The 535,671-nt window shown below is 42.5% G+C and overlaps 5 protein-coding genes and 1 long non-coding RNA gene across 11 annotated transcripts in view; 3 read left to right on the forward strand and 3 right to left on the reverse strand.

Annotated features, from left to right (window-relative positions):
* Positions 1–65,213: 65,213 nt before the first annotated feature.
* PRR15 (proline rich 15) lies at positions 65,214–68,641 on the reverse strand. Of its 4 annotated transcripts, XM_019726174.3 has the most exons (3): positions 68,064–68,270; positions 67,254–67,671; positions 65,214–66,351 (listed from the first exon to the last, which is right to left on the reverse strand). In XM_019726174.3, exon 3 carries the CDS (start codon positions 66,196–66,198, stop codon positions 65,809–65,811), a length of 390 nt encoding a protein of 129 aa, XP_019581733.3. In that variant the 5' UTR covers positions 66,199–66,351; positions 67,254–67,671; positions 68,064–68,270; the 3' UTR covers positions 65,214–65,808. The 4 variants fall into 4 exon arrangements, with proteins under 4 accessions (XP_019581733.3, XP_074197029.2, XP_019581734.3 ...); XM_074340928.2 differs by lacking the exons at positions 67,254–67,671; positions 68,064–68,270 and adding an exon at positions 68,538–68,641; XM_019726175.3 differs by lacking the exon at positions 67,254–67,671.
* LOC109444645 (uncharacterized) lies at positions 67,858–73,457 on the forward strand. The gene is made up of 2 exons (XM_088797674.1): positions 67,858–71,610; positions 73,002–73,457. Exon 1 carries the CDS (start codon positions 67,943–67,945, stop codon positions 68,816–68,818), a length of 876 nt encoding a protein of 291 aa, XP_088653800.1. The 5' UTR covers positions 67,858–67,942; the 3' UTR covers positions 68,819–71,610; positions 73,002–73,457.
* A 9,724-nt stretch (positions 73,458–83,181) lies between these two features.
* Positions 83,182–351,897, reverse strand: CHN2 (chimerin 2). 2 transcript variants are annotated; one of them, XM_019726170.3, is made up of 14 exons: positions 351,072–351,897; positions 212,927–212,965; positions 203,638–203,693; positions 182,476–182,507; positions 178,816–178,929; positions 176,807–177,092; positions 143,692–143,748; positions 115,920–115,997; positions 99,464–99,548; positions 95,368–95,541; positions 91,393–91,470; positions 89,401–89,538; positions 87,671–87,776; positions 83,182–85,000 (listed from the first exon to the last, which is right to left on the reverse strand). In XM_019726170.3, exons 1-14 carry the CDS (start codon positions 351,118–351,120, stop codon positions 84,829–84,831), a joined length of 1,464 nt encoding a protein of 487 aa, XP_019581729.2. In that variant the 5' UTR covers positions 351,121–351,897; the 3' UTR covers positions 83,182–84,828. The 2 variants fall into 2 exon arrangements, with proteins under 2 accessions (XP_019581729.2, XP_019581730.2); XM_019726171.3 differs by lacking the exon at positions 143,692–143,748 and having other exon boundaries at positions 351,072–351,894.
* Positions 239,058–244,988, forward strand: LOC141573095 (uncharacterized). Its single transcript, XR_012498657.2, has 2 exons — positions 239,058–239,291; positions 244,750–244,988. It is a non-coding gene; the product is annotated as an uncharacterized LOC141573095 (long non-coding RNA).
* A 37,633-nt stretch (positions 351,898–389,530) lies between the features above and the next one.
* CPVL (carboxypeptidase vitellogenic like) lies at positions 389,531–501,552 on the forward strand. 2 transcript variants are annotated; one of them, XM_088797676.1, is made up of 13 exons: positions 389,531–389,671; positions 409,949–410,137; positions 417,338–417,456; positions 432,175–432,289; positions 433,277–433,335; positions 434,720–434,799; positions 440,291–440,357; positions 453,594–453,716; positions 454,414–454,545; positions 457,935–458,033; positions 459,585–459,758; positions 477,479–477,661; positions 501,293–501,552. In XM_088797676.1, the coding sequence occupies exons 2-13, from the start codon at positions 409,960–409,962 to the stop codon at positions 501,395–501,397; spliced, it is 1,434 nt and encodes a 477-aa protein (XP_088653802.1). In that variant the 5' UTR covers positions 389,531–389,671; positions 409,949–409,959; the 3' UTR covers positions 501,398–501,552. The 2 variants fall into 2 exon arrangements, with proteins under 2 accessions (XP_088653802.1, XP_088653803.1); XM_088797677.1 differs by having other exon boundaries at positions 389,578–389,785.
* A 33,191-nt stretch (positions 501,553–534,743) lies between these two features.
* The window catches only part of LOC141573053 (uncharacterized), a 6,469-nt gene continuing 5,541 nt past the window's right edge, over positions 534,744–535,671 (reverse strand). The window contains exon 3 of the mRNA XM_088798078.1: positions 534,744–535,671. This exon is cut by the window's right edge and continues 3,612 nt beyond it. The gene's annotated coding sequence lies outside the window, so the exon portion shown is untranslated.

Here is a 535,671-nt window from a genome sequence, read left to right on the forward strand (position 1 = left end):
TAATTCACTCCTGATGTGTTTGACTCCTGTGTTGTCACGAACATGAGTTTCTGTTTGATTTAGGTGAAGAAGGGCATATGTGTAGCCATTGGTGCTTCCCATCTGTCTAGTCCATGTTCCTCCTGCCTTCCCTCCTTTAGAACCATAGACATGGGCTTGCAATCTGAAACACTGTGCTCAACCTAAAATTCATAAATCATTTTGCCTAGGTCATCACTACTTATAAAACAAGTTTCAAAAAACGCCAAAACATTACCAGACCTTCTGTTTCTCTGGATCCCTAATGATCATTCTCATTAAACACGTAACTGCTAGTATTCTAATACAAAAAGGAAGAAAAAAATAAATTAGCAGAAGAGACCTTTCCATGAGTCCAGAAAGTTCCCACCGGGTCTTCTGCTGAGTGCCCCAAGCAGGAGCTAGTTGAATGGAAAGGATGTTATCTTAAGGGATAGATATGTGCTGGCTTGAATCAAATAATTTGGGAACAGAAAATGCTACCGATTGGAAAGACTGTGGAAGTAATGAGTGAAGAAAGTAGGGACATTGGGGCTAAAAGCTTCAGCTGCCCAATGTCTTATATCCATGGGAGGTAACTGCCATTGGTGTCTTGTTTCTATGGACATTAGAGAAAGATTCATTCCCACCTAACTCCACTAAGATGTATATAACTGCAGGACACTGGTATTCTGGGTTGATGATATTTGTTTAGAGGCAGACACTGTCAGTCACCTTCCCAGTAGCCAAACCATTCTTTCTTTCTTTCCTGTTAACAGAACTGAGGATCATGATTTGTCCAAGACTACCAAGGCAATCCCATTCCTGATTTCCCACCCTTTCATGCAGGTAAGAAACTCATTGACCCAGTTCTGGCCAATGAGCTGAAAGAGGGTGTTGTCTGGGGGCGCTTCTGAGAAATCTTTCGCTGGCTCTGTCCTTCCATTTCCTATGTTCTTTAGGCCTTGGATGCGCGTGAGTTGCCTTGTGATGCTGCAACCAGATTACAACCCAAAGCCAATAGAATCAGAATGACAGAGTGAAAAATAGAGTCAGTGTGGTAACTGCTGGGCATGTGAACCAAAGCCAGCGACAGCCCATTTCTGAACTAGTTGTTCTGTGAGAAAAACAGCCCTTTCGTTTAAGCCACTGAAATGGGTTTTCTGTTCCTTGTAGCCAAATGTATCCTAACTAGTACAGTACCTGGTAAAGGGCAAACATCGCTTCTCCTGCCATTGCTCACCAAATGTCTGTAATAGTTCACCTTTCACTCCTGCTTATGAACAGATACGAGGTATGATCAAATAATACGGTGAATGCGGCTGCCGAGTGCCATCCAAAGGAAAGGCAAGGATCTTCAATATGGGAAGTGGCACATCAAACTTTAGCAACAGTGTGTGACAAGTTTCAACTTGTTTGGTGTAGTCAGTTGGGTGTGAGCTACGGTTGAGAGATGGTGTGTTTTAAAGTGTGCCGTAAATCATGGGTCACGAACAATGCATTAACACGAAATGGGCAAACAGTTTCATCCTCAATCATGACAACACTGCATGTCACACATCACTTCTGGTACGGCAATTTCTGTCAAATAAAAACATTATGGTGTGTCCTCATCCACTTTCTTCACTGTATCTGGCACCGTGTGACTTCTGGCTCTTCCCCAAAGTCAAAATGACCATGAAAGTTAAACATTTTGAATTGATTCAGGACATGAAGGCAGCCACTACAGTGCAACTAAAGACACTCATGAAAAAGGATTTCCAGAACTGCTTCAGAAAGTGGCAAGAACGATGGGGTAAATGTGTTCAAAGCAAGCGGGAGTATTTTGAGGAGGATAAATGGCAACGTGTCTTTTACTGTGACAATTTTTTTAAATTTAAACATGCACTGTATTTTTTTTTATCACACCTCATATTTATTTCTGCTGTGACTTACTGAGTGAGTTCTTCAAGAAAAAGACTACAGAAATCTTAAAGGTTTTATCCATGTATTCATATCAATTCTTCAAGTGTTTACAGAGCAGCTATTAGATGGTGATAATGTACTGGTTCTGGGGGTGCAGAAATGAATTCACAGCCCTGCCCCCAGGGAGCTAACAGCTTATTCAGCTTGTTCACAAAACAGTCACCTCCATTTGTACTGTGGGTAAAGACACCAATGTGGTATAGGAAGAAGAGGGTGCTGGACCTCCTGAGTCCCCTCTGCATTTCTATCCAGGTCTATCACACTTCTAAGATCAGTTTCCTCCACCTGGCTTTTCCTGGGCTCTTCTGTAACCAATATGGTCCATCGTTCACAAGGCAAACTCTGCTTCCAGCTTCTTTGTTGAAATTACCATTCGGGTCATAGTGATTACAATTTACCAGTGGCTTTCCCTGGTGTTCTTATAATGATCATCCTAACAAGCTGAGGGTTTGGTCACCGTATTTGAGACGATGAAATGGAAGCTGGGACGTTAATGGGCTTGGAAAGGTCTCGGGGCTTTAGAATTGTGAGTGGTCACGAATGGCGTGGCCCACGACTGTCATCTCACTGTCCGGCACAGTGGCTGGTGTAGAGCACTTTCGCTGAATGCACGACTGGATGAATGTCTCATTACCATCTCAGCTTAATTGTGCCCAATGCAGCCTCCATCCTGGGAAGCGCTATCATGCCATACTAACAGCCTTTTAAAATGGAATTTATCCTCTTCCGGGATTACTTATTTCTGTTAATAGCAATAAGGCTCACCAGTTCTCTCAAGCCTAAAACCTGGGTCATCCTAACCTTCCCCTTGACTTCCACCATCACTATCTGATCCATCACAAAACCCTACCCATTCTGTCTCCCAGCCATCTCCTTTTCCCGGGAGTTCCCTACTGTCACTGCTTTAGTTTAGGCCTGGTCTACTGCCATCATCTCCAAACTGGTGTGTCTGGCTCTGGTGTTCTCCTCATTCCTCCCAACTGTTCTCTACTCTGCGTCTGCAGTGATCTTCCTAAAGTGAAAACTGAGTCATCTCAGCCGCCTGCTTAAAATCCTTCCATTGGTCTCGTTTGATCTCAAGATAAAATCTAAATAACTTAGTATGTATGCCTATAAACACCTCCAAGATTTGCCCCTTCCACACCATCTTCCACCCCTCACCTTCATCGCCACGTTACGCTGCGCTCCAGCTACCCGAAAGGACTTGGGACCCCTGGGAGTTACTATGTGCTCTCCTGACTCTGTCCTCACCCAAGCCATTTCCTCGTCTGAGAATACCTTTCCCTCCTTGTTACCTGGAGCACTCCTCCTCATCCTATAATACCAACGCTCGCTCACTCTAAGAAAGCTTTCTGAACCCTCAAGAAGACCAGGGGCTCCTCTTCTGAGTATTTAATACCCTCGTCCTCTACTTGCACGGTGGCACTTACAGCGTGGTGTCATAGCTGTCGGTCTATTGGCCTGTACAGTAGTCCCTCCTTATCCAAGATGTGTTTTTTCGCAGTTTCAGTTACCCATGGTCAACCGCAGTCCAAAAATATTAAATGGAAAAGTCCAGAAATCAACAATTCATAGATTTTTAAATTGCATGCCATTCTGAGTCCCCCACTTCCTCTCATCACACAGGCGTGCATCGTCTCACGTAGTCACAAGAAGAAGAAGGATGAGGACAATACAGTTAGATGTTCTGAGAGAGAGAGGCCACGTTCACATAACTTTTATGACAGTATATTATTATAATTGTTCTATTTTATTATAGTTATTGTTCTTAATCTCTTACTATGCCTAATTTATAAATTAAACTTTATCATAGGGATATATATATGTGTGTGTGTATCCCTATGATAATATATATGTGTGTGTGAGTGTGTGTGTGGGTGTGTGTGTGTATGTCTAATTTATAAATTAAACTTTATCATAGGGATGTATATATGAAAAACATAGTGTATGTCACATTGGGTACTATCAGCAGTTTCAAGCATCCACTGGGGTCTTGCAACTTATCCCCTGTGGATAAGGGGGGGTGGCTACTGTATCCTTAAGGGTAGAAATGGTGTCATTGTCCCAGGACCACCAGCACCAAGCACAGTAGTTGTCACATAGTAATTAGTACTCAATAAGTGTTTCATTGATTACTTAACAAAAAAATATTTAGCCCTCTTTTTCTCATCTGTCCAGGGAAAATTCTACCCCTGAAAGACAACAGCTTATAGGTGATAAGACAACAGAGTGGATACTTTATGTCTCTCTTGGTGACAAAGGACTCTGGCCAACCCTGCAATCACGGAGCACTTTGGAACAGAATGATAGAGTAAGAAAGATAGTTTTGAGCAATTCCTGAGTCAGATCTCAACTTGGTAGCTTTGTTATTTTGTTTCAAGTGGTGCAAACTTATGAACAATAGCCATACACATTTCAAATGTTAAAACAACAAAGCAGCCTAAGGTTAAATAGACATACTTTTAAATTTACTGTCATTTGGGGACTGGCTGTGTTTGTACTGCCTGAACAGAGGTACCCTGTTTGCAAGGGTCATCAAGACCTAACTATTACAATGTTTTGTGCATCTGAAACTAAAAAAAAAAAAAAGAATAGACTGTTCTCGACAGTCCAGGAGTTCGACACATTAAGATGATAACAAGGGGTAGTATGTGACATGGCATTAAATTGCCACTTAATGGCAACAAAGAAAAGTGACAACTCCACTGTCCGAAAGGCCAGTCAACCAGGTGACACAGACAGGCCTCGGTTAGTCAATTCTCAAAAAGAGAACCTTAGTCTTTCTCTTCTTATGTATAAGTAAGAAGGCAACAAGTTCAAATGTCAGATTAGCTTTGTTTCCCTGTCATTAAAAAGACTGGTATTTCTAGTCGTTTTTTTTTTTTCCCCCAATGCTGGTATTTCTTGATCTGCAATAACATAAGTTGAAGGAAGATTTGTGTCTTATAGAAAAAAAGGCTAGCATGCTTGTCTAACGGCATTGCCTAGCAGTTTTCTACAGCTTAGTAAGAATAAATGACCTCATCCTGAAACCACTTGAAAAGAGACGATTATAAATCAAAGTACATCTTAATCAGCTTAAAGTATTTATCCTTCTCCTTGGCTGGTCAGGAGTGAAGAGTCGGGAGGCAGTGAATATGGGGGCAGGAGTGATGCTGAAAAAGTCTGCTGAAGAATGAAAGCCCCGCAGGGGAAACACATAATGATACCAAAGGCCATGTGACTCAGTCCAGAAAAAACACATAGGAATGTCAGCATGTAACTCCCAGTATAGCTCCGCACATCCAAAATTCTCATTCTAATGCAGAAGGTGCGAACAGGTGGAAAATATGCTAGAAGTTCCTTTAGAACAATTCATAATTGTTCATTGTCTTGGAGAAAAGAGGAACGGGAGGAGGAGGAGGAAGCCTAACAACAGCAACTAATATTGATTAAACGTTTCCTACCGATATGCCAGGCACCATTCTAAGCGTTTTTTGTGTTCATTCATTTCTACATTTCTACATTCATTTCTAATTATTCTACAACATAGATAAGCACAGATAATATTTTAATATATTTCTTTGAAATGCACACACACACACACTGTGCTTTTTTCATTTAACATTGCATCATGAGTGAATTTCCTTGTCATTACTTAGTCTGGTGGTAAGAATGGAGGGACCTAGGTATCTGAAGCTTTGCTGCGGCTCGCTCCTCATTTAATGAGTCAACCTGGGAGCGACATTACTCGTAAGGGCAACTGGGTTTCCAAATCCTGTGTTTATTTGGAGTGAGATTGAGAACTAGCCACCACTAATGATTGGAAAGTCTGTATCTGTAAAATAAAAAGACATTTCACTAGGGCTCACATCACAATTGAGCAAAGACAGGAATCCATGGCACTCGGCTCTGGCAGAATTGAACTGTCCCTTCTCTTTTTCCTGTGTGGGGTCAGCACGGAACACTGGCTTAGCCAATGGAGTCACAGAGAAAGGCATGGCATGGCTCTTATTTGGCTCCCCTCTGTCATGCATACTCTCAGGGCCCCTTAACTGTCCTCCCATTGTTATCTACAAGGGAGAAAAGCTTCCTGTACTCTTCAATCCCCTCCTCTTTCCGAGAGAGAAAGAAGAGAGGGGAAGTGTGGGTACATGTGCAGTAACACCGTACATACACACCCTCTTGTCTTGATCAGCCCAGGAAAATGTTGTGAGTAGCTGGATTTCTCAGTGACAAACTTGCACAATGAGTTTTCAAATAATACTTATTTTTGGAGAGATGTTGTGTTAGCTGTCTTCTCTGATTCAGTTTGACAGATTCTTTCCTTCTATAATTTATCTCATTAATGCATTTAGCCTTTTTTTTCTTCTTCTTCTTTTATTAGCAGTTAAACCGAGTTCCTAAGGACCCAGAAATTTAAGTCTGGTACTTATAAACCATTCTAGTGGATCCTTTGTTCTAAAGCCTTCAAATTGAATCAGGGAAACATGGACAGAAATGCCGTGTGTGTGTGTGTGTGTGTGTGTGTGTGTGTGTGTGTGTTTGTGTGTGTGGTGTTGATCTTCCTGAGATAAAATGACAGCTCTTATAGGGGCTGAGAGTGAGATAGACAGACTTTGAACATAGAAACTTTGGATTTTTTAGAATCCATAGGATCAATCGATAGTGGTATTGAATCCCTAATAAAGATAAAATTAATCCAGATAAATCTATTAGTTTATTTCATTTCTCAATAATTTCAGTGAAGGACATCACTGAAATAATTTGGATAATGTAGTAAAGGAGCAACCACATGGTTATTTGTTTTCATATTTTAAAAATTGACTTTTTCATCAGAGTGATAATGCACGTTGGTATAAAAGTAGTGCGGAAAGGCTTATATGAAAAATATAATTTCCTTACTTCAACTCCCACTTTCTTCTTTTGCAGAAGGAGCCACTCTCAACCCTTAATCATTTTTTTTAAATGCATGCCCATATTTGAAAAAATATGCATAAAATGCTATTGCTCAATTTTTCTGTTTTAGATATTATCATCTAACTTCTGTCACGGGAAGATAAGGATTTTAGCTTTTGCAATTGCTTTGTTTTTAAATTTGTTTAGTTTCCTTTGTATCTATTGTTAAGTTTTTTCACACCCCCTTATAGCTTCTCTGTACAAATCTGGGGTCATCCATCCATTCCATTCTCCTACTACAAATTGGGCTGGCCACCCTGAGCATTTCCTCACCCTTCCACCCTGAGCATTTCCTCACCCTTCCACCCTGAGCATTTCCTCACCCTTCCTCTCATGCTGATCTTCTGTTTCCTGTAATCAACACTTGCTTCTGTCTTCCCCAGCACATTCTTCAGTTACTGAGCAGTTGTACACCTGATTGTTATTGTTGCCAGATATGGAACTCTAGGATGAAAACTATGTTCCTCCAAATTTTGGTGGTACTTGCGCCACTATCTTCCAGCTTCCCATTGTGTCATTGACAAGTTCATTGCTATTCTTAGCCCTGCTCCTGTGTGTGTGAACTTGCCTTAGATCTACTTTTTATGGCCGGTAATCTGAACTCTTATAAGGAAGGGCCTTGGTGGGACCCTTTCCCATTTATTACGCTTGGTAATTAGGGTTGAAACTGCTAGGCTTCTACCTTGATAACACATTTATGGCTGTCTTGGGACGCTGTAGATGTGCAAATAATAATTCAAAAGCACATCAGCTTAGCTGTTTTAGGAAGTTGAAATCAATTAGTCTGAAAGTCTTTTCTGCTCCTCACTCATTACCCCTCCAGTATAAAGTTTTACTTAGTTGAGCTGACCATGGCAAGTGAACATTTGTAAAGGTGCTTGACTGTTCCTGGGTTTTGAGTCTACTTGGGGAGTGGGGGGATGTGGCATATAACCCAGTAGTCAGGATTACTCTTCATCTGCTTTGCCTAAGGAAATAGACCAGAAGACAAAAGATGGACAGAGCAACATCTTCCAGGTTGTCCAAAGGGCTGGATTCTGATGGTTCCAAGTGGAATTGTCCACAAATTGCACCAAGTTGAAAGCTCAGTAAATACCAAAGCCCTTGGATAACGTCAGATTTCATATAAATCAAAAGAGAAGATAGAGGGGAGATTAAAAATAAAAGAGGAAAGCGAAGCACTGTTCAAACTCACAACACCTGCTCATTGCATTTTGTCGGAGGGGCCGGGTGTTTTCTCTTTGCAATTATCTGGGAGAAAAACAGAAATACAGAGGCAGAAGATGAAAATCTGGATTGTGTCCCCACATGGCTTGGAAAAAGAAAATGTTCCGTAGAGACCGAGTTTCAAGTGCTGCCCAATTTCGTGTCTGTCATCCCTCAAACTGGAACATCCACTACACTCTCTGGGTGTAAAGTGTGTCCTCATGTCCTCTATGGACCCACAAAGTCACAAGAACCTGCTCGCCCCATCTTGTGTGAAGAAACAAGAAGACAGAGAGTGATTGGAGAATGACCCTAGTGACTTCAGATGGGAAAGTCAGAAAGGCTTCTTTGAGGAGGTAGTATTTGAGCAGCGTCCTTAATAAGGAGAATGATCCCTCCATGTAAGGATCAGAATGGGGGTGGGAGACAATATTCCCGATAGCATTCTCCCTCTCCCTCGGTGTCCCATTCTCCTTCCTCTGAGGACCTTAGCCAGGCCTCCCAGTTCCGACATACAGCTTTATATTTTGCTAATATTACTACTCGGCTGCCTTCAGAAGATGGAATCATGGTTCATTTTCAGTTTGAGTAATGACAGGATTCACCATTTCCCACCACACGGGTTTCCAGGAGCTTTTAAAGAAATCATTAAGGTTAAATAACGAGAGGCAGGGGCCTTAATGCACGCTGGTTGGCAGCTGCTCTTTCTCTGGCCCTGAAATTGAACAGTTCACTCTCTCCTTCTCGACAAGAGCATTTGAGAATATTTTCTATTGTGGTCAAGTAACGTCAAACTTTTAAAAAACCCTGAGAGAGGAGATGGGAAAGAATCAATCTTTGCACTAAAATTGAGAGCTTTTCAGATTTAATAAACTTAGACAGAAGGTGAAAATCTCATTAGTCCGTGCAAAATCTCTTCCCTTTCTCTTTCAGAAGGGGTTGGGGTTGCCCAGGGAATAAGCCCCAAAGAAGCTCCCTGATGGAGGGAAGCCTGACTCCTACAAAGCAGGCCTCATTCAACTGGATTTACACAAGAACTTCAGAAAGGGTAGTAGAAACTCTGCCGTAGGCCCTTCCTGCTGGGTGGACTCAGGAAACAACATGGGCCTTGAAATCGCAAGCCCTGAGTTGGTGCCCTGATTGCCGCCTCCTCTCTGTGAGATCCTGGGCGAGTAGCTTGACCTTTGACAAAGTCTCCCTTTCCTTATCTGAATATCTGGGGTCGATGACAAGAGTAACACTTACTTTGTAAGACTGAGTGTGAAGCATGGTGACATTTCTGAGGACCCTCGTGTATACTAGGTGCTTAATTAACGACCACGGATACTATTACGATTGTTGCTATATTATTTAACTGCCCCCTCAGCAACTCTCTCTGGATGACTCGTAAGCATCTCAAATGTGACATGTCCAAAATGGAACTCCTGGTTCCCAAGTCCCACCCCTCCTTCCACGGTACCCACCCCCAAGCGATCGACCTCAGCCCACTCTATCCCTGCAAAAGGAGTCAATGGTCCCACAAGGGGTTGGGATTGATCCTCACCTCCTCTTTCCTTTAACCCCCCACAGCGAATCCAAATCAAGCCCTGTCCTGCCTTCCGATTTCACCTCAAATCCCACCACTTTTCCTAACTCCTCTGCTACCAGCTGGGTCTCAGCCGCCATCGCATCTCACCTGTATTACTGCAAGAGCCTCTCACTGGTCTCCCTGCCTCCGGTCTTGGTCTCCCCACCGTCCGTTCTCCACAGAGCAGCCAAGAGATCTTATTCAAAATGGAAACCAGATCATGTCACTCACCTGTGTAAAACCCTCTAATGCCTTCCACACCTTTTCCCACAGGTCCACAGAACCCTCCACAATCTGGCTTTCCTCTCTCTCACTTCATCTCTCGACTCCTGGCTCTTTATGTCACATCCAGTTTATTGTCATTTCAGGGCCTTTGCACGTGCTGTTCCTCCATGCTATCGGGAATATTGTCTCCCACCCCCATTCTGATCCTTACATGGAGGGATCATTCTCCTTATTAAGGACGCTGCTCAAATACTACCTCCTCAAAGAAGCCTTTCTGACTTTCCCATCTGAAATCACTAGGGTCATTCTCCAATCACTCCCTATCTGTAATCCTTTAAAACGTTTTTCACAGCACTTATCACTATCTGAGATAATAAACAGGATATGGATAAAATAAATTGATCTGTGTTTTCTTCGTGTACCTCTCTGTTCTAGTCTGCAAGCTTTGAGAGGACAGGGACCTTCTCCGTCTTATTCACAGCTTTACACTCAGCACCTAGAATAGTGCCTGAAAATATTTTTTGAATGAATGAATGAAAACATTATTAATGGTACAGTGTTTTGACTCTGTCTCTTGTCTCCTTCTTCCATGGCCCCGGGCACACATGCCCTGGTTCACTGTTCTTATTCCCTGCCCACTCTCTTTTTCCTTCGGGGCTCACAAATGCTAACTGAATGACCGATTGGCAAAGCACTAAGAGGGGGCAATTCTTCCAATAAGACGTGCTTCTTCTGATCGGGTTCTTTGTTGTCTCACCCATCTGTAGCCTTAATGGTGAACATTTAAGACTATGTCAGGCTGTGGGGAATATCTCTGGGCTGGTGCCTTCCTAAATCCTACCTGCTACCCACATGGAGTGCGTAGAAAACGAGGGCTAGCTCTACTCGTGTTTAATTAACTGGGCTTCTTCACTCTCCTACAGGAATGTCTTGAAATGATTGGAAGTGACACACGGTTACATCATTTTTCCTCAGGTGGAATGCCTATGGTTTTGCCCACTTTTATTGACATACATTTCTCTACCTGACTTTTAAACATAAATACTGAGAGAGTAGGATAGTAAACCTTTTCTTGGCAAGCACTTTGTAGAACACTGTTTTAATGGTATTAACAAAAAAGACACAACAAACACAGACAACCAAAGGCCCCTACTTCAAACTAGCTAAAGGCTCGTATTTTAGCTAAAACAAGACAAGCGTCCATCTGCTCTACCCAACAGTTTCGCAGCCAGTGTGATGGAGCGACAGGTCTGGCCGCTGGAGTCAGACAGACCTGGGTTTCATCCTGGATCTGCCTATTCCTCAATCTCTTTGAACACAGTGCCCTCGTCTGAACAGAGACATGCTAAGAGCTACTTCATAGGATTACCTGAGGAGCTAATGAGCTAACACATTTGAAACAGTGGACAGAAGCTGCTCAATATGCATTAATTCCTCTTTACTTCACCGTGATAAAAGAGTGTATCTGCTAGTAGTGCCTTTTGCTGCAAGCAACAGAAGACCAACTGGAGTGTCTTAAATTGTGAGAGACTTATTTTTCTCACATAACAAGGAGTCAGAGGTTGGCAGTTACCTGATGTTGATTCAAGGCTGATGTCTATGCATTTCTCTTGACCATTTCCTTGGGGTCACAGGGAGCTACTGCAGTTCTAGCATCACATTTGTGTTCCAAAGGGGAAGAAGGAGGAAAGGAAAGGCAAAGGACCACGACAAGCAGACTTGTTTCTTTTCATCAGGAAAGCAGCCACTTTTCCAGAAACTTCACCTAGCAAATGTCTGCTTACATCTCATTGGATGAACTGGGTCACATGGCCATCTCTAGACTAATCACAGGCCAGGGGAAATGAGCTGGCCATGTCCAGAGTAGATCCATCATTGCTGAGTATCTCCTGGAGCCAAAGTAGGTTCTGTATTCAGGGAAGAAGTGGGGTGGTGGTAGTGGGAAATGAACACTGAACAGGCAGTAGGTGGTGTCTGCCAAGAGGGCATAGCCCAGCCATATAATTCTGGTTAGAACAAAAGCAACTTCCACTTTGTACTGCAAGTTCTGACGATTGATGGAGATCAGCAAATTATGACGCTGAAAATAAATTACTGTGCGCCGCAGATATAGATTTCCTAAGATGGTTTTGCATACAAATCTGTCCTGCCTCCATCCACTTGAATTACACACATGAAAGCATTTAGTGACCCAAATACCAGCCTGCAGCCGGGGAAATAACCCACATGAACTTTAGTGCGCTATGCACTAAATCTAAGGAAAATTGAGATTAGCCTGGATTTAAACATTTACTCTCCAAAACTGTCTCTAACTCCAAGCATAGAACATTTTCACAGACGGTGACAGGACGCTGTGATCCAGTATTCCCAAATTGTTCTTGGCAAATGATGTCCCTGGCTGATTGAGAAATTCATGGAACCGTGAGCATTGTTAGGTTGTAACAGCCACAGCAGGAGGGCTGGGTGTCAGGAGAGGGAGGAGGAATCAGGTACCAGGTGTACAACAGAACCACCGAGCAATGGGTGTGAAAAAGGATCAAGGATAATTCACTAAGTAAGATGATCGTTACAAACATTCATGCTTAATAAAGAACAATTGCAGTTCAAAGACTACATTCCATCTACAGTAAGCCTGAGTCTCTTTAGACAAGTCAAACCCGAGCAGCCCGAGGAAGGGCTGTTTAGGAATGCATTTTGTAGCCACGGGGAGTAACTCTATTACCCTCATGTCTGTTTCTTTGTTGATCCCCCTGGAAGAACAACAAATTGTTGGAACTGGGGGTGGTGATGGTGGAACTGGATGGATCAATGATCCCAGACCTAGAGATCGAAACCCAAGGGAAAGAAGGAAAGAAATGTGGACCAAGGAGAGAAGGACTGTGTAAAGGCCAGCTGGAGTCCCCAAGGGCACCAACCAGTAGCTAAGGGTGGCTTCAAATGGACTCAAATGTAAGAGGTTTGATATAGACCTCCCCACCCATGACTCACTTAGTTTTTATCCCTACCACTAGGTGACTTCTGCTGTCTCGGTACTTTCCACTTTCGTAGGGGTCACCCACAAAGATGCTTGAACAAATTTGTGTCCCCACCAGTTGGCTATGCAGGCCCAGTTGCCCCACATCCTCGCCCACACTTGGTACTGTCAGTCTTTTATTTAGCCATTCTAATGGGTGAGTAGCAGTACATCACTGTGATTTTACACTTCCATTTTTCTGATAACTAACTAGTGATGTTGAGCCCCTCTTTACACACACGTTGGCCATTCGGGGATCTTCCCTTATGAAGTGCTTGCTCAAGTCTTTTGAGCACTTCAAATTTTGGGGTTTTTCCTTCAAAACGTAATCTGTAGGAATCTTTTATCACCATAGGATAAGAGTTTTTAGTCAGATACACGTACTGCAAACATCTTCTCCTATTTTTTAGTTTGCCTTTTAACTCTCTTAATGGTATCTTTTGATGGACAGAAAGTTCTTAACACTAAAGGAAATGTTTTTATCAATATTTTTATTCTATTATTCTTTCTCTTTATGCTCTCTTTAAGAAATCACTGCTTACCCCAGGGTCATGAAACAGTGTCTGTTTTCTTCTAGAAGCTTGATGGGGTTCACTTTCATATTTAAGTCTACGAGTCGCCTCAATTTTTTCTCATTTAATTGTCACAACCTCTTTTTCTGGTAATACCTGTCACATAATTTAAAACACTCTGAAATCTTTCAGTTCCAAGAGTTACAGTGTCATTTTCAAATTGAGATTCGAAGGGAAGCTGCGTGCTATTTATTTCATCCTGGCAGTTTCAGAAGCACTCTGGGCAAGTTTCAAGGCTCTCACACTCATGCAGACAGCACCCTTCCTGCATTTCCACCCATACGTGGAGGTCAGAGCATGTTCACAGAAGTAGCAGAAGCAGAGGGGAAGCAAACAGCCAGTTATTAAATCCTTTGAAGCCTTGACCTTCCAATGTGAAGTACTTTAAAAACCCTTCAATGTAGCAATACAATTGTCCTTAAGTTGCATTTTTACCAAGGACTTCAAATCGTGCTTGTAAGCAAAGCTCTCTGGCTCCTTGGGCTTCTTCAGCTACTTGATGCTCCAGAGGTCACTCTAACTACAAGTGTGTTTTCCTGGCTGTTGTGGAAGGTGTCCTGCTTGGTCACAGCCCACCCAGGCCGTGCTGCATGAGGCAAACGACCCACTTTGTCAACTGGTCAGCAGCCATGGGAACGGGCAAGGGAAAGGCCTCTCTGACTTGGACCCAGACACATAGATCTCTCTTATTCTGAGAAAGAATCATCCCTTTTAGAAGGGCCTGGCTCATCCTGAGCCAGAGTGGTACATTCCTCCAATATTTATTGCATGCCTGTTTCCTGGTAGGCGCCTGCATGTGCTTTGGTCCATTGAATCCTTCCTGCAAGCCCATGACGTAAGTGCTATTACTTCAGAGAGGTTAAGGAAGGTGCCCACAGCCACAGTACTTGTGATGGCAGAGCTGGCCTGTGATCCAGACCATCTAACTCCACACAGAATGTGCTTTGCTCCAAACAATTGGATCTCTCATTTCTATACGCTTTCCTGAGCACTAATCTTTCTTCATATGCTTCTCTTCAGTGGTGTCTTAATCAGCTCAGGCTGCTATAACAGAATACATAGACTGGTGGCTTACATAACAATTTATTTCTCACTGGAAGCCAGAAGTACCATAATCGGGGTGCCAGCATAGTTCGGTTCTGGTGAGGACCCTTTTCTGGGTTGCAGACAGCTGACTTCTCATTGGATCCTCACATGGGTGAGAGAGAGTTCCGGTCCCTTCATCCCCTTATAAAAGCATTAATCCCATCCTGGGGGCTGGACCCCTTTGACTTCTTTAAACATATTTACCTCCCGAAGTCCCCACCTCCAAATACCATCACACTGGGGGTTCAGGCTTCAATATATACAGTGGGGGGAGGCACAGACATGCAGCCTATACCAAATGCGTACTTTTTAATCCAGGGTCCCCTTTTCATGACTTTGAGAATGACGTGAACCCCTGAAATTTTAAGAAAATGGTGTTTGCCTATGTGGTTATATACACAGAAGCCCTCCCTGTCATCAGATTCCAATTATCAAAAGGTTCCATGAAATACGAGAGTTTCAGAGTCACCGTGGTGGATGGTGGGGAAGGAGGAACCCCTGAGGTGGCGTGTGGGCCACGGGGTGGGCAGCCCCGCTTGGAGGCCTTGGGGGCATTTCGTGCATTCCTCAGCCTCGCAGGCTTCGTGAACATGGCGGTCCTCTTGTCTGTGGACAAGCACCTCGAGGGGCTACTCTGTGCTCCATTAGCACCCCTCAACTTCCACAATAGGCTTTCTTTTCTTCTGTGATTACGGGGAAGAATAACAATGCTTCTAATAAATAGTCAAGGCCCCTTGTACATAAAATATAAAGCACAGAATGTTCTTTCCAGCTTTTTTCTAATTCTCTTCCCACGTTTCTCCTCTTTGTGTTGTGCACACTCCCACAGCAGTGAGCAGCCTCCAGCCTGCTTAGAAATTGTGTGTAGACATTATTATTAGAGTTACAGGGTCTCTGGGTAGCAGGAAACACGCGGTGCATGTGCTTAGTGAGAAACCCAGGAACAAGAACTACTGGGAAGTTTACTCAACTGAAGCTGCTGTGGGTCAGAGAGAGGAGAAACAGAAAGAAGACAGGGGAAGGAAGTGACGGAGGGAGGGGGGTGGGAAGAGATGGGGGAGAAAATAGCAGCAGAAAGAGAAAGTGTGAGAGAGCAACTGGGATTGCAGACTTTTTGCAAATGTTAGGGTTTCCATAAGGGTATCAGGTAGATCCAGGAGGGAAACTGTCTTGGAGGCAGCGCCATAACTGTGCACCAGAGGCAGAGAGGGAAGCAGAGCTGGTATCTCTTATACGGAGTCAGGTGTTGTGTTGAGTTTGTTTATCAAAGTTTGGTCCATGGATCAGCAGCATCACCTGGGAGCTTGATAGAAATGCAGAATTGCAGGCTCTACCCACACCTATTGAACAGAAGCTTTATGTTAAAAAGATCCCCCATGTGATTCGTATGTGCATTTAATGTTGAGAAGCACTGACCCAGGGAACACTCAGGCCGGTGGCAGAGGGGCTGGTAATGTGGGTTACAGTGTGACACCAAGAGCCCTTATTGGAAAAAGCCAGAAACCAAAATGACAGGTGAACAATTAAGGCAGTGCCGCAGAATGGTTAGGGACAGTATATGGGTTCAATGCTGGGTGGCCTTGGACACTGACTGAAATGCTTTTTGCTTCTGCATCGTCATCTATAAAACAACAACAATAACAACAAAAACAACAACATCTCCATCAGAGGGTGCCTGTAAGGAGCATCGAGTTTACATATATGAAATCTTAGGACTGTTCCTGGATGGCTCATTAAAATAGTTATTATTATTCTCATTGTTGTTATATATTTGGTTGAAGCAAGTACATTGAGGGTGGAGAAACTAGAAGCACGGGAAGTAGTTTCCAAGTTTCAGGAAGAGTCAGACCCAGTTGGGAAGGGAGCAGAGGCAGTCATCTTTGGAACTTGCCCCAGTACAAAAACAGCTGATTTCATCCCTGTGTAAGCAACTCTGCTGTTTACCAAGAGCACTAATAATAACCAGCCCTGCATCTGTTCCACATATCACCGCCCCCTACACCCCGTTCAGCGCACAGAGTTCTGTCCTACGTGTATCTACCCCTCTTCCTCTTCCTTCCTGACCGTGGGCATGGGTCAGGTTCAGTGTGTCCTGAACAGGTGGGCAGTAGAATAAATAGGAAAGTGTGTGACCCAATTCCAGAAGTCAAAGGGCCCCCGAGGCTGCAGGCATTTCTTTGTCAAACCACCATTCACCTGCCTTGACCAGTTGTGTAATTAGAAGAGAATATCAGAGTTGTCAGCACCAACATTCCCTGTCCGTGGCCTGGGTTGGGGGCTCATTTAGATACAGCTTCCTACAGCTTTCATTCTTGAATTTCCAAGGAATTAAAAGGATTGACAACTTTCCCAAAGTTACTGACCTCTGGGAAGTTGGGGCTTTGTTACTTTGAGGATGAGGCAAGTAGCTCAAAAAATTGAGCTGCCTCCCTGTTTTGTTATAAGTACAATGGGTTAGCACTTCTTTCAATGTGATTACCCCGGGAAAGTAAATGTTAAAATCACAAGTAATCTCTCTTTCATTATGAATAACTATCACTAGATAATTTTCTGCCATCAACGACATTAAGGGAAGAGTAATGTTCTTGGATGAGGGTGTATGGAAGGAAGTGCGTGGGTTGGTTTTGTAGAGCAGGGAACTCACTGCGGGTGGGCAGGAAACTGTGCGGATCCAGGAAATCAAGAGCTGTGGGTGGAGGAGAAGAATATTAAAGACAAGGCAGCAGGAGGTTGAGTACAGGTCACAAGTGAGACTGGAGGGCACCCATAAAAGTCTTGTTGACATTGGAACTGGGCCAGTGGTTGTTGGTGGAAGCAATGACCTGAATGTAATTGCAAATCATCTCCTGGACTGCTTTGGGCATTTGTGGTGTAAAACGCTAATGTTTCGCTTGCAGAGTAAACTCAGAGTACTTTGATGGACACTCACCGTGCCCCCTACTTCCCCAGCCCGTGGAGCTCAACTTCACACTGATCACCCACTACTGTCTGTTCCAGCTCCTCTCAGCAGACCTTCCTGGCCTGGAGTGCCCTCCTGTTCCTCTATATCCAGTCACACCTGCCCATAGTTTGAGTTTCAGCAAAAGTTCTGTCTCCCAGGAGACCGTTCCCAATACCTGGTCCACTGGGAACTCCCCTCCAACACTTTTGCTTACCATAGAAACTTTTTTTTTTTTTTTTTCACTAACTGCTTTGTATTAATCATTTACCTTTTATTTAAGAAAACAGTGATATTTTTCTACATTAAAAATTAGTATATGCTCTGCTAGTGATGGAAATTTTTGGAAACATAAAAGGCCAGAAAGCAGAAAGGAAGTCATACAGGAACTGTTAAATGCTGGTATTCTTCCATCCAGCCATTTTCTCTTGATATAATTCTTTTGCACTTAGCAAATATTATGGACATATGTACATGGTTCTGACTTTTGTAAAAAATAATGTCCACTTTTAACGATTACCAAATAGACTCATTCAAAAATACTGAAAAGTAGAAAAAAACAAAATTCAGAATTCCTAGATTCCCAATATATAGAAATAATCACTCCATACATATTGATATATTCCTTCAAAGTCTTTTTCCCATTTATTTTTACATGGTCAGGAACATACTGTCAAGATTGTACAGCATGTATTTTACAGTCAGGAGTTAACCCAGGAGTATCAATAGGGAACTCTGACATTTTTTTGTGTGTTAAGTTTTTATGCTTCCACCATGCTCTTCCTCTGTGATGTGGACGTGACTATGAAATAATACCCATGTAGCAGGTCTCCTCTTTTTTCTAGATCTGTGAAGATAGTCAAGTAGGAGATGCCTTACTGTCTCCGTGGAACTTTTGTTTAGGGAAAAGTTCAGATGGTCTGGATCAACCCAGAGTAGGGTTGGAAGTAGCATTTCTGATACAGGAAGACAGTGAATTGATTTTCTTCTGTCCCATTCGAGATATGGGTAAGGAAACAGAGAACAGCTTTCTGTGAATGTCTCAGGCAACGGCCTATTGTGTCAACCTATCTCTGTGTTATCCCTAACTTGAATTGGACACAAAGGATGTTATCGCTTAGAAAATAGTACAGGAGTAGATTCCACCTAGCCATGGTACAACTGCTTACCTTGGCCCTATGCAACCCTGCTCCTAACTCCTCGGCAGACGATGTCAATGCTAAATTGATGCAGAGGGTCACCTTGAACCAGAGTCAGGTGGGCACTCTTTGACCACTGGACTGGCTACTGCCTTTTCCTTGGACCTAATACTGCTTGTTTCCTGGGAGTTCCATATGACCCTTTGCAAGGCCCCTAGCCCCAATGGCAGCAGTGACATCCTCAGCCTCCAGTACCGATGTCAGGAATTCCCTGGGAAGGAGAGTTTTAACCATTTTATCCAGGTTTTCCTCTCAAGTGCATAGTACAACACCATTCAGTAACCCTAGGGCAGTATTACCCATCAGATAGCCATTCTTTGTTCTGGATTATTTGTTTTAGAAGCCTCTCTAGTAACTCTGTAGTCCTAAATGCAGTGAAGAAACTTGAAAGGCAGATCTTAGGTCTAGAGGAGATTCAATTTTTAACCCTAGTCTTCTGACACATTTTTACTCTAATAAGCCAAACAATAAAAATATTCCCTACAGAAATCTTGTGTTTCTTATTTGTTTCCTATATAAATTTGATTTTATTACTGCATTATTATAATTTCCATAACAATGGCCTACTACCCAAGCCTGAAAAATATTCACAGAATTAATTTCCCTAATTATGCAACTCTACAGTTTAGAAAAATCTTGTTCCTAAAGCACATAGATTATCTGTGCTCCGGTGTGAAAGAATTTGATGATATGTCCATTTACTACACCATGACTCAATTGAACATTGTGTAGGATTGTGTTCTGTAGAGGTGGCTCATTTAAACTTTTTTCAACTTTGGGAAAACTAGCTTAACTTCTGTCCTTCAATCAGGAGTTGCTCTACATGAAGTTCTAGTTCAATGTTGGTTGTTCCCGAGCTGTCAGAAAAATAGACATTCTATGGTCTAAAAATAAATATAATAAGTTCCCTTATTCAAAAATGGCAGAACAGGTTTTATACAACTGTTCCACCAAATTTACTGCATGACACTGGGTTTGGAAAATGTCAACACCCAGAATAATACCATGGAAAGTTTTGGGCATGAAAACAAGGGCTAGAATGGAAAATGTTTCCTTTCCTTCCTTGTGCGAAGAGAGATAACATTCGTTCAGTGTCCTGGCAAATAGAGGAGCAAAGGTACACAGTGTTTCTGGATTCCAAATAAGACCAAAAACAACCCCCCCAAAAGCCCTCAGGATTACAAAGACAATTAGTTTACAAAGTTTTCCTTGGCCATTCCCCGAGCTTATCAAGAAAGGCTTCTGTCCATTAGCAGACAGACTCTCTCACTATCATTGTCCAAATCATCAGACCACTGTTTCCTAAAGAGTGTTTCAGGAATGACTAGCTCTAAAGAATAGGTATTATTTAAACAAAGGATTTCAGGGTCAAAAAAAAAAAAAAAAATCAAGTAACACATTTAAACAGGCTTTCCTGGTTTATCTATTTTCAGACCTCAAAATGTGCTGATTAACATACAATGTGAATCTCCAAGGGCAAGCTAGAAAATGCCATTTGGGACTCCATTTTTGAGTAACATAGTGAACCAGACATTCTAAAACTTCTCTTTACAAAACACCCAGAAGTTTGGGATAAAATGTGTAACTTAAAACACACAACTGTGCAAAATTAGGGAAATGCCTAGGGGCAAAAAGTAAGAAAAGGAAACTAGACCAGTAAGCTAGTGTTGAAGCTGCATCTGAACTGGAAGCATTTTCCAATCCCGGAAACCCAGCACTTTGAATTTTAATAGCTGCATGAGAGACAGGGGTTGGAACTGAGACACCTGCATTAAGCTCGGGTCCTGAAATGTCTACCCTGTTAGATGAATCCTAAGCATAATGAATCCTAAGCACAATGAATCCTAAGCATAATTAATAAAAATAAATTCACGGCTAAACTGATTGTAATGAAACTATGAAGGCTAAGTAAAGATCTTTTATCTGGTCAGAAATAAAAGACAGATTACATACAGAGAAATGCCCATTAGGCTGATAGTATGACAGCAGACTTCTCAATCACAACACCAAAGCCGGAAAACAGTGGAACATTGAGTGAGATGCTGGCAGAAAATAATTGTCAACCTAGAATTGTATATTCAACCAAACTATCTTCTAAGAAAGAGGAGAAATAAAGACATTTGCAGACACACAAAAACTGAGAGTTTGCCACCAACTTGTAAAAGGAACTTTTAGTTCTTTTTCACTAAAGGATGTCTTTTAGGGTGAGAAAACTGATTCCAGTCTGAGATATAAGAAGGAATGGTGAGCAAAGAAATTGATTTAAAAAGGTAACACATGTAAACACACTTTTATGTATAAAACTAATTTTTGAAATATATATTTACTATATAGATGATATTATGTTTTATATATAACAAATTATGTGGACAATAAAACACAATAGAACCAAAATACTCAACAAAAATAACCCGTAAATGGAGATGGAAGTGATTGGATTTGAAGAGAACGCAGAGTTTCTCAAATTTATTTGAGCACAGATCTCTAATTGGCATCTGGTGGAATTTATGTTGCCAGGAAATGTACTTTGTGTCTGGTGGCTCAATAAAGACAAACCTGTTAATACCCTACATGCAACATCGGGCTAAATACAGCTGCTGTTCCTCTTCCATTTAGGGTGCCTCGCAGCACGTGTGTTCATTGTGGGTGGGTGCAGGTGTGTCAGATAAAATACAGAGCACTTAGTTAAATTTGAAGTCCAGATGAACAACAAAGAAAAATTAATCACTGTTTATCTGAAATTCAAACTTACCTCGGTCTCCAGTATTTTCATTCACTAAATATGGCCTCCGTAAGTGGATGGAGAAGGTGGGGCAGTCATATGAGCCAAACAGAACCTCTTACTATAGATTTGAATCTTGAGAGTAGGGTTATGTGATCTCAAAATGGTGGACGCTGACATCTCTCAGGTAGTTTCCGGAAGAGTGTTTCCATCCTTAATCCTTACAGACATCCTAATTTCTGTCTTTTCTGAGGTCACTGCTTTTCCTTGGACTCTGTGACCCACTCCATATTTTCAAGATTTTTATTTCTTAGCCAGAATTGGTTTCTGTTGCTTGCAAATAAAGAACTAGAACAGGTACAAGGGCTACGTAAAGGTAGATTGTTATTATACATTGGTACAAATCACTTCATTTTTATCCTGTTTGTCTTACACGTTACCGAATAGCTGTATGCTAAGAACTTCTCCCAGAGTTGAGACAAGGGTGAGACAGAGGTGGTGCCTAGAGTGCAAAATTTAAGGAGGTGCTACTCTCAGGTTCGTACAAGTGCAGGGTAGGCCCCAGGGAAGGTTTTTCCTTCAGGCCCTGGTTCCTCACTTCCGTAAGGTGAACCAGTACTATAATGTATGCATCACAGACTAATAACAAAAAGTTCTGAAACCTTCCATGAGGTGCCCTCACCTCCACAGTTTGTTCCTTGGACAGGTTGCAGCAGACACCATTGCAAATAGATTTCTGAAAGTCTTAGGAATTCCTTTTGAAAGTTTAATATAGCAAGTAAGAATGTTTCAAAGGGGAACTGGTTCTCAATTTGGGCTGCCAATCAAGAGAAAAGATATATCTATCTCTATATATCTCTATCTCCATCTTTATATATTTGTGTATGTTAACTTTATGGCTCCTCCTAAATATACTATATACACATATATTAATAAATAAAATATATAAAAATGTATTCATTTACATTTTATAAATAAATGTACATGTTTATGTATAGTTATATAAATGAATAAATATTATTTTTAAATATATATATATATTTTTTTGAGAAGCCATAAAATTATTCATAGACACAAAGGCATTTTAACAACTGTTTACCGTTGAAAAGTTCTGATAGAAACTAATCTGTAAGAAGAGCGCCCTCTGCTGCCACTTGTACAAAATAGATTTTCTCTCTGGCAATATCGACAAAAACACATCAAAAGGCTCTTAGGCTATCATCTCGTTGTTGTCTATAACAAAGAATAAATTTACATTTAAAAAATAAAATTATATTTACATGAGTATCACCTTCACTTCTTCCAATATCCTCCAGATAGTTGTTTTGTAGAAAGCCATGTTGCTACATCCTTCCATTTGATTTTATTCTTTCAGGGGTTAACTGTAACGCAAATACAACAGAATCATAGATATCGGATAAGAAGCAGTACACAGTTAGGGGCATTTCTTCCAAACTCTTAACTAGAAAAAGTAAATCCCTCTCTAGGTGCCTAATCCATAGGTCAAAGGTCACGATCACCCCATCAGGGATAGCTCATCATAGCGGGCAATAGTAAATGGCTTTATTTATTCCAGACCACCCAGGAAAAGCAAACACTCTGACTTTGACAGCCAGCTTTGCTGGCTATTTCTGGAGAGAGTAGTAAGGGGTGGGGGTGGGGGGTTTGGAGGGGTGGGTAGGGTGGAGAGGGCAGATCAATTAACGTTCTATAATATATGTATATAACAATGCCATGGTAGCAATGACTCAAGAAAACAAAGGATGCATTTGCATCGCGTTCTGTACTCCTCTGTCTATTGGAATGGATTGGTCTCAGATCCTGAATGCCCCATGCATACCTGACCCATCTGGGCATATACTAAATACAGACATCAGTGGCATCACTGCCCCAGGCGTTAGCCTGGCAACCTCCATCCCTGCCATGCATTCATACCAGCTTTCATCTCTATAGTTTGCAAATTTCCTGGCTCTGTTTTGTGGCTTCCAGAATCAGCTCTGCGCACTCGCCCTTCTTGGCTTAATCACTCTTGGCTCATTGTTTCACTCAGTCGGGATTTCTTTGTAGGGATTTCTCAATTTTGAAATATACTCATCTTCAGGAAGGAGACACTCTCTCAGCCAGCTTCATCCTAGCATCTCGGCTAGGACAAGGAGATTGGATATTGCTCTATGCCTGAGGAAAGTGTCTTCTCTAAGCCCCCATTTCTTTATCAGCTATAAAATGGGAACAATTAAAGAACTCACTTCCCACATTTTTGTGAGAATTATAGCTGACAAAGCACTCAGAATAAATGTTAATTGTTATAACATGTAATAACATAACTATAACGTGTTATAGAAATTTTCTGAGAAAGGTATTAATAGATGCATCTGGCAGTTATGACCAGGTCAGAGAGAGAAAGGGTAAAAATCAAGGGAAGGCACTCTTGTCCATAATAAACTAATTTTTAAAATACATAAAAATAAATGTGGAGCTAACTATACCAAGTTAATCAATGGTTACCTTAAGTGACTTTTTTCTCCTTGTGCACAGGAGCAACTGTGCCTCTGGGTTAGAAGAAGATAGGTGGGTTTGCTGAGTGATAGGCCGTCTGATTTAAAATATTTAATTGACTCTGTCAAAGCTCTCAGGTGGCTCCTTCACTTCCTATTCCCTCTCACTGGCAGGGTGTTGGGGTCCTCGTTCACCCTGCTTTCACCAGTCTTCTGCTTCTCAATGCTCCAACTGTTGTGAATTTACAAGAATTAATATCATTAATCAACTGGATTAATGAATTTTGTCACCTGAATACAGCCAACTGATACTCAACATGCCTTCCCTCCTCGTTTCGGGGCACCTTCCAGCACAGCAGAAATTGGAAAGCTTTTAAAACAAACTACATTTTTACACTTCCTTACAGGGACGGTTCTGGGTGTGCCATCTGTCCTGCCAGTGAGATGCATTTTTGCAGGTGGGAATGCGGTTGAGGCATCTTCCTGTTGCTTTGGGGACTGTTTCTGATAGTGTTATGGAATGCAGTGTTTTCCACCTCCTGGAAGTGGCCCAGGGTCCAATCTCCAGACTGTGGATGGCAAGAGCGCCAGTGATTTCTGGATACCAGGTACTTGGTCCTGGATCTTATCTGCACTGGCATTTTCTTAGACTCAGCAATTGCAGTGGCAGCCTCCTGATTTTCCAAACTTCCTGGTCGGCAGAGATGTGAAAACTTCCCTGATGGCCTGTTCTGCAGGATTCTAGGCATTGTTGTTGGAGATCTAGCCTACGGCCCAGTCCTCCATTCCTTCCACCAATTTCCTAAGTACCTGATTCCTTATATTAAATCCCATTCTGCATAAAATCCTAGGGTGGCCTCTGCTTCCTACAATTGAATCCTGACTGATACAGGCTTGCTACATGATATCTGCTTTTACTACTCAGGTACAGGCGATTACCCTGCTTAGCCACGATGGATGGCCTCACTTTCACTGCTGGTAGACCACACAGTGAAGCTCTTGGTATTCAGTACAATGGATTCTACAGAAAAAGTATATAGCTGAACCTCAGCTGCTGTAGCTAACAGGTAAGAAACAGAATCATGCTGAGCATAGAAAAGCTTCAATTCTCTACCCACTGTCTGGTCTTGGCTCTGCCCCTTACCTTCATTCAATTCCTTACCTCTCTGGGACTGAGTTTTCCGATAGCTTTAAAGCCATTTTAGCTCAAAGACTCTACGGTCCTAGGAAATCATTAGACTAACTTCGGCATGAAACGGTTAACTGCTGAATGGTTAATGCTCACAGCTCACTAAGTATTAAAAGCCTTGTACACGACACATTTACGTCCCTTCCTCCTTGTTCTGCCTGTCAGTCTTGGGTGGTAAGATTTCTCTGTTCTGTCTGCTTTCTTTTGTTTTGTCTACCATTAATAGTAAATTGACATAAAATTGCAGTTCCAGAGAATTAGAGGTGTTGCTATGGAAACAGCCTTGATTCGTTGATGTAAATATTAAGCTGTTGATGCTATCCTCTGAGGTGCTGGTAAAAAGAAAATCACGAAATAAATGTGAGAGTAAAAATAACATTTTGTTTTCAGAGAAAATGGACCACACTCTGAAGGCTTGATCAGAAGGTGTAAGTAGCATGTTATTGCAAAGACTCGGATGTACCCCAAGTCGAATGCTGCTCCCTGACTCAGTGGCTGACAGGAATGGGGGTACTAGTCCTGTCCCCCTATGTCTGGGTTACAAAAGACTCCCAACCTTCCATTGTGATTAACATAAAATAAACACATCTCCACTGTAGGCTTATTGATTGTGGCTCAGAGTTGTCCCCTTTTGGGGGACTCACTGAAATTTTGTTTCTTCCTGTCAAACCATTTCATTTACTTTCAGAATGAAGATTTCCTCTTCTTGGCTCCCGTCCATCCATCCTTTCTTCCTTCCCTCCTTTCTTCCTTCTTCCCAGTCTATTGAGGTATAATGTATCTGCAATAAACTTCACTTACTTTAAGTGTATGTTTGATGAATTTTGATCATTGTATACAGTCATTTAACCTTCACCAAAATTAGATAGAACAGTCCCATCATCCCAAAAGTTCCCTCTTGTCCTTCTTCAATAGATTCCCTCCACCCTGATGCCCAGCCCCAGCCAACCACTGACATGCTTCCTGTCATGATAGTTTTACCTTAGTAGAATTTCACATAAATAGAATCATACAGTATGTAGTCTTTCATGTTTGACTTCTTTTACCTAAAATAACACTTCTGATATTCATCCATGTGTTTTCATATATTATTTCATTCTTTTTTTTCTTGCTGTATAATATTTCATTATATGGATCCATTACAATTTCTTTATTCATTTACTGGCTGAAAGAAATTAGGGTTATTTCCGGTTTCTGGCTATTGCAGCTAATGCTGCTACATCCCCGTCTTTGTGTGGACTTTGGACAATTAAGTTCACAAACTCAGTTGCAGACCTTCGTGTGTGTTATTTCTCTTGAGTAGCTACCTCAGAGAAGGATTCCTGGGTGGTACGGTAAGTATACAAAGTTTCTTAACTTTAGAAGAAATAGCCATGCTGTTTTCTGAAGTGGGTGTACCGGTTTGCATTCCCTCCAGCAGTGTATGAGACTTCCATGGCCTTGCCAACGGTGGGTATTGTCTCTCAGTTTCTGTACTTATCTCATCTTAGACAAGCAGCAGTTTGTGGACCATACTTTGAGCACAACTACTCCAAGCCTTTCATAGGCGTATGTCCATGATCCCAAACGTAACCTGAAAAACCACTCAGCCTTCTAGTATCACCAACCAGAGCAACAGGATCTAATGCAAAACTGCTCCCCCCGCCACCCTGTCCAAGAAAATGAAAATTACACAAGCCTCGGTCTACAGCTTTTTCGTGGATTCTATTTTTAATGCCAACACTGCCATATGCATTTGGGTTGAGAAGCGCTTTGAGTTTTCTTTCTTTCCTAAATAATGGAGAATAAACATAACATCTATCTTTAAAAACTGAATCCTAACCTCGCTCCAACACGCCTTCGAAAGCATGTGTCTGGCCTCTTTGGCAATCTGGCATTGAGCTTGGGCGAGCCAGGTGTAATGGTGGGATGAGCAGGCAGGCTTGGGAACAGAGGCAGTGATCCTTATGCTAGATGGATGTGGTGGAGTCACAGAGATGCACCTTGAGCCGGAGTATGAAAAATCTCAAGTCGAACCCTAATTAGGAGCCATGAAGGATAGAACTTATTGCCAGAGGGCGTAGCTGAAGCAACTTTTCTAACCGAGGTAAGTTTCTTAACATTTGGTGGTAGAAAGAAGGAAACACACCATCGATCTGAGACGTCAGGATAGCCTGTTAGCTGTTTTATTTTCTGCCCCTTTAGAAGACGAGTCTGAATCACTGCACAGTCAAATGAACCAAGAGTCATAATTATGTGTATACTTTAAATCCGGACCCCACAGCCCCAAGGGCAGGTTGATTCAGCTGCTTATTTGTGATTGAAGAACGTATTAGAGTAGAACATTCAGAAATGCACTAAAGCATGCTTATCTCGAATTACTGATGGACGACGGGTTATTGCTGAGTGGAGTTATTTTGCTAAGTAGCGCAGAAGAAACTCCATTAAAAGATGAATTCACTAAGGAGAGGTTGTGCTATTCTGAAAATAAAAGTATTAGGAGCTATAGTATTAAGAGATCCTGCTGAGACAATGCTGCTGTCACTGCTGCTAATGGGTTATTTTTGGTGACATGTTCTGGAATGGGATACAGTTATTGAAGACACATGAAAAATTAGACCTGCATTAAAACAAAGCACACTTTTTTCTTTCACAAGAAATAAAGTTTGAAAGTTTACAGTGAACTTTTTTGGGTAAGAGGGTTATGGAAAATAAGGCGTATTATCATTTTGATTTGGAAAGTCTTTACTTTTCTCCCTTTACTATAATCAGCCTTAGGTTACCATGGCTATAAGGATTCAAATGTATTTATCTTGTAAGCAAAAATACTAGGTGAAAAAAAACAACCACCCAAGCTTATGAATCACAAAGCAAAATGCTGTCAGATGCTTTACATATTTTATATATATTACAAATTTACTACAGAAATAGTGGGTCAGCCTGTATGAAGTCCCCTCGAAAGGGTTGAATCAAGTGAAAGACATAATTTAAGTATGAAAATAATTACTAGGTTTCCGAATTAAGAAGGCAGACAGGCAGTGACATGCCTAATTTCTCACTCCCCCCCCCCCCCATATATACTCGTACACTTTCTGAAATGATTCATGACATTTTCACGAATCCCAAGGCTCCAGAGTCGTGGGGCCTTCACAGCTGGGCAACCATCTCCACTGCACAGGGTCCTCTCCATGGGGCAGTCAACTTTCACCCCAGACCAACACCCATCTCTACTTCTCCTCAAAGGCTGAAGTTTAAAGAAATGCAATGCACTTGGAGGTGGTCCACTGCACCCAGGAGAAGGAAGATAATACAGGTGCAAACCCAGGAAAGGTGAGGGGAGTAGTACTTTCTATATACTGCTTCTGGCAAGCAGTGAACTACAAACTGCTTCAAATTATGTGGAAGAAAGACCCTTGTAACTGGTCTCACAATTAGGTAGCAGATCTTAGTCGACATCATAAATTAGTATTTCAATAAAATGTTAACCATTTAGGAAAAAAATACCATGCATCAAAATAAATTTCAGATAAATTAAAGAATTAGGTGTTAATGATTAAGCTATAAAACAAAAAGGAAACTGAGTTTGGGACGTAGGAAGGACTTTTCAGGAATAAAATAAATGGAAAAATATTATAAGAGAAAAATTTGTAATAGATTTGACCACATAAAACACGTATTATTTCTGTGCATGTACTTAACAACCACTACAAACAAAATAAAAATCTAAAATTGAATAAATATTTACAAAATTATTATAGAAGTGGCCTTATTATAGGACGATTTCACATAAGTTAACAAGAACTGCTTTTCCCAAATTAAATTAAAATTAACAAAGGACATGAAAAAGCAATTCAAAAGTTTAATATTTTATGAAAATAATAAATAATATAATAAAATGTTTAGACTCTCTAGAAACTAATCAAATCTAAATGAAAACAAGTTTATTTTTAATTATCAAATGGCAAAAAATTTTTAAAAAGATAATGCACAAATATAACTTGATAAAGATGCTCTAATCATTGGGTAGAGTAATTTGGCCATATTTGTCAAGTTTTACCTTACTTTGGCAAATTTTTCTTTATGTCCTAAAAAACTAGTAAGAAATGCAAGGACTTATACATCAGCATACTTATCTATTAGTTTATCAAAAATTTGAAATGACCCCTATGCCCAACACTAGAGAAATCTTATATGAAGTATAATACAGCCATAAAAATATTATTTTAAAATTATCTACATTAATTTAATTTTCAAAAGTGTTAATAGTTATTTGAAACTGTAATTAATGACATAAGAACTATTCAGAATACAGTGAGCTTTTTGAGGTGTGATGAATACTTCATTCTATTTGAAAATGAAAATGGTTTATTTTTCTAATTATAAAAATAAAATTTAAAATTAAAAAAAACCAAAGCACCACAGAAAGCCCAAGGAAAAACATAAAATTGAGTCAAAACACCATCTCTCACAGATAAAATATGTTAAATTAATGAATAGCCTTCCGTATACTTCTCTGGGCACATACGCAGGCACACACTCTCATGCATCAACTTACATAATATAATATTATTTTCCTGAGCAAGTGCTGACTTTGTTATTCCTTTTCCATACACTGGGGAACTGAGCCCCCCAGAGGTTAACTAGCCTGTTTGAAACTATTGGAAAATCAATGACAGCACTAGGTACTGAATAAATGCCTAATTTCTACTCCTGGTCATTCACTTGTAGGAAATGATTAGCTTGAATTTCCTTTCCGGCAGGCTTGGGTCACACCCAGGGCCGACTTTTCCATCAGGCACAGTGCCTAATGCGCATGATGCATTTAGGGGCCCACAAAATCGTTTCATTGTATTTTTAAATCCAAAGTAAAAAGTTGTATCAACATAGTCATAAAATATAGCTTTTAACATTTATTTAAGGGAGGTGGTGGCCCACGAAACTCATCATGTAGCCTTAATCACACCTACCTCCGACCACACAGTGAGGAAACAAACTACCACACAGTGAAAACAACAGACACTAATATTGGGATAAGACAGGAGCAAGTTTTTCAACATAGCACCTTTCAACCATAGCTTCTCCCCGTCTCTCAACTGCCCCGTTTTTCAAAGCCAGGCTTATGGAGGTCTGATTTACATACAGTAAAACGCACTCTGTTTACTGTATAGTTCTATGAATTTCGACAAATACCTATAGTTGTAAACCCATCACCACCATCAATATATAGAACATTCCCGTCACCCTCAAATGTTTGCTCTTGTCCCTTTGCAGTTAACCCCTCCCTTCTTCTCTAGCCCCTGGCAACCACTGATTTATTGTCTGTCTATACTGTTTTACCTTTTACAGAATGTCATATAAGTAGAATTATACAATACATAGTCTTTTGAGTCTGGCTTCTTTCATATGAAGAGGGCGCCAAAAAAATGTTTACACATTTTAAAAAAGGAAAAAACTATTAAAATTGTACTACTCAATATACACTGGTAACAAAAGATGAATATGAGTCACGTGTGACTTCTGCGCTTACGAGAGGTGCTCAAAGTGGTTACCGTCAGCGTCCAGACACTTCTGATTACGGCGAACTATTGCTTGAGCAACGCTGACCAAAGTGTCCACTTGTGTACATTTTTTTTGGCGCCCCTGGTACATATGAGATTCATCTATGTTGTTGTGTGTATCAGTAGTTCATTCCTTTCTAGTGCTGAGTTGTATTCTATGTGGTACAGTTTGTTAATCTGTTCACCAATGGAAAGATGTTTGGGTTGTTTCCAGCTTGTGGGAATTACAAATAAAGATGCTAGAAACACATATTTGTGTCTGAACATCGATTTTCATTTTACTTGTATAAGTACCTAGGAGTAGGATCGCTGAATAGGAACATAATAATGGTCCTCCAAAGATGTCCACATCCTAGTCTCCAAAACCTGTAAATATATTACGTTACATCAAGGGAAATTAAGTTTGCAGATGAAAGTAAATGAATCAGCTGACCTTAAAATTGGAAGATAATCCCGGATTATTTGCTGTGCCCAATGTAATCACATGAGCCCTTAAAAGTGGAGCAACTTGTCTGGATGTGGTGAGTGAGAGATGTGACAAAAGAAAAAGTCAGAGAGATGTGATCTGGTGCTGGCTTCAGGATGGAGGAAGGCATTACAGGCCAAGGAATGCAGGTGGCCTTTAGAAGCTGCAAAAGTAGCAGAAACAGATTTTCCCTTGGAGCCTCCAGAAAGGAATGCAGCTTGGCTGACCCCTTGACTTGGGTTTGGTGAGACTGGTATTGGACAACAACAGAAAACGAATACACTAGGTCATGTAGTGAGTATACGCTTATATTTATGAGAAACTGCCAAATTGTTTTCTCAAGTGGCTGAATCCTTTTGTATACCTTCCGGCAGTGTGTGAGCTCCTATTGCTCCGCATTCTCATAAGCACTTGGTATTGTCAATTTTTTGTTTAAATTTGCTCTTATATGGCAATGTGGTCTTAATTTGCATTTCTCTAATGACTGATGATGGATGATAGTTTGACACCTATATATCTTTTTTTGGTGCCATATCTGCTCAAATCCTTTGCCCTTTTGAAAAAAATTGGTTTGTTTGTTTTCCTATTATCAAGCAAGGAGACTTATTTATATATTCTTGATGCAAATCCTTTATCGTCGTATTTTGGAAATATTTTCTCCTAATCTGTCGCCTGTTTTTCATCTTCTTAACATTGCCTTTTGAGGAACAGAAGATTATAATTTTGATGAAGTCCAGTTTATCAAGGTTTTATGGGTCATCCATTTTTTATTGTATTTAATGAATCTGCCTAATCCAAGGTCACCATGATTTTCTCGCATGTTTTCTTGTACAAGTTTTACAGTTTTAAGTTTTCCCGTCTTTCTTTTAAATTAAAGATCTCAAAGAGACAAGCCTAGAGAAAATATGAAGCTATAAATTCCTATAATAGATGAAAATTTTAAAATATATAAACTTTATTTGAGCCTATCCTCAGATAAGGTTGAGCATCTCCCGTTTTCTGCCCAGCCCTAAGCATAACACATAAGCCATTTACAACACCCACAATATGTGAGGGCACTTACTGTTTAAGTTTGCCTTTCTCACAAGGCCCCAGAATTCCCGGAGGCCAATGATTTATTTTTACATCCTGAGCTTTCAACCCCAGTACCCTGCCCTGTTAATAGGGTAGCCAACTCTATTTGTTCCCTATTGCTTCTGGAACAAATTACTGCAAATTTAGTGTATTATACCATCATGAATCTATTATCTTTCAATTCTGGAGGTTAGGAGTCTAAAAATCAAGGGACTGCAGGACTGTGTTCCTTTTGGAGGTGTCAGAGGACAATCTGTTTCCTTGCCTTTTCCAGCTTCTAGAGGCTGCCTGCATTCCTTGGCTTGTGGCCCTTTTCTCCATCTTCAAAGCTCCTCACTTCAACTTTGTGTTTTGTTGTCACATTGCCTCCCTCTCTCTGCTATGGCGTCAGGTTGCTTTTCCTGTCCTTGACCCGTCTACGTAAAGGGTCCTCTTATAAGGACTCCTGTGATTACGCTTGGCCCATGTGGATAATCTAGGCTAGGATAAGGATAATCTCCCCGTCTCATGTTCCTTAATTTCATCACACCTGCAAAGTCCCTTTTGCCATATAGGTAACACATTTACAGGTTTTTGGGGATTAGTATGTGGACATCTTTGGTGGGCCATTATTCAGCCTACCACAGTAGCATTAAAACACGAACAAACAACCCTAGCTTATTAGGATGACCAACTCATCCTGGTTTGCCCCAAACTTTCCCTATTTTTAGCACTGGGATTCTTGCTTCCCAGAAGATCCCTCAGGCCTGAGTAACGCTTCATGGTTGCCTGCCCTACTTGGTAGACACAATACATGTTTATTATTCCTAGAATGAATAAATGGAAAGCAAATAGATTGTGAATTTACTAACTGAGAAGGAATCTTAGAATGTCATTTCTGAGAACAGTTTTGCTTTTACTAGACAAATGCCAACCTCAGCAAAGTGATCCCCACTGGTAATGTCTATTCATTACCTGAGACTTAGGGAATCCCAGAACAGGGAGAAGGGGGTTTCAGGATGAGATAAAAAGGACATGCATCGCCTGGCTCCTCTGGCGGCACAAATTTATCAGGCCCATGCACCTCATCCTTGACATGTGAAGGAGGTGGTTTGAAAATGCAATTTCAAAATGTAAGACTTTAAAACATATCTGGAGATTGGTGAAAGTGAAAAAAGTCCACAAAAGGAATTCAGGCGTGGGGGACATCCTGGGGTTTACTTTCAGGATGATGGTTGTAAAACTGGGCCTTAGTTTCCTCATCTAATATATGAGGTTAAGACTGTCCATTCTTAAGTCCTGGAGTTTCTGAGAAGAACAAACAAGATCTCACACTGAAAATTGCTTTGACAAGGGTAAGGGATTGGGAGTATTTTTTGACTTCAGGTACGATAATCAGCATCTCCTTGCCTCAGTTTCCCCACCAATAAATGAGGGTTCATTCATTCAACAGATATTTACTGAGCATCTTCTGTGTGCCAGCACTCGTCGTACAACAGTGACTACAACAGACAAACTCTGTTTTCTCACAACAGTTACCTTCTGGGCTAGGAGACAAATAAATACATGTTGGAGTGATCAGTGCTAAGAATAAAAATAAAATAATAAAATAAGAAGGACGAAAACAGCTGGGAGGGTGTTAGGGTGTTAGGGAGGGTCAAGGGGGATCACGTTTGAGTATAGACTTGAGTGAAATGAAGGAAGGAACCATGAAGATGTCTGGGACGAAGGGTTTCAGGCAGAAAGAACAGCCATGTTTGTTGCGACGGCTCTGAAGTGGGGTGATGTTGTATTGAAGAAATGGGGAGAAGGCCTGTAGAGCTGAAGCAGAGTGAGTCAGGAGAGGAAGAGGTGAGGAGGACACAGGTGGGGAAAGCATGATGGCTGTTTGGGCTGTGGCAAGCACTTTGAATTGGAACGTGGCCACTGGTGGGTGAGAGCAGACGAGTGACATGAGTTAATGTTCATTTTAAAATGATGACTCCAGATGCCACAGGAGAGGGACACAGAGGACAAAAGTAGAAACAAAGGGATCGGATGGGAGGCTCTTGCAAAAATCCTAAGGTGAACTAAGGTAAGAGAAGCGCTGGATGGAGTTGGTTTGTATCTTGAAGATACATAGAACTTTCTGATTGATTGGATGTCGGATAAAATACAAGACGCCCAATTCGATTTGAATTTCAGAGAACTGAGAAATAATGTTTTAATGTAAGTATGTCCTAAATATTGCTTGCAACATACTTAGACTAAAACACTATACATTGCTTCTCTGAAATTCAAAGTCAACTGGGCAGCTGTATTTTCATTTGCTGAATTTGACAACCATAGATGTGGGTCTGAGAGAAGAGAGGAATCCAGGATGACTTCCACACTTTTGGCCCAAAAAAACGAAAAAATGGAATTGCCCTTTTCAGAGCGGGAGAAGATTTGGTGGTGGGGACGGACAGTTCAAGCGTTCTAAGTTAGACACGTTATGTTGGACATACTTAGACATTTGAGGAAGAATGTTGAATGGTAGTTGGATGAAGGAATCTGGAGTGGAGGGGAGAGGTTTGGGGTGGGGGATTGACATTTAGTAATAGTCAAGGTGCAGAAGATATTTGATGCCACAGACTGGATGAGATCACCTAGGAAGTGAGTATAGTTATAAAAGAGAAGAGGCTGAGATGGATCCTAGGGCCCTCCAGTGTTTAGAGAAACCTGAGGAGGTGAGGGAAATAATAAACCTTAATTCACAGGGCTCTTAATTCATAGATCTTAAGGGATAAAATGAACACACGTAAAGTACTTAGGCTAGCACCTAGGATATAGGTGCCAGATTAACAAATGTAAGCCTCTGTTATTTACTTATTTAACAACCTGATTCCCGAAGGATCTGAGTGACCCAGAAGTAGTGTATAATTACAAAGATTCAGTAATCGCACAAATATGCATTGAGCGCATGCTGTCCACTAAACACTGGTCTGGGTGCTAGGGAAATAGTGATGACACACCTCTCTGTGAGGTGACGGTGGGAGGGACCCACAGTCAACAAAATAAATAAGTAAAATATGTGGTGTATCAGAGAGAGCGATGAGATCCACCGCTGAAAAAGAAGTGCTGGGGCAAGGATCAGGTGGAACCACTTTAAATCTGACGTGCACGGGAGGCGTTCGGGATGTGACCTTTGGAGGTGAGGGAGAAGAGCAAATGGGGAAATAGGATTCCTGGCTGAGGGAACAGCAAGTGCAAAGGTCCTGAGGTGGAAGACTGATTGAAGTACCCAAGGAGCCGCATGTCTTGAAGAGCGTGAGGGAAGGGGACACACAGCAGGCGATGAGGTGGGGGCGGGGACATTGCACATCCCATGGGGCTCTGTAAGTCATTGTCACGACTTTGGCTTCTAGTCTCAGTGAGACAGGAGCTGCTGGAGGCGGAATCCATCTCTGTCCTTCCCGTTTTCTAAGAATTTTTGTCATATGCCAAATTTTCCTGGAAAAAAATGCTAAAAGCAGAATACCACTTATATTCAAAGTCACTAAAAGCAAACAGAGTAGAGTGTAATTTGGAATGACTTGGCCTTGGGAATTTTAAAAGTCATTCATTCCTTCATTCAACAAGCATTTACTGATCGCCGGAAATAAAAACAGGCCTCATAATACTGATAAATGTGACGGCACCAAGACTAAAGGTTTAGTATTTATGTAACAATTATAGTGTCATGTCCTGGGTTAATATCAACTTAAAGAAGTACTGCCTACATAGGATTTACAATGGCCTGGTTTTACAGGTGAGGAAACCGAGGCCAGAAATGTTAGGCAGCTCCGCCAAGGGCAGATGGTGGAGAAAGCGGTGCAGTAGCTTCTTTGCCGCAGCGGGGTTGACAAATCATGGGATGCAGCCTCTTTTCTTTCTGTACCTCCATTAGCACCAGATACAGTGAATAATACCATTCTACTAAAAAGGCAGATTCCATGATGTTCTACTAGCAAATAAAAAAGCTGTGGTGAATAGGGCTCTCACCTCCCTTTTTCACTTTGCCTGTATCAAAGTGCACAAAGTGGTCTCTGTAGGAATTCAACCCTATTGGCACGGCCACACTGACCCATTCAGCGGTCTGGGTCAGTGCAACTCAAGGAGTACCCCATTGAACGGCAGGCATCATGGAACAGCTGCCCAGCCTGGGACAAGGGATTTAATTCACTGGCCTCATTTTTCATGTCCTGAAAATGAGAGGATCCAGAAGATGATCTCGGAAATCTCTTCCAGCTTAGAAATTTGAAGATTCTGATTGGATAGTAGCAGCTTGGGATTTAGTGGGGGAAAACTTGCCCCCTCGATTCTTGCTTTCTTTTCTATGCAGCTAAAGCTGATACCTGAAATGTAAATAACCGGTGTCTTCTGACCCTTTTAAAAAAATCTCTCTCCCTCTTTCTATTTAACCTCCGTCCTTTTAAGTAACTTTTGTGTTCTCTGATTCACAGTCAACTTTGGGTTTCTATAAACTTTTAAAAGGCTTGAGCCAACCTTTCTTGTAAATTGTTAGGGAGGAGGGCGTGGGAAAAAAGAAAGTTCTTGTTTTCCCATACACGACCATGGAGCAGCATTTGTCCTCGATTTGGACAAAGCAGATGAAAGGGGAAAGGAGTTCTAATTGATTGGAAGAAAACAGAGACGGTAAAGCACAGAGGCTTCTCTTTGGCCAGCTTCACAATTGTGTTTCCCCCTCTTCACTGACCTCCCAGGGGCTAGATACCTGACACTCCCAGTGAGGTTCTCACAACATTGACAGTTTAGCTGGAAACCCAAGTCCAGCTCCTGGGGGGTTTCTCACTGCCTTCCCATGGACTGTCCACCCTGCAGCCCTGGAGGGTGTGTCAGCAGGCAGAGAGAATAAGGCCAGGGCATCAGGTGCCAGGTGACACGCCTGCTCCGGGCAGCCCCCAGTGGCCAGGTTTGGCCAGCCAGGCTGTGAAACTAGAGACCTGCTCTGTTCACACAGACTCTCAGCCACCCTGACTTCATTGTTATGTAACTAGGGCCCTGGGGCCCTGCAGGGGTATGGGGGGGATTTCTCCAAACACGTTTGCTCAGGGAGATTGTCTCCTCCTCAGGTGGGACCTAACAGAGGGATGCTGTGGGCTTCTGGCTCCTCTCTGCTTCTTTTGCTTTCATCTCTTTTCCTCAACAAATCTCTTGCTCCCCTCTTTCACTTCCTGGCTTCCTCTTCTTTTCTTTTTCTCTACTCTTTCCCGCCCTCCTTCTTCTTCCACCCTACCCACTCCCTCACCCTTTTCCCCTTTCCATTCCGCCATGTCTCCTATGTCTCTCTAATCTCCCTCCTCTCTTTCTCTGCCACTTCTGACTGTAGAGGGTTTACCCAATAGTTGCTTTCTGACTTCCCAGGTGGAGGTACCCATCTCCATGAATCCTCTGCGTAAACACAGCCATGGCCACCTAGAGGATGGGAGGAGATGCAGCACATTTCCTTTATGCTCACTCCTGAGGAGACGTGTTCTGGACGTCATGCATCAGGTGGATTATTGTCTCTGGATTCTCTCTCTCTCTCTCTCTCTCTCTCTCTCTCTCTCTCTCTCCCCCCCCCCGCCCCCCGCCAGATACCCTAGTGAGAAATTAAAGAGCTTCATTTCAAATATCATAGCTAATCTGAAGTGAGGCATTGCAGAACCATTACTACATCAGGACTGAATTTCCCAGGTATTTAGTAAAAGGAAGTTACCTAGTAACCTCCATTTCATGACATACCAAAGTCCCCTCTAACACCTTTCTTATCACTCAGGCAGGGAGTCCCAGAAAACTCAGACCCCCAAAGAAGTTCATCTACAAGGACTTTTTCACATGACCAAACGTGAAAGCCGCAGTGCTGTGCCTCAGTGCCCTACTCTTCTGACACAGGCAAATGAGGAAGACTTCCCTTCCACCCATAGTGGGGAAGGGGACGGCCAGAAAGGTGTGCTGGGGCCCAGCAGAGCGTGCTGTGATGTTGGGTGGGAGAAGAAAGCATTTCTGCTGCCCCCCACCCCAGGGCTGGGCTAGTAGGTATTACCCTGTTGGCAGCCACACAGAAAGCTGCTTCTCCACGTCATAGAAAGACAGGCTCTCAAGTCAAAAGCCCTTGAGTGACCACGATGGCAACTAGAGAGTATACAGTGTCCATTCTCAACCTCTTTCTTATGCTCCGACCAGTCCCATGAAGCAATAAATCTCACATTTAGTTCAACGACGGCTCTGACCTTTGACTCCACCAGCACATCCATCTGAGGGTCTTCTGAAGTGGTTTCTAGTTTTGTTTATGTGAATTTAAAGACTTCCGCTGTTTCAATTTAATAAATTTCAATGAGATTTCATCAGAAACAGCCATTTATTTATTTATTTATTTATTTATTTTGTGGTTGCTCGGTTATTTTGCAGTAAATTTAGTAGTCTCAAAAAACATGATGGTGGAGATAGTGCATTATTTTCACTGTTGATAAAAAAATGAATTTAACACAATTCTGGGAACATATATGTAAACAGTCTTCCCACTTGAAAACTGGAGTTGGGGGTGGTGGGTATAGTCTTTATTATAAACAGAGATGGATCTTATAAATTCCATCAGTTTCAATTACAGAAACAGAAAACCATGTATCTAAAATGTGTATTACTGTTCAACTTTAAATTTATGAAATCTTCCTCTTCTAAACTAAGAATCTGCTAAATCTAAAAATCTAAAGTATAAAAAAATATCAAAACTAAAAATTGAAACTAAAATGCCTACTCAAAATAGTGAAAAAGTCAATATTACCCCTACTAAATTCTGCTGTCCAATTCCTATAACCTGACCCATGCATCTTTATAGTTTCCTTGGGGTGTGTTATGGGAAGGCTAATGGCCTTGGTGTTAGACTGGTGAGGAGTAGGCTCCCAGCCCCACATGGCACTTAATCCCTTGGCATCTCACTCACAGAGGTTGTAACACCTATAGCACAAGGTTGTTGTGAAGCTTAAACAAAACAAACACAGTGTTTGCTTAGCAAGATGCTATTTGTCATTGTTTTGTGCAATATGTTTACTTTCCCTTCCCCTTTTTCCCTTGACACTGAGAAGAAACCTGGGCTGCAGACCCTACTCCACCAGACCACTAGATGGCACTAATTTAGAGTCCTCCATTTACCATCTGAAAGCACCCGGGAATTTACCACCATCCTATCCCCTCAATGTTTACCTAAGTGTTGGTGATCTAATCTGTGGATTCTGCTCCTTCTGACTTAAGCCCAGTTATTGTAGATGAATCATTTGCATTGACATTACTCTGTTAGCAAGACACACACTCCACCTAGACCTGCAGGGTAAGGAGTACAGAATCTAATCCATGGAAAGACAGGAGGAGAAAGAAGAGGAAAGAGAGACAAGGAGAGTGAAAGAGAAGCCAAAAAGGAAAGGTCATTGAGGAGAGAGAGGTTGAGAGAGAGAGAGAGAGAGAGAGAGAGAGAGAGAGAGAGAGAGAGAGAGAGAGAGAGAACAGAATAAGAGAGCAGGGAGAGAAAGAGGAGAATTAAGTTAATATTTGACTAAAAAGGAAGAGGACTTTATTTTTGCTTCATATGCTGTGAAGCCAAAAGTGATACCTCCTTTCCTTTGTAAACCAAGAGACTTTGAGGGCTGTGCCCACAGAGCAGGCTGATGTACCTGGCTGCCCAGCCTATGAATAACAGAGATACCCAGAACCTGGACAGAGACTGGCGCCACACCCAGTTACTTTTCCATTGTCAAACATATCTTGTCCCCCTGAGTTGCAGAGGTGGGATAAGTGAGAACGTGGCCTAGGGACACGGAAACGTCTGGAGCAGGAGGGAAGGTGGCTGTCACTGTTGTTTTTCACTCTGATAATTATGAGGGAAAAACTATTCATGGGACATGAGAACTTTTTTAGTCTCTAGGTTAATTCTTCAAGACAATGAGCTGCCAGTCACTAAGACGGGGTAGACTAGGACACAGGAAGTGGGGGTGGGGGTCCTGCATGAGCAACAGGGGCTCCCAGTTGACCCTTAGAGTCCTTTCTGATGTAACCTCATTTCTCAAAAACGTGAAAAACAGGAGTAGCTGTGGCAGGCTGCCCGGCCTTCCTTGCCCGCCCCCCAACCACTTTGAATGTGGAGCTGCAGGTGGGTATGGGGAAAGAGGCAGCAACCATTCAGAAAGATATAAACATGCCTGCCTCTGACCCCGATATTTGCAGATTTCACCTCCTCTGTGCTGGGGGTGGGAGAAAAGAGGAGGGGTTGGGCATTTACTGTTTTGTCCACAGAGGGGAAATACTATTAATAAAAAGGGGCCAATCTGTGGACTTACCATTTTGAGAATGTGATGCTGTTGGCCACCAACTAACTAAATATTTGCAACTGACACAGAACATGAAGTACCTCATTCTCCTGAGACGGGGGGTTAACCTCCAAATACCTCACTGTACCAGTGCGTGAATAATCCAAGTGCTCTTTTCCTTCACTGTCTCCTCATCGTTATATTGATGTCATTGTTTTAATGCATGTTCATTGTTGTGAAAGCCTGCTTAGTTATCAATAATGCATTTTGTAGAATGTCTGAAGCTTGAAGGCAAATAATCTGGGTTTGAATCTTGGCCCAGTGGCCTTGTGGGCAATTGACTTACACTCTCCAAGCCTCAGCTCCTTGGTCTGTTAGGTGGAGCCAAGTTATCTTCATGCCTCATACAGCACCTGTTAAAAATAGGTGAGATAATATAATTAAGAATTAGTCCAGTGCCCGACACAGACCTATTAGTGTTAACAATTATCATAATGTAGAAAACCTACTTGGCATTTTTGTGATATTTCAAAAGGAACTTTAGTGAATATACCAGGCCATGAAGATGTGAATTAATTTGTGTGCTTTCCTGTAGAGGTCAATTTACTATTGCTTTTGAAGGGCAATTTGCAAAGGAGAGACAAGAAATTGTCCAATGTGATAAAAACGGTCTCAAGAACTACAAAAGTGCCGAATTAATTGGTCGCAAAAGTATTCACAAGAAGAGAAAGAACTGCTACCTCATGGCAAGAGTCACCAACCAAGTTCAAGGCACACAAATTGGCTTTATTACCAACATATGCTAAGTAGCCTTGCTCCACACACACATATGTTCACCAGGCACTCAGATAACCACCATATCTGGGGCAATTGGAACTCATAAAGAAAATCTACTCAGATTACTAGTCAAATAATTATTTGAGAAAAATGAACAAATTTTCAGTCTATTTCTTTACTTGTTCCAACAATAAAATCAATTTTATGTCAACAGATTTGGAACAATGCTTTGTGAGTTGACTTGGAAACTGAGTTCGCATTTTTCATCCTCTGGTCCAACTGAAGAAAACTCCAGAGAATACTTGCTGGATGGCCAACCTCCAAATGGTTATCTGTCTTTCAAACTTATTAGTAAAGATGCTCCCCATGCTTGGCCCAGTGGCCTTGTGGGTCCTAGACAAATAGGACCCGTTTTGTTTTAGCGTGCAGAAATTCTTTCAGTCTCAAATTGTTTCATGACTCCCACATGTATGGATTTTTGTTTTCCAGCAACTCTGTTTCCTTTTACAGGACCATTTCTTCCCGCATTTGGGCCTGTGTGCTGGGACAGGACAAGGGCAGGACCCGTGAAACTGGGCAAAGCCAATCACAGCTTTCGGTCTTCTGGTCCCAATAATTGACTCAGAAATGGCCAAGTCGCCTATTCCCAGGAAGAGACAGAATCAGACCTTTACTGGGAATTCTGGGAAAGATTCCCGCTGTCTTCTGCTGGACTGGGTGTTGAGAAATGAGAACCTGGAGTCCTGAATTCCTTCTCTGAGCCTTCGAAAGGAGCCATTCCGTAGATGCTGAGCCAAGAAAGACTGGTTGCTGGTGATATCATTGAAGCCATCTTTTTCTCTTGACTTTTCATTTAAGTGACAATAACTTTCTCATGTGTTAATGCAGTTGGAATTGGAGTCACTTGCCAAGAATCAATGCTTACCATGCAGGATTGGTGTCGATTAGTGAGGTAACCCAGAAGGAAGCACGCAGCACAGTGCCTGGCCGGGAGACCCTCAGTGCACTTTATCGTCTCTATCAGCAGCGGCAGCCCCAGGGTCACTAACAAAGTGTCCTAGGTTGCTCAAGGAAAGCTTCATGAGACGGGCAGAGAAAATGGAGAACAGGGAGAGGAAGAGATGAGAATGTCAGGTAGCGGGAGTAGAGGCAGGAATGTATAATGCATATTTCAGGCACACTGAGAAGATCAATCAGTAGACTAAGGACTCATGGAGAGGAAAACGGGAGATCAGCCAGCTAGACCAAACGTTGGATGACTGCAGGTCTTGGGTGCTGGCCAAAGAGCTTAGACTTTGTCCTGTAAGATAGAGGCAGATGTTGACCACCGGGCTTGACCCGACAAGTCAGCATTAATCTGACAAATCCCTGCCTGCAGTCAAAGACATGGAACGGAGGCCATTTCCAAGGCTACAGCAGGATGCAGGCCAGAGACAGCCCAGGTCTACACCAGAACAGGGCGGAGGGGTGGGCGGGAGGGGAGCAGAGGGTACGGGGCCATGTTCTCAGCACTGTGCTCCTAGCTCCTCTGTTCATGACCTCTTCCTTGCAGGGGATGAATGCAATGCCAGCCTTGAAGCACCAGATGTCTATTAGCCTTTGTCCCTAAGCAAGCAGAATGGAGATTCCTGGCATTCACTTTGTTTGGCTTCTTTGGTGTTTATCAGTTTTCTGTTTCTGCTCTCTCACCACGCCCTCTGACTCACCCTGTGTGCTTATAGGCGTGTGTTCCTTTTCAGAGCTCTAGAAGACATTTCTTTTTCTTCTACACATACCTTGTTTTAAAGAGGGTGTTCAACTTACATCACTTTGCATGGATTTTTTGTGAGACTGGGAACTAGTCCTGGTAATATCTTGCTCACCAAAGCAAAGAGCAATGAAGTAATTAGCTGTTAATTTGACATGAAGATTTTATGAAACCGTCAAAGGTAGAACAGAGCAAAAGGTTGCTTTTCCTAACTGTTAACACGGTATTTAGTGAGATAACCCGGGGTGAGAGGCCTAAATTCCAGCTTCAACTCTTGCCCTCCACAATCTTGTGGCCTTGGGCAGCCTTCTGAATATCATTGTTCCTGAGTTTTCTTATCCACAAAGTGAAACGGCTCTAGCTGAGGCACTCTACGTTTGCTCTCTGCTCTATAATTCTAAACCTGTGTAAAAGCAGGGACTTCACTCTGTGTATCACTGAGCCCTGCAGGAGCACGACTCGTTCCATGGTTACCTAGTTAGTTCTGTTGGTCTGTTGCAAAGTAACCTGACCAGAACCAACTTTAGTCTTAAGAAGCACTACTTTTTATTCAACTCTTATTGGACCCACAGATTAAATGAAGCAACCATTACAGATTTCTTCCTTAAGTAAATAGGAGTAAAGTTTCAGGAGACTCGTTAGTACACCACAGGGAGGCCATGAGGCGTCATGGTTGGAACAACTCCGATTCCCACGCTGCTCTTTACAGGCTGGGTGACCGTGCAAAGAGACTTAACGAATTGGATCCTTTGGTCGTTTTTGTTTTTTTTTATGTGTAAGTGGAGATAATAATACAAATCTGATGGGTTTCTTTTGAGGGTTAAATGATAATATATACATAACATGTTTAACACATACCTGGCACTTAAGGGCTCAATAAATGGTAGCTTTGAAAAGTAGTGGTGAAAACTACTGGTTTCACAGGCTCATATTCTGCAGCCTTACTTCCTCAGTCATGCAACTGGCTCTAACTACGGTATTTCTAGCTCTCATAACCTCTGCCCAAACTAACTAATCAAGAACTTAACTGATCTAAGCAACTGCAGTGCAGTGGACCGTTGGTGTTTATCTGGGCCTCAGTTTTTCTGTAATACCTGAATTTGCACGTAAAAGATGGTGAGGCAGGCTCCTGTGTTTCCCACGCATGTGTGCCTCACATATTCTCTTTGAATACTTTGTATCACAGGCCATTTCAACTACCTAAAATTTTCTTTCTCACTTAATGACAGTTTTCTGTTTCCCCCACAAAGAAAAATAATTTTAAGAAGCATGTCAGTGGCAATACAGGATGTGCATTAGCCAGTTGCAGACAACAAAGTCACGGGGGGTTGAGAGCTGGGCAGTCAGCCAGTTTGTTCAGTAGCTGCTCCTTCCTCCCACACACCAGCCTGGCAGCAGACTATTCAAGTTTGTGCCCCAGTAAAATGACAGCTTTCTATGTGTCACATACCATTGGGATAATTGAAGGAAAGCTGCAACTGCTAATATTTAACCTGTGATTGCCAGCTCCATCGATGGCAAGGCACTCAAACTGCTGGAGGGGTCCACGACAGATGTGACAAAATCAGATACCAGTCCTTTTTCAAAACAAAGGAAAAGAGCTAGTGATTTAAAATGCCTGGAAGTCCCTAATGTGGTCTTGTTCTACTGCCCATTACAATGTAGAAAACACCAAAAAACTAGGCCGGCTAGTCTCAGTATTGTCAAAATGGCCAAAATATGCACGAGCTACCAGGCCATTAGAGCTGTGTTATCTGAAACAGCAAACCAGCCTGCCAAAAATCAAGTGGAAATTCACTTGAAGTCAGATCTCTTCTCTTTGCCCTCCAACTCAGAAAACCAGTCTTCACCAACAAGACACTCAAGTAGCCATCTTCCTATTGCACAGGAACTACTTTATGAAATGAACAGCAAGCGTCAGGACAAAACCACCTAGCCCAGAGAACCAGCAGAACTACGTGAGATAAATATACTCACATACAAGGTGTGAGAAAGTGGGCATGTGTTATGAACATCAACCAGCATCCACAGCGACCCTGAGCAGGGCCAGAGTTCATCTCTACATCTGACCATTGGTAAAGACTGGACCTGAATAGATCTCTCGTATTTCAAAGATAAATGAGCATTAAAAATGGGGCCTATGAAAACGCATTGCAGCATAAGGAAAGGGAGCAAGTTTCTGATGAATCTTTAAATCAGATTGGCTTTGAAAATATTACATAACAAGAAACAGGAGAACATTCCAGAAAACTATTTGACAGGGTCCCTATGAAAGGTGTAGAAAGCCATGCTACATGAATGGGCCAAGATGGGAAGACAATGAATGATAGGCATGGAGTAGATAAAAAGCTCAACTGGTTAGGATAAGGAAGGATTATACTTAAACAAAAATGTTTTTTAAAAAAATTATAATTCTCTTTAAGACAGCAATGAACTAAATTAAAAGGATGAACAATCAAACTAGTAATGGAAAGATAAGCCTCATTTGCTCTCTGAAAATGAAGAGAAAAAGGAAAAATGATATGAAAGCCATGAAGTAAAGATGGCAAATATGAAGGTTAGTGTGAAGAGATCTCATTCAGGAGTTACATCTTATGATGTAAAATAATTCTCCACATATACATATAAGACATGCTTATTTTGGAAAGAAATCCAAATACACAATAGCAAAACTGTTTTGAATTATAAGAATTGTGATGGCTCCATCCATATGTACATTGAGGCATTGTTCGCAATGGATAATATGTGGAGGCAGTCTGGGTGTCCGTTGATGGAAGAATGGATAAAGAGGAGGTGGTACACATATACAGTGGAATATTGCTTGGCCATGGAAGGGAATGCGTTCTTGCCATCTGCAGTGATATAGATGGACCTGGAGGGTACTGTGCTGAGTAACGTATGTCAGACAGCAAAAGACAGATGCAATGTGATTTTGCTTATATGTGGAATCTAAAGAACAACATTAACACAAAAAATAGAAACAAACTCATAGATACAGAGAACATATTGATGGTTGCCAGATGGGAGGGGATTTGGGGGTGAGTGAAAAAGGGGAAGAGATTAAGAAGTACAAATTAGTTGTTAAACAGTAATGGTGGGATGTAGGATATAGCATAAGGAATATAGTCAATAATATTATAATAACTATGTGTATGTGTGGTGTCATATTGGTACTAGATTTGTTGGGATGATAGATGGGAGGGGGTTGGGGGGCAGAGTGAAAAAGGTAAAGAGATTAAGAAGTACAAACTGGTAGTTACAAAATAGTCATGGGGATGTAAAGTAAAGCACTAGGAATACAGTCAATAACATGGTATAATGCCAGGTGGGTACTAGACTAGTCAGGGGGACCACTTCTTAACTTATACAAATGTCTAACCACTATGCTGTACACCTGAAATTAATATAAAACAATACTGAATATCAACTGTAATTGAAAAATTTAAAAAGGTGGCAGAGGGATGCGAAGGGGAATGAGAGTTGCAAATTTCCAGGTATAAAACAAATAATTCATGAGGATGTAATGCACAGCATGGGAAATATAGTCCCTAATATTGTGACAGCATGGTACGGTGTCAGATGGTGGCTGCACTTATCATGGTGATCATTTCTTTAAGTACATAAATGTTGAATGACTATGGTGTACACCTGAAACTAATATAATAATGTATGTTAGCTATATTTTAATAAAAATCTTTTTTGAAAGTATATATAATATAAAGAAAAAACTAACAGAAAAGTAGTGGGGAAATTTGCCTCATAAACCTTTCAATTGTACATTAAAACTCTAATATAAAAAGAAATCTCTTCCTAAGAAGAATTCTGTAATGACCCCCTTAACGGAGTCCTGAAAACAGCAGGGCTTTTTACTCCCTCCTACTCTAAGTTCACTGAGGACTCTCCTCCGTCCTCTGTAAAAGTCACCGCCACAGAATGTTTCTAAGGGTGAAAGCCTCCCATTGTGAATGTGTGAGGACATGCAGATAATTGCGATCTCAGCAATGTAGGGGCACACTCTTTGTTATTGTCATGCTTTCTTAGGTGACTAATTTTCGATGGATGTTTTTTGCTTTTTTAAAAAAATATTTTAATTGCACGTAATTTAATATATAAAATAATATATGAGATTTAATGAGACATTTAATTGAATTATACTTAATTATATATTACTGTTAGTTGAACTTCAAGTTTAGTTTGCTTTGTGTCAGCAGTTTGGTTAACTCAATAGAGGGTAGTGGTGAATATTTTTATCCGCAATATTTGGGGCCTATCATATTTCAATAACTCTATTTTTGATATAGCTGTGTGTTTCATGTAAGAATCATTTAATTCTCTATTGTTAGAGTAGGTGGAGATATACATGATTGTTCCCCCTTCCATTTGCTTCTACAAAACACTCCATGGTTTTCACTGATTTTCTTTCTGGGAGTAGTAGGTGGCCTAGATGGGCAGGGGATCTTTTGCAAAGGCTAACAACTTTGAGAGACCCTGATGTAGGGATAAGTGAAATTAAAACCATTTAGCAATTGTTAAAACATGGCACCAATCAATTGGATGACTCTGGCTGTTAAGATAGAGCCAGGCCCTAGTCTCCCTCATAGGACAGATGCTAACTCTTTACTTAGTGGATCCTGGAGAGATCAAAGGCTCTTGGGGGATGGGAGCACATGGTAGGTTCCCCAGTGGCTGTCTACCAGCCAACGTAGAAATATTTCAATATTTTAATAGCCAATCGGGTCTTACCAATGGTACCTGCTAAGGGTCAGCCCTGAATGTAGAGATATAGAATTATAGAATTCCTGAGTTGAAAGATACTGGAAATCTCTAAAGAAATCACCTAAATGATGACTCTAGACAATGACCAAAAGCAAAGACCACAGTGCTTCCATAGTGACTGTCACCCCACAGATGCTCCTGGATTGATGCCTGAGTCCGTGAGGGAATGAGCCAACAACACTCCCTGCTGCCGACCTGACAAGTCGTCGTCTGGTCTTTCCTGGTCATCTCCACGGACAGGAAACTCCTTATCATGCGAGGCTGCTGGACATTTTGTTTGTGGATCACTCTCATTTTTGTAAATGTGATTTCAAGTAATTTTACCCTTCTTTTATTTTCTGATGTTTATAACAAACGTCTGGCTCTCTCTTTATGTATTACACATGTATTAGATATGTATATGTCTATTATATATTTTTGTTCTGAGTTCTGCATTATTTTTTTCAGGCAAATTCCTTTTCCTATCACAACTCCTTAGCCTCAAAATGTTTCTATTCTTTATGCTTTAGCAATAGCAGATGAGACTCACTGGCTGGGAGGTGGCAATATTGGAGGCAAGAGGTACAGCAAACCCAAGACGAGTGAAGGACAGAGAGAAGGGGCGTAGAAGAAGCCTCACGAACACTGAGCACACCTTCCCTTGGTCTCGTGCTAAGACCAGCTCTCTTTTGTGGAATTATTTACATGGACCCTGAACCCCAGAGCCCTGCAGAGGGTGGGGTGACAATTAATGCTCTTGGAACAGCTGGTATCTCTGACAAGTTGGAGTAATAGGCACACAGGTGTGTGGCGGACAATGGTCCTGCCACAGGCTCAAGCTTATCGTGACAAGGTTCCATAGGGACACACAACAGCCATGCTGTACTTTCAAAACAACAGACCCAAACCTAGCATGACCAAGGGAGATGTTTCTTTTGTTAAATTGCCTTTGAATTTCTTTTGGGACTGAATTTGCTATGTTGTCCATGTTTCATATGATTATGATGAGTATTGCTCTTATTAATGATGAGAACAAAATGCGAGGTACTTAATATACATCGTCTCTACTTCTCACAACAGCACCGTGATGTAAACATTAGTACGCTCATTTCACCGATGAAGATCACACAGGAAATAAATAGAGCCAGGTAATAAATAGACCTAAAGGCTACGCACCCCACCCTCATTACATGGATTCATGCCAAGTCACACAAGACGCCCTGGTAGCTCCTGACCAGGACGAGGCTGTAGACGCACACTCTCCAACTCCCGAGAGACAGAGAAGGTCTCCAAATTTCAGATTTCCTTCCACTTTCAACAATAAGAACCTTAACATTTTCTCATTTTAAGACTATCAAAGGGGAAGAGGGTGGTTGTTGAGAGTCTGAGGAAAAGATGCAGTTCTAAGACTCTGCAGGAGTGAGAAGAATGGACATTTTTATAGCTGTCTAAACACCCCCAAAATGCAGGGGTGCCCGAATATTCAACCTGCTATATAGGAATGACATGCTCTTGTTACATATTAGAAATGACTGTGGCTGCAAATAGTCACAGCCGCCGACAGGAGTTTTATCTGGTCACCAGAGAAATGCCCACACGAATTCATATACATTCATGTATGCATATAACATATGTGTTCAGTCCGTCCTCATTATTGAGGGAATCCATAGTTCTGAATTCACAGAGTCCATACTGCGAATTGTGTTAAAATTTATTTGTAAGCTAAACCCAAATCCCCCCCAAATCCACACTCAGGCACTTAGGTAGTCATTCATTCACAAACATGCACAGAACAGTGAAACATTGGAGGCAACTAATGTGTACTTTCCCAGCTGAGTTCAAACAAAGTGACGCTCACTCTGCCTTCCTGTTTCAGCTGTGATACTATGAACAGGTGTCCTTTTTGTGGTCTACTTAGGGCCACGTTACTCACATTTGTGTGCTTTTTGTTGGGGATGTTGCTGTTGAAAATGGCCCCCAAGTATCTGAAGTGCTGCCTAGTGTTCCCAAGTGCAAGAAGGCTGGGATTGGTCCTACAGAGAAAAACACACGTGTTAGATAAGCTTTGTTCCGGCACAAGTTATAGCACTGTTGGCCATGGGTTCAATGTTAATGAAACAACGGTATACAACACATACCATCTTTCAACAGAAATGCACATAAAACAAGATTATGGACTGATTGGTTGATGAAAATGTTGTCACCAGAGGTACATGGGAACCTAATTCTATATTTCCCCTAGGAGCAATGGTTCAATATTTGGTAATTCAGTGTTCGTGGCAACTTTATAGAACATAACTACTGTGAATACCAAGAGTCAATTGTACATTTATGTGTACAGAATGTTTGTGTATATAGTGGGTATGCATATGTGTGTTTGTGTAGTGCCTTATCCTAATTCACTGAGGCCCTGAACATTGAATTCTGTTTTATTCAGTGATACTGAAACAAGTACATTCCATAAAGTACATGTTTCTAAATTAGGGCTCAAAGGTTTTTTAATTGTTCTGTTTTTTCGCCAGCAATATTTTTGATCAGCGTTACAGGGCTCCTGCCTGACAATGTTGCTGAACTGCTGCGTGGAAGAGTGGGTGTAGGCAGGCTAAAATAGTTTGTGAATGTTATTGCAAAAACACTTACTTGGAAGATGACTACATTCCAAGCAACATTTTTACTCCAGAAATCTGCCCAAGAGTTTGTTATCTAGTTGACTAATGGGCTTTCGGACATACTATTCTGTCCAAATCTCTTTGCCAGGTCAACATAGCCAGTACCCTTGAACAACAACTCAAACTGACGGAGTCAGATCTTGCCAAAGATGGACGCTACCTTGTTGAGAAACCAAACCCAAATCCTCCCAAATCCACTCCCCTCCCTGCTGCCATGTGAGACGGAGCAAGACAATTGTCCGTCTCATTTATCTTGCTGCAGCAGTTGCCTTCCAGGAGCTTCCCAGCATCTTCTCATTTGCCATGTTTGATCAGATCCTATTTCAACACATCTTAAATGTGGGAAAGAAATCAACGAAAAACAATGGTAAAAAAGAAGACATAGTTGTCATTTCCTATTTGGTGATCTCCGTAATGATATTATAAAAAAGCAGATTGTGTGATGGAAAGAACCCTAGACTGGGAACCAGGGTATTATAATATTTCCATTGATAATGTTAATTGCCTGTGTCAACTAGGCAAGGGACTCCACTAGGCCTGAATTTCCTTATCTGTAAAAGTTGTGGTTGGACAAAATATTCCTTAGGGACCCTTTTAGATGAAAAATTCCTAGATTCTATGCCTCTAGCTGGATGATTCAAAATAATCTTGAAGTTTTTCAGATCATCTTTATTTAGACCCTAAAAATTTCATGAGAGTATAACACATCATTGGATCTGACAGTAGTTCTATCCGGTTCTGGTTGGCTGAAGGATATGTTGGTTTTTCTCCATTTCCTCCATATTATCTGAGTAAATATACCCAGAGTTTACAGATACTGTTGATTTCTTAATTCACACATTTAACGAATATTATTGAGCCCCTATTATGTTGTAGGCACAGAGAAAACAAGATGTGGTCCCCATCCTTAAGCCAAAACGAAATATGTGGGTGCCCAAAGTTTGATAAAAACTTGGTGTTCCAAGTAGGTTAATAATTCAATATCTTATCAAATTTTATTTTCAAAAAATATGCTCAACATTTTAAACAATGAGAGAAATGTCAGCACCAGAGAAATGTTTTTCTGTTTAACTCAAAGATGTGGAACTATTTTATATTTTACCACATGAGAAATTATGTGTGGCAAGCTGAGTTAATCGGCATCATGTTTTTTAGTGATTCTAGCGCTATTTTAGGGACCCTAAAATCTGCTCCTTCTCCTCCCGAGTAGCTGCTCCTGCCCCCCCATCCTGCACCAACCCCAACACAGCCTTTTTTTTCCCATTTTGCTTTCAGTAATCAATTATAAATAAAATTTAAAAATGTTAATTTCGTAACTTACTATAAGGCTCTGATTTATTTTGCTCTAGGTATCTAAATAGTTATTGTTTTCGTTATTTTTATAAGTCCTTCAACACCCTTTGTGAAAGAAGATAAAGTAGCAATGAACTATTACTTTAATTAACATTGTGTCATTTCTGTGAACCAATTTAGCTAGTGTCATCTGTTTATATTTGTTATATTTTACCTCGATTAAAGTACTTTTATTGTTTTTTGGAGGGGTAAAATCTCCCAAACATATTATCTTCTATGTAGAGAATTACATGTTTCCTTTTATTAAGTTTTGTACTATCTCCTATATAAGAAAGTGTTTGGCAAAGCAAATCATATTTTTCCATAGCTTACAGTATAAAGTCAAACCATTTTTGTTTACTTATAAATTTATCTTCAATTTGGGCCCTCATTATTCTCATTTTGGGCACTTCTCTCTTTCATGTTCTCTGCACCTACAAATACTACAGTAATTCTGAAGTCAAGAATATTTCTGGCAAATCTTTTTGTAGAGTATTTTGGTAATAAAAATAGTTTCTCTCCCTAAGCCATCTGTTCTGTACATTCAGACTTTTCTTAATTTACAGTTTATTATATTGGGACATATCTATAAATATATGACTTTGATAAGTAATGTTTGCTGAGAGTCTTGAAATGCAGAGATCAAGATTTCACACAGCAATATTTTAATTACTAAGAATGCTAGATATAGGAGGACCAGACCACGTACCCACGTAACCTTACTTCATGGAATCAAACGAATAAAAAACAAAATTGCTCTTAATATTCAGCCCATGTTATTTTTCTTGTGAAATAAACTAGATAGTTTTTTAAATAGAAATAGTGCTTTTATGATGTGTTTTTGTCCCTTAATTTTGCTAATTAGGAAATAAAAACTACTATGATATTCACTGTAAATCCAAAACCAGCAATTTTTCTTAGAATCTACCTGCACAGAGGGAAAATTAGTAGTTCGTCCAAATTTTTATACCCTATATAAGAAAAATTATTTGTCTCAAAGACATTTCTAGATTTAGTCTAAAGAAAATAAGATTTTGCTAAACAATTTAGCTGATTTTTTTTTCTGCTTCAGACAGTCAATATTTTAAATCTAGTCCTTAGTGTGGTCTTGTATTATCTTAAAACTCAATCATGGGTAATATACCTCTTCTCAACTTTATCAGAGAGGGAATGATTCTTATAATAGATGTTTGCCCTTCAATATTATATTCACAGTAAGAGAATTAGGAATAATAAGGATGCCTTTTACAAGCTGTTCATCAACTAAGAATGTATCTATCTGTTCTTGAGATAGTCAAGGTGTGGTTGATGTTTAAATGATTTGTTCACAGAAAGAATTTTTTAAATACATAGAGTAATCCTTGACCTTTACTATACTGAGTCAACAGAGTACAGGAGAACGTCCAGTAATTATTTTGCTCCTTCTCAAGAACATCAGTGAATTGGGAGAGAAAATATCACTAGAACTTTTATGTATACATGTGGATGCTAAGTATTTTATATTTTTATTATTTGTTATTTTATGGTAAGATCAAAGAGATATAATTGTGTTTTGCTTTGAGTTCTATTATACGTGCTCAGAAATATTAAATTTTGATGCAGAAAATGAGAAAGAAGGTTAAATAATTACAAGTACTATTGATTACTATCAATCAGACATCATGCTTAGCATGTTAAGTAAACCATGAGTGGATTGCATCAAAAAGATGATGATGATGACACAACAGCTAACATTTATTAAGCAGCTATTATGTGCCTAGTAGATGCTGGGCACCTGAAATAGTGAACATGTGAAGCACAGTCCCTGACCTTATAGAGATTATGGTTAGTGACGAGGTATAGACAGATCAACAGTTATGATACGGTGTGGTGAGGGCTGTGGGGGGAGAAGTACGGGTGTTAGTGAAACACACTGGGGAGACGCCTGATTCAGATTTTATGGAGGCGTGAGGACACAGTGTGTGTCACACAAGACTCTCTGAGTGAACAGATACCAAAACAGATATATAAAAAAATGAATTGGCCACAAAAGGAAGTCCAAGAGTATTTCCAGAAGGAGAATGAGCATGAAGAAATAGCTAGAGGGTAGAGTACGCATGACACTTCCAAAGACAGAAGACATTTCAATATGGCAGATGCAGAGAATATAAATATGGGCAATAAGAAAACACAAACTTGGCAGGAGAGTTTGAGCTGCTCACGAAAGCCACACTGAGGAGCTGAAATTGGGATCAGAGAGGATAGTGTCCTGATCCGACATGTACAGCAGAAAAATTATACTGCTACCGTGTAGCTAAAGGATGAGAGTGGGCTAGACCACGGGCAACAAAGCCAGTTAGTAAACTTGAAGTCCTTTGGCAAAAAAGTGGTGATAGCCTGACTCTGAGGGAAAAACAATGGGAATGGATAAAACGTGATTTGATTTAAGAGACATTTGGAATGTAGAATTGTTAGGCCTTGAAAAAGGGCGTAGGGGAGATTGAGGGAGAAAGGTGTTGCCAAGTATCTGGCTTAGACTTCTGGGAGATGAGGTTGGCATTTAATGAAATTGGGAACAGAGGAGAAGGAGCAGGTTTTGGAGTGAAGGAAAATAGAGCATTTAGTTTTAAGGTGCTGAGTTTTAGGTGGCTATTGAATACTTGAGTAAATCCAGAACTTATATATGAGAAAATGAAACTTATGGAGGTTAGTTACTTGTTCAAGGTCACAAAGCAGGATTTGAGCCCAGGATAGTTTGGCTCCCAAGGCCTTGCTCTTAACCACTACACTATAATCCTTCTCAAATCTTTGTGCAGAACTCTTCTCTAGAGACATGGATCTTGACAGTCTGGTTCCCTCAGTGCTTCTTATTTAATCTTATAGGGTAGTGGGTGTGGAAGGAGCTTAGGAAAAGGACATCGTAAACATGTGTGTGTCTCTAGAAAAGGCTTATCACATGGACAGATTTCTCAAACCATAAACTCTGACTGAGGCCCTTCTTCTCCCTCCGCAATCTGATATTCCGCCCAGAGAGGGCAGCCCTTCCTGTTGAGACTCACGGCATTGGCTTGTGCTGTATCCTTCAGATCTGCCCAGAGATATAAAGCTTGATAACCCCTAGGCCAGATGATCTTGAATGCCTCCATGTGCTCTAAGATATTTCAAACCTCTGTCATTACAAATCAACTTCCTTAAATTACACAAGAGAATGGTGGTGTTGTTTGTTTTCTTGCTCGGTCTTCTTTCATTCACCATGTATTAATATTTACTGAGTACTTACTATGGGCCAGGTCATGTGCTATATCAGGAAGACAAAGTCCTGTACTTAGGCCACTCACATTCTGGGGCGGGGAGAGGCAGATAATAAACTAAAAGATGAACACAAATAACAGATAAGTGCTATGCAAAGAACTTCAGCAGGATGATAAAGACAGTGAGAGTGAGATGGCTACTTCAGATTAAGGGGTCAATGAAGGAGTGATATTTAAGCTGAGACCTGAAAGGCAAGCAGCTTTGCCAAGATTAGAGCGTGTTCTTAAGAAGTGTTTTCAGGGACCAGGTACTGCCATCCACAGCACTCAGCTATCTTAAGCGGGTGTCATGAGGGGGTGCCCCATAGCAACTGGAGCTGCCTGATGTCTTTCCCAGAACCCAACAGTGAGCACAAGAGACTCTCTCTGACTGTGGAATAAAAGTCCATACGCTCAGTCCTGCACAGTAATGGAAATACTTCTCATGGCTTAGTTTCAGCCTGGATTTCTGAACTAGTCGTTGGCAAAGGGAATGAGATAACGATAATTATTTTAGATTCTAATCAGGACCAATCCCTTGATCTGGGAATGTGGTCAACTTTCAGTATTTTTTCCCCAGCTTTTTAAAGATGTTATTTCATTATGTCTTGTCTAGAATTTGTTCTGACAAACTGTCATTATTCTTCTTGTTGATCCTTTGTATATAATGCCTGATCTCAGGGTATGTCTGGATTATATAAGGAAGGAGAGACCCTGAGAGCATTAAATCTGAGAATGTACTGAAATCTGCCCTCTTCTATAATTATTCATTAATGCGATCCTTTTGTCTCTTGGTCTTCCATAAATCTATCACAATTTCTGGTTGTCAAATATATCTTTTCCTCCCATTCTTACTACGGGTATGAATTTATTCCCTTTTGTACTGCTTTACAATCCTGATAGCATGATTTTGGAAGAGACAAGAGTTAAAATTGTTGACTTAATATGCCATTTTTAACCAGAAGTGTCAGAGATTTCTAAAAGAGGGCTATTAAAAATAAAGAAGAACAGAGATTTCCACTTCCAGTTAAAATTTGCTGTCATGGTAATCACAAAAAAACTGGACAAAATAAAAATAGTACTTTTCTGTGGGGCTAGTAAAGAATGGTTGCCCTAATATTCAATTATCCAAAAGAAGGTCCATATGTTCAAAGTCAATCATATTTTTATATATTAGCAACAAACAATTGGGAGTTAAAAATTTTTTTTAAAGGGCCATTTACAATGACTTCAAAAAATGAAATACTTAGGACTATAAATATAACAAAATATTTGCAGAATCTTCATGCTAACAACTACAAGACATTGATGAAAGAAATTAAAGAAGAACTAAGTAGACAGATATGTTTGTGTACTGAAAGCATAAATATGAAGATGTCATTTTAAAACAAATGATACTACAACAATTGAATAATATACATACCATGTTTCCCCCAAAATAAGACATAGCCAGACAATCAGCTCTAATGAGTTTTTTTGGAGCAAAAATTAATATAAGACTCGGTCTTAAATTTAAATTTAACTATAATAGAAGCCTGAGTCTTATAATATAACATAATATAATATAATACTGGGTCTTATATTAATTTTTGCTCCAAAAGATGCATTAGAGCTGATTGTCCGACTAGGTCTTATTTTGGGGGGAAACACGGTATGTGAAAATAAATGTCAATGCATTTTTGCATAAAAATTAACTTAATATGGTTCATAGATCTAAAGGTAAAACATAAAACTTTTGGAAGAAAACATAAAAGATAATCTTCATGACCTTAGATTTGGCAAAAAGTTCTTAGATATGAGATTAGAGGTCTACCACATAAAAGAAAAAATTGCTAACATGGTATTCACAAAATTTAAAAGTTTTGCTCTGTGAAAGAAACTGTGTAGAGAAAGAAAGACAAGCTACAGGTGGAGAAAAAAATTTGGAAATCATACATCAGACAAAAGAATTATATCCATAATATATAAAGAGCTTTCAAAACTCAACAAGAAAAAATTCTAAAACAAAATGGGCAAAAGATTTGAATAGACACATCACCAAAAAAAGATATATGGATAGTAAACAAACACTTAAAAGGATGCTCAACATTATTATGGAAATGCAAGTTAAAATCACAATGAGATACCTTTTAAAGTGTTTAAACCAGAAGCAAAAACTGACAATACCAAATCCTGGCAAGGACATGGAGTATCTGGAACTCTCATACTTCTGATGGGAAAAAGCCAAAAAAAGGAATTGACTCTAAAAATGCTTAAACACATTCTCTATGTAAAAGTAATCCTAAATAAAACCCTTAAAAAAGCACAGAAAATTTCAAAAAATGGGTGAGGAATTTCCAAACAATGAGCTCCTTTAGGGGAACACTACTGCCGGCGACCACTAGAGGCAGCACAGAGATACCTAAAGCCAAAAGATAAACAGCAAAATAATCACATTTTTCCCAGCCTTTGGAATTTTTTCAGAGGGCACACTTTGCATTTCTGGGTTACTTCCTTTGTTTCACTGACTTGTGTTGTGGGTGGCAAACAGAGTGGGCTGATGTGACTGCACAAGCATTCTGAGTGGGTACTTGAGACCGTGTCGGTTTGGCGTACTCCGCCTCTGCCAGGGAGACCCCCTGCATGCCAAAATGGCCTGGACCCCGGGGCCTCTCCTCTTCTCCTTAGGCTTCTAACCCTGTCACTGGTGCCTGCAAATTGGAAACCAGAAACGTAGGATGGGACCAAAAAAATCTAAATATCACAAAAATGAGCTTGTTTAGTGTGGCGGAAAGCCTGAGGGGGCTGGGAGAGGCTGAGAGAGAGCAGAAAGAGACACTGTGTGGAGAAAGATGAGGACAAAGGAAAAGGCCAAATATCTGAGCAGATGCCAACCCACCCTTACCTCGTTTTCCTCTTTAGTTTTTGTTGTTTCAGTTTTTCTTTCTCTTGTCCTTCTTTTCCTCTCTCTCCTCTTCTCCTGCTCATTCTCCACTCCAACACTCTCAATCCCACACTTTCTCTCTTCTCCTGTGCTTTTGTAGCTCCTTCATACCTTTCTCTCCTCTAACAGTCAGCTGAATAACATTTATTTAATGAATGTGGACGAGAGAAGGCCAATGGAGTGAAGAACCATTAGTTTCTTATGGCGGCCACAGCAAATTACCATCAACTTGGTGGCTTAAAACAACACAGGTTTATTCTCTCACAGTTCTGGAGGCCGAAATCTGAAATCAAGATGTTGGCAGGGTTGCACTTCCCCTGAAGGCTTTAGGAGAGAATCCTTCTTGCCTCTCCCAGCTCCTTGGGGCTCCAGGCCTTCCTTGGGTGGCGGTTGCCTAACTCCCCTCCTTCCCCCCCCCCCCACCTCCCTCTTCAGACAGCCTTCTCCTCTTCTCTGTCTGTCTCTCCTCTGTGTGTCTCTTCTAAGGACACTGTTGGATTCAGGGCCCACCTGGGTAATATAGGATGATCTCATCTTAAGATCATTAACTTATGAATTGGCAAAGATCCTTTTCCCAAGTAAGGTCATATTCATAGATCCTGAAGGTTAGGACAATCTTTTGGGGGGCCATCATTCAACCCATGATAGATGAGATCTCAACCTCCAGAAAACATTTAGTTCTTCTGTTCTCACTCATTCAGTAGCCAACTAATTATCATTGGTAAATGATTATCTAGCCTCACCCTAGAAAAGAATAAGTAAACGATCTATAGGTCCTGTACTCAGGGAATTGACAGTGTGGTTGGAGGTTCACAATAAACCCGTTAAAAAAAAAAAACAACCCACAAAAAACCCAAACACACTCACACACACACTCACACACACACAAACCCTACCAAAAAACAACATAACACAAGAAAATTAAAGAATACAATAGTTCAATAATGTCATGCAAATGTAGTTAAGAGCAATCTGGTTAGAGAAAAAAGACTAGCGTATGTCTCATGATTAAAGAACAATTAAACCAATAACATGATAGAAAAAATGGAAAAAGATATGAACAAGGTTCTATATCATAAAAGATATAGAAATTAAAGTTTCCAAAAGATGCTTAAGCTTACTCATAATAAGAAAAATACAAACTAAAACTACTTTGACTATATACCATTTCTCACCTTTACATAGCTAAAATCCAAAAGTTTGATAATACTCTCTTGGTGAGGCAAAGGAGAAACAGAAACTTTCATACATTGCTGGTGAAGTATAAATTGGTACAACCCTCACAGTGGCGATTTGACAATGTCTATAAAATGTGTCTATAAAAAAGTTGTGAAGTATATATCCCTTGACCCAACATGCCTGCTTCTAGAATTTTATTTTACCAAAAAATTTTACACAGGTGCAAAATGATCTGTATTGCAATTATTCTACATAGCATTGTCTTAAAGAGCAAAATAGTGAAAATCAACCCAAACAATTTTGCAATAGGAGGCTGAGGAATATGACTGTTAATGAAGGGACAGAGCTCGGTACTGAAGAAGTTCGCACGGGGGTCCCACAACTGAAGTCCCCCTTCGTGGCCCTTATCCATTCTTTTCAAATAATGATCATCTTCCACCCCAGTGAGGTTCTCTCTGCAGCCTTGCTCTCATCCTGACCTTAGTGTTTACAACGGTTTTTAGCGTGTCATGGAAAGGGTTGAGAAACCCCCTCTTTGAAGTTTTGGAATTTGTTGCCGGTATTGGAGAGCTTGGTCTGTTTTTGCACACCAAGGCAGACAATGCTTCCCTTATATAGGCATGACAGTAACAGAATTTTTGCACTTGACATATCTGAACTTCTCATTGTACAAGTGAGCACAGGAAAGCCTGGAGCAGTTAAGTGATTTGCCTGAGACCACACAACCATTGGTTAGAAAAGTGGGTCTAGAGCCTGAGCTTCCTGTCAGGCCGGCTCATCTGTTCTTTACTGAATCCCTTCTCCTTCGGGGCATAGTTCCATCTATTTGTGGACTCAGAGCTGCTGTGTAAGGCTGTGTAGGTTGTTTACTGCACAAGAGCACCTGCCTGGGGCATGTGCAGGGTTGAAGTCTACCCAAGGAAGGAGGACCTTTCTCTCACCTTCACAAAAGCATTTTATGGGCCAGCAACTGCCCTCTTGAAACCAATGTAGCCTAGACTACAGAAACACAAATTTCCCCCCATAATGGATTAACACAGTGATAGTTCCTACATTTTTATCCATGAAGCTCAAAGTATTGAGTGATTAGTGCTTTAGTGCCCTCTGGCACACAGCAACCAGTTCTAGCAGATGGATTTCCAGCAAGTTCCATCGGTGTGACACCACAGCTATTTCTCTACCAATTGGTGGGTCACAGCCATGCACTTTCCTATGAGGTCTAGAGGGTTGAAAGGAAGAGGGGTTCTTCCCTGAGCACTCTGTCTCAGCTCCAGAAGAGTGGCTGCCCCCTATATCTCTTCCTGTATTCTTTTGGGTTCCCTTTACTTTGTACTAGCCAATCCCTTGTTACTCCAATCTCTGTTTACATAATAGTTTTTACATGAAATGTTCTCTGTTCAAATTGTGTGTTTTCTCTCTTCTGATCAAACTCTGAGTCACAACTCCCAGAAATTTCTCTACCAGCCAGACATAGCCTGCTTCCCTAGAGGAGCAAAGAGTATGGCCCTCCCAAGAGCTATATACTAGCTACGCATGCTACCTGGAGGGTCATATCCTTGTAGGTTAGCCAGGAGTTTGTGAAGGAGTACGAAGAATGAGCATTGCCCATTGAATTTCTCTGTGTTCCCAGCTAATGAGGAAGAGAGACACATGATCACATACATACAATATTGTCAGTGATGGCAGGGAACACAGGCCTGAAGGTATTACTCATAGATGTTTCCCAACACAGTGATCAGCTCTGTGTGGGGGAAGCCGGACCATGACAGTTACATGGGAGGAGACTCTTGACTCTCAAAGGATGACTGAGGCTTTGCCAGGCAGGTGGTGGGGAAAGACTATGCCAAGCGGAGGCAACGGGACAGACAGAAGCCCGCAGGCATGGCAAAGCATAGCCACTCTCAGGGAACTGTCAATCATATGGAACGGCTGGACATGGGTGGCAGCCCTTGTGAAGGGCTTTGACCTTAGCCTGCACTGTTTTAAACAGAGTTGGGAGAAGGGTTAAGAAATGATTGTCTCCAGGTCCCTGTGTCTGGAAGAGAAGAACTCCTCACGCAGGGCAACACCGACAGGAATGGAAAAAAGTTGAGTTTAAACAAGAGTAGAGAATCAGGTACATTGGCAGGATTCGGAGGCTTTGAGGGTTAATTTTGAGGAACAATTGTGATAACGGTTGTGCAAGCACACTTTCTGCGTGCTAACACACTATCAGGAGCTATCCTTACTGCAATTTGATTCTAGACAGGAATCGTAAGGCGTGATGTTTCCAATAGCAGAATAACCCCAATTGTTGGGCCGGTGACAGCATGGTGGTGGCAGCACCATACCACAAGGCGGTAGCCTCATTGCACTTTAGACTTGGCCTCCCTCCTGGCTCCCCACCTGAGCGTCACTAACGGACTTATGAAACGCTTGGTCTTTGATAGTCAACAATGAGCATTATATGAACTAGCTTTTACAACCAGTTGCTCAAAATAGCAGAATACTGAAAGGGAATGTTGAAGATGGACTACAGACTCCATCTCATCATTTTCCAGTGGAATAAACTGGCACCCAGATCATCTCAGACTCATCCGGGAGCAAATCAGAGAAAGAACTATGACCAGGTGTCATGGAAAGCTGTGCTTCTGCCATTCTTGTAGAATATGAAATCAACGGTTATACTTGTCGGCCAGCACTAGAAAGAAATGAATAACCCAGGGTACATGTAACTCAAGGAAAATCCCTTCGGAAAAGGCACGGAGATTTCACATGGTCCCACATTCCCTACTCAACCGGCTCCTCTCAGGACGAGGACCCTCCAAGCTTCTTCAATATGAACCTTTCCAGTTTGGGGGCCAGACATCTTTATCTTGTGGTCAAACAGTCTTGTTACACACCTTATTCATGAATATTTTTATTGCATGAGGTTTTATCAACAAATCTGATATGAGGTTTTCCAGTCCATTGTTGTGTTATCAGCAGCATAATTTGGTTTGGAAGCAACACTAAATTTCTTGCTTTGACTACCTGGAAGGATCGCTTATATCCTCTTTTATTCTTACTTGCTGTGGTCCATAGCTATTACCATTTCTACACAAATGGTCAACTGTCTGCTGCTCAGGCAAGGCCTGTGCAGTTTCCTTGTACGTCATCTCCTTAGCGATAATCTTCTCTCACCATAAATGCGATTGACCCCATATTCTAAGTCTGCAAGCCCACCTTGGACAAAGTGGTTGTCAAGATGCTGTGTCTGCAGGGGGTTGGGGAATGCCCCTGTGCCGCCAGCACCCCCTCTTCCATGTCTCTGAGCCTAGTCTGAGTGCTTGTGTGATGGCTCAGGGGCATGGTGACAATGGGGCCGAGGAGTACAAAGAACAGGTGAGAAGAACAATGCTGTAATGGGACAACAGCTTGTCGATGACTGAGTTTGCCCTGGTCTGCACAGTCGGTTCCAATCTAAGGTACTTGTGCGTTGACACCCATGGGCATAAAATATCTCTGGTCCCACTTTCTACTTGCCATGGAAATAAATGTGAGCTTGTCCTCGGAAAGAATATCCTAATTTCTGTATAATTGTAATAATAAAATGCCACACGAGTAAAACAGACTTTTCAAAGACCAGTTTGCATTACTGCATCTGTCAAGCTAGTTTTGTGTGCGTGTGTTTGCTTGTAGTCTGACTGACACTCTAGGGAAAAATAATATTTTCATTCTCTCTCTCTTTTTCATAAAAGATCCCATGTGGTCACTGGATATTATTGGTGTCCCATTCTTTTCCTTTCCAGTTCACCTTTTATTTGAAATTCTTTCTGTTCATTTTCTTTATTTCGAGGTGCCAAAATTCTCTACTGAGCATCTCAGGAGAACTATTTCTGACAAAGTTTTAGCCAATGCTACTGGTCATTAGTTTTATAGTTCCCTTTTAAGGACACAGCAAAATCAACGTTGTTGAGTTCACATTATGTGTCACAGCAGAAAAAATTATTTCCAAGCAGAATCTCCTAACTGCATATGCAAACCAGTCTCAATGCAAGTCAAAATGCAATGAACAATAGCAGCAGTAATGTAAAGGGACTCGCAGGTGACCTGTAATATGAGTCACTGCTTGGCCTCAGACTTTGCAGGGAGAGTCACTGAGGCAAAAAAGTACCTGTGCATATAATTATTGTGGTTACATATTTAGCAGACACACCACTAGATTTTTGTTCCATTTAAAAATCTCATTTGGAAACATGGTATTAAAATTTCTTTAATGGTTTCCAAACTTGTGGATAAAGTGTCATTTGCAAGGGGGTCGAAAGAGAGCAGAAGTCTCTAATCTAGTGAACTCAAAATTTAACTCAACATTTTCCTTTTGTTTTCTATAAATTATCTTGAGGTTTAAAAAAATTTTTATATCTGTATACATGTGATGGAAATGCACTTAATCATCTCTCAATCATATAAATCCCAGCAAGACACTTTGTCAAATGATCTCATCTTACTCATGATCTTTCTATCCTGCCGATTTTGCTTGGTTTCTGGTTTCACTGAGGTGGGATTAAATCAGGGGACTCCTGCTGCCTGACTAGGACTGCTTTAAAACGATGTCATTACAAACCTTGGCTGCAGATTAAGAATTGCACTCACCGTCATAATTTCCGTTAGCATAGCTTTAAATTCTTTCAGAACTGTGAGGTAAAGATGTCTTGTTAATAAGTTCCCATGCTATATGTCTGCTGTTGATTACCGACAGCAATTATAGACTTGGATAACGTCCAAAACATGATATAGAACCGGGAAAAATATCAGTGTTTTGTGGATCTAAAGGAATTTTTAAGGAAAAAAAAAGTTCTTTAAAGTGTCCCAAAGCCTTATTTGATGGCTTCTGCTCTATGCACCCCCAGGGCTCTGCCAACCCTCACTCCCTTCCCTTACCATGAAAGTCTTCCAAGTTCTCCATCAGAGTCTAGAGATGGTAGGCCCACTTAACACTGATGTAAAGTCTTTCTTATCCAGGAAGCTCACCCTGATGAGACTTTGGTCACGTAGTTTCCAGTTCTAAATACACACCAAAAAAGCCCTTTCATGGTTAAAAAAAAGAAAAAAAAAAGGCTCACAAACTTTCTCTTATAATGTAAGGTGGTCATGACCCCCATGTAAACAACTTCCTTTGGAGTAAGTCTTTAGTATGTGGAAACTCATTATTTAGTATGTGGAAACACCCTATTACTCTGCTGGTAGCCAGGCTTGATGCACTCATTTAAATCCATTTTAGCCATTTCTATCAAGTTTCTTTGTTAAATCTCTTTAGACAATTGACATGATTTGCTATTTTATAAATTACTAATTTGAGAGAAACAGAAAACTGCCTCTCTACATACCTATTAACAAATTCAGAAACTCCAATCAAGTTCTTGCTTATAATTATCTAAAAAAGAAATACACTTTGATCATTTTAATTCCCCTGCTATGCATTTCTGGATGTTTATAAATGAACTGAATAGTGGTGGGAAAAGGTCCCAGCGCCCCTGAACAACTACAATAACCCTCTTGTAATTTGCTGAAAGCAAGTGGTATTCATTTACTCTTTTTTTTCTTGAAGTTCACAACAAAAGCAAAACAGGTAGATTTTTGTTAAGAATCGTCAGGTTGGTCGATCTAAAGGCTTTGAAACTAGATAAATGCATACATACATCAGACTAAAGACGCTTAAAAGCGTGGGAAAAGAAGCCGGCCTTGCACAAACTAAGAGTCCGGTCTGTCTGTTTGTGTAATTCCAAACAATTGTTAGTAAGGTTCACAGGGAGACTGAAAAGAATGGCATAAGTCACTGTGACTTACGTATAAAGGTGCACTGAAGTCAAAAAGAGAACTTAGGAATAATGAATGAAGACCTCTCCCTCCCTTCCTGGAATTTGGTCAGTAAATGGGGATATCCGGCTAACTGGTTCCAGGCTGGGTGTTGCTAGTTTCTAGAAATGTTCTCCTGCCTTAAGGTTTCCAAGAGTAGTTGTTATGTTGTGTGGCAAATGATTAACTCTGTCACCTCAGCTTTCGCAGCCTGCTTTGCAGTGTGATGGGCTTCAGTCTTGCCATGGAAAAAGTACAAAACTCACCTGAAGTCACCTTTACACAGTACAACTATTTTAATAGTCCACAGTAAAATAGGCAGGACAGTTTTGTAGTTCAACATTACAAGCCATCTTTCCTTACTTGACACGCTCCTATTTAGAATGCTCCCGCCTCTCTCCCATCCCTTCACTTAAGGTGTAAGTCTACACAAGTGCTTCTAAAGTGCATTTTTCAGGCATTAAAATCAGCACTGCGATTTGCTCTCCAATAGCGAGTTCTGAATTGCAGCCCGGCTTCCTCCTCGGAGGGGCTGCACAGATCCAGTGGCGCTACCGTCTCTTAGAAATGTACCTTTCTCACTCCCACCGGTGACACACAGGAGGCCACAGAATAGTTTTTTGAAGATAATATTATGACAACTTTCTCTGTACCTTCTCTTACCACAGATAAATATTTAATGCATCCTTGAGTCACGACATATTGAAAACTCAATTGACACTTCCACTTCCAGGAAAATAAAATCTTGGAAGCCTTGCGCGAATATTCTGAATTTGGTGGGACGAGACACACCAAGTACTGGGCCGGGCCAGAATCCTCGCGTTTAGAACTGGGGGATGGGGAGACGCGGTGGGCAGGACAGTCCGATCCGGCTACTGCTTGTCGTCGTGGGGGTCACCAGGGAAACCTGCCTCCTCCAGGGACCTGACTCCCTCGGGGAGTAAAGTGGCTCGCACTTTCCTCTTCTCCTTAAAGCGCCCGGAGCGTGAAATCTTCAAATTGCGGCGGCTGTTACCGGATTTCTCCGCGACCAACTTGTCTGGCTTGTGGGGCTCGCCGGCGCCTGCGTGGAGATTGGGGCGCTGATTCTCCCGGGAGCTGCTAGTCCAGTCCGGGCTGGGCGGCGCGGGGGCCGCGGGCTCCCCGGGGGTAGGCTGGGCGGGAGGCTGCGCCCCGACGGTGGCTTCCTTGCTTTTCTTCCTGCTGTTCGTTAGCGATTTCCACCAGGGTCCCGAGCTGCCCGTGCCGCCGCTGTCGGCCATGGCCAGCGGGCCGAGGGGCCCTGGGCGCCGCGCGTGGGGAAGGGCCTCCGCGGCAGCAGCCCCTCTCTCCCGGTGGCCTCCGGCGTCTACTCCGCTCCTTCCCCGGCTTTTCGCAACCGGGCGGCGGGGTGGGATCCGAGGCAGAGGTGCGTGCTGGGGAGGAAAACAAAACTTACTTACTGGGTTTGTCGTGTCCCCCCAATCCCATTTCCTCCCTTTCGCTCCGCGCGACACCGGGTCGGCTGGGGTCCCAGCGCCCGGAGCCGCGCGAGCCCAGAGACGCGCAGCCCTCGGAGGGCACCGTTGCACCCCCACCCCCAGGGGTGCAGGCGGATGAGTGGCTTCCAGGGCGCCACCGTCTGGTCTCGAGGTTGACTCTAGGCACTCTCGGTCCTCAACCTTTGCGGTACCCCCAGGGCAAGTGCAGTGGTCAGTGTGCGAGGGGCACCCAGCGGAGGTTCCCTGGCGTCTGTGTTAACCGGGCCTGAAAGCGGAAATGGCCTGTCTTGTCAGTCGGCCTGATTGTAGACGGACGCCCCAAGGTGACCCTCCGGTCCAGAACTGCCTTCCCTTGGATGAGCAGCTGGGAGGCGGCGGCCCGAAAGCAAGTGCTTCCCTGCTATAGGGGAACAATGAATATGAGATTCCTGTCAAAGGTTTTTGCTCCCTAGCCTTCTGTTCCAGGATCCTTTTCCATGTGATTCTTCGGGATAATTTACAATCCCGGAAGAGCGAGGGACAAGCTCATGGTGTTTTTGTTTTGTTTCTTTTAAAGTCTGCTTTTGCCATAACTTCTGCCTTGTGACTTTCAGAGAAGCACGATTAGACTTAACTGCCCTTGGAAACCGCCAGCCTGGTCTTCCTTATATTCCTGAGTCCGATCTTGAGTCTCTTTGAAGCCACCCCCGACCGAAGGTTGAGATGAGACCAAGCGGCAAATGTCCCTCTCCCTTAGTTCTGTATTAAAATATGCTTCGAGTCTGTATTAGGCAACTCAACTCTGGAGAATTTTAGTTACAAATTAAAGGCTTCAGTTCCTTCCCTTGCGCAATTACCTCCTCCAAGGAGAGCGCGCGCGACCAGGAACTCTTTCCAGCTTTCAAAAGACCACCGTGCGGAGCGGCAGGGTTGTTTATCAGCACTCAAGGTGCTGATCTCGGAAGCTAGACTCCTCTGCCCGCTGTGTGGGTCTGTCCTGCCCTAACTCTACAAACGCGCAAGATTCGCTTGCCGGCGGCTAGATTCCAGGTTTCCGTCGGGCTCCTTCCCATCCCACGCGCGGAACGCTCCTGGGATTCGCCCGCGCGCTGGAGAGCGAGACTTCATCAGTTTCTTGTTGGACGTTGTCCTCCCTGGAACACTGGAGAGAAGGTCTGAGCGCCCACGCGAGGCGGCGCGGTGGCCTCGGCTGCGCGCAGGGACCGAAGCCCCGGCTCCTCCCCAGTCGGCCCCGAGGGCACACTCCGACTGCGACTTGGAAACAATAGAAGAAAAAAGGGCCAAAAGTTCTTTCCGTGCAAAACGCACCCACACCCCCAGGCACAGTTTGCAGTTGGGTGTGCAAACGTCCTGCTCCCTCTACTTTACAGATTGGAAAAGCACCCCCAAGTCATTCACGGGCGGTGGCGGTGGGGTGTCCTGATGCCTTCTGTCTTCTACCCTACACTTTCTTCTCTGCTATCAACTTATGTGCACAGAAGGGCTTTGCACGAATTGCTAAAGGGAAACATGGCAAATTACGCACATGTACGCAGAGCGCCAGCGGCTCGCCACCTCTCCTCCGGCGCCCGGGGAGTCCTGCCACCCCAGGGTGACACCCCAGTGGGCTCTGTCTTGGCATACGCGGAACCACTCTGATTGCTCACCTGCTCAGGACTTCGCGGCTCCGCGTCGCGCTCGCCACCGACAGTACCGAAGGGGTGCGCTAAGAGTAACTTGCAAACCGCGGCGCGGCGTCCCTCGGCGCAGTCCTGGGGAGGTCCGGCTTCTTTCTGGAAGGTGTGCCAGCCGAAATCTTCAGTCCTGTCAAGCCAACTGCTGCTACTGGTCTCTCCTGGCGCCTCCGACTTCTGCCGGCTGCTGCGGCGGCGACAGATCCGGGTTCGCAGAGCAGTCGGCTCTGGCCCGAGGGCGCCGCGGCGAATGGGTACCAGGCTCACTGCTCCAGGTGAATGCCCAGGCTGCCCTCCTGGTTACTATTCGTTCATTCTCGGCCTCGTCCCTTTTCCCTGCTGGCGCTGCCCGGGAGCCGCCGGGAGATGGGAACTCGGCTGCTCACTCTGCTGCTTTTACGCTTCCTACGCTTTCGGTCCTCCGCGCGGGAAAAGACATCTACCCACCTGCTGGTCATTCGCCAAGTGATTCGAGAAACCAGAACCCCGGGGCAGCGGGAAGAAAAAAAAAATCCAGGAGGCGTCCACCGCTGCCACAGGTGCAGGTAGGAAGTTTGCGTTTCCGCCCTCCAGGGGACGAGATTGGACCAGGTCACATACGTGGCGCCAGCCTTAGGGTGTCTGATTGGAGAAGGGCTGTACTGCGCTGCTTGCGGATCCGACTCCTCGGAGCAACGGTGGAAAAGACCGGAGGCCAGGAGACAGAGGCTTTAGGTGGCTTCCGGTGAATAAATGTCACCGTAGCTCCCCTCTGCCCCTTCCCTGATTTCTTTTTTTCCTTCCTCTCTGAGTCTCCAACCGTGGACACTCAGCTCCGGGATCTCAAGGTCTGTAACTCACAGGAGCTGTTTCATATCCAGGCAGAATGTCTTAGTTGAAAGACTGTAATATTAACAAGTTCGCTGTGTGCCAGCCAAGCGCTATTCAAGCGCTTCTGTGGATTAACTCACTTATTACAGCAACCTTAGGAGGTAGGTACTAGTATTGTCCTCGCTTAACCCAACACTGAAAGGTTAAATGGTTGCCCAATGTTGCACGGCTGGGACCAGGAAGAATGGGATTTGAATCCTGGAGGTCTGACTCCTGTTCCCGTGGCCCTAACCAGCACCTTGCACCACAGCCAGCCAGCCTTGGGCTTTTAACACGGCTGAGTGACGGTGTGACTGTCCTTTCCCCAGGCCTGGAAGTCTAGTGCACAGCCACCCTACCTGGAAAGTACAAATCCAGCCCAGAGTCGCTGCAGGAAGCAGACTAATAATTTGCGTCAAGGTTCAGGAAGCTTTTGCTTCAGATCTACGTCACTGATTTTTATTCTTCGGACAGAAAGGTACTGACAGGGCATTTTTCACTAATGAAGTCTGCTTCATCTGCCACGATGCTCTTTTTCAAAGAACTATTGTGATGTTCTTGAGCTCATGTATAACTCCTCTGAAGGCTGAGTATGGAGCAACTGACGTCTGAGCATCTTTACTCTGAGGACTTTCTGAAGTATAAAAGTGGTGGAAGATATGACACCTACCTCAGATAACTTACAATAATTAGTAGAAAGAAAACTTTATAGCATATTTCAATGCATGAAATATGATAAAAATATGAATACTTTATCGTGTTAACGTCTTAGTTCAGCATTCTTGGATTTTCAAATGATATGCACAGTAACGTATACTTGAAAGTGATGCCTTTTTGTATATTATTGAGATTAGTTTTCGACAGTGAGTGTTGGATGATAGCACCAGGGCTGAACAAAGACAGGCTGCCAGTTGTGAGGGGAGGATGGGACACATCATCCTAGGGCCATCTCCTTCCAGACGCGGCCACTGGGCCAGGGAGAAAGGCCTTTGTTAGAAGTGTCATCACCCCAGGAAGCCGTGGAGCTGGGAAGCACTGCAGCCTGCAAAGCTGGAAAGGAGGTTGTGACCCAACCATCCAGGATCTCGTCAGTCCTGGGAGGGTTTTTTCCAGCATAATTGATTGAAGAGGGAGTGACGTGATAAGATTTGCTTTTAAAATATCACTATAGCTGTAAAGAGTGGATGGTAGGGAGGATGAGGTATGGCTTTAGGGAAACGAGGTAGAAACTGGTGGAGCAGTTTAGGTGGAGGCAGTGGGGGAGGTGAAGGGAATTAGATGATGCAAAAGAGATTTTCGAGGTAGAATCTACAGGACAGTATTTCATTTAATTCCTACAGATGAGGAGCCTGAATTTAACTAGAGGCTTAGAAGGGAGATACTTTCATAGCCTTCCTTGGAACTAGGAGTACCCATGTTCTGACTTACGGAGTCGTAAGGAAGACTTTGGGAAATGTTTCTTCCCTGGAAAAAGGAAAGAGCCTTCTGACAGAAGAACGCCTTTTGCTGTACCCTGGATTCTTACATTTAGGTACAGTGTGAGGATGTGCTGTCTGGTGTTGCAGCTGCCATCTTACAACAGTGAGGCAACAGGCATGGGAATAAAAACCCACATGCTAAGGGTGATGGCCTCGGAATGTGTGAGAAGTGTCTCGGTCTGTGATGACACTGATAAGCCCCTGAAAGAATCCTGGAACTGCCTACCTCCGGACTGCTAGTTCAGTGAGATAACGCATATTCCTCTGATTCAACCACTGACTTAAACACAATTTTCTGTTGCTTGAGCCAGAAACATTCCTCCTCAATACTATTAGTCTGAGTTACAGAAAAAAGTTCAAATGGAAAAAAGTTCATGTTATCACTTTTTTTTTTTTCCTGACCAATCTGGAAAGTTCTTCATAGAAGGAAGATGTAGTGAAATGGTTAAGCTATGGGAAGGTTTCTAGAGGCAGGGGATGCATCTGTAAAATAAGGCACTTTCCTTGAAAAGGCTTGGAGTTAATGAGTAGATACAGGTATGTGGACAGTGCATGGACAAATAAGCTGGAGTAAGTCCAAAAGGTGAGAAGTGTCAGATTATCTGAGACATCGTAGCATTTAACTTTTATAGGCTGAGTTTTAAATCAAAGCAATTAAGACTGTTTTTCTTTAATTTTTGAATCTAGAATGGTTTTAATCTATAAAATTTTCATAACCAACCCCATGCAAAAAACAAACAGAAGAAAAAACAAACCCCAAAAGCAAAAAGCAACCTCACACAAAGAAGGTTAGTGTTAGACAAATATAGCTGTGTTCTGTAACTATTGATCGAAGAATCCTGCTGTTTTGGTTCCATAAAAGGGACAAGGGCTGATCCACGTCTGTGTTGGTAAGCTGGACATCATACAGTTGTAGATGCATTTCAAGTTGGTTTACCTATCCAGTGAATAGTAGGTGACTTTTAATGTTACAGAACTTAAATATGCTTAGACTGGGCAATGCTTACATGTCTTAATGATACTTTGTCTTTCAAAAATGTATTCATGGTTTGAGTCAAGACTCTTCACTTCTTTTTCTCTTTTTATTAAATTGCTTCTTTTTCAGGAGAACCTTCAAGTGTAGTAAATGATTACACTCAAAGACAATAGAGAATGAATTTCTAGAGAGCAAGATTTGCATACTAGAACTTCAGGTAAGAACATTAGAGGTTAAACCTGGCATTTGCAATCTGAGCAAACCTGGCATCGCATTGGAGGCTGGGAAATTGATTATCTTCCTTTAAAGCATTTATAGTGGGAATTAGATAAAGGAAAGCGGACGATGAGAAAATTTAAGAAATACAGCTAATCAAAATGAAGTAAACAAAGATTATTATATTCTTTTCACCCCGGGATAACCATGATTAATGTTTGGGTGTTAGTCCTTTTGTTCCTTTTGCCCCTATTTCCACATTCACTTCTTTTATCTTTTCTCTTCCCTTCCCTTTCCTCCTTCCTCCCTTCTTCATTCCTTCATTTTATGCTTGAAAATTCGATACGTAGGTCCCAGGGCCTGTTCCTTTATACTCACCAATGTACTGGTAGTTTAATATTCCCTTTCTCCTTTCTGTGTATTCACATCAGTGTTGTTGGACGTAGTTTATGAACTTTTAAAAAATTTATTTTGTATTGAGGTACATTGGCTAATAACACGTAAGTTTCAGCACCCTTGCCTGAAGGTGGGATCCACTTTTCACACTAGCATCTCATCCTGTACTGTATGAGTGCATGTCTAGAAGTACAAAACTTAGAGTCACAAGATATTACTAATCGTTTCTGTTTTACACTTGACCTAAGCAAAGCTGATTGGTACAGTGCAGACTCGCTCTGAAATTCAATCAACACCAGTGGCCTCTTCCTAACGCCCCATCCCTACTGCCTTTGCGTTCTTGTTTCTTGGTATTCTTGGCTATTATTGTATACTCCTCATTGTTTTTGAAAATTGCTTGTAGGAAAATGTAAGGCCTAAGACAAAGGTGACTTACACTGGAAGGGATTTTCAAAAGCTTAGGGTCACTACTGGACAGGACCATTTTACACTAAGTTCACAGCAGGAGGATTTTTTGGACAAGGAAAACAAGAGATCCACGTGGGCAGTAGCCCATAGTCACACCCTCAGGGGACAAGCCCATTTGTTCTTTCCTGCCCTGCCCCACAGACCTTTTCTTTTCCAAAGTAACTTAATTGTCCATGCAGACCTGGGGGTGGGTATGGGTGTAGCTTACTTCTGGGCTGCACAGACCTTGAGGAACCACTCTTTGGGGCTTACACTTAACAAGAGAAGGATCTCCTATGAATCACTCTACTTTGGGTGAGCCTTCAGCTTAAAATTCTGTCCCTCTTGCTCCAGGAGGCTATCAAAATTGAAATTGTTTAGTGTCCAATTGTTTTCAGCAGGAGAATTCATCCAAATCATTTAGCCTGCCACTGACAGGAATAGCTGTGTTTTAATTATATTGTCAATTGTTTGTTTGATGTTTGTCCCCTTAACTAGACTTTAATTTTCTTGTTTACTTATTTGCTTATTGTTTGGCTTCCTCACTAGAAAAGGAGCTCCAGTTTATCAAATGATCCTTTTACATAACACGTCCTATGCACCAGGTACAGTTCTAATTGTTTTATACATAATTAACTCGTGTAATCCTCCTAAAAGCCCTATGAAATAGGTGCTATTATTACTAGAGATGAGGTAACTGAAACTCTACAAGCAAGTCACTTGCCCATGGTTACACAGCTGGTCCGTATCAGGGCCAGCATGGGACCCCAAGAAGACTGGCTTCAGAGTCCAGGGACCTAACTCTGCTGTGTGTTTCCCTGTGAGCCCTAGGACGTGTCACTAATCAATCCTAAGGACCTGGCAGTAATAGCTCTTCATGTTGTTGAATGTATACATTAAATGTATAAATATGAATGCTTTCTTGGTTAGAATATGATGGACTTATAAAAAGAAATATTATACAAGTGAGAATCAAATAAAATTTTGATCTGTCCTTACATGTAATGATAGCCTGATTTTCTTTCATTCTGAGATGTGAGTAGAGTCGGTGGACCAATGTATCTGATAAGTTTTTGCTTTTGTCGTTACAATAGTAGCGGAACCCTATCATGTCACCAGACCCTTTAAAGGAAATGGAGTCAGATGGTAGGATACAGACGGGGCTGAATAATGTAATGGCAGAGGATGGCTGCTGAGGTTTTAGTAAATATTGTACTTGGGGAATAAATGAATGATCTAGAGGAACACGACATCTAGGAACAAGAGTCCACAGTGCATCTTGACTCTCTCAGGAAACCAAGACAATACAACTTCATTGTCAGTTAGAAAATCATTGATGTAAATAAAAGCCATGAGTAATGTTCTGGTTCCCTCAGGTCAGGGCGGAGGTGAACTAGCTCCTTTAAAAGGTGACCTGCTCTCTGCGGTTGTTCATTTCCCCTTTCAAAGAGTTGATCCGGTTATGCTCTATTTACTAGGTTATATTTTTCTCCTCTGTGGTTTGTCAGTGTGTCAGTGCATTACGTCAGGAGCACAGGCAGAAGGCGGATTTCTGATGGAAAGGTAACATGATGAAGGAAGCGAATCTTTTGGTTTCCTCACCTGCAACAAGGCCAATGTCAAATTTATGTAGTTAAGAAATCCATAAGAAATAGCTGCTTTCCTAAGTCACAGGTTGCTGGGAGGTGGTAAAGCAAAATTTTGGGACTCAGCTCAGCTCAGGGCTAACCCAGGTAAAACTCACACTGTACACTCTCTTAGTGAACATTCCAGTTTATCTTTGTGATGGAATTTCATTTACACAGTGAGAGAAACAGCTTCAGTGGCAGCTATAAACCTTTTTACATTACTGGTAAATTTAAAATTCTTGCTGTGGACTTTTCAATTTACTGTGGACGTATCCAAAAGTGGATAGTGTACTTCCCACTTTTGTTAACGGAAGAGCGACCCTGAGAGGCAGATACTATAAATCCTACAGTTTTATCTTCGAAAGTTGGAGCAGTTCGCTCGCGGTTACAGGACCACAAGAGGTGGAGTTATTTTGATTCAGTTTGAGTTACTCTGTCGAACACAGTGTACTTCTCATATTGCTGTTTGAATCTCATATTGCTTTTTAGTTAGTTAATCATTAGAACAATAAATGTTTGTGGGTATCAAGGTTAATACATCAAAAGAGAGAGTCATACTTTAAAAATTCGAGGTCACTGTTTTCTAAGTTTTCCCCTTAGAACAATGCTAAATCACATATGATTGCTTAAATATTAAAGCCCAATGGAATGACAGAGCCCTCAAAGCTCAAATTAATGCGGGGAATTGTAATTATATATATTTCTTGTGAAAAGACTTGACGGTTGGTTTGAATTACTAACTGTGTGGCTTTGGGAAAATTACTTAATAGCTTTAGGCTCTGGTTTCCTTACATGTAAAGAGGAGAAAACACTACGCGTCTGGGTGGTTGCCAAGATTCAAGGCCCCAGCACCTTTCCTGACACATAATAAGCATTCGGTAAATGTTAGTTTCTCCTTGACTGATTTCTTTCATTGGCTGTATGGGAACATTATATGAACAAACTCTACAAATCAGTCACTTCCAAGTGGTTTTCTAAAGCAACGGTAGAGTCTTAACGATTACTGTTATCATGGTGAGTTGGGGCCAATATTTTTTTTTTCCCCCTCAAGACCATGATGTAAAAATATACTGGAGAGTATTTAATATACAACAATTTGCTATGAATCTAACTTTTTTCAGGAGCACCCTTAATGATTAAATCAAATCCAGTAGAAGTTTTCTGTATGCGATTCAAGAATGTTCTTTATGCTTTCAGCACCAAAATTACATTACCTGAAGCTCAAGGAGGAAGTGTGCTCAGTTAAGCTTGAAAGCACTGTTACCAGAAAAGGATTAACAAATCACAAGACAAAAATCCTCAGAAGTAAGGTCACTGCCAGGCGGTGGCCAGGGCACAAGCCAAGGGATGTGTTCAGTATGTGTTGCCCCATTAGTTCCTGGGATCTTAATATATAACCGGCATCACTGAATCCTACGGGAAGGAGAGGCAGGGAGAGCCTTGTCTCTGCTGTTTTAGACATCATGGTGCCATTTCTTTTCTCCAAAACGTAGTTATTATTTCATTAAAATAATATATGCACATAGTTTAAAAGTCAAATGTTATTACAGGGCATATAGCAAATTACAGAGGTTTCTTACCGTATTCCTTCCCTCCGTCCACCCCAATCACTTTCAGCAATTTGGGGTTTTTATTCCTGGCATTTACCCATCTCCATAATGCTAAGTAACTTGCATATGACACTCTCTTTAGGCTTATTGAACAGATAAATTAGTTATGTATATGTTTGAGCTAAGCGTGATAGCATACAGATGATTATGTTTGCTTTCTTTTTGTCTTTTCCTGAAGTTAATAATGGCCTATTGCCCCTTTTTTCATTGACTCACCTTTGTTCCTGTTTCTTTCTATACCTTCCAATGGCTTCTTGGTACACATTTGTGTTTTTTTTTACAGGTTCAAGCATATCAATAATACATGTGTTCCATTTCTTTTTCTTTTTCTTTTTTTATATCCCTCCTGGACACCTCCTGCTCTTTCAGTATGCACTGATCTCTTTCTGACCTGCTGAACATTCTCTTCCAGGGGATACCTGGGGTCAGAGTCCCTATTTCCTGGATTTTGAGTCTCCTTCTTGGTGGACCCACTTGTCTTGGTGGAGCACTTTGTCAGTTGGTGCCGCAGAGGGCATGGTGGTGGCCGTCCTTGGTGTGGCTGTGTCTTTAATTATGCACCTTCAGTCTGCTCTGTTGGAGCGCTATGCCTAGCATACAGCTCTCCTCCTAGGCTCTCTGTTCACCCTTATTCTGGAGAGTCCCTTTACCTCCCTCCAAGGCAATTGGACATCTGTAGGCATGAAAACAACCTGACCTAAACATCACACTATAAGTAATTAAGTAATTCAAAATGGATCATGGATTTTAAATGTAAAACTTTTAGGATAAAATATAGAACATATTCAGGACAAAGGGCTAGGTGAAGAGTTCTTACACACGGCTAACAGCACAATCCACACACAAAAAAATTATTAAGTTGGACGTCATCAAAACTAAGAAAAACTTTTGCTCTGAGGAGGACTCTGGTAGGAAGATGTAAAGACAAGCTACAGACTAGGAGAAAATATTTGCAAACCACGTATCTGACTAAAGCCTCATGCCTAGAATATATAAAGAATTTTAAAAATTCAACAATAAAAAACAATCCAAATATAAAATGGGCAAAAGACATGTGAACAGATGTTTCACTAAAGTGGAGCTGCAGATGACAAATAAGAACATGTAAAGATGTTCGTTAACCATTAGTGGAATGTGAATTAGAACCACAGTGAGGGCCACATGCATTTATCAGAATGGTTAAAGAGAAAATAATGACCATACCAAATCCTGGTGAAGATGTGGAGAAAATGAATCCCTCACATATTTCTGGTGGGAATGTAAAATGGTGCAGCCACTCTGGAAAACAGTTCGGCAGTTTCTTAAAACCTAAACATGCAATTATGACCCAGCAGTTGCACTTCTGAACATTTATCCCAGAGAAGGGAAAATATACATTCACATGCAAACATGTACACGAATCTTCCTACAGCTTTATTTATAACAGCCCCAAACTGGAAACAACCCAGGTGTCCTCCAATGGGTAAATGGGACAATAACCTATGGTCATGTCATACCATGGAATACTTCTCAGTAATAAAAAAGGAACAAACTATTGCTACACGTGACTACTTAGATGAACCTTCAGAAAATTATGCTGAGTGAAAAGAGCCAATCCCTAAGAGGTACACACTGTTTGATTCCATTTATATAATATTCTCAAAATGAGGAAATTGTACATCTGGAGAGCAGATATTTGTAGGGGACAGGGAAGGGGAGTGAGCATGGATACAAGGAGACAGCAGGAAGAGGTTCTTCGTGGTGGTAAATTATACTTTGATGTTGGTGATTACACAAATCCGCACATGGGATAAAATTGCATAAAGCTACACTCATACACACATATACACAAACATGAGTGTGGGTTTAAAAACTTGTGGAACCTGAATAAGGTTCGTAGTCTTGTAAACCAGTCAATTTTCTGGTTTGGGTAATGTTTTATCATGATGTAAGATGTCACCATTGGCGAAGCGGGGTGAAGGGTACTCTGGACTCTGTACTGTTTTCTCAACTTATAATTATTTCAAAATGAAAAGTTAAAAATGTGCAATATTTAGTGGAGTGACAAGCAGGACCATCTGTTGATGCCTTCAGGGTTCCCCCTCTTGCCCACAGTGGGAGGGACTGAGCCTGAACTCAACTTGTCACCGGACCAGCAGCCTGTAAGAAGTCCAACCACCGCGCAAGCTGGAACCTGAGTCTAAAATTCTTATTCCTCTCCTGACAGGCTTCTCACCTTTTCTCTGTAAAAAGGAGTTCTACAGCCCATCCCCGATGGTGTGTCCATCTGGGCCTTTGTCCAAGAGGCCTCTCCACCAGGTCCCCAGAGAACGGGACTCTGTTCCTGCTCACCTTTCTCACCGTGAGTTCCACCTGGGCCAGATGAGGCATGCTGGTGTGTGCCGAAGCCCCTCTGGCCAACAGACCTGAAGGTGGTAAGGACGGGGTCATGTGGAAGATGGGGCAGACGGAAGAGCCCCTGCCAAAACTCTCCACGACGGGAGTGGGTGTGCCTAACGTGTGCATCTGAAATGCAGTGAGTGTGGGCGATTGTAGGAGAGGAGATCAGAGAACTTATGGGGAACCAGAGAAGCCATGTATGTAAGTCTCGTGTGCTTCCGTACACACTGGCTTTCATTACGAGTGAGATGGGAAACCAAAGGAGGGTTCTAGACAATGTGATGACAAGACCCCACTTGTATTTTTACAGGCTCCCTCTGCTTGCTGTGTTGAGGTAGACTCTTGGGGGTGGGCGGCAGGCAAGGGCAGAAACAAGGAGCTGAGTTAGAAGGCGATGACAGGTGTCCAATGAGAGACAGCGGTGATTTGGACCAGGGTGGTAGCTGTGGAGACAGTGAAAGTGCTAATGTGTGACTATATCCTAAGTAGAGCCGAGAGGCTTGACTCATATTCTGTGGTGTGTGAGAGACATGGAGGGGTCAGGGATGACAGCGTTAGCTTACTCCTTCATGTTGCATGGACTAGAAACACTGGGCAATGTTTTCAGAAACAACTATGGGGTCATAATCTTCATAGTCTTTCATTACTCAATACTGAGAACCATTCCCAAGCCAATATATTGTGAGCCATTTCCAAGTTGATAAATATCGAAAGATATTCTTTTTAATGACTGCACAGTATCCCTTATGTAACAATACCATGAGGGATTTAACAAATTCACTTTTGATCGGCGTGATATTATTTTTCAGTTTTTCTGACATGGTGAATTCTGGAACACATTGAGTGATCTGATAGCCTTTGCCAACAGATAACAATCTATCAGGTGACTCTTTATTTCCTGTGGCTCTTCTACTTTCAGTGGCTTACATGTTTATTTTCAAAACATGCTTTTGTTTCCTGATTGTCAAACGAATGCATCCTTATTGAAAAAAAATTATGTTACAGGATTTAAATGAGACTTCTTTTATTGTCACCAAGTTTCAGCCAAGGCCCCAAAGGCTGAGAATAGGTGACAGCCCAACTGTGCAGGGAATGCTAAGAGAGTATGAAAACACTTTTTGTGTTCCTCAGTTTACCATCCCACCTTGAGGATATGTAAGGGGAAATAGAGAAGGGAGCCAGGAGCTTCACAGGATTCCATTTTAGAGAGAGAATTTTTGGAGTACTGTGGCAATGCCCTTCACTTACTCTGAATTTTTAAATTATTCGGATGCAGTGCAAATACGGCAGATATGAAGATGTAAGAGCTGAGTCGTAGAGTTCTGGGCACATTCATCAGGAACCTTGGCGGTGGGCAGTCTGTCACATGCTAGCTGGTTTAAGCAGAAGCGATCTGTTACAGGGCAATGGGAGCTTACTGAGTCTCAGGGATCATTTAGATGTGTTGACAGATGGCATTTAGAACCAGAGTGGATGTGAGTGGCAATGGAGAAAGCAGGGCAAGAAGCAGCATTAGAGGGTGTGCCCAGGGACTTGAGCAGCTACGGAGGGAGGATGGGCAGAGGACGGGGTGAGGGTGGTGTCACAGAAGCTAAGAAAGCATAAATCCAAAGCTGCAGGGAGGCTGGTGGGCCTCCTGGAAGAGCAGTCTGGGCGGGGAGCACAAGCTCCAAAGCCCAAGCCAGTCTGAGTGGTGTGAAGAGGTGACAGCAGGTGCCACGCCTTCTGGCCTCCGCAATAACCCTGTGAGGTTGGTGGGTTGATCAGCCAGGCAAGCATTCATTTTCATGTTTCAAAGGGGAGAAACCTGAGGCTCAGAAATGTTCAAAGCCTTGATCTGTGATAGAGCCAGGTCTCATGGCTCAAAACCCAGTGTTCTTGTTGGGCCACTACTCTCCCTTTCCATTACATCATAGCATGAGGCAGGGATGGCTTGGCTTTAAAAACTCAGTGGGCAGTAAACTGTAGCAATTCCCCTAACTCTCGACTTTACTAGGCAGCAATAAGTGATGATGCCTCGTAATGCAAAGGAAGGGTGCGAACGGTCTAAGCATTCAGCCCCTGCTGAACCTGGTATGTGTCTATGCTCTTCTTCCTTCCTAAATATTCATTTATTTGCAAAAACATGAGGGTGTCATTCTTGACTCTTTTCTTCCTTTCAGTCCTGGCATCAAATCAGTTAAGTTCTGACAACTTCTTAACTGTATCTCATACCCAAGACTCTTCTCCATCCCTCCTGCTAGGGGTCAAGTTGAAGTTGTCATGGCCTGTAACACTCCTGATTAGCTTCTGTGTCTCTGGTCTTACATCCTCTGGTCTTTCCTTCTCCTGTCACCAAACAGATGGAAGTCTGATCTGTGCTTGGCACACAGGTGTCTGAGAGTCTGGTACAGACCTGCTTGTTTAATCTCCTCCCGTCTCCTCTTTCCTCACATGTCATGCTCTGGTCAAACCCAACTCTGTAGTTGTCTGGACCTTCTGTACTGTCTCCTGTTTATGGCTGGTTCCTGCTACGCTCTCTGCCTGGAGAAGCCAGGGAAAGTCTCAGAAAGGAGGTCAACCTTGAGTTGAGACTTTCAGGATGAGGTGGAGTGTGCCCGAGGGCACGTGGTATCCACGTGGTCTTGACCTCAAGCAGTTTGTGATTCAGAGGGAGACGGAACGTATCATCACAGTACTTTGTGAGAACTGCTGGATTAGAAGTACACAGACTCCCATAGGAGATGCTTGAGCATGTTAAGGTCTGTTGAACTCAACTCAGGAAAAAAAAAAAAAAATGACATGGGTTCATTTGCATTCACAAAGCAGCTACTAACTAAGCCAGCCTCTGTGAAGCAGGGTTCTAATGTGGTGCCTTGCGTGGAGCAAAATAAATTTAAGTGGAACAAAAAATGGACACTGTGAAATACACCTGAAGACTGGGGAAAGAGTCTTTCTGAGCTGCACTTTTGAGACCTTCCATGTTTATTATATTAAGTGGACCTCACTTGCCCTCTCCTCCCTCTTCCCCTCATAAATGACGGTGCTCCAGGGAGACCTGAATTAGGCCCCTCCTGTATTTCTCTGGTCCATGTCCCCGGCTGCTCCTAGCCAATCCTGTGGGTCACTCTTGGCCAAATGCACATCTCCAGCTCAGCTCTGTTAATACAATTGCTCATGAAACATCTCTGCTTGGAAATTTCACAGGTATCTCCATTCCATCATGTCCAACAGGGAACTTAGCACCTTCCTTACTTCGTCCACCCCTCCCCAAGTGCCCCTAGCTCCTCTTTTTGTCTGTTTTAGTAAATAGTACCCAGCGGTCAAATTAAGCAACCGGAGAATCACCCTTGATTTTTCAATCCCATCTATAAATAACCCTTTTCAACTCCACCTCCTAAATCTTACGTCAGTCCCGTCTCTGTATCTCTGCCTTGATACCTGCTGATCCAGGCTACCTCATATGGGTGAAAACTAGATATTGTGTCATCTGTCCCTGAAAACCCAATCATGCTAAATGCAACATGGTACTTGGGACGGTATACTGGAACAAAAAAAGGAATTTAGTGGAAAACATGTGACATCTGAAAAAAGTTTGGAGTTTAGTTCATCGTGATGTACCAGTGTTAGTTTCTTACTTTTGATAAAGGTACTATGGTTATATGAGATTAACATTAGGGGAAAGTGGTTAAGCAGTACACAGGACTCTTTGTAGTATCTTTGAGGCATTTCTGTAAATCTAAAAATATCCCCAAATTAAGTTTATTAAAAAAAACAAAACAAAACCCAAAACATTAGTAGCACCCCTTTCCCTTATGTTAGAGTTCAAAATCCTTAACACGACAAGCTTTCTCTCTCCAGCCAGACTAAACTTACTGCTTAATTCTTTCAGTGAGATAAGCCTCTCCTTGCTTCCAAGTATTCACAATGTCTGGCCCATTAGTAAGTGCCTGATAAAAATAAACGTCATATTTTTTAAATCAAAGGACTGACTACAAATTTGGGGATTGACAGGTCATGTACACTAACCGTGTTTTTCAGTAGTCGTCAGAATGGCCCAGGCAGTAAGTCAGCTGTCTGTTGTACTTGCCTGTGCTCCCCTCCCCGCCCCTTCCCCTGCCCGGCTAGGCCGCTGTCCTTGAAATTCTGCACCAGGCCCCCTGCACACTGTGGAGACCAGGTGCCCATTTATGTTAATGGGAGAAAGGAAAGGGTCCTCCCCCACCCACCCTGCCACTGTCCCACCTCCCACAATCCCCTTGCGGACACTTTAACAGTGGGTTTCTAGAAACTACGCTGCCTCCCTTCAGGTCTAAATATCAGGGTTATTCCAATGGCAGGAATTTTAAGTCAGGTAAGAGGAGCCGTGCCAGGCTGCCAGATGGTGGGGGCGACAGGCATGGGTGAGCAAGCTTCAGACTAATGCAAGCGCGAGGGGATCAAGTGTTGTAATCATGTTCAAGAAAAGGAGTCAAGTGACCCTCATTACACATTATAGAGCCCCGTTATGATACCTGTATAATTACCTGGGCTTGGATTTAACCGGGGACAAATCCTTCTCCTCTCATGCTTCTTCCTTCCTCACCCCGGTTATATCCTTTCCTCTCCTACGTCATCACTCTGAAAATAATGATAATAAGAAGTAACTATTACTAATTACTTTAGATCATCATTTCCTCTAAACATCACAATTGGAATATTGTCCCTGGTTTTTCAGCTGAGCCGATTCATTCCCAAGGTCATATGTAGCTGAACGTTGGCAGATCTGGGATTCGAATGCAAGTTTTTCTGGCTCCCAAACTTTTGTTCTGCTCTCCTGCAAGTGGCTTTGGGGGATTCGCTCTAAACACCCCATCTCTCAGCGAATCACATACATGCAACAGGTGTCAGGAAAGAGCGATGGAGAATTAGCATCTCAGGCAGACTCTTCAGGAAGAAGCCGGCAGCGGTGGCAGCGGCGGGACTGGGGCCACGAGGTGGGGGCTCAGTGCAATGCTTGTCTTCGCGTTGTGTTTTGGTGATTAAAACTTTATTGCCCAAATCCATCTGGGAACAACGTTTTGAATAGTCTCCCCCACCCCGCTCCCCCCCCCAACACCAACTTCCTTCACAGACTCCAAAATGACAGACAGAAGAATTTAATACATTTAATGATTTTTCTTCCATTTACACTATCATAAATTACAAAGTATTGTTCACTTCACAAAATAAAACCATTTCCAGATATTTTTTGGGACAGTATCCAGAAGTACATAAGCTACGACAAACAAGTCTGTAGAGTGGGGGAGGAGCAACCATAACAGGGACCAAGCAGGGGCCTTTTGACCCCATGTGTCCCGGAGTCCATCCGCGCGGCCCCAGGACTTTCCAGGACAATTGCACGGCCCTCCTCCTTTCAGTTCACGTTATCACAGTAATTCTCTTCTGGTCACTCCAAAACAAGACGAGTGAGTAAGTACACGAATCACCTCAGACAATCAGAGGAAAAGACAGGGAAGCTGGATTGAAGAAAAAAAAAATCTAGATTTCCAGTTTTTGATGTTTTCAATATTTTACCTATGTTACAAAATATAGAGATCTTGGTGTGAAAAGCTCATGCTACGATAAACATAAGCAATCAGACGGCACTATAGGAATAAAATCATATTAAATTATTACCTATACAGGGCTACTTTTATCGAAGAGGAACACATACTCGTAGAAATCAAACTTATTCATTCTTACTTTAAAAAATAGGCTTGTTTATAAAACAAAAATGGAAAAAAATAAAAAATTATTCTGCAGATTCACTTTCCATAGATACAGAAATGTGGCAAAAATACAACTGGGTCTTAATGTGTGCATCTACAGTGCTTGCCTGAAAAGAAAACAGGAAAAAAAAAAAGCTAACTTTGGATATGGCCTAGATACAACCAGTGCTCCCAAATTATTTTATGTAAAATGACCACATTCGGCATATTCTGGGATATACACACATGAGATGGGAAACCTACGACCAATTCCAAAAACATACTTTGGGATTTTACAAAATTTTTATAGAAAGAAAATTTGTGGATGTTTTAGATCGTCCTACAATTGCTATAAACATATGCCATTCGATAGCAAAATTTCAGTGCTTAAGAGCAAAAACTATCCAAAACAGAGACACAGGCGGCAGTGGAAATTTCATTGCAAAGCACTGGTGGGGACAGAGGTATGTCGAGATAATACTGCATTCACGGTAAACTTTTCCAGGGGTCACAGCAAGAAGGCAGGACAAGGTACACAGGGAAATAATCAATGCACTGCATTGAGCTCTATTTGCTAAAATAAAGCAACATTCTTGCAGCTCAAATAAAAATACATTTTACAATATAAGTTTCATTTAACATTTAACATATAGAATTGTCTTTTTTGTAAGTGGAAAATGTAAAACTGTATCAAGTACCTCTAGGAATTAAGTTCCCTTTTATTACTAAGACTGACGTTTAAAGGTCTACATTTTTTTTTTTTTTAATAAGTTAAAGAAAGATCCATTAATCACTCTTCCAGCAAAACAGACATATATTCGGGGCAAGGCAAAGACCCCAGGCGAGGGCCTTTTCTCACCCTCACCCTGGCTGTTTTCACACGGAGGAGGCGAGTGTCTATGAGACACAGTAGCCAACTTGGCCATCCACTGTGGTCCAGGAAATTCTGTCACTTGCTTGGAAAACAAATCAAGCATAAGAAATGTGTTTATTCCCTTAGCTTTCACAACATTGATGGGGCCGGGGCCATTCAACTCGTTTCTCTGGCGGATTAAAATAAAACGTCTTCATTTTCTATTAAAATCTGCACAATCAGCTTTTGGTACCGCATGTCATGGAGCGTGGTGAGCGTGCTGTCCTCGGGGGATCTCATCAGGGTGGGCCCAAACACAATCCCCAGATTTTCAGCATTCATGAAATTATCCTTTTCATTTATAGTCACCCTGCAAAACAAACATTAGGCTGACTTGGGGACACATTTAGGTACTGATTATATCCATATGACCCCAAGAACTTCTCTGGTTTGGGAAATTGCAAAAGAACACTGAGAATCAGAATCATAGAAATGTATTTTTAAAAAGGTAATTCTTCTGATTTCTTCTTCTTCTTTTCTTTTTTTGATCGTTGACACGACCTTCAGCCAGTGGAAGCGAATTACTAAGTGAAACTGGTCTAGACACAACCTTTAAAATGAGAGACCCAAGCCTTCTAACTAAATAAATAAGAGATGGTCATTTAGGGGATATTGCTTTGGAGGGGTCGATTATTAGCTGGCCCCCAGTGCACACAGATTTTAGTCTAGGCTTGTATGGAAGTCTTTTTTCCCTCTTGTCGCTTCCTTCCTGGTCTGCGAGCTGGCAAGTAGGGAAGCTAAGGGCAGATTCCCTGTCTGCTGGCAGGGCTAGTGCCAGAGGAGAAAGGTTACTTGTAGGATGGGGCTTAGGAATAGCCAGTCCACGATCATGGGACAAGGGGATGGCTAGAGGGTGGCCAAACAGGAAAGCAGTTGGACGTTATTTCTAGTTCTCACAGGATGAGGTCTGGAGTAGTAATTACTGTTGGAACTGAAAATCATCATTCCAACATCCAGATAAGAACTACAAAGCCTTTAAGAGTGAAATTCAGACTCCAAAGTTGGCTTAATACCTTCTAGTGGAATAAAATGACAACCCTCCAGATTTTTACTTTAAGAAATTTAGGTTTTAGGATGTTCATAAATAGATCTAAAATGGAGCAGGTTCTCCAAAGAAGAGAAAAATATAATTAAAACACATGTGGGTTTTGCATGGAAAGCCATGCCTTTGTGTCTCTTCTCTTGGAACTTGTTAAGATTAGCCATTTAGCATTATTTTAGAAGGTCAATTCAGCTTAGAAAGAGGTAGGAGAGGCTGTTCTTCGTAAAAATCACTCCCATCTCCCCATTAAGGCAGGCATCACGTCTGGCCAAAACGAGATGGGCATTTAAGATGCAACTGGGACATGTTAGCATTTTTCCTGATCGTCATACTTTGCCATCCAAACTATAACAACTGGGCAGTGAAAGAAATAATTTGTAGCTCATTAAAAGCCAGGCTGACATTCACAGCCTATTATTTATCCAAAAATGATTTGTACTCTTAAATTCAATACATTAATCAAAATGGAAACCTTCTGAGCTAAATGTTACATCTCTGACCAACTTGAATATGAGCAATAGCATTGATATGCTTTGTATGATAGGAAAAAACCCTCAACACCTAGTGTTGATATAGTATTCTCCGCGTGCCTCCTTTCACTAACTGAATGGATCTGAAAATTAGTCAATTTTCAATTAAACAATTTTTGGTTCATTTTATCTAAGAATGGGTTGTTGCCATGTATCTTCCAAAAACACAGAGGAAGGCACACAGAAGTGCTCTGTTCCCTTCAAAAATCTCAAAGACCAACTCACTGACCTCATTATACATATACGGTGAAGGAAAAAGAACCATGGTTTAGGTAAAAGAGTCTGAAAGCAGAGGTCCTAGTGGCCTGTAAACACTCCATCATCCATCCGTGTCATGTGCTCTTACACAGATAACCTGTGCAGCCCTCTGTGGCAGCAACCCTTTGAGATGGCCCCCAGTGACCCCTGAATTCATACCCTTGTTGTGTAATCCCTTCTGGTGACGAGCTTCTAATAAGTAGAATAGAGCAGAAGCAATGGGCTGCCACTTCTGGGATTAGGTTACAGAAAGGCTGTGTCCTCCATCTTGGGTGCTCGTGCTTGCTTGGTCTGAGGGAAGCCAGCTGCCATTTTGTGAGCTGCCTCTGAGGAGACCCACATGGCAGGGAACTGAAGGTGAGGGGCCTACAGAGAACAGTCAGCAAGTAAGTGAGGCCTCCCGTCCAACAGCCTCTGAGGAACTGATACCTGCCAACAACCACGTGAATGAGCTTGGGTGTGGATGGTCCCCCAGTCGAGCCTTCAGATGAGATTGCAGCCTGGCTGTCAGTTTGACTGCAACCTTGTTATAGAGCTTGAACCAGGGGCCCCCAGCTGAGCCAACCCTGGATTCCTGGTCACAGAGACTGTGAGAGAAGAAATGCTTATTCTTTTAAGCCACTAAGTTTTGGGGCAATTTGGTACTTGGTGATAGATAAGTAATACATCTAGAAAAATAAGAGGTCGGGGTGGGAATGTGCTTGTCCTGCAGGAGGGCAGACTCAGGAGTCTGGGGCTGGAGTGGGCAGAAGGCGGAGTAGAACAGAGTACAGGGCTTGTGCGGGAGGAAGACGAGACGTGGAGGCAGTGTAGACAAATGGTTACGACAGAGCGTGGGCTCTGGATCACACTGCCCAGGTTTCTATCCTGGCTTCACGTCACCTCTTCGCGTGCATTATTTAACCTCCCCTACAGATTCAGCGATGTCATCTGTAACATGAGGGCTCTAACAGTCCCCACTGCATACAGCCAGCGCTCGTAAAGTGTGTGGAGCAGCTAGGGACACAGTGAGTGTCTGGCAGTTAGGATGGGGCTGGCCTGGAGAAGTCCACGCAGGGGTGTGGGGAGGGAGGCTGTGGACTGTTTCTAGAGCATTCACTCCGGGGACAGACAGGGTTTGCGGAGGAGGTGATAATAGGTGTGAGCTTACTTCTTGAGGTGGATCATTAGGTATCGGAGGGTCTCGTAGTGGGCAGGAGGCAGCAGCATCAACACCTCGTGGACGGCTTCCAGCCTCTCATCGGCATTGGCGATTTCTGGGAAGAGCACACACCAGGAATGTCAGGGCAGCCTTGTGGGATTAAAGTCCGCAGAGCAGCAACAAGTTTGGCTACAGATGGAGGGGACGCCTAATAAGTTCATGCAACTTCAGGTGACATTTCACTAAAAGTAACCAATTTCACCGCATCCTGCCTCATTCCAGGAAGGCTTTGGGGCCGGGTACCACATGTGGCGAATTGAACAGCCACTGGGTGGGTGGCAGGAGGCTGGCAGCGGTCCTTGTTCTCTAGGAACCTGCAGCCTGTAGATGCTTGTGGGTGGCATATGCACACACTGCAGTGCCTGTCTTCTCAGTGATGGCTTTGCCAGCAATGTCAGCATCACAAGCTTTAATTAAAAGTGGATCACACGTGGTAGTGTCCTCTTGAAGTTGTCTAAGAAGTCTTTCCCTGGTAGACTTCCATAACGGAATACACGTTACAATGCCAGGGCACTGGCCCTTGAGCCAGCCGACTCAGCCTGCGTTTATGGCACTTTTCACCCAAGTGTTGCCATGGTCAGGCCTGGTGTCCAGTCCAGGTTAGGAAGCAGATACAGGCCACATTAACAATGGGAGGAAGCATGCATGCTTCTGCTTTTTCGGTCTCTGGCAGCCAACCAAAGAAAGCTCTCCTTCGTTCCTCCTGGGGTGGAGGGTACCCTGCTACTAGAATCTTCTCTCGTCAGGATCACCAGGACCCAAGAAGGAATGCTCTTACAAGGGAGCAGGGCCACAGCTCTCACACTAACCCCACCCTACCTGCGTATTTCCCTGTCTCATTACCATATTTAATAGCACATACCTTCAAAGATGATCTATTTTTATAAAACTCCCCCAGAGTGGGCTTGACATCTATGCTATGCATTCCAGCATCTGAATCTCTCCTTCCTCACTCTGTTGCTAGGCATCGTGCAGCCCACCCCCCGCCCCTTTCTCCACGATGATGCTCTCTCCTGACAACAGTGGGCCCAGGTGCCAAACACTGAATGAGGGATGTTGATGGAAGACCAAAGATGGTGTTCCATTCCTAAACCCATGAGCTCAAGTTTCCAAGCCCTGCTTTCCTCCTCTGTAAAATGGGATTATAATAGTATTTGCTTCATTGGGTAGGTAAGATAAAATTAGAGGACTTTTGGTGAGCGTTCCTAGTATAGGACCTGAGCCACTATAGTCTTTGCCTATTATTAATTTTGAACAGCATCAATGGGCAAAAACATGGGGTATAACTTGAATCCATTAGCAATGGGATTTTGACTAATGGATTGAAATAGCAATGGTCCTCATTGGAGGATATCTAATTTTTAACTTCAGAAACATTCTTACTTTCAACATAAAACAGAGTAGGCCTGACCGTGCTGGTTCCCGGCACAGCAGAAACGACAGGGAGATGCAGAAGTGCTTGGCACCCAGCGCCAGCCCAGCAGAATTGGCTCAGGACTGGTTCAGCTCAGCTGGGGCCCTGTGCCTGGTTTTCTATTAACTATACCACGGTGCCCACACTTGGCAAAGCAAGCGGCTCAGGCAATAATTTAAACGGTCCTGAGTTTTAATTTTCTTGAATTCATAATCACTGCACTGAAACATTTGGTACAAATAAAAAATTAGTTCTTAATACTTACTTGCTGCTTCTATAAATTTGGAATAGGTATCATAGGTGATGACAGGAATGGGTAAGTCTCTGAAATACAGTTTAAGGGCTCCAGTGATGATGTTTATGTCTGGATAGATGCTGGCAGATATATCTGCCTTTTCACCATCTGAAAAACAATCAATGGTCCAATTCTTAATTAGGACCTTATTTCAGCACGTTAAAGTGTGCCCAGAAAGGAAAAAAATCCAACAGTGAATGTTTCCCTATGAGTCTCAGCTGACTCCTTTGGCTTCTCATAACATTGAGATGCAGGAAGTAACAAAAAGAAAGGTGGTGAGAGGGATTTGGAGTCTGAGGGTACGGGTAAGCCGAAAGGGTAGTGAAATAAGCCTGAAAATAGTCCTTTGGGTCCCAGCCCCCGGTAATTTGCTAAATAGAAATTCTGCACAAAAATTCATATTCTAGACACAAAGATTCATGATAGAATACAGTAACAATCTAATTAAAAAAATCAAGGAGCCCTTGTCTAGATCCAGCAGTATTCTCTGGGGTTGGATATGAAGATGACATACACAAAATAATTGTCGAATATCTTCAGTTTCTATTGTCTCTTTCAGGCTCACTGAAGTTTCTTTTGACTTGATTCTTCGTCCACCAGTCCCTAGGACTTTAATTCAGGAAACTTTAACCTTCCCTCATGTGTGGGTAATGTTATAGTTCTTACCATGTTTATAATCGTTCTCCAGACATTTTTGGCTTTTTGTTTTACCATTAGTAAATATCAGCCCAATTTAACTGTCAAAAACTATAATACTTTTCAAATAAAAAAAGTTTCAATTATATAGGGACTATTTGAATTTTCTTTTATATAGAGAATTGAAAGCAAGAAAAAAAATGCCTCAGCAAATTTGGTTCTGAGGATAAAAAAAGCTGATGTAGAGAAAACAGTGAGTGTGGCAGACATGCTATTTACATATTTGACAAACTGTTTTTGAGAATCTGCCATGTTCCAGGCACTATTAAGCCCCAGTGAAACAAGGAAGAAAAAACACACACCATTCAAATAGCTCTAGTCAGATTGGGAGTGAGGCATGCAACCAACAATTACAAGGAAATGGGAAGATTGCTACACTGGAGACATGTGGAAACGGGGGGCAGACATAGCAAAAGGAAATGGAACTCTTTGGTCAGCTTGAGGCAGTCAGGGAGGATTCATGAAAGAGGAGAGACCTGAGCTGACACCTGATTAATAGGGAGTGTTTGCCAGGCAGAGATGTGAACACGCTCTCGGTGGACAGAGCACGGCGAGCCCAGGGGCTTGTTCATGATAACAGGTACGGTGTGTTTCCGTGATGCTGGGGCATAAAGTCTACCGAGAGGAGGAGCTGGCCATGAGCCTGAGTAAATGGGGCAGCCAGGTCATCAGAGACCCTGTCTACTGTTCTACCGAGTAAAGGCTCCATCCAGTAGGCTAAGGGATCTATCTCTTGACTGGCCGCAGAGAATTATTTCAATTGTTCAGTAGAAATACAGATTCTTGGGCTCACCCAGTCTTCTGAATGAGTCCCAAGGGTGGGCCCTGGCTCACTGAGTTTTTAACAAGTTCTCAAGAGACCTCGCAAAAGAATGCCTGGCACAGTCATAAATAACAAAGGGAGTGACTTCCTAAATTTCCATGGGCTTCCCTATTTCACTGTGAGGGTGTCCCAAACCCCCCTTTCTTATGCCTTCTTTCTTGGAGCTTTGGGAGAAGATTCAACCGGTTCCTGAGCTGGGGGGATGCAGAAGGGTTCCCCTGTGCCATGTGGACTGACCATAAATGCTGGGCAACCAACTCAAAAACCTTCATGGCACCAAATGCTGGCTACCTATTTGAGATTTGCAAGCCATTATTCCGTGGCTTCGTGAAGAACAGCTCTCAGTAGCCCTGAAACCCCAGTCCCACGATGAATAAAATCTGGTTCCAAAAGCGAGAGCATTAAAGCTACGTCATTTGGCTTTCACGAAAGCACAAGCCTACCTCGGTCAAATGCCATTTTGACATCTTCGATGTGTTCGGTGAACCCAGAGACTCTGTAAAGGCCTTCTGACTTTAATCCTGTTTAAAAAAAAAAAAAAAAAAGAGAGAGAGAGACAGAGAGACTTTAGTTTCCTGAAACATCTAAAACAGATTCTAATTTCATATCTACATTGTGTGCTATCAGGAAATGAGCAAATGTCGTCAGTGCTCTTATATATTACACACTGTCATGTCAGAACTTGGACTTGTCCATCTCAGTTTCCATGCACATCTGTCTTCATTTGCTCGTGCGGCAGTAGAGACCTCAGAGAGCTGTTCTTCTTCCTGCCTGGCTCTGTAAAGTGAACCTGTTTCCGAGTCTCATTTACTATGACCTCCTCCTGCTCTCTTTGTGCTGGAAGCGGTCGCATTGCGTTAGGCAGCTCCCTCCTTTCTCCCCAGCATCATGCGTCATGTTAATCTGTGTGTCACATTGCGGGTAGCACTGTGCTAAGAACACACACATCCATGTACACGTGTCTGATACATATTATCTTGATTTGGGTGGAATAATCCAAATTTTATAGCCTGTTATGTTTAATCATAAACATGACAATAGGTTAAATGTGATGGATTTCATTGTTATACCTTCAAATCAATGAGCGTACAGACAGATGTAGAAAAATAAAATTCTGATGAATGATTCTGGAAACTTGATCACTGTTAATTGAGGCTGAGAGAACGATGTGGCTTCTGCTAGAGCTTACTGACTCATTAAGACAGGTCCTACGGCCTAGCCAGGTCCCAAAAGTATCAGAAGGAAGAGAGGACCAGATTTCAGACCCCGTGTGTAAAAACTAGCTGCTATCAAACTATGTATATCTACAGCAAAAATAAGCAAACAAATAGCTGCTGCTGCAGTATATTCTGTCAGACTCTTACTAGCTAACATACATTCCTGGTTTTCATGTGGCAAATATCTATTGAGTGTACTATCTGCCGTATAGAAGGGTCTGCGTCAGGGCTGCATCAGAGACGACAAATGCATGCCATAAATATTGCCCCTCCTCTCTCCTGTAACCATCAGAGACACTCTTTTTTTATTTTTTAAAAATTTGTTTTTCAATTGTACACTGGACACCTATGTAATTTTACTACCCATTGTCACCCCAATCAATGTTAATTAAAAAAAATCTATTTTTCAATTACCGTTGACATACAATATTATATTAGTTTCAGGTTTACAAAACAACACTGTGATTAGACGTTTCTTGACCTCACAACGTGATATAACCCCAGTAAGTCTACTACCCATCTGACACACACTGTACACCACCAGAGACGTTCTTAACTGACCTTCGCTCTTCCCCCCCCACCCCAGCCTCAGAATTCGTCTCAATACACTCGTCCAGGTTGCCACTACTGATCAACTGAGTTGGCCCGGAAGATGAGACCTGGGGTCACCCTGTCCTAACTGGTGATGCATGTAAGCACACCTCAGTGTGCTTGTCACCTGCACTGCACCAGAGGTAAAGTGGCACATGGGGACCCAACGCAGCGACCGCCAGTCCTGCCTGTGGACAGAAGAGGCGCTGGGCAGGGTGGTATGAGGAGCTATCTTTGAAGGAAGTCGTGAAGGATGGGGTGGGGTTTGCTGGTGTAGCCAGTTCCCCTTCCAATGTGAATTCTCCCATTCCTCTGTTGTAATGGAACCTTTGACTTTCAGAACAACAGCCACGGCAATGGCGGCCATGAAGTGCTGGCAATGTGAAGAGGGAAAAAGAGATGAGGCCACCATGGGGGCTGTGGACTTGACGAGGAAGCACATGCCCTTTTGCCCTTGGCTGGAATGCAGAGGAGATGGCACTAGTCACCAGGGGGAGCCTGCCCTGGGAGCTGCTCTACTAGCCCTGGGCTGTTCCCCGAGACAGAAATAGCTCTGTGGCCTGTTGAAGACAGTATTGGTGGGGCCTCTCTGACAGCACTGAAACATGGGTTAAGGAAGTTAGCCAGATGGATGGATTTGGAGGTGGAGTTAGGGGAGTTGGTCATTCCAAGAAAAGGCGAAAAGAAAAAGAAGTAACACAGGTTGAGTCCTAGGACATGTTGGGCCCTGTGCTACGTCATTCATAAGGATTAACTCCTCCTTAGACTGTACAACTGATTCCATTTACTGTGTAGGTGAGGAAACATACTCAAATGGAGTAAGTGACTTGCCCAAGGTCATACTATAGCCAGTATGAGACAGGGCTGGGAATGTAACTTCAAGTCCATTGTCTTCTCATTCTGCCCCATCACGCAGAAACAAAGGGCCATAACAGAGCATTTGGAGAACAAAAAGGCATTTGCTATAGATGGACGATGCGGTAAGATGTTGGCAGTGGTGGCAAGGAAACTGGGAACGGAAGTGGCATGTGACTTTCTTCCAGCCCGTTCTCTGGTTCTGCTCACATGCACAGGCCCCTGATACCTGTGGCTCTAACCCCTTTGCTGTGACTCCCTGGCCTAAATTCCTAATTCGTGCTATTTTCGCTCTTGTACTGGGCATCCTGAGTGCTGTGCCCACCCCGTGGACACGTTACACATCCGACAGGGTGGTTACTCTGCCCAGGTTATCAGTGGTCCCTGATGAGGATAACTCTGGGATGGTCCCCGCTGCTCAGAGAAGCACCGTCCTGATTGCAGGTTCTGGAGAGGCTGATGGTCTGACTCCACACTGCAGTCTTCTAACCAGCACCTTGGGTTACTTGTCTCAGCCACTCATCCAGAGTCAGGGGACCCTTCATCAATTCACCCAGCTCAGCCCTGGCATCAATACCTCACCAGATCCCAAAGCACCCACAGCCATAGCCGTCAAGGAGAAGGAGGCATTTCTTACAACCTGAGATTAAATGAGCAAGTCTTAAGGGGACAGAATAGCTGACGTTTTCATCCTGCATTTCCTGTCTCTAAAAGGCTTGAGATAATAAGCTATAATGTCCTCCTTTGTATATTTTGTTTTGGAAAAAAAATGGGATAATTGGCCAACGCATAAATATCTCTAGAATATATTAAGCCAATCTGGACACAATAATGGATATCAGCTAGAGCAGAATATATATATGGCAAAAATACCTACAACCTTTGGGCTTCTCATGTGGTCCAATTATCTAAGTTATCCCAGTTCTCCTCAACCAGACTCAATCCACCATATCACTGAACATTTTGACCTTGAAGAGCTGCAGAGTGGCCAAACAAAGCACAAATAAAGGAAAGATGATTCAAGTGTAATATGAAGAACCTTTTCTTTGAAATGTTTCTTTCTTACCTCCTTGATTTTTCAATGCCTAGATATTTTCAATCTTTTAACTCTCCTCTTTGAAATAAACAACCAATACTAGAAGTGAACTTCTAAATGGTAGGAAATGTTTATGTTGCTCAACAATTTATTTATTTAATAGTAGCACTTTTTAAGACCTGATTCAAACCGCCTCTCTGCCATAGCCCTTTCTGAATTGCTCTCAAATAAGACTACGACGTCTTCCTCTGTGCCTCCACAGTGTGTTGAATACATGCACCCACATTTATTAATTTGGCCCTCTGATTCTGCATACTACAGTGTGAATTTCTTGAAGGTGAGAACTGTGTCTTTTTTTTTCTAAGGAGGGTGCAGCTTGTGAGTGGCCCATGCAGGGATCGAACCATCAACCTTGGTATTATCAGCACCACGCTCTAACCAACTGAGCTAACCGGCCACCCTGAGAACTGTGACTTTTAGATCCTCAACGAGTGGCACACAATAAATGCTTAGCAAGTATGTGTTGAATGCATACATGACTAAATATCATACACTTATGGTATACGTATGAAACAGAAGTTGATTTAGTTGGTGTGTGTGGAGAGATAGTCAATTTAACAATAGCAGAGAGAGAGAGAGTCAATTTAACAATTGTAAGAAAGTTTCTTTGACAACAGTAAAAAAAAAAAAATCACTCCAATAAGGAGTCTTGCCCAAACCTCTTGCTTCAATCTCCCGAATGCATATGTCTACCACCATGGGTCTCTGCGTGTTGTGTGCCTTCACGAGTGTTGTGAGGTCACAACAATACACCTTCTTGATCCTCTTGAGATCAGGTTGGCAGTCATTGGGAACATGCTTGGAACACTGTTTGTGTACGTTCAATCCACAGTCTGTAAACAAAGAAGCCACATTAGACTGGCCCAGCCCTTGCGTCAAAGCCCAGTGCAAATTATATGTTACCAAAAACAAACATGAAAACACCCAAGTGTTTGCTGTATCTCCCTGGAACTTCCATCCCACTTAGAGGTGGTTCTCTCCACAAGATGAGCATGAACTCAGTCTTTACTCATGAAACTCTTACATAGCTCCATTTTCTTCATTAAGCTTTCTCTACTGCTGGCCCACAAGAATAGGACATCTCATGAGACAGTTTTGATAACTAGGCAAGTTGCTTGTATGTTTTTTTCTTTGGGAACCAGAAGCTTTGTGTTCGCATGTGGGCTTTTGGGTTTGGATTCCCAGGCTCACAAAGGACACCTACGACTTTTGCTGGGTTGCTTCCCTGAAGTCCTCAATGCTCCTTTCGGGGGAGACAAGATCCTGTCTGCACAAACCCATGACCACTGGCATCTCCCTCCCCTTTCCTGGAGAGCGGCCCAGAGTTTCCACTCCCTTCCTCCTTGTGGGCAGTTTGGGTAGGCCGTTTTCCTTTCTACTTGCCTTATTTTGACACCTGTGAGTGGAAATAACGTCTAACTGGACACCAGTGGGAGTACCCGAGAGTTCACAATTTAGAACAATGCCGTGTAATATGATGATTAAAGTAATTATTTATAAAGCTCATATCAAGATTTGAAGCTGAAAAGGTGCTTTTAAGTTCAATGAACACATTGTGTGCATAGTAAAGCCTTGTTAGCAGTTGGTATCCACTGATGGAATTTCCCGAATAATAACAAGGCACAGTCTACATTCTGGGAAACAAAAATTTAATGCTGAAGTTATTCAAAGTTGACATGCTGCCTATTCAAAGTGACTTCTAGTATTAATTGTTTTTGTAGGTATAAAGAATAACAATAATCATATGTATTCTATTTTTATATACATATAAATATAAATATTATATACACGAGGGTAAATATAATCAGCTACTTTATGGAAAAGCACTGAACCACACCAAGGATTTGAGATGATCTAAAGTTTTGTGAAATTATCAAAAAATGATTTTTGGAAATCATAGGATGATTTTCATGTAATGTTTACTGGCGGTGTTCTGTGTACCCATCTTCCAAAAAAAACCCAAAAAACCAGTTTTAACTCAGCTTTATCAACATGGGAAATTCAACAAAGCTCAAGTAAACTTCAATAATATTTTGACAGATCTATTTAGTGAATATAAATTTTGACCAACTGAACTAAACCAAATGCGATGGTTTTCTTGTTTGGATCCTCTTTCCTGAAATGAGGATAATTATGGCACCTACTCCTAGGGTTATCATGAGGAGCAAATAAGTTAATACAAGTAAAATCTGACGTGTGGTGGACACTACGTGAGAATTCATTAAAAAAAATGGCAAATACGGTGATAGAAAATATAAGGATACCTGCTTAATTATTCTTAAGTTATTTCATTAGAAATTTTTATGATATTTTTACAAACTTCATTTAAAACAATTTTGAAAACTTGTGGTAAAATATACCTGGCATAAAATTCACCATTTTAACCATTTTTAAGTGTACAGTTCAGTGGCACTGAGTATCTTTACAATGTGTGCAACTATCGCCACCATCCATCTCCAGAACTTTTTTCATCTTCCAAAATGGAAATTCTGTACCCATGAAACAATAACTCTCCAGACCCTCCTCCCCCTAGCCCCTGGCAACCACGATTCTACTTCCTATTTCTGTGCGTTTGACTACTTTAGATACCTCGTGTAAGTGGAATCATATAGTATTTATCCTTTGTAACTGGCTTATGTCACGTAGCATAATGTCCTTACTTCATTCATATTGTGACTTATGACAGGATTTCCTGTAATGTCCCATTGTATGTGCCTACCACATTTTGTTTATCCATTCCACATTTTGTTTATCCATTCCACATTTTGTTTATTCATTCACTGATGGATGCTTGGGCCTCTCCTACCTTTTGACTAATGGTAAATAATGTTGCTCTAAACAAGGGTATGCTTATATCCATTTGAGTGCCTGCTTTCAGTTCTTTGGGGGTATATACCCAGAAACAGAATTGCTGGATTATACGATAATTCCATTTTTAATATGCTTATAAACTTCATTTTAAGATCTAAGCAACAATGTGTTTATGTAGAATTGCATACTACTATTTTGTTAAAATTAAGATGTTTTATAACAAATATAAAGATACTCAGTTTTTGCAAACTAATACAATTCCATAAGCTATAAATAAAGTGTAGCTCATTTAAAAATATTTAAAATATGTAAAACATGGAGATTTGAGAGGCAATGATTGTTTTTTCTAACCTTTAATGGTCAGTTTTAAGTTTTCCTGCTGCTTAGAGGAAATATGAGACTGAACGGTGGCCATTGGAGAATACTAACATTATAGCCTTAGAATATGCTTTATTTAAAAAAGAAACAGAAAAGAACCCCAAAACCCTTTTATCTCCGAGAAAGTGCTGTTCATAGCTAATCCGAATCCCAGAGTTCTGTTCTCATAATATTGACTTTGGACAAATTTCTTGCTGAAATTGGATAATACCAGCAATTAGGGATATTTTTGGTAGGTATAATTGGGGCAGGCTGAATTAATGACCATGGAGTAATTCAGATATTCTACCACTGCTCAGAGGTTGAGCTGTGAGATACTTTGTAACTCCTGGTGAGTATGTCTTTTGTGCTAATCCAGGTATCTGGAACATTTCTGGAAAGACTGTTTCAAGCCTATGCTTACTGCTTACTCATTGATCTTGCATGGGCCATATATGGTTAACCCATATACATGAAGACCTACTTGAACCATCCATATATCAGCACCGGTGATTGCTGTATCTACACAGAAGCTACACTAGCCCCTTCCAAGCAGGGAAAGGATTTAAGTGTGCCATGATCCTGGGAACCAAAATGGGCAGGAAGAGGAAATAGATCATTGTAATGCATTATCATTAGCTTATTTTATTGTAAATGCTTCATCAGAATTATGTTTTTAAATCATACCCTAGCAAGGAAAAAAAATCAGTCATGGTGTTGGTGGAAAACCAATCAGTAAATCACAGGAGGCTGTTCTTGCTTCCAGCCAGAACTGCTCACCAGAAAAAGCATGGCAAGACGTATTAGGAAGCCCAGTTACATATTAATTTGGCAATTCTTTGCTATTTTTGTTAGACGTATCTTAATCAGATGTGTTGTGTGCTGTTCGCAGTGGGTGTGTGCGTCCAGTTCTAGGTGGAAAAACACCTAGGGTTTCAAAGTGCTTTGAAAATATGTGGTATCAAATCGAGGTGTGTAATTTCATTGTTATTTGATGGCAGAAAAATATTAAGCATGGGCTCTGTGGGGTCGAATCAATGTTCCACCACTGATTATGTGGCCAAAGGCCATTAACAAGTATCCGTAAGCCTCAGTTTCTTCATCTGTGTAATGGGGAGAATAATTACATCTGTTGGTGAAGCTGAATGGCATGATAAAAAGGAAGTACTTAGTTCAGTGCCAGGTATGTGGTCAGTGTTCAGTAGCAGTATTATCTTTATGCCATGCCTTTTGTAGTAGAGTGGGCATGGCAAAGGAATGTGGCTTTTTAAAAAAAAAAAAATCTACGCAATTCCACTGGAATTAATTTCCTTTTAAGGACTACTGCCTGTTTTGGGTGGCAGCTGGTGCCAAAAGAAATGTACTAGCTTGGATTTGTTTCCTTTTCTGGCATAAACATGAGATATTCCTTCTCATTCTAGCAAACACCTAGACCAATCTCCCCATTAAGCCCTGAGATGCCTCGAACCTTGATGAAAACTAGACTTCTGAGCTAATCTGAGCCTATTTTCCAGCTCTGGAGAGATGCCCTCCAGCTCAACATGGTGGCACTTTATAGAAATGGAAAAGGATAAAGGATGCGTCTACCTGAGCATCGGACCCCCTGGGCGATGAGCCCCCACATGAAGTTGGCACAGTATTCGCACCAGTGAGGGCCTCGGAAGGTGTGGACCTGCGATCCAAAACGAAGACAAGTGTCAGAAAATGCAGTCATTTGCAGGCAGGTGGTCTCGGACACGCAACAAACACATGAAGTCAAGACCCAAAGTCCTCAGTGGGAGTGAGCATGCCTCACTTGGCCTTTTTTTCCTGTGAGGCGGAGTTGCAAACAGACCGGGAGAAAACGGAGATGTGCTTTGATCTTTGAAAAATCCTCCGCTCCTCTACCACGCCCAGGGCCAGGGTCCGAAAGGAGTGTGGAGAAACAGTAAAATTATAGGGCCAGGCCAGTGCTAAAGAATGAGACAGACTCTCACCATCCCAAAGAAGGCACTGTGTGCACAAACCCAGGATAGCCCTAGCCGGTCACCATAACCTGCATTTAGCTCAGCAAGTTCTGGAAGGCAGAACTCAATTACTGTGTCCTTTTGACCAAAGTTGCCCCATCTGTAGACTATCCAGGCAGGTATATATAAGACATAATTGTGGGATAATTAAAAGGTTCCAAGGCTTTGAACCCCTCCCAAAAAAGGCATTAAAAAAGTGAGGGAGCTGGCTGAAAATGAAGGGTACCCACGGGGTCTACAGAACTGCCTTCCCCAGAGGCAGGGTCTGTCTTCAGCCAGTCCTGAGGTGGCCTGTGGATGCATAAGCTGAAAGTTGCTTCTGGTTGGCTGAGGTAACAGTCTTATTGGTTGGTGCCCCAGCCAGTTGTTAAGTATTTTGAAAATCATCAAGTAAGGATGGTCTTATCTCTGTTATTTAGGCACAGGTCCTCTTAGGACAGGATCATTTATTAAGTCATAATTTTAAACAAAACAAAACAAGACAAAAATACATGTTCTTTAGCACCACTGAGTTTCAAGGCACAGAGTGAGGAAATTCCTTGAAAGCAACTGTGGCCATGGTAAGCCAAAAACCACCACAGGCAGTCTAAGTGGAAGCATACAAATCTGTGTGGAAAGGTTTTGAATTTTTACAAAATTAAAATATTCTAAGACAGTATATAAGGAAGTTCAAAGTTTTAAACCTCAGTTAACAAATAAAAGAAATGCAGACAATACTATTTTTTAAAAAAAATTAAATTTTTTTTGTTGGGAGGCCTGCGTACTACTTTTATTTAACAACAAAAAAAATCAGAATGACAGCTCTGCTCACAATTTAGGAAGCTACTCATCAAAGCTCTACTTAAAAAAAAACAATATCACTTTGAGATCTTTATTTATTCATACATGCTAGTGACTGGGTATTTATAAAGTGACAAACAAAACAGACCTCATCCCCTCTTAATGGAACTCACAGATTTGTAAAGGCAGGGAAAATAAGCAAGCTAATAAATGCAAAATAGCATCTTATCACCATGGTTTCTATGTAATAAATCGAAATTATAATGGTCTTTCAGCTGATCACATGCAGACTGTTCATTATACTATTTCTGCTTTGAAAATCGATGAAAAAAATCTCAGAATTGCTTTTACTAAAATGGAGAATCATGCTGTAGGGAAATGACACTGAGACATGACAAAGCTCTCCTTGTAGGAATGCAGAGACTCCATCCAAGGGAGCACGTCCATTCTCACGGAGCCAAAGTGTCATGATTCACTTAGAGGCCCACTCAGATTGAACGTGGTATTAAAAAAAATTCCTCAGTAAAGTGTCCTGTTGAAAGTTGAACATTTCCTAAATTGAAAAAAATCGAAGGTTTCTTAGTATTTTACTAGAGATGCTCTAAAGAGACTACTGGTTAACTATGGCAACAACATCTATTGTTAATATACTACTGAAATGGCACATCAATTAAATAATATATAAAATGGTACTAGAAAAAGAGTTGTGAAAAGGGCTATAAACAAGAAACATGAGGCTGCTACTGGAGAGACTTAAGAGAGTCCTCACTGCTATCTAGGATGGTCAGGAAGGCCTCTCTTGGAAGGTGACCTCAAGTTGCCTGAAGGAAAAGAAGGAGCCAGTCCTGTGTGGAGAGAGGAAGGAAGTGTGAAAGGCAGAGGAAATCTATGGAGGCCCTGAAGGAGCCAAAGAGCTTGGTGTGACTGAGGAACTAGTAGGCTAGGGTGGCCAGAACACCAGCGTGCGGGGAGAGGATTTGGGATGAGGCTGAAGGTAGGAGAGGGCTTTGAAGGAGTTATTAATAAGTGTGGGTTTGGTTTTAATCTCGTTCCAGAAGGAAGTTCTTGCAGGACTTCAAGTAGGAAGATGATTTTTGCAAAATGATATTTTGACCTCTGTGTTGAAATAGTTGGGAGAGTGTTAATAGTGAAATAGATTCAGAGGGCTCGGTGGTAGTTTCTAGCTAAGAAATGACAGAGGCCAAGATCAGGATGCTGGAGGTAGAGGTGGGAAGTGGATGAATTTAAGATATATTTTGAAGACAGAATTTACAGGACTTGATCACAGAATAAATGTGGGTCTTTCAAGAAGAGAGGACTCAAGAATGACTCCTAGATTCTAGCTTTAGAAACAAGGTGGATGGTGCTATCATTTGCAGAAATAGGAAAGACACTCTTTTGGGGAGAAGAAAATTCAAGAACTCAGCTTTGCACAGTTTAAGGTTAAATGCCACTAATATTCCAAGTGTGAGAGCCAAGCAGGAATTCACACATAATTCAATAGCTCAGATGAGGAGTGAAGGCAGGAGGTATACATTTGGCCATCTTTAAAGTTGTGTGAATGGATAAAAACTATTAGGACTACACCAAGGAAAGTGAAGAAAACAGCCCAATCCCAAGCCATCAGTGATCCAACATTTGGAGAGAACTAAGAGAACAAAATGTCTCAGAAGCCAAGAGGTGAAGAGTTTTGGGGAAGGAGTGGTCTGCCATGTTGAATGCTGGAAAGACGTCCAGTCAAATGAGGACTGAACATTGGTTCAGACATATGGAAGTTATTAGCAATCTTGGCAAGAGTGGTCACTTTGGATCAGTGAATGCAGAAGTCACACTCAAGTGAATGGAGGAATAAATGGGAACTATGGAAGTGGAGAAATGTGTACATAAATTCATCAAGAAGCTTGGTATGATGCCCGGCACGGCAATGAGATACTGACTCCGGGGACATATGGGGTCAAGGAAGGACTTTAAAAAAAAATAACAGATGGGAGACATTAGGGCATGTTGACTTGTGGAAGGGATTATTACAATAGGTAGAAGAGACTGGAGATGCAGAAGAGAGAGAAGCAATGGAGTGGTGATCATGAAAAACTGAGAGGTGATAGGGTTTAGGGCATATGCGAAAGCATGGTTCAAAAAGAAACAGTTGAGATCTTTCCAGAATTAGTAAAAGACACAAAATCTTCAGATAAAGAAAAGCTAAATGAGTCTTAAGCATGATAAATATAAAATAATCTATATCTATTAAGGTTATAATGAAACTGCAGAATACCAAAAGACAAACAAAACCCCCCAAAACAGGTTACCTGCAAAAGGACACCATTTAGGATGAAAATAGAATTCTTCTCAACCAAAAGAGACTAGGAGATATGGAATTATTTCATCAAATTGCTCAGAGAAAATTAGTGCCAACCTAACTTCAATCCCTAGCTAATTAGCATTCAAGAGCAAGGGTGAAAGAAAGATATTTTCAGACAAACTCTAACAGTTTCCACTCATAGATCCTCAAAAAAAAAAAAAAAAAAAATACTAGAGAATAATATACTTCTGTAGGAAGCATATTGAACTTAGTAGGAAAGAACAGGATTTAGAAGCCATGGTAAACAAGAAAACTAGTAAACATGGGTCAGTCTAATCAAGCTCTGTCTGTTTAAAAAAAACAATGAGATGACAAATTCCAGGGGACTTAAAGACAGTAAAAACAATGACATGGAAAATTGGAGGGGCTTAAAAGAATTAAATTCTAAGGTCTTTATAATTTGGGGCATGTAAGTAGAGTTACTAATTAGCTGAAGAGGATTTTTAAGTCAAATATGCATGTACTAAAACTTTGAGTACACACAAAAAAAGTGGGATGGAATCCATAAATTTTAAAAAATTCATAAGGGAAATGAAATAAAGATCTGATGAATCCAATAAAAAGCAAGAAAGGAGAAAAGCAAAGCAATAAAAAAGCATAGTAAATAGAAAAAGAAAGGAGAAAAATCCTCATACATGTCTAAGCACAATAAATATAAACGGCTCTAACAATAAAAGAAAATGTCAGATATTTAGAAAACCTTTGTAAGACATACACTCAAAACACAATGAAATAGAAATGTTAGAAGAGCTAGAAAAAGACATACCCAGCAAATTCTAGTCAACAGAAACCCAAAATAAATATACTAATATAAAATATATATTTTCACTGCTAGTGATAAAGATGGTCATTATACAATTGAGATTTAATTTTACTATAAAGTATAATAATCCTGAGCTTTCATGGACATGAAACACGGTCTTAAAAAATATAAAGCAAAAATGGAAAGAATTACAAGGAGAAACTGACAAATCCATAATCATGCTTTTAAGATCTATTCACAGAAATTAACTGATCTAATAGATAAAGTTAATGTCCTGAATATAAGAGACCTCAACCTACCGATTCCAAGAACACACACTTTAAAGAAATAATATGTGGAACATTTATACAAACCATTAACCAAGCCTCAACATATACAAAAGAACTGATACTATATAGACCATATATTCCAACAATGCAATAAAATTAAAAATCAATACAAATACATAGCCAAACTCCTATATGTTTGAAATTTTAAAATAATTTTTAAAATTTAGCAAAACAGAAATATTAATATAAATTGCAAAACATTTAGAATTGAAAGAACAAAGAAAATTCTTGTGGGGTATAAAAGCTTTAAATGCATAGATTAGAAAATAAAGGTTGAAAATTAATAAGCTAAGCATACAGTTTAGGAAGCTAGAAAAATAACAGTAAAACAAACAAAAAATTATTGCAGAATGTAATAAAATAGAAAGAAAAGATAAAATAGAAAGGATCAAAAACCTAAAAGGTGATTTCAAATAAGATTTATAAAATAGGCAAACCTTGAGCAAGACTAATCAAGAGAAAAAGCACAAATGGTGAAAGAAAGAACATAAACACAGATGCAATAAAGATATAAAACAAAAACCTTGAAAATACTAATTTTGTATGCATAAAATTAAAGGTTACATGAAATGGATAATTTTCTTAAAGGATATAAATGATCAAAAATGACTCAAAAATATAGAAACACTAAATTCAATTATATCCATTAAATAATTGAATCTGTAGCAAAACATCTACCCTCAAATAGTCAGTGATCTCAAATGATTTTATTAAGTTTTAATAAAATCTGTAAGAAACAAATTTGTAAGAAACAAATTATATCTAGCCAGACTGCTCCAGAGCGGGGGTGGAGGGTGGGAGTAGGGAGAAGAAAAACTCCACAATTTGCTTTATGAAGCTAATATAATCTTGACTCAAAAACCATACAAGAACAGTACATGAAAGTAAAATTATAGGTCAATTTCAATTATGAACATAAGTGCAAAAATCCTTTAAAAAAAAAAAAAAAAAAAAAAAAGGATCCTACTGAACGTAGCATTCTATTTAAAAAATGTCCAGATCAAGGAGGGTTTCTCTCAGGGATTTAAAGTAGGAAACATATTGCTAGAATTCACCACAATAACAAAATGAGAGAAAACACACAATCATTTCAAAAATTAGAATACAAACAGTCAATAAAATTCAACATTCATTTATAATAGTAGCACTTAACATACTAGGAGTAGGGGGAACGATCCTAAAAATAGTTGATTAAGGGTATCTCTGTTACATACATAATAAACATAATATTTAATGATGAAACATTAGAATAATTTCCTTTAAAGTCAGCAAAAAGATAAGGCTACCTGCTACAAATGCTTCTCATGAGCATTATTCCGCAGAGTTTAGCCAAAATAATAAAACAAGACCAAGAAATACAATATATGATGGAGAAGAACCAAGGCCATCAAGTTTGCTTAATAAAAGAGCAAAATGAAGAAATCAGTAGCATCGCTATACATAATAACTCATTTTATTAAGTAATAAAGATGAAAGACTCCACAAGAGGAGCAAAAATCTAAAACAATTAGAAAATAATTAAATAAAAGACATTAAGGACATAAATAAGGAGATATTCTATGTTCATGTATGGCATACCCAGTATTACAAATATGTGTTATCCTCCCAATGAATCTATAAATCCAGTGCAAATTTAATAAAAATCTCCATGGTGCCTTTCACAGAACTTGACAAGATGATCCTAAAATCTATATTGAAGAATCAAGCTGAAAAGAATAGCCACAACAACTCTGAATAAGTAGAAGAAATGTAGGAAAACACATCCAATCATATATCAAGACTTCTATAGTTACAAAAACGTAAAAGACCACGCAGGACAAACAGACCAGTGTGTCAGAGTGGAAAGGTCAGAAATCAAGTCACACATATATGGAGGCTTGGTATATCTCAGAAATGGCATTACACATTAGTGGGGGAAGGATGTCAGAGAGACAAATTATTTCATATTTCACCCACCTATCCACCCACTCATTCATCATTCACTCATTTATTCAACCCTTACATGCTGATTGCCTAGTTTCAACCTGGTATTGTACTAGTCCTTAAACATACACGGTCAAATAGATCAGAGGAGCACAGACCTCCCTGCACTCAAGGATCTCATCTACAAGAATAAATAGGCAATGTAAATAATTAGCCTATGGCAGCATTGTGGTGAGAATAAGAAATTCTTCCTGAGTAGTCTGGGAAAAGTGATATTTGAACTGGGTTTTGAAGGATGAGTAGGAGTTCACACTGGGAAAAATTGAGCTGGTGGGGAAATGATGGTATTCACTGGGGAGGCAGAGTCCTTGGGAAGAACATTCCAAGAAGAGGAAAGAGCACAGCCAAAAGCCAATGAAGGTGGGCTTGGTTTTTTAATGCCATTCTTTTTTTGTAGGTTATGCAAAAAAAGAAGTGACTAAATTCTGCTCTGGAACATCTCTAGTGGATAATGAAATCACATGGAAAATATCTCCATACCTTGGGGTAAATATGAAAATTCAATATTTAGAAATTAGGAGAAGAGCTACAATGTTTACTACACATTGACCAAATAGAATCTGGTCTATCGAATGCTCTGGAAATGCAGGATAAGCTACTCATGGATTTTCTAAAATGTCACTTTTTGCCACTATTTAAAAAAAATAAACGCATCAAAATTGCATTTAATGCTTATTAGCCCCACCCATACTTACCAACATCTTTTTTCATCCGTGCATTCCCACTGCCTTTGAGCTTATTTCTCCAGCCAAACAATTAATTGAAGGCAGACATACATATCTGAATAGCAAATAACTCTGAGTGTCCCCACAAATACACATTCTCACAGAAATCCAACAAAATGGTGACAGAGGGGAGCATAAAGTTAGTTAAACATTATTTTAGGCCCGCTGCCTAATTTCCTTCTTGTGATGGGCCACTGTTTATTTTCATGGATGACATATTGCTCAATTTTCTTTTGGGTCCACAAGGACAAACTCTAGACAGTAGGCTACCTGTAAATGCGAGGCTACTCTCTCTGAGCCCATTTTACTTTGGGTTGAGTTATTAGGTCAGCTCCCCCCAGTGAAATACCCCCATATATCTGGAAAAGTCACTCATCAGCTTTTTCCATTCTCTGAAGTGTATTGATTTTCAAGACTATCTTTTCCGAAAAAAGAATATTTTACAAACTTTAGGGCAGTAACAAAAATACCCCAGACAGGAAGAAACTACCCCAGACAGGAAGAATGTCTGTCCAAGACTATTATACTAAGCACGGTCTGCCTGGAATTCAAAAACCACACCAAACAGAAAAAGATGATATTGCAGGAGATAAGGTATGTTTGACAAATAGCCCAGGAATGGCCATTTCATAAAAACAAGAGCAAGAAGAATTGTTAAGAGAAAGCTCAGGCGGTTAGCGAGTATCCCCTGACTTGCGTCTTTCTAAAGGAGCCGGATGTTATTTGTCTCACATTTGCTGAATCTGGAAGGCAGTATTCCCTGGTGGTTTCATAACAAGTATGTTTTCATGGGTCAATGCGGACACTGCCCTACTGTCTAATCAGCTCAACCAGGTTCCAGATTGTAAGAAGCAGAAATTGCTACGTGTGATGTGCTACAGTTGAGAAATTTTGCTTTTTCTTATCAGTATACATCAGGGATTTTCAGACTTGGCGCTATGAACATGGGTAAACCTTCGCGCACTGGAGGATGTTTAGCAACCTCCTGGCCTCTCTCCACCAATGCCGGTAGCACTCCTCAGCTGGAACCGTCACCAATGTCTGCAGACATTGCCAAAGGTGCCCCTGCGGGCACAGTGACCCTGGTAGAGAATCACCGCTCTAGACTAAAACCAAATCACTTCAGTTTGTCATGTTTATTGTTTGTTACAAACGAGAAGTATATTCTTTTACTTTGATTTGAAAAGGACTCCTTGGGTTGAAGGCAATTTTTTTCTTAGCTGCTCTATGTACGTAGAGGAGGAGCAGGAGGTGGCTAAGATCACGTCCAGCTACAAGGCACTGGATTTGGGGAGTCACCTAGTACCAGCTTTCTTACAGAGGCACCTGAGGGGCTGGAGGGCAGGCAGCTTGTCTGTGGTCAGTAGCCCTTGGTGCCCTGATGTCAGCCAAGGGTTTTTCCTATAATCTATTGCGTTTCCCAGAATCATGTGACATTGAACACATGTGAGAAATTATGTTAAACCTGGAACTTTTCCTCCTTGCAAGATCAGATGAAATACTGACCTTGAAGTGAACCTTTTAAGAGCTGAGACAAGTAGCACAGTGGAATCACTCAGTCTGTGTCATGTGACTCTGGGTTTTCCTGAGCAGAAGCTGCAGGGGGCTGGTGTCTGCCTCAACTGCGGTACCGCTGACCGCCCACCAACTCTGTCTATTCAGCAGCTGTTCTAGTGCATTTAAAATATGGTTTAATTTCTACGACACTGAGTGCCACATAGCTTTTTGGGAATCTCCCCATTGCATGAGGCGACATCTTCTTGTAGTAGCTAACTTCCTCTCAGGTATATGAGGTCCCCAGCACCAAAATTTTTTTGATACTTCCCTGCTTAAAACCCTCCAGGGGCTCCCTGTTGTCTGTTGCAAGTTTTCTCAACCTTGGCTCTGTTGACCTTGGGACCAGATAACTCTTTATGGTGGTGACCTGTCCTTGTCGTTGGAGGATATTCAGCAGCATCCCTGGTCTCTGCGAGATGCCATTAGCAAAGCCAGTCGTGAGAATCAGGAATGTCTCCAGACATTGCCAAATGTCCCCTGGGGCGCTAAACACTGGTTGAAAGCTACCCAGTAGAGGAAAAGTTCATATTCCTATGTCAGTACCTGCCCCTGGCAGTGCCTGGCACATAATCGGCCCTCAGCCCATATTTGCTGCATAAAAAATAAATGTCTAAACAGCTTCCTCTTATTAGAACTTTCAAAAATACCCAACTAATATGAACAGTGATCACTGGTGCTTTTTTTTCCCCTCCTCACAAAACACAAACAGAGTATTTCTCTGGACTTAACAGGCCAGAATCAGCCATTTTGTCACTTAGAATAGTCCCTTTGAATGATATGTCCTTGGGAATAAAACAAACTTACTATAAAATTAATAACAGCTAAGCACTTGATATGGGATAGACTTCTTAATAGATGGTGTACGTTTGTGGGACAGCTTGGCCAAGCCACTCCCTGGTGCGTGGCCGAAACAAGGAGTCCCTGCTGGGTTTGCTGTCAAAGCCTCTTCCCTTCCCACCAGGCTTTGCTTATTTGTAAAGGATTTACAATAACAGCGCGCCAATATTTACATACAAACATGCCAAGGAGGTATAAGAGAAGCTTTACGTCAGAGCCTGGCAGGCAGAGAAGGCACTCGCCTATGTGAGAACCCTTGCCCCAAAATTGCTTCCTCACTTGTGAGAAAACTCGGCAACGAGTGACATTCCACCGGATAAAGACATTGTGCTCTTGGTCTCAGGAGGACCCATTTAAAACACAGCCACCAGGTTAACTTAGCTGTCATTTTCAGAATGAGCCCTTTTCAAATTGAGCAGAGATTGCTTGTGGAACAATAGTAAATCTTGGCGAATCACAGAAGAGAGGGTTTTCCAGCACACCAGGTCAGTTTGTCAGGAAACAGGTGATACTTTAAATGAATGGTACTATGTAGGCTATCGGCAGAATGCAACGCCTGGAAGAATGAGGTGGAAGAGGAGAAGCTAAGCTCTAGAACCTAGGGCTGCCAGGTCTTAGCAGGGTGGTCCGATGGGTAACTCGGCAGACAGGACCATGGGGAGGGAGCAAGAGAAACCATCCCGCGGTCGAGGGTGGAGAGCTGGCCAGAGACAAACCTCATTTACTTCCCAGTTTTGCTGAGGGCTGGCTAGTCCTGGCTCCCAAATGGCACAGCGGCGATGGGTACACTTCACAACACACAGAAGCAGAAGAAGAGAGGCTTCCTTATACCCTGCCAGACGGTAAGACTGACTTGTGCTGTGGAATGCCTAGGCTTGCAGATATTAATATTAATATTAATATGTAGGCTCAGAGTAGCTTCATGACTCACTTCAAACAGAATCCAGTGGTAAGAGTTGAACTTTGATGTGAGACTTGAAGGGGAATTCTTCAGAACAAGAAGGAGAGGATGATAGCTGACGACTGCCGGCTGTCTACCCAGGATTTCTCTCTTTCACACATAACCTGGGCATTGTTCGCCCCCAGGCATCCTGTAGCCCCATCTGCAGGTTTCCAGGGGGGAGCTCCATGGCCAGAGTTACCTGAGCACGACAGACACCTGGTCCAAGTCAGGCTATTCCGAGTCTCTCTGTGCAAATTTGGAACTGGATTTTGTGGCTGGTCTTGGGACATATAACCCAGGGAGTTCTCATCAGCTACGGTCTCTGCAGACCATATGGACTGATATGTTTGTGCAGGGAGAGAATGATGAGGCTGATACGCAGAGAGCAGAGAGCAAAGAAGGGGTGGGGAGGGAGGGAGAGAGAATAAAAGATGGAGTGGGGAAGGGAGAGAGAAGATGGAAGCCAGGAAAGGAGGGACGGAAGGGAAAGATGAGGAGAAAGTGGGTCCAAGTGCTCTCCCAGTTCCTGTGTCCACGCCTGCCTGAGTTCTAACAGTTGCTGGGGGCTCTATGAGACCCTCCTGTATTACAGCCTCTCATTTAGCTCAAGACAGTTTCTGGGGGTTCTATTACTTGAAAATAAGGAGTTTTTAACCATTCTAATGGTGGAGTCAGGCTACAGTAGGAGGTAGATAAGAAATGACTCTTCATAGCACTTTGGGAGCAGAAACCATCTTTTTTTCATAAAGCCCAGTATTTGCAAGCCTGTTTATTCTAGTCCCACTTTGAGGCTCTCATTTTATATTCAAAGCAATGAAGTTTGACTTTCCTTTGAGTTGTTCCAGATTTGTTTCTGCCCAAACAGCCTTTTCTGATTATAAAACAAAAGAAACAAAATAAAACCCACAACCATTTCTGAAGTTGATTTCTGTCTGTGCGAATGCAAGACAGGCAAATGACTGGGGACAAAGGGCTAACACATTTTTATGAGGTCAAGAAGGACGGGGAAAAGAGAGCAGTTTGCATATATGAAGCAACTGGCTCATTCCAAAGAAGTGACTGATAAGTAAACTGATAAGAATGCAAACCAATGATAGGCACAGAAACCGTAAAAGAGCCACAAAACCCACAGTGGGCGGTAGTGGTGCTGCCGTACCCTAGACAGGTGTCCTAGCAGTGGCCCCAGGACACCCTCTCAGCCTCCTAAATGTCTAGTCCTGCCCCCCCAGGATCTTATGTGTTAGAGGGAGCATGATACCCGAGCACACAGGTACACGTGGTATACCATGTGGACAGGATGCTTCTGTGGCAGCCTCGGTCTATAAAGAGTGAGGGACATAAACAGGTAAGCTGGGCAACCATTTAACTTTTGTCCAGGCAGGGCCGCTTTTGAGAGTCACCACAAGAGAAGCTGGGAGAAGAGGAGGAACCCGGGACAAGTGTATTACCCCGACCCCCGGCCCAGCTTCCCCATGTGTAAGACACTGGGCAGCTCTGCAGTGCCAGACCCTGTGGCCAAATGGGGAGTGAGAGCTGGTCCCACACACTCTGATACGGTCTCCATCTCTTAGGTGTGGTCTGCTGACCCTGGCAAGGGCCCATTACCTGGAAGGACTGAAGCATAACTAACAGTGCAACAAGCCATGGATGAGGCTACCTGAGGGGTGGGGACAGTGCCATCAGAGGTAGGTAGGGCCATGAGGCCATGAGATATCCGCTATACATGCTTTCGACCAATATTTACTGACAGCCTGCTCTGGGCCAGGACCTGTTCTTGACATGGGATTCTGCAGGAAGTAAAAGAGACAAAAATCCCTGTCCCCACCCCTTCCTAGGGTCGTGGCGGGGAGGATGTTTCCGTCTGGTAAGGGAAGGGCAAACACACAGGTAAATATCTACTGGTGAGCAGTGCTGTGGAGTAAAGGAAAGCTGGCAAGGGGCTGGGAAAGGGTTGGACACTGGATGAGGGGCATGGGGAACATGGAGTAAGGTGGGGCTAGAGTGGTTTGCCCTCCAACCTGTAGAACTTTCTGGATCTCTGCTCTCCATCCATACTCCACACAGGGAGTACGGATGCCTGGGTGCATGGAGAGAGTCTGGTAGAAGCAGCCAGTGATGTACACACACATGCAGACTGCGGAGGCTGAGAACTTGAGCGGGCTGAGTGGAAACAATGCCCAAGGCCACTTTTGTCCATGATCTGGCCTCTCCCGGTTGAGTATCTAGATGCGAAGTGAGCATCTCTCTCTCAGGTGCTCTCTTCCCTGCACCCTGTTCTCTCCTGGCTGATTTCCGACTCTAGGTTTCCACTCCTGTCCTTTGCACTGTCCAGAACGCTTTTTCATCTTTCTATTACATCTAGTTAATGAGAGAGAAAGAAAGCCATGGCAGAAAAAAGAAAGAAGGGCATGAAGAAGTGAGGGTGGAAAATAAGAAATACAGAGACAGGGAACGAGAAATATAAACACACGAGGGAAATGAGAGACACAAAGAGTGAAAAATAAAATAATAACAGAAGCTAACCCTACTGGGTGCCGGAGGCCATAGGCGATTTACAGGTATTCTTTAAACCCTACAACACTCCCATTTTACAGATGAGGAAATTGAGGCAGGGAGAACTAAATTCTTCGCCAAAGATCAAGTCGTGGCCAGGAGTACCAAGCTGGCCACAGCTCCCCCATCACTGTGCTACGTGGGGAAGGAAGGATAGTTATCCAGATTGTCGGCGCCCTGGGGTTGGCTGGCCTGAAGGTTTTCCGAGCTCAGCCACAAGGTGTTATCAGGGTAGACCCTCTAAAAGAGAGCTATTGCATTTATAGGAGAGTGCCTATTCCATTAAGTCCACTAGATAAGCAGAGATGCAGATGAAATAAGAGTTAAATAAGGAAGTGATGTTTTTGTGTTCACCAAACTGTTCATTTCAGAGAGGAGTTTGTTAATCTCATCTTTTCTTCAACAAATACCTTTCCATGCCTGGGATACGCAGGTAACCCCAGAGAATTATGGATTTAAATGGGCCACAATCGTATCTGCATACAGTGTGGAAAAGCACATAATGATGGCATGAAATGAGGTGCATAAATGATTGCATTAATTTGCTTCCGAAAGCTCTTGTTCCCAGAGCTGAATTTTGGCTTTTCCTAGACACACTTTCCAAGGTAAGGACAGTAGATAACGCACTCAAGAGCAGTGACTAGGGGCCTTCTGAGAGAATGGAGCAGGAGTTCCCAACCTGTGGTGTTGGGGGTTTCTAGTCATTCCTCTTGATGAAGTATCTGCGGGAGAGCCAGGAGAGGGCTTTTCACCTGGGGGAGCAGTCCTGACTGGGGCAAAAAAAAATCTTATTGTGGGGTGAGTCATTAAGACCAGCTGGCAGATTCGCCTCTCTGGCAGGAAGCCTCTAGGCTGATTTATCAGCATGAAAATGGGATCATTTTTTCCTTTTTCTGAACGCTTACTGTATGCTATACACAGAACACCCTCAAATAATAACCGGAATTACGAATGAAGAAAATTTCAGGACAAAGCCTACTGGAAGTCAACATAAATAAAGCTTTGTGTTTTATGTCTTAATTTTACACGAATTCCAAGCAGATGGCAGGGCACTGTGATAAGAGTTTTCTTTCTTCAGTATAGTTCAGTGTCGTGTTACTAGAAACCCACTGCTCTATTTACAGCAGGGGCCTGGTTTGGGAAGGGTCTTCCAAAGATAGTAGGTTAGGGGTGAGGAGAGGGCTGAATGAGGGTGGGAGGGGCAAGGAATGAGAGCGGGAGCCACCCCCTCCCACCCCAGCCAGCCATTCTTAAAGCCACAATCAACTGACACAGCGACTCAAGCGTCCGCTATGTCTCAAAGGTGTCTATTTAAAACGCGGAAGAGAAATGCTGCTGTCTGGTTTGGGTGGCCTCTCTAACAACTTGTCTGTTCTCTGCTTTTTCTTCTCTACAGTTGTAAGTTAGAGGAGATTACACCAAATAGATATTGACTTTTTAAGCAAACATTTAAAAAGCTGTGGGTGTTTTTCAGTGATAACTAATAAAGATCATGTTAGCAACAGTACTACTTAAGAAAATAAGATTCAGGTATCTTTTTGTTTGAAAGGTCTTCATTTCCCATTCAGAGCTAAGAAAACTGAAACGAGTCTAGAAAGTATTAACCAACTAAACCTGCACGTGTGTTTTTCACACATGCTCAGGCACAGTGGATGTAGAAGGAAGCTGTCCCATGCAAACACGTATCACAGTAAGGCACCGTCCCAGTTGTACCTTAAAACCAGAAGAATTGGAATTAAAATGGAAGGAAAAGAATTTGCAAATTCAAGAAGATCCATCCTCCCATCCATGGTTGTGTATCCAAGGATGCAAATGATCGGGATTTCTGCCCAAAGTTAGAAAAAATGCTTTCTCAAGGCAAACCCATTATTAATGAGGGTAAATGTAGAAAACAAGAAAGAGAAAAGTATGAAGGCTTTTTATGCCCCAAATTAGACCTGTCACTTTCCGGTGATGGGAGAAGTTTCAAGAGCCATGTCATAGATAAGGACCCACATAAAGCAATTCTTCATCCTCACGCTAAAAATGGAGGGCGCGATGGCTCCATTCTTCTGTTCAATTATAGCCTGCACATGCCTGAGCTGCTTGCTTTCTAAAAACAGAAGCAGGGCAAACAAGACCAAACTAACACACATGTATATTTAACAAACACACACGTGTCCTTCTGAAGGATCAGAAAGCAGCTGAATAAACCAGGTGTCCCTGGTCACCTCTGACAAAGGGCTATCTAGTTCCAACAGTCACTTCGGCTGTTGGCCCTAAAGGAAACAGGAGTTGAAAAAAAGAAGGCAATTCACAAGTTGATCCTCCTGCCTCTTCTTTTCGTCCTGGATCCTTCATCTCCGCACTCCCCAACTTCCAAACTGTCAGCCCGTTTGCTAGGGTAAAACCTCTCACTCTATCCTGTCTCTCCTCCACGCAAAAGCATCTCGAGCCAGGCCATTTGGCACGAGCATCTCCTCCCAGCCCTTCTTGGAAAACACATTAGGGCAAAGGAAATAAGCCATATTTTTCTGATGGCAGGACGTTTCCACCAGTGCTGGTCTGAAATGAAGATAGCAGTAGTTCCAGTTTATAAATACATGTTGGAAAATCCACTTAAACTCCCACCAACTTTCCGTATCTTTTTGTTTGGTCTGGTGAGCAGGATCAAGGTAGTGAGCGAAGGGAGACTGGCGAGGCAGCAGGGTGCCCCCTGCACCCAGAGCATAAACAAACGCTACTGGATGGTATCTCCTGTCATCTGCTTTCACAGCTGTCTACACATAAACCAAGGGAGTTAGCATCCCCGAAAACAAAAGACAAAACAGAATGTGAAACGGGCAACTGTTTTCACTTGCTCAGAGATAGCAATGATTCTTACTGCTGCTCTGAGTGGAAAAGTACTGCTCGGCAGTCACGAGAGGATCTGTAAATGCCACCGATTGGGCATGTTTTCCTTTCACTGGACCTGGGAATCTGAAGGGGAAATGGGTCCAATTCTCTAGAATGACGTTAACACACGTATAGGTGTTTTCTAGGCATCGGCATCAAGCAAATCGCTTTCTGAGGTCTCCAGTGTGACCTGACACAAAGCAAGTAGCTAAATGTGGAAAGCAAAGGCATCTGCTGTCTCATTAGTTTACAATCCAAGGCCAGATGGAAACCATAACCTGCCCTTGTCCACCTGCCCCTTTATAACAGGAGGAAGGACGAGAGGCTTGCTTACCTTGAAGTTGTGTGTCTTCTCATAGTTGAAGTGGGTGTCGCTCTGCGTGAGGGCGGCCCTTCGGACCAGGGACGAGATCTGTGGACAGGCAAAGAGTTTGAGAGGAGGCCAAAGAAAGCCTGTGATTCCCACCTTTACCCCCAAGGCCACGGCCAGCAGCTCCTGGCGCTTCCTGCCCTGCTTCGGTTTCCGAGCCACAGCACACTTTTTCTCATTTTCCAGCCACAGTTCCTCGGAGAACATAATGCCTGGACCCCAGATCTTTCCAGTTTCCCCTGGGGAGCCTGGGACGCTCGGGGCTGTCAGGGTTGTCGAAGGGCGGCTAATGCTAGGCAGCAGATTGAGGCAGCTGTGTCCTGTCTGCAGAGGCCTCCGGCATGTGACCTGCAAGGGCCGGTCTGAGGGATGGAGGGGGCTCTGCATCTGAATAAGGACGGGCCTGTTTTGTGCTATGTCTTAAGCCCGACGTGTGCCTGGAACAATAGCACACATTCATGCGCACGGCACCCCCAGACTGCTGCATCCAGCCAGCCAGTGAGGAATCAATGGGGGAGGCAGGGGCAGGCAGCTTTCTTCCTCCTGCCACAGCGTACTGCCAAGGAGAGACCTCTCCTGCTTGTTAGCACATGTCACACACACACACACACACACACACACACACACACACACCTCTGATGTTCAAAGCCTGCGACTGCATCCAATTATTTTGGGGCTCTGAACCCCATCCTGGGCTGAATTCCAGCAGATTAAACCTTTAAACCCCGATGACTGTTTAATCTTATAGGGATACAGCCTGAGTCTCTTTTTTTTTTTTTTTTTTTTAAATCTGCTCCAGCACTTGAAAGCTTAATTTTTATTCTTATGCACGCATTAAATTAGAACAGTCTGAGCACCGAATGGGGCATGGGAGAAGAGCATAACATGTCAGCTCTGAGTCTTACAGCCAAAATTTCAAAATAAGAGGTAGGATGTCTTGTTTTTGGGGACCATCCCCCAACTCCCATCCTTCGCCTCCCAGCCAAATACAGACAACCCCCCATGACCCACACAGGCAAGACTCCTTAACTCAACCCAAAATATCAGAGTCACTCTTCTTTGACATGACACATCTTCAATGTTCATTCTGTTCGTGTACAAGCCCAATGCCCTCCTTGCTCTTAAAAAAGCATCGTCTGTTTGATGGTCTCTCCTGGGACCACAGAGTTTTGGTCGCGGGTCTCTCCATTAATAGAAATGAGAAATCATTCCTTCTTGAGCGTGCTCCTGATCTGCTCGCAAAGTTTCATGCAGCAAACACCAGACAGTAACATCAATGCCTTTGCAATGAGAAAGCAAGAGGAACGTGGATGACTGGACCATGTAGCTCATTCCGTCCTCTACTGACGCATGGTCCCCTACGCCAGCCCCTCCAAGCAGCCTTGTGGAGAGTAACCAAAGATCAGTCTTTTCCTTGTGGAATTCTTTATTCCTGGCGATCATCATCATTCCAACTTGGTTCAGAAGTGCGTCCTCCCATTTCATCCTCTTGTTACCTCCAATAATAATAGCCAATTTTTCCATTGAGCTACTGAACACCAAACATTGTGCCACATGATATCGATAAAGCCATACTGTGCTCAATAAGAAGGCACTTCCTCATTTAATTTCAGCTCATGTGTATGAGGAATAAGACTTTTATTCCCATTTTTCAGATGAAGATATTGAGGCACCAAGAGGTGAAGCAATTTACCCAGGGACATGCAGCTGGTTTAAGCGTCCGGCACCCACGCTCCTGAACACCACATCCTGGTACCTAAGAAAGCCAGTGTGGTGTCACAACCTCCAGCACATCCTGACAAATGCTTTATCTGAAATATTGGCGAAGTCTTCCCTCCTTACCACGCGTGCCCCACACTAGCTCAGACCCTTCATAACTTGCTAGTACACCTTACACACAGCCGCACACAGTATTCTTAGTCCAGCCACCACTCCATCTGCCCAGAAAATGTCAGTGATTCTCTATGACTTCACCATGTTCTGGCATTGCGGGTTTTTCATGAGCTCATCCCAATCAATCCAGCTCATCTGCTTCCCTATATTCCCCCATTGACAGATCCTACAAAACCTCTTCTCTGACACTCTCACCTTCTCACTTCAGTAGCTTCTCCTATCCTTTAGCATATTCCAGCATCATTTCAACACGTTCACATTTCACCAACATTCACATTCTAACTCAAATGCCACCCTCTCCAAAAAGACTTCTCCGAACTCTCCATTGGAAGCAAACTCTCTTCTCTAAAATCCCATAGTGTGTTTTCTAGTTTTCCTAGAGCACTTATGACTTTCTATCTTAGAGTGATTTATAAGAGGTCTTATACCTCTGCCATCTTGAGAAGTCACGGTGACATGCTCTACGTCTAATTCACCTTTGTTTCCCCATAAAAGTGTCTAACAAAATTCCTCACCATAGTAGATAATAAATAGAAGTTGCTAGAAAGTACCTGCACATATGGGAAGCTAGAGTTGTGGAGGGAGGTGTGCAAAGGCGACCGTATGGGGTGGGGTCTCCTGCCCCATCCAACGATCACTCACTGCCGTGCATTAGCTGCCAAGGACCTGAACGTCCGGGGGTCTGCCCTTGTGATGGGCTCCGCCAGACTCCTTAGCCCCCCTTCCCACTGCCCCATCCTAAAGGACACTGCCACTCACAGAGGTTGAGTGAAAGCATGGTATACAATGGAAAGGCTTCGAATCCTTAGCCTAAAGGCAAAAAAGACAGACAGGAGAAATAAGGGTCTGTTCTCAAACCTTTGCTGCCAGCAAATCAAGAGACTTTTGACGGTGAGCCCTTCTGTGTAAGAATGGATTCCGTGATCTGAACTAGGCTGATTCAATGGCTACATGTCTTTAGAATCCGATACAATAACTCTTTAAATGGAAAGCGGGCAAAAGGGTCTCCTTTTCCTTTTGGTATACGGGCGGGTGAATCCAAGGAGATTTAATATTTTCTCTTGTGCCTGTGCCTTTACTTGTGACAAGTAATTTTTATTTCTATGGGTGACAGTGATTTCTTTTTCAGATATTTGCTCCATAGAATTTACCCAAACACAAGACACATTCAGACTCGTGAAGGAACGGCAGTGTTCGCTTCAGATGTGCCCGTACAGAAGTGTTGGTATTGAGGGAGCATTACTGTGAGGGGAGTGGGCGACCCCAGATCACCCCCTATGAAAGGGAAAAATGATTACAGATGTGTTATGGTGCCAACTTCCCTCTTAAAGAACTCCATCACACGGAACTCTTCTTTAGCCAAGCGTCTCAAGGGCAGCGCCTTGGCTCCTTTGATCGCCCCCACAAAAACTAATACATGTTCTTAGACACGTGGACACTGAATACTTTTGCTGACCATCTTTTTCTAACAAAATTTCCTATCTGACCTATTGTTAGCTATACATTCATTAGATGAAGCGCACTTCCCCACATACGCCGTTTAAATCGGACAGTCTCAATTTTGGAGCTATTGACACTTGGGACCAGATAATTCTTTGTTGTAAGATGTTTAGCAGTGTCCCTGGCTCCCACGCATTAGATGCCAGCACAGTCCCCTCCCTGTGATAATAAAAAATGTCCCCAGACATTGCCAAATCTTTCCTGTGAGGCAAAGCTGCCTGCAGTTGAGAATACCTGGATTGGATGAGCAACACAAGTATTCATAGCATGCTTTCTATATGCCAGGCATTACACTGTGAACTTAACATATACTGACTCATTTAAGATTATAACCCTTTGAGGTAAGTACTGTTATAATTATCTCCACTGTACAGATGAGGAAATGGGAAATGAGGGCTTAAGTGACTTGCCCAAGGTCACACAGATGGTAAATGGTAGAGCTGAGGCTAGAACCCAAGCACGACTAACCAGGTCTATGCTTCTACCCCCACTCCACCCCCCGCCCCCAAGAACAAGTTTCTTTATTTTTTTATTGTAGTAAAATACACATAACATAGAATTTACCATTTTAACCCTTTAAAAGTACACAATTCAGCAATTCAGTGGCATTAAGTGCATTCATCACAGCCACCAATCTGCTTTCTATCTCTGGATTTGCCTATTCTGACTATTTCATAGCAGTGGAATCATGCAACATATAGCCTCCTGTGTCTGGCTTCTTTTCCACTTATCATGGTTTCAAGGTCCATCCATGCGGTAGCTTGGTAGTTCATTGCTTTCTATTGCGGAATGATAATCCATTGTTAGCAATAGGACACATTTTGTTTCTCCATTCATCAGCTGATGGAAATTTGGGTTGTTTGATCTTTTGCCTAGTTCGAGGAGTGCTGCTAAGAACATTCTTGAACAAGTTTTTGTTTGAACACTTGTTTTCAGTTCTTTGGGGTATACACTAAACTGATGCTTTTAACCACCCTCTCCACTGCCTCTCATCCAAATAACGTTCACATTAAAAAATACTCAGGGGTTAGATGCCAGAATTACTCTTTTCCCCATTGTTAACCTGTTAGCAACTCACAGGACTGGTGTTTCCTGGTCTGGTTCTGAAAAAGGAGACTTGTTCTCCGCGGCACCTCTTCCAAAGCAGGCACTGCTTAAGTTACTTTGGGAAGTAGGTGGGGCTATAAATAAATGGTGCAATAAGCTCACCACTTCCCTTTCCCTCTTGTATAAATAAGGGTTGGGATTCTATTTTCTACGGCCTCTCACTGTTCTTTCTCTCTGTCATTAGGATCCTGAACGCAAGAAAGAGCCAGGCAACAAGAAGGCAGTGCAAGGTTGTCAGGGGAAGACAAAGAGCCAATGATGGGTCAGTGGGCAGGGAGACACAGGAAAACAAAGCCTGTGTGTGTTTGGGGTGAACTGCATACATGTAAAGTGCCCAGGAAATGGGGTTGGTGGGAGAAAGATGAACACCCTTCCCTCTGTGCTGATTTTAATAACCTAGCACCAAAAGCCCAGAGGGGACCTCAGAAGTTCATCTAACCAATGGTCCCTTCTCCTCCTGGTTCGGGCAGGCCCACCTCTGCGGACAATGACATTCTGCCTTCTTAGTACCACTTTCCAGAAAAGGTGATTGACCATCAACCTGCAGTTCTCCTGCAGACTTCAAGTAAATTCCAGTTCTGGGCTTTAAAGAGGACTCATCGAACATGTGGTCATTCGCCCCAAGCCAGTGTTTCCCCACTATTCCCACCCTAGTCCTTGTGCTGGGGCTCCTCTCGCTCTGTCTCTGGAGTCTGAGGTCTCCGTAGCTGTTGAAAGCCCACACAACACCCCTGCTACAAACACGACCCTGCAGCTGTGGGCATTTGCTGCCTCGTGGCAATACATGGAATGAAAGTCAACACTCCTAGTGCTGACCAAGGTGTTATGGGCGCTCTCGAGTATACAGCTGACGTCTGTAGGAAGCGGCTCGTCTGGGGAAACAATGAGCAATGCATCAAATGCCTCATGTGCATTGATCCGATGATTCTATTTCTAGAATTCTGTTAAGAAGGTCTTTAGACAAAGAATTAGATGAACCCATAGACAGACAGATAACAGACAGACAGTCATCATAAAAAAAATAATAAGAAATGACCCAATGAAATGAACCTGTGGGTCTCAACCTTGAGATCATTAGAGTGACTGCCTGGGGACAAACAAACAAATAAACACCTTGCTCAAGCACCACCCACCCCAGACCAACTAAATCCAAACTTCTGGGGATGGGCCCCGGATGTTAAAACCATCCTCCCAGGGAGTCTAATGCGTTCCTAGCATTGAGAACCCCAGGAGTAATCTCAAGGCCTTCAGTTCAGAGGGACTGTTAGAGAAGACGGAGACGTGACATTGGTGAGTGATACTGAACATCCCCCATCCCTGCCAAAGGAATCGCTACCCTTTCAAACACAAAATGTGATCATGCTTCTTCTACTCATGCCCATGTCACCCCTACCTCCCAGCATGCCACTGGAAACCTCCACAGATTCTTCAGCTAAAGGCAAAAATCCATACCACGGCCTACAGGGGTCTGTGTGTTCTGGCTCCTCTCGTCTTTCCAGTGTCCCATCCCTTTCCTCCGATCACCTTGAGACTTTATAGCAGTAACTTAGCCGTATGGTTTTTAAATTATTATCTATGACTCCCCCTAGGCTGCTAACTTTATGAGACCAGACGCTGTGTGTACTTGGGTCACATTTAAGAGCCCAGTGTCATACCTCAGACCTGCCACAGAGTAGGTGCTTACTAAATTTTGCTGAATGAATGAGGTCCATGGCTATAAACTCTCCGGAGGTCAAAGGACCCCGGTGGAGTTTATCATCAACATTAGCTATCGTCTCGTCGGTTTATTCTTGGGAATCTCTGATATAAAATCCACAGGCCGTGCCCTTCAGGGTTTCCTTTTGACCAGGTTATCACATACCTGGTACCACAAGAGGGGGGACTGGAAACAGGGGGACTCTGTCCCAGAGGCAGGCCCTTGGGGACGTGGCCAGGTTTGGGACTAGAATGATAGTAAAAGTAGCATATTTGTGGAGTAAATGATGTGATATGATCTCTTTCCTCTATGAAGCAGGTAGAGTGGTGTCATTCGCATCTGACAAATGAGGAAACGAGGTCCTCACCAGCATGTTCTGGGGCCTAGAGCCGGGTCTCCTGGTTGTCTCTCCACGGAAATCGCTGGCATTCCAGTTGTAGCAAATCAGCGGTGATGACTATTAAGAGCCCACTGACACAGGTTCCCAAAGGACTTTTGACAAACTTTTAAAATGGCGCCCTCCCCACAGTTCTTGTGTTAACGCTCTCTCCAGGGACGAGCGTGAGGCCAACACGAGTATGGCACTCACGCAAGTTTGGTCGCCTGAAAAATAAATGTACCTGCTTTCTTTTTGCAGTCTTACTGCTTTCCTTGCCTTCCATCAAAAGGACTTCTGCGTTTACAAAAGGCAGCGTGGTCATGCGTTTTTCTTAGTCGCTCACTTCCCATCCCCCATAACACGGCTGGGGTTGTGGGGTTGCGTGTGATTTCCCCAAAGCCACAAAACATTAGATCCTGCCAGAGTCAGTAAAATGCTGCAGGCATTCATTCAACTCAGAGCAGTGGTGGGAAATCTGTTTCTTTTTTTCTTTTATTTTCACTCTCTGTGGGTCACACTTCAATATTTTTAATGGCTGGATATGGGTATACTGAGCGTATGTTTACAACTCATTATTTCAGTGTCTAAAAATATATATATTGGAGAGAGGGGCAGCAAGACTTTCATTATGCTCTGGCTGTGGCATCCTAGATCTGGCTAACTATTTACCTTGGCAAGTGAAAAAAGTACAAATATCAAGTAAAATAAGCCCAAACTGCTGAATGATAATCAAAGGAGTGTTTTTATCATCAATGTTACTAGGCCCGGCCTGTTTGATCCTATGTAGGCTGGATACTTCCTTATACTGCCAAATAAATCTTCCTTGTTCCCTCTAAAAACTGCCTTGTTTGTGTTTGTTATAGTATTTGCTTGTGGTTTTCGGTCCTGAAAGAGAAGGGGGATGACAAAAAGATATGACTGAACTGCAAACTCATTCCCATGACGGCTAAAGAAATGAGTGACTAGGGTGGGACCCTGCCATCCTTCCCACCGAAGTGCTAGTTAAGGCTGAGTAACCCCTGGCTTGATTTGTGTCCATCAGAGCATCAGGTACGGATGCCTGATCTGGCGGGTTCCTAAATCTCCTGGTGACCTCCAAACCTGCTGCGTTCTGGTCTGAGGAGGAGAGGCCTTTATCTCTGATGACACAACATGTCCAGCTGCCACTGTAATTGTTCTCTAGGGACAGATGTCCACTCTCAATGCAGAAACACAAAAGCGGGGGAGGACCCATCTCGCTGCTTCTCTTACGACTCATTTCACGTTAGTCCCAACGTTCAGCGTTCACCCCAAACTGAAGGGCTTGTGTGGTTTCTAACATGGACCAAATGACTTTGTTTCGAAGCAAATAAATAATCTGATGCTTTCTGGGTTGATTGACTGTCAGTGTTACAACTGACGTCCTTCTCAGACTCTTTCCTCCAGCTCTTGTATTGGACTGACGTCAACAATTGGGGCTAATTGCTGATGTTTCTCACAGGGTCCTTACATGTAGAAACAAAAGATACGCCACGTTATAGGGAAAGACATTTTAGGTTGCATTAAGCATCTCACGCATTTGCTTTTTTTGTTGTTTTGTTTTTCTGTGCAGTTTTTGAAAGAGGGAAAAAAATACAAAACTTTTACAGCCGAGTGTCGTCATCCATTTCCTTAAATGAGAACTTGAAAAATCTTAATCAAATTTCTCAAATGCTGAGTACAAGAAAGTCTGGCAGGGTTATTTTTGAGAGAATGGACCGTTTGTTGAGTCAAACCGCTTTACATTGCTCTCCGATATTTTAGGCAAACTGTTGTAAAACTAAGACCCAAGGAAACAGTGCACGTGTGAAGGGAGCCGCGGCTATCACACAGCTCCCAGCTGCTGATTTCCTTTTTGCCCTATGGTCTCTCTTCCCCTATTCCGTATTTACCTCCTTTTCTTTGTAGTTTCCTTGCTGTCATGTGTCTCCCCACCTCTGGCCAAGAAGTAGGGTACCCAAATGATTGACTTCTGGGTTTTATTACATAAGTCAAAACTGCTCAATTCCTGGTTTAAGACACCCAACTGTATCGTACAACCACATGTATTTCCCTCTTACCCCCTCCCTGTCACCATTGCTCACTCAGTTGAGCCTGGGAAATCTCTGCCAGAGGCTGTAAGTTTGCTGAATTACGTTTTCTTGGCACACAGCAGTATGGCAATCTGCAGAGCAGAATGTCCCAAACACAGCCTCAAGCTACCATTCTACTAATTCTTTGCTTAGCAGTGAGAATAAGGGGCACCTTTACTGAAAGAAAAAAATTCAAATTAACTAGCTGTTTTCTGCATATAAACTGTCTCCCACATTGCAAACAACAGAGACACCTATTAAATGGTTTTTCAAAATTTCATGCAAAAAAACAAAACAAAACAAAAACCACCAAAACACACACAAAAATAACCCTCAAACCCCCTTCTGTGCTTTTTATAGTGAATGATCACCCAAACAAAATAATCCTTGACACCATTCACAGCTGTGTAGCTGATACGGCCCATTTTAGTTCCTGGGGGATGTTTACAAACTCAGTGGTTCTAAAATATGGATGCTTGCCTATTGCCAATGTGAACCTAAGTTTATTTCTGGTCTCCTGTGTAAGTGGTGATTGTGATTTTCAAATTCTACAATTGGACCTCATATTTGTGTGTTGGGACAACCACCTTATACGAAGTCTATGGCTCTACAGCCCCTTCCCAGATGGAACGTCAGAGTATATGTGACGATGTGGACACCTCAGCCAGCCACCACGTGCTCTGGGAAGAAAGACTGTGATGCTTATATGTGAGCACTCATATATTCCTGAAAGATGGCTCAGTACGAAATGACACATGCAACTTGACCTCAGTTCTATTTTAATGCAATAAAATTATTCTCAGACACATTGTTTCAAACACAGGTCCTTCCTTCCTTCCTTCCTTCCTTCCTTCCTTCCTTCCTTCCTTCCTTCCTTCCTTCCTTCCTTCCTTCCTCCCTTCCCTCCTTCCCTTGTTCAGCAAATATTTATTAAGCATCAATTATATATCAGATGCTATTCTAAGTCAACGACATAGAGTAACAGATAAAAATCTCTGCTCTTTGGGAGATCAGACAATAAACAAAACCAATTAGTACATTATATATTCTTCTAGAAGGTGATAAGTGCTATGAAGAAAAATAAAGCAAGGATATAGGATAGAGTTATGGGGAGGGAGAATGCAATCTAAAACACGATGGTCAGGAAAAGCCTCATTGAGAAGGCAATATTTGGGAAAAGACTGGCAGGAAGTGATGGGGTGAGCCATGCTGATACCAGGAGGCAGAGCATCCAGGCACAGGGGACAGTGCATGCAAAGGCTTTGGGCAGGAGCAAAGCTGGCACGTTCAGACAATTGCAAAGATCGGGGGGGGCTAGCGCGAGGTGTCCTGGGAGCTGACGTGGAGCACCAGGGCCTCCCGAGAGTGTAAGGACTTCCACTGCTACTTTAAGAGATGTGAGCAGCCACTGCCCAGCTTTGAACCTGCGTGGGGTACGATCTAAGTTTGTTAAAAGTATCAGTCCGCCTACTGTGTTCATTCCTGTAGGGGGCCAAGGTAGATGCAGGGAGTCCGGTTAGCAGGCTCCTGCAGAAATCCAGACGCAAAGAAGACAGTGGCTTGGACCAGAGAGGCAGCAGTGGAGGTGGCGAGGAGTGGTCAGAGTCTGGATATCATTTCCAGGTAGAGTCCGTAGGATTAGCTGACGGGTTGGATGTAAAGCGCCAGAGAAGAAGCGGGCTCCAGGATAAGGGCACAGTTTGGGGCCTGAGCAAATAGGTCGATGGAGGAGACGTGGGAGAGGCAAGAGAGAGGCAGAAGGCCAGGTACTCCACTTTGGGTGTATTAAACATAGAATAAGCAGTTCGACATAGAAACCTGCAGTGCCAGGGACAGTTGGGTGCTGCAGATACACTCCGGGGAGCTGTCCTGGGGAGACGGATTTAGAACAAGAGAGGGAATGGGGACAGAGAAGAGCAGAGGCCGCAGGACTGAGCCCTGGGACACTCAAACCATTATGGGGTCAGCACATTGAGAAGGAACTAGCCAAAGAGAAAGAGAAGGCAAGTTTGATCTGGAAGCCGAAAGAAAGGATGGCCAATGGTGCCTAGTACCTGCTGACAGGTCAGGTGTGATGGAGGATGAGGAAGAATCATAGGCTTTAGCACCGTGAAAGTGAGCGATCACCTTGACAGGAGCTGTTTCCAAGGAGCAGGGAGGGAAAACCTGATGTACATGCTTTAAGAGAGCATGGGAAGAGAGCTCCTGGAGCAGCAAAGAGGGGTGGAAGCCAGCGAGACTGTTTGTTTTAACTTTGATGAAAGGAAGAAAACCACTGGAGTTTCCTTTGCCCATCAGAAAACCACCGCCCACGTAGCAAAGAGTCTGACTCCATTTTTGGCCTCTGACGGCTGACAGCTCTCAGTTGATCAGAAGGCCTGTATGGCCCTCCCTTGGTGCCAGTGGGACGTCAAAACCATGCCAGCCTCTGCTGGTGCAGGCTGCCTCTCTTAGTGCCACCCCCAAACTCCAATAAAACCCTAAGACAGTTGTCCCTCCATGCTTGCTCAAGCCTTTACAGAGCTGCTCAGGAGTCTGTCTTGCTCTCCCCCGAAAGTCTCATTCATCGTGTGACTGATAAAAATTTTCATGTCTTCTTGACAGACATGTGGCATCATCAATGTCAACAGCTAACCAAATTCTGGGTTGGGGTGGGGGGGTCCATTCCACCTCTGTGCAGTGGCCACCACAGCCTATCAGAACTGAAATGTTCCTTAGACGTGGCCTGTGACTCTGACCCCCATATACACTGTGCCTCTTCCCACTCCCCCACATTTTTTTAATGCTCAGGGCCCAGTCTTTGAACACATGATAGATAGTCTTTGGTGAAGCCATGCCTCTGCCCACATGTTCCCTACCACTTAAAACTTACCAAATGTATCAGAATCACCTCAGCAACAAAATGGAAAACAATGACCTTAACAATTATTGAGCACATATTGTGCCAGGCAGATTAACTGCTCTCTCATTGAATGTGCACAACACTTCTGTGACCTGGCAATGTAACCTCCATTCCACAGACAAGGAAACCGAAACTGAGCGAGTTCTTAGCCCTCGAGATTGCATGACTAATAAGTAGGATTTGAACGCAACACCTGCTGCATTCCTAAGGCATATTCCTCCACTTCATGCAATTCTGCCTCCATGTATGTGTCCCCCAGCCAAGCGCCAGGTCCTGAGAAAGAACCCTATATTGAAATTTTCTAATCTCTTTGGCACCAAGAACCATAAAGAGCACTCAAAGGTTTATAAATAAATGAATGTGTCTGGTGGGGCCCAACCGCCCCTTTTTACAAAGAGCAGAAAGGTAAGTTAGTTGCCCAAGTGCTCACAGCCAGTTAGGTGTAGAGCCAGGACAAAAGCCAGGTTGCACTGCAGGTCCAAGCTGTTTCCACTATGTAACAACAGATCTGGTCAATATCCACGTTGTGCCAGGGTGCACAAGTTCAACAAGCCACACACACACACACACACACACACACACACACACACACACTCACACACTCAGTCATTAAAAAGTACATCAGACCTAGGCAGGAAATTGCCAGACAGTGGATATTGTTAAAATCATCTCAGAAAGTAATTTGCTCATATGTATCAAGAGTTTCAAAATATTAATACTCTTCAAGATTCTGTAATTCGATTTCTAAGAATCTAGCCTAAGGAAATGATCCTAAATACAGAACGGCATTCATAGCAGCATTGTTTCTAACATTAAAAATGAACTATATTGTGCATGTGCTAACATTAGGAAATAGCCAAAGTATGGCACTCATCCAGCAATCAAAAACGGTGTCTTTGATGAGTGTACAGTGACACGGCTGTAATATGCTATGTGGAAAAAAGGATACAAAATTATAAATGTACTATGTTTACCAGTATATTTAAAAATTTCAATGCATAGGCAGTCACTGTAAGGAAATAGACCAGGGTCTATATTTTCTTTATTTTTCAAAATTCCTTTAGTTATATTACCTTTATAATTGGAATGAGGAACAAAAAACAAAATTTTGCCACAGAGAAAAAAATAACTTTTTCTCCTGATTTGCATCAGTTTTGTTTTATATTAGTTTTTACCTTAGAAGAAAAATTAGGTAAGTTTTAAACTTAACTAGAAACTGGATAAATCTAAAGCATTAGAGTCTTCTGTGGTCTGGCTCTCGTAGCTATAATATATTTAAAGAAACTCTCAGAGATGCAAAATAAATGAGTAACATTATTGGAAACGAAAACTTAATCCAGCAGGCATTAAGGAAGGATTCAGTCTCTGGGGAGCCTAAAACATACCATTTTATGGCCTTTATTAATATAAATTAAAATCTTTCCGAATGCAAGAGAGAACACTATTTCATGTAAAAACATGATTTAGGTTAAATCCCTGAAGAGATTTTGACCTTTAGCCAAGACACATAAAAGTTTTAAAATAAAAATACTGCTTCTATCATATATATATATTATATAATGGCTTGTAAGAGTCCAAAAATAAAAGAATAAAAATAATGTTCATATAACATAGATTTTCTCTAAATAATTTTATTCAGTCCCAGAAAATTACATCTTAACATGTATAATATAGCAATGAGAGTTCACATTTTCTAATATTTCAATAATGATTTGGGATAGAGGTGCTTCTATCTTAAAGAACTTATACATTTTGTAGTTTAATTGTTTTACGCTACTTTTATAACAATAAAAATGAAATATGACTCCATTTTTTATTTTTATCAATAACTAAGGGTTTCCAGCCATCTCCTGAAGAGCTGTGTAAGAAGCAAACACTGTAGTGGGCCATGTACTATTTCAGTTGAAAATGCTGTGTGCTTATCAAACCCCATGGTTATAGAAATGGCAATTAAACTATAAATATGGCGAGAGGTTTTCATTTGTTAAGAATTCCTGGTTAAAAGTAAAGACTCTGGAGCTAAGTTGTCTGGGTTCAAATTCCTGCTCCAGCTCTTCCCAGCTCGGTGACCTTATGCCAAGTTACTTAACCTCGTGATGTCCCATTTCCTCAAATATGAAATGTGGATAATAATAGTAGGTGCCTCATAATTAAATGTGCAATTTAAGTTGTAAGTTGTAAATTGCTCAGATCCATGCCTGGCCTCATTTCTATGTATGTATGCATATATAATTTAATGAATAAATTAACTTTAATGATTATGCTGGTGATGCTTTCAAAGTACGTCCAATGCTAGGAAGGTGTTGACAACTGAAGTTAAGGCTACTTTTACTTTATGTGATATAGGAAACAAATTTTCTTTTCTGACTTGCCACAATTAAAAAACATATGATCATTTTAATTTGATCAGAATCGCCAGAGAGCTAAATTAGGCTAAAAGTATTTGAATCACGAATGGCCGTTCTTCAGAGGCACATGGCAAAGTGAATACGAGATTGCAATGAAGATGTGTCAATGCCAAAGCAGGCTTGTCTCCTGAAATAGTTTGATGCTATCAGAAGGAAAAAGATACGAGGGGTGTATATTAGGGTCTGAAGTTATAAGAAAACAAACAGAAAGAAGGAAGAAATTGGAGCTCATAGTGGGCCTGGGATGGAAATATGGCTGGTGGCTTTGGTCCTGGGCTCCAGCATTGTATTCAGGAAAGAACCTTCCAGGCTCTTGGGGAGTGTGTGAACAACAGCAGGGCAGCCTGTGAACATCTGAATGGGTTCAGAAACTTCACTCACTCTCAACTTCCTCACCCTGCACATATGACTGGGTGTTGGCAGCAGATGGAGCTCCTTGCTCCTGTAATATACCAGATGTTTTGGACAGTTGTGGACCAGATGACATTTTTCTAAAAACAAACTGGCAGCTACTTTCAGGAGTCACCAGGGCATCCTTGGTATATGAGTAACCATTTTCAAAGACAGTCACACCATATCCAGCTGTAGTGGTTTAGACTTATACCTATTTGCCAATGGTTCTTGGACTACTCATAGGACACAAAGCATATTTTATGCTGACCCATTTCTACACCATCCACTCAGATTTCAAACTGGTGTTCCCTAAAATATCAGGGACCTCCAGTTGTTCTATGAGTATGTAAGTTTGACAAATTCTACATATACTCCTTTGTTGGAGAATTACCATTTATATTACTGCTTAGAAGTTTCAGCATTTCTCAAACTTAGCTGTAACCATGTACTAAGGCCTATGAGTAGCCATTAGAAGTTATGTTTAGAAAACTAAATACTTGACCCTTAACCTCAGGATTTGTTCTGAGAATGAAAACAGATAATCTACATAGTTCTCAGCACCGACAAGCTCAACAGAGGTTAACTATGATTATTATTAGTAACAATTTCTCTTTAAATAAGCTCAGCTAATGGTCCTGCTCTAACTGAATGACAAACACACAGGAAGACTGGTACTGGTTCTGCCAGCTGGCCCTGGGTAACATTGTGGGGCGTATTCTTTCTCTTCCACATGGTGAGTCATTCAGGGCCAGCAGAAGAGGCAAATGAGGCAACGTAAGCACAGAATGACTAGCCACAGTTGATGGCCTAAAGTGCCCTTTGAGACATGGGTTCCAGAAATGGCAGGGCAGGAAGCACCACCTCTGACCACTCATGCCCAGGTGTGTACACCAGCACAACTTGGATACAACATGCTGAGTCCTGTGGGTCCCTCAGAGTTAGTATGATGTCTCACTGGACAGAGCCCAGGGTGTCATCTGAATCCCAGCATTCCACATCTTGACCTCTTAGCTCCCTGGTGCCAGTTAGTCTGAAGTCCCAAGATCTCGGGGCCCTGACACAGGTCCTTGTACCCACCGACCTTGTTTTCCAAAACCTCCAATGGGTAAGAAACATCTCTTAGCTCCAAATGACATGCCTCAAACACTGTGAATCCACAGGAAACTGCCCACTTGTCTGCTGCCCTGAGTCCTTCCAGAAAACCACTGCATTCTGGCAAAAGCCCCAAAACCAATTGGCAAGATCCTGAGGGGAAGGAGTACATGTGTGGGGTGGGTGGAAGTTTAGGGGGTGTCTGTCACTGCTTGGGGTTGGCTTGCCTGGTTGCAGGAAATGCTACACATGGTGGTAGATTTTATGCATAATGCATTTGTAGTTTAGTTTCTCTGCACAAATGAAACAATGAGTACTTTTTTCATTATAAGAAAAACACCGTTCCAAATACAGTATTAAAATAGGTTAAATGAGTGGGAATTTATAGACATCAATGTATTACTCTGTATGAAAAACAAGGTATTTCTATGTTGTAGGACAGTAGAATTATATGTATGTATCAGACACTACTCCAGACACTTTATACCTCCTCTCTCCCATCCAACCATCCACCTATCCACCCATATATCCATCCATTCACCCACCCATCTACCCATTCACCTATCTAGCCAGATAGTCAGCCAGCCCACCATATATACAACTATTCATCCTTTGGTCCATTCTTCCTTCCATTCTCCCACCCATCCATCCACCCAACCAATCGACCAACCAATTAACCAACAACTCAATCAAACAATCAACCAACATTAAGTGAACACCTCCTATGTATTAGGCACTGTGCTAGGCTCTGGGCATCGAAAGTCACGTAACATCCAGTCCTTGGTCTGACTTAAGGTGGTTCTTAGACTAGGACAAGTGTTCTCTAGCCTAGGAAGGGTGAGCTGTGCAGGGCTTTGCTGTTCACCGCTGCTATATTTCGCATCTGAAAGTCTCTCATACCTATTTCTTAGTCTTCGCTAATCTCCATACTTGGCATTGTCCCGAGAATACAAACCTTTATTACCTGAAAGTAAAGAAATTCTTCTGCTCAGTATGTAACTTAAATTTTGAGTATGTCTATATAAAATCCCAGTAAGTTGGGGCCACAACTGCAAACTTGGACCTCCTCAGAAGATACTCCATCCCATCCAACATCTTCCTTCTTCTTTGTTCACCTGCCAGTTCCTATTCAAACTTCCAACCTCCTCTGGGCTTTCCCTTCACTTTCTCCAGGAATCTTTCCTTTGTGTCTGTATCAGCTCAAACCATTCTTTATGTCGTTGGTTTTCTTCTGGAGCTCTTTGACCCTACGTTCTACACGGCTGTGTCTGTTTTGCTCATCCCTGTATCCGTGTCTTTAGCCCATTGCCTGTCTGTGTAGCATTCAATAAATATTTCTGCATGCATAAATAGATGAGTGAGTAAACAGAGGGCGGGTTCCTGGGAAATATATATTTCAAAGGCTGCTTAAAACATATGGTTTCCTCCGCAATTTATTACTTTGGCCAGTAATAGGGAAGGAGGAGTACGGTTTTAGTTACCGTACATGAGAATGATTTATTTTACAGCACCAAGTAGAGTAACTCATTATCATATAATGGAACAACACAGTGCGATGAGATCAGTTACTGTTTCTGGTAAGCAGCTATCGATGCAACCCTCTTATCTTACTGAGGAGGAAACTGAGCCCCAGAGAAGTAATGTGTCCCAGGTCCCCAAACAATCTGGCAGCAAAGTAGCAACGTGGAATGAAGTTTCTGGAATCCCAACCCACTCTTTCACTGTTCCTTCTATGTCATCTCCCTGTCCTCAGCAGCCATTTGCTTCCTCCCATTGTCAGGGAATGACCTTGTCCAAAGAAGCCCCACCTGCACAGGTTTTGGAATCTAGGAATTACCAATGCTGATGACCAGTTCCAACACTGACTTCCTTGAGCTGTGTCCTAAGCTTCTGATGATGATGACAATGATAATTAAAGATTGCACTTATCTAGAAATCATGCTTTGTACTTCACACGCATTGCTTCACTTTATCCTCAAAACCACCCCACAAGGCAGATATAAGACAGGCAAACTAAGTCTTAGGAGGATAAATAATTTGTTCAGTCCCACAGTTAACAAGGGATAAAGCTGGCTTTGGGGACCAAAATCGGTCTGGCTTGTGTGCATGAGTCTTTAACCTTTACATGATTTTTGCACTTTTCATAAAAAATGAGCAGCTTCAAATTTTGGATCAATGTTTTCATCCAATGTGGCTGGGATGAGCCCCTCAGATCTTTGTTTCTTCCCACCCTCTCCCCATGACCGCTGGCCTTGTAAAACCATCCTCTCTCACTTGTGAACCCCACACTGTCTGAGGAGCATCTTGGAATCAGGAAGCCATAGATCATAAAGATCAGACAGAAAAAAGACTTTTGCTTTTAGAACAGGCACTTGCCAAGAATCCCCTGCTGGGTTAAAGCTCAAGCCTAAGAAGGTACCAGCACAGGGCATGGCACATAATAGGTAACACACATTGGCTGGATCTGAATTTGCTCCCCAAGTTCTATTGTTACAAAAGGGTGATAGGTCCTTGGAGGAAGTGGAGTGGGAAACTGTCACCAAGATCTGTGCTGAGGGTATGTGAGGTGCAGGTCCTAGGAATTACCTGGGCAATAATGCAGTGGTTCCTAAACTTCATTGCACATTAGAATCACCTGGGTAGCTTCAAAAATCCAGATGTCAACTTGCCCCTCCAGACCATTAAATCAGAATGTCTGGAGGCAGAAGGTGGGCATCGATAGTTTTAAAAGAAGCCCAGGGAATTCTCGTGCACATGTGCTCAGGGAAATTGCTTCCAAAGGAACACTAAGGGTCATGGGGAGATTGTGGCTGCTGGTTTGGAAAAGGGGCAACTGTGCCTGATTTGCCTTAGTGACAGAGAGGGAGGCAGAGGGCAGATGTTGACATGTGGATGCAAATTTGATTTGCTGATTGTATTCTATTGTGTTGATGGCTCCTCTCTCTCCTGCTTCCTCTTCTTTCCTCCTGGCCTTTTCCTCTTGCTGCTGCCTCATGAGCTGCCTGGTTTCCACTGGTAGCAGTCCTGGTAAAATCTAGGGACTTCAAAATACCGAATATGCAAGCTTCCAGAGGCTTCTCCTGTGCCACGTGTGGGATTGCTGGGGGTTTGTTCTTGCTTTTGTGAAAGTCTGTGAGCCTGGTATGCAGGGAGGGGAGGGGGTTGAGGTGGAGCCCTCCTGGGCTGCACGCTGGCTGGTGGGTACACTCAGCTGTCCCTGCCAGGGGCCCCCACCTGCTGCCTGCACCGCTCTGTCAGGCTGGGTCTGGCCCCTGTAACTGGCGGATGGACCTTAGAAAGGAATTCTTTGTTCCCTCTCTCACTGCACAATGAACCAGATGCTTTATTGTGTCCTGAGGCAGTGGGGGCCTCTCTGGCTGAGCCACAGAAGTCTCACCTCATAATGAAGAACCTGGAGGGGAGGGGGCTAGAAAAGTTTGAACTGTGTGGGAAGAAGGACTCGGAGATCACCCTACCCAGATTTGCCTAGGGCTGCATTCTCCTTTCAATGGAAAAAAGAAACTTCCAAATGACATGGGAAACCAGAGGAGGGGAAAGTAGAGTGAAGAGAAAGAGAATTAGTGCCCCGTGAAAAAGAAATGAGGATAAAAACACACAAGGGAAGAAACAGGACAATTCTTCCCCCAAAGGTAGGAGACTTTGAAAAGACACTTGAGAATACATTTTTCAAAGATCAGAATGTGTGGACCTGAGCCTTTCAGAGGCTTCAGAACGGGAGAATCTGACCCCTGTGCCACCGTGGTCCTGCCAGGGGCATTGCCAGGGGAGAGACCAAAGGATTCCTGAGAAAACCTGAAACCACATAAAAGGGAACGAGGAACTGATCTCTCTTAGTTTTCATGTAACTTAATTCAAAAGCAGGGGAGACTTTTTTGTGAAAGACTCACTGTCAAATTTAAGGCAACAGAGTTCTTGACTGGTTGAATTTCACAAACGTGTCCTCTGGGCAGGACATCTGTCCGTTCCCGAATTCTGATATTTCGTCACACCCTTGGATCGTTACCCAAAGAAACTCGCAGATGAGATAGGCAAAGGGAAGGCCAAAGCAAAATGATTCATCTTCTTGGGTGTATTTGCCACACTAAAAGCACGTGCTTTCACATACCCACGTGATTGAGGGAAACCAAGAATTCTGATAGGAGATATTTGATAAATCTTTCGGATTTGATTGAAAAATCTCCTGCTTATTACACATATACTTGGTTTTTGTTGTTGTTGTTTTGTTTTTTTGTCGTGATTGCTATGATCTTGGTGAAGTACGGCAGGTCCTCAAATAACATTATTTTGTTCCATGTTGTTTGGGTAGAATGTTCATGAGAAAAACAAAATTGATTTCTGGTTGGGCCTCTGTCCGTGTGGAGTTTGCACATTCTCATATCTGTGTGGGGTTTCTCCGGGTACTCCAGTTTCCTTCCACATCCTAAAGAGGTGAACATGAGGAGAACTGGTGTGTCTAAACTGCCCCAGTCTGAGTGAGGGTGGGTGTGGGTGTCAGTGGCCCTGCGATGGAAGGGTGTCCCATCCAGGGTGGGGTCCCATCTTATGCTCTGAGAGGCTCTGGCCACCCGAATCCCTGAACTGGAGTAAGCAGGTTGGAAAATCCTTCTCTTACTTGCTTTCACTCATCTTTCTTAAATGCATGTAGAGCTCACACTTCTCAATGTTTAATATTAGAAGTGTTTTGAGTCTTTATTTAGAAGTTTGGTGATATTTTAGTGACCAGAAATATGCCATAGGAACTTAACTCTTGTTTGTATCAATCAGCCTGTGATAAAATTGGTTTTGTTATACATCGTTTCACCTAATGTCACAGTTTCCAGGAACCTACTGATGATGTCAAGTGAAGACTTACTGTAATCTGATGTACGAGGTCGGACAATTAAGTTCGTGAACTCATCCTAGAAAAAGTGCTCCCTACCTCATTGCTGAATATCACTATGGTCACCTTCGAAGTACTCCCCTTGGGAAGCTATGCACCGATTCCAGCGCCTAGTCCATCCTTCAAAGCAGTTTTTGAGCTTTTTCTGGAATGGCCATTAGAGCTGTCGTATTATCTTTGATGTCCGAATATCATCAAAATGTCTTCCTTTCAATATTTCTTTTATTTTTGGGTAAAGAAAGAAGTCATCGGGGGCCAGATCAGGTGAGTAAGGAGGGTGTTCCGATACAGTTATTTGTTTATGGGCTGAAAACTCCCTCACAGACAGTGCCGTGTGAGCTGGGGCATTGTCATGATGCAAGAGCCATGAATGTTGGCGAAAAGTTCAGGTCGTCTAACTTTTTCACGCAGCCTTTTCAGCACTTTCAAATACTAAACTTGGTTAACTGTCCAGTTGGTACAAATTCATAATGAATAATCCCTCTGATATCAGAAAAGGTTAGCAACATTGTTGTAATAAGTTGTCGGACTTAATTGTCAGACCTCGTGTCAGGGCTTCAGTTTCTTTACTTCCAAAGTGAGGGCTTAGCCAGGACTACTTTCCATCTTCAAATGTTCAACAAACTAATTCCAGGCACTAGGACTACAGATGCCCTTGAGAAGTTAAAAGCTGGGGGTGGGGGGGTCAGACGAGTAACCAGATAATTATATAATATTGGAGCTACAGGAACACAGAGATGGGACAGCTCACATTAGGATCCTAGGTCTATTTGCGGTGTGTGTGTGTGTGTGTGTGTGTGTGTGTGTGTGTGGTACCATCAGCTGCAGTTGCATTTCCTCAGTAAACTAATTATTTAGTTGTGTAACTTGCCTCATAGTTTAGAGACTCAAATAGAACTAACACATCCCACTACTTCTAGAATCTTCACCATCTAAAAATAAACGAAGACTTATGCTTCAATTATGCAACAAACACCCCTAATCATAGTCTGTGAAAACTACTACTCATTGGATCTGCATTTCATTGGGCAAGTTTGAAATTAAGCAAGAATGAAAAAATACGTCACTGTCTTTTGCAACATATAATAACAGGGGTCTGGACTGTGCAAGTTTAACAAGGGTTCTATGAATATAACACAGTAATCTTTTTTTTTTTTTTTTTTTAAAGAGTGGGCAAGTGAACCTGTAGCATGACAACTCTTTGCCTGGAAACTTCAGGTGGAGTAGTATGTAAGGTTTAAAAAATACGTGCTAACTCATTAAACAGAGGCTACTGAGTCACGGGCAAACATCGCATTAGAGTCACTCTAGCACTGAGTGAAGGGCTGCACCCCCGAGCACAGCTGCACAATTCATCAACGTCAGGGCTTCTGCTCCAGGGCCACCCAGCTGACTTCCCGCGTACTGAACTGGAACCGCACACACGCCGTGTGGGGACGTCCAAGCACTTCAAAACCTGCCCCTTTCAACACTTGGTTTCTCCTCATAATTACTTCTTGTGTTTCCCTCCTGATACTCATTTAAATGCTAAATAAAGGGAGAGAGTTCTCCAAGGCAAGGAATTCGTGGTTGTAACCTGGAGCTACCTCAGAGTGACAATTAAAATCAATTATACCCCATGTGGGTATAATTATAGCAACTTAATGAGTAAGAATATGAAATGATTGTCTCCTGGGAAACAAATATACTTTGTTATGTGAATGAGTGTGGCAAGGACCGCTCAGCACTTGTCAGATCGTTTCTCAAGTTCAATTCTGAGATCCATTCAGGTGGGGTCTGCAGGGGGCTGAAGTGCTCAGAGAAGGCCTGGGGGTGCCGAGAATGCCGGGAATGGGCCTTTTCCAAGGAGGCGACAACCCTGTTATTTCTCAGCCGCAGTGACACAGGCGGCTGTTGGCGCCATGTGTGTGGCAGCTGCAAGTGTGTGGGTGACGTGAGGAGAGAACAGTGAGTTATTACGGCTGAGGCCCAGGCAGCATGGCTGGTCGGAAGGACACCCAAGGTCAGTCCGGGAACCACTCTGACCATGGCCCTGGCGGAAGTCGCTGCTTTGCTGGAGGTCTTCGAGCCCAGGGCCGCACGCTTCCTGTTCCTGAGTCAGATCACCACTGGTACTAGGTCCCCTGGGTGGCTATTCCGCACCCAGAATCATAAAATAATTTACTAGAACTGAAAATGTCCAGCTGTGCCCTTCATGTGCCAGAAGTCTGTTAAATATCCTAGAGCCAGGGTTGCTTCTGTGTGACTCTGGCCTGAGTGAGTCGGGGTTAAGAGCGACTCCCTTAGGACCTTCAGCTTCCTGTGACTTGGGAGCAGTGCAGTCTGCAGAGCGCCCTCTACAGCCCAACAGGTAATTAGGACTTGAGTCCGCACCCTCCCCAGGTCTCTACCTCATCTGTATTCCTGGAACCCCCTGACCAGTGTTTTGCAAAAATGTCCTGCAGACCACCTGCATAGAGTCTCACCTGGAATGCTTGTGAAAACACAGGTCTCTGCTCCCCTCTCAGACCTATACATCAGAATAGGGATGGGGAGGGAAGGCAGGAATCTGTATTTTACAGAAACGTGTCTTGATGATGTGTGTGCCCAGTGAGGGTGAGACTTGTTGCCCTGGAGCGTGCTCAGTGATTTGGTAACTGAGCATGGACGGGCGCAGGAAACTTCACTTTTCCCAGAGAGACTGCTCTGGGCCCGAAAGGTCCTTCCTCTCTCCCTCCACTCCTCGCACTGCACTCTTCTCTCTAGTGTCTGATATGGGCTGGGCCAGGCACTATGGTGAGTGCAATCAATGAAAGATTAAGAGATGGGCCTTGACTTCAAGGGGCAAATATTCGATCTAGCTGAGGACAGACATCTGAACAAATAAACACAAAACACTGAATGAGCCACAGTAAAGGTAGGTGCAAAGCATTCCAGGAGCAGCGCAGAAGAAATAATACACTAGAGGGGGGAATAGGAGGTACTCCAAGATCAAGGTCAGAAAAGTCTTCAGTGAAGAAGTGACACTGAGATGGCCTTGAAGGAAGAGCAAGCCTTTGTTGAACTGAGAAAGAAGCAAAAAGCATTTAAAGCGTATGATGAGAGAGAGTCACACAAGTTTGAAATATATTTGAATGTAAGTCTGGCGTCACCTGCAACTAATCACTGCTATGGTAGCGGTAACACAATTATGATGACATATATTGGTTTTGACTCTACCCTGAGACCTGCAGAATGGACTCATTCTGCCAATACTTTTCTCAGCTACGCTAAAGATTGGTTGAGATGGGAAATGCTCAGTGGTCTCGTTCTGAACACACGGCTGCTGTTGCTATTCTATTAACGTGGGGTGGACAGTGAAAGGCCAGGGGCACCCAGGAAACTGGCTCCCCTGTGGGTGGCAGATGAATCAGTCCTCAGACTAGGTATCCATTGATCCTCTTCTCCTGGGGCAAAATGCACTGTTTGGATTCAATAGCTATCAAATAACACCTGACAGCCCGCCCCTTACCACTTGTTCACCACAGGCATGGCTGAATTGAATGTTTTGACCTTTTAAAAATAATACTTGTAAGATGGATATCTGAAAGTGAACTAAGAACAATGGCACACATTCAAACACTGGACTCCCACAGGGCCTGCAGTGGTGGCAAAAACCATACACAGACATTGACTAGGAAGTCAGGAAACCTCGGTTTGGGCTCCAGTTTTGCCACCATGTGACTTTGGGCACATCTTCGACCTTTCTGAGCATCTTCAACTGTGAAATGAACTGCAATATCTGACTGGCATTATTATTATTATTGGTATTATTATTAATTCTGCATTACTAGCAAACTGGGAATTTGTACAAGGCAATCCTAGATCATCACGAAGACAGCCATTATCTTGCTGCTTATTATAATGTCAAATGTAGCAGCGTTTAAGAGTTTTAGTGGTGTGCTGGAATTGGGTGCACAACGCGTGCATCTCTTCCGTCCCAGCTTGATTCAATGACATCACATTGGTAGCTTGACGTCAGCCATGGGAGGAGTATTTACACCATGGCAATAGGCAAATATCAGGATTCCCTCCCCTCTCCCCGAGGAAGACATTCCTGGTTGTTAAACATTTAGCAACACGTCACAGGTTATGATGTTTCTAAAAGGGTCAATAAAATTACCTTTTAGAAATCACATAGTATTTTAGTGGCTGTTGGGATCATGATTTTAATAATTTTTAAAACTGGATGTTTAAAAAGTGCCCTGAAATGCTTTTTTTTTTTTGTAAGTCAGGGTTGTGGACATATTTACATGCAGTAAAATGTACACATTTTAATCATCCAGTTTTGAGTTTTGACAAATGAACACAACCATGTACCCATTCCCAAGTGGTAGGACTGCACCGTCCTGTTCCTTCTGAAGTCAGGCATGACCACGTGACCTGCCTTGGCCAATGACATGGAAACTGATGGACGTCACTTTGGGGCAGAAGCATGAAGCAGCTGGGCCACAGAAAGAGGGCAGCACTAGGCAAAAGCTGTGATGGGCATGGAATGTGAGTAAGAAATTAATGTTTGATGCTTTGAGCCGCTGGCATTTGGGGGCTGTTTGTTACTGAATCCTAAACTTGACCATCCCCACGGAGACAGGGATGATTGCCAATGAATGACAAAGCAGGTGGATGAGTTGTCTAAAATGTGCTGCAAATAAAAAATCTAACTTTCTTAGCACACTGTTCAGGACCCTTCACCAAAAATGATCTCTAGCTACCGCTCCAGTGTCATTTCCAGACCTTCCCTTCCTGTATTCGAGCTACACTGGGTATGTGAAATGCCTTGAACATATTGCTACTACTACTCCCACCACTTGCTGACCACCTACTACCGTTTCCCCGAAAATAAGCCATAGCCGGACCATCAGCTGTAATGCATCTTTTGGAGCAAAAATTAATATCAGACCAGGTCTTATATTATAGTAAAATAAGGCCAGCTCTTATATTATAGTAAAATAAGACCAGGTCTTATATTAATTTTTGCTCCAAAAGATGCATTAGAGCTGACGGCCCGGCTATGGCTTATTTTCGGGGAAACACAGTATGTGCCACTCCATTCTCAACACTCCACAGTTATCATCACATCCCAAGCACTATATTTTTGCTCCCTGTTGTCTATACCTAGCACGCCCATCTCCTCTGTCTTGATCCTAAAACATCCTACTTATCCTTTACGATGCAGTTCAAATGTCATCTCCTTTTGGAAGTGTTACTGACCCTTTTTCTGATAAAATTAATTTCTCCACTACTAAGCTCCCAGGCCCTTTTGTACAAAATTTATAATATTATGTGTCTACTTCTGTGGTTCCCCTGACCCTGTCAGAACACTGGGCTATGCACCTACTCCAGCATTTGCATAGGGTAGGAGTTCAGGCCTGAGAGGAAAGAATGACAAAAGGTGGCATTTTGGGTGGGCAAGGAGCAAGTAGGCCCAAGTCTGGTTAAAGTAATCAACTGTGATTGCATTTTAGACCAAAAGGTCCAAGTGAATCTTCTAAAATTATACAGAATCCTCTCAAAATAGTTCACTAATGGACGGGTCTGGATTTAGCCTGAGCGGACCCTGATCTCTGTATCAAATGCAAACCAACCACAGACAAACGCTGACATGACATAGTTAGGTTTTGACGCTGGGGCTAGCACGACGGTCTCTTTTTCCAAGACGCCATGGTACTCCTACGACAGAAGTGCCTGAAAATGCCCCCAGGACTCCCCCTAGATTATCTGGTTAAAGAGCCATGGGGGTGGGGCCCTCACTCTGTCACAGCTGGAGAGGCTGTGCCCCAGCTCCTATTCCCAGGAGACGAGTGGTGTCCTCCCTTCAGGGTAACATTTCTTGGGTCTCAAGGTCCCCAGGTGCTGAGAGCTTGCATTCCCAGATAATTCCTGTAAACAGCTGGCACCTAAATCCAGACTGCCTGGTGCCAAAGTAGTTTCATTATCTCCTCACTAATAAAATCGCTCTTACACTTGACCCATGAGAAGGCAGATAAACAGGGTGGAGGTGGGTTCGTCCCCGGAACACAAATCCATCCAGCAGAGCTTGTAGCCTCAGCAGGCCTTTCCATCTTCTTTTATCTGGCTGACCCTGGCTCTGGCAGTTTCTTCTTTTCCTCACTAAAGCCTATTCAAGGCCTTGCTCAAATCATGTAATGTTGTAGAATTCACTGCTAACCTTGGTGAATACAGGTGGCAACTTAGAATGCACCCATATCACAAAACAATTCCCCTCCAAGAACTGAATAATAGTGTCCACAATTAGCTAGCATTTTATACTTTGCAAAGGGTGCTCAGATGCATCAATTCTCAATCCAGCGTCCCTTCACAGTAAGCTTGTGAGATAGAGATAGCTGTATTATCCCTATTACATAGGTGAAGAAACTGAGGCTGAGCGCGTACGAAGCATTGCCCCAGGTCACACAACCAATAAGCTGTGGACTCAGGACAGCACCAAGGCTTTCTGAATTCACACCACTCTGCTCTGGCTCTCTGGCGACACAAGGAAGGTGACCACCAGTGCCATCTACTCTTGCACTCTTCCCGTAAAGTGATTCACGGTATTGACAATTCGGCTTTATATCGAATTACATTTGCACAGTTAAGCACGCACCAGCCAACCATGGCCCGTCTTGCAGAGAAACAGGAAGTATAATTCTCTCTCTACAAAGACTGGACAAATAAAAACAATTTTAGAAAAATCGGAGGTTTCTGTGTGTCACCTGATCTAGTTGATGAAAGTTCCGTGACCACAGAGGCACACGCTGATTTCCAAAGACAAAGAAAGCGGGAGAGTCTAGGATACTGCAGGTGGAGTCCAGGTACATTGCAGAGCGGGACTTGGGTGAGGCCAGTGAGATGCAAAATTTAAGGGGCACTCACTCTCGGGTCCTGAGCCTGCACAACCCTGAGAGTGAGCATGTCCTGTATCTTGTGCCCTCGGCCCTCCCTTGCCTCAGCCAGGTCACAACCTGGGCATACCAAGTCCCCTTATCCCAGAGCTAATGGTCTCTGGCTGCTGAGGAGCAATAATGAAACGTGGATCTCCAGAATGAGGTTAGAAGCAAACTAGAAATAGAACGCAATTACCTCCAAATTGTCTTGCCCGGAAAGAGCAGGGTACATCATGTACCTGTCCAGTACACAATGAAAATGGGTGCCCCTTTTTCAAAAATTATTAAGAATTTCAAGAAGGTGACAGCAGGGCATTAAATTATATGAGGGTCTTCCAAGCACAAGGCTCCGTGAGGCTGCACAGGCCTCATGCCCACGAAACCAGCCTTGTACCCAGACATGTCCTCCTTCAGAAGTGTGGCCCTCCTGGTGAGGCATCACCTCCAGCCAGATTCAGGTCTTTAAGCACATACCTGGTCGCCTAGGTGATGACCTCTACGAAATCCACAGAGATGTCTCATCAGTGGCCACTGAAATAGTACGGAGATGGAATTCAGAAGGCACAGGTCCTTATAATTAGGTTCTATGACCCTAGGCCAATCACAGAAGGCTTTTACACCCCAGTTTCCTCGTTTGGGTTGGTTTATAACTCGGAACTTCAGGCTACAGACTCCCAGGGGTTCATGGTTATTCTACGTGGTTGGAGAATTATTTATACAGGCAGACCTCAGAGATATTGCTGGTTCAGTTCCCAGACCACGGCAATAAAGCGAGTCACGCGAGTTTTTAGGTTTCCCAATGCACATAAAAAGTATGTTTACACTCTACTGTAGTCTACTAAGTGCACAAAAGCATTATGTGTAAAAAACAATGTACATACCTTAATTAAAAATACTCTATTGTTTAAAAATGCTAACCATCATGTGAGGTTTCTGCGAGCTGTAATCTTTTTGCTGATGGAGGATCTTACCTTCAATTTGTAAAAAAACAAAAAAACAAAAATGCAGTGTCTGTGAAGAGCAATAAAGTGAAATGCAATAAAATGAGGTATTTGGCATAAATACAGGCCTCCTAATTATTTGTCTCTCCCTCATATATATGACCATTTTAAAAGGAGGCAAATATGTTGCAATTAAAAAGAAATAAATTCATTGGAAAACATTATTGAATTTACAGTAGCTTTTTATCAACGATGTTATTTTTGCAATCAGTGGATTGAAAAAAAAAAGCACTATGGTACACTTCTGGAGGCTTCTGTACCACTGTCGTTATCTCACCATGGAGTGCAACAAACGGTACGGTTTTCAAACAGACGACTGTCTCTGTACCACCCCTTAACCAGGTGTTAATCTGGGGTCCCAATACAATTACAAACTTACAACTAATCTAGAACCTCACCTGTCTTGATTTCATTTATGTATTGAGTAACTATTTACTGAGCACCTATTATGTTCCAGGCCCTTTTCTCAGAGTTGGGGACACAGAAAACATAATAGACAAAAACCTCTGCCCTTCTAGAGATTATGTCCTTACGTAGGGAGAGACAGACATTAAACAAATAAGCAAATATATACCACAGAGGCTATGTGCTATGGAGGAAACTAAAACAGAGAGGGATATGGCTGAGCCACGAGTTTCTGCCAAGGCATCTAAAGCTTCAGTGAGTCTCTTCCCTTCCATGCCTCCCACCATCATTTTGCTGATTCTCCCTCTATCAGACTCCACAACTCCAGTTCAGCAACTTGTACTGTTTATCATCTGCCACTACTTGTAAGGTCTCTCTCTCTCTCTCTCTCTCTCTCTCTCTCTCTCTCTCTCTCTCTCTCTCGTTTATGGTGGTACACAAAGCAATAAAGTAACGCACACACTATTCATTTGATGAATACATCTATATTAGTTTTCTGTGGCTGCTGTAACAAATGACTATACAGTTGGTGGCTTAAAACAATGCAAATTTATTCTCTCACAGTTCTGGAGGCCAGAAGTCTGCAATCCGTTCCTCTGGGCAGAAGTCGAGGGCTGCGCTCCCTCTGGAGCCTCTAGGAGAGAATCTAGGCCTTGCCTCCTCCAGCTTCTGGTGGCTGCTGACATTCCTCGGCTTGAGGCCACATCACCCCAGTTTCTTCAAACCTCTCTGTGCTCCATCATCACATTGATTTCTCTGTGCCTGTCTCTGAAATGTCCTTCTGCCTTTATCTTATAAAGACACATCTGGACAATTCAGGATAATCTCCTCATCTCAAGAGCCTTCACTTAACCACATCTGCAAAGACTCTTTTTTTCCAAGTAAGGTAATATTTACAGGTTCCAGGAATGGACCTGATTACTTTGGGGCCATTATTCCGCCCACCAAACATCCGTAACAGCTTTCTCACTCTCCCCACCTTCCTGTGGTGTTTTCTCTTGGCTACTTGATGCTGAGGGTGGAGACTGGTGATTTGTGCTCATATGCAAACAAACATGCAAACGACCAAATGAACCTTCCTACTTGCCTTAAAGATATCCATCAACTGAAAGTGACATACACACCCTAGATTTCTTCTACCTCTACCACATCCACTGGGGAAGATCCTGGAAACCACTGCATGAAACTCAGAGTGAAATACTGACCACAAATTGAGCTTGGCCCTTGATCGTTTTCTTTGGAGGTAGAGAAAAGGAAGTGATATAAACATCCCCCACGCGTGGTTTTCTTTAGAGCAGAGTAGACGCTAAGTTATCACCCACCTGTAGTGTGTTCCTCTTTATTTGGCCATTGCCCGAACTGTCCACATGCCATGAACATCTGTGTTCCTGCCTTTTGTAGTGCAGCTGTAGATTTACCAACAGCCTGGTGCTGGCCCAGCAGTGCCTAACCACCATACTGTCAATCACCACCAAGGTTTACTTGGGTTAACTATGTTCCAAGCACTGGGCTCAACACATTACAGAGCTCCACCCATAATTTGGAACGAAGGTAAGTACAGCTGACCCTTGAACAACACATGTTTGAACTGCGAGGGTCCACTTATACATGGATTTATTTTTCAATACTGGAAATGCTTTTTCTCTCTCTTATGATTTTCTTTTTTAAAAATTAAATTTGTTGGGGTAACACTGGTTAACAACATTATATAAATTTCATATACATCAATGTATATAAATTTCATATACATTATATAAATTTCATGTACATCTTTATAATACCTCATCTGTGTACTCTGTTGTGTGCTCACCACCCAAAGTCTAGTCTCCTTTCGTCTCCTTATATTTGACCCCCTTTACCCTCTGTGTCCTCCCCCCATCTCCTTCCCCTCTGGTAACCACCATTCTGTTGTTTGTATCTATGAGGTTTTGTTTGTTGCTCTTTGTTTTATATCCGACATGAGTGATATCATAGGGTGCTTGTCCTTTTCCGTCTGACTTATTTCACTTAGCGTAATAATCTCAAGATCCATCCATGTTGTCGCAAATGGCAAAACTTCACCTTTTTTATGGCTGAGTAGTATTCCATTGTATATCTACACCACATCTTTTATATCCAATCATCTGTCGAAGGACAGTTGGATTGTTTCCATGTCTTGGCTAATGATCTTCTTAATAACATTTCTCTAGCTTACTAAGATATGTGTTAATTGACTATTTATGTTATTGGTAAAGCTTCTGTCAACCGTAGGCTATTAGTCAAGTTCCTGGGGAGTTAAAAGCTGTAAGTGTATTTTTGACAGTGCAGGAAGGTCAGTGCACCTAACCCCTGCATTGTTCAAGCGTCAACAGCAGTCTCATTCATTTCTAGGCCAAGGGTCAGCCACTAGAAAGTGTCAATAGTAAATATTTTAGGATTTGCAGGCCATATGGTCTCTGTCCTGTTGGGACTCCTCAACTCTGCCATTATTGTAGGATGAAAATAGCTATAGTCTACATGAAAATCATAGTCTATACAAATGGGCATGGCTGGGTTCCAATAAAGTTTTATTTACAAAATAAAGTTCTTGACCCGAAAGACAGATCCTGACTTATTCCCCTCCACAAAAAATTTAACCATTTCTATTGATTTAAGGACAACTTCAGATTTGCTTTCCATTATTACCTTTCCAAACTGGATTTCCTGACACAGAGACTATTTTTTTCACACCCACTAGGTTTATATAATTCTAATAAAACTTAATTTTTCAGAGATGCCTCTCGTCCCTATAATTCTCAATTTGTCTGCTTCTCTCTCCCTGTGTGAAATAACGGAATCATTTCATTTTTCCCCTGTGAGTTTATTCTGCTAAGCTTAAATAACCAGAAAACACTTAATTTTGCAAAGTTATAAGGTCTCTCTTGTAGCAGGGAGCCCCTATGGCTGTGTTTCAATGGTAAGTTCCAGGACCTGGACTGGTGATTTGTAAATCAGAAATGTACTGTGTGAAATGAGGCTACCTGGCACTTTATCAAAAACAGCCTTTCTGATTTACAAACCATGAGTCCAGGCCATGCGCTGGAAGCTAGGTCTGGTTTCTGTTTCTAAGGAGTTCACCGTCAAGTTGGTGATAATAGAAAATAACAGGCAATTATAACATAATTATATTTCCATGACATGTATGGATAGAACTATGTTACATACTTATATCATAATTAATTATATTATATAATGATAAATCATAACATATGATATATATAATTATAACAACTGCTAATGTGTGTTCTGGGAGCACAGAGACTTCCCTGACACCCCAAAATAAGTGATGGCTCATCTGTGACCTGACGGATGAGATGGAGATAGCCAGACAGTGAGAATGAGTCCAGGAGAATATTCTAGAAAGAGCGAACAGAATTTGCAAAGACTTGGAGGTGAGTTAGGGGGTGACCCATCACCTGAGTATCCTGGAAATTAGAAGGCAAAGGTGATTGGCAGACGTGCACTAGATCATGTCGCATCTTCGCGGATCTATTTGGGGGATGCTTACATCTAGCTGGCGAAGGATAACTTTAAGCAGAGAAGTGACATGGTAAGATATATAAATGCTAAAGTACCAACCAAAAGAGAATTAAGATAAAGCCGTCATGTGTTTCTTTAAGGTGAGTTTAGAAGTCGTCAGGTCTCTCTGGACCATTTCTGACCTGCAACACCCATGATGTACTTCTAAGAGTCACTTGGAGCTAAAAATCAAAGGGCCCAATTTGTTCATGATATTGTGAAGCTCTAGGAATATCAGAAGCTGGTAATGTTCTGAGATGGGCAGGGGTAACCCGGAAAGTTTAAAAAATAAGGAAAAAGCTGTCAGAATCCCACCCTTGAATAAAATAAGGTCTTGTATGCCTATAAGTAAAAAGACGAGACACAGGAAACCCAGAATTTAGATGGTCACGCTACGTATCAAGTGGTCTAATTCCTGAAATACACAGCTACTCATTCAGAACACAGGTCATTAAGGCCCTCGATCAAAATAATGGGGGAAGTTTCTGAAATTTTCTGATCAAAGTGTTTCTCAAAACAGCTTCTTTCAACTCTCATTTCACTTGGAGTGCTTTCCTGGACATCCCAAAGGCCCTTCTTGGGTTTCCAGATGGAATTATCACCTAGAGCATAAGTCAACTACTCCTTGAGTTTTACTTCTTTGTACTTCACCACACTGTTTGCCAATGAAAGTGCACTTAAACAAATTCCACCTGCACAGCACTGCTCACTGGGCACTGGACGTGCATAATAAATACTTGCGGACTTAAACCCTGAGTAGAAGGAATAGCACTAAATAAAACATATTCGCCATTAAGAGCTGGTTCCTCTGATGGAAAAAACTATGTCTGTGTAAGAGCTGCAATTCTTTTTGGTAACCATTTTCTGGAATGGCTTTTTATACACTCGGAGTTGCAGAGCTGTCAGCCAACAGAGGAATGTCGGAGTTACAGCCTCTTACTTGTCAGCTCTGATTCCGCAGAAGCCTTTTTCTTCCGGTTGTAGCAGCCAAAGTATAGCTCAAGAGAAAAACATAATTATATTCCAAAAGGCCAGGGATAGCTGTTGAAAATACCCTAACTCTGAACAAAACAACAAGAGATAAATGATGGTTACCCATGATGCATAGCTAATCCAAAATATTTCTGAGATTATTATAAACAAGTGTATATATACATATATGTGTGTATATATGTATGTGTGTGTATATATATATATATATATACACATATATATATACATATATATATATATGTGTGTATATATATATATATATACATATATATATATGGTCTTCTGTTTTACAGTTTAAAAATATTAGTTAAATATTAGTCAGGCTGATTGACAGGTACAGACAAATCTATCATATTTCCATAAGTATGATGAATAATGTTGTGTCCTTCTAGCACATATACATACCTACACTCCCATACCTACAGTCACACAGGTAGCCCTCCTATTTCCTCTGGTAGGCTCCCAGTTAAAGAGCAGTGAATTTATCCATGCACGTTTGTGTACGCAAGGATCTTAGCAAAATTCTTGCTGACTTATTGCATTGTGGGTAAAGTATCATGTTGTAATTTTGCCTCAGTTCTCTAGTGGTTAGAGTTCAAACAGTTTCATGTATCCAGAGCACCCAAAAAAACAAAAACAGGAGGTGACAGCTCTGAGGAATGAGATTCGCCACTCTTCTGACTTAGTGGGTGAATAAAATGTAGATTTCTGAGCTAGCATCTTTTCATTGGCTGAACTTGAGAAGCTTCATTTCTTTCTGGGTTGCCCTGGCCAGCAGACAGCGAATTTCATGGGGAGAGGGCAGTGGTGGTGAAAGGTCATAGCTGACAACAGGAAGTGAATAGCAAACACTAGACCAGAAAGCTTCTAAGCCTGGGGCCACTCGTCGAGGAAACTCGCAGCCCTACAGAACTCCAATAGCCATTTGGAATATCAGAGTATTTTAGCACAACATATAATTCATGCTTCTGGGTCAGGATGTTATTACTGAATGTTTCTTCTTAGGAATAGATATGCAACTTCAGTCAGGCACACTACCGAAAGGAAGGGAGTCAAAGGAACCGGTGAAAACAAGTACAAAATTCGTAAGACACACATCACACTAGAAAGGTAAAAAAAAAAAAAAGGAAGTCTGCTGAACGCTGGGGGAAGATTTCTGAGGAGAGTTCTGGTCAACTCAGCTGTGAGTCCTAAGCCCCTGAATCCTGCACTAACGGAGGGGCCTTTGAGTGATGTCCACGCAACCTGAGCAATCTCCAGGTGAGGTCCTACTGCTGTGGGCCCGCAGGATGAGATTAGTAGGCTGCATCTGGGAAGAGACAACATATACCTGGAACCCAGGGCCCCACAGGTAAATGTTACCTGTGGACCAGAAGTGGATCACACTGCAAGGGGGGCTGTCTCGGAGTTTTTCAAATTCAGGTCTTCAGGACCATCTGGAAGGTTAAGGAAACTTGGAAAAGAGAGTTCTTTCTGAAGGGGATGGTGGGAAAGCAGGGTTTCAGGGGGACGTGGCTGCTGGGGCACAGGTACCTTGCAAAGGGGGACCTTTGACCATTGTCCCTGATTGGCCCAGAGTGTTGATGGCCCCCTTCTGGACTGTTGGCCTGGTAAAATCATGACTAGTCCTCTGATCCCACCCATTCACTCTCACTTTCACTGTCTGGTTTGGAAGATGAGTTATGTGGTCACCCAAGTCATGATAACTGCACAATAAGGGGCATCCAGTGGGACAACCTCCTAAGAACCCACAATGCACCTGTAGGCCCAACGAGTGTGAAGCCTTCTTAGTATAATACCGGTCAAGTTAAGGGCTCTGCCCTCTCTCTGCATCCCTGCCCTGTGGGCAGGGGGCTGGGGAACAAGAGTAGAGCAAGGGAGAAGCTGATCACAAGTCTGCCAGGCACTTGGCAACCTCTCTGTCAGCCAAGCTGCAGGGGAGAGACTTAACTCTCTATCAACTTTGGATTTTCTACTATAATTCAGGACCAGGAATTCTAGTGATTCAAACAAGACTGTGTTTTGAGATTGAAATTGCAGGTAGGGCTTTCTATTAGCTGCAAGTGGCTAGAAGAGCCAGGGGACATGACAGAAGTTTTATCCCAGGAGCAGGAGAAAAACTTCCCCACCCGAAAGGATTGCAACTGGGCAGTGGCACGTCGGTTGCCTCTGTGAGCTGTGCTCACTTCCGGCACAATTCAGGCACATCTACGCTGGGTACCCTCTGGGCAGAACCTCCTGATTCGCTGCCCACAGCTACTTTCTTCCCCTTCTCCTCACTTGCCAGCAGGACCCTGAGTTGGTTTTGGGCATCAACGTGCCCAGATCCAGGTAATGAATCAAAAGTGGTTGAAGCTAGTTATGCCTTCCTGTTCCCTTTTGTCAGTGACTGGTCTACAGGAGGATCCGGGACCTGTACGAGCCAATGAGATATGATGGGAAGTCTGCTGGGGAGAGGTTTTCTCCTGTGAAGGAAGGAATGGAGGAGAGTCCCTTTTTGCTATCACTTCCCTTGCCCTCTGCTTTGGACATTGTCATGTGATGCCGTGATGGAACAGGGATCTTATTGTGCACCTGCTGAGCGCCTCGAGAGGGAAGGCCACGTGGTGTGGCCAGTAGAGGTGAAATAAAAAGAGGCTGGGTCCGTGAAGAAGCCATTGGCCCCAACCCATCGTGAATCCACCTACCTGGGCCTTTCTGTTAAGGAAACAATAAATGTCCTAAGGGTTGGAATCTGTTCACTGGATGCTGTTACCTACAAAGAATTGTTACCTTTAAACACTAAGGAAATACATATTGAACTACATATCCTTTGCAAAGCTTGCGTCTTTTAAAACACAATAGAAGTGATACAGGGAGAATCCTAAAGGGGATTACTTTCTCCCAGGAATGGGGTGCTTATATTCCTTACCAAGGTCTTATACTTAAGTCCAATACATTACAGCACAAACAACCTATGAAAGCAAAGAGGCAGCCATGAGCCGTTAGCACGACCTACTCAGTAGACAAGGGCCTCTACTCTACGATAAAATTTACACGCAGCCTGAGAGCACACCACAGTGTTACATATACATTTTCAAATTTCGAGGTAATACAAACATCGAAATTTAGTCTAGTTCCAACAAATTTAAACATCAAATTTCTACCTGACAATTTTGTCTAAGCCGATGCTAATACCCACCCAAGTCTTGACCTCAAAGTGTTAGTGCTCTGGAGTTCCAGCACACACTGTAGGCAACTGAACCCTGAAATAGGGGTACGTGTGCCCCCGCATGTGTGTGTGTGTGTGCAAGCGTGCGTGTGTAACTCATGCTTTTTTTCACAACGTGTAAGATGGCTGACCCATGCTGTCGGTTGTCAAAGGTCATCAATTTCTCAACTTATAATGGAGACTTTGTGGGGGGGGGTATAAGGTATCAAAGCAAAAACCAAACCAAATCAAAAAGACACAAAACAAAACAACCTCTCAGTCTAGCTCCAGCCACCCCTCACTGTGGGTTTCAAAAGGGATCAGAAATGTTTATAAAACATTTCACTCTTTTTGTTTAATCACCTGATTGGGTTTGGTTCTAAAAAGACCGATATCTCCTTTCACTTCTTTGGCTCAATGCATTGCTATTTCAGATAAGTCTCTGCCAACTACTAAACTCCTAAGGCAAAAAGTAGGCTCATGTTACAATTCTAAAATTTTCTGAAGTTGTCTGACTATGTTTAGCCAAATATTATTACTCTTGCAAAATACTAAACAAGACACTTGTGACCCATATATGCAAGATTCAATAAACCCTTGATAACAGTCAAATCTGCTGAAGACTGTGACCAAATCCATTTCCATTTTCTCTCGAGCAACAGCCAGCTCCATTCCTCGGCCTCCCTTTAGTTTGGTGTGGCTGTGTGCCTGAGTTCCAGCTAATGAAATATGAGAAGAGATAATGTGCTACTTCCAAGACTGGACCGTAGAAACTTCTCAACATGATTCTCTGGCTCAGTCAGCCAGCTGAGTGGAAAAGTCTCCTAGGATGTATATCACTGGGTCTCTAACTTTTGGTCTCAGAAGACCTTTTTACTCTTCACATTTATTTAGGGCCCCTGAAAGCTTTTGTTTCTATGGGTTACATCTATTGAAACACGCCAAGGAAATTGTAAAGTCTTTATTCATTAAAAACTAAAAATATAAACACTATCAGCCCTGAGTGTTAATATAAATAATTTGATTTTATGAAGATTAACCATGTTGACAAAAATGGCATTATTCCACATTGTTGGAACTCTATGTCTAACTTAATAGAAGACAGATTCTCACACGGGCTTCTATATTCTACCTGGTATGTTGTTTTGGTCGAAGAACACGAAAAAACTCCAGACCTTCACAGACGAACAGCTGGGAAAGGGGGAATCTTGTGGAAACAGTCTGAAACGATCGCAGGGTTTTAGGATCACGTTTTGAGACCCTGTGAGTTAGAGAAAGACAGAACCACGGGACATGAGGAGTCTCAGTTCCTAAATGACCACATGGAAGGCTGCCCAACTGGACATACTCCCATTGAATCACGATGTGAGTGAGAAATGACTGTGATTGCATTGAGCCACTAAGACTTGGGGATTTATGTGTTACAGCAGCTAGCGTTATTATTATTATTATTATTATTATTATTATTATTACTTTTTTTTTTGGATCCTCATAACAATCCTATGAGATAGTTGCTTTTATAATCTCCATTTTAGAGGTGAAGAAATAGGGACAGAGAGGTGAAGTGAACTATCCAAAGTCACACAGCTCCATATTTCTAGCTCCATATTTCTTATTCTCAGTCACTTCACCATACTGCCTACTAACCTCACCTATTTCCAGCACCATCTTACACCTTATAATCCAGACAAACAACACAGACAGAAGTGAAAAATATGTACTTGCATTCATGACTTGCTTGCTTGAAACAGATACATGGGTAGCAGCTAGTTTGCATTCTCCAGCAAAGATGAGAGTTGGTAGGGAACACAAAGGAGGAAAGGAGTTACTGAAGACACTAGAAGGGAGGTGTTACAATGGTCAGGGGCTGTGGTAGGCAGATTTCTAGATGGTCTCAGGAACTTGCCACCCGGTGTTATGTCCCTGATTATGTTACGTGGCATTAAGTTGCATGTCTCTGTTCTATGCTAAAAAGGGATTTTGCAGATGTAATTAAGGGCACTAATCAATTAACGTTAAGACAGAGAAATTATCTGGGTGGATAATCATGAGCGCTTTAAAAGCAGAGATGTTTTCTCTAGCTGGCAGCGGAAAGAGAAGTCAGAAAGATTTGAAATGTGCCAAGGACTGGATGCTTCACTGATGGATTTGAGGATGTAAGCGCATTGCAAGAAGGAATACGATGGCCTCCAGGAACAAAGACCAGACCTCACCTGACTACCAGCAAGGGAATGAGAACCTTAAACCTACAACTGCAAGGAACTGAATTCAGCGAACAACTTGAATGAGGTTAGAAGTGAACTCTTCCCCAGGGCCTCCCAATAAGAACCCGGCCTGCCCACACCTCTTTTGGGTCTTGCGATACTAAGAGTAGGGACCGTAGCTGAGACCACCAGGACTTCTGATCTACAAAATTATGAGTCAGTAGATGAGTGTTTTTTTAAGCTGCTAATGTTATGGTAATTTGTTGCACAGCAATACAAAAGTAAGAGAAGGTAACTCGAGAGAGATTGTATCTGTCCCAGGGATTTGCGTAAGCAAGAATGCCTTTGCTATTATGTCCCTATTCCTGGTGACCAGTGACAGAGAACCCAAATGTCCAGCAAGTTTTCCTACACAAATAAAAATAAATAAATGAAAGGAACCCAAACCATACATTTCCATATAAATATTTTCAATTGATTACCAGCAACGTCAAAACTAGTAACCCATAATAGTATCTCATTACAAGCCACAGAAAAGCTAAGGAATTTATTAGGGCAACATTTTTTATGTAAAAACCTAAGGGTCCTATAATCCATGGATCTCTCTCACAGTCCACTCTTAAAAAAAAGTCTTAGAAAATTCCAGAAGTAAACACCACACTCACACACAGACCCTATAAAATGTGAGCAGTAGCGTCTAAGGGCTTTTATTTTTCACCTTAGTACAAACTAATGCTTTTTTCAAGGAAGACATATATATGTATTTGAAAGCAAACTATATGGATATGATTATTTCTTTATTTTCACATCTTCCTCTTTCTTAAAAAAAAAATAGCCTCCATACAATAAGAAGAAGAAAAAATAAGATTAAATGAGGGGAAGAGTTAAAACGCTCACCAATTATCACTAGGTCCTACACGTCGCAAGAGACAGGTCTGAGACCCCTACAGGCTAAAGAAGATTCTTCGACCGCATAAGATAAAAGGAAACCAACCAATCTCTGAGAAGAAGAATTTTCCTAGTTCTTCCTGAGAAATCTCTTTCAGTCACTCAGTAGAGGCTCGGGTCTGCTACAGTAACAAAACATCCCAATACCTCAGTTACTTGTATCAACCAAGAATATTTCTCACTCAAGCTGTCCATCCTCTATTGTTTGGCTGGGGACTCTCTGCTCCATGTCTCTTCCTTCTGGGACTCAGGCTGGCAGCAGCCACCATCTTGGATGTTGCTGGTTCCCGTAGCAGCAGGAATAGAGAGTCTGGAGGTTCTTGAAGCAGCAGATCATGTCATGGCTAGGAAATTATGTACATCATTTCCTGTCATAGGTCACTGTCCCCACCCAACTGCAAAGGGGCCAAGTTGTATAGCCAACATTGTCTGAAACGGCCACAAACAACTAATGTCTTGTGAAGAACACTGATTCCCATAGAAGTCATTCATTATAAACCGTGCGACACAGAGCACCCCACCACTAATAGTGGGTGAGTGTCCCATGACCATTTCTTATAAAATCTCTCAATAAAGGTGGAAAGCATAATCAGGTAAATTCCATACTAGGAGGGGCAGTATGAGAAGGCCCAGGATGCAGCTTTGTCAGTCTTGGTTAATGTAAAATAAAATCCTCTGGGAACAGGCCTCCAGGGGCCAGGGAGGTAAAGCAGATGAGGGAAGCTGGCTGGCTGACCAAACTGTGTTAAACTGGAAAGCGTCTGCCCCATCTGACAGGGGAGGGGCTACTAACTTTCAGTAGATTTATTACCTTGGACAACTAAATATTCTGATTTTTTTTTTTTTTTATTAAAGAAACTGGAAATCAGCTTTGTTTGTAAAATCTCCAGAATTAAAATGTTTTAAAACAATGTACAAACCAGTCAGAACATGTTTGGCAGCCAGATGTGGTCTGTGGATTGCCAATTCATGGAGAAATTCTATTTCGCTCACTCCTTATAGTGACCGGTTGTGACAATCAATTGAGTAGAAGGGAGTGTTGATGTCCCTGTGAGGGCCACCGAAAGTGAGGTCTCACATAGCCATGACAGGGAAAATGAATGGCAGATGCCACCTCATTGGTGGCCCTCCATGCTGAAAGGACTGCTGAAGACGTCCTGGTCCTACAGAAACCAAACACCTACCCAGAAAACTCTAGGGAGGGAGCCTCTCAGCTCCACTAGCCTAGGGGCCCTGCCTGCATTTATCACTGTGTCCCCAGAACCTTGAAGGAAGTCCCGCAAATGGAAGGTGCTCAATAAACACGTTAAAGGAATGTGGGAGGTTGCATGGGACTAATTTAAAACCTATTTCTGCAGAAGGAGAACATGTATAATGGACTTTTTTTTTTCCTGCCCAGGGACTCCCCTCAAAATAATCACTTCTTTAGGACACTTTGCATAACTCTAAATTGGTCTACTCTGAACAGAACCTTCAGTGCTAAAGCATGGAACTATAACCCCATGGCACTTTTTCTTTTTTTCCTATAAAAACAGTTTCTACAGTAGCAAATCTGGCAGTTTCATGTTGTCCCCAAGGAGTCCAGCATGAGTGGGAGGCAACAGAATGGCCCTTCTCATGCAGCTGCACGTGGTAAGGATGTGGCACTGAGAGGTGGCCAGTTAGGAGAGATGTGGTGGGTGAGCCAAGAAGCAGGTAGCTGCAAATGGGGTGTGGACCACAAACCAGTGAGTGGATGGGAGATGGGGTGTCTCACTGGATGCTGGCACAGATAGATGACAATGCCTGAGGTCCCATGAAAAGGAGAAGCAACCCCAGGAAGAAAAGGGGAGAGGGAATCCTTGAATGACAGAGACTAAGGTATCTTTATTAGACAGAATGGAAACTTGAGATGGAAATTAAGTTCAGTTAAACAAAAGACAGACTGATGAATTTTCTCCTCCAGTCTGTAGCCTGAGATTTCATACTCCCTGTAAGATTGATGCAGGTCATGTTCCCTGGGAAGCAGACTCCGAGGTGAACATAAGGTGCAGGGAATTTTTTGGGGAGCACTCTCAGGATCAACATCTGTGGAGAAGGAAAAGAAACAGGACGGGACAGGGGAGACACTCACTGCTGTGCTGAAGCCTCACAAAAGGCCTCGGCTGACCTAGCAGGTTCTGAAGGAGGGCTGGTCCTTCAGAGTTGTCCCAAATTGGGGCAAGGAGCTGAGCTTCTATACTTAGTCATTGGATGGAGGTGACCCCGAGGAGGAAAGTGGGGATTTGGGCAAAGCTCCTTTCTTCAGCAGAGGGCTTCTGCAGCAGCACACCCACAGCTGGGGAAGGCGCCCTTAATCCTGATGGGGCACATGAGTGGTGCAATACAGCACCCACCAAGTATCAGGTGACAGTTTGTACAGTGTGCCCATCCCTGCGTTGGTACACAATAAGCATGAAATAAATGCCAGCATCATTGCCACCTCCTCTCTGCTCTGTGTGCTAAAGTCCTATGATTCTGGGAACTTAAGACATTCGCGTGGTGCTCCTATTTCATTGACAAGATCTTTTCCGTAACACTTTACGTAATCCTCTGAGAGCGGTGGCCTTGTATAGACAGGCCAAAGTCAAGGACATGGATGGCCTGCAGCTGACTGAAGAAGGAAGTAGGATTAACAGGGCAAATAAGTGAGAAGGAACCATAACTGTAAGTTACAAAGCCGACCACTGAACATGAAGCCTTTCTTTTATTTTTCATTTCCTTTGGTCCCACTTTTCCCAAAGTGTATTCTCAGAACACCAGCCTTGAGAGATGCTCAGAATCAAAAGGGTTCTCTGGGCAAATAAGGGTGGGAAGCACTTGTACGCTCATCCAATTGGAGCTCCCCGGCCCCCACGACTCTATGAGAAGACCTACACAGAAGACACCTACTCATCTTTGTAAACTACAAATTCATTCGACCACAGGTAATAGCCTTTACATCTCATGGAAACACAACATGATTCCAAAGGGTTTATATGTGTAATCCAGGCAGTTTACTAATGTGTTTGGTTTTTCTAAGTCAACATTCCGTTTTGAAAACACCAGTAACTCTGTGAAGTATCCTACCCCTCTCAGTATTTTTTTTTTTTTTTAATCTGTGGAGGAAAATGTCAACTGAGGCTATTTCTCTAGCAATGAAGTGTCAGTTACATGATAGCAACAGCCAGAGAGCACAGGCCATCTATTAGACACGGAAACGACTTTCAAATTTGACCTTAACCACATGGGAAATACCACTCAGTTAGAGGATTCATTTTTTTTTGCTAAGGTTCTGGAACTACCTTCTAAACTAGCAGTATGTCAGTGGCTGGAATTTATAGCATACCGGGTAGGTGCCAGCTGCTGCACCTGAATGTACTTCACAGACATGGTGTCACTTAAGGGGACGCTCAGGCTGGGGGCCATGTTGACAGAAGGGGCAGAGCTGACCTGCGTAGTGAGGTCCTTTTTCATCCGTGGGCATCACTACTTCATCCCCAATCTTCACCGTGTACCATTCTTTTAAAAATGATCAGTGACCACAGGGAAAGGGCTAACATCATGCTTCAAAATAAAACAAACGTATCCCCAAAGGGAAAGCCTCTCAAAAAATCTTCCCTGGGACACTAATACAAATAGAACATGAACTCTGACCTTTAATACTTGCTGATTTAAACAAAATTGAGTATAGATAGTTCAAAGGAGAACTCTGCACACTTTTCTATCACAGTTTGGCATTTTATGTCTGTAGGTGCCATAAAAATATACTCCAGTCTGTCTCCATGTTAACAGTCACCAAACGTTTGAAAGTTCTGTGTTCTGCTTGTCTGACCGTGCTTTAGTTGAAAAGGCTTTCCGCTTTCCCTAAGTCCTTTAGGTTTTCCCTTCAAATAGAAAAGATTAGAACCCTGGCCATTTTTTAAATGGCTGTTTTAACGTGGCCATGGCAATGGTGAGAGGTGCCCACGTATGAACCATGGGCCAGAAGTTGGACTCACCCATTCTAATTACCCTTCACCTTCCTGGTGTGGTTCAGATGTACAAGCATGGACCCACCTTCACAGGCGTTTGCATACATTCTACCCATAGACATTTCTGAGCACTTCTCTCCGTGGCTTTCTCCTCAAACAGCTATTTATTTTATTTCCAGCCCACCTTCTAGGAACTAGAATGTTCTTACCACAATACATCACTGGATGACCCTCCACTCTGGAGATGAGGAAATAAAGCTGGAGAAGGCGTGGTCACTAAAGAGCTTGGGTTGTCCCACCAGTCACTTCCTTTATGTGTGGTTAGGGTGGCAGGAGCACAGCTACTTGAAACCCAGTGATTCTTAACCAGTGGCCTTAACATCCCCTATGCACAAAACCTTTTACCAGCTCTGCCTTGACTTTTATTTCCTTCTAGAGCCTTTTCTCTGGTGACATGTCTAAGAGGCAGTAACACAGGCCAAAGGCAGGAAGGGGACAGGTGAGGGGTTAAATGAAAACCGGGGGAGTCTGCCCTTAGAGAGACTCAAGGTCTTTGAACAGGCCTGAGCATGGGCTCTGCCGTGGGTCCTCAGCACGGCTGTGGCCTGGTCTCTACTGACTGTGGCTCCACAGCGATCACTGTGTACGAGAAATGAACCCAAGCTGACCTTTGTTGAAAACACAAGAAAGGTTTGGACCTATCTGCTTCTCTGGATTGAGTTTTAATCTGGTAGCAGGTTCTGAATACTGTGTTGGATATAGAATGGGGGTGATTATTTCAAACTATCTAGCTGATTAATAAACAAACCCTCAAGGTGTCTGACCCTGAAAGCTGATCTGGGATTTTCTACCAACATTACACACACACACACACACACACACACACACACACACACACACGGAGTAACAGTCACCAGTTCTCAGAAAATTTAAAAACAACTGCCACCTAGTGCCAACATGTATACCATTACTCTGATAAATCATCCTGTCTGGCCCCTCAGAATCCAGGATTTCAGTCCATGGGCATGTGTCGCAGACTTGCTAATGAATATTCATGGTGTGCTGAGCTTGTGCTGAGAACGTGTTATACTCAGCAGGGTTCAAAGGCACTCATATTAAATAGATATTAGTTTGAGTCACATGAAATTACCTTTTTCTGTAAGTTAAAAAAGAAACAATCAAATATCAACATTGTCATATGGTTCAACCTAAATCATTTCTAGGTTTTCTACCTAATGGATTTTCCTCTAGTTTCAAAAGTTACAGTAAAAATGTTACACAGACAATGAGCAACTTGGGACAATTCCTTCCTTCCTTCCTTCCTTCCTTCCTTCCTTCCTTCCTTCCTTCCTTCCTTCCTTCCTTCCTTCTTGTCCCTCCACAGACACTGATTAGGTGCCTTGTAAGCACGAAAGTCTTAGTGTCACAGCTAATTGAGTGAGCTGTGACCCTGGACCCGAGTGGCTTGTAACCCAGCAGGGGGGGGGTGGACAGGAAACAACTTACAGACATGACAGCCGGGGCTCTAAACAAGGTACAGGCGAGATGCTAGCGGGGTGCCAGGAAGGTAAGGTGGGCTCGGGAGAGCCCGAGGTCTTTGACAATTCCTTCCTTGGGGCATGGCCTGCTCTGTGCCAGGCGCTGTGTGATTCTGACGGGATCATGGGAGCCCGGGATCTCAACACCACAGATGTGGCAGGGGAAGTGCAGGTCCCTGGGGAGTGTCTCTGGCTGAGAGGCTCAGGGTGAGCAACGGCACAGTGGCTGGAAAGTGTCTGGGGGGTCCAGGGCTCACGGCGACGGGAGAAACACAGGCCACAGGCTAGCCTTACAGAAGCCCACGTCACCTGCCAGGCACCGTTCCTGGAGCTCCGTTTGAATTTACTCAGTCACCATGCACAAGCTCCCTGGGAGGTGGCTATGATTATTTTCACATGAGGAAGCTAAGGTACAGGGACTTTAAGTGGCTCGTCAAGGGCCATACAGCCACTGGCCCTGGAGCCCATGCTCTTAATCTTTGTCCTGCACTGCCTTTGTCACGGAGGCACTGAGGAGGGTTCATAGGAGAAGGAAACATGTCACACAAAAGCAGTGACTATTTAAAAAATACCTACGATGCACTTTGTTTATATTCTAGGAGAGTTGGTATAAAAAAATGCTGGATATATATACACATACACACATATATGTGTGTATATATTCACACATATATATACATATATAACATATTATAATATTTAACTTTGGAACTAGCTAAATACTAGAATTAGGGCAAAATAATAATTAATAACACAGTATTCATATTATAGATAATATATGAATAATATATAGTTAATTGATAACATATAATTATATATAAGATATAACATATTATTAATCAACTCTTATTTTGCCCTAGTTCTAGAGTTAATAATATATGATTATTATATGTATGATATATATAGTATATCAGGCATATTATCTATAATGTATGATAATATATCATAATTATATACATATTACTAACCAACCATCACGTTGCCCTGTTCCAGAGTTGCCTTACGTAGTTACTAACAGCCCTACTCAGTTGCCTCGAACAGTTTCAACGTGTGGTCTCTGAACCACTGGCGTTTGCATCTCCTGGAAGGTTGGGCCCCAGCCCAGACCTCCGGTATCAGCAGTGACGGGGGTGGGCCTGGACATCTGTGTATTAACCAGATTTCCAGGGATGCTCATGGATGCTAACATTTGAGAACCAACGGACTACAGAAACAGTGATTAGCAGCCTCAACAATGCTGACCTCTTTTTACCCCGTTTTCAGCTGTATATATTCTCACTGAGTTGGAAACAAAAACCTTCTCTCTCTTAAGTAATAATCACTTCCATTTTAATATCCTCTGAACTGTTTAATTAGTAGGAAAATGTTTCATAGACATTAAAGGTTAGGATTTGTGAAGTCCAGGTTAATGAGTGTTTCTACTTTAATACCAAATCCAACATTAGTTTTCAAGTCCACAGCTTTTTCTAAGAAAGGCACGTATTCTCTTTCTCTCTTTGCTGGTGGAGGATGAAATGAACGAAGACCCCAAACACATTACTTCATTTCACAAACACTTCCTCTGAGTGCATGTTTCAGGGACACTGGCGGAGGGCTTTGGAGAGCAGAAGGTCACGTCTTGCACAGATATGCCCGGTGGCTCTAATTCTCCCCTCACCCCAAACCTAGAAAAACTTGTGAAAAGACATTTACCAAACTTAGCTTTTCTGAACTTGGGAAGAGTAGGATGGTAATTAGCTGTGATAATGGTGTCATCATTTCAAAACAGAAAAGGTGTGCTTTTAAGCATTTGCCAACAGCTGTTGGCTTTTGATACAACAAATGTTGTTGCCTCAGTCTGACGGCATCTACATCCTATAGTGCCCGTCTCGCTCCATTCCAATCCATCCTCTATGCTGTCATCAATTCATCTTTCTAAAACTTATATCTCTGGCAGCAACTCACGCTTTCAGGCATAAAGCCCAAATTTCTCAACCTGCGTTACACGGCCCTTCTCAAGCTTCAGCCATCCTACCCCCATCTGACCTTTATAACCCATCTCTTCAGCCTCCTACCCCCTATCTGACATTTACAACCCTGTCACCCATGCTTTACCCACATCTTCCCTTCCCTGGAAGGTCCTCATCTACCAGAAATGGGCCTTCTTACCTTTGGGACTCTAATAATTAGAGCCTTTTGGGCTGCAAGAAACAGGAACTCTACCCAAACCAGTACCAGCACAAAAAGAAAGGGAACCGCGTTGGCTCATAAACCAAGGCTCAAATGATCCTCTTAAGGAAGGAGTATGCCTCTTCCTTTATTCTTCGAGCAAAGTCCCTGGGGTCCACTTACTGTGCTGTGACACTGGCCCATCCTGAGCTAGTCTCCATAAGTGTGGTGATCCAGCTTTGAGAACAACAGTCCTTGGCACAGATAAGGTACTCCGTGAATATTTGTTATTAGTAATTATTAATAGTTAAGAATGAATGAATGAACCCTCCCACACAATCGTGTGGCAGTGCCATCAGAGTTCTGTCTAAGACATAGAAAGATGGCTAAGGAAGACATGTGCAGGTGGGCTTGGGTGGAGGTTAGGGGAGACTTTGCAGGTCAGCAAATGCCTGAACTTGTTCTACAAAGATAGGTAGCGTTCCCTAAATCAGGGCAGGGGGCTGGCTGAGAGGAGCAGACGGGATACCTGAGAGCTGGGCGACGCTGTGTAAAGGCTGAGGGGCACGAAACCAGCTGGTGTGCTCACAAAACCTTAATGGTTCGGATGTACTGGATGCTTGTACACAGCTGGGGAGAGGAAGTGCATGGCAGTAAGGAGATGTGTGCATATGTGTGCAGCGTGATGGGGCGAGGGCACAAAGTCAGAAAAGACCTGGCACGCCACCTCAAGGAGTTCACTCAGGTAGCTGGGACTCTTGAAAAGCTTTTCAAGTCTGCGTGGTCAGGGGTTGGGTTCCAGCTCACTTACCAGCTGGGTGGCCATGAGCAAGGAACCTCAGCCACCCCACCTCCTCCCTCCCAGAGCTGCTGTGAGGACTGAAAATGACAAACTAAAAGACCCTCTACAGCACCCAGTGCATGGCAAACCCTCGAGAATGCTTTCCTTTCCTTGTGACATGGTTGATTTGTACATTTAACTTACTGGAGGGAAAAAAAAAATTCCAATGAGTTAAAAACTCCATGTATATCATTTTACAATCCCTGAGGTCAGTTGGGATTTCAAAGCTCCCATGAGGGACAGTGGGTCACAGATTACTTCCTAACATCCATGAGGATAACTGGTTTCCACTTCCTCTCATCCCAATTTATTGCATCATGCTTGGAAGAAGGGAGATGCAGGATTGTCGCGGGAGACATGCATTTCATACTCATCACTTTGGGACTTAGGGAAGGTATATAGAGCTTGACAATATTGCCAAATCCTTGTACAATTCATATTGCTCCAGGCTGAAGACGCACACAGAGATTTCCTTTTAGGAATCACAGAGGCAGGCGTATTTGTCTGTTATGAACACTTGTCTTCTTAAGGAACTCCCTGAGCCATTCATATTTCTTCGTAAGAACAAATTGTCAAGAGTGGAAGATGGTTAGAATCATGCCACAGAGAGGCCAGAGTTCTCATATTTGAAGAGGAAATCAAGTCCCAATATGATGCTTTGTTTAGAAGCTTTTGAATTAGACACGGAGCAAACTGGCTTACTTTGTCAGCGTGGCAGAGAGGGAAGGACAATGGCAGCTTTGAAGTCACACGAGCCAGGTTCTAATTCTAGTTACTGGTGACATGGGCAGCAAGCGACTAAGTTCTAAGACTCTGGGCCAATCATGGGGCCTCCCCAAGCCTGGGTTTTCTTGCTGATAAAGAGTAGGAACCCTAAACTTAAAGACTGTTACAAAGCGGAATGAACTAATGTAGGTTGATACTGGATTAAAAACTATGCCCTGCCCGAGAAATGTAAAATTGGGTGCTTCTGAGTTTTTGTAGTTATAACTTTCCTAATATCATTCAGAATTAAAAATAATAGAAGTCCCTTATATCATGAACTGTTTTACGTGGACTTTATATATATTGTGATAAAATATAAACTGCTCTTAGTCTGTTAAAGGCACGTGGGGACTTGTATAGCTCATAATTCTGTGTCTTATTTCTGACTCTCAATTTGAGTATTAAAGAAGGATCTGTTGCAAATGAGAGTGATTTGACTTCTTCATTTTTTAAAGCCACCAAATCACGTGAGAATAGTAAAAGTGGCAATTGGAAACCCTGCCTTATTCCTCCGATGGTTGGACTTCATTAGCTTCATAAATGGGGACTAGGTACAAAGTGAAATATTAACTTTCTGGAAACTTCAAAGTGATTATGTATAAGGAGAGGCAAAACCCATCAGGACATTTATAAACTGTCATCATAAAACCCAGCCAGACGTTTCATTATTGGGAAATGAGTAATGCCAGTTTTGCAACTGGCAAGGAAAACAAATAACCTAAGATGTAGTCTTGACAGTCTGATTTCCATTCAGGTCAAAGGAAATTATTCAGAAAACAAAATCCTTCCTCCTCCTCACCGTTGCTCTGGGAACCCCCCCACCCCCCCGCAAATTCTTTTAATTCATAAAGAGTACAGCAGAATTCTGACCCTTTTTACTTCATGGTCTGCAGGTTTCCAACTTACATCATCTGTTTTACTGATAACCTGGGAAATCTTGTGTTTAACAGCGGCCCTCTGGCCCGATCCCACACTGCAGATGGGGCTATGTTTCTTTCCATTTTGTTCAAGAAGCTTTCCTGGCCATATCATGAGTAGATAAAAATCTGGGTTATCAGAGTTCACCAGGACACTTTAACCGATTGCCTTACTCTTATTTAAGGGTGTATCATTATTAAGAGTCTACAACTAACACTTTTTCAGAGCCAGGGGTCAAAAGATGGAGCGATGTCTACCAGAAGTGGTTTTGTTCTTATTCCCCACATCTACCTGGTAACCCAGGTACTACATTCCTACCATTTTAGTAAACACTAGAGGTCCCTTTTTCTGATTTAACATCACCCACATTGCAGAAGGATAGTGTGGTTATTCAATTAAAATTAAAATGAACCCTAATTTGAATACCTGAGCTTTCCCACTAACGGTGACAAGGAAAGTGAGCGATGAATGCAGGATGAAAAGGGTGTTGAGAAGCTGAGGGGGGTGGTAAGAGTTAGGGTTCTTCTAATTATGAAGACAGCTGATATCTAGGCTCAACACAAACATTCCCCTTGTCCAGGTCCAAAGGAATTGATTGATTAACACCACTGATGCATCCGGCAGAGGGATGGGCCCCAAGGGAAGCTTCCTTAGAGGCTCAGACCAAGTTCTCAGGACTCAGTTTCTCTCTGTGTCCAGGCTCCACTTTCTCCAATCCATGTGGTAGCGGGAAGGCTTCAGCCACCCACTCTACTTCCTGTTGAATCCAGCCTGCAGTAAAGGACAAAAGGCCTTCTTTCTGGAACTCCCCATGAAAGTCTATTGGTCTCATTGGCTCTGACGTGACCACCTGCCCATCCTGGAACCAAGCACAGTGGCCAGGGAAATGTGACCCCTTGCATGAGCCTTGAACCATGAATCCATCTCTGGGATCCAGGGCCAGGTTTGACTCCCCCAGAAGCACATAAATGGAGAGGGAGGGAGGAGGCTCTGGTGCCATCTCCAGAAGAGGGTGCGTAGGTTCTAGGTGGCAAAATGACAGTTACACACTATAAGGGTAGAGGTGGGGAGACCAGGAAGTCCTGATTAAATGGACACAAGATGGTGACATAAGACTAGAGGGTTAAGAAAGGGGGTGACACCCTGTGTGAGGCCAAAGAAAGAAAAAAGTGGGATTCCCTAAAATTGTGTCTCATCCCACCAATGCTCATGGTCACCATGTCACCTTGAACTTGGGGCCTCAGTTTCTCATTTGTACAGGGAAGAGAGTAAGAGCAGGTCGGTGGTTCTTTATTGGGAGTATACATCAGAATTCCCTGGAAAGCTGTTTCCAAACGACATAGGCCCTGGAACCAGTTCTGTTAGCCACCACCAGCGAGAGCCACCAAAAGAAATTCGGGCAAACGCCGCAGTCTCTACAGGCGGACAGCAGAGCTATGTGACAGAATCACTGATCTCCCACAGACAAAGGTGATACAAAGTGGAATAATTCTTCTTTCCAAACACCTGCCTGCACAAACACAAATATTAACTTCTCTAAAAGGTGTGCTTTCCCTCCATCAAATATCCACCTAGCGCAGCAGTTCTCAAAATGTGGTCCACCAATGTTAAGGAGATCTCAACATCCTTTCAGAGACTGTGATGTCAAAACTATTTTTAGTAATTGACTCTTCCACTGATCGACACTGCAACTAACCTTTTATTAACTACCGCTTGTTAAATTTTGTTCTGTTGTAAAAAATGATAACATCCACATTTACCTAAAAAGCCCATAAAAATAAATTCTCCCTTTTTCCAGTGGCGTATCTGGGTGAGGACAGAGCTTCTGCCTATACCTCAAACAAAACAATATATTATCACAGATTGAATACAGAAGCAGATGTGAGAATCTAGTTGCTGTCTACTTAGCCAGACACTACAGAGATTTATTTTTAATGTAAAACAATGCCAATTTTCTCAGTAATTTTTTTTTTCATTTTGGAAAACGGGGTTATCTTTCACACACAAAAAATGTTATTTACACAAACACTTAATAGATTTACTACTGTTAATATTTCAAAGAATAAATATTTAAAATTTTTCTCAATTTTACTTTCTGATACAGTAAATATCAACATAATATAACCCACATAAATAAAAGCTATTTAGGGTCTTCAGTAATTTTAAAGAGTATAAAAGGGCTCCGAGGCTAAAATGTTTGAGCACCTCTGGACCAGAAACCCAGTGAATTGGATCATAGGGACCATTTTTACTTTGATGTGTCCCAGGCTGGTAGAGCTGCCCACCTGCTTATGCAGAGATGAGCACGAACTATAAAACAGGCACCCCCTAGCCACTGCACAGCCTGATCTGTGCTATAAAACCTGAGGAAACGGGGCGAGTCAGTGGATTCATTGCTGGAAATTTGTTCTTGCTCATTACTCCCACATCTGTTAAGTGTGGTCCTGTCTCCAGCATGTAAATCTCCTCTGGGCCACTAGATGGCACTGCTCGCACAGAAAAGGCTTTGGCAAGGGCTGCCTCCCTAGCTATTTTCTAAAGATTTTTTGGAGGGAAACGAATAAGGAGGTTTTGGTGCATCTTATCTAGAAACACACTGAATGTAGTAAGATAACTTTCCTTTCGGTTCGCGTAAAGCTCTGGCCTTGAGACCTCTGGTAGTGAGGGATTGGTAAAAAGAGACGCTTTCCAATAAAAGATAAATACAGTGCACAGAAAAGGGACCTAATTCATTTTTAACTGTTCTTCGAGAGAAGGGGCTCTCAGCTTCAGCTGCAGATCAGAATCACCTGAAGTACCCCAAATCCAGACGCCCAGGCCTTATCCCAAGTAGTTAAGTCTGATTTTCGGGGGGTATAATCTAGATATCTTGTATTTTTTTTTTTTTTTTTTTTTTTTTTTTAACTCCTCAGTAGATTCCAGTGGGCAGCCAAGGGTGAGAATCAGGAACCAACAGCTGGAAAAGACACTGAGGAAGAGACGCAGATTTTGCTTTGTTCCTTCATTAAATTCTCTTATCCTACTAGAGTTAGTCTTACCCCACCTTAATCTTACTACAGTTAATTTTACGCCAATAATCTGGGGAAAACAGCCAGAAAAAAAGGAGCAAAGCAAAGCTCTGAACCAACCTCGGGTAACCAGAACCACCAGAGCTGACCGTATTAACAGTGTTTTCATGGAGGACTGACGTGTAAGCAGAGGTAGAGAAAGAATGCCAGGGTCAAATTAGGCCATGAAAGAGTCTCAGAAATAGAAAAGGCATTAGAGAAGGCAGAACGAGTGTCCTTAAAAGAAAACACTCCCCCAAATACCCGATGACCTTTACTTCCTTTCTGATCTTTCCTCTAACTTGATGAGAACCTTAGAATCACCCGAGGAAACTTAAAAATAGAAATGCCTGAACTTCACAAGTCGGGGATTTGATTCAGTAAGTCAGGAGAGGTGAATTTTTTTTTTTTAATTTGTATTAAATTTATTGGGGTGATGTTGGTTAGTAAAATTATATAGGTTTCAAGTGTACAATTCTGTAATACATCATCTATATATTGCACTGTGTGTTCACCACCCAGAGTCAGTTCTCCTTCCATCATCATATATTTGACCCCCTTTACCCTCTCCTACCATCCCTCTCCCTCCTTACATGGGTATTTTTAAAAAGCTCCCGGGTGATCCTAGCCTACAGCCAGTTTGAGAACCACTGACCTAACCAAATGAACTGTTTTTCAGACCGCATGATAAATCCCATACCATCAGGGGATGCTGGTTTAAAATAACGCTCGGTAAGACCTGGTTTCACGAGCAAGCGGAATCTAAGTTCAACTCCATTCTTACAGCAGCGTTCTATCCCATTCCGTTTGGTAACCGTGTGTGTGCGAGCAGGAAGATGGATGATCAGCGTCATTACTGTACCTGTCACTTTTACTAACTGCGTTATGCTCATCTTCATTTATCCTTGACTTTGGAGAAAAGACTGGGTATGTCAGTTACATATTATTTTCAAGGGACCGCCTGAGGAGCAAATTTACAGGTTTTCCACACGCTGCAATTTGAGCGGATCTGTTTCAACCTTCAATGCTTCCTACGTGAACAGTTCAGGCTCTTCCTTTGGCAAATGAATGCAGCTCCTCTGCTTGGTGAAGGGCAACAGGCAATGTGGTGTTTGAATCAACTGTCCTTAATGAAGTCACTAAGCCTTTCCATCCCCCGGGGCTAGGAGCCTTCCACCACGGCACAGTTGTGGCATCACCCAGGAGAAGAGCTACCTCATCCTCCTGCATGAATGCCACTCACGGCTTCTGAACTTGGTGAACTTGAGGTATTAATGCGGACGATGCTGACTAACACACAGAGCAGCAGACTTGCTCGGCACAGGTTTTGTTTTAGTCACCCTTTGCCTTGGTTATTCTCTGCCACGTTCCACCCTCCCAAATTCATCCTGTCCTGCTTTCCCCCACGGTAGGAGACTGACTGCTATGGACAGCAACCTCAGCTCCTTTGTCCTGTGGCTTCCAGTGGGGTTTGTCCAGTGGGCGGCACAGCAGGAGATCAAAGGGTGGGAGGAGGGAGAAGCTGAGATAGTTCTCCCCTGCCCCCTCCCTCTTGGGTGCTGCAGCAGTTCAGTGGCTGCATGGCTGGAACCTTGCTTGACTGTGGGGGCTGCCTCTCCTGTGGGAGCTCCCCTTTTATGTGAGCCTTCCACCTATGGGAGACCCTCTTCTCTGGGTGCCCCTCCTGTGAGATACTTCAGTGGGAGTCCCGATTCCAGCTCTCATCAGACTCTAGAAACCCCAGTACCTTCCCCTGGTCCCTTCAGCATTGGAGAGATAACTGCTTCTGCCATTGCCAGCCCACACGAAAAATCCCTTGTTAATCAACTTCTCTTCAAAATTCCAGTGAATATGTCTTCCGTTTCCTGCTGGGATAGCTTCTACACTAACTGCCATCTGAATTCATTTTTCACTTTTCAATCACTCACACAGGAGTCCTGTAGCTATAACTTGTGTTCCTCAAAGAACTTCACTTTAAGAGAACATGGAAGCTGCAGGTGACTTTAAAGCATTTTTTCCTCTCCAAGCCTGCATGACCTCTAGATGCCTTTGAAATACTCCAGACTCATGATCTGGGCGCCTCAGTAAAACAAAGGGGCTGCACACAATAGTCTTTAAGACCCTCCTTCTCTTCCAATCTCTAGCTTCTCACCATGCTATAGTGATCAGATTGCAGCCCAGGGAAGAAAGGACCTGCACGGAGGGAGGGTGGTAGGAGGTACTGATCACGTCGTGGTGTGTTTGAGGTACACTGGTCCTCAGGGTGACTGTGAGGGTGACTGTTCCATTTTCAAAGTTACTTATCTGTTCATTTGACAGCATTTACTCTGCCGAGCCCTTTATGGGCTGGGCTATAGAGTTGAGAAGTAAATTGAGTAATTACCTCTACCACCAATTGGTCAACTTCTAGGGGCTAAGAGAGGCAGCCAGACCACGGGTTCTCACATTTGGGCATGCACAGGAGCCAGCGGAAGACTTGCTGTTCCCAGAGTTCCTTTTCCAGTCGTGCGGGGTGGGGGCCCAAGAAGGTGCATTTCTAATCTGTCTCTTGGGTTACGCTGACGCCGCTGGTCCCTGAGGGCCACCCTTTGAGAACCACTGATCTAATCAATTACCTAGGAAGCAGCATGTTAAAGTATCATAAAGATTATGTGCAAAACGGTGGGGTAGTGGTGAGATGGGAGAAATTCCTTTAGCGTGGGCGAGGGAGGGTGAGTCCCAGAAAGCTTTGTTAGAGGCTGTGCCAGACCCTAAAGGGTGAACAGGAACCGGAAGACCACAGGAGAGGGGACGCCTGTCAGAGCAGGCACAGGGGGAGGACAGGCAAGGCACGCAAGGACGTCTGTGGACCACAGGCCACTAAGGGAGGCCAGCAGCGGGGAAGGGTGGGGCTGGATTGCAGTGGGTGTTTCTGTCACTCCTTGGCCTGTCATCACCTCCTGGCCCACCTTCTACCCAAAGATAGTTGCAGCGCTCGCCTTCTCGTATTTCCTGCCCAGGGATCCTCTGACATGGCTCCCAGGGAAGCCATGGGCACCCACCTGGCTCACTGCATGCACAACCTAGTGTGGGAGGGATTTAACGGCTCACAAAGCACCCCTCAGCCAATAGAGGACAGGAGGTGGTAGATAAGTCCCCCCCCCCCGCCCCCGCCCACGTCCCTTCACCACCTTCAGTTCCTCTTAGGAGCAATTCCACATGGTTCCCTCAATAACATGCATTTTTACTGGCTTCTCTCCTCGTCTGTTTTGCTCTGCCCACCTTTCCCTCCTGCTCCCTGGGACGCCTTCCCAAATGATCCACACACCAAGCCCTTGTCTCAGGCTCTGCTTCCGGGGGAGCCTGGGCTCGGACAGGCTGCCAATGTCCTACTGAGGAGCTTGAACTTTGTTCTCTAGACAAAGTCAATCAGAATGTTTCCAAGGTGAAAACACTAATGGCAAGAGCAATACTCTGATGAGTGAACAGTCACCAAGGGGCACCAGCCATGGGGTGCCATCACGGGCCTTGCGGGGGAAACCACTCCATCTGAGCTGAACCTACTGCTGAGGTGCCCCTCCTGCTCCAAGGCAATGGAGAAAAAGGAATGTCGTGATTAGGCAAAGCTCTCTGGCAGGCCAGAGGGTTCCTATGGTGGAAACAATGAAGTCAAAAGGATCACCCTGGATGTAAAGAAAAGAATGATTTGAAAACAAAACAACAACAACATGGTGGGGTGGGGAAAGATCATTTCTCCCTGAAATCGTTTATCTGTAAATGAGGACATCCCAACTGGGTTCAAAGCGCCTCAGTCCAGAAAAGGTCACACCCCTGGTTTTACAGTAAGGCAAGTACAAACCTGAGAGGCTTCCTTGCCGCCACAGGAAAGCAAGGGGACTCTGGACAACTTAAGAAAGGAGAGGTGGGTGGGGTGGTGTGGAGGGGCGTGGAAAATGGGGGAGCACAGCTGAGGGGTACATGAGTGGGAGGGGGGCAATGCCAGGGGGGAAACAGCCAACCCATTTCCAGGGGAAGTCATTGCATTCTTTATTTGGGGATTTTGGTCCTATGCTTTAATTACCTTCTTCCACCTTTAGTGAAAGGCTGCTAGACACAGACTCTTTGTTAATGATCCAAGGGAGAAATGAAACAAGGGAGTTATCAGGATGGGGAAGGGGGGCCAGTGAGAAGGGAGGAGAAAAACAGCTTGAGTCTAGAGGTTGGAACTGCACGCTCTCTCTGTGTATGTGTGAGCAGGGAAGATGCTTTACTCAGGGTTTGCTTTACCACGTGTGAACTTAAGACATAACGCATTATTTCTTCTTACTTAATTTTGGAATAGGATACTGTATTTATCCTGGTTCAAAATGCAAAGGCTATGAAATAGCAGCACGGAAGAGTCTCCCTCTCACACTTACCACGCAGACACCCCCTTCCCCTCCCACAGGCAACCAATGATGCTAGCTCTTGCATCCTTCAATGGACAGTTTATGGTTTTGCCAAAAAAAAAAAAAATATATGTAAAATCTTTTTATCCCCCCTGGTTTACACAAATGAAACCATACTACACACACTATATTTCAAGTTGCTTATGTACGTAATAACTCCGGTCATCTTTCCATATCAGCCCACATGAGTTTCCTCATTCTTTTCTGTAGTTAAATGCTATTCCTTTATCTGGAGGTTCCATAATTCACCTAAGCAGTCCCCAACTGATGGGCATTTAGGTTGTTTTCTAACTTTTGCTATTATAAATAACAGTGAAATGAATAAATGGGTAAGATATAATATATTATTAAATGTGCCTTTATTATATCAAGGGTGAAGATGGTTTTTCTCCAGCAAAGCAGAAATGCAATTTAATACGGCAAATCGGATTTAGTTAATAAAAATGTGCTGTCGACAATATCGCTGTCACATATTTTGATTCAGTCGGGTATCCTTCACACGACAAAATGTAGTTATTATAGCTAGTAACAGCAGAGTATTTTCAAAAACAGAGCATGTAAATATGGAGTGGTGTTTAGCACCAGTTGACTTAGGATGGTCAGAAACAAGGGTGTTTGGTTAAAGCAGTAAAGGCAACCAGAACAGAATGCGGCTCAGCCATTCCATAGATTTAAGAAGCTCCGAACATGTGAGTAAAAGAGCCTGAGTTTGATTTCTCACCCTGCCACTGTGACGTTTCCAATAAAGTGAGGATAATGATTCCTGCCCTATGTACCTTGCAAAGCTGTTCTGAGCCCAAAATGGGAAATTATTCCACATATGTGAAACGTGTTTGTGAACTACAAATGTCTGAACCAATGTTAAATCCTGTTATTCTTATAGTGCTTTCAGTGCTATTTTGGGAGGTCAGTAGATAATCCACCTATGGAATAAATTCTGAAATAAATTTCATAAAAGAAAATACACTGGGGATGACCATTTGAACTAAATGCACCACAGGATGGCCCTTATATTTCATCGTGTTTTTAAAACCAATTATATAAAGAATCAGAAAGGAAAACAGATTGCTATTGGCGAGCTACCACAACTTTTTTTTTTTGCATCCTCCCCATCTCTCCACCTCATCTGCAGTTATTAAAATCAAGTTCACTGCTAACCACCTTGACAGGAAACCACTCAAATCCAATGGGGTAGGTAATAACTTTTTTGCCAATTAACACTGTTAATACTCTCAGATTTACAGGTAATATAGTCTCTCTGGATTCATCTGGAAATGATCAATAAAATAAATGGGCAAACAGAGTTTAAGTACTCTGGAAAATGAAATGCTGGGCTGTCTGGATTTGAGAAATATGAGGAAATCTACCCATATCACTCATTAAAACCTTCAAGATGCGCCATTACCGAAGCAGACAGGTACCCCAGGCACTTCTCAGTCCATCCATTCAAGCTCCTGCCACCTCTTTTCTAGTCACGGCCTCCATGGCAACAGTCCACTGACCTGCCCTTAAGGGAAACAGAATTTCTGGCAAGACTGAGACTTTTAATAATTCCACCTGTCAATATAGATCAGCTAGAAATGGAGGTATTTGTATCACCTTACTTAACAAACCACTAATAAAATGAGTGACCCGCAGCAAGTGAACAGACCCAGTGTTCAGCGCGTCCCCCAGGAAAGCCAAACATGGTATTGTTAGTGTCCCAGAAATCCACACCACCGACACCTGTCCATCAAACCCTTCACTGAGTTTGGACGTCTTCCTTCAACATTTTCTTTACCTTTTCCTAAAAATGTAAAAGTGCACCTGATGGCTCATTCAAAGGGAGTATTAATTGTATTATTAATTTCCTCCAAACTTAATTTGAATAAATAAATACAAAATAATCGATAGCAAAGGACATGTTTTGTCACACAAATTTCCTTATGGGAATATCATCTAGAGATAGAGGCTTCTATTGACCAAACTTCCCTCTCGGCGGAGAACAAGGATCTAGAAATAACACTTTCAATACTCAGGACCTAAACTCTCCTCCCAAATACACAAGAGACACACTTCCTACTCATGTCTTTTCCCGGAGATGTTCTAGTGCGGATAGCCTGCCGTTGGAACAGATTGCTTTTTGGAGGCATTACTCTCTGATTCAGAAATATAAACACTGCTTCAGAGATTTATTTTACAATTCATCCTCTGATTTGTCATGGCCAGGAAGGTCAGCTTCCAGATTTTCTATTCTAAATTACTTTTGAACACATTTTGCAAACAGACTGAGGAATGGCTCTCGCTTGGACCGGAACAAACTCTGAAAGTTGGGATTCAAGTGCTCTCTCTTTTGTTATAAGGTAAACAATCAGAAACCCCCACCATTTCCCAAATCAATTATTTGTAAAAGAATAAACAGGTGCTTTGGAGACACTGGAGTTATAAAAAGAAAAATGGCAAATGATTTTTTCATGGGCCAGCTGCTCAGCTGATGTGATTCTGGGGAAGGTTTTCCTAGGCTCTAAAACTCAATTAGCAAATCAATTAAAATCATCTCCCTGTGTGCCAACAGGACTGCTGTCCCCCTCTGCCCCTCCCCATTTCAGTGCTTTCTGGTGTGTCCCCATTGCCAAAGCCAAAGCCCAATCACGTCCACCTGAGGTTCCTTTGCTTTCTGCTAAGACTGGACAACCGGGAGAGGTGGAGCCACCGTTACGGTTTAATTAAGGATTAGCAACCACCAGAAGCAGCAGTGGTCGAGGTTCTGCCCCGCTTATTTATATCTGTCCTGTCCCAGTCCCAGCTCGCCCAGAAGCTGTGCTGAGCACAGCCGTGGTGAGGTCTGAGTGGCGTGGATGGCTGTCACTTTCTTTCAGTGGGAAACAGATAGGACCAGGCAAAGCAGATGGTTCCTTAAGGGGCACATCCAAAATATCTGCTGGCAAACTGTGGTGGCGTCTTTCAAATAAACAGCAACTTACTGGAGAGGAAAATCAGAGCTCCCTTGCCATGTCCTGCCACGACCCCTCCAGCTTCAATGCTCACTTCAGGTAGGGGTTTTTAATCCTCGGCGAGGCATAATCACTCTTTCAGGCAAAAGACAGCCTGTCTTTCCAAGTCTCCCACAGACAGCCATCATCACCGATAACACGCCCATCTCTGTCAGTAAAATCTCTTATCTAGGTAAGACCGCCTTCAAGAGATGGCTGACCTGTGGATCACGCATGGTCGGTCACCTGGTCATCTGGTCCGAACACAAACAAATACAAATAGCATGTGTCTGGCCAGCTGGCTGCAAATCAAGATGGAGCCAGTGACGCCTCAAATGGCAATGAAAAACAAGTGACTGTTTTCATCATAAGACATTAATGGAGTTTTTAAAATTTTTCTTTCAAATTCCAAGTAAGCTCACAGATAATTATTTGTGGAAGTTTTGCTCTGACTGTATAAGTTCGGGCAAAGCAGTGAACCTCTCTGGGTCTTAGTGTCCTCATCAGTAAAATGAGGGGATTAAATGGGAGGTTTCCGAGGTTCCTTTTAGCACTAAAATTCTAAGTTCTTAGGGTGGGGCTGGATCGCCTCCACCATGTTGGCAAATCACCTATAGAATTCATCACCTGGTTTTTCAGCATAGATTAGAAACAGAGACTGTTTATGCCACAAAGGCAGCCTACCTTTTCCACTGTGGTGTGTTCTTCACTTGTGACGCTTGCTTTCCTTGATTCATTTTTAGACCTGCTTAGCCTTCTGGATACTTTTTCTCTGAGTAAAGTGGCATATCCAATGTGTTCATAAATGGGGTTTGTTGTCATTTTGGAAATGTATTCGGAGGCTTTTGTTTCTATGTACAGTGTTATCAAGCCATCTGTGACCAGATCGTGAATCGATTCAAACCTCTTCTCGCCCACGAAGTGTTTTCCATCGTAGAAGAGCCTGTAGTTTAAGGTCTGGTTTCCGAACCTGCCGCGAGAGAATGAGACATCACAACAGCGTCAGAAATAAGACCAGTGAATAACAATAACAGCCAACATTTTTTTGAGCACGTTACTGCACACCAGGCTAAAAGCACTTAACATGGTTCCCCCACCCCCCAACCCCCAATTTAGTTATCATAGAGACCCTCTGAGACAAGTACAATTTTTATCCCTGTTTTATGGCTCAGGAAACTGAGACCTGAAGAGCTGGGGTACTGGCTTGATGCTATATATACCCCTGGAAAGAGGCAGAGATGGGATTGAACCCTAGCCTGTCACATGGCATCATTTGATCCCAGAAATCACTAAGGCACTGGGTCTTTATCATTCTCATTTGTACATGAGAGGGTAGCACCTGATTTACAAATAGATCTTTATATTTATAAACTTCCTTAATGGGAACTAGCCACACCCCTTGCCCCTCCCTGGACAGGGCAGCTTCCCTGTGTAAGGGAAGCTGCCACCACTGCTGACATTCTGTTCTTATTACAGCTTTGACCGCTGAGAAAGCACCTCATTCCTCCCACCGCAGCCAGTCCAGCTGAAGGGAAATGAGGGGAGCTGTGCAAAGCTCCCCGCTTGAGCCATCACTGCTAGTCTCCCTGAGATCTAACTTACAGTATCTGGTCCCTGTTGTACTTGGCCTTTCTCCTGTATCTCACAGCTCCTGCTTGGTTCCCCACTGGGACTGCCAGCTCCGCTGCTGGGGTGCTGGGAAGACAGGCAAATACTGTGCGGACCCAGAGCACTCAATAGCTTCTGAAGTGCTTCCTCATGGTGATAACCCGTAAGATGTGTTCTAGCTGTCCCCAGCTGCTGCTTGGAAAGAATCTTTCCACAGACACAATATCGAGATGGTGCGCGGAATGAACCTTTTGCGGGCTGGCCTGGAAAGTGTTTCCAGAGAGACCATTCCTTCTACGGAGAAAGGTCTTCCCAATTCCAAAAAGTTCACAACATGAACTTTTGGAAGGCAATCTGATTCTGAAATGGGTTACCTTCCCCCAAACCTTACAGGATTGTTGTGAGGGTCAAATGACATACACTACTTGAACAACGTTAGAAAAGTGCAGCAAATGCAATACCTTTCGGGTGCTGTGATTTTCCATGCTTGTCATAAAAGGCAGAACTTGGCTCTGATGGCTCCCTGGCATGGGGTTTTTTTTGGGTCACTGTCACCCCCTCAGAGAACCTCCTGGACAAACTGCACATCTGTCCAGACACACATACACGGTGAGGTGAAGACTCGACCAGGAACTGCTGGGGGGACCAACTGAGGCCGAGGCTTTTCTCCCTCAGATGGCTGATGTTTCAGGCAGAAGTGGCTACAGGAGCACTAACTTTACAGATAATTCTTCAATTACTGTGTGTGTACAACCAGTGTCTCAGTGTCCACCCCACTGCTAACATCTGGGGCCAGGAAACGTATAAGCCTCTGATATATTGCTGGTATTTTGTCAGCAAAGTGAAAATAAAGGGGCAGTGATTTTCATCACAGTTCAGTTTCTGTTTGGGATGATGAAGAAGTCCCAGAAATGGACAGTGGAGATGCTTGCACAACATTGAGAATGTACATCATGTCACTTTTTTTTTCTAAATTGTACATTTAGACATGGCTAAAATGGTAAATGTTATGCTATGTATGTTTTACAGCAACTAACAATCTGCCAAGTCGCTTGTAAGGCAAGAATGAAAGAAATGCAGCTCACCTGAGCGCTAACGTGTAGCATCCTGGCTGACGCTGGCTTTCTCTAAGAATGTAGGCGCCCTCCACGCCCCCGAGAAGCGCGTCTGCCTGCTCCCGGGAGATGATGCCATGGAACCTGAGGACAGAGGAGACATCATTGTTCTGAACAGACCACATACAAGGCATGGTCCACAAAGAGCTGGCTAAAAATGAAGGCGGGGCCATCTTTTCCTAGAATCTAGGAATCTACACACCCCCCCGCCCCCCCACTGCACTTAGCTGAAATGGGGCGTGACTGCTGTACATCTTAAAGATGGACTTGGGACCGGCTCTTAGCATGCACCCCGACAGACAAGCATTCAAGAAGCAAAACAAAATGAAGAATACACAGTCCACCTGGCTTTCTGCTATTGTCTTTGCTTGCAAGCTAAAAAATTAAGCTTGAAACCAAAAGCCTTTTTGTTAACCATGGGGAATAACAAAACGCAATTACCAATTTCACTCTCCGCTCCAACCCAGAGAACTAAGTATTATCCTGATTGCAAATGAACACTTATCGATTATCAACCTGCTTCCTTCAGGTGTGGGTGTTAATTTTAGAGGCTCATTCCCCGGAAAGAAGAGCCAGCTATTGTCAACATTCTTCTATTTCTTTAAATTTTGAGAGCAATAGCTTAGGGAGATGCTTGAAAAATGTTCCTTCCTGGAAGAGGAAGGGGAGACAGGGATGTTGACTAGACACCATATCCCCTCCCCCCCTCCCCTCCCCCTCCCCTCCCCCTTTCCCCTCCCCCTCCCACCACCCAGGAATGCAAAGGTTAAGTTAGAGGACAAATGTAGCTGGATAACGTTTTTGAAAAAAATGCCTATCATGATATTTATTTCCTAATTCCCTTCTGTCCTTAACAGGGAGACCTTATAATCTGAAGCTTCAGTCCTAGGGAGCAGGGCCAGAAGCTGTGACTTTGTGTTCCAAAATCGACTCTCAGAAGTCTAAGGCAGTGGCAGCTTGGGAGAAAGGCATTTTTCTAGCTTCCCATTTTTGGGTGTTAAATTTTAAAATATTGGAGCAGTACTTTTCTGAAGTGAGGATGAATGTTCTGTGACATAAGAGCAACCCTCCTGTCCCAACGGTGACCAGTGTCCCCAGTTCTCTCAGGAGAGATTTGGAGGGATTTTGGTAGAGTCCAGATTCAGTGGGTCCAAGTGGGTCCTGCAGAGCACCCATGGAGTTGGCACATGTGGGTCAGTTTATGGGGGTCCGGTGCTGAAGCTGAGAAGAGATATTTGGGGCTTTGATTGTCAATGTTGCAATTGGGCCCTACAAGCCTTCTGGAGAAGTCTCCTATGTGGCCTGAGCTGGGGGCAGGGAGGGCTGGACAGACGCCCTGGACAAAGTGACCTGATATGGGGCCAGTGGGGGAGACGGAGAGAAGGAAGAAAAAGTGGGACAGAGGGAGAGAGGGAGGGAGAGAGGGAGACGGAGAGACAGAGAGAGAGACAGAGAGACAGAGACAGAGAGAGAGAGAGAGAGAGAGAGAGAGAGAGAGAGAGAGAGAGAGGCATCAGGCATCAGAAAGTTTCCCAACACAGGTGTTAAAAATGACAAAAGCTGATGCCACAAGAGGATTGAGGCTGGGATGTCCAGGACACGACCTGATCGTGGGCCAACGCAGGGCAGGGGGTGACCACAGTGGGATGAGGCACACACAGAGAAGGGACCTGATACCCCTGCGTAGGTCACTCTCGAGGGAAGAGGAATATCCCAACAGGCAGTTAACCTGAAAGCAGTACATTTTAACTCCCTTGAATTGACACGTTTATGGGATGGCAAGCAGCCGGTGGAGAGTGTGGGGAAGCAAATTAAATTCCACTGTGTTAAAAAAAGAGAATTACAATTTTGTGAATCTAAAGACCCAGTCTGTGGCTCATCATCCGCTTTATGCATGGATTTTAAAATATCCATGACGTGTACATCTTATGAGCCCAACCTTGTGAAAAGAAAGCATGCCCCAAGGAAGGGATAAAAACAAAAGTTAACCACGTTCTCTCACGGTGGGGTAACAGGTGTTTTTCACCTCCTAGACTCCTCCATCTCCTAATTTCCCCAAATTACAAGTATTTATTTATTAATGTTTTAGAACATAAATAATATCTGTGCACAGTGTGAAAGAGCCACAAGTTAAAGACACAAAAGAAATAAAAATGTAAACAGTACAGAAGTAAAAATTCTCTTTCCTGTCAACAGTTTTCTGTGATTCCTCCCAGGAAAAAATATACCTACCTATTTCCTGAATAGAGAATGTATTACTTTTTGAATGAACAGAAAGCATTTCACTTTAAAAAAAGAAAGGGAAACCCAGAATCTGAAGTTTTGAAGCAAACTTCCCTCTAATAGAGCATGTTCCTTTTCTGTGGTTAAAAAAGTGTTTCCTGGGTCTCCTCTCACTATGGGATTTACGTGGTTTGGGGGTCAAAGGATGAGAAGGAGAAGGTTACTCAACAAAACTTTTATGCAAAAAAGAAACTGCCCAAGAAATGGAGTTCCTTTGGGGAATTCATGTATAACCGTGTTCCATTTGAGAAGTATATGATAGGTTTTCGTCTTCTCTTGTTTTATTAATTGTGCTCTCTGTGAGTAAAATCCAAATCAGCATATTGTAGGGAAAAAAAGGCTGCAACTAACTAGGTTAGACATTAGGGACACAGCGATGTCTGAGAGGGGATGCCAGTGTTCACAGACAGCTATTCCAGAGGCGCTGGCTGGACTCCCAAGGTCGAGAAGGAAGGTTCAGAAATGCAGCCGTGGCAATTAGGAAGTGGCGGGGGGCTGGGACAAATAAGAGGGTCATTAATCATGAAGATGAGGCTCTGATGGGTAAGGGAATAGAGGCGGAAGGTTTTGGATTGGTCTGGGCACCTTGGGAGGTGGAATTGAAAGAGACTTTGCCTCCTAATGCCTCCAGGTTGGACGTGGGAAGAAAAGGGATTTGATATCTGCCGCCGGCCACTCAGATTGTCCTGCCTGCCCTGTGTAAGCTGTTCTCTAGGCCACAGCCTCAAAGACTGTGAATAACAATGAATGTTTGCTTTGCTGTAGGTTTCTGAGAATGTAAAGCAAACCAAGAGTAAAAATAAGAAGAAAATGGAGAAGAGGGAAATAAGAATTACGGTACGAAGGTAATTTAGCTAATATAGCCAAGTCAAGAGAAATGATCCTTTTAGTTTTCTGAGATTGCAGACACGTGGGGATGACTTCCCTGAGTGTTGCATTTACGGAGGTACGTGAAGGGAAAGAGTTCAGCTACAGTTTACGAACATTGACGTACTACATGTTTACCGAGTCCTGAGACAGAAAGTGAAATAAAATACTAACAGAGCCTCGATTATGGAAAATGCTGCCCTAAGTTTCAAATAGTTGCCAGGCTCTCAGTGCTTGCTTTCGTGGGGAGAACTGCAGCCGGAGATACATTCCTTCCCACATTAACAGAACCAAGCACCTGAGTCTTAAAAAGAAGTTCAATACAAAGGGGTCTGATTGCATTTATCATTATTATTAAATCCTTGCACAATGGACATTGATGAAGACTCTCTATTAGAACATTTTTAATATTTATATTTAAATGGCATATGAAGTGACTACTTATTATGTTATTAAAACAAAGAATAGTGTCATACATACTCTCTTCCATAATATTTTGGTCTGTTTTCCACCTGTATTAAAAAAAAGAAAAATATTAGTAATGCATTTGAATTCAAATCAGTCAGATAAATATACTACTCAAATAAAGAGAGCTAGAGTCCTGGTAGTAATTTTATTACAGTTTTTATTCCACAAATCAGAGATCCATGAAACTACAACATTAACCAACACATTCCACTATCTGAGGTAGGAATGATCTGGAAATGCCGTATTTCTCTAATCATTGGGCTCATTCCCCATCCCAAACCAATCACCCAATAAAAGAATTTTCAAAGGAAACAAAGTGATGCTTATTTTACTATTAAGGAATTTATAAAGACATTACAAGGCTTCGTCCTGAAGGAAACCATTAGTATTTTTAGCATGAATAAAACATATGCATTTGTTTCAATCTTTGTCTAATTATTTCATTATGTATTTACAATAAAAACAAGGAGTACACCTGGATTTAAAAAAAATAACTTTACTTTGGTCTCTTTCCAGATAAAATCAATATTCTACCATTCTTATTTTTTTGACAAATGGCTAATGAGCTGACATTTACTTGACACCAGAGGCACAAGATACAGAAGACAAGATTTACGACTCGACTGAAAATCACAAGCATTCCAGAAAAGATTTTTCAATCACAAGTTCTGCCCTGGGGTTATCACATCGGATTTTTATCACATATCTACGATAATCTACTTTCATAAGAACTTTGTTTTCTTATGTTCATGACGTTGAGTTGGTGAGAAATTAACAAGAATCCTCACGTCCAGCTTTGGTCTTCTAGTCTAACTCCAGGGTCACTAAAAATATAGTCGAGCCACATCACAATGGATTTTCATTGATGGTATGACAGCAAGTTGATGTTGATTTACTAGAGTAGAATATGAACCTGCAGCTGTTTTATTTACAGTCATTTCTGTCTATAGTCAAATGGGCAGTTTTCTCTGCAGGGCTCACAGGTAGGTAGTGGTGGGATTTCAAGGTACTGGGCAGTTTCCTGACGTACCTCCACGCTCCAAAGGTGATGGGGATCCGAGTGGGCAGTAGAGAGCTATGGACTAGAGGAAACGGTTCTGGAAGGGGGAGCCAGGAATCCTTGGACCACATTCACAATCCTGGCTGGCATAAAACTAATCATCTAGACACTTCTAAATATATGCTCACTCTTCTGTGCATTTTACACTTGGAAAGCACTGAACCAAGAGAGGCATTCATAACTCTTAATCTTCAAGGTTTAAAGTCTGCTCAGTACCATTTACAAAGGAAGCTCTAAAAAATGTCATTAATAGAAGCACAAAGTGTACAAAGAGGCACCTTGTTATCTGATATGTACCATGACTCTACATGCTGGAAAGCTTTTTAATATGAGTTGAACATTTTGTCATTTATATCATTCTGTTGGCTTTCAAAGTCCTTTCTTACCTTTATGATACTGTAGATATGTGAATGCAACACCAATACGTCATAGAAGAAATTTGGTACTAGAAAAGCCAATGGAAGTAGACAATATATAATGGGCAAGATCTCTCTCCATTCTTTGAGAGTCAGTATTCCAATTTTTGAAATGACTCCCTAGATAGAAGGATAATTTTATTTCTACTTTTTGGGCTAAGCTATAACATACGTCCGCAAACCTGGGTGTAGCTTCCACCCCTGATGCCCTCCTCTATCTGAGTAGGTTATTAAGGGAAGAGTAACTCACCTAACTTCCTAGATGGACAGTATGGTAGGGCCTACTACTAACTCCTGGCATCCAGGTAGCTAGTTAATGAACGTTGAAGTTAATTGACTCTGAAGACAACAAATGGTTTTCAGTTCATCAATCAATCATAAAAAGAATGTGGCACCCTTACTGCGTTCAGGACTCAGTACTAAGCCCTTCATTGTTCATAAAGTAATGACCTCACAGGTGTGAGAGAAAAGGGGTAAGGAGCTCAGAGGTGTTCTGCGCTTGCAGCAGGAGGAAACACTTGAGAAACCGAACACACACCCTCCAGAGAGGGAAGGCAATATTTATTGTGCCTTGAGGGACACCCAATAAGATCGTGCCTAGGGGACCGTAGGGGTTGAGGGTCAAATCCGCATATGAAAACCGCATATGACAACCACGAAAAAATAAAAAAAAAAGCAATGAATTGTGTGGGACAAACTACACAGGGAATACGGCCACGGAATACGTCCCAGATATTGCATGAGATATATACTAAAATATGATTCTTTGTTTATTTGAAATTCAAATTTCACGAGGCATCCTGTTTTTACTTCTTTTTGTCTAAATCTGGCAACCCTACGCAGGGGGAGACGAAAGGTATAAGAGAGGGTGAAGACAGAGGCTGTGGTTGCGTATTTGATCATTGCTCCCCGGGTCTGGGCTGTTTTGATAGTAATCTGATTCAATCTCTCTTCCCTCTGTTGTCTCTGCAGCTCTTAAAGAAAATATAGCTGTCCTTGTTAATGTTAAAGAGAGAAATAATGGCTGGGATAAAAACCAAACAAACAATAACCCCTTCCTTTGCCTCAGCTTTTTGCTCACAAGAATCTAAACAGTCTCTATCTCCACACTTCACTAAGCTTTTAACCGGTCAAGAGCTTAATTTAAGTTAAATGACCCTAGAAAAATCATAGAACACCCACATTTTTTTCAAGCTGGACACTATTGGATCCTTAAATCCAGACAAAACACAGTCAAAAATATCAATTTCCTAAACAGTATGAAAGTGCTTTGAAATAACCATATAACAATCTGATAAGAATTCCTAGATAATACGAAATATTTAAACACCAAGTATGTGATTGTCTAACACTTAGTGGGGTGATTAATAGGTGTGTTTGTAGTCTCCTGCTGAACTGAATAGGAATTTCATTGTCCTTCTATACCAAGCATGTACTATAATACAAATAAACAATGAAATAACATTGCCAAAGATTTGAGAGATACTCTGTGACTTGGATGTGAGTTGGTAGGGCCACCAGGTACTTGGCGTATGCAGACACTGAGGGGCTAACCCCTCAGGGAAAAAGTGGGGAGAAATGTGGATATGATGGGCTTCTTCACAAGGCCCACAGGAGAACAGTGAGATATGGGAAGCCCCCTTGCAGCTTCCAGCGGCCCTGCCACTCAAAGGTGATGGGCCACCAGCAGTCCTGGCGTTACCTTGAAGCTTGTCAGAAATGCAGACTCAGCGTTCTGAAGGGCAGTCATCTACACTGAAGGCGGAGAAGCTGCTACGCACAGGAGAACTTGTTATAGTGGGTTTTTAACCGGGAGAATGATCTGAGCTCCAACTTTTTGTAAGTTGTTATAACAAATATTGGGATAGGAAGCGTTCAGAGAGCAAAGGGTGCCTGTGCTCATTAAGTGTTTGCAGCATGAGGCAAAAAATATGAATGCAGAGTTCGCTGTCAATTTAATTGCTGTGTGACCCTGAGTAGGTTATTAAACTTCTTTGCGTTTCATCTTCCCCAATTTTCAATAAAACTGGAGTTATAAAATATACTATTTTAATGAGGCTGTTTGAAAGATTAGATGAGATAATGCATATAAAAACTGTGAGGCTTGGAACACGGTGGTAATAGGTTACCATTTATTGAGTGGCTACTTTGGGCTGGAACCGTTCTGAGGATTCCACATGTTTATCTCATTTAAGCTTCCAAACAACCCTGTGAGGTAAGTGAGTGCTATTATTTTGCAGAGAGCCACTAAATAATTGGCTTGAGGTCACAGAGCTAGTAATTGCCTTCAGACCCAGTACAAACCTTAATTACTGCATTTCCCGGCTTCTTTAGAGCAGATACCAACCAACGGTAATGCCTATCACACACTTCTACACTTTGGTTAAATATTAGGTTATCTGAACTGTCCTTGGTTTTCCTTTGCCATTATTGAATACCTTAAAATCTCTTTGGCATGAACTGAATTCTGTCAATGAGTTAACCAATGAGAACTTGGGATAAATTTGCCCAAATGCAGTGATATTTTGGGTCTCCCAACTACTTCTCTGTAATTTAGAATTAGATGTATTCCAAACTACCTGGTTTATTTTCCGATTTATTCTTCTAATTTTAAGGAAGAATTCTCATCACAAAGCTTGAAAGAAACAGTAGGGTGACAGCTGCACAGTGAGAGACAGAAAACATAATCCTTAAATGAGTTTGCTTTGTAGTCAGATTATCATTGCCTAGATAAACACAAGTTCTTTTATATTCAACACAAAGACGTTTAAAGAATATTGTGAGTCCTCTGTAAACAAGGTTTCCAATTATTGAAAAAACAAAGCTTTTATAATCTCTCAGCAGCTGGTGGATGTTAAGTTTTTACTTAATAGAAATAATTTAATAACCCCATTTAGCAACCTTTTACACATGCAGCTAGACTGCTGTATTTTCTGAGATACAGATTTAACGCAGAGAAAAGGCTTTTGAGAGGAATTTGTATTGGCAATATTGGGGTGATTTCCTCCAGAAAAAATATATACGTAGCTAATTCCCTTCTCACTAGAATCCAAAGTTCTCTACTGAAAACAAGAGAAGGAAAATGAAAGTAGTATTGAAATTTACATTCTTGCAGTCAAACAGTATAGTATAGAATGAAACCTGAGCAAATTTTAAAATCTCCTGTTTCTTCTTATCTGGAATTTAAGGCCTTTTTCCACACCCCCATGGCATTACTTTAAAGCTCCCAGAATTCTGATAGGGCACTGACGAAGTGAATTCTTTCCTGTCTTGATTAGAATGTATTAAAAAAAAAAAAAATCTACTGGCCAGTCTTTCTGCAATACACATCCTTACAAGGTTACCCACGGCTTTGCAAAGTTCTGTAAGTGGACACAAGTCAGGCCTTTTAGTAACTGGCTGTAAACAGTTGGCTAACTGACAGAGGTACACACCCCATCAGGTTAGGGAAGGTCAGGACCAACGCAGTTCCCACTTACTGGCTTGTTTTCCGACTTCTTTTTTCTCCCAGATTTTCCCAGGAATTATAATTTTTTAAACCAGTGATAATTTATTAGGACAAATGAAAAAATAAAAGACTTTCCTTATACGGTGCTTCTCATCTGGGAGATGAGGTGTTTTCCTTCCCCAGGCGGTATCTGGCAATGTCTAGAGAGTCTGATTGTCAAGACCGGGCTGAGGGTGCTACTGGCATCTAGTGGGCTGAGTCCAGGAATGTTGGTAAACAACCTACAATACACAGGACAGCCCCCCACAACAAAGAATTATCCCATCCCAAATGTCAGTAGTGCTGAGGTTGAGAAACCCTGCTTTAGACTAAAAGAACTTTGGACTCCTGAGTGTTCCCAAGAAAGCTTGTTAAAAAACAATGCTTTTGAACCAAAATGCATATAAGTGACAAATACCTCAAATACATAAAGTAAAATGGAGTAAAAAAAGAAGGTAAGAAGAAATATTTGGTTTTGATAATTTATAGAAATCGCTTTGAAGAAAAGACAGAAATACCTCCAATTGCTCAGGAAAGCAGCTCAGGTAAGTAGAAAATGGAACAAACTAACATCACAATAATATTACTAATGGAACCTTCGTCTCTCCTTGGAATAAACTGTAAACAATCTAACATATACAAAGAACACTAAAGAAAAAAATTTAAATGATTCCTTGGGAGAAATCAACCATGTTGTACAAGTACATAGATGTGAACTGATGTTTAAATCCCATCCTGCTCTCGAACTCCCCACCTCCCAGCACGTGGCTTTGAAATTCTGCCCTGATCGCTGGGTTGGAAACAAAACTATCACCACTCATGGCTCCCCCTGGTCACAGAGGACATCCTGGGAGCTGGAGCATCGTCTGAATGGCTGTCCAGTACCTCACTGACCTCACTGATTCTCATATCCTAGGTTTCATTCATATGAGCAACTACACAAAATAAGCATCATACAAGAGGAAGGTGAATCGCCCAAATTACTTACATTTGGATTTGAAAAGTAATGGAGGGGCAACGACACTCACACACACACTCATACCCACGCCTCGCACCTTCAGCCCTTTGCTCCTGGTTGTGCTGTTCTCCAGGTTCAGACCTACTGACCCTGACCCAGAACCCCACTAAGGGCAGGGCCCAGGAGGAGTGGAGGTGGAGTCAATACTTAACAGGTGCCTTCAGTATGCGTGCTTCAGTTCTCCCAACAGGCGAGTCACACAGAGATTGACATTCCCATTTCACAGACGAGGAAAGAAAGGCTCCTAGGATTACATTACTTGAAGAGCACGCAGAGGCATGGAGATGAAATCCAAACCAACGCCTGATTGACATCAAGCCCATAATCTTCTCCTACACCAAGAGGCAGGGAACTTGTCCAGGAGACAACAGAGATGATGCACTCGCGGAAAACACTGATTCTGCTGTCAGAGATGGGTTGATTTCCAAATTGTTAAACCTCTTGACATGTCCATTCTGGACACCTGGGTGGGCTGACAGTTATAAGAAGATCGGTCCCTCACATCTGATGGCCAACCTTTTACTCCTCATCCCTGGTACCAGGCAGGGCATCCTACACGCAGGGCCCAAGCCAGAAATTGTCATCCTAGATTCCTTCCCCTCTCCCAACCCTACTTGTAATCTGTCACTAAGTCTTTCCCATTGTGTGCCATTTCTTAATTGCTTTTGAAGTGGTCTCTTTCTCTCCAGGTTCAATGTGTTATCTATTCACCTAGACCACGGAAACAGTCTTTTCACAGGGGCCCCTGGCTGTACTTTTATCACCCTCCAATTTATCTTTCCCACTGAGGTCAGAAAACACAAAGGTCGTCCTGTTACTCCCTGCTAAAAATTCTTCACTGGCTCCCCTCTGCCCTGTGTTCAAAGCTCCACAGCTTAGGGGACCTTCCCAGATAACCCGACTCTAAAGTGGCACTTCCTCTCCTTGCCATATCCCATCTCTCTTCTCTGGTTTATTGTTTTTTCTACCACATTTATCACCATCTGAGATACTACATATTTTGCTTGTGTGATTTTTGCTCATCTCTTCCATTCAAATGGAAACTACGCAAGGGGAGAGATTTTTGTGTTTTGCTTACTGCTGTATCTCCAGAGTCTAGAAGAGAGCTGAAACACAGTAGGTACTGTGGGGACAGAGCCAGGAGTGCAGTTTCCAGGCTCTCGGCGTCACATGGAAAGGTGCTGGCTCAGGTAGTAAATGGCCATCACTGTGATTGGATGGCCATCAGCTGTGGCTACTTGGCCGTCAGTTGTAACCAGTGAGCCATTGGCCACTAATATAACTGCCATGGCTACGCTAGCAGAAGATGGGGGCTAGCAAGAAGATGGGGGCTGAGCCTGCAAGCAGTGCAGTGAGGGTTGAGAATTGTGCGGCTCCTGCTTCCTGTGTCTCCAACCAAGCCGCCAGCGAGAATATAGTGGCATGACTCCGTATCTATGGCTCTGTGGGTGTTCCTTTTTGGCCTAGCCATATCCTGCGTTCTTGTGCGGGGAGCAGGAACAGAGACTCCACCTGTCACCCCGCACGACAGGTACCCAATAAAGATTTACTGACTAAATAAATGAAAGGCATACAAGCTCTCCCCAAGTGGCCTTGCTTGTGTATCCGGAATATGTCCTCAGCACAGTCTTGCCCTGCACATTCCCATTCCCCAATTACTTACGTTCCTAACACAGAACTCCTTGTACTTTCTGAAACACACCGTGGCTGTTCATACATTGAGGCCATTCTTTGGTCAGGGTACCGTGTTTCCCCGAAAATCAGACTTAGCCGGACCATCAGCCCTAATGCATCTTTTGGAGCAAAAATTAATATAAAACCTGGTATATTATATTATATTATATTATATTATACCCGGCATTATATTATATTATATATTATATTATACCTGGTATTATATTATATTATGCCCAGTATTGTATTATATTATATTATTATATTATATAATACCAGGTCGTATATTAAAATAAGACCAGGTCTTATATTAATTTTTGCTCCAAAAGACGCATTAGAGCTGATGGTCTGGCTAGGTCTTATTTTCGGGGAAACACGGTACCCAATAGGTAAGATCTATCATACCCATTTCCAACAGACAGACGGAGGAACACAGAAACAGTACAAAAGCATGCTGTATTATTCCTAACCATCAAACTCTACTGCCCAGAGGTGCATCTATCCTGCTTGCTGGATCCCCAGAAATGACCTACTTCTCAAAGCCCCTTGTTCAGCTTTTCTTTCCATCCAGAGAATTTCTTCATATCCTTCCAACCAACCTCTGTCTCTCCACCACCCATTTTTGGGGGCTACATTTAGCCAGCTTTGGTTTCTGTTGCTCACAACAGAATCCTAAGTGACATTCCCATTAAATCCCAATTTCCAGGGCTAGAGACCAGGTGGCTGTAAGGCTTAGCATGCTCCACACACCCAGAAGTTTGGGCAGCAGTTCCAAAACATGGAGAGAATGGATACCTACCTAGGGGCTTGGGGCACCTTCCTACGACCTCTACATGGATTTTTATCCACTCTCACCGTAGGCTTCTAAGAACACCCCAAAGCCTACCCATGGGCAGCACTCACCTCTCCAGCTGGCCCATATCATCTTCCCAGCAGCTCATTCTGACCCAGTTTTCTTTGCTACGTCTTCCCTGGCAGATTCCTTGGTGCCACGTGTTGGCTCCCAACACGCACCTCAGGCCCTCATTACTTGGACAACCCAATTAGGTGTACTGTTCTGGCTCTGCCTTGGCCCTCTTTGCCTAGGGCTTTGTACTCATCCTCTGGCATCCTGAAGTCACAGGTCCAGGTACAACAGCTTGTTCCTCCCATCGAGCCAAATCCCACGGAGGCCATATTGGCCAGGCTGCCTGGCTGGCCTCCCACCAGGCAGGAGAATCAAACATGATGGATTCACCTGTCCATTCTCCTGATACTTCCTACAGCCAGGTAACTTATTTAAAAAAACAAAAACAAACAAACAAACAAAAAACATCCCATACAGGAGAATCAAAACCCACGACTTAATCGTGGACAAAAATTTTCTCTTAATATCTTATTTTCTACCCTCCTTGCTTCAAAACACACTTTTGTCTTTCCTTTGGCCTTCAGTGCAGCTGACAACCTGAGAATATTCTCCATAGGATAAGGTATCCACCATTAAAGCCATCTCTGTACCACCTGGTTGCCTGCTCTTCCTCACACTAAATAATCCTTGTTCTTTGAACCTTTCCTAATAGATCTATTTTCCAATCCTTAATTCATCTTCATTATTCTCCTTGGAACTCTCTTTAAATTCTCCAAATACTTCTGAGGCTCAAGGAGCTTCAAGTACCCAATGGAATCGAATCAAATCAAGGGAAAAGCTAATGCTGCTGATAAATCTCTAGGGAGAAAAAGGTTGGGTGAGTACACTCATTTAACTCCTGATTCTTATTAGTAAATTCCTTCCTTTAAAGCTTAACATTATCTGAGTTAAGTGATACTATATGTATCTCGGAAAAGGCCAAGGATGTCCATCGTTCTCATTCTTCTCCCCATTTTTTTTCTCCCTCCTTCTAGAAATGTAAGCGTTTTCACATGTAAGTGTTCATTATTAGTATTCAAATGTATGTGTTCTATCTGATGGATAAAATTAATCTACCTAAAGAAAAAGAAAGATGGGAGATGGTAGAACTTGGGCAATGGTAGAAATTAAAGACGGTCTAGTGAAATGTTCTCAATCGTTTTTGCATCACAGCCTCCTATGGACCCTGTTTACAGGTGGTTTTCTTTCCCCCTAATCATCTCTCTCCCCAATGGAATGTTAATATTGCAGATGGACTGTATATGTTTATGTTCTATATGTATATCTGCTCTTTATACGTTAAATGAGCATGATTTTTTTTTTTTTTTTTTTTGCATGTCCCTCAAGAACCAATTCCCCTGCCTTGGGGTAATATTCCTTCCCACCCCCACACCTGAGAACTCATTGTCTGGGGAGGTCTTCATGGTGTTCAGAATGCTTTTACATTTATTGTTCCACCATGAAGGTGGAATACATGCCTTCGTGTCCTTCTTCTAGAGGAGAACGCTGTCACTCCGAGTGGCAAACTGCTTTGCCTACAGTCCTAGCCAGGGCTAGTGGCAGGCACATTTAAGGTTGAAACCCAGTTTCTGATTCAGGTCCAGTACTCATTTCTCTATATTGTGACGATGTCATAAGATCCAGAATCCTATTCTCTATTATTTAAAAAAAAAAATTACCTAATTTAGCATTTCTGAAACAGGCACTCTCCCCAAAATAATTCCCAACATGGCAATAAATAAAAGTGAGAGTGTCTTATTAATGTTTGTCCTTGCTCCCAAATTCTTTTCCTGACAAATTATTCCTTGTTAAAAATTCTCGACCTAGCCTTATTATGGCGCTTCGAGCAGCAATGACACTGAGACACCCTCTGGCCATTTGGTGCTGTTCACCCAAGAGATCATTTGTTTTGTTCCATGAGCCAGAGCACACCCGGCCATTGCTCTTCTTACACAAACAATCTTTGCTTTTTCTTCTTGAGAGTTTGTTATGAAAATTTTCATACGTACAGAAAGAATGAAAGACTTACAGCAAGCACCCTATACATACCACCTAGATTCTGTAACATTTACCATACTTGCTTTACGGCATATCTATTTATTCATCCATCTCTCTATCCACCATTAATCCAACCTTGTTTGGGGATGTATTTTATAGTAAGTTGCAGACATAGCACACTTTCCCCCAAATGCTTCAGCATGCAAATCATTAATCTGAATTTAATAACATATGGACTTTTAATAGGAGGGTAACACCAGCTTTGTTCCTGAAATTAAAGAAAGTGGGTTGAGTTTACATATTCAGTTAGTGTTTCCAAATAAACAGACTCCACACACACCTTTCATTCCCTGCTTATGGAGTGCTGTGCCACTCTTTCCTGACAGGAAGAAAGCTGCTATGAGAAAACGGGTAACAGAACACCTGCTGACTGTAAATGCCTCGGCCTCTTTCATCAATTTACATGTGTTTACTAGGAAGGCCAAAACACTTAATTTTATCAACCAATGTCACTCTGATAAATTTAATTAAAAAAGAATGGCTTGGAATCCAATTCATCCTAAATTAAAGGACTAAAATGCCCCTTTTTTTCCTCCAACATTTATATAGTATTCGGGAAATAGTAAAACTTAAAGACCAATACTTCCAATACATAAATTCCAGGCATTGTTCTGAATGCTTTACATGCATTAACTTACTCTTCAAAGTTACGTCTAGTACAAGACTAGGGGTCAGCAAACCTTTTCTGGCAAGGGCTGGATAGCAAATGCTTTAGACTTTGAGGACCTGTCTCAAGTACTCACGTTGCCATAGAAGCATGACAGCAATCATAGACAATGCGTACAGGGATGAGCACTGCTGTGTTCTAATAAAACTTTATTCACAAAGTAGACGTCAGGCTACAGCTTGTCAATGCCTGTGCTAGACTAACAAACGTTAGAGTCTATTCTCAAAAATCAGTTTCAGGATGACTTACAGTGAGCTCAGAACTCAGAGTTTGCCAAGACCTCAAAGGCTTTTGTAGTTAATGGTGGGTCAAATCATCTCTTTGTGTTCGTGCCCTTCCATCTCTTACTGAACTGAAAGGAGAGAATCATTAATCTTTAATCTATGACATACTGATGCCAACTTAAAAAATCAAAATGAACGAAGACAGAGAGTGGTTGAATTGTATTGTTATACAACTGAGAATACTGCAATACTAGGGAATCTGATCTGCTTCCTTGAATTGAAAGCTGTTGCGGAAGCATCGTTAAGCATGGTCTTTGAGAAGTCATGGAACCCCGAGGGCCACAACAGAGCAAAGGGACACCCGGGAAAGCGTAATTACAGACTTGGTAGAAATACCCAGGGAGATACAAGAACAATTCATCAAATAATTGATGTGTAATTACCTAGAAGGACACAAGATGCTGGATGGCAACCAATGTGCCTTTGTCAGGCTGTGCCAAGGCTACTTAATTTCCTTCCACAGTAGATGGGGAGATGATACTGACCATGTAAATAAGGAAAAAGAAAGAGACAGCATCGCTGATACAAAGCTTGCTATTCTGTCCAACAAGACAGGGAGATACAGAGTAGTTAAGCTAATGTCAAGGACACAGCCCAAGGTGACTGATGATCGGTGGCTCAGTCAGTGTCGGCCTGGAGATGAAGAGGGCAGTGGTACACTGAGGCAAGGAGGGGGAGCAGGAGAGCACCTGGGCTGGGCTGACTTTTACTAGCAAATCCATCACCTACAATCCTGAATTGAGAAATGCTCATTAAGCACACAGATGATAGACTGAATGAGGAGACTAGCACTTCGAAAACAGAAATATAAATTAGAGTATTCCTGACATAACGATAATGGGATTGGTATTTTTATTCATGCAAAGGTCCATTAAAAGCGAAGTAAATCTAGAAAGGATTTGTGAACAGTCACAAGATAAGGAGAACGGTCCTTAAAACGCTGGAGGTCATTATAGTATACGCTGAATATGAACAAACATGAGTATGAATCAATACTCAAAAATGAATTCTGAGTATTTTTGTTAATTAGTAAGGCAAACATAACAGTAAGAGGTGTAACAAACTGGAAGGTGGGCGTAGGAAAGCAGGATAAAATAAGCCCTGACCATACTTGTTCAATGATTCATAGTTGGCCTCTGCAATACGTGAAGGTGTGGAAAAGCTAGACACAGCAAAGAAGGAAAGCAAAGTATTTTTAAAGAGTGGAAAATAACATCTAGGAGGACGTACACCTAGAAAAAAGTACCATGGGGCTAAGGGGTGACTTCGCATCTACTATGAAGGCCATGAAAAATCTAGCACAGCACTGGGGAAGCGTCATCAGGAGATAAGGCAGTGATTCTTCTACTCTAGGGCAAAGGGGAGGGAGTATGACAGAAAGCAGAGACACAGAAAAAGTTGTGACCCATATGATTTCACTCATATGTGGGATAGAAAACTGAAAGCAACAAAGGAACAAGACAGACAAAAACCAAAAACTCTTAGACACGGACAACAGTATGATGGTTACCAGAGGGTAAGGGGAGGGGGGAGGCAGGAGAGGGGGAAGGGATAAAATATATGGTGACAGAAGGAGCACTGACTCTGAGTAGTGAGCACACACTGTGATATATAGACGATGTATTACAGAATTATACACTTGAAACCTATGTAACTTCTCAATCAATGTCACCCCAATAAATTTAAGAAAAAAAGCGGAGGGAGCGAGAACAGTGGTTATACCAGTGGTCTTCACACTTGAGTAAGTGTCAGGTTCACCCGCAGGGCTTGTTAAAGCCCAGATGGCTGGGTCCCAACTCCAAGCGTGTGATTCATGAGGTCTGGGGTGGGCTAGAGCATCTGTATTTCTGACCAGTTCCCAGGTGATGCCTTAGCTGCTGGTCCTGGAACCACACTTTGAGCATCATTGGCTTAGAAGCCAGTCCTGGATTTGCTCTGGGTTTGCCTCTGGCTCTGTCTGTCCTGTGCTACTTATCACATTTTGTCTTGTAAAACAAGAGGGATAAGAATCCCCATGCGGCTGCTGGGAAGAATAACAGACGTAAAACTCTTAACCCAGGGCTCCATAGGTGTTAGCTCTTATTACAATGAAAAGACGGACAATAAGTAAAGAATTAGGTAATGCCACTTAGGGTAGTCATATTAAAACTGGGATGGTCTGGGATGGCAGCGTCCACATTTTTCTGGTGGAAAGACAAGTCAAGGTTCTGATTGCGTTTTCAAACGGCTCGCTGTCTGGTTAGCCAGGCCACACTTCCCTAGGGGACATGCTTGCCTGGGGTAAAGTGTAACCTGCTTTTACCAGCATTATTTCCCAGTTAATGTTTACTCAGGTGAGTAAAATCTGAAGCATGTCCTTCAAACCTCACCCATGCGCCGGTGCCATGCCCTTGCTCCCTTTCCTGGATGGTCCTGACCACACCTGAAATTTTAGTGGCCCTGACCTTTGAGTCAAGAGCAGATACACTTTGATAGCTCAAACAGCAGTTATTGTGGGGGCCCGGTATTTGCTTTCTGTTTGGATGTGTAAGATTGGCCTTACAAAAGCCAGCACTTCCTCATAACCACTGTGCCCACAGTCTGGACCACCCCCCTCCCACCCTCCATCAATGATGCCTGTATCTTGTGTGATGGCTGTCAAAGGCCAGGTAAGTATATCACTGAGTATGAGTTATCATCTGCGATGCTATCCACTGTTCTTTTTTTCTTTTCCAGAAAAGCTAACTAACTACACAACATAATATTTCATCATCAGTAACTATGTAAAAGGAATACACATTTTCAGCTTAGATTTTAAGAAATAAAAATCACCCAGAGAGATTAAAGAAGATTCTCAAGAAATCTAACATATTATCCATCCGTGTTTAACCTCCCCTTCGTTTTCCTTACTCTCAGAAAAAACCTCCCATTTTTGCTTCCAATTCAGCGTCGGCTTATGTCCTGTTCCTTGGTGGCCCTCTCCAGTTCAGGATCTCTGTCCCTTGGTTCAGAGTCCCTGAGCCTTTGAATTCTCAAGCAGCTTGTCATCAAAAGCCCTTATCCACTGCTCATGAGATTGCCTTGGAAACGACTAAATATTTTCTAGGCACAAATTTGCAAGGTCTGCATTCCATTAGAAGTATTCCAAAGAGAGTGAATTCTTTTTTGCAGGATTACGTAGTTTGGTAGGTCACAGCACTTGTCAATAAGAAAGTGTTTATTGCTACAAGCACATAACTTGTGGTTCTATCTTTAGAGAAAAAACAACAACAAAAACCTCACCGATCTCAACTTTTTTTCCTAAAATTGGTTTTACTTAGGTGTTTCCCCATTAGTACAGTAGGTCTACAACCAAAGCAAATCTAGCTCAGGACAAAGAAAAAAGTCTGATGGCATTAGGAAGTGAGATGAAAGCCTGGGAGAAATAATGATGGGAGAAGCCCTTTATTCTAGGTTGTGTCGGTATTAAGGGGAAGGTGAGGAGAGGAATGGACCAGTGAAGAAAGTCTAGGATGAAAAGAAGAGAAATACTTCTTACCAGGAAAGAAATAGCCTTCTGATGACTACACATAAAAGCCAATTAAAAGGCAATGGGATTGATGTTTGTTTCTGGCTTGTAGAAACATGGCTTGTATAGATATCTAGAATCAGTAGAATTTTCATGGTTCCCCAAATGTACAGCTGTTTAAAAATATTTTGTTTTAATGAATAAAAGAAGAAAAGGGGGAGGGTTGGAGAAGAGCAGAAAACCCTCTGAGTTTACTTTAAATCTGTGATTCCAAATGTATTGAGTTAGTTGAGAAAGATATAATCAATCAATATGACTTGTTAGGGCCTTCCAGACATGCTTAAAACTAGATAAATGCCTCAAGATACCAGACTACAAGGCTATGAAGTCTAGGCATGGTGAATCAACATTTTTAAAGCATAGTGATAAAATGAAATGCTCTTGTAGGCTTAAGAGAACAGTTTTTACAAAGAAAGGTCAAAGAGAGTGAAATGGGTAGATATTCAGGAACACCAAAATGCACGGAGAGGGAGGAAATGCACAGGAAGGGAGGGCATTGAAAGTGGTATTTCAAAAGTATATGTAATTCTGCTAGGAGGTAAAATATGGTATTGCTGCAATTTGAGACCGGCCACTGTCACTTGTACTTGGGTTAACCTCTGACAATCCAGAAAAGAAGCTGGTTCTGATCCTGAATGCTGGCAACCTTCTTTATAACTCACTTCTGCATTAAGAATTTTTTCCCTAAAGTAGATTATTCTATGGCAAGGGAGAGGGGAAGTGAAGCTGCATTAAATGGAGAATGATTTGAGATAATCGTCTGTATTTTCATTCCCCTTTTTTGAAATTGCATTTTATAATCCCATATTCACTACAGCAATTTCAAAAAAGAGAGACAAATAACACCAAATCATTTATAGTCACCAGAGACTCTCTACTTCGTGTGTGTGCTTTAGGTAACTCTAGTGGAACTAGACTTTACATCAGTCATGTAAGGGAATCTTGATGTTTGGCCTTTCCAGAAGGCCAAACAGAAATTTAGAATATTCCAGGAAAAACAAAATATTAGTCTGTGTTTAAGTAAGAAGCTTAACTGCCAAAAGCCCAACTCACTAGCCTAATAACAGTTTTGAGTAAATCGGATATGCTATTAGCAACAATTTGAGAATTCTAAATTTCTTCTGTTAGCGGTTTTTATCCCTTTTCTTGTCATTTTACCGTATATTTACTGATGGCCCACTGCTGCTTGTCACGATGCTATTTGCCAGGAAAGGAAGTACCTACGATTAAGACTGAAGAAGTCTCTGGAGCTTGTATTCTCCCTCAAGGAGACGTACAAGCAACAAGTCAACAATTAAATGTGATAAGAAAGTATATGAGAGAATACACTAGGTACAACAAACAAAATACACGGGGTGATAGGACAGAGATCTGTAGGTGCTAATTTTTATGGGGTTCAGGGAGGGCTTCTGTTCTTAGGTGAAATTTGATCTGAAACCTGGACACGCAGAGAACTTAAGGACAGGAACTCCAGGCAAAGAATAAATGGAAAGGCCCTGAGGTAGCAGCACTGGGGTTTGTTTAATGAATAAGAGCAAAAGCCAGTGGGGCTGAAAGGCAGCACACGGAGAAGAATGGGGCGGACCGGGCAGTAACGAATGCAGGAGCCACACCGGGGCTCAGAGGCACAGCAAGAAGTCTTGCTTTTATTTAAAGAGCCATGGGAAGCCATTGTAACTGCTGAATTTATATTTAACGATGACAACTTGGGCTCCTGTTTGGTGAAGTGTGTGTGTGTGCGTGTGCGTGTGTGTGCGTGTGTGTGTGTGAATGTGGGCTGCAGAGAGAGTGCCGAGAATGGAAACAGGGAGATCATGAAAGAAGTTGCTGACGTGCAATAATCCAGGTACGAAACGATGATACCCCCAAACCACAGGATAGTTGTGGAGATGGAGAAAAGTGGGAAAATGCAAGGCATATTTGGAGGTAAATTTGATGACTCTTAAGAGAAAAGGATGAGGGTGGGAAGAGAGGTGTCCAGATTTCTGAAGTTAGGAGCCACTGAATGGTGTGGGGTCCTGTTCTATTTTGAACATTAGGCTAGAGATGGCCTGTGGGACATGTACTTGAAGAGGTCAAGTAGACAGATGGAGTAAGATGCTCAGAGTCCATGAGGAGAGGTCTTAGCTAGACATACAAATTTGGGAGTCGATATTTTGCACAGCTCCTGGCAGACCACCCAGACACACATCTGGTAATTCATAAATGTTTATGAAATGACTGATTGATAACGGACAGAAAGGGCAGGTGAGAATTTTTCGTACTGGAAGATGTTTTGAATCTCTTGACAAGGAGCGCTCAGGAAATGCCAATAGAACGCCTGGTGCTGCGGCGGCTCAATAAATACTCATTTACAGCAATGACTCTCAAGAAAGCAATGAACTGTTATTGCAGTAAGTGACCCTACCTAGCTTAATTGGCACCAGAGCCGTTGTTCAGCGGCTTGTACCTTCTGGTCCTCGTCCTCTGTATCTTTTCTCCTGGTGGTTTAATTCCTGCCCCAGGGATCTTGCTTTCTTTTTGATCACTGCCTTTTCTGCCCTCACATTCAGAGAAGACTGTAGTTGCTCGGACTCTGTCCCTGATGGGTGTTTCAGAGCCTGTTCCTCACAGGTCTCTGAATCTCCCATGAATCAGGCACACTGAGTACCTGGTAGGAGCCAGGCACCATTCGAGACACTCGAGGCATATATTCCATTTACAGCACCCTGCAAAGGAGATGTCTACCCTCGGGCCAGACCTTAATCCCCCTGAGTGAGTTAGTGCTGGGCTCTAAGTCAGGCAGCTAGAAAGCAGTAGAGCATGGATGCAAAACAAGTGGCATGGACGTCAGCCGGGCTCCCCGCCTGGGTTCGCCAAGCCCGCTGGTTCTGCCGGCTGAATCAGTGTGCACTTTTTGACTCACCTAGTTCCCCAGCAAAGTCCATTTAGTGGCAGGTGGCTGTTGATAGCGACCAAGCCTTCCAGTCAGGTTGGCCCGTGTCTGTCCCCTTGAGGGACAGTGTTCCGTATCTCTATAACTGCAGACTCACTTAGTGCTCTGATGTGGGTATTTATTCCGTCCAATGGGAGGGACCCATAGCCTGGGAGGTTGTTAGTCATCAGACACACAAAAGAGATCATGTAGGTTGGAGCAACACAGCTGGGCAGGATTGCCAGGGAGGAGGAGGCTCGGCAGGGGTTGGGGGGCAGGGAGCTGAAGACTAAGAAGGGGGCCAGCAGGACTGTGTACAAAAGGAAAATGTGGACTCTTAATAGCTAGCTAAGGGGCGAGATGGCAAAGACATAGGAAAAAAATCATAACTCGTTGTTCAAAAGAAATAGCCTTTATGGCTTTATGTAAATGTGTTAATAAAACTTCAATCTCTCTGGCCAAACACTCGGACTGAAAGGTTTCTGTCTTCATTAGGCACGTCCCCTGAGCGTGCAGGTGTGTGACAAGGCAGAGGGACGTTTGCTCAAACACCATCTGCAGCAGGAGCAGTGTTTTCCCCAACGTCCAAGCAGAGGTCGTGCCTTCACTAGAAGGAGGCCAAGTCCTGGGGGGGCAAGCAATTTGGGCAGGAATTATCCGCAGTTAAGGCCACCGGGGCAGACAAAGGGAACTGATGCCACTCCTGCTGGCACTCAACTCAACAGCACCTGTTCTTCCAGCACACTCGACCCCTTATCGCCTGACACCTGCCTGGCTGGCTGGGCCTCCTGCTGCCTGCAGAGGGAAACGGAGCTGACGCATAGCCATTGCAGGGTAGGTTTCTCGGCAGAAATGGGATATGAAATTTCAACAGGCAAGCTACCTATGAATCCAGAGTCAACCAGGCATAATTTATTAATGAATCCAAGTGATAAAGGTCAAAAGGTGAAAAGCTAGGTTTAAGAGACACACAAAAGAATGAAAAAGCTGCACGTGAACCATGTCCTTTGGTGGTAGCAGATGGTGGTGGCTGTGGCACACAGCTCTGCTTTGCTAAGGCATCTGTGGCACTTCCTTCCAGCACAAGCACAACAATAGAGAGAGATACGGTAGGCCCTCAGCCCGCTGGGTGTCTGAAGAGTTACAGCTGAACCCTCGGAAGAGCTCCAGTGAAGCTGATCTGAATTTGCCCATTTCCACTGCTAACATTCGACCTGGCTTATAGGACAACAGACATGGTTCCAAGGACCATGAGACGAAAAGAAGTGTTTTCTCCCTCTCTCTCCCTCTCCCTCTCCTTTCCTTCTTGCCTCTCTTTCCCTCTCCCTCTTGCTATCTTTCTCCTTCTCTCTCTCTCTTTTACACACACACAGAAGTAAAAATCTTAAATACCGGGATGCCAAAAAAATGTATACAAGTGGACAGTTTGGTCAGTGTTACTCAAGCAGTAGTTCGCCGTAATCAGAAGTGTCTGGACCCTGATGGTAACCACTCTGAGCACCTTTTGTAACTGCAGAAGTCAAACGTGCCATGTAGTCATCTTTTGTTATCGGTATATATTGAGTATTACAATTTTAATACAGTTTTCCTTTCTTAAAATATGTATACACATTTTTTTGGCACCCTCTGTATATCTTTAATGACACATGTCATGACTTTGTTATCTTTTGATATGACACTCCAAGTACCAATAGCCAAGTTCTTTGCGGTATTTCCAGCACCTAGATCAAAATCAGAACAGAGTGGGCTCTCCACATACATTTGCTGAATAAATGAACGAATGAATATTTATGATACCCTTGGGTTTCTGGTGCCCAACCTTGCCTGGAGACTCCTAGGAAAAGCCCTTAACTGTATTCTAATTTTGCAAACATTATTTTCTTGGAGACATTCAAACTCTTCTAGCTCCCTGCACATGGCTATATTTTTTTCTGATGGAGAAATACGTAAAGTAGAACAGAAGGAATTTTTAACAACTTGTTTCTTAATTCTCACCTAAAATACCCTATTTAAAGCATTTGGTTAAAAATTTTGTATTTATCCTATTCTCCTCTTATTTGCATATGAACGAATAACCAAAGGACAACAGGTAGCAGGGTTAATGACAGGACAAGATCAGACTACCAAATAAGACGGCCAAATAAAGATGTAACTTTATCCTGGGTTTTTCATTAAGGATCAGATATTTTCTCCTCTCAAGCCCTCTTCCTGGGATGAGAATATCTGTCTATTCTGTATTAACATTCAGTTTACTTGATGAATTTTAAAGCCCTTCCACAGGAGTCAGATTTTATGTAGAAACAGTTAGTAAATAGTGGGAAGTTGGCTCTGGGTGTGGGTACCTAAGTCTGAGACAGGTTCAAAACCAGATCCAGTCCATCTGCTGCAAAGTATTGATGTTTGAGGATGAGTCACAAGAGCGTTGAAACTGGAGCTTTTGCCCCGATAAGGCAGATGCGACCCTTCAAAGGATATCTACTACTCTGTATTTAATCAAAGTCATAATAACAAAAATAAGCAAGGACCCAAGGACCTTTGTTTGAAGATATTAGTTTGGCTGTTAAAGAAACTGGTCAGTATAAAAATAGACAATAGAGCCTTCACCATGCTTTTCAAATCTTGCAGGCATCCCTGACGATAAGAGAACTGATTAGTGAAGTAGGCTGGGGAAAGTTCTGTGGGCTCATCAGCATTTTTATGAGCCGATATATCGTTCATCTTGAAGAATAAAAACACAGTCACTTTTCTTATAGTCAAGTCAATGTAACAAAATATAAAGGTTTGCTAAATATGGGTGTTGAGAGTACCCAGGTATTTATTATTCTCTGTTGGAAGCATGTCATAATAAAAAATGATAAAAGAATCAAAACAGCAGGAATAAGGAAAACTACCAAAATACATGTTTTGGGGGTGGTTTATAAAGGTTGTTTACTTTGCCTCTGCAACGATGACAAACATGAGACATTTGATTCCAAGTTAGTTTGTTAGTATTTTAAAAATAACACCTGTCTCAGGATATAGATTAAGATGTTAAATTTGGTGACACGCTAACAAACGTTAATAGAAATCGACTCCCAGGAAACCTGAATACCCTCCCATATCAACCCAGTGTAGACAATTCATCATATTTAACAAGGTGTGTTGGAAATAGCTGAATACTGACCTCCCTGGGACAAATGATCCTCTTGGGACGAGGGGCCTCTTGCTGTAACTGGTACACTGTCAAAAACAAAACAAAACAAAAGATAATTATAATTAGAAAACGGCAACACATACCAACATGCCTTCAAATAGTTCCACCTAAGTACATCTCAAAAATGGCAAATATTTCAAACAAAAGACAAAGAGGGTAAAGGCTCATTTTTTGTCTGAAGAAAGCAGATCATTTATATGGAAATTAGTCACTGTGAATGTAAACTGGAGAAATTGATTTTTTTATTCTTATAAAGCCAATTTAGTTGCATAATTGTTACTGGCATTGTTCATTTTATGGCTTTCTTGGAAGACTAGATAACGACTGGAATCCTTCCGACCATTTTCAAGATGAAATTCGACTTGTGACCACCTAAGTAGTGGTCATATAATAATAGGATTCCTGAATTTAAATGCCGATGGCTCCTGAAATACCAGGGAGAGACTAGCATTAGAAAAGGAGTGTCATTCTCTGAAATGTTACAGTTATGAACACAGACACAACGGATTCTGTGAGTGAATGCAACCCCAAGTCATTGCTCTTTTCAGAAGTTCCGTTTCTGCCTTGCCTATCTCCATGGATTCTCGTCTGTTTGACTATTTCCCACCCACTGTCATTCCTTTTTCTTGGGCCCTTTCATATCTTAAATAATAACTCTCTTATATCCTGCTTTAAAGACAGATTTTCAGGCTTGGGCAATGGAGGAAAGCAGGTAATTATATAGAAAAATGCAATTTATCAGACTATTGTGATTTTTTTTCAGACTATAACAAACGATTTTCTGCTGCTCAGCTAGTCTGCTTATTTTTCTCAGAAGAAACCCTGTGCAGACCTGTGGGTTCTACTCCCATGAAAACACAAGTTGAAAAACAAGCCTAGTTGATGTTGTCTTTAGAATCTTGAGAGGGAAGAATTAATTTTAGATGGACTAAACCTATGAAAAGTTAACAACTCGATCATACGAGGTCTAGAAAACGTAATAAGGAGAAATTTCTGACTTACTGTTAGAGCTAAAAAAAAAATTAATTGAAGGGCAGATGGTTGTGTGGAAACAGTGATGCAAATGATGGGATATATTTTATAATTATGGCTCCCCAATGCCTCCAGCTCAACGTGGTTATTTTCATACCTAATTAAGCGTAGACTACCCAGCTTTAGCACAGGGAAGAACCTATCTAACCCTCTCATAGATGTTTCAATGTGCCACATTTCTGAGCTTAGGTGGCCATACGATGCTTGTGTCACTTCAGGGAGAGCTGTACCCAGGCATGCGAGACAGCGTCGCAGAAGACTTTTTGTCAAAGAGGAAATATGATAAATAATCAACCAAAGATAGAGAAATAATTGTGGCCATTCCACTGACTGTTGCAGTAGGGCCCACACATCACGAGAGAGGTTCCTTTGTGCCTCTTGAATCAGCCCCAACACTTGAGAACTGCTTTTCAGTGGGGTGTTGCTGTGAATGAGTGTAATAGGAGCGAGCCAAAGGGGCCAGTTCCTAGAATCTCAGAGTTTTACAGTGAAAGGGAATTGCAGAACCCACATCCAGAGAATCCTGTCCCTCTTCTCTTCCCGCTGTCAATGCCTCTTGCAGCCAACAGTTATATGTGGAGGGCATGGCTGGGATGGCTTCGTGAACACCATTTAAGAATGGTGCCTCCCTTGGAGGTGACAAAGGAAGTACATCTGCTCTAAGTGAAAAGCATTTTCAGCGAAGCATGGCTTTGCAATTCATATCAGAAACTATATGAATGTCTGCTCTAGGCTAGGTGCCACAGTCAGCATTATGTGGAGTCTATGAAGATGAATGGAGAGGAAGGGAGAAGAGATGGAAACCGGCATACTGAACGCCTGTCATGTACCAGGAACAACATTTTTTTATTGAATTTTTCAGAGAACTCAGAAAAGAGAATGCTGTATCATTATCATTCTCATTTTTTAGGTGCAGAAGCAAGTGAGAGGTTAAATGTTTGCCCCAGGGCATCAAGTAAAGATGTGTCCTTTTGATTCCAAAGCCCTGGTTTATTTTGTGTGTGTGTGTGTGTGTGTGTGTGTGTGTGTGTGTGTGTGCCGCAGGGCCTTTGCACTTGCTATTTTCTCCACCTGGATTGCTCTTTCCCAAGATATCCAATATGGCTCCCTCTCTCCCTTCATTCAGGTGTTCCCTGACTTGGGATAAAATTCTATTCCATCACTTTGCTCCCTTATGCTTTTTTATGTTTCTTCACAGTACTCACCACCATTAACACACTTTAGTTTATGTATTGCTTCTCCTGACTATAGTGTAAGCTCTTTGAGGGCAAGGACTGTGTTCTGTCCACTCTTGTACCCCCAGCGCCTAGAAGAGTGCTTGGCACATAATAGATGCTCATCGCATACTTGGTGAAGGAATGGACTATATCCAATGACTCATGGGTCACAATCCATGACTTCAAGGGGACTCTGATCCAGTGAGGGAGGTGTTTGTGGGAAAACAAAACCAGGGAGGGTCAAGCACTTTATTTAATGAGGGGGAGAAAAGGAAGCAGTTCTTTTTGCTCAGGTGGTCAGGACGACTTCCAGAGGGGAGAGGCATGGAGCTCTCCTTAAAGGATGAGACAGGATTCTGCAGGTAGAGAAGAGAGAAGGGGTTGCAGGTAGAGGACAGAGTCCTAGAAGGGAAAGGGAAGGCGTGCTGATTGGTCAGGGAGAGTCCAGTGTGTCTACTGCACAGGATGGGCGGATGCGGGAGGAACCACACGGGGCTGAACCTCGAAGGTCATGCTAAGGAGCATGGATGTTCTTCTATCTGTAATGGGACAGTGGTGACACGTTTTGAGCAGGGAGGTGACATGATCTGGTCTGTTTCAGAGTAATGATAATGTGGCTAAGACTATTCAGAATAATAGAAACTGCCATTTTCTGGATACCTGCTACGTGCCGGACACCTTATCTACATCTGCTCCTTTAATCTTTCCAACAAACTTCCACATAACTGTTATTCCCCTCTCACTGATAAAGTAGTGGAGATGCCAAGCTTTGAAGAAGCTCAAGGTCATACGGATGATATGATGAAATCAAGATTCAAAGGCCGATTTCCAGATCCCCAGGGCTGTATTTTTTAGCAGTACTCTAAAGCAGACAGCGGAGAGGTGCCATATGGGGCTCCTTGCATTAGAATCCCCAAGGCGCTGTTACATAAAATACAGATTCCCAGACTCCACCATCCCCAGCCATGCTCACTGCCAGTCTGGCAAGGGGCCCTGAAATATTCTTTTTAAAGCTCTCCGGGAGATTCCAATGCACAGGCAGGAGTGGGGGCCGCTGTCCTTCGCCTCGCTGAAGGAAGGATCAGAGTGGGGACTCTGGAGGCAGGAAAGCGAGAGAGAACAGTATTTCAAGTGGACATACAGGAGATGGTGAAAATGCGAGTTAAGATAACCCTGGTGGAAATGCTGATGGAAGGTGAGTTGACTGCACAGGAGGATTGACAGAGTTTGACGACAGACTGAATAGAGGGAAGGACTTTGACTGATTGAAAGATTGAGACACTATTAACAATCACAGAGGATACAGGTGAAGGAGCTTCTGGACAGTTCCTTTCCTGCGTCTGTAGGCTAAATAAAGCCCGTAGTTTTGTCTTCTATGGACCCTCTGAGGTTTAGTAAAGAGAAATGCTGCAGTTCACTAATCTCACAACCAGGAACAGTCTGAGCCAGGGGTAATTTTGAGGGGGAAGGGTCTCTGCAAACCCTTCAAGCCAGGGACGCCACTTCTGCGTCCGGGTCCCTGGGCAGCATACATCATTAATCAATCGCCATTTCTCAGTGAGCAGGTCTCAGGATCCATAAGATCTGCTCAGGGCCGCTCCAAGCAACAGAAATTGACAAGTAGGCAAGAAGCCTATTTGCCATCTGGATGATGTGTCTCTATAAAGATAATGAGACGGCAACCGATGGCGACGGTAGCCATTAAAAAAGGGGGGGTATCAAACTCTATCTTAGCTTCACGTGAGGGCTCCACTCCCTAGTGTTCATGGTCAGCCATAATGAAAGAAACAGCCACGAAAACAGTTTCTGAGGCACATTTGATATAACTGAAACATATCACATAATCTTAAGTACAGTTTCTTGAATTTTCTTTGTTCAACAAACGCATTTCACCGGCAAAGTGCAACAACGTATGTCTCTTTTCGGGTGATTCTGTGAACTGAGTGGCTAGATATGATGGAATCTGCTTCTATAGCAATGTTCCAGATATGCGCTAGGCACTCCCCAGCACTGGGCCCTCTACAGCGAGAATTCATAGCACCAGAATACACTGTTTGGTGGGGGTAGGGTGGAGGCAGTCACTGGGGAACATGGAGGTGAAGAATGGGATTTCCTGCTCCCCAAGAAACTGGAAGCAGATTCAGAAATCCAGAGCTCACTGACAGACTGTTTTATTTTTTCTTCCATAAGAACAGCCAACCCCGCTCCTCTGGTAACAAATCAACTCCATCCCTATGGATATTGAGTGGAAGCCTGTGGCCTGGGTAATGCTGAAGCCCTGTTCAGACCCATCTACTCCTCAGAGACCCTGCAGAGATGTCTTCTCACAGCCACTTGTTTCTGAAGAAAGCACGCAGAGCCAGGAGCTGGACCGCTGTGCTCACTGCCCAAGCCTTCCCCCTTTTCATGGAAACAAGCTCCAGGGTGTGAGTGAGGAACAGCATGTGCTTCCGAGGCCTCCTGGGCTCCACCCCACTATGGCTGCTGTGTGAAGACCTGGCCCTGCTAACAGAATGGCCAGTCTTACAGGGGATTGTGCTCTCCTCTTGCCTAATGGCACCTTGAAAATCCTGAGGAGGAGGCTGTGTGGACTGGAACCAAGGGGTCTCAGACGCTAAGTGTGCACAAGAAACGCAGAGCCCCCCAACTCTCCTGATTCAGAAATCTGGGGTAGGGCTGAGGAATGGTTATTATAAATATTCTCCTCCAGTGATTCTGATGAGGGGGGTCCAGGGACCAGGGTTTGGAGGTTCCAAACTCCTCTTTGGAAAAACAAGCCCGAGCTATGACTGCTCGACCTGCTGCCCAGGAGAAGGCCCTGGGAGAGCTGCTGGCTGCAGTGTCTGCCGCTTAATTGGCACTTGGCCTCTTAAAAAATAAAATCTTTCAAAGTATACCCATGGTGGTTGGCTTTTGAACTTGTCTGATTAAGGCATACAGTTCTGGCGGAAAGTTTAGCACACAGCTTTATTTTTTTAAATCAAAGTTGAAAGTAACTTTTTCTTTTAGAAAATTGAAGCCAAGCTTTCTCAGTCACTTCACTAATGTTTTGGGGTATGGTCTTGAGTACTACGGACTAGCTGCAGATACATGACACTTGGGGACATGATTATTCTTATGGAAAGAGCCCAATAAGTGACATTAGCTTCTAAGAAAGGGAGGGGAGCAGAAAAGGCAGGAACTAAAGGGATGTCATGTGACATCTTGGTTCTTTAAGTCAAGACCCAGTTTTATCCATCCTTGGTGGCCCCGCAGCTCCAAGCCTACTGCCTGGCTTAAGGCAAAGACTTAATGGGCACTTGTTGAACGAATGAATGAACAAAAGAATAAGCAACCTACTCTATATACAATATTGAGAGAGCTGATATCTAAGGTTCTTTACTCTTCTCAATTTCTAAGTCAGACATCGGTGGTTGCCTTCCCAGCATCCACTTCCATCTTTCCTGTTTCAACAACACCCCACGTTTTCCAGTCATGTAGATTATATAGGATTGACCTCTGCCTGAGTCTGATTGGTTTAGGGCAGTGATCCTACCCCAGCTCTGACTACAGTGATGGGGTCAGGATTGGTGACTCAGGTCCATCAGGGCTGAGACTCAACTCTAAGACCTTGCCTGCTGCTCTTAAATAAGAGAGTGGTAGCCCTGCAGCTGTTGGCCTGCAGCTCTCTGGGGGGGGGGGGTCACAAAGGAGGAGCCCATTGATAGTGCAGCCAAACCTAGGAAAGCAGAGCCAGTAAAGGAAGAGATACACACTGGGTTCAGGTAATGTCGTTTGAGTGGCTGGAACAAGCCATGTCTGAAGCCAGTTTCTCTGGACATTTTGCTTAAGTCAACCAATGTGATTGGGTGGAATATTTGTTACTTGCAACCAAGAGCATTGCAATTAACATTAAAACTTCGAAACAGCTTCTTAAAGTGGATCATTATGAAGTAGACTAATTTTCTTTTAGGGAAAATATCATAATTGGGACTAATGTTTCATGATAAGAATCGGATATCAGTAAGTCAAAGCTGCGGCCAATAATAGCTGGTGGATGAAAGCAAAGACACACCTACATTCTTCTTAATCATTGCAAATCATCAATTTTTAAACCAAGTCCTGTAACATGGCAAAAATGTACTGCATGAAATAAATACATGAGACATTTCAAAGTACCAAATAATTACCTGAGTTAAAATAAAAATAAGTGTGTGACGGAAAAAGGTAGATTCCATAAGTGATATGCAAATGAGGTTCACATCAATATTTAAAATTCATCTCTCAAAGGAAAGTTTGTGAGCATTTCAAAGAGAAAGACTTGGTGATTCCCAGGTTTAGAATGGGTTTCCCAACAGGTTATTTAAAACAAAACAAATTTCATATTCTGATAGGTTTCTTGGACTTTTAGATCAGGGAAATTTATAGTTTCAGCATACTTAGGGAAATGCTATAGTTTTACCATGAAGTTCTACCAGGCCCTCGATTCCTTATACTTATCCTTCAAGACCCACGTGCAAATTTAACCTGTAAGGTCTTCTGTAGTCCTACGAGGTAGTGGCGTAGTATATTATTACTAATATCCATTTGCATTTTAAGTTAATTGGCTCACATGTGTCTCCCTTCGTAGACTGTACATTGGAGAACATTTTGGACCACACTTTATTCACTGTTGGTTCCTAATATGTATCCTCTGACATTCAGAAGGTGTTCACTGTATCTTTGTAAAAGACCAGATGTGTGGGTGATAATCTTAGAAATAAGATGGAGCAACATGAGCTTGGGAATAATATTGTCAGGTGAGTTTATAAGTGGTCCAACAGCCAAACTCAAACAACGCATGGATCCAGAACAACCAAATAGGGCCCTTTCTCAGTGGTGCTCTGTAGGCCTTTGGTCCATGTGTTTTTGATGCCATGGACGGCACCGCTGAGAGCATGCTCCCCTCAGTTTTGGCATTCCACATCACTAGAGGCTGGATGACTATTAGTTGGGTGTAATAAAGAGGAACTTCATATGTGTCATTAGGTTTATATTAAATGGCCTCAACCATCCCTTCTGCATCTAAAGTTTTATGATTCTAGTGCAAATTGAAAAAAAACAAACAACTTTTTTTTGGTTAGGTTGAAAAATTAAACTTAAAACCCATACACTAAGGTAAAATTGACATTGTGAAAATGTAATTATATTAATGCCTTTTCTAGCTTCCTTGGGACACAGACGTGCTTTTAAGAGATATATTGGGTGGCCCAAGGTCTCCCAGCAAAAGGTGAAATGAAATTGAGCCAATGCCATCTTTTCGCTTCAGTAAAGCTCTCCGCGGTGGCATTCACTCAACAAATATTTATTGGGCAGTTAATGTATGCAAGGCTATGAGCAAGGCACAGTAAGTCACAGAACACCCAATACCTCTCACCCGCAGATATTTTGTTGATTTACTGTCAGAGCACTTCACACTCCATTAGGAAACAAACAAACAAAAACATCCAATTACTAAGTCATTAGCACTGGCTTTTAAAAGAGAAGATCGGAATGCAGAACAGTGGGTTGGCGGGGCCCTTAGAGACCCAGCACAACCCCTTTCTCTCACAGATGGAAGAGCAGGCTCATGCAACAAAGAACGAGATGCCTCTATATATGCTGACATGCAAAGATCGGGACAAGATACGTGTGAAGTGAATCAAGCAAAGTGAAGGACACCAAGTACAAGGCAAGCCCCTTTTACAAAGGAAAATGACAACCACGAAAATCCTTCATAGGAAGCATGTGGATTTCAAATACGTGGAAGGATATCTTTCCAAAATTGACAGGGGTCAGCTACTGGGAAAGACAAGTGGAATGTGGGAAAGACAAGCTGCTTAGTGGAGTATGGGAAATTTTGATCCTCCGCTTTATGTATTTCTGCAATGTTTGTCTTTTATGTAGCTTTGTGTTGCTTTTGTGACCAATATAGACATATATAGGTATACAAGTAAGCATATATGTGCCTGTGTGTGTCTGTATATACTTACTTATGTACTTATGTATATAATTTTAAATAGGAAGAAAAAAACCTGGGCAACTTGCAGCATGGGGGTCAGGCTTGCTCCTGGGTTCCACTCTGAATGCCACGGCAGTGCTTTTTTGTAAAGACTCTGCCAAGTTACTGAACCTCGCTGAGCTGTGGTTGCCTTGTATGTGAATGAAATGAGGATATTAATGGTACCCGTTGCTCAGAGTTCAAGCACGTAGCTAGTACAGTAACTGGCCCATGGCAGGTCTCCATGGGCAGCAGAAACAATGGAACATTATTAACAATAGTAATAATTGTTTTTATTATTTCTGTCTAGAAGCAGAGCTCGAACAAGAACTTGAGTCTCAGCACAGTGGGTCGGTCTCATTCTGCCACACTCCTTCCCTCTCTTACTGGAGAAGTACTGAAGTCAGGTAGATAATACTAAGGCAAGAGAAAAGGACCCTGAGGTGATAGCTGTCTGCCTTCAGGAGGGGAGCTGAAGGGTGACTGACGATCAGATAATGATCCCTATTTCTAAGGAGTCACCCTTAGTGAGCCGCATTATTCATTATTCTCTGCTATCTGTTAATGAATTTTCTTGTGTTAAACGTCATATGATATTACAACCTTAGGATGACTGGCCTAGAACAATTCACAGAGATCAACACATTCACACTTGCTGACCAACTGTGCAAAAAACAAAGAAAGAAGGAAGGAAGGAAGGAAGGAAGGAAGGAAGGAAGGAAGGAAGGAAGGAAGGAAGGAAGGAAGGAATTCCTAAAATAAAAGGTATCTCTTTCTCTACGCGCTCCTAAAGTGGGGCACAAGCAGCCCGCTCTTGGGGGTCCTGGCTGGAGGACAGTGCTTTTCCAGCCCTCTCTGACCAAGATCTCTCCTTCATGGAAAAGCAAAGATTTGGGTTCTCCGTGCAGTGAGGTGAGACTGCTCGTGGGTGTGCACTAAATCAACGGCAAGAATTGTTCAAAAGGCAGGCCTGCTAATGACTTCTGAGGAGATTCAAGTTTCAGATACTCACAGTACGATTTCCATATTGGAGGCTGGTATTCTTCAGCATCTAGAATAAAAAGAAATCAATCCGTCAGCCTGGACGTCAAACTGCTAACATGTGTCTTCTCTGGAGGAACAACAGTCTGTCAGCAGTACTTGCATTCTGACCTCAGGGGAGGCCTCTCCATTCATTCATGGGACAGTTCCAAGCATGAGGGGGAAAACGTGTCCAGCAACCCCTGTGGACCCACCACTACTTTCTTCAGCTCACTTACCATGACAGAATCGATTGCTTATCCATTTTCATAGAGCCCAGTACATCAAAAAAAGATTTGTAAAGCATTAACTTGATGGTACCCTTTAGCAGTCCTTTCAAACAGTGTTTACCTAACTTGGCACAATAAACATATAATTTATCTCACAGTTTCCACTCAGACCTTTAGCCCATTTATTAAGAGTCGGGGGCAAGACACAAAGTGGCAAGTGTGTAATATTAAATCTGGGAAGTTGTATAACTCAGTCAACTCCTAAAATACTACATCTGACAGCAGAGACACTGATGATTCAATTGGAATCACATTATCGCCTTGAATTTACTCCAATGTGTGACTTAAGAAATTTCCAGAAAGCCTCTCAGCAATCAGAAGTGTCAAAGTGAAAGAGTTACAACAAAATGGAGAGGATGAAATTGTTATTCATCAGCCTACAATACAGACAATGGAAGAAAATCTGCTTGTTCAGTCGACTCAACAGTCCCAGGGCTGACAGCTGAATTTATAATTCTGATAGAGTTATTAGACTTCTCCTGAGCTCAGCGAGGACCTCGGTAAAACACACTGTAGCTGGAACAGCCAGAGGGAAAATGTCTTTTCCCCAAATTACAGAATGTTGAGCTGAGGGAACCTGAAGAGTTCTCTCATACAGCACCTTTCCATAGGAAGCTCTGCTTTTGTCACCCTGCTGTTTCGTGGTATCGCACCACTACCCCTGTACTGCCCTTGTCCTTGGGTTACTGTCCGACACGACTTTTATACAAAGGAGTACGACTTTTCTAACCTCATACATAAGACAATATGAGAATTCTTCCCTCCTTAGAAACAAATACGTTATTTATAAATAAACCCTAACTGCAGAGTGATGAATGTCCCCAAATCCTACTCAATGACATATGTGGCTTAAATTAAATTCTTTTCACAATTAATATCTTGCTCTCAGGGACCCACCCTATCACAACGGCAACTAAATGCCTCAAAATGTAGTTTCATTCAAATAAATCTATTGTGGGCCTGTGCTGTCAGAAACCTACTGATGGAGAATCAGCCACGCAGACACACACACACAAATATGGCGCAATAACGGGTTAGACTGTTAGTCAAACTTAGTTTACTGAATGAAAGTGAAACTTAATACTTTTGTCAAAGTAAGAGAACAGTAGCATCTTATAATAGTTAGCTTTTAACTTTAACCAGCAATTAATTTCATCCTAGGTGTGACATAAACCTATTTTAATGGGTTAACATGAGTGTTAGTTTATAAAGAGCATTCAAACAAAATAAATCAAGTTACTGAGTTTACAATAAAATTCTAGAACCATCCATACAATGACACCTCACCAGAAAAGCCAGGTTCTATATATTAAAATCTTGATGGCACCTTCAAATATATTTTTCAAAGGTGACGACCAACACACACACACACACACACACACACACACACACACACACACACACGACACCCATCAGATTGCATAGGAACATAAATCCCTGAGATGTCATCTACCCAAAGCTGTAGAAGACAGCTTTGTTTATTTATTCTATGAGTTAAGCACAACCCCCTGACCAAGAAGTGGTCAAGAATGGTCAAAACCTACAGTGGAACTTTCTGCACATTGAGGGAAAATCCCCCTGTAAAAGAAGTAGTCTCCTTTAGGCAGGTTTTCAAATATAGTTTAGACGCTCAACTTGAATTTCCTAAGATCTCCTTACCTAAAGTCAGAAATTCAGTTTAGAAGACCTGTCACTGTCCATTTCAGTCTTGTTGTTCTGTGAAAAACCTAGAATTTTGTTTCATCTGAAACAGTGGCTCCTAACTTTCTTTCATTTAGGCTGCGCTGCACGTAAACAATTTATCACTTTCCAGTTGCTCCTTTTGGCAACATAACACAGAGAGCTGCCTATAGAGACCAAAGAACATAATGCTCTCTCGCTTAAAGTCCTCCAGTGTGTCCCCTCTGCTTTTGGAATAAAATGCAGACATCATACTGTGGCCTACAAGGTCCTGTGTCACCTGGTCTTTGTCCACCTCTTGACTCCATTGCAGACATTGTCCCTTTTTCACTTGTCATCTAACCACACTGGCCTTCTCTCAGTTCCTAGAACAAGACAAGCTCTTCTGAGTAACCCGCCTTGGCTCTTGTCATGTAAAATGCTATCCAATGGATCTATGCATGGCCGACTTACTCCAGTGTGGAGGGCTCAGCTCAAGTGTCACCTCCTGGGGGCATTCCCTGCCAATCTCGTGTACAGTAGCCTTCCCCCAATCCAGTCACTCTCCATCATAGCACTTACCACCATCTGAAATTATTTATTGGCTATGTTGTCTTGCTATGACTGGTCTCATCCCACTATCAGCTGGACTCCATATAAGCAGGAATTCTGCCCCACTGACGTGTGCATCAACTCTTAGAAGGGTACCTGGCATATATCCCAGACATTCAAAAAGTATGTATGAAATAAACCAATAAACTCTCCGGGTCCAAGTCTTACCTCTGACAACTACTGGCCGAATACCTTGAAGCCGGTTACTTAGCTTTGTTGAAAAGCCTCCCAATACTCATCTCTGTAACACAGAAGAAGGAAAAGTTCCTCCTCATAACCTAACTCTTAGGGATATTGTGGGACTTCAATAAGATCATGTGTATAAAGTTCCTGGGACAGCACCTGGCAAATAGCAAGTTCTCAATGAAGCCCCATAAATGTTGTCATTGTCACCTCACCCTGTCCTCCTTCTTCCCACTGAGTTCATGCTCTTGTCTTCTCTCCCGCGACAGAAGCCAGCGACTGTCTCTATTCTTGCCTCCAGAGCTGGAGCCTGTAATTAAGTCCCAGTGCTGTTGTCATGGTAGGTTTTTCTTTTTCATAAAAGAATTCAAACGGAGAGGCCATTTGTCATGCTTCAGTGGAACAACTATAATTACCTTGGTCACGTTTCACAAACCACTAAAGCACACTGTTAGAAGGTCTTGGTCAAGTGACAAGACACAAAGTATTTTTAATCTGTGGAAACAGATCTTTAGGTGCCTCCAACACCACCCCACCAACATGCGCATTTGCCCCCATTTCACACAATAGTTTTCAAAAAATCTAGCTTGACACTTTTTAAAAAAAAACCCAAACCTGGAATAGATTTTTGAGGTCACTGAGCTTATCTTCCTCATTTGGCAAATGAGGAAAATGAAACGCAGATAATTAAGTGGCTTTCTCAAGGTCATAAAACAAGTGAGAAGCAGAGGTGGGATTAGAATGGGAAGCAATGCCTCCCCGGCCTCTGACACATCCATCACCCTTGCCAAGCTGGCCACCCTAATTTACATAGATTGAAATAAAAAAAAAAATTATATGACAGATCTGGTACTGCAATTCTTGTGAAGCTTGAAAGAGAAAATAAAATAGAGAGAAAAAAGAAAATGAGCAGTGCAGAAAATCGACATCAAGTCAAATTGTGGGACAGTATTCCATTCCTGCATATACCCCCAACTAATAGTTCAAGTCCAGGAGATGCCAGGTACTGCAAGTAATGGAAATAAGGCACAATGCTTTTGGAAAGTGCATTATTTTGCTAAATACTTTAGAGAAATGGGTATAAAGCAGAAGGAAGGGAGAGGAAGTAGAACAGAAGAAACGCCATGTTTTAAGGAAAAATGCTATCATTGAACCCAGAAGACTATTATACATTTTTTGAAAAGAACAATGAATTGTAAGGGTCCAAGAGGCTTAGAAAACATATTGCTTAAAAATATTGACTAGTTTGATGCAGTCCCATGTGTTTATTTTTGCTTTTGTTTCCCTTGCTCGAGGGGATGTATCCAAAATGATATTACTTAGACTGACGCCAAATAGTTTACTTACTATGTTTTCTTCTAGGAGATTTATGGTTTCAAGCCTTACATTTAAGTCTTTAAGCTGTTTTGAATTTATGTTTCATATGGTGTAAGACAGTGGTCCAAATGTGGTGTTTTTGTTTTTTGCAGCTATCTTTCCAGTTTTCCCAACACCACTTGTTAAAGAGACGGTTGTTACTCCAGTATATATTTTTACCTCCTTTGTCACAGATTAGATGACCATATAAATGGGGGTTTATTTCTGGGCTCTCTATTCTGCTCCATTGATCTATTGGAGTGTCTATTTTTATAGACTGTGTGTCTATAAAAATTTTTATAGACTGTGTGTCTATTTTTATGCCAGTGCCATGCTGTTTTGATTACAATAGCCTTGTAGTATAGTTTGAGATCAGGGAGTGTGATACCTCCAACTTTGTTCTTCTTTTCTCAAGATTGCTTTGGCTATTTGGGGTCTTTTGTGGTGCCACATAAATTTGAGAAGAATGACATTGGTATTTTGATAGGAATTGCATTGAATCTATAAATTGCTTTGGGTAGTATGGTCATTTTAACAATATTCAATTTAACAATAACAATCCTTCTAATCCTTGAGCATGGTATGGGTTTTCATTTATTTGTGTCCTCTTCAATTTCTTCTTTCAGAAATGACTAGAATTAGTGGGGTGATCATACTGTAAGGTATAAAAATTTCAAATCTCTATATTGTAACCTGAAACGAACATAACCAATATAAAATTGTACACCAACTATACCTAAATAAAAGATAAATTAAAATATTGACTAATATGTATCCAAAATTTTAAAATGTGTAAACTCTTTGACTCAGCAATTCTATTCATGAGAATTCAACCTGAGGTTGCAACGGAACACGAGAACAATGATGAGTATATGAGCAAGGTGGTCATTGTTGCTTTGTGTGTCATAGCGAATCTAACAGCCGAGAAAGAAGGGAGTAGTTAAGTAATTACCATATACTACAGTCATGAAAATGGTGGCGTGAGCCAGAATTTGTGGTCAAAAGTATGGCCTCCTGAGCTAGACAGTCAAGGTTTAAAAACCTAGCTCTGTCACTTACTAGCTGTATGACCTTGGGTAAGTTATTTCATTTCTCTGTGCCTCAGGGTTTTTTTTTCTAATCTATAAAATGGGAGTAATAATACTACCCAACACAGAGCATGCTGTGAGGAGAGATGGGTTAATATGTATGAAATACTTAGTCTGGTGTCTGGCATGTAGGAAACTCTGTTGCCTGTTTATGCTATCTTTAATGACAGAAAAATATTAATTCATGCTACATTAAGTATTAAACAAATCAGTTTTCAAAACAATTGATTTCATATAATCCCCTTTTTAAGGAAAGATAAATATTTATATACATAAAAATGGTCTACAAGTCTATAAAGCCAATTATTAACAGTTGCTGTACCTGATAGTGAAAATAGAAGTGATTTTACTAAAAAGTAAAAAGACCCAACAAAAATAATTCTTATAATAACACATGCATCATGTACAGTCCTAAGCAGGAAGAGCTAGGGTGAAAACAAGAGAAGAGACAATAGCTCCTGGAGCAAAAGGCCATGCCCGATTCCCTTGGCCCTCTTTTAAAAATTCTGTGAAATAAACATGAATGAACAACTCCATCCAGGCTAGGAAGCAGATACCTCCTTTCATTAAAGTGGAGGGGAGGGATATATAGATGCTTAGAAAATGATCAAAACCTTGCAAATGGGTATAAGGTGACTCAAATAAAATAATCCATAAAGAGCCTGAACACAATAAACAAAAAGAAAAGCTGGTTAAAGGGGCCTGGAGGTTCAGGTGAAACCTTGGAAGATTTGTGGAGCAAACCTTACGTGCTAAAGTAACTAAACTCTGAAAAGACAACATGCCTTTCTGAACTGTGGGGGGGAGATGAAGAAATCTGGGACCATCACACGGAAAGCTCTTCAGTGTCTGAGACCCACAGAGAGGACAGCAGAGGTGACAGAGCACATGTCATAAAAAGTCATCTTTCTAGATCAAAAGCATGACAAACATAATTTAATATGGCTATTGTTTTTACTAAACATAAAAGTAATAAGCACTAAATGCTGAAAAACAGAGAAAGCCCAATTTTAAAAAATCTATGTCTTTGAAAGTCCCTAATCTCAGAAAAATGCATCCTCAATAGATGTATGTGAATCCTTCCAGATATTTTCAGCTCCAGAAATATGTTGATCTGATGGTATCACCTGAGAGAGCAAGTGTAAAAGAATGTGGGGACTGATTAATGAAGAAAACTTAGAGAACGCCATGTGCTACGCTTGGATAAGTGACAACTAAAAAGGAAATACCTGTAAACATTAAGGAGAGCCAGATTCCTTCCTTCGGCTCAGTGGAGTGTGGATGCCTTAACAGAAAAACACATGCAGGGGCTTTGGAAAATGACAGGAGTGAAACAGTCACCAGTTTAGAGAATGATCTACCAAGGAAGTAGGAGACGACCCATCTTTGGAAATATTTCAAACAAAGCTGCATATCACCACCAGGGAGACCACTCGGAAATAGGTGGAAGGATGGGGTCCGTCCCCCTGCCACCTCCTCTCCTGGAAGAGCCACGTCTCTGCTATCACGTTTGATTTATGGAAGCACACATTTGCAAATGGGCTGTAGCTCGTGGGCTTTTTGCAGGGAAGTTGGGTGGAAACAGGTTTTCAATCAGGCATGGGACAGCCTCACAAGGAGATGACAGTTCAGAATTTGTTGGGTGATTAGCGTAATGGGCCCAGATGGGTTGGGATCCAAAGGAAAGCAATCAACCGCAGCATGAGTGGTATGTTACGTGTGCGCTCACACTGCACTGTGTCCCCAACACGCACATATGCCCTAGTTTGCGTCTTCAGAAGTGTGAGAGGGGCCAGAACGTGCAGTGCCTGGCCATGCTCTTGTCGGGCCATTACAGCCTAAAGGTGCCACGCCTGAGTCTGAGATGACCTGGAGACCAGCCTGACTGCCACAGAATGCTGAGATGTTAAGGCTGTGACAGAGCTTTCTTGCTGTCACACTGGCTAAATGTGTTCTAACACTTGTCACCTGTACAGGCTCCCTGCGTTCCCCTGAGAAATGACACATCCGCGTACTCCCTTTGGAGGCTGCTGCTCGGGTAAGGGAGGATGGCCTGATGTGCATCTGACTGCGGATCTCAGATCAGGAATTGTTGCAACTGATTTAGTCCTAACATAGAGAACAGCGGAGAAGACAAATTCCAGAAACTACTGCTGGGCCCTCAGGCTGAGCCCCAACGACAGCTCAGCTGACATTTTCTGAAGAAGATGAAGCCATCACGAGCCTTAGGCTGGTCTCTGTGGTCACTAGAGGGCACTGGGGCCACACAAAGCTTCTGTTCTGGGCCACTTCTTCTGCATGCAGAGGTGTGATGACATTCTTCCATTCAACAGGTGTTTACTGAATAAACACAACAAGCCAGGCCCTGGGTTTGCCTCAGTGAACAGGGACTTACGAAGTTGGCCCTCGCTTGACCTGGCCCCTGGCCACCTCTCCCTGGTCCTTCCATTTGTCTCCTCTCTCACCCACTTACCTCAACCACTCTGGCCTCTCCTTTGACCCCAGAATACATCAAGTGAGGAGACTGTCGTGTAGTAAGAGGATGCATGAGTGGTATCGTGCTAAGATCCGGCTGCCCCCCGCTTGAAAAGGTTAAAAATCGAGAGACATGGTTGGTGGAAAGAAAAGCAGGTTTATTCAGAATGCCGGCATTCTGGGAGGATGGTGGACCCCTGTCCAAAGGTCATCTCCCTGTTCCTAGACAGGTCAGAAGGTGTTATAGGCACACAAGAAGAAGAACAAAGGAAAAGGGGAGTCAGTCAGGCAACCTTCCTGGGGTCTCGTCTGTTTTAAGATATCTCCAGCCACTGTTGCCTGGGACTTTATGTGTATTCCAGTCTCTGGGCCCCTGAGGATTAAGAAATTACCCTTTTCATGTTAGGATTCTGTTAATTAAATGGATTAATGACCTATGGGTAGTCTTGAGAAAGGGAACAAAACAACAGTTCTTTAGTTAATCAGTAGCATCCAGTGGTATTTTAGAAAGATCAGTCCGATTGCAATGTGAAATGGGATTGGGGGAAGAGAAAACAGTAGTGGGGGAAGAAAATGGGGGTGACAATCTGGGAGCTGGCGGTAACTTAGGCAGGTGACACTAATGGTCTGAACTCAAATGGTGGCAGTGGAGATGGAGAAAATGGGATGGATTTGGGAGACGTTGAAAAGATAGAACGTGCAGGACGTGGTGATGAATTGGGTAGGAACAGAGAAGGAGAGGAGAGAAAACGACTGCTGGCTTCGACAGAAGATGAATGGTTTTTGGCATCAGCAACTGGATGGATAGTGATGTCTCCACAGAAATAGGGCCAACCAGAGGAGAAGCAGGTTTGGCGATATCTTTGGCTTTCTTCTGTTGGAAAGAGATGTCTATGAGACAGCCAAGTAAACACATCTAAGAGGCTCAGAGTTCAGAAGACAGAGCTGGGCTGGAAATCTAGAAATGGAAGCCCTAACATACAAAATGTGACTACAGCCACGAAAGCAGAGGATAGGACCTAGGATTGGGTGTTCAGAGTAAGGAAAGAAGACTGTTGACAGAACTCCTAAAAAGCACCAACAGTAAAGGGCAGCGAAGAAGAGGAGAATGAGTAGACACCACGAGATAAGGGAGAAACCGTAAGATGGGGTGACATGAAAAGCAAGGCAAGAGACATTTAGAAAGGGAGAAGCGGGACACAGTATCAGAAGCTGTTCAAGTGAGATACACATAAGAAGCACCCACTGCTTCAGCAAAAAAAAGAAAGAAAAACAAAGGTTTTTGATGGTCTTGCAATGGAGTGTGGGGAGAAGCCACAGTTAAGTGAGACGAAGGGTGAATGGAAATTGAGAAAACAGAACTTGCGATAGCTGACAACTCTTTGGGGAGGTATCGCAGTGACATGGAAGCAAACATCTCTTTCCCATAAAAGAGGAACGAGGGGTCAAGGTTGATAAAAGACAGAGGAGCTCTAATCTGGATATCATCACCTCTTGCCAAACTGTTTGCCATGTCCCTGGTCTCCCTTTCTCCCAGAGCCCTCTCCCTACTTCCTGGTCCTAAGTTTCTATAAAATGTGGGTTCCTCCCAGCATGATGGAGCTGCTTTCTTGGTGGATAATTTCCTCCTTTATCATTCACACACTTTCCCCTCTGCTGTTTCTCTAAAGACAACCCAGATCCACTACTTCCCGTCAGCCTAAGCCCTGGCTCTCTTCTCTCTGCACCCCCACTCCTCATCCCCCAACATTCTCCCTTCCAGCACTGACCTGCCTCTTTACAAATTCTTTTCATCAGCGGAATGTCTTCCTGGCTTTCCCCCAGAAGCCCTTTTGGGCATTCATTTACTCATCCAACAAATATTTACCTAGAGCTTACAGCCTACTTGGCACCAAATATTGCACTAGAGGCTGGTGTAGATATAAAGGCAAGATGCAGAATCTAACAAGGATCAGTTAGAAGAAATAAAGACATCAACTTATTTGTTCTTTCAACAAACACTAACTGACTACCTGCTGAACATTCGACTTCTGGCCACCTGTGCATGTAACCATAATATAAGGTAGCGAGGGCACGTGATATAGCAAGAATAGACCAAAAAGTGCCATAGGAACAGAGAGGAAAACTATTTTACTCTGTTATTTCTTGCTGATGGTTCTTTTATTCATCTCCTCCCTGAAGAAGGAGACGTCTTTTTCCTAAGAGAAGACAGTTTAGGTGTACCTCTAGCCAGCTCTCTACTCCTGCCATTTAGAAAAGCCCCTCTATCTCCTATAATATCTTTGTATGGGTCTTGAGTTTACTGTAGGCATTTGTGTCTCTTCAAGTATATAGTGGTTGTGGCAGTGATAGACTAAATTCTCATGAAAGCATCCCACAAATCATGACCTTGGCAATGTCACTGCTGGCAGAGAAATATTTTTTTTAGCTGTGTTATATTCAGAGTCAAATAGAGGTGATCCTAGTGCAGAGAGAGAGAGATAGGAGAGGAAGTGAGGTCTTCTACGAAACTGGAAAATAATTTTAAAGTGTCTAGTGCATCCCAGTTATGTATCACCTGTAATCTTTACAATTTTTCTGAATCATCTCTCCACACATTCACCTATCTATCTACCCATTTATTATCCATCCATCCATCCATCCATCCATCCATCCATCCATCCATCCATCCATCTCCCCCTTCAGCAAACACTTATTTGTCAGGCATTGTGCTACATGTTAAAGGTATAGTCGTGAGCAAGGCAAACCCAGGCCCTGCTATCAAGGTGCCTTTGGTTCAGTGATGAAGGCAAACAAACATTACACAAGTATTTACAATAAGCTATGAAAGGTTTTATGATAGACAAAGTTCATGGTACTAAGGAAGCATATAGTGGAGATCCTGTAAGGTAAGTAGTTTTATCTCCTAGAGATGGAGAAACTGAAATTCAAAAAGAGTTTAAGTCATTTGCCTGTGGTCACATGGTTAGTAGAAAAATAGAATTCAAATGTAGATCTGGTTTGCTTCAGAGCCAAGTAATTCTCCCCATGGCCTTAGAAGAATCAACAGTGCAGAAGATAAAGTGAAATTTTCAGTCTTTTCGTATTTCTGGTCTGTTTCAGTGGTTTCAGCTCAGTAGAAACGGCATGAGAGAAGCAGGAAAACTCATGACATTACATAGTTTTCTGCTATTTTTTAGAACAACAACAAAAATGTGAAATCTCACTAACTGAAATTTCCTCCCTCCCTCCTTCCTTCATTCTGTCTCTTCCTCTCCCCTTACTGCTCTTCTCCCTCCATCTGTTCTCCTCTCCATCGTCCATCCATCCAGCCAGCCCCGTTCTTCCTCGAGGTCCCTCTATGTACCAGGTACTATGCATGGAAACAACCAAAATGTTCTTTGATAGATGACCGCATAAAGAAGATGTCGTAGATATACACAATGGAATACTGTTCTGTCATAAGAAAAGATGAAATAGTGCCATTTGCGACGACATGGATGGATCTTGAGATGACTATGTTAAGTGAAATAAGTCAGACAGAAAAAGTCGAGACCCATATGACTTCACCGATATGTGGGATATAAAACTGAAAGTAACAAAGGAACAAGACAAACAAAAAAACAAAAACACATAGACATCAGTTTAGCGGTTACCAGAGGGTAAGGGTTGAGGGGTTCTAGAAGAGGGTAAAGGGGGTCAAATATAGTGTGATGGAAGGAGAACTGACTCTGGGTGAAAAACACACAATGTGACATACAGATGATGTATTACAGAATTGTACACTTGAAACCTATGTAAATTTACTAACCACTGTCACCCCAATAAATTTCAGTAATAAAAAAAACCAAAATTTTCCCCAATTTCATGATTGATAGAAATATTCAGCCCTAGCCCAGGCCTGGCGTATCACCTACACACCAGATGGGCCTTCTGGTTTAGCACAGCCATTCCTGACAACTGAAACAGTTCATAACAATAGGCACGGTTAATGGTTAATATAATTTGTAGTAATTGATATCAAGAGTGGATGTGTCAACAGCCACTCACTCTGGCCCATGTTTGCCAGGTCAGCGTTGGTCTCACAGGCTGAAAACACAACCAGCTGCAGTGGAACTTGACTTTCAGAGGGCCACTGGCAATACTTTCACCCATGAAGGAGAGAACTAATGTGGATAAATGGAACATTTGGAGAATTCTCGTGATGGGTATCTCAAGCAAGGACAGACAACTGCTCTTTCCAATGGGCCTGGGAGTTTCTTGCCCCAGCTCCACTCTCAGCCACTCCCCTAACTCCAACCCAGATGGGCCTCAATTTTCTCATCTGTAAAGACAGGGATTGGGCTAGATACCTCCGGAGAGCTCTGCTGGAGGACAGCTCCAGGATTCCTTCAACTATCAGAGTCTTGGAGTCGCTGCAACCTCCCCACTCCTGACCTTTTTGATTAGGGCCGTTCAACGTGACGTCGAGGTTAGAAGGCAGCATGCTGGTGCCAGCAGTTCTGGCGAAGCCATCCTTCTCTCCCTGAGGGAACAGGCGGACCCTTCAGGTGCCATGGAATAACCTAGTGCCTTATATATGTGCTGAGAATTGGTCTAAGGGAGTGGATGCCTACTGCCCAAATACACTGCGTTAGTGAGGAAGGCTTCCTCTCCATTCCTGGCCCATGAAGGACACGCAGTTAGTGAACTCCTGCTCTCTGGCTGGGCCTATATCTGTCCCGGGGAGATGGAAGTGATTTGTCTCTTGCTTGTGCCAGCCCTTGGAAGCCCTGCCCTGGAGGTAGAGGGCTGCCTTCCCGGTGGTCTGGCTCCGCAGCATCTGAGGGACAGGTAAGCCTCCTTCATTCTGGGGCTCAATCGTTAGCAAGTCCACCTAGCTAACAACCTTCCTGTCTGTCCTTTGTAATAAAGGTGGCATTTTAGTCCAGGCCTGCTTTACTTTGCTTGATTTCTATTTGTTTAGAATAGAACTGCTAAATGTTGGGGGGCGGGGGGGGGGGTCGCTAAGCAATTCCCAGCAGAATGCAACCTCCATTTTCCTAACAAGAAGATCCACCCCAAAAGGTTATTAAATGTATAAACTTATAGGGAAGTCAATGAAATTATGAGATATCTACCCAACATTTAACTCATTTACACATGCATATTTCCAATCAGGTATAAGACACAAATTTAGAGAGACCGCTTTCGTCAGCTCCCATTTCATGGAACAACTTTATTTAAATTCTCTATGTGTGTCTTTGTCACGTTTTGAGTCACCTAAAACATGTTTTCCCACGGTCCATCAGACTCGCTGCTTCCTTTTCACAGTAAAAAAATGCACCGCCCCTGTACGATGCTACCACTGGACATCTTTCCCAGCTCAGCCACGTAGTCACGTAACATGAGAACAGCTGGCTTGTCATTCATCCCGCAGGTCATCTCCACAACATAACCACTGGCTAGACTGCTTCTTAGGTGACCTTTACCTTGAATAACTACGCTGCACACCTGAAATTCATGTGCTATGGTATGCCAAACTATAGTCTAATTTTTTAAAAAGTCAATCATAGAATAGTACAGTGCCAAAAATCCTGTTCCATAGGTTGCACCTATTAAAAAACCAACTATAAACGGCAAAAATCAAAAATAATTAATTGAAAACATAAATAATAAAGTGATCTTTCAACAGTCCGTTTACAGTAGACTATAATGACTCGAAGATGTTACATTTTCAAAGCAAGGTGTAGCCAGCCCAGTGTTTGCAGAGCACAAAACGGCTCTGGAAGAAGCTGCCAGAGGTTGAGGTTGAGGTTGAGGTTGTGTCTGCCAGAGAACAGCTGGGTGCTGAATGTTGGAAGAGGCAGGGAGACGTGGTTTTCACAGTCTACCTTTTTATATTATTTGAATTAAAAACAAAACATTTTTAGAAAGATTGGTTACAATTCCATTTATCACTTGCAACTGTGACTATCTCTGGGTTAAATTTTTAGCTTCCTTTTTAAAAGGATTCCATTAAGTGACCTCTACAAGGGGGCAAAACTATCTTGATTACGGTAATTCCAGGCTGACTGTGTCTTTTCCAGAAAGTAGCTGATGGTTCAAAATAAAGCAATTGAGAGAGAAATCCAACAAAATGAGAGATTTCATAAAATCAGATTTAAGATGACACCCCTCTTTCTAAAAGATAATGTGGGGCTTATATCATAAATACAGATACAGATATTTTAACCTCTCTTGACAAGCTTTTACTACACTATGTTGTTAGGCGTTTCAGGTGCAGTCTTATTTAACATTCACAGCAAGCTTGGAAAATAGGTATTATTAGTCCCCTTGCACAGGTGAGTAAAATAAGAAATACCGAGGCTGCTCAGAGTCACAGACTTAATAAGTAGTAGAACTGAGTATTCACTTCTAGGTCTGTCCAACTCTGAAAACCATGCTTTTTCGATTATAAAATCCTCCCCTCCTGCTGAGCCCTGCCACATTGTGGGCCTTCGTATAATACACTGTCACACAGGATCGCCAAACAGTACTGTGAGCTATGTAATATTTTCCCATTTTACAGATATGGAACCTGAGGCCCAAAGAGGGCTGTACCTTGCCTAAAGTCGGCCAACTCTTTTGTACCCTGTAAAAATCACACTGCGTTCACCCCACAGTCGTGTTGGGCAGGCTGACCTATCATATTTTATCACAAGAATTAAATACATTTGCTTCCCAATGTTAACCCTGTTTGCTTAGATCTAAGATTATATCAATTCTGTCTTCATCTATAACCAACCTTAACTACTAGTGTGAGCCCAGGGGAAATGGAGGGGGCCCAGGCAGGCTGTCTAGTGGGGGGGTAGTTGGCTCTGACACTTGAAGAACCTTAAGTTTTGCTTTCCTCCTGGGTTTCAGTGCTCTGCGGTTTCTTATCACTTACGTTAAAAATAACTTCTTACAGAGAAGATCTTTCTAAAGATCACAAACACACACACACTAGCAACACTTCAGACATCTCACATCCACACCCCAAAGCAACAAAAACAGCACAGGAAACACAACTGTGGTGTACAGGAAGGAGAAGCAAGGCTGAAGACTCAACAGTCAGACCGCTCCTTCAAGACCTGCAACATGCTCATTGAAAGCTCTGCATTAAACTCTGCATTAGCATGCATTTATCACTTTGATGCCAAACGCTTGCACAAATGTATGCAGGAAGGACAGCCTCCCTGTCATCGCTGTGGCAGGGTGGGTGACAGCATCAGTGGCTCTCTAATTAAAGGGTTAAGAATAAGGCACACAACAAGTGGTTCCAAGGATTTCTGAAAGAGAAAGTATTTACATGACATAGCAGAGCAAGAAGAACCAAGGCTCCCCTCCCCGTCCCCCGCTGTTATCTTACTGTTGCGTCTTAATAGCACTTGAGACAGCTCTACCACGTGCCTCTTACTGTTTGCACAGTGGTTCATTTGTCTTCCTAATCGCAGTATGTGAAAGCCCCTGCTTCCAGAATCAGAGACCAAGTATTAAAGCAAACCTTCCCTTAATATTATCCTCCTGTCTGAGCTGGTTTGTGCTTGTAACCTCTGTTTACCCATCTTCAGCAGCATTGTCATACGGATAATACTATATTTACACACCTGTGTCTTTATAAAAGATCATTTGTCGATTTCCGAATTTGTCCCTGTAACAAACATTTACCTGTCACTCTGCTCCTGAGCCCATTAGGAGCTGGATACACACAGATGAGTAAGAAAGTTCTTTTCCTCAAGCGGCTCCCACATGTAGAGGAAACAGAGCTGAAGGGAGACCACAGAAGGGACGTGTGCAAGAGCCACGGGCCCCAAAGGCAGCAGCCAGGTCCCTAGCAGGGGTGAGTGGGAAGGTGAAGGGAAGACAGCACAGAGGAGACGACGTGGGAGCTGGGCAGTGAGGGATGAGGAGGAGTTTGCTAGGCTCTGTGTTATGGGAGGAAAGGGAGGGGCAGGTACAAGGCAAAACCCTGGGACACTGGTTTCACTTCAAGCATTCTGAGAAGGAAGGAGACTTCTTGGTTTGTACTTGAGCGTTTCTGACAAAAGACTGTTTTCTCACAAAGGCTAGTTAATCATTTCCACAGGGAGTCTATGCCTTAACAAAAGCCACCTTTCCCTGCCTGTAAGGTACAGGCAAATACAAGAGGGACGGGCAGACTTTGAATGGAAGGGCTGTTTGCAATCTGTCAAGGAGCGAGAAGAGGGTCAAAGGACATCGTCAAGGGCAATCTGCGGTCTCACCTTCTCTTCTAGGCACCGAGCAAGGTCTATTGACCCTAGTTGCTCACAGCGGAACCCCACCATGGCTGCTCCTAGTAAGTGTCTTCCGGCTTTCGGTGGCAGAAAAGCGAGGTGTGGAAAGCCACCCTGGTGTCCCCAAGCCACTGTGCTCCCCGTAGCTTTATTCTCTTCAGCACCTCTCAAAGCTGCACTTTATACACACCAGGTGCTCAGTAAATGCTAGTTTCATTGGCTGAATGACCACTATCAACGCAGAGAAAAAAACCATCAGATTCTCCAGAAGGGTGTCTACTCCAGGCCTCAGGACTGTATTTGCAGTGCAAGGTTCAAGCGAGGCCAATCATCTTCACTTTTTGCAATGCCCACGTGACCAGTCACAGCTGGCTGATGGGATGAAAAAGGAAAAGAACAACTGAACATACTGGAAGTCTTCTCCCTACCCAGAATTTGCAGGGTGCTTACCTGACATAAACTCTGATACAGACCACTAACTAGTGTGGCTACCATTTGGCTGTCAGAACTCAAACACTGGAAAAGGAAAAAGCAAAGAATGCAGCCAGAAATGACTAGATTTGGGGCCCCTGCATAACACAGTGAAAGGTCCTTTCCTTCCAGCGGCTGGGTCCAAACACATGGGAGAGCCTGCCACATCCCTGGCTTCCTACCCTCCGGCAGGAAATGGGTGTTCCTCTGGGCGCTCACAGACCACTTACACCAAACCAGTCATAATTTACTAGGTCAAGAGGCTCAGCCTTCAGCCGGAGCTGCGTGTAGGCCTTTCATATGGAACCTTTAGCGTTTTAGGAACTGGTCCTACTATCAGAATTCCTCCCTTACATTGTAATAGGCTTTCCTCACGTGCCCACCACAGTGACAGAGGATGCTGGAGAGGCCCCATTGTTCCACTCCTGTGAGCACCACTGCACTGAATAGACGGTTTTGGTAAGAAGACGTACTCTGATCTTGACCACCACTGAGATTTTTACTATGGAATTTTAGAGACTTTCTAAATGCATTTTATATCAGCACTATTACACTAATATATCACCGCTATTACACTAACGTATGCTAAAGGTATCCACTGATTGAGATAACTTCTCTCTCAGCCATAGTAAATGACTCAAGGTATCAATACTGCCTGAGAGACAATATCATACAGTTATCCCCACATATGGGTGTCCTATATACACAAGCGACGCCATTTCTGCATCTGACTTTCTCACTCCACTCTAGTCTCGACCCTCATCTTTACAATTAGGTGACAGCTATCTGACAAACACACAATCTGATGGACATTTTCTAAAACCATTTCTTTCCAAATAGAATTACAAGAAACAAGTTTCAAATCTCTCATGATTGTAGCTTTCTGATGTCCAATTGCCACAACTCCATCCGTCAACATTTTCTACACGCATCTCGGGTGGTGAAATAGTAACTATGAGATTGAATGTATTTATCATATGGTTTTTTAGATGTGTTTCAATCCTTCCTTATAGCAGGGTGGTCAAATCTACCAACCGTGGAAGGCCAGGTAATCTTCAAAATGTCAAGGACTGCCAGCCTCAGAGCAGGGTGTGTTTTTTATTATCACCTAGTCCTATCTCACCAGCTCACACACACTCATCTCGTCCCTGATTCTTATCCATTACAGCAGAAAATCCAGACATTACTACTATGAAAGACACTGCCTCTGCCGCCGCTGGCTCATCAATGGATGCGGGGTGGGGGTGGGAGGCATACATTGAAAACCCAGGAAGAAGTCTCGGGCTAGAGAAGAAATCAGTCAGGAAAATGCTAGTGGTAGGAACAGAACATGTTCAGTATGAAACCGTGCCATCATTTCCGGAATTTAGAGCAGAATTCTGCCCCTAACTCCCAAGTCTGCTAGTGCCATTATGTTCATCTAACGTGCTTCCAGTTTTGATTTTAAAAACGACACAAATATAATGGAAAGCCAGCTAACTTAGAAGACTTCATTCCATCTTCACATTCTTTTGTTGCACCCTTTTTTTTCTCAGGAGACCCCAATTTCTTCTTGATGTGCTCTTAGCTGCTTCTATCTCTTCCACTCTCTGTGCCACCTCTTCTCTCAAGAGTGGTCATTTGGCCAAATAAGATTCTGAGCAGGACCCTGTAACTCCTTTAACAGCGGCCCCAACACGAAGCGATGGAGACCGTGGGCTTAAAAAAGAGCGGGGCAGGACCCAGTGTGGGATGGCAGTGGGGAATGCGGACACAGAGCCAGGGGTGCGTCCCCACTCCGCCGTTGCTCTGTGTACCACAACCTGGTACACAGTTCTGGTAGGAACTACCACACTGCCTTCTTTAGTTACTTTCTCTGCTTCCTGTTTCCCAGCCCCACAGGCTATCGCCATCTGAGATAAGCAAGCCCCCCATTCAGCTCTAAGCCGATGGCAGCCCACTCTTCCTTTTAATAAATATTAATGCCTCATGCCCTTATTCTCACCCACATTCTGACCCCTGATGCAGAAGAAAGATATCTTCTGGGACAGGACGACAACCAGACTGCACCTTCCTCTCTGTGAGGTGGATTAGTAGCGAGAAGCTCTATTTCCTGAGTGCTGACTGCGTCCCAGGCTAAACCTTACAATTATCTTTTCATTTCAGCCTCCCCAGAACCCCACCGGGGTAGGCATGGTCATTCTCCCTACTTTAGAAAATGTAAATAGAACCTCTGAGAGAGATTTGCCCCGAGAGCCCAGCTGCTGCGAAGCTGAACTGGGGTCACACCCGGCTAGTCCCACTCCAGCACAAGAGTTCTGAACCACCGCCGCAAGTGGCTGCTGGTTTATTTTCTCCGTTTATGGCTACAAATCCTATTGTCCTATCATATTGTCCTATAATATTTTTTTCACATCATACAAGCCAACCCTCCATCCCCATTCTGATTTCTTTGAGAGACATTGCACGCCCTATCCCCCAGCTAATCCAATGACAAATCTCTGTGTTGGTAACCTGCTTTTGAAGGGAAGAACTGACTCCGACAGAAGGGGTCTCTGCTTCTCCCAGGGGTCTCCTCAATGTGTGTGCAGGAGGAGGTTAACTTCTGCAAACTGTATCACTGAGACGCCCTGGCTTCTGGCTTCCAACTGGGCTCAGTCAACGGGAGGCTTGGGCAGGAAATGGGAGGTCGGAGGAGAGAGATGCTGGGGTCTTTATTCCTGTTCTCTCCCTGCTTGGTGCTGCGGTACAGACAGCACATACCCTCTCCATAACTACTACTCCGGTGGCTCTATCTGTCCCCAGGCTCCAGTAATAGGCTTCCTCCTGTTGCCCCTTCAGGCCCACAAGTGGTCATGGCTTCCCACTGTTGGCAACCCCTGGGCACTTTAGAATCCCTTGGTTTTCTTGATCTGGCTACACCTCTGTGAAGAAGTCCCTTCATTAACTGCTCTTCAACATCCCCGCTGAGTGTGGATTCTGTTCCCTGCCAGGCACCTGCCAGAAATCCTCAAGCATCCCCCAGACTACAGGAAAGGCTAAAACACCCTGAACAAGACCTGAACAGGACTAAGGCCATTTATTTTGACACACTTTTTATAAACTGGAGCCAAATGTGTTGCCCAGCGGAGAGCAGGGAGTTCGAATATCTTTCCACAGTTTCCATAGCTAGGTTGCTGTTCCACAAAGCAACGGAGGGAGAATTTCAAGCCCGTAAGGCCAAACGGCAAATTCACTTCCAACTGCAACGTTTAAATGTTGGTGGGTTAAATTTAGAATATGAATAAACATTTACCCTTCATTCGTACTGCATAATTTCACATCTGTAATAAACTCCCCATGCTACACCATACACTCCTTCCAAATTGACTGAATGTAAGGAAGCTCTCATCTGAGCTCTTGGTTTTTCTAAAAATAAAAACGATAACATTACCAACACTACCCCCCCAACCCCCGCCCTTTAGTCTTTTGTGATATATTTTGAGCACAACAAGGCCTCATAGTTTACTGGGCCATTTTTCTTTTCTTCATATAATACACATGCCACAAACCTACAATCATGGGGTTTCTAAAAATTTAAATGATACGCTCTAGATACTAAATTGATTCCGTTGTTTTTCATACACACAAAAACACAACATCCAAGAATATGAGTTTGTCTCCTGAAGGTCAATCCATGACTGAAATTAAATTCCAAAAACAAGTTTCAGAAAGACGTCTTCATTAACCTTTTATTAATCAGAATAAACAAATGTCCATCTAAGAGTGGTACTCTCTCTTTCTTGTGTTCTTCAGTTGTGGAAGGTTCTTGGAGTGGTAACAATTCACAGGAATTACTCAGCCTGGCCCTGTGCACAGGGATAAAGCACATTCAATGCAGAAACACAGGCTGCAATGAGGCTTATTAGGTGTAATAACCTGACCATCTTACACCTCGAGAGCCCAGCACTGAAGTACTTACTGCAGGCCATTTTGCTGAAGGAGGCCAGGGTCATTTTAGAACAGAGGCTGGCAAACAGACTACGTTTCAAGATGACTTTACAGTATTCAAACAGAATGAGTCGGAGCTCACAATTTTAATAAGAAATGGGTTAGATCATGAAATGTGATTAAATACATAAAATCTTCTTACAACTGCCTGACAAGCTACTGAGTTAGGCACTTTGAGAAAGAAAGAAATACAGAAGATATGCATACCTTCAAAGAGGTCAGGGCATAAAAGAAGAATTAACAGCACATGAAAGTAGACAGTGAAAAGTGAGGAAAGAAGAGTCTAGCCAAGTGAGAGCTCTGGGAATTCAAAGAAGAGAAGAACCGCGGGAAACGGCCATCCAGACCCCTCAAGACAAACATTTCTTTTCTGAAAAGCAACCGTTCCTGCTTTAAAGATTGCAAGAGGAAACTTTACATTACCTAACTCAATCAAACAATGCTTTCTTTATTGTTGAGGTTTGCCGACTAAACACTGTAATATTAAAATGTTTTAGAATCATCCAAACAATGACTAAGTGAACTTATTTCTTGATAAATTTCTGCAGATTAAATACACACTCTACATTAATTATTACCAAGCTGGCAGGAAGTACACACCGTGTGAGGATAGCTGGCTTTCAGAGAAGGGAGGGCGGTGAAATTATATTCTTTTTCTTCAACCACATTGCTATTGATCTCCTTAGAGCCACTGCAGAAATGTTGCAAGCAAATAATTTACACTCAATAAGAAAAGACAAGCTCAGAGAAGATAGGTAATCAGAAAAGTGAGGAAGTATCTCTGGGCAAACCATCTTCTATTATTAGGGGCAGGCTGTCCCTACCGCTGGCCATTTTTCTTGCCTTACTTGAATGAAGGCTTAATGCCAGCGTGGAAGATGAGAAGAAGGTAACTCTTCCTTTCTGTTTGCTGTCAACCCTCACAATTGGCCAGGCATGTTACTACTTCATTTCACTGTAGTGCTCAGCAAATTGCCATTGAGCTTGGTGGAAGCAGAAGCCATTCTTGGGTTCAGCCGGTGCTTTTCAGGGAAAGGGAGGGCACCGTCTCTTTCTCCTCTCTCTTTTTCTGCCTTACAGGGAAATCAGTTGTCCAATTCATTTCGATATATTTGGACTTGAAAAGGAAACACTTCAGTCTGCAGTGAATAACCCCAGGCAGTTGTAAAGTTAGACCAACATCTGAAAGGATTCTGCCATGGCCCTTCCAAGTGCACACATGACTTGCCAGGTAATGCCTAATTAGTTAATGGTGACCTGAATGATTTTTAACTGTTGTAAGCACCATTACTGTCTTCCAAAGAATTGACAAATGTTTCTTCAGAAATGACAGCAGCTGTGAGCTTTATTGCAAAACTTTTCTTTCCATTAGCAGATGGCTAAATTTCTTTCTTATTTCCAATTATGAAAACATGTCTTAACTTGTTATTTTAGGCTATTGTGTTTGACCTCCAGCATAAGGCCCTTGGAGAAACAATCCTGTTTACTTGAGACTCGGTTTATAAATTAGTGGGTAGATTCAGGGTCTGGATGATCCCTTTTCTGCTGTTCTTTTTTAATTCAGTAATAGTGTATAATTTAAAATGTCAGGAAATGGTAATAAAAGGGTGGAGGTTTCTCCCCTGTCCAGTAATTACATTCCAATATTAAAGTTATAATATACAAAATAAAAACTCTGGTTAGTATTTCTAATTTTTTTCTTCATATCACACTCTTGTATATATGTGTGTAAAAGTCTCTTTTATACACATATCTTTGCTTATCAACCCACATTTGTATCCTCCATATAAATTCAGCTCTAGTTCAAACTCTCAAAAGAAATGCTTTTGCTGTGTCTCCATCTGGGTCTTTTTGGCCATTCATCTGCTTAAGATTAAGGGGGGGGGATGACTTTACACTAGAGTAAAACAAACTAGCCTGTACTCTTGTAAATCTAATCCAAAATGGCTGTATTCATAGGATAAGCAGTCTTGCCTAAAAAAGGAAGTATTTGCCTAAGCTGAATAAAGAATGACCACATAGAAAATATTATTCAGGCTTCCAGGGTTCCAAATAAGAAAAGGAGGGTGCCTGTTAGGAACATGCACAGAAATGAAAATGTTACACAAGATGAACCGTCTTTAAATAGTCTCAACTTAGAATCTGAAAGAACCAGCATTACCGAAGGTACCGACTACCTTGGTGCCTGTGGTGTCTCTCACCTTTCTGTTCAAAACTTCTGTAGAATCCATGTCTGACAATTGACCAAGCATGATGCTTTGAAGAGGTTATTTTCTCAGATGACCCTGATTTTTTCAATGTCTTTTTTTCTTACCCACTTTCTCTGGAAGGTTGAAGGAAGCGTGTGCGTGCGTGTGCAATCACACACACACACACACACACACACACACACACACACATAATTTGGGGCTAAAGAATGAATAAAAAATAAGTGCAAATACCGAATTGGTAAAGTAACTTCAAACTTTACAATTCAGGGAAGAAATGTTAAATGTGTCAGGTTGTAGGTGGCATTTAAGGCCATAAACTGGTTATTACCCTATAGTATTTATATGGCACTCTGGGCTCCAGGGGCCTCACAACCACTAATTACACATTTGTCTGGCCTTCCCACTAAGGAGTGAGGCATCATTAACCACATTTTACAGGCAAAGAACCAAGAGTTAAGTGATGGGCCTCAGGTTACAGACTAAACAGAAGGTAGAAAACGAATCTCATGCTTAAGAGTTTCTCAGTCCAAGCAAACACGCTGTCTAGCTTCATCTCAAAAATATCAAAGAGGTACATATTGGTGTAGAGTTAAAACTTTTATTCCAACAGCAAAAAACCCAGAAGCTTTGCTACTACAGAGGCAAAACCAAAGTCACAGAAGTTAGTCCAAAGCAGTGGTTCTTGAACACCAGTGAGCATCAACATTCCCTGGAGGGCTCAGTAACGCACAAACTTCTGAGCCTCATCCCCAGCTTTTCAGATTCAGAAGGTCTGGGATGGGCCTGAGAATCTTTCTGTAAAGTTCTGGGGTGATGCTGCTGCTGCTGCTTTGGGGAACTCACTCCTACGGAATCGACCTTCCACCTCACATCTTAGCCCTTTCTCACAGACCCTGAATCACCACTACTCCTCCAGCCCCTGCCCAGGTATTATCTGCAGGTTGGCACTCCACCTCCTGTTGGCTTTTCAGCTTCCTGGTCTTACTTTCAGCATCTCCGGTCTTACTCGGTATATCCCATAGACAGAAAGAAGGCCATGTCACAAGGTGACTAAGAGCCTCTGTTTTGATATATTAGGTTGGTGTAAAACTAATTGCAGTTTTTGCAATTATTTTTAACCTTTTAAACCGCAAATTACTTTTGTACCCACCTAATATATCAAGTTGCCGCCATTCAACTCAAGCCTTAGTACCTCCATTGCTGCATCTGTAAAATGGGAACAAAAAGAAGATCTACCCCCACAAGTTTAATTTAAAGGTAATGGAGGCAACCCACTAAAGCACTAAATGCCTGGCATGGAATAAGAGATCGTTAATAATAATCATTATGATCATTACATATTTATCCTACAAGCATTTGTTGAATATCTTCTATACTTTAGATTCTATGAAGAGTAATGAAGATAGAATGACAAGTCCTGATCCCTGCTCTCAAGGAGCTTAATACCTAATTCTTTAACTAGATGGGGGTTTCAGAGTCATTATGATATTGTACTAAGTAGACACATACTAAGATACATTCAGTAGTAGGCAAAAACAAAACAAAGCAACGACAACACAAACCTTTCTCTAAATGAAAGCTGATGCAGAAGATGCACAGGTAAATAATTGAGTTATTTTAGTTGAATAGGGAGGAAGGAGGGCAGAAAGTCCCTCGCCCACACCCCTGGCCTGCTTCACCCCAGGCTTCTGTGAGCCCTGCTCATTTAGGAAAGCCACAGAACTAATCATCCCTCTCTTTACAATTGAGAAAACTAAGACCCAGAGAGGAGACATAACGTGCATACAGGACACAGAGCCAACTGTAGTGGAAAAGATGAGATTAGATTGGGTTAAGTATCACAGAAATCATGCTGGGAACGACCTTACAGATGAGTTTAAGTTAATCCAACTTTCCCATTTTATAGATAAGGATACAGAGGTCTCTCTGCCTATCTGGGAGCAGATCGTGGGGATGTGACGCAGGTCTCCTAACTTCTAATCCACATCTCTTTCTGCTATACCTCTTCTCCCTTTAGTTCCTGCAAATAATACTCCAAAAATGGAGCATTCCCCCCACAATGAAATAGGCTTTGGCTCTTCTCCATTGGGTGGCACCAGGCAGAGTGTCCCAGAAAGGTCAAATGTTTCAGCCCTAAGTGAGAAATTAAGGGTGTCTTCCTTTAAAACCCACCCTCACCCCTGAAGCTGCAAAGGCTTACCAGAAAAAATCTTCTCAGAGGTATTTACATTTTCATAGGTGTCCCTTAAAGACTGAAGGTAGCATTTAAAAGTATTTAATGTGGCTCAGAGCCAGGAGAACATCAAAGAAGGTCTGAGTCAACTGCCTGGTATTCACGGTGTGATGTCAAAAAGAAGCACAACTCCTTTCCCAGTTGCCACTGGCTTCTTTGCCAAGAAGAGCCATCCTTGGACTGCAAAGGACAAAACAAAGATTGCAAAAAGCAAACAACCCAAGGTGCGATGCACTGGATAGGAGGAGAACATCTAACTGCTCCGAATGAATTCAAATCTCACCCCTGGACAAACTGCACCACGGGTTCAGAGGAAATTTGCAAATGAATGATCAATCTGCTGGCAGAGGCCTTGGAAGAAGACATGGTCCATGAGATTGGGGCCAGAAGCAAGGAAGCAGGAAAATGTCTCAACGTTTTTAAAGAGAGAAAAGAAACATTCTGTAAGATATAGGTGGTTCAGCTGGAAACAGGTCCCAGAAATTATAAATCGAATGGATTGTAAAGGAAATCAGTAATGCTGGTTCCATAGAAGCCAAGCCAATTTCACTGAGAACAACTCAAGTCATACTAATGCCAATCATTTCTTTCCCAAATAAAGTCCTCAGACTGGGATATCGGAGAAAACAAAGCAGACTAGAAGGACTTCTGCCAAGAGTTTTGGACAAGGTTACAAAACACAGGACAGAAACCAGTGCAATTAGACAGATAAATAACTTGATGATTGACAATTACAAATTAGTTGACAGAAAAATATTCTTGGCCTTATCTGAGGCAGTATTTTTATTAAATTTAATAAAAAGCAAGAGCATTCTTATTAAAACTATCCATGGAGAGGAGATCTAATTAAATGTAACTATAGTTGCAAGAAGTATGCTCTTTACCCTTTCTGGAATAAAGATCCAGAAGCTTGAATTACCACCTGGGAGGAGTAGATAATATATTAGATGCCAAAATGTGGATTTTTAAAGATCTGAATAGCGTGGCACCAAATTCAAGAAATTTTCATTTAAGAAGGATAAATATAACTTTTTGCCAAGAATTAAAAAATTGCCAGTCTAGCAGGGGTATATACGAGGTTTGACAATTAAGTTCGAGAACTTGTTACAACAATGTTGCTGACCTTTTTTGATATCAGAGGGATTACTCATTATGAATCTGTACCAACTGGACAAACAGTTAACCTAGTTTATTATTTGGAAGTGCTGAAAAGGCTGCGTGAAAAAGTTAGATGACCTGAAACTTTTTGCCAACAATTCATGGCTCTTGCATCATGACAATGCACCAGCTCACACAGCAGCACTGTCTTATGAGGGAGTTTTTAGCCAGTAAACAAATAACTGTATTGGAACACCCTCCCTACTCACCTGATCTGGCCCCCAATGACTTCTTTCTTTACCCAAATCCTGAAAGGAAGACATTTTGGTGGCATTCAGGACATCAAGGATAATACGATGACAGCTCTGATGGCCACTCCAGAAAAAGAGTTCCAAAATTGCTTTGAAGCTGGCGTCAGTGCATAGCTTCCCAAGGGGAGTACTTCGAAAGTGACCCTAGTGATATTCAGCAATGAGGTATGTAACACTTTTTCTAGGATGCCTTCACGAACTTAATTGTCAGACCTCGTTATGATAGTAGAGAGGTAATCAGTATAACTTCAGTAGCTGCTATAGCACAAAAAAGCTACCAGAAAACTCTGACCTTCGGCTGTGCTAACAGAGTGATAAGGTGGCCATCTTTTATGGTCGGACCACCTGGAGTGCTGTGTGTGGTTCTGGGGGCCACACTCTACAATATTAGGGAAGGACCAGGATATGTCTGGAGGAAAATGAAGAGAATGAGAGCCTTCAACACCTCATCATGTAAGGCATGGTTGAAGGAAGCTGGGTTAGTGATATCAGTGTGAACATGGTGTATGTTTGCACGTAGCTGAAGGGCCAGGCGTAGAAGTGTTCTGCGTACAGGCAGACCTTGGAGATATCACAGGTTTGGTTCCAGGCCACCGCAACAAAGAGAGCAGCACAATAAAGCAAATCATAATCTTTTTGCTGGTGGAAGGTCTTGCCTTCAGTTTGTAAAATAAAAAAATAAAAAAATAAAAAGCAACGTCTGCAAAGCACAATAAAGGGCAACTAAACGAGGTATGCCCACAGTGGAGGACTGCAGAGAAAGAGAATTGGTGCTTTCTAACAGCCTCCAGTTCAGGGAGTGGGAGGGCCCCATCACAGGAGGCTTTTGAGCATGGCAGACAGTGCTTCCCAAATGGGGGTACATCCATTCTCTGACTCTGGTCTGTCCCTGACTTGGATAGTGTTAACTTGACTATATTTGCAGTAAAGACACCCTTTCTGGGGAAAAAAAGCCCTGAGACTGCATACTGCCAGCTGAAAGACCTACTTCTATGAGCCACAGAACCATATCGAAATGCTAATAAAGCCAGCTTAATGATATGTTGAGGTTAAACAGAGCTTTCATCTGGGGAGCTCAGGGCATCTTCACATCAATTATTACCTTTTATCATCAAAATACTCCCACCAGGTGAGGAGGAGGAAGGAAGCGTGTTTTATTTTGTCCGTGTGGTAGCTGGGGAAGCTTGCGAAGATTCGGCACAGGCTATCTCATCCTGACAGAAATCTGGAATTCGGAACCTGGTTCTTTCCCAGTCTCTATTTTAATGGGTAAAGGCCATATTACACCTTTGGACAGGACACTGTCCCTACTGCAAAGCATTTGAAAGTAACAGTAATCAGGGGCCGAGCTAGAACTTTTGGTTCTGAGAAAGGCAGGGTCTTGCTGGTGGAGACGAGCAGAGCTATTAGGAAGCAAAGTGAGAAAAGCCATTTGACCCTAAATAGTGATGCGTTCCAAGGAGGAGATGGCTGGGGTAGGACACTTCTCTTCACTTTACCTCATTTTCTTCAATTATCTGAGGGACTGATAATTCTCTGGGATGAAAGGCAATTTCAAAAATGGCTTTTAACATCACCAGAACATATCCAGGACTTAAGAGAACGTTATTTTATGTTTCTGCTCGGGTTGTTAACACAGTGTGCCTTAAATTAGATTGGCAGGTGGCTCTCTGACTAATCGGTAAGCTCTGTAAAGGAAGCACTAAACCTTCCTTGTCTTTGTGTCAGGAGGGAGTATGAACACAGTCTCTAAAACCAGACTACCTGGGTTCAAATCTCATCTCTACCACCTATGAGCTGTGTGACGTTGGGCAAGTTAGTCGACAGCTCTGTGCCTAGTTTCCCTATCTATAAAATGCGGATCATAAGGGTACCTCCTCCCTCGGAGAACTGTGAGGAATAGATCAGCTAATTGACGAGTGCCTGGCCTCTGGTAGATCCTTCACATTTTAGCCTCCATCATCAATGCACTGTCCATATACTACAGAGTACAGAAAGCCTTTCGCTTGCTGGCCAAAGTCAATCTACTCTCTATTTGCCTGCAATAAGGTCTTAGGTGGTCCACACCAGAGGGCAATCTTAGGAGAGCATGCGGAAATGAAATGCATAGATAACCCAGAAATTTACTTTCTACAGAAAATTTCCACTATTTTCCACAAGGGAAGCCTTGCACCGGAACTGCCAACAGTGTGAGGGCCTTTTCCTAGACTGTCTGTTTTGTAGAAGAGATACTGGTGTGTTAAAGAAATGTCGTTCTAAAGCAAGTTTTCAAAGGAGCCACTTTCTCCCACGAGGGAGAAATTTACCTAAATGCTCCCAGCTTTGGGTGTAATTTGAAGTGATTTAGATTCTGGTGTTTGAGAAGTAATGATGGAACCATTGTGGTCCCTATGGTTTCAGCAGATGCACCCTTGCAAATAGGATGTGAGGTGACAGGAAGGAGGGGCACATTAGAAAGCTGGGGGGAGGGGCCAGATGCAGACCACCTGACAGCTCAAAGTCTTCCTCGGTCGAACAAACCAGAGAACACTGGAAGAAAGAGAAAGAGAGCTGTCAAGGAGGGCAGAGCCCCAGGGAAACAGGCATCGGGGTGTGGCAAGGCAGTTCTGACAAGTTAAAATTTGGGATTAGTCATTAATATTACTGTTCCAATTGGGGTCTGGGATCCATCTAGCTGTTAGATGTCAGTGAGGAAAAGTGACCCTATTTTAGAAGCTGCTCTGTTGGTTTTGATGTTTCTTTACTATTTACTTGACTTTCACTCTTTCAAAAAGAAGACAATTTTTCACAACAAGGTTGCAAAAAATGTACAGTCACAAATCTATGGGGATGTCAGCCAAAAGCTATCTTGGCAAGCCTGTGCGAGGATGCCCTTGCTGTTCAGAACCACAGGGTTCTGTCACCCCTGGTTAGCAGTGTGTCGAAACCACAGGGGACAGGAATGACAAATGGGTATCTTCCCTTGAGGCAGAAACTGCAAACATCAGAAGCCACAGTTTGGTGGCTCTGGGACTCAGATCCTCTGCGTGTCAAGTTCACGTCGTTGATTGGCATGGTGGTTAAGAACTCTGCCTCTGGCCTGACAGATGAGACGTGGTTCTGATGTAGCTCTATCACTTTCTGCCTGTGACACTTTGGGCAATTTATGTAACTTCCCTAAAGCTCCACCACTTACTATTTAATAGAGAAATCTATAGGACTTACCCACCAGGTGGATTGAGAGGGTTCAGTGAGCTAATGTGTGTAAAGTGCCGAGTCCAGTTCCTCACTAAATATTTTTCTTTCATTGTTTACACTTTTCTTAATTTATTGCCTTTCATACAAGGGGGTTGTAAACATTGAAAAAAGTGTGGACATCATAGCTACAAACTCAGATGATCTCTAAAAGAGCCCACCGGATGGATTACCAAAACCAGTGTTTAAATCCTACCTCTTTCCCTCATGTGATGCTAAGCTGCCTACTATTTACTTCACTCTACCTTATTTTTCTTTTGGTTTTTAAAAAATTATTTTTCAATTCAGTTGACATTAATCTATGACAAAGGAGGCAAGAATATTCAATGGGGTAAAGACAATCTCTTCAATAAACAGTATTGGGAAAATTGGACGGGCACATGAAAAAAATGAAACTAGACCACCTTCTTACACCATATACAAAAACAAACTCAAAATGGATTAGAGATTTAAATGTAAGACCTGAAACCAGAAAACCACCAGGAGAAAAGATAGACAATAAACTCTTTGATGTCGGTCTTAGCAATATTTTTTGGCTACGTCTCCTCTGGCAAAGACAACAAAGCCCAAGATAAACAAATGGGCCTACATCAAGCTAAAAAACTTTTGCAGTGCAAAAGAAACCATCAACAAAAACAAAAAGGCAACCTACTGAATGGGAGAAGATATTTGCAAATGATATATCTGATAAGGGGTTAATATCCAAAACATATAAAAACTCATAAAGTTCAACATTAAGAAACAAAAGAAAAAAAACACCAATCCGATTAACAAGTGGTCAGAGGACATGAATAGATTTAGAATTTCTCCAAAGAGGACACACACATGGCCAACAGACACATGAAAAGATCCTTAACATCACTGATTACAAGGGAAATGCAAAATAAAACTCACCAAATATTGATGATTCTCAACCCATTCATCAACCCTTTACCCTCTAGTGGAGAGTCACAAATATGCGGAAATAACCTAAGGATAGGGGCCGGTGAAGATGGGGGAGGGGAGTTGCACAAACAACTGGGCATTGCAACACTGACTCATTCACACTGGAAAGGCAAGATGTAACAAAGGGTTTGGTGCCACTCAGTTCCGGAGTAAACAAATGCCCAGATGAGCCATGGCCCTGTAAACCGAAAACACTGCAATCCAGACAGTTTAAGGCACTTGTAGGGACTGCAGAGACATGCTGAAAAGAAAGCAGTTTTGTGGAAATGCAGACAGATTCCACGCCTGTAATGTAGACTGCAATCTCATGCTAACCTATGTTATCGTTCAGGTTTATCAAAAGAGCTACTGGAGTTTCCCAGAAGCAAGCACTTTACATCAAATCGAAATCAACAATTTTGGCAGTTCTGTTGTATCTGAATTGTGTCCACAGGACGCTAAACTAGAGGATGTCTGTGAAGACACCATCCGCTCTGCCTGGTACCAGAGAATACAGAGACTGCCTTCATGCTAGTAAAAAAATTAGCTGATAGTTGAATTTCTGCACCAACCCAAAGGTGCTGAGCTGACTTCCACTTGCATCCTTTTTTGCTTCCTCACCTGAACACATCAAGACCACTCCACCTCACCTCAGAGCCCAGTATCTAGCTGTGTTATTTATCTACTCAACTTCACTAAGCCCTGAGGCTTGAGTGCTGAGGCCTGTCTTTTTCTTGGTAATACCATTAAAACATTTTATGCACAAAGACCTACGCAGAACTCCCGAGAAGTACGCAAGAGTCTATGGCACTGAATGGCTTTTAAACGTAGAGATTTCAAACACACACTTCCGTTTTTATGTCCTAAACTATTTCCTGTTCCAGAAGCATCCTGCCTCCCCTTTCAGCAACCCTCTGTGTCACCGTGTTCCCACGAATCTGAGGGGAGCCACAGCCTCACAACTGGGCAAAGCACGGAGAACACGCCAGCTTGTGGTTGCCACTGCTTTGGGACTGCAATAAGGAAACAAGGGCTTTGCAGGAACTGTTGGCACCTCTGCCAGTCACAGGAGTCAGGCAAAAACAAATTTATGAAGAAAGGACATTTTTCCTTTGTATTTTACAAGAAGATGAAGTCCTTCGCTGTTAATTAGGCCCAAATTATTGTTACTTGCAGCCTCCGTCAAAAGGTAAAAGTTATTTGTTACTGTCCAGAATCTGCTAAATTATTAGGATTATAAATTATCTACGGAATGGTTCACTGAACTAGAGCAAATTTCTTGGCTTAATACGTTTTCGTCTGCCAAGGCCAAAAATCATAATAATAACTGCTGCAAAAGTTATCAGGAAAATAAATAGAATTTGAATGGCCGGGGAACTACCTCAGGCACAGGAAGCGCATGAAGTCGCGTCTCTCTCAGGGTTCTGACCTTGCCCTTTTCTCTTCTCTCTGCACTTCCTCCCAGGATGGTCTCCTCTACTCCCTTGACTGCTATGAATTCCACAAGGCTGTCTCTAAGCCAGACCTCTCCACTACGCTCAGAAAAGGAGTCAGCAAACCTTCCCTAGAAAAGGCTGGTGAGAAAATATTTTAAGCTTTGTCGGCCACACATTCTCTGCCCTTGGAATGTGAAAGCAGCCGTGGACAACACGTAAACCGTGAGCGTGGTTGTGTTCCAATAAAACTTTATTTGCAAAAACAAAAGGAGGGCCATAGTTTGATGACCCCTGCTCTCCACTCCGACTGCCTACTTCACGTTTCCACCTGCAAATTCCATGGTGGCCTCAGAATTCAATGCTGCAAGGCTAGAGACATTCTCTTTTACGCCTAGCCTTCTCTAAACATACCCCTGACACTCATATGCTCAGGGCTAACACTGGGGTCTCAACCCATTCCCCACCCTGACATCCCACAATCAAACACAAATCTTATAAACTCTAACTTTTAACATCTCTCATATGGCCCACTCCAATTATGTGTTTCTTGAGTGCAGGGGCTGTGTCTTACTCATATCTGTAACTAGCTCCTTCTCCTATTGTCTAATTTAATGTCTGGCACATGAAGAGGCTCCAAAAGTGTGCATTGAATGAATGAATGAATGAATGAATGAATGAATGAACAAACTGTTACAACAACCGTAGGGCAGTGTTGCTTAAATTTCAATGTGCATACACATCACCTGGAGACTTTGCTAGAAGCAGATTCTGATTTGGCAGGTCTAGAATGGGACCTGAGTTTCTGCATTTCTATCAAGCTCCCAGGAAACTGAGTGTTGCTGGTTGACAGACCACACTTTGAGTAGCAAGGATACAGGAAATATCCTTTGGTCCCAAAGTGCCACATACAAAGAGATTTCTTCCCCAATTTTGATGCATAAGTTGATTTCTTTCCATGGTCATTTCACTACATCATTACTTGTACCTATTCAAAGCTCCAAAGAAATGAACAAAATTGTTCACCACACCAAATGCCTTTTAAACTTGCAGTTTACATCCATTTCCATTTCCATGCCTCAGACTATTTGCTACTTCAATTACCTCCTCCTCCCCTATCTACTCCTATCCCTTGGTGCCTACTTAATTTAATTTAGACATAACTGTGCTTTGCCAATGCAAGGCTTTCTTATCAAGATGTGTAACTTATCATGATTGTGCAAATGTCTTAAACAAATTATTATTGTTTAGAAATTCAAAAGAACAGTCTGTTTTCCCAGAACTCTACTACAATGACCAAATCGAAACCTATTTTCATGCTACCTACACCCCTTTTAATAGCAACAAAACACTTTTTTTTTTTTAATCAGCAGAGCAAATAATTGCTTACAGAGCTCCAGGGAATGTGATTCTTCCCCTTACCAACCCCAACCCCAACCCAAAATAAGAAGACTATACCAACGTTATCTGGAGAAACTTCATACTCCATGGTAGCTGAGCTATTTGCTTTGGCAAGTTAAAAGCATAGCCCCAACACTGTGGCAAAAATCACATTTCTTTGTATGTATTCAGTCAAGTTAGATATCACATTGGGACCAGCATCTCTGGACATTCAACTCTGCCTAGAAACTAGCTTTTTACTACACAGATGCCATAGCAGGCTACTTTCCACCAAGTAATCTCAGCATTTTGAATAATTACATCTCCTCCGACAATGTCTAAAGGATATTGTGTCAGAAAATAGATGTCATAGTGAATATGTGATTCTACCCAGGCTTTTTCACTACCAAATTGTAGTAAAACGCACTATAATCACTCACACTATACAAATTGCTCTCTCCTTATATGTATCTCCAACGAAGAGAATCAAATTGCCTTACCTGAAATTATAGAAGAAAACGATTACAAAGGTATGGCAGTTTTATAACTGGTAACTTATAATACCTGTGTCTTAGTCCGTTTGGGCTGCTGTAATAAAATATCACAGACTGGGTGGTTTATAAACAACAGAAATTTATTTCTCACGGTTCTGGAGGCTGGAAGTCCCAGAGAGGGTGCCAGCAGGGTTGGGTGAGGGCCCTCTGCCAGGTTGCAGACTTCTCATTGTATTCTCACACAGCAGAAGGGGCTAGAGATCTCTGAGGCCTCTTTTCGAAGGGCACTAATCCCATTCCTGAGGGCTCATGACCTAATCACCTCCCAAAGAACCCACCTCCTAATACCAGACATATTGGTGTTAGGATTCCTACAATTTTGGGGAGACACAAACATTCAGACCATAGAAACTGATTTTATTATATATTTATACTGGGGTGCCGAAAATAGGTATACACATTTTAAGAGATGTTATAAAATGTGTATACATTTTTTGGCACCCTCTGTAATAATGGGAAAAATTCCTATTCATCACAACTCTAAATGACCAGAAAGCTCAAATAAAATGAGTTTAACTGTACGTAATTGGTTTTTCACACTGACAACTCTGGGGAATTGAAAGATCCTGAAGGGTCTTCTAAATCATCAAAGAAACATTAATACTTACAGAATTTCAGAGCTGAAAGAGATGTGGAGCTCATGGGGCTCAGTGTGCACATCTGACAGCTGTGAATTGAGTCCAATTTTGGGGAGTAACTTGCCCACTCAGTGAGCGGCAAAGCAAGGCCTCGAACCCAGAACGCCTTGTACCCCCACAAACGGCCTTTGCGCAGTACTGATTGAATGGTGTCAAATATCATAACCTTCTGTGTGGTCAAATTCTTAGAAATTTCATAATTCATTGTAGTCCAGCCTATCTAAAATCTCAGCACCCACCGTGATGTTTCAGAAATCCCTTCAGACTTTCTCTATTCTTTGAATCATCTGTCTGCCCCATTAGAAGGTAAGATTCCTAAGACAAAGACTTTTTTCTTCTATTCATTGTAATATCACCTAGAATAAAGTCCAGCATAAACTAAGAGGTCGATAAATATTTGTTGAATGAAAAAAAAAATCATATATCACCTTCAAACATATCACGACATTATCAGAATACCCCAGTTGATGTCATCTATTTGACATTTTTCCAGAACTTCTGATGTGCCAAGACTGAGGTGAACCTAAGAGTAATCAGTTTATTTTATTCATTCAGGGGCACTTAATTTAAGGTGATCCTATTATTGTAACCTCCTAATGCAATGCCATCACTTATCAGCTTAATTCTGCAGACTGCCCCTATGCATTCCTCCCTGAAGGAATTGTTTTCACCTTCAGCCTAAAGTTAGGACTTACGATTCAGCAAGCTGTTTCCTAGGATCAGACGGGAGGGAAATTGCAATCTCTGTGCTAGCCTGCCAAAACTGATAAATATGGAGTAGATCAAAAGAGGCAAATGCTTTGCCAGGCAATTTGCACATAGTCTCTCTTTCAGTTAGGCTCATCACAAAGTAAAGCAATTCATAACTATGGGAAGATCCTTGAATTAGAAACATACATGGTATCAGGTATTTCATCTACTATATTTGTTTTTGAGGTAATAAAAAAAAAAGATAAATGAATAGATGGCTTTGTTTTCTAAGAATGTGATTTAAAACAATCATAATTTCATAATTCAGGAAATTAATCAGTACTTTCACAATCGAATGCTAAATTACAGTAAGGTTAACTGCTCTATATGGAGAATGCTGGTGTTTCAAAGTGTCATGAGCTCTGAGGGGTTTGGTGGCACATAGAAATCTCTTGCCCATGTAAGCTCACAAGATGGATTTAATCAAGTGACACTTAATGAAGGGGATGCCTGGGCTTATTCCGTCTCAAAAGTTCATAAGAATCCAGAAAAATAAATGGTAGTAAAGTCTTAATTATTCATCCTTCAATGCAAGTGCAGGGAATTTTTCTTTAAACGTTTCTATTTAACTTTAGTTTCTCACCGATCCTTCTCAGTTCACCCTAAATGGTCATCTCAAATGCTCCACCTCTCATCTAATGTGAACACGCATTTCTTGGAATTTTCATTCAATTAATATTCTGTGCATGTTTCATCTACCAGACCACACCACCACCTCCTTGGGGAAAAGAGCCATGCTGCATTTATCTTTATTATCCTTCGTGGCTCTCAGCTCAGGTCTGCTGTGTACATCATCACTGAGAAATAATTGTTGACAGTGAGTTTAAAAAAAAGTTTTTTTGGTGGTGGTATAACTTTCCAATTCTTCTTCCCAGGTTATTATTTTTCTAATTTTGTTTTATTATTTTTTTGTTGTTGTTAAACTATATACAATGTAAAATTTACCATCTTAACTACTTTCAGTGTGTTAGGTACATTCACATTGTATAACCCATCTCCAGAATGGTTAGGTGTGTTCAGTAGTGTTAGGTACATTCACATTGTATAACACATCTCCAGAATTCCTTTTATCTTGCTAACTAAAACTCTGTCCCCATTAAACACCAACTCCCCATTTCCCCGTCCCCCTAACCCCTGGCAACTACCATTCTACTTTCTGTCTCTATAAATATGACTGCTCTAGGTACCTTATTTAAGTGGAATCATACAGTATTTGTCATTTTGTAACTGACTTATTACACTTCGCATGATGTTCTCAAGGTCCATGCATGTTGTAGCATGTCAGAATGTCCTCCCTTTTGAAGGCTTCATAATACTCCATTGTATGTATGTACCACGTTTGTTTATCAAGTCACATGTTAGTGGACATGGGCCGCTTCCACCTTTTGGCTAATGTGAATTATGCTACTATGAACGCAGGTGTACACACATCTCTGTGAGAGCTAGCTTTTAATTCTTTTGGCTATATACCCAGAAGGAATTGCTGGGTCATATTGTCCCAGGCTAACAGCCATTAACATCAGGTTATATACTGACGAGCAGTAGGGATAGGAGATGAAAAAGGAGGATTCCAAGAAGACACTGGGTGGAAGACTCTCTAACGAAATAGGGAACGGCACCCCCTGATCAGAGATTGTGAGACTCTGATTCTGAGGAGCGCCAGCACTGTGTACAATTTCCATAAATGATAAATACCCACAGTGAGTGACGTCCCGTAAACTAAAAAAAGACTAAAAACTTTATGACTTTCAGCACGCCCTAGAGCAGGAGTGTCCAAACTTTTTTCAACGTTTTTTACCAAGGGCCATATGCGGTAAAATACACAAACAGCGGGCCACTCACTCGAGGTGAAGTACGTATTGCCTCACCTGGTTTATTTAAGTAAACTAAATATATTTTTGGAAATTGCTGTGGGCCAATTAACAAGGGATCATGGGCCGCAGTTGGCCCGCGGGCCGCAGTTTGGACACTCTTGCCCTAGAGGTACGGACATGAAAAGCCCAAGGAGAGAGGAAGGAGAGATCAAGAACCAAGTTGTCAATAAGAGTTTCTTGGCGAGAACGGCCGGATGGCTCAGTTGGTTAGAGCGTGAGCGCTGCACAACAGTGTTGCCGGTTCGATTCCCCCATGGGCCAGCGAGCTGGGCCCTCCACAACTAGGTTGAAGTCCAATGACTTGGAGCTGATGGGCCCTGGAGAAACACACTGTTCCCCAACAGAAATAAAAAAAAAAAGAGTTTCTCGGAAAAATTTTCCCAAGTGTCATAGGAATGAATGATTTTGTGTTTAGGAAGCTTTATCTTTGCTTGGCCAAGTACCACTGTCCTAAGGACAGCATTTCTCTAAATGGGTCACTTTCCCAGAGTATAGACGTCACCTCACATGAGGTGTGTTTGCACCTGTGCGGCAGGAGGGTGCTCAGCAGAGCACTGCAGGGGCGCCATGAGGGACAAGGGGTGTGTCTGCATTTTTCTGAGAGCGAGCTGACACCTCTGGGAGCTCAACCAGCAAATCCTTTGCCATCTGCTTTGTGAAGATTTTCTCATTATTCCAGGGCCCCTCCGTTTCAGGGGAATCTCCCAGTAGAGGTTCACACCCACTAACCTAGAGGCTAGGTAGGCCTTTGGGCATTTCTCCTCCAACCCTTTTTAAAATGTGACGATTTGTTCCTGGGGAAAATCTGAATATAAGCGTTAATCCAGCAAACTGCATCTCTCTCGGGAAGGCTGAGGAGCGCGAGGGCTGAGGGAAACGCTTGGCCTTGGCTGTGCGCTGATCCCAGGTGACCTGTGAGCTGATTTAGCCAGGTTCAAATCCAACTGCCAAGGGCTAAAGAACTGAGTGGACTAATAGAGATACAAGAAGAGGACCATGTTTTTGGAACAGAGTCCGACAAAAAGAATATCTGCAAATGATAATGTTCTGGAAACCATGGCTGTATGATGGCTCGAGATATAGAGAAACTCTTGATAAATGCAGGTGCTTTCTATGGTCACACTCTGGCTATTAGAATTTAATATAAGACCTAAAGAATGAGTAATTTTCATTCTTGGAGACTGGAGTAGGGGAGGGAAAAATGAAGAAATAGCATATTCTGGTGGTACATTTTTAAGCTAGTGTTTTGCAAGTATAATAGGTTATTTCTATTCCTGTAAGACTCCATTTGTTTTAACATTATGCCATTATTTGGGAATTGTCTGAGTGTCTTAATACCTCAATTTCGGTTTAATAAATGAGATCCCAGGAAAACGCATTCTTCAAGCAGGAGAAGCGAATTGTTTTCAGTGTTCCTTCTCTATAAGGTGGTAAGCGGCGCAACGCTGAAGAACCTGTCTTCCTATACGGCCTTTTTTACTTAGGTGACTTTAGGCAGTCAATCCTTTTCAATCTTTCCTTTGTCATTAATAAAATAAAATAAAATTTCTACACGGTGAGGTTGCTCTGACCTCTCAAGTTAGCCCCCTTTCTTTCTGCTGCCTGCGAATAAGATCTATAGCCCTTGGTGACACAAATTTTGGTCAGATTAATTCCTCGCCATTTTCACCACACAGGTTGAAAGAGAAAATCATATTGCCTTTCTGAGTTTTGATCAACTGTTCAAAAATACAAAATTGGCAAGGCAGAGAGAAAAGGAAACGGAGAATGAAGGGAGGCAGAGCGTGCAGGAGGACGCAGCAGGAGGCATTGAGCTGGTTTCACAAAAGAATAGGGGCAGAAAAGCAGAAAAATGTAAAAAAAGAGGAGCAAGAAAGAAGAACATAAAAAAATGAGGGGAAGGTTATATTTTCAGGGATGCACTGAAGTTTCAAAACTATGTTTCACAGCACCGAGAGGCATCACACAGTCATGGTTTGAACACTGACAGGTCACTTATATTTGATCAGATGCAGAGCTGTGCTATGACAAATGCAGGATTATATTAATTCCCAGCACTGTAGTGGCCTCAAAGTATACCCCAAATTTAAAGTGTAATCTAGTGAGGCCTGGGTACACAAGAAGTAAAAATGCCATCTAAATAATACCTGAATTATTTACCCAACTTGCTCTTGACATTGTCACTAGAATCTAAAATACCCCTCCATTCCCCACTGAGGGCAGGATTCTTGATCTGTTTTGTTATTTATGTGTTTGAGGAACTTAAAACAATGCCTGGCATATAGCAGATGCTCAATAAACACGTGTTGCACAAATAGTCATTCAGTTAATAGTAATGAGAGCTCCATATGCCAACCCTCAGACTTGGCGTCAAAGAAATAAAGATATATTGAAGATATGATCCTTCCTCTATAACATGGTAGGAGAGAGAGACGTGTGAAAGGCCATATAAATAGGAGAAGCAGATAGCACATAACTATATCAAGGGTAGAAATACTGTAGCCACACTACCTGGGTTGACACCATTCTTCTAGTTTCTACCTGTGACGCCTTGGACATGTTACTGAACTGCTCTGTGCCTCAGTTTTCTCATGTGTAAAGCGGGGCTATAACCCTCATGGGGACGTTGCAAAGGACTGCCGTGGAATACTATGGAGGGGGTGTAAAATACCTGGTACAAAGTGAGGGCCAAGAAGTGCAATAGAAAAAATAATAATGATAAAAGGGTCAGAAGGAAATCTTGGGAAGTGATGGATATGGCTATGGCTTGACCACGGGGATGGTTTCACGGGTGTAGATTTATTCCCAAATTCACTGAGTTGAGTCGTATCCATTAAACATGTACGGCTTTTTACATGTCAATCAGACCTCAATCAAGTAGGTGTAAAAAAAGAAAGAAGTGCGACAGAGATGTACAGCTTCTATGAGAGCCTGCAGAATAAAGAGTGAGGCATAAAGGGTGGATTCTGAGAAGAGAAGTGGCGACTGTCAGGAAAGACTCCAAGGGAACAACTGACCTTTGATCTGAACCTCCGAAGACCCACCTGCCAGGCTGTTGAGAGGACCACCCAGCACAATCGAGAACAGTATGTGCAAAGGCTGGGAGGCAAGATATCTTATCAGAAGATGACAAGGCTAAAGCAAAGCAGTGGTGGCGCGAATGTGATGGAGTGGGGACCAGAGAGCTAAGGACCCTCAGTTGCTTACTCAGTGTGAGATGGAGGGAAACGGAGAGAAAGGGTCCAGGATGAAGATGGGGAAGAGAGACAGAAAAGCAGGTGAGTGGGCTTTTTAATTGTACTTCAATGACTTGTTTTGCTCTTTAAGTCTTCTATCAATAGTTATTTTTTATAAACACGTATTTATTTTGGTATTTGTCATCTAATTTGCAAAATAACATTTTCTATTTTTATGTCTTTTTTTTTTCCCCAAAAGAAATACGTGTGCATTATAGAAAATTTAAAAAATACTGTTGGGCACTAACAGTCCCATTTACCACAATAACCACCATTTAGATCTTTATCCTTTTCGTTGTTTACCTATCATACATTAAAATAATTTTTAATTGCAAAAGTGGGATCATACAGTGTCCACTGTTTCATAGCCTGATTTTTAAAAATTAAATGTGAACGTGATTACATGTCGTTTAATATTCTTCTACACGATCCATTTTAAAGACATTCAAGTATTTCATTATGGATGTATAATTTATTTTTATCTACTCCTCTATGTGAATGTTTAAGCTGTTTCTATTTTTTTCTATTGCTGAACATTTCTGTTGATACCTCTTTGCATACATCCTTGGTTTTAGTGTTCATTTTAATGTATTTCATCTCCACGATAACGTCAAAGTAAGGGAAGGAAAGTGAAGTAAATACACAAGTTGATTGTACTTGTCACAGGAATTACCCCAGCCACAAGTCCTTGGTCCTCCCACCCTGCAAAATGCCATGTGCCTGCCCCATGGGATACACAACAGGGTGGGAGAAATTCATTTGAGGGAGGGGCATCCTGCCTGGCTAGTGGTGCCAGGAATTGGCACTCTGGCCCCTCTGCCATAGTCCACAGAGCCTAGCCAATCAGGGGCCAGGCCAAAGCCAGAGGAGCAAAGGTGAGCAAGGTAGGGCAGGTCTCTGCTGTGTGCACCTGGGGTGATGGGGGAAGCCTTGGACTGCGCATTTAGCTTCTGACACTGCCATACACTCCCAGCATACACTAAGGCAAGAAAGGACAGTGACAATGAGAAGGAAAAGGAGAGGCAAGGTAAGAAAACTCAGTCACCTGAGATGGTGTGCTTCTGTTTCCTGGGCCAGAATATATTGATAGAAAAGCGTGGGGGAGCAAATGGTTTGGCTTCTGTGCATGGAGAAGAGGCAGACGAATTAGGAGGGTGTGTGAATGGGGCTGCATCCAACTCAGAAATACAAGAGTGGAATTAATCGGCCTAAATAGAAAAGAGACCACTGCTCTTCCCTAGACTGCTCATCTGGAGAACTGAACTTACGCTAAATTGGGTTAAAACCAAAAGAACAGCGCCATTCCAAACAGTTTGTAAATCCTTGTCCAAGATCTATTGTTTTGAGCTCAAAGAAAGATTTTTGCTTCTTAAAATGTATTATTGTAAAAGATCATGAGCTATTAGTCCTGTCTTGGCTATAATAGTGGATGCCCTCTAGTTAAGCTTGTCTTTTCATTCATTTGTTGGGTCACTGGCTCAGCCATTATCACACATTGCTTAACTATTACTGATTAGTAATGTGCTCTGTGCAGAACACAGCATTGCCAGGTATCGTGCACACAGGCATAAAACAGATGATCCCTGTCCTCCTGTAGCTCTAGGCTCATAGAGGGAACACAGCTAACAATGAGGCAGATACATTATTAAGGAGGAAGTTCTATGGGGAGGAAGGACGCGTCATGAGATTTACAAAGCAGACCTGCTGATGGTGGCATCTCTGAGAAGGGGCACAACAGCACCAGGAGTCACCCGAGTGGTGACGTTTCCTCCTGGGTACGCAGGGAGACTACACACCCAACCCCTCGCATCTGGGTTGGGTCACATGGGATGAGGGCACAGTAATGCTTCTCCCTTCCACGCCTGGCCCAAACCATCCTCCACACATTCCTTATTTCTCATCAGGTAAAAGCAGGTAATTTTGCAGAGGATCCCGAGAAGCCCAAGAGGGTAGAGGGATTAAGTCCTGGAAGAGCTTGGTGGCCATGTGGATCACAGAAGAGTCCCCATTCTTCTCTCTCTCTCTCTCTCTCTCTCTCTCTCTCTCTCTCTCTCTCTCTCTCTCTTTCACAGACACACACACACACACACACACACATATACACCAACCACATTGGGCTGTGACCTGAGGGGCAAATAAACCTCACTGCTTTAAACCACTAAGATTGGGAGTTGTAAGTGATGGACTATTCTGAATAACAGGAGGAAAGTTTACACTAAGGCCTACAGGATGCAAAGAAGTCGGCTGTTGGAAGACCTGGAATAAGACCACTCAAGGCAGAGGAAATAGCATGAATTAAGGGTCCAGGCAGGAAGTCTGAGAAACTAACAGCAAGTTGAAGGAGCTGAAGTCAGATGAGTGAAGAAGTAACATTAGGTTAGGCTGAAGTGACAGGAGGGGCAGGAAACACGGATACTTGTAGATAACAGTAAAGAGTTTGGATGCATTCAACTTCCTTCATAGTTTTACAACTCCTCCAGTCCAATTATTTGTATGCCAGGGTACCCAGTAGCTACTATTCAGTGATGTATTTAAAATGACCAAAATCCAGAAAGATACAACACTAAGCGTATCAGCTTCCTATTGCTGCTGTAACAAATTACTACAAATGTATTGGCTTAAAACAGCACAAATGTATTACCTTATAGTTCCGGAGCTCAGAAGTTCAAAATGGGTCTCACTGGGCTGAAATCAAGGTGTCAGCAGGACAGCGCTCCTTCTGGAGGCTCTAGGGAAGAATCTTTTTTCTTGCCTTTTCCAGCTGCTAGAAGCAGTCTGCATGCCTTGGCTCATGGCCCCTTCCTCTATCTTCAAAAGACAGCAGCATAGAATCCTAGAATCTCTCTCTGACTCTGCTTCTCCTGCTTCCCTTTCACTTAAAAAAGGCTCATGATGACATTGGACCCACTGGATAAACCAGGATAATCTCTCCATCTGGAGGTCAGTTCATCAGCAACCTTAATTCCCTCTGCATCCTCACTTCCCCTTTGCCGTGTAATGACATATTCACGGGTTCCAGGGATTAGAATGGGGACATCTCTGGAGGGCTGTTATTCTGCCCTCCACACTAGGAACACCACTAGTTGTGAACTGAGGTTGACTAAACCATAGTTACCAACCTTGTAACTCATAGACACCCTTAATTATTTTCCCCAAAACTGAATGTTTCGAAAGATTTGATATCTAAAACAAATTGAATTTATTATGTAATTACATATTGATAATGATTTCCATTTAGATTTTTTTATTGGGCTTCTCAAAACATATCAAAGAGGTTGCAACCCCCCCACCCCACCAAACACATCAAATATCTGAAGTGATTCTGGATTGGGGGACACTAGAATTACATAAAACTGGGCTTCTCAAATCTGTTTCCTAGGTTTGGTCAAAGGACTTACCGAAGGGGAAACAATGAGCATTGACAAGATGTATCTGGGTACATCCCACTCCTATTGTCCCCAAATATAGAGTTTGGGACTGACCCCTTGAAAATCTCATCACAATAAATGTATATTCTTAAGACTAAGGGGACTTGTACTACTAATCACAACTAAAATGCACAGGACTAATTATTATACACGCGTCACACATCTGGAGGGAAAAGCTCATTATTGTGTTGGAGAACAGAAACCTGGCAATTTTGCAGAATGCAAATCACCCAAAGCAAGTCCTCTTGTGCTTGCCCGTTTCCATTCCCATGTCATTCCTCAAGGATGCTAACAAAGCTGCTGGGACAAGAGAGAGTTTGTGGCAATTCTGACGTATCAATTATCCTGGATTAAGTGCTCTGCCACGATAGTTAAATAGTAAACAAAACACTTGAAAAATCCCCTTGGACAAAAGATAACCTAACCTAGATGTTTGTTCTTGGAAGGTGAATCTGTCACAGGTCAAAAACACAGTTCATGTGGCATCTGGTCTACCACTTTGTTCTTTTCGCACCCAGGATCTCCTTTTCCTGCTAAGTCCCTGAGTTTATATTCACCTTACTGGCAACCAGCACTGTCTTTAGTGATATATCATAGAGGAAATCTGTTTTCCCATCACTATCCCTCCTCCTACATTTTTCACTTTGTGGAGCCTCTTTATTAATTATTAAACAAGCTACTTATTCGGAGCATTTGCCTTTCCTTTACATGATGCCAGTACTTTCATTTTCAGAAGATACTAATAATTAACTTCCCAAGAAAGCTTACCTTGACTAGTGTTTAACTTTGAAACACCCTCCCAGGAAAATGATAAAGCAATATGATGCTTTCAAACAGGCTTAAGACACAACTAGTTTAGGGACTAAAGATTTATAGGCTCACCCTGTGCGCCACTGATGAAATCAGTGAATACTTCCATACTAGCTTCCATACCAAATCCTGCAGGAGGCCTAATTTCACATTGGGACTGAAAACAAATCACAGTACTGGGAACATTCTAAGAATCTGCTTGACACTGATTCTGCATTTTGCTTACCTAGATGTGAGCATTTTAGATACGGAACACAGAGATCTAATACACAAGTAAGATTCTAATATTTGTCTAAAATGATTTGGGGAGGTGGAGGTAGAGGAAGTGGGAAAGAAAAAAGAGAGAAGGAAAGAGAGGGGAAGAAGGAAAAGAAGACTAGGAAGAGAATGGTGAAGACGGAAGGGAAGATGGAGGAAAATCAAGAGATATCCTCATTAGTGGATGTGCTTTCTTATTCAGAACAATAAAATTTGGGTGTGAAGAGTTACTTTCTCGGCAGCCCATGTGGCTTTCTACACCAGTAAACTTTATCACACTTTGCATTCTGTACGATGCAAACCAAATAGCTCACTACAATTGCTTTGATTACTCAGTCTCTAAAAATTATCCAGCTATTGACTTGACTTTCCATTTTATCAAGCCTCTAAGATTTCACAAACGCAAATTTTTCTTACAAATCACAAGCTTTGTAATAAATCAGGGAAAGTGTCAAAATGAAAAAAAAATATCTTTGTCATAAGAGAAACTATCCGTGTTGAAATACTGGGTGCTGAATCATTATTTTAGGATTTTCCAGCATATGGAAAACGGACAGCAGATAAAAAGGGGTGTTCTTTCTATGCCATTCCAATCCCTAGCACTTAACAGGATTGCCTGCCATAGTAATAGCTCAAAAGTGTTTGTTGGTACAAACATTGTATATCTCTTTGAATCTTAATCTATGTAACCATTATGTGAACAACCAAAATTCATAAACGATAAGCAACTTTATTCTTGTCTCCCATTGTCCAAACTTTACACTTATTCTGGTTAGGTTAACTCTTCCCCTGCCCTGAAAGAAATTTCAGGCAAATCCCATGTCTTTCAGATTGCTTTTCGATAAGAAGTTGGTCAGCAGCTCAACTCACAAATCACCAAGTGGAGTAATTAATATGTTCGGTCCAGTATGGCGATATTTTAAACATGATTCCAAGTTACAGCTTCCTCCACTTCCCCAGCTCAATCAGCTTCTGGCTAGTTGCCTGAGGCAGAAGGACTCTCTTCCTTCCCCTGCCCTTTTATCCTTCCTCCTCCATTTTGCCAACTGTAATTTCAGGTTCCTCTAGATGGGGGTGGAGAGGAGGGGAGAGAGGGGTAGGAAAGGCTTACTCCATTAGTATTGCTAAAAGATAACTTAGGTGCTTTCATGTCAACTTTTTAAAGTGCAGCTGACCCTTGAACAACATGGGGGGTAGGACCACTGACCCCTCAGCACAGTCAAAAATCTGAGTATAAATTCTGACTCTCCCAAAACTTAACTACTAATAGTCCACTGTTGACTGGAAGACTTACCGAGAACATAAACAGTTGATTAGCACATTGTTTGTATGTTATAGATATTACATAGTGTATTTCTACAACAAAGTAAGCTGGAAAAAAGAAAATGTCATTAAGAAAGACACCATAATGAAGAAAAAAATACATTTATAGTATTTATTGAAAAAAGTCTGCATAGAAGTGGCCTCTACTGTGACAAATTTTAAATATCCATTGGGCTCCTAAGGTGACAATCTGAGAGCATCCTGCCCTTTCGATTTTCTAGGAGTCACGTCCCAATCCACTGTGTCCTCCAAAATGCAGGGGACATGTATTAAACCTCCAAAAGGTCCAACTGAAGCCACTCTCCCTGGGCTTGAAGAAAGAGACATATTCTGTATCTTTTTTGGAGAGGGTGAGGTTTAGAGCCCAGCACAGGGTTTGTTCCAAAATTCTAATTCTCCACCTCATAGTACCTGCAAGGGAGGGGTCAAGAGTCACAATCTAGTTTGCTTGTGTGTCTTTTTCCCTCTCGCATGGTAGTCTTTCTCAAAGTTTGAAATGGCACGTTTACTGTATTGGGTATTAAGCCAATACTGAGATTAAAACGGCTCCATTTTCACCAAGTATCATATAAGAATATTCCATTTTGCCCGAACACATGAAAATCTTGATTTCCAAAGCAGATTCATCAAGACAGTTATTCTTCACTTGATCACATTTTATAATTTTTCACTCTGTTCAGTTAGAAGGTATCACCTCTCTCTGCAATTACAGCTTGGCTAAAGCTCTCTGAATATGTTTTTTCATTTGCTCCCTCAGTCATTTTTGGTTTCTTAACTCTCAGCTGTGCTTCACATTATATAAACCTCCCGAGGACGCCAAAGGATAAAGTTTTAGTCATCTGCAGATTTGGTTTGGTTCACTAATTTATGTCCTCCACTCTCTCCCTGAACTTCTATTAAACCGTGATGTCAAAGGATTACAGTTAGGAGAATCTTTTTAAATACTCACCCCTGTAGCTTTTTGTGTGTTTGTTTTGTATTTTGCCCCTGTACCCAGTGACCCTTGCTCATTCAATCAGCCAGGGCTTCTGCTTTCATTACTTTAGAGAGAAGGGATGACACAGCACAATGGCAAAAAACAGAGAAATTGATTCTTTTCTGTTTCAAAATCTTGGGTCCTGTCATGGGCCTAAGATTGGTAAGGATGAGTATTAAGTAAGCAAAGGCTCTGGTAAAAAGTCCAATCAGAGGCAGCAGACCAGTGGAGGGTGGAGGTGGGCAGTGGGGGCCCCTGAGAGGTGGCCCCAATCTCCACCCACCTCCAGGCAGAGGAGTGGATAATGGAAACCCGCAGGTAGAAGTGGGGAATATGAGAGCAGGGGGCATTGCACCCGCCTGTCCTGGTAGAGTTGAGGGAGGAAGGGGTAGATGTCACGGTGGAGATGTCTGCATGCTGTGCCTGGGCAAGGCACTGAGGCAGCCCCAGATCAGCGCTTGCGCCCCAACACACCATAAGAACTGGTGAATGATTCCCATGAACCCCAAAGGTAACACACGTGGAGATACGGTAACACGTAGCTCTAAGGAATAGCATGCTTTATGCAACAAGCTTGTTCCTGTGTTTTATCAAATGCTTACAAATAAATCACATTTTAAATGCGGGAAGACAAGTCGCTTACTATTTAAAGAATCTCTGAAGAAAAACTTTTGGAAAAGATTCCCTTTTGTTATCGAAATAATTACCTGTTAGTTTATCCACTTCATAGTTTCATGTTTTGGCGGTTTTTGAAAAGGAGAAACTCCTTAAGTCTGAAAAATGAATCACCACCCCCCTTTTTTTTTAAACTCATCAATTGGACTCATCATATTACTTTGTTGACTCAAAATATTATGCTACATCTTTGGCTATTTTGAGCACACTTGAAAGTAGAATATAGCATCACTCAAAATTGAAAAAGAATGTGAAGGGCTATATTTTCCCGAGATTGTCCCTTCAGAAGCTCAGAGTGTCAAAGGCCCAAAGAGACCCTACAGGTCCTAATAAACCACCTGAGCCTTCTCCCTACCTCCTCTCCCCAGCTCACCTTTGTTTCTCATATTTCATTAAGAGCCAATTCCCATCTCTTCTCCTTTCAGGCTATTTCTTGCCTCACTCTCCTCTCTATTTTCTCTGAAATGCCCTAATTCACAAGACATCATCAACTTTTGTATACTGCCTCCGGTCTCTCTCATTACTGCTTATCAGCGCCTCTGCTCTGAAGTCTATACTCCTCAGCTGGACATGCAAGACCTTCCATCATCTGACGCCAATGTTTGTTTATTCCTAGTCTAACTTGTGTTCTTATCTCTTATGTGCCCTGAGTTCTAGTGGAATCTACTCCCACTGAGTTTCCTTTGGGTTCCTGCCTCCGAGTCCTCTCCATGTTATCTCCTCTGTCTTCTGTTTCTCCTTCTTGGAAACTGAGGCTCTCATCTGTTCTCTCATGGAGAGTTACTACCAATTTGTCTCTTAAAATACTTGTTACTCTCCACCCCCTGTATCAGTTGTTTGTGTTTGCATCTCAGTCTGCCATGCCTCCTACCTAATCAAAACTCAATGAAAATACAGAGACTACCATGGAATACCCAGCAGTCTCAGTAACCTCATCTCACTCTTATAAACAGTCAGAGTTTTGAGTTATGTGCAATAATAGTAAAATACATTAAATACATGCTGTGCTTTTCACTTCTATTATTTATTATCTCAAGACTTCTGAGAAAGGTGACGTCTCCATCCTCATTTGACATATGATCAAAGTGAAACAAAAAGTTGGCCAGAGGCAAAACCGGTGTTGCTGTATCAGGTGAACAGCAATTTCTGAAAGTGACAGAGAAACATGAAGCATTCCCCAAAACAAGGCTCAGTCTGACTGTGCACCAGACGGCACTACCTATGAGCTCAGGAATGTCTTGATTTATGTGGCTCATGACACACACGCGATAAATAAAACTTCAGGTGAAATGAAAGAGCGAGTGTATTCTCTCATGAGAACAGAAATCACTGCAGATCACTACTAGTAACGTCTTTAGGGCAGATGCCCCTTCTTTTTCTTCTTTTTTTCTTTTTTTCTTTTTTTGTGAATACAGGAAGTATGATTTATTTGAGGACCATTATTATAGTGATCTACCACAGTAGCCTTTAAGATTCCTTCCAAGATTTATGTAGAATGTTTCGTGGTCTTTCTTACAATAACTAAAATAGGAAACCATTGCAATTGAGACACTTTTTGGCCTTTAAATTTAAGAATATTCTAGAGATCGCTACCCATTCTTAACCCAGAGGAGCCATTAATGGGACATCTCCTTGGATTTGCCTGGCTCCCAAGAACAATTCTCGTCTCCAGTCAGGATTGTGTCTCAGAGATAACTCTGGGCACAAAATCACGCTCATGGCAGAATATCTTAAGGAGTGCTGACCTGTTCTTTATAATTCCCTCTGCACTCCGGCAAGGAGGCAACTCGTAAGAAGTTCACTAAATATCTGCCTTCCATTATACCTCTTTGGACTGCTAAATAGACTTAGAGCATTTTATTTCCTTGATCCCTCACTTTTTCAATGGAGGATACCAAAGCCATAGAAAGAAGCATTTTTTAAAAAAAGTATGCAATAGAAAGGAACCCAGCCCTGTGGCATGCAAATACCTGCAGGCCAAAGCTGTCTGTTAGGCAAATGCTCTCTTGGAGGCATCTTTGGTCCCCTCTTCAGTGTTCAATAGCTCTCTGTTGTTTTACGCCACAGCACTTGGCAAAATACAAGCGAGGTCCCCAACATCATTGGGAATGCTTACAAATAGAGCATTTTAGAATAAGCTTAATAAAACACATTTGCTATAACTAGATCTTCTTTTAAGGTGATTAAACAGCTCCTTCCCTGTTTGCAGTAATCCTAGCTGCAGGCTTCTCAGCCCTAGCGCGTGTTTCTTCAACATGGACGAGCATGTGGTCCTCACGGACAGCTCACACACAGCCAAGACCATGACAACCCTTCTCGTCTGGGACCCAGTGCCCCGCATCTCAGACATCAGTGAGGCCTCCCCTGAGCTCCTGCTGGCTCCAGGCTCCTTGCTAATTGGCCTAATCCTCTCCACTGGCAAAGGCAGTGATGCCACGGAGGCCAGACCTGCTTTAGACAGTGATGTGCTTCTCCAGTGCTCCCCTCTCCTGGCCGCACTACAAATATGAGAAGAGGTGGGTAAGTGGGCTCAACAGTCAAGTGTCACTGGGCCTCGTCTATGCTATCAGGTGAAAATTTTGGTAGGAGAGGCCTCCATAACCCTCCAGAGCCACGAATGGATTGCCTTGTGGTTTCATCTATCTTGACTCCTGAGACTTCCACTTGTGTGGGAATGGCACAGAGGCAAATCACTCTTCGACCCCCCGACTAGCATTTCAGAAAAGGAGAAGTTGAAATCCAGCTCTGTGTTGTCGGACAATCTCATGGAGGTTGCTTAACCTATTTCCTCCTCCTGCCAAACCCCATTAGCCTCTGTCTGCAGACCTGTCTAAAGTCACCTGGACAAGCACGGGGTGTCCTGGATTAAGGAGGCTTTGTCGGTTTCTCTTCAGAATGTCTACATAGACACAAAACGGGGACAAGAAAAATAACTGGCAGCGGGTAATTGATAAGAATGGCCTTTTACCTGAGGAAAAAGGGTTTGCGCCCATTTTATCACAACTCGATTGATTCTGTGTGCCTTCATTGTCCAAGGTATTTCCATGTATTAAAACCCCAGAAAAGTAAAATAATATGCTTACGTGTGGTGTGTGTGCGCCTGTGTGCTGCACCTAGGTGTGTGTATGTGTGTGTGTCTGTGTCTCCATCTGGTCTGTGAGTTCACAGCTGAGTGGAGGCACACGGCAGTCTGCTATTCAAAGGGCCGTGGTCCACAGGGGAAGTCCACGCCAATGGGCCAGGACCTGGAAAGGCTTTGCAGACAAGTCTGCATTTCTGCTGGGCCTTCACAGGCATCAGCAAGCCGAAGAGAGGAGAAGGGATTTTGGGAGAAAGAAGAAAGTACTTGGGAAAAGGCAGGGAGGGGGGCTAACGCAAGGCACGTGCCATGCACACCAATATGTGGACATGCGTGGGGAATATGAGGTGGGGACCTGTCAGGTTTCTACCTGGCGGGAGGCACCAAAGACAGGCAGGAGGGGTTCACTGTGTTTTGAGCAGAGTCTCTCACCCTGCACTTACAATGCCCCTGAATCAAAGTGAGCTACATGAAAGCAAGCTCTCAGCTGCTTCTCTCTGATTCTGCCCTTATTGTTCAGTTGGGCACAAAAAATGGCACTGTCTTGTGCTTACAAGACAGACTCTAAGGATTATACTTGGAATTCAGAGTCGTGAGGAAGTGTTTCTGTGTATACAGAAAGGCTGGCAAAATAAGAAAGGCATTCCACATCCTAAACCACACTTGTTTTCCCCAAGTCAGATAAGTATAAGAAAATTAGGAATCTTGTAAATTCCTATAAGGTATGAGACTCAAGGGGTTCTACTGAAGAATTTCTCCAAGTCCAAGCACGTTACTAACAATATTGAGAACATTCATCAGTCATTCAACAAATACGTACGGAGCACCGATCATGGCCCAGGCACTGTTCTAGGCACCGGGGATAGGGTAGAGAACACAACAGATAATCCCCCCAACCCCCATGGAGCTTACAGTCTAGTGGGTGGAGCCTGACAGTAAATGAAACAAATAAGTGAAACAGAAAGCCAGATAATGAGATGTGCTGTGGAGAAAAGCGATAGGGAAAGGACATAGGTAATGCCGGCGGCATTTGAGCCAATAATTGAAGGAAGAGAGGTGTGGAGATCCATGCAGATATCTAGGAGAAGAGAATTTGTGGCAGAAGGAACAGCAAGTGCAAAGGCCCTGAAATGCACCTAACATGGTTGAGGACGACACACAAGGAGGCCAGTGGGCAGGAGGACAATTAGTAGAGTGCGGATTGTAGGAAACGAAAATATTTCATGCTAGAAGAAGTGAGTAATCAATATTAGCAAATGCGGCCAAGAGGTCAGGTAAGGTGACGGCTGAGAATGGACTCTTGAAAGTAATGCTGTGGAGGCTGCTGCTGACCCTGAGTAAGGTGCTATGTAGAGGGATGAGGGCGAGAGCCTGACTGCAGGGAATTCAAAGAAAAGTGAGAGGAAAAGAATGGACCACAAAGTGTTTTGCTTAAAAGGGAGCAGAGAAATGAGTGGTCGTTGGAGGAAAAAATGTTGTCAAAAAAGGTTGTGTTTACATAAGAAACTCATACAACTCAATAGCAGAAAGGCAAATAATATACTATTAAAATGAGCAAAGGACCTGAACAGACATTTTTTCCAAACAAGACATGCAAATGGCTAACAGGTTCATGAAAATAGTCCACATGGCTAATCATCAGGGAAATGCAAATCAGAACCATAAGGAGACATATCATTTCACACGTGAGGAGGGCCATTATCAAAAAGATAAGAGAGCAAGTGTTGGTGTGGATGTGGAGAAAAGGGAGCTTTGGTGCACTGTCGGTGGGAATGTAAACTGGTACAGCCACTATGGAAAAGAGCATGGGGGCTCCTCAAAAAATTAAAACTAGAATTACCATCAGATCCAGTATTCCCACTTCTGGGTATTTATCTGAAGGAAATGAAACCACTATCTTGAAGAGATGTCTGCCCCCCACGTTCATTGCAGCATTTTTCACAATAGCCAAGACATGGAAACAACTGAAGTGTCCCTCAATGGATGAACGGATAAAGAAGATGTGGTGTATATCTACACAATGGAATATTACTCAGCCATAAAGAGAAAATCCTGCCATTCTTGACAACATGGATGAAGCCTGCAGGCATTACGCTAACTTAAGTCAGACAGAACAACAAGAATATTACATGATCTCATTTATATGTGGAATCTAAAAAAGTGAAACTCGTAGAAATATGTACAACATGGTGACACGGTGACCACAGTTATAATACTGCCTTGTATACTTGAAATTCGCTGAGAGTAGATCTTAAGTGTCCTCATGACACACAAAAAACAGTAACTATGTGAGGTGATGGGTGTGTTAACTAATCTTACTGTGGTGGTCATTTCACAATATATATGTATATCTAATTATTAGGTTGTACACCTTAAACTTATACAATGTTATTTGTCGATTATATCTCAATAAAGCTGCGGGGAGAGGGGTAAAAAAAAAAAAAAAAGGAAAGAAAGGTGGTTTTGTTTGATGGATCATTTTTGTTTTGTCCTCTTTTTAAAATGAGAAACATAACAGCCTGTCAGGCTGTTAGGAATGGATGCAGTGCGGGGGGGGGGGGAAAATGGGTGATGCTGGAGAGAGAAGGGGGGATTGTCAGAACGAGCAGGGGAAACAGGTGGGAGAGACTCTAGTAACCAAGCGAACGGGGTTAGCTTAGGCAGCACTAGGGACAGCTGTTCTGGAAAAGGAGAGAAGGCAGAGCATCCAGGAGCTTGTGGGGACCCTCTTCCGACAGCTCTGCTCAATGGAACAGCACAAGGGTATGTGGTAGGAGAGGAAGGTGAGGGCGAGTCGTACAGGGGCTGAGGGGTTGACACTAAGTGAGGACGGACGGCATGTGACATGCTCTGACTTCCATTCTAGAAGCTCCCTCTGGCTTCTGGGTTCGGAATACAGAGTCAAAGGTGGAAACAGAACACGCAGGTAGGAGGTTTTTGCAATAATCCAAGATGGTGACAAGACGTTTGTGGCTTTTTTTCAGGGACCAGAGTGGTGGCGATGGAAGTGGAGAGATGATCCAATTGTGAATATATTTTGAACACAGGTAAGTAGGGAAAAGTCAATGAAGTACAGGGTGTTTTTACTGTTTCCCCCCAAAATGAAGACAACAAGACCAAGAGATGTTATTACAGCATTTCAACCAAAAATCAGTAACATTCCAGCTGCTTTTACTAACAACAATCCAGTTTTTAACTAGAAAGATGATTCCAAAACTGTGGCAACATCAACACGAGATGCCAGTGAATACATAAAAAGCTGTTGGCATTATAAAGCATCCTAGAAATGGAAGCTGCAGTTAAAAGCAAGACATCTGCGTCTGTTCCAACAAGCCAATTGTCAGGAATGAATCGATAAATCACAAAATGCGTGTGGAAAAAGATTTCAAGCTTTTCCAGATCAAAGACTGAATAGTAAAATATTAACTTGATGTCCTTTTAACTTTCTTTTCTCAATATTTATTAGTGTTTGACCTTCCTTGAAATGAGAATTCCATTATAAGCTCTTTTGATAAATGGATTGAAAGGTTGCTCAAAGCACTCCATCGTCACTAAGTATTTTCTATTCTCCAGTGAAACACTATTAGTCTGCATTTTACAGTAACTCTCCTCAGCATATCAAAGCCACGCATCTCTATTCAACACAGCGGAGGACTGCCAGGGCTACCCTCTCTCTCCCTCCTCTGCCACCCATAACTATAGTTACAGACATTCTGTGGAGACAGAGCCCCAGAGTGCAGTTTCCAGGCTCTCGGCCTCACATAGGAAGGTAGTAGATGGCCATCAGCTGTGACTAGTTGGCCATCGGCTGTTACCGGTTGGCCATTAGCCACTGATATAACTGCCGCAGCTAAGCTAGCAAAGGGTGGTGTAGTGGCGTGGTGGAGTGTGGATTACGGACTGCAGAGAGGCGGATTGCAGCTAGCAAGTGAGGTTGGTTGGCAGAGAGGGAGCGGACGGCAGGTTGCGGATCGTGTGGCTCCTGATTCCTGTGTCTCCAACCCAGCCGCCAGTGAGAATATAGCGGTGTTGACTCCCCTACCTATGGCTCCATGGGTGTTCCTTTTTGGCCTCACCATGTCCTGCGTTCTTATGGGGGGGAGAGGGATCAGAGACCCCGCCTGACACCCTGCATGACACATTCTTACACATAAACTAGGGACATGCATTGCAAGGTAAACGTGTCATCAAAAAAACTGTCCATTCTTGGTCATTCAGGGGGTCTAGCTTACACACATTTAACCTAATACTTAGGGCTTGGAACAACCAGAATATATGAGGAACCCAGTTCTTTCCCTTCAAATTTGTAACAGGCGGTAATATACAAAATAACTTCCCAGAGTAGAGGGCAGAAAACTCCCTTCTCCTCTTTCCTTACCTTAGGCTTGGTTTGAGAAGCATGAGCTGCTCATTTTTGACACTCAGGTGTTCTGTGCCATCCTCAAGGGCACATAGACAAGACAGGTTCCTATAAGGGTCACAGCAGTTTTTGTCCAAACAATTCAACTTCTAGAATTTAATACTAAAGAAACAAAGATGCATAAAAGTTTAGCTGCAAGAGTATGCATCACAGCATGACTTATTAGAAAGAAAAACTGTAATCAACCTAAACACTTAACAATAGGTGACTGGTTAAAAAATGTAAGTTCCATCCATGCGATCGAACTATGCATAGCCATGAAAAACGATGTGAATTACTTAAAGATATGGAAATATGTTCATAGTGGAGTTTCAAATAAAATTAACATGAGTGATCTGACCAATGTCTTGTAAAATTAAAATATAAATGTACACGTATATATGTCCCTAGAAGGAAATGAGAAGTGTAAACATCAAAAACATGATGTGATCATTTCTAATGCAGGACTTTCAAGAACATTGTCCTTTTTGCTCATCTGTGCTTTGTTCTAATTTTTCCATAGGTTTGATTTTAGTACTTGTGTAATTGGAAAAGTGTCAGTAAAAGTGACTGAACATGATTCACGGTGGCACGCAAGTGTCACAAGAAGTCTGCTTGGGCAAATGCACCCCTATGGCTCCTGACCTTGCTTGCTTTCTAGACATGCGGTCATGTTAGTGTTTAAGCCCTAATGTGGCCCAGAAATGGCCTTCTTCCATGGATCTGTGACAATCTGCTCAGTGATCAGGCTGACTGTATTCCTTAGGTATCAAGTGAAACGCTACGGGAACAGGAGAAGAGATTCTAATACCCACAGAACCACAATGAGGCTTTAACTATAAACTTCAAGTGGGATGTGTCGGAATGTTGGTTGTCTTAGCTTCAAAGCAACAGGAACTGTCGCAGCAGTGACAAAATGCAGCCAGAACATCGATAGAGGATAGAAGGCGGGGGGGCACAAAAGGGGATACAAGCAAAGCTCCAGAAAGAGTAAGAACCCAGCACATATTTGGTCAAACAAGCCTTGTGCTGTAAAACAGCACAGCACAGTTAGGAAAATTATGGGTAATTTCAGGAACAAGACTCAATACATGCGCCCAAGTAATTTCCAAAGACTTCTTTAAATGAAGAATCAAGTGCCCAAAGAACTAAATTCTTATACCTTGAACTTCAAGCTACTTTACAAGCAACACTGAAAACGTCAACCAGAAAATAGATTTAGTGCAGGCTCCTTCTGTAAGACCTTGCTTACCACAAAACTCAATTACTTGTTCCAAAATGAGATACAGGTTTGTTTGGATTTCCTGATAGGCTTATCCTGATAAATGAGAATGACGGATCTAAGTGGAGAAAGCTTCAGTTCTCTTTCTTAGTCACACTCAAAGCCAAAGCTCCAGGTAAATGCATAAACAAGCAGCTATGCTTTGCAAAGCAAAATAGGACCGTATCTCGAGGCAAAGCCAACCCCTGCACTGACTTTTATCTTTTGTGCCATCTATTTGAATATAGAAAGCACTAGGGCAAATTTGTCTTTGGAAATACTCAGGTTTTCCTGCCAGGATAAAGTTTATTCCAAAGAAATATTTTATCTCTGCCATCACCCTCTGTTCAGTTCTAGAATTTGCTTGTATCTGATTTTGGCCTATTTTTTGGTTCTGAGAAGAGGGCAAAAGCATGTGTGCCCAGCTCTCCCATTAGCGCACTCATGCCTACCCTCAGTCCTGCTGGCCTCTGTGAGGCTGCCAGCATCCCCCACTCGGAGACATCTGTTGCCTTGCTTAAACCAAGAAGCTTCACAAGCACATGACTAGGCTGTGCAGAATCAGAGAGGACCACCTCCAACAAGAGGCGTCTGTCCACCTCGCCTCTCTCCTGTCATTTCCTCCGCTAGCCTCAGCCTCAACAAGTGGCCGAGCCTCACACAAGCTGTCAGGGACAGATGCTATGTGAAAAGAGGAAATTGGACTCAAAAGATGCTACAGCTTTTTTAATTAAGTCCCACCTAAAAGCCAAATAGTGAGGCATGAAATGAATACTTACTTGCAAATAAGCACCCCAGTTTCAAACACAAAAGTGCTGGTTCGGGTTAGCAGGCAACTTAGGAGCTTGCTCGAATATCGCATTGTTTCTCATTCAATGCCTCAGATATTTTCGCTTCGGCAGTGGAAAATGCGTTTTGCCTTGGTACATTGGTGTCCTGAGTTTTCTTTTGTTATTTCCTTCCTCCGCTGTCCCTGGGCTAGTTGGGTTGGAAGGATGAAGTGTGTCCACACTCTGCCAAATGCTGACTCCCATCTATTCATCACTTGCCTCCTCGTTCCCCCACTCCACAAACATCCACCAATTGCCCACTGCACGTCCAGCCTGGCTTTCCATTTCAGGAAAAAGGGAGAATAACACAGTTCTGGCTTCCCTCGTCCCAGCTCTCTGAGCTAATTCTAGCCGTTTGCTTTGTCTCCATTTTCTCTAGTTTACTATTTGTTTTCTGTTCCCATTCCTTATTGTTCTTCTCCAGGTGCTGCCTGGTAATTAAAGCGGACTAGGGGCCCAGGACCTCTGCTTCAATTCTCAGCTTAAATAGCCAAGGTCCTTGTTGATTGTTAAGGACAGTGAGGACCCAGGAGGAAAACCATGTGGATTTTGAGAGAGAGAAGGAAATAGGGGGATAAAAACAAAACAAAATCCCTCAGATACAGAAGGAAAACAGAGAGGAGAAACCTTAAAATATACACTGTAGATCCTAAAGTAATTACAACAGACAGATGGATCCCAGTAAGATTTATTATTTTTCTAATTTCCTTTCCATCATTTCACCCACAGGGAAAATTAAATATATTATTTAAGATGCTTAGCAAAGTTTTCATACATTTCAAAATCTGCAAGGAGGGCACCTCAGGCATTAGCCTGCCTGCTCTACACACCAGGAACCAAGGACAATGACTTGTCCAAGACCATACAGCGAGGTCGTTGCTGGGGCCCAGGTGGAGCCCCAGGTTTTCTGCTTTGCTCCCCATTTCCACCCATAGCTCCAGCCAACTAATCTCGTCCCATCGAGTGTTTTCTATTATATCAACCTTTTAAGCATTTCAGGAATTTGGAGACAAAGAAGGTAATGCTATGAAAATCTAATGACAATGTTCAGAGGTTTCTTAATCATGACATGGGATTTTTCAAAGAAATTCTGAAAAGTAAATTTCAAACAAATGCACCAAGAAGATGGGAAGGAGAAGGAATTAGCCTATTCCAAGAGGATACTCACCATCGGATAACTATTAGGAAAGGGATGTCTTAGTCTCACTAAGGAAGACAAAACTTAGAACTGAACAAGAATTTTTTTTTAAACATATATTTATTTTAAGTGTGTTTTTCCAGGACCCATCAGCTCCAAGTCAAGTAGTTGTTTCAACCTAGCTGTGGAGGGCGCAGCTCACAGTGGCCCATGTGACCATCGAACCAGCAAGCTTGTTGTTAAGAGCACCGCGCTCTAACCAACTGAGATAACCGGCCGCCCCTGAATAAGAATTTGATTTCACTGAATCTACTCATTATGACTCTGGATTAAGGGACAAAGAACACAACTGAAATTCACTAATACAAAAAGAGAATATATCGTTCTTGGAAGTGAAAAATCAAGAGGGGAAGTCTCACTTCAGGCATGGTGGGACGCAGAGCTCACATGGTGACTAACAACTGTATGGTCCATACAAAATGCTGGGTACTGCTCTCAGCATCTCACATGGCTCTCCTAATCCTCGCAGCAATTCTCAGTAGATATATTACGATTCTCACTTTACTGATAAGGAAACTGAGGCACAAAGACCAGCTTGTCACGAGTGACCTGGTTAGTAAATGGCAGAGCAATTCAACTCAAACAATCTGGCTTCAGAGTCTACATTTTAATCTCTCCTCCTATGACCAAAATCCACTTTTGCTCTATCTTTCATCTAAACAGCTTGAGCCTGAAAATCTGACAACTCCAAGTCCAGCAAATTAAGTCAGGGTTTCTTTTCCAGAAGTTTCAGCAAAAGTCTCCCTGTATCTCACAGGCTTGAGCCAAACATGGGAGAATGCTAACATTCTCATTGGCCAAACAAACCTGGGTCACTCATCCCCAGGGAACAGAACGTGACGTCAACTCCACCACGGACAGAATGTGAAGGAGGTGAGTAGAACACCTCCACCAGAGAAAATGCAATATTTAACAGAGATGGTGAGTGAATACTGGGTGGTAAAAACAACAGGTGAACAAACACTGCATTGTAAAATTTCACCACGATAATTAAAGCACTTCTTTTTCAAAATTCCAATGGAAGCTCTTGTCTTCGGGTAGTAGAAGCATCCTATAAGACCCGGGGTCACTTTCATTTTTATAAAGGAGGAAGGTATATGAAAAAAAGGAACCAAGCTAGAACAATCTTGATTTATTTATAACCATGGACCACTACCTCCACCAAGCCCATTCACATCAGTTTTATGATTCCTCCATGAATCATGGAAACAGAGTCTTCACTTTAGGGGGGATACTGGAGGTCACCCATCCCATCCTTGGCAGCTGTCCCCAGTGCTGCCAAGGACCATGACCCTCACTTTACAAGGAGGGTCTGATTTCTCACCTTGCCCTGCTCTCAGGGTAGGCATGGCTGGCAGGGACAGGGCGAAAGGACAGGCAAAAGAAAGGATAATGCTGCAGAAGCCTCCAGCATTCGCTTCCACTCTGTGGAGCCACAGAACCATCCTTAGCTCCATCCCACCATCTCCCTCACCACCCCATCCCCACATGCAGGCCTTGCCTTTAGCTGCACACTCCTCAACGTGTCCTGACTTTCTCACCAGTGCCCCCACTATACTTTTTACTATAGAACACGTAGGCTCCGCACCTCCTCTGAAATAAAGATGAGTCCTACCTCAATCTTTTAGGCATCCCAACATTTACTATCATCCTCTAAATCGTCTTTATCATTTCCCTTGGGAGTCTGAGTGGAAACAAAAGAGATGACAGAGACTGGAGCTGTGGGAGGAAACGTTGTTTATCTAACGGGGACCAAACTACAGGTCGGTGGGTGTGATGTACGACCTGGAAAAGGTGCTACGAAGTGTTTGGGAGCATTTGCTAGGAGCTCTAGTGACCTCCTGGCTGGGAGGTCAAGGAATAGACTCAACACCCTGTACCTGGACTCCAGGAAATATTTCATTACGTTTCTGAGGGTACTTTTACGAGTTGGATGACGGCCAGTAGATGACACAATTAGTTGGATTTGTGACCGTTTGAAGGACCCAAACACTGGAAGTAGGCCATCGATATGGTGCCAGCGGGCTCTGACTTCAGCCCTGTCCAGTTCCAAAAGTCTGTCAATAACCCCAATGAGGGTATTTATGGCATCGTAATCACATTGAGAGTTGAGGTGATGCTGGGAAAGAAGAGCTATACTGTTGGATGACATCATCAGGATCAAGCCAGAGATGCACCAGATCCGTGATGAGAGAGAAGAGTGATGGATATTAAGCCTGTGTTCACGATGAAATAACTATACCAAAGTCTGTGAGTGTGGAGACACACCTTAGCAGGCAAACGTGTGAGAAAGGAGTTTTGGTTGACTCTACGTGTAGTATGAGTCAACACTGCACTGTGGTTGCCAACAAGCTGATGTGGTCCAATCCTGCCCTGATGGATGGAAACAGAACATTTAGACTGTGGTTTTTGTGTTTAGCATGACGTATTTTATGTGAAGCAGACCACACCAAGAGTTCCGGGCTTAGTTCTTGACCTTTCTCTGAGAGAAACACAGGCAACCTGAGTGAAGTTCAGTAGGAGAGGAGTGACCGTTATGGTAAAGGGACCGGAAACTCCCCCGAGGGTCCAGAGATGGTTTACCTGCAATGGAAAGCTTATATGAAACATGAGGACTCTTTAATGATATAATAAGATGTCCTGTGAAAGAAGGGTTCCATTTGCTCTGTGTTATCACCTTTGGTTGAACCTAGACCAACAGTGGAAATTATAGGGGAACAGATTTTAATGTAACAGAAAGGAGACTTTCCTAAGGAATGGTCCCCAAATGGAAAGAAACGTTTAGGGAGGCATTCGAACAGAGGTCAGGAGACGATAAGGATGTTGCAGAGGGAAATACAAAGATCAGACGGGTTTTGGGATCAGATCAGTGGTGCTCAAACTGTGGTCCTCAGAAGTGACTCCAGGAAGGAACGTAAGGGACAGAAGTGGCTGAGGGAATGGGGCTCCAACGTTACACAAGCTTCCTGCTCCTGCACACCATTTTAAGCAGAGCAGCTCCCCTGTTCACACAATGGGCTTTTGCTGCGAAGGAAAGAAAGGTTTATTAAGCCACTGAACTGGATAATCTCACAGATTCCCATTCAACCTTGAAGTTTCAGGAATTAATGATTTTGAAATGTGACTTTCTCCTAAGAGATAGACTGGGGTGTTGGGGGAACATGTTTTCTCTGCAGCCAGAATCATGAGGCTCAAATCTGAGTGTGTTAGTTTTCTATTGCTGCCTATCAAACATAAATTTAGTGGCTTAAAACAACATGCACTTACTACCTCACAGTTTCGATAAGACAGAAGTCCAGGCAGGGCTTAACTGTGTCTTCTGTTCAGGGTCTCACAAGGCTGAAATCCAGGTGTCAAATGGACTGTGTTCCTTTCTTGAGCTCAGGGTCCTCTTCTAAACTGGCAGAACTCATTTCCCGGAGGCTGATGACTGAACTCCTTAATTCCTTGCTAGCTGTTGGCCAGGGACCACTCTTAGCAACTGAGGCCATGCGCTCATGCTTGTCACATGACGCTTCCATAAGCTTTCAGGACACGACTGCTGGGTTCTTCAAGGCCAGGAAAAGAATCTCTTGCTTTGATTTTCTTTCTCCAGGGAAGGCCCGAGCCCTCTCACACAGGGCTCACCTGATTAGGTCAGGCCATCCCAGAAAAATTTCCCTTTTGATTAACTCAAAACGAACTAATGAAGGACCTTAAACTTGTGTCTTCAAAAATCCCTTCCTCCTTGCCATATGATGTAACCTAATCAAGAACACTGAAATCCCATCATCTTTACAAGTCCTGTCCACATTGAAGGGGAGGGTATTCTCCAGGGTGTATATATTAAGAGGCAAGAATGGGGGGGAGGGGGTTATCTTAGAATTCTGCCAGTCGCATGTAGCTTCACCACTCAGATCCTGACATTGGGTGACCTGCTCAGCCTCTCTGTAGCTCAGTTACCTCATCTATAAAGTGGGGGTAATGATTTAATACATAACCAGGGGATTGATGAGTTAACCCATAACTCAGTAAAAATACACAACACATAACTCATTAGAACAGTGACCTGGCCCCAGAGTAGCACCCAAGAAGAATTACAAGGTATTATTGTGCAAGAAAACATGGTTTCCTTAGGAATGACGGAATCCAGGGATTTTTGGTCAATGAGTTCTCAGGCAGGGGCTGCGAAAGGGGGTCAGATACACAGCATCATGGAGGGGTGGCTCTTTTCTCTCCTACGGGTCAGTTTTCCTCTCTGCTGCCATTTTCACTATTTGGCTTTAATCTCTTCTGCCACTTAGGACATCGACCGCCTGCTGTTATACTTCCTTTTCTCTGTTTTGTTTTTTTCTTCAGTCTTTTTTTTATTCCTCTGTTGCTTCTCTCATTATTCTCCTTTTTTACACTGGTAAGATTTGCTATTATTAGCCCAGCAAGTAAGACTGTGTCTTTCCTTCAGATCACCTAACATTCTGTTAGCTGTGATCTTCATGACACTGGTTCTTTTCTTTCGTATTCACTACTTAGAAGCTTTTAAAATATTTTCTTTGATTTTTGTTTCCTATTCCTGAGGTTATGAAATTTTGACTCATTTTCCCTTTCTGTTAAAAATTCTCCTTTATCAAACAGATAAATCAGAAAATAACGTTTCACCTTTCAAAACAATTCAGCATCAAAATTTCCTTTTAATAGAAAAATCCCCCAGTACAATTATACATTCTACAACTCATTTTCAAAAATGATTTTCAGGAATCCTTTTATTGCACAAAGTGATCACTCCTGATTTGCAATCTAGTTTGCCAATGAAAACTACAATGAGAGGCAAGCGGAGTGAAAAAGGCAACACAATTTCAGTCTGCCGAAGTCAAAGTAAACAGCCAACACAGCAGTGGCTGTCAGCAGTATTTCAAAATACATTTCAACCCCATGACCTGCACACAGTAGGTACTCGGTAGACATTTCCTGAGTTGAGTTGAGAAGGTACTCAGTAACAATCTGTTAAACTGAATTGAGGAGCCGTCTCAGTAAGAGACAACCACAAATCCACTTAATCAGTGTTCTTTCTTCTACCTAAGACCTAACTCCAATGTGAACTAGAGTTTTCAAAACAAACAGAACAAGCAGTCGTAATGAACACAGTTCGACGCAGACGGCTTGTACGGACAAATGAGCTGACATGTATTACCAGTTACATCTTCAGTGCCTGCCGAAAACCAGGTGAGGTCATAGCTCCCATGCTGACCTGTTCTATCATGCCGCTGACAGCAACACTACTTCACTATGTTGCTTATGTAGGAAGCTGGGAAGGAGTCTGCAGCATCCCTACCCCCTAGGCCACCCCCAGTGCCCAGGCAGCAGAAGCTATCAGCTGTGGCCCTCAGATATTCAATATACTGCGGCAGAGCAGGGTATGTGTCCCAAGAGCTGATGCCCAGGAAATAACACTGCCCCAAGGCCACCTGTACTTCAGGGGAAATTAGGCCACCAAGGCACCCCCCACCCCACATCCAAACACCCCACTGATAAATATCTCTTTAGAGGCAATGGCTAGACAGGGCTCTAAGGAGTCACCTTTTACATGTAACTGTCACTGCTGTCATGAAAATATCTGTTTCCAAGTTGATTGCCAGACATCTGTCTTCTCTTCTAAGCTGTAAGCAACAGAGCTCAGGAAACATGTCTACACCTAATGCCCAGTAGAGTATCTTGTACTCAGTAGAATATTTGTTCAATTAATGAAGGAAGAAACGAATTAAGTCATATCCTGAATGGTAGGAGTAATGACAAGGTTCCCAGGGAACTCAACATACATTAAAGCTCATCTAGTCACACATCTTATTTTAGTCCTAATATATAAAGTTCAGGTGTAACTAGGACCCGACATATTAGCCAACGTTGCCCCACTCATAACTGATCGTTCCAGAAAGGCTGTCTGCTCTGCTGGCTCTTCCTCCACTCAGTTCCTTAAATGCTGGTGTTTCCTTGGGTTTCTGCTTTAGACCTGTCCAGTCCCCTCCCCTCCCCTCCTCTCCCCTCCTTTCCCCTCCCCTTCCTTCCTCTCCCTCTCCTCTCTCACATCCCTCTTACGCACTTTTTGGGTTAACTCTTCACTTCCATGGATTTAGTTACCACCTATGTGTTATTTTTACCTCCAACCTCTCTCCTGAATTCCAGCCATTACCCACAGCCCAAGGGGTAACACCAATTGTATATTCTTCAGACCCCCTCAAACTGAGCAGACCCCTCAAACTGAGCAGACCCCTCAGACTCAGCAGACCCCTCAGACTCAGCAGACCCCTCAGACTCAGCAGACCCCTCAGACTCAGCAGACCCCTCAGACTCAGCAGACCCCTCAGACTCAGCAGACCCCTCAGACTCAGCAGACCCCTCAGACTCAGCAGACCCCTCAGACTCAGCAGACCCCTCAGACTCAGCGGACCCAAACCCACCTCGCTGATCTCCCCACCCCTCCAAAACACCACTCTTCTATATTTTTAATTGTAAAGCATTCCTCCTCATACATCATTATCCAATCAATTCTGTCTCCTAAGGGTAATCATACTTTCCTGCTCCTTTCCATCCTAGATTCCACATTTCTTAGTTGAGGATCTCTTTATTTTTACAACTCTGCTTCCTTCCCTAACCCCACCCCAATTCAGGATCCCCACGGCTTTCTAGAACAGACACTGGATTGTTACTCCTCTATTTAAAAGCCTTCTATTGGCCCCCTTCATCCATTAAAGTTGGAGCTCTCAGATTACTTTACAAATCTCTTTGCCATTTTCCAGGCTCAACTCCACCTCTCTCCCCCATGGACCACAAACTCCAGTCCCACAACCACACCCTATTTCTACCTTCAACATGCTGGTCCCGCTACCCAGGAATGCCTTTCCTCCTGTTTACCAGGTGGGAAACCTTATTCAAGCAACTCGCCTCTCATCTCCTGGGACAAGCTTTCCCTGAAACCTCAGGTTTCCACTTCAACCTCTCCGCCCGGAGAGCTGTGTACATGCCTCTATTATAACATTCCGTTAAGGTTTTGTAGTTATTTGTTTACGCGATGGTCTCTGTTGAGTGAGGACAGGAGCCTTAGCCTGTATCCCTGACATGTGGGACAAATTAGGGTCTCAATAAATGTTTACTGGACAAATGCACTCTGAAGTATAAACAACTAACTTACAAAGACACTGCACACACGAACTGTTACTATCTTAGGTGCCACCTATATGAATAGTCTTCTGTCAGTCTGCCATTTTTGTGGGATCCCTACACGTCATTACCAAGGACAGTTGACAGATGAGGGAAGATAAGAAAAGCATGCTTTGGTTTTATATTTTTAAGGGGTTGGGGCGTAATTCCAATCATCACTAGCAATTCAGCAGCTTTGTTTTCCAATTGCCCTTTTGACTTCGTAAGTATGGACAGTCTGCGACTTACAATAGTTCGACGTACAATTTTTCGACTTTACAATGATACAAAAGTGATATGCATTCAGTAGAAACCATACTTTGAATTTTGAATTGTGATCTTTTCCCAGTATAGTGATAGGGGTACGATATTGTCTCGGGATGCTGGACAGTGGCCGTTAGCCACGGCTCCCGGTCTGGTATGAAATCATGAGGGAAGCCAACGCTTTACAGTGAACTGTGTTGTCAGTGTTTTTTGAACATTGTGTTTTGTATTTTCACATCCCATGTCTACAAAACACCCATCTGTGTCTCCTCTTCTGAGAAGAAGAGGAAGGCAATGACTGTTGAGATGAAACTCAAGATCATGGCCCAGCTGTAGGCTACTGGACGTGTTCTGAGCACGTGTAAGGTGGGCCGGGCTAAGCTGTGATGTGCGGAAGGTTAAGAGTATTACATGCCTTTTTGAATTATAATATTTTCAACTTACAATGGGTTTATCAGGATGTAACCCCATCACAATGGAGGAGCAGCTATAATCACAACGCACAATTTCAGGAATACTACGTTAATATTCTATAAAAGGAAATGAATTGATACACTGAATTCCTCAGGCAAAATGATACTATAACTCAAGCTACAAGCACAAGGAAAGGGAAGGAAGTGGGGCTCTGGGTGAGAAGTGACTGGGGACCCGACCTCCCAGGGGGAAGGTTCTAGAAGGAGACAAGCCTGCAGGGGCTGCTCATACAGGGCAGTCCTCCTATCAGACAGGTGGCAGCCTTGGAGGTCCAGCTAATCCTCCCAACTACAGAGGACCTGGCTGCCAGCCAAGACCAGGGGGCGCAATTTGAACTCCTCATGGAGACGGACACGCAAGCCAGAAAGGACTCCCGCCAAACAGGTGACGGTTCATGGCAGGATTTCAGACCCGGGGGGAAGTGGGGTCCTCAACAAAAAAGAGCCCATTGTAGCAGCTCAGTCACAGTGACTAGGCCAACACCGCCAAGCCTGCAGGGAGGCAGTGAATTGGAAGCTATAGGGCTACCCAAGACAGCACAGAAACTGGATCCACAGAAGCAAGATTAATTCTCACTGGTGATGGGCAGAATCTACCAATGAGCTGCCTGACTCGATCAGTCATTGGCAAACCATGGCTCCTGGGCCAATTTCGGCCAGCCATCTGTTTTTGTAAATAAAGTTTTAATGGCACACAGCCATGCTCATTTGTTCATGTATTGTCTATGGCTGCTGTTGCTCTAAGAAGGCAGAGCTGAGTAGCTGTGACAGAGACCATATGGCCAGCAAAGCCTAAATATGTATTATCTGGCCCCTTTATAGAAAAAGGATGCCAATGTTTGGTTCAGAAAATGCCCAGGCTGTACCTCAGACCAACTGAAATCCGAATTTCTGGTAGCAAGTTCCAGGCATGAGTGCTTTTTGGACTAATGCTAAAAATTCCTGGGTGATTTCCATGTGCAGTCAAGGATGCAAACCACTGGTCCAGCCTGCGCAGCAACTCTGAGAAGCAGCTGAACAAGTCCTAGAATAAGTTTCCATCTCAGCTGAGTAAGTCAGAGAGAAAAGTGGTTCAGTACTTGAGCTTTGGGGAAAAGAAAGGCCTAATTTGCATCCTCACTGTGCCACTTACCAGCTATCTGACCTAAACAGCTTGACCCTCTATACCTCAGTTTCTCCATCTATAAAATGGGCATAACAACACCTACCTCACAAGGATGGTGGGAGGATTAAAGGGAAGAATGCATGTAGAGTTCTCAGCATTGTGCCTGGTATATGACTGCACTTCATAAATGGTAGCTAAAATAGGGGGTGGGCAAGGGTTAGGCTGAGCTATTCACAATAGCCAAAAACTTGGAAACAACCAAAATGCCCATCGGTAGACGACTGGATTAAGAAATCGTGATACATTTACACAACGGAGTATTACTCGACTATAAAGAAGAACGAAATCTTACCATTTGCAATGATATAGATGGTCCTAGAGCACATTATGCGGAGTGAAATAAGTCAGACGGAGAAAGACAAATACTATAGTATCTCACTTATATGTGGAATCTAAAGAACTGAATAAGTGAGCAAAGTAAACAGAAATGGTCTCAGAGATATAGAAGAAAAACTGATGGTTGCTAGGTAGGAGGGGGGTGGGGATGAGGGTGAAGGGGAAGGGATTAGACAACATAAATTGGTAGCTACAATATTGCCACGGGGATATGAAAGACAGATTGGGGAATATAATCAATAATGTTGTAAAGATTATGTAGGGTGTCAGATGGGCACATGTTTTATTAGGGAGACCACTTCATGGATGGTGTAGATCCCTGATCACTGCACTGTACACTTGAACCTGAATAATACTGTATGTCAACTATAATTATATATATACATATATAGTCATGGCATATGGAGTACAGTATAGGGAATAGAGTCAATGGACTTGTAATAGATATATACAATGTCAGAGGGGCAACAGATTGGGAGAGGGGGGTTATCACTTTGTGAGGAGTGAAATGTCTAATTATTGCATTGTTTTGTACACCTGAAACTAATAATAATAATAATAATAATAATAATAATAATAAAGCATTAGGCTGAGAGGCTGCTGACTCCACTCTGGCTTAGAGCAGCTGGAGAAACTGGAGAGACTCTCAGGGCTAGACACGTAACGCCCAAAGAGAGCTGTTCATATCAGAAGGGAGCAATGATTTGATAGTGCTGCTGGGAAAAGCCACTGTGCATGTGTGATGACCAAATGTCCAGTCTGTGTGGGCAGGTGTATGGCCCAGGAGAGCTCGAGAGACGCCCCATGGCTAAACTCTGCCCACAGCTCCCGTACTTCTGGGCTCCCCAGTTTTGACACCAGCTCACATCCTGGATGCCAGTGGTTTGTCTCCTTGCAAGGCTCTGGGAGCTCCTGATGAAAGCTTCTTAGAAACCTGGATCTCAAACAGCAAATCCTGCTGCGTGGATCGCATACTGGTGCCGTGGTACAATCGTGGGTGCCTGATCCCTGCCCTGCAGACACCTGCTTACTGCTCCCCTTTGCTCTGCCTCAGTGCCAGTCTGGGTTTGACATCAGTCTGCCACAGCCTGCCAAACTCACACCCAAGTAACATAGGAGGGTTCTAGTCTGCTATGCACAGAGACCTGCTCCTTTGGGCAGACAATCTGGCCCCCAGAGATGCTCTAATAGCATCTGTACCTTGACCATTCAATTAACAAGCAAAGAGCATGCATGCTGCAAAATGCTTGGGATTCCTTGCTCAGCTGCTAACCTGCATTGGGCAGGGCCAGTGGTCCTGACACGTCACAAACAGGCCTGGGTCTTGTTCAGAGTTAGTGGCCTCTCCCATCTGGTGCAGAGGCGTGACCCTTCAAATGCATGACTAGCTCTTAGGAAGCCTGGCAAATCCTGGTGACTCACCGAATTAGGAAATAGTAAACCATGACCTTGGTCAGCTGAACGAGGAGCATGACTCTTTTTACAGTAGGTGTAGCTCTTCCTGCATATTGGTTTACAGCTTGGGCTAGAACAGGATCCAGCTAGTGACCAGTTCCAGAAAAGCTTGGCCAATACCATCCTAAGCTTAATATATATGTAAGGAAGGGAGGCTTAGCACCATACCAGGCCCTTACCCACGGGCCCTGTACCTAAACCTGGCACCACATATGGTGATCGAAAATAGCAGGGAGTCAGGCAACAGTTAAGGGACAGCCCTTCCACACAACTGGAAAATCCAGCAACCAGCCGGCAGGGAGTTCTCATTATAACAGTAACAGTGATACTAATGGCTTCCACTCCTTGGGGGCTTACAAAGTACTAAGTGATTTCTTTACGTGCACTTTCTCATGTAATCTTTTACAACCATCCTGTGAACACTTGGAGAAGTAAGTACTTGCAAAGCCGCATAACTTTTAAGTGGCAGAACTGAGATGTGAATTCAGGTCTTTCTGACTCCAAGGGTCCCACTCAATGTTACCAAGTTATACAGCCTCCTGGAAAGAGTGAGGTATGCCTCTGTTGTGGCATAATTTTGTTCCACCAAATAGCATTGGACTGAGACAGGGAAAGCATTTCTGTGCCCCATGGGAGAGCCTCCAGTCACTTGGAGAAGAGGTGCGTCTCACTGCCCTGAAAGATTCTGGGCTCACACCTGGGTTAGATCCTGTGTGTCTTTTTTCTAGAGTCTCAGGAACCAGCAGAAACTCCTCATGCATTTCTGCTCCAGACCCCTCCTCACTCTGTCCCACCTGGCTGCTCCTTGGAGAGTTCTTAGTCATGTATCTGATGTCCTCCATCTCGAAAAGTCTACTCTTGGCTCAATCCCCGTGTGCTGCTTGGTCAACAATTTACTCACCTAAGAGGCACCACCCTGTCTCCCCCAAAACAAATGATGAAACACCATGTCTTTGCTCTTATCTAAAGAGCACAAAAAATCTACTGCTTTCACCTGCGGAGCACAACACTGTGGCTTACGGAACTCAAACGAGGCTGCGACCCTGTCCCCATGCTGGACCTCCAGCTCTGCTAAGAGCACTGACTGGGGAACCAGCCTGCCTGGGTTCAATCCCGGCCTGGCCATGTGTTACCTGAGTGGCCCTGGGTGAACCTTAACCTCACTTTCCTCATCTGCAAACTGGGAATAGTAATAGCACCTCCTTCAAGGGACTGGTGAGAAGTGAGACAAAGTGTTACGTGCAAAGTACTTAGTGCTGACTCAAGAGAAACACTCCACAAATATGAATTACGATTACTGGCTGTGATTATATTGCTGTTTCTGCTCTGCTTGTTATTCTATATTCACTTAAAACGAACTGCCCTACTTTCAAAATGGTACAGAAAATCACGTGATACTGCTCACGGACTGAATTTTTACACATGGAAAAACACCACAGCATAAAAACTGACTTGTTCTGTTGACTCGCTCCCAAATATAGTACATTAATTTTAATGGCACTTGACATTTTCTCTTGACGTGACCACATATTCTCTTAATCCCTATACCAACCTCGAAAACCTGCTTTTCGGATGAAGAAACTGAGTTTCAGAGATGTCAAATAAGAATAATTAATAATAAATAATAATAATAATAAATGCCTAACATTTATGTTGTGCCTCCTATGTATAATACACTGTTTTAAGAAACTTCTAGGTATATATCTTTCCATTTTTAAAACAACCCTATGAGATAGATGTTATTGTTATGCCCATGTTAGCATATGGGGAAACTGAGATACAGAGAGGGTAAGTAACTACCCAAGGTGACAGGGTCACACAGGTAATGAGAATCGGATAATTCCAATTCCCTACTATGGTGCCTGAGTTCCACAACTAGGTTTGGCAGAAGAGGGACAACACACATGGACCTGTGCTCTCGTGACACTGTCCCTTCCCTGCACCTCCCCGTCATATACACACACTGCACACATGCGCATACATGCACAAGGGCACACACACACACACACACACACACCCTTCCCTCCACACTGGGGGTCTCTAACTCTCCTTCTCGCTGTAGAATTCTATGACTAACACAATCTACAGAGATCCCCCCTCCCTCTGCCGGTTTGCAGGAGACCAGAGCACTGATGCAAGCAGTTTTCCCATGGGACAGAGACTGAAGCTAAAGGTTTTTCTAGCCACATTAGAACAACATAAGCATGTGCTTTGTTTTGTCTTTTAAGAGCCTTTCATCTGCATGTTGGCTGCAGACTGGCTGTATCCGCTGCCCTTCCCTCGTGGGCCGAGTCTGGCCCCGAACTAAGCTGGGTCATGATCGTTTCTACTCACGGTTTCCTATTCATGCTCATCTTGCTCGTGTCACAGCTCCAGTACTGTCCTGACGGGTGCAGGAAAAGTGGGGTTACGATTAAGTGAGATGGATCTGTACTGCCCAGGAGATACCAGACAAGTTGGCAAACGGCCCAGTTATTGGTCACTTGGAAAGCAGATTTCACTTGCCCTGAGGCCCTGGAAATGCAAAGGTCAGAGAGGCAGTGAAGCAGCTGCCCCTCTCTTCTAAAGTTTTTGGTAATTGTGGAGAGGAAAAAAAAGTCTGTGTCCGTCCAGGCTAAGTGGAGCTCAGACAATTTGAGGTCCACATTTTGCAAAGCCTGGAAAAGCGACTGTCTCAAGCTCTGGATTATCTTGTTTGCCAGTCAATGAGCAAGAACTTGGCCAGACTGCTCAACAGGTCATTCAACGTCAATCTTATGCTAGCTTGTCTCTGTGGTGCTCTGTGGAAGGTTCACACGCACTGTTCAAATGGCAAAAGCTTTAAAGAGAATTAGCTACTTGGCTCACCATACCCACTGCTGCTAATACAGAAATATCACACAAGACGGCCACACGCTAAACACAAAGAAAGGCAAGTTTCAGGAAGTTCACATGGAGGGAAGTGGTTCTCGAAGGATGGTCTGGGGACCCTGGGAGTCCCTGATGCCCCCGGGAGGTCTGAGAGGTCAAAACTATTTTCACAAACTCACTAAGACATTATTTGTTTTGTTTACTCTCATTCTCTCTCAAGTGTACGGTAGAGATTTCCAGAAGACACGTGACATGGGATATGGCAACAGACTGGATGCACAAACAGATAAGAGGATTCAACCATCTCTCATTAAGCTGGACACTAAAGAAATCTGCAGCAAAGTAAAACAATGACACTTTCCGCTAATAATTAAACATCGCTTTTTAATAAAAAATCATTTGTTATACACAACTGGAATATTGTTTGAAATAAACTGGTAAGTTACTTTTTTAAATTTCTCATTATGGTGAATACCGATGGATATAACCCACATAAAAGTATCTGAGGCCCTCAATAATTTTTGAGAGACTAACGAGGCTCTGAGCTCCAACAGCTTGAGAATCACTGACGTGAAGAATCTGATAACTTTTTTCCCTCAGGGGACGTGTTCCTTCCTTCTCCAGCTCGGCAGCCGAGCATCCACCTGCTTCAGACTCATCACTGCCTGGGACTTGGGTGCAGGTCCCCTCCTTACTACCTGCCTTGCCCCAAATCCTTCCTATTGAATTGACTCTGTTCTGCCCATGCCATGAGCCCAGGAGGTTCACCATTGTTCATTCTTCCTGGTCAGGTGGACAGAGTGGCTTTCCTCAGCTCTCAGTCAGGCACTGACTGCCAGGTCCCCTTCTGCCTGGACTATCACTCAATCAATGCCATGACGGGGCTAGGGAGGCTGATGCACATCTACGGGATGAGGAGCTGGATCTAGACCTGGGGAATCAGAGAAAACCCTGAGCCCAGGCTACAGAGACTGGCGGGAGTCCCATGTCTGTGGTGAGGGGCAGAAGATGCCAGGCCATCTTCCAGTGGGTGGTACCATACAGATCATGAGTTCCCCTCCAAGGTGAAAACTACTCTCACTGACACCAATGCCACAGGCAGAGCCACTTTATCTGCTGGGATCCCAGAAGCCCCTCCTTACAAACAAAACTGGAGCCTTGTCTCCATGGCTCTCCTGCAAATCACAGTAAAATTTTCACTTCGATCTAATCCGCAATAATCATTGAGCTCTTCCTAGACACCTGTGTAGAGTGCTGGTGGGGAGAAGAGCAAAAATTAATAAGAAAGGAAAGCCCTGCCCTATAGTGGAGCTGCTCATTAGCAGCAAAATGATCAACCTGAATTTTAACTCATGTCTCTTACTTTGCCTGTTTTCTACAGGGAATCAAAGTGCCACGTGAAAAGGCAAAGCCGTGGAAGAAAGCAGAGAACCAAAAACCCTGAATAATTCACAAGACTGGATAATAAACATCTGAAATACAAGAACTGATTCTGCAAAAAAAAAATGCCACTCTCTGTTTCTTCTTTATAAATGTTATTTTTTAACCTCAAATTCAATTTTTGGCCTACACAGAAAGAACGTGATTTCCTACGAAGTTAAAAACTCCCGTCTGACCTGGTTACGCTCAGGTTCCCAGACAGGACTCACCTATGAGGCTCTTTGGAGGCATCCAACCAAAGAGACACACAGCCCCCAGGGCATCTGAAAAATGGAAAGGAACTTGGAACGTTTTTGAATTGCAAAATGCTTCATCTTTAAAACAGGCTCTAGAATCATAAAGCTTTGGCTTTACGGGCTGCCTAATCATTACCTGTTTATTTACCAAGGCCGGAAGCAACCAGAGGACTTTCACTCCACTCGGACAACAACCAGTGGCTTACACTTGTCCACTGGCTGTCAGATCAGGCAGGGACCTGCCTCGGACAAAGCTAAACTGTACCTGACATATGAAGACGAGGAAGACAACTAAAGGGGAGCTGTTCGTGAAAGAATTCTCTGAGGCCATCTCACCCATCTCCTTCCCCCGTCTCATTCTTCTCCCTCTCCCCTTTTCCCCACCACCTCAATTTCAATTATTCCTGTTAAGTAAAGTTTTGAAACTCTGGGAATTGTCTCACTTTAAGCATCTAATATTTAGTGAAGATTATCAAGATCATGTTCTTCCAAATCTCCTGCATTATGAATGTCAAAAGCTCATTAACTAATGAATTATGCTTTTAAGGATTATCGGCACATGAAATATTAGAAAATCACTATTCGTATCAAACACAAAAAATTATTGTTTTTCTCTCGGTCATATATTTTCTGTTTCTCTTTATCCCCTCGTCCCCTACTCTCTCCTCTCTTTCTATTTCTCTCTCTCTCTTTCTCTATCTCTATCTCTGTTCAGTAACCACAACTGCATGCCATGTGTTCTGGCCTTATAGTACACTCAAACATTAGAAAATGATTCAACACTTGATACAATTTTAAATCATTTTTAAAAATGTCAAAATTGAAAACGAAGAATATAGCCCCTTCACCTAGAAAGCAACTTAAAGGGAAGTTCATGAGCTTTCCTAGGAGATCAAGACGGATTCGGAACCAGCGCTTCCGTGAGCTGAAGCAATAAGAGTACCTAACCAGGAAGGTTATCGTGAGGATGAAATAAAACAATGCCTGTAAAGCATTTAGCACAATGCCTGGCACATAAAACGTGCTCAGCAAAGGATAGCTGTATTTATCAGGAAGTACTTCCGACAGAAGCTGTAATTCAGAAGAGAATTGGACAGAGACCATACATACTGGAGACTTTCTTAATCTACCTGTGCATTCTATTGAAATTGGGTTGACAGTGGACAAAGCACTTACTTCAATTTCTCTGATCGCCAGAACAATCCTGGGAAGTAGGCAGGACAGGTGATAGCATCCCATTCGATAAACCAGGAGATGACAGAGGGCCAGAAAGCTCTGAAAATGGTTTTGGTATAAGGCTTAACAGACATTAAGAGCAAGAGCTGCTAGAACAGGAGCCACATGAGTCAAGCCCCTGAAAGAGGACTGTTTTCTCGATTTGGCTGATATCCTCAGTCCTTTTCATTCATGGTCCTGCCTCATCTCGAGAACTGGTGTAAAAGACTCTCGCATTAAAATGCCAAAGTCAATGCAATGAAAAGCCAACCCCCGATTATCCACCTGTGGCAGAGCTGAGTGAACCAAGGTGTTTCCTCCCACCCACCAGGGGGAGGTCACAGGTGTAGCTCCCTTCCCTTCCCAGAGCAGTGCACCCCGCTTAGGGGCGGGGTCCCTGCAGATGGCGGCAGGGAAGAAAGCCATGTGCAGGGACTTGACTCCCAGCAGCCCAGCTGTTGTGTTGCTATCTGTGGCCCCAGCCCCAATTTAGCACAGAAGATTATAGGCTGGCAGCTGTCAATTATCCAAGCCAGATCAACTCCCCATGGCATGCTGCTACATCTGGAATAGCCTTCCTTGGGAACCGAAGCAGAAGCATCCGTGCATTCTCACTTTTATTATCCTCAAAGCTACCTGGAGAGGATTATCTTCCAAATGCAAAGGTTAAAAGAAAATGAAAATGCATGGAGTAGTTAGTAATTATTATTTTTCTTAAAAAAATACTCTTTAACCAATGCTGGTACCCAGGGAGACACTATTTTTTTTTTTTAATGGCATGAAATACAAAAAACATGAAAAAAACATTAAGAATGGCTGATGCATCAAATAATTTACACTTCCTCCTATGTTATTTAAAATGGATGACGCTTTTGAGCCAAATGCATACATGAAATATGGATGACTTGTTTCCGAATCTTTAATTCTAGGGGTTTTAACTAAGCAAATAAAATAAAGAAGATACTCAAAAGGACTTCCGTCCCATCACGCATAGAAGAAATATGCGGGGCGTCAGGAAGAAAACGGTTTCAGCATAAAACATGCAACCTTCTCGATGGAAAACAAACCTTCCACAACACAAATCAATAACTCGGGCTGCGTCCCTGTTTGCGCTGCCTAACTGGGGACTTTGCTATAAAATCTGATTACTGTTACCAGCAGGAAGCTGATTTGGCTGTCCTGCTGCAAGGAGAGTCATCCAAATTACAGATCAGCCAAAACACAGGAGGGGTGATTCTGGCACACATACCCAAAAAGCCCCAGAGCCTCTCCTTGTCCTGTGGTACGGGAGGATTCTGTGGTCTGCCTCGACTTAAACTGCTCATGCAGACGACAAATACTACATTCCCAGAACAGGGACACGCTGACCTCCTAAGTCATGCAAAACTAGAGAAAATCCAAAAGGGTGCCAGTGCCTAGTGCTGGGTGTTTGGACCCACACCCGTCAAGACGTAGTGTGTTTTTGTAGTCTTTAAAAAATCGTTGACAAATGTGCATTCAGTGCCTAACGTGCAGAAGGTCTGGAGTTGTCCGCATAGATACAGGGAGTGTGTCCCAGTGGCACGCCTACCAGGGAGAAATACAGAAGAGGTCAGAATGCACTTGGTAATGCCAGATAAGTACAAAAGTTCCAAGTGCTTCTGGAGCTGAGGTGTGGGTGGGGCTTGAGCCAGGTAGGAAAGCATCAAAGGGAAATAAAGAATCCATATTGAGTCCTTCCATTAAGCGATGGCAAGGACTTCAATTGGAAAATGACTTTGGCTTCTCATCTGAGACAGAGAGAAGAGCTAATACAGTCCATTTCCTGTTTTCCAAAAGATGGTTGTTGAGACCCAGGCTGAGTGTGAGGGACATTGCTGCTGGGAGAGGTGAAGGCTTTCTGGAAGGTGTCTGCTTCTTCTTGTTGGCTGTGTGGTCCGAAGTTTCGACAGGAAGGGGCAGGAGGAAAGGGAATGGAGGACAGTACTCAAAACCAACCTGTCACTCATGCTAGATGGGCTGTAGTGGAAAGAATTGGGGAGTGGACCTGGTCTCAAAATTTGGTCTCAAAATTCACTCTCTCTCCCTGGCTAGGTAACCCTGGGTAAATGACATTCCTTCTCAAACCTCAGTTCCCCCAACTGTGAAATGGGATAATGCCTGCCATGGTAGGGGGCTCATTAGCATTAAATAATGCATTTCAAACTTGAAACACAGTATCTTGCACACACATTGTCAGCAAATGCCCCTATTCTCCTGACACCATCTCGCTACACACTGAAATAACAATTATTGGGACCACAGGTCATAGCTTTTTCCTGAACATGCGTAATTTCAAAGCCTTATCTTATTGGTCCGACAGGCAATATGGCCAATTTGTGATTTAGCAAATATATCCTTTCTATTATAAGGGAATAATATCGCTTGTTCAGGGTCTAATTGGATCATCCATTCTTTAGACACTTCTTAGGGGGGTAGTGATAGAGAGGAGAGGGGAGAGAAGTTTAGGAAAGAAGAAACTATTTATTGAGTCTCCCCTCTCTGGACCAGGCTCAATCAGAAAGGCCTAACAGTGGTCCAGTTTCCTAGGAAACTGCTTGGAGATCTCAAACTATTAAGTGTCTCGGCCGATTGCTTTGTAGAAGACATACACATCTTGGCAGTCATTTGGGCAATATGTCACACAACCAGTGGCATGAATAATATCTGAATCGGGTCTTTTTGAGGTGAATCTTCACTCAGGCAGCAGTTGAGTTTTTACCACTTAAAACAGATTTTATAAGTTGACTCAAAACTTAAATCTTTTCCTTCTCATTACACTCATCCATTACGGCAAAGGGTGTCCTTTGTACTTACTCTACTCTACTTAGCATCAAAATGCTCTATTTCTCAGCAGTAACTCACCACCAAGGCCATAGGATTCTTCTTCCTGCATTCTAGAGGGGGTGGGTGTGCTGGTCTCCTGTTCTCCTGGACCCAAGGACTCCCCTTGTCTCATTTCTCTTGAAAAGCTTCCTTCCATCTGCAGTAAAGTCCTTTGAATTTAAAGAATGATAAGGCAGCTACATCTACCCTAATCAGAGCAATTTTTATTTAATCATCTCGTCTTTGCTCTAAGAGTCCTTACTGCCTACCCACATCTCGTTAGCAGTTTACAAAGCCCTATTAGCTAACCAACTGCCTGTTTAGCCTCACAACTAGGATCCTTAAGTGGGTAGAGGTAAAACTCAGAACAGATCAAGGTTTCAAGAGATTTCATGACAGTGAGTGTGGTCAGTCTAGTCTAGAAGAGCCAGTGAAAGTCATGCCCTCTTCTTTGGCATCGGGTTGTAAATCTGATTCCACCTTTGTGCCTGCTGCCTCCTCTGCCCTGGATAAAAAGGGGTGGTTTCGTAAGCATTGTTTTCATTGTCGCCTTGTGCCCTAGTCATTTCCCAACTTCTTTTATTATTGCTCTCTTTTGTCAAAATGGAATCTCAATGAGGTTCTGAGACACATTTTTGTAAGAGCAATGTCATTCTGTAAATCCTTTCATGTTATCTTGACTTACGGCCCATCCTTGATTTATTACCTTTCTCTCAAATCATCAATGGATGAGAAAGGAAAAACCAACTTCAGTCAAAAATCCGAAGACTCAAATATCCGTTGAACAGGACAAACACTAATGTGTCCTGTGACTAAAAGGCTAAAAGGGAATCTCGGGCCCCCAAACAGTGCAGCCCCCTAAGGGAAGAAAATAAGGAAGACAGGTGAGAGACCAAGAGTGCCCAGAGTGCCCAGGGAGATGGCATAGTCAGGAGGCAACACAGAGATTCAGAAAACTTGAAGCTGAATAAATGGATGAACCAACTGTCAGGAAAAGTTGAAGGAATAGGGACAGCATCACAGATTGTGTGGGCAAAAGATCCACGACACCCCAGGAAAAAGGCGGGAGCCCAAAGAGCTGGGGTGTGTGTGTGTGTGTGTGTGTGTGTGTGTGTGTGTCGGAAGTGCCTTTGAGGTTCTTAGAGAGTTTGTTTCATGGTATGTTTTGTGACTCTCTTCACCAGTGTACAGGCAACACTCAGAAAATGTTTGTTGAATCAGAACACCCTAAAACTCAATGTGATGGGGAAATAATAAAGCTCCGGGCTCTGTCCTGAGAGCTTTACATGTATTAACTCATGTCATTCTATGAGGCTAGCACCAATGCGACAGGAGAGCAAATTGAGGCACAAGCAGGTGTGAGGGTTCAGAATGAGTCACCCCCAGATGTGCCTCTGTGGTATGCAGGTTGTTTTGAGCTGAAAGCAACTTTAGCCTCAGGCTCAAAAGAAACTTCTGCCCCTCTCTTAACTACCTGGAAGAACTTGAACTAGGAGTTGTCCATAATAATAAATAACCAGAGATAACCTCTTTTGACCTACCTATAGGGCAGGGCAAACTACTAATTACTGAACAAGTGCTCTCCTTGCAGTGACCTTCTGAAGCCCTGTACCTGAACTTTAGCTCAGAATGTCATATATACCATGTTCTATCTCTGAATCATATGTATGTATTACACTTGGTTATTTTCTCTTGCTAATCTTCTCATGTCTATTTGATTATTACAACTCAAGTCCAAAGAAACTTGAGGGAAGAGAAAAGCTTCTATCTCCCTCACACAGGCAAACTAACTTGCCCCATATCCCAGTGATAATCGATAATGGAGTTTGGATTAAAAACTCAGGCTTCTGGCTCCACATTCTGTGAGTTCAACCATTGCACCATACAAACTACAGGGAATCCAGTCTGCTGGGTAACTTCTTGACCATTCTTTAAAATATACCCACAGCAACTGAACATATCTTCAGGAATTATGCTGGTCCTTAAATTATTATAGCTTTATCAAATATGAGATTTTTAGGTTTTTTTGTCTAATAAACACATGGTAAAGGAGTGGGGAGTGAAAGGAAAGTTATGGTCTAGTTACCATTAGCTGAACTGGGCAGAGAGAGGGGTTTCTCCAGAACTCTTGGCCTGTTTGTGGAATTCTCCATTAACAGCTACTTTCCCCCCTTATGATCATAATGGTTCTGATTTGAGAAAAATAATTTTGATATCATTTCTCAATGGGTTGAGTTTGTGCTGAGAAATAACAAATCTCCTTTAAAAATGCCAATGATTTATGCCACCTAAATACAGCTGTTTTTTTGTTTTTTTGCTGTTAACAGTCAATTGTTTTTTACATTTAAAATTTTTCATTATTTTTAAAAATTGTGGTAAAATACACATACAATAAGTTGTACCATCCTAACCATTTTCACGTGTACAGTTCAGTGGTTTGAAGCAAATTCACATAGTTGTAGAACCATCTGTCTCCAGAACTCTCATTTAGCAAAACTGAAAACTGTACCCATTAAAATCTACTTCTTTCTTAATACGGAAGGTTCACTTTAATAGACAAAAATAAAGGAAACAATTAGGCAAAGGAAAAAAGAGTTAGGGAGCTGAATAAAGTCACTCCAAAGAAAACCAGTATACTAGATCTATTCTCTACACTGATTTTAAAAAAAAAGAAGAAAGAAAGAAAAATTCAGCTATCTGACATCTAAATTGACAGTCTAATCCTGATACAGCTCAAGTCTCTTTAAGGTGGTATAACTATTTTAGCCTCGTAAAGAGAAAAGAGTTTAAAGTATTAACCATGGGGTTATCTTTGTGACTGACACAACGCAGGGTTAACACTTTCTTTGAAATGTTATTTACCTCATTGGACTCCATGCCCAGGATTCTGATTCAATTGGTAAGGTTAAGCCCTGATCATCAGTATTTCTTTAAACTTCCCTGAAAAGCCTCATGTGTGGCCAAGGAGGGATGCTAGCATTTAAAGGACTGACAAGGGCTGAATATCAATTTGAAGCCATACAGTAAATGTGTGGAAAGCAGTGGATCTCAGCCTCTGGCTTTTCTTAAGTCAGAGACCACTTTGAGCACGTGATGAAGTTACCCATCACCTCCTAGAAATAGGTGTCTAGTCACACACACTCACAAAATGTACATCCCATCGCTGGGACCGATGGTCCACTAGAAGCCCACCTTGATATTCTGAGTACAAAATAAGCCAAGAGAAAATAAGAGCCAAGGAAGACACCCTGGGGAACACTAACAAATAATGAGCCAGTTGAAAAAAAGGAGCCAGCCTAGGAGACTGAGATGGTGCAGCCAGGGAGATGAGAGGAGACCCAAGCCCAGGAATGGGACAGTTTTCAAGAGAAGAGGGTGGGTGGTGCATAGTCAAATGTTGTGAACGGGTCAGATGAAGGAGTTGGAGAGGATTTAAGAGCAGAGTAGCAGGACCTGTGAAATGGTTAGCCAGGCATGCTCTGCCGGAAGACAGGCTCGGAGGAGATACCATGAGAGAAGTACTGAGGGGAAGGACAGAAGGCCAGCAGAAGCAGCCATTAGGACGACGCACAAAGAGGCATCCAGGTCAGAGGAGTATCAGGGCCACGGGGGGTGCAGAGGCCAGGATGCTGAGGGCTGGACGGAGGAGATGCTGGCATGGACACCTGCTGGACCTCCTTCCCTGGACCCCTTCCCTTCCTCCCCACCTCACCTGTCTGCCTCTGTTCGCTCTGTTTGTGTGAGGCACACCCTCTTCCCTGCCATCCATAATCCAAAACATCCAGCCGTCTCTCCGCCTAACCCCACATCTTCATCCAGTAGCCTCATTCTCATTCATTCTATGTCTGGTTCCCAGCACTACTTTTCCAAACATCCATATCCTGCCCTTCTCCCCTTGCCCAAGCCTCATCCATAAATAACTTATCTTTAACTCTGTAGCACTTCTGCTGTTTTCTATCTTCTCTGACTGTTACATGTGTAGCTGCCAAAGTTTTTTGGGGCACGCTGTATTTTCCAAAAAATGGCCACAGCAGTATTTCTCATCCCACGTGATCCCTTGCAATGTAATATTGACCCTCCTCCCAGGAGAGGTGGGGTCCAGGCCCTCTCCCCCTGTATCTGGGCAAAATTATGACTTGCTTGTAACCAAAAGACTGTGGCAGGAGTAACAATGCGTCATCATCATCAGAAAAAGACCAGATCAGAAAAAGGCAAGGCATCTTCTACCTTGTTCGATGGCACTTTGTTGCTTGGAGCCCTGAGCTATCCTGTAAGAAGTCTGACTCCTATTTGACCAGCATGCTGTGAGAAGGGCCAGTGCCAGAGAGTAAAAACACCCTTAAATGATCCCAGCTGAGGCCCCAAACATCTTCGAGTAGAAGCAATTTGTCCCCTCCGTGCCTTTCCCGGAATTCCCCATCCATAGGATCCATGAACCTAATAAAATGGTGGTTGTTTAATGCCACTAAATTTGTAGTTTTTGTGGCAATAGGTGGTGCTTACACTTCTCTATTGGGTTGTTAGTGTCCTGAGGGCGGGATCTTTATCTAACTTTTTGTGAGTAGTACACTGTGAGCAGACATGAACGTAAGGTGACCCTGAAAATAAAGCCACTGTCTATTTTCTCAATGAGAAGATAAAAAGGGTTTTTGAAGTCAATTTAAATACACAAACTTTTAAGACTAAAGATGAAATAACTTTCCATTTATAGTACTTAATTTATATTTGCATATTCACAATCACATATTGTATGATACATTTAGAAATATTGCTCTTTTCCATTCCCACATTTTATAAAACAATTATGGGGACAGAGCCAGGAGTGCAGTTTCCAGGCTCTCGGCCTCACGTGGAAAGGTGCTGGCTCAGGTAGCAAACGGCCACCAACTGTGATTGGATGGCCATCAGCTGTGGCTAGTTGGCCGTCAGCTGTAACCAGTGAGCCATTGGCCAGTAATATAACTGCTGTGGCTACGCTAGCAGCAAAAGGGGGCTAGCAAGAAGATGGTGGCTGGCAAGGGTGGAGTGCAGGTTACAGAGAACTGGATGGCAGGTTGAGGATAGTGTGGCTTCTGCTTCCTGTGTCTCCAACCCAGCCGCCAATGAGACTATAGTGGTCTGACTCCTCCATCTATGGCTCCGTGGGTGTTCCTTTTTGGCCTCACTATGTCCTGCGTTCTTATGCGGGGAGCGGGACCAGAGACCCTGCATGACACCCTGCATGACAATTTTATCTAATGTATCCTTCCATGAGGGCAGAGCCCGTGAATAATCACTAAAGCTGTGCACATTTGCTTCCTTCTCAAAGTCATCCCCTCAGATGACCTTTCTGAGCATCCAACACTGGTATTTGTTTTAGGTAATTTCAAGCTAATGTGTCCTGCCCAGTGTTTGTGGTTCAAAGCAAATAACTGAAACATATTCAGGTGAAGACAAAAGACTTTGGAAGGACTCAGTTGAAAACAAAGTCCTAGGTTCTGAGGAAGAATTTTTTGAGGGAAAAAAAAATCACTATATATTTGCGTAAATACTTCAAAAAAAAAAATGCATGTGGAGTGGTGGAATGATAATCATGACTCTTCAGGATGCCTGAGCTGGAGGTGGTAAACAGGATCTCCAGATTATAAGAAGGAAAATCTGGAGACAGTGAGTGCCCTGCTGGGAGGAAATCATAGTTCTCTGGGCAAGAGTTAATGATGACGCTCATTATTGCTCTTGGTGAGTTTGGAAAAGATGTGAAACATACAAGCAAAGGTAGGGGTGACAGACCTTGGCCAAGTTAGGGAGTCAGTGAATATAGTGCAAACATCAGCTCTACAGCCTGAGGGATCTGAGTTCAAACCCCAGGCTTCTTATTAAGTAGGCTGTCTGTGAGCCGGTTATTAAACCTCTCTTTGCCTCAGTTTCCTTCTCCATAAAAGAGTTGTTGGTCATTTATTCTGTTCTTTAGATTCCACATATAAATGAGATGATATGGTATTTGACTTTCTCTATCTGACTTATTTCACTTAGCATAATATTCTCTAGGTCTCAGAGATATAGAGAAAAAACTGATGGTTGCTAGATGGGAGGGGATTGGGGATGGGGAGAAGGGGAAGGGATTAGAAAGCACAAATTAGTACCCACAATATTGCCACGGGGATATGTTTGGGGAATATAGTCAATAATGTTGTAAAGATTTTGTAGGGTGTCAGATGGGCACATGTCTTATTAGGGAGACCACTTCATGGGCGGTGTAGATGCCTGACCACTGTGCTGTACTCCTGACGCTGAAGCTGAATAATAATGAACGTCAACTATAATTTTATATATATATATATATATATATATATATATATATATATATATATATATATATATATATATATAGTCACGGGATGTGGAGTACAGCATAGGGAATAGAGTCAATGGAAACGTAGCAGCTATATACGATGCCAGAGGGGGGAGGGGACTATCACTGTGTGATGGGTGCAAATGTCTAACTATTACATTTTTTTGTACACCTGAAACTAATAAAAAGACAAAGAGTCGTTGGGAGAACAATATGAGATGACATGTAAGACATAAGAAAAGTAAAAGGCAAGCTAGATGGAGAGTCCCTGAAGCTACTTCCTCAAGGACATCTATTATTATGATTAATAACTGATTGGATGTGGGGGTTGGGAGAGAGAAATCATTGCCTGTGGAGTTTGTGTTTTCTTAGAACGGGTCATTCCAGATGTCTGCATTGACAAAAACAACAACAGCAAAAAACAAACAAATATACTCTAACTTTTCTTTCCTCTACAAAAGTCGAAGTGTGTTAAAGGAAAGTAGAATACAATTGCAAAGTGGTTTGTTAACTGGGGATTATTTCTAACGGACATTCTCAAAAAGCTGTAACTCGCCTTTGTCAGAATGAAACATGGTGAGTGGAACAAAGGATCCATTTCCTCCTGCCTCTGCTATTGGGAGAAACTACCACCAACTATATATCACCAACTAAAACTAGTCTGGTGTCTAAAAGTTACCAAGCTGGGAAATTGTGCTGGTGAACAAAATGTTCACCTGCAAATGAAACTCTGAACTCCTGAAAGCCCAGGGCAATAAGAGTTGCCTCTGCGACATGGAGCCAGCAAATGGCTGAACTTCTTATAAGGAAACCTGGTTAACAGAGCAACATCCAGGGGTAGAGGCTGGGAGCCTGGGCGCTGCTCCCACCAGGTGGTCTCCCCTCCTGCAAGACTCCCCTCCCCCTGAACTCATTCCGGTGTGTCTTCACTCAGTGGCAGAAAGAGTTTTCCAACTCTGATGTTCCTCTCTGGATATTTACTGAATTCCACAAATTCAAGCATGAAAATACCGCCAAAGAGGGAAAGCAACTTTAATTTACACCGAACACTACTTAAGGAAGAATTTCCTAAAATAAAGTACTTAAATGTTAAAGTACATAAATTATTGAATCATTATGTTGTACACCTGAAACTACTATAGTATGTCAATTATATTTCAGTAAAGAGAAGATTATAGTTTGTTCCTTGTTCATTAAGTTGCATGCAAGCTTATAGTTAATATATAATTAAAACATTACAAAAAATACTTGAATTAAAAGTATTTAAACAGTAGGACACAGTACCCACTCTTCTGAGCCTTGCTTTTCTCTATGTGCTATAGTTCTCCCCACATTCACTCCCAAATCTTCCTTATTCTTTTGTTTTTTCACAGTTACACGGTACCCCAGGTGTGTGAGATCACACTCTATTCAACTAGTCCCCTATTACTGGACCCCTGGCTCTTGCCCATCTTCTGGGATTACAATAATGTGACGAGCAATAACCATATACATATGTAATGTCGCACCTGTGCAGGTAGACGTGGGGATGCATTTATATTTCTGTAAGACAACGCCAAATTCCCCTTTGCAGCGGTTGTTGAGCTTTACACATTCCTCTGTAAAGTTCTGATATCTATTTTGAATATTTTGCTTATTTTAATGTTTTCCTTCTGTGTTATTTTGTGGTCCCTCTTTTGTCCCAAACATATTTATAGAGGTGCTGATCAGAGACAATATCCTCATTACTGAGAGGACCAATCAAATGCCCTCATTTTACCACTTGTGGTAAAAGTGACAAATTAGTCGTACAGGCAAGACAGCAAGTGCATCACTTTGGAGGAGTTGGATGTCCTCAGGAGGTGAAACTAAGAACGTTGTATTGGGGGGGAAAGGGACGTGGTTAGGTCCTTTATGAGAACAGGGAAGCTAGGAAAGCAGAGAAAGGTTTTCAGGTTCCAAAGCAGAAATACATATAAAGGATTAGCACGTTGTCTGCAGCAAAACACTGTGTAGAATTATTGAGGACAGAGCTTAGAACTGTAATTGGGGCCTGAACGTGGAACACCTCTCATTCCAGAGGGCAAAGTCTGGTCTTTATGATTTAGGCTATATGACATATCACCATCCGTCCTGGTTTGCCTAGGACTGTCCTGGTTTATGTCTGTTGTCTTAGCATCTCTTTCACTCTCAAGAGTCCCCGTTTGGATGATAAATTATATAGTCAATCATCCTAGGAATAGGGAGACCAGGAAAAATTTGCAGACAAGTGAGAGAGACGATGAAAGAAATCCTCCAGCACCATAAATGTGAGTACGAGTACACAGAATGGATGAAGGGGGAGAGGCTGGATGCAGGGGGACCAGGACGTCACCAAGCTGAGTAGCAAGGAAACAGGACCCGGAAGAAGGATGCTAGGCCTGACTAGTTGCACACAGAGTACTTTATTACCCACCCTCTCTGGAGCTGCAATGAAGATAGTGAATTCGTTGCAGAAGGGCCCTTTCAGTTCTAATAACTCCATGGTCGAAGAGATCATTGCTGCAGTCTACAGGAATACGAGTATGTCGAAGAGTGAAAAGGAAAAATACACGGAGGGATGGTGAAGGACACGGAGCAGTCAGAACAGATGAACGTAACTGACAACGAGAACAGAGTTGCTGCCACTGACGGAAAAGGTGTGCAGAATACTGAGCTGAATTGTGAGACAGTCCAGGAAGTCGGTTTCACACGCGCTGTATCTGAGATGAGAGCAGGCACATGGCGATTTACGACATATAGAGGAGGACGCAGTAACCAAGCCACAGGAAACTAGGGCTACGCTGGACCACACTTAGAGACCTCTGGCAAATGGCCTCGGTGGGGGATGGTGGTCATCACCCATGATGCTCAGGAGTCATCAAAGAAGATGGGACAAGAGATGAACAAACAAAGGTTGGGGGTCTGAGTTTCGGGCCAGACCGTCTGGGAAAACGGAGGTTTTTAGTGACAAGCCAGTTGACAATTACAGTCTTTATCGCCAAAGGCTCTGAAAAAATATATCTATTGCTTTTACTCAGGATGTATTCAAGGAACGCCCTTGCCTATTTGGGTGGCTGTGACTCCAAAAAGGACCACATCTACTTCGTTTTCATTATTTGTGTTGTTTTTTTCTCACAATGACAAAAGGGATTTGCACCCAGAACTCATTATTAGAGGGTCTTTAACTAATGAATGGTCCTACAGGGAGATTTGGGCCAAGGGGTGTCAGTTCATCCCCGTACGCTATAGCACTGACTTTCTGGATTGTTGAAGTTTCCCTACCTTGGGGCTCACGTGTCCAGGTCTCAAAAGATCATTGAAGAACATCCTTGCCAGCTATAATTTATGTTGAATATAAAATGGGCTTTAAAATAATTCCGTGAACAAATGATCCACGAGCACCAGCTTCCTAGCAGAAGATATAGGGGAATAAAAAGTCTCTCCCCCAGGCTTCCACCATTTCTTTGACATGAAATCAGAAGCAGATAATTAAACCACCCAGAGGCACACCATACTACATCAATTCAAAAGGTGAGACTTAAAATATTGTAATTGTGTTCAAGCTAAGAGAAAGGAGGGAAATGCCTTCTACCTCCTTTTGAATGTCCGTGTGCTAACTTTATCTTTTTAAGAAAGAACACTTCCAGTTGAAAGAGAGAGACACTAAAATCATGGGGGAATGAGTCATTAAACTCCAGGTTGATTAGAGATAAAGTGTTCTCAAATGATCATATGATTCTGTGGTTCTGAAATAGACTGAGAAGTAGCCTGGGGCTTGAGGACAAAACTCTGTTTCATTCACTCACCCAACAAACATCTGACACACTCGTGACATTGAAAGCAAGTGATCGTTTCTGATAAGGCAGCATCTCTGAACCCAGCACTGACCATAACCGGATGGTTAACGCTCACTGTAACATCACACCAAGGTGTTAACAGGAAGTGAACGCAGCAGAAGATAGATAGAAAAAAAGCATGTTACCAGCCAAACTGCTCTGTCTGAGAAACGTCCACTTCAGCTGTCAGGAACTTAAATACCAAAAGAAAGGTAAATTGGATTAGGTTACATTTGGAAGAGAGTTCCAGTAAGATGCTTGGAAACTTCTGATTGCATTGAACAGCATTAAACTGAATCGGCTTCTAGAAAATGGTTTTGCATACTGCAAGTTGCATTTATAGATTCTGTCATCACAGAAGGTACACCTGAGTAAAGGACTGAGATGCATGCAGGCTGCAAAGAAAGAAAATGAATCAGTCAAATTCTCAACAAGGCCTTCAAAAAACAACAAAAGAACAAGACAAACAAATGAGAAACAGAAACTCATAGACACAGACAATAGTTTAGTGGTTGCCAGAGGGTAAGGGGGGCGGGGGGTGGGGGGTGGGAGATGAGGGGAAGGGGGATCGAATATATGGTGATGGAAGGAGAACTGACTCTGGGTGATGAACACACAATGGGATTTATAGATGATGTAATACAGAATGGTACACCTGAAATCTATGTAATTTTACTAACAATTGTCACCCCAATAAATTTAATTTAAAAAAAAAAAGAATAAATAAAATGGTGGGGGTGAGGAAGGTAAATCATGGCTGAGTTGGGTTTTTTTATTTGTTTTGCTTGATTTGGTTTGGGGGTTGGTGGGGTTGGTGGGTTGTTGTTTCCATAAAAGATCCTTTCTGAACTTGAATTATCCAGTTTGCCACCCGGGCTGTCTACAAGATCAATGCAATCAATTGCTTAGCTCTCCCTTTGCCTGTATCACACGGTTATAAAACACAACTTAAACTGTAGAGAAAGACAAAAGAAAAGATGAGAAAGGAAGAGTACATCCCCAACCAAGTGTTTGGATTATTTTTTTTTTTTTGGAAGATCACTCAGCTTCTTCCTTCCAACTTCAAGCTTGGGAGGTGGTAACAAAAGGTTCTTCAGTGTGGAGGTTGCCCCTTCTCCTTGTCTCCTGATTCTTCCTTCCTACAGCTGATGTCTTAGGACAGCCTGAGGTATCTGACAGGCCAGGCCATGGGAGCTGCACTGCAAGCTGCCACAGGAAGCCCTCATTTGTCATCCTTGCTTTGTTGGGTAGATGGGGCAGGCTGGGGAGTGAGGTGAGCATGCTGACCCAGCCTGGAGTCACAGGTCTGTCTGCAGCTGAGCAACTGGACAGCAACCAGGAAAGGGAAATGCAGAAGCAGCTCTCCCTTTGTACACATTCATCCAGCATGCCCAGGGACAATTGTATCTGCCTCTCCTCCAATCAGCAACACACCGTCCATTCCTGGGTGTCTGTTCTGCAGGCTCCTGGTCTATGGGCCTGAACTCTTCACTAGCTTCCTCTGATCTTCTAGTGCCTCCTCCAATGACCTCAACCCTCTGTGACTTGTAGGCTATATTGGTGGGACAACTGCACATAGCTGTTCAAAATGACTTCTGTGCTAGACACTGTGCAGTAAGCTAGCTAAGCACCCTTTCCAAGCCCCTTTCAGCAAACATGCCTGGACTACAGAGGATGAAAGGCTAAAAACTACATTTCCCAGTCTCCCTTGCAGCTACAAGTCTACACATGATCTAGACTCTGGTGAGCAGATCCATTCACACGAGATTTAGAAGGAGGTAGTGTTGAGCAGTGGCTTTACAGGGAAACTGGTTTCTTATAGATCCAGCGTGTGTGATCTGTCTGGGGCAGCTATGGCAGAGATTCTCTTGTCCGGTGCCTAGTAACACCAAAGCTGGGTATACATGGTGATGGCAATGGCGTTATTTCTAGAACAGTTCTGGTTCATTAAGGTTCTTAATACCTTTTAATAAACCATCTGTCAGCCTTGACAGAAATGACAAATCTCAGTTATTCTGAGTATTCTTTAAATCAGCAATAGCGCTGGTCGTCTCGTCCATTTCTTCACTTAACAAAGCTCTGTCAAAGGGTGACTACATACTAGGCACTGAGACGTTCATGGAGAACATAACAGGCACAGCTCCTGCCGTCGTGGAGCTCACCATCTTGTAGGAAAAGAACTTCACTTACTTAGCACCTACTAGTGCCACACACTGTGATGAACGCTTTTAACATTTAACATACATGACAGACACAAGTACATCATCCTCAAAATCACAGCATGAAGTGGAAGTTATCGTCCCAATTTTACAAATGAAGGAGCTAAGGCTGAGAGAGGATCAGTAACTTGCCCAGGATGGGGATTATATATCTAGTGAGGGCTAGGACTGGGTTCTGGAACCCTTCCTTGCCTCTTCCAACCTCCGGTGGTTGAGGGCGATGCCTGGTGTTCCTTGGCTTGTGGCAGCATCGCTCCAATCTCTGCCTCTGTCCTCACATAGCCTTCTTTCCTGTGTGTCTCTGTGTCTACTCTTCTTATAAGGACACCAGTCATGTGGGATTTAGGACACACACTAATCCAGTAGGACCTCATCTTACTACCTACATCTGCAAAGATTCCAAATCAGGTCACATTTTGAGGTTCTGAGTGGACATGAATTTGGGAGACAAGGGAGGGCAACCATTCAACCCACTACAGAGCCTTTACTTAGGGCTTTTCTAAAGCTGTTGGGGGGTTAAAGATGATGAGTTTATGTCAAACCGTGTATATACAGCATGTGAGATTCTTGAGATATAGATACAAAATGTAAAACACCTTGAAAAAGCTAATAAAATAAACCCGCTGTTACCTGATTTTAATTGCTTGACTCTTTAAGATAACATTTTCTTAAAGATCCATATCCCAAGTCTAATACTGTCGTGATTTATATATAACTAGGTTATATTTCTATGATAAAAACCTTACTGGTTCCAAATTTGGCTTCACTTTCATAGTTGAAAAACAAACATTCGCAGTTTACACAGACTGACACATTTCTCTTCATTTGAATCTTATAACACTACGTGGGGAGAGTGAAGTCTCTGTTTACCCCAACACTACTAATATGTCCGGATCGTCTTAAGTCATTCTCTCTGGAATTCTGCACATACGTTACACACAGTTACCTTAAAAATACTACCTCGCTTTTATTCAACACTCACCATACAAGGTGTTTTACTACCTCTTATTCCTCTAACACCCCTAAAAGTGGTCTGATCAGAGGAAAGTATTTTATTTTAAATCACAATCCTTCACAAAGTATTCTACATAGTAGACGTATAAAAAATGTTTGTCGATTATGTTTAGTATTGAAATTCAATTTTGCCATCCTTACCTGTTACTAATGTGCAACAGAAATACTACTGAATTGTAAAGAAGTTACAAGCATGCAAAAAAGGGAAGAGTCTGCATAGCAGAAAGCATCTTAAGGTTGAACAGCAAATCAGAGTTCCTAGTCTAAAATATTGAATTACTCGTAAAGTCCTTTTATATCCCGTCATGAGTCATGCTATAATTCATGTAAATCTCGTGTCTTCTGTACATTCCTGAATCAGAAGTCTCCGTGGGCATTGCCTGGTTCCCTGAGACAGGCACCCCTTATATTGGTGAAGCATAACTAGGTTAATCTCCTATCTGTAACATTGTAAAATAAAAAGGAATTTTAACTGTTCTATAGAATTGTCGAAGAAGAACCTTTTGGTCATTTAAGGATTAGGAAGAAAGCACTTCTAATCCAATAAATCTCCTATCTAATTTTGGTAATGGATATATAATTTCATTTTTGCAATGCAGATAACAGGATATTAAAAAATGGGACAATATTGATAAAGGTGTTGCTATAAGCGGCTGACTCCTGATATCTTCCTTTCGTCTCACAGAATGCCACAAAACTACGCCTGTTAACAGAAGTCTGAGCTCACTGGAGTTCCTGCTGGTGAACAAAAGTAACTATAACAGAAAAAAGGGTTGCAGACGAACAATAAAATCATAAACCTTATGTTACTACATACGGTAACGTCAGGAAAGTTTCGGCAACACAGATACGTTCAGAAGCCTTATAGTCTCTTCACTAGGCAAGAGAGTATAGGAAAAGAATTCTCACACAAGGTTTAAGAACTAAAAGTGCTACTTGTATAAATTCCCATTTCTCTCTATATATATATGTTTTTAAATGGAATTGATTATAGGTATTCATACCACTACCATTCCCGAGATATCTTCCTTTTTTCTTGTAGATGTAAAATATCACATATGTGAATGTAATATCTACATATTTTTACTTGATTATTTGATTGCACGATACCGTTCACATCTGAGCAGCTATTAAATATAAGTTGGTTTCCTGGAAGCTGCAAGATACACACAGGGATGAATACACAGCATTCCCTCCACTCGATGAACTTATGATCAAGCAGGGGAAAGATGCACGGCTCAGAGCAGAAAGGCCAAAGGGCCAAAGTACGGAGTGGAAGAAGAAATCATTGTTGATTGCTGAGCTCATGGAGTTCTTCAAGGAGGAAGTAACATCCGACCTGGACTCTGAAGAACAGGTGATGGGAGAGAACACACCAGAACACAGGAGCGGTATGACGAAGGCACTGTCCCCAAACCTGGCTCATCCAGAGTCATTGGGACCAGTTTTAAACAGGAAGTGTCCAGATTCCAGCTCCCAATGTACTGACTGGTGAGCATCCCTCAAGGCGCAGGCGGAGAAACTGTTTAACAAGACCCCCGGAGAGTCACTGGGCAAAGAGATGAGAATGGGGGTCTACAGGAGATATTCAGAGTACAAGAGGTGGTCCAGTAGTCCTCAGAGAGAATGACACAGGAAGTGGTGTGAGGACAGGCCGACTCCCTGAGGCCTTGAAATAACAGGCTTGAGAGGGTAGGGACCACGGAAGATCTGTGGGTGACAGATCAGAACCGTGTCTCAGGTAAAGACATCTGACCGTGGACCAAAAGGATGGGGAGAGACTCCAGGCAGGGAATTAACTCCTCACTAGGCCAATAATGGTAACCTGGGGGAGATGAGGGGTCTGCACTAACATCCCAGCAGCAAAAGCAGAGAGGAAGAAATGGGTGCTGGAGACAATTGGAAGAACCTTGGTTAATGAGCTGGAGGCAGAAGAGAGATACGCATCTGCAGGTGAGTGGCGTGAAGGCAGGTCTGACTGCAAGGCCTAGTGTCCCAGGCAGCCATTCTGGAGCTCAGGTCTCAGGCTGAATAGCAGATATTGCTTCTTGCTGCTATCACCTTTGCCTCTCCAGACCCTCTGGGCCTCACCTCCCAGCTGCCCGGCCGGACTTCCTCCCATCATCTGACAAAGTCAGATCTAATGACTGCACTTCACTGCAATGGACAGGGTCTGCTTTCCAAGCCCCAGGCACCCTCCAGCCCCCGCCCCCCAACCCCGCTCGCTGGCTGGTCTCTGCGCTCTGCTCTCACAGGCATGGTACATTGGTTCCTCTCGGGCACAGCTCCTGAACAAGGCATAGCAAACACACAGCTGTACATGAAATAATGCCTTTTCTATAAAAATAATGTATCTTCTAAAAACAGCAGCAGCAACAAAACAAAAACAGTGTAACACCGACCACCTGAGGAGTAAGCAGTTGGGAAGGATTTGAGGTTTGTTTGGTTTTTGCTCTGCTTTGTTTCAATTAGAAAACAAAGCCACCAAAAGGGAAAGCTGGCGGAGGAAACCAGAGAACAGTGCATCGCGCCTGTCTCAGAGGATCCGGCTGTGATATAATGAAGGTCAAGGCTGCCTAGTAAAAGGTCAGGACTTGTGATGTGCCATCAGGGGAAGTAAGGCTTTTGTCTGTTTTGTTTTCTGTAACTCAGCGGCGGGCGATCTGTGTCAAGGGGCAGAACAAACAAGTGCCGGCCCCTCCTAGGCCACTGCATGGTGCTAGGGCAGTAGGCTGGTCTGTGTGCCCCTGCAGTGGCCCGGCACAGCAGCCGGCATCCTTCTGGCAGGACGCAGGGCAGGCCGCCGTGGGCAGAAGGCTGGAAGAGCATGTGGTCACAGGACAAATGGGTACTTGATCTCCGGAGGAAGTTGGCCATTATTTCATAAATAATAAAGAAGGGAGGAAGGAGACACCGACAGCAGGCCTGTGTGTCTAATTGTGGCAGGGAGGAGATGCCTGTTCTGGCATCTTTGGGTGACAGTGTTATCTGCATAAATGTCAGCAATATTTGAAACAGAAAATCCAGAATCTGTGGTTCTTACCGGACCTGCGTCCTGCACGCCTCCCATTCCCACAGCTCCAGCTACACCAACCTGCTCTCTCTTCGCACTTGCTGTTTCCTATTTCTGGAGTGCCCCACCCCCACCCCTTCTTAGCTTGGTGAAATCCCATTCCTCGTTCAAATCCAGCCAAGGGAGTCACCACTTCTGTGGAATCCTCTCTGATACTCCTAGGCATGACACCTCGTTCTTTCCTCTGTTCTTTAACAGTGTAAGTGCACACTGCCACCATAACCCATATACAACGCGCGACACTGTACTTGTTACATGAACTGTTCTTTAGCCACAATTTGCCTTACGTCTGAATCCATAGCACATGCAAACAGTGCTCAATGGTGGCTCCTGTGGAAGAAATCGAGACCTCACACCAACCTCATCTTACGGAAACATCAGCGAATATGAATAATGCCGACCATGGCCTTACTTTGACCCTTCACTCCTGGATGGAGGGAAGGAGCTCTGATACTCTTCCAGAAACATATTCTACTTTTGCAACTCCAAGCAGATGAGTTCCTTCTGAGACTCCGTCCGCTCCAGCCCAGTGCCTATCTCCCCCCTCCCCACCCCTCCGGGCTGCATGGACCAGGACCAGGACCAGGACAAGAGAACTCTGGGAACCTCTCTGCCTCTGCCCAAGGGGAGTAGTAATTCTCTCCACGCAACATAAATCCCAGACGATGACCTCATCATGGGTGTCACCAGAGCCTCTTCTATAAAGCAGAGAATAGCTGTTCTAACACTGGCAGAGTCTTCCTCTGTCTGTTCCCAAGGCCTTGCCAAGGGCTAAATACATGTTTGTTGAATGGAACAGAATTCTCTGGTCATTTTTCATCAGATGTTCTTATAGCACCCCTAGAACCTTTGTAATAAAAAACGAGATGAAGTTGGCATTGATGCATTCGTTTTACACCTGTGTAGAGAGGCCTACATATCAGGGGCCCAGCTACAACAGGGAAGCAGATGAGACTTCAAGAGGGAGATGGCTGAGCTGTAATTGAAGCATGGAAAGCATTTCCACAGCTGGGAGGGGGAGAAGGGGAGAGCATTGCAAGTGGCCTGAAAACCATGAGCAAAGGCTAGAAGGTGAGATAGTAGAGAGTATGCTCAGGGAACTATCTGTCCTCTTCGTGGGTCCCCCACTAGAGAGGTAATGGCATATGCTAGACTTAGCACAGGTTCTGAAGCCAGTCATCTCCTTACCAGCTGTGTGGCCTTGGGCAAGTCCCTTAAATTCTCTAGGCCTCAGCTTCCTCATCAGCAAAACAGAGATGGTAATACCTTGCAGGCTTCTTCTAAGAATTTAGGATGTAGGTAAAGGATGTGGTAAAGAATATGCATTGAATAAATGGAAGAGATGGTGATGATGATGACGATGCCATAAGCCCCTTGAAGACAGAGACCATGTCTTACTCTTACTTGTCCCCACCTGCCATCTTGTTTTGCTCAAATTCCACAGGTACTAAGTATGTGCTGACTTAAATGACTCTCCTGGCCACTTTATTTCTATTGTTGATTCTTGGTTTTTGCTTTCCTCTTTAGAGAAATATTTACTACAATTTGTTAGTCTGATTGGACATTAAAGAGAGTCTATGGACCGGAAACGAATGAAACACAGATCCTGCCGATCATGAATTTGGGGCAAGACCTATAGGCAACCTGGCAAATACATAACCAGTCGGAATAGCCTGTCAAATATTAAAGGTTACTCAAGGGAAAAAGTTCTATGAGGGTCAGAGTCTAAAAAATAGGTGTAGGATTTTGGTAATCAGAGAATAGGAAACGGCAGACACATTCCATTTAGAGAGATTTACTGAAGAAAAGAAACCAAGATAGAAAAGTGTGGCACACGCGTGGAAACCCTGGGAAGATGGCCTGGCTAATAAGGGTAGGGAATTGAAGACATGACCTGAAAAGTAGTTTAAGATCAGACTGCAAGAGCCCTCAAGGCCAAGGTAAAGATTCAATCCTTATCTTATGAACAATGGAGAGCCATGAGTCACCTGGTCTGGGAGCACAGCATCTGAGACCTGGAAGGTTCATCTCATCCACTCTTCTTTGAGAGACCAGGAAAGCCAGACCAAGGGAAGTTAACTTGCTCAAAGTTACAGTGGTCATTAGGGACAGAACTGGGATGAGCACACTCGTTTGCTAACTGTTAACCAGGAGCTGGACTGCCCATGGCAAGGAGATGACAATATATGGCATATACACCACCTCCTTCCCCCTCACCCAAGGCAGACATTTCTAAGTGATCAGGGCCCTCTTTCCTCCTGAATCCAGACCTCACCTTCCTCAACGCTGCCTTCCAGTCTCTGCCAGCAGGCCGAGCTGCACCCGGAGGCAAAACCCTCAGCCTTGCTGACTTAATACAAGAATGCTTGCTTTGAAATTCTTACAGAGAATAATGGAAATGGCCGAGGAGGAGTCAGTCACTTATAAGAGTCACTTGGTTCGTACATCCCTCCATGTGGGAGGTGAACTGTGTCCTTCATAGTCTCCGACATTTCGTCCTCAGACAATGAGAGGAGGTAACCGCAGCCACCTCTGCTCTCTGTGCCACCTTCTCTCCCCAGCAGTTTCTCTTCTACATCAAAAATGATAACCAAGAAGGAGAAGGGGAAATCCCAGCCTTGGAAAAGAGAGCACAAGACCATAAATAAGTAAACACACCACTTAGGATATGGCAGGGAAAGGGGAAAGTGGGTGTGGGGAAAGAAAATAATATATTAACCCACAGTCTTGAAATTAAGCACCATTCAATGTTTCCTTTTCAGTTTAGAAACCACTAAATAAAAATGAAGAAAAAACATCAGGAAGTTCCCTCCTTAGTGTTAACAATAGAACAATCCAGGGTGCTGTTACTCAGGGCAACTTCTTTTTTAAAAAGAGGCACTGAATGTTCAGACCCCACCAGATTCTGCCTGGTAGTTCGACCTGGGTGCACTTTTGGTATCTAAAAATAAATTTGTGATAGCTATGGACTACAATTAACATCAGATTGATTTAAATTATGTAATTTTAGATCGAAAAGATACACTGGCAAGCACACTAACAACACATGTGGAAATTTTGGATTCTCTTCCCTCAATAGCCTTGAGGCTTGGCGAAATTCTTCTTGTCTGTCTGTTATAATTTGTTCCACCCCAACAAGTGATAACACCTACCTGCACATATTTTGCAAGCAAATTTCTGGAGTATTTTAAGATCCTTCTAATACAGAATCTGCATAACACACACACAGTAAAATTATGTCACTTATAGTTACAAACATGCCTACTTTATGGTAAACTAGCATATTAAAATCTGAGTTTTTAAATCAGGGAAATTGAGATATTTTTATATAAAATGTTTTATTCATTTCCCAAAAGGACTCCCCACAGAATCCCTTACAAATGAGGAGTTCTTTTTATGTGGGTGCATTTTAAATGACTCAATTTAGGAAACTTTGATTTGTATATAACTTTGCAGGATTACACCTGTGACCAAGGTGGAATACACCTGCATTCGGTAGACTACAATAGTCTCAAGTGGGTGGAAAATGCCAGAAATGGGATTTAGTCTACGAAAAATCAGACATAAGAACATTAGTAGCATATTTTTAAAAGGTTGCTTTTTTGTTCTTTGTGTTTCTCCATTACACTAAAAAAAAAAAGTCCCATTTTCTGAAAAGCAATTTCCTCCCCTTACCATATTTTCAAATGTCACAATTAACTGATTAGATTACAATGGAATTCTAAAATAACTAAGCCACCTCACAGAAAACACAAAACATGTCTACTTAAAATTTTTTACAAATACCTCTCAGTGATATTTATTTCCATGATTGTTTGTTGATTGTATAAACAACAAAGTCATTAATGAAAATGAATTTGTTTCCCTGTACATGGGGAACATTTTAACATGTGTGGAAGGTTTGAAGTTCATTTCCAAAAAAAAAAAAAAAAAGTTGTCATGTTATAAAAAGACAAGCATTCACTCTGAGAACTGCAATTACTGCTTTCCTCATAGAAATACCATATGATTCTTTCACTTTTCTTTTCTTTCCCCTTTTTTTAAAGAAGAAAAGTCAATGCTGCACATTTTTGCAGATAACAACCAAAGAATTTCACTTCAAGATTTCAGCATTTAAATTTGTGCCTTTCTTCCTCCAAGAAAGCTCTTAACTAACGCATAATAAGCATCAAAGAGACGTGCAATGCTTTCTGACATAGTGGATACTTACTCTACTTACAGGGTCTTCTCACCTGAACCCAGCCTTCCGGAGTTCTAGAAGAAAATTATCTGAAGTACTAAAAGATCTGTTTCCACCAAGACAGATGCTGGCTGCCTTGAAAAATGGGGCTGTATTTCATATAAACATGGAAGCAACATCCAAACCAGCAATGTGCAGGGGTCAGCCATAGTTAAATGTGCAGCTCCCACTGCCCTGAGAATTAAGGTGAGGTCTCCAACTATTTGCATTTATAATTGTTACTCCCAGTAATGCCAAAGAGATGGCTTGATCCAGCAGCCCCATCTCTGGTTGCTGGACAATTGCTATCTGATCACGCCCTCCAAAGCCTCTGGTGAAAAAGACCATGACATGGCCGACAGAGGGCTGCAGAAAAACAGTCAAAAGCGAGGAATCTAAAGGCAGCCTGCCTAGGTTCTATGCCTGCTCTGTTGCTTCCAAGCTGTATGACCTTGGACAAGCCACTTAACTATATCAGGACCAACTACATCAATAGGGAGGTTTTGAGAATTCAGTGAGTTCTATGAATGCAACTGTACACAGAGACCTTGAGACAATGCCTTGCAGGGTAAATACCATATAAGACCTTACTACTATTGTGTTCTACGTCTTATATGAATGGCATGCAATCTCAAGGGAATTAATGAAGCTTAGATTAAGCTTTCTTCTTAAGTGGTGTCAGATCGATGGTAGCATACATTTTGGAAGAAGAAATGGAATTTTTGTCATCTGCCTCTCAACTAAGATCATGCTTGCCACAGCAGCCTTCTAATGGAGACAGGGAAACACTGGCCCCCCTTCCCCACTCTTTGACAAGGCCCTCAGGACCTGATCCCTGGCAATCTCTCTTACCTGTCTCCTCAGGCCTGGCTTTGCCCTTTCCATCACACTTCAAGCTCTTGCAATGACGAGAGTGCCTTAACTCCATGTCGCTCCACACCTCTGAAAACTTGACACACATTTTCCTAGAATACTTTTCCCCAACGGTCTATCTCTTCACTTTTCAAACCCTGGCCCAGCTATCACTGCCTCCAAACGACCTTTTCTGACTCTCCCTCCATCCCTGGCCTATGCTTTGCGGTACTTCCGTCCTGCTGCTCTGCCCACATTGCTACCATTTGTTTCTTCTCATATTTGCCTCCTCTGCTTGGCTGTGACTCTCTTGGGAGCAGACTGTGTTTTATTCTTTTGCTGTACACACAGCACATAGGAAAAGCACTGGCACCTAGCAAGCATTCAACATATAATTGTTGAAAAAACATAGTTTCTTCTACGTGCCCTGAAATTGACTTTCTCCCTCAGATTGGCATTCAGCTACTATTTTGCCATCTTTTTTTTTTTTAATCATCAAGCATTTAAGACAGAGGTGCTGATTCAATAGTCACTACCTGTCTCACCTTCGAGATAGAATCAATACTCATTCTGCTTTTGAAGTGAGATACAGTATCAGGAGGGAAAGGGAGGAAAGAGAACAGGACATAAAATATTCTTCAGCGAGGTCCTGGGGAAAGTGTCTTGTTATCCTTTCCAGAAAACAGGGCCCTTAGGAGCCGGGCTCAGGAAACAGTGTCCCTTGGGAACCTCCCTAGGGTGGGCGGTTCATGTTCTCTGCCTGCACTGCGGGAAACCAAAGTGGACAATTCAAGAGGTTCTGTCCAAGAGCCAAATCCCAAGCCCAGCCAGTCGGCCTGTCCAACAGCCCCTCAGTGGTATAAGGCTGGCTGCCTGTGGACTGGATTTCGTCCCTAGATATATTTTGTTTGGCCCACAGAGTCTTTAAAAATGTGTGACTTAGCTGCCAATGTTTAAAAAATAGGAGATTGCACATTTTAAAAATCGAGATTTCTGGCTTACTTTTTAGAAGAACTGGCAACAATGCCCCTCCCACCCCCTGCGGTGGGAGCACCAGGTGGGAGTGGAACAGTGCTGCCCTCTGTAGGTGGGGCATGTGTCCTGCAGCTCCCCACTCCCCACTTCATTCAATCACTTTAGCTGCCTGGGCACTTGGCAGCTGAGTGTGCAACCTCAGGACGAAGCTCAGCAAGGAAACCCAAGCACGGATGGAAAGAGATGGGAAGTGGAGGAATCAGACCAGAATATGGAAAGAAGTTTGGAACCAAGGGACAAGAGCTTTTTATAAGATCTTAGTTACTTAGGCCAAGGTTGGGGCCAGGGGGTGGGGGAAGAGGGGGGAGTGCTGTGAAGAGCAGTGAAAAGTAGAGGCTAGAATTAAAGGTTTTCAGGAAGTGTGACCATGGAGACCAGAGCTGATAGCTTTATGGTATGTGTGTGTATGTAAATATAAACTCATACTTCCAGCCAGGACCTCCCTTCTGAATTCCTGACCCATATATCCAACTGCCTACGTGACATGTCTAATGAGTCTATCGAACTGAAAATACGTCCAAATTGAACCATTGATGGTTCCCCCCCAAACCTGATCTTCCTGCCATCTTTTCTCTCTTCCTGCCATCTTTTCTTTCTCTCTTCCTGCCATCTTTTCTTTCTATCTTCCTGCCATCTTTTAATGTGCCTCCATTCATTCTTCCAGTTGCTTAGGCCAGCAACTTTCACGTCACTCCTGACTCCACCTTCTTTCACTCCCACATCTAGTCCATCTGTAAATCCTGTTCTAGCTCCACCTTCAAAATATCTCCAGAATTCAACCCTGTATCATCGGCCCCACTGCCATCGCTCTGACTCACGCCGTTATTTTTCTCCTCGATTATTAGAATAGCCCTGAAATGCTGCCTCTAATTCTGTCCACACCCCCCACAGTCCATTGTCAACACAGAGGCCAGACCAAGCCTGTGAAAATAAAAGTTGAGTCATATCATTGCTCAACTCAGCACCATCCAATGATTTCCCATTCATTCAGAGAGACCAAGACCCTGCTGAGACGCACACGCTCTCCCGTGCGTGACCTGTGAACCAGTCTTCACTCACACGAGCCACCTTCGTCTCTTATTACCCATCCCCCTTGTTCACGCTACTCCAGCCACACTGGCCTTCGCCGTTCTTTTAATATTCCAGGCATAGTCCCACTTCAGGATCTTTGGGCTGGCTGTTCCCATCGAGGATGTTCTTTCCCTACAGATATCCACTAACTAGCCCCCTCGTTTCCCTCAGACTTTCCTACGATACCTTCATCCCAGGAAGGCCCTCCCTGATCACCCTATTTCATGTCAGCCCTCCTCAATACTTTACACTCCCATCCTGACCTAGTTTTCCTTCTTTAAATTTTACCTCTCTGTCACTCCCAGCTCAAGTATAAGCTCCTCAAAGATAGGACTTCAATGTATTTTGTTAAATACTGTATCCTCAGCACCTGAAAGAATCCTTGGCACACAGGCCAATAAAAATGACCAATAAGTATTTGATAATAAATAAATGAATTTATATGTGGTCTGTATTTTACGATCATACTTATATATGATCATTCCCAGCGGAAATAAAGGTTTAGTAGTCTGACGACATTAGATTTGGGGTAATACACATATTAGGCTTAAAGCTTCCATTTTACAAAGGTTGGATGTCACCGTGTAAGTGACAGAGGTGCAAATGCTGGAGGGACAGTAACTTAACACCACACACATGACACTGGGCTATGCAAGAAAAAGACCACCAGCCTGCTCCTTTTCCATCTTTCCCAGGCCACTCGGAATCATAGACAAAAGACACGGTGGCTGGAATTTTTCATGCACAGGATGTGTCCACTTTGTACCACACTTTATTCAGCCCCTCCTGTGTCTCACTGGCCTCCTTCATGCATCTTCTGCTTCTCTGGCTTTGGAACCTCCATTGTCTGGTCACGAGGCTGCCAGTCCCATTGCCTAATCTCCTGGCTCACAGCGGATCTCCTGCTTCCAGACTCGGTGCAGGAGACCTGCTTTCCTCTTTGCTTTAGCCTGGAGTGTAGCTCTTAAACAGGAAAGAACCCAGGAAAGTTTCTGGCAAAGGCCTTTGCTCCACTGAGATGCGCTTCTTTTTTCTCCTTTCTCTTTTCCACCGGACTTTTGAAGTTATCTGGATAAAACTATAAAGCTGTGTGATGACACCTAACTATGAGAACATGAAGTTGAAATCTTTTTCACAGCTTTAGACAAACACATGTTGAAAAGGTATGTCCTATCTGCCCAAAAATGCAGTATGAGGCACACGGAAAAGCAGTGGGATGAGGAATTACTGAAACAGTCAGGAATCTGGTGAAGAATTTATAGACCTGCAAAGGCAAAGCACAGAGCCTGGAAATCGGCTGTTTTCCACCAACTTCCCTACTGAGCCAAATGTGAGATAAGACACTACTTCTAATCACATTAAAACAGTTTCTATCACGTACATTCTAGTGGAAAATCGGCCATCGTGGGGTTCTAAAGATTTATCTAGCTCCAAAACTGGATGGAGCTGAGGTGTTGGCTTTTAGCGAAGGACTCTGGCTGTTTTGGGTGCTGTCATCCTCCATACCTTGTGGCAGGCAGAATAATGGCCCCAAAGATGTCCACTGCCTGATCACTGGGACCTGTGACTATGTTACTTTACACGACAGAAGGGACTTCCCAGATGTGGTTACATTAAGGATTCTGAGAAAGGAAGATTATCATAGATTAGAGGTGAGCCCAATAAGATCACAAGAGTCCTTATGCGAGGGAGGGAGGAGAGTGAGAGAGAAAAGGAGGTGTGAGAATGAAAGCAGAGGTCAAAGGGATGTGGGGCCACGAGTCCAGGAATGTGTGCAATTTCTCGAAGCTGAAAAAGGCAAGAAAGAAGCTTTTCCCCTGAGGTCTTCAGAAGAAATGCAGTTCTGTCGACCTCGTCTAGAATTATGATTATTGAGAACTATAAGACAGTACACTGGTGTTAAAGCCATTAGATTGGTGATCATTTGTTACAGCAGCAACAGGAAATGAATACACGTCTCTTATCACACTCCCACCTCCATCCCTTCTGCAAATCCTGGTGTTCTAGTAACTGACTAACGTAGGAGATAGTGCAGTGGTTTGTGAAATCATGACTCATTTAGTAACCGCCCTTAATCATCTGCAAAAGAGCTACCTGGCCAACAGCCACAGCTAACTCCAAGCAGAGGCCTGCGAGAGATGCCAGGCACACTAGTGCCACCCATGTATTCACTGCCTCACAGATCTGGGCTTCAAACCAGGTCTGAGCAGGTCCCACGGACCACCTGCGGCCATCGACACCCTCTCTGTCACTTAGACACTCTTCACAGGGCTTTCCACAGAAGACTCCTGATCCACTGGAAGAGAAACCCAAGAGGAGAGAAGGCATTACTCACCGGCCCCATGTTGCTCTTGTGCTTTCTGATCTGTTCACAGAAATCCTATGCTTCCTCTCAGGCTCTTGCTGTACTTCTAATGCCCTCTCCTCCTCCAGGGAAAGCTGATTTTCAAGACAGGATCCTGATAAACTCATTCACTATAAAGCGCACAGTGGCTGCGAGGTTTCAGCCTACCTCCAAGGGGTATTTGCTGTCTAACAATGATCAGAAGAAGACTGTAAGTTCGTGGAGAACAGGGTCTATATCCAGCTTCTCTATCACGGGCATCTCTCATCCTTAGTGTCATGCCTGGAATTTAGCTGGCCTTGGATCAAGACGTACTGAATGAATGAATGAAATACCAGCAGACCTACACTATCTCCTATAAATGTTAGCACTTCCTATGATGCGGAGACAAATCTGTATTCAGGAGTGCCCTGAAACAACCAACACCTTGGAAATAGGCATGGTAAGAGTAACCATCACTCTAACGTTACCTTAGCTTCCAAACCACTTTTTTACTTACTCCAGAAAGTAAACTTACTCTAAGTTTTCTTACTCTAGTGATGTACATCTTCTCTAAAAATGGAGAATATGAGTAGAGAAGGGCCATGGGACTTGGGACATAACATTGCCATAGTAGACTGAGAAACAGAGAACAAAGTTCTAAACTTTCAATATGACTAAAAAGGAAGCCCAAACCTCTGCGTTTCTTTAGAGCTTTGAGGAGCACGCACAGAGCCTTCAGCTCCCCCTAAGAATATCAAGGCACCAGACCACTTTGTGCAATATTGAATGCTCCTGGGCTCATTGTTAAAACCTTGTTATTGGCTCATCTTAACAAATCCCGTGCAAACCCAGGGTTGTAACCTGGGCTCAGTGGCGGCTTCAGTGTGGTTTGTGGGCCCTATTAAATTTATGCAAAACTAGGTTTATGTATATATGAGCTATTTTAAAGGAGTCTAAGGAAGATTTAGAATCCACTGTTTTAGGAAAGGGTTGCATCTGTTGTTAGGTCTTGTTAACATACACTTTCTTACATTGGAATCTTTCTTTGGTGTCATTGGCTCAAATAATTAACCTGTATTCAGTCAGTTACTCACTGTATTAGTTTCCTATTGCTGCTCTAACAAATTACCAACAGTTGGTTGCTTAAAATAATGAAGTTCAGACGCCTGAAATGGATCTCACTGGCCTAAAATCAAGGTGGCAGTAGGGCAGTGTTCCTTCTGGTGGCTCTAAGGAAAAGAGAATGCATTTCCTTGCTTTTTCCAGCTTCTACAGGCTGCCAGCAACCTTAATTCCATCTGCAACCCTAAGACCCCCTTGCTGTGTAATGTAACATAGTCACAGGTTCCAGAGACTAGGATGTGAACATCTTGGATTGGGAGTGGGTAGTGGTGGGGGGCTTAGTCTGCCTACCACATTCCTTAACACATTCCTTGAGCACCCACTTCTATTATGAGGTTTTGTAAGGGATTTTGAAGATAAACTGTTTTTCACATCCTCCTTACTCTTCAGGAGACCACAATAAAGATGGTGAGAGCAGCTCCCATTGTTCAGCGTTTACTATCTGCCAGGCTCCTTTCTAAACACAATGACTTAACTCATTTCGTCTGGCAACCACCCCAGGAGTTAGGCAATATCATTACCACCTATTAGAGAAAAGGAAACTGAGGTACAAAGAGACAATGTTTCTTGTCCAGGTCACACAACTAATTTGGTGGCATCATGGGGTTAAAACACAGTCACCCCGCCTCTGGAACCCAAGCTCTGAACCTCCATGATTAGTTTGTTCTTTAATGTAACATTGAGGAAAAATTAGAGAAAAAAAATGGCAGTAACTGGGTAATCAAAAACAATATAAATTGTAGAAATAGTGAAGAGCTTCAAGCAAAATACATAATGGAAATTAAGATAAACAAGTCATAACAAGAAATGTCGCAAAGACCGGACCACGTTATAGATAAGGGCAATTCAATGAAAATAATCCATGAATAGTCATTGTCACCACTGTTCCTTTAAAATAAATGTCTGTCATAAAAATAACTGAAGTTTTCATAGGGTGTATAAATAACAGTTTAGAAAGAAGCCTGCAAAATTTAATAGCATCCTGCGTTCCACAGACATTCGACAACTCTAAAATATGTGAGTTCACAACAAGGGGATACACGGTCAGCTCAGATGGAAAGGGATGACCTCAGCCAAACCCCAGCACTATGAAAAAAGATGTGCCTCTGTTCTCAGATGGAAATAAACAGCAGCTCGCCATGCTGTGTGCAGGTCTGAAGCTAGCAGAATAAAATTAAGTCTGCAGAATTTAAGGGTGACTGCTTCTTAGACATGGAAATTGTATCTGTTGAATATAATTCTACAGGAAAAAGAAAAAGAAGAGCTGGAGTATATTGTTTCTCAAAGGGAGAAAGCAGCTGTGTCGTCGGAGAATGATTCAGGGAGGCTCCCTAGCTGTGTGCATAAAACGATGAGAAGAAATCTGACAAGATGAGAATAAGAGGTGGCCACTAAACTAGTGAAAAGGTTAGGGAAATACAAAGGAATTTTTTTTTTAAAGTAGTTTTTAACGGCAGACTGGAAGAAAGGGTAAGAAAAGAGGCATTCCTATTTTAAAGTCCCATCTCACTTGAATTCTGACTATAAAAATGACAGCAAGGTCCTCGATCTGTTCTCTCTTAGGATGCCCTCATAAAATGGCCTAGGTTTACAAATCTGTTTACCAACCAAAGATGCGTCTTCTCACTGGTATTTCTCAACCACAACCCGGGGCCTCAGTAGTCAGAGTTCACCCTTTCTGCTCCTTATACAATCACCAGGCCTTAGGATTCAGAAGCAGAGACACTAGAGGGAAAAGTTGCTGATGTTTGTGTAAGGAAAAGTGGTTCACGCTTCAAATGACTGACTAATATTATTAGTAATAAAAATACTTAACCTGCAATAACCTGAAGATACACGAGAAACTCAATTAGTAAGATGATCTGTGCATCTAGGATTCATGATTTTGTGTCATGACAAAAGGTGAACAAGCAACATACAACCGAAAAAGAAAACACGGTTAAATCTAACTAAAAATGTAGAATGTTCAAGAAGCAGCCTACATCTCCCTTAACCACTGCAACCAATAATCTAAAGTGCTAATGATAGTATCAGACCTATAATTTGGTCTCAAAAGAAACATCCAAAAATGCTAAAATAAGTAAGTTGCACCCCCAAAAGTGCAGTAGCAATTGTTCAATACCGTGTTTCCCCGAAAACAAGACCTAGCCAGACCATCAACTCTAATGTGTCTTGTGGAGCAGAAATTAATATAAGACCCCTCTTATTTTACTATAACACCAGGTATAATATAATAAAATAGAATACCCAGTCTTATTTTATTATAATACACGACTGGGTATAATATAATATAATATAATTTAATTTAATTTAATATATTACCGGGTCTTATAATTAATTTTTGCTCCAAAAGATGCATTAGAGCTGATGGTCCAGCTAGGTCTTATTTTCGGGGAAACAGGGTAGTTCCACAGCAGTGCCCTGTGCTATCGTTGTGCTTTGCTGAGAATGATGTTATTTCTATGGGGCTATCTCTTCATTTCTGTTGCTTAACCTTTTCATTAATGACTCTGAGAGAAGAAGTTCATGTTAACACCAAACGACGATGAGAAAGGACAGCAGAGAATATCTTCAAAGGCAGACTCCAAAACCGAAGCAATGTGGGCAGAGCAGACTAAATCCAGTGTATCACAAGAGGAAAACAAATGGCACAGAAAGACGAAGCCGTGGAACACCTTTCTCCTCCCAAGACACACACCTTTTCTCCTACTGGTGAGAGACTTTTGTTCATTGAACCACTCTCCTCCAGTTCTTCTGCTAACATGGAATAACCTTGTCTGCTGTGGCCACAGAACAATGACATCATTTAAATAGTGGACTGAGGACCCACTTCTCAGCGGCCCCATGCACAACCAACTTTGAGCTGACGTTGAGTCAGCGGATATACAGTGAAGGCCAGAATGTTGCCCCTCCCCCCCAGCAAGTACAGTATTATGCCAGACATATGCAATACAGCCTGTTGGAACCGTTACCTGTCCTCAAGCCAGGCTCGCTACAAAGCAACTGACAGGGTGGTGTATTATAAGAGGTTTATCAATTCCTGGCTGTGTAACCACAGGCCAGACATTTAACTGCTTCTCAGCCACAAACTGGGCATCACAAGATGTCACCAGCTGGCCTCACATGATGCTTTGAAAGGCAAACTGATTTTACACCTGCATGTACTTTGGAATAGGTAAATATTATCAGTACGGTGTCCAGGTCTCAATATAATAAAGACATGTCATTACATGGAACGGAGAAGACTTCATAGATAAGTCATAAAAAATGTCAAGATGTGGGAATGTTAAAAGGAGGGGAAAAAACAAAAACAAAAATTGAGCCATTTGATAGTCTTTAAATCTAGGAAAAGCTGTCACTGAGCACCTAAAATAAAAACAGCTGAACTAAAGCTAAAAGAAGAGGATTGGGTTTACATTGTATCATAAAGGATTTAGGTCAGTTATCTTTACAAAGAATTTTTGATTAATAAGAGCTGGAATACAGTGAGACAATATAATCATCATCCTTAGAAATCTTGACTAACTGAGCAAATGCTTTTCTGAGGCAACAAAAATCATTCCAGGAAATAAACAAATGAATTTAAACTGCCTTCCAAAAGTAAAGTCAGTAAATATTCTCTGCAAAGAGCCAAATAATAAATATTGTAGGCTTTGCTGGCTTTACAATCACTGTCACAAATACTCACTCTACTGGTATGCCCGTAGGTGACAGCAGCCACAGACAATACAGAAGTGAACGGGTGTGGCTGGGTTCCAATAAAACTGTATTTACAACAGGTGGCAGGCTGGATTTGGCCAGAAAGCTGTCGTTTTCCAAACTCTCTTCTAAATGTTCCTCCCAGTCCTAGCATGCTCATCTATAAAACCCAGCTGTAGCAAACAGTGACAATCAAACCAAATGAAAAATACCATCATACTCACTGTAGTATGTCACTGGAGTGGCTGCCATCCTTTCTACCTAGATCTTGAGAATATCATTAATTGATCATTGTAATCAGGTCATTACGATAACACATCATCGGTGTGTATTTTTTTTCCTTTTTAGCAAAACATAAAAATGTTTACATATGTTTATGGCTGTGATATCCAGACTCTGTAATCCAAGTGTATAATATTACAATCTGGTGCGCTAGGAAGCATATGCTCTGCTTTTTCATCCTTTCTGCCAAATGGAAATCATTTTCAAAAAGGTAAAGACGTGTGTGGGAAGATACTCCCTTTGTCCTTTTCCTATCTGTAACCTCTTTCACCTCAACCTTCTTCCTCACCCTACCTTACTCTTGCAAAGAAGCCTGAACTAGCACTCCCAGCCCAGGAAGTAGGTCAGGAGAGGGCAGGAGCTGGTCAGACAGGCTAGGGGTCTTGAGAGCTTTCAGGGTTAAAGCTGGGTATGGATACCAGCCTTGAGTCCATGGGCCAGAAAGGAAAGCACGCCACGCTGCTTGGAAATCAGGCCAAACTGGAGCAGAGTGGGAGCAAAGGCAGGAGAGGGCGGGAACCGAGAGTTCAGGAAAGAAGAACGGGATCCATTGCCAGAGGCTCATCTGTCTGGCATCCTGCCCTGAGGTATGTGGGTGGATTGGCCTCCTGGAAGCCTGGGTCACAGGAGACAAACAACCCCCCTTTTCTACTGTGCCTGTAGACAAATCATCTTGGACTTTGAGCACGTCACATTCTCTACCTCGGTGTATTTATTTCCTCATATTGCCCAATGGGAAGGCTGTTGTTGGTTGTTGTTTTTTTTTTTAATCTAACAATGAATCAAATATTGTTGGCCTAGTCATTCTGAAGGTGTCACACATGCACACACATATGTGTGTGTATATATATATGTGTATGTGTGTGTGTGTGTGAGTGTGTGTGTGTGTATATTATCTTATATATTTACATATGTATTTTTAAGGTAGCTTCTCTGAGAATTAGAAGCAATGATTTGTAGGTACTCTGATTTTAAGCAACTTGATACCATGGTTAGCACTTAAAAAATATATAGGGCTGAGAATGTATTTGTTATGCCACCTGAGGTCTCAAATTCAACAAGAAGCTTATTGGGTGCCAGTATCTACAGGTGAAAAAAGCTTTTGCAGCTTTGATATATTCACGGGAACACCCAGGATAAAACAAAGGAGTGAAATTCTTTTGAACTTGGACTATAGATACAAGGCTTATATAACTTAGAGTTATTTCTGTTGCAAGTTACATCACAGAAGCTCCAATTCCAACTGGTTTAAGCTACAGATAAAAAAGCAGTGGGAGCTAAAAGGCCAGGGGTAGAACATCAGCCACTACTGGACTCGGGTTCAGACACTGTGAATAGAGACCCAGCGGTCCATCTCTCAGCTCTGAGCCCACCGGGGTGCAGGCTCGCTCAAGTCCCAGGAAGATGATTGCAAGATGACTACAGTTTAAAACCCAGCAAGCAAAAACCAGAGCAAACAGCTGATGGTACCAACAGGGTCATATGCCCTTTTTGGCCCGATTCCTGAAGCTCTTCTCAGTGAATCTGGAGTCATAAGCTGCTCCCAGAAGCTCTGGATCCATGTGGACTGAGTTAGGACCAAGTGGGCACCCATAAGAAAGCTGGGACATTTGCCACAGAATGGGGAATCGCGCTGGACAGTAGGCAACCCTCATCAAGGAACTCAATGCCTCCTGTCTCCATGGAACAGAGAACAACTTAACGGAGTGCAGGTGGCTCATGGCAGAAAGGACTCCAAGGCAGGAAGGTATGACAATGGAAAGGCTGATGCTTTGATGTGGGCTACTGCGCTCACCCAGCCAGGCACAGAGACAGCGCGAGAAGCATCCTGCTGCCAGAGGGATGCGGATACAGTAGGGGCCAGTCCTACGGAAGCAAGACCCACTGACTCTGCCAAAACAGGTATAGCCTGTGGTAATCCTAAACTGGACACTGAAGTTGTGTGGCCTTAGAATATTCTAGCAAAAAAGGCGACATGGTATCACATCTCTAATGACACGAGACCAAGGAACTTCTATTACTCCTTTCATAAGCACACAATGATCGGAACTGCCTATATGTACACACAACAGCTTGTTTCTGGAAACGTGAGTGCCTTTTCCGTATTTCACAGCTTCACGCCGCCTTTTACAGTCCCCATTTCATAGACAGGATAAGTAAAGTCCAGTGTAAGACATTCATTGTAGGGGGAATCAAGGAAAAACCAGGTCATCAAACTCTCTTTGCTATCCTTACAATAGAATGATCTTCTTTACGTTAATTATTTGGGGGCATACACTGAGACAATTAGACGCAACATGAAGATCCCGAGGATAATTCCAGAGAAAACCTGAAACGTCACACCGGAGGTACATTGGTATGAATCTGACTCTGACTTGTATCGATTGATTTTCCGTTTTTTACTTGAATGGTACAAACTGGGTGGTTGTTGAACTCTCTAGCTTGCTGTGCCTAAGAGCCTATCACATTTTAGCCACGATCTTAAAATACCCTGACCCTAACTGATGCTCAGGACCTCTGTACAATTAATAAACAGGATAAGCTCTGGGATGTTTCCAAGGAGAAACTAAGACTGTAACTGTCTTCACGTCAGGAAATACTGTCAATGTTTCTGTTTTAAAAGTCACAGTAAATGTGCTGCTTTTCTAGCTGACTATACACATCAGTGACTCGTGTTTGCATTTCATGTCATCATGCTCTGTGGGCTGGTCTATCTCAGACTTACCTCGCTTACATCATGGAAGGTTCCAAAAAGTCTAAACATTTCAGGACTTCAGTTCATTTCCCCCCACTTATAATAAGAAATTTCTGAAAGATCATTTTAAAATGTTAAATTTCCCTTCATTGTTCATAGCTTTTGTAACGCAACAGGCAATCAATTGAGAAAAGACAGCTCATTGTTCTGTGTTTTCTTCCCCCACAGAGAATTTATGTCTCAAAAGATATTTTTAAAAAAGGAAGGTTACTTAATATGTCTCCTTGGCCGACACTGAAACTGCTATAAATTCGAAATTCTTTCTTATCCAGTGTCCTTAATTATAAGATAAGTAATCTTTCTGTGTTAGTCTAATTCCGTCCTATTTATCTTCTCAAGTGGAATGACACATAGCAAATACCATTTGGGGAGTTTTACTAATAAAGGCCTAATCCCAAGGCTTGTAGGACATGTCGCAGAATAATGTTTTAACTACAGTATAGCTCAGTGACTATAACACCCACTCAATAATTAGAACTGTCCCCATGTGAGGTAAGTCGCGTTTCCCAGTGTGATTAGTGGCGAGTCCTTAAAATGGGTCTCAAACAGCTCACAGCTTCAATGTCCCCATTTAGAGCTGTAGCAAGGATTACCAGCTTTGCTGTACTTTTGAAATAGACTTTCTGTATCATGGAAAGTCAAGATAGGAAACCAAGCGAGATGCTAAACTGTGGCACTAATGTCCTATAGAATCGAACTCAGTTTTACAAAGAAAATCTTTGGACATTATGTTCTAAACATATGCATACATATCTCCATGGAGATGGACAGTCAGGAGGCATATATGTACACACACACACACACACACAGAGTTTTTCATATATTGGCATTGGTTGACTGATCTAAGAACTTAATCACAACATATAATATTGTCTTTCTTACATCTCATATATATGCAAAAGCTAACAACTATTATATTTTACAATAAACTTTGTGTATTTGATAGCTAACATATCTTTCTGGGTTAATTTGTCATGTTCAGATATAATAGGACAATAGTATAATTAGGCGATATCCCCCCCTTGATTTAGACAAATTATGGATTAATTTAAATAATTTGTGAAGCACGTGATGATAATCAGGAAAGAAGATCCCATTCTTATTCCGTCTGCTATCAATCATACTACAAGGAGTTTGCAAAGGGCTCGGTTTCAGAGTTTCAGAGCTCTGGCTTTGGCAATTTCCAGCAACTAAAAGCAATCTTGCTGTGATTGAAAACTGAGGTGTCAACGCAGGCAGGCTGCAAATTGCCAACAGAGGGAATAGGCATTTTCAATTACACCCAAAGCCCAAGTAAATTCTCCCAAATGGAAATCTGCCTTTATCCTTATTTGCTGTCTCCAGGAGATGATATGTGTTTTATTCATTATGAGTCATCCTCTCCCGGCCTTTCTGCTCAGGGCAAAGGAGAAAGAGCAAACGCACTGGTAGCCTTTACTATACTCGGCTCTGCTTCTGATATAAGACGTGTAGCAAGTAAGACTGCCATGTGAAAAACATGACTTACCATGTGAGACAGGATCCCTTACCTGGGATAGCACTTCAGCAACTCTAAGATTATGTTAAATATAGAAATGAAAATCCATGGAAAATCCTTTAACTTTAAACCTCTGCATGGATTAGCTGGCATTTCAGTTGCTTCTCATGATAATCCTTTTGGCAAACAGAGAAGACACAATGTTCTCTAGTTTCTGCAGCTACTTGAAACTGAGACAAAGACATTAAGTGACTAGGATCACAACGTTACCAATGACCAAAAAAAAAAATGGCTTCCGACTTCCTCTCCTGTGAACCCTCCGTAAACAATGCAGGGTTTTAGAAATAAACCCAGGTGGTGCCTTCAACAAACAGAAAATATATTTGCATTGTGAGGTGTCTTCTCATCATAATTTAGTTATGTTACTTAGTTATGTATGTGCATTAGTTAAAACTTAATAGTATCTGATCATGATCTAAAAGTCTGTCTTTTTCTATTATATTTACTGTGTTCACATATAGTGTCACTTAATCAGGAATCACTTCATAGTTTTTCATAATTGGGATATTTCTGGGGGGATTAAGTTAATGATTAAGAAGGGCTTCTACATTGGGACAGGTCTTCTATTTTCTTTAACGTATCGATAATTATTTTGAGGCCCATTTCTAGTAATTCCAATATCTGGATCATCTCTCGGTCTGTTTTTATGCTTTATCTCTTGATTACTGGTCATATTTTCTGCTTCTTCATGGATGAAATAATTTTAATTCCATGATGTGTACCGTAGATATGTAAAATCTACTTTGTGACATTTTTCTCTACAGAGGGTTGAGTTTTGTTTAATTGTTAAATTACCTGTGGACCCTCTTGATCCACATGGGTGATATGCTTCCTCTATGGGACCCCACCCCAGCTTTCTAAAGCCTCACATATGTGCTCAAAGTGTTCATCCACGTCTGGCCCACAACTCCTTTATTCCCCCGGTATCGCATGGCTTCTGAAATCTCCAGCCTTACCTCTGCTAAGCCTTCCTGCCTCTCACCCTGCTCATGCACAATTTAAGGGTTGTCCAAAGATCCTAAAGGGATTTTTATGCAAATAGTTAGGGCTTCTTCTCTACAACTCTTTCCTTGCTGACCCTTTAATCTGTGATGCCCTCAATCTCTGTTTCCTCTTCCTACAGGGACTGAAGTTTTCTGTTTGGGTTCTATTTTCCTGCACCTTGGTTTGAAAAATGCTCTCAGGGAGAAAGCCATGTGGGCACGTGGGGTCTCTCAGAGAACTCCTCCACCTCTCGCTCAATTATTGTATGTCTGTATTGGTTGTTAGCCAAAGCATCAAAGAGTTGCTTATGTATTACCCAACTTTTATAGATCCTCATAAGAGGAGGCAAAGTTCAATACCAGTTACACCATCGTGCCCAGGACTACAAAAGTGGAAATTCATTCTTTAATATTTAACACGTTGTGTATGGATCACGAGAATCTTCACGAGGGATTTAAACCCCGCCGTACGCAACGTGTTAAGGATAGGTAATGTCACATTATAGATACAACTCTGTAACTTTCTATTTTCTACTTAAGTGCTCTAGTATAAGCATTTCCTAACTCATCATAAACTCTTCCCAAACTTCATTTCATGTAGCAAAATTCCATTGTATGGATATATTTTTTCCCTCACTTAACCATGGTCTGAATCACCTGTGTTTTCGATCCTCGTTCATTTACTTAAGGGCTTTTAATAAATGCTTATTAAACTTTAAAGTACATAAAAATCATTTAGGGATCTTATTAAAACTCAGATTCTGATTCAGTAAGTATGGGGTGGGCTGAAATTCTGGAATTTTAACAAGCTTCCAGGTGGTGCAGGCATCAGGGACCATCCTTTGATTGTTCAAGGCTCTAGGTGACTCATCATTTGGGACGTTGGAGAAGCACTGAGTATTTCATTACCTTGACTGCACATGAGTGTCATGCGGGCTTACATCTAGGAGATTCTAATTCTTTAGGTCTGGAATGTGGCCCAAGACACTGTTTCTCAAAAACCATCCCTGACGATTAGGATTAAGAACCACTGACTCAGTCTCTGACAGAACCTGATCTCATCAAAAGCAATCTAAACATCCTGTCTGCATCAAAAACTAACTTGAAAAATTGTATCTTAATAGGACATAACCTTTTAACAGTTATTGTGCGATTTCCACCACTCTTCATGCCTACCTTCATGGAGCATGACTCCCGCTCTCTAGCACTGATTGCTTACAGCACAACCTTAAGAAGGAAAAGGAGCCAACTCCAGAGTTGAGAACAGAAGACACTGCGACCCTGGCAGAGGTGAGGGTCAGGGGTGAGTGGGAGGGACCCCCACTATCCCAACTAAGACTAAAACCACCCGAGGCCCTTTATAACTTTGTAATTAGTTTCAATTTATTGTTTCCCTTGAATTGTCTTTTCTTTTTAATGTAAGATCAAGAGGGTTGAAACTACAGACTAAGCCTATTTTATTAATATCTGAACTCCACCAGTCACTTCCACGTTTTAAACAAAAGTTAAATGTCTTCTAATTGCAATGCTAGCTAATCAGCATCCTACACCATCCAGGATATCCTGATTAAACTGCTTTACTGCCAGTTCCTTCGACTCCGGGAAAAGACACACACCTTCTTGCACACATGCATTAATTCACATTCAGGTTAAGTTACTGCATTCCAGCCTGCTGCCAAGGGATAAAGCTGAGATAGCAAATTATCAGAAATGTATCTTTTATTCAGGGATCATCAGAAGTATGCATACAATCTAAAGGAAATCATTCTTACTTTCTCCAAGCAACTAAAGGAAATACCAGAATTAAAAACTACACACCCAAAGGACCTTAAGGACTTAAAGATATCCTTTAACCTACAGCCCCCCTAAATGTTTACGTTCAAATGAAAAGCATTGTTAGAACTCTTTTCATCTTGAAGATTAATTTTCTATTTTAATTAAAACTATCTGATACATCACCCTTTGCAAGACAATTTTCAGCTAATAAAAGTGCCAAATGTTTTTATTTTCCCAATGCCCCACCTAGTCCATAAAAGTTACCACTGGTCCAGACTTAAGGTTTCTTTTCCATTCAGTCTAAGAGACGGATACAGAGCATTTGAGCAGCTTCCAGATGGAGGGCTACTGACGCTAAGGAACGTCCCGCACACACAGTTAGGGAAAACATGCTGATCTTACATAATTACTGTGTTGAAGAAAAGGCAATGGGAGAGTAATAGGTCAGATAACTACTGTGGTTTGCTCTTCGCAAGACACAGCCTGAAATAATATAAAAATAATGATACTCACAAACCAGATTTTCCCAACTGCTTATTTAGTTTTCTAGGTCAGTATAGCTGGTCAAATCCCTCTGATAGTTAAGTGTTCCAGCTGACCACAAATGGTGAGTTCACTAAACATTATTTCTGTGAAGTGCTCTGTATGTTTAGAAGTTCAAGGAACTATGATGTTTATTCCTGGTTCTCTGAAGGCTTTTCCCCCCTAACAAGTATTGTTAGTAGGCTGGGAAGGAAAGGCAGGCACATCAAAAGCCATGCTACAGTAAAAGGTTAATATCATCTTTATTACCATGTAATTAAAACTTCAGGTTCATACAAATAAGTTCCAAATGGCTTAAATCTGAATCCACTCTAATTCAAATTTAGCATTTGCACGTTAAAATAAGTATAATTTTCATAAGTATAGCCAGCTCCATGAGAACATGCTGATTTCCTCTTGTTTCAATTTATCCTGTCCTCAATAATGATTTGCACCAGAAAAAAATGCAATGGTATTATTTTTTTTATAGAGGAAAAACTTGCTGCATCAGTTGGTCCTTGTGATTTTCAGGCTACACCAGTGATCTCAGAAATTTAAAGCATCCACTATCTTAAACAGACTTGAACGAACTCACTAAGACATTGATTGTTAGGGAGAGGAAAGCCCCAAGTGTGCCCTGATCACAAGGCAAGGCAGGGCCCCAAATCTCAGCCACAGGATGAGCTAAAAGGTGACAAAGAAAGCACTCTAATTTGACAACAGATCTTACTTAAGCATTCCCATAGAGACACAAAAGACAGTTTTAGGAAACATGGTCAGTGGGTTTCAAAACGGGCAATTTGTGCCATTAAGAAGAGCCAACGCTAGACAGAGCTTTTGGCAGGCTTCCAGCCTTGTCAATTATCTCAATCCTAGTGCAGTCTTCAATCCTGGTGGGATTTCCACCTACCCGAGTGTCCTCTACCAATTTCCCCAATCCTAATTGTCTGCCTTTCTTTCAGATATACTGCAGTCTGCGTGTCTCTGGAAATTAATCACTACTTGAGAGATTAATTGGAATTTTCAGACTATTAATTGTGATTTCCTCTTCCTCTTGCTTTTTTAATTTTGAGGGAAATCTGTAAGGACTCTTGCAGCAATGAAAATGTCTATTTCAAAAAAAGATGTTCTAACCTCCCCCAAAATAACTGCTTTTCTGACATTTTGACTCTCTGGCTTGTCAGTCATTACACCTGGAGAATTACTTAGGCTTAGTTACAAACTCTACCTGGGGATTAAAAATAATTGGTTTACATAATAAGATTAATTATATATAGCCATTAATACATTAAATGATACCATTTCCATTCTCCAAAAGAATTCTTTCATATTCAGAATCAATCACTTAAGGAAGATGAGTAAATAATTTAAAACTAAAAGATAATATTAATAGCTAAAAACTTGTCCTGTAGGATAGGGTCCTCTGAAAGTGTTCTTTCCCCTGGAAACTTAATCTACCTCATGACACAAAGACATACACATATGCCTCACAGAAACACAGCTATACAGTGACACACAGACATACATATACGCACACAGCAACTCACAGACACATTCATATATGCAGACATTCACACATTCAGACACACACACACACACATTTGAAGACATTATTTGCTACCTGAGCAAATCCTTGCCCTGGAATGACAGAGTAACAAGTATTTTTAATTCCTGTTTAACAACTACCATGTTTCCCTGAAAATACAACCTAGCTGGACAATCAGCTCTAATATGCGTTTTGGATCAAAAATTAATATAAGACCCAGTATTCTATTCTATTTACTCTACTCTACTCTACTCTACTCTACTCTATATTATATTATATTATATTATATTATATTATATTATATTATATTATATTATATTAGACCCTATCTTATATTATAGTAAAATAACACTGGGACTTACATTAATTTTTGCTCCAAAAGACACATTAGAGCTGATCGTCTGGCTAGGTCTTATTTTCAGGGAAACACAATAGTAAATGTCTCCTGGTACAGCAGAAACATAAAATTGTAACTCAGATAAAAGAAAAAACTGGAAAACAGACTCATGTGCTGGTTTGAAAAATGCTTTCCTGGTTGTCAGGAGGTACAACTACAGGCCTGCCTCCAGGCTAAACCTCCAAGATCCCTTGATCGGGACATCTGGAAGGCCTCCGAGGGTAGCAATTTAAGGGAAGAGTTCTAAACTACAGATATTTATAACTAATAATGACTCTACAAGTTCTACAGAGTTTCACAAAGTCCCCATTCACTATCAAACTTTGGACTGTAAACTCCTTTGTGGTGAGGTTCATGTCTCCTTTCACACAATCATTCATCCAAAAATTGTTTTTAAGAAGCTATGATGTGCAGGCCGTCTGCTAGCAGCTGGTGAGCTGAAGGTCGCTGCCTTGGTGGAATGACAATCAACTAAGGACAGACTCTCAACAAAAGTTACAGGAGGTTGCTTCCTATCTTTTTATAGCCCCAGAACCACGCATGGGTGCTGGTGCCAAGTATGCACTTAATGTTTATGAAAAAGAGAAGGGGGAAAGGAAAGATAAGACAAGGATGAGAAGAGGAAGGTTCAGAGGATTGGCACCTCCCTTATCAATTTTTCAAATAAAATATTGGGGAAATCCAGTAAATAAGGAATACTCAATACTGGATTACTATACACCATACACAGTGGTACCTTGGTTTTTGAACGTAATCAGTTCCGGAAGACGGTTTGAGTTCTGAAACGTTTGAAAACAGCCAACAGCTAGGCCTCAGGGTCTTGCACATGGCGGGAGCCACGTGACATGTTCGACTTTCAAGGCGTGTTCGAAAACCGAAGCATTTACTTCCAGGTTTACGACATTCGTAAACCAAAATGTGCATCAAAGGAGACGTTCGAAAACCAAGGTACTACTGTACTCAAACATAAAACCATTTACTTACCTCCATTTGAAATTATGACTATTAAACGTATTCAGAAATGGCAGTGTTTTCAGTAATGCAGCCCACATCAAATTAGTGTCTGGTCAATGAACTGGTGGAGATTAGAGCAGATACCACAGGAAGACAACACCACACCCTGCTGACTGAGTACAATAAGCTCAATACCAGGGACCAAAACTGCTCTGTAAGAAGAGAGATAAACTTGAAGCCTCCACTGATCCAGGAAGCTTCCCTTCCTCGTAGGGATGAGGCTTCCTAGAAGAGGCAGGTTTTACTGGGGTTGCGACATATGGGCCAAGGAGTGAGTGATGGACCACAGGGCCAAGGAGAGGTTACTCCAGTTCTGCATTTAGGAAAGGAAGTAAAACATTAAAAAAAAAAAAAAAAAAAGTGTGAGGGCTGCTGTGTGCCGGAAGCCGGAAGCCGTGTTAAATCACTGGGCGGTACAAAGATATTGAGACCCTGGACCTTCTCTGGGGGCGCTCACCATTGATGAGTCAAGAGCCACAGAAAAGGAGGCCATATTTAAGCAGAAGTGAAAGTACAAACGAAATTGAGATGACTCATTTTTGACAGTAAGAAAGAATTTCTTCAATGGGGGCTCTAGCAGCCTCCAGAAATACTCTCTTCAGAAGCAGCAAGAAAGCATGACCACAGTTTCATTTCATTAAAGTCACTTGTATTTCTCTGTTTCTAACGAACAGAGACACTGCTGGTCAGACTAAAATGGGGGAATTATTGCTTGTGTGTGGTACGTGTGAGGTCATGGTAATGATATGTAGTAAGTGGCATTTCTTTTTTTAAAAAAGAGTCTATCTTTTAAACTATCAATCAAAATATTTATAGATGAAATGATTCCAGGCCTGGGATTTTTCTTCAAGATAATTCAAAGGAGGAGGGTGAAGCTTAGATGACAGTAGGCCATGAGTTGATCATTATTGAAGTTGGTTGATAGATTGTTCGTTATACTTCACGTCATTCTTTTTGAACCCTCTAGGAACAACCTTTCTCACTAGTGTAAAAGCCAAAGTCCTTATAATAGTCTACAAGCCCCACCATGATCTGCCCACCCCCTTTCTGTTCAGCCCTATTTATCTTCCTCATGCCAGTTCCATTGACCTTATTTATATCACTGGAACACGCCAGACACACGCCTACATCTGGGCATTTGTAATTGCTGTTCCCTCTGGCTGGAATGCTCTTCCTCCAGATATCTCTATGTGGTTCCCTCACCATCAAATGTCATCCAGACCCCTCACCACAGTATTTCCTATCTCCCTTCCTCCTTTATTGTTCTCCATAGAACTTATCCCTTTCTAATATATTATATAAATTATATATAATTATATATAATAATGATGCATATTGTTACACAGTTTTTGTTTATTATCTCTCTGTATTCAGAAACTCCATGAGGATGAGAATTTTGTCTGTTTTGCGCAGTGCAATAATATCTCTAACACTCAGAACATGGTAAATACTCAATAAATGTACATCGGATGCTCTGTGTGTGCGTGTGTGTGTGCACGCATGCACGCACACAGGGTGGTGATATAAAGTACATTTCTTAGTGAGTCACATTCCAAAAAGCTTGTATACTAGTACCCTGGAGCACACTTTGGAACATCTCTGGGCTTCCTTAGAGTGACGACTGAAAAGTAAGCGCAGCAGAGCCACCCAACAGTTCTTCCTGTCTTCCAAACCAGGCGCCTGGAACAAATGGCGCCAATGGTCATTGCTGTGTGAAGTACGTGTGTGGGGAGGGTGGGTTGCTCCCTGGCGGACACCACCGAGTCACCATAAATTGGCCAGAGGAAATAGGCAGAGTCAGAAAATCAGAAAATTTTCAAGTCCCTCAGAGATGATCTGGTCTAACCTAATCATTCTACAGGCGAGCATCAGAAAGCTCCAGAATGATAATGTAATTTGCCCCGGGCCATACAGAAAGTTCATTCTGAGATGGAACTAACACAGACTTGGGTCATATGACTCTTTTCCAATGCTCTTTAAATAAAAAAAATCCTGCCACAAAAGTGAAAAACAGGAGCCTGCTCTCCATAAAGCATCTGCCTGTTCTCTTTTCTTTAGAAATAACCCGAGATTTTTTTCCAATTAGGTGCCGAGCATCCATTCCACTCAAGCCTTGAAAATCTGCAGGGCTCTCTGTTTTAAAAACAAAGAGCTGCTAATGATCACTATTTCTCATAAATGAACGCTTTAAACATCCCTTGCCATAGCAACCAGGAGTGGTTGAGTCATCTACTGGTGTTACCCAAATTTCTAACAAAACAATTCTGACACCCGGTCCAGGGATGTTAACGTCAGTCAACAATCAAAACCTTCAATCCTCACCGTCCTACTTTTCATTAGCGTTAAAGACTCTATCCATTTTGGAATGAATGGTTCTCTCTACATTTTTCCATAACCACAAAGAAAGTGCCTCAAACTATAAGGTGCTAACAAGTGAAAACAAAGCATCAGTAAAAGCTGTCAGTCACCTTAATTTGGAAGAGAAGCAGAAACATTTTTGTCATTTTTGTCATTCATTTTGTGAATATTATTACAGAGCGAACTGAGGCACTAATGGTTTGGCTGTCAACTAGATTAATAAGTCCTTCGGCTGGGGAAGGCCAGGTTTCTTAGAACTCACAGTATTTCTGTGGTGGCCTCAGAGGTTCCAAGGGCTGAGAACATTCATGACATAACTGTGGCAGACACTCTTGGTTTCTCTTTCCTCCTTCACAGAACCCTGCTCTGTTCAGTTGTCCTTACTCCTTCAGAGAGGCTGACCCCATCCGCATTGCAGGAAGGAGTCATAACTAGACTAAGGGCATCACAGGAATACTAGTCTCCTTGCCAGTGATTGGCTCACATCTGAGCATGTGACAAAACTGTGGCCAATGAGGCCAGGGGAAATCTCCTAGGGGGAAGGGCACCTCTGAGAAAGGGTTTTCTCACTTTCCACCCAGCCAGGAGAAAGAGAGTACACCTTTGCTCTTTGGAAAGGTGATGCCAGGGATTGCTGTTGTCACTGTGACACCAAAAGAAGAGCAAGGCTGAGAACAAAGCTCTTCCACCAAGAAGGCAGAGCCAAGAGAATGGCAGAGAAGCAGACAGAGTCGGATGCAACAGGGTATGATGTCCCTAGCTCCCACTACTTCTCAGGGTTTTCTTTATTTGTAGCAGTGTCCTAAACCCATATAATAATTGCACCCTGGAATGTTCTGGTCAGGAAGTAAGAAGGTGTGAATGTGTTATGCATGTTGGTGTTGGCATGAGGAAAGCTGCATGAATAGCAGGTGCCACGGGCAGTGCATCTTTGGTGAGGGGAAGTACGGCCTGTGACAGTAGAAAGTAGAAGGACCAAGGTATAAAATCCACACCTGGAGTCAGATGTCAGGGCAGCTGCAGAGGCCAGGACAAGGCACAATACCTTGCCTGTGTGTGTTGTCCTAGGTGACCCAGAGCAGCCAGATTTCCCCTGAGGGAGGAAACCGAACAACAAATCCACTGTAGCCCACACCCACTCCTCTGGGTACCAGGAAAATACTCTGAATGGGACCTTATGGGAAGAACTAAGGAAGACGTTTCAGTACTTGCTGCTTTGCCTTCATACTTCATTGTCCCATGGGGGAAAGAAGGAAGACAGGCCATGAACAGCTTGAAGGGGAGCCAGCCATCCTATAAACTCACACAGGCTACTGAAGATTGAAGCCTGCCCATGAAAGTGCCCACCCCGGGACTCTGTTCCCCAAAGACACCAGTCTTTGTCCCCATAAGTTCCCTACCAGAGTCAGATCTGCCTCCAACCTACAGGAAGTATATCTTGCTCGAAGAGACTCCAAACCTGGGGGGAGAGGATGACTTCTACAACAGCCTGGCACTCAAAACCAGCAGGTATTTTTTTAAATGCTTATTGATTGGATTCATTACCACTATCTGTGGTTCTAGAAAATTTCATTTTTAATTTTCACATGTTAGATCTGATCCAATGCATTTTTCTTGACTTTTCAGGGTACACATAAACACTATGAGAACATCCAAGACAGCTGTACCTGGGTAATATTTTAGTCCTTCTAACAAAGTATTTACAGTAAAATACTGTGATCTGACGTGATCAAAGGATGTTGGCTCTTTGATTAGAAACAACAAAAGAGGCAGCAGATGACACCCTTGGAAACGGCTGCACATGCATTCATCTAGCGGGGCATTCGGAGGTAGCAACAAAAGCATCACTGTGCTAATAATACTCAGCCACACCAGACACACAGCGCGAAATCTGGTTTCTGGATGACTGACGTTCCACCGAGAGGGCGTAAGAGTTGTGCCCAGGGCTTGAAAAGCTGCATAAAAATCTGATGAACTAGTCATGAGAAATGCATTGATTGCTTTGTCCAGCATCGGCAGAGGAGACCTGCTGCTCTCCTTCACTCCTCAGCCGAAGGGAGAACGCCGTGGCCTTTACGGGGCCCTGGGGAAGCAGGAACCAACCCTGTGAGCCCGCCACAGAAACACAGCTCTGTGCAACCACCTGAGGAGGTTGGGGCTGGCTGCAGAAAAAGACAGATGTGGACCTAAAAATGGGAAGAGGAGGGGCACCCCCATGTGTCAATCAAGATATCAGTGACGATGGAGTGAATGTTTCCTATCTGACGATAAGCATCCTGTCCAGGAAGGACGTGATCTATGGGGGTTTTTCCTGTCTGCTCACTGTATGGCCTCTTCCCGTTCTCATTCCTACTGTACCACTTTTTTTTCTTTTCCTCTTAAAATCACAGCTTTATTGAGCTATAATCCACAAACCCTACAATGCACCTGTTTAAAAGTGTACAATTCAATGACTTTTCACAGTATATTCACAGCTACTCGTAGGTGCAACCATTACCACAATCAACTTTAGAACAATTCATGACCCCACAAGAAACCCACATCCATGAGCATTCACTCTGGTTTCCCTCCAGCCCTCCCAGCCCTAGGAAACAACTCATCTACTTTCTGTCTCTATGATTTGCCTCCTCTGGACATCTCGTGTCATAGATGAGATGTAACACAGTGGAATCACACAATATGTGGTCTTTTGTAATTGACATCTGGCGCTCAGCATAATGTTTTCAAGACTCATCCCTCCCATAGCATGTGTACTATATCACTTCTAAAACGTTTCTCTGTAGCTCTCCCTGTTGAACTATAATTTTACCGCTTATGTTCCTCGAGTGTGCACTATCCACTCCTGAAAAGTGCTTGTGAACTACCAATCAAATTTAAGAAATCCTGATTCAGAAAAGTCCAAGTGATTTTGTCGGGAGTCTCCTACTGCAGTGAAGTGCAAGTAATCCATATTATAAGTTTTTTAAAAACGAATTTTCTAAAACTCATTAGAGGCATGTGGCTAATGTGAACCAGTGATGGGGTCCTTATAAAACTGATTTACATACAAGAGATAAAGGTGGGGCTACAGAATTCCTAGGACAGAGCACTTGAGGACAAACGTATTCATTCACCCAATAACTATGAAGGCCTAGTACCTGCCAGACACGATTCTAGGCACTGGGGATTGGCAGTGAACAAAACAGACAAAAATATTTGCTCCTGTGGGGCATGTATTTTAGTGATATGTCATAAAATTATTTAAAGAAAGAACAAACACCAAGGGAATAATAAGCAGAAAAGTCAAAGTAGTGGCTGCTTTGGGAGGAAGTAATGAGAGAAGATGGGGGAGGAAGGGAGAAAGGAGAAGGGTACCCAGGATGATGCAAAGGTAGGTAATATTCCTAGGTTGCGTGGTGGCTTTTGTGAGGAGAGTCATGGTGCTGTGCTGTGTAACTTGCATGTCTGTTACAGATATTCATTTGCATGTATTGAATATTACGTCAAACATAATTTTAAAAAGAGTCACTCCTCTGAGTTGAAAAGTAGAAAGAGCAGTGTCCCTTTGAATGAGAGAGATTTGTCCAGGCTCATTTAAATTATTTGTGGGAATATGGGATCCACAGTAGAGCCTTACACGGAGCAGAGAAATTCTAAACTGCTGGGATTACACTTCAAGGTTCTGAAATGCTGTTGAAGGAGAGCAAGGTCGCATATTTAGGGGAGATTTTTCCAGGTATCTTAGAAGATCATGAACTCTGAGTGATTACTGATCCCTCAGGAAAGGAACCTATGGAGCATCTGCATTAGTATGAGACCTTCATAAGACCAGAGATTTTTGTTTTGTTCACAAATTTTCAAGTTTCCAGTTTCTTTCACAGACATTATCCCATTTGATTCTTACAACAAGTATTATCAGCTCATTGTACGGATGAAAAAAATGGAAATTCAGAGAGGCCCACGTGAACACAGCCAGTTGGTATTGGTGTTTGGGCCAGGTCCCCAACTTCCCAGCACTTGTCACACAACGCCACCCTTGAAGTCCAGGGTCCCAATGAATGCATATTTATTTACAAAACCCCAGAACGAATGTTAGAAGTTTCAGAGAATTACATTTAAAGTGATACAAAGAAATACCAGTCTACTCCAGCGGTAGAAAATTGATGGAACTTACCACCATGAGAAAGAACACAAGCCGCAACACAAGCTAGGAACTGAGAAACAGGTTGTCATGAATTCCTCAATGACAGATTTACACTCAGCGATTCATGAAAAATAATATGTCTGCAGGGCACCTCCTCCCTGAGAGGCTGCTGTGCATTTTTACAAAATACCCCTCAGTGCCATTACTGGAGTTAGAATAGAGAATCAAATAAATACCACAGCAATTATTAATATTATGTTCTTATGACAAGTTGCACTATTTAACTCCAAATGCTGTCTTCCACGTTGAAATGCCTAGGATTTGCTGTGGTTATGTTCCTAATCTTACTCTGATACTGTCTCAAGAGTTTACAAAGCCCCCGTCAAGTGCTTTGTCCTCAGAGGAAGAAGGCACATTTGCAGGTGGGGAGTTAGTTTGTGGGTTAGTTTGGCTGCTTAAAGCAAGCACAGGGCTCTCCTGTGGTCAAAGTTCAACCGTCGGGCATATTTAATGTCACATATGAGAAAACAGTACCCTAGTCACTGAGAGTACGTTCAACTCTGGACATTGATCATGCAGGAGATAAGACAGGACAGCTGGCTTCAACTAACCATGTCCCCAACCGAAACTAACAACTCACAGGGCACTTCCTGAAGGAGACCTAATAAGGCTCTCTCTGCATATGAAAATCAGCAAAATAGTATTATTTGCCCAGTAAACATGGTTTAACAGTCTCACTGTCTGTGGGGACAAACACTCTAAAAAAAAAAAAAAAAAAAAAGGCTAATTTTTCTATAATAAAGTGAATTTTAATGAGCACCTTAAATCAATATTAGGCAGCCAAATTATGTGTATTAATATCTACACATCATTAGCATCAGCCCAAAGGAATTCTTTCATCGCTAGAAGTAATGCTAAGCTTGACTTTTCATTTCCCTTGGTATTTATTTACATATTACATATTTGGTTGAAAATAACTTGTTTGAAACCTAATCCACTTCTGCTTTCTGTGTATACATATACACACACACACATACAAGCAGACATACGACCATATATACTCGCGTACAGACATCTACATGGACATGTGTGTATATACACATACATATTCACGGCAAGAAGCCTCAGTGCAAAGACTATCAGACAAGAATTTTCTCCACTGGTTGACAGAAAAGCATGTCCCCTGTTCTCTTACCTTCCCTTTACCAATTCACAGCATTACAGCATTGCAGGCTTTCTTTGGAAGGAGGGCTGTACATAAATCTATGGAAAGTCTAGAATTATAGTGAAGCAAAAAAAAAAAAAAAAAGAAAAAAAAGAAACCAAAGTAGAAAACCTGCATAAACAAGAATCTGATGAAAGCTTCAACCTGTCCTTCTCTATAGCATTTCATTTCAAAAGCACTGTACAGACCCAGGGATATCTCTCCATGTCCGAGACTAGAACAAACCAGGGACCTGGGAATGATGACTGAACTACCCTTGGTAGGGGGAGGGTAAGTTTCAGGCTAGAAAGTGGAAGGGGCTACAACTATGGGCACCACTGGCCAGTGAATCCGCAGGTCTGTATGGTGGAGTCGGTGATAAAAACGAGAACATTCTCCCTGGAGTCAGCCAGATCAGTGCTGCCTAATACCAACGTAACATGAGTCACATATGTAATTGTCAACATTTCTAGGAGCTACTTTAACTATTTTTAAATAAAGAGGTGAAATGAACTTTTAAAGTATATTTTCTTTACCTTAACATACGCAAAATGTCATCATTTCAACATATAGTCAACATAACATTTGTTAACTGTCCTTTGGTTTTGTACTAATCTTCCAACTCTGGTGTATCTTTTACCTGGCAGCACATCTCAATTCAGACTCGCCACGTGCCAAGGGCTACAGAGCCCACAGGGCTGCCATACTAGACAGAGCAGGCCTCGGTCTGGATCATCAGACCCTTATAGGTTGGTGCTGCAGCCCTCACACTCCAGTAGGTGCTACAGAAGATTTACCCACAAAACCATACTTCTTGCTTCCCGTTTACCTGCAGCCCCAACACTGATCTCTCGGAGTTATTCCTTGAAAGCAAAACGGTTTAAGAAAAAGTATATGTCTTTACATTATTCATGGGGGATTCTGTGAAATCATAAGGAAGTGCTAGGTTTTGTTTCCTTGAAGAAGCCAGTACTCAGCCAGCACTGAGGGTACAAAGGGCAATGATGGGGCACAATAAAATCCAGGGACTGACCCTCTGATTAGAAAAGAATCGCATAAGGTTATCACCCAAATGACTCTGTGATTCATACTGTCCTAAATTTATGATCTGAATTCTGACAGTAATGAGCAAACCGTACATGCTACGGTGCTCTGGCTATTACGGTTTCTGAGTCCAATGGCCTCCGCATCTATCCACCTCTTTCCTGACAGTGCTTGACATTTTCAAGATACCTTCCATCTTCCCAATTTTGGTTGCACTTGATCATGGTAACAGAAGTTCAAGAAGGAGGGCAGCTTCCTTTCCTTAGAAACTGTCATGTTCTTGCATCTTATTTGCATGTGTTTTTCCCCAATTAAATGTGCTGAGAATTCCAAAAGCTAACTTTATTTTCTCAAAACCAGTGCATTTGCTTTGCCCCATACATAGGCCTTTTGCAGAAGCAAAGTACTTCTAAGCCAACGGTTTGCCATTGGCCAAGTTGGTATAAAATCTCTTTTACATAACACAGCTTGGATAGGCCGCCAGCAACCTCAGTCCTCACATTCACAATTTTCCTATTTTCTTTAGGACGTTTTGGAAGAGATACAATGATATGATCCAAACTTGTTTTGGACATGGGCATTTTTTCTTCTCGGAGGGTGAAATTACAACTCCCCGGGGGGTTTGTTCCAAAAAGAAACAGGGTTGCCATTAGGGAGGCTGCAGACCATTTTTTATAAAGCTGGAATCCAACTTCAGGACTAAAAGAGTTGATAAACATCTTAACTCTCCCCAGGATCATCCTTCAGCTGTCATTCCAGTTTCCCTCAGTGAGGAAAAAGTTATTTTCATAAAAGAAGCCAATTTTCAAAATTAGTGAAATATAACCTAAGCAGGGCAAAGGAGTAAACACAGGATGGGAGGACATTCTATCCAAGTTTCCATCCTTAGCTTCTAATTTTACATTAGGAAAGTCCCTTAGAATGACTGGTGCTGTCCAACAGAATCTTCCACAGAAGGCTAGAAATGTCCTATTTCTGTGCGGTCTAATGTGGTAGCTACGAGCCACATGTGCTGTTGAGCACTTGAAACGTGCCTAGTGAACTGACAAACTGACATTTTCTTCTTTGATTTAAAATTAAATAGCTACACGTGGCTAGTGGTTACCATACTGGACAACACAGCTTAATACAGTTAGGGCAGACCCTAGGTCACTTAAACCTTTGTGTCTCTATTGGCACAACAGCCTAGAGATCTAAGGCCCATTGAAAATACAAAGCACTTTATGCCTTTATTTTCCCCGAAAATATTAAATAATTAAATAGAACAGCCTCTATGAAGCCAGACAGGAAAAACATCTGCAAGAAATTCTCTAAGGACAATGCTACTCTTTAGGATGAGACTGGAAGGGGAATGGAGAATTAGTGTCCTGAGTGCATGGCTGCTAGATGCCAGTCTCAGTTCCAGCTCCATCATCAACTAGCTGAACAGCACGGAACCTGGAGTTCCTCGGACTGTGATTCTCTGACTTCCGGGATGTTGGAATCTGCTCAACAACCTCCAAGGTTCTAAACCTACAATGAAATGTAAACTCAATCCAGCTTGGGAGAAAAATAATTCTCAGGTAGCAATTATTGCATGTGGTCTCCGTGAACTCCTGTAATTTCGGTTCCTCTACCTTTGTCACTTGAGATATGAGCTAACGAATACATAACCGGCCACCCGAGGACTCAGAATCTGGGAGTTTCCTCAGGTGATCACAAGACTTGATGTGCTCACCCAAAATGGAATGCTGGTGAAACCCCAGTGCAGGTAGTCCACTGAATGCAATGGACTACCATTCTTTTTTCCTCATTTTTTTTTCTTTCATTTAGAAAAATCTTAAGCCTTTAGCAAAGTGGCAAGAAAAGTACATTGAACAGCTATATAGTCTTCACCCAGCAGCAAGACTGTTCTTAAGTCCAGATACCTGCAAGTCTAGGAGTTCTCTCTGCAAAGTAATGACTGGGTAAGACTTCCCCGTTCATAATGTGGTGAGAATAAGTGTTAGTCCCACTGAGTGAGGAGGGTCTGAGTAACGACTGAGGGTAACCTAGTAAAACTACATCACCGTGTTTCCTCTGTTAACAATTTCAGCCTTCAAGTTTGACGTCAGAAACTTTTTAAACAGAGATAGAAAGTAACAAACCCCTTATGTTTCGAGAGGGAAAAGAATGGTCTTTGAAATCAGGAAGACTTTGTTCAAATCCAAGCCCTGTGCGCTCTCTGAACCTAGTTCTTTGTTTGCAGAATGGGGTATAATGTGTACCTCAGAGAAATGTTCTGAGAATTACATGAGATAATGTAAACAGAATGACACAGGAACAGCCATCCAGTACTGCTAGTTGGCTTTTATAGTTTATAAACATTTTCCCAAATAGTGCTTCAGGAATGACAACCCTGTGGCATAAATTCACCAGACATCGCTATTTCTGGTTTATAGCCAAGAGAACCGAGGCTCAGAGACATTATGGGAAGGAGAGAAGGATGGGAGGAAACGGATATCTAATGAGCAGATGCGATGGCCAGGTCTGCTGCAGGCTATGCTTCTATCACTTCTTTTAATACTCATATCAACTCCAGGACACAGTCTGTCACACCGCAGTTTGCAGTGAGGTATTTAAGACTCAGGGAGGCTAATTTTACCGAAGGCCACATAGCTAGCTAGTCGCAGGGCTTGGCTAAGTATCTGGTTTAAGTACCTATGTTAAGGGTTTAGGAGCCTTGGTTAAGGGGTCAAAGGCCCCGGTTATGGGCTTAAGGGCTCTGAGGGTGAAAGAGTCTTGGTTAAAGGTTCAAATGCTCTGGCTAAAGGTTTAAGTGTCCAGGTCTCCTGACTCCAAGTTCAGGACTCTTCCTATGACCTCTAATGAAGACCCAGAATGTGAGCTCTCTCACCAGCTCAAGGAAGCAGACTTTCTCACAATCTAGTTGATTCTCCCAGGCAGCTGGTATCTAGCCTGTCTTCATGAAAACATGCTCTTTCCCCAGCAGGCCCACCAAGGCAAGTGGTGACTGGCAGCCTGCACAATGTATAGGTGATACCTCAACTCCAGGAATCTAATCTCTGGAACCTCTGACCTGAGGTGATTACAACATTTTAAATAAGACTATGAATATTAGAGAATGTCTATGGGAACTCAGACTTGAGTGATTTAAAATAACACTTTAGGGGCAGCTGGTTAGCTCAGTTGGTTAGAGCACGATGCTTGTAACACCAGGGTTGCCGGTTCGATCCCCACATGGGCCAGTGTGAGCTGTGCCCTCCACAACTAGATTGGAACAGCTACTTGACTTGGAGCTGATGGGTCCTGGAAGAACACACTTAAAATAACTAAAAGTTTAAAAAAATAATAATACTTTGTACTGCTGAGGTTATATTGTGACTGGGCTGGGGTTGGGTTACTTTGACAGGCCACATTGTTGAAGCAAGGCCATGCTGAAGTCAGACCATGCTGTAAGGACTATATTAAAAAACAAGCCCTCACAAAGATGTTTGATTAATAATAAATAAGGAGAAAGCAGACTATTTGCACAAGCAGCTGGTGGATGGCTCTCCCTGGGTGCACAGCTGAAAAAGTTTTATCAATACTTGGCAATGCACACATGCCAGGTCTTCAGCCTCAGACCCCAGTGGACAGCCACATGAGTCCCTTGGCCAGCACATTCCTAACTGGGTTTTCCTCTAGCCATGGAGACTTTAAACAAACCTCTGCCTTTGCTAGTAACTTCGAGACACGTTAAGTGTGTTTTGTCACACCAACCAGCCTGCACCAGCTATACAGAAGTCCATCTTAACCCTCTGACCATAATCCACATGAAAAACACAATACTAGTTTCCTTTCCCACTCAGAAAATGGAAGGAGAAGCAAGCAGGAAGGTGCTTGGAGGATTTGGAAACTAGTGACAGTAAAGAAGACCAAATGTAGGATTCACGAAAACCATCTCTAAATAGAAATCTGACCAACACACACTAAGAGGTGAGAAAATCAAAAGGAAAAGGTGGAGGGGGGAGAGAGGGAAGGAGGAAGGAAGGAAAAGGAGGAGAGAGGAAGGAAGGGAGGAAAGAAAGAAAGAAAGCCATTCATTTTGAAAATTAAATGACCTATTTTAGGAGCCATGAGATGCAAATACATTTATCATAAATGATTGGCAGGTGATAGATGGGTACTATTAATCATATGCCCGTCACTAGGTCCATTTCTCTCTGTCTCTAACTATCTTGGCAGGTATCTCGATCTTCTGGCAAAAAACTGTTTTCCAAAACATACCAATGTATAGGTTTTCCAAACCCAATGTCCGGTTATTTTCACCATTGTGCAAAGACAGGAGACCCTGCAGAGCAGCAGACGGCCCTCAGCAGGTCTGACACTGGGGCCAACCCCCAGGTGGCAGCTCAGAGAACACACTGTCCAGTTAAGCCCTACACAGACTGGCCTCGGAAAATACCTGGTGTTTGCGTTGAACAAATGGCAGCACCATTCAAAACACTTCGTAGGGTTAGTGGGAGGGGGGTAAGCTGGCACTTTAGCAAAAGCACACAACTCAGTGGGCCCTTGTTAAACACTGAAAACATGCAGTCATGCTTAAGAGAGCCTCCTTTTCTCTCAGATGCTGTATCCCTGGGTTCGTCTGTGTTACCACAAATGGACAATGAAAATCTACTCGTAAGTTGAAATGAGATGTGGAAAGGTCACCAGAAAACAGCAGGGAACAACACTCTACATCTGAGGGAACGGTTCTCTCAGGGGGTTCATTTGAGCTTTGTGATTTTTAAACAGATTTTTATTAAAAACGTAGCTAACATACATTATATTAGTTTCAGGTGTACAGCACAGTTATCCAACATTTATAGACCTAAAGAAGTGACCACCATGGTAAGTCCAGCAACCACCTGACACTGTACAGCTTTGTGGGTTTTTTTATTTGCTATCTTTTTTAAATTGCAACTTTCTTTCTTTTTTTGTAATTTAAGATAACAAGGGTAATCAAATTATCCAGCCACTCTAGGTGATTATGAAATTAAATTATCAACAATTATCACTAAAACAAAGGTAAAGAAATTGCTTTTTCTCATAATTGAGTATTTCTGAAGTATCCAAGTGTCCAAAAGAAGACTTCTCATCGCGAATGTCTGTTTCAACAAAGACACCCTGCTTTGTAGTGTTAGACTCATGGAGTTTCTAATTACACATATGTAAGTCTTGGCAGCATTGTTATCGTTCAGTTTTACCTCCCGCATCGAGGAAGATGAAAGATTTGTATATGTCACCGGTTGTGGTCCTCCAATAATGAGTAATGAAAATTCTTATTTATCACCTCTGGGATCACCACCCGTGTGACAGTATAAGATAGCATTACAGTTGCCCTCCGTCCCCACAGCCATGGATGCAGAGCGCTTACTAGAGCATCCTTGGACTTTGGAACCCACCCCTGGTGGGTGGGGGGTCCTGGAACCAATCCTCCTCAGATATCAAGAGATGACTATATTTACCCACCCCACACTACCCTTGCATAGAATCTGACGAAAGAATTCCCTCAGTTCATTCAGGAATGTTCTTTTCCCAATTAAGGTTTGATGACTCTGTAGCTAATACAGATTTTTTAGCTAATACTGATTTTCACCTTTTTCCATTTGCATTTTAATTTTAAAAGTCTATGTTGATCTCATTTCTATAATTACAGTGTGTTTATCTTCTCAAAATCTTAACAACTTCGTAACCAGGGGTCCCTTTAATATTTAATTTTTTACTTAGTTCAGTTACTGAAAAACATCTCACAGTTTCTTTGTTTATTACCTGAGTTGATTTTTTTTCTTTTCTCTGTGAAATTTTCTATGTGGCAATCACATTACTACAAGCAAAAAGTTCTTATTTCAATTATAAAAGCCAATATAATCCATGATTATTAACTGTTTTGCAAATCAACCATTGTTTATTTCAGAATATAATCAAGTACCACAAGCTAGATTAAATGCTTAAGATAGGGATTTTTTTTCTATTTAAAATAATAATAAAGGTAATCAAACCTTCCTGCCAATCGAGATGATTGTGAAATTTAATTACCAGCAGTTATCATTAAAACAAAGGCAAAGCAATTTCTCTTACACATAATTGAATATTTGAGAAGAAAATTCCTGAAGAGTTCTCAGAAAATGTATTTAAAAATGAATGTTAACCTGGTTGTTTCATTTGTTATGCCTCAGTTGGTAATATAGGATAAATGACACACGTGGGTGATACGGCTGAACAACAGCAGGTACGAACATATTCTCAGGTAACTTTGGGCTTAATACTGAGTAAATTAGTAGCTCTTTACTCCTTGTGCAAATACAACCAAACCTAAATGTCCCAAAGCTATCCCTCTAAGAGAGGTTTAACCCAGGTTACACGAGTTCACCGCTCCATGGACACTATAAAATCGACTCAGTTTTCAGTGCTCAATTGCCCAAATATGTCCTAAGGCATCTAGAGCTGTGCCAGCAAAGCCACTGCTACCTGCACAGAAAGAAAGCCGCCTGCACCAGCAGAAGCAGTAAGTGAGTCGGCAGCTCTGTGCACGACGCTGCTTATGAGCCTATAACAGGAGTGTCCAAACTTTTTTCAATGTTTTTCACCAAGGGCCATATGCGGTAAAATACACAAACAGCCGGGGCCACACACTCGAGGTGAAGTACATATTGCCTCACCTGGTTTATTTAAGTAAACTAAATATATTTTTGGAATTTGCTGCGGGCCAATAAAACATGGATCGCGGGCCGCAGTTTGGACACCCCTGGCCTAGAAGCATAACAGTGCAGAGAAGAGGAACCACCGAGAAAAAGGATCAATAGCCCTAAGAAAGGAAGTTGAAAACTAGGTCATGAACTTCATCTCCAAGCCTCTGCCTACATTCTTGCCCCTTCCTGAAATGCCTTTCCCTCTCTGCTTTCTGGAAAACTCTTACTCATCCTTCAAGGCCCAATTCACAGGTCACTTCCACTGCCCACTCTAAATTAAGGTTGTCCTCTCTTCCTTGCACTCTCCTCCGCATATGGCATTTTATCTTCTGGAATACAGATTGATATTTGCTTGTCCATCTCTGCTGCTGGATGGTGAGAGAAAGCATCTTGAGTCACCGTTCTGTTCCAAATACTTGGGACCTTGCCTGAAACCTAAAAGACACTTAATAAATGCTTGTTTAATGGAGCCCCAACCTCCAGGTCAAATTTAACATGCAAAGTAAAAGGCAGATTTTATGTGTGTTTGACTTATTTCTGCACCTAAAAGTCTGAGCCATTGACTGCCATTTTCTTCATTCCTCCAAGAAGCAAAATTCATTCACACCAAGCACTTCTTAAGTGCCACACTCTGTGTGCTAAATGCTCTCCATACGTTATCTCTTTTAATCCCCTAACATTCCTATGAAGCAGTTCCTATTAATAGCATTCGCCTACATTTACAGATGAGGAAATTGAGACAGAGAAGTTTACTCAGCTCAAGTTTCCTAACTCATCAGTGATGGAACCAGAACTCAAGGACAACAAGCCCAGGACCTCAGAGCTAGAAGGAACCCCAAAATTATCTTCCTCACTTAACCTCTTTGAAGCAGAGGCTTATATGGCTTACTGCCTGGCCCACAGCAGCCCCTCCAAAATGGTGATTTAATGATTGATGGAGTGCCCTAATTTCTGAGATTCTGACCTTTGGCTGGGAGTACCCAGCTGCCACCACAAACAGGCTCTATTCTTTCCTCCCCAACACCTCTCACAGGTGTGAATTGCTTATGTCACCTGAATTATTCATGAACCACGCCATGGAGAGTGTGCTTAAAAAGAGAACGGCGGTTCTCCTTATTTTTCAAGACAAAGTGCCTGATTAACTGGTGAATCAGACAACATCAGCTCATGGCCCAGGTTGATTCACCCCAAATAATATATCCATGCCCACTTTTTGAACTTCAGCTTTCACGTAATTTCCCAGTTTCCATTAGGATTTAAAATAGTGGTAACTCAGCAGGAAAAAGAACCATCATACATAGCTTTAGCCCATCTGCAACGCAATTACCACTATCTAAAGCTTATGCTCCGCTGCTGCTTCAAACCCATGTAGTCTTCCTAAGGCTGAGTTAGGTTTTTCGAGGAGGTTGCTTAAGCTACATGAAGACTTGAAAATTCAGATGCCACAGCATCTGTCACTTACATCATCAGTAAATCATGTGAAACTACTTCCGTCTTGCCCTTTTTCCATGCTTCTTTCCCTAAGCCACTTCTCTCCCCCCACGAGTTGATTTTTCTAGTGGGAAGTTTTCTGAGAGGGAAAACCATATGCTAATCATGAGCCAACATCACTATTTTAAATTCAATGTTAGTCAACCAAAATGAATTGAGAAGCAGCAGCAGTGGTTTGGGGTACTAAAAATAAGCTGTAGCATTTGCTGAGTTCTCAGAATTAAAACCACAGGCGGCCAACTTGTTGCTACTCTTAATAAGATATGACTGTTCTGTCCCATTGGCTGCTACTACGAGAAACTGGAACTATAACATACACCTAACAACACTGTGCTGTTGATCAGCTGACCGTGATCAAGAAAGGAAGTGCCATTTCCCTGGAACTAAACCTGCCAAAGAAAGATAACAGATGGCTTTCAAGTGATCACTTTTGCCACATCCCAGCTACACCTTAGTCAAATTCACCTTGCGTTTATGAACTAGTCACACGTCTATAGATATGGTTCCTTCATGTCTGGCTTGCTGTCCAGTGCCTCCAACGTTTCTTCCTTTGAGTTTAATTTTTGGGTAATAATAAGAACACACACTAGGAATACAGTATTAATATGCTGAGCATTTCCATGAGGACTTCAAGAACTTCTTGAACCCTGAATACTGTACACTACACTAAATGTCTTATCAGCGACCCCTTTAGGGTTTGTCATTCAAGTTTTCAGTGACCTGAGAGGTAGAAAAATTCTACCTAATGCATCATTCTGATTAGAAACCTGTCATACTCAGAAACCAGTTGGTCTGCTTCTATTGATTCCTACTCCTTCAGATTCATTAGCAATTTTTTTCCTCTTCAATTAGACCTGCTGATCAACCATAGAAAAGCTGAAAGAAGTCCTCCCTTTTCTCAGCCGCACTTGAAAAAAAAAAAATGTATGCCTGGAAAGTAAAATTACAGAGCGTATTCCAAGAGGCCACACAGGAAAATCAATCTCTCTCTCCCTCTCTTGCGTGTTCTCTCTCTCTCTCTCTCTCTCTCTCTCTCTCTCTCTCTCTCTCTCTCTCTCTCTCTCTCTCACACACACACACACACACACACACACACCACCACATACCCAGGTAAATTGTCAGAGGCTGGGCTCAGACCTCCTGTTCCTAGCTCACTTCAATCAGGACCAGAAAGACACAATCCTTCCATACTTCTATCTCAAACCCATGCCCCAAGCATGTGTCTCCACGGAGCTAATTTCTGAAACAAACAAAGAAAATCAAGTCTGGGAGGAGAGAGGGTTTTGCTCCCCTCTGCCTTGAATTCGGGCATCCGGCTTAGTGGGCACCGCACTGCAAGCGGGTCCAGAGCCCGGCGTCACCCTAACCTTCCCTAGTCCGCCAGCTCCGGTTCCAGCTGTGCCTGCAAGTGCGAGCCTGCCCGGCTCCTTTCGCTTCGCTTTTGCTGCTCCCCAAGTCCCCAGAACACTGGCGTCCGCACACTAAGGGTGCCACCGCTCTTCCCGCTCCTGCGCTGTCAGATGTCAGGCACAGGGGTGCAGTGGGCACCAAGGGTGCTGGCAAACCAAACAAGTGTCACACCGGATGCCTGGCCTCACTGCTAGAGAGGGGGCAGGACGGCCACAGGTAGACGCTACCCATCCCAGGATGCGGGGCGAGGGCAGAGGGCGAGACCCCCAGCCCGGCAGCCACACGCGACAAGCGGCAGCTCACCCGAGGACACAGATGAGCCGGACAGGCTGGAGTTGCTGGACGCTGCCATCTCCGTGCACCCCGCGTCGCTGCTCGCTCAGCCCCGGTACGCACGCAGCCGCCGCTGCCCTCGCCCGGCCGTCTGCAGCCGCCGCGGTCCCCAGCCCATGGCAAAGTCCTGGGTACGCACAGAAAGCACCAGCCTCTGGACTCTGCCTGCACTTCCTGCTCCACCAGATGACGCGCTGCTGCCGCCGCTATTTATTTGTGGTTTCTGTCCCTCTCCGTGCCTTTGCACGCTTTTCTCCGGGTGTCTGGGGTAGGAGGTGGGAGCTGAGGGAGGCTGAGGGGCGGCCAGAGAGGACCGATCGTAGCTCCAGCCCCCCCAGCCCCGGTTCGCACTCCTCCGCGCAAGGCTGTGACCTGGGCACCCGGGCGGCCCCGCTCCGCCCCGCCTGCTCCCCGCACTCTGGGCTCCCGCCTTCCCAGCGGCACTTCGAGCAGCCCGGGCAAAGGCGGCGGGAGACAGACAGACAGAGCGACCTCCCCCTTTTCCCTCCGCCCCAACTCCGCTCGGCGCACACAAAGGAAGAAGAGGAGACGCGGGAGCTCCGGGGCTGGTTCAGCTGCCTTGGGCTTGACAGCTCCTGCGTCTGGGGCTGAAGGGGGAAGCTATGGACCGAAGGGCAGGGAGACAGTGGACCAAGGAGAGGGGGCCCGGGGTGCTGGGGAGGCCGCCGGGGGGCGCGGGGCGAGCACGGCTGCCGTGCGCAGCGCAGCTCCAAGGGTTTGAAGGCGACCGGGAGTGGGGAGTGGGGGAAGGTGGCAGGGCTCCGGACGCCCAGCCAGACTAAGGAGCAGTGAGACAGCCCGGGTGGGATCCTGAGGGCGAAGGCGGAGTCACTAAGGACACGTTGTTAGGTAGAAGGGGACCTGGGATGCTGTGACCAGAGAGGCTGTGGAGTGCTTCTTCCACTCCCCTCCAAATTGTCCTTTGTTGCTCTGGAGCTGATGGTCCCAGCCCCACAAGAGGGTGAGTTTCCCAAAATACCTTCAAAACACCCAGCAAGCCCATCCAGCTGCACTTAAGTACCCCAGCCACGGACCGTGCCCAACGGGACCACCAGGCTTTTAAGGTTGGCCGTCAAAGAAATAAACATTCGAAATATGTCATCTGGCCCACACAAAGCCGGGTGTCAAAGAGAAAGAGGTTCTCCAACTGCCTCTTGCAAAGGATCCTCACAAAAGACATCAGACTGACAGCATGTCTGGCTGTGCCCTTTCGGGATAAGGAACGGCATAGGTGTGTGAGAGAAAGCCACTGGAGCACAAGGTGTGTCTCTTCCCCCTGCATTTAAACCTAAATTAATTTCACTGGAAGGAAATATCATGCAGATTTTTTTTTAAAGTCTATTTCACGCTCCCAGCAGGGTAATCGGTTCTTTGAATCCTGAAGCAACAGAAAACTGTGAAATCTGAACAGAAATTGTTAGATCAAAGGCAAAAGCAAACATTAAAGGAATGAAAGTGCTCTCATTATGTAGCCAAGTGGAAAGTGTTCACATTGGGGAAGTTCAAATTTTAAAAATGTGGTTAAAAGGACACAGTTTAAAAATTATCAGGAGTGACACAGGCACCGCAGCCAGTCCTCGGGGGGTCCACACCAACAAAGCACCTAACACACAGTGAATAATAAATGCTGAAGAATCACAATATTGTACCCACGTCACACTTTGTAGTCGATTTAAACTATTTTTTAAAAATTCCCTCCAGGATACCATCCCCGTGGGTCTTCCCCAAAAGGCTCATTTTTTAAAAAATGCAGCTTGGTGACTAGTTGATGGCTCACGAGCACTCTTCAGCCCCGCTGGACTGAGTTTTCCTGACTTTCCCCTATCAGAACTTGAAACATCCCCACCGGGTATAAAAAGACCCAAGCACGCTTACCCACCCACCAATTTTCTTCTTTTAGTGCAACAGAGCCTTGGGGCAGCTTGATTGGAGCCATCCAGGGGCCTGTGGCTCAGCACAACCTTGCCTTCTGTATCAGAATGGGACTTCCTGTTTTCCAAGAGTTCTGATCAAAGGCAACACCTACTTGTTTGACAAGTAATCTATGTATCCCGCCAGATCTTTAGATGCACTACTATCGGACTTGGCTATGTCACCTAGTTGTCATCACCTGGGCTTTGAAGACGACAACATCTGGCTGGGTTCAAACTCTGGTTCTGCCACTTATTGGCTACATGACCTTGAGCGAATTGCTTTCACACACTGAGCCTTAGTTTCTCCACGTGCAACCAAAGTCCTGCTAACATAGGGTGTTGTGAAGATTAAATGAGATGCTACGTGCAAAGCCACGGCGTACCTGACGTAAAGTTCAGACTCTGTAAGGGATTGTCAATTGTTCACTTAAAAGATCAAATCTACAATGTGAACAATTTTTGCTTTCCCATTGCCTCTGGAGGTAACTAATCAGCAGTGACTTGTTCCACAAGGGAAATGTCTAATCTTTGGCCCAAGGTTAATAGCTTTCTTGTCCCAAACTGAGCAACAGGTTTCATTCCTTATCTCAGAAGTCTCACAAAGGGATATCAAAGTCTCTTTCTGCAATTTGAATAATATTTACCTTCACAGAGCTTTATGGTCCTTGGTTAGACAAAGTAAATCATGGCCCTATGAAGATTATTTTGATTACCCCAAATTGACAGATGAAGGGACCGAGGGGTACTGGCTGTGGAGGCACCACTCCAGGGCACCCTGTACTCTACAGAAGCAGAATAAGAGAGAGCCTAATTTTTTCCCACTGGGTCCACAGGCCAGAAGAAGGATACAAAAACAAACATACTTGCTGAGTGGAAACGGGATGACTGGGAAGGCTGAGTTGGTTGGTAGGAGGTGGATGGTAGCTCTGAAACCCATTACTGTGAAAAACACATGAAAAGCTCCAGGTTCAGAACTAAACTCTGAAAGCCGATCAGTAATTTGGATTGTGAATGCTACAACCAAGGGAGAAAACGTAGCAGGCGTGAAGGTTGCCTATCATTTTTCTTAGATCCAGAGGCCTAAAGTTCCTGCTATTCCTTGCACATGCTTACAATCAGAAAATGAGCAGGAGGTGGCTGAAAAAAGATGCTAATCCCCTCCTCAGGAGGCTCAGGGACCTGCTTGTGGAACTTCCAGAGCATTTCTCCAAATGAAACAATAAGAAAATTAGTTTAAGTATTTTATTCAATCGTGCCCGGCACTGATTCTGGGTCACGTCTATTTACCAGTAGAAAAGGGAATATGGGGGCTACCAAGATCTTAGGTCAGTTTGACAAGGAGGATTTAAAAAAAAAAAATTATATATTTTTTGACATTTCTACCTTCTTCCTTCGAATATGAAAAGACTTACAGGACAAAAGAAGTTGTGTTGATAATTTGGCCTACTTAGGAGTAAAAATTGCTGTTTTACCTTGGCTTTCATGCTAATTGAACATTTAAAGCCTTCCCACATTTCATTCCCAAACATATTTCCCATTCTCCCCTTCACAAATGCAACCCCTTCTCACGGTGCCCATCCCACCTGGGGCTGGCAGCACCAGCCTTTCCCCACGTCCTCTCTACTGGGCATCTTCCATATCGTGAAGGGTCAAGTGCAATGCACCTTCCTGGAGCGTCTTCCCTGACGGCCAAGCCAGAAGCCAGCTGTCCTGTTTGATTTCCTCTAGTCCTTTCTCTGTACCTCCCAACTGGCAGATGCTCTGTCTTAATGGTAACTTTGGAACATATTTTATCTCCCTGCTCCATTAAAAGCTTCCAGAACACAGGACCCTGTCTGTCCAGCCTTTGAATTCCGTACCACGATTTGCACACGATAGGTGCTCAGTAGATAGCTGTTGTAAAGCAAGTAAACCAAGGAATACATGACTCCATAAATGGTCAAGGACACCCATGACATGTCACACCAGTAGCTGTGACCACCGAGCAACAAGAGGATGAGTAACACATCTGGAGCACAGAAAGAAGTTGGTGTGTGTGTCACGACACTCTTGCTGGGAACAAGAAACACTGAAATGGTGAAAACCTAAGAATAAAACTTTGATGGAATAAATGTTTGCAGTCCCCACCCCCATCCCTGGCTGTTACAACTCATGTAATTTATTGTTTACAGAGTAGCTCTTATGTTACTGTAATTTGTTTATTTTTGTTTTACTGTTCCTTTGAAGTTTAAAGGCAGACATGAAAACACCGCAGGGTGAATGTGGCTGCCATGGTTGGTGCTCGGCTCCCACGTTTCTGGCATCCTGGGGTGTTTGTGAAGGTCATTCCTGTTCTCGGTGCTAAACACAGAATGAAACATTCCTTACTTTCAACATTAATCCAGTGGCCTGCATTCACGGGAGACCAGTGGGGCTATCTGTCAACTCGCTCTAAATATTTTATGGCAAATACTCTACGCTGAAAATTGGTCTTTTTGGCCATCAATTTCTCAACATCGATACCCTCTTTGTGGTAGTGAGAAATATCCCCCTTTGTAGTTTAAGCCCTGCTTCTAAATACAAAGCTCCCTAGTCCTGTTAAAGAGAAAACGTTGGCTCCTGGGGTAATGTCAGGCATAACTAGAGGTGGAAGCTGAGACACCTTCCATTTCTCTAGAAGAGACACCCAGGGTGAGGTACCCCAGCAGGCAGCTCCGACGCTGCGGGGAGCAGGCCTGCCTCTGAACAAAAGCAGTCCACACCTGGGGTGCAGACAAAGGGAGGCCGCCTCCGCTACCCAATTCGCAGTTCACAATCGCCTGCTGCTGGGGCCCCCTAGTGGCGACATATGCAGCAAGCACAGGTGTTCCTGAATCTCTTCACTGAAGTAGGAAGGGGCCTGCCAGGGGTATCGCCCTGAGTTTCCTATTTGGCCACTTAACATGCGAGGGTCAGATACCGACATGTGCACACTTGTGCCACGCTGTCAGCTAGAGAGAGATGAGAGAGAGAGAGAGAGGGCGTTTCATTCTTTTTGAAGAAAATCAGAGTTCAGAGACTTAGGGTAGACTAGAAATTCACTGACTATGCTTTCTTAGGCATATTGCATCTTCTGGCTTTGTTCCCTGGCATTTTAGATTTAAAATCTTCTGCCTTCAATGTTGTAAGAGAAATCTAGGATAAACCGAAGTGAAGAGAGTTCTAAGTCTGCTCTGAGGGAAAGTGTGCAGTGAGTTTGTTTATCATGTCTTCTGGAGTATGGCTTTATGCTCTTTTACTATCAAAATTTGCTTTCACATCAGTAGCCAACGGATTCTCTGTTTTTTATTCATGTATGCATTCATGAATTCACTCTGTAATGTTTACTGAGCACTATGTATCAGGAAGTTTGCTGGGTCCTGGGGAAAAAGATATGAGGAAACTATATCCTCGTCCTGGGCATCCTACAGTATGATCCCCTCCACCCTCCCCGGGACATTTACATTTCAGCTGGGACAAGGGACAGAAATGATCTCTAACTGGAAATTACAGGCAGGTATTATCCATGTGTCAACTTTCTTTCAGCAGATTTTTTTAAAACAAAACCTCAAAAAAATCAAGCCTCAAGGTCTATTTCCAGACAACTGGCATTTTCTCATCCACAGTTTGTCAGCTCAGGGAACCAAGCACATACTGTAAAGGTTCTGTGCCCTCATCCCCAGAAAAAGTCGTGAATCGATATTTTTATTTCTTTGCCTGTGACAGCTATAGAGTCAACAGCAAAACAGGAAAAACCTTTTCCATTTTTTTAAGGAGGGAAGGTAAATGAGCATTAGGGGAAAGCTAACAGGCATAATATCTGGGCCCATCTTCTGATATTAAAATATGTTTTTGCCTTTTAAAAATATTCTAATTTGTTTGTAAAACAAGGCATGAAGAAGTGATTGCAAAACGGTTTAATGTGTATCTATGGAGTCAGACAGATGTGATTCGTTTCTAGTGTATCATTTTCTTAGCTGTGTGACCTTGAACAAGTTAGTTAATCTTAGTTTCCTGATCTTTAAAATGGGATTGCTAATACTTACTTCACAGCGTCTGTGAGGATCAAAGTAATAGATGTGATATGGCATCTACTGCACAGAAGCCCAGTTAGTAGTTCTGGGTGTCGGTTCTTTAGAGCAAAGCATAGTATGCTTATTCCTACTTTTCCAGAGTCGTCTTTCAGAATAATGATCTGATGCAAAAAGAATTTTTATCTCTACCTACCACCCCTACGTTACAGCATCTATATGAGAGCATCTTAAGACATATGAGAGAGGCCTGCACTTTCGAGATAAATCCAAGTTCAAATTCTGATTCTGCTGCATACGATCTGGTGACCTTGTACAAGGAACTTAACACATTTTTTGTGGGAAACGAGTAAACGCGTCATATCGCCTCTAGTTGGAACCGGCAAAAATTTTGCAAAGTAAATAAATACAGACCTCTTTTTAAACTAAAACACTGAAAGTCTCATAGAAAAATATCAAATAGATCGAAAGATATGAATATTTTACGGAAAGTTTAATTTTGGCGAGAAAATGTCAAAAAAGCCCCGCGTTACGACGCGATTTGGCGGGAAAAATGCCCCCTTACAAAGTGTTAACTTTTTATCATTCTCCATCTCCTTAACACAGAGATAACAACACCTCATCTTTATATAAAATAAAATGGTGCTAGTGTATTCAAGCACTTTGTACCTATAGCAGTTCCTGGGGTGAAAGTGGATGTTGCTATGGGGAGAATGTTTTAGAACTTCGGGGGAGTCGCGTGTGGAACATGAAAAGTACACTCAGGTTCTCTCTCTCTCTGTCACTCTGTCACTCACTCACACACACACACACACACACACACACACACACACACACGATAGTAATACCATTAGGACATTTACCCCCGCCTCCGTGAATAAAAATCCTGGTAAAATCTGAAAGTAGGGTGTAGTGAAAGAGTAAAGGCATCTCTCTGCCAAGTGTGGCCCTTACAAGACAAAGGGGAGAAAAACATTTCATGATGATTTCTGCCATTACTTTTATTACCACTCTCAGCACATTCTCTGCCACGAGTGACGTAGAAACAGCACCTTCCATATAATAGTCATTTACTGTGCTTGGCAGTCTGTATATACTCGTATATTCACAATAGTCCTGAAGTGAGAACCATGAGGTCCATTTTATACTTAGTAAAACAGACCAGAAAACTCATGTTACATCTTCATCAAAATGCATGACCACCCTAGCAATTGGTATTGTCATCCGCACTGTATTTGCTTAAGAAACCACAAATGAGAGTAAATAATTTATCAAGGTCACAAGCATCGATGTGCACCCAGCTTTGACTGATTCTTCTCAAAACACGATAAAAGAACATTGACTGAAGCTTCTTTCTGCTTCTTTGGTAAATATTTTCCTGTTTGAGCCTTTAGTTGGGTGAGAAATGAAGTCTTTCTAATACTTTACATGTTTTTCCATTTGGACCTAGACGGATATTATCATTTTCCTTGCCTAACACATACTCCTTTGTGCAGGACAGGCTCTGGAGAGCGCACAAGACTTGTGGCCCATGTCTAAGGACCTGGGCAGGTGCAGGCATAGTGTTAGGGAGACCAAGATGGCATGTGCCCAAGTGAGGGGCTTTCAAGGAACCAACAATGCTCCTGCTCAAAAACTCCATCCTCTCCAGCTCCCAGATACTGGAAGCTCCATAACTAGAACTCTCACTTCTTTGATTTAATCATACGGTGCTGTGAACACCTGTTAGAATTCAAACACCTCTGGGGGACCGCAGGCATTAAACCAAGTAACTGTTTTCATCTGAGTGAGTTTCCCTCTCTCCAAATCTGATTTTAATTTCAAGGGGAAGTCCAATTCATAGGACAGGATTATGCGGCCTTTAACGTGTCTCCAGATTTCCTGGGAGTCTTGTTAAAACAGATTCAGACATCGGCCAGTGTGGGGCAGGCCCCAGCTCTACATTTCTAACAAGCTCCCAGGTGACACCGATGGTGCATCACCATACTTTGTAGTAACAAGTGTCCTAGGGCAGTGGTTTGCAACCCTGGCTGCACATTACAATCCCCCAAAGGCTTTTAGAAATCCCCATGCCCAGATTGCATCCTAGCGCAATCAAATCTCCGTGGGTGGGAACTAAACATCAGTATTTTTTAAAACTACCAAGTGACTTCAATGTGCTACTAAAGTTTGGAACCATTGATGGGAAAAATGGGATTTAGAGAAGAGATGATACTGTCGAAGGAGTCAACTGGGAATGGTGAGGCCTCGTGTCGCCCCATGGTTTTGTCAGGACTGTCTCTGCTCATGAAGGAAGGAGAGAGAATCAAATTCTTGTGAAGACCTTTTATAAGACTATGTGACCACAGCCCCTGCAATGTGAGGAAACAGAATATAATCTAACCTTGAGACAAAAAATTTTCAATCAGCATGGGGGCGGTTCTTCTTCAAATTTTAGTCCACATTACGATTTGTAGAGCACACTTCATGATGAACACGCAAAAACAATACGCACTTTTAGGGCCCCTCCCAAAAGAGCAGCCAGCTGTCTGGAAGGCAGACTTTTTCAGCAAATCCACTCTATCATTTCTCAATCAGAAAGAAGATTAGAAATGGGATTTTCAGCTCAGATGGGGTCGGAGGGTGATGTTTATGCCAGAGATATACTTCACGCCACAGCTACAAAAATTGCTTTGAGGAAAGAAAACCCTCAACTTCTTTTTTTTCTCTCTCAACGTCTTAGGTGTTATGAATATATGAAAATGAAACCTCCGCTTGGAGAAAAAGAGGTACCATGTTTCCCCAAAAATAAGACCTAGCTGGACCATCAGCTCTAATGCATCTTTTAGAGCAAAAATTAATATAAGACCCGGTCTTATATAATATTATATCATATCATACCCAGTTTTATAGTAAAATAAAACCAGGTCTTATATTAATTTTTGCTCCAAAAGATGCATTAGAGCTGATGGTCCAGTTAGGTCTTATTTTCGGGGAAACACCTTAGTATCATAGGTGAAAGCACCTGTTTTCTATTCCAATGGTGGTAGAGCAGAGAGACAAAAAGTAGTTTAGCTGACTCTTACACCCAAAGAATTTATCCTCATCTACATACACTCCCATTCCGCAGGGTTGACACTGAAAAGGTGGCAAGTTAAATCAATCAAAATGTTTACAGCAGTTAATTCAGGTATGATGGTTAATCTTACATGTCAACTTGACTTGGCCATGGATGCCATTTAGTGAAACATCATTATGGGTGTTTCTGGGAGGGTGTGAACATTTAAATCAGCAGAAAGAGTAAAGCAGACTGTCCTCCCTAATGTGGGTAGGGGACGTCCCGTTCAATCATTGAATGCCTGACTAGAACAAAAAAACTGGGCCTCCCTTTCGTTAAGAGAGGATTCTTCCTGACAGCCATCAGACTGGGACATCAGCTATTTTCCCACCTTTGGACTTGAACTGAAACATCAGCCTTTGGACTGAAAATAAACCATCAGCTATCCTAGGTCTCTAGCTCTCTGACTTACACTGCAGATTTGGGACTCAGCAGCTTCCAGAGCATAATCCTCCATCTATAAAGACCTGGCATGAGCCAATACATATTGGCAAAAATATGAAGTGTGTGTGTGTGTGTGTGTGTGTGTGTGTATAAAATCTATTGGTTCTGTTTCTCTGGAAAACTATACCCAATAATACGTAGGCATTTTTTTCTCCTTTTGTATGCCTCCAGATTGTCTAATTTTTCTATAATAACCATATACACCGTAATCATCAATTTTAAAATTGTGCGTTACTCAATGAACAACGGGAAGGTCATGTCCTCTTATATCACAAGTGTCTGTATGTCAGAGCAATGCTGCTTCTCAAACTTTAGAACCTATAAGTACTTCCTGGACAGCTATGAAAACTGGGACCCACCCTCAGAGGTTCTGATTCAGGAGGTCGGGCTGGGGTGGGGGCTGAGCATCGGCCTCTCTCACGAGCGCCTGGTGATTCTACTCCACGGACCCTGCTTGGGGTGGCGCGGTCATGATCACTGCAGTTGTGATCACAGCCCCTTGCTAGTGACCGACCTTTCATCCTCTCTTCCTGTTCATACTCGTACCACCAATTCATCCCTTTAAAAAAAAACCCGTCACGTTTTGCAGTTGTCTTTCTACCGGGATCTCTTGGGTGATGGGAAGATTTTGGAGGGCAGTGATGGCGTTTCACCATTTTTGCATCTCCCTTCCCTAACCCAAGAACCTTTCCTGTAACAGAATTTCAAACATGTTTGTAGAATTCAATGGAGTGTTTATCTTTGTTCTGGTTTCCCAAGCTATTGAAAGGCAGCAGGCTGTCCTGATTTTCCACACACAAGAGCAGGCACAGAATTAACACAATAGGATGCTGTCTACTCTCGTCTGCCCTGTCCAAGGAATTTAATTTTCTATGAGCCTAGCTCCACTTCTCTTAGGGACAGTTATATCAAGAACCTAAGATTCCGTACCCTCTTGGGACGTTCAGGCCTTTTCTGTTGGACGCTGGTGATCTTCAAAAACACTGAGTTTACTCAATTTGTATTTCTAGACATGTGAACATTTAGATTTGTGGAGACAACCCGGTTGAATGCTGAACTGACTTTTTCAGTGTTGATCCAAATGTGTGCTAAACAGGTAAGAACGTCCTAGGGTCATACATGGGTAACAGCGACTGAATGTGCCAAGCAGTTGCATGTGACGAGGTGGCAAGACTAAGGGGGACGTCTGAACAATATTACGACTTTATACGTTAGCACTTTGATCGGCAGCTTCACATGCACACTCTGTTACACTCTACGTGTCATAGCTCAAGGACTAGCCTTTGTTTCTTAATGCTGATTGTGATCTTATTTTACCATTGTTAGAGCACTATCAGGTTAAAACAATTATTTTGAGGCATTCAAAATGGAAATCTTGGGGCCACCCACAGCTGGCATAAGTGGCCGGCAGCCATCGTGAGCTTCTATAAAGGGGGGCCCCGACCAACCATCTGCGGGGGGGGGGGGGGGGGGGAGATGGCGCGCAAGGCTCATAACACCAGCATGGGCCCGGGAACTGTGTCCTAGTGTCCTACACAACTAGACTGAGAAACAATGGCTTAAAAAATGGGGGTGGGGGGTGGGAGGTGGGGGGGTGGAGGGTGGGAGAGGGGGGCAAAAAAAAAAACACAACAAACAAAAACAAAACAGAAATCTTCCACCACTGCTAAACTTCCTCTGCCCTCCTATTTTTCAAATTCTATCATTACTTTCGCTTTTGCAGAGCCTCCTGTCAGTCTCATGACAGAAGTTCGGCTTGTTTGCATATTCATTTGCATGTCTTCATTAGGAGGAAGACGGCAAAGTGATTAATGAGTGTTATTCCTCATTTTGCAAAGGGAATATGTCTATTTTTTATATTCTGTATTCAAAGACTGAAAGAGATAGTAATAAGTTAGCTTAATATCAAATCATTTACAGCATTTATGTTATTTAAGATGTTTTTCTTATCATGGTAACGGTAGACATGTTGGAGATAAAAAAAAAAAAGTAAAAGAGAAAAATCATCCATCTTCCCACCAGCATGAATAAGTACTTTAACACTTTTGTTGTATTTTTCTCCCTGTGGGAATTAGCAGTTTAGCAGTCTGGTTTTTTGTTGGGTTTTTTTCAATTTATGATATGTAGGAATACGAACATATGTGTAGAAAAAAAATTGTTTGGACCTCTATCTTTGTGTGTTGAAATTATTATGACTACTTTAATTTTTCTGTATTGTGTAATTTTAAAAAATGATTGCATTTTACTTTTATAACTGAAGACAATTAGAAAGCTACCTATGTTTTGGAATGAAGTTGTATGAATATTTCCCCATGTCATTACATATTCTTTACGTGATTTTTTAATGGCCATATAAACTTCCATTGTCTGAATCTACAGTAACTTAATTCATTACTCCTCTATTAATTGAAATTGAAATTGTTACACAGCTTTTGCTTTTTGTGAATTATGCTGGGATAAAACTCCTTGCACATACATCTACAGGTGCCTTTCTGCTTATTTTCTTAGTCTGGATTGTTGTAAAGTGAACATGTCCACGAATGGGCCATCAGCTGCTCCACTCTAGAAAGTACCAGATACAATGTAGGCAACACTAATTTTCTCTCCTGCTGCTTATCTATCAACTAGTAGCAATTTATCTAATCTGCTGTTTATCAACTGAATTGAATCTGTAACTTCATTGTTTCATTTTCAGAGTTTCATTTCATTACCTTTAAAGTCCACTGTGTTGTTTTTCATAGCCTCTTGTTCCTTTATCATGCATATGATTTTCTCTCACAAGTTTTAATCATGCTGGGTAGTTTCTTTCTGTCCCTTCCAAATCCTTCACCTGTTCTGCGCCGAGAGGCAGGTCAGATGGACCACACAGGTTCTTGCCCTTCCCCAGGACTAGATCTGCGCTTTCTATTGGTGCAGCCTTTGGGCCCAAAAGAGTTTCACTGACTCTCCGCAGGGGCAGATGGCTGTTGCTTCTGTCCTTTCCCCAGAAACAGTAACTTTTTGCTTGACGATGAATGTGGGAAGAGGGGTGCACTGTCCTTCCTCCACAGGCAGATGGCTTTGCCTCCACCCTTCCTCAGCAGTGCTGGAAGCCAGAAGCTTTGCTAGTTCTTCCCAATAGCTTAAGTATCTGCTTCCCATGAAAAGAGCATCAGGGCACCGTGGCAGTAAGTCCTCCTGTATCCTGTGCCACCAAAAGGGGCTCTCTCCTGCCTTTGGATCTTATGCCAGTGCTTCTCAAGGGAAGCCAGGGGAGGCCTTGGAGAGGAGCTCGGGAGTGGGAATAAACCCCCCTTGTGTCTGAGGCCCCCAGTTATTCTAAACTGACATACTAGTTAATGCTTACTCAGTCTTAGGGATTTTTTTTTTTTTTAATTTCTTCTTCCCCACTCTATGGCAGCTGCCTCTTCCTCTCACATACTGTCAGAGGTAAAACAATTTCTGTGTCCTGACTCTCCTTGGGGGAACTTTTTACTCTTTGAAATTCAGTTTCCGCTTGCCATGTGACCTCAGCCCTCTGATGAGCTCAGGGAAGTTATGATTTTGTACACTGGTCAGCATTTTCTTGTTAGGATGGGAGTGACAGTCTCTCATGGTTTTCTACATCCCAAGCAGGAGCAGAATTCCCAGTATATTATTAACACTACCTTTCACTTCACAAGCCCTCTGGTGTGGAGGATAGATGACATGGCCACCGAAGGAAAGGTCTAAGCTCAAGCCACAGGCACCTGGCAGATGCCTTCAGGGCAATGCCAGCTGCAGAGCTCACTGCCTCTCTGGGTCCCGCTGTCATATTTTGCTGCCCTGAGAGAACGCTCCTTATTTTCCTGTAAGCTCAGCCATGTATTTAAAAGATATTTTTCAAAAACTATCTTACCTATCATTTCTTTATATGATATGTAACAGAAAGCCTCCTCCACTTATGTAGTGAGTCATGTAGCCATAAACAAAAGTTAAAAAAAATGTTCTATGTTAAAATTTTAATAATTTACTTTTTTCCACATTAAGATGAATGATTCTTGAAGTTGTTGATTAGATGGCTGTGTACGTCATAAAGCAATGGTTAATGTGAAAACGGTTAATATTTTAAAAATGAAATCCAGTAATGTAAAAGCTTGATTTTATTAAGCTTTTCTTAAATACTCTAAAAGTTCAATTTATCTGGAGAGTGTTAACATGAATAATTTAAAATTAATTTCCCAACTGTGAGAGAAATAACATTGATTTGGGGGGTTTTCCTGAATCCAAAAGCTTAGTTATTTTCAACAAAAGTTTTTTTGACAAATGATGAACAGATGGTTACATGATACTGGAGAGCTCATAGACTAATACGGTGATTAATTGTTATTACAGAATACTAAGGTAAACTTTAGACTCTGATCTTGTAACAAAGGTGAGCTTAAGATTAGAAGTTAGAGGATTCCTGGGCCAGAAAGTTAATCACTAGATGCAACCAATCAACTAACAGAAATCAGCTAAGATGCCCACAGCACCCATGGTATCAAGACTGAAGTGGGACTGGATCCTGGAGAGAACACAATGCGAGTTTTAATGATCTACAGTAAAATGTGTCATTAAAGGACTGTGTCATTGCAGAGATTCTTGGGTTCCATCGAGCTGGCAACCTTATCCAAGTATATTAACAGTATCCTGCTGACCCTACATCTGATTTGGCTGGTCTGGCTGACAAGACCCTTGTCTCCTTCCTCCTCTGCATTCCATGAGTTCCCCCCCCCCCACCCCGTGCACAGCCCACGCTGAGTACTCAGTGGGGGAGGACAACCTTTTCAGACAGGGCAGATTGTTCACTACAGTCAAGAATACAGGAACTGGGGGCCTCCCTCCAAATCAGCTCTTAAGTTCCACTTAGAGACATTCTATGTGAGGGCACGCTTGAAAGCTTCAGTTACAACTACTTCACTCCTTGAAAAGGATGGAGTCAATCCTTTATTTTTGGCATTTTCCCACCCACTCTGGCAGGCTAAATAAAGACCCCTCCTAAAGATACCTCCTTCATCCTAATCCCTAGAACCTCTGAATACGTTAGTTGGCATGGCCGAAGGGACTCTGTGGGTCTGATTAAGGTTACAGATCTTAAGATGGGAAGATCATCCTACATTATCCAAGTGGGACCAATCTAATCAGATGAGCACTTAAAAAGAAGACCCTCTCCCAACAATGGTCAGACAAATCCGAAGGAAGAAGAGGCAGGCAAGATTCAGAACAAGACAGGGACTTGACCTACTGTTGCTGACTTTGAAGATAAAAGACGCCATGAGAAAGCAAATGCAGGCACCACTGACTGTGACCATGACCAACAGCCAGCAAGGAAATGAGGACCTCAGTCCTACAATCACACGGCACTAAATCTGTCAATGCCTGTATGAGCAAGGAAATAGACACTTCCCTGCAGCCTTGAGAAAGAATGCATCCCTGTAGACACCTGGATTTCAGCTTGGTGAGACCCTATCAGACTTACGATCCACAGAACTACGAAATCATCGATTTGTGTTGCTTAAAGCCTTTCGATTATGGAAATCTGTTACAGCAGCATTAGGAAACAAACACATCCTCCTTTTTTATGTCTCTTATCATTCACTGTTCTGACTCTACCCAGGTAGTCCAGTGCCTTCATGGGTTCTTGTGACGGTCTCACTACAGAGGTGAACACGGGGCTGAGCAGGGCCAATCCAAGTCCCATATACGTTCCCTTTGGGATGGACAGGTGCCGTGTCCAGTGCAGACAGAAGGGCTAGGCCTGAGGGGGAAGGGTGGGAGATTAAGAAAAAACAGAGACAGGAAAGTTGGGATCGGGAGGTCCACTGTCCATGGATGGCAGAGCAGTGGTGCAGTTTTTATTGTTCACATGGTTTTTATACAGTCTTAGAACAATTGCCTATACCAGCTAGTATTAGAAGAACATACTATTCTGTGAATATGCAAGTTTGTATGTCTGTGGCTGTAACAGTGTTAACTTGTTCTTTCTGGGGTAAGATTTTGAGGCAAGGCCTCCCGTGAATGACCTTGCAGGCTGTAAGTTCCTTGTCAGCTTACATCCTGCTCTCCACATCTCCCCCTTTTCTTTTTGTTTTAAGCCGCAGTCTATGAGTCTCGTATGTCATACCAGAAAATAGATTTAAACCAATCACCCTTGTCTGTCGAAAGTGTCATGATGTAATAGTAATTGTTGTATGTACCTCCCCTGGGACAAAACCTTTATGTACAAACTTATTGATAAGAATAGATGGAGAACTGATGTTATTACATCATAGAATTACTCACATCATTGAACATAGCCACAGAGGTAGAAACTCTCCTTAGCCGGGGGGAAGGTGGAGATCTAAGTCTCCTTCTATTAACCCCGTAAGTAATTAGATGACCCCTATGTGACTGTGCCTGTCTTAGGTCGTTCCTTCCTTGAGGAATCTTACCCGTCACTGACTAACCAGCCATCTTTTGGGGTCGAGTTCTCTAGATGGCCCCTATGCGGCTGTGCCTGTCTTAGGTCGTTCCTTCCTTGAGGAATCTTACCCGTCATTGACTAACCAGCCATCTTTTGGGGCACACCTCTATCAATCTCCAGATGGCCCCTATGCGGCTGTGTCTGGCTTAGGTCGTTCCCCCCGTGGGGAATCTTACCCGTCACTGACTAACCAGCCATCCTTTGGGGCCAAATGGGGAGACATAAGGTGTAAGCACAAAGGTAAGGTAAAGTCCCCGAAAGGAGGGCTAGGCACGAGATTTTCTGTACTATTTGTAAGGTTTTATGCCCTGCGGCTGTATTTGTGTTATCTTGTTCTTTCTGGGGGAAGATGCAGAGGCGAGGCCTCCCTTGAATGACCTGGCAGGCTGCAAGGCCCTTGTCAGCTTACATCCTGCTCTCCATAGATAGGGGTGTTGGGAGAGAGAGTACACTTCTCCTTTTGAGATGGCAAACCTAAATCGGGGCCATGTAAACCTGGAGATCCCGTGTAGAGGACAGAACCTGCTTGGGAATAAAGATACCTCAGAAGAAAAAATGTTACGAGATTCTGAAGGCATAGTTCAAGCACCCAGATCCAGTCATACCTAGAATAACATCTAGACTTTTTAGTTAGCCTAACTTAAACACAAACAACCCTTTGGTTTAAATCTGGTTTTGTTCTTGCCACTACCAGAGGCTTGGCTGATAAACTGCCTGTGTCCCTGCATTGCTAGGGATATAACAGGCCTCTGATTACTAGTTTTCTTCATCTTTTGGTCCTTCTCAAGGAGAACCTCACGCTTTAGATGTATCCTCCCAACTCCTGTTTCCAATCTCAAACTCCTAGGTCTCTGAAAGGAGATATGAAGCCATGGAAAATCTTACACAAGGTGATAATGTTGATTAATCTGTTCATGAGTTACCTTTCTCAATGAAACTATTAGAGGTTGAAACCTGGGAGACACTCTAGCTCCCAAGAGTGTACCATGAATTTCAGGCACTGTGATATGGATGTGGAGAAAACATTTTGGACTAGGTACCCTTTTTTGGTACCCTTTAAATTATATTTCAAATGAGTATCACTCCACTCATTCAGAAGACTCGTTCTGATCATACAACTGTAACTTTGGGGGGCAGGGGGAAACCCTTATAACTGTGACTGGGAAAAGATTTACACAAGTTTGTTATTCGGCACTGTCTGTTTACAGAACCTTCTTTTTTTCCTATTTGTCACATGCACACGGGAGACAATGGCCATATGAGAGAAGGAACTATCTGTTTATTTTCCAAATCAAGGAATGGCCATCTTTAAAATTGCAATGTTAGTATTTTAACTTGATATTGGCTTGAGATTAAGACCTGGTCATTTTTGCATGTGTTTATGTGGAGAAATGAAAAGTGCATTATTTGGAGACACTCCAAATAATGGACCTCCCGATCCCAACTTTCCTGTCTCTGTGTCTTAATCTCCCACCCTTCCCCCTCAGGCCTAACCCTCCTGTCTGCGCTGGACGCGGCACTTATCCATCCCAAACGGAACGTATGTGGGACTTGGATTGGCCTTGCTCAGCCCTGTGTTCACCTCTGTAGTGAGACCATCACAAGAATCAGCAATCAATTGTTAAACATAAAGTGGCCAAGAAAACACATTCAACCCAAGTTCCAGAGCTCAGAGAAGGCCCTGTACTCCGTAAGATTCCTTGTAGTACAACTGCAGAGAACGGGCTTCAGCTGGAAGCCTGGGAGCACTGGATTAGTCAAGGACAAATACAAGTATCAAAAGGACACACAACTCTTCTCCCTGCCAGACAACCATGCAATACGGGCGAGCAGAGCTACAGGCACACAGCTGTGCAAGCAGCGGTCCAGGGAAGGGAGGAGCTATTCTGGATCAAATGTGTCAAGTGGGCCCTGAGGAAGAGACAGAGCTGCAAACAATGAGAGCCCCACAAAGCACACGAAGCAGGAAGAAACCAAAGGGAAAAAGACAGAAAAAGCCCATGATTATGCCCATGATTATGTGCCAGTCTTTTCAGTTGCTCTTTGACACACTGCCTGGTACATAATCATCTCAAACCCTTTTTTAAGTGAACGATACTATAACAATAAAAGAGTTGTATTTTTCCCCCTGGCATAGAATCATTGCATTTAGATATTTATATAAAAACAACGGCAGACAAAATCACTAATGGAACGTTGTTTAAAATAACAATTAAAACACGATTTTGGAGAGGTATATAAATGGAATTGTTAAACTCTGAAAGACAAAGTACGCGACTACTTTAGAAGAAGCAACTCGATAATACATTTTAAGGGGGGAGGCGTTTTAAGGGACTGAGTGACAGAATGCTCTTTCTAGATTCTTCTATAACAGTAAGATCATTGTAGTGCCTTTATTCATAGTACAACCACATGCTTTTAAACGGAACATGCTGAACTTTTAAATATGCTTTTAAAAGTTGAACATGCAATGCATGGACAACCTGGACTAGGTATGAAAGAAAGAGAAGTGAAATGAGTAGAACAGGAAACATTCCCACATTTTTATTCCATATATGATAAATTTCTTCTTACAGCCATTAGAATTACTTATAAAAATCAAACCAAAACTTGAGTTCATTTTCCTCGTGATGTCCTAACAATCCCCAGGACGTTTTCATCAAATAGAATTTATCACATATTTACTTCTTAATCACATTGGGCTGGGCATTATTTCAAACAAGGCAAATAGGAATAGCTCATATGTTTTAGAAACTTACAGATAAAAATGGATAGTGATAAAACAAATACGCATGTGTAAAAAACATACAAGCATAAAACACACCTATTGGTAAGTATCTAAGCAGCATGAGTATACTAAACTAAATGATTTCTAGTGCTTTGAACACAATATAATGGAAAGGATTTTCCCCCCCCAATGTCTTAAGCCATCTGGTTAGCCAAGACACAAACGCTCCTTAGAAGCCTACAGCTTAGGTTTGAGGGAGAGGAGGAAAGCCTTCAGCCTGTGTAGGCTGGATAAGAACAGAGCTCACGCAAAGCTGAGTCTCCATATAACAGAGTTCTTATCTTCAGAGACACATAGATGAAATTACATGACGTCTGGAATTTTCTTCAAAATAATCCATGGATAAGGGGAATGGATAGGGATGACAGATAAAATAAGACTGGCTGTAAGTCAATAATTATCCAAGTTAGGTTATGGATACATGGGAGGTTATTATACTATTCTCTCTACTTTTATATATGTTTGAAATTTTCTAAAATAAAAATGTTTTAACAACCATACTATTGAAAGAAAAGCCATAAAGTGTGGAAAGAAATTTAAAATGAAACTGACAAAAAATGAGACTCCAAAAGGCCTCAAAAATCCTATAATAAAAGACAAAGAAGACAACTGAAAGATGGATAAAAGCCATAAATGGGTATTTTTATGAAAGAAGACACAAAAAAAATGGCCAACAAAATATCAAAAGGTGTTTAGCTTCATCAAGCAGGAAAATTCTTTTTGAAATAATAAGCTGTTTGGATTTTCAAACATGTGTTTATTTTGTTATCTTTAACTTGTATATATACATTATATATGCTTTTGTTTATTTGTGCATGCCAAAAAGCCAGGAAATACTTCTCACATTGTGAAGAAAAACTAATAGAAAGAGAACAAAAAAATGACACACATGACATAATTAGTGGTCAAGTCTATTAATAGAGCTATTAAAACTATAGTCCACAGGTTTAAGAAGGTAGAGGACAGCTTGAGCATGATGAAGAGAGAAATTAAAAATATCAAAAAGATCCCAAATCAAACTTCTAGAGATAAAAAACATAACTGATATGAAAAATCCACTGTATAGGATTAACAAATTAGACATAGAAGAAGAAAAGCTTAATGCACTTGGTAACATAGCAACAGAAACTGCAAGCAAATGAAACACAAAGAAAAAAAGACTGAAAAAAAAATGAACAGGACATTAGGGATTTGTATGTCAACACCAAGTAGCCATATATGCAGAGGGTGCCAAAAAAATGTGTACACATTTTAAGTAAGGAAAAAACTATTAAAATTGTCATACTCAATATATACCGATAACAAAAGATGAATACAAGTCACATTTGACTTCTGCAATTACAAGAGGTGCTCAAAGTGGTTACCATCAGCATCCAGACACTTCTGATTATGGTGAACAACAGCTTGAGCAACGTTGACCAGTGTCCACTTGTGTACATTATTTTGGCACCTCCACTGTATATATGTGTGTATATACTCTCACACACACACACACACACACACGGTGCCAAAAAAATGGAAAAAAAATGTATACACATTTTAAGAAAGGAAAAAACTGTATTAAAACTGTAATACAATGAATTACGTTAGCATTCATTTGATTAACGACCCCTTTTGAGCTAACACCACACGACACATTGCTACCGTAATTCAATTCAACTTTGAAAAGTAATAAGTAATACATAGATAACATCTCTTACAATATGTCCATTTTTTGGCACCACCGGTAGATATATATGATTTGTGGTGGGAGAGTAGAGAGACAGAAAAATATTTTAATAAAAAATGCCTGAAATTTATCTAAATGTGAAGAAAACTATAAATGTAGGTGTCTAAGCAGCTCAGTAAACTACACACAAAAAATTTAGTGAGGAAAAAAACAATGCAACTCAATTGCAATCGATTGCTGAAAACCGATAAAAAAGAAAATCTTAAAAGAAGTAGGGGGGAGGGAGGTAAGTGCTTGGGGAAAGGGGAGACACTTTACACACAGAGGAATAAGGAAAAGAAATGACAGATTTCTTATCAAAAATAATGAAGGCCAGAAGAGAATGAAGTGAAATCTCTAAAGTATTGGAAAATAAACTGTCAACTTAGAATTCTTTATCCAGTAAAAATATCCTTCAAAAATGGAGAATATTAATATTTTTGATACATGCAAAAAAGTCCTTTAGTAGAAGAAAAATGTTACAAGATGGAAACTAAAACATGTACTTCTAAACCCATGGGTCAAAGAGTCACATGAGAAATTAGAAAGTATTTTTAACTCAATGCAAATGAAAGCAAGATACATGAAAACTTGTGATATGTTGCTCAAATAACATAGTAAAGGAAAAACACTCCTGTTTCTCCTTTACTACAATTCTAAATATACTTCACTTGTGGTCATCAAGCAGATGGGTGTGTGTTTTTTTCACCCATACCAAGCAATTCTCAGACACCAGCTGGTTTTCCTACAATGTAACTCAGTTCTAACACCATCTGCCTGAAGATAGTGTCAGATCCTACAGCTGAACAGCTCAGTCACAAAAGACTTCCCCTATTTTAGACAATCGTCCAACATCCAGGTTGTTACCTGTGCTTCTGATCAGCTATTAATTGGAGGTTCCATGACCCCCTCCTGGGATTTAATAATTTACTAGAGCAGCTCCCAAAACTCAGCAAAGCTGTTTACTTTCTAGACTACTGGTTTATTACAAAGGATGTAACTGAGGCACAGCCAATGGAAGACATGAGTAGGGCAAGATATGGGGAAGGAGTATGGAGCCCCATGCACTCTGTGTACGTGCCACCCTCCCAGGACCTCCACATGTTCACCAACCTGGAAGCTCTCTGACCCCATGACTTCAGGGATTTTTATGGAGACTTCATTATATATACATGATTGATTACGTCATTGGCCATTGGTGATTAAATCAATCTCCAGCCCTGCTCCCCTCCAGAAAGTCTAAGGTGGAGCTGGAAGTTCAGTCCTCTAATCACCTGGTTGGTTCCCTTGGCAACCAGCTCCCATCCTTATGTGCTCTTCAAAAGTTACCTCATTAACATAAACTCAAGTGTGGTTGAAAGGGGCTAGTTATGAATAACAAAAGACACTTTTTATCACACTTAATAATTTAGGATATTCCAAAGTTTTAGAAGCTCCGGTCCAGGAATGGAAACAAAGACCAAATATGTATATCTTATTATAAATCACAATATCACAATTGTTTAGAGGAAAATGTATAACCTTAAATCCTTACATTAGAAAAAACTCTCTCATCAGTGACCTAGCTTACACTTTAAGGAACTAGAAAATGAACACATTAAATTCAAAGTAAGCAGAGGAAAGGAAACACACAGATAACAACAAAAATAAAAAACAGAAAATTAAATAGGAACAAACAAAAACAGAATATCACTGGACTCAAAGGTAGGTTATTTGCCAAGAGTGATCAGCCTTTAGCTAGATTGTTCAAGAAAACAAGAGAGAGGATGCAAATGGCTAATTATAAGGGATGAAGAGAGGGTATACCACCATAGAGGTTGTAGACATTAAAAGGATAAAGAAATATTATGACCAACTTTTTGCCAATATATTTGACAACTTGGATGAAACAGACAAATTCTTTGAAAGAAACCATCTCCCAAAGATCACTCAAGAAGAAATAGATAATCTAAGTAGTTGTGTTTCAGTCTGCTCTGATTGCCATAACAAAATCATATAGCCTGGGTGGCTTAAACAACTGCCATCTATTTTCACAGAGTTCAGGAGACAGCAAGTCCAAAGTCAAAGTACCCACAGGTTCAGTGTCTGGTGAGAGCTCTTTGTTTGAGCTGCAAATGGCCACCTTCCCACTGTGTCCTCACATGGCAGACAGAGATCTCGCTCTCTTCCTCTTCTTCAAAGGTCACAGTCCTATCAGGTTAGGGCTTATGACCTCATTCAACCTAAATCACCACCTACAGACCTTATTTCCAGATAGTCACATTGGGCTTCGGGCTTCAACATATTAACTTGGGGGAACACAATTCAGTCCATAGCATTCTGCTACTGGCTCCCCAAAATACATCTCTTTATAACATACAAATACATTCCCCCCCCAACAGCCCCCAAAGTCTTAATTCATTCCAGTATTAACTCCAAAGTGTGACGTTTTTACTTCTCTAGGAGAAATGCCTAGAAGGGTTATTGCTAAGTTGTGTAGTAAATGCCTGTTTAATAAGAACCTGCCAGATTCCCCAGGTTTACATTTCCACCAGCAATGTGAGAGATCCAGTTTCCCTGCATCTGTGCCAACATTTCATATTATTTTTTATTTTAGCTGTTCTGATAAATATGTAGTGCTACCTCTCGGTGGTTTTAATTGGCATTTCCCTACTGGCTAGTGACGTTGAACAACTTTCATGTGCTTACTTGCTAACCCTATGTCTTTGACGAAATATCTGTTCAACGTTTTTGCCCATTTTTCTAATTATTTTCTCACTCTTGCATTCCTTATATAGTCTACATATGCGTCCTTTATAAGATATATGCTTTGCAAATATTTCCTCCCAGTCGGGGGCATGCTTTTTCATGTTCTTAACCATGTCTTTCATATAGTAAAAATGTTTAATTTCAGTTGTCACTTTTAAATTCAAATGGAATTAAGTTAAAATTTCAGTGTAAAGGACAGTGATACTGGCCAAATGTCCAGTACCCACATACCCACATGGAGCTTGTGCCAACTTACTGAACAGCATAGCTTAGAGGATCAGTGGAATTTGGCTAGGCATCGTTCCCGATGCGGGACCAACACAAACAGGACCAGAGCATGAATGGGTAAGGAAAGTGAAAGGCAAATAAGCAGACCCAACTGGGCACAGTGTGAGACTCAGGACAAGTAGAAAGGTGAGTAGGGTCCAGACTGAAAGATGCTGAATGTTCAGAAAAGGGGTGAAGTCTCATATGGCGGAGTCCTTGGGATTTTCTAAATCGGAGAAAGATGTACTCTGGTCAGTGTTTTAGGAAGATTCATCCACCATGATGTTCAAAGATTGGAAAACTTGCAACCATGCTCTCCCCTCCTACCTCCTGTTTCTGTCTCTTTCCTTATTTTTCCCTGCACAAACTCTCAAGTACTCAACTCTGAGAGTCCAGGCTAATGGTAAAAACATTTCAGTGTTTCCCCTAATTTTGATTAATCATAGATAAGGTAGAAAGAAGGGGCTTAATATCTGGTAAGAAGTGGGACAGCTTGTAGGTATCATTGTACAGAAAATATGTTTATAGAAAATAAGTTTTTATAAAAGAAGGGTGAGAAAATAAAGTTAACGAAAGAAAAATTCAATGATAGAGGAGAGGCTCAAAGAAGTAAAATCTTTTCTTAATACTATTATCACATGGTTGACAGTCAAGACACAAAACTAGACCATAGTTTACATTGATCGAAAAATAGGAAAGACTCTGGATCTGATATCAATGATTAAGAGATATCATTTGAATGTGATTAATAAGACCGGAGGTAGAGTGGTTTCAGAGTGATTTGTTGGCTCAGCAACCTCACTAGGTGCCCAGGTGCCTTCAGTCCTTCCTCTCTGCCATCTTTAGTGCACAGGTAATGATTTTTCCTCATGGTCACAAGATGGCGACCACAGCACCAGGCATCACACTCTCACTTGACACCCCTCCAAGAATCGAGGGGTTGGGATTTAGAGTGGAGATTGCTGTACTACTCCTATCTTTTAACAGGGAGAAAAATCTATCTCAAGCCCTCCACTAGAATTCTCATTACTATGTTTCCCTGAAAATAAGACCTAGTTGGATCATCAGCTCTAATGCATCTTTTGGAGCAAAAATTAATACAAGACCCGGTATTATATTACATTACATTACATTACATTATACCCAGTCTTACATTATAGTACAATAAGATCGGGTCTTATATTTATTTTCTAGGCCTGTCCCCTTCAGGACCAGGGGAGTCAGGATGCTGCCGGGAGCTGGTGCCTAACCCTCACTTCCTTTAACTAGCTGTGGAGCTTGCAAAAACCATTTAACCTCTTTTGTGCTCAGTTTCCTGTTCTGCAAATTGAGCGCTAAAGAGAATGATGCCCAAGGTCTAGCTCAGGTCTAAATTTGGGGATTCCTGGATTTTTAAAAAACTCTGCTTGCAGAAATCTGCAGGAGGCTCTTCTCTCTGAATCTGGGAGGGCTGCTTGTGCACTGCAGCTCAGCGGGAGAACGAAACTCACAAATACTGAAGAGCCACCTAATGACTTAATGGGCATTCATACGGGCAGCTAGGTTTTAATTTTCTCTAACAGTACATTCCCTCGGGTGAAGTGTACTTTCCAGTGGGATAATAACCACATAGGATATTTTGATTGCTGGAGGATATCTCATAGGGAAATCAGGTTTAAGTCATGGTCCTCTGTAGTTTTTACTATCAGAACAAAATAAAAACCCCAGAGGAAATGTTTATACTTAGAGTTTAAATCTGCTGGAATGTCAAAAGTAGCTAAGAGTTAAGCATCTGTAAACATTTAAAGCAGGATGAAATCACAAATGCTGCTTTTAATAATCTCTTTTAAGCATGAGTAGAAGCCAAAAAGAACCAGCAAAATCCCTGGGAACCCTTTGGTAGGAAACTGTTGACTCTATGGCCATGTCCAGTAACTCAAATTATAACAGACACTTGCGAGAAATGCATTCGTTGTCCCTACAAGCACATGGCCAACTCTCCACAAGAGAAAAAGGACCATGTACAGGATGCTGAAGTGCCTTTTTCCTCACTGGTGAGCTGATAGCAATCCTGTCACACAAAGACCAGGCTACAAAGTCAAGTTGGCCTTCCTGCCTGCATTTTTCGTATTTAGCTCTACCCTCACCCCGATGCACATGCATCATAGCTTTACACACAGTTCTCTAGTTTTCTATGATTACGTATTAGACATCATGTTAGATGCTCTACTCATATCACCTTATTTAATCTTCTCAACAGCCCAGAAAAGTAGCAACTGTTTGCTCTATTACATGGTGGTAGAAACTGACGTGTCAAGAGAGTATGTGTGAGCTCTAAACTGCTTTTCCTTCAAATGCCAAAGAATACTGAAGAAAGACAGCCCTTGGTCATAGCCATTCATTCATTTATTCATTTACTCATTCATTCATTCATTCATTCATTCATTCATTCCTCTAGTCATCCATTCAGCCCTTCATTCACTCAGGAACTCCTGTTTTTAACATACACATACTTTAATCTAAGGAAACCTACCTATAAATCCAGCCCACTCCCCTTTCCTTATTCAGTTTTCCATGCAGATGAGAACTCAGAGAACCTTCCACCTATGTCCTTGCCTCTATTATCTGAGAACCCCTCCATCTTGCTGTTTCTGGGTTAAGTTACAAAATTTCCTTTCTGGTTCTCTTCGGAACCATTTTCAAAAGACATTTTCTCTTGTAGGTGCAGAATTGTAAACTAGAAACAGTATTTTAGTAAGAAAGAGCAAAACCACGGCATTTTTACATTAGCACCATGACATTTTTAATAATCTACATAAAAGGATGTATTTTTTTTTTTTTTAGCATCCTCCTAAGTGCCTCTTGAAAACCTCTGTGACATACTCGATAGCTACTGACTAATTTGTTCTGGCAGCAAAATGAGTTCAGTATTACTGAAAATATGTTTCCTATCACCAGATCTTATTCAGGTCATTGAGTGGCTTTTCACTGGTGGAAGGGAGTAGAATTTACCTTCCATGAAACATTATTGAGAAGAGAGAGAGATAACATTTTGACCTACTCCCACATTAGCAAAATGCAAATCATAGTCAATTTTCTCTGCGATGATATTTCAATAGTTTGCATTGGTGAGCTGTGCATCAACCTGATTTTTTCTTTTTTAAGCCAGGTGAATGAAGGGTGCATGAAGCGGACTGTGAATACACACCTGTGAATGAAAAACTACTTAGAGCAGCTTTCAGCTTAGTGACTAGGATAATGCCACTTCTCCAGAGAAGTGCTAAATATAGAGGAATAACGGATAGCAGTTTGCCACAAGCTATGCAGCTCCCTAAAACAAAAGGGTCTGGGTACTGAGTGGGGGCGGGACATACAATCCCACAGAAATTTCTGACACTAAAGATTCACTAACGACAGGTTCCCACGGGTTTAGCAGGTTAGGGGAGAAGTCATATCTCATTCTTTTTTTTTTCTTTCCCATGCAGAGGCGTGGCTACCTGCATTGGAAACTGCACACCTGGGTGATTAGGAGCTCAAACGGGAAAAGAAAGCTCTTCATGATTCTTCTTTTGGAAATCAAGAGGGATAAAATTCGGCAATCACCCACCACGCCTTTTCATTTCCCTACCATTTGTCAGCATGGTTAGGACGCTGGCTTGCTTTCCATAGGTGAGATTACTTCCTGCTGACACCAAGAGGGGGCGGGGGGCACAAACGTGTGAAAAAGAAAATTAAACTCGAAGGGTAGCTTTGGTTATGATGTTTGCGAGGCGTCCTTTGTGTTAAAATTAGATGCATCAGCTACTGGAAGCCACAGGATTTTAATGTTGAGAACACAGGGCGGCATTCTCTAGACAAATCCCTAGAGGCATGAGGCAGCTGTTAGTTTTGACAAAGAATTACAACTTCTTGGACTTTGTCTTTCGTTACGCGGAACAGAAAAAATCTGGAAATTTAACATCGTGCCCCAAATAAGCTATGCCAGAGAGTAACATTCACTTCTATACCAATGAAAATCTCCCTGCTCAAAATCACATCAATACATGCATATTTAATTAGTTTGTAGACATCGAAAGAGAAAAAAAATCAAAGGTTCTCTCACAGATGACCTTTATAAGAGATGTTTAACTCTCAGATGCCTCACGGCAAAATTTCAATCCAAATGAAATAAGATGAAATGTGGCTTGTTATTTAACAAGATCGTTGCCTTTAGATGAAACACCCCCCCCCCCCCCCCCCCCGAATTAGAGCTTATACAGTTTGGACACCACCTGGTGGTATAGCAGCTTAGATGATACTTTTCTAATTCAAATGTATCCTTCATGTCAACTTTAGAGAAGTAACAAGCTTGATCTACGGCACTTAATCATTGAGATTTGTTTTGACATTTTTAGAACAGGGAACCTAATATTGAGGTGTGATAACTTTGCAACAGATTTGCAAGGAAGGTGACATGCCGCATGAGACTTACAAACAGAGGAAAAAATGGTCTAGTCCAGAGGGAGAAAGGAAGATAGAAAAGAGTTCAGCGTCCAAAAACTCAAAGGAAATACGTGATTTTCAAATTGCCTCTCTCTGAGGTCTAGGAATAACCTTGCATGCATTATCCAAACTTCCCTCCATCCCATCAGGCTTTATTGTTCTACCCCAAGGCCCCCTTCAGATTTAAAAGGAGAAAAAAACAAGGTTGAATGTGAAGGTAAGTTTTCTAACCAGTAACCAAAGAGTGGATGCTGGGTCTGCTCTGTAGGAAAATGCATGGGGCTCCTGGATCCGTCAGCTCAGGGCTCCCTGCCCAGCTGTCAGAGCCTGACGGGACACCTAATACCATCTGTACAAGACAGAGGGTATCTAAGAAGTGCCCTCTCCAGGTGCCCTGCACCCTGTAAGAAATGCACCACAAAGAAGAGATTTGTCCCTTGGCCCCCTTCAGCCAGTCTACCCTCCCGGTCCAAGAGGAGGGAGGCCTGTCCACTGTTGACCTTGCTAAAGGGACAGGATTCGGAAAGAGGGATGCAGAACAGTAAATGAACGATCCGATATTTTAAGCTTCAGAATGGAGGCAACTAGACCTACATGTGAAAAGAAGGGGGCGTTTGGATCAGGTAGACCTAAATTTGAGTCTTGCTTCTGACACTTAGTAGTTCTTTGACCTTGGACTACACAGACTACTGAATGCGTCTTCTTCAGTTACTTCTGTTACAGATTGGAGAATATAACACCTACTATTTAGGGTTATGGTGAGGTCCAAATGCGATCATGTGTGTGAGACACTTAGCCTGGCTTTTGGGCTTAATACCTTGTTAAATTCCTTTCTCTTCTCTGGTGCTTGTTTTCCCTTCTAGCCTTGGAAAGAGATTTATTTTTTTGATAATTGCTTTTTTACTTAGGCTGTTAACAAAATGTATTTGTTTTCTCTGGAATGGTCTAAACCAAGTTTAGATAATAATAATAGCATTTGATATATTGGTCACATGGGCACTGCTTCATGAAACTTGGAATACAAGAAATGTCATGTTTTCATATCTTTTAGAAAGAATCCAATTTGAGCTCATGCTTGCTGAGTTTGGCAAGATGTCCAAAATCGATCAGTTTAGAGGGACATGGAAGAGGGATGGAGAATGCGCCTTCTCCCATTGAGATCCCATAAAGTGCCAGGGGCTTATTCCTCGTGTACAAATGGGAAGGGACCTGATCTTCAGGATTCAGGTTCCCCTACCCTGACTGTCCCTTCACTTACTCAGTGCAGCTGACTAACGCTCAGCTGTGGGCATCGTGCCCCAGGCAGACTACAGAGATGCCCCTGACAGCAGCCCTCACCACAGGCCACTTCTCAGGGGCTCCCAGGATTCCTTGCTGGGTTGGGCCCCTCCTGGGACCCACACTGCCATCCCGATATCAGACCGTACGGTTACAGAGGTTCTGTCACTGAGAAGCCCACCACCCTCCTCCCCAGGTGGAAGAGAATAAACTGGGTTATGATATGGTACCAAACAGGTCCCAAAGGTCGGTAGCTTAAAGCAACAAAAGCGGATTTCTCCCCAAGCCTGCCTCTTCCTTGGGAGGCCTGGGGCAGGAGTACGATGAAGGACGGGGCACCGTATGTCTAAATATTTAAAACTTATAAACCAAGGTAACAAAGTGTTAAATGAAATATGTTCTACCCTCTTCCCTTGAAAAACATGCCCTTATAACAACCTGAAAAACCAGATCTGAATTTAGGATTCTGAGACTCCTCGGAGTTCTATGCTGGAACATGGTGGAGTAGCGCAAGACAGCCTGTGAGCCTGGCCTGCTCGGGGACCCCCAGCCCACACGTCCAAGCTCCATAAATATGTCCCTTGGCCTCCCCCCAGGTGGAGGGTGACTCCAAGAAAGAATGACTTGCAGGCCCTGAAAGCATTCGGGCAAGGAATCCTGAAGGCCCTGTTGTGCAAACCACGGAAGTGAATCTGCAAACACGGAATCCACAAATAATGAGGATTGACTGTATTTTGTTTCTTTGCTTTTGCCAAAAGTCTCCCAAGAGAAATGAACAGACGGGTGCCCACAAAGAGGGAAAGTGGAATTCTTAATTTTTCTGGTCATCCTGGTGCAAAGCAGCCCAGAATTTAAGAATTCGGTGTTGCGTTCTGAGAAGGGGAAGAATAATTCCTTTCCTGGTCTTTGTGCTCTGGATGGGGAGGAAGGGAACGGACTAAGTTCAGGCCACCTACATCACTTTGGTGATCACAGTGCCACACATGACATGCACTGTATAACCTGCCCAGTGCATTCATACTCCTTAGCTCAGACATGGGTCGTAAGGGTGAATGGGTGGATGAGTTGCTACGACCCCCGTTTTCAGATGGGGAGACCACGGTTGAGAAGAGGCTACAGCCAAGGACAGAGAATAGAGAAGGAAGGACTGGTCCTTGAGGGCATCCTCTCTTCCCAACTGTGTGTGCTCCTGGAGCGCAGCCATCTTAAATTCAAGGGAGGTTCTTTTAAATCTACAGAAGTCAGACAGGCAGGAAGTTCTAGCATTTACCGAGCCTCAACGAAGGAAAAAAAAGAAGAAAAAAAAAAGCAACATGGTTTTGTGTCATTTCTTGAGCATTTCTGACAAAGATGACCCCTCATCTATTATATTTGTATTCCTTTACTTGGTGATATTACTTAGTTCTTGAAGTTCTTGAAACCCTTAGAAGGCCATAGAACCAGAAAAGGAGTCACTTTTCTAGGTCAACTCGGCTTTCAATCATGTAATCAATCACAGACATAATATTTTGTTCGTAGGTAGAGCACCTAGACAAACCACTATTTGTATTAGAGGAAAATAAAATAAAACCTGAATAAAAGATAAAGAGAAGACCTCACGTGCCATTTCACTTAGTTTCTTTGATCTCCATTTATCATTTGTAAATTTCTTGCTTTCAACAAATGAATGACCTACTTGCTATGGGCAGGCCTTGTGCGACCAGCTCTAATGCAATTCATTAAATTCTCAGATCAGCTTTATAGGGCTGTCCTCTCTCCATACATGAGAAGGCCAAGGCTTAGAGAAGTTAATCAATATAGCTAAGGTCATAGAGCTAGTGAGTGGCTGAGCTGGGATTCAAACCCCCAACAGTCTACCCCTAAAACCATGCTGTGCCCTTAATCAGATATTGTGCACAACACACTGGCAGGCTCATCTTAACACCTTGCAGAGCTGGTGTGCACATTAAAGACATGATCTGTATGAAAAGTGTTTGGCAAACCATGAAGCGCTACAAAAGCTTCGCTGTGATTAGTCCTCAGTCTTGCACAGGGCTAGTGAGCTCTGCCGTCCCTAGTGGCCAAGTCTATACTAATCCCACAATTCATCTTTAATTCAGCCAAGTCTTGTGTGCCTGGCTTTCTCTATAGCCAAAGGAAACTGGAAATATGCCTTCTGTACGAAAGGCTTACATTAACACCTGCTGCCAAAGGGAGCTGGAGCATGAGAGAAGAAGAGATTAACTTACAAAACACAGGTTAATTTGGACATTGTTTCCCAACATAAACCAGGCACATGCAGGCAAGCAACCCAGGGGTGGGTAATCATGCTGAGAGTGGAAACACTCATTATAAAAAATTACCTTGTAATTATCTGCAACCTCCCTGAGTCTGTAGCCCACGGCCAGTCTCCTTATTAAGTATAAGGAGAGCGAAGCGCCCCCATATGTTTACCAGGGCATGTGTCTGTCACAGTGGGGACACCGCCGTCTGGGTCTACTTCTCAAAGCTATGGCCCAGGTGCAGAACTGATGTGGCGTCCTTTGCAAATGGGTGAATGCAACACCTCTGACTTCTTAAGTGACATATTTGTTGGGCAAGTTAATACACTGGGCAGGCTGTGACCTCTTTTTGATGTGCCTTTGAGCTGTGTCTTCAAGCCTTGAAGTGACCCCATGGAAGACATGCAACAAACTGAATAGGCGCAATGGCAGAAGGCCTGACAAGTACAGAGACACAGACACTTCCAAGAGGGGCAAAGCTGTCTGTCTACAAGGTGAATCAATTCCCCTGGTTTTCATCCCAGGTCCACATTTATCTTGGTGGCAGAGCTACAAATGTGAAATCAAACCTCCAAACCTAGATGAATGAAGTTGTATTTACCTGCTCATAACATGTAAACAAGCTATTCTCTGTGTCTTCTTAACTGGCATATAAGGCACATTGCATAGCTCTCTGGCTGGAGGTCAGGGAGGGACATGATTTTTTTGTGGTGTCCAGATACAATAGGAAACACTGCGGGGGAGGATACAATTCAGTATCCTGGGTAAGACAGTGGGAAAGAATGACCTGGAATCTCATAGTTGTCATCATATCATCATCATCATCATCATCATCATCATCGTCACTACTGTTTATTGAGCCTCTTCTACATGACAAACACTTGATTTGCATTATCTCATTTCACCCTCGTAATAACACTGTAAGGTAGCTAATATTTTTTTTTACTATGGATGGATGAGAAAACTGAAATCAGGTAACTTGCCCAAGCCACCAGATGGCAAGTTCTAGATCTGAATGCCGGTCCAACTCATGTTCTGAACCACTAGGGCTTAACAAACCAGAACCTCCCAGAATACACAAGTGCAGAGAACACAAGGACTTGGGGGAACCCTGAGTCATCTGGACTGACCAACCTGACAACTTTAAAGCTTTGTTTTCAAAACAGCCAATCAGAGAGGATGGTTCAAGCAATCTTTCTGCAAAGCTGTTCTTTTGCCTACTTTTGAGTTGTCTCACAATATGAAAAAGGGACTAAAAATATTCTTTCCAGAAGTTTGAAGCACCTCCGTCAGTTCTATATTTTGATTCTTTGACTGTTAATTGCTATTATAGTCATTTGGGGAGAAATGTAAAGAAATATTCTTTAAAGTATTAGATACTATGGCCAATTATTCCAAAATATGCTAGTGAGTAGCACAGAGATGGAATACAATTGAACCTTGAACATGGGTTTGAACTGTGCAGGTCCATTTATATAGGGATTTTTTTCCCCAGCATATATACAGTCGGCCTGCCGTATCCCCAGGTTTCGTATCTGCAGATTCAACCAGACATGGATTGAAAACAGTATTTTTGATCCAAAGTGGAAAATCTGCAGATGCAGAGGGCTGACTGCTTCATTGTTCTATACACCATTTTATATAGGGGACTTGAGCATCCACAGATTTGGGGTGTGTGGGGCTCCTGGAACCAATGCCCCACAGATACCAAGGGATGACAAGTTTCTGTAGAGTCAAAAGTCATACCAGGATTTTCAACTGCACGGGATAGGGTACTCCCTAACTCCTGTATTGTTCAAGGGTCAACAGTACCTGTATGTCTAACGAAGTCCTGCACCAAAATCATGTCTCCCAGGCTGCCGCCGATCATACCTGCATAGTCTGGCTGGAAGCACGTCTGGAAGATGATTTCTTCCACTGCAGCATGGCTTCGGAGCAGAATTTGCTCAAGGGGTCACCAGCTGTGCTTCTCCAGAAGCCACCGTCCACTGGAAAATGGGTGTTAAGACAGGGCAAGTATTATTGAATGAAAACATAGACTCATACTCTTTGCCCATCCCATGGTTAACTGTCTCCCAATCCTCTCAATGCATCGAAATATCGCTCAACATTCATGCCTACCCAGAACCTCAAAATGTGGCCTGGTTTGGCAATAGTGTCTTTGCAGATGTAATTAGTTAAAATAAGGTCATGCCGGATTAGGATGGACCCTAAATCAAACGACTGATGTCCTCATATGAAGAGAAGATACGTAGGGACATGTACAGAAGAAAAGCCACGGAAAGGTGGAGGCAGAGATGGGAGAGATGAAGCTACAAGGTAAGCAATGCCAAGGATTTCTGGGAGCTGGGAAAGGCAAGAAAGGATTCTCCCCCCAAGTCTCAGGAAGGAGAGCAGCCCTGCTGACACCTTGATTTCAGAATTCTTCAGAGCTGTGAGAGAACACATTTCTGTTGTTTTAAGCCACCCAGTTTGCGATAATTTGTTAAGACACTTCTAGGAAACTAATAGAGGGACTACCACACACGTGACCCAAACACTCCTCATCTTTTGCTGGAATTATTTTTACAGTACTCCGCCAGCTCAGCTCCTCCCATGGGCGCCATCTATATACGCTCACCCCTCCCTGCAAAGTAAAATACTTTATTTTGCACACAGAATTCTCTTCTCTGAACCTAGATAAACTTCCAAAGACCCTCTGACTCAGGAATTCTGCTTTCCAAATGTCTTTTCCTGAGGAAATAATCAGATGCACATAATTTTTTATATGAGAATATTTCCTAGTGAATTAATAAGGGAAAACAGGAAGCAACACAAATGATCAAATGTTGGAAAATGGTTGAATAAATTAGGGTACCCTCCTATGAGTCAACATTATGCAGCCATTCATATTCTAGTTTTGCGTTAACAATGTATGAAAATAATTGAGATATAGTGCTAACTGCTATAAACTGGATAAATATAACCCCATATAATGATTCCAGTTTTGTTTTCTACATGTCTGCATAGATAAAAGATTAGACAGAAATACACAATTTGGTTATCTCTGAGGAGTCACCATGGGACTTCTGTCTGATCTTTTTGTATATCCTCATATTTCCCTAGTAATCATGTATGATACTCATAAAAACAAAAATAAGCAATATATTTTACTCAAAATATTTAGAAGACTTCCAGTGCTATAGCTTTCAAACCACTGTGACCACATCTCACGGTAAGAAACACAGCTATCATTCTGACTACAGTAAGTCCTCACGTAACATTGTCAATAGGTTCTTGGAAACTGCGACTTTAGCGAAACAACATATTAACAGAACTAATTTTACCATAGCCTAATTCATATAAGCAAGAGTGAAGTTCCTACAGCCTACTTCTGCTCACAAAAACATCACCAAACTTCTAAATAAAGACCCAAAATGCTTCTAATATTAAAAATTAAAATAAAGAGAGCCATACATACATTTGGGTGTCCCAAATATTCAGTTTTAAGCTTTAATTACTTCAGAAGTATAAATGCTACAAACTTTCCAAACTGTCATTTGAAAGCTTACTTCTTTTGACTCTAGTTTTAATTATTTTAACAAACATAATTGTAAAGTTTTTCTTTTAGTCAATGTATGCCATTTTTCACTCAGGAATGGAAACAAAAAGTTAAAATTTAAAAAATGTGTTAGTCATGGCGATGTAGGGTATAGCATAAGGAATATAGTCAACAATATTGTAATAACTAGGTATGGTGTCAGATAGGCTGTAGATCTATCAGGGTGATAGAAGGGAATGGGGTTGGGGGCAGGTGAAAAAGGTGAAGGCATTAAATACAAATTGATAGTTAATACAGTATGGGGAATATTGTCAGTAATGTGGTAAAGATCATGTAAGGTGCCAGATGGGCACTGGACTTATCAGGGGGATCACATCATAGACTGTAGGTGCCTGACCAATGAATGCACTATACACCTGAAGAGCTGAAGTAGAATATTGAATGTCAACTATAACTAAATCTATAGGTATATATAGTCACGGGAGGTGGAGCACAGCATAGGGAAGATAGTCAACGGTACTGTAACAGCTATGGAAGATGTCAGAGGGGTAGTAGCTTGCCGGGTGGGTTATCACTTTATGCGGGTTGCAAATGTCTATTACATAGCTTTGTACTCCTGAAACTAATAAAAAAGAAAAGGTGTTAGTCAAAATTCACAAAACTAAATCAGTACAGAATACATTTAATTAAACTTTCAAATGATGTGTTTTATAAGTTGCACTGTTGATACGTCTGAGGTTAAAACTGCAGTAAGACTTTTGCAATACAGGTTTTCAATAAGTATGCTAAAATACGATTCATTTTATATGTACTGTAAAATCCAGCTTGGTTTTCAAGTGGCACCATTTTGGGTGAAAGTATTCCTTGGCCAGTAACTCTCCCTGCACGTAGGCCACAGAGGCCCTTTTTCAGGGCCCACACTTTAGAAGGCCCATGTCTGGCCTTGATCAGCCACCCTCCTCCCCACACAGTGAGGCATCCAGTGGGCTAAGTCCATTGCTCTCCCTGCCCCCAAATCCATACCTCCCCACAGCTTGTTCTGAGTATCCAGTTTCCCCAGGTTAGCTCCCCACATGGCACTGGGTCTCCTTCAGGGCCCTGCACAGCAGCAGCAGTTGTCTGCCAGCATCTATACTCCCGGAACAGACACTACTGCCATTGGTGTGCACGTTCTTAGGCCCATGTGGCCAGTGGCATGGCTGCTTCTGGGGAGCTGGACTAAGCTTCCACACTGGGACTGGAGCTTACTGGGAAAAGACACGGTGGCTGCAGACCTGGGGTTGGGAGCCAGCTCGCCCTGCACCACCATGCTTAGGGACAGATCATCAAGGAACTTGAACCTGGCCTTTCAGGTCATAATGGAAGTATATTAGTCAATATAGGAAGGTGGAACCTGATTTAGTAACAGTTTGTTAAGAGTGAGCTTGGTATTAAAGGAAAATATTTCTCCCACCAACATTTTTCTCCATAAGGAGGTAAGTGGGCAGAACATATGTGCACGCATAATGTATGATTACAAATAGTGATGGCTGCAGTCACCCAGCACACACTCTGGGCCAGATGATTTTCGTACAGCTTCTCATTTAATTCTCACCACGAACCAATAAAGTAGGTACTAAGGAGAAAAGTGAGACTCACAGACATTAAGTAATTTGTTCCAGATCACAACGTCAGTGCTCTAGTTAGCCTTAGATGCATAACAAACTACTCAAAGCTGACATGGCTTAAAACAATGATTTGGGTTTTTCTCCCTGATTGGGGGGTCGGTTGGGTTGCTTTCACCTGGGCTCACTCAGACAGCTGCACTCACTAAAGCCAAGGCTTCTCTCATCAGCCTCCCCGTTGGTGCCGCTGTGTCTGGGATGCCCAGAGTTCTCCTGCCCCGAACCTTTTACTCTTTAGGAGCCACACTGGCTTCTTGGCATGGCGGTCACAAAGCAGGAATCTCAAAGCAGAAGCTGCAAAGCCCTTTGATTCCTGGGACGGAACTGGCACTTGCCCACATTGTAGAGGTCAAAACCAGTCATGAAGCCAGGAGGACTCAAGGGGAGGGAAAACAGACCTCACGTCCGCAAAGGAGTGTGGGAGCACCGTGATTTTTTTTTCTTTCTTTTTGTTGTGCAGGGGACCCTGCTCGCTGCGCCATTTGTGGTGCAGGGAAGCCTGTGGGGTCTCTGCTCCTGCTCCCCACACAAGAACGCAGGACATGGTGAGGCCAAAAAGGAACACCCACAGAGCCATAGATGGGGGAGTCATACCACTATATTCTCGCTGGTGTCTGGGTTGGAGACACAGGAAACAGGAGCCACACAATTCTCAACCCTCACTGCCCCGCTTGCAGGCTCAGCCCTCATCTTCTTGCTAGCCCCCATTATCTGCTAGCGTAGCCACAGCAGTTATAGTAGTGGCCAATGGCTCACTGGTTACAGCTGACGGCCAACTAGCCACAGCTGCTGGCCATCCAATCACAGTTGATGGCCATTTACTACCTGAGCCAACACCTTTCTATGTGAGGCCGAGAGCCTGGAAACTACTTTTTGGGGTTCCGTCCCCACACTTTCTCTTTTTTTTTTTTTTTTTGTCACCTTTAAAAACAATGGCTCAGAGCTAGTAGATAAGCCGAGCCAAGATTCAAAGCCAGGTGGCCTGACTGGGGTGTTCTAAGTAACTGTGCCATCTCCCAACACAGGGCATTTGGGAGACTTAGGCATGGAAAGGATTTTGTACTACGCCTGTGTCTTACATTGCTCTTACAATCTCCTTACCTTTCAATTCTGTCTTCCCCCAGCGTCAGGCTCTGTGCCCAGCACTTGGGGGTGATTAATAATACATATTTAGGTTACTTACAAGAGAAGTGAGCCTGGATGGGACACGTAACCTCTTTAAGCCTCCCTTTCCCACCTGCAGAACGCGGATAATTACAGCACAGAACACCACAGGTGGCTGGCTGTAAGATCCCAGTGCTGTAGCGCGCAGAAAGCACTGCACACAACACTGGCACAGTATTAGTGTTACTGGGGTGTGGAGTATCGATGAATGCATGGGGGTTTTTAAAGTGGGGGTACAACACCGCTGGGTTTCCAGATGCAAACGCTGGCATGAAAGCACGCACTGGCGTGGGGAAATAATTTTAAAATACAGTGTAGAAATTCTAAGATAACAGCTTTTAAAAAAGTGGGAGAGAAACTCAAAACACAAACGAACAAACAAAAGGAGCCACAGCGCAGCAGATCTTTCTCTGCTCATTTTTAAGGTTCCACACTGGGGCTGCTGGCTTCTCCCAGGCTGGGGCGGGGCGGGGGGGGGGGGGTGACGGGGCGCGGCCAGGTCGCGGGGAGGGTGTGGGGGGGACGTACCTTCGGCTGATAGGTCTCGGTCACGTCGAGTGGCCAACAGGAGCCTTCAAAAGCTCGCTTTCTGCGGGGTTCTTGTGACCGGGAAGTGCGAGGGGAAAGGCTCTTCGACTTCTCCCGGCTTGGGGAACCGCAGCGGGGACCGGAGGGCTCGGGTCTGCGCGCATCGCGAAGCGGGAAGGAGCGCCGACTGCCCTGCGTAAGTGCGCGGGTCTCCGGGAGTCGAGCGTGCGCAGCGGGTCCTCACCACGTCTCGGGACGCGGGAGCGCAGGGCGGATGGAAGGAAGTGCCGTGGAGTACGATTGAGTTCAGGTGGGCTTGGCGGGCTCGGAGCTTCCAGGTTGAGATACTTGGGGATGTTTGGCACGGGGCTCTGAGTGCGCTCCACCTGGAGAACACTCCCGAGGGCCCGTGGCACAATCAGAGGCGGTCGCACCTGGGCTTCTTTCAGACCAGGAGGCGCCTCCTAGTTCAGGAACCCCTGCAGGGAAGCGCGAAGCGGTGGGGTCCTCCGTTACGCTCGGTGCGAGGCTCGAACACCATCCCCTTCCTTCCTCAACACGTCTCTTTGGGGTGCTTTGATTTCAGGGTGCTGTGAAGGAGTGGAAGTGGAAAATGTCTTGATTTGAGCATGCCCCCCCAAAGACCTGACTTGAGCGAAGGAAGGGAAAGCACACCACAAGGACTTATTCCTGGGATGTGGGATTACGAGAAAACCCGGGCATGGGACAGGTGGAAGCAGCTTCCTGCCAAGTGGATTTGGTCCTTGCGGGGGAGTTGGTAGGAACCAGTGAGACACGTAGAGACGTGTATGAAATGGAAGCATCCAATACCTTTCAGATCAGCTTGGTGTAATGGGGGGGAAATGGGCTTTGGCATATTTACGAATTTAAATCCCAGCTCTGCCTTTTGCTAGCTGGTGACCTTGAGCAGATGATTTAAGTTTACTCAGCCTTCGCTTCCCCATTTAGAAGACACTTCTTTCCCTCTCCCCCTCAATGTACATCCACTTGTTACTTTTTTTGGTGTGGGGTGAGTAAGAACAGAGATATAAGGAGAAAAAAGAGGTCCAACTAGAATGCATTTTACAAATTTGAAAAATAACTTGGAACATTTTTGGAAAAGCACTGGCTTTGTTGGCATGTGAAAGTCTGTACAGTTGTTAAAAACCCTTTGGCTGATCGGGCTTTCTAGACTTCTATCCCAGGTGAATCAAGTCCATGGGAAACCCTTTATAATGTTCTGCCAGTGTTCTTAGCAAGAAGCTGTTTTCTTCTTTTACAGGAGTTGGTTGTTTCGGAGGGACATAATTGGCCCCACAGCTTATAAACCAATTTACAGTCAGGTTCGACAAGGCTGATTTTATAGCCAGAGAAATAAGTGGGCTTTGACTGACAGGGAGCTCAAATGACTTAGAAGAGAGTTCAGCAAGTCTGCTGGGCTTACCAGTTAACTCCCCTGGAAAAAATGAAAACAAGAAGCAAACAGCCTGAGCGTATTTTGTTAATGACTTTGTTTTTGTTTCTGGAAGCATATGCTTTATTAGAGGAAAACCTAAGTGTTGAATACTACTCTGGTATGCACAGAACTAAGACAGTGAGAGAGGAAGAGCTTAGTTACTGCCAGATAATATCACATAACCGTTAATTATTAACACCCAAATACCCAAGGTAAATAGGCCATGCCCAATTCTTAAGAGGAAATACAGTTCATCTATTATTAAAAGAGCAAACGTGATTACTTTAGTTTAACATTCCCAGGGGTTTAATAATGTGGAGTTTTCATGGACTGAACCAAGAACATTTAAAAGGACTTAAGTAGGGAAGTCTCTCATAATTAGAAAGATGAATGTAGAAGAATGACTCGTTCATATCCATGCTGACGTGGGAGAGGGGTAAGCTGAGCAGAAAGCTAAGAACAGTATTTTCCTGGCCAAAACCAGAAATAGAGTTTGAACTTTTATGCTATATATTTGCAAGTTCAAAGACTTAAGCAATAATGGACACAGGTTATAGGACAGTGAGCAGGTGCTTTCTTTATAAAACCTGTGCTCCTAAGTGTAAATGAACTGAAAGCAGAGTATTGAGATTCTCCATCCTAGATATTGCAGGTACAGCCTTGAGCAAGAAACCACATGTTTCTCTTTTATTGCTTTGACCTAGAGCCTGGGGAGCAAGATGGGGGTGGGGGGACTGACTCTATATGTGGAAAAGCAAATTCTTAGCATCTTTCCAATGTTCTTGAGTCTTATCTGTTAACCTTTTTCTCCCTATTCTGATTCTAGTTAGTGGTTTTAAATTGCTACGGTTGTTTATTGGCTCAAATACTTATTTAGGGCATCCTTTAAGGACTTTCTCCTTTTTCTTTTGGGACTCTATCTCCCACCCACTACTCATCTTTCAAAAAGACCTCTTGACATACCCCGTTTCCCCGAAAATAAGAGCCAGACAATCAACTCTAATGCATCTTTTGGAGCAAAAATTAATATGAGACCCGGTCTTATATTGTATTATATAAGACCCGGTCTTATTTTACTATATTAATAAATATTAAGTTTTGCTCCAAAAGACGCATTAGAGCTGGTTGTCCGGCTAGGTCTTATTTTCAGGGAAATACAGTATTTTCTTGGACTTGTGTGGTTCTCTGGGGAGGAGATAAGTCAGCTCTCAAGGGATGCATTCCTTCATCCATTTATTCACTTAACTGATATTTTTCCCAATGTTTGATTATAAAAATTTTAAAACATTCAGAAAAGAAAAGTGGAAAGAGTTTTACAGTGCATCCCCCCACCTAAATTCTCTTCTCATTCAACTGATACTGATTAGTGCCTACTGTTTGCCCGGAGCCGTACTGAACTGTAGAGACATAAACAGCAGAGTAAAGTTAGGGAACAACAAAGGGATTAATTTGGCTGGAGCTTAGAGTTTGTGAAGGGCTCATGTGACTTGGGCCTAGAAGGTTATGCTGGAGTCGCATTGTGGAAGACATTGCATTTCATAGCAGGAAGTTTGTACTTCACCCTGGAAGGCATTTGAGGAGAAGGGAGTATCTTGTGCTCTAAAAAGCTCTTTTGGGCACTAGGGTTAGGCTGAATTGGGGGAAGGGGGACTGAAGTCTGAGAGATGAGTTAGGAGGTTTGGCAAATGTCCTGGGACTAGTAACAGTCAAACTGTGAACAGAATGGATTGCAGAGACTGAAAAGAGGAAGAAAGGTGGGATTTGGTGAGTGATTTGACGTGAGGACTTGGCTTTAGAGCTCAGGCATCTACAAAGATAGCGTGCCATTAAGGACAGGGAAGTCGGAGGAGGAGGTTATGACTTGATTGGGTTTGAGGGACCAGTTGGGTACCCACGTGGAGGTGTCAGCTAAGAGTAGAGAGACCAACAGCAAAGTCGGGACTGAACAACGATCTGGACCAGCAATTCGTGACCAAGGGGTGGTTGAATGAGAATGTAGGGACAAAGAAAAGAAGGACAAGACCTTGAGGGAATTCTGAATATGAGTTCTTGGAACAGAAAAAGAAATACTGATGTTCACGGTCAGTTAGCATTTTAATGACAGTTCTATCTACAGTGTTGTTGTAGCCACAGTTTTCCTTGATAACTTACAAGAGTCACAGACTAAAAAGCATGTGCACACCAGTAGAGTGGAGTCGTTCCTACTCCCATGATAGGAGGCAAGGGGCAGGGTGAGGGGAATAAGGCAGGAGTGGGGAGGGAAGAGAGAAAGTTAAATACTTTTTTACCTAGGACTTAAAATATACAGTGCTTTATCCATATAAACCATTTCCAAATGTTAGGAAGCCAGGTAATTTCATGAATTAGTCTATATTTTCAGAAGGCAGCACCTACTTAATGTGGGAACCACAACAACCTATCCTGATGGTGGTCATATTTTCCAAACCAAACCTCAGGTGTGACACATATTCCTGATGCATGGTCGCCAAGCCTTCATCCAAATATGTAGCAACCCAAATACCCCCCCCCCTTCCAATATAATACTTTAGTACAGGCTCAATGGGCTGAATAAATAAATGTTCAGCTCTGTAAACCCATTTTATTAATTGTTGTACCACTGACAAGGCAATTTATTAGAAAATAGATTTATTTAGCATCTACTCTGTGGCCAGGGACTGTTCCAAGGCCTCAGCTAGAAGGTGAGGGCAGGGACAGTCCTTTGTCTTTCTGCAGTACCTGGTATAGGTTTATACCGGGGGTGCCAAAAAATTGTATACAAGTGGACACTTTGGTCAATGTTGCTCAAGCAGTAGTTTGCCGTCATCAGAAGTGTCTGGACGCTGATGGTAACCACTTTGAGCACCTCTTGTCATTGCAGAAGTCAAATGTGACTTGTATTCATCTTTTGTTATCTGTATATATTATTACAATTTTTTAAATTAATGTGTTGGGGTGACACTTGTTAGTCAAGTTACATAGATTTCATGTGTACAATTCTGTATTACATCATCTATATATATCACATTGTGTGCTCACCCCCCAGAGTCAGTTCTCTTTCCATCACCATATATTTGATCCCTTTACCCTCATCTATCACCGCCCCCCCTTACAATTTTAATATGGTTTTCCTTTCTTAAAATGTGCATACATTTTTTGGCACCCTCTGTATATGTACGTATATCATCTCATGTATCTGCCACTATAACAATGAACAGTAGTGTGGTTCTACTCAAAATAGAAGTATTTTGTCGAAATGTACAGGGTTTTGAAGCTGTGGGGCTGAATCCTTCCTGCCATTCCCATTGGACACCATCACTTCCTAACTGCTTACCACGTGCCAGGTATCGTGTTAGGTATTTGCGCACATGGGTTCCTTCCTGTGGTCCCTCTGGCTTGGCAGTCTTTTCAGCTCAAAATTACTCAATTGATTATTATTAGTGGTGTGTCTGCCCTCTGGCCTTGTCTTATTTCCACCCAACTTCTTAAACTCTGCAGGAAGTGTCAAACCTCTCAGAAATGACAGCCCCTGAGGCTGAGTTTAGCAATCACTTCTTAATTCTCCTTAAGATCACACTTTCAAACCCTCTGCTGATTTCTTTCAGAGTGAACTAGAGGAAAGCTCTATTTTTAATTCATTTATTTGTTTGTTTGACTCCATCAGTCTTCTGCTTTTCCCGTTGTCCCGCTTGTTTATACGTGTAAGGTCACTTTCCTCTTTCTCCTCACTTTCCTTCCACTGTGAGTCTGGAGAGAAGGTGGGATAGGATACAGGGCTATCTGCAAGATTGTATTAGCTCTGTAATGGATTGTAATTGACTCCGGTAGTCAAAAAGATTGTGCTGTTTTCTTCCTCCTTCTTTCCTGAAGTTCAAAGTAGCCAGTTGCACAACTGGCAGTGGGACTCGGAATGGGAGTGAGGTCATTACCCACGACGACTGGAATAAGTGCAGTATTGATTGGCAGTGGCTTAGAGAACTGAGTTTCTTGCGCCTTATTCTAGCACACACTCAGTCTGCCTGGAACTATTGGGTTTTGTATAGGTCTCTCTTTTTCATCTTCGACTCCCCCACAAGTTTTAGCAAAGTATCTTACACTTGAGCATATACCTGGAAAATATCTAATTAATTGAGTCCTGTTAAAAGAGAGAAAACTGTATGTGGAAAAGAGTGGAGAGGCATCTATGATTGAAAGGACCAGGAGATGTGGTTGTTGTAGGAAAGACCGGGCTGGGGCAAAGCTGAGCGGCCAGAAATGTGGAAAGTTAAAGACAAACCCATTCTGAGTCTGTGTGGACCCTATAAATTTAAACTCCTTTGTGGAGTTTATGTTTGATACAAGGGGGGAAAGTACAGCCATAGCTGATTCCGAACATGAAAACTTCCTTACTGGGTTTCTTGATGAAGAATATTACTAGCCATTAACAAATCTACTGGAAATAATGTTTTCGTTTTTGTTTTTCTCTCCCTCTAAGTATTGGAGTGTTTGTAGGATTCACTTGGTTTAGGGGGGAGTTCTGTATATTCAGGAACTGTGGCAAAGGCTTTCCTGCTTGTCTCAGAATAATACAGAGAGCCGTCAGCTGCCCTTAGCGTCCTGTCCCTTCTCTCTGTATTTTGTGGCCTCCCTAACTTCTCTACCTGGTCTCAGTACACCCTTCCAGGGGATGTTAAACCCACAGATGAGAGACTACCAGGAATACACTCGTAATGACACAAAGTTAGTTTTATTAGCTTACCTGCAGCAAAGGAAGATGCACGCTCAAAGGATCGGGGACATCATAGGACGAGGCCTCTGAAACGTGTGGCCTTGTGCTGAGTGGGTGAGAAGGGGACCCATTGGATTGGGGGCTGTCCACTAGCCATGGCCGATTAGCAACTGACTATCTCAGCAGTCTTTGTTCAGGGGGTGGGGGAACGAAGTGAGGCTGGGGACACATTGGTAAGAAAGCAGTCACTGCTCAGAAAAAAAGGGTGTCAGTCATTTGGCAGCTGCAGTACAGCCCTGGGTCTGGGTATTGTCAGTGTTCTGGGAACATCAGAATGTGATGACCAGGAGGTTGGTTTTCACTTACTCGGGGATCTGGTATGCGTTCATGTCTCTCTCTCTCTCTCTCTCCCCCCACCCCCGCTCTCTGTCCCCCCCCCCCTTTCTTTCTCAAGCACTGGTCCGTTACTTCCATGGCAAAATCAAGTCGTGGGGGATCTTAGTTAATGATGCCACCGTCTGCCCAGCCACCTAAGTCAAATTTGGGAGTCATCCTCGATTCCGTTCTATTTCCACATATCATATTTCGTCACTCACAAGTTCTGTGAATTTTACCTTCTAATTAATTTCAAGTCTGCCCTGTACATGCTATTCCTATTGCCCTGCCCTAGCTTAGGCCTCATCATCTTTATTCTGGATTATTACAAGGCCTATTAAATGGTCTCTCTGTCCATGTCATTTTAGTTTAAACCCATCCTTACAGTATGGCCATGATAGTCTTTTCAAATTATAAAGCCCTCAGTAGTTTCTAGTCACTAGAGACAGAAGACTCTGAGCACGTCTACAAGGTCTCCTGCAACCTCCTTGCTATTGATTTCTTCAGCTCCATGCTGCTCTTTATCCACTTCCTACTTTATGCTTATATCTTGCCTATGGAGTGGTTATCAACTGCTGTGCAATGAAGTTAGAGAAGATATAAAGCCCACGGCCCAAGGAAATAGGAGAGGCAACAGCAAATGAGGAGAGTGGGGAATTCATTTGAAATTAGCTTGGAGATTTGCAATGGTCCAGGTAAGTAATGGCAAGTCCCCGGTTGAGGGCATGGGAGTCGAGTTAGAGAGGAGTGGGGGAAATGAAAACTATCCAGGGGATTCAGTGGCGGTTGCTTGGCTGTGGGAAGGCAGCAAGACAGAAACAGATAGTCAAGAACAGGGAGTTGTCAGCTTTAGCGCTTGAGAGTATTTTTAACCGAGGTAGAAAATAGAGAAGTAGGGACACATTTAGAGAAGAAGATAATAGGGTTAGTTTCTAACTTACTCTTAATTACTTTTGAGTTTTGTCAATTCACACACATGGGTGAAAAATCCAAGTCATAGTGCAGTTTTCATAATAAAAATTTAATCCTCTTCATCTTCCACGTTTCTCTTATCTTTGAAGTGTCTTCCCCATGCTTTCACCTGTTTCTTCTGGTATTTCACTCCAGTTTCTAAGTATTCTGCCTAATCTGCCTCCTGATTTCTTGATTTCTTCCTTGATTTAGAGTTGTACTTTTTATCAATTTGAGGTATTTTTCTGTTGACTTCCTATAAAGAAAGGAGAGAATTTCGTGCTCTTACATCCCTTACTTATGTCCCAGCTTGCCTCCCTTCCATCCTGTCCAAATGGTTACAGAATTTTTTTGTTGTTCTTGCTGAAACCATACCTTATGTTTATTTATTATGTAGCTATTCCTCACCGGTAAGCTAAGTAGTATACTCAAACTGCAGTGCCTTCCTTGAATAGTTTGATGTTCTTCGAGTTAGAAATTGCCTCTTTTTGGATTGCTTAGTTCTCTATGTCACTATCAGGACTTCTGTCCAAGCCTGGTGACTAAAGAACTGTAGTATCTTTATGGATATGGTTTTTCATGGGGGAGTCAGTATGTATTGTTTTTCTTGAGGCTCTTCCCTTCGGCTCCAGTCTGCACTGGCGGCTCTTTAGCAGAGCTGTCAACCTGGGTCCTCTCTCCTGCCTTAGTTTCCCTGGTACTGGGACGCCATCTCTTTCTTTTTTTGGTTTACTTCCTTGTTTTGGTGGAACACATCTGCCAGTACCTTTCTGAGAAGTGGCATACGAGAACCAATTTTTTGAAACCTCATGAACCTGAACATTTCTTTGATTTCTCGTCACACTTGTTTGATAGTTTGGCTGAGTATACAATTCTAGTTTGGAAATCATTTTCCTCTTAGAATTTTTAAGGCTTTTGTCACCAGTATCTTTTAGTTGCTGTTGCTGCTATTGAAAACTGCAATACCATTCTGGTTCTTGATTCTTTTTGTTTTCTCTCTCTCTCTCTTTCTCTCCCCCCCCCCCCTTCCCTCCCTCCCTCTCTTTCTCTTTCTATCTCCCTCTCAAGTTTATGGAAACTGTTCTATGTCATTTCATTCCTTGATCTGGGAAAATGATAGTCCCTTTAAATCTGCAAACCATGTCTATACCTCTACTAAATGTTTTTGTATTATTTCTTTAATAATTTCCTCCCCTGAATTTTATTTGCCTCCCTTTTCTAGAACTTTCATTACTCAGATGTTGGTTTTGGTTTTCCAGAACAAATCTCCTACTTATGTTTTTTCTCCTATTTTTTAAGTCCTTTTCTCTTTTAGTTTTATTTTTCTGGGAGAGTCGTGTGATTTTATTGTCCCACTCTTTTATAAAAATTTCAAATTGCTACTACCCTATTTTTAATTTTCAGGAGTGTGTTCTTGTTCTTTGTTTCTTTTTAAGACAGCATTCCATTGTTTGATGAATGCAATGTCTCCTCTTACCTCCTTAAAGGTGTTTGTTTGTTTTCAAAGAGCTCTTCTGTTCCTCGCACTCCTGTTTCTTTTGAGGTGTTTTTTTTTTTTTTTTTTCTCCAAGTACTTTCTTTTGGTTTTTCTTTCAAATTAGAAGCTTTCCTGCAATATCCAGTGGTTCTTTGCATTCTGGTTATATGTTAAATGTGAGAAACTAAGTTGCTGGTTGAAAGCTCCACTGTGGGAAGGGATTTGTCAGCAGCTCCCTGGCTCCCTGGAATTGATTGGCAGGTCCAAGAAGTTTCATTGGAGGACCTCATGTGTCAGTATGGATAGGTCCTTTCTGTAAGAGCTTTCATTTATTCCAGAGAAGAATCCTTCAGTCTCCAGTGCAGGGTGAGAGATTGAGGACTATAGTGTTTGCTGCCAGCTTTCTTTGAGCTGAGTGTTCAAGCGGTGTGTTTGGGGTACATTCAAGTTCAAGGGGAGCGTTGGTCTGCAGTTTTTAATCAGGTACCCCTTCCCCAACTTTCGCCGTGTTTCATATTTCCAAGTCTAGAGTTTCTCTGGTTTAATTTTCCAAAGAATACATTTTCTACAGAATAAGTCTCTCCTTTCCTGTTGGAGTCAGGGAAGGATCAGAGTGTCTCCCTGCTGTTACAGACACCCACCAATCCTTATGTTCACCCATGACTCACGTTTGTCTTGGTCCAGTACGTAGCATCTGGGAGTGTTTCTGTGGTTTTGTAATGTGAATTAGCTTGTTTCTCATCTATATTCTACTTTATAGTTTTCTCTGAAAAACTATTTGTTCACTTTCCATCTAACAACAAAAATTGACCTGTCTTACTTGCTATTTGGGGGGGCTGTGGGGTTTATACCTTTTAAACATGTCTTAACTTTCACTTCAGAAGGGTTTTATGAGAGAACAGAAATAAATGTGTCTGGTTCACTATGTTTTAGCAGCAGGATTAGGTTCTAGTTGGACAAGTTGAGTTTAATATGCCCATGGGTCATCAGGTGAAAAATGTTCTTCGGGCAGTTGGCTGGATGGGCCTGAAGCTTTTAAGAAGAGATGTTATTTTGAGCTGTGTCAATAGAAGGTGCTACTTAACGTGATGAGGCCACTCTGGAGAGAGTGTTTGGAGTGAGACGAGCAGTGGGTCAGGGATAGAACCTGGGAAACCCATTATGTAAGGGAAGGCAGAGGAAGAGGGAATTATGAAGGAGAACTGTGGGGACAGAGTCCCAGAGAGCAGTTTCCAGGCTCTCGGCCTCACGTGGAAAGGTGCTGGCTCAGGTAGTAGATGGCCATCAGCTGTTACCGGTTAGCCATTAACCACTGATAGAACTGCCATGGCTACTCTGTGGGGGGGGGGGGGGTTGGTTGTTGGCAGAGAAGCGGACGGCAGGTTGCTCCTGCTTCCTGTGTCTCCAACCCAGCCGCCCGCGAGACGATAGTGGCATGACTCCATCTATGGCTCTCTTGGTGTTCCTTTTTGGCCTCACCATATCCTGCATTCTTGTGCAGGGAGTGGGAGCTGAGTCCCTGCATGACAGGAACATTCTAGAAAATCCATGGAAGCACAGATTACAGAAGGCTAGGCAACTAAATTTATCAAAGGGGTAATGTCAACATGTCAGAGAAGTCAATCAAGATAAAGATGGAAACTTCTGTTTTGAGATTGGAGGTCATTGATGATTTTGGCAAGATGGTATGGACAGAAGCCAGAATACAGCAAGTAAAAGGGTGACAGTAGTTTTTTTGCTTTTAGAAATTGCAGACAGAAGCAGTAATAGAGGGCATTTCCATAGCTCAAGAACCAGGTGAGCAAGTCTATGGGGTTTCTCCTGTTGTCCCCACTTCGAATACTATGCACACGTGATTTTAAAATCCTTGTACTAAGGGGATTCAGTTCTGCATCCTTTTGTTCTTGCTAAATCGTCCTTTTGTGACTTTGCGGCAACACCTTTGATTAGCTGTGTGCAGATAGTTTGACTGGTTTGATTTTAGAAATCATTTCCCACAACTCTCATAGCTTTTCAGGGCTGGTGTGGGCAAACCAGACTGTATGGGAAATTCAGACTGTTCTGATTATGTGGGGGAAGCTGCCTTTGTGCAGTTACAGGTACGATGAAATGTTTGCAGCGTTACACAGTGGGGTGCAGTGGGGAAAACAAATTCCAGCCCTTTACACTTAGAATAAAACTCAAATCCCAGAGACCCCTGTTAAGGTCTCTGAGGGCGCCCCCAAAATAGCAAACTTCTCTCCGTTGCCTGAGTTCTGGGGAAACTAAGAAGACAATAGAGCAAGGCAGGTGGGTCACAAACTATCACCTTTATTCCTGAGAGACGCTGGGCTGGGTTGGAGCTTTTACTTCTGGACAAGTGTGCTTCCTGTGACTAAAGTCCATAGCTGAGAAGTCTTGCTCAGCCATTCATAGGCCAACACGAGGTGGAGAGAGGAAAGCACTGCTTCCTGTGGGGACAGCAAGGGAGTTGAGACTAACATGCCCCATTGACCCAAAATCACGTACATTTTTCCATCTCTGATCCCCTGCCCTCCACCCGTGGTAGAGTGAGCAGGAGGGTGGCAAGAGGCCAGACTCACCACTGATGGAAACATCATAACTGGGAAGAAGTGAACCCCCAAATATGTGGTAGCTTTGAACACCCTGCATGATCTGACACCTGACCCCACTTTGTACCACTCTCCCCATCACTTGCTGGACTCCAGACACACTGGCTTCTGCCTCCTATTACAGGGCCTTTGCAATCACTGTTCTCCAGCCTTGAGCTCTCTTCTCTGTAGATATTCACGTGGAACTCTCTCATGTCCTTCAGATCTGTTCAGATGTCACCTCTTCAGAGGGCCTTCCCTGACCACTCGATCTAAAATAATACCGCTCCTTGACCCCACCCTCTCTAACCCTTTATCTTGCTTTAATTTTCTTAACTCTCATCTCTCTCTTCCCCCTAGACGGTAAGCTTCATAAAGGCAGAGACACGCTGTCTCTTTTGTTCTCTATGCCTAGACTGGAGTCTGGCACATAGTTAAAAAAGCTAAAGATATAGTTGTTTATTAACTGAGTGGATGGTCGCCTTGAACTTGGAGTTTGTCCCAGCTGTGCGACTGACTGGTGTCATTTCTTGGGAAGGTGCTCCATCCACATGGGCCTCTGTGGAGGAGCTGTCCTAACTCTTTTCAAGAGTTGCAGTGAAGATCAAATGAGACCATGTGTGGGAAAGAGCTGAGGAAATCAGCTAGAGTAATTACTAAAGTAATCGAAGGCAATTGCTCTCAATAATAATCGTACCTCTTTTGGAATCAGGCAGGAATTTCTTGTCACCTCAGCTAGTGATGGTTAAGGTGACAACATTCAGAATTTCCGAGGTTCATTCTCATATAAAATATCCTCTTCCATTGGGCCCAGTCTTACCCTTCTATTGGCTACACTGCGTATCCTAATTTTTTAATTTGAAAAATGCAGTCATAGTAGGGAGCAAAAAGGCCGATTCTGAAAGGAATAGGGCTGCATTTTTACCTCAGTGAAAGTGAAGAATTTCTCAGTGGCAGACATGGCATTTCTCATGAGTCTGAAAGGACTTAGGGCTTCAGCCACCCCCCCACCCCCCCACCCCGCCACTTACACCCCTCAAAAAAAAACTAATTTTAAAACCGAAGGAAGTACACTAGAAATTCATTGTAAAGCGAAGTCTGGGCATGTGAGTTTTCACTTCTTTGAAAATAAACATGTACTTAAATCACTTGCAATTTCAGCACCTGTGAGTCTTACAAACGGTATGTGCAGATAATCCAGTTTACTCAGAATTCTGCTTTTGTCAGAATTTGCCTGGAGGCAGATTTTGTCACCTTATGTCATTTATGCAGTGACATATGGGAAACATAAGCGATTTGGAAACTTCTAGATCTGGCTTCATATTTCAGCTTTACTACTTAATGTCTGAGTGGGGAAAGGAGGTCTTGAGAAAATTAACCCAGGACTTGAGAAACTATTCAACCTAGGACTTAGTTTCCTCACCTGGATGTATCTTATAGAAAGCATTGGAATTAGGGCTTTTCTAAGAATAGCGTCACAGTCAAATAAACAATGCTGACTTTCCACAGTCTTTCCAGCCTCAAGTGTGGTCCCACTCACATGCAATAGTGTCCTAGGGCAGTCATAACAAAGCATCACAAACTGGTGGCTTAAAACAACAGAAATGTAGTGTCTCTTCGTCCTGCAGGCTACAGGTCCAAAATCAGCATGTTGCCAGGGCTATGCTCCCTCTGACACCGAGGGAAGAATGCCTCCCTGTCTATTGTTTGTCAGCAATCCTTGTTTCTTGACCTGTAGATGCATCATTTCAATCTCTGCCTCTGCTGACACATGTCTGTCACCTCCCTGTGCCTCTGTCTTTAAATGGCATTTTTTTCCCTCTCTGTATTTCTCTCCTGTTAGAAGGACACGGGCTATATTGGATTCAAGGCCCACCCTAGTTCAGTATGACCTCATTCCAGTTTAATTAGTTACATCTGCAAAGACACTAGTTCCCAAGAAGGTCACCTTCTGAAAGACTGGTGGTTAGAACTTCAACATATCTTTTGGGGGGAAACAATTCAACCCATAAAAATTCATGCAGTCACTTTGGGCAAAAAACTTAGGAGTCATCCTTGCTTCTTTTTGCCCCTCAGCCACTGTATTTCAGTCTATTAACAAATATTGGTAGCTGTGCCTTCAGAATGTAGCTGACGTCTTCTCACCACCTCCACTGCTACTCCCTGGCCCCAGCCTCGCTCATCTCTGCTGGATTATTACATAATCATTAATGCCTCCTAAGTGGTGCCCTGATCCATCCTTATTCTCCTAAAGTCCTCTTGCTACATAGCATAGCAATCAGAGTGATCATTTCACATTTCACAATTCTAGTCAGACCATACTATTCCCTTACTTCAAAGCCTCCATTGGTCTCCCATCACAATTAGAATAAAATGCTAATGCTTATGAATACAGATAAGATTCGACATGTGCTGTTGCCCATGACTACTCTCCAAACTCATCATGTACTACTTCCTCCTTTATTCACTGTACGCCCATCAACCAACACTAAACAAAGCTTCTTTGCACCTCAGGGCCTTTGCACTGCTTCCTCAAGGCTGGTTTCACCCAGAGATGTGTTTCCCGACCAAACTATTTTTTTAGCCCAAATACTTTTTTGAGGGCATTTGGAGCAAGGGGAGCCTAGGATATATTTGCTCCTCCAACATAATCGGTTGAATGAATAAAGATCACAGAATGTGTTCCATTACGTTTTTAGATATTACAAAAGAATAAAAAGTCTTATCAAATATTGTTGGTTTGGGAAATACTGGGGTAAAGTTTTAACACATTTATTTACAGCAAAACTTCTCGGTGACATAATAATTTAATTCTGAGGGGCTATAGTATGTGGTATTCCCAAACTTACCTGAATAGGGAGTAGGGACGCAGGCCCACACAGCCCATTTTGAGAGATGCTGGTATTGGAGCCATATAGAGTGGTCTTTGGAGACTAATAAGGACTGGCCTCTTATTGCTCTGCCACGTCTTAGCTTTGTGAACCTGGGCATGTAAGTTACATTCTCTGAGGATCGGTTTCTCACCTGTAAAATGGGATAATAGTACTTGCATGGAAAAGGTTAGAAATACACATACAAAGCAATTGGCACAGTGCCTGTACATAGGCAGCATACGATAATCGGTGGCTATTGTGTCATTATCATGATGACACTTTTGATTATGGGAATGGTCTTTCTACGTCAAAACTTACTAACATTTTGGGACATGTCTACTTTGTATTTCCCACTCCCAGTCAAAATTTTCCTTCTGGTTGGAGTGAGAGTTCAAGGTAAAGCTCCCGATTACAGTGTCAGATAACATTTTCTCTTCTTCCTGATTCTTTTCATTCTCTACCTGCCACATTATTCAGGTTTGTCTCCCTTTCCTGTGAGTCCCAGGATATGGTGGCAGAGATAGGGACAACTAATTCATTAGCACGATTAGACACCACTATCTGATGCCAGAGGGGTGGCCTGTGAAAAAGAGATAGGCATGTAAGTCTCAGTGCCACTTAGTGCCAGCAAAAGGTTGTCTGTTACCTTGTGTGTCATGTCCTGTGTCCTTTCTAGGAAAAGAGTGCTTCAAATATCAATTTTAGAAATTACAATGATGTCGTAAGGAAGATGAACAGTGGATCCTTCAAAATAAAGGTTTTCTTTCACCATTTGTTTGCATGGAAATCGTTTTTGCAAAATAGCTGGATTTGGGATTTGAGTTGGTATTTAATTCTGGGTTGCACAATAGCCCATTATTACAGGATTCAAATGCTTTGGATATGCTTGAATAATCTTCAGAGGTGACTGAATCTTTTTTAAATAAAGGAACCACTTTTTTGTACCCTTCTTTTATTACAGATTTCATGGAAATGTCTGCTACTAGTTGGCCCATTTTTGTTTGTTTTGGGGAATGCTTTTATTATGTTGGGAGTTACTAAAACCAGTTAACTATGTAAGGGAGCTCCAAATAAATGTTTTAATTACAGCTATAATGTTTATTACATGAGGGATTTTTATCCTTTGGTTAGAATAATCTGTAATATAAAATAGAGAAGTGGGAAGGAAAGAAAGGGAAAACAGAGCTGCTTGAAACATGTGCTGTTTTTTTTGTCCTCATTCTGGAGTTTTTGTTTTGTATTCTTTTTTGTTGGTGGAACACACACCTTCCAGTGGCTTTTTCAGGTTTCTTTTCTGGAGGCCTTGCGTATCTAGTTATGTTGTTGGATGCTTCCACATACAGATGACAACTTGGCAGGATTTTCCCTTTTTGTCTCTTCTGCTGGTCATTTCATATGGTTTCCAGCTCATTTTCCAAATAAGAACATGAGACCAACCTGTGCAGGTAAATGTTTAACAACTGGCTCCCTGGGGAAGGGAGGCAATACAGGAAAGGCCTGACTTGTGATGTTTGCCGATTTCCATGGTGTAAATATTCCCACCATAGCTGACTTCACACTATCAACATGACATCATTGAACACAAACTTGGAAAGAAATGCGCAGTGACAAGCTATCATATAATCCATCCACGAGTCAATAAATAAATAAATAAACAAACAAACAAACAAACAAAAACTCCGGAGCATACATAATAGTAAAATGTAGTAAAATAAGTTGGAAGTGATGAGTTTTGAGTATTTATGACATTTTTAAATATTACTTATGAAGGATAAGTTTTTGTAGGTTAATTTTTAACAATGACTATGTTGAACAGCTGGTTCTCAAAGTTCCTAGAAACCTAATCTTTGGTTCTCACACTCTGGCTGGGACGTAGAGAAGTCACTGTCTTGCCCGAGGTCCCCTGAATCAGTCGTGGCAGAACCTGGATTAGTATGAACTCCAAAATACGAAATTTCTCTGGAAAGATTTACTTGTTAATGTTTCAGTTATTCATTTATTTTGCTACATCCTCTGATGATCTACGAAAAGGTTTAGGACCATTATAGGCTGTTATTATCTATTGCTAAAATCAGAGTTAAAATATCTGAATGTGATGGTAACCAAAGATGGGGGAGTGGAAAGCAGATTGGATGCCTGGCTTTGAGTCATGCTGGGTCCTACTGCTCACCAGTGGTATAATCTTAAGCAAGTCGCTTGCTTACTTTTCTGGCTTCAGTTTTCTAGTCTGTAAGACGAAAGAATTGGGCCCTATGAACATCTGTTATCTCATCTAGGTCTCAAATATCACAATTCATTGTTTGGATCCATCAGTTCAACAAATATTTGCTTACTACCAATTGTATGCATATGGGTTATGAATTCTACTCCTGGCAGAATTAAATACGAAGGCAATAATTATTATGATTATTATAACATCTCACATTTATGCAGAGCCTTCATAGTTACCAAAGAGAAAATGCACTTTGAGTCTCTGAGGTTCTGTTGTGTTAGGAGATCAGGACACATCTTCACAGAATGTTAGAGAAAAAAGCACCTATTCTAAAAGAGCAAACAGAACCTTACTCCTAGGAAACTTTCGCAAGAGGTCATAACCAGGTAATAATAAGGAATAACAGGAACAAGCATTTGTGTGTGTTTTTTGTGTTTTTTTTTTTTTGGCCATGTCTATCCGTTGCTTCACTTTGTCTTAAAAAAGCAATACCAAAAATTATATTTTTCTGATTATCAGATTAATTATCGTAGAAAATTTAGACATTCTTAAGAAGTATGAAATAAGGATAAAATACCATATATCCATTTTAATAGCCTGCTTTTCTTTATCTAATATTTTAGTATAGTTTCCAAAACATTATCATAGAGTCATATTCACTGCTATCATGTTTCCCTGAAAATAAGACCTAACCGAACCATCAGCTCTAATGCATCTTTTGGAGCAAAAATTAATATAAGACCTGGCCTTGTTTTAATATAACACAAGACCAGGTATAATATAATAATATAATATAATATAATATAATATAATATAATATAATATAATATAATATAATACCGGGTATAATATAATATAATACTGGTCTTATATTAATTTTTGCTCCAAAAGACACCTTAGAGCTGATGGTCTGGCTAGGTCGTATTTTCAGGGAAACATGGTATATATAATAATTTCATCTTTTTGGTATACTGTAACAATTAAATTGCTTACATTTTTGACTGTTTTTATTCTACAGAGCACTGTGATATCCTAAGATTAGCCTGAATCATTTTTATTTATTGAACATTGGATGCAGTTTCCAACTATAATATTTAAAGTTTAATAAGATGGTTTTAGCAAATCATATACTTTTGACCTTTAGCTTATTTGATTCTGCCAACATTGCTTTATATTTGCCTAGATTTTATTCTGTTTCTAAACATTTATTAAGAGGAATAGTTTGCCTGAATCCTTCAATATGATATGTTTGAACTGGAAATAACACCAATGTTTTCATATTATTTCAAATAGACATATGTTAAAGTGTATGGTTAACAATTTTTTCTTGCACCTTCTGTGGGCATTAGCTTCAGGTACAGAATTTATTAGTTTAGAAAGTACTCAATAAATGTTCAATAAATAAAAATGATTCAGGCTAATCTTAGGATACACAAAAACACTTGAGAAGGCTATTAAGAAAAAAACACTTCCATTCATGATAGTAGCTTTCATTTCATTAGGAGAGATGACAACTGAGCCCAGTTCAGGAATTCAGACTGTCAAATGAGAACTGTGTAATGAAAAATGTTGTTGCTTTAATTCTCCTACATGGGAAATCGTGACTCTAATAGTTACTTGATTAAATGTTAATGAGATCTACTAATTTGACCCAACTCTGACTTTTATTAATTAAATATGTCAATTAAACGAAAACCAGTTTTACCTCTTTCTTTAACATCTTTGAGTCAACATCTGCTCACAAGAGAAGTGCTGTAACTACCCTGGTTATTTAAATATTAATGACTTCCATTAAAGGGGGCTGGAGGTTTGCAGTAGGAAGATTGAGAAATTAGATGGCATTCTTAGTTTCTTGTTTCTGCCCCCAGGGGGAAAAGAAAAAAGAAAAAAAGAAAAAGAGAAAGAAAACCTTTTACTGGAAGAACTTCTAGTATATTTTTAATACCACAGATTGTCTTACCCACTGAACCAGTTAGAAAGATTGTTGATTTCAAGCATTCCATGAAAGTAGCTGTTACTAAAACATCAGCACAAGTTCACATCATTTAAAAAATGTTTTATCAGTGCCACAGTGGTCATTACCCTTGGGCTTCTTGGGAAGCTAATTTCAGTTTCTAAATTCATTTTGTTCTTTATTATAGTCAATAATAAGCAAAGGCAATTTTTAGCTACATATTGTATGTTCTTGGGCTTGTTTAAATTAAGTAGGGGAATTCTATTAAGTTAACCGTGAAAGACTTGACAAGGATTATATATTCAATTCAATTATAGTTATAAACTTTTATCTTATGGGGGAAATGTGGCTGAAAAGCTTTTTAAATTTGCTACAACCAGTATTTTCATATTATGCCAAATTGGGTTGTGATAAGTATGTGGTTAGTAGATTTTTACACATTTTGTTTTTAAGATGTTTTAATAGCTTGGTATTTTAAATCAGCAAATAGTCAAAAGCAGGCATTATATTTGCATAATTGTATATTTCTTTTTGCAGCTAGAAATCTGAGTGAGCAGCGTATTTATTTATTTCATGTATTTTACTTAGACTTTAGGACTAAGAATTTGAATTGTGCTTAAATAGGCGTAATGCCGAGTAATGTAACACCATCAATGTAGGCACCATAATACTTAGCAGGGTCAGGATTAAGTGAAGAAGCAAGACACCCACCTTGGGTGTAAAATTTAAGAGTGCCAAAAAACTCAGTCATCAGGATAAATAGTATGTAAAAATTGATGACAAAAAAATTCATGATGAACAAAATGTCAAAATTTAAAAAAAAACACACGATAAGATCTGACCCTGCATCTCCACCTGACTCACCTTCGCCTGGTCCTGACTCTGGCTGAGTTCTAGTTCTGATTGTTCCAAGTTCATGTCCTTGGGTAAGGCACTCCTTTGAGTCAAGTTTTCGTGATATAACCCTGGTGATAATCATCCTGGCTTTCCTAGTTGACTTATTAAGAGGTTCAAATCAGCTAAAAATACAAAGGGAAAGCCCATTTTAAATCTAATTTACATGTTTGTTTATAAGTCAGGGAAATCACATATAATTTTAAGCCATTATTATTATCAGCCCAGGTGAATACTCTAAGCAAATATCAGATTTGAAGATCCTTGAAGAGCTCTGTGTTAATGAAGCGAGAGACCTAACTCTTGAGTTTATCAACTAGCTTTGGGGTAGGGACCCGGAGATAGTTCTAGAGCCCTCCCTCTCTTCCTTCTTTCTTTTTTGTTCTTGGATGCAAAGTTTCCTGATTTTGTAAGAGACAGCAGAGGGAACCAGAAATTCACTTAGTTTGTTTTAAATTCCCCTACAAAGTGCCTGTTGATGAGTAAGGTCTCAAGGTTGCTCAAGCTACAGCTATTCCACCCACCAATGATGCCTTGCCCATTTCTCCTGCCAGTCTGAGTTTCACCCACCCTTTATTCACATCTGACCTTGGTAAGGCCTTCTTAGGTTTTTGGCCTGAAATGTTCTCTGCTTCCTGTAGCGGATAAACGGTCTCTACCACTCATTCGGTGGTCAGTTATAGAGTCCTGGTTGGCTCGAGGCTTATAACTAATTCTGCATTGAATTTACTTTCCAGACCACAGTATTAGAAATATAAATTGTTTCTCCGGTTACATAGTAAACCCCTGGGTAGCCTCCCATTAGCCTGTTGATTTCAGGATGAGCAAGGATTGGGTCTGTTTTATTTTGGTAGTATCCAAGGGGTTTGGTAAAGGACCTTTACACACAATCTTTTTTTGAATGAATAAATGAATGCCTTGCATGTAAAATGGTAAATATTTACTCTTTTGATTCATTTGTGGAATTTCATTGTTTTTATCCTAGGCGCAGACGGAATGATGGGCGCCATGTGGAAGGCGACTGTTTTGTTGGTCCTGTTGGTGTTCAGCCCTGGCGGTGATGGGCTGTTTCGCTCCAGATACGGAAATGTCCGAGTGTCCATACCACAGAGGGGAGATGCAGGACAGCCATTGTTTCTTACTCCCTATATTGAAGCTAGGAAACTCGCAGAAGGTCAGTTTCATCAGAAAACCACTGGTATACTGTCAACAGTTTTTCTTTTTTTGAGCCATTATCCTGCAGGATCCCAAATATATTCTAGTATTTATATTCACTTGTTCTATTTCAAATGCTAGTGATTTGATGTCACATATTATCAGAGTTGTGAGCTAAAAGGAGAGATCATCAGGGCCAGTTTATCTAGCTGTTGAGTCCCTGTACTTCTCTTTATAAGATTAGTACAGTACCTGTCTAGCACTGGTCACTTAATAAGGTTATTATTGTCATGTGGGGCGGCCTACGGGGTCTCAGCTCCCGCTCCTCACATAGGAACGCAGGATATGGTGAGGCCAAAAAGGAACACCCATGGAGCCATAGGTAGGGAAGTCATACCACTGTGGTCTCACTGCTGGCTGGGTTGGAGACACAGGAAGCAGGAGCCACACTGTCTGCAACCTGCTGTCCACTTCTCTGCAATCTGCAACCCGCACTCCACCGTACTAACTGCAATCTGCTCTTGCTAGCTCAGCCACCATCTTCTTGCCAGCCCCCCTTTTCTGCTAGCGTAGCCACAGCAGTTATATTAGTGGCCAGTGGCTCACTGGTTACAGCTGATGGCCAACTAGCCACAACTGATGGCCATCTAATCACAGTTGATGGCCATTTACTACCTGTGCCAGCACCTTTCTATGTGAGGCCAAGAGCCTGGAAACTGCTTTCTGGGGCTCTGTTCCCACAAAGTTACTTGTCAGAATCCACAGACACCAGAGGCAGGATTCACACCCAGAACCTGTGCCCACAGTCACATGCTGATCCCCCTTGCCTGGCAAATTACCCAAACATCCTACGCCTCAGTTTCCTCATTAATTAACTGGAGATGTAAGAACTTACCCCAGTTGCAGGGATAGTATAAGAATCAGATGAGAAAATGCAGGTGAAAACTCTTTATGCTCTGTAAATCACTCTCTAAAAATTAAGTGTTTGCAAATGGGGTTTTCTACTCTTATTAGTAGTAGGAAAAAAATGTGTCATTTGGTGTCATCAGAGACTGAAAGTTATGACCTGCCTCCACTCTTCATGCTTTTTCATGCTTCGGTAAATCACGGTGTAGATAAATTAATCATTCTGGACCTCAGTAGGCTCCTGAGCTATAAAATAGTATATAGGGGGCTATTCTGATGAACTATTTGTAAATGGAAGCAGGGGTGGTGGCTGGAGGGAGCTATGGGGGCAGGAAGTGTCTTTAAGAGGGTAGGAGATCCCGTGTTTGGTGGAGGAAATGATCCAGCAGAGGGGGGGAGGGCAACTCTTGGGGTGGGGGCAACTCTTGCTGGAGCACTTTCTTTAAGGAGATGAGAGACATGGCATCTGGCACATAGATGGAGTAACTGGTGTTTGCTCTGAAAGACCAACTTTGTGCCCGGTCACAAGCGGGTCGGCAGAGTTAATGCTTGTGAGTCTGGTGGGTGGGTAGGTGTCGCATGGGAGTGTGGAAGTGAGAATGGAAATTTTAGGGAAATGATCGTTTTAAAGATCAAAAACAAATCTATCTCCTCCATATGAAAGTTTAAAATAAAACAGCCGATGTCGTTGTTCTTTTTCTTTGTTTGGTATAAAACCAGAACAGTGTCGTATCTTAAGGACACATTTGAGTCCTGTTCATATCTCTTTTTCTAAAATACACATTGCTTCCATGTTTCACCATCTCTTTCCAAAGAAAAAGTGAAAAACTTTGATAATGTAGTCAGTGTACATTAGTGTACATTAGATAACATAGCCAGTGGTCATATAGTCAGATAGTGTGGTTAGATAATGTAGTCAGACTTTTTAAAAAAAAGGATTCAATTTTACTTGCTGTAGAAGAGTCATGGGAAGATGGTAGGCTCCTCCAGGTCGGCTCATTCACTAGACTTACATGAAGAGGCAATCATTAATCCAAATTGACCAAACTTCCTTAATAAGTGGACCCTACTGACTTAATTGTATTCACTAACAATAAACCAAAGCGAACCATTTAGTTTAGAGTTGAAAAGGAATTACATACGCATAGAACCGACTCTACCAACCCACAGATGAGACACAGTCACCTGCCATGACTTGCCCAAGGGGATACAGGTAATAGTAACAAACATGTGTTTAGGACCCAAGTTTTCTCTGTGATGTGCCTGCTATAGTTTGTTTTTCTTTGTTGAAGAAGCTTGTGCTTTACTGGGGTGACCAGATACACACATGAAACAATGAAGGACTAAGGCAGTGAATATTAAAATACTAAAGTATTGCATTTGAGTTTGTCACGCTGGAGATTTTGAGGAGAAAATGATCCCATTGGTTGGCATAGTCCAGGGAGACAATAGTAATAGCAGTAAATAGTAAAAATCTCAAGGAGCTAGCATTTAGTCATTATATTCTAGTACCTAGCAAAGTGCCCCTAGGTAATGGGCACACAATAAAAATTTGTAGACTTTAAATTGTAGACCTGAATATGTGCCAGGCATTGTGCTTGACACACACCAGCTCCTTTCATCCCCAGAGCAACCCTAATGCAGAATGCATAATTGTAGTTCCCATTTTACAAATGAGAAAAATGAGGCCCAGAGAAATTCAGTATCTTACCCAAGGCCATTTAAAGCTAGTACGTGGCAGAGCTGGGATTAAAAATCTATCTCTGCTAATTCCAGAACCCAAGGTACAAACCGCTGTGCTATGTGACTGGCTGCAGATCCGAGGGTGCTGACCAAGATTTGGGAAAACAGACAAGGGCCTGTGCGTACTGAGTGAGGACAATGACTTAAATAAAGGCATTACGTGACAGTGACCCTGGTGTGTCTGGATCAGACACCTGATAGGATCAAGTGAAGTCCACCTGGGGAGATTGTCCACGTCCCTCTCTTTCCTGTATTTCTTGACTATGAGTGTTGCAGTGATAGTCGTCAGCCATAGCGATGAAAAGATTTCAAGGGAGGTAGTTTCATCTTGTCCTTTGTGCCAGCCCTGATAGATCACCATCTGATGAGTGACAATACTTAAAATATTAAATCTGATGTAATGTCACTTTCTAATGTTCTGTTACACAGTCAGAATCTTTGATTGGAATTTTAAGTGGCTGATCCAAAATCTGGTACATCTGGGTATGCAAATGCAGCCCTGATAATATAATTAAGGATCATTTTATTCATCTACTTTACTGAAAGTTTTGGAAGCTCTGGACAGATGGTCAGCTTGTTTCCCTAAATCTCTCTTGTTTATTGAGTCTGTGAAAACCCGAGGAACGTGAGTCTTAATATTGCAATGGAACATTTTTGAGATAGTCATTCACAAAAAGACAAGGGAAATTTTATTTTTCTAATCCCCAATTAGCTGGTTTAGTTTCATGTAATTGTAATTGCATGTTTACTTTCTCTGCAGCTAGAATAAAATCCCTACGCTCTGAAACAAAATGAATATAGGAGGCAAATTTTAACATGTTTACACACACGGCATTTTCACACATTTTAAAGAATATTTTGCTATTAGGTCTTAATTTATTATCACTTAGGGTCTGGTAGTGTCATGTCTATACTGATGATGACCCGAGTCTTGGCGGATGTGAAATGCACCCTGATTAGCTAGTTTATGCCCTTTTTGGGGCACACGCCAATCTCTTTGAACATGGTACTATTACAAACACTGGTAACCGCAGTAAATAACAAGAAGGAAGTGAAATCGCTTCAAAGAAAACCTTTTTCCTTTCTTTAACGGGTTTAAACATTTGTATTGTGAGTCATGGTTCCAGGAAGAAAGAAACTTCTACATCTTAGGGGTGTATTTCCCATATTCCTTTAATAGACTCTGGAAGGATGAACAGAATATTTGAAAATATAAAACAATCATTTTAGTTGAAAGAATTTTTAATTATTTTATTGTGGTCTACTTAAAGGAAATTTAAAATTTGGAACAGGATGAACCACTTTTCTGTGGGCCAGGGAAGTTTTTCAAACTTTCTAAAGATCTTAATAAGGCCTGCTTGCCTTAAAAGGTTTTTATAGAAATAAGCTAATTCTAGTGCATTGTCAGTGTGGCCTGTTTTAGTCCATTCATTCATTCATCCATCCATCCATCCATTGAAAGTATGTATTGAAAGTCTTAAGTGTAAAAGTCTTAAGTGTGTAAATCAAGCATGCTATGTCCCTGGAGGTACAAAGATAAACTAGAGAAATTCTTTGCTTTCCAAAAGCCGCTGATCTAGAAGGGAAGGTGGGAAATGTACCTGAGTAAATGTAGGGAGCAGTGAAACAACTTTTGAGTCCTCAAAAGGGAGGGTAAGCATCTGAGTCATTTTCAGGTAGATTGGTTCAATCATCTCTCTTCCATACTCCATCCCCTCCAGCTCCTTTCTATTATATATTTTCTCTTTTTCTTGTTCTACTTTGACCTTTCTCATTTTTCTCTGTCTTCTTTCTTGAATCCTCTCCTGTTCACTTAGCCCTCTGTGTTTCACATCTCACTCATTCCCAACCCCTCACTTTGTAGTTCTCTGCCCTCCTGTTGTGAGGGGTGGGGCCTCTGACTCTGAGAAGATTGATAGTTTTGTGAAAAAAATATTTCAAAAGTGTTTTAGGTACAAACTTCCGGTTATAGAAGAAGTAAGTCCTGGAGATGGCATGTACAGCATGGTAACTATAATTGATAATACTGTATTGCATATTTGACAGTTTTTAAGAGAGTAGATCTCAAAAGTTCTCATCACAAGGAAAACAAAATTGTAGGTGTGTGGTGATGATGTTAATTATACTTATTGTGGCGATCATTTTGCAATATATACAAATGTCAAACCATTAGGTTGAACATCTGAAACTAATATAATGTTATACAGCATTATATGCTATGTAATGTTATATGTTATTAATTATATCTCAATTGAAATAATGGCCCAAAACAAGTGTTTTAAAAGGCTGCCCAACAATGAAAGGTGATCTTTTCTTGGGCTAATGTGAGAAAGGAAGCAACGAAGGGGAAAGAAAAGAAGTGACTGCTGGAGGGAAGGGGAAGGGTGTGCTGGGGGTGGGGGGAGAGGGCTGGCACACACCACTTTCCCCTAAACATCTCTCTTTTTCTTCGAATCCTTCTCTCTTCTTTTTTCTTTGCCTTTTTTTCTGATGGGGAGGGTAGATGTCATTGGAAGAGAAGGGGAAGAGCTGGAGAAGTTAGATTAAGCGATCTTCATTGAGGGGCCCGGACTGAGCCCAAAAAAGGCAAAGTCTTCCAGACTTCGAATGGCCTGGGCTGTTGATAGTTACCCCCCACTTTGCCTGTGCCCTCATTTCATGTGCAGCTTGGTGCTAACGGTTCGTCTACACGTTTTCATTTGATCCTCACAGAAAGTCCACAGCATCCACGTTTTGCATAAAAGGCAAGGGACGCTCAGAGAGATGAAGTCACTTGCTAAGGAGCCTAGTTTACTGCAAACCCACATCTGTCCGACTTGGAAATCCGTGCTCTTCCCATGGTGCCAGCCCAGCGGGACCCTCTGGAAACTACCTGTGGTCCCCTTTCCTATGTCCCCACCGTAGCCTCTTCTCTCCCAGTCAGTGGATGCGTTTCCCAGACAACAGCAGCGATGCTGTCTACAAGCCAGCCTCTTTCCTACAAGTTCTATATGCGTGAACTCTTCAGGTTGTCCGTGTTTCATAGATGAGAGACTGGAGCCCAAAGAGGTTAACTATCCGCCTGTTAAAAGTGTCACAGAGCGGGTCATGAGTAACCCAAGGAGCAGCAAAGCACCAGGGAAAAGGAACTGTGTGGGACAGAGGTGTTTCCCTTTGGGGAGGCAGATCCATTTTAAAAGCAGAACTTGTGGCTCCAGAGCAGTGGTGTGCAGGGAGAAGTTTAACAACCAGCAGCGGGGGGGCTTGGGCCCTGATTTGGAGCTCTGATTCCCTGAGTGTAAACTTTCTCCATGGCTTATTGCACTCTGTCAGTGATGTCACTGAAGGTCAAGTTGGTAAGTCATGCGAACCATGGGTCCTCCAGAGCCTATGGGCTTTGGCAGCCGCTGAAGCACCTTTAGTTGGTGGCATGTGTAAAGGATCAACCTTCCTACCTACTGCTGCCTACTAAACAGTCTCCAACTTAAGTCTCAGACTTAAGTGGCTTTTCTTGAGTGAGTCGTTTTTATTTGGGACCCTTGCTTTGTCACCACTAGAGAACTCCATTCATACTTCTCCTTCCACTTCCCTACCACACCCTGCGTTCTTTCTTAACTCCTTTCCAAATCACTGCTTCCCCTTCCACTTACACCTCATGACTAATTCTCTAACAGAAGCAGCATAGAAGGGTGGGGGAAGGAGCAAACTCTGCAGCCTGACTCCTCGGTTTTAACCTCTCCTTGACTGTCTGTGTGACCTTCAACAACTTACTTAACCTCTGTGCACTATACCTACCACCGATGTAAAGCCCTTGGTACAGTGGCCTTTTAAGTGTTAGCTCCTATGAGTATTATTTCCTCCTGGGTGGCCTTGGTTTTCCAAGCATTCCCTCTTTCCCCTCCTTGTCCCTGTCCCTTTGCTGCCATAAGAAAGCCAGGACCTCTGCCTCCTACGACTGTCCTATCTGGCTCCCTCTAAGTAGCCCAGGTGGTCATCCCCAGTTTCACTGCCTGCCTCTCCCCACCGTCCCCAGCCATCCCGGCTCCCCACGTGCCTCAACTCATTTCTCTGGATGCAAGTTAGCAGGCCTTTTGCTTTTATGATAAGGAAAGTGTGGAGAACACAGGCCTCCCATGGCTGAAGGCTACTTAGCTATGTTGTTTCTCTTGCAGGCCTCCCCGCTTTGGGGTCAGGTGACTTTATCCTGCCCTGGCCCTCCAGGTGGCCCAATATGAACACTTCAGTTTATTTTACTTTTTAGAGTAGAGCGGAGATTAGGCGATTTTTTTTTTCTTTTAATGAAAGTCTTATTATCACTCGTAAAATATATTTGGGGACAAAAAATAAGTAAATAAAACATTAAAAACCCTGAAAGATGTCACTGTCCTTGGCTCATTTATGTATGTCGAGTATATAGACTTGGCCAGGGCACGTTGGAATTTGCTGCGGTAAGTACCTTTCTGCCAGTCCCCTTGTAGCCTTTCTGATCCCTCCATCCCCGACCCAGCCCCTGGGAAAAGTCTGGAGAAGATGCAGAGGGCCAACCCCCTATTATTTCTTTAATCCTTGGGTACATTTTTCTCCTCCCTAGGGAGACAATTGAGTTCGGTCGCTCCTTTCTCGGGATCAAATGTGGAGAGTTACACCGGCTTCCTCACCGTGAATAAGACTTACAATAGCAACCTTTTCTTCTGGTTCTTTCCGGCTCAGGTAAGCCTGCCACAGCACCCTAACAGACACTGACAGGTAAGCCTGCCACAGCACCCTAACAGACACTGACAGGTAAGCCTGCCACAGCACCCTAACAGACACTGACACTCAAGAGCAACGGTGCTGCTCCAGGGTAGAAACATTAGCCTACAACCAACCTGAGGGTGTATTTCTTTTTAATCTTTTAGATGTTTTCTTCTTTTTCTTGTCTAAAAATAAGTGCCAGTGACTTGGTGTGGTTTTCCTGTTTATGTGCAGGAAACAAATGTTTGTGGGGAGGTCCAACTTTTAAATTCCTTACAGCCTTATTCAGAATATTAATCCTACCACCTTCTTCCTGCCATAGACTTCTTCCTATCTTTTTGTGGTTTTGTTCTAAAAATACCTGAGGGCAGGGATGGGCCGGGGGAGCAGAAGGAAGATAAGGAGCCAGGGAGCGAGATTTCTGAAGTTCCCAGGTAATAGTGTCCGAGCATGTCTTAATTTAGTCTTGTGTGGCTGCCCTGTCTGTGGGTTTGCTGGGCCAGTTAATATTCCTGCACTCACTCTGTCATACATCCAGTACCCAGTAATTGAGCAGTGCTATCATGTTTCCCCGAAAATAAGACCTAGCTGGACCATTAGAGCTGATGCCTCTTTTGGAGCAAAAATTAATATAAGATCTGGTATTATTTTACTATAATATAAGACTAGGTCTTTATAATGTAATATAACAACATAATATAATATAATATAATATAATATAATATAATATAATATAATATAATATAATATAAGTAATATGATATAATATAATACCCGGTCTTGTTTTACTATAAGATCGGGTATTGTATTATATAATACCCGGTCTTATATTAATGTTTGCTCCAAAAGACACATTAGAGCTGATGGTCCAGCTAGGTCTTATTTTCTGGGAAACATGGTATATGTGGAGACACAGAGGAGAGGGAAATGAACTCACTCTGGGCCTTGGGAAAGGGATGGGGAAGACTGGTAATCGAGGATGGCTTCCTGGAGAAGGAAGCCACTCACTCTCTTAAAGCTGTAGAGACACAAGTGGGTATTCCCTTGTATTTTACCAATCCTAATTAACTACCTTTAAGGTCACATAGTTCTTCAGCATGAACAAATCATTTTAGGCTTATGGATACTGTTAGGGGTATTGGCAGGGGTGCTGAGATGCATAAACAAATATTATACCACCGCAAGGTAATTTTCTATTTTTATTTTGCAAATTGGATTTGCTTTAGAAACCAGAGAAAACAGTCACTCTGTTGAGACTGTTGAGAAAGCCGTCCCTCTGGAGGATGGTATTTATATTTGCATGTGATTTACATATAGCAATGCTGTATATATAATGACTAGATAAATCTAGGGTAAATCTGCTTAATCTAGGGTAGTTTTCAAATTAAATTGCTTCTGTTGGTATGGTTGGGTTGTGTTTTCTTGACTTCTCATTTCTGGTTTCCCAACCATGACCTCTGACATAGTTCACTACATAGTTGTGAATGGAGGGAGGCATGTAAGAAATGGTGAGGAATTCTAGATACTTTTGGGCTGGGCTCATCGTAGTCTTCAGGCTGTCACCTACTCTGGGAAGTCTTCCCTGGGCCCTACATAGACTTTCTTATTGCTTCTTCAGTGTTACTGTTGAGTGAGGCAAATGAGGAACCTAGAGCATACAATTTAAGGAAGGATTCACATGCAGCTTGACAAATGCAAGCTGGATACGTGACTATCCTCCAGACTCCTGCTGGTACCCCACACTGTTGGTACCCAACTGGAAACCAGAGGATCAAGGAGTCTGGTCCATAGAGGTCTGCCTTCCAGGGCACAGAGCAGAGAATGGACCTCCAGAGGCAATCAGGAAAACATCCAACTAGCCAGCACATCTATCTTAAAGAGAATTGATGTAAATTAAGCCAAGAAATATGACCTAATTCTAACGGGTGGAAATTTTCTTTGTGTTCTTGGAAATCTCTTAAACTTTATGCCTTTCAGAAACCATAGTATAAAAGTGTATTTTTGATATCGTATCTATCAATATTATTGAATACAGGTATTTATCATGAATCCCTTTTTGTTAGTTTTCTATTGCTTCTATACAAATATTCACAAACTTAGTGGCTTAAACAACACTAATTTATTATTTCACAGTTCTGGAAATCGGAAGTCTGACACACGTCTCACTAAGGGCTGCAGTCCTTCTGGAGGCTCTAAGGGAGAATCTGTTTCCTTGCTTTGTGCAATTTCTAGAAGCTGCCTGCATTCCTTCGCTTGGCACCGTCCTCCATTTTCAGGGAAAATGGGTTGAATCCTTCTCACATTGCATCACTCTGCTGACTCCATAGCCACTTCACTTTCTCTGATTTGTTTTCTGCTTCATTTTTCTACGGGGAAGGACCCTTGTGATTACATTGGGCCCACCCCCGCATTACCTCCCTACCTGCAGGTCTGTTAACTGATGATCTTAATTCCATCTGCAACATTAATTCCCCTTTCCTTGTAGCTTAACCTGTTCACAGGTTCTTGGGACTAGGATGTGGACATCTTTGGGGAGACACTCTGTGCAAAATGGATACCTGAAAAAATTTGCCTATATTAGTGACTCTCAAGAATGTTCTCTCTCAGTGATTCTCACATTGTATTGTATTTAAGAATTATCTCCAAATTCTCCCAGGATGCTGACTTGTCAGTTGGGAGAGTCCATCCAATCGTAGAATTAACAGGTGGAGCACACCTAAGAAACCATCACTCCAGCCTGTGGGCCACCAGCCTGTATTCAGTGTTTCTGGTCCCCAAGTGGCCCACATTCCTTTTACCAGAAAAACAACTAGAGCAGGCAAACCCAGATGTAGGCGGTGTGTGGTCCCATGCACACACCTGGGATGAGGGCTGGAATGGGGGGCTGGGGACCCGAGGGCAGCCTGTGGGGATCAGCTTCCCTAATCCTGCTAGGTATTCCTCTAAGGCCTGTTGGGGCTCAGCGTCCATTGCAAGCTCTGCCTCCCCCACCCCCGCCCCAGAAACCTGATTCCTTACTTTCTCTTCTGCTTTGGTAGCTGTTTATGATACCAGCAAGTTCCTTCAGTAAGTTCCTCAATGACTTTCGCATACTGAATCGTCTTTAGTAATGATTCAGATTTGTGAAAACAGGAATTAATGGTGAGGGAAGTGATCAAATGAAAATAAAACAAAGACCCAGTCTTTTCTTAGGTTGCCTCTGAGCAGGTTAACAGCTATGTGTAGAATGTAGGTGATGCACTGGGGTAGTAAAGCTGGTCAGGAAAATGGGCTTAGGCTCTGCACCCTCTCTTGGTTGCTAGACTGAGGTCTAAACCCCTGCCCCCCCCCTCACCGCATTAAAAAAAATGACTGAACTGTTGGGGTTCCCCCCTTAATTAAATGGAGTCCTAGCTATGCATCTCCTGATTGGGTTATGTTTTGAGGGGACTAGTACTATAGCCCTAAATACGTTCTAAGATGATCCCAGCGGACATAAACACCAGGCCACCATGACAGGAAGAAAGATGGTTAAGCACAGAGTATACTATTGAAAATGACAGACTATGCTTCAGGGAAGAGAGGCAAAGATGAAAAGACAGTACCGCTGACAGCTGTCACCCTATGGCAGCCAGGATGGATTGTTCCAAAGCCTCCTTACCCGGGGCCCACCTGCAAACCCAGGTCTCTGAGGCCCCAAAGCAACCATTCCTGCTGAGTCAGTTGGGCTATAAATGATGGAATGGGCCAGTTTGGGTAAAGGAGATAAAGCATGTGAGAAGCAGCAGCAGTGGTCACCCAGATGGGAGAGAGTTCCTTTCATTTGGCAGATATATTAGTTCCTGGCCTGTCTCAGGGAAGCAGCTGATATTGTCATCGAGAGAGAAATGACCCTACAGAAAATGAAGGTAGAGAAAATAAGAGGTCCAGGAAGGATGCGACATTTGTAATATCCTCTGTGTATTTTTTTTGGGTTGCTCTTTCTCAAATTAGTTTTGTTTTCCTGTTATTTCTGTGAGATTCCCCTGTTATTATATACAAATCAGTGCATAATGGATTCTAGAACTTGAAATTGGTGTGCAGTGGGGATACAATCTGCAAGAGAAATGAATAGGCATTTTGTATGAGATAAAAAGTATAATGAAGCCAATAAAAATGGCACAGTTATAATAGCTATTGTTAATTGAACACTGACTCCATGCTAAACGCTGTGCATTTTTGAAATGTAATCCTTAAAATAACCACACGAGGAAGGAATTATCCTCATTTTATAGATGAAGAAGATTACAGAGATTAAATAATTAGCCCTAAGTTGCCCAACAAAAGATTGGCAGAATTGGAATTTAAAACTAGATCTGGGGTGGAGAAAATCTTTGCTCTTGACCAGCATGTGGTGATCCTGAGAAAACAGTCACGGAAGGTACTAGACTCCAGTTGTTACAGGTATGGCTCTTGAGTGAGTCAAGCTTGCATAAAACCTTGGCTCCACTGCTCGTGCCAGATGTGACCTTGGGCATATTTTCTTCACTTCTCGGAGACTTGGTTTCTTTGTTTTAAAGGGAGGATCAAAATACCCACTTGACAATGGTTCTGAGACAAATGAGATTATGTGGGAAAGTCCTTAGTTTGGGGCCTGATACATAGTGAGCAGAGTTGCTATTGTTATTGTTTAAATATTATCGAAATCATTATCATTATTAGTTTTCCTGTGATAAACAGACATACTATACAGAACCAAGCCAAGCACAATGTGGGCGGTTAGAGAAGACAGGAATGAGGGGGCTATTCCAATACGGAAGGAGTTGAATGCTGGCCAGGAATGTGGATTAATTGCTTGCTGGGTGAGGAAATCACAAAGTGAAATTGGGATTTTTCACATTTAAGAAGATAGGAAGGCGTAGAGATTATTTTTTAAAATTAGAATCCTTCTCATTGGAAAAAAGTATCCAATATTTGACTTTTCTGTGGGAATATAGAAAATCTGTTGGATATGTTTAGCCAAAGCCTGCGGATTATTTCTCTCGAATGTCATGGAGCCCAAACCTGAGATGTTTAAGGTTAGGCCTAGGCCCCTTCACTCAGGACCCCATCTTGCTCCTCAGGCCAAAAGGAATGGCTGGGATTCCTGGAGTCTGAGTATGCAGTGACTGAGAAAGGCCAGTGTCACGTCGAGAAGTCAGGCTGGGGTAGGGTGAGGCCTGGGGCACCTGGGGGCAACATTTGAGGTGTGCCCTCCCTGAGGGTCACGCAGGTGCTGACCCTTCTTAACCAGACACCAGGAAAATCAGGAGAGCACAGGATGAGGTTGGCACAGTCCAGAAACCCACAATCCATGCAAGGGCAGTGAACCGCTCTGCTATTCCTGGGTCAATGCAGAAGGCCTTCTCTCTGTGAGTGGGATAGCATGTCCCCGAGAATAGCTGGAAGCCTGCAGGACCGTCCACTCTGGGGGTGAAGGCGTGGAATCAGGCTCCACTGGGCCTGACCTATGCTAGGTTCACTTCCTCCTCTGGATGGCATAATTTCTTGGGCAACAGTAGAGGTGGTAGAGGGCAGTGGCTCTCAGAATTGCAGCTGCTCCTCAGAAATACCTGGGGAGTTTTACAAATATAAAGCTTTCCCAGCTCAGCGTCCAGCCCCTCCCAGCAGAGATTCTGATCCAGTAGATCTGGAGAGGGCTCAGGGATCACTATTTCTAACAAGCACCACAATGATTCCAGTACAACTAGTCAGAGGGCTTGCATTTGGGAAGCGAGAACCAAAGGCTAGAACACCAGGGTTCTCGTTCTACGTCCACAGTTCCTGGCTATACAGAGTGGGACTGGGCATTCATACTTTCGGGGCTTCAGATTTCTCATATAGAAATAAAGATGTTAAGCCTAGTTGATTTCTAAGGTCCCTCCTCAATCTTACATTCTATGGCTCATGAGTTTTCACCAGTTTGCCTACTAGACATGCCTGAATGTGCAACCTAAGTGATAAAAACATCCAAGCAGGGTAAGCCAGGGTCTGGATTAAATGAATGAGCCCTTGAATTTGTGGCATCTGTGGTAACTAACCTCCAAGATAGCCGCCAGTGACCTTCCTTTCTTGGTCTGCATGGTCCGGTGTAGTCCCCTTCCATGTTGCATCCAGGCTGGCCTTTGGCCAATACATCATAGCAGAAATGACGGTGTGTGACTTCCAAGGCTTATATCGGGCAGGGCTGCTTCTGCCTTGGTCTCTCGGATCACTCAGTCTGAGGGAAGCCGGATGCCATGTTGGGGACTGCTAAAGCCTATGGACAAACCTATATGGAGAGGAAGTGAGGCGTCCACCCTCCCGTCAACACCAACCTTGGCTGACGTTCACCTCGCCCCAGTCAAGCTTTCAGATGACCGCAGCCCCAGCTGATAACTTGACTGCAACCTCCTGAGAGACCCTGAGCCAGAACTGTGTAGCCAGATATCCCCAAATGCCTGACCCACAGAAGACATGAGAGATAATAAGTGATTATTGTTGTCTTACGCCTTTAAGGTTTGGAGACATGTAGCACTGGATTACTAAGACAACCTCTTCTCATAGATGCTTGGACTGTGACCGTGCTATCTTGTGACAACTAGAACTTCGGGTGTGGTGTCTACTGTGCCAGGTTTTTTTGTTTTTGGGGGGGTGGTTTTGTCTTTGTTTTTTCCCTCTTAGCTTCAATTCTACCCTCTTACCTGATTTAAGAGCTTCAAACGTGTTTCTATGCAGCTAATATGATGTAAAGCTTTGTCAGTAGAGGGCGCTGGAGGGACATTGTAGGAGGAAGTTGGCTTCTCTTCCTGTTCCCTTGTCCGGTGTTTTGCTTTCTCTTGGCCCTACTGCCTAGTTTGTCAGGAATATGTGTGTAGGGACATTCAGAGACTCTGCCTTAGCTGGGGACCCAGACCATGGAGACCCTCGGCAAGCATATAGCCCTGGCTCTGTCCCAGTGATGGCCACCTGGCTGGGGCCCTGTCCACATGGACACCACACATCTCAGGCCTTGCCAGCGCGGCAGGCTCCCTACAGCTCATTCCCCTCCGCAGCCCTCTCACGAGCCTTGACCACCTATGCCCTGCAGGATGGTTTCCCACAGCCCACCCATCACACACACTGTGCACTCCTGGTTGCGTGCCTCCTTTCAAGCAGGCGGGCTCCCAACATCCTGACTTCCTCTGCACTCCCCACCCTGCCAGCCACAGCCCGCTGTCCCTGGAGGCCTTTCCTACTTGTCCAGGCACTGTTGGCCATCTTTAGACTGGGGACCTGTGACCTTCTCAGCCACCCAGTGGGTTACTGCTCTACCTTCTCCAACAAGGTCTGTAATATAGCCTTGGGAAGGGCCCCAAACACCTTATGAGTTAGTCCATCCTGGGCATGCTCTCAGCCCAGGTTGTCTTTAGAATTCTCTTTACATATTTTTGCCTATTCTCCCATTATAGTGAATACCTCTTTGTATTAAAATGTCCCTGTTCCTGGGTGGACACAGGAAGCCCACCCAGCATGCTGGTATTTGCCCAACACTGAGGATGGAGCTCCTGGGGGCATTCCAACCCCAATCTTGCCCATGGCTGGCAGGGGCCACAACACACACTGAAACTTGTAACAGAATTAAAGGTCAATGTTTCTGGGTTAAACATAATAATACTAATTTAAAAAATAGATAAATTTAAAAATTAAAATTACTGTGTGGTTTCTATCTCACGATTGCACCCTAACTGGTATAGCCACCCCGTTCTAAATCCTTCTCTCCTGCCTGGAGACGCCAAGGGCAAAAAGTGTGGTCTGGCCTTAGGAACCAGGAAATGAAGAGGCATCAGGAGCCAGAGGAGCCCATCTTTTTGTCTCAGCCTCATTCCACCCAATGCCACAGGATCACCCATCTGTGCTTTGTTCTTCTTTCTGGGCAGATCAACTGGTTTTGCTTCTCCAGGCATTTGGCAGAAGATGGCTTACCCACAGCTTCCAAGTTTACCTGTCCTTGGACCATGCAATCAACAGAGATTAACTTGCACTTCTCCTAGGGGCAGAGTGTGATGGGCCAGTTTGGGTCAGGTGTTCTTTCTTAGTATAATCAGCTAAGGCTGCCGGTGCTGGGTCATGTGACATCAACATGCCTAGTGGGCCCTTTCTATTGATAAATAAATGGAGAGTCAGTTCTTAGAGAAAGGGGTGTGTGCTGGACAGATCTCTTAAAATATGTGTCACCACAGATGGCTACAAATCCATTTGTCATACAGCAAAGATTTGGAGGTCACAGACATTTGTCTTTGAACTTTCACTGTTTATCTTCTCTTTACTATGTACTTCATGGCCTCAGGGATCAAGAAGAATAAAAGGTAGGTGAGATAAAACAAGAAGAAAGTAGCTAAAAATGATAAATTACAGGTCATTCCATCTATCAGCATATTTGAACTCTGCAGAAACCTGTGTGTGCCTAATTCCCTTAAGAGTCAGTGGGAACTTAGAGTGATGTAAGGATGCCTCAAAACAGAAGAAAGTTTGAAAATGTTCATTTTCCATTGGTAGTGCGGTGGCAACAATCATAGTACAGGAAGATTTAGTGAGTCGTCAACACCAACTACTGTAACTAAAATTCCTCCGAAAAGCACAGAATGTCTTAAGCAAGTAGTTTGTATGTGTTGGGAGTATGTGTGTAGAATTAAAATGGTATTAGGTACCTATTAACAATCTGGTCACTAAACCAATTGCTTTTCGTAAGAAGTCCTGCCTTCATTTACAGCGTTAGTGCAGTAGCTGAAGTATCAGCTGAACGGGGATCTGGGTGGCAAAATGGGAGTCCATTCAAACATACGTGAGGGAATCTCAAGACATTTACTTGGGGTACTAATGACCTCAATTAAGATAGAACACATTACTTACACCACACAAATGATCAGCCTCTGCATATAGACGTGGGAAGGGAGCCTTAATTAATTTACTAATTGCACTTCTCAGTTTAAGTGGTACCATTGATTTGGGTCCGTTAGTGGTTTAGTTGCTATTTCTCTTACAAAGTGTGAGGTACCTTATTGGGGGTGGTAAGAAGGGGGTAGCTGGAGTATGTACCCGGCCCTGGCCATTGGCAGAAAATGTTTCCCTAATGCATATCGAGATACCTAAGATTCCCTAGTGTCATTCCAATAAGTCCTCTGTATAAAATACAACCATGGTACTTGGCGAGTACTGAAATACACAAGTCGTGAGTGGCCCCCACCCAGCATACGAACTTACTGCCTCAGTGATATGTGTAAGGCCTCAGGAGAAGGTTATCTCTACCATGTCACAGAGAGGAGGGCCCAGAAGGATGGAACAGAAGATGGGTATGGTTTGATGGGGGTGGGGCAGGGTGGAAAGGGAGACTCAGAGCATAAGGGGATGCTATCCATGGAGGACATGTCCACATGAGAGCAGTCGGGCAGGAGGGTTCTAGTTTAGTTCCATTTAGTTTACACATAGAGTCTCCACTAGGCTCACTTAGACGCAAGGAGAAAGGAAGAAAGGAAGGGTGTTTCTGAGAATCTTTTTATGCACAGCATGCTAAAGCATCTAAATGTTTCACTTACTTCAAATGACCGTCTTTTGAGACATACGGTAGAGTTTCCACCATCATTGTGAGTAAGTAATGGGATGTGCTAATGTGAGAAATTGTGAAATTTCCTTCCGTAGTGATTCTAAAAAACGGACTAGATAACCTGACTCCTAGGCTGTTCATTTGGGAGCAAACCCCGAGGAAGGCGTGTCCAAGTTTGTGAATTGGCCACCAGGGGTCACCAGAAGAACCCAAAGGGCTTCTGAGACAAAGCAGTAGTTTCTTGTTCACCAACAAAAAGTGCTGGTTTGTGGGACTTGTTGTTGCTACAGAGACTTCTCACTTAAGTATTTAGGATTCGTTTTATATTTAGAATTTCTTTGTCCCTTCTTTCTGATTATCAGTTCTCACTACACCTCTGTGTCATTTATAGAGATTTTATTTTATTTTTAATTAAATATATATAAATGCTTATCAGTGAGGGATTAGTCATCTTTTAGGTCTCAGCTCAAATGTTGCCTGTCACCAGAGGCCTTCTTTTTCAATCTTATGTCCCTCATTACTCTCTCATATCACCCATTTATTTAATTACTTATTTACTTCCTCCCTCACCAGAAAAGAATCAGAGCTAACTAAATGTGCCAGACACTGTTTTAAGGGCTGTGCACATATTAACTGTTTGACTCTGCACAACAACCATATCAGATAGACATTATTCTTCTTATTTTGAAGCAGAAGATGCTGAGACACAGAGAAGTTAAGTAACTTGCCCAAGGTCACACAGCGGTAAAATAGCATAGTTGGAACTCAAGCCTTAGCAGTCTGTTGCCAAAATCCATGCTCTTAATCATTTGGTATCCTACCGAATGGGAGCTGGTCGGCATCCCCAGCCCTAGAACAGTGCCTAGGAGTAGTCTATGTTATTTGTTAAATGAATGTGTTCAATTCAGATGATGATATGTACTGAGGTGAAGCGATTTCCACATGTTGTTAAGTGAATACAGCAAATACAGAGTATTATTTATAGCCTGATCCTATTTCTGAAAAATAAAAAGTATTTATGTATATAGCATGTATAATATCTAATATATATATATGCATATACGTATTATATATATATGGTGCACAGAGAAAAATCTGGAAGACTAAACATCTAAACATCTCATGATCATCTCTAGGGAATAGGATTGGTGGGGCAAGGGAGATTTTTCTTTATACCCTCTTTGAAAAAAATTAAGAATAAGTACGTTCTTTATAATGTAAAAAGTTTTAAGGAAAATTTTAAACACTTTTGACAAAAATAAATGTCTTATATCTCGTTTCATACACTCTTCAATTATAGCTTCAAAATAACAAATACTTTTAAAGTCCTAAATTGTGTAGAATTGTAAATGAATTAAAGCAGTTGTTTCTCATGTCACTTGATACTAAGCTTTGCAATGTACTTTTTGTTCAGGATGTTGCATTTACTTTATTCTTTCCTAAGTGGGGGGTAGAGCGTGGGAGAAGGGCTGCATTCTCACAATTGACGGCTACTGGAAATATCACCCTAGGAATTGTCACATAATAACTTTATGCCATTCTTCTTGACATAATTATTGTTATATGTCAGGACATTATGATGTCATATTATATTATAAAAGTCTGCATGCTGTGATATAACTAACTACCTCTTGGGTTTTTAGCATGGAACATGTAAACCTTTATTTTCCAGCATCTGATTTTTGCATTTCATTCCAGATAAGGGTCGTATCAGTTCACAGGTTGGTTGGCTGGCTCATCAAAGTAGAAAGATGTGTGTGTGTGTGTGTGTGTGTGTGTGTGTGTGTGTGGAGTTTGCTTTAAAAATGGGCTTGTTCAAGGGCCGTTGAGATCATTCACCTCCTTCAGGAAAGTACATTTGAGGAACAAGGTCAGCTGAGGTTGGAGGTGTATATGCAGATCTCTTATTATTTAAGTATTCCAAGAATGCAGTGTCCTGGGCTTCCACGTTGCATAATAAAGATGTTTGGCACCGAGGTGTTTGACTTGACTTTGTAGTGTGGCCTCTCAGGGTCAGGCTATTTTTCTGAGCTGGGAGCTCCCATCCTTGTGCCAGGTCACAGGAAAGGACATGAAAAGCAAGGGGAGGATAGGGTGGAGACCAGAGGGCTTGGGGCAGCAAGAGGGCAAACTCGCCATCGCCCTTGCAGATTCTCAGCCCCGCCTGCACATGGAACCACCTGGGAGCTTTTTAAAAAAGACTGATGTCTGCCTCACCCCAGATCAATTGAATTAGACTCTCTGGGATTTGGACCTAGGCAGTAGTTTTTTTAAAAAAGCTCTCCAAGTTGCTTTAATAGGCAGCCAAGGTTGAGAACCACTGGCTGGTGTGTAGCGCACTGGGGCTTCTAGAAGTTCATGTACACGTTTGGAAGAAGTGGGGGGGTGTCCACTGGAATGGGTGGACCCACAGTATCTCATGTTCTGGGAGGCTGGAAGTACTGCCATCCAGATTCCACTGTTTCTCCCCCTCTAATATGTGCCTACTGCTGAGTCAATACAACTGCAAGGTGGTCCTGCTCAGGGGTATTGAATAGCAAGTGAGGGGATCTGAGGGGAGATAAAAAATCACTTATGCAAACAAAATACACACAGTTGGGTCCAGGCAGGTCAGGGCGAAGCTGGTTGTATTTATTCAGCACTGTAGAGTTTGCAACTTCATGACATACTTTCTCTTTTGGGCCTTCAGGCAAGCCTGTGAGGTGGGCATCACTGCCATTTGATGGATGAGGAAACTGAGGGCCCGGATCCCACAGCTCTTACGTGGCCAGGTAGAAGCAGACCTGTTTGGCTACCAACTGCAGGGCTCTCTTGGCTTCCCGGCAGCAGCCTTAAAAGGCTCTCTGATTTTAATTTTTCCTGCGTCAACTTATACAACAAACCCTTAGTCCTCTTGAATTCTTCATGGACATTTTAGGCAAGAGGACTAACTCGTGAAAAACCAACCAGGGAAGATGTCGGCCAGAGGAGCAAGGAAAAACACCAAATGACCCACCTTTCCTATTCTCTCATTTATAGATGGTTTACCTTAAAACCACCAATACATTTCTAGTATTTATCTATTATAGCAATAGCTAACATTTGCAGAATAGGTGCTATAAGCCACTCCCTGGGCTATATGCAAAGTAATTTATTAATTCATTTCTCCCAACAACCACATGAGAGAGGTACTATGATCCACATTTTCCAGGTGAGGGAACTGAGGCCCAGAGAGCTTAGGCGACTTGCCTAAAGCCACACAGCTAGTAGGCAGTCAAGCCCAGATGTGAATCTAGGGCAGTGCAAGAACTCACACACTTATCCATTGTGCTGTGCTGACTCTGGGAGCCATAGGCCTGCTGATATAAGTTCCTAGTCTCACCCTGGGTTCCTACCTTTGCCACCTGTTTCCTTAGTTATAATAACCATTTATACCCATTGTCCTTGTATCATGCATTAGGCATTGTCCCAAGGGCTTTACAAATAGTATCTCATTTAATTCCTTGATGCTGGAGAGTGGGCCCCAGAGCTAGCCCCCCCATAGGGAGGCTGTTCATACCACCTCCTTTTTCAGCAAGGCCCCCTCGGCCCCTTTCCCAAGCTGCTAAAGGACTCCATGTCTGACTTTTCATGACTGGAGAAGAGACATCCCTCTAGACCCTCTGTCCTCATGGTTAGAACCCTGTATGACAGCTCGTCCTGCAGGTTTGCGGCTGTGGCATCCCACATCCCCTCCTGGGTCAGTCTTCCCTTCTGCCCACAGCCTGCTCACATCATCTAAGCAGAGGGGCCAGTTCTCTCAGACTTACTAATGAAACGCTGATTTGTCTCTATGACTGAGCTAAGTAAGAGGCTGCAGGATTTTGTTCTGGGCTGAAGCAATGGGATCCTCGCTTGCCGAGCCTGGCTGACTGAACATGATATGAGCCGAGGGTTCACTGTCACGTCCCGCTGTGAGCCTGGTTGGGGCCAGGTGGAGCTTCTTTGAGATTGCCCTGGAGGAGCCACTTTGGGCTCGGCAACCGCTGCCCTCACTGCTCTCATACCCGGTTCTTTTTCCTTGAGGATTTTCCCCGGCATTTCCTCTCCGTCTCCAGCAGTGTTTTCTGGCTCTTGTCATGGCTGGATCCTTCTTTGCTTTCAGGTTTTAGTTCAGCTCTCAGGATTCATGGAGTCCTTCCCTGATCACCGTGTCTAAAGAGAACCCCTCTCTTTCTCAGCCCTCCATCACTCTCTGAGTGTGTCCTTTCCACACTCTTTCGTTGTCACATTTATTTATTTACTTAGTTATTGTCTGTACTCCCCATGAAAATGTAAGCTCCAAGAGGACAGGTTTTCTTTTTCACTCACTCCTCTGCTGTGTACCTTCTCCTAGCATGGTACCCGACCGGTATGAGGAACTCAATAGATATGTGTTGAATGAAAGAATTAAAGAATTTTCCATTGACACCTGAAACTAATTAAAAAAAAAAAAAGAAACACTCTTCCGTTGAGAGTGATAGCATTGACACTTTACTGCCAGAAGCTAATTTTCAGCATCCCAACCACTGCCAATGACCTTTTCTTGTTGACATCTCCCACGTCTCCTAAATGAATCCATTTATTGCTGTTGTTTGCATGGCTAACATCCCCGTGTTGAATGAAGTTTTCTGTTGTCTCGGTGGGCACCTTCTTAGTGAATAAAACCAGAAAGGCTGTTTGGGCTCTCAGTGAAGGGGACAAACTCACTGAGGACATGGGTTTTTTTGTTGTGCCTCTTTGGGAAGATGTTGGTCATATGGGAAAGGACGCTGAAAGTTTAAACAGCTAAAAATATATATATATGACCGAGCCCTAGGCAGTATGCTGGGTGTCTGGGGGCATAGGAAGGCATAGTTGCTACATTCAACGGGTTGTCTGGCCATTGGCGAGAAAAGACTTAGCACAAGGTGGACCCCAGGATATGAGGCAAATACTAATCAAAACAACAAAAGATGGCCACCGGTACTCTGCTTGTAGTGGAGAGTGGTCATTAGGGTCTGGGGAGCCATTATGAGATTTATTCAAGGCTGGGAAACACAGAGGATTTGGGTAAGTAAGTGTGCTTGGGTGTTTTCTGGGGTATATTGTGCAGCCTTAGCACTCTGTGTGATCACTGCCCTTTCTGTCCCCTCCAGGGAGATCCATTGGAAGCGCCAGTAGTTCTTTGGCTGCAGGGTGGGCCGGGAGTTTCATCTATGTTTGGACTCTTTGTGGAACATGGACCTTATGTTGTCACACAAAACATGACTCGTAAGTATTGCTTGGACTTTGTTTTCGCATGGAGAATTTATCGTCTGAACCTGTTATCTGCTCCAGAGATAATTTAGAGTGTACACGGAACCAGTAGGAATAGCTTAGTTCCAGGTTATAAAAACATAGCTTTCTGGCAATGTGTGCCCAAGAAGGAGGCGCCCCCAGGGCGAGCATCCTGGCTGAGCTGCTCTCACCCTTGAAATTTGGGGGGAAGCTATTTCCTCGCCGTCTGCTGCTAACTCAACCAATCTGGCCTTACACAAACAGGTGGCATTTATTACTTTGGGGCAGGCCTTTTTGCGTGGGCCTAATGGGTGGAATTACATCCCTAATTATTCACCCGAGCTGAACACTGTATGGTTCCGTCACATAAATGATCAGATATCTTGGAAGCAAGATACTGTGGGTGGGGGCTGGGGTGAAGGAGGGAACGGAGAAGGAGCCACATCTGGCTGTAACCCGGGTTTACCTCTGTCTTTTTTTGGGGGGGGATGTGGTGGGGGGTAGGGATTGTTTACTTTCCCTGAGCTAGAATTTGAAGGGTGAACCCGTTCATGACTCAGTAGAAAACCATGTGTGCCGAGTCTGTGGAGGTTGTTCTCGTCAGTACTGGGTGGGAGAACAAGGATTCAGGAGGACCGGATGTTAGGATGAGTCGTTGGATGGGACAGATGGTTTATCACGTGGGTTGTTGGTGGGTGTCCTACACGAACCAGTTGCACAGGGTTTTATTTTCAAACTTCATCTTAGATGTAGAAGCCCTCTGGGTCTGGGGAAAAATGAAGGCGAGGAGAGGAGAAGGAAAAGGTGCTGGTGTCTCTTCCCCAGGGTGAGAGGGCAAAGCAATGTCAGACACAAGGAGGGCATTGATGTGGTGAGGACAGGTGGGCGTGTGGGGCTCCTGATCAGAACTGGGCCTTCCAATAGAATTCAATGGGATGCTTTTCCCCCACCCGTTCTCAAACCTCTTCTCTGTTTTACTAGTGCACACCCGACAGTTTTCTTGGACCACCACGCTCTCCATGCTTTACATTGATAATCCAGTGAGTATCTGATGGTCCTGGCAATGTCAGGGTTAGCCTCGCTTGTCTCTTTCCTCTTTATTAAGTACGTTTATGAAATGGGGGGAGGGAGGAGGAAGTAGAGATTCAGGTTTTGTCTTCCTAAAATAGAATGTAATCGATTGAATTTTTTTTTGAGATTTAGTTTCTCTAATAGGTATTATTATATCTGAGTTTGGGAATTTTACTTGCTGCTTTCCCTCCTGCCTCATTTTTAATCTTATAAAACTATACCATCCAGGATAAGGGATGCATTTCTTTCCACTGATGATATGGCTTCCCCACATCATGGGTTATTATTATATAGTGTCAGGACTCCGAACATTTCAAATAGAATTCTAGATATGAAAAATCAGAATTGGTCTCCTTCACTTATCACAGTGAGCAGAATGCCTCATCTCAGAACAAAAAGCAGAATTCTCGGCAAGTGCTTCGGAAGCTGAGTCCAATAAGCTGCAGAATAAGAGAGTAACTTTAGAGTCAGCTTCTGCAGATTGGGAGTGTCTTTGCCCCCTAATTTCTCTAACTTCTCTCACTTCCCAGATGGTTCAAAGAGAAAACAGGAAAATAGAGGGGGGAAAGTCCAAACATTCTTGTCTCCCCAACCCCACATTTTGTCAACCATCCTCTTTCCTAGTCTATAATTGCGTATTAAATGTCCTGTTCCCTTGGGTGTTCTGGGGGAAAAAAAATTATACCTAGTGGGCGGTGCATTCCTTACACAAATGATTTACCCAACATAAGTAGAAGCTTCTTCTTTTGTTTACAACTTAGTTGTCTATGAACTTCTCAGTATAAGGAAATGTTAGTTTAAAACTAATTCGTAATTGTTCTAAAGCCTCTTGTGTACTGAAGATGAAAAGGCTTAGTGGCCATTTTTGTCACAATAAGGAAATGAAAACACACACACACACACACACACACACACACACACACACACACCAGTCTTTTTTCTCCAGCCTAGAGTTCCTTCTTCACAGGACAGCAGTGCACCCTCCAGGTTGCAGAGAGGAGACAACTTTGGGTCTTTTGATACTGTACCAGGGGCAGGGAAGGGTGAATTCCTCAACCTTCCATCAACATCTGGCAGGATCCCCTCTGTGGAATCAGGACAGCTCAGCCACTGACCTCAGGGCACAGTTTGGTGCTGATAGTTTATTAGGGCTTGGAGAAGGGGTGGGGAAATAGGTGAAAGGCAGCGTCTTCCTGTGAGGATAACTACGTGCATGTACCTGATGCCAAATATAAGGTCAGGGGCTTAGCCTTTGGAATGGGTCCATTTCCTTCCGGGGTGCTGTCTCTCTCTATGGGGCTCCAAAGCATGTGTTTCTCTGTGTTTATTTCTGCTTACTTGTTTCACCTTCAGGTGGGCACCGGCTTCAGTTTTACAGATGATCCCCAGGGATATGCCGTCAATGAGGAGGACGTGGCCCGAGATTTGTTCAGGTAACAGGCCCTGGCTTTCTCTTGGCCTCCTTCAGACCAAACGTTTTTCTGTTTCAATAGGAAAATTCTTTCAGTAGTAGAAGTATTATTGCTTGGTCCTCCTAGTCTAACTGCTGAAGACATTTTAAGAGTACTTCTCCATGAGGAGTTCACACTCACACAATCTCTCTCACACACACACACACACACACACACACACACACACACACTCACACTCTATTTTCTGCTTTGTTACATGATCCCTGGTAATTGTGAAAGTGCCCACCAGAGAAAGTAACAAGGAGAGATGACCCCTGAAGGCATCATTTTAATTTGGTGAAAAATATCCTTTAAGAAACAATGGAAACAGAGCAGAATTATTCAACCAAAGATGATCTTCAAACCTTTCAGCCAGATGCCTGGGAGGCTTCTGCCTGCTTTCCAGCATTAGATTTAACTCTGCATTTGCCGAGAAGCAACCTCTCAGATGTTTGTTTCCTTTCCCAGGTTTCCTCCTTTTGTGGCCTTCCGGTGCAGTTCTTCCTTCTCTTGCTGCTTCTCATGACTTTTCAGGCTGAAAGCTGAGTTTGTTAGCTAATCTCTTCCCTTTTCTCTTCATCTTATAAAATTACTCTTTTACAAAAAAAAAAAAAAAAAAAAAAATGAAGGAAAATGTAGTTGTAAGCCTGATCAAACGGTATACCTTTCTTTTTCTTATATTATTAGAGCTATTTTCAGTACATACAGAGGGTGCTAAAAAGATGTATACACATTTTAGGAAAGAAAAAAATGTATTAAAATTATGCTCATGGTAAACACTTCGAGCACCTCTTGTAATTGCAGTCAAACGTGACTTCGGTATATATTGAGTATTACAATTTTAATAGTTTTTTTTCCCCTTTCTTAAAATATGTATACATTTTTTTTTAGCTCTCTCTCTCTCTCTCTCTCTCTCTCTCTCTATATATATATATATATATATATATATATATTTTTTTTTTTTTCTTTTTTTCTTTTTATTTATTTATTTATTTATTTTTTAAGTAAGTGACCTTTTTTGGTCACATTTTTCCAACCCATAAATTATTACTGGAGACGGAGTCCTGAATTCTTTCCAGTCACTAAGCCACCACTGTTTCTGCATTATAATAATGTACTAAAAGAGCCCTAATGGCCAGAAAGAGTTAACTAGCTCCTCTGCTCCCAACTTCCCCCCAACACTCAATCTGCTAATTACTTGGTCAGCAAACTCAACCAAGTCCAAAAGTGAAAGTGAATCCAATAGAGTCAGAGTTTTCTGATCTCTGACAAAAGCTTTCTGTTTTCGTGGTGACTGGGGAAGAGAGGAAAGAACAACTCCCCGGCCTTTCTCTCAGAGACAGTGCTCTCTCTTCTCTGCTGTCTGAGCCAGAAAAGAAGATGGCTGGTGTCCTCTACACTTTCATTTGCTGCATGTCCCATTGTTTTAACATTTCCATTCATTTTCCCGGGGGGAGGGGAGAGATGCTGAGGACCCCACACTTCTGCTTCCAGGTACAGTGGGTTCTGGGAGCAGATTAGCCAGATCCTGGCAGAGGTCCGTCTCCCCTCCGTCTGGCTCACACACCTCCTCTTTGCCTCCACAGACATGACCTCAATGGCTGCCCTTACGAATGGACTCAAGTACCATGTCTTTCTCGTTGAGTACTGACTCTGTACTGTCATTTTTCAGACAGGAAACTTACTTCTCTCCTCTCCCCTACCCTCCCGCCTCCACCACCACCACCACCACCACCACCACCACCACCACCACCACCACCCTTGTTTAAATCCAAACAAGCTTAGTTGTTTAACTAGCACACACCCCGAGGGCAGAGGTTCTGTATTTAAGAAACACATCAATCCCCAATAAGCCATTTCTTTTTCTGTCTCTCCTTCCCTAAAGATGGTCACAGCTTCCAGTTGACCCTCCGTGTGGATATTTACTGCTGACATGTGGTACATCTCCTCTTGCATGACATGGAAAGAGAGCCTATTTCAAAGCATCCATTGTTTATAGCTGTTTTAGTTCTTTTTGCTTCGGGCTCTTAAGACTGGAAAATAGCTAATCAAGGGTAGTGCAGAAAACTGATTTCAGCTGTTTCCTTTATAGTTTACATTATTTGTTTCCCTTTGTGATTACATTCTCCTCTCCAGCTCTCCAGATGGGTGGCTGGAATAAGAAGGTCACTTTGAAACCTGTAAATGGGCTACTACCGGTTTAAAGAGTAAACCTTTCTTCTTCTCCCTTTGAAAACCGTCTTTCTTTTTCCCCCCTGAAAATCCCATTTCTTTTGACTATTAATAGCACCTGGCTTTAAGGAGAAACCTGCTAAAGAAGCATTTGACCTTCCCATTCAGGCTGCTTTTCTATGTATATGGAAATGAAACTTTTTTATTAACAAGATGCTTAGGTATTCTTCTTTTTTCCTTACTTGGATTGTGCTCTTGAACCACATTGCCACTCTGGTTTAGAAAAAATAATTATGGAAGAAGAACACGTTCCTAACTTTGATTTAGAGTACACCAACTGGTGCCACTCTCCTTCCACCACTGTTTATCGATTGCCTACTATGTGCCAGACGCTGTTCCTGGGGCTGGTAATACAGCAGGAAGTAAGCCCACAGCCCCTGCTCTCGTGCTGTGTCTGAAAGTCTTTCCTAAGCGGCCAAATGAAAATGCTACTGTCATTCTATTCCACGTAGTGGTTTGCAGGGGAAATCATATCTATTGCTAAACAACGCTTCATAACACTGTGACTATGAAACAGGTCTCACATATTAAATGAGACCATGGCATGACCCTCATGGGGTGAGGATCATGGCCCGGCCACTTCAGAGGTGGAATGAACGCGGAGGGTGGCTCCTTGTTTGAGGCAATACAACAAAACCTTCAAGATTCTTGTTGCTGAGCTTGTTTCGGTCAAACTGTCAGTGACTAAAGCTGCACCTTGTGTGGCTTTTGTTGTAATGGAGCTTTCGCTTAGATTATTTTAATTTTGATTCTCCTGAATGTCTTGTATTAATTATGCCTCTGACTCCATTAGAACTGATCACATCACAGTTCCGTCTTCTCGTCTATAGGGCATTGCCATTTCCACGCACCTTCTCTGCCCTGAACCCACCATCTTTCCTTTTTGAAAAAATTATCTGAGAAGTCATTTTTTGCTAGTCATTCTCTCTTGCAACCTCTCTTTCTTCCTGTTGTCCTTTAACATACCCTTCCGCCACCAGGTAGCCTTTGACTAAAATTCTAATTATTAGAGAAGTCCTTGGTGCAATGCCAGCAAGTTTGCCAAGTGGAATTGCCTGGAAGAGGCATGCTTCCTGTGCCATATAACTATTGTACCTGAATACGTGCATGAAATGCATGCACATACACACATGCATTATATACAGAGGGAGCCAAAAAATGTATACACATTTCAAAAAAGGAAAACTGTATTACAATTGTAGTACTCAATATATACAGATAACAAAAGATAAATACGAGTCACATTTGACTTCTGCAATTACAAGAGGTGCTCAAAGTGGTTGCCATCAGCGTCCAGACACTTCTGATTACGGCGAACTACTGTTTGAGCAATGTTGACTAAAATGTTCACTTGTATACATTTCTTTGGCACCTCTGGTATTTTAACAATTCTGCTCTTAAAATTTTAAATTTTAATGTGGCCATGATTCTACATTAGATTTTTAAACAAATCCTTACCATATAATAAGATGAGTCCTTAACTAAAACACAATTAAATGAGCTAATGCCATATGTAAATCTAATTTACTAAATTTGCCTTTTTCATTTTTCACTCCCATTTAACAAAGACCTACCAAGGGCTTGCTATTATTAGCCGATTTTCTGTTCATATCATATGTGAAATTAAAATTCTGTGATAACCTGCTTAAGTGGGGCCTCGCTTTGGACACTTCAACTAGAGAATCCTGGTATTTTCGAGCTAGAAACAAACTGGGAGATTACCTCCTTGAGCAAAGATTGCCAGATAAAGTATAGAGTGCCCAGTTAAATTTGAATTTCAGATAAGTTTTTTAATCTAAGTATGTCCTACGTTATAGTTGGGAAATACTTGTACTAAAACATTATTTGTTGTTTATCTGAAATTCTAATTTAACTGGACGTCTTGTATTTTTATTTGCTAATCAGGCAACCCTAGCAATTCTCCAACAAATTCTCCAAGCAAATAAGCTTTACACTAAGGCATGTGGCTTAACTGAAATTTGCTATATTAAATTATCTATTGCTTTTTCAATTAGCAGGAAGAGAGAAAGAGAAATTGTTTTTAGCCCGAAGGTTAGAGAGGGAAGGGTAGAGGATAAACTCCTATTTTTATCTCTGCTCTAAAGCCAGCTATTGCCAGCACAAACATGGAAGCTATATAAGGCCGCTTCCCAGATTTAGCTGCTACAAAGATTTTGGTTACTATAAATAATAAATAGAAAAATACACTGAAACTCTATAGTAGTGTTTAATGGTGGATTTTTATGGAACCTTTGAAAAGTAAGTACAGCCAGGATCATGGTGATTATAATGACCCAGTTTTGCCTCTCTATAACCCTTGAACTTTTTCCTCCTCCTGGTTTTGCTGGGCCTCCTAGCCTTTCATCTTCACTGGATGGTTCATGGCTTTTAGTCTCTCAGCAGGAAGCTGGAACAAAAACCCTGTCTAGATTCTCTGGCATTGCAATCTGGGTCAAAACATTCATAGAGCTTCTGAGTTTCACAAGTTTTTGTTGCCTTTTTGAAAGATTTTGGTCTAGTAGAGAATCATTTAATGATCCAGCCTTTTCTTGCTTATTATGAAATCATTTCTTGAGTCTGTTTAAATCCATTGCAGCATAACCCACTGAAATGGCTGTTGGCATTCTTTAGTAAATGTGATTTTTGGAACCTAGAGGCCACTGTACATTTACTTCCATATCCGTGGCTATTTGGCAGTTTCCTTCAGACTATAGTCATTTTACAGCTTTTCTGTTCTTTGGTTATTAAAACACTGAAATTCTGGGAGCCCCATTAGAAACGTTCAGGGTTGCCCCGAGGGAGAGGTTGGTAAGCAAGTAAGGTTCTCATTATCTCACCACAAACCCGGGTTAATGAGGTCATAAGGTTTGCAGAACTGCCTCCAAGAATTGCTAAATCATAGGTGAAAGTCTGTATCACTTGGCTCAGGGGTCCCTCCCCTCCACAGGTAGGAGATCCAAGTTGGTAACCTAGAGATTTGGAAACCTGCCCAGAGTACTGACATCTACTTGTCTCAACTTCTTAGTATCACAAAGTAAGACCACAGTACTTTCTAACCATCCACAGAGTGTGGGGCTTTATGCACATGAGACATTGAAAAAAAAAATGCCTATAGAAGCTTACACTACAATGGTATCTTATTCGCAAATGTGAAACCTATTGTCAGAGGGTTAGATTGGGTGGCACAGCATGACGCCATTCTGATTCCATGTGATTTTTGTTGTTGTTTTTCTTTTTGCAGTGCACTAATTCAGTTCTTCCAGTTGTTTCCTGAATTCAGAAAGAATGACTTTTATGCCGCTGGGGAGGTGAGTTGAAGTCATGTTTTCTTGTGTACTTCCAATATCATGTGGACCGAAATATATTATGACACTTGTGGTTTATTTATTCAGAATGTAAACACACACACACACACACACACACACACACACACACACACACACACACACATATCAATGCAGCCTGTATTAAAATTCTCCAATTATCCCTCAAATTTCCTCCATAACATTTTTTTTTGATCCAGTGTTCAGTAAAGGTTCGTATATCAGAATGTGTTGTCATGTCTCAGACCCCACGTTTTGTTGTTCTCATTCATGACAATGAAGAGTCTAGCTCAGGTGCCCCTTAGCATGTTCTATTTTCTGAATTTGTCTGAGTCTTTCCTCAGTGGTCAGATTCAGTGAAAATATTTTGGCAAGAACACGATATAGATGGTATTGTGTACTTTCTAGATGTCACACCAGGAGGCACATAATGTCCGTTTGTCCCACTATTGGTGATGCCATTGTACCACCCCCAGTGTGATGTTTGATTCAGACAGGAACCGTCAATGGATGCCGAAAGTGTTGGGTGACAGATTTAGGGGGAACAGGTGTTCACTTGGTCTCAGATTATCTATCACTTTCAAAAGGAAAAATGTATGTGGTAAGATCTGGCAGATACCAGGTTTTTCTGATCATCTTCCTATAAACAGCTCTGTTAGTCTTCTATAGAGAAGACCTTTCACTCCTACTCTTCTCTCTTGTTTACATTTTAAAATATCACTGTGGACTCACGGATTGTTATTTCTGTCTGATGTGGTCAAATGTATTGCTATCATTATTGTTTCTGATGCTCAGATTGTTCCCTGTTGGGTCAATGGGAGCCCCTCAATCTGGCTCCTATGTCCTTTGGACAGGTCCCCATTCGTCTTCGAGCTCTTCCTTGCTTTTTGACACAAGCATATTTCTACAGTTATCTTGTACTTCCCCTGTCCTAGCCCTGGAATCAGTCATTTCTTCGGGGAAACTTGGTTCCTTTTAATGGGAAATGGTATTTAAAAGATAAGACCCGAACACTTAACTGTACTCATTGCTACTGGGATGCAGTTTCTTTTAGACTTTGTGGGCAGAGCTAGGAAACAAAATGACCTCATATGAATACTCATCATTCTAATTCAATATCGCAGGGTTCTTTTCCCCCCCATTCTGTATTTGTACGCCTCTTCTTTCACATTGAGGGCCAGGGTTCCAACAGGATCAGTATATTTATCATTTTGCTCAATCCTCTATAATATGTGCAAAATGGTAGTGTATCAGTACCACTGCCAACAGGAAACCTCCACGTTGCTTTCGATATTTTATTTTTGCTGCAATTATTTTTACCCTTAGAATATATTTCACCCAAGTTTCACATCAAAGTGCTATGTTTGAAAGTGATAAGATTAATTTTTAGGGTGATTATGTTACAATTTAATATACAGGTTCACTTACATACGCTGGTTTCAATATGGGAGTTTGCGTTTTTCATCCTTGTATATTTGAGGTTATTTTAAAAATGTATAGCAGCCAATATTTTGAGAACATACACATTTGTAGGTGTTAGGAATACAGTTGTGAACAAAACAGAAAAATCTTCTATCTTCATACATTCTAGAGGTGAAGACAGTGATAAATAAAAACATGAATCTGTACCGTACAGTTAGGCAGTGACAGGTGTCATGACAAAAATAAAGCAGGGTAAGCGTTAGAGTGATGGAGATGCTATTTTGGATAAGATTGTCAGAAAAAGGCTCTCTGATTAGGGGACAATTGAGCAGAGCCCCAGTAATATTGAACAATGGCTGCAGTCTCTGGAAGATGAGCTTTCCTGGAAGAAAGAACAGCAATGCTAAGACTCCGCGGTGGACACAGGTTTGATGTGCTCAAGGAAAAACACAGAGCCACTGTGGTAGCAGCCGAGATGGGAGAGGCAGGCTGACCATGGAGGCCCCTGTTGCCCCTGATAGAGTTTGAATTTCATTCTGAGTATTATGGGAAATCATTGGAGGGTGTAGGGTTCATTGAAAGAATAGCTGGAATCAAATTCAGTTCAATTCAACACACATATATTGAGTGTCTACTGGTCTGTGGCATTGGACAAGAATTAGAAATTTAACGATTAATAAGACATTGACTTCATCATACATCTGAACGTCGAATAGTTTAAGTACAATACAGAATGAAAAGTACATTTAGAGAAGTAGCTCAAAAGACAAATAGCACAGGAGAGTGCAAATAGCTGTCTCCATATGGGAACCTCAGGAAAGGCCAAACAGAGGAGGTGATAATTACACTAGATTTGGGAGGATGCGTAGGGGTAGACTAGTCAAGCCTCCTTTGCTCGCAAGTGACAGAAACCCTATTCAAAGTAGCTTAAGTAAAACAAGGGACCAATTGAGTTGACGTCAGGTATGGCTGGATATAGGTGCTGAAACATCGTCCTCAGGATTTTGTCTCTCATTCTCTCTTGATCTATTCACTTGGCTTTGTCTACTTTGTAATACTTCACTGGTTTCATCCTCAGGTAAGTTCTTTTCACCTGCGTTCTTACTCTGGTGTAGCCTACCAGCTCCACTTCTCTCCCCCAATAATTCTACCCATATTCCTGAATGTCATATGATCCATGTGGACTCCATGCCCATTCTAGAACTAATAACTGGGTTAGGGGATGGAATATACTAATTCTCCAAAGTGGTACCTGAGGCCCACCCCAGTGGCCTGAGAGTGGGGACGGATCACAGTGGGGCCCTCACACTCTGAGAGTGGGAGGTGAGCGGTCTCCACAGGAAGGAAGGTGATGATACCAGCTGGAAGGGTGCTGGGCAAGCACAAACCACAGGTGTCCACTCTAAGGGAGTCAAAGCAAAACAACAGTCTCATTTTTTCCAAGGGAATGGCAAGTTAATGGGACCAGAAACTTGTTCTCTTGTGCCCACTTTCTTCTCTTTCTAAGCTGCTTGGAAAGGACATTCTGACTGCTTTTCTTTTTTAAGCCATTCATCCAGTTGGGATTTTGTAGGATCTCTACCAATAATTCTCTGCTCTTCCTTGCCTTTTAACTCATTTCAGAGGCAGGTTGGGGAAAGGAGCAGGAACAGACGCTCCCATCATTTTGGGTAGCAACTTTGGGAAATGCCCAGTCTCCACCTCCAACAGAAGAGTGATCTGCTGACCGTGTGATTCTTTGTCTGGCAAATAATGTGGCCATGTTGTTAACCACTCTGTTGAACTTTCAACAAAGCTGCCAAATTCCGGATGGAAATTTTGTCTATTTCATGTCTACCTGATGGTTTCACGCGTGTCACTTCCAAATGTGTGTAGGGAAGGACAATTTTCTTTTTACATTCTTTGCTTCCAGGATGAATGCTTTAAAGGAAACCTGTACCTTCCAAGTGATGAAGGAAGCTGTGAAGGAAGGCAGGCAGGGCCTGGGGTAGAGATGCAGTGAGTTGCCAGGCAGTATCGTCTTCATAAGAACTCATGGAATACGTTAAATCTGGGGGCACATCTCTTTCTAGAAGGAGGAACACTCAGTAATGCCTTGTGTTTCTACAGTCTAGTTTGTGCCATTTGGTCTTCTGCTTACAGAATGGATGGATAGGTGGCAGAATGGATAAATGGAAGGTGTTCCGGATAAATAATCAGAAGACCTGAGATTCATTGCTGGCTTTGCCTCTCTCTGGAAGCTTCCAAACATATTCTTTAATATATCTGGGCTTCTGCTTTTCATCTTACCATCAGAGGCGTTGGTTTATAAATGAGATGACTTCCAGGGACATTTTGCTTTGCTAGATATTCAGCCGTACTTACCTAGATGTACTCTTCAAGCATCTGTGTACAATTGCAGTTTTAACATAATAAAACGCACTGTCCCTCTCTCCACCACACACACACACACACACACACACACACACACACACACACACACACATTGTAATAGATTTTGCAAGAAGGGGAAATCCTTTCTCTTCTGACCTCCTAATTTCCTCACACTCTTAGGGAGATTGAACAAATACTGCCACTCAATTTGTAGAATCATCCTTGAGAAATAAATACGGAAACTAAGAAATGGTTTTCTGCTTTTCAGTGCAAATGTACTGGACCTAAATATCCTTCACATCTGTGTGCTATGAATGAGGGAAATCTGATACTCAAAGGGTCTGGAGCCGCTGTTCAGCTCCCCGACTTTGTGGAAGGGAGTCTAGAAGTAATAATATTACCTGCTGCATAGGCTTGTTTTGAGCGTTAAATTTGATAATCCTCCTCCAATATGTAGCGAACTGACTGGCTGTGGGGAGTCCCCAACACCTGCTGACTGTTGTTACCACTCCCGTTGCAACACTGGGTTCATATATTATGGCTCCAAAGCATTTGGCCTAATGCATGTAGAAAGGGGCTGGGCTGGGCTGTTTGGAAAGCTCTGCTCACCTGTTTGCGGATGTGGCATTGTCTCCCCTGTTATCCTGAAATCATCTTTGAAACACGTAATTCGCTTCATCTAAGAGATGACCATGGAGCTTAGAAGTCAGGTAGCAGTGAAATGTGTCAGAACCCACCCCAGGCCCCTCGCCACGGCCCTGGGAACCATGGCCAGCTCACAGCCAGAGCCATCATGTGGGCCTGCCCTCAGCACAAGAGAGAAGCAAAAACTGCTTTCTCTCCATTTCTGCCCAGAACAGCAACTGGAATTAATTTTCCTCTAAAGAGAGACAAATGTGTCTGTAAATCACTCTCCTCCAGGCATGAAAAAAAAAAAAAAGAACTTCAAAAAGAGAAACAAGCTGTGTTTAATTCACATAATTAACTTTCTTTATAAGTGTTATCCTCTCCGAGCCAGTAACTATTAGAGAGATTGCTCTTGTTCTTCAGGTACAGACACACTTTAGAATCCTCTCAAGTGTACATGGGCCCTGCTAGAAGTTAAAGCAAAACAGCCCTCCGTGGAAGGCCAGGAGGTCACAGGAGCAAAGCGGACTGCCCATTGTTCTCTGAGCATGTGGCTGTAGGTCCAGTCCCGGGAAAGAGTCAGAGCTTACAGTAGGTTGTGACAATGAATGGGAGCTCTTCCAAAATGGCAGGGCATGTGGTTAAAACCGGACATCTCTTCCTGATCAGCAGGAAGGGGCCTTCTCTCCTGAGAAGCAGTTTTGCAACCGTGGTTAATTTGAGGGCCCCATAAAGGCAGAACTTTGAAGCTATTTAAAAATTAGTGAGCTTAATAGGATACTTTATCTTCATTTGCGTGAGCAGAGTCCTGCTGGGATCACGGAGTCTGACAGCCTTTATTGAAATCACCGTGGTTCACTGGGTTCCGGTGGCGCACTCCCAGTAGGCGAGAGCCATGTTTGTTTAATTTGTTTCATACAATACTAAGCACAGTGTTTAATGAATGCTATATAGTGGCTTCATGCAAGGCTGTTGCTAGATAAAATTGAAATACGGATGATATTTCCCTCCAGCTTCTTTTCATTTCCCGTCCCTGGCCCTTCCCCCTGCACTACTTCCCAGGCCCTGAGGACCCTCCTTTCTACTCCCTTATTTTCCAGGCCCATCCAGTGCCCTCCCTCCCACCCCCAGCCTTCCTTTTCTTGACTGTATGGTGCTCAGGTCCTATTTCCTGGTGCTTCCTTCATCCGCTTCATGATTGTTCTGTTTCTCTCCCCCATTGGGACTTGTTTGCAGCTCACTGTCTATTAGAAAGGATCTGATCAATTAAACTTACTCCCAACAGACCTGTATTTGAATAGAGGCCAGAGCCTTAGCCATAAAAAGATACTTGTCACTGGGAATTTCAAGCACTGACATACAAGTAGAGGGGTGACATCTGGCATGGAATGGAAGAGCCATTGTAGCCATCGGCCTATACACATTTTATGAATGCCAACCCCATTAGCCCAACCTTGTGGTCATTGAATGTGGTAGCCAGAAGGGGGCCTTTAGCGGTATCAAGTTCACTTGTTTTGTTTGTAGGTCCTATCTGAGAATATTTATTGAGAATGGATCATATGACAGCATGATGCTAAGCACTGTTTCATGCGTTACCTGGTTTAATCCTCACGCTACCTTATGAAGCTGACACTGTTGTTATCCCCATTTTACAGATGAAATGACTGAGGCTCAGAGAGGTTAGGTAGGCCTGACTACCTAACCAGCCCGGAGTGGCACCTAAGTTTAGACAGACTCCAGAGCCCAACAACTATGAAGGGACTGGCTAAGGATGGTGACCCCGCTTGTGGAGATGCTACCTGGAGCCTGGGTCCTCTCTCCTCAAAACTGTACCATCTCCAAGACCTGCCTCTTCCCACAGAACAGATCCACTTTCTGTAGAAGGGGGTCAAACATCCCTTCCATAGTTTGTGCAGAATCTCTAAGGGTTGTCAACCTTACACAAACAGAAAAGAAGTTCCCTAACTTCTTGGATGTTTCTGTCTCTCTGGCCAAGGCTTAGTTTTAATCATAAAGAGTTGGCTTTGATCATAAAGTTTTATGGAATAAATAAATGCAAGTTTCAAGTGCTATAAAGGCTTGAAGTCCTTGGAATGCAATTATTTCCAAAAGTTTGGAACTTGCTGAATTTTATTAGATAACATTCAAGCTGCTGTAACTCTTCAGCTCATGACAAATGTCTAGTTTTGGTTATGCTCATCTGACTTGCCAGTATTTCCTTTTAACCTTTAAAGATGGATCTGTGACTATTTAATGAGTATGATATTAGAAAAGTTAAGGTTTAAGCTGCAACCTGAAAAATTGAACAGGGGCATATGGCAATGTTTGCAAATTGGGTTTTAGGCTTTCGGATAGCATATCTAGGTCGGAGCAACACATATTTACTGATTCTTTAGTTGCATGGAAAAGCACGTGACTGAATCAGAAGTCATTAGAATCTTTGTCTGAAGTGGCCTACCATGCTGGGCCAAGCAACAAGGTGACACAAAAGGTACATGCTTTGATGAGATGTCTAGGTTGGGGACAGGAAATGCTTAAGTGAAATCTATTATGCAGCGTCAACCTTCTGAATTCTATCTACAGTGAGCAAAGAAAGGACTCAATTTATTGACCATGGCCCAGCACATTCATTGTCTTTATTTAAAAGTCAAATTGTAGTCTCTTCAAACAAAAGGGTTTATTCATGTGGCTGAAACACCTGGCTTCAAGCTAGGGGTTTCTCCAAAATTGGCACCAGGTCATTTGGGGGAGTGCATCTTTTTCACCTATGTTTGTCATTGATTAAAAAAAAAAAAAAAAAAAATTAGAGGCACATCCTTTCAATACAAAATAAGAATGTCGTTTTGAAGGTAGAACATACCTCTGCATAAATTTACGTCACTAAAAGTTTGGTACAGATCGAAATGTTTTTCTTATATTCATCTATTCCTATAGATTCTGTGTTTCTTTTTAAGCTCATATTCAAGAGAAATGGATGTTAGGGTAAAGTCATATTCATGTTAGAAGCCATATTTTTTCTTTTAATTGCAGCAGTGTGGTCTTGAAATTAGATGACGCATGGTCTGGAAATGTCTAGGAAGTTGTACAGATTACCACAGCACTGAAGTTCCAGCTTTTGGCTTTCCCCATTCATTAATTTTCTGAACTGGCCATTTTAAGGCCACACCTCTTCTCTCCTTAGTGAAAATAATGATGCGAGGGAAGTAAGATTCTGCCCGGAGGCTAGATGAAGTCAAGGTCTCCCTAGCTTAATCCTGTCCTCTTGGCTGTTGCTTCCTGTGTTACTCCATTAAACATAGGCTTTTCACCAGTTTTTGTGGTTTTTCAATGTGTGTATAAAATTCTTTTCAAGGACTAGTTCCTTATTCCCTCTAACCAACCCTGTAAATGGGGGTGGCTCCACCGTTGTCTGTGCTTTAGAGGACAGTGAGAGGACACTGCACTGGTATGACTTTCTCCAGAGGGCGGCTCCCCTTGTCTCCTTCTGGGGACCTGGGGGAGTTCTCATCAGCCCCATAGAGAGTTCTTCAAAGAGACATTCATGCCAGCTCCATCCAGAGTGGCTGCGGGAGTGGGGGCAGAGCAGGCAAAAGGACACAAAATGACTTTGACCATCCTTAATTTAGGGCCATGAGTGGAGTGGACAATGCCCCCTTCCCCACTTGCCAAACAGAGGTTAGGGATTAAGGTCTGTAGATAATGACCCTTGGAGTCCGGGTTTAGGTGTGGCTCATTTCAAAGGCCATTGCTCATTATCACCCATAAAGTTTCTGCATGTTTCACCATAAAATGTATACTTAGAAGCACAGCAGAGAATGAAAATAACTGCATTTTTTTAAAACTAAACTTTAGTAAGAAATGTAGACCACTGGGAGAAGCTTAAACAATAGTAACTGGTAACATATGTGAAATTTCTGTAAGAGGACATTGTTTCCATTATAGTATTATTCTCTGACACGATTTTTTTTTTCTTCTGGAGGAGCTGCCTGAAGCTTGATTTTAGATACAAAATCCTTTTTCCTTCCTTAAAAGCCACTGGTGGCCGGGGTGCAGTAAGTTTGCTATGAATATTGTTGAAACATGTAAGGAAGGAGAGATTCAGACAGAATACATGATTACAAGTTTCTTTAAGTCCAATTTCATTGTGCTTTTACACATCTGGATAATTAACCAAGCATTACATTCTCTCTAGACTATTTTTACAAGTACAATATGCTCTTAATGTGATTTCCATTAGTCTGTTCCAAGCATCATTTAGGAACTCAGAAAGATTGCAGACCAAGATTCAAAACCACTGTGCAACTGTGATGTTGAGACCTTTTATTCTCGTGGGGGAAATAAAAGATGGAGAGCTGATTTTTGAGATCTTCTGATATAAGAAGGAAAACTGGAGTTTTATTGCTTCTTCAAGATCCAGCAAATACAAGCAGATGCAAACACACCCCAAGATCTCTGGTCCTTCTTCTCAGAGGCGATCTCAAAATATGATCACCATGGGAAAATGAACCGAACCAGAACTATGTTGGAAATTGCAGCTTGAAGCCTCTTTAAATATTAGAAAGGAATACTAAGGGCAGACTAAAATCCTGACGTGTCGATGGCTAACTTAGTTTGAATGATTGTGTTAGATAAATATGTTTCTACGGCTGAGTTCCTCATTTGAAGGTCACTGCTGAATTCTAAAATACTACGTGGCCATGCTTTTCTCCTTTCCTTTTACAATCACTGTGATGCCGTTCTGAGTTTTTATGAGGCCACGGTCTGATCTGATGGGAGAGGGTTAGTGTTAATTCACAGACTTCAGGAGCTCCACTGGCCAGGTGCTGCCCACATTGGTGAACACCAGCGAGAGATCAGAGGAGCCACAGGGCTGACGGTTGTGGTGGTGGTTGCATTCATCCTTGTTACGGGCAGAATTCAGAACAAAAGAAGCAAGAGTCATAAAACTACAGGATCCGTGTTGTAAGTCCAAAGGAGCCATTTAGTCCATTTCTGATACATCGGACAAGCACACATAAATTCTCCCCTTCCCCCCAAATAAGGAGTTCTAGTCTATTTAAAACATATCCAGAAAAGGGAAAATTGAGTAAAATAACACATGCTTGATTTATTGTCTCATTGTCTTTTAATGTGCTCGTGGTGGTCTGAGAATCGTAAAATTGAGGAAGAATAAACAAGTCTGAACTTGCAAAAAGAGAGAGAGAGAGAGAGAGAGAAATATGTGTCAACAAGGAGAGCGAAAATAATTGAAATTTCACTATAACGTCTCAGTGTCTGTTCTCCATAAAATGATCCTATAATTGTCTACTGTGTAACAGCAGCCTGAGTCACTCAACCAATGGAATGAGTAATGGAGATGGCAGTGAAGGATTTGTCACACTGACACAGGCAAGGAAGTGTGTGATCGTCATTAGAAAGCAAACAGGGAGATAAACATCAGCATTGTTAGGTTGGCAAATATGCACAGAACATTGAGGAATGTGTTTGGGATGCTGTCAACAGCTACTCTTCTTATTGTCTTGTTTTCCGTAAATGGTCAGGTTAGCACGCGTGTAGTGGAAAAACCCAAGGTTGGACCCCAGCTTGGGGAACCAGAAACCCAGAGTCTATTCCAGGACTGTTGACTGAAATATGATTTGATGTGAGAAATGGGAGGCGTGGAGGCAGCCAAGCCTAGACAGAATTCCAGCGAGGCACGTGATTGAAATGCACAGACCCATGTTTTCATCATTTTAAAACATAGAAAGATAATGTTAACCTTAAATTGGCTCAAATGAAAGTAGGTGGAATCGCCTGTCTCATAGTAGATACTCGGAAATTGAATGGGTGTTTCTTCTTAATTTCCTGCCTGGATATATCCCAGATACACATGATGCTCACAGCAGGAAAGTGCCATAAAATTGTGGCTGTTTTCGCTTAAGTTTGTCATCACTACCTATAAAGCAACTTAAAGTACACACCCTTCCATCTCAGAAAAAGAAAAAAGAAAAAGGAGACGAGAGAGGTGTTTTATTGCCAGGCTTTATAACAAGACAACTTGAGTGATGATAACACTGGAAAATATACTTTTAAGAATGTGTATTAATTTCCAGTAGAGAAAAAATGTTTAGAAGTAATGTCAGATAAGCCATTCATTGATCAAATATTTTTATATACCTACTATGTGCTGGGCAGCATACACATTGTGGGCATAATAATCCATGAAACGGTAAACTTTTCCTTATCACTTCTGAGTTGAGTTTTCCATAATGTGTTTTCAAAAGAAATTGTGAACGTTACATGTTTTGTACTTTATTCCTTTTTGTGTCTCCTCAAGTATTTATCATAATTCCTTTGACAGAAGAATTGCCCAATAAACCATTATAGAATGAAGGCTATATAATACATCTTCACCAGTAAAATGATTACACAAGGAAATTTGCTTTTGGGGGGTCATCTTACAGAAATTTTATTTGATAAATGTTCACTTTTGTGCTTAATGAGAGAATATATAGCACAATTATGCAACAAACTAAATTTCAGACATGTAAACACATCTTTATATTATCACAAGGAAGCTGAAATGTGTTCATGAGTATGAATAGATAAATTGCTTTGATTCAGTACTTTGCCTAAATAATTATTATTGCACATGAGGGCTGCATCAGCTAGAAGATTTTGTCTAAATTACGTAAATTACATTTTTTATCACGACTTGGCAGGAGTTTTGTTTTGGAATGGGTCAGACCAAGTTTAATTCTGGCTCCACCACTGAACCTCTCTGAGCCCCAGCGTCTTCATAGTGCAATGGGAATACCGATATCTTCAGTATATGATTATGCTATGGCATAAATGAGTGCTCTTGGGGCTTCCCAGTCTTTGAACTACAGACCCCTAGAGAGCCTTGGAAATATTGCGAAGGGTCTGCAGACTCGAATGTACCCACGTGATGCCTCTAGTCCATTTAGCACATGTATGCATTGCTGTTTTTCAAATGCATGTAGGCTAATTCAAGATTCGTTTATTCAACAACTATTTATTGAGCATTAACAAATACACAGCATCACACACAGGGAATACACGAAGAAACAAAAACAGACAGATGTCCCCGTGTTCATGGATCTTCCACTCTCGTCTGGGTGGGGCAATAACAATTCAACATAAATAAGTAAAAGTGTGCTGGAGAGTGGTAAGGATTAGGATGGAAAAGGAGAGAAGGGGCATAGAAAATATTTTTTAAAAAAAGGAGAGGGAGAGGGAGGGGAAGAAGAAGAAGAGGAGGAAGAGGAGGAAGAAGAAAAATGAAAATGTTATGTAGGGTGGCCAGGGATGACACCCCTCAGAAGCCTTCCCTTAAGGAAGTGAGGGAGATCTGAGGAGAGCATTCCAGGAGGTGGAAAGAGCTGATGCAAAGGCCCTGGTGGGAAGACCAGGACAGATCACAGTTACGGTTGTGGTCCAAGAGGGGCTGGAGAGAACTGAGCAAGAGGGTAGTAAAGGGTAATGTGAGTGGAGTAAGCAGATCTTGTCAGCCCTTCTGGCTCAGAAAAAGCACTTTACTTTAAGGGAGAGAGGACGTCATTAGAGGGTTTGAGCAGAAGAGTGGCATGATCTGATTTATAGTTTAACAGGCTGTCTTGAAAATAGATGGGCAAGAGTAAGGGTGAAAGCAGGGGGCCAGTTAGGAGGCTACTGCAATAATCCAGGTGAGAGACGATCGTCTCTGGAGCAAGGTGATGAAGTGGGGATGGGAGAAAACACTGGCTTCTGGACGTGGGTGATAGAATAGGTTGAATTGATAAGATTCACTGATGGACTTTAGTGGGGTAAGTTCACTTTTGTGGACTTTTGTAGGCCAAGATTTTTGGTCTAACAAGTTAGAAGAGCAGAGCTAACATTCATTGAAAGGGAGGCTGCAAGGAGGGCTTGGAGATTGGAGCTTCATTTTGAACATATGAAATTTAATATTAAAAGTACAAGAGGAGGTGTTAAGAAGGCAACTTTTTATTTTTATTTTTATTTTGGAACGTTGGGGAACAGTGTGGTTTTCCAGGACCCATCAGCTCCAAGTCATTTTCAATCTAGTTGTGGAGGGCGCAGCTCACTGGCCTATGTGGGAATCGAACTGGCGCCCTTGGTGTCATAAGCACTGCGCCCTAACCAACTGAGCCAACCGGCTGCCCCAAAAAGGCAAATTTTTAATGGAAAAAATGCAAAATGATTTTTAAATATACTGAACTAATAGTCGCTTTGCCAGCATAATCTAAAAGCTGAGCTATTACTCTGATGGTTGTGCCCACAACATCTTTTGAAACTGCAAGAAGAACCCTGTACTAGGAAACAGAGGCAAGTTCAAGTGACAATTTTAGTGACCAAGAAATATTATTTCCCTTTTCCTTTTCCTTCAATACATGTTGATTTCAAAATTTGCATCATTATACGGGTTTTGAAATCTTAATTTTGGCCTTGAGATTTTTATTTTCTTTTTTAATAATGGAACTTTCTGGTAAAAAAAGCCCTATGGACGGGCTTACCAGAATTGTGTTCACTGGTACATGTTTGTGGGTTTGTGTGTTTTTTTTGGAAGGAAATTAGAATGTTCACTATTATTTTTTGTGCATTTGCATGTCACGTGCTGCTACTTGGGATGGCAAAAGGCGTGAAAGACATTGCTCTTTGCTATTACGGAGTTGTCAGTGTGCAGTTAAGTCTGTCTCCTGTGGAGAGACTGCTGTCTTGATTGTTGTTCTCACGAGCTTAAACACATCATTTCACTGGCACACGTGTGTGATGACTCCTCTTAACATCTGCCCTTGTCAGTCGTACGCAGGGAAGTACGTGCCGGCCATTGCACACTATATCCACAAGCTCAATCCCATGATGTCAGTGAAGATCAACCTGAAAGGCATTGCTATTGGAGATGGGTATTCTGATCCTGAGTCGGTAGGTGTCTGTTTTTCATTTCCCTTTTGTTCCTGAAGGAGAATAAATCCCCTTTAAGATGGAGGCTCCTCTGACCTTAGAGACCTAACCTGATGAAGGGAAATACTGTTGCCCAGTTGACTTTCTAATAATTTCAATCTTCTAGTTTTCACCAAATGCTTGAAAGGTGTCAACTTACTATGTCAGCCTAGGTTAACTGTGAGGGCATGTGTAGGAGTTCATGTGTGTATATGTGTGTTGAGTGTGTATGTTTGTGTGTGTTTGTTATGTGGTATGTGTTGTCTATGTTTTGTGTATATCTGTGATGTGTGTGCAGTGTGTGTGTGTGTGTGTGTGTATGGTGTGTGTGTTAGTGGGTTGTGTGGTACGTGTGTAATGTGTTTGTATGTGTTATATACATGTGTGTTGTGTGTGTATGTGTGCTGTATGTTTGTATGTGTGTGGTATGTGGTGTGTGTTTTTTGTATATGTTTGTATGTGTTGTATTTGTATTGTGTGTTTTGTGGTACATGATGTGTGGGGGGGGCTGTGAGTGTGTGTGTGTGTGTGTGTGTGTGTGTGTGTGTGTAATTGTCTTGTTTGGCTAATTCCAGCGCGAGATTGACAAATTACAAAGAGTTATGTCACCAAGCAATGGGCTTCCCTAATTTCTCTCTTTCTCGCCCTGTGGCCTTGTGTTTGTCTCTCTTCTCCTCAGATCATACAGGGCTATGCCACATTCCTGTACCAAATTGGCTTGTTGGAGGAGAAGCAGAGAAAGTACTTCCAGAAGCAGTGCGATGAGTGTGTGAAATACATCAAGGAGGAGAAGTGGTTTGCAGCCTTTGAAGTGAGTTCTGGGGCCCATGCTGCCCTGGAGCAATGAGAACCATCTGAGGAGAGTCCTCAAAGCAGCCGGTGCTCTCGGGCTTTGGCTGTTGGTAGAGAAGGTATATCTGTCACACTGCCCAAGATCAGGAGGCAAGGTGCACGGCTCCTCAAGAAAAACAGAGCTGCCTGAGTTTCTCGGGACATACATTGGCTACGTTTTCAAGCAGAGATCACTTCAGGGTGTTTACTGTAACTGTGTCTTCCATGGACTGTTTTGATTTTTTGAAGCGCTGTGCAGCCCTAAGGGCACACCCTATATCATAAGGGAATCAGAAGAAAGGCAGCCTAGAAAGTGGACTCATATGCTTCAACATGTGCTCTAAACCCTCCGGAAGGGTGCTACCCACCACACACAGGGTTTCAGCTGGAGAAGTGACCACAGTGTGTGACAAATATCACATGGTCCTGTGTGTCAGGAAGAAAGATGGTAATGTGTAGTGATTTGAAACTTTTACAAACAGCCATTGGTATTTGTAAATATTGTCACGTTGCTCCTCTTAAATTGAAATTGAGAATCCAGTAATATGGTTGTGGTCTTCACCCTTTGTTTGTGTTGTTATTTAACATGTAAGACTGCACCAAATATTAGAATGCAGGACGTTGGGTTTTGTGTTTGTGTGTGTTTGCCAACGCAAAGATCAGGTGTAAACAATCTCCCGTAGGGGGTTATTGCCACCTTTACCGTAGAGCCATCATGTTTGACAAAGATTGAATTTTGAGGACTTGGATCTTTTTGTTATTGAAAGCACATCCTGTAATACTTTACCTAACACATTACTGTTATTAAGACTGAGGCCCAATATTAATAGTCTTCTAGGCACCACAGGTCAGCTGGTTCAGATCAAAACAGGAGACATACAAACTTAGGGAGAAGGGGGATACCGTAAGTTATGCTCCATTGTACAAGAGGGTGCCAGGGCACTCACTACCTGATATCCCCGCCCCTGGCAGTGACTGTCCTGGCTATAAATTCTGACAGCAGGCAGCTGTGCAACTGGATTGAGTTCAGGAAGCCCTGAGCCATCCGCAGGATGGACGCCAGCGGGCTCCCCTTTCTTTGTGTGAGGGCACCTGCTGTGGCTGCAGAGTGTGGATTCAGGATTTCTTGTGATTGTAAAATGTGAAGGAAGAGGGATCTTATCAAGGACGTGTAGGATCATTCTTCAACTTGTAATGACTGTATTTTCAAGACTGGTTTTAGGCTACCTGCTGTGGTAGACAGAAAGGGTTTAAAAAGGACTAAACCTTTAGAATTTAGAATTCATATCAAATTTTACATTGCATGAGATCAATCTGTAAGTGAGACATTTAATGTGTGTTTAAAGAAGGACACAGGGATTAAGCAATGTCAAGAGCAAGAATATTTGATAGGCCCAAAGGGATACAGAAAGCAGAAAGATGTCCATGGTGCACAATGCAGCAGCCATAGGATTTAGTGACACTCTTGAAAAGTTCAGGTATTTTGTGTATTCAGAGGTAATGAGAAGATGGCCCATGAGGTTAAATAGGGCCCAAAAGCATGGCCAGAAAGAATTGAAAACTAGGAGACACTGCAGTCTGACTGTTGGGAGCTGCTATGTGTGTGGTTGAGCATGCAGAGTGGGGAGTCATGACCTGAGTTCGACTCTCACCCCTGACCTTGTAAGTGAAGTGTCCTTAGCAAGTGACTTAATCTCTATGTGCCTCAGTTTCCACACTTGGACAATTAGGATACTAATATCTTACCTCGTAAGAAACCTAAATTCATACTTGCTAGATGGTTTTGAAAATGTGCTGAATGATTCATTTCTTAAAATCCTTGTTACAAGAGCCCCTTTCAACTCAGTGTCTTCATCGCCAAAACCCCCAATGTGCCATCTCTCTGTGACTTTTCCCTTCATCTCCTTGCTCTATCCCAATCCTGCTTCTCCCCTACTGCTGCTGCTTCCCCTGCAGCCCTCTCCAGTGGGGGTTGTTTTCCGTCTTGCCTATTTTGTATCACTTGGTTGAGAGGTGGGGTTCGTGTCCCCTTTGTTCCTCGTTGCTGCTTCCAGATGATGTTCCCTCCCTCCTCAAGTGGTAAGCTTTGAATCTCATTTCCTCATGACACCACCCACCACTTCTTCTTGTAGTTATCGACCCACCAACCCCTGCCTTACTCCTTCTCACTCTCGGAATAGTGTAGCTGCTGCCTCACTGTCACCCTCTCCAGCATTGTTCTTGTCATTATTTTTGGTGATTGCATGATCCTTTTACTACTTGGGCCCTCATTTCCTTCATTTCCTCTCTTTCAGCAATATTCTCCTTTTCACTTGAGCTGCTCATTCCCATGACCAAAAAAGAAAACAAAAAAGCCCACAATCTCAGATTCAAACACCCGCACCTCCCATCCTCCCAGCTCACTTCTGTGAATGTACCAACTCGAATAACAGTACTGCAGCCCCAGTCTTTCAGTCCGTTGATACTACCTCTTCACGATCCCTAACCTCTCAAGTCTTCATTTCTCTGATTACCCAACTTAAACCCAAGGTCAGTCATTCTATCCATTCCTAGCCTGTGCCCCTTTGGCACTTCCATCCACACCTTTGGCCAAACCACAATCCTGGCTGAATGCATGTCTCTACCACTCCGTGTCTGCCTCTGTGCAGCCAAACATGGCTAGAGAAAAGCACACAACCAAGCAGACTGCTCTCACCCTCAGCTGGTGACTGGCTTTTTAAAGTTAGACGTCCAAAGATAACTCCTGCCACCTCCAAGCACCTGCATGTACGTCCATATCCTCTGTCCTCTCTCGTGCTGTGGCTGAGTGGTCAGTGACCCATGTTGTAGCAGCCCTTCCCTACAAGGCTCACTGCCACAGCCAGGACTTTGGGGCTTGCTGTTTCCTCCTCCTGGAATGTTCTTTCCTTAGATGTCTTCACGGCTCGCTTCCTCCCTTCCAATCAGGTTTTATTCAAATGCCGCCTTCTAAGCGAGACCTCTGTTTCTTCGTCTCTATAGTGCCCAATACATTCACACACAACATGTCCACAGGCACCCAGGGCGCTTCCTACTACCCTTCTCCTTTTTAGTTTTCTCCTCGGCACTTACCACTCTAACATGCGGCACATTTTACCTAGTGATGCTTGTTTATTGTCCCCCTCTAGAATATGAGCTCCATGAGGGAGGACTTTTGGTCTGTCTGGTTCACTACTGTTTCCCCATTGCCGAAGACGGTGTCTTGCACAGAGGAGATATGCAATCAGTGGTTGGGGAATGAAACAATGCAAGAATGAAAAAGTTATTGAATAAATGAAACAATAAATGCCTGTGTATTTTTGCCCACCTTGACGTTTTCCTTCTTCCTTTCTCCCCTCTCTCTCGAACTAGGTAATGGATAAACTGCTAGATGGTGACTTAACAAACGACCCTTCTTACTTCCAGAATGCTACAGGATGTGCCAAATACTATAACATTTTACAGTGCACGGTAATGACACCTATAAAACCATGATAGTAGTTGCTTAAAACTTGTGGCAAAGCCAAACTTCCTCCGATTTGGGAAATATAGCTGACTTTATACTAGACAAATATGCCCAAACTGTATTTCATTATTTGGTCTCCTCATCTGTAGGATTCCAACCCCCCCACACACACACACACACACCACCACCACCACCAATGTTGTGTACATTATAATCTGACCATTGAGAATGGTCAGAGAATGTGTGATATTCCAGATAACTCAAAACAATCTCTAATTAACAAAATAGCCCCCCAAACAAGCTTGTTATACAGAAGTTCTTTTGTGGAGGGTAGAGGCCAGGCCTACAGTTCTGGGCATCAGGTCCCAGAGTTCCAAGCCTGTAGTGAGTTTCTTAAAAATTCCCACATTATTTGTTCTGTACTTAAGACAGCTTGGATAATCAGAACTGCCAAAGCCTTTGTGAAAATATTTGCTTTGTCTTACTTTTAACTTAAGATGTTTCATGCATTTAGTATGGGCCTCACTTCGAGCCCTCTGGAGTATTTCTCAAAGTATTCAAGTAGTTTCTTTCATAAAAGTAGGCCAAAGTTGATGTCTTTTGTGCAGAATTAATCAAAGAAGACAACGTGAGCCAAAGTGGCCATTTGGATTGTATAATCTTCGTCTAGTGTATATGACAATGCATTCTGTTTGTAAAATTGTCTTATTTGTGAACTATTTTATAAATACAGTCAGTATAAAGTGAATTTCAGTGGAATCTGCCAGCCTTGTGGTTTTGGATTTAGATTTTACCAAGAGAAAAACACATGGTATAAAGAGAGAAGCAAAATTTCTGACTAGATTTGTTTCAAAGTAGTATCGTCACAGCAAACATTGTTGATGATGCACAGAATTGTTGATCTCAAGCTCAACAGTTTTTTGTTCTTTTGTAACTTTTAGTATAATGAATATTACAGGGACTTTTATGCAGTATTTTTTTTTTTTTTTAAATAAGACTCATGGATAACGTTTCTTTTGTCTTATGTCCTTCCTAAAGTATCATTTGTTTGTACATTCTGTATGTTCCCCTTTAAATTATGGTCACCTGATTGTTTTGTGTGTGTTGTTTGAATAAACAGAATATGGAAAAGAAGTCCTCAGCTTGTAACCCACCACGCCATCACCCTGGCCCCATGTGGTCATTTGATCTTCTTTCCGTAGATCCTCCGACAAGGAACAAATTGATTTTGATAATCTCACCTCTTCTGTTTTCCTTCTTTACCTCCAATGGGGCTGTTAATTGGAGTCACAGATGGCAAAAGATTAGATTCCAAAAAGGAAAATCCAGTATTTGCAAATTGGGTGTTGACTCTGAGAGTTATCAGATTGTCCAGATTTGTTGTTGGTAAAATTTAAATTACCTCAAAACCCACAAGGTATACTTTTCTGGGTGGAGACATAATAGTCATATCACATCTGTGTTATATTATGAGAAATTTGAAGCTTTGCCCAAGTTGTGGCTGTTCTGCCACCTAGTCCTATCCCTAATATCTTTCTGCTGTCCCCTTCTACCAGGAACCTGAGGACCATAGTTACTTTGGGAAATTTTTGTCCCTCTCAGAAATGAGACAAGCCATCCATGTGGGAAACCGGACTTTTAATGATGGATCCAAAGTTGAAAAGTACTTGCGAGAAGATATGTTAAAGTCGGTTAAGCCATGGTTAACTGAAATCATGAATAATTACAAGGTAAGAGAGTTATTTCAGTTCCTGTCTATTTTAGGAAGTATTCAGATTACCCAGATCAGAGGCGACTTTCTTTGATTTGTAGTTTGGCTTCTGTCACTCCTTACTTTTATGATGTCTTACAAATATAAATAACAACCCCTTCACTGCTTGATTTCTTTGAATGAAAGGTTTTATGTTTTTGGCTTCTAAATTAAATCACTTTCCCCGATCATTCCTAAAATGAAATTCTCTTTGGCACGTGCCACTTCTAGTCAGTTCTTGGGAAATAAGTATAGCAGAGCTGAAAAAATGTCTGGCCTTGTGTAATCCAATTTTCCCTTATTGTTTGTTTTATAAGATTAATCCCAGTGAAGTCAGGGATAAATGAAATCAACTGGGTATTCCAAAAATGCATTTTGCTGAATAATTGTATTCATTCACATTGCCCAACCACAGTTTGTTTTTTATGTTTTGTTTTGGTTTGGTGTAGTTTTTTGTGTGTATCTGCATTAAACCAAACACTGTGCAAGGCTGTCAGGTGGAAGCAATGAACGAGAAAGGGTCTCTGTTTTGAGGCATGTAAAGTCAAACCCTATGTTTTCTGATTGTTCTGCCTGATTTGCTGCCCGAGGTACCAAAGGAGTGAACTAGTGGAAAGGAAACCCTGAAGGTTCAGGCAAAGGAGCCATGGACTCTAGAACTCTGTCCGTGAGGGAAGACACCAAGAGCAAGTGACGTAGGGAAAGGTCATCCTGGGCAGGTTTTCCCGCTGCTGTTCTTCTCACTTCCTCTGCTGTCATCCTCTGTCCTACGCATGGCCTATGGGGCAATGTGGCAGGATAAGTGTGCTTCAGTGATGAAGGAGACCACCAGCTGAGCTGATCCCCTCCCTCTCTATTTCCTGGCAGAGGCAAGAGTCATATTTGGGAAATAAGTATAGCAGAGCATTTGGGATGAACAAAAAACACAGCAGCCAGTGGCCAACACACTTTGTCCGAATTAGAAAAAAGGCCACCTCTCAAGATACTTCCATTCCATCTGTCAAAAAATTGTCCTAATATACTGCTTTTATTTGAACCAGACCCTTTACTGCCATTTTATGCCATGAGGAATACACATTCTAATTAACGTCTATATTAGGAACAGTGTCCCTTGGGTTGTTTGGTGTACAACCTTCAATACTGTCTGAGGGAGTCCCTGGCCAAGTGTGCCATCACTAGATTGTGTTTTGGAATATGCCAGACCTGCAAGGCCTGTTTTCTGGTCCTGCCTCTAGTACAGAGTTTCAGTCCCTAGACACACAAGCCTTTTTGGAAATAATCTCAGCTCAATGGCAAGCAGAGTCTACAAAACTATTACATTAATCTGCAGAACTTGATGAAACGCTTTCCAGGATAGAAAGGGTCTCACTAGATGAGGTCAGAATTTCCGCCATTCCTGTGTTTGGTTCTGTTGGGGAAATGTAGGGACCCTTTGTGCTTGCCTGCCTAGCGCCTTCTCTGAGCACCTTCATGAAGCACTGCTATTAACAGTTGTCCTCTTCTCTGAGCTCTCGGACCGTGTTATCTCCATTGTTGTCTCAATGTATATGCAGTGGAATCAGAACAAGGTAGGTTGGTGTAAAACATAGTACGTTCACAGCGATGTTTATGTAAGACTCAGGGCCAATTTGTCATAGAAATTAGTGCACGTGTTTCTATTGATAGGAACCTGAAAGTCTCTTTTCAGTACAAGATTCATTTTAGCCAAAGTGGAATATTTTCTGATGGGCTGAAGAAGACCCTCATCAGTTTCTGGGAATTCATAGAACTCCTGTGTTACATCGGTGTCTGAGTTTCTGAGGTTCTGAGACTATGTGAAAGCATAACCTTTTCTTATAATGACCTATGAGGTATATGGACTCAAAGTCATTCTCTTTTCAGTAATTTCAGATGTTTGGGTGGTAAATTGAAATACCGTATTCATAATTTTCGAAATAACTAGAATGAGAATCTGTTGGGCTATTGGAATTCTTCACGATTAAACCAGGTCACAATATTCTCAGGATTTTCAGGGTGCAGCTGAGTCCTGGGAGTTATACGCATGGGTTCTCATGTGAGGTGTTTTGAGTTTGAATTCTGGTTCCACCATTCACTGGCTGTGTTTCTTTGGGAGGCGATACTTAAATGCTAAGCATCAGCTTCCTCATCTGTAAAATGGGAATAATAATAGTACTTATAGGTGAGTCCCCGTAAGGTCTAAATAGATTATATATGCAAAACACTTACAGTTAGTGACTGGGCTGTGAACCCAAGTTAGGTGCAGTTTCTGACCTCAGAGCCCAGAGCGAAGCTTGGGACTTGTGGAGGGGCTAAATTGGTTCCATGTTGGCAGCGAACTCTAGCACCCAGCAGAGGCGAACATACAGCACCTACAGGTGTTTTCATTTCTCAGATTTTCCTGGCCTTTCAGCTTGAGAAAACTAGTTCTTGGTGAATGAAAATTGGACTATGACTAGGCCAACTTGAATGAAAACCAATTAGAACTATTAAAAAAGAAAAAAACTCAGTTATTGAATTTAAAACTCAGTGCATGAGATAAAGAGCAGATTAGACATTGCTGAGGATAAAACTAATGGGGGATTAGAAGAAACTTTAATAATGAACGAATTGTCGTGGGAAGAAAGGAACTGATAAAAGTCTTGACAGAAAGTAGATTTTACTTAATGCATTGTACTTCCTTTAATCTTCCCTTTTCCTACCCTTCTAAAACTTTATCTCCACTTCAGCTGTGGTTCCAATTGCTCCCTTAGCATTAGAATCACTTGGGAAGCTTGAAAATATTACCTGATCATGGCCCACTCCTCCGAAGTTGTGATTTAATTGCCTAATATAGCAATTAGCACACAGTAGTGTGTAATGAACTTGGAAGGGAGGAAAGGGGGCAAGGAGGGAGAGGGGGAAAGGACAGAATGACAAAAAGAAGACAGATGGCCTGTTCATTTATACCATAAGGTGTCTTTATGTCACTGGAGGCTCACAGAGATGTCCAGGAGAGGATTCAACCTGGAGCAGTGGTGACCGGCTTCTTGTCTCTGCCCAAGAAAGAATTCAAGAGGGAGACAGAAGCAGGAAAGCAAAAGGGATTTATTGAAATTGAAGTACACACCTGAGAGGAAAGTTTGGGATGAACTCGGAGAATCAGTTGTGCTGAGAAAGTCACAATGGCGGGTTTTTAATCCCACCCAGGGTGGGGAATTAGTGAGGTCCCATTGATGTGGTTCATTCATCTCCTCCCCCTGGGTGGGACCCTCCATTTCCCGCTTTTTCTTCCTTACTTGGTCCCCCCGGAACTGTCATGGCATCAGATGCATGATGGGAGTCTTAGCAACCGCAATGCAAATGACATTATAACGACATTAAAATTAGCTAAAGGTCAGGTCCCCAGTCATAGGGATTAGCCTTGCTGGATGGAACTGGTTCTCGTTTTTCTCCAGCTGTAGGTGCTCAATATAGTCACTTGTTACTTGTGTAACCAGTGAGGCGCCTCACTTGGTATCCTGGAGGGGGTTGTCAATTTCCCTGGGTTACCTATCCTACCTCATTTACAATAAACATATTCAATTTTAATTAGTGCAAATAATTCACCACTGTAATTACCATTGATTATGTTATGTATATTGTATCCCTTCCTCTTCTAAACAGCATTTTTTAAAAACAAAAAAAGCAAAGACACTCTCATACATTGGTTGTAAGATGTATCCTGATTTTAATCATAACAAAATACTGTAGGGGATGGATAGGACATCTGTAAAGTCTGGCAATGCAGTCCATCCTCCATAAGAACTATTGGCTTTGAAAACCCTACTCTTGGTAAAGTTCTCCTGGTCCTTAGTCCATTCTGAGAAGTTATATATTCTTGTTACATATGCTAAGAAGTTACAAATTCTTGTGAGGATTCTTGCTAAAGATCTAAAGATTCTGAATATGTTTTCAACTTCCCTATCTCTGTCTACAGTTCTTGCCTTTCTAAAAATACATGGGCTATATTTTCAAAGACATGAGAATGACAGAAAGAATGTGTGGTGGTGGTGGTGATGGTGGTGGTGGTGGTGATGGTGGTGGTGGTGGTGGTGGTGGTGGTGGTGGTGGTGGTGATGGTGGTGGTGGTGGTGGTGGTGGTGTGTATGTGTATTTCCTGTGTGAAAACTTTATTCAACAAATAGGAGCCATAGCTCTATACATATGGGCCCATTTCGATCTAAAGCAAAACATTGACCTTGGATTTGAGGTTGCCTCTCCTGCTAAATTATCTGGAAGACCACTGCAGTTTTAGGAGGTACCATCTTCAAATGCCAATTCTTAACCTCCACATGCTTGTTTTTTTAAAGGTTAAATTGCCCTAGACTAGGACTTAGTTTGCTGTGTTTAAAAGTTCATCTAAGTCAGGAAATTGTAAATATAAAGTTACATTTCCCTGTCACTTATCATTCTGCAGCTCATTAAATTTCAACTAATTGCATCTTCAGAATCCAGGATCTTAATGTTTCTCAGCTTCACTGCCAGACTGAAATGTTAACACCCGGGTCGTTAGAGTTTTATTTACTTGTCCTGGGCTATCAAAAGATCTTCGTTTAGAAATGGGCAGTTCCTGATTAATGGATTTGACTTAGAAGTTTTGAAGCTAAATATTTCTAATAAAATGAACTCATTCTAATTGCTTGCAGCATTTCCTTAATAACATCTTCTGATAGCAAAATGTCAATAGTAAAAGTGGCCAGGAAACTAGATTTGATAAGTGTCTAGCATACCACGAAGAATTTAACACTTAAATGGACCTGATTCTTCAACTGCCCAGTTGGAGTCTAAGCTTCCATTAAACCATGATGGGAAAAGTCTGGCTTTGTTGACTGTAAGCTGATGTGATCACTCTTCCAAACCCTTTGAAGACAATGAAGGGAACACCAGTGCCATTCCATGAAAATTTGTGGGAGGAGGAAGTAGCTTAACCTCCAGTGAAGCATAACTGAAAGAGGGAAGCTAATCCTGGGGCATTCGTTTTATGTAATCATAGCCTATAGATAAGCAGCTGCCACTTGACAGGCAAATAAAAATAGTGTGCATTTATACTTTGTGAATTCATTTTACCTGCCTCAGTTATAATCCAAGTACAAGAGTAGCATTAGTTGTTTGTTTGTTTTGTTTTGTTTTATGAAACATACTTCTGGGCTTCTTTGATTTTTAAGAATTTCAATAAATAAAGGGAAAAGAGAATACCCATAAATTATGAAACCGACTTTGATTTCACCCAAACTTGCCATGCTTTTGACACCTTTTCTTGTTTGTCCTTTAAATTTATGTTGGGATGAACTGTTTAAATGAGAACCAGCATGTGTTTTGATTTTCTCTTATTTCCTGGAGCCATGTGATGTTATGTTCTGCCGTGTGCATCAGTTTGTTTTAAATTGCTTTGTTTGCTGAGTAGGGTCATTATTTTGCAAGGACTTTATTTTGTCGTCATTTGAAGTTACCTCATACTCAAAACATTAGGAGGTACATTTGTGATTTATGACAACAGGAAAAGTGGACTTTATTCTGGAGCCACCCAAATATGGGTGAGGGTGGTGCGAGAAGAAAGATATTAAGTGGCAATACCTTGCTATGCAGATTCCAAGAACCTGAAAATCACTAAGCTAAGAAATGCATACAGTCGGCCCACTGTGTCTGCGGGTTCCCCATTCTCAGATTCAACCAACCATGGATTGAAAATATCTGAAAAAAAACCATTATGTTATTGTGATGGGTACTATGTAGTTAGGACTAAGGTAATTGCATCTGTACTGAACATGTACAAACTTTTTTTTAATTGTCATTATCCCCTAAAAATACAATATAACAACTATTTGCATAGCATTTACATTGCAATAGGTATTGTAATTAATCTAGAGATGATTTAAAGTATATGGAAGGATGTGCGTAGGTTACATGCAAAACTGTGCCATTTTATATAAGAGACTTGAGCATCCGTGGAGTTTTGGTATTCACGGGGGTCCTGGAACCAATCCCCAGCAATACCAAGAGATGACTTTATTTAAATGCAGTCCCTATGAAATCCAGCTGCTGTGAAATAAAGGCAATTATATCAGTTGACTTTACTTTGAAAAGATAAATAGAGAAAGGATAAGGGGTATATTCCTTGTACAATAAATGTCAACCCACTGCAGTAGTAGTTTCTCAGCTTTATTCTCCATGTCATTGTATAACAGGAGAAGATGCAAAATGGTGACACAAATGTTCTAAAAGACTGAACTCCTGGAAACCAGTGGTCTCCAAAGCAGTCTGTGCTCACCACCCTCCCCAGGGGTGTGGGAGGAAAATAGTAAAGCTTTAATTTTTTATTAAAAAAGAAAAAAGAATAAGTTTTGCTAATATTTACTAGATTGGCACTGGGGCGCTTCTTTGGTCTGTATGTTAGGGAGTCACATATCAGATGCGATTGAGCCAGAAGGCAAAACCAGTATTTTGGTTTTGGTTTTTCCAAGCGTCATCACCATCATCGTATCATCACTTGAGTCTATTTGCCACATGATGGGACTCCATGTCCGGAGCTCTTCCCACTGCAGTTTTCTCTTCTTCCATCTGAGCATGGATGGCTTAATTCGGTGACAGTTGGCCTTGGTCTATTCATCCAAAAGGGAAAGCAGCATCCCCACACTTGCCCTTCCCACGGCCTGAGGAAGGCACAGTCGCAAGCTCTAGGGCTCTTCGCAGGTGCGTCTCAGCCCTGGATTTGCCCGGCCTGCAGTATAGAGGGTGTCCAGCCACAGCCCTGTGTGGGTCAGCCTGTGCCATCTGTTTGCTTATGATGAGCAAATCCCAAGTGCTGTCCCCAGGTAACAGTCAACCCCACAGCACAGGGTTCCTATGCTAAATGACACGTGACTCAATGAAAGCCAGAGCCTTCAACCCAGCTTTTCGAAAGAAGAGCTCTGGGGCGGGAGCCCCAACCTCTGTCTTAATCTTCCTACTTCCCTGTGCTCCTTTCACTCGGCATATTCGTGTCTGTTTCTTCAGCCTCCTGACAGTCCCCATATTTGTTACGGTGACGTGTACAATCCTTGTGAGCCTATTTGACATTCTCTGGAAAGAAAAGGGAAAAGGATGCTTTACTTACCAAACAAGGGGAAGTTGTGTTTGGGGGAGAAAAAAACTAATTGCGAGCTAATGGGCCGGCTTGGATGAATAGCACCATTGACAGCGTGGGACAGAGAATCTTGCTCCTGACCGATACCAGGCTTTCCTGTATAGATGAAATCATAAAGAGCACAGAGTACCAGTTAAGACTCCTTTTTCTTCTAATTTGGCAAGGAAAACTATGTTGTGCAACCAGGTACTTGCCCTCTTTCATGAGGAGATGCGTCTGGTTGGAGACCTTTCAGTACCTTTGCTATTCACCTGGGCATTGATAACCACAGGTGGGGAGTAGACTTGCAGAAGTGGCTTTCCTGGCTCTTGGAAAGAGTGCTGACTTACTGTCGCTTTCAGTCCTCTCCTCAGAGAAAGGCAAAGTAATCTTCATTCACCAAGAAGTAGTTTTCTCAAGCTGAAAGGCAAGTTTGTTATGGGAAAAGGCAATACCAGTGGGTCTGATGCATCTCAAGGCTAGCCAGAGTCCAAGGTAGGCTGCGCCTGGGGAAGACTCTGCTGCTGGACACGCAGGGGCCTCCATTCACACTGTCCATATTCTTCTGGGAGCCTCCAAGCACCTTTGCATTGAGGGCTTTTGCAGGTTGCTTAGCATTTCTCCTGCTTCCTCCTGCGACCGGGCCACGTGCTCTCTGCGCTTCCCCTCCGGATAACTTCAGCAGGGAGGTCATTTCCCTGTCCTGCTTGGGCAAAAGGGAAAGTTGGGTGGCAGGGACACTGCATAGTCACCTCAGGGGCTCAGCTTTCCTGGGTTTTCTCCTCCAAATCCTTGATGCATCCACTCAGTTTTATGGCAGTGCTGTTATTTTTTTTGAACTTGAGTGATGGTGGTAATGTCTGGGAGCAGGGAGCTGCACTTGATGGCGAAGGGCTTTCCTATAGCTCCTGTCTGCACCTCCTGCAACAATTGAGGCTGTTAGAGCACCGTCCACTCCTCCACATGAAACTTTTTCCAGCTTCCTTAATCCAGTTTCACGAACTGCAGATTGCTCCTCTAAGAGTGGCTGTCCTTGGAAGTTACTTCTGTCTTTTGGCAACTGTTGACAAAGGGACCAGTTATCTTTGCAGGATATAGCAAACCCAAGGTATATGGGTATGTGGGTGCTGTCCAATAGAAATACAATGCAAGCCACATATGTAATTTTAAATTTTCTAGAAGGCACATTAAAAAGATAAAAAGACACGGGTGAAATTAATTTTAAGAACATATTTTCTTCAACACCATATATCCAAAATGTTATATCAACATGCAATCCATATGAAGAAATCATTGAGATATTTTACATTCCTTTCTTTGTACTAAGTCTCCAAATCAGTGGGTATCTTAAATTTATAACACTTCTCAATTTGGTCTAGCCATGTTTCAAGTATTCACTAGCCACAGGTGGGTTAATGCCTATAGACTTAACTGTTATAAATTATAGCATTTTTTTGTTTGTTCCGTGGGGCTGTTTCTTGTTGGTTAGGTTGTGTGCAATACTTACTATGTCCATTTAATAATGTGGGATGAGAAAGAAATTGTCTCCTTGACCCACCTTTTAGTAGGGTAATAGTATTGACAAGCATGCGACAGTCTTTGGAGATGACCTTGGTGTGGCTTTGAAGATGACATTCTGACAACCAGGCGGGACATTCCTCTCTGGAGAGACTTGTCTGGGGTGGGGTGGGGGGGTAGGGGGGCGCAGGCCGGCTCCTGGGCGCTTCAGGTTTTTAAATCCAGTTATTGACAAGGATCAGAGGAAACTCTTGAGAGGCGAGAAGATCAGAAAAGGGCTGTGAGAACAGACCCTGAAACAAGAAGCAGAGCAAGGACCCCCTAGAGTGGGTCCCCAGGACTTTTCCATTCAAAGTGGAGGAAAAATATTATTCTCGGTCATTATTTAAAGTAATTGTAAGTGTGCCATTCCAGGTAGTTACTTTTTTTCCCTGGTTTGGAGTAATAATGGCTTGCTGGGTCTTTTTCAAGTTGGCCTTGCATCTCGTTCCACTCTGAAAGCAACCAAATTATTTAGAGTTAAGTTGCAAGAAAGCAGGAATAATTTTCTTTGGCCAAAAGACATTATTTGTATAATCGCTGGACTCTCACTCAACCTTGTTTTGCTCCACTCGCAGTTTTCTTTACTCGTCTTGGCAAAACCAGCTGGGAGGGGAATGGCAGGCACATGGGGGTATGTATTCTAAGTTTATATTCCCTCTTTCACTGTCTTCCCTTCTCCTTAAACTTGGAAGCAAAATATGTCTCTTTTGAAAAACAGCTTGGTTGCAGAAATAACTACTGTTTTATTCAACCATTGCATTATTTTTCTACCCAACCTTCTCCAGGCAGACCCTGGAGACTCAAGCTTCCTGAGCATTATAGGTAGATATGCCTGCAGAGTTATCAGGAAGAAGGACTAACAGTGTAAGCAATGGACAACTGGGACCCAGGCATTGTCCATGACAGGATAACACTCTGCCTGCAGTCGGGAGTGTTTCTTGAACCTGATATTCCACCGCTGCAGTCAGTTTTTCTTTTGCAGCCGAGCTTTTGAGAACTCCTTGGGGATTACCCTAGGTTGAGTTGGATATTAGTGAAATTAGTTCTTTTCTGCTCAGGAGAAAGGCACTGGTGGGTCATGCTAATTGTTTCAGGCAGAAAGAACTCCTAGCTAGGTTGGAGTTTGTAGAATGATAAAGTAAGGCAGCCAGAAGAGGAAGTGTGGAGGGCTGCTTTGTAGGAGTTTCATTGATTTAGCATCTGTAGGAAAAGTGTCTTTAAAAAAATTTTTTTTGTTGTTTGATTGGTGAACAGGAGAACATTCAAACTAAGACAGATAGCAGCCAACTGGGAACGCTGCACAGCCTGGAATAGCTTAAGCTGCTGTTCAATCATTTCCCCAAACAGGAAACCACAAAATGTTAGAGATTAAGGTCACTAGATCACTGGGAAAAGAGCATAACTTTGTCTGCAAAGTATTATGATGGATTGTAAATGGGCCAAAATATAAGCATAAATCTTTCGTTTAAAAATGCAACAACAAAAATCCAGCCTCCTCACAAAAGCACACTGCTTTCCTGTTAGACTCAGCGTCCACGGCCTCCTTCTGCGGCGTTTCAGTAATTTTCCTAATAAGTAGAGAAGTACATGGGCAAATAGAGAGAAAAGTTGTGTGATCTCTCTCAGTAACACGCGTGTTTTGATTTAGATTTTTTTTAAAAGTTAAAAGTTTTAGATCGGTAAGGGGCCCTCACATGATTTATTTTCAGCCTTATGCTTTTATACTGGTGACAATGAAACACACACACACACACACACACACACACACACACACCACACACACATTTGTATACATTTCTACCCCCAATCCTTTCTTTCAAATATTCAGTTTTACAGGCACCATTAAAAGCACAGATGTCTCTTCTTTTGCCCTTTGAATATCATGTGGCACCCCCTAATTTAATTGAAGTCAAAATCTGAGTTTAGACTCTGTGGGATCTTTTTAGTCGAGTCTGTAGGTAAACTGGTCTGCAGGGAGCTTTGGCTGACACTGCTGGTTGTTTTATATCTGCCTGGAAAATAGTTACCTTTCAGAGGTGTTCACTATGTAAAATAAGAGTCCGTCATCATCTGCTTCTGCTCATTAGATCTTTCCTGGGGAGAAGTTTTTCTTGCTAAGAGAATTAAATTTACGAATAAACAGTTGATTTATATGTATCCTGAGCTTGGAAGGTTCATGGTTTGAAAATGTTCAAATGACTAGATTTCAGAAAGATATAAGTGAAACTGACTTTTGTTGACCCTTCTTTTAAAGAAAACTTAGAGAATGAAAGAATAAGCTTGCCTTTCATCTTCTGATTACTCAGTTTTGAAAAGTTAAAGAAAAATCTGGAGCATCAGGAGAGCAGAGGTCACATCTTTTCATATCTGTCCGCCAATCCTTAGACGCTTCATAACTATTGGCTGTTGAATAAGTAGAGATTCCGAGTGAGCAGATTAAACAAACAAAATGCACTCCTTCTGGAAGTGAGCAGACACTCTTTCCTCCAACGCAGATAAAAGCCACTTCCCTTCCCTTTCAGATGGAAGTGAATCTCAGCTGCCTGAGGATCCAGGAAGGAAATGAAATAAACGAATAGAGTTGGATTGAGACCTATTGATCTTTCTGTTTTCCCCATGACAAAGACATGGATACGGAGAAATATTTTTCTCTTCTAACAAAAACAGTAGCATAAGCATTGAATAAATGACAACTGCCCTTGCACCTCTGTGGGGGTGAGGAGGGACACTAAGGAAGGGGTGGGACGGTGTCTAAGGGAGACAGCAACTGCGCAGTGTTAGTTCATTGTGGCCCAGGGGAAATACAGGCGCAGCATGGTCAGAGCTCCCAGGGTTTGAATGCTGGCCTCTAGTTGCAAAAACAACATCACTATGTAGACTAAATTAATCTATCTGCAAGCTGAATGCAGGTAGTCAATTTAAAACCTCTGTACTGCACTCTAGAAGTTTATTTTTCAGATTATTCTTGATAAGGAGTAGCAAAAACATTGATAAAACCCTGCTCTTCAAGCTACAGGACCTTTTTTACATCTCGTGTCCCATTTGGCTCTCCTAACAACTTTAGGTTATAGACATTCCTCTTCATAGGGAGTATGTAGGGAAAGTTAAGGCTCAGCGTAAGTAGATGACATAGCCAAGGTCACTATAAGCACAGACCTCAGGAGGCTGAGCGGGGCTGGGGCTCAAGGCTTCTGTCTGCAAGTGTCATACTACTTTTATAAGCCCCTGCTGTTGGTTTCATCAAATCAATGACCTCGTGCAGCTGTGGTAGAATGCTAACTCTTACATCCTAAATCCCAGTTGTAATCCACAGGTAACAATTCTGGAGCTATTTAACAGCTATGTTGAGCTATTCAAAGGCAATGATAATAATAACAGCCAGTATTAATTGGACAGTTAGTATATGCCTGGGAAGCAGACAGCTTTACCTCGGTTGTGTTGTGTAATTCCCTGAAAGAGGAAACGGAGCTCGAGACAGGGTGAGTGACTACATTAAGATAATCTTGCTAGTAAATGGCAGAGCTAGGAGTCCAACCCAGCCACAGAGCTTGGGTTCTTAACTATAAACATGTATCCTTCATTCCAGAGTCGCACTTACCTTTAGGTTTGCTCCTTGCATGTGGAATTACAAACAGAATGCACCACCTGTTGAATGTGTTCTTTTGGGGGATAGTGACGAGGCAGGGAGGCAGTGTAGAAAGCCCTCTTAGAAGCACACAGTTGGGACTCAGGCAGATCTGAAGTTGAATCTGTCACCAGTTGGCTCACCTCCCTGCTCCTCTGTCACCTAAAAGAGGATAAATAACACCTGCCATTGCGGTGTTGTGAAATCATGGATGTAAAATGGTTACAACATAATAAGAATGAAAGTGTTCAATTATGATTCAAAAATGTCCTTGTAAAAAGCTATGCTTTTTACCACACTTTTTTAGCATCTAAGCATGGGGAAATTCCTTGCGATCTTGAGTCCCATGCTTCAGAACTAAAAGTTCCTTTAAAAGAGTAACTTATGAACTTAAGGCTTTGACTACCACAAAAATACTGCCAAGATGCCGTGCCCAATGTGTGTAAAAGTCGCAGTGAAAGGCATGTTATTTCAAGAGTTTGAATACATAGGGTTCAGGTTTATCCTGGCTGGATTTCCTCCTGCTGTAAGCCTTTGTCTGAAAGAGTGAGATTGGTCCCCAAGTATTGGACGCACAAAGACCATCCACATACTCTGAAGGTTTACTTTAGAAGTGCTTTGTTGAATCAAGTCATTTTCAAATTATCAACCTGCTTGAGAAGGAGGAAGACCTAGTACTTACTGAACTTTCAGTTTGTGACAGGCAGTGTGCCAGGAGCTTTGCGTCCATCTCATTCATTCTCACTACACTGAGATGAAGTCTGATCGTCTTCCCGTCCAGGAAAGGGAACTGAAGCTGAAGGAGGTTAAGCCTCGTGTCCAGGGCTTCTCGGTTACTGCACCCTGGGGCATGTGTGCACCGGTCTAATGGTGCATGAGTTTGGATTTCCAGCTTTTAGCAATAGAAACCTCTGGCGACTTGAAGCATGAAAGGAATAGACGTGGAAGACATGATGGGTCACAGAGTTCACAGAACAATTGAAGAACTGGAGTATGGAAAGATAAGGACCAGGGAGAATTCTGGGGATCCCGGTGGCAAAACTAATGGGCAGATTCATCAGGGAACCCTGGGTCATTCTGCCCATTATTCAGATTCTAGGGAAAGGGCATTTGAGTGCCCTCACTTAGGTCACATGCCCATCCCTTGCACAGAAGAGACAGAACACTGCTTGGCAGTCTCCACTAGGGCTGTATCCTTGAGGGAATGCGAGTACACTTACCAGGAGAAAGAAAAGTAGACCCAGGCAAGCAAAAGAACAGACGATCACTACACAGCATTACAGAAAGCCTGTAGAGACAGCAGCTGACTAGACCCTGTAAGTGTTGATAGGTTTCATGGTAAGGGCTGTGGAAGAACTGAGTGTTAAGGGAGGTCCCTTCTCAAGGCGCTGATGCTATTCCACAGCTACGTCACCACGGCCACTCCCTACACCCAAAGTGAGGCATCTGTCACCAGCTGGGTAATGCCTTCACACACGTCCTTGTCCATAGAACCAAAGTGCGAAATGACTGAGCGATGTCACCAGACTTGGATAAACAGACCAAGATCGTTTCTGAACTGGAGATGTGAACTATGACACACGCAACCAACTCACCATTTCCATAGGCTTTTGGAAGCACTAAACATTTAGCTCTGGGGAGTCCGTAAATGCTTGTTGGTCTGAAGGAATTTAGTTGTAGTCTTAAGGAGTTCTAGGTAGAAGTTTGGAAGTTTGGGATCTGGGGCACCTTCTGGCACCTCACTGTATCACAGTTTCCGAAAGTGGAGGTGGGTGATGTAACCCTTCTCGTCCTGATGGTGAAGCAATGTGAGAATAAAGCCATGTGTACAGGAAAGCACTTCAAAAAATGAAGAACATTATAAAAATGCCTGTCTCATCTCTGCGTTTTGACAGGAAAAAAAAAGATGCTTGTAATCCAAATCACCTAGTGCCATCTCTTACAAATGCTTGAATTCTGGAATGTGTTTTTAAGAGCATCTATGAACAAACTAAAATTAGGCTTTTTACCTAATTGCCATGAAAAAGTGAGAGCCAGTAATATTTGAGTTTGCAGAAATGATTCCCCAATAAAGACCCATCTTTTGCCTAACAGAGATGCTTAACTTCCTGGTATTATTTGTTTTATTATTTTTTCATTATAAAAGCATCCTAACCACACTTACTAGAAAACAGTCAAGTTAAAACAAATCATCCAGTCTTCCAAACGACTAGTATTTTGATATATTCTTTTCCCAAGTTTGAGCATCTTTTTATAGTAATTATAAGGCACAAGTAATGGAATCATAGTTTTTCATTGATTTCTCAATAAGAAGTATTTCCCTATGTCTTCGCATAACCATCAATTTCAACAAGCTAAACAGTCAGACCTCCAAGTAGTAAAAGAAAAGAAAATTATCTGAAAGAAAAATCGTGTGCCTTTGCTCCTGAACTGAGGCCTTACAGCAGACTAGAAAGGCAAGGGAAGAAACTGGTGTTGAGGGTGCTGCCAGGTAAACCAACTCCAACCAGCCCTTTCCTTGCACCGTGTTTCCTTAGACTCGCTACTGAGAAGGGAAGTATAGCTAAAAGCTGCATTCATTTCTGTCTCCTCTCTGTCTTTAGACCTTGTTGCTTAAAATACCAACCAGCCTCAGGGGGAGAGTTGCCCCAGACTGTCCCAGTTTTAGCCCAAAAGTTCTGCATCCTGGGAAATTCCTCAGCTCAGGGCAAACCGGGACAGTTCGTCACCCTACAGGGAAGAAATGGAGCAAATGTGTGCAGGTCCTTCATAATTGCCCAACCTGTGGGGGTTTATGCCTTGTCGGAACTTCTCTGACCATCAGGATGTGGGGAGCCCACGTGTGTCTGTTGGCTTCGAAACCACCCACCCCTACACTCCACCCACCTGACTTCTCAGCTCACTGTCACTGAATCCTGCAATATCCCTCCCACTTTGCCACCCAGAGGCAACTGGATATTCCTGGGGCGGAGGGGGGGGGGGGCTGACGAGAGTAAATGTGACATATGGATACAAATAAAAGCTCTGGAATTCTTATATTTAATGCTAGCAGCCTTAAATGCCAGCGCTGAAATCACTTTGCTTGATCATTAATCTGATTTCTTTTTTGGTTTCATTTGACTTATGTGCCCTTTAGAAGTTAAAAATGTTTTCCTTGCTTTGCCAAGGAAGGATTTCTATGTGCCCCCCAAAGTAGGTGTTCCCTACATCACATTCACAAAATTATGCAGGTCAGCCCTTCGCTGCCTCATTCCAGTCTTACTTAGTGCCCTTGTGTATGTGAGTCTGGAAGAACAGGGGACACAGCTCACGGATGGGCTTCAGTTCAATTCAGTTCAACAAACTAAAATGTATTCGAGTGCTGTACACCTAAGCCTGTTTTTGCTATAATCTGTGGATTTCCATCCCTTAACGATGAAACGAATCGAATGAAATCCCTGTAATCGATTTCAAAATATGCTGATAATAGTAAGGCAGTTAGAAGAGACACTCAAAGACACAAGCTTTTTGTTTAGTGGCCACTGAGAAGAAAATGCGAGATCCAATTGTGTGCTTGATGGGGAATCAGGATCTTTTCATTGAAGTCTAGAAGAGGAATTACTTTATAGATGATTATCTTTGTAAATCAGCTATAATCAGGCCTTCCTAGAATGGTGAAGTATTTAAGCCTTGTTTGCTGGTACAGCTCATATTTAATTGTTTCCATACTGTCGGCAACACAGCTGTAAGAGTTTTGCACGGACCATAAGTATTCAAGGTCTTTGAGGCAATTTCTTTGTATAAACAATGCAAATTTTTATTGCTATAGTGGAGTTGAGTTGTTTTTTTCTTTTTTAAGAGGCTTTAAATCGACCAGGGTTTTTCCCTTTGGGTTTCTGCTTCAGAGTGTGGAGGTGGTGATGGTGACTGGATAACATGAAAGACCCCACGTCCCAGCAGCAGAGGCCCAGGGCTCTTTCATCTTAGGCTGAGCTCTGGCCCACTGCTGCTTGAGGATTTGGAGTGTGTAACAGTCCTGGGCTTTTCAATTATGTGTAACCCTTTTAAGAAACCTACTCCAGGAAGGCAGAGGTGGAAACATATGCAGCAAAACATTTTATATCCAAGTTGAGGATGCAACCAAAGGTCTTCACATGAGCCAAACCAGAGTGGAGGAAAACCTCCTTGCTGGGGATAGAGTGACCATACCTTACGAGAATTAATATCATGTGATTGCATAAAAATAGCCGAAGAAGAGTAGAAAACAAAAGAGGAGGTTACTCAAATTTCTATCACCTCATTAATCAACTGTATTCATTTTTTAAAGTTTCATTTCATCTATGTGAATAGGCATACCTATTTTATTTAACCACTTACTAATTATGCAACTTTCAGATTGTCTTCAAGATTTCATTGTAATAAGACTAATGAATATAGTTATATAACTTTTTTATTCCTTTAGGCTTACTTTTATAAAATACATTCCAAAAATTGGGTTTATGGGGACAAAGTTTCAACATTGAAAGTCTTTGTGTTGAAAATGGACCATTGCTTTCCTGAAGGGTAGTGCCACTTTACACTGTCCCAGTGGTGTCACAACTTCCTCAGCATTGGGTATTATCTGAATTCTTTTCAAGTAAATTGAAACTGTTTTGGGAGAAAAGATAAGAGTTGCCTTCGAGTTATTTCCACTATAATATCCCTCAATTTTTTTTTTTGGGGGGGGATATGTTCTGGGAAAGAAAGGCCAGTTTTCAATGTTGACAAACGGCTATCATAGTTAAGAAAAGATGTTGGAAGTTGCATGGCAGACATAGTTGTTGCCTCCAACAAGTAACAAAGATGAGGCACCTACGTCTGTCTGTCTACCTCAAAAAATTATGGTTGCCACTGTGACATCCATGTGGGAGGGGAGAGCAACATAGATTAACAACCCCCAAGAGAATGGCCAACTCACCAGCTACTGCAGTGCCCGGAAGCGATCTTAATGAAATGCAGGCCTCATGAAAATCCGAGGGTGTAGGATTCCTCAGTTTCACTACAATGCTGTCACTGCAGCCCTCTTCTTAACACCGCTGTACATCCAAGGATATGATATCACTGGGATATACAGCATAAACACGTTTGCAACGAAGAGAAGTCTCTATGCAGATTCTTATGAAGAATCAATCTTTTGGCAACATTCAATGGTTAAGACAAGGCTTGAGTTTATTTCAGGTTGTTGGTGCATGTGCCCAACTGGAAGAAAATGCCCCCACTGATCTCCGGGGCTGGCCTCTCTGAACACTGCGTCAGAGAAGCTCAAGGTCCCTTTTCTGTCTCTTGCGCCTGCGCATGCGCACACTTCCTATAACCTAGCTAGAGTCTGACTTCACTTGCTGAATCCTGCGTTTTTACCCGGCTCAATTTCCTTTAGGTTCTCATCTACAATGGCCAACTGGACATCATCGTGGCTGCTCCCCTGATGGAACGCTCCTTGATGGCCATGAATTGGAAAGGATCCCGGGAATACAAGAAGGCAGAAAGAAAAGTTTGGAAGATCTTTAAATCTGATAAGGAAGTGGCTGGTTACGTGCGGCAAGTGGGTAACTTCAGTCAGGTATGAAAATGCTCTGTGGCATGCAGGTTGTGGAAATGGACAGTGAGGTTTGCACCAAATCCTGAATACCCAGAAGGCATGGCTGGCCTTAAGCAGAGTCACACTCCAGCCAAAATGTGTCTTTTGTGGTCCCACTTTCCACAGAGATGACCGGTCTGAGTTCGTATTAAAGTGCATCAGACTTAATGTAAAACAGGACAAAAGTGGAGGTATTGTTCAAGACATAAGATAACAATCAAAAAGGCAATACTCAGCCCTAAAAGGCGAATCATTAATGAGAGAATTAGTCTATTTTGGAACAAAGGGGAGCTTGAACATATTACTGGAAGATGATTCAATGAAATGTCCTCTGGCAAATCTGTGATCACACTTGTATTTTACACATAGAGCCCGGGGCAAAATCCCTCTAGCTGATGCCCCGAGTGCGACCTCCACTGTATGGGTCAGACATTATTCCTGGTCAGGCCTGTCCAATGAGCCTCAGGTTTGCAGGTCTCAGGCCTTCAACGATAAATAAGGCTTCTTCAATGATTACATGACGATTACACGCTTCACCTGCAGAAAGCATTTGGCGAAATTAAGAAAGCCCCTCGGTAAGCTTTTGCTTAGTCAAGAGGAGAAATTTAAATCTTCCAGACTTGATCGGTTTTTTTCCCCCACACTTTTTTATTTGAGGCAACATTGGGATCTCAATTCTGTACCTCTGGGTATTTGGAATTATAGCTTTCTAAATGCTCGAGTTTTCCACTAGGCAGATCTATGGTCCAAATAGAAATTAATCAGAGGCATGCTACCCTACACGTATCGTGCTTTGGGATGATAAATTAGAGTTCACAAAGACTTTCATAAGGGATCACTGGGTTATGGCATACATTACTCATTTATGTTAGAAGAAATAGTAGGTCAAGTAAAATTATGGGTATTTTAATGTAGAAAGCATACCTTTGCTTCCCCACCCCAGTCATTCTAACCACTAAATCACATGTAAGAAATTTAAATATTGCACAAAATGTTAACTGCCTTGGACAAAGGAAACAGTTGAAAGACATATTTCTGGACTCAAGTGAGAGGAAACTCTACCTTGGAAAAATTATAACATTATAGTTTCTAAATCAAGATAACTTAGACCAAAGAATTAAACACTGGTAGCATGACAAACTAAATGACTCAACAGAAATAATTCTGGCAGTATATATAGAGGGTGCCAAAAAAATGTATACACTTTTTAAGAAAGGAAAAGACTATTAAAATTGTAATACTCAATATGTGCTATTAACAAAAGATGAATACAAAGTCACATTTGACTTCTGCGATTTCAGAGGTGCTCAATGTGGTTACATCAGCGTCCAGACACTTCTGATTACGGCAAACTACTGCTTGAGCAACGTTGACCAAAGTGTCCTCTTGTATACATTTTTTTGGCACCCCTGGTATATATTAGGTCGAAAAACGGGACCAGGGAAAGACAGAAAGAAGAATGTATGTTTCCATGTAGAGAGATCTGGGGAGAAGATGGAAAGTGCTGTGTCAACAACAATTCTTGCCTCCCTAAAGCTGCATTCAGGTTTCCAGCCCCTTAACTACAACTTTATGGTAGTTCATTGGTTTTGTAGCCTCTTGGCCCCTGAATCAACTATTGTTTTCATGGGGAGAGGTCTACCGAATGTCACACTCAGCTTGTTGCCCTTCCCTTTACTTTGAAAGCCTGGCCCTTTGTGGTAGGCAGAATAATGGGCCCCCAAAGTAGCCCTCTTCCTAATCTCTGGAGCCTGTGAACATATCATATGGGAAGAATGGATTAAGGCGCTATATATGGAAATAAGATTGCTACTCATCTGGCCCAGAGATGGGGAGATTATTCTGGGTTATCCGGAGGGGGCTAGTTTCATGACAAAGGCCCTTATAAGTGAGTGAGGGAGGCAAATGAGTCAGAGTTAGGGGGAGAGTTGAAGATGCTGACTGCTGGCTTTGAAGATAGAGGAAGGAACCTGGACGCAAAGCATGCAGGCCCCCTCTAGAAGCAGAAAAGGCCAGGAAACGGACTCTCCCCTGGGGTCTCCCGAAGGAACAGAGCCCTCCCAACATCTTGATTTTGGTCCAGTAAGACCATTTCGGACTTCTGACCTCCAGAATCACATATTACAGACGTTTACGTGGTTTAAGGCACTAAATGTATGGTACTTTGTTATGGCAACAATAGGAAACTAAAGCACCCCTCGTGCCTGAGTAAATCTTCAGGACTTTCAGATGGATGTGTTCAGTATTTTGTCCAGCTTTTCTAGTTGTCCATAGGAGGAGGATTGAGAGCAACAAATCTGCCTGCCAGGATAAGATGTGGCACTGGCTGCTCTGTCTTTTTTTTTTTTTTTTAACATTATATCACAGATATTTCCAAAGTTACAGTATAGATTCTTACTTACCTTTAAATGATATTCCACTGAGTTGCTATAATTAATCTTTCTTAAGTCTCCTCTTGTTGATCATTTCATATGTGTTTCAGCAGTTTCGATCTACATCCACTATTTAAATAAATCAGTCAAAAGATACACTATGATGTTTTGTGTGTGTCGTGCGGGGCGGCCTGTGGGGTCTCTGCTCCCGCTCCCCATACAAGAACGCAGGATATGGTGAGGCCAAAAAGGAACACCCACGGAGCCATAGGTAGGGGAGTCATACCACTACGGTCTCACTGGAGGCTGGGTTCACTGGACGTGCGACCTGCTGTCCCTTTTGTCTGCAACCCACCGGCGACCCTCTTTCACTCTCCTCCACTCTCCTCGGCTCTCCTTCGTAGCCGCAGCAGTTATATTAGTGGCTAATGGCTCAATGGCTACAACTGATGGCCAATCAGCCCCAGCTGATGGCCATCTACTATCCGAGCCAGCACCCCTCCACGTGAGGCCGAGAGCCTGTAAACTACTTTCTGGGGCTCTGCCCCCACAGTGTGCAAAATAACAAAAGAGAAAAAGGAACAGAAAATATGGCAATAAAAAGCATCACAGGGGTGGGCTCTTCGACCTGTATTTGTGTTCAATAATGATGAAGATAGTTTGGGCTTCTTGAGCACTAAATCTATGCCAGGTGTTATGATTGGTACTTTGTGGATATTATCAGAACAGCCTAGCACATTGCATGATACCTTTTCCATTTTATACATCAGGAAATAGACTCTGAGAAGGTAAAGAATTAATCCAGTATCATCCAATGACAGATTGGGATTCAAACTTTATTCAGTTTGCGCATGTAGCCTGTTTGCCTGTGTCTGTTGTATCGCCTCTGATATTTAATTCCCAGCAAAGTGGGGAATGTTAAAAATCTTGTTTGATTTTTTTCATATGTCTGGAAGCTATTTGTTAGGTGTCCCTCAGGTGCAGTATAAAAGAGATACTTGCCAATACTCCTAAGGGTTTAAACATACCTCCAGCAATATATTAGATAGAGCACAAAGGTAGTTTGTGGCTGGAATCAAAGAAATATTAGTTTAATAATAAAATGCCCAGATGTTTTTATTTCTGACTGTATCCTCCCATTCTGACCAGGTGGTCTGGCTGCTACAAGGTCAGCAGGATTAATGTGATAAAGTCCCTTCTATCAAGGAGCTTTGACTCAAAGGAGGGAAGGGATGAAGGCAGACAAGAAGGAAATATATACCTTATTAAATAAGATAAAGTCAGAAAATAAAACTGGATGACGAGAAAGAGCATCAGTGGCAGGTGGTGCAGGCACTAGTTTGGATGGTGGACGTAACCAAGAAGGCTCCCTGCGGAGGTGAGATGCTAGGGCATGAAGGGTGGCCACGTGCAAAAGTGGGCAAGAGTTTCTGTGCAGAGAACGTCGAAATGTGCTAAGAGGCACAAACAAGCTGGATGTAACTGAGGAAAGGAAGGAGAACCAGTGAGATTGGGGTGTGGTAAGGAGTAGGGAAAGAGGCGATAAAGCTGGAGATTCGGCTGTGACCACATCATGTGGGTCCTTGTGAGTCAGGATAGAGTTAGGATCCAGAGAGCTAGTCACCTCCCATATGATCACACACACACACACACACACACACACACACACTCACACACAATACATACAAATACATACATACATACATATATTCTGTCTTCTGGAACTTGATTATACCTTAGCCAGTGGATTGAGCGCTGAACCAGAAGTCCTCACTTCTCGCTCTGGTCCAGGATCCTTTCCAGTTCAAATTCTGAAAGTCTTCATGTTATCCTCTTTGGTATCATGACGTTAACATACAAACCCTTAAGTGAGATCTTTTCTCCTACAAGAAAAAAATTTGCTTTTTTGTCGACACCTTTCTGTCTGAGGGAATTTTTTACTTCAACCATTGATAATTGTCACTGAATTGAACTGTGTACCATATTTGGTTATATATGCATACGAGTATGTGTCTTTGTATGTCTGTGTATTTACACACATGTATCTATAACATATGTTGAAACAGCATGAGTATTTGAGTCAGGAAGACCACGATTTGCATTCTGAATCTTCTATTTAATAGCTGTATGACCTTGGACAAGTTTCTTACCTCTCTGGGCCCCAATTTCACCTCCTAAAAATAGGGATAGTAATAGTACCTACTTGCTATGGACTGAATTGTGTCTCCCCAAATTCATATGTTAACACCCTAATCTATGATGTGACTATGAGAGACAGGACTGCTAAGGAGATAACTAAGGGTAAATGAGGTCAGAAGGACAGGACTCGGGTCCTTATGAATCTAATCCCTTAAAGGCTAATCCCATAGATGGGATTAGTGTCTTCAGAAGAAGAGACACCAGAGAGAGCTGCTTGTGTGCTCTCTCCCTGTCTGTCTGTCTGTCTGTCTGTCTGTCTCTCTCTCTCTCTCTCTCTCTCTCTCTCTTTCTCTCTCTCTCCTCCCCCCCACCCCCGCCCCCATATGAAGACACAGCAAAAAGGCAGTCTTCTGTGCACCAGAAACCAAATGGGCCACCACCTTGATTTTGGACTTCTCAACTTCGGAACTGTGGGAAAGATTTCTTTTAAGAACAACAGTCTATGGCATCTTCATAGGATTGTTGAGGGGATTCAATAAACTAATAAGTTTTGAGCAGTACCTGACTCATAGCAAATGTTTGCAGGTATTTTTGTCATTATTATCACTTATAAGAATATATGTAACAAAAGGTAAAGGATACATAGGAAAAGTCAAGATCAGGGAAAATGTTTGATTGAAAATCAACCCTTAGGGGAATGTGGAAATAGTAAGATTTAGGCCATTAAGGGCCAACATGAATGTTGAGCTGCCAGAGAGCGGTGGCCATGTCACTCGTCCTTTTGTCTGTTGCATGGCTTTAGAGGGAGGATCCCACCAGAACACTCAGCGTGTCCTCCAGACCCTCTGATGGCTGCCTCTGCCACTTGTTATGTGACGTCCCCAGCCCAGCCTCATGAACGCTGCAGTGCCTGGCTTTGCCCATGTGTCCTGCTCGGCTCTGTGCATCCAGCTTGGGAGGGCAGCCAGATTGCAGCTGTAGGACACCCTGTGCCACAGAGGTGGGAAAAGGGATTGGCCGCCACTCAGAAACTTGTGGCAAATATCACACGAAGCCTGCTGCCTCCTCTCGTGAATGCAAAACACATTGAGAGATGAGACGGCACTTCTCTGGCTGCCAAAAAAACGGGTAACAACAGCGGCAAGGCCCACATGTGTTTGTGATAGGGAGTGTTTCACCACGCGGCAAGGGATCCACATTTTATGTAGGCGACTTAAAAATGTTGGCGGGCTCCCGCCCCCTTAAAGCCTCAGCGTAGGATTGGGGGTAGAGTGTGGACATGAGGGCGGAATGAATAAGGGGAAAGAGCTCCCGTGTTAACAAAGGCATTCTCTGTGAGGCTTAGAGTGAGGATACTGTCCAAATGTCAAGCGTCTGATAATGAAAAAAAAACAGACCTTAGCCATGGACTTGCTTTTCAGACACACAAAACAGAAGCATGTGTATGTGTCTGCCAAAAAAGAAACCTCACTCTCTGCCAAACTCCACAGCTCTTAATTTAAAAATCGAAACCCAAGTAGACTTGTCTTCAGATGGTTGCTTAACATGTCCACTTAAAGGGATGACAGCTCTCTCCGGGGAGCAATGGGGTCCTGAGAGAGGGAGCAGGTGTCCCCAGGTTGTCCCACCAAGCGATGCCTGGGGAAACCAAGGGCCGCTCCGGCTCGCCTTTGGAGTGCGTGAAGAACAGGTGTCGTTTGTTGTCCCTTGCTGGTCCTGACCTAGAGGTAGCAAGCCTTTCTAAGGTACCTGCACCAGTCTAGGAATAGGACAGGGCCTTGTTGTCATCTGGATAGTAGCCTTTTCTGAGACTCCCATTGTTCATCTGTAACATGCCAAGATTGGACTGAGTTATCTCTAAGATGTCTTCTAAGAAAGATCGGAAATAATCCATTTTTCATTAACTCCCAGAGGGACTCCGTTAGCAGGACATACAGGACAGTATAGTGGCCTTCAGAGTATACATTTATAGGTATGGATATGTACACACACACCTGCTATCTATACACACACACCTCACGGGTATTGACTCTGGTGTATATGTGTATATATATATGTGTGTGTATACATATGTAAGTAAGTAGGTATGTGTATATATATTTGTGTACGTGTGTGTGAGTGTGTGTGTGTAGAAATATGTTGACTTAATAGCGTTATAATATAGATCAGAGGTCTGATCTTTTCTCCTTGGCAGTAGCAACCCATGACCGTCACTACTGAGGCCACCCTGCTGCTCCCTTTTGGATCTTTTTTCCCCTTCTGTGTCAGAGTTGCTGTTCATGATCTCTTTTGATGTTCTCACAGCTTTTGAAATGCAGAATGTTTTGTTCTTACATCACTGAGTCGTCATTTTAACCCCACAGAAGTTTTGACTCCATATTTAGAAATATGAAATTGTAGTCAGAATACTGGCAACGCTGATGAATTTCTTTAAGAACATTTTTCTAGAACAAACTTCATGAAGCTAAATTTTCTGACGAAAGCGTTGCAACCGTTTCAAATTTTTCTATCTTTATTCCACTGAAAATATTTTTGTTGAGACTAATTATTTTCCATATGAACATTGAAAGAGAAGTTGGAGTCGCTGGTCAGTTTTCATGCTTCTCAAATCTTAGTAGCTGTAGCTTCTGCTGTTACGACTTTTGCATGATTTCCAACAAGTCTGTTTTTCCTGTATTTTCATTATCAGTATCAATTCAATTTATTCAATAATTTCAGGATGGATTATCTCAGCTAGGTAACATTTTACAGCTGGAACAAATTTTAGATTTAATTTTCCAGATAGGGAAACTGAAGCCCAGAAGTTAAGTGACTGTCTCAAAGTCCCCTACCCATTTCAGGTCGGAGCTGAGATTAGATTCCAGGCCTCCTGGCTTCCAGCCCAGTGGTTTTCTGCTTCACAAGACTATTCACCTCGGGAATGACACATTGGCAGCCGTGTGCTAGTATAGTTAATATTGGAACCTGCATACATGTCTGTCCTAATGACAGCAGGCCTGAGAAATAATGTATTCAACATCCAGAGTTAGCTCTGAAGTCACACGTGTGTGCCCACCTCCTATAGATAGAGAGAGTATCAGGGTTTTTTGAAAGGTACTAGAACCTAGTAGATGGTGAGGCCAGGCTCATCCAGTGTTAAGAAAAGGTATGCCTTTATCTGGGAACTTTTGATATGAATAAAAGAACAGATGCTAAAATTGGCTAAAATAAGCAGAGAAAACATGGCGGGTGGAACCTTGGAGTGAGAGTATACAGGGCTGGGCACAGGCAGAGGGCACAGTCTGGTTTTTAGTCTGGAGCCTGGAGAATGAAAGCTGGGAGAGAAACTCAAACGTGATCGTAAGGCCGTGGTGGTTGGCACAGGGGTGTTTGTTGTTTAAGCAGTGGGGAGCCACTGAAGGTTTGGGGGTTTTCCTTTTCAGTGTTGTTTTTATTTATTGTGGTAAAACATAGAACATAAAATTTACCATCTTAACTATTTTAAGTGTACAGCTCAGTGGCATTAAATACATTCACATGCAGCCATCACCACTATCCATCTCCATAGCTCTTTTTATCTTGTAAAACTGAAACTCTGTCCCGTTAAATCCTAACTCCCCATTCCCTCCCCCAACCCCAGGCAACCACCATTCTACTTTCTGTCTCTATGAATTTGACCACTCTTAGTATCACCTATAAGTGAAGCACACAATACTGTGTTTCCCCGAAAATAAGACCTAGCCAGACAATCAGCTCTAATGCGTCTTTTGGAGCAAAAATTAATATAAGACTGGGTCTTACATAATATGGTAGTTTTAGTATTTATAGTAAAATAAGACCAGGTCTTACATTAATTTTTGCTCCCAAAGATCCCTTAGAGCTGATTGTCCGGCTAGGTCTTATTTTCAGGGAAACACGGTGCATGTCACCATGGAAAGTTTTTAAGTGTATTTACAAAGCTGTCATTCGAGAAGTTTAAAATGGCAGCAAGAGGATGAATTCAGGGTGGAGAGAGGTCAGGGGAGGGGGCTCCCTGGGAACTACAGAGAATGTTAGGAGCTTTATTGGAAGAAGGTGCTCGTCCTACTTCCTCAGACTGCCTTCTTGATGCTTGATTCTGAAATAGAGATGGGGTGGGGGGGCAGAGAAGCTTCAGAATGGCCACGCTGTGAGGACCCATTCCTGTTCTAGAGGTGGTGTTTACTATGTAGCTGCACCAACTGAAAAGCTAAGTACCTACAAGAAGAGCCTGGCACTCTGGTGTCATCCTAGTGCTCTCTTCAGGCAGCCACAGAAGCCACCTCCAGTCCCCTGAAGCACAAGCTATGACTTAACCTTGACTCGGACAGGCTTTGGCCTAGGGTGACCTCGGGCGGGTAGCCTGCCGACCCTCTCCAAGGGGGATGTTTTCTGAGTTTCCAATAGGAATCAGACCTTCAGCTAGAGGTTACATCCAGATAAACCAAAAGGAAGGAGGCTGCCACCCTCAAAGCTGAAAGGTTTTGGAGAGCCATGACCAATGGTAGGTGGTCTGGTGTAATGCGATGAAGGTAGACAGACGGTGGAGTCGACAAACCTGGTTTGAATTTCAGGTCTGTCACTTACTAGCTCGGGGCTCGTTCCTGGTTCTGTAAACGCTGAGTGAGATCGATCACTTCATGGGAATATTGGCAAGCCCTCGGGCAGACCTGTGGTCTGCCACACGCTTTTTTATCCACAGTTTTATGGAATGCTAGTAGCTCGCTAGTAGCTCGCATGTGATTGTATGTACGAATTTATAAATGAGGAAACAGAAGTTTCACCTGAGAGAGTTGTTTAAGGCTTCAGCTAGTAGTAGCAGCTGAGATGTGACGATCCAAATCAACCTTTCCCCTGCACCTCGGTGCCTTTGAGTACCTGAGAGGGCAGTGGAGTGGGAGGGACGGAATACGCTACTTGGCAGGGTCTAGGCCACCTGCCTGCCCTTGGGGTGTGTCTGTGGTGGTGGTGACAAATGGGGGTGGAGTGCTGGTGATGGACAGTATTTGGCAGCACATCTAGTCCACATGGAATGACTTGTCCCCCAAAGGAAAGGGGAGTGCCTACAAGGAGAAAGATGGAGAAAGAATGGTGTGCAGCCAGAAAGCATGACCACAGCTTCCTAATCGTGCTTTTCTAAAACTAACCTTAACTTTATTTTGTTTCTTTGACTACACACACACAACTGAAAACAATGGAGAACAGAATAACCACAGTGCTTGGAGCAACAGGGAAGGTCAGACTAGGTATTTGAATGTTTCCACAGATACTCCACAGAGGGAACGGCAGAGAGCTGGCCATCTGCCTTTGTGGGACTTCCTGCTGACCATTCTTTTCTTTTCTTTTTTTTAATTGTAAACAGTTGTAGGAGAATTATGAACTCTTTATGAAGGAAATGCCAGTTCCAGAAAGGTCTTCAGCATGTCCTGGCTTGCACTGACAAAATCACAAGAAGCAAATAGCAATAAATGTGACTTTTGCATTCAACTGGTTGAGAGGGGATGAGCAGTTAAGACAATGTTTAATGGAGGAAAGTGACTGTTAAACAGATTTGGGACAATGACTACCAAATGCAGCTAATTCCCTCGGGAAATGTTTTGGCTTTGTTGCAGAAACTGTTCAACAGACTCTTCCTCTCTCTCCCAGCTCTGTTCCCTTCTACAAAGAGGGAAGTCCTGATTTACGGTTCTTTGTCTCCATCTTCTAGACCTGGAGAAAGTCCTTCTGCCCATTTAGGGGATTCAGACTGTGGACAGAAAACCAGAACATAGCAATCAAACCACATGCCCACGTCCTCAATAACAAGAGTTGTTATCATCAGAGAGCTTCACGGCAGTCACAGATTGGGCTCCCCAGAAGCAGTCATTGAGGCAAAGTTTGGGGTACATGATGTTTATTAGGGATTGACACCTGTAAAAATAAGGAGCAGGAAGCAGAATAGGCAGAGAAGGAAATTAAACTGTGATATAGGCCTGGCAAACCTTTGCCCACCTTGCAGGCAGCGCTAGAGACAGAGTGTTTTCCATCAGCCTGTTCCACATCAGACCAAAATGACCGCCTGCCTCACTCAGTCACCAAATGTGGGTTACCACAGGGCAGGCATCATCTTGGGAAAGGCTTCTCTCTGCAGCTGACGCAGACTCTGGAGGAGCTGACAGCTGGAGGCTGTCGGCTGACTGGACCCCCCACAACTGGGCAGTAAGTCCATCCCTGAAGGGGGATCTGAGGGTGCCTCTCTATGTCTACCCCAACAGCCACCCAGATAATGTAGTTGCAAGCTCTCAGGGTTGGAGCGGGGCCGGGGAAGACAGCAGCAGGAGCTGGGAGTTCGCCAAAGACCACATGGGATATGGGTCTTCCTTTGTTTGCACAATGTAAGATTTTGCCTAAGCTCTCCATGTAAGTATGTCTCCTGCCTGCATTAGAAAGATGGAGCAGCCTTGCTTTTCAATTCCTATCAGGCTTCCAAGATCTTTCAGGAAAAAGAATGAAGAATTGTCAGTAATTTATTTCCCAGTTACATGAAAACTTAGAAGAAGTCACATGAAAACTTAGGGGCTTAACACGATAAAGTATTACTTCTCACAGTTATGTGGGTGGAATGGGCTCCGCGGGGTGGTTGTTCTGCTTTACATGAGGTAGACTGAGGTCACACATGAGGCTTCGTTCAGCAGAGAGTTTGACAAAAGATGCCAGTCCTTTTGAGGCCAGGGTTCGAAAGTCCCAGAATATTGTTTCCATTGCATTCTCTGGGTCAAAGCAAATCACAGAACAAGGACAGATTCATTGTGATGGGAAGAATGGCAAAGAACTTGGGACCTTTGTTAATCCGCACATTTCCTAAATCAGTGTGTTTCAACCTTTATAGATTCCCAGGCCCTATCTCCAGATATTCAGACTTTATTGGTCTAGGATAGGACGTGAGCATCAGTGTTTAAGCATCTTAGGGAATTCTAATATGTAGCAGGTTTGGGGGAACCCTAAACTGTGATGTCTTTTTTCCCTCTGTTGATACTGAAATGGCCTCCAACTTGCAGGAACCCTGTGTGGCTTATGTTTGGATAAACTTCCGTTCTGACACCTAAAGTGCTTTCTAAATCCTGACCTATTTTACTTACTTCCAGGCCAACCAGAAACCTGAGCGCATAGTTTGACTCCTAACAAACCAGCCATTGATCTGAAGCATCACATTTAGAAAAGTGTCCTCTCGTCCACAGTGTCTACTGCTGTGGCTCTGGTTCTCTGAAATCTTCAGCCAAAACCTGACGCTAAATTTTAGACCTCAGTCCCTGCCATGCATTGTAGGTTTACAAGTGGTCTTTGTTCTCTCAAAACACTGATAGACCACTGGTAATGTAGACTTGGAGAAAACCTCTTTTATTTATTCAAAACACCAGCTTCCTTTTCCCAACAGAGTTTTGCCCTGTAGTAAAATAATATGATCCTCGTGTGCAAACTCTGTAGGTAGTAGTGTGTCTTTGTTACTTTCAAAAAAAAAAAAAAAAGGAAGAAAGACACAAGCAGACCAAGCAGGATCTGTTGTAAACACGATCCAGAGGGGTCCTTAGCAGAGATAGCCACCAATCACAGTGAACTTATTTCTGGGTATTACTTATTATTTGTTTATGGATACTGCTTATTGATCAAATGCTTAATGGATTGATTAATTCCATGTCAAAGTAAAAATAAAAGGGCATCGATGTAGACCGAAGCCTTGTCAGGAATTAACCTAACACTTCCATGAGGTAATTGTTAGGTTATTTCATAAGGGTTCCTAACCTGGGGGTACAGGCCTGGGGTTCAGACTCAAGGGGTCAGTGAACTTAGAAGGGAAAAGAATTGCATTTTTATTTTTATGAACTTCTAACCAAAACAGCATTTCCTGCCATTATGAATTATGGGATTAGCATTTCCTGCCATTATGAAGGTAGGCAGCAATCCATAGCTGCGTTCCCAGTACCTTTGACTTTCTCACTGATAGAAAGCAGAAATGCTTTCATATCAAATACACACGCAGTCGGAAATACCCCGAAACAACATTTATGACCGTCACGACTTTAAAATTACAGCAGTTAGCAACCCGCTGGTTACTCCTATTGAATGTGTTCATACAGAAGTACATTGACATATCACAAATTTGTTTTTTATGTGGATAATTTCAATGCAATGGCTTTATTTATAATCTATTTTATTTATATATACATATATTATGTATTATATAGAGAGGTGGGTGCCAAAAAATATATATACACATTTTAAGAAAGGAAAAAGCTGTATTAAAATTATAATACTCAATATATACCAATAACAAAAGATGAATACAAGTCATGTGTATATATTTTTTTGGCACCTCGGTATATAGACTTATACGTAGAGGGTATGTAACAACATTATTCTGAGAAGTGTCGATAGGGCTCCACTAGAGAGCCACAGGGTCCATGGCACAAAAAGACCAAGTACCCATATGTTAGACTATTTGAATTGTTGAGAGTAATTTATAGACCGTCCCCAACCCAACGACAGACCACCTTTGGTGACCCCAGATTGAGGAGTTATGAGCTTAGCTATCAAATAGACTTGAATTTTACTTCTAGTTTATTACCTTGGCAATTCTAATGACTTGTGTCACCATACTCAAATGACATTACAATATAGGGATTAAGGGACTGGATACTGTGTTAGACCTGGATTAGCTCCCTGTTCTAGCTGTGTGACCTTGGGCAAATTACTTAACCTCTCCAAGATGTTCTCATCTGTGAAGTGGGGATAATATTAATACCCACCTCTTCATGGGAGCGTTAATAGTTAGGATTCATTGAGATCGTGCTTATTACACATTACTCAGCCTTCTCCCTGGCACCTAGTCAGCATATAATAAATATTTATTCATATTGCCCTTATTGACCTCTCTCCTAGCATTAATGTGTTTTCACAGGACAAGAAGCTCTCCCCCTGTGTGACAGGGTGCTTAAGACCTACTGTGCTGTAAAGGCTCAATTGATGAAATGGGCCAAATATTATTTCTCAGACAGACCTGGAACTAGTGCAGTTGTATCCAGTTTTAGCTTCACTGTAACAAGGAAACTGCCTTGGTGAGAGGTGCAAGAAGTAGAGAGGGCTAGGGAGGTGTTCCCCGTTTTGCTGTGTGGCAGTCTAATAATAGTAAATGAAAGTGGCTAAATTGAATAATGAGATGTTTGAAAGCATTGGGTTCCTTCCAGTTGAACAATAATCTGAACCACCCCTGTTGACAATAAACGGAGCATCTAGCATTTTTGTTTTTGTTTTACCTTTTGTACTTACCTTCTAATGCATGAAAACATGGAAGAAGGGGGATATAGGAATTTAGATTTAGAGAGTAAAAAACAATCTATCAAAAAGAAAAGAAAAGAAAAGAAAACCCCAAGTATTTGGCAACTTGCTTTTCTGCGGTCCAGCATGGAGATGTGGGTGTTTGTTTTTGTTCCTAATATTTATTTTTTTGTGCAGCAACTGGAGTCCCAAGATTTAGATTCTGGCACCAGCTCTGTCTTAAAGCTGCTTACCAAAGGGCGTCCTTCCCATGTTTGCCTTTGTTTCCGTTCAATTGCTTCTCTGTATCCTCCCCCACTTACTTTTTTTAGAGGTATGGCCCATCTCATCATCTCTGTGTTGGGCAGAAGGAAACAGCACAACAGAGAACATGTTAAATTTCTTAAAGATTTATTTTTGTGAGTTTTACAGCATCAAGTAGGTAGTTTTTCTTTTCATTTTTTTAAACTAAAAATTAAATAATAACCAAAGAATATGTATAATACGTGTGTAAGGTAAAACAAACGATGATAAATGAACACCCTTGTATTTACTAGCTAGATTAAGAAATGCAGCATTACCAGGAGCTCGCCCTCCCCAACCCCCTCCCCTTTCCTCATTACCCCTGGAGGTAAACCACTGTCCTGGATTATGTTTTGAATCATCCTTTCCCCTTTTAAATTAGTAGTTTTACTATAGATATACATCTCCATAAACAATATTTGACTTTAATTTTAGAGAAAGGAATTATTCTGTCTATGTTTTACAGCAACACTTGTTATTCAGTGCTCTGTGAGATTCATCCGTGTGGATATGTTCAGTTGTGCTTCATGCTTTTTCATTGTGGCATAGTATTCCATTGTGTGATTATATCATCCATCCATTCCATTGCCGATGGACATTTGGGTTGTTTCCAGTTTTTTGCTACTACAGCTGTTGCTGCCATGAACATTCTTGCATATATCTCCTTGTGTCTGTGTGCAAGAGTTTCTGTAAGAATAATGCTTGGAGGTGGGATTGCCGAGTTCACAGATCTTCAAGTTCGTTAGATAAGGCCAAACCGCTTTCCAGATTGATTGGATGCTTGCCAGTGATGTATAAAAGTTCTGGTGATTCCACTGGCTCCCTAACTCTTGGACTGGTCCCTAATCATTTCCTGTGTCTAACATTTCATGGTTTGCCTTGTTTTTCTCTCGCTGTCTTTCCCATCTTCTCCTCTAGCTACCATCGGATCGCAGCATCCCACACTTGTCATGTCTAAGACTTGGCGCTGCTTTGGTTGTACAAATGCATTTTTCTTTCTGGATATCCTGTGCTGAGGTCAGCTACCCAAAAAAATCCAACTGAAAAAAAAATCAGAAATGTATCCCTTCATTTCCTTTTACATCAACTCATCAACAGTGGCTCAGTATAAGAAGCAAGTAATAACAGAGATTTCAGTGTATGCCGTGGATTTGCAGGCAACCCTAGACCACTGGGAGAAGAATCTGAATCATCTTCCAACACAGTACAAGTCCCCTCCTTTCCATCTCTTTTCCATTGAAACAATAAGAAAGTGAAGTGATTTATCCAGCCGCTTTGCTGTGAGACTTCACAGAAAGTCAAGAAAAAGAGTAATTGGCAAATATTACTCACCCAGTTCCTCAGCTAGTATTTCTCACATCTGCTTTATAATATCCTTCTCATTGCCCTGATTTTATTCATTTCCTAATGTTTGACAGAGAAACCACAAAGAATTACTTAAAATGAAAAACACTGATTTTATACAAACCAAGTTTTAAAAGGACACCATTTTAGGGACACTAAAAACAAAACTGATGGCTACCCCACATTATAAATGCTAAAATGAAACAGTTTTTGCTTTGTGGTGTTTTAAGAAAATGCCCGAGTTTTAAAAGCGGCTTCAAGAACACTCTATGTGTTTGAAGTTATTGTGTTTAAACTTTTTTCCTTTTACAAGAGCCTCCTTAGCTGGTCTTAACTAGTCTCCCTCCTCCCCCATCTACCCTCCTCCCTGTGCTTTTTCCAAAATGCATGTCTGATCGTGTTTTCTCTTTGTTTAAACCTCTGACTGCCTCTGTGCTACCTGCAAAATAATGTCCAATCTCTTTACATAGAATAATGAAGATGCTTGATCTGGTCTCGTCTTCCTTCCCTAACCTGAACTCTCCCTCACTCTCCCTCCTTCTCAATTAGAATTCTAAGAAAAAAACAAAACACCTTATAATTCCCCAAACACACCTTGCTGTGTAGTCAGCCAGCAGTTCTCAGGGATGCCCTCCCCTTTCCTTAGAGGCCATTCCTACCCCTCTGACGGCCTGAAAAACCCTCATTTGCTTCTCACAGCTAAGCTCCAACACCACCTCAGGAAGCCCTTCTTCTCCCAGAAGGCCGCCTTCTCTGCGTCTCTATCTGTGTGCCTCTCCTATTGCTTGTAGGACGGGTGGGGTTGCATTTAACTCTGCAGTTGCCTTCCTGCCCTGCTTGACGCTGAGATTCCTGATGACAGGAATAATGTATGATTTATGTTTGGAGGAAACAAACCCCTTAGCACAGCTCCTGGCGGTCAGTAAATATTCAGCGTATTAGAATTCAAATCAAACTGGCCCTACCTCATGCCCGCACCCCTCTCGTGTGTGTGTGTGTGTGTGTGTGTGTGTGTGTGTGTGTGTGTGTGTGTGTTTTAATACTACAATTATCAAGGAATGCTATCTATGGTTGTTCACCAATTGGACACACCACAATGTCTTCTAGGAAATAGACTACACATGCGGGGATAATGAATAGTTCAAAACAATTCCATTCCAATTAGAGGATGCATTGTTTATGTCAGTGGATGACTTTCCTTTCTGCATTACATAGGAGAAAAAAGAAATATTCTGGGAAGCAAATTTATGGAAGGAGTTGTAGAAGTTTCATTATCTCAGTGGCTGACGTGGGTGTCCTCTCCTTTTAAAAACTTGATTTTGGTATTGGGATCCCTCCCCCTTTTTTTTTAAAGAAACACACAGCTTTCTTCCTGAAAATAAAGGAGATAATAAACAATAGCAACTCCCAATTTTACTCAGATTATTTGCCAAGAGTCCTCTTCGTGTGGTTCTCTTTCATTAGAGAAGACTGATTAGCATAAAAAGAATGCTTCTAATTTAAGCTACCCAAAGATGCACTTAGCTAATACTCAGGGAGCTAATTTATTGTATTATTTAAAATACAAATTGGGTAGCAGATCTATTTACTAAGGTTTAACAGCTAGGCAATGATGCATAATTTTCTCTTAGCTGGTGAGTGGTTTTTTTTAATAATCTATTGAAAATTTAACAGAGAACCATTTCATTATGGGAAGTGAATAAACACTGAGACGTCTGACATTTAAAGTAGTATTCACACATGGAGGATGGGTTTTAAAAATTAGTAATATGTGAGGAACAAAGAGGGAATTGGGGTTTGCTTTTTCAACAGTAACTTTTTGTTGTTTTAATTGGAAGTGTAACCAGACTCACAAAATTGCTCATGGGAATGTTAAACAGAGCCAAAGAATAAACAAGATGGAGCATGGCGTGGGGTGGAGGAATGGGCAGTGTGATGGAGTAAAATAAAGTTCTGTTCAGAAATGGCCGCATTGTCATCCGCACTGAGGGCCCTATTTTGGCTTTGCACTGTCTTTGGTTTCATAGAAAAACCGTGTGCCTTGTTTTACTTCAACACATGGCACCATGACAATGTTGTGCCCTTGGGCATGTTCTGTATCCTAAATTCCTGAAACCTGGGGACATTTGCAGGTCCAGGGTCCTCTTCAGCTGTGGCTCAGGAACACAGTTGAATCCAGGTACCCTGTCCGGTCAGGAGTTGTCCGAACCAGACCAGCTCTGGAGTGTCTCGGGGCCGCCGATACAAACTGATGGTGGTGGTATGGTCTTCAATCTCTTATTGCCAATTATACTAGAATTCAGTGGGGGAGGCAGGAATGACGCAGGCAACAGGACCGTCTTGTCTTTCTACAAACATTTGAAATCCGGCCCATCTGCTATCCTGAGCCAAGGTTTCGGAGAAGGTTTAGACCTTATAATTTACCCATTTGGATGGATGTTTCTTTGATGTATTTTGGGAAAGAGGAAGAACGCCCAAATGTTTCATCTTTCCCCAGGAGAGCCAAAATGTCAGGGAGCCAGTGGTCTGAGGGTGAACTGGCTTGGGAGGGAGGGGGAAACCTTAATCCATAATGTTTGCCAATTTCCATGGTATGAACACTCCCACCATGGCTGATTTCAAGCAACCCACGTGAAGCCACTGCATGTGGAGTGAGGCAGCGACGTGCACAGGTGTGAGGCTCCAGGACACGTCTGCTAGAGCCACCCCCCATTGTGGTTTTCAGGAAACAAAACTTGAGCGGGCTGGCTGGCTCTCGTTTGCACGTTATGCAAAAGACAGCGAGGCAGTCAGGACTTAAGTCCTCAGAACAACGGCAGAGAGCGTGAGCTGCCATAACCTCTGCCCTGTCGTCCCCACTCTCATTCTATCCTCCAGAAGAACATGACAAATGGAGATCATGCCGCTAGATAGTAAGGGTAATTAGTGAGCTGGATTGTGCTTTTCATGTCTAACATAAAAACTGGACGTGGAGGAAGTGAAGTTTCGATTCCTTTTCAATTGCATCCAATCCTGTGCTGTCACGTGGGTTCTTAAACGGGGAAAAAAGACAGAACAGCTTCCTGCCATTCTGCTGAGACAAGTAAGGTCTTGCTTGCTTGACATTTCCGTGTGGGGAGAAGAGAGTGTTTGGCATTGCATGTGGTAAAGGGGGTGGAGGGGAAGAAGGGGATGGGTCGTGGTGTTGGCAGGCTGAAGGGATAAAATGCACCCCAGACAGTTAAGGCGAGTGTATTGACAGAGGGTGGAGCGCATATTGAAGCTGCTTTCTTATTTAATTGGGATGTTTCCCGTGGGAAGGAAGCATTCATAGCATGGAAATAAAAGAAGACTGGAAGAGAAATATTCCCCATCCTGAAGAATATATTATAATCCTTTCTTCAAAAAAAAAGCATAAAAATGCATTTTATATTTATTAATACAGTAGCTTATGCTCTTCCTCCACTCTTAAAGGGAAAAAAGTATCGCTTTGACCATAAAGGTAATGACATATGATGACCATTGCTTCAGAGCTTATTGTTTATCTATACGGCACATGGGGCAAGCTTCATACATTCTTGGGGACTGGGCGCCATGTAACGTTTGTATGCATTATCTCTTTGAATCCTCACAAAAAGTTACATAGTCTTAGAGTGACCAACCATCCTGGACTGCCTGGCACTTTTTCAGTGCCCTGAAAGTTTATGTTCCCCGAAGTCCCTCAGTCCTGGGACGTCTGGTCTTCCTAATTCTTCATTTTACAGATGAGAAAGTAGAGGCAGTTAAGTCACAGCTGGGCTCAGACTCAGATCTGCTGAATCCTGAGTTCACGCTCTTCATCACCCCACGTCCCTCTTCTCCTTTCCCTTCTCACCATCTATCCTACGAACCTACATCATTTCTCCCCTACACAGCTAGTCTCCTAATTTACCTCCTTACTCCTTCCAAATCAACCCCCTCAGTCCATATTAAGTCATCTTTGGGTAATGCAAATCTGAGCATATGACTATCCTGCTTAAAACCCTCTAGGATATATTCAGAGTAGTCAAACCCACAGAGACAGACAGCAGGTTAGTGATTGCCAGGAACTGGCAGGAGACGGGTGTGGGAAGTGATTGTTAATGGGTATGGGTTTCCTTTGGGGTGATGAACGCATCATGCAACTATTTAGTGGTGATGGTTGCACAGCATTGGGAATGTACTAAATGCTACTGGATGGTTCACTGTAAAATGGTTAACATGGTAACTTTATTTTATGTTACATGTACTTTAACACACACACACACACACACACACACACACACACACACACAATGCTACAGGATGAGATCCATGCATCTCTGCAGCATGTCTTATGGGATTTACCTGTTCACCTTCCCTCTGTTTTCCCTCTGATCCTTTGTAAATGGAACCATTTGCAGATGATAGCATGTGCCGTGCAGTTCCATGCCCCACTGCTTTTGCAGGCACAGTTTCTCCTCTGTCTGCAATGCCTCCCTCCCCTCATCCCACCCACCACTGTCTTTCCAGCGATCTGCTCCTCCAAGACCCCCGTGAAACCTTCCGTGACACATCTACATCAATCTGCCCATTGGGAGTGTCCCTCCATATTTTGTCATCTAAAATGGCACAAGTGGGAAACCTTTACTGCCAGGTCCATGTTTCTAGTTTCAGGGAGAATTGTATCGTCTCCTAAAAAACAAAGTGGAGTAAAGCTTTAAAGTGTTTTCTAAAACCCTTTTAAAACCCATGACACATATGTGACCCCCTGGACCATGTGGAACACCGAGTGTGGAGGTTTCAGCTCTCGTGTGGAAGCACCCCAAACGTGCAGTTTCTGGTGATGAGACCGTTTCTACCCAGGGAGCCTTGAGATGACTCTTGTCACATTTTGTCGCCTACCTCTAAAAACTGTGGCGTGGTCTGTGTCGTTGACTTGTGAGTGGTGTGCAGCTCAGCCATAAACAAGGGAGTGGTTTCTTTTTCAACAATCAAAAGTTTATTTTTGAGGTTGACATTGGTGAAATGCTATATGAGAATCTGCTAGAGAACATACTTTGAGAATTTGTGGTACATGAAAAAGACTGTTCCGAAATGAGCTTTTCTTTCCCATTTTCATGACACCATTTATGATGTCATTTGATCATTACATATGGTGGCTCAGAATTGGACCAGAAGTTGGGGGGGGTCACTGAGAGTAAGAATTATAGCACACAACTCCGTCATCTCTTCTTTACCACCTGATTATCACAGACGTGTGTGTGTGTGTGTGTGTGTGTGTGTGTGTGTGTGTGTGTGTGTGTAAATACCAGGAGAGCAGGTAATCAGGAAGAAATGCACAAAGGTGAGGCCATATTAAACAAATTTCTATTTGTGTTCTCCTTCAAGGTACATAGAGAATTGCCTTGTTTGTCACAGGATAGAAAAGTTTTTCTAAACAGTGGTTCCCAACTAGGAGCTGCTCTTTGAACCAACAGCATCCGCACTACCTTGCAGTTATTAGAAATGCAAATTCTTAGGCCCTACCCTTCAGAATCCATACATCCAGGGGTGGGGCCCAGCAGTCTATTTTAATGAGTATTATTATTTTTTTTTTTTTTGCCATGTTTGAGTTTGAGAACCACTGTTTTAAACAGCTTCCATAAAGCAAGATTTTTGATGCTAATGTGAGACCACAATATTCTCGTTAGGTTGATACAAACATTTTGATCCTGGATTTTGAATAAGGATAATTGTTGGAAGAATAATGACAATGGCTAATGTTTCTTAAGTACCATCGCAGGCCTGGCACTGTGCTAAGTGTTTCATGGATATTATTGCATTCATTTCTCACACACTTCACAACTACCCCCGGTGGTAACACTTCTTTCCCTATTGTATAGTTAGGGAAACTGAGGCTTGGAGAGGTTAAGTTACACAGTTGGCTTGCGTTCCGCCATGCCCCTGCACTCTGCCTCCTGAGCCCAGGCCATAAAGCCCTATGCTACCCCCCCATTAGCTGTAGCTCTGGCCCTGGAGGCAGAATGACCTTAGCTCATGAGTATTCATTTACTGCTGTTCTGGACCATTGCTGCCAAACTCATTTCCAGTTGAAGCAGCTGGGTTTTGTCACAAACATGATTTCGTTAAGTGTCCTCAGCTGAGCTGAAGTTGCATAAAAATCACTCATCAGATTCTTGTCAGGGCCAGAGATTTGGATGGGAATTTTCAGGAAGAGAATTCTAGCCTGGGAGTGTGAGGACAGCAACATTTTTTCCTTTAGAGTCACATGCAAGGGCTCTTCTCCCACATCTGTTTACTTTCAGTCTGTGACCAAAAGTGGGACATATTAGGTTTCCAGATGCAAGCCTGAACACAAATGGTAGGTGGGCTCCACTGTCATTGCAACCGGCACAGATGACAATTGATGGAGTGTAACATAAAGCAGGTGTTTCCAATTGTGTTGGAGGAGTAAGTCCAATCTCACATCTCTAACGAGGGTCTACTTCCCTTCCCTACCTCAGAGGGTTGTTGAGAGGTGGGTGAAGGGTTCTGTGAAGAAGCTATAAAGTTTGGTTCAAGAGTAAGACATTATTGTGTACATACAATGAGTTGATTAAAAACACTGGTGTTTGCATCAGAAGCCGGAGTTCTAGTTAATTCTCTCACAATTGTGGGACTCAGACAAGCCACCTAATGGCTCCAAATAGCTCAGTCACCTCGACGCTGATGTCAATGGCGCTCTCTGCGGTTGTGCAGTGCCCAACTTGGATGGCTGTGAGCAAAATAAAATTTATCTAATGTTGATCCCACTTACCTCACAGCAAGGTTGCATGTGAGATAGTGGGTGTTGGGGAGATTCATATAATGAATGCACTACACAAATATATTTGTATTGTTTTTTCTACCTCAGTTCCTTTCAGACTGAAGCGGGTAAAGCGGGACTAGCCTCTTACGAAGGGCCATGTCATAGTGACTTTTGCTGACTGTGATTCAGCAGCTAGAAGTTATGGATCCTTTTACTACGTGTGTTCACTCTCTTCATTTACTACTAACTCCTGTCTGTTCTCCACATGGGCCACGGGACATCACAGGCCACACTGATCTCCTCTGCATGGCCTCCCGGCTTTCAGTGTCAGTCCTTCCCCTTTTGTATTGAATCATGAAGGCCTCCCCTTGTCCTCTACGTGGGACATTTGCTAAAACTAGAGGCTTTCTGAGTATAGAGACCAGTCCCCCTTTTTATCAGTGTGGAGCTTAGCACAGGGTGGACCCCTTGTAGGTCCATGTGTGGGTCTGAACTCACCTCAACTGTTTTTGAGAATGCTTTCTACCTTCTGAGAGGTGACACAGGTGCCCACTGTTACCCAAACTCTTGGAGTCTTCACCTAAGATTACTGCAGGTTGTATGTTAATTCTGTGTAAAATTTAAGGGGACATGTACTGATATCTCTATTTTACTCTGAAAGTGTCAAAAAGATAAGATGGGTAGTAGAATCTATATGTGAGAAAATGAGGAAAGTGGGTATTAATGAATCTAAATTGTGAGTGTATGAAATTCTTTCAACTTTGCTGTATGTTTGAAAGTTTTTCATAGTAAATGTTGAGGCAAAAAGCATGTTCTAATTCTATGCTGCTCAAAAAATAGCCTTTTAAAATTTCAGGTGGCAAGATTTTTTGGTTGGTTGTTTTTAATTTTGGGGAATCACAGTGTCCCCTTTATTAATGAATGGTAAAGGCTAAGAGGGAAGCTTTAGCTCAGTGTGGAGGTCAAGTGGATCAACTCATTGAAGGGTGGACTAGGGTAGATTCCTCCATCCAGTTTCAGGCAGAGCTGACCTGGGGTAGGTGTTCACACCACGGGGGCCTGATCAGGTAAGAATCACAGCATAGCATCTGGGAGCAGACGGCTCCCTCCAAAGAGGGAAAAGACAAGGAGGAATAGTCCAGTTTTATGGACGTGAACGATAAACACAACTTTGTGTAAAATTAAATAGCTACACAATTTAAAAAGTCATCTACCTTAAGCTACCTATTATTAAAACTATCAAAAGCAAGACAATCAGCATAGCCAAAGGCATGGATTGATAGCATATGTTCTATATTCGTGTGAGCTTTACGAATACTTTCATCTGAATTAATACTTTCCATTTATTTAGAATATCCATTTCTCAAAATTTCAATTTTTCTTTTGTTTTTCTTCTTTAAGGTCATTGTTCGAGGTGGAGGGCACATTTTACCATATGACCAGCCTCTGAGATCTTTTGACATGATAAATCGATTCATTTATGAAAGAGGATGGGATCCTTACTGATGGATAAGCTCCTTTCCGAAAAGAGAATGTTAAGGGTTTTAATCTTTGAAAAGAAAAAGTGTTTCTGTTTTCAAAATGGAAAATATCAAATAAATAAGATAATTTTTTTTTTCTATCTGCAAAGTGTTTCTCATCAATAAAAATTATCCTTGAAACAAGCAAGATTCTGTTTGGGAGGGAGAGATGGTACATCACACAATTAACTTTAAGAAAATGCTGTGCATGAGTAAGGATTACATCTTTTAACTTAAAAGATGGACAGAATGGATGCTGAGATACCGATTCAGGTAGAAATGGATAAATGGGATATTGGGACCTTGACAACGAATTTTAAATTCTTTCTAAGAGTATGTGAAAAGTGCAATAAATGAATAGAGCTGTAACCATGTCTTGTTCTGTAATAACAGAACTTTGTCAGACCGTGCATATGCAGGTACGTGGTAAATGTTATTGGTTAGGAAGAGCTGAATTAGCACTCCAAAGGAAGGGGTGAAGGTATAACAGTGGTGGGGAAGAGACCTGGAAAGAATTCATTGAATTAGAAATCTTAGATGTAAAAGTAATGATGTACCAATTGATGATAAGCAGAGGACCTTAGTCAGAGAACATATTGAATCTTAACCTTTCCTTTCTTTCTTTTTTTGAACTTGTTGGTTCATTTGAAGTGTACACATGTATCATACAGCCTGCATGCCGCATTAGTTATGAGCTATTTTTAATTTGCATTTTAGATTCTCTATTTCTCTTAGCCAAATAAACAATGACTTACTTTAGTGTAATTAATAAAATATCAAAACAAAATTTGAGATAATCTGGCATCAAAATGTATACAGTTATAAACATGTATACATTAGTAATTTTCTAACTGAAATATCACATCTTGGCACGTCTTTCCTGTTTCTGCATCCTGTGCTGTCCCTGAAATTCTACGGCGTGTTTGGCTTTTCCCACATCATTACCCTCTTTTATGACCCATCTATGAATTGGCTCGCGGGAGAACTAAATTTAAAAAGCCAAAGCTTTTTCTTGCTGCAAATATTTTATAGCGTTCATTTAACTTCTTGTTTTGTGCCCGATTCCATTCAGGTTTTTTTTATCTTCCTTTGTTTTTTTATATATATTTTTCACTGGGCCCATATACTACAAATCGTCAAATCAAACATTCTGATCAAAAGCAGACTTTAATGACTGCAGAGAAAACACTGAGGGAGGGTGTGCAAAAACTTTACGTATGGCCCCATCTGCAAGTCAAAACATTTGCATTTGCTCCCACAAGTATGTCGTGCATAGGGAGACCTGGGAGTTAGTCCCGTGTGTATCACGTAAGCCCTGGACGTTTTTGGCTAAGTCACTGTACTGGCTCCCTAAAATCTCAAGGTAGCCAGAAGGGGAGATTGCTGGGATTCCTCCCGGCTCACATGTCATTGTAGGAGCACCTATTTCATAAGGATCCCACGAGATGATATAGTCAATGTTCATTATCCATGGATTCCATGTATCTGTTCACCACCTCACTGAAAATTGATGTCATCCACATATCAATACCTGGTGTCGTTCAGGAACGTGCAGAGTGAGGAAAACTTTGAGTCACCCCATGTACACGTTTTTCACCGAAGTCAAACAAACCTGCACTGTCCCTTCTCGCTGCAGGTCTCCTCCTGGAAACAAATGTCTGTTTTTTCAGTCTGTTTAGTGTCACATGTTTGTATTTTTGTTGATTTTGCTGTTGAAATGGCTCCTCCGCACAGAGCTGAATGCTACCTAGCGTTCCTAAGTGCAAGAAGACTGTGATATGACCTATGAAGGAAACGCTGTGTTAGATCATCGTCCTTTAGGCACAAGTTATAATGCTGTTGGCCGTCAGTTCAACGTTAATGAGTCATCTATTCGTATATTGTCTTCTTTAAACGGAAACACACATAGACCGACGTTATGTATTGACTGGGTGACAAACATGTTGGACCAACGGCTAGTAGGAACCAAGTCCTGTATTTTTTCCTAGAAGCAATGGTTCAGAGTTCTTAATTCAGTGTTTGCAGACACGTTATAGAAAATAACTCCTGAGAACAAAGAGAGGCGACTGTTTTTAGAGACAGAACACTAGTGTAGGGAGTGACACAAAACAATAGCTCCATAAATGAAAGTCACAGGTGTCGTCATTTTTATCATCTCCCTGCCCCAGGCACTAGGGCAGTGGGGAGCCTGGAGGGGACATATTGCCAGGCCTTCCCAGGGCAAGCCTAGCCAACCTCCCTGAAGGTACTGTCCTAAGGAGACTGAATCTGGTAGGTATTTTCCTTTAAAGAAGGAAGGGCAAGGCAGTTCAAAGATGAAAGAAAAACAAGCTTTTTAAATTTAATTGAAGAGAGTCCTTTGTAGAAATCTCTAAGTGACACACGCACCCCTTGGGATGCCCAAGACAATCCATTAAGTTCTCTGCCTTGGTCCAGGCATGAGACAGATTTCTCACCTGATTGCTGTTACTGTACTGGGGGGTTGTAAGGAGGAGAAGAGAGGCATCTTCTCATAGTTCTGGGTCCAGCATATGGCCAAGAATTGCAATTTACATGCCTAGAGGATGTTACCAATGTGATTAATTTCCTAAACAACACCTTCAAATAGTGGGATCTTTCTAACCCTTGGCCATGTGATGGGGAACAGCCAGGGAGGTCTCTGGTACCATGTACTCATGACAGCGCATTTAAAGGACATGTAAACCCTGAGAGTGAAGTGTGCATTCTCTCATTGACAAAAAGACAAGCATTGCAGGCGAGCTGGCCCTTCCTGTCATGGCAAGTGGCTACTGTTAGTATGTCCTCTAGCAGATACTTCTTAAAAAAGTAAACACACAGTCTGTCCTTTCAAGGTCGAAGTGATACTTTAACAATTAGTGAGAAAGTAATTTCTTTTCAAAAGAAATTTAACCCATGGCAAGAGCGTTTTGTAAACATGTTTGGATATGTTCTCATCAATTGTGTGCACATTACCAAAAAACACCTTAAATCAGGGAAAATTTCAGCAAAGGTCTTTGCATAAAAGATAGATGGAATTGAAAAATGAGTTCATAAAGTTCAGCTAATAATGTACTTCTTCCATTGGGAGCCACATATCGCTGTAAAGTTTCTTTTTCAGCTCTGATGGACTCTGAAACCGTGTCCAAATAAAGTGAACAACATACAACCAGATGTTTGACTTGGCTATTTCACAAAAGGGTAACCCAAGATTTGTCAAACATGACAAAGCATATTGAACACATTGATCCTATTAAAAATATGAGCAGTAATTTTTTAGAAAGCAAAATATTTTGTACTACTAAAAATTGAATATAATTTTTAAAAATTTAGTTGAATTTCATCTTTAGCCTTTTACAGTTTCTATTTTGATTAATATTTTTAATGTAAATATTTGTACAACATGATTATACTTTATAAATGAATGAATAATTATATTTTTTGGTATGCCATCAGCAACTTTTTAATGATAAGAGTGACAGGGCATAAAGGGCTGGAGAGCACAGAAAAAGTCTAAATTTAACAGTGGACTTAAACTTTGTACTGATTTTGTTAAGAAAAAAAAAGCAAGGCATTTAATAATACAGTATGTTTTCATTTAGAAGGAAGGAAGGAAAGGAAAGGAGGAAAGAAGGGAGGGAGGGAGGGACTGAGGAAGGGAGGGAGGGAGGGAGGAAATAAATTAGCGTGGGAGACACAGAAGCTTTGTAAAAAATAGAGTGTCTCTGGGAAGATAAATTAGAAACTAATGACAACAGGAGAGAAGGGACTGGGTGTGGTTGGGCATCAGTGGAAGAGAAACTTAACTTTCAATGCATATTTTGATTTTTATACAATTTTGTGCTTATGTTCTATACAAATATATGTAACATCTGGCCCCAGAATTTCCGAGAAAGAGCTACCCTTTGGGTCATTTTGCTGTGGAAGCAGAGCCCTGACGACAAGCCCTGATGGACTAAATCTGCTTGGCAGATCACTTTAAGGAGAGTGTTTGGGTTCCCTAGGCAGCCGGACAGTGGGAAGGTGACAGTGGCAGAAATACAGGGAAGGCAGTGGTGAGAGGAGGTAGAAGAGGGAGGGTGTGGCCACGTGTTGGCTGAGAGCAGAGGAATTTCGAATTCTGCAGAATCTGGAGTTAGGAGCAATGTCAGCACTGGTCTCCCCAGCCCCAGAACACAGAATGTTGTTGCCGCGTTGTGCTAAGGCCAGGGCTGGTGAGTCGATTTGACCTTTGTGTGGCAATTGCAAAGAGGCAGAAAAGTGCTCCTGTTGCAATGGGCTGTCTGTTGGGAGTCCTGTGGAGGAGGTCTGGAAGGGCCCAGCCTTGCCCTCTGAGAGGTAGTTCCCACATGGCGAAACAGGCCTCCCCTCAGGGTTCATTTCAGCTGTACAAGTACAGACCTAATTCTGTGAAACCAGAGGTAATCATCGTACATCGCTACCCTTTTTAAGCCACTAAAATGCACCAGATGTTCAGGACATCACCAGATAGATGGTTTTCCCATTTCACAGATGAGGTCATAGGACTTCACACAGAGACACTTGCCTGAGTTTCTACAGCCAACGGCAGAGCCAGGTCCTATTCAAACCTGGGTGTCTCTCCCTAAATCCCATCCTCTTTCCACGGAAGGAAAGCACACTGCCCCCTGATCCCAAAGCTCTCTCTCACCTGACGACATCGTGGGTCAATATTGGCTACTCCATCGGGGTTTGGGTGTGTATCATCATTCAGAACACACTTAATTTTGAAAGTTGTCTAAACAGGATTCTTAGAAACTTCTAGACCCAGTATCTGCTCCACCCAAGAGGAACTAATTTAAATTGGAATGAGGATTCTCTGGAAAGCACTGAGAGCTTTCATTTAATTATGTATTCGTGTGAAGTTCCTAAGTCATCTTTTATCATACCACCAAAAACATGATACCTAAGGATGGAAACGAAGAACTAAGGTCCTGTGACTGATAAACTGCTTGACTTGAGCGCTGATTTACTTTGGAAAACCCAGCATTTCTTCCTTTCTTACCCCACCTACTCCTACTGCTGATGACATATGGGGCATTGTTGTGTCGGTCATGTAAGCCTCTGGTTCTGAGCTCGGAAACCATTTAGTTCTTCAGGCTGAGCCCTTGGGGGTTGAGCTCTGGCCAACCAGGCGAGCTGCAGAGATGACTGTGGGGAAGCCTGTTCACCTCCAGCATCACCCAGGAAGTTTGAACCCTGCGATGCAATGCAGCTACCTGCACAATGGTGCTAACGTTTTCTTGCCTACTGGAACTGTTATTGCTATTATCATTCTGAAGATTTAAAACAACATGTAGAAAACAAACCTGAAGGGTGATTAATGTTGTTGCCCCTAAGACACCGAAACCTAGGAATTGAAAGCGGGCCGTGGTGATTTATATCTGCTTGACCCCAAGGAAAGACATCTGCTCAATCATTTTAAAGGGATTTTGGGTAACCAGGAGTGTAACGTAGGGCTGACTGCATTCCCCCAGGCTCTGTGCACTTGAAGAGAAGAAGCCAGGCCCCTGGTTGCTGCGCAAATGGATTTAACAGGAAAATTCGTTGCATCTAGCCAGATTATGATAATAAAAATGTTCATCTTTTTCTTAAATTTTTAACTTTCAAATTGTGCATTGCAAAAATTCAGTGAAAATACCCCCCACATACACACGCCCAATTCCGCACTGTAGCCAGTAGTGACCAGTGATAATTCATCCCTGGCTAAGGGAGGGTAGGTCACTTTGAACTCAGTACCACCAACACTGCACCCAGTCGGGGAAGACAATTACCCTTCCCCCCAAAAGAGGGTATTGTTCCTAGAAGAAAGGGGACCTGAATGTCAGTCAGTCAAGAGCTAATAAACGTCCACCACATGCAGAAATCAAAGCTCCGTAAAGATTAAAGCCAACCTCTACATTTAGACCTGCAGTGGGAATACACATTGGTAATTTTCCTAATTTCCCAATAACTATTTATAATCATTACAATTTACATGTACATCTAGTAATTGTTGCTGATACTTGAAGTTTTCTTACATGAATCAAAGCGGAAAAAGGAAGTAAGTGCCTGAGAGAATTGGGGGATCGGGGTGGGGCATGTCATGTGAAGAGAATAGGAAAATGAAGATACCCACGCAAGCGTTATGAACTGAAAGCCCCCTGGATCTCTGGCCCCCTCATGGTGACCATCTTACACCAGAATGTGCCACATTACACCTCCTATGTGACCTATCTGCTCTTGGTGCTAAAGATACAAAGACAAACTTAGCCCACTCCCCTGCCCCCGAGACCCTCTAAATGGAGGTAGGCGGCCGTGTGAAGGGCAGGTGGGTCACCACTGCATAAATAACTTTAACCCCAGAGCGCTCCCTGCTCCCACAGAGGAAGGTACAAAGCACTTGGAGAGCAGACAATAGGGAGTGACTATTTATTCCTGGGAGAAGGAGTTTTCCAAACAGGAATGGAGAGGAAGGCCAGAGACTTTCCAGAGGCAGAGACTAGCCCTGACCAAGGCCTGGAGCATAAGAAGTTGGGGGCGGGGGGGGGGGGGGTAGGCTGGAAGCACCTCCTGTGTCTGCCTTCTCTCCTCTTATTTTCATTCTCCTTCCTCTGATAGTTCAATTATTTTGTTGCAAAATCTGGATTCTCAAATGATTACCCTTAACTTCTGTAAGGAAATAGGACTAACTCCCACCTTCAACTGATTTGAATAAATCCCTAACAGCCACACTTTAGTTTTCCAATCTTGTCTCTGGGCAGTGAGGGAAAAATCTAGAAGGCTGTCTTCCTATAAGTCCGTCCATCAAGTGGTGTTAGTGGCATGTGAAATGGCATTTCTTTATTAAAATCCCCACATGCTATATGGTAACATATTGGGACAGGCTGTCATTTACCAATTTCCCATCTCCCCTGAGAAAAGAAACATTCTTGAAGGAAGTCGTTTTGAAATGTTCCCATAGTGTGACTCACTGGAGGGAAATGTCAAAGCCTTTCGGGCAAAAAATAAACAAAAGTGAAAAAATATGTAGATTCTACCCCAAAAAAAAGGCTTGGAGTGATGTTGCACTGGAAAATTGAAGCTGATCTTGGACGGGATAAAGGGAATAGTGGAGAGGGATTTTGTTTAGTCAAATGAGGAAGTTTGTTCAGGGTGAAATTTCAGCAGAATGTATTTTCCTTGGGACAGAGGACAAGGCATCGCTAATGAGACACAGCTCCCTCAAATGAGCTCCTTCTGCCCCTGAAAAATCTTACCATGTGTTAGTCTAGAGCCTAACCACAGGTCTTGAAGAACTCCAGTTTCTTACAGAATGAGAAATAGAATTCTCTTTTGGCCTCATAAATAAACCAAGCTCCACATAGCTTTGCTTCTAGATCAAATTCTTACCTTGATGGCTGGTCAGAGAGGAGAGAAAGATACACGAGCCCACCGAGCATGCGATTCTGAACCCAAATGCCACACTTCCTGTAATTTCCACCTCTTCCATGGCAAACTTTTCTCTCTTCCTTAGGCGGCAGTGGAGTAAAATGAGTTGATAGTCACATATTCAATTTGGAAACATTACAGGGACAAGGAAAAGAACTCAACAATCCAGTGTCATTAGGATACACCCAGTTATGAAAACTGAAACCAGGTGGTTTAAAAACACTCACGCCAGCAATTCCCAAGAAATGGTCTTTTAGTAAAGACAACCCTGGGAAGGCAAAGAATGCAGAGAGGTTTGTGTTATTCTCTCCTGCTTCTCGCTTCACACAAACCCCTCAATCCCCAACAGAGGTGCCATCAAATAAAAACCAGAGATCAGATCTAGAGAGACAAGGAAGGCATGGAAAACCTTGGAAAAGAATCAAAGGAGGTAAATAGATGTGGGATCCTGAAACCCCAGAGGACAGCGTGTGGTGCACATCTCAGAGTGTGGTGGGTTTTAGGCTCCCCTTTTTCTCCCCAGTTCCAAATGCAGACTCAACAGCAGCCTGGTCTCCAGCGCCACTGGTCTTCATGATAAGCTGTTTCTTCCCCTCTGCCCGAAGCCTAGTAAGAAAACAACTCGACCTTTGGAGTAGAGAGAAAGTGATGATGAGTTTCTCTGGGGACAGAAGTTTACCACCCGGAAAGATGGCCCCGCCTGGGGGGGGTGGGGGATGTTGGCAATGAATTGTTGCTACTTTTCCATATTTACTAAGTCGAATTGATTCTGGGCATCTTCATAAATAAACCAATTCCTAATGAATGGCATCACGATAGGTAAGGAAGAGAGAAATGTCTAGAAGAAAACAGAAAGAATGATAAAATTCATAGTATGTGCCTCAAACTAGACATACAATGTAAAGGCTATTTCTTCTCACATCTGCCTGGACACATTTCAGAAAACCACCATCAAAGGGTTCTGTGTTTATTGGAGAGAAAACTTGAGGTTGTGTGCGTTGGCTCTTTTGTTCCTCAGGATTTGACTCTTTTTCTGTTCACCAGTGCAGCTGTTTCAAATTGTGTCCACTCTCAAGCTCCAGTGACTGGTCCCCTTACTCTCAGCAAATGGCTTTGCTTCCTACTTGACTGAGATGATCAAAGCAACCCCACACTGGATCCCTCGGTTTTCCCCACACCCCAACATACTGTGACAGCATCACTACCCATATTCCCTTCCTATCATGGGAAAATCATGACCTCTCTTCTGAGCTTCCCACCCACAGCTCCAACTTTCCTGATGGAAATTCAAATTCTACATGACCAGATTGGTCATCTTTCCCCCTAAACCAGCAGATTCTCTTGGTTTCCCTTCGTCTTCTGAGAACTCCGCATTCTCACCACCACCAACCTTCTCTTGTCCTTCTCTCATATTCAGCAGGGGTCAAACCCTGTTTGTTCTACTTCAGCAGTATCTTTTGTGTCTCTCTCCTTTTCTTTCCTATTTCTAGACTATTGCACAGCCTGTGGAAACTTCTCCCTACTTCTAGCCTTTCCATCACCAGTCCCAACCATTAATCCATCCTAGACAATGTTGCTACTGTGGTTCCCTGAAAATAAGACCTAGCTGGACAATCAGCTCTAATGCATCTTTTGGAGCAAAAATTAATATAAGACCCGGTCTTATTTTACTATAATATAAGACCGGGTCTTATCTATCATAACATAATATACGACCGGGTCTTCTATGAATTTTTGCTTCTAAAGATGCATTAGAGCTGATTGTCTGGCTAGGTCTTATTTTCAGGGAAACACGGTATTTCATTTTCTAATGCACAACTCGAATCTACTCACCCAATGGCTGCCAAGTACTTTCAAGTTAACATCAAAACACCCTGGCTTTGAAGGCCTGTCACAATCTGACTCCAACCTACTTTTGGGGGTTCTTTTCCCAGTGCTCAAATACATCCAGTCAGATGAGATTATTTGCCCTCTACTGTATTCTATCTCTATTTTCTCTTTGTTCATGCCTCTCTTTCTCTCCACCCAATCGAAGTGAAACACTGCCCACCCTTCCAGGCTCACACAAAGTGCAAGATGTCTTAAGCTTTTCTCTTCCCTTGGTTTCTCTTTTCCCATTCCTGCCTCAAAAGAATTGCTTTCTTCTCTGCATTATCTGTCTCACTTCTGCAACACACATTTCTGCCTGTGTCAGAGTTGTTTGAAGTTTTCCCTTTTTTTGTTCTCCATTTGATCAGGGAGTTGACTCCTTGTCACTTGCGTTGGGGAGGTAAGTGACAGAATGAGAAGCGGAAAGATTCTGGCTTTTATTTTCTGATAGCTGGAAGCCCAAGGGGAGAATAGGGTTTGAGAACAGTTTAGTTGCTTGGGAAAACAGAGGAGAAACACCAGATTCAAAGGAAATCCCCCCAGTTTGGGGAGAGAAGCAAGTTCTGCAGGTTCTGCCTCCTGGTGGGTGGCAAGACCCCCTGAGAGGAAGAGATTTTGGGTGGGGCATCTGGGGAGCTAAAACCATAGGAATGGACGTTTTCAGCCTTGCCCAGAGCAGCAGATGGCCACCAGGAGTGAAGGGACAATGGGGACAGACACAGTGTGATAGGCTGATTAGCAGAAGACCTTCTCCAAGGTCTTTGTCCCTGCATAAGACCCTTGAAACTTTGACATAGCTCCCTGGGGGCAAAGGGGGCAGAGCAGAACAATAACTGAGATGAAATTTCCCACTGACCCAGCAAGATGAGGTGCAGAATTTAAAAAAAATATATATATATATTATAGAAAATAAAGAGACTATTGTTATCACCTGAATTTGTGGATTGATATTCATTCTTGATATACTGTTTAAGTAGACATATTACAACTTTTCCCTTGAGAAAGAAAACATGGCAATTCAGCAATATTGACCGAATGCTCACTGTGTGCGGGGCACTGTTCTAGATGGTAGCGATATCGCAAAGAACAAGATGGAAGACCCCTCCTCAGAGACATTGCATTTTGGTGGAAGATCAGTGATCAACCACGTACGTACTTTGCGTGCTGGTTTAATATGATTTCAAATCAGTTTGTTTATGATTTAAGTGAAGTTGTTGTAATCCCCTTGTCTGTGACAAAGACAAAAAAAAATGTGGCTGTGCTCTAAGTATGAAGCAAGTTGTGTCAGGAGGTCATCATTCTCCGTCTATTTTCGTTGATCAGCAGTCAGCAGCTCAGCGGCTGAAGAGCCCCTCTGAGAGCTTATCAGTAAGAATACGTGGGGAGGCAACTCTGCCAGGGACCTTTAGACCAGAAATACTGACAGAGTATGAGGACTATTAGAGAGTTTCAGTCAGGGCAAGGTGACTCTTCGCTAACCTAAAAACGCAATGAAGACCCTTAAGATATTTGTTCCCACTGTGGCCAGGGCGGCTCTTCAGTCGGTAGTGCTGCTAAACGGTGCAGCGGTCTCAGGAGTAATAACCTTCCAAGCAGCTCAGCCCTCCTGTTACTGTGTTTCCCCGAAAATAAGGCCTCGCCGGACAATCAGCTCTAATACGTCTTTTGGAGCAAAAATTAATATAAGACGCGGTATTATGTTATGTTATGTTATGATATACGAGGTCTGACGTTAATTTTTGCTCCAAAAGAGGCATTAGAGCTGATTGTCCAGCTAGGTCTTATTTTCAGGGAAACACGGTAACACTCTTATCTTTCTTCCCTAGCAATGCGCTCTAGCAACAGGGGCCTTTTACTTTTTCACTGGCAGCTGGAAATCAGCTCTGATTGGTTGCTGTCTCTCCCCAGTGCCTACTGGTATAAAAAAGTACACTTCATATTAAATTTGGACTTTATTCCTTTATCTCCCTTTAATAATAATGTGATTAATCTGTCATTTGTCTGCACTATGTTATTTCTTTATTTGGTTTATCAAGAGATATGATCCTCTATGCTACTGGCTTCTGAAATTATTATAATGCCCACAGCAAACCTGTGCTAAATAAATTACTGACAAAGACAGAATGAGTCTCTAACATTTGCTATCTCCCACAAAACAAACAAAACCAAACAATGCCTATAGAGATACATATTGACTGGTGCCATAAACAAAATCAAAGCAGGGTACAGGGATCAAGTGTGATGGGAGGTGATTACATTGGGTGGTCAGGAAGGGCCTTCCTGACAGGCTGACGTCTGAGCGGGGTCTGAAGGAAGGGCAGAAAGGAGTCTCGCCTGTATCTGAGACACTACACTACCAACACTGCAGGCCCAGCAAGGGGCCCAGGCCTGGGAAGGGAATAAAAGCTCAGTGGCCTGATCTGGAAGGAGGGGCTGGTGATGGCTGAGCCACGGGATGCAGAAAACCAAGGTAAAGACTTGGGACTTGCCCAGCTTTGCTTCCCCCACTGGGCGCCAAGCACACAATATGTGCTCAGAAAGGATTTACTGACTAAAGGATGAACCAAACGTGGGTATTTATACCACAGGGAGAAATAATAGGTAACACATAAAAATAGGAATCCTTAGAACACAAATATGACCCATAAGCCTATAACCCCAATACCACCACCTGTAAACTTTTAATACGAATCCTTCTAGTCTTTCATTATTTGCAGATTCTGTTTTTCACATTGAAGACAATGCTATGTCCTGTCTTCATTTAATCATATTGCAATTTTTAACATCATTCTTTCACTAAGACACAGTGGATCTTTTAGCTGGTTTCAGCATCTTCCGCAAAGTGGTCATGAGGCCACTGACCCTTTCAAGGGCCGCAGTAGGTGCTCAGCAGCTACTGAATTTTATGAGGAGGGGGATTGACGGGCCACCAAACCCTGTAGACGGAGACAGACTAACAGCATACGGGCCCACATGGCCCTGCCGGCCCTGGCTCCAGGATGCCAAAGGCTGCTGTCTAACACAGGGCACGTCCCTGTGTCACAGTGCACAGGGATTTGTCAACAATAGAGAGGTGGTACCTATGAAATTCTCCCCTCTCCATCTGGCCTTGAGGCATTGGGACATTTCCTAAAGAGGCATGTGGTTCCTCTTGGGTCTCTGCTCTTCCCTCTAGTAGCTGCCTCCCAGCTCTCCCTAATTCTAATTCTGGGTAAATGACTCAGCTTGATTCGGTGTCTATGACTTGTGGCTTCTTGAAGGAGCCAGGCCGTTTTGGAACACAATGAAACGTAGCTCAAACCAAGCAAAACTACCTCAGAGCACAGCCATACGTTGGAAAACAGAAAACATATTTATTTTCAATGTCCAGGATTATAAACTCTTCAACTATAAAAATAAACATGGATCTCAGTTCAAAAAAATCAGAAATGACTTCATAAAAATCAGGCAGCAAGCCTAAGCTCTTCTCTGATGTGGCTTCCTACCCTTCCATCTGCTTTGGGATGGCTCTTTCTGGAAGAGCCGTTCGGCCTGTGCTGAGGTGTCCTCTTCGACCCTGGAGAAGGATAAGGGAGTCTTCATGGCCAAAAAGGGACCCCCCCCCCCTTAAGTGTTTTTGGAGTAAATGTATATTTTACTCCTGTGTTTCCTCAAAAATAAGACCAGGTCTTGCATTAATTTTTGTTCCAAAAGACACATTAGGGCTTATGTTCAGGGGATGTCATCCTGAAAAATCATGCTAGGGCTTATTTTCTGGTTAGGTCTTATTTTCAGGGAAATGCAGTAATGAACCAGCCTTGCTAGAACCTGAAGATGTTGTTCACTGGTTGCTGAAGCTGCTCTTGCCCCTGAGCAACAGATGAATTTATTCAAGACTTGCATTATTGAAAGGAAAACAAACCTCAGGCAGGAAAAAAATTAATGGGAAGTTTAAGGGAAAATACAAACAAAAAACAACCCACCACCACTAGAAATAACCCTCAGCCTGGCTGAGATAATTAGAGCCATATGGAGAAGGGAGCCCAGGTGCCCAGGTGGGGGGTTGTGTCTGAGGACAGAAGCAGCTGCTCTTTAGCCAGCACGGTCCAAAACCTTCAAATCACCTGCAAAGCAGAGAAGTAGTTGCTTTCTTCCTCTCTCTCTTCTTCCCTCTTTCCCTGCAGCACTGGGAATGTTATAGATTGGAAACTTTCCAGGTGAGAAGGCATGGTGTGATGGGGCTAGATACTAAATGGGGGGTTGGGGTGCACGGAATGAGCAGCATGTAGGAGTGTAGTCATGGTTTCTCATCCCTCTCCCAAAACTCTGGATTTCAAAATCGGGCTCCCATCCAGGAGATAATAAAAGATGCATTCGGCCGCCTCTCTGGCTGTCCTACAATCATTTCATGGTGGGTTGTTGGATGCTTTGAGCTTAACCAGACCTGCACATATCCTCAGTCTAATTCCATCATGTGGCTTCTAATGCCATCATATGTGGCCTCTGGCAAGAAAGCCATTTTCTAATTGCTAATATCCTCTCTCTCCTGCATTCATCCTGCCAGAATCATTTACAGCTCCGTGTCTGAATCTCCCCAGGAAAGATTTTTTTCCCCCCTCTTTGGCAAGATGGTTTCCAGAAAACAACCCTCTTTACGGGACAAATAAATATATAAGAGTTTACCAGCAGCGCAGTGGTGAAGAATTCTGGATTTTGGTGCTCCATAAGAGAAAAGAATATCACAGAAGTTCTTTGTGAAGTTTTCTGTTTTCTTTTTAGTTTATGGCTTTTATCACATGTGTGACTTCACCCATTTAGGGAAGAACATTAGCTTGTTCATCATATCAACACTTTGTTAATGTTTCAATTCATTGCAGAAGCCCTTAAAAGACATTATATAAGGTCTATACAGACAGGAAGTTCTGTCTATTGTATTCAACCCCCTATTCACAACTCCTAGTAGAGTTTCTGGCACTTGTAAGTGGTCGTTAATATTTATTGTTGAATGAACTGAGCTATTTTCTAATGGGAAACTGAGAGTCGAGGCACTTTTTTGAATTTTGTAGTGATCAGTGTGAAACAGAACTGTGTATCTATCTTGGAGTTAAGAAGGAAAATTTTGACCTACTTTCACTCTTAGGAGCAATGAGACTCTTAAAATAGACTTTTATCTACTAACTTTAAATTTACAAACTACCACTAGATATTTCGAAAGTCAACCCTTTCTTCCATTACAAATAAAAACTCTATTTCGTGTCATGGCGGTACTCCTTTGTCAGTTACAGGCTAAGCCCGCCAGCAATAATAAACAGATTGTTCCCCTTATTATGCCTGAGGAGAGGATTCTGGATTCCAGTAAAAGGGATGTACTTGGCATTAAATGTGCTAAGGTGAAATTTTCTCAATTCTCTTCATTTTGGGGTAAGCAAAGCAAAAGTGAATATATACGAGTAGTTCTGAAAATACTCCATATTGTTTTATTTGTAATCAGCTACTTGATCCAGTGTTGAGGATTTGAGAAAATATAACATTTCAACCTCTGCTTTTCATAGTTAGAAAAAAAAGCTCACTTAATAGAAATCTAACAGCTGTTGGCCAAGTCCCAGGTGAAACTGTGCAGTGATTCTTAAGTGACTTTTTTTTAAAAAGTCTCTCTTATTTATAATGAACTAAAATCCAGACTTCTGTACAATCTTTTCCCAGAGAGAAAAGTCTGTTCCATACGTGTTGACAGCTAAAGAGAAAGCCAGTGGTACTCCCCATAGTAAAACCAGGCTATGATGAAAGAGGGAGAACAGAATCCTTTGACTGAATTTCAGATGCAGACCTAAGAGTTTTTTGGGTTTTCTTTGAACCTCAGCATAGAGAATATGTAACAGCAAAAGGTAAAACTAATTCGTGATGATGTCAGAGCTGGAACGTCAGTGCCTTCTTCCACTTTGCAACTTGCGTGTGGAATTCCAGTGAAAAGAAAAGCATATGCAGTAAGAGATCTCCAAGGTGCCACTGAAGCTGTGGGAATGGACTTTCCATGTTCCTCCTGTTTTGATCGTTTTAAAACCAATTACCATGAAATGTATATATGACCCAGTTGTGGACTGAACTTGTGGATGTGGCTATCTAGAAAAAGGAGCAAATGAATGCATCATTTATCTTAGCTAACTGCTGGTTAATGTATTAAATGTTCAGGGCAATCCATTGTTAACTGTAGTAGAAGTGATCATAAAGAATTGTTCTGTGTGACTATTACTGAAATCTAAAAAGTAAATGTTCCTTTTCATGCCTTCCCCTGTTTTCCACTATTTAAAAATGGAATCCATGCATAGCTACTAGGATTCTGCCTCACAAACAGGAAATGTGATTTACTAGCATTGAGGCTCTTGAGAGTTAAATGGATTTTGCTATTGATTTCTTACCAGCATTAGCTGGGTTATTAGAAACGTTCTTTTTTTTCCCTTTTTTTGGCTGACAATGAGGTCAACAGTATAACAGCATTACCACCCAAAGCAGCTTTGGATTTTGTCCTTAATTAGAATTTTCATAACATAGCAGCTTGGATTTGCCAGGGATTCGTGCTTTACAGGGATTATGTTGAAGCTTATAAAAGTGGAAGCCTTGTGGCACAAGGATGCTTGTGAGTGTTTCAGGATTCTTGTCACACCCTCAGTTGCTGTGAAAGTGTAGAGCACTAAAGAAAAATTCTCTTAAGGAAAAGGCTGATTGGGAGTTGGCATGGCAACTGTAAACAGGACCCAACCTTTCCCGGTTTAGAAAGTTCAAACAAGTCTAGGAGCTGGAAGTAGAATGCCAGAATGATCTGAACACCTAAACGAGGAAAAGATAGCAGAAGTGCTCTTTAATTAATTAATGAAGATAAAAATCAGAAAACAGAGTCGTGGGGTAGTGTTAGGGGAGAGCCGAGGAGGCCCTCATTCTTTCGTCTAGCGGAAGCAGAATATCAGATGGCTGAGATGGGGCCTGCAGCGGCCTCCTGGGGCTGAAGGCTTTGTGCTGGTCCGGGCAGTTCTCCAGCGCCCCCGGAACCAAGGTGACTAGCTGCACAGACTGAAAAAGAGCACTGCCCATAAATCATGTAAAAGATTCCACAATTAAGGAGAAATGGTTTCTAAAGAGTACTGCCTCCATGATAGGGGTATGGAATGACACAAATAATAACATGAATTGGACCTCCATGTGAGCCACTACCCCATGTGGCGGTCTTGTGGGTGTCCTCGGCTCCTTCCTCCACAGAGAAGCAGAGTCCTATTCACAGGAAGGAATGTAGGGCTCTTCCCAGACTGCCAGTCAAATGACACATGTAGATGACATTAATCATGGATGGAAATGATACTACTAACCATGCCTCCCGACATGCAACACGTTTACATATTCAAAAGGCGACATAATATCAAGCCTCAAGGTGCTTGCAATTCATTTAGAAGAGATAAGGCGAGGACGTCCAGACAATATTTTAGAATACTTATTAAGCAATAAATAACTAGCTGCAGACTGACACTCTCTGGGTTCCAGAGTCTAGTTGAATCCCATTTCAACCATTTAGATCCTTGTGTAAGAGTTTTAGTGGGTATAATCCCAAATGGGGCAAGACACAAACATTGCCAAATACATGCCTTGACAATACTTTCCTAAAATGGAAATGTCCTTATTGCTCTTACTGACACAAAAGAGATTGAAAGCAACTTAAATATCCATTATTTGTGTCTTATATAAATGTGATGCATTCCTTTATTTTTTTAAACTAGAGAATGAGGAAGCTCACTTTCTACTGCTATGGAGAGATCTCTGTATCACTCAGTGTCCAAACAGGAAAGTAGAAACCATTCTATATATTTCAGACAAGGGTGCAATGTAGGGAATTGGTTATAAAAACTGCTAGAGGTCTCTGAGGACCAAAGAAAGAAGGGGGCTCTGACCTATAAAGACTGGGAAGCTGCCACTGTCCCTTCGCTGGATCCCATGAGTGGCTACTCACTGCTGCTACTGAAACCACCCCGGGCTGCAGGAGCTTCTAGCAGTCAAGCCCTGTTGCCTGTAGCAGGAGAGATGGTTAATCTCTTCCTCCCATCCCAGACCCTACGGCCTGTGCCTCCCACTGGAAAAGCCTACCATGAAATTGGCTGGATGAGTGAGCCTGGAAAGGGAAGGGAATGTATCTAGAAAAATGAATTTGGATGAAACCGCCAAGAGACACAATCCGGTACATCCATCCCTTACACAGATCACACATTCCATTGCGCTCATGCAACATCATCCTCTACCTAACAGAATGCAACTGTGTTCCTCATACAGATGAATCCCTCCTAAAAGTGGACAAAATGGAATGGGGCCACTGCCAGAAAGCAGCTTCAGCCACCACATTCACCTCTGGATGACATCAATTCCTCTTTTCTTTTTGTTACCACCTTGGATACTCCATAAACTAAAGGCTAACTTGTAAAGTTAATCACCAACAACACCCAGTGTTATACACAGCAAACAAAGAGGAAAAGACGCATAGCTGCTGTGGTTCTTGTTCTGGTAACTGGTAACACTAGTTGACTGATAATGATAATCGATAATGATAACAGTTGAATAATAATTGATAATGAGCTTCTTCCAATGTCCATTCTATGTTCCCTTTGTCTTTAACCAACACCTCAGTTGTTTGGGGTTCTCTCTTAGCAGGATGACTCAAACCTTCATTTCTGAAGGATCTGAGTCTTTAGTAATGTTGCAGGTTGCAATACTCTGCCAATTACTTTTGCACAATGGGGAGAGTTCAATGTAATAAACTTGCTACCACGTGGCTGGCTGGTCCCCCTGGGGAATGATGCCACATCAGGGCTCAGCACTGGTCTATGCTGTCAGCAGATTAGGCATTCAGCCGTGACAGTAGCCAGATCGGCCTTGGTGAAGGGAAGTCCATATTGGTAAGTTCCCATTGGATATGCATAGCTCTATCCCTGCCACAACGCCCATGCTCCACAAGCCTACTGAGCCAGCCTTGGGGTAGCTTGGAAGGGGCCTGACTGACATGTACAGAATCAGCCACCCTGTCAAGTTGATCACTGAGACCCTCATCAGTGGATGTCCCTTGGTGAGCATTCACATCAAACAGTGCCCATACAGAGAGGTCCATCTACAAACCTCTTCCTCACACTCCTTTGTTACCAATATGGCAGTCAAACCACTAGTCCCCCCATGAATTGGCATGTACCCCTTCCTCTGGCCATCCCTCCATCCGGACAAAGTGGATAGCTGCTCAGTGTTGGTCTTGAGAGAACACCCCTTAGCACATCCCTGACTTGGGCTGTAATGCTTCAGCAGTCCGTATCTCCTTGGTGTCTTGAAATTGTGAGGGACCATCTGTGAACCTGGCCCAAATATTTTCTTCACCTGTCAACTGTCATCCCGAAAGGACACAGGTGTGAGTTGAGAGGGAGTGAAAATGCAGCCAGAGGAGGAGCTGTGGGAGTCTGAGCTACCTGCTCATGAAACTTCCTTGTGCATACAGGACCTGCTCAGCTCCACTCTGGTACACACTGTTCACCCTGGATGATGGACTGCTGCTGTGTATGCCCAACCTGATCGACAGCTTGCAGGATGAGGGTATCGGTCATCTATTGCTGCGTAACAAATTATCCCCAAACTCAGCACCATGTGTTTTCTGAGAATCGGGGACCTGGGAACAGCTTAGCTCAGGGGCTGGTTCAAGGTCTCTCACAAGGTTGCAGTCAAGCTTTTCTCACTTCACGGCGTCACTAGACATGCAATAGACCAGTGGTTCTCAAATGGGAGCAATTTTGCTCCTCTAAGGATATCAGGCAATGTCTGTAGACATTTTTGGTTGTCACAACTGACGGTAGTGCTGAGGCTGGAATCTAGCAGGCAGAGGCCAGGTATGCTGCTAAATGCCCTACAATTCTCAGGGGAGCCTCCCACATCAAAGAATTATTTGTCCCAAAAATGTCAGCCGTGCCGAGGCTGAGAATCCCTGCTAGTGAGCCTCCTTACACTGTGGTTCCCACACAAAACTGGCAGCTTTGTGGGTTACCCAATCCATTGCTAAGACAATACACTCAAAAGAGGATTATGTTACTTCAAAAATCTAAAGAAGTAGAAAACATTGTAGTTCTTTCTTGGTAGGTGGTACAATGTGCAACAAATTGCCCTTCACTTTAAAGAGGAAATGCCAAAATTTCCCAGACCACTGGACCCCTAAAAACTTCACTGAAGTTGTAGGCCTTTGATTTTTCTTGGGGCTTCTCTCCCACCCTCTGGTGTACATATGTCTTATTAAGGCGTGTAGGATATCATTAAGGCATCCAGGCTATTTCCTGCTCACCATATCAATAATATAATACGTCAGCACGATGCCTGGGCAATATCAAAATGATCAAGTAACTGCAGAAGAGAACTTGTCAGAGAGCAGAGGAGTCAACATAGGTCTGAGGTTAAGACAGTGAGGGTGTTTTGCAAACCTACTAGTTGAAAGCAAACCCTCCATCTGGTGATCTTTCCTAATTTGGTATTGAGGGGAAAAGCATCTGCCAGATCAATAGCAAGCTGCGTACAAAGTGCCAAGGAGCTCTGTTGTGTTATCCACGAAAGAGACCACATCTGGTCCGATACCTGAAGAATTTTACAAGAATCCACAGTCATTCTCCAACAACCATCTTCCTTCTCCACATGCCAAACAGATGAGTTAGAAGAGGGTATGGTAGGATAACCCCTGAGCTGTTCAAGAGTGAGATGGAAGTACAAATCTCTACAATTTGTACAAATCTCTACAATATACAAATACTATACCCCAGAGGTATAGTATTGCTTTCTGTTTACTCTTATGTAGGAAGAGGAAGTTTCAGGAAGCTTCTGGGTGGTCCTGTCTACCAGAACATGACTTACTACACTGGTTAGGGAATCAATATGGGGGTTCGTAGAGTAACTGAGAGTGACCTATGACCACTCCATTAAGGAATGGGAAAATTACCAGAGTGTGGGTGAGGGGACCCACTGGAACCCTGTGAGGCAACCATAAGCCAAATTTCATTCATCGCCTGACTTCCACACTTCAGTGGTGCAGAGGCATTTGGGGACTTGAGAGATTCGTATCAACTCAGAACCAATGTCCAGAAATCCCCCAAAGGCCTTAGATATTCCCCTTTCCTCAGTGCACAGTCACCCTAGTGACATGGCTGCAGATCTTTTGGAAGACTTAGAGATTTACGCTAGACACTAGGCAATGTTACAGGGTCTCTGCATCCAAGGTTGGAGTGCTCAGACCTCAGCATGCATTGGATTCAGCTGAAGTTCTTGATAAAAGCAAAGACTGCTGGATGCACCTCCGTAGTGTTTGTGTGAGTAGGGCTGGGAGAGGGTGTGAACATTTGTATCGCTAACAAAACTCCCAGGTGACACAGTCTGAGAATCAGCGAGCTGAGGATTTCTATGTCTTTGAAATGATTCAGGTCTGAGACTTGGGTGACAGACTATGACTCTCTATTGAACAATTCAGATTTCTGTTCACTAGACTTGGAGATTTTCCAGTTACATCGATCAAGTAATTCTCCGTACGCTGCCCATCTCTTCTGGTCCTAGGGCCACCGTGAGCAATTAGCCTCCGTCAGCGATCCCGTGTGCTCATATACTCTCCTTGCTTGCTGCTCCAAGCATCTGCCCATTACAGTAACTATACCCCCCCTTGCTTCAGGCTGTGAAGGGCTGCCACTTGGTTCTGGCCCTCCAGGAGGCTGTCATTCACTGAAATCAGGAAGTCTATTTTAATGACGGTGTCTTCTTTCATCGGTGGGTGTCTTAAGAACCCTCAAACAAGAGAGTTAGCTTGAAACATCTGCCAGGTCTGGAGGAGCCTGGCCACAGTCATATCAATCAGGAAAGATCTTTCCCATGCTCCTCACTACTGTTTCCCCAAATCCCCATCCTGGAAGAGACAGAAACTGCCATTAGCATGACAGGGTAATGAGAGCAGACACACTGGATGGGCAAAGAGACAAGAAGCTGATCACAAACCCAGTCCCTACTGCAGGCTTCTCACCTGTGTGGGGGACAAAAAGGGGGGTTATCTGCAAGGCAAGGTTTTGATTATGGCATGGATTTTAATTATGAAAATAAGTGTTTTGTGCTTTGAAGGGACTGGAAATGCATCTGTATTACTTAAGAGTGATCAGATACTCACGGGTCTGCCTGAGTTTCCATCCACGTGGTGGTAAAGGAATATCCTATGGAGTGGATTCTAAAAAATACTGGGAACTACAACACAGGTTGCTTTGTAATTGAACTCTCTAAGACCTGCTTGTTCAAGGTTCCAGCGATAATGGCAAAGGATGTGGAAACACATAGAGATAGCAATATAGCCATAGAGAAGGCAGGAGATAAAACATGATGCTCCCAGACACAGCCATGGCTCCGCAGGTCCCCACAGGACCACAGAGACAGGCAGCGGTGGGTAGTGCTATCCCGAGCCGTGAGGACCCCGGAATAGCCTAGAAGCACACCCCTGGGCCTTATACCCTCCTGGCCCTCCCTCACACCTGATTGTTCCAGAGACTCTGCTAATGCGCCTACACACTAATGGGGTGCAAAACAACCCCAGTGTACTTCTGAGGGTTCACTAGGAGACTGGCTGAAATGACAAGCAGTTTCATGGAGTATCCTCCAGGAGGCTTAGACTTTCAATCTGCCTGAGTTTCTTTCCTGAATGACCCAAGCCATTTATGGGAAAGCATACCATTTCTTTCCTTTTCAGTAGATGATAAGATAAGCATTTTAAACACAGCATTTAAATCTATAGATAAGTCTGTTTTTCGAAGCTGCTCTTTTCCTTAGATCCATTAGCCTACGCCTCCACTGGCACCAGAAGAATAGCAAAAAGGCTAATGGGACTGGAGCAGAGTGAGAGAGGAGGAGAATAATCGGAGATGAGATCAGAGAGGGTTGTCCTTGGGGGGAAGGGTCACAGTAGGCCTTTCAACTCCGAGAGAGCCATTGCAGGGTTTTGACCAGCTGGTGATATGATCTGATAGTTATAAACAAGATCATTCCAGCTGCTGTATTGTTCTGCGAAGAACAGACTGGGGGTGAAGGGCCAGAGTGTAAGCAGGAAATTATTGAAGTAATCCAGGTGAGAGATGACAGCTGCCTCAACTGGGGCATTGGAAGCGGAAGCGACAAGAAGGGGTCAGATTCTGGATATATTCTGAAGGTAGAGTTCGTGAGGTTTCCAAATGGACTGGATGTGAAGTGTGAAGGAAAGAGTGAGGTGAAGAATGATTCTAAGGTTTCTTGCCTGAGTAACTGGAAGGATGGAATTACTATTACCTACGTGTGGGAGGGACAGGTTTTAGGAAAAAGACCAAATGTTCGACATGTTTATTTGAAATATCTCTGATATTTGAGTAGAGAAGTCAAGGAGGGCAGTTCACTATATAAGTCTTGTGTTTAGCAGAGAGATCCAGGTCAGGGGCAATTTGGGATCTTTAAGACAGACACAGTACTTAATGCTATGTGATTAGATCTCCAAAGGAAGGGGTAGAGACAAGAATGAGGTCCAAGGACTGGGACCTGGGGTTCTCCAACACCGAGACCTCGTGGAGATGGGAAGAAACCAGCAAAAGAGCGTGAGAAGGAGCTGCTTGTACGGTCAGAGGAGTATGCTATCATTGAAGCCAAGAGAAGACAATGGTCCAAGAAGAATGGCTGGATCAGCTCTCTCCAAGGCTGCTGACAAGCGGAGCAAGATGAAGACCAAGAATTCACACTGGATAGAGGAGTGGCCATTGGTCACTTGTCAAGAGCAGTTTTGGTAAAGCGGTGGGGCTGAAAGCCCTAACTAGAGAAAATTCAAGAAGATGGGGAAGAGAAAGATTAGAGACAGTAAGTGTAGACATCATTTTTTTCTAGTAGTTTTGCTGCAAAAGGGAGCAAACAAATGGGGTAGCAATGAGAAGGTCAACTGGGGTCAATAAATATTTCTTTTTTCTTTTAAGATGCGAGTAACAGCAGCATGTGTGTATTCCTATTGGAATGATCCAGTTGAGGGGGAGACGCTGACGATGTAAGAGAGAAAGAAAGAACTGCTAAAGAGATATATGGGCACTCATCCAGGCAAATGGGCACTCTCAAACACTGCGGGGGAAACTGGATTCTGGTTCAAGCTTTTTGAAGGGAAGTTTGGCATTATATATCAAAATTATATGGCATGCACATATTCTTGAACACAAAACCAAGTATTCTTTATTTTCAAGATTCTATTTTATAGATATACTAGCATCTATGTGCAAAGACATAGCTACATGTTATTTCTTAGAATGGTGTATATAATATCAAAAGCCTGGGGGTAAAACTTAAATGTATATTGATAGTGGATGGTCAAATCCATGCCCGGAATACTATGCAGCACTGAACATGACGTTGAGCTACATGTTCTGTTCTTGAAAAAAAATTTCCATAATTACTTATGTGAAAAATATCAAGGTACAGAAAACTACATGGTATGCTTCCACCTATGAAAAAAAGCAAGGAACAAGGTGATACATGGAGTTATATACAAAACATATATGTTTATATATGTATAGACCATTTCTGGGACATAAGGACTTATTTTCCACTGATTGTTCTTTTCTAATGTTTCAATTATTTTTAAGAAGCGTATTTATTATTTTTCATTAAGTAATAATAAAAAAGAAAATACCTTTGGGAAAAAGAAAAATAAATTTAACAATTCTGTTTGTGCATTATTTTATTAATGTAAAGGAAATTTTCTCATATAACATTTAAGGGAGAAATGCTATTATCTTCTAGGTTGTTTTGGAAGGTAATGGGGGAAAAAGGTCTTTTTAAACTGATTTTTACTGAACCAGCAAGGTTTTTATGCAATAATTAGCAATATTGCAATATAAGTTCTCATTATATATACCAAATGTAAAAGATTTTTAGTTTCAAAGTGTATTTCTGTTGGGCACACAACAGGCATCCAATAAAAACTTGTCGGGTTGAATGGATCACTAATTAGATGAATGTCAACCCTAATCATTTGAGAAATGGAATTCAAATACCAAACATTACTGAGGCTGCCTTCTTTTAAAGGTGTGTTTGCAGGTGTGTATATAGGTATGTGTATTTCAAATAGATTAGCATCTTTTCTTTTTATTTTCAGTTTATTGGGCAGAATATAAGGTACTATGCACTAAACCAAAAAGTAATTTTTATACAATTTGGAAAACTATTTAATCATATCATTCACAATTAAGAAGTTGGGATGAAACAGAAATCAATTTCCAGAAGCAGACAGTGTCTTTAAAGTTTGGGTTTAAAAATGCACCTATGCTGAATTTAAAAAGTATTTTAAAATATAAAGTTTCTCAAATTAATAGTTCTTAAAAGTTAAAAAAAACAAAGCCATTAGATACTTCTGAAAAAAGAAAGCAGAAATTCATCATTTTTAGCGTGTGTCAGCTTGGAATCTCTTATTTAGTATTTTCATGAGCTACATTCATTTTGATCATCTTGATGGATGACAAGACCTTGAACTGCCTTCTGAAACATCAGGTAAAACTGCATTTCTTTCTATGTTTTTAGCCTAAAGCGTACGTATTGTAATCAAATCTTTTGAAAATTAGCACTATATGCTACACAATAGCATCATATGTAATAATCCTTCAATTTCCCAAACTCCAGGATTATTTAAGCATTAGGGATTGTCTGCTATTTATTTACTCTCCCATGTTTTTTTCTTTCCATAGCGGACTGAATTATTTATTAGTTCTCATGCTCTGTGCTAAGTGCCACTTCTCTCCCCCTTTTGCAGCTGGAGTACATGTACATATGCGTATTTTATTTCATTATCAATTTTAAAGTTCATCTGAAGCTAAAGAAATAATCATTCATTGTGATGGAATTGCTGGGGTGATAGTACATTCTCAAAAATGTTAGGATTGTTTTCAATATTGGGTCTATTTGCTGCTCTTTTGTTTGCTAATAGGCAAGGATATGTAGGCAATGTATAAAATCTTCACACTGAGGTGCAATTATTTGTAGGCAAGATCCACACCTTGACAGGCTTCTAAGACCAAAAAAAAGCTGGAACTTGATTTGCTGACAAAGTGCTCCTCTATTTGAATTCAAAGAGCAATTGATTGATGGCTCATTCTCATGTCATGTGTGAGTCTATACAAAATGCTATAGACCAATATTTTTCAAACGTTATGGTGCATACGAATCAACAGGGGATTTTGTTAGGATGCAGTCAGTTCACAGGTCTGGGACGGGGCCAGAGATTCTGCATGTCTAAAAAGGTCCTGGGTGATGCTGATGCTGCTGGTCCATAGACCTCACTTTGAACAGGAACTTACAGAGCAGTGGTCCTCAACCCTGACTGCATATTATGAGGGAACATAAAAAGAAAGACAGATGTCCAGGTTTCACTTCAGATCAACTGAATCAGAATCTCTGGGAATGCGAGTCAAGCACTGCTAAGTATTTTTAATGTTCCTCAAGTGCTATGGACGGAATGTGTCACCCCCAAATCCCTATGTTGAAGGCTTGGCCCTCACTGTGATGGTATTTGGAGAAAGGGCTTTTGGGAAATAATGGGGTTTAGTTGAAGTGATGAGGGTGGTGCCCGCATGAGGGCCCTCGTGATGGGATAAGTGTCCTTATCAGAAGAGACACCAGAGAGCTTGCTCTCTCTCCACCATGTGAGACATAGTGAGAAGGTGGCTGCCTGCAAGCCAGGAAAAGAGGCCTCACCAGAACCTGACCAAGATGGCACCCTAATCTGACTTACAGCCTCCAGAACTGTGAGAAAATAAATCTCTGTTGTTTAAGCCAATCAGTCTACCATATTTTGTTATGGCAGCCCTAGCTGACTAAGATACCGGGTGACTCTAACGATATGAAGCTAGGTGAGCAACTGTTCTTCTTAAAGTCTTTTTTTTTAAAGCATGTTTTCATTTCTCTTGGGTAAATACCTAGAGGTGATATTTCCAGGCTATGGAACAGATACATGTTTAACTTTATTTTTAAAAAACTGCCAAACAGTTCCCCAAAATGACTGTACCATTTTTGCTCGCACCATCTATGTACAAGAGTTGTAGTTACTCCACGTTCTCACCTTGGTGTTGTCAGTGGTTTCCTTTGTTTTTTTAAGTTCAAATAGTTCTCTTTTATGAGATACTAAGTTCTCTCTCACTCTCTCTCCTTTACTTCTGCCTACTTTGAACATTGCTATGATTGAATAATCATTGCTATGACTAAAAAAGATTTTTGAAAATCTACTGCTGCATTTATTTTTGTCAGCTCGATTCCTGGAAGTAGGATTGCTGTGTTGAAGGACATGTTTCTCTTCACATTTATTTAATGGATATTATCAGACTACTTTGCAGAAAGACTACAATCATTTACGTTTCTATCAGAAGTGTGTATTTTGTACCAACTTCCCTGCTGGTAGGGTGTTACAATGTTCAAAATGTTTTTCCTTACTAGATGTTACTTTCTTTCATTTTCCTGATTACCAGTGGAGGCGAGCATCTTTTCATACAAGTGGTGGCCATTTGGATGTGTTCTGTAAAAGACTTATAATACCCTGGGGGCAAATACTTGTCAGTGTTTTTCTACTTTAAGGCTTCCTTAAAAAACCAAACACACACTCATCTCTACAATGAGACAACCTTTGAGGAGCAGTTTAGCATAGTAGTCAAGAATTTGAGCCATTGGAGGATAATCTACAAACATAAAGAAAACTACAAGTGTAATAATCCTTTTGCCCAGCAATCCCACTTCTAGGAGTCTACCGATATTTACATGTGCTCAAGTACAAGATGATAAATGTACAAGTTTATTCACTGCAGCCCTGTGTGCAACCATTAAAGCTTAGAAAGTTTGCAAGTGTCCATTTACAGGGAATTGGCTAAACAAACTACAGGACGTTTCACAATGGAGTTCTAAGAAGTTCTAAAGAAAAAATGAGTCAGGTTTGTTTGTACTGATACCGAGAGATCTCCAGAATATCTCATTAAGTGAAGGAAAAAAAAAACAAAAAAAACAAGGGGTATGTGTACAAAGGGGGAAGGAGTTAAAATAAGGTTATATAGCTACACACACATACACGTACACACTTATATATGCAAAAAAGAGAAAGAAACGCACTACATTGGACATGTAAGAAACTATACTATATGACTATGTGCAGAAGGAGGGACTGATAGGAGGTAGAGGGAGCAGGGATGGAAATAAGACTTCTCTGTGAATATTTTTCCATTTAGTTTTGATATTGAATTATATCAATGCCTTACCTATCAAAAATTTACAACTAGAAGAAATCCTAGAATTGAAAAACAAACCTAAATATATAACAAGTGGGTAACATGATCACACAGAATAGCTATAGAAAGAAACACACTGATTTTGTGAAAATCAGTGAACTCATAATCATCCTCGAAAATAGACCGGCAGAAAAAAATCATTTGTCATCACTGAGGTTGTTACTAACAAATTTCTCCCACTGAGAATTGACGATTAAAAGCACGTCTGCTTCCCTAGACCAAAGTGTTTTTCAGGGAAACCAAATACGTAGCTCTAGTTGATGAGGGAAAGCTCTTCTTTACTAAGGAATGGCGGCTAAGAAGCATAGAAGAGATGCTAACATTAGGAAAATCATCATTTTGTGATTTCTAACAAACATGAATTCAATCAAGGATTGTGAAATGGAGTTGGCCATTAAGTGAACGGCGGAGGGGAAACTGCACATCTGCATGGCATTCAAATAACTCCACACAGGATACTTTCTGGTCACAAATAAAACACCATCACTCTCCAGAAGCAAGCCTCAGCAGCCATCCCATAACCCAGAGGACAGTCGGAGTTTCAGTCATGGTGGATACCAGATGGCATGTGCCTCCTAATGGGATGCCATTTGAAACACAAAAGCACCCAAAATGTACTCTAGACAAAATTTATTAACACGAATACGCTTATAGCTCTAACTTCCAATTTACAGGAAATACAGGGGACGGAAGAGCAAGCTAACTGACCTCATGCAGAAGCAATCAGACAAACATTGAGCAAGAAAATCAGTAGATGATAAAAAGGACTGTTTTAGATTTTAATTACCTAAGGGACATACAAACCAGATAAAGTGCATGGTCCAGACCTAAATCCTGATTTGGACCAGCCAGCTTTGGGAAAATATTTGGGGGACAATTAGGGTAATTTCAATTGGATCGAGATATTAGATGCTATGAAAATGTGTTGATAGGGAAAGACAAAGACTATTCAAAGAAAACAAGCCGTTTATAACATATGATCTTGTTTGAGTTAAAAAAAATACATGTATGTGTACAAGAAGATCTGGAAATACATATAATAAAAGATTAACTAACACTCAATAGTCTCTGGTTGGTGGATGTATTCATTTTCTATTGCTGCCACACAAATTACTAAAATCTTGATGAATTAATACAATAAAAATCTATTACCTTCCATTTCTGCTAGTCAGACGTCCAACATGGGTCTCACAGCCTAAAACCAAGGTGTTGGAAGGGCTGCATTCCTTTCTTGGGGCTCCAGGGGAGACTCCATTTCCTTGCTTTTTCCAGTTTCTAGAGGCTGCTCACATCCCCCGGCTCAGGGCCGCTCCGCCATCTTCAAAGCCATCAACAGCACGTCAGCTCCTCACATTGCATCCCTGTGAACTTCTCTTTTGTGTCCCTCTTCCACTTTTAAGGATGCTTGTGATGACATTGGGCCCACCTGGGTAAAATAGGCGACTCTTCCATCTCAGGCTCAGCTGTTTAGCAACCTTAACTCCTTCTGCAACCTTACTTCCCCGTTACCCTGTAACCTAACAAGTTTCCAGGTTCTGGGGATTAAGACATAGCTACTTTGAAGAGTCATTATCCAGCCTACCACAGTGGAAATCCGGTGTTTCCTTTCTTATCATAGCGTATCTACACTTTCTGGCTTTCTACAACGCACATACACTAAAGGCTATTAGTCTTCATTTAAAAATAAGTATGGTGATGAGGGAGGAAGCAATATGGTAAGTAGTAATAGTGTAGTGATTATGAATATACACCTATAGTAGGAATAAAGAAAATCTGACCTAATTACATGTGAATAGGAATTGGTGGCTTGGAAAATATGCAAGTTCACACCGTGAATCCTTTGACCACTCCGGGAATCTATCTCTTGCTGTTATTCCACTTGTGACGGATCATATTTTAAACTTCTGTAGTTCAAACAACATGTATGAAAGGAGAGATATTCTATTGGGGAAAATGTTATGTATCAAAAAATGACTCTACGGAGGATGAGGACACTGAGTCAAAGATTCATGTGAAAAGTATGACCAAGAATTTTCATACACTGTGAGTTCAACTCCTACCTCTGTCACTTATTAGCTGTGCAGCCTTGTGCCAGTTACTCAACCTCTCTGTGCTTCCACTGCAATATCTACAAGATGAGACTAATAACTGTACTTTTCTCATGGGATTGTTGGTGTATTAAGTGATTTAATACTTCTAGAGGGCTTAGAATGGTGCCTGGCACATGATAAACACTTTATAAATGCTAGTCATTGATGTTCAGTATTCTGGCAGGTGTTTGTAGCCGCCTGTTTCAGATGGAAACCCACCATGGCATTTTAGTTAAGCTGGTACTTATCATATTCCATCACCTCAGGGAATCATAAGAGTTATGCACTGATTATCACTGGGGTTCGTACATGCAAGGATACTTGAGTGAGTAGCCTAAGGGTGTCACTATTGGAACTTTTCCCAAATGGCTAGTTTCCCAGGAACACCCCACCAGTGCTAGCACAGTGGCTAAATAACACTTTTGAAGAGTCTACACTAATTTTGCCCAGAATTGTCAACATGCCAAATGGTGTTTACAACTATAGGGTCCTAACACCTTTATCGTGGTGGAAAGACAAGTCTAAGAATTTGCTAGTTTGACAACTTAGGGGTGAAGCAAAGAAGTCTTCCAGGAGACAACTTTGATATATATTATCCTGTTCATCGGGGATTAATGTAAAACCCACTGGATATCATGAGCTGTTGAGATCAGACAAGCACAGTGTGGAAAAGCACCTTCCATTGCATAATGTGCATATTTTACATAAAACATCATATTTAACAAACTTTATCAATTCCAATGATATTGAAAAATACTCCATGGAAGAAATGCAATAGATTCCTTGACGTTTAAAGCTTGAAGGGATCTTACTGAGCATTTATTTCAATGTTCCTCAAATTGGCTAGGTTCCCAGGAACACCCACCCGTGCTAGCTCTGTCCACCTCTCCCCATTTCTTTTATTTCTTTTCCACAGGATTTCTCAAAATCTGGAATGTGCTACAGTGTACTGTGACTTTCCAAGAACGAAACATGGGGTATGACCCATCCTGACCACGGAAACTCCTTTTCTCTCATAACCTTTTAACTTTACAGGGGTCATTACTGATGATAAGAACCCTCTGGGCAAATACTGATGTATTATAACCACATGACCTTACAGGGCAACAAACAGAAGCCCAGAGTGGTCCAATGAGTCACTGTGTGGACTAAATGACCACAGAGCTATCCCAGAATCTAGGCCTGTCTGTACAGCTGTTCAGGGAGAACTGTGCACGGAGGACTGAACGCTCTGGGCCGAGGAAGCCTGGAGAAGAACAAGGAGACAATGAAAAGATGGTAACAGAACCGTTCTGTAAGGAAAGGTGGAAGAACCAGTTACCTGAGAATGTGGCTTCCTCCCCTACCTTTCTGCTCCACCTTTGTTAAAGACGTACAATTTAAGAAAAGCCCCTGTGGTGGGTGTTACAGAAGACACCAAAAAGCTGAGCACAAGACTCAGACATGCCCTATAGGACCTCAGATTCTTACTAAGAAGACACACGTGAAGTTGAAATGTTAGCAACAATCCGATTTTCTAACACGTGTAGTTCCTAAGCATTTTTACATACATTTCCCCAAATTCTTATGTCGGGCAAGTGTGATTTGTCCTTTTTTATATGTGAGAAATGAACCACTGGCCAGAGGCTGTGATGTGGCAGGAGGTCAGAGACCTATACTAGCAAGTGGATTCCATCTTCCAATCACCCTATCCATATCTCATGTGTAGTTTATGACAAATGTTTGGCTTTTTGCTGACATCTGCAAATGCTTGGGGGTATTTACACTATATACAGTAAATTGTTTGACTATTCAAGAGTATTTCCATTACCAAGATTGATTTTTTGAAAAAGGTTTATAAGAAAAACCATTTGTAACAAAGGAAGGACATGGCAGGGCAATGGGGAAAGTAAGAGTGCATATGGTATTATATACATTTTACCACAGACTTTCAACTGCAAAACCAAATGTTCATTGTTGAAAATTTTGATCATAGGGAAAAGTTGAATCAGAAAAAAAACTCACCAATCAAAGAAAAGCAGTGTCCAACAATGCCCTCATTCCTCAAATGTTTAAGGCCATCATACTATAAAACTTGACAATTTACATTAAGCTTTTGAAAATTATTTAGTTCTAAGTATCTTTAAGTGGTAATAACTACTTTTTTTTTCAACCTACAACATATTATAGCAGACAATAAATAAAGATGCTAAAAGCATTCACATTTGAGGCATATCAGTTATATTTTGGAAGTTAAAGAGGAATGCACGGGGGCTAGAGGAGCGTCCTTACTGACCCATTCGCACTCTACCATCCTGCCTGCAGCCAGATCCAGTGCTATGGCTGGAACCTTTGATCTTGAGTCACACTCCAGCATATGGTGCTACTAAACATAATCAAAGTGCAAATCTTTATGGAAAATTACAGAGACTCTGAAAAGGGGATGGATGCTTCCTTCCTCTAATTTCCTTTCCTGCCATGTTCCTGGTCTTAAGTAAAAAACATTTGGCCTTTTGATGAAATCTGCAAACACTTTGAGGATATTTACACTGTATGTAGTCAATTATTGGACTGTCCAAGATTATTTCCATTACTGAGATTGACAGACTGTTTCTTGCCAGGATACAGCCACGGTTTTCAGCGACATGGGTATGACATTGCCTCCTTATCCAGTAACTTTAGAATAAAGAGACATCTGCAGCTCGGGGGGGGGGGGGGGGGAGGTGACGAGTTGGGGTGGGGGGTGCTTGACATTTGTACATCCAGATTTTGATAATAAATCACTGAAATTTTACAGGATGAGTTGGTAATCTTTAACATCAATAGTCATCAAAAGAGGTGTTCCCCCACAAATATTTTCAAGCCATTAATTATAACAATTCAGATCAGGTTGTGAGAAAAATAGTAACATTTTAAGAATTAAATTCCCTTCAAATAGATGTCAGCCCATCAAAGAGAGTGGGAGATAATTCAGAAACGAATCTCATATCCAAGTTGGTCATCTTCGCCCTCTTGTCAAGGTTCTGTTGTTAAGTCTGAGGAACTGTAATGTACCTAAGCCTGGAGAAACAGGTGCCAGGCAAGCTTGCAATCTAGAAAGAACTTGGGACCCAGGAAAGCTTGTGTGCTGTATCTCATGGTTACTGATGATTGTACCCAAGCCTTAAGCAAATTGTTTTTAATAATGTATTATTTAAAAAATAAAAAAAGACATCTGAAGGACCATTCAAAACGTTTAATCAAGTACAGACGAGTCCACTTTCAGCTGGTGGGCACTGGCACGGCTGGGCTGGGTGTTCATGGCTTCTGTCTGCCCTGAGCAGGCAGTGCCAGACCTCACTGGCTGATGCTCTTACTGTACCAGTTGTTAAATATTTTGAACATCACCCCAAACTGGCCTCATTAGTTGTACACACAGGCATGTATCAACAGGGTGCCTAGCAAGGTCCAACTATAAAAATCTGGGGTCAGAAGCCTATGGTTTAGATTGCGGTCTGCACTCTATCATTACAGCGGCAGATCATTCCAGAAGTCAGCTAAGTTCTCTAGCTCTTAGCATCCTCTCCCCAAACTAGAAATATGACTCATCCTCACCTAACGGCCTCGTGAGACTTATGTTGAGTTTAAACCAGATTTAGATACGAAAGTATTTGTTGATAAATTTTTTTATTTATTTCAAAGAAATATACATCGTAATTGTACATCATGTAGAAAATGCCAAAGAGTGTAAATAATTATTCAGTCTCTCACCATGTAAAGACCATAACTGTTGACATTTTTAACAACTTTCTTCCAGCTTTTTATAAAAACCCCTTGACAATTCAACAACAGCTGTGAGGACCACAAAAATGAAATAAAACAAGGCAGCTAGGTGGGGATATAAATGGCCAAATAAATGTTATTACTGCAGTATGAAGAAATCCAAATAAAAGAATAATGGAAAGTTGTACCATAAAACACAATTACCGATGTGGTTCCTAGAGATGACAAATATTTTAGAGTACTTATTTAGAAATAAGAGACACTTTTATACCTAAAGGATTTCCTTAGGCGACTGACTCAATACTATGCTCAGGGAGGACACCATGATATTACTGCTATAAAATTTCAGTTACACAAAAACAAACTTTATACTGTGACCATAAACAGTGTGTGGATTTGCCTTATTGCCTAAGTCATTATGCTCAGTCAACAACTGCCTTTCCTTTTGTAGCTTGCCAGAACTGCCTACAGTCAGTCACTGTAGTTCTTGAAGTTATGCAATCTGTTTATACATGTCGGTTTCAAACAATCAGGCATCTTTGAACTGATGGATAAGAATTTTCCTTGGACATAAAACCCAGTGTGTTGGGAGCAGTTACCTTGACAATGGCCTTAAACACGTACAGGGTTAGGTGGACGGATGCTTTCCACAGAGGTGTTAGTGCTCGATTGTTTTCTTCTCGAAAGACCAGGGCTATCACAGCTAATGGTGCTCATCGTATGTATTTACTGTAGGATGGCACCAGCCTCTGGGATCATCATCTCAGTTACATTTAACTCTCAGCCACGCTAAGCTTTGTCTCGCTCCTCTTTCT

This window comes from Rhinolophus sinicus, chromosome 4, assembly GCF_057876585.1.
Source record: "Rhinolophus sinicus isolate RSI-liver-muscle chromosome 4, RSI-T2T, whole genome shotgun sequence".
NCBI lineage: Eukaryota > Metazoa > Chordata > Mammalia > Chiroptera > Rhinolophidae > Rhinolophus > Rhinolophus sinicus.

Coding starts and splice junctions, on each gene's coding strand:
- PRR15 (XM_074340928.2), bottom strand. CDS start 66,198: ATGGCCGACAGCGGCGGCACGGGCAGCTCGGGACCCTGGTGGAAATCG.
- LOC109444645 (XM_088797674.1), top strand. CDS start 67,943: ATGTACGCAGAGCGCCAGCGGCTCGCCACCTCTCCTCCGGCGCCCGGG.
- CPVL (XM_088797676.1), top strand. CDS start 409,960: ATGATGGGCGCCATGTGGAAGGCGACTGTTTTGTTGGTCCTGTTGGTG. Junction 440,358..453,593: donor ACTTTTATGCCGCTGGGGAG/GTGAGTTGAAGT, acceptor TGCCCTTGTCAG/TCGTACGCAGGGAAGTACGT. Junction 453,717..454,413: donor GGTATTCTGATCCTGAGTCG/GTAGGTGTCTGT, acceptor TCTTCTCCTCAG/ATCATACAGGGCTATGCCAC.
- CHN2 (XM_019726170.3), bottom strand. CDS start 351,120: ATGGCAGCGTCCAGCAACTCCAGCCTGTCCGGCTCATCTGTGTCCTCG. Junction 99,549..115,919: donor AGAAGACACACAACTTCAAG/GTAAGCAAGCCT, acceptor TTTGGATCGCAG/GTCCACACCTTCCGAGGCCC. Junction 95,542..99,463: donor CCAGGGGGTCCGATGCTCAG/GTAGACGCATCC, acceptor CTTTGTTTACAG/ACTGTGGATTGAACGTACAC.